Below are 536,722 nucleotides of genomic sequence, written 5' to 3'. Positions count from 1 at the left end.
ACAGATGAATCTTCTGCTATAACACAGTTTAGAAAAATGTGTATATGTCTAAGAATTGTTTAATGAGCACATTCTTTCAACACTACACATGAATGAATCCAATTTTATATCCTTGAAGTGCTGTACCAGTGCTGGCTGGAGGTATTAAGTCTGAGTTTATTAACTAGATATTTATTTAGCATTCAAAGTAATTTGTGAATTTGTTTTGTATTTATAAAATTTTTACCTGGAAAATGTTCTTTAATTTTTAAACATTTTACTGTGTTTTGTTTTATTTCTCTAACTTCCTTAATGATCAATCAAAAAAAAAAAGGTAAAACCCTCCCTTTTCCCTAACAGTTCTTACAGTTTTTCAGAACTGTATCATAAGTTTCTATGTACAACTTTTTAAGTGTACAAATAAAGTGATACATTTTTTTCAAAGTATTATGAATTTCTGGAATTTTTCCAAAATCTGGAATTTTACAAATACATACAGATCAAAGAAACCAATATAAGAAAAGGAAAAGCTATTTCTTTAGTGTGAAGACTTATTCCTACTTTGTAGGAGTAGCTTTTCCTTTTAGGATACAAAAGGCAGGTATCTTCTATATGAATTCTGAGGAGGCAGGAGAGAAAACTTTTCCTCTATTTTCTCATCTAAACTGCTAGTAATCCTGAGAGTACTGCATTCTCATTTAGCTTGTTTAGTTTATTTGGGAAGTTACTTGTCTTTCATTTCTTTCTCATATACTTGAAGATTATCAAGTCTCTCGATCCTTTGCATGAATATGCTCATATGTATATAACTTTTGGTTAATCTGTAATCATTTCATATGCTAATAACCAAATTTCTTGGAAATTTTTCCTTAATAGCATTTAAATATCAAGGAGAGAGTTCTGAAATCATAATTGCATTTTACTAGAAAATATTATTTCTGATTATTTAGCCTTCATTTTTTAATGTTAACTAACAAGTTAACTGTATTTACTTTTCCTCTAGACAATAAACACAAGGAACCATTTCTAACCAACTAATTGTTGAATTATTTAGTCTGAAAGTCAGTCGTAAACCTTGCAATTTATCTTATACATTGCCTTTCCCTAATTCAGTGAAAATAAGACATTACTTTTTAATCAGTCTAGCCAAATTGTCTTATACAAAAATCATTTATTTCCATACAGATCCATGTTGTGATTAAAGTTTTATACAGCAGCAAGGTTAACAGACAAGGGCCCTATGGCTGGAGCTGAGAAAATAATACTAACATAGCTGAAAAGCTATCAGCGTTGTTTGACTTCTACTTTGCTTATATGTTTTTCTCCAAGGAGAAAAGACTACAAAATAGAATGGATAGAACAAAAACATAATTGAGAAAACTGAAGTCAAAGATAGTGGAGTCAGTTAAATCAGCTGGTATCTCCTGTGTTCAAGTTGCTAAGTTTAGATAAATTACATTTCTGAAAGCACTTGATTTGTAGTTGCAAAAGAGATATCAGAAGAGAGTGAAATTATTAACGCATCTGGTTATGTGCCAGACCCTTTAACAAAAAAGTTTATATCTTTTGTGCTTAATAACTATTCAAAATGCTTTTTTATGTTAAATAAGGCAAGTCTTTAAGCTTTTAGTATTCTCTGCATTTTACAGGTGAGGCTGAGACTCAGATGGGTTTTGTTCAGTACTTATACAAAATCACAGAGTAAATTACACCATTTCTGTCAAAGTTCTATCTTGTCATCATGCTAGGGTACCTCTGGAAGATGGAAAATATGTGGATTCATCTTTGTGAACAATGTAAGAGGATGGGCAAAAGGAAAATATAGAATTTATATGGTCCAGTACATTCATATCAGATAATACTCTTTAGGCTCAAATTTTAAAAGGGCTCTCTCAGAGCTAAATTTTAGTCCCATCCCCTGCTACAATATAATCTTATGCTAGGCCTTGGTACAAGTAACTAACCCCCTTCCTATGTAGTCATGCTCTTTTTTTATTGTTTTCCTTTATTTGTAGTTTCTAAGAACTACTGTCCTTACATTCTCTCTCCCTCCCTCCCCCCCTCTCTCCCTCTCTCTCTCTCCTTTTTTGCTCAATATTACCTAGATGGACAATTTAAACCTGCAGCCAATAAATACATCATTTTAAAAATTTGATATTTGTTTCCCATTGGAAATCTAGACAAGGTGACCCTTTTTACATTTGAAAATCATTCTTCCTGAATGCTTATCTCTTTTTCTTTGTTTCTTTTTTTGCTGTTTGTTTTATTAAAGTAGTTTTATTCACACACCATACAATCAATCCAACATATACAATCAGTGGCTCTCAGTATAATCACAGAATTGTGCTATCATCACCACAATCAATTTTCGAACATTTTCATTGCTTCAAAAAGAAAAACCCCATACCCCAGTTACTCCCATTATTGATGCTTGGCATTGGTATGGTAGCTTTGTTAAAATTAATGGAAAAATATTATAATATTACTGTTAACTACAGTCCATAGTTTGCATTAGTTATATTTTTTCCCATAAACCCCCAATTATTAACACCTTGTAATAGTGACATTTGTTTTAGTTCATGGAAGAACATTCTTATATTTGTACTATTAACCACCTTCTTCGTTCACTACAGGGTTCTCTGTGTTACACAGTCCCATATTTCATCCTCTTGCTTTCCTTCTAGTGACATGCACAACCCTAAACTTCCCCTTTCAACCACAATCACCCATGATTCAGCACTGTTAACCACACACAATAATGTGCTATCGTCACATCTATCCAATTACAAACAACCTTATTAATTCTGTACAGATTAGGCATCAACTCCCCATTCTCTACCCTAATTCAGTCTTCTGGTAGCCCATATTCTAGTTACTAACTCCATGAGTTTGCTCATTATATTTATTCATATTAGTGAGATCATACAATATTTGTCCTTTTGTGTCCGGCTTATTTCACTCAACATAATGTCCTTGAGGTTCATCCATGTTGTCACATGCATCAGAACTTCATTTCTTCTTGCAGCTGCATAATATTTCATCATATTTATATACCACATTTTGTTTATCCATCTTTTCTTTCCAACTTTTGGCAACTGTGAATAATGCCACTATGAACATCAGTGTGCAAATTATTCATGTTGTAACCAAGAATTAGGATGTAAGGGCTGATTATGATTACTGAATCATTATATAGATATTCCTTTTTACTTTTTGGTATATTTGAATAGACAGAGGGAAATACCTGAAATTTTAACTGTAATCCAACTGCCTTGATCTCTGCTATTGATTGTATAGATTTTATCTTGTGCCATTGTGATTGTAAAAACCTTGTGACTAACTTCACTTGTACCCATTTATCCAGTTTTTTTACTTTAAAGTCTTATGATCACTAAAGACAGCCCCTAATGTTTATTAATGAAGAGTCTTGGGTCAGCCCAGAACTAACCCACCCCAAGCCTGAAGATATCTTGATAACCAAAGCTGGATCTAACCAAAATGGACCTGCTGGGCACGTGCAGTAGCTTAGACTTTAATCTACAGGTCACCTGTATCTCATTATAGTACTAAAAGTTATGCCCATCATCATATTAAGGCTGCCATTTTCTTACATTCTGTGACAGCATATAATCAATCTGCGCAAGTTCAACAATTAAATCACCTCTAATTACATCATCTGGGACCATTGTGTTCATTATCCTAAAATCTGCCCATCTTTTGATACCATAAAACTATCAGAATTACTGCAGTTCAGGGAGATGGATTTTGGGCCAATAGGCCATCTGCTCTCCTGCTTCACGCCTAGAAATAAAACTCACTCTCTGAAACTCTGGTGTCTCAGGAATTGGTCATTTGAGTGCCTTGGTCTGGTAACAACGTCCCTGCTTTCAGTTCTTCTAAGTATATACCTAGTAGTGGGATTGCTGGATCATGAGGCAGTTCTATACTTAGTTTCCTGAGGAACTGCAAAACTGTCTTCCACAGCAGCTGTACCATTTTACATTACCACCAGCCATGAATAAGTGTTCCTATTTTTCCACATCCTGTCCAACACTTGTAGTTTTCTGTTTGTTAATAGTGGACACTCCTACTAGGTGTGAAATATCTCATTGTGGTCTTGATTTGCATTTCCCTAATAGCTAGTAATGTGGAACAGCTTTTCATATGCTTTGTAGCCATTTGTATTTCCTCTTTGGAAAAATGTCTATTCAAGTCTTTTGCCCATTTTTTAATTGGGGTGTTTGTCTTTATATTGTTGAGGTATGGGTTTTCTTTATATATTCTGGATATTAAATCCTTATCAGATATGTGGTTTCCAAATATTTTCTCCCATTGAGAAGGCTGCCTTTACACCTTCTTGACAAAGTCCTTTGAAGCAGGAAAGCCTTCTATTGTGAGGAAGTCCTGTTTATCTGTTTTTTCTTTCAAGTCAGGAAATGTGAGTCCTTCAAGTTCCTTCTTTCTCAAGATATTTTTGGCTATTCGGGTCCTTTACCCTTCCAAATAAATTTGATAATTGGCTTTTCCCTTTCTTCAAAGTAGGCCATTGGAATTTTTATTGGTATTACATTGATTCTGTAGATTAATATGGGTAGCACTGACATCTTAACAATATTTAGTCTTCCAATTTATGAACACAGAATGTCCTTCCATTTATTTAGGCCTTTGATTTCCATTAGCAATGTTTTGTAGTTTTCTGAATATAGATCCTTTAAATCCTTGGTTAAATTAATTTCTAAATATTTGATCTTTTAGTTGAGATTGTAAATAGACTTTTTTTCCTGACTTCCTCCTCAGATTGCTCATTAACTAGTATATAGATGTACTACTGGTTTTTGCATCTTGTATCCCACACTTTGCTGAACTCATTTATTAGCTCTAGTAACTTTTTTGGAGATTTTTCAGGGCTTTCTAAACATAGGATCATGTCATCTGCAAATAGTGAAAGTTTTACTTCTTCATTTCCATTTGGATACCTTGTATTTCTTTTTCTTGTCTAATTGCGCTAGCTAGAATTTCTAGCACAATGTTTAGTAACAGTGGTGACAGTGGGCATCCTTGTCTTGTTCCCGATCTTAGGGTAGGGAGAAAGCTTTTAGTCTTTCATCATTAAGTACAATGTTAGCTGTGGGTTTTTCATATATATGCCTTTTATCATATTGAGGAAGTTTCCTTCTATTCCTGTCTTTTGAAGTATTTTTTATCGAGATAGGATGCAATTTTGTCAAATGCCTTTTCTGCATCAATTGTTCATTATTGTGGCTTTTCCCCTTTGATCAGTTAATGTGTTGTATTGCATTAATTGATGTTCTTTGTGTTGAACTTGCATACCTCAAAACCCACTTGATCATGGTGGTTGTATAATTCTTTTAATGTGCTGTTGGATTCTATTTGCTGGTATTTTTTTGAGGATTTTTGCATCTATAGTCATTACAAAGTTCTGTAGTTTTCCTGTAGTATTTTTATCTGGCTTTGGTATTAGGGTGATGTTGGCTTCATAGAGTAAGTTAGATAGTATTCCCTCCTCTTCAGTTTTTTGGAAGAGTTTGAGCAGGATTAGTATTAGATCTAGGAATGATTAGTAGAATTCATCTGTGAAGTCATCTGGTCCTGGGCTTTCTTTTTTGGGAGGTTTTTGATGACTGATTCAATTTCTTTACATGTGATTTGTTTGTTGAGGTCTTCTGTTTCTTCTAGAGTCAATGTAGGTTGTTCTTGTGTTTCTAGGAAATTGTCCATTTCATCTACTTTGTCTAATTTGATGGAATACAGTTGTTCATAGTATCCTATTATGATCTTTTTTTATTTTTGTGGGGTCAGTAGTCATATCTCCCCTAAAAAGTCATTTCTGGTTTTATTTATTTGCATGTTCTCCCTTTTTTTCTTTGTCAGTCTAGGTAAGAGTTTGTCAGTTTTATTGATCTTCTCAAAGAACAAACTTTTGGGGTTGTTGATTCTCTCTGTTGTTTTGTTGTTGTTGTTGTCATTCTCAATTTCATTTATTTCTGCCCTAGTCTTTGTTATTTCTTTCTGCTTGCTTTGGGGTTAGTTTGCTGCTCTTTTTCTAGTTCCTTCAGGTGTGCAGTTAGGTCTTTGAATTTAACTCCTTCTTCCTTCTTAATCTATGTGTTTATGATTATAAATTTCCCTCTCAGTACTGCCTTCATTGCATCCCATAAGTTTTTATATGCTGTGTTCTCATTTTCATTTGTCATGAGATATTAACTGATATATTAGTTAGAGTTCTCTAGGGAAACAGAATCAACAAGGGATATCTATAGATATAAGATTTATAAATGTGTCTCATGCAACTGTGGTTATGCACAAGTCCAAATTCCATAGGGCAGGCAGCAAACTGGCAACTCCGAGGAACGTGTTCAGTGAACTCCTCAGGCAACAAACTGGCAACTTCAACAAACTCCACAGGAAACGCTTCACTGGTCAGCCGAAGAAGTGAAGGTCCTCTGTCTAGCTTAAAAGTCTTCAACTGATTGGATTAAATCCAACCGATTGGATTCTCTCATTGTGGAAGACACACCCTTTGTTTACATAATCAGTCACAGCTGCAGCCAGTTGACTGATGATTTAATAAACCAGCCTTCTGGTTTATTAAGCAGCCACAAATGTCCTTGCAGTAATGGTTAGGCCAGTGCTTGCTTGACCAGACACCTGGATACCATTACCTTGCCAAGTTGACATATGAACCTAACCATCAACAATTTTTTCGTTGACCTTCTTATTGTCTGAGTGTGTAGTTTAACCTCCATAAATTGTAAATCCAGTTATGCACCTGTTAGTGATTTCCAGCTTCATTCCATTATAATCAAAGTGCTTTGTATAAGTTCAATCTTTTTTAAAATTTATTGCCAGTCTTGTGACCTAACATGTGGTCTATCCTTGGGAGTGACCCATGAGCATTTGAGAAGATATGTATATCCTGCTGTTTTGAGGTGCAATGTTCTGTATATGTCTGCTACTTCATTTATCATATTATTCATGTTCTCTGTTTCCTTATTGATCCTCTGTCTAGATGATCTATCTATTGATGGGAGTGGTGCCTTGAAGTCTCCAACTGTTATTGTAGAGACGTCCATTACTCCCTTCAGTTTTGCCAGTGTTTGCCTCATGTATTTTGGGGCATTCCGATTCAGTACATAAATATTTATGGTTGTTGTCTCTTCTTGCTGGATTGCTCTTTTTATTAATATATAATGTCCTTCTTTGTCTCTTAACATTTGTATTTAAAGTCTGTTTTGTCCAATATTAGTATAGCTACTCCAGCTCTTTTTTGGTTACTGTTTGCATGGAATATCTTTTTTCAGCCTTTCACTTTCAACATTTTTGTATCCTTGGGTCTGAGGTGAGTCTTGTAGACAGCATATAGATGGATCACATTTTTTTATCCAGTCTACCAATCTGTGTCTTTTGATTGAGGAATTTAACCCATTAACGTTTAGTGTTATTACTTTAAAGGCAATACATCAACTGTTTTATCCTTTGCTTGTATATATCATATCTTGTTTTTGTCTTTTTATCCTTTTAGTTACCCTTACTGATAATCTTTCTCCACTATCTCCAAGCCTGTCTCCTGTCTTGTCTTTTCAGCCTGAAGGACTCATTTTAGTGTTTCTTATAGGACAGAATGAATAGTCAAAGAAAAAATGGCAGAAAACTTCCCACATTTAACAAAAGACATGCATATACACATTTGAGAATCCCAACAAACCCCAAACAAGATAAACTTGAAGAGAATTCTGCCCAGATGTATTAGTCAAACTGTCAATGCCAAAAAAAAATTTCTGAATGCTGCAAGAGAAAAGCTACTTGCTATTTACAAGGGAGTGCCATGATGATTTCTCATCAGAAACCATGGAGCCAAGAAGGCAGTGGTACAAAATATTTGAAATGCTCAGGGAAAAAATTACCAACCAAGAATTTTATGTTCATTGAGACTTCTTTCAAAAATGAGGGAGAGATCAAGATATTCTCAGATAAGCAAAAGCTGAGGGAGTTCACCACCCCTAGACCTGTCCTATAAGAAATGCTAAAGGGAGGGCTTCAGACTGAAAGGAAAGGACACTAGACAGTGGCTCAAAACAGCATAAAGAAATAAAGACCTCCAGTAAATTTAACCTTAAGGGTAATTATAAATGCCAGTACTGTTGTATTGAAATTTCTGGTATGTAACTCCATGTTTTACTTCTTCCAGGTCCTAAAATGCAAATGCATAAAAATTAATGATAAAACTATAGTTTTGGACAATGTATAAAGATATAATTTATAAAAAGTACAACAAAAAGTTGGGAGGATTGGTGGGTACAGGAACAGTGTTTGTGTATGCTATTGAAGTTAAGTTGGTATCAAATCAAATGTGATTGTTACCGATTTAGGATGTTAAATTTAAGCCCCATGGAAACCAGATATAAAATACTTGAAAAATAAATACAGAAGGAAATGAGAAAGGACTCAAAATGATATGTTATGAAAAATCCAGTAAATACAAAAGTAGGCATTAATGGACGAATAGAGAGACAAAAATGGTATAAGATTTTAAAAGACCAAATACTAAAATAGCAGAAGAAAATCCTTCATTATCAGTCATTGCTTTAAATGTAAATGGATTAAATTCTCCAGTCAAAAGGCAGAGATTGGCAGAATGGATAACAGAAAGTGTGGTCCAACTATATACTGTTTACAAGAGACTCACCTAAATTCAAAGGCACAAGTCAGTTGAAAGTGAAAGGGTGGAAAATATATGCCATGCAAATAGTAACGAAAAGACAGCTGCAGTAGCTATACCTACATCAAATAGACTTAAAGTTAAAAACTGTTATGAAGGACAAAAATGTCATAATATGGTGAAGGGATCAATTCAACAAGAAGACATTACAATTATAAATATATATGCACTGTGATGGATTGAATTGTGGACCCCTGTTTGGACATGTTCTGGTCCTGGTCTGCATTCCGGTGGGTGTTGACCCATTGTAAATAAGATATCTTCAATACTTTATTTCAGTTAAGATGTGACCTAACTGAATCAGGTTGGGCTTTAATCTGAATTACTGGAGTCCTTTATAAGCAGAATGAAAGTCAGATGGAGATGGAATCCATGGGATGCAGCCAGAAGCTAGGAGTCAGTGGAACTTGGAAGAGGAAAAAGATGCTGCCATGTGCATTGCCATGTGATGGAAAGACAAAGGAACCCCAAAGTTTGCCATCAGCCAGAAGATACCAATCCTGGGAGGAAGCAAGCCTTCTGGCCTCTGAAACATGAGCCAATAAATTCCTGTTGTCAAGCCAACCCATTGTAATGTATTTGTTTTAGCAGCTGGAAACTAAAACATGTACATGATGGCAAAGCCTCAAAATATATGAAGCACATATTGAATGATTTGAAGGAAGAATTACTTACATTAATAGTAAGAGACTTTAATACACCACTTTCAATAGTAGATAGAATATTTAGACAGAAGATCAGTAAGGAAATACAAGACTTGAATGGTGTTCTAAACCAACTAGACCCAACAGACATACCTTGAACACTTCACCCAAAGGCAACAAAATACAAATTCTTCTCTAGTACACATGAATTATTCTCCAGGTTGGACTATATCTTGGGTCACAAAACAAACCTAAATAAATTTTAAAGGATTGAAATCAATGTATCTTCTTCAACCACAAAAGAATGAAGCTAGAACTCAATAACAGAGGGAGAACTGGAAAATTTGCAAATATGTGAAAATTAAACAACACACTCTTAAACAACCAATGGATCAAAAAAGAAATCACAAGAGAAATTAGGAAATAGCCTAAGGCAAATGAAAAAGAAAACAACATATCAAAACTTAAGGAATGTGGCAAAGGCAGTGCTGAGAGGGAAATACAGCTCTACATGCTTACATTACAAAAGAACAATCTCCAGTCAGAGACCTAACCCTGCAACTGGATGATCGAGGGAAACAAAAACAAAAACAAAAACAGTAAACTGAACCCAAAGTGAGCAGAAGGAAGGAAATTACAAAGACTAGAGGAAAAATAAAATAAAATAGAGGTCTGCGCATGCTCAGGTCCCCGACGGCCCTGAGGCCGCGACTGTCGGGTTTTCCCCGCGGATCCTGCCCGCCCTTCCCTTCCCCCCGGGCGGCGCGGCCGGCTGCTGCGGAGCCCGCGGAGCCCTAGCGCCTGGACCCGCGCGCAGCTCGGCGGGCCCGACCGACCGGCCGACCGCCGCAGGTCCTTTTGGAATAAATCATGTGATTGAGCTTCATTCAGATGTGGTGGAATATGCCAAGGAAAAACTGGAGAGCTTCATCAAAAATAGTGATAGCTTTGATAAATTTGAGTTCTGTGAACCTGCATTTGTGGTTGGTAATTGCCTCCAAATAGCATCTGACAGCCATCAGTATGATCGAATTTATTGTGGAGCCGGAGTCCAGAAAGACCATGAAAACTACATGAAAATATTATTAAAAGTTGGAGGCATTCTAGTCATGCCTATAGAGGATCAGTTAACACAAATTATGCGAACTGGACAAAACACTTGGGAAAGTAAAAATATCCTTGCTGTTTCATTTGCTCCGCTTGTTCAGCCAAGTAAGAGTGATAATGGCAGACCAGATTCAGTGGGACTCCCCCCATGTGCTGTCAGGAATCTACAGGACTTGGCTCGTATTTACATTCGACGCACACTTAGAAACTTCATAAATGATTAAATGCAGGCCAAGGGGATTCCTCAAAGAGTGCCACCAAAAAGGAAACGGAAGAGAGTTAAACAAAGAATTAACACTTATGTGTTTGTGGGTAATCAGCTTATTCCTCAGCCTCTAGACAGTGAGGAGGATGAAAAAATGGAAGAAGATAACAAAGAAGAGGAAGAGAAAGATCACAGTGAAGCCATGAAGCCAGAGCAGCCTCCTCAAAATTTACTGAGGGAAAAAATCATGAAGCTGCCCCTCCCTGAATCTTTAAAAGCTTACTTGACATATTTTAGAGAAAAATAACTTAGATTGAGAAGAAAGAATGCCTACTGATAATTCCTTCAGTCTTGAAAATGTAGCATTTGTTAGGAGTTAAAAGAGAAAATTATTACTTTCAGAGAGAATTGTAGTGGAAAAAGTATAACATGTTTCTGTCTTAGTAATAAAAAATAATGTATTCAGTGATTAAAAAGAATCCCTTTTATAAAATCTATTTTTCTTTAAATCTCGGAAAAATGCTGTTTTGACTCTGAGTGATTTCAAAGTGGAATGCAGCAATGATCAAGACTTTATGTACTGTAAATCCTTTTCTGATTCCTAATAGATTTGTAGTGGTGAGGGTTAAATTTAATTTTATATAAGGTTAAATAATGGTTAAGCATATATAATCTGATTGGAATTGCAGTTGTTTAAATTTCTGCTAGGAAAACTTTCTTATCTAATAAGGAAATCAAATGCTTTGTAAACCTATTTACCTTACTTTTGTTGCAATCACATTGCTGAGTTGCTGTAGATGTATTCCGGGCAATACATGAGTGCAATAACAATAAAGATATTGAATAATTTAGCTTTAAAGAAGACAAAAAGTTTCATGGAATTCAACAGCCCTGCTGCTTTGCTTTTGAATCCATTGCCAAAATATATGAGGAAAATAAGTGCTTCTCTCATAGAGATCTTAAGAGCACATCAAGTGACTGTTAAAGTCTATACTTAATACAACTCTTAATTTCTATGAATCCTTTACATTTTCAGTATTTATAAATAATGAGGTTATCTTACTCTCTGGAGTTTTAAAAGATGATATATTTAGGATCATTTTTTTCTATAGTCCACTGTATAAAGTACTTAGTTTTTAAAAGTCCACTATTCTGCGTTCCTTTTTTAATAGCCCAGACCATGAACGAATAAGCATGAGTGACCGTCCCCTCTTGGACAGCTCTTAGTAGCAGGGCCAGAGCAGATTTGTTCAGTAGATGCACTTTAGCAAATGGAGCTTCCTTCATCTGAATATTCATGTTTGACAAGGTAGGGCTGAGCTAGCTGACATTTGCTTTGGAATTCATCTTTTTAATATAAGAAATATTCATAGAAATTGTATGTAGATGCCTTTCGTGTTGAAGATCCTGTTGAGAATCATAGTATAATCTTTGGGACCTGTGTTGTGCTCATTTAACTTCTTCCCATCTTATCCTTAGTTTCTTTAGGTAAACTTATAATGGTTTTGATTTTTTGCTTAATATCACATGCATAAACTATCCATTGTTTGAATTTTAGTTGTAGCTTATCCGTAATAAAACAGGTCATAAATGCTGTTTTCAGTTTATTTTGTTTATTTTCCCGGTAGGCTCTGAAAAGTCATTCCTTGTCAAGAAAGTGTACATTGTAACATATTTACCACTTAACGTTACATGGATTGCATGTTTTTTAAAAGAAAAACTTGAGAGTATCACTTACTACACCAGCATCACTATTGTAATAGTAAATCAGATTTGCTTAAGGAATTTCAGTCAATCAGTAGTGAAAGGATTATTATATCTTTGCAAAGACTGAAATAGTGGTAATACATAGATGGTTTCAAAAATCTCAGCTCTGATAATTCTACACATCTGAAAACAAGTATTAGAAGTATTCCAAGCATTACTTATCCCAAGTAAATGAGCATATTTTAGTAATGTGAAAGATAATTTCATGGAAGATACTTGTTTTGTATGAATGACTGGGGTGGGGGGTAGGGGGATCTCCACATTTTTTTAGGTGATTACGAAGGTGTTACTGTTAAGAAACATCCCATCTCATTTCTATCAAGAAAAGGAAATGTAATGTAGTTTCATCCAGTTATCATGTTAGAAATGTTCATTTTATTTTGCTTTAAATGTGTGTTTAAAAGTTTAATCCTGAATTCCTGGTGCCCACATATTTTTATCTAGAAAACCTTGAGAGAGTATCATCTTATTGTCCCCCAACTCCCACCATTTTGTTGCAACTGGAGTCCAGACATGTAAAGATGTATATTCTTAAATGAGGATTTTACTATTTAGGAGAGAGTTTTTGTTAAGGATATATTTGAAGATTGACTTTTTTTGTATTGTCTTTCATTCTTTTGACTTTGGCAAAATGTACAGTAGATATTCATGATCATTGCATATTTTTGTCATTACAATGTATCTTCTGTGTTTTTAAATGCATTTGTTTTACAGTTGTGAGTTTATTATGAACTTCAAATAAAGAGGTAGAAGTGAAAAATGGAAGTTCATGTGAAATATCTATTAATGGTGATATTTTAGAATAACTAAAAGTAATTTGGGTTTGTGTTTACTATTTAATGAGTCCATGTTTACTTGAGCATGGAAAATTATGCATTATAAATGGAGTAGTAAATGAAGATGGAATAAATTTAAGTGAAGATGTTGGGGAATAAAGTCATGAAATTTTACAGCCAGATAGAACAATGGAAATCATTTCACCTAGATCTTTATTTTGCAGATGAGAAAGTGGATATAGAGGGGTGGCATGATTTCCCCAAATCATGAAGCTATTTGGGGACAGGGCCTGAAATGGTATCCAGCATCAGCTAAATCCCAAGTCTCTGTCACTGGCACCATAGCTATGAGGAAGATGAATTAAATCTATGCTGATTATTGGTGGATATGTTTGGTTCTAGTGTTAATAAAGACAAATGTTATTAAAATAGCATATGTGGGGGCTAAAATAAAAATGTTTGTGTTGATTTCTAGCTGTTTGAGATAATAAAAGTGAAGCAAAACCTGTTAAATTATGGGAAGACTTGGAAAATTATCTTAAATAAACAGCTGCATATAATTAAAAAAAAACAAAAAAAAACAAAAAAAATAAAAAATAAAATAGAGAAAAAAACTGGTCACTGTGATTCCATCTGTACCTTAGAGTTGATGTGCAGTGATATCTGCAAATCAAGAGAACTTCTGCAAGGAACCCATTTCCTTATGAATGAAAATGTGCAATAAAGCCCATTTTTTCTTTTCAGCATTAGAGATGTAGCACTTCAGCATCCCCAGAGGCCACCCCCAGGCCCGAGATCTCAAGGTACACACGGGTGGGCAGCCATCCTATGTTAGCCATTTGTCCAGTGCTCCTCAGTTCCCGCTGCCTGATGTCTGTTTGCCCAAACATGGGTCCTGGGAGGTGGTGACCTTATGAGCCACTCATTTCCACACAGCTGCCCAGCTCACTGGTGCCCCTTGTCATAAATAACTTTGCCCACCTGACTAGCTGGGCTGCTGCCTGGCTTTCTCTTCTACTCCTACCAATGATTTGTTGCAGAAGTTGCTCTTCTGGCTGTTTGGGCTCTAATCCTTTGGGCTTTGACTGTTCCATAGATTTTGGTTAGCAAAGCACAGTGGCATCTTCTTCTGTGGGAGACCAGATAAGGTCCTCTGCTCTCTTCCACAGAAACAGGTGAGCTCAGCCTCTCAGAGGCAGCCAGACAGCCAGGGCAGGGTGAATCAGGGAGAGACCTTGTGGGACCAGCCTGCCTTCAATCTCCTTCCTCAGAGGGCTTCAAGCTACACAATGGTCTTTTCATGTGGAATATCTTCAAGGCAGAAAAGGGGCTGCTCTGGATTTGCTAGCGATAACTGACCATTTTACCTTTCTGAAGGAGCATGAACTCAGTACAGAATTCACTTTAAACCAGGCTGAAGGAGTGCCCCTCCTTGATATGAAAAGAATAATTTTATTTTTCATTCTGACTTTTTACCTGTTTGGCTCACTTTTAGTTAGTTGGAATAAAAGTAATAATTTTCTGCTTAGAGTCAAGGAGGGTAGGAGCAGCTCAACATGCATCCATGGGATGTGTTCAGAGTGTCCACACTCATATGGAACACTGTTACAATTAAGTTCCCTCTGGACTTCATATAAAGGCTTTTTCTTATATTTCAACAATACCCAGACTTCAAGGGCCAACGTTGACTAATAACATGCTAACACCCATTTCAAATGTCTTTAGTTTTATGCTTAAAGACAAGATAGGTGGTTGGTCATAAAAGTATTACTTCATCCTAGATTAAATTGGAGGAAAATTTATGTTTAGTTTCTACTTATTCAGAAACTGCAAAATAGGAATAGTTTGTTATGGAAGAATCCCTTCCCCTTCTCAGTGTACATAGTTCTAATCTTCCTTTGTTACATTTAAACAATATCCATGTATGTCAGTCTTTTTTGGTTTTTGGACCCCTCTGCTAGTGTTAAAGATGGAAATAGAACCATTAATTTAAACCAAAAAAAGAAACAAGGGAGCAAATCAACAAAACCAAAAGTTGGTTCTTTGTAACTATCAGTGAAACCAACCAACCTTTAGTTAGACTGACAGAATAAAAAAGAGAGTACACAAATAACTAAAATCAGAAATGAAAGGAGGGACATTTCTCTGACCCCACAGAAATAGAATTGTCAGAGGATACTATGAACAACTGTACTCAACAAATTAGATAACCTAGATAAAATGGACAGATTCTTAAAAATGCAAAAACTACGAATACTGACTCAAAAAAGAAATAGAAAATCTCAACAGACCAATAGCAAGTAAAGAGATTGAATCCGTAATCAAAGCTTCTATAGGCAAGAAAGAAAAGCCCAGAACCAGATGGCTTCACTGGTGAATTACCGAGCATTCCAGGAAGAATTAACACCAATCTTGCTCAAACTCTTCCACAAAATTCAAGATGAGGGAACATTTCCTAACTCATTCTATGAGGCCAGCATCACCCTAATACCAAATCCAGATAAAGATACCACAAGAAAAGAAAATTACAGACCAACATCCCATATGAATATAGATACAAAAATCCTCAAAAAAATATATATATATATATACTAGCAAACCAAATCCAACAGCACATTTAAAGAATTATACACCATGATAAAGTGGGATTTATCCCAGATATGCAAGGGTGGTTCAGCATAAGAAAATCAACCAATGTAATAAACCACATTAACAAAACAAAGGAAAAATACTACATGATTATCTCAGTTGACAAAGAAAAGACATTTGAAAATTCCAGCATGCTTTCTTGACTTAAAAAAGAAAAATAAAAGAAAAATAGGAATACAAGGAAACTTCCTTAACAGGATAAAGGCCATATATGAAAAACCCACTGCTAACATCATGTTCAATGATGAAAGAGTGAAAGCTTTCCCTCAGATCCAGAACAAGACAAGGATGCTCACTGTCACCCCTGTTATTCAACATTGCACTGGAAGTTCTAGCCAGAGCAATTAGGCAAGAAAAAGAAACAAAAGGCATTCAAATTGGAAAGGAAGAAGTAAAACTTTCCCTATATGCAGATGACTAATGATCATAAATATAGAAAATCCTGAAAAATCCACAACAAAACTACTACAGCTAATAAACAAATTCAGTAAAGTGGCAATGGGGTAGAAGATCAACACACAATAATCAGTAGTGTTAACAAGAGATGGCCACCAGGCAAGAAAGTGAGCAGTGGTTCTCCACTCCTGTGCACCCATTTTGGCAGTTAGCTGGCGAGGTGATCCTCCACATTCATATGGCCAGGAACTCGCATGCGGGAACCCAGGAGGCAGCATTTACTTTCCCCCATGGAAGTCCAAGGTGATTGGCAAGAAGGAATAGGAAAGGGCACCATACAAACACATCAGGAGCCCCTCCCGCATCCCAGAGTCTTGCAGGCACATAGCAGGCAGGGAGTGGAGCATGTCTGCACTGGAGGGTGCCCTTGAGTGGACTCCCTGCCAAACTGCACAGGGCCCACATCACAGCCCCAGGGCAGGCAATTCCCAATGCACACAGAGAACTGGTGAATTGATTGGTTCCCCACCCAGTGCATAGGAGAAGTTCAGGGAAAGTTGGCTTGAGAGTAAAAGGTGGCTCGAGAGCACCACCTGCTGGTAGGATAGGGAAACTTCATTCCAGCAAGCTATAGATCTGCCTAATTATAAATAAATGCTCAAATAATCCTGCATTACCCAAAATAACCTTATCAAGACAAGCAAATGCCCCCCAAAACAACAGAAAATCATAAAGCACTTGAATCTAGAAAACATGGACAAGTCAAATTAAAAAGCTGGAAGAGTTGCAAAATTTGGAGCGGTTAATTAAAGAAGTACACACAAATCTCCAAAAGAACTTAAACAAGATGGCTAAAGACAAAATCAAGAAGACTCTACAAGAACATAGAGAAGAATTTGAAAGAGTAAATTAAAAAATAGCAGATCTTATGGAAATAAAAGTTACCATTGATCAAATTTAAAATATACTAGCAACACACAATAGCATATTTGAAGAGGCAGAAGAAAGGATAAGTGAACTTGAGGACAAAGCAGTTGAATGTGAGCACAGAAAAAGAACAAATGGTGAAAAAAATCTAAAAATTAGAAGTGGATCTCAGGGAAATGATGGGCAACATGAAATGCAGAAATATAAGAATCATTGGTGTCCCAGAAGAAGAGAAAAGGGCTAGGAAGAATGTTTCAAGACATAGTTGGGGAAAACTTCCCATCCCTTCTAAATGACATAAATATGCAAATCAGAGATGACCAATGAACTCCAAATAGAATAAATCCAAATAAACCTACTCCAAGACATATACTGATAAGAATGTCAAATGCTGAAGAGAAGGAGAAAGTTCTGAAAGCAGCAAGAGAGAAGCAATTCACTAATTACAAGGGGAACCACATAAGACTAAGTACTGACTACTCAGTGGGCACCATGGAGGTGAGAAGGCAGTGCTATGACATATTTGAGATCCTGAAAGAGTAAAATTGCCAGCCAAGAATTCTTTATCCAGCAGAGCTCTCCATTAAGTTTGAGGGAGAGTTAAAAGTTTTCACGGACAAGTGCTGAGAGAATTTGTTAAGAGACCTGCCCTCTAAGAAATATTAAAGGGAGCTCTACCAGCTGAGAAAAAAAAGAAAGGAGAAAGAGGTCTGGAGAAGGGCACAGAATTGAAGAGTATTAGTAAGCGTAACTTAAAGGAAAAGAAGACAGAGTGGGAAAAAATACATCTGACCACTAAAAACTAAAGGATAAGATGGCTGATTCAAGAACTCCCTTTGCAGTAATAACTTTGAATGTGAATGGGTTAAACTCTCCAATTAAAAGATATAGACTGATAGAACGGATTAAAAAGTATGACCCATTGATATGTTTACAATAGACTCATCTGAGACCCTGCAACACAAAGAAATTGAAAGTGAAAAGATGGGGAAAAAATATTCTACGCAAGCTTCATCCAAAGATAGCAGAGGTAGCTATATTAATATCAGACAAAATAGACTTTAAATGCAAAGATGTCATAAGAGACAAGGACACTATACATTAATAAAAGGGACAATTAGCCAAGGAGAAATAACAATCATAAATGTTTATGCACCCAATCAAGGACCTCCAAAGTACATGAGACAAACATTGGCTAAACTGAAGGGAGCAATAGACACATCTACAATAATAGTGGGAGACTTCACTACACCACTCTCTTCTATAGATAGAACAACTAGACAGAGGACCAATAAGGAAACTGAGAACCTAAACAATATGATAAATGAATTAGACTTAACAGACATATATAGATTGTTACATCCCAAAGTATCAGGATATACATTCTTCTCTAGTGCCCATTGAACATTCCCAGGATAGCTCATATGCTGGAACACAAAACAAGTCTTAATCAAAAGACTGAAATTATTCAAAAATCAGTAGTGTTTCTATCCACTGGTAATGAGCAACCTGAGGAGGAAATCAAGGGGGAAAATCCATTTATGCTAACAATTAAAAGAATCAAATATCTAGGAATAAATTTAACCAAGTATGTAAAGAACTTTTCCTTTTTTCACCTCTTCCTCTTTCTGTGTGGAAAAAAATGGAAATGCCCTCATATAGATAGTGGTGGAGAATGTATAACTATGTGATTATACAGGGAACCATTGTGTGTTTACTTAGGATGGAATGTATAGTGTGTGAATAAAACAGTCTAAAAAATAAACAGAGGGATACAAGTGTTGGGGAAAATGTGGAGAAATGGACGTACCTAATCATCATTAGTGGGGAAGTAGAATGGTGCAGCCGATCTGGAGGGCAGTGTAGTGGTTCTACAGGAAGCTAAGCATGCAATTGCCATATAGTCCCACAACCCTGTTATTGGGTATATACTTGGAAGAACTGAAAAGAGGGACATAAATGGATATTTGCACAGTGGGTTTTATGGTGGCAGTATTCGTGATTTGCAGTGGATGGAGGTAGCCTAAGGGTACATCGACTGATGAAGGGAATGGCAAACTGTGGTGTATACATACAATGGAATATTGAGCTCCTACAAGAAGGCATGAAGTTGTGAGGTGAATGGACATTGAGGACAGTATGTTGAGTGAAATAAACCAGAAATTAAAAAAACTTTATAATGCCTCACTAATATGGACTAACTATAATGTGAAAACTCTGAGAATTGAATCTGAGACCATAGGTTATCAGGAAAAGGCTTATTTTAAAGGTTCCTGGATTGAAAGCTCTTACAGCAGGTACATCTATTCCTGAGTTGTAATGGCTGTTTCTCAATTCTGAGATGCTGAGCTCTTTGTGTGTAACCGGGTCGGTCCCTGGAACTTTGGATATCTGTGTGACACCTGAGACTCAGAGCCAGAGTCCAGCAGCTATGAATGTCAGCATTACCCCATACAGCAAATGTTAAAAAGAGTCTGAAAAAAGAGATCAGACTTCAGTTAGAGATATGAACAAAATGGACTCGGTTAAGACTAAGGTAAATCAGACTAAAGGGTAAAGAACAATATTGACAAGGTTTTAAAACTTCAACTTCTGTGTGATCCTTATTTGGTGCAAAATCTATATTTTTTTGTAACACTATATAATTTAACTTGTCTGGTCAGTTTATTCTAACACCAGAATTACATGGAACTTTGAACAGGGAGTGAAATCTGGTTGATTTGTACAGGTTAGTGTGAAGCCCCAATACATCCTAGAGTAATTTGGGGAGAGAATAAAAATGTATTTGCAAAGCCTCCTTGAGGGACTGGGAGGAAAATGTGGAAATATTAAACTTCCCCATCTGGGGAATTAATGATATTCTCACAAGCATTGAGGACTACCAGTTTAGAAGGCTAAGCCCTTGATCTTGGGGCTTGCCCTTATGAAGCTTGTTACTACAAAGAAGAGGCTAAGTCTACTTAAAATTGTGCCTAAGAGTCTCCCCCAGAGAACCTCTTTGGTTGCTCAGATGTGGCCTTTCTAAGCCAACTCTGCAGGTCAAGTCACTGCCCTCCCCTGTATGTGGTACATGACTCCCGAGGATAAGCTTTGCCCTGGCATCATGGGATTGAGAAAGCCTTCTTGGATCAAAGCCGGGAAGAGAAATGAAACAAAGTTTCAGTGGCTGAGAGATTTCAAATAGAGTCAAGAGGTCATTCTGGAGGTTATTCTTAATGCATTATATACATATCTCTTTTTAGTTTTTGGTGTATTGGAATAGTTAGAAGGAAATACCTTAAACTGTTGAACTGCAACCCAGTAGCCTTTATTCTTGAAGATAATTGTATAACTATATAGTTTATACTGTGTGACCATGTGATTGTGAAAACCTTGTGGCTCCCATTCCCTTTATCCAGTGTAGGGACAGATGAGGTACCATTTCACACCCATTGGAATGGCTGCTATTAAAAAAAAAAAAAAAAAAAACGAAAGTAAGTGTTAGAATGGATGCAGAGAAATAAGAACACTCATTCATTGTTGGCAATGTAAAATGGTTCAGCTGCTGTGGATGACAGTTTGGTAGTTCCTCAGAAAGTTAAGTACAGAGTTACCATATAATCTGGCAATCCCACTTCTAGGAATATTTCAAAATATTTGAAAGCAGGAACTCAAGCAGATATTTGCACAACAATGTTCATAGTGGCATTATTTACAATTGCCAAAAGGTGGAAGCAACCCAAGTATCCATCAACTGAGGAATGGATAAATAAAATGTATATGCACACAATGGAGTATTATTCAGCTGTAAAAAGGAATGAAGTTCTGATACAGACAACATGGATGAACAATGAAGACATATTGAGTGAAATAAACCACAAAAACACAAATATTATATGATTCTCACTGATTTGAAAGAATTGTAATAAGTAAGCTCATAGAGTCAGAATCTAGAATATAGGTTACCAGGGGATGGGGTGGGGATAGGGAATGGGAAGTCAAGGCTTAAAATGTACAAGATTCCTGTATGGAATGATGAAAATGTTTTGGTAATAGATGGAGGTGAGAATAGCACACATTGTGAATGTAATTAACAGAACTGAAATATATAACCAAATGTGATTAAAAGAGGAAATGTTAGATTGTATGTATAACAGAATAAAACAATTTTTTTAAAGTGCACTAGGCCTTTATGTCCTGGTAGAAGCTGGTGTGAGCCAGAAGCCACTGCTGCTGAGACAGCTGAAACCAACGCCAGAGTCTATACTGTTATTTCGGTTTGCTAAGTCTGCCATTACACAAAATACCAGAAATGGATTGGCTTTTATAAAGGGGACTTATTAGTTTACAAATTTACAGTTCTAAGGCCATGAAAGTGTCCAAATAAGGCATCAACAATGGGATACCTTCACTGAAGAAAGGCCAATGGCATCTGGAAAACCTCTGTAAGCTGGGAAGGCATGTGGCTGGTGTCTGCTGGTCCTTTGCTCCCAGGTTCTGGTTTCAAAATGGCTTTCTCCAAAATGTCTCTGAGATTCTGTCTCTCTCAGCTTCTTTCTCAGCCTCTGTGCATTCTTGCTTGTTCTCCCAGGGCATTTCTCTCTAAGCATCTGGGGGTCCTCTTTTCGCTTCTCCAGGGTGAACTCAGCTTCATCTCCAAACATCCTTCTGTCTGCATCTCCCAGTGTCTCCAAGCATCTGTGTCTGTGTTGGCTCTTGAGCTCTCTTAAGAACTAATCAAGACCTACCCTGAATGGATGGGATCCACACCTCCATGGAAATAATTTAATCAAAGGTCTCACCTGCAGTTGGGTGAGTCACATCTCCATGGAAACAAAAGATCACACCCTAATCAAAAAGATTAATAAGTCTGCCCCCACAAGATTGCATTAAAGAACATGGCTCATCTGGGGGACATAATAGATCCAAACTGGCATAGCTGTGAAGGAAAAACAGAACAAAACAAAAACTTGCCAAACATGCTGGCAGGAGGCTGGAAGTGCTGCCGCCTGGAGGGTTGATACTGAGGCCACCTTCTGTGCTGGTCCTTCATGGATCCCTCAGAGTGAACTCAACCTCAACCACAACTTTCAGAGGGAGAGGTTTTCTCTGCCAGCCCTGGGCCCAACCAGCCACTCCTAGTATCCAAACCAGCGTTGCTGCAGTCATAGTCCTTTCCCCAGCCACAGTTGAGGGGCTGAGCAATGGGGGCTGGTCACTGGTTTGTGCTTTCACTTACAAAAGCTGAACTCTAGGCAGCTTCTTTCATCCTTGGCCATTCCTATAGTTGTTCTAAGTGTCCATTTTGGTTCTAGAGTTACCAACTTGTTAATTCCAGTCTTTTTTTTTTTTTCCAGCTCTCTTGTTTTTCTAGTCGAAGGAGTGATTTGTAAAACTTTCTACTCTTTTTGTGTCTGTGCTCCTTGTGTAATCACTTAACTATATCTGTGTGTGTACCTTTTAATACTAAATAAAAAAACATATGTTAAAGGGACAGTCCCCACTGGACAAAGGATTCATTGACTGGGACCTTATTCAGATAATCATGTATTATGACTATTGGGATAGGTTGCAATCAAACAAAGAAATCAGTTCAAGCCAAGAAACTGATCGAACAAGATAGAAATTTATTTCTTTGTCACATAAAAGTCCAGAGGAAGGCTGTCTAGGATTGGCATGGTAGCTCGAGTCATCAGGGACCCAGGCCCCTCCTATCTTTCTTGTCTATCATACTTGCTTCTGGTTTTCATTCTCAAGGTCACCTCCTGGTCCAAGAGGACTGGTGGCATTGTAACCATCAAGTCTTGGCATGGTCAAAAGAAGGAAGGGCAGAAGGACAAGAAGAACACATATTTCAGCTGAGTCAGCTCCTAAGCAGCCTCCTGGGAAGTCTGCACATCATTGTCTAGGATTAGTCACACAACCACATCCATTTGTAGGAGAGACTAGAAAATGCAATCTTTTAACTGGGAGCATAGCCTTTAAATAAAATGAAGATCAAAATTCTCTTACTAAAGTAGAAGGGGAGAATGAACACCAGTGGCACCAGCAACCTCTGCTACAATGTCAAATCCATTTGAGAGGATTTCAAAATTTCAAGCAACTTGTAAAAAGAGACAGCTTTGTGGGTCTCCTCTACATTGGAGATCTGTTCTATCCCTTCCAAATCGAAGTGAGCCAGAAGCCCCCAGAGAGGTATTGTCTGCTTCCCTTCCCCACCATTTTTTCTTTTTTTTTTATGTTCACAGCATATTTTCTTGTCTTTTTCTTGGTGTGTGTGTGTGTGTGCATGTGTATTATTATTTTTTATTAGAGAAGTTGTTGATTTACAGAACAATCATGCATGATATATAGGATTCCCATACTCCATCCCATCATTAAGACCTTGCATTGGTGCGGAACATTTTTACAATTGATGATAGCACTTTTTTATGATTGTACTATTTTTTAACAGTAGTAGCCAGTGTTTATTGAGAGATTCTGTGTTCCAGGCACTGTGTGAAGCAATTTACATGGATTACCTCATTTAAATGTAGGTATTATTTTATATAGGGTGGTTAGATAAGGCCTCTCTGAGGAGCTGACCTTTGATCACAGACCTGAATGAAGTGAGGGAGGGAACCACGTGTATTTCTTGGAGAATATTGTAGACAAGGCAACAAGCACAAAGGCTCTGAAGCAGAAACAGGCTTAGAATTCCCCCACCCCCCTGTTTTTCTACTCATCCATCCATACACTGGACAAAGGGAAGTGTGATCCACATGACTTTCCCAATCACATTTTCACCCCTCATAAGCCACATTGTTATATACAATCGTCTTCAAGATTCAAGGGTTCTGGGTTGTAGTTTATAGTTTCAGGTATTCACTGCTAGCTAGCCTTCCCCACCTTTTTGTAGATAGAGTGTATGGAGGGAGAAACAATTTAAGAACCACTTAAAGAAGCCTGCCTCTGCTTTGGTTTTCTACTGGTCTCTAAAAGCCTTGGGGGGCAAAATCATCCATCAGGGATTTAAAAATAAGCCTCCTTAGGATTTTGAAATTCAAACCTAAGGTACTGTGATACTTGAACAAGTAAGTGAAAGCAAAATTACTTTAGGCAAATGTCCAGATTTTTAAAATATCACTTTGCTAGAAAATATTAAAGCCTCCATGTCACACTCCCTGTTTAAAACTTTTTAAGTTTCCTATAGCACTTAGAATAACTGCCCCCCCCCCCCAATTCTTACCTGCTAACAAAATCCCAAACTTTCTTAGTTCATGATGCCCTTGATGTCTCAATAATTTTTTCAGGGCAATCTTAGGCCAAAAGAAATGCCTAACAGTTCCGTTTGTGATTAGGTCCAAACAACCTAATAAATATTCATATCCTAACAACTTGGCGCTTGTTGGGCACTGTATAACTTCTCAAAACTTTGAATCAAATCAGACACAGCCACCCTCATTTCCTATTCCACACTGATTTTCTCATGATACTTATTTTTTTATCACAGTAACTGCGGAAAACCCAGATTCACAAAAATGATGTCATCAAAATGATCACAGTTTTGTCGTAGAACTCCTGGTAGTTGCTGTGACGTCCAACAGATGTCGCTGTGTTTCCCTTATAATTTAAAAATACCCACGGTTCCTCTTTGTGTTTGCCTGGGCACTCCAGGGGAGCTTCAATGCATAGTTTAGAAACCATGACTTAGCACGGTTTGTAGATTCTTGCATTAACGCACACCTGACCCCTACTTTAGCTCTTATGTTGTGCTACTCTCCTTTTGTCCATGACATTCTAGCTCCACTAGCCTCTTATTTTCCCAAAAGGTCCAAGCTCCTTTCCTGCTCAGAGTCTTTGTTCATATTGTACCTTTGCTTGGAGAACTCTTCAACAGGAGTAATCTTCCCTAATTCTCCCAGTCTAAACAGGCACACCCACTCTCTCCTCTTACTTTGTCATTAAACTACAAACTTCATGGAGGCATAATGGGTTGGTTTAAATAAGGGTGTTTTATCGTCTCACAGTTTCAGAGGCTAGAAGACTTGCTTCCTCCTGGAGTTGGTAGCATTCTGGCTGGCCAGCAATCCTTGAGTTCCTTGGCTTTCCCATCACACAGAGATGTCTCCTTTCTCGTTCAGGTTGCACTGACTTCCAGCTTCCAGCTCCTCCCCAGGGCTTTCTCTCACTATGTTTGTATTTCTTCTGCTTATAAAGAACTCCAGTAATCCGCATCAACCACAAATAATATCTTCAAGAGATCCTATTTGCAATGAGTTCATACCCACTGTGATGGTTAAGTTCATGTGTCAACTTGGCCAGGTGATGGCGCCCAGGTGTCTGGTCGAACAAGCACTGGCCTAACCATTTCCTCAAGGACATTTGTGGCTGGTTAAGAAACCAGGAAGCTGATTTATTAAATCATCAGTCAATTGGCTGCATCTGTGACTGATTATATCAACAAAGGGTGTGTCTTCCACAATGAGATAATTCAATCAGCTGGATTTGATCCAATCATTTAAAGACTTTTAAGGCAGAAGAGAGAGAACCTTCACTTCTTTTCGGCTAGCCAGAGTCTCCTGAGGAGTTGCCAGTTCACTGCCTGCCCTATGGAATTTGGACTCATGAATCCCCACCATTGCATGAGACACTTTTTTAAAGTTATATTTACAGATATGTCCTGTTGGTTCTGTTTCCCTAGAGAACCCTAACTAATACACCCACATTAATGAAGATTAAGACAAAAAACACATCTAAAGTCATATACGTAATTTAACCTACCACATTCACCATCTTATATTGATATAATATTATAATATATAAAATATGTTATATAAAATAATATAATACATATTTTATAGTTTTAACTACCTTTCTATTGATGTATTTATTAAGAAAGCAATCCTCAGACACAAGTAAATCAGTTGTTAAATACAATAAAAATTCCTTTCAATTCACCAGTAAGTTCAATTCACCCATAAGCAATTATAAATCTAAAATTAACAGAATTTTAGAATGTGATTGTCAAAATACCTATAATGGCACTAAAAAAGCAAATTTAAGGGAAAGAATGGTCTTTTCAACAATTGGTATGGGAACAACTAGATAGCCACATGAAAAAAGAAAGCTGGGCCTCTGTCTCACACCCTATTAAAGAATTAACTCAAGATTGACCACAGACCTAAATGACCTAAAAATTGACTACAGACCTAAATGACCAAAATTGACCACAGATCTAAACAAAAACTACAAAAATGTAAGCTGAAAACAAATACAGGTGTGAATCTTTATGATCGGAAACTAGGCAATGTTTTCTTAGATATAACACCAAAAACACAAGTGAAAAAGAAAACAATAAATTGGACTTCATCAAAATTTAAAATGTGCTTCAAAGGCCACCATCAAGAAAATAAAAGACAACCCTCAAAATGGTAGAAAATTTTTGCAAATCAAATATCTAAGGGACTTGTATTCAGAATAAATAAAGAACACTTACAAGTAGATAATAAAAAACCAAATAAACCAATTTTAAAAATGAACTAAGAATTTGAGTAGAACTTTCTCTAAAGAAGATACACAATAAGCACATGAAAAGATTCTCAATATCATTAGGCATTAGGGAAATGTAAATCAAAACCACAATGAGATACATCACATCCACTAGTGTGACTAAAATTAAAAAGACAAACAATAACAAGTGAGGATGTAGAGAAACTGGACCCTCATACACTGTGGGTGCGATTGTAAAATGGTGTGCCACTTTGGAAAACAATTTGGCAATTATCCAAAATTTTAAGCATACAGTTACCATATGACCCAGTAATTACACTCCTAGGTTTATATCCAAGAGAAATTAAAATAAAGTCACACAAATTGTACACAAATGCTCATAGCAACACTGTTCATAATAGCCAAAAAGTGCAAACAACTGAAATGTCCATTAACTGATGTATTTTCATGCAACAGATTATTAATTGGCAATAAAAAAGAACATGGATGAACCTTGAAAACATATTAAGTGAAAGAAGCCAGACACAAAAGACCACATATTGTATGATTCAATTTATATGAAATGTCCAGAATAGGCAAATCTATAAAGACAAAAAGTAGATCAGTGGTTGGCAGGGGCTGGGAGTAGGGAGGAAGAATGGGGAGTAACAGCTAATGAATATGGGTTTCTTTTTGGGGTGATGAAAATGTTCTAAAATTAGTGGTGATGGTTGCACAACTGTGAATATACTAAACACTGAATTGTAACACTTGAAAAGAGTAAATTTTATGGTATGTGAATATCTCTATAGAGCTGTTATAAAAAACATTTTTGGAAATTTCTTGTCTCCTCCATTGCCTCAGAATTAAGTTCTGATTCTCTAGTTTTGCCTACAAGGCTCATATAAACTGGTACCTTTTACCACTCCGTCTTCGTTCCCTACCAAGCACAGAGACTCTAGTCCTTAGCAAACTACTTGGAGTTCCTTAAGCTTTACTAATACCCCTGTGGCTTTGTTCCTTCCTTTGAATGCCTTCCCCTATCTGTGTAGTTAACTCCTACTTGCCCATTAAGACCCAACTCACTTCAAACTGAGATGGTGGCACTCCTTCGTGCTCACAAGGAAGTCCTGTGCATAGGCCATTATACTATACATGGGATTTTTTTTTTTCATAAATGTTGGCCTCCTTGCCAATAGAACTGACTTTCTTGAAGGTAAGGACTGTGTTATTTTTATCTTTGCATTCCCATCCCCCAGCAGAGGTGCTCAATTAGTGAAATAAAGGAGTGAATGAAGGGAATGAATAAACTTTTCCCATTCTTGAATTTATTTTCTGATCTTTCTCCTACTCTTATTCATGTCTGTTCACATATAGTTTCCATATGTTACATTTTTCAGGTCTCTGTGATTTATGTTTATGAGTTTAGAATCTTCAGTTTCTTTAATGAAGTAGGCTATACCAAGGATTAAATAAATAATTTACCAGGGAATTTCTTTTCACAGACGCTGTTTTTGTATGGTTTGTATAATTTAGGTAGACAGTTGCTACTTGTTTATTATCATGATTCAGTTAATATTAAAGCACTATTAATGAACATGGTGACTGAGGATTACAAATAACAGGTAGGTGGAGCTGATAAATTGTATCTGGGAATTAATAAACTGATGCTGTTATTTGTTTAGACCATTGAAGCTGGCATTGATAAATATAGAAGTTGAGACTGTTTTGAATTATCTTTCACTACTTATTACTGCTGCTCCCCTTTTCCTCATTTTATTTCATGTGACTCAGACTGCTGATAAATTTGTTGATTGTGAGATTCATGCTCCTAAATTAGTCTAGAAAAAACTATAGATGAGATTTGTAACACCCAAAGTGTGTTTTATTGGTCAAAAAGTGAGCCATAGGGAGGTGGGGCAAGATGGCAGAATGGTGAGGTGTAGGTTTTAGTTACTCCTCCAGGGCAGTAGGTAGAAAGCCAGGAACCGCGTGGACCAGACACCAGAGAGTAATTTGACTTTGGGCATACTACATACAACACTCACGAACGCGTGCAACAGCTGAGATCAGTGAAATCTATAAGTTCTCATGGCCAGGGGACCTGTGCCCCTCCCTGCCAGGCTCAGTCCCATGGGAGGAGGGGCCGACTATGCTGGGAACCAGAGGGGAGAACTGCAGCTGTGGCTCTCATTGAAAACTCAAGCTGCTGATCGAAACTCCAAACATAGATAGACTGAGACCAGACACCAGAGAATTGGGAGCAGTCAACCCAGCAGGGAGGAGATAGGGCTAGCAAAAACAGAAAAGGGGGAAAAAAAAAAAAAAACAGAGACTTTTTGGAGTTCTGGTAAACATAAAATGGAGAAGGGCAGGGCTCAGGCAGAGTCAGGGTCATATGCAAATCCAGAGGGCAAGGACCCTGGTCTGAAGACCTGAAGAGCCCTTTCTCTGCTTTCTTGATTGTTCCTTAATGGCCCTAATCTTCTTGTCTCGTAGCATTTCAATAGCCCATTAGATCTTCAATGAAGGCCCTTCTTTTTTTTCTTTTTTCTTTTTTTTTATCTTTTTACCTTTTTCTAAAACAATTACTCTAAGAAGCCCATTACAGAAAGCCTCAAAGACTTGCAATTTGGGCTCAGGCAAGAGCAGAGCTAAGATAGCTCTGAGAGACAAAGCAATAAGTCTAGTGGCTGAGAAAATTCACTAAATGCCACAACTCCCCAAGAAAAGGGAGGTGGCTCCTTATAGCCATCTTCCCGGAGGGCTGGGAACACTCCTGCGTGGTGCCAGCACCACAGTCCAGAGCTGCCCCAAACAACCCCGTGTGACGAGAAGTGTTTCCAACAACATGCGTGCACACACCACAACATAGGGCGTGGACAATAGCCTTTTCCGCACCCACAGCTAATAGTCCCAGAGCATGGAAGGTGGAGCTGTGTGAAAAGAGGGAAATTAACATGCCCCATTCAGCCATCCTTTCAGCAGACTGGGAACAACCCTACACAACCCTGCAGCCTAGTTCCTTGGGGGACGATGCTCACCTGTGACATAGCACAGTCTTCCCTCAGGGGACCTAGGAGGGCACTGCTTGGAAAAGGGACCCACTTGCAAGTCCCAGGGACCATACACCAATACCAAGGACTTGTGGGTCAGCAGCAGAGACAAGCTGTGCCGAGACTGAACTGAAGGATTAGACTATTGCAACAGCTTTAAATCTCCAGGAACACCTGGGAGATTTGATTATTAAAACCGACCTCTCTCCCTAACCTCTCAGACACATGCCCCACATTCAGGGCGGGAAACACCAACTACACATGCAAACCTGGTGCATCAATTGGACCCCATAAGACACACCCCCACTCACCAAAAAGACAAAGTTGGGGAGAACTGGCTTGAGGGGAATAGGTGGCCCACGGAAGCCACCTGCTGGTTAGAGAAAGTGTACTCCATGAAACTGTAGATCTGACAAATTGGAAATAAGCGTTTGAATCAGTCAACATATCCTAAAAGAACCCTATCAAGTTAAGCAAATGCCAAGAGGCCAAAAACAACAGAAAATTTTAAAGCATATGAAAAAAACAGACGATGTGGATAACCCAAACCCAAACACTCAAATTAAAAGATCAGAGGAGACATAGTACTTGGAGCAATTAATCAGAGAACTAACGACAAACAACGAGAGCATGGCACAGGATATAAGGGACATAAAGAAGACCCTAGAAGAGCATAAAGAAGAAATTGCAAGAGTAAATAAAAAAATAGATGATCTTATGGAAATAAAAGAAACTGTCACTCAAAATAAAAAGATTCTGGATACTCATAGTACAAGACCAGAGGAAGCTGAACAGTGAATCAGTGACCTCGAGGATGACAGAACAAAAAATGAAAGAACAAAAGAAAGAATGGGGAAAAAAATGAAAAAATCAAAATGGACCTCAGGGATATGATAGATAATATAAAACATCCAAATATAAGACTCATTGGTGTCCCAGAGGGGGAAGAGAAGGATAAAGGTCTAGGAAGAGTATTCAAAGAAATTGTTGGGGAAAACTTCCCAAATCTTCTAAACACCATAAATACACAAATCATAAATGCCCAGTGAATTCCAAATAGAATAAATCCAAATAAACCCACTCCAAGACACATTCTGATCGGATTGTCAAATACTGAAGAGAAGAAGCAAGTTCTGAAGGCAGCAAGAGAAAAGCAATTCACCACTTACAAAGGAAACAGCATAAGACTAAGCAGTGACTACTCAGCAGTCACCATGGAGGAAAGAAGGCAGTGGCATGACATATTTAAAATTCTGAGGAGAAAAATTGCCAGCCAAGAATTCTTTATCCAGCAAAGCTCTCCTTCAAATTTGAGGGAGAGCTTAAATTTTTCACAGACAAATGCTGAGAGAATTTGCTAACAGGAAACCTGCCCTACTGGAGATACTAAACGGAGCCCTACCAACAGAGAAACAAAGAAAGGAGAGAGAGATTTGGAGAAAGGTTCAGTACTAAATGGATTCAGTATGGGTACATTAAAGGACATTAAAAGAGAGAGGGGAAAAATATATCTGACAAACATAAACCAAAAGACAGGATGGCTGATTCAAGAAATGCCTTCACAGTAATAACATTGAATGTAAATTGATTAAACTCCCCAATTAAAAGATATAGATTGGCAGAATGCATCAAAAAAAAATGAACCATCAATATGTTGCATACAAGAGACTCATCTTAGACAGAGAGACACAAAGAAATTGAAAGTGAAAGGATGGAAAAAAAATATTTCATGCAAGCTATAGCCAAAAGAAAGCAGGAGTAGGAACATTAATCTCAGATAAAATAGACTTTAAATGCAAGGATGTTATGAGAGACAAAGAAGGTCACTACATACTAATAAAAGGGACAATTCAACAAGAAGAAATAGCAATCATAAATGTTTATGCACCCAATCAAGGTGCCAGAAAATACATGAGACAACCACTGGCAAAACTAAAGGAAGCAATTGATGTTTCCACAATAATTGTGGGAGACTTCAACACATCACTCTCTCCTATAGATAGATCAACCAGACAGAAGACCAATAAGGAAATTGAAAACCTAAACAATCTGATAAATGAATTAGATTTAACAGACATATACAGGACATTACATCCCAAATCACCAGGATACACATACTTTTCTAGTGCTCATGGAACTTTCTCCAGAATAGATCATATGCTGGGACATAAAACAAGCCTCAATAATTAAAAAAAAAAATTGAAATTATTCAAAGCACATTCTCGGAACACAATGGAATACAATTAGAAGTCAATAATTGTCAGAGACTTAGAAAATTCACAAATACCTGGACGTTAAATAACATGCTCCTAAACAATCAGTGGGTTAAAGAAGATATAGCAAGAGAAATTTCTAAATATGTAGAGATGAATGAAAACAAGAACACAACATATCAAAACCTATGGGATGCAGCAAAAGCAGTACTAAGGGGGAAATTTATAGCACTAAACGCAAACATCAGAAAGGAAGAAAGAGCTAAAATCAAAGAACAAATGGATCAACTGAAGAAGCTAGAAAATGAACAGCAAACCAATCCTAAACCAAGTAGAAGAAAATAAATAACAAGGATTAAAGTAGACATAAGTGACATAGAGAACAAAAAAACAATAGAGAGAATAAATAACACCAAAAGTTAGTTCTTTGAGAAGATCAACAAGATTGATAAGCCCCTAGCTAGACTGAAAAAATCAAAAAGAGAAAAGACCCGTATAAACAAAATAATGAATGAGAAAGGTGACATTACAGCTGATCCTGAAGAAATTTTAAAAATTATTAGAGGATACTATGAACAACTATATGCCAACAAACTGGATAATGCAGAGGAAATGGATAATTTCCTGGAAACATATGAACAACCAAAACTGACCAGAGAAGAAAAAGAAGACCTCAACCAACCAATCACAAGCAAAGAGATCCAATCAGTCATCAGAAAGCTTCCCACAAATAAATGCCCAGGGCCAGATGGTTTCACAGGGGAATGCTATCAAACTTTCCAAAAAGAACTGACACCAATTTTACTTAAACTCTTTCAAAACATTGAAGAAAATGGAACACTACCTAACACATTTTATAATGCTAACATCAATCTAATACCAAAACCAGGCAAAGATGTTACAAAAAAGGAAAACTACAGGCCAATGCAAAAATTCTCAACAAAATACTTGCAAATTGAATGCAAAGACACATTAAAAAAATCACACACCATGACCAAGTAGGGTTCATTCCAGGCATGCAAGGATGGTTCAACATAAGAAAATCAATCAATATATTACAGCACATTAACAAATCAAAAGGGAAAAATAAAATGATCACCTCAATAGATGCTGAAAAAGCATTCAACAAAATCCAACATCCCTTTTTGATAAAAACACTTCAAAAGGTAGGAATTGAAGGAAACTTCCTCAATATGATAAAGAGCATATATGAAAAACCCACAGCCAGCATCGTACTCAATGATGAGAGACTGAAGGCCTTCCCTCTAAGATCTGGAATGAGACAAGGATGCCTGCTGTCACCACTATTATTCAACATTGTGCTAGAAGTGCTAGCCAGGGCAATCCGGCAAGACAAAGAAATAAAAGGCATCCAAATTGGAAAGGAAGAAGTAAAACTGTCTTTATTTGCAGATGATATGATCTTATTTCTGGAAAACCCTGAGAAATCGACGATACAGCTACTAGAGCTAATAAACAAATTTAGCAAAGTAGCGGGATACAAGATTAATGCACATAAGTCAGTAATGTTTCTATATGCTAGAAATGAACAAACTGAAGAGACACTCAAGAAAAAGATATCATTTTCAATAGCAACTAAAAAAATCAAGTACCTAGGAATAAACTTAACCAAAGATGTAAAAGACCTATACAAAGAAAACTACATAACTCTACTAAAAGAAATAGAAGGGGACCTTAACAGATGGAAAAATATTCCATGTTCATGGACAGGAAGGCTAAATGTCATTAAGACGTCAATTCTACCCAAACTCATCTACAGATTCAATGCAATCCCAGTCAAAATTCCAACAACCTACTTTGCAGACTTGGAAAAGCTAGTTATCAAATTTATTTGGAGGAGAACCTAAGATGGCAGCTAGGTGAGACAGGGCAAAAAAATACCTCTGTGAAAAATACTAGATAAAAACCAGAAAGTGACCCAGAACACCACTGCCAGTGATGCACCAGTTGGACAAGGTCTGCTAAATCCACAAGGAATGTGCATTTGGTGAAACCAGGAGCCTGCATTCTGAAACGAGTGAGTCGACTGAAAGTCCCACGGCTGCACTGTGGTGTGGGGAAATGGTGGGTTGGCGTTTGGAGATGAACTAGTTCTTTAGAAAAAAAAAAAAAAAAGCCTGGGAGTGGCTGCAGATATGATGGGGAGAGCCACACAGTGAAGCACGGTGGGAGCAGGCTGGGCTAACACCTTGGTGTCTGGCATGGAGGATACCCCTTCCCACACCTGCTGCTGATTCTCTCAAGACCAGAGGAGCAGAGGGGAGCCAAAAGGAGCCATCTCCCCAGTGGGTGGGGGACGCTCCTGCCAGGGGCCAGACCTATAGTCCAGAGCCGTGCCAAGAAACGCAGTGTGACGGGGAATCTTTCCCACAGTACTACATACAAGCCACAATATCGGCCATGGACAGTGGCCTTTAATACACCCATGGCTGATTGTCCTGGAGCTGGGAGGGTGGAACTGTGTGAAAAGGGAGAAGTTAATGCATCCCATTCAACCATGTTTGAAGTGGGCTGGGAGCGCCCCTGCATGACCCAGCGACCCAGGGCTTCCCTGGCGGGCTGGCACATGGCACAGCCCTCCCTCAGCAGAGGTCCTGGAAGAGCACAGCTGGGAAGGGGGAACCGCTCAGAAATCCCAGGGACCCTATGCAAATACCAAGTACTTGTGGGTCAGTGGCAGAGACAATCGGTGGAAAGACCAAAATGAAGGCTTAGGCTCCTGCAACAGCCTTAAATCTCTGGGAACACTGCCCTGCCTGCCTAACCACCCAGACACACGCCCCACATTCAGGGCGGACAGCACCAGCAACACACCCAAACCTGGTGCACAAATTGGACCCCACAAGAATCAGACCCCCACACATCATAAAGACAAAGTGGAGGAGAACTGACTTTAGGGGAATAGGTGACTCACGGATGCCATTTGCTGGTTAGTTAGAGAAAGTGTACGCCATCAAGCTGCAGTTCTGTCAAATTAGGGATCAAATAAAGCAAATGCCAAGAGGCCAAAAACAACAGAAAATATTAAAGCATATGATAAAACCAGATGATATGGAGAACCCAAACCAAAACACCCAAATCAAAAGATCAGAAGACACACAGTACTTGGCTCAATTAAGAAAGAATTACAGACAGGCAACAAGAGCATGGCTCAGGATATAAAGGACATGAAGAAGAGCATGGCACAGGATATAAAGGACATAAAGAAGAACCTAGGAGAGCATAAAGAAGAAATTGCAAGAGTAAATAAAAAAATAAAGATCTTATGCAAATAAAAGAAACTGTTGGCCAAATTAAAAAGACCCTGGATACTCATAATACAAGATTAGAGGAAGCTGAACAACAACTCAGCCTCCTCAAGGACCACAGAACAGAAAATGAAAGAACAAAAGAAAGAATGGGGAAAAAATCGAAAAAATCAAAATGGATCTCAGGGATATGATAAAATGTCCAAATTTAAGACTCATTGGTGTCCCAGAAGGGGAAGAGAAGGGTAAAGTTCTAGGAGTATTCAAAGAAATTGTTGGGGAAAACTTCCCAAACCTTCTACACAATATAAATACACAAAGCATAAATGCCCAGTGAACTCCAAATAGAATAAATCCAAATAAACCCACTCCAAGACATTCTGATCAGACTGTCAAATACTGAAGAAAAGGAGCAAGTTCTGAAAGCGGCAAGAGAAAAGCAATTCACCACATACAAAGGAAACAACATAAGACTAACTAGTGACTACTCAGCGGCCACCATGGAGGTGAGAAGGCAGTGGCATGACGTATTTAAAACTCTGAGAGAGAAAAATTTCCAACCAAGAATACTTTATCCAGTAAAACTCTCCTTCAAATTTGAGCGAGAGCTTAAATTTTTCACAGACAAACAAATGCTGAGAGATTTTGCTAATAAAAGACCTGCCCTACTTCAGATACTAAAGGGAGCCCTACCAGCAGAGAAAAAAGCTGAGGGACTTCACCACCAGTAGCTCAGTCCTATAAGAAATGCTAAAGGGAGTGGAACAGGCTGAAAGGAAGGGACACTAAACAATTGACTGAAACTACATGAAGAAATAAAGAGTACCACTAAAGATCACATAGTAAATATAAATACCAATACTACTGTATTTTTGATTTGTAACTCCACTATTTACTTCCTACAGGATCTAAAATACATAAACTATAATGATAAAAAAAAGAAATTTATTTGCAAATCGAAGATGCGTTGAATTGCTAAAGACACCCTAAAAAAGAAAAACGAAGTGGGAGGACTTACACTCCCTGACTTTGAAGCTTATTGTAAATCCACAGTTGTCAAAACAACATGGTACTGGCACAAAGATAGACATATTGATCAATGGAATCGAACTGAGAATTTGGAGATAGACCCCCAGATCTATGGCCAACTGACCTTTGATAAGGCCCCCAAAGCCACTGAATTGGGACATAACAGTCTTTTCAACAAATGGGGCTGGGAGAGTTGGATATGCATATCCAAAAGAATGAAAGAGGACCCCTATCTCATACCCTACACAGAAATTAACTCAAAGTGGATCAAAGAGCTCAATATAAAAGACAGTACCATAAAACTCCTGGAAGATAATGTAGGGAAACATCATCAAGACCTTGTATTAGGTGGCCACTTCCTAAACCTTACACCCAAAGCACAAGCAACAAAAGAAAAAATAGATAAATGGGAACTCCTCGAACTTAGAAGTTTCTGTACCTCAAAGGAATTTTCAAAAAGGTGAAGAGGCAGCCAACTCAATGGGAAAAAAATTTTGGAAACCATGTATCTGACAAAAGACTCATATCTTGCATATATAAAGAAATTCTACAACTCAATGACAGTAGTATGGACAGCCCAATTATAAAATGGGCAAAAGATATGAAAAGACAGTTCTCTGAAGAGGAAATACAAATGGCCGAGAAACACATGAAAAAATGTTCAGTTTCACTAGCTATTAGAGAGATGCAAATTAAGACCAACATGAGATACCATCTCACACCAATTAGAATGGCTGCCATTAAACAAACAGGAAACTACAAATGCTGGAGGGGATGTGGAGAAATTGGAACTCTTACTTATTGTTGGTGGGACTGTATAATGGTTCAGCCACTCTGGAAGTTAGTCTGGCAGTTCCCTAGAAAACTAGATATAGAGTTGTCCTTTGATCCAGCGATTGCACTTCTCGGTATATACCCGGAAGATCTGAAAGCAGTGACACGAACAGATATCTGTGCGCCAGTGTTCATAGCAGCATTATTCACAATTGACAAGAGATGGAAACAACCCAAATGTCCTTCAACAGATGAGTGGATAAATAAAATGTGGTATATACACATGATGGAATACTACACGGCAGTAAGAAGGAACGATGTCGTGAAACATATGACAACATAGATGAACCTTGAAGACAATGCTGTACAAAATAAGCCAGGCACAAAAAGACAAATATTATATGCTACCACTAATGTGAACATTGAAAAATGTAAAATAAATGGTTTATAATGTAGAATGTAGGGGAACTAGCGATAGAGAGCAATTAATGGAGGGGGAATGATAACCCAGTAAGAACAGATAAGCTATCATGGGTAAATTTAAGTTCTGGGAATGCCCAGAAATGACTATGGTTTGTTAATTTCTGATGGGTATGGTAGGAACAAGTTCACAGAAATGTTGTTATATTAGGTTATTTTCTTGGGGTAGAGTAGGAACATGTTGGAATTAAAGTAGTCATTTTAGGTTAGTTGTCTTTTTCTTACTATTCCTTGTTATGTTATGGTTTATTTGAAATGTTTTTTTACTGTATGTTTTTATTTTCATTGTTTTTGATATAGTTAATTTTAAAAAAGAGTTAATTTAAAAAAAAAAAAAAACAATGAAAAAAATATGCAGAGCCCCCTTGAGGAGCTGGTGGAGAATTCAGGGGTATTGGGCTTCCCCACCTTGATGGTTGCTGATGTGCTCATGGACATTGGGGACTGGTGGTTTGATGGGCTCAGCCCTTTACCACAGGACTTGACCTTGGCAATACTGTTGATGCAAAGGAGAGGCTAGGCCTCCCTATAATTGTGCTGAAGAGCGTCCTCCCAATTGCCTCTTTGTTGCTCAGATGTGGCCCTCTCTCTCTAGCTAAGACAACTTGGCAGGTGAAATCACTGCCCTCCCCGCTACATGAGATCTCACACCCAGGGGAGTGAATCTCCCTGGCAACGTGGAGTATACTCCCAGGGAGGAATCTAGACCCAGCATTGTGGGATGGAGAACATCTTCTTGACCAAAAGGGGGACGTGAAAGGAAATGAAATAAGTTTCAGTGGCTGAGAGATTCCAAAAGGAGCCGACAGGTCACTCGGGTGGGCACTCTTACATACAATATAAACAACCCTTTTTAGGTTTTAATGAATTGGAATAGCTAGCAGTAAATATCTGAAACTATCAAACTACAACCCAGAACCCATAAATCTTGAAGACGATTGTATAAAAATGTAGCTTATGAGGGGTGACAATGTGACTGGGAAAGCCATACATACCACACTCCCCTTTGTCCAGTGTATGGATGAATGAGTAGAAAAATGGGGGCAAAAAAAAAAAAAAGGCACCCAGTGTTCTTTTTTACTTTAATTGTTCTTTTTCACTTTAATTTTTATTCCTATTATTTTTGTGCATGTGATAATGAAAATGTTCAAAAATTAATTGGTGATGAACGCACAACTGTATAATGGTACTGTGAACAACTGAATATATGCTTTGTATGACTGCATGGTATCTGAATATATCTCAATAAAAATGAAAAAAAAAAAAAATGAGCCATAGAGGTCAGACTCCAACACCAAGCTCCCACTATGTTTATTTTGTAGTTCTAAATTCAAACTTAAATTTTGAAAATACGTGACTTGCCTCTGTATCAGTCTATTAGCTCAAGCATGAGTTACAGAGGATATGACAGAGTGAGGAAGGCATGTAGGAAGAAAGGTACATTTTCAAGTGGTAAGCCTCTTTATTCTTACACTTGTCTTTGTCAGGAAACAGCTGTGGAAGCTGAGAGTATGCTGTCTCCTGACAGGAAGTTGGGCTGTAACATAATTTTTCTGCATAGCCTTCCAGAGTCATTGTTTTAGATAGGTATTGAAAAATGATTTTCAACCTTTTACATGCTACAAAACCTCCATCTAGAGTCTTTCTTGAGAGAATATGCATTATAGGGTGTTCACTTTTCCAATTTTCTAAGGAATCTTAGGTGAACTTTAGCTAAGCTTTAAGAATCAACATGGATGAGAACTGGGATTACTTTGGTGGCCTGTGAGTAGCTAAAATTGTACTCTTACCTTCACTCTGCACTGGAGGTAACAATAGCCCCAGGGTTCCTATTCTTGTGCTGGGCAGGAGCCCTACATCATTATCTCATTTAATCCTCACAATAATCCTGAGACAGAGGAGGTAATATTATCCCAGTTTTTCACATGAGGAAAATAAACCTTAGAGAAGTTGACTAAATAGCCTGAGACTGCACCACTACCAGTGTCAGAGTTGAGATTCCATTCAGAGCCATCTAATGGCAAAGCTTTCTTTTCTACTCTATACTGTTGACTAATGCTTTTTCATTTGCAGCACTTGCTATTTGCAAAGCATCTGTGCCAGTTTGAATGTATTATGTCCCCCCAAACGCCATTATCTTTGATGTAATCTTGTGTGGGCAGACCTATCAGTGTTAATTAGATTGTAATTCTTTGAGTGTTTCCATGGAGATGCGCCCCACCCAACTGTGGGTGATGACTCTGATTGGATAACTTCCGTAGAGGTGTTGGCCTGCCCATTCAGGGTGGGTCTGAATTAAATTACTGGAGCACTGTATAAGATCAAATAGAAGGAGCAAGCTGCTACAGCCAAGAGGGACACTTTGAATAAAGCACAGGAGCTGCAGATGAGAGGCAGTTTGAAGATGGCTGTTGAAAGCAGACTCCTGCTCCAGAGAAGCTAAGAGAGGACAAATACCCCAAGTGCAACTAAGAGTGACATTTTTGAGGAACTGCAGCCTAAAGAGGAACATCCTGGGAGAAAGCCGTTTTGAAACCAGAACTTTGGAGCAGATGCCAGCCATGTGCCTTCCCAGCTAACAGAGGTTTTCCGGACCCCATTGGCCATCCTCTAGTGAAGGTACCCGATTGCTGATGTGTTACCTTGGACACTTTATGGCCTTAAGACTGTGACTGTGTAACCAATAAACCCCCTTTTATAAAAACCAATCCATTTCTGGTGTTCTGCATTCCGACAGCATTAGCAAACTACAACAGCATCTTTTTTGGATTTATTTACCTTTTGGATTCAAAGGAGATGTTCTATTTCTACAAGCCAGCAGTGGTCTACCTGCATCTCACTTCAGGAGACTAGAGCTATACCAAGTGTTGGAAGACAGCTGCAGTGTGTCCTTCAAGTTTTTTTCTTTCTTTCTTTTTTTCCTACCTCCCTTCTTTGAAGTTACTCCAACTTAGTACCTAAGAGTTGTTTGTTGCTGCCATCCATATGAAGTCCAGTAGATAGGCAACTATAGCTTAGATGTGGGTTCTAGGATTAGATTGTTCAGAGATCTTCTATTCTACCTGTTAATTGTTTGCTTGGGCTTGAAATTGCTCAAAAGAACAGATGTGGTATGGTAGGCGGAATAACGGCCCCCAAAAGATATCCATGTCCTACTCCTCAGAACCTGTGACTATGCTATGTTATGTGGCAAAAGGGACTTTACAAGATGTGATTAAGTAAAGGATTTTGAGGGGGGAGCTTATCCTGGCTATTACAGTGGGTCCAGTGTTATCACAAGGGTCCCCATAAGTGAAAGAGGGAGGCAGGAGAGAAAAAGAAGGAGATGTGATGACCAAAGCAGAGGTCAGAGCGATGTGACTGTTGGCTGGGGACTATGGGCCAAGAAATGCAGGCAGCCTCTAGAAGCTGAAAAAGGCAAAGACATGCATTCTCCCCTAGAAGCCTCTAGAAGCAATGAAGCCCTGTTGACACATTGATTTTAGTGCTGTGAGCCCCATTTCAGACTTCTGACCTCTGGAACTATAAGAAAATAAATTTGTGTTGTTTTAAGCCACTAAGTTTGTGGTAATTTGTTATAGCAGCAATAGGTAACTAATACAAATGTTGTCTGACACTCAGATCCCTCCACTACTCATGGGCTAAACGTCATGCAGCAATGCAGAAGTAATGGTATCCCTTTACCAAGTGGTAGCAAGTTCTAGTTATAACTAACAGTTGTAAAGAGAGGGAGCTGCTACTGAGGCCCTGGGGTTCTCAGAGCTGTCCTCACAAGGGCCTGTAGAAAGGCCTCACAATCTTCAGGATTTCTTCTTTTTTCTCTTTTTAGCACTCAAGCATTTTAAATTTATTAGTCCAGCATCTACCAAGCACTGAATATGTGCTAGTTTCTAGAAATTCAAAGCTAAGTAGGACTCAGACCCAGTCCTTAGCTTACAATTTAATGGGGGCAGCAGAACACATTAACAAGTCATTACAATGCAATGGAATATGTGCAAAGCCAGAAATATCCTCAGGAAAAGAATCCTAGAGCATGGTAGGTATGAACTTTGAGGAAGAGGAGAGGGACAGAGAGGCTTAGAGAGGAGGTGGTGTCAAGGTTGGGGTGTGACTAATATCTTTGGAATCCCTGCTTTGTCTGAGAGGTTCTGACACATACGCTAGGTCCCAGTGTCACTGGACCTGGTCTCTGCTGGGGCTGCTCCCTCTATGGAATCTCCCTGCTGCAAATCTGATAGGCTGGGAGTGGAGGAAGAGCCTGAGAGGAAGAGGCCAGGAAGGAGAAAAGTTGCTGATAGCTACACAGAGCAGATGTTCAGAGCTCTGTGGATCCATTTCTCCATGACTTCCTTAGAACTTCATAAGAGAGAAAGAAAGTGAAAAGCTTCATAAACTGAAATGTGCCACTTAAACGTAAAGTATTTTTATCTACTTGCTTGGGATTCATGCTTAGACAATGGGAAGTTTCTTCTCAATTTTTGTCTCTAAAGCAAGTTGACCTTCCAGTTAAGAAAATAAATAAGCAATATACAGGCATAAAAAAACTAGGTCTGTATTTCATGGGCAATATCTAGCATGTTCCTGTTTAAAATATATTAAATTTTGGAGAAAAGAATTTATCATACATATGAGTAGGGTTATGCCTTCTCATGATTTTCTATCCCTAAACTTGTTGAATCCTGAGGACATCTATGCGGTATTTCCTTTTGGATACTGGTATACTCAGAAAGTGAGTTTTAAACCTGGAAAGGCCCTTAAAGATAATTTCATGAAAGTTCATTTCACAGACGAAGAACCCGAGGTCTGCTGGAGTTAAGCTCAGAATTCTTCCCAACACCACACTTTTAGCTTAGTTTGCTCCAAGTTTTACCGGTATTATTTGTTTTGTTCCCAACAGTCTCAGGCAATACCAATTCTACTTTTCTAGTACAAGTCTTTTTCACAAAATAAGATTATTGATAGCAGTTTTAAATTCATTCTACCAATTTGATGAATGAAATTGTAAATGCTAAACTTTTAGGAAAAAAAGTAGCATAAATCAGCCTAAGGTAATTAAATGCTTTACTAAATTTTTCATTATAAACAGATAAACATATAAAGTGTTTCATCAGTGCTTTCCTTATATACACATAAAGTGTTTAACTCTTTATGAAAAATTTCCTCAAAGTATAAAGGAACAAGTTTTCTATGATAAACGGGATACTTACATAACTGGAATCAAAAAGGTTTAGTTAGAAAAGCTGCCCTGACTCAATTACTATAAGGGCTTTGCTAGAAAAGCTTTATAATGGCCAAGAAGAGGGAAGAACTGACTCTTAGGTTGGCTTATTTGATGTCAGTTCTTATAGCTGGAGTTTCCTGAAAAGAATAGTGGCAGAGAATACAATCCATTTCCTATGAAGTAAAAAATATGAAAGGACATTATCAAGGAATATTAGTGCCCCTTTTGTGTGTATTATTACTTCAACCACAGGCTTTTGAAAAGTGTTTTTCCACCTCTGTTATTTCTTTTTTATTAGAGAAGTTGTGGATTACAGAAAGATCATGCACAAAATACACAGTTCCCATATACCTGCTCCCATTTTTAACATTTTGTATTAGTGTGGTACCTTTGTTGCAATTGATGAGAGATTATTATAATGTACTATTATTAACTATAGTCCATAGTTTACATTAGGGTTCACTATTTGTGTTGTACCGTTACCATTTTGTTTTTGTTAAGTAATTTAATTAACTGAAGTACCCCTACAGTGTTTATTTTCATTTAATTAGAGCAAGAAATGCTAAACCAACAACTCACGCAATCCCCTAAGGAGGTTTTCTAAAAAAAAAAAAAAAAAAAAAAACTCAAAACGTTGAAATCCAGCTTTTTCCATGAACACAAGGATGAATGAAGGCAAGCCACTTTCTCTCCCCGTTCCCCTCACACGCGCCCCACCCGGGAGTGGCGCCCTCTGAGAGCGGTCTGGAAACGCCCGTCTGAGTGCCAAGCCCCTTCCCGGGCTGGCTAACGGGAACCGCTGCGTGCGCGCGCCCGGTCAGACCGAGGACGCGGGCCGGCGGGACAGCGTAGCCGCGGGGCCCAAAAGGCCTGCCTGGGAGCCGGGCGGCGCCGGCGGGGGCGGGGTGCCCACGTGACCGCCCCGCCCGCCGCCTGCGGCCGGCCGACCCGCTGCCGCCGCATCGGGCTGCCACTCTCGGAGTGTCCTGCAGTTGCCACTGCCCTGCTGCCCCTCCTCCTTCTCCTCCCCAGTGCCACAGAGCGGGAGCCCGAGCACCGTTTCACCCACAGCCGCGGGTACCATGGTAAGGCGGGCCCGCTGGCCGGGAGACCCGGGCACGGCCAGCAAAGCCCCCCGCGCGTCCCCCCCAGGTTTCTGGGAGCGAGGCCGCCATTTTAACCTGATTTTGGCCTCCTAGGTGGGCGCTTCTGCGCTGCGGCCCCGCTGCTCTCTGGATTAGGCCGGCTTGCCCTCCCGCCGTCATCCTGGGCCCCGCCACTCTTGAGATTCCTGGGGGCGGGGAGGGCGCGGGCAAGGGTCGGGGCCTGGTCCAAGCGGGCGGTGGTGGTAGGGTCCGCAGCATTTGGCGCGGCGGCCGGGGACGCGGGAGGGTCGGCGGATCGCTGCCCGGCGTTTACCGCGTTTGCCTTTACCTTCCTAAATTTATCTAAAAGCGCGCTGTAAAATTGGTACTTGCTCTAAAGCCCATGCTGAAGGTTTTTGATCAGGGTCCTGATGGCTTGTTACAAATCCCTTATGGAGAGATTTGGGAGATGGGAAAACTTTTTAAAATGCTTTCTCGCTGAAAAAAGCTCTTAACTCGCTCTGTCAGGTCCGAAATGTCAAGATTTGAACTGTGGGGCAATTATGTTGTGAACGTGGGCGGTTTTGAGTTCACACTTGATTCTCTTTCCTTATGTGGAAGCGGCACTAGCTAGGATGACTTTAAAGAAAAAAATAGTAGAAGCATTAACTGAAATCCAAGTATTTTTAAAGGCACGTAGAGTTGACACAATACAGAAGGTATTTTTGCTGCTGCTCCTGAAACTCTGACATCACCCAGTGAAATAAGAAACATTTCAGGGATGGGACAGCTTGTGTTTGTCCCTTTCGCTCCACCCTCCGTTTACTTCAGCCTCCAAATCCTTTTAAAAACGATGAATGGAACAGTATGACTTAGAATCCTTAGGTGTGTTATATACTGATACATAAAATGTGAGAGATCTGATTGGACTTCTTGGATGGTACAATGCAATTTTTGATATCCAGGCTAAAGGAAATCCTCTATTCGCAAACAGTAATTTTTGTTAAAACTAAAATACTTGTTCTGAATTACTGTTCTTTGTTTATTTTCAGGCTTCTGGAGTTACAGTGAATGATGAAGTCATCAAAGTTTTTAATGATATGAAAGTAAGGAAATCTTCTACACAAGAGGAGATCAAAAAAAGAAAGAAAGCAGTTCTCTTCTGTTTAAGTGATGACAAAAGACAAATAATTGTAGAGGAAGCAAAGCAGATCTTGGTGGGTGACATTGGTGATACTGTAGAGGACCCCTACACATCTTTTGTGAAGTTGCTACCTCTGAATGATTGCCGATATGCTTTGTACGATGCCACATACGAAACAAAAGAGTCTAAGAAAGAAGACCTAGTATTTATATTCTGGTGTGTAAAAACAAAAGAAAAAAAGTACTTTTAAAATGCAAGGATTAATTAACACAGACAGTTTGCCTTCGTTTTTCTTATATGTGGGATTCAACAATTGTTTTGTTTTGTTTTTTCCCGTAGGGCTCCTGAAAGTGCACCTTTAAAAAGCAAGATGATTTATGCTAGCTCTAAAGATGCCATTAAAAAGAAATTTACAGGTACAGACATTGAATATGTTATTCAGAGTAATTGATTTCTTATTTAAGTTAAAGTAATGGGATTTTTTTATTTTTTATTTTTTTAGGTATTAAACATGAGTGGCAAGTAAATGGCTTGGATGATATTAAGGACCGCTCAACACTTGGAGAGAAATTGGGAGGCAATGTAGTAGTTTCACTGGAAGGAAAACCTTTGTAAAATGACAGGTGCCATCTGGATGTTAAGGAGCTTACATTTCTCCAGCTCAGTCAATTGGATTAGTATTAGTTTTGTTTATTTTTTTTCTCTCCCTTCCAACACAATGAATGAAGGAGATACCATTTATTTAAGCAACCTATCAGTGATGGCCATTAGATTGTTTAATACTGTTATTTTTATGTAAAACCCAGGGAATGCCGTCCCATCATACTTCAGCCAAAACAATGGGTTATATGCCTCCCTTGCAGCAAGCATTACAATGAATGTCAATGTGAATAGCTGATAATACTGCAAAGGGTAAGCTAATTGAATGCCTTGAAAGTATTATCCACTGGTCAGATGGTAAACTTTTTTCAGTATTATTTATAGTTGCACTTGATTGCAGTTCTGTGATGCTCTGAGTATTCATACACCTCACCTGCCTTGGCAAGCCTATTTTTGTGACATGGCAGCACGGATATAATACTATGCATTGAAAGCACTTTTTGTAATGAGTTTAAACCCCCACCCCAAAAAGGAATGCCAATTAAGTTGCATTAACTGTGTCATCAACTTAATCCTAGTACCTCAGTGTTCATTCCTGTTACTTGCATATTTTCTTAAAAAAAATAGCTGCTGTTAATGCCTTTTTGTTTTCCATTGAGGGTACACTACTGAATAAATGTAGGAGTTTTGTTTACCATGTGAGTTTTGCAACACTAAAAATATTTTGAGTTTCGGTCATGATGGCAATTTCTCTATAAAACAGCCTTAAATGGAACATTGTTTTTGAGTTCAAACTCTCCCCACCCTCACAAAAATGGCCACGTTGCAATAAAAATTGTGGCATATTACAGAACGTTGCCTTGTTTTCCTTGGAAAATTTAAAAAATGTTACATGAAAAAACTTCTAGGGTAAATAGCTATTAGTAATCTCTGCACTGGTCATTTGAGAATTATTTTTGTACAGTGCTCGTGTGATATTTTCTGAATGTGTTGGATTTATTTGGTTTAAAAAATACGCTATCCTAAAGCCAACTAGCATAAGATACCATTGTTATAGAGCAGACTTTTGTAAAACATTTATATCCTTAATGTTTTATTTATTTATTTTCTTATGTTTTAATATGGACATCTGAAATATCTTTTTTTCACTTTGACATAAATACTCTTCAACATCTGATTTGTTCTCTACATAAAAGGGTACTTTTTTATTCACATTTACATTTCTAAGTAGTTGAGTAGAAGCACGAAGCTCTTGCTGATTTAGTCATAATGAAAATAATTTGTAAAATGTTCTTCAAAAGTTTCATAATACTTCTGAGGTTTAGGAACTTTCATTTCAGCTACTATTCCTTAATATATTTTGAAAGTTGAATTGGAAAAATTGATACAGCTGTCTTAAAACAGTAGGAGTGGGATTTGGCTGTGGTCCAAAGAGTGCTCTCCTTATAGAGAATTTGATCTGCTCAGTGTGAGCAGTTTGCTGTTAGCCAGAGCTATTTATGGCAAACACATGCTTTTGTATCTTGTCATAGTTATCCACAAATGGCAAAACTGGACTTGATTCTACTGCTATGCAAAACAGGCATGCTAGTAAGCAGTCAGTAGTGGCTCAGAACTTAACTCCATGGCTCTGAAGAAGGCTTTTACCAAGAAATGAAAATATCCTTTAAAAAAAATTTTTTTTAATGTGTGCAAGTAATTTGAGTATAATTAGGCATTTTTTCAGATTTTTGAAAGATTTTTTTTCAGATAGGTAGGGGTTAAATATCTAGGCTTTCATTTTAAATTATATGAATGGCTTGAGATCTTTTGTACTGAGCAGTTTTATTTCAGGCTTCCAGCTGTCCCTGTGAATTATCCTGAACATTTCAATGGTTTTTGGTAAGGCCAGACTCTAATAAGCAAAATGTGAGAATACTGACACATGCTAAACCATATGTGTAATTGATACTTGCACCGTGGAATTTTTCATACTTCATTTTTAAAAAAAATAAGGGACTATAAATTAGTCACATAGGATCTTTTGTTTATAACTGATTCCTCATCTTCCTTATATGTCTCTTTAATTCATGATAAACTATGATACTTTGATTTGTTACATTGACGGATAAAAATTGATTTTAGTATAGTTAAATTTATCTTTGAATACATCTTTGTACATAAAGTCAAAAATAATGACAAACATTAGTAATGGATCACGTTATTTGAGCCTAATTTCGCATTTGAAGTGCTCACTTCATTTTACAATCATTTACCATGAACAATATTCCAGATAGCTTTAAAAGGTATATGGTGCTAATTAATAAAATATTGAGGGAAATATTTTACTGCTAGCTTGCAAAATTATTATAAGTGTTTAAAAATAAAATATATGAAAATATATAAAGCTGTTGAGATGTGTTTACTTAAACTTCGGAACATTAAAATTTTAAAACTAATATTTCAGGTCAAAGAGGCAGTATTAGTGTGTTTTTTTCAGGATATTAGGTAATACACTTTCTTAGAGATTAATTTTCTTTGAAAACTGAGTGTTATAGCAGTTAATTTTAGCAATTTCAGACAAATGGAAATACTTGGCACTTGTCCAAACTAGCTATCAGCTGCTGTTCTCCATCATTGTCTAAAATAGTGTGGCCAACATTGTGTATTTAATGTGCTTTTTATATAGACTGGAAGAAAAGCCTTTTATTAGGTTTGAGATTCTCTGATAAAGATCCTTTATCACAGTTAATTTATGGAATCTAGCAAATGAGTTTTGGGAGAAAATTATTTTAAAGCTGTTTTCTTGTTAAGTAATAATCTCAACAGGGGTAAATCAGAGAGGAGTTGGGAACACTTTTCAATACGTTTGCCACTCTGAAAAAACAACCTTGTTCTACTTTTCATAGGTCGTGTTTTTGTTCACATATTTAATAATAGTTTGAGATCCAAAACAACATGACTATTCATTTTTCTATGGATATTAAAGCACTCGAGATTTGCAAACAGGCTCCAATGGATATTGCTCTTATAATAATGAGTTTATAGATGTTCTTTGTCTCGTCTCAGCCAAGAAAGAAGTCTGAGGCTTCTTTTGCTTTGGAACATCCAAATAAATGCTTTCTTTAGAATTGGGAGTCATCCCCCCAGTTCAATTTTCAGCCATAAAGTGATCGGGCAAGTTAATCTCTCTGAGCCTTAACATAGGAATGATACCTGTCTACATACCTAGTTGCTGAGGATCAAATATGAAAATACTTTTTGAAAGCAATAAAATAACCATGTAAATGTAACAATTTCTTTATATCACTCATTCTAAATAAGTTAAGATTAAAGTGCTATATTAAAAATGAGATTATAAATCATTGAACTTCTTTATGTTTGAAACTTAACTATTCAGTCTTATAGCTTGCTTTAAGGACTAATTATCTGATATGTGGAATCTGTTTTTCAGATTGAAATATAAGGTGTGCAGATAATATAGCCTCTGTGTTGATGTTGATGACTGCTTGTGATCTTTTTAGCAGTTTTGTTTTTCACGTGTGACTAGATACAAGTTTTATCCCCCAAAATAATTTTGAGGTAAAAAAATAAAAATAGTAAGAAATAAAGTTAGGGAAATGTCGCTTTAGAATATTTGGCATAAGTTTATGTTGCAGGTTGTTGAAAACCTATAACTTTGCTATTAATACTCTAAATTTATGTAGTTCTTCAGTTCCCAAGGCACTTTAAATCTATCTGATTACTTTAGGTTCTCTTCCCAACTAACCATATTTCTCTGCTACATGTAAGGATGGTGAAGTTTAGAGAGGTTAAGGAACATCCCAAACTATTGAGTAGCAAAATTGATCCTAGTCCAGTTTATTTTTCATTCTGAATTTACATTGTAACATACGAGTTACTATTTTTCTTTTTAAAAACATGGAATAATCTGAAATTTTGAGCAGGTTATAATTACTAATCAGTATATTTTTAAGGTAACATCTTTCAAGAATGTGTTTTAAAATCTGTTGGAATTTTGGGTTTCTAAGAAAACCCATAGCTCATAAAAATCTGAAATACTTTTTAGACTTCAAAGATTTTCTTAGATGTTTCAGAATTGTAAATTTATGGGATTATGCTGGTTGTTGAAAAATACAGGATTACATACACAAGTTTTCCAGAAAGCTGATACCTTTTATTAATCTTTTCCCAAAAACTTATTGCATTGGCTATCTCCCTCCTCCCCTACTCATCTTTCTTAGGAGAGGTAGACTGTATATTATTGTAGTAGCTAAGTACTAAGATTTTGGTATCAGACTGTCTGGATTATTCAGATATTGGACTTTACCACTTACTAATTAAAAGTTCGTAGGAAAATCACTTAATCTTTCAGAGGTTACTTTGTCTTTAAAATGGGTATAACAGCTGTACCCCATCTCATAGGATTGTGAAGATAAACGAAAGCCCCTGGAATATTTTTGTATAGTAAATGCTCGGTAGGATAACCTTCACATTTATGGTCCAAACCAGAACACATTTTGAGAGTGAAAGGAAGAGCTATTAATAATTACACCAGGACAACAGGCTTAGCCAGGACAATCCCAAGCAAATGCGATGTGGTCACCCTATCAAGAAGTATAGGCTATTATTATTATTATTATTAGAATGTAATATTAACATAGAATGAACTGTATTGAAGAGTTAGGACATTATTAACTAAAATTATAAAATGATGAGGGTCTCTTGAAATTTTCTGTTGTTCTTAAGTAATTAATCTCAGTTCAATTTCCAATCATAAAGTGATTGGGCAAGTTAATCTCTCTGAGCCATAATATGGGAATGATACCTGTCTGTCATAACTAATTGCTGAGAATCAACTTTGACTTTTTATGTTTTTTTCTTTTTTAAAAATAGTTTTCCTTTTGATATTTGTATTTGTAAGTTGTTAGAGGTTACATTTTGCTATTATCAGTGTGCTTTCCTATAGCACCTTCTAATGAATGCTTTTCAACTCCTCTGGACTTGGAAAGCCAAGTTTGTTAGAATTGTGTATAAGAAAAAGGAATAGGCCCACAGTGAAGGCTTGAGAACAAAATGCCTGAGCACAAGAACCTTCTACCATTCCTTTTGGCTGTTTAAAGATCTTTGGTGTACCTTCTGGTTTTTCATTTTGTTTTTATAAGATATGCAAGATAGCTGAACTGTAGATAATGGAAGCATTTCTGTATCCCATTGAGGTGTCTAAATATCATTAATATTTAAGGAAATCGTGTTTGCCTTTGTACCTGTATCGTTAAATTCCTTTGTGAAAAGGAATTTGTTCCCAATATTAAGAAAAGGAAGGTTTATTCTTGGTCCAACTTTTTTATTTATTGAAACAAGTACATAATAGGATATGAGAACAAGCATTGGTAAGCAAAGTAATCTTAAGAAATATAAAATGCCAGTTGACCTTTTTTAGTTTATTAGATTTTTCTTACATGTACACTTAGATATGTTTACTAGGAAGTAGCTTTGATTACTTTTCAGCTAGATATATAAACACTTTTCATTTGCTCTTGACTCCTCATAGCTAATTTGATTGTATGTATATGCACATACACTTCATAGTTTATCTGGCATAATAGGTAAAAATTTGGAACAGATTTTTACTCAAATGATTGATCATTTTCCCACAGAAATTTAAAAAAGCATTTTATGTTAATGATACACTATTTTCTTACAGCACTTTTTCTCATTTTGCATATTCTTAATAGTGGAATTTCAAATATTTTCCTTGGTAGGTTAATAGATACTGAGTGAATTACAGATTCCTGAGCATTTAGCTCAAATCCTCATATGTGTCCCTGGGAACTGGAGGGACTTCTATTTAATTAACTACAAACTAAATCAGTGGATAATAAAGGCAGTTCCAAAATTGGAATAGACTAGACTCAGTTTTATAAAAGGTAAAAATGGCAGCCGTGTTGTTGGTTCTAGAAATTATAAAACTTTACTGTACCATACAAGATGTGAAAGAGATGTAGATTTCATAAGATTGGTTGAAAAGAATTTTATGTGAGGATGAAATTAATGTTAAACCTTTAATGTACAGAATAGCAATAGATCAAAGATGGGACTGAGAGAAAAAGAAGGAACATTTTCTTTACTCATCACTGCTTTATTGGCAATTGTGTTAGAAGGAATGTATAGAATTTTAAATTTGTACAGTTTCCGTTTTAAAAAAGTCTTAATATGTAAGAAACGGGGATGAGGAGCTAAAAAATTGATGTTAATCATTTACCTAATTTGAAATGTATTTAGATTTAAAAATGCACCTGGGTTCTTTGAAGCTTAACTGATTTTAAAAGTAAAGGGAAATAAAATTTGTCAATTTACTATTTTTAATACTATTACATATTGAGTGATATGACTTTGAAAGATTGCTGCATTAGAATTATATTTGTTATTAGGAAATTGATTTAGCAGGACTTACCTATTTATTTTTGTTTTGGTTTTATCTAACAAAGAAAAATATTTACCAGAGTATAGCAGGTTTTTTTAAATTAAATTCAATTTTGTTGAGATATAGTCACGTACCATACAGTCATCCATGTTATACAATCAAATGTTCATAGTACCATTATATATAAAAGTAAAAAAGAACATCCACATCATCCCCCGTCATCCCACCCTATTTTTCATTTAGTTTTTGTCCCCATTTTTCTACTCATCCATCCATACACTGGATAAAGGGAGTGTGATCCACAAGGTTTTCACAATCACACTGTCCACCTCTTGAAAGCTACATTGTTATACAATCATCTTTAAGAGTCAAGGCTACTGGGTTGGAGTCCGATAGTTTCAGATACTTACTTATAGCTAGTATAGCAGTTTTTAGTTGAAGGGTCCATTGACTGTCATTGCCACTGCGACAAAAAAAGTTTCCTTTTCAGAGCCAGATGTTTTATTTCAACCAAATTTTCTCTTTGTATATTGTGAAATAAATGAACAGAATACTAGAAAATGAGCCTTAGGTTAAAGAAGAAAAATCCAATGACATTTCTATAGAAAAACCCTAAAAAATGGGCTAAGCTAATATGGTTGATGATATTGAGTAACTTAAAAAATAATTTCAAAACCAGTACATGTTCAGTGTGGAAACTGCTAAATTCAGAAAAGAACAAATAAAATTAAATCATGATAATTTGAAATGTAGACAAATTGCTTGTATTAAACTGTTACGACTGATAGATTCCTATAGTTAAAACTAGTTTTGAGTTATCTATATGTGCTGGAAGGTGGTGAAAAGGGATACTTTATCCTTAAATATTGTTAGTGCAGATTCTTCAGTATTTTTCATCCCAGAAAGAGAAAACTGTGGATCTAGTCACAGAGAAGCAGGTTTGAATTTTGAATGCTTGCTGTATGACTTAGTGCTGTGTACCATAAATATTTGAAGAAATTGTATTTCTTGTGCCACCTACTTCTGTTCCATTGGTTTCCAGTGTTTTGGGACTCTAACTTTTCTCCTGATATTTGAATGATAAAAATTAATAGATGCTTGTTCCTGGTGTGCAGTGTAAATAAGCCATCTTCGAATTTACTTTGTATCCTGTTAAAAGATTTAAGATAAATATATAATGTATTTTGCAGAAGCACACAATCTATATTTAATGAAAAAGTGATATTTACTAATTTGACTCATACTATGTAGAGCAAACATTGACTAATTGCCTCTGAGATATTTAGTTTTTAGTTAACTTAGTTTAGGAAAGAGTTTGCACTTTGTGTGCTCCCATGATTGAAGAAACACAAGATTTATGATTGCTGTGGAGAAACATGATCATTCTGGCCACCGTGAATCACTCTGGAAACATCCCATCTCTGTTTCCTGATTATTCAGTTTGTTAGATCAAATTCAGTTCAGTTCAACAAACATGAAGCACCTTTTGGTCTCAAGAAGCTGCCTCTGATATAGGGAAGGCAAGTATATAATAATAATTATAATAAATAAATAATACATAATTATAATGCAATAAGATAAATGCAATGATACAAGGTTTAGAAGTAGTGATTAATTTTGGAGTTTGGGTGGGCTTTGAGAAGGCATTATAGAGGAGGTGATGAGCTGGGTTGTGAAAGACGATGAGTTCACCAGAAATCAGTTTGAAAGGGTGGTCCTGGAGAAAGGAGAGTTTGTGCAGAGGCCCTGCAAATAATTCATTACAGTAGATTAGTCAAGTGTGAAGCAACATCATGGGGGAAGTACAGGAGAGGTGGGTGTGAGCCAGATCATTGAGGGTCATGGCTATCAGACTGAGGAGGCTGAACGTGTAACTTGTGCATGATGAGGAGCCAGTGCAGGTACAACCAGAGGGGTGATAGGCTCTTTCTGAAACACAAATCTGGTAACTTTTGTGACCATGTGGAGAATGTAGGGAAGGAGGAAGAAATTGGAAGGAGTTAAAATCCCCAAATTAAGGTGGTGACAAGTGGGAGTAGATGTGTTTTTCAAGGTGTGTAGGAAACATGACAGGACTTGATTGTTAATTAAATGAAAGGGTATATGGCTTTTATTCATTCATTCATTTATTTATTTATTTATTGGTAAAATGCTTACCATATTTTTAGTATTCTTGACATTTAATACCATTTAAAAGCATCAGATTGACTCAGAAAAGATGACAACAGGAAATTTGTAAAAATTTGTGGAAAGAAAAAACATTAGTAACTAACACTGAAAGCATGAAATCATTGGCTAAAAAGTTTTAAGTCTGGTATTTGTAATTTAGATTCATGTGTAATTTTCAGCAATTTTTATATAATAATTTAATAGATAAAATTTTAAACTAGCATTGCTGTGGTATCCATGAAATTGAATAACCTATAGGTTTAAAAATCATAATTTCTGTTCTATGCTTGAGTTTTTATTATAAAACTTTTGTCTCCCACATATAAGATGGAAGCCTATTGGCCATGGCCAAATGCCTGGATCAAAGATGTTAAAAATGACTTAATTTATGTTCTTTATCACATAATCTACTCATCAGATAAAGCCTGGCCCACCCTTTGCTGGTGACAGAAAATAGAATATTCAGGTCATTTGGAAGATCATCTATTAAAGAAGATTTGTAATCCTTACTAGTAAATAAAAAGCTATTTATAAACATAATTAAGATCTTAATTCCTTTCACAAGTACTATCCAGAATCAAAAACTCCTCTGTTTTTCACCACTTTGTAATAAAATTACTTAGCCACATTGGTTTTTAATCTTGCTTTTATGGTAAATAAATTCACTTTTCTGAAAGGCCTTCCAGCTGATTGGGAAGCATTTGTAGAATGTCTATTTGTAGAACACTATTCTGGCCATCCTGAAAAATAAACTCCTCAAGGACACTGTTATAATCCACTTGGAAAGATAAAAGAGACCTGTAAACTAATAAGTATTCAGTGGTAAGCAATTGAATAAGCATCAAGAAAAAGCAGAAAAAAAAAGATGAAAATGAGAAAAGATTTCATAGAATTGATCTTTAAACAGCATTTAGAAAGAGAAAAAAGACTTAAAAAATCAAGACATTTTTCCTTGAAATATAGAATTGTTATTTGCAATGAGTTTCCAACAGACACTTTTTTCTTTACGGAGAATATCTCCTGAATATCAAGAACAGAAAGGGACCTTATAGCATCACTTTCATTAAATAATTAGAGAGGGACTATGGGTAAAGTAGAGTTTTGGTAACAGTTCCAAGTGGATAATTTCACAGAGCCCTGAGATTTCACAGGGTTCTTATCCTTTTCTTGTGCCATAGATCCTTTTGGCAGTCTGGTAAAGCCTATGAACCCCTTCTCAAAATAATGTTTTGAAATTACTATATAAAGGAAAATATATATAGGACAATCAAAATTTGTGATAGTGTAATATATCTCTATTAACACATTACATAACAATATCTAGAGGTGGTCTAATTACCATAATACAAAATAGTGGCAAATGTAAATGACACTTTGAAATATCTGCAACAATGTAATATGGCATGATTATGTCTGATTTCCATTGGTGATGAAGCTATAGATAGGTACTGCTAATACTACTGTGGTTTATTGCCTACATTCATAATTGAAGGAACTGCTAAGTTCGTTAGCCAAAATAAGGATGTCATTTTTCATGGGTATCCTAAATTCCTTCCACAGATCACTGGGGTTAAGAAACTCTGAGGCTTAGCAATTACCTGAGAAGTCCCAGGAAGTAAAAGATCACACATTCATTTCAAGCAAAGAAACGCTGCTTTTATTTTGTTCTATGTATTGGATTTCTAAATAAGTTTTCATTTGGAATTAAAACGATTTCTGGGGGTAAATAGTGTATAATCTTAAAAATAGTTGTAAATGAAAAAAATTGATTCTCCATGTATCTTTTATTTTTTAACTTGAAACCAATTTCTTTTCTGAGCACATTAGTGTACTCTCAAGTTTAAAACCCTGGAAGTAGAGATTTGAAAATTGAAACCAGAGGGTGTCAGTAAGATTGCCCAGCAAAAATCTGTGTGAATGTTGCATGAGAAGAGAAGAGGGCCAAAGAGTGGGCAGAGGAAAAGATGCCTGCAAAGAAGACTCAGAAGGAATCGTCAAGATGGTAGGAGAGAATCCACAATGTGATGTCAGGGAAGAGAAGGGTTCCAAATGCTGTAAAGTTGTCATATACTGTGAACACAGGAAAGAATCCACTATGGCATAAGGAGGTCAGTAACCTTTCATGGCATTTTGGCAGAATGGGGAAGACTGAACAAGAAATGAAGTGGAGACTGACTGGTATATATAAGTGATTTTCAAACGTCTCTGGTGAAGCACTGGTTTCTTTAATTTCTGGTCTGTCATGGACTGACAAGATGGTCTTACTGTGCATTACTGTAACACAGCTTGTGTCAGCTGCAATGTACCCTGTGAGTTAGACAACAACCAAATAGTCTCCACTGTGATCTAAGAGAGAAATCCACTGATGATAAACTTGGATTTCATAGCCATGTCAAATTGCATAAACGTTTCTAAATACTTACTCTCATTTCTGTACTGTAGCAGATATATGGACTATGATTTCAAAAAGCTAATCTGTCAAAGAAGAGAGAGCAGCCAGTACTCTAGCGGGTCTTTTAGCATTGACAGAAGGTTTCTGTCAACATTATTTCTTGCAATTTTCTCCTCTGACTATCTCCTAAGGCTCTTCATGCCTCACATTCTTTTCATCCCCTCACTGGGATCTCCAGTACCTAAAATAGTGCTTGGTACAAACATAGCAGACATTCAAGTTAAAAGGTTGTTGAATAAATGAATGAACTTTTATGTGAACTGTGGAGGATCTAAGAGGTCATCTGTTTCCAAATTTTATGGTAGGGTATCTTGCCTCATTTAGTTTCTGGATATTTATTGTACTGCTAATCAGGGAATAATCAGGGAAACCTATTATCTTTTCAGTCTTTGAATGCATTTCCTTTGATTTCAAGGATGCTCTAACCTTTACACCTAGGGCCTATATGCTTTGAGTTATTTTTTTCAGAATTGGTAATGAGTTTGTCTCTTGCTTTGCCTTCCCTTTCTTCTTCAGGGACATGCATTAACAAAAGACTAGACAGTTTGGGGGCCATGTAACTACAGAAGAAACAACTGAGTTGATCTGCACAGAGCTCAAACCTTAAGATAATATTTAGCATAAAAGAACTCTGGTTGTTTGATAAATCTCTTCACTTTCTTGTTTCTGTAACTGAGCTGATATTCCAATGTCCCTTTTATTTTCTCATCTAAAGCATTGTTCCTGGCCCACACAGTGGAACTAGAAAATGAGAACCCTAATATAAAATGGGAGCGACATGAACAGGAGCCAAAAAAAAAAATGGAGAATTCCAGTCATTCATTCCTCAGAACTTTACTGAGTGCTTAGTTTGTGCCATGCGCATACTGTGTTTCAGGTGTATAATTTCCCTCTGGGGATGTGTAAAACTCAAGTCCAGTCAGGTGTAGCAGACCAGGCTATAGTGGGCTTTTTTCTTATGGCAGCTGGAAGGCTTTTCACAGTTGATCCACTTAAGCAGCTAAAGCATAATCTATGCTAGGTTGAGAGGTTGTTAACCATAATCAGGCATTGTTTTAACAGGTTTAAAGTAGAAGCAGGAAAATTCCGGCTATGTGTGTGTGTAAGGTTTGGGAGTGGGTTTGGGAAGGAGGTGATTAAATGGGAGCTTCCAGTACTTTTTGGAAATGAGTAGGTGGTAATTGAATTTATAGCTTAATCAATCAGGATTATTGGATTTTGCCTAATCCTGGTTTTAGGAACCTTAATTCTTTTGTCATAAATCTTGTACTCCATCTGGTCCTTTGGGTAGGAAAATCCATTACCATAGTAGAGATGATGACTTTTGAAGTGTGTGCTTGTGTGCATTTGTTCATTCATTTAAAAACCGTTTGATATAGATTCTGTGTGTGACATCCTCAAATGCCCTTAAGGAGCTTGGCCTAGAAGTGAAGAAATCTATGTCAATAATCATAACACAAGGTGGAAAGTGTTCAGTGCCACATTGATTTGTAATTCCATCAGCCTAACTGTAAATAGCTCAGGGCTGTTCAGAAATACCATATGAATAGAAGGAAAGGTCCACTTAGGTCACAAAGACAAATTGTGATCTTTTTGATCCTTGTTGTGTCAAATAAGCTAGAAAAGTTTGTTGAATATAAAATAAATAATATCACTTTGGCATAAAATACTATGTCAAAATTAGAAGTGTATTTTTTAACATTTCTTTTTCTCAGATGCAGTTACATAATTCTTAAAACACCTTGTATAAATGCATAGTACACCAAAAAAGATACATCTACACAGGCAGACAAAATTATATGATAGGAAATCCTGGCTTTTAGAGTCAGATGTGTCATCAGAATGTCCACTCCTACTGTTTGCCAAATGTACAACATTGGGCAAATTATTAATGTTTCTGGGTTTCAGAGTTCTCTTCTGTAAAATGGAAATAATACAACCTCTAGGGTTGTTGGATAATCAATGATAGCAGTTAACATTTACTTTGGGCACTTAACATAGTTTATCTCGTTTTATCCCCCCAAACAACCCTAGCAATAGTGCTACTATTACTTCTCCATTTAAAAATTTAAAACCTGTGGCTTAGAGGTTAAATAACTTGCCCAATGTCACATGTCTACAAAACTGGTAGAGACAGGATCCAAACCCAGGCAGTCTCTCTGGGGTCATCATTCTCTGTTTTTTTGTTTTGTTTTGTTTTGTTTTTGCTTTCTGTTTTCAGCTTTATTAAGATGTAATTCCACATGCCATTCAGTTTTCATCCATTTAAAGTGTAAAATTTATTGGTTTTAAGTATATTTATAGGGAAGTGTAAACATCACCACAATCTAATTTTAAAACATTTTGCCTCTCCTAAAAGAAACCCTGTACTCCAGCCTTCACCCCTGTACTTCCATCCCTCAGCAACCACTAAACTATTTTTTGTCTCTATTGATTTGCCTAGTGTGAATATTTTATATAAATGGAATTGTAAAATATGCGGTCTTTTGTTACTGGCTTCTTTTACTTAGCATAATGTTTTCAAGGTTCATCCATGCTGTAGCATGTATCAGAACTGCATTCTCTCTATTATTGCCGAATTGTGTGGATATGCTACATTTTGTTTATTCATTCATCAGTTGCTGGACTTGGGGGTTGTTTCCACTTTTTGACTATTGTGAATAATGTGTCTCTGAACACCTTTGTACAAGTTTTTGTGTCAACATATGTTTTCATTTTTCTTGAGTATATACCTAGTAGTGGAACTGCTGAGTCATATGGTAACTCTGTGTTTAACATTCTGAGGACAGTCATTCACATGTGTGAGTAAATACCCTCCATCTAGATTCAATAATTAATATTTTGCCATTTACTTCATCTCTTTCTCTGATTTCATTTTTTAGATCCAGTCCTCTTAACTACTACTTTATATTGGTCCCCAACTAAATGAGTGAACATAGATAAAATAGTTAGTGTAATGCCTGGCCAAAATAGCTCTTCAACAAATGCAAATTCCCTTGTTGCTTTAATACTTAGAAACGTTATGTAGGACCTGGGTCAGCACTACATCAAGATAAGAGACATGAGGTCTAAATAAAAATTTGTGGACCTCACTTTCCTCAGTGTTCCCAGAGCAAGTTCAGTGGAACCAGGTAGGTGGCTTCCAAACCAGTGATCCAGCTGTCCAATTTCTTGTTGATTTCATTAGTTATTAACATGAAGAGCAAAATGGATTTTATGAATAGGTAAAGTAACAGAAAAGAAAATAGACAAGATCCAAACCATCCCAACTATTTTTTGTAAGGTGGCAGGAACTTCAGCTTGTACAATATGCAAACAAGCCTGTCAAAATAAGAAATCCTATAAACTAATACAGGCTTTTTCACATCCCCACACTTTGTGTGTAAAAGAGGACTTAGTATGAGTGGAGATGGGGAAGGAGTTGTGAAAGAGAATTGACCAAAACTGAAGTTTTACTTAAAATGCCAATGCAGAGGGTAGTACCTTCCTGGAAAATAATCTAGAATCATGAAAAGTAGAGCAGTACATGATCAGTAGATTGTTTAGAAGAATCAATCATAACATTGCATCCTTGGGGAACAATTTTTACTCCAGTGAAAGCCACATGCTTCCGAAGAAGCTATTGAACTTACTGGAATTTTTATGAATTCCAGACTTGCCAACCATAATTTTCACACATCAGAACTTTATAGCCACTTCTTATCCAGAGATGTCCTGTAGTAGAGGTTTTCTCCACACATCTGAGATAAATTGAGGGTGACTGTTACTACAGTTGGTCTTGGGAATACCAGGTCTGTCACCCACTGAGCCATATCAGAGGTTGTGAATCCTGGCTGTGCATCCAAGGGAGCTATAGAGCTTTTTAAAGTACTGGGTTTGGATCTCTTGTATTTGAGACCAGTTACCAGCATTTCTAAAAACTTAGTAATTATCTGATAAATGAATGTTAAATGAATGCAAAGCCAGAGTTGAAAACCATCAGCCTAAATTTCTGGCCTCCAGGCAGGGACCATTGAGCCTATCTCCTTCCTCTTTCTATCGAGTTCAATCAGGGGGTAGTCTGTAGCTTGTTTGCTAATGTGAACTCCTTTTTGCCAGTTTGAACTAGTAATATGCTACCTAAAGGAACTGTATCTGTTTTTTTGTTTTGTTATGTTTTGTTTTGTTTTGTTTTGTTGCCATGACTGAGTTATCCTATAGTATTATAGGTTAATTTTTACATAGCCATAATACGATTATTACACGTAACAAAATTAACAATATAATTGAATACCAGATCTATATTCAAATTTCCCTACTTGTCCCCCAAAATGCCTTTTTACATTTAGTGTGTTCAAACTAGGGTCCAGCAGTTGCATTTGATTTTTATTCTTCTTAAGTCTTTTTAACCTAGAACAATCTCCAACAGAATTTTTTTATTTTTATTTTTTAATGCCATTGACTTGTTGAAGAAAGTGAATTAGTTTGTCCTGTTGAATGTCTCATCCTTCTAGGTTTGTCCGGTGGTTTCCTTATGGTATCATTTCTCTAGTTCCTCTATCCTCTGTACTTCCTGTAAACTGAGAATTAGATCTAAAAAGGTTGGTTAGAATCAAGTTAAACATTTTTGGTAAGAATATTTCATAGGGAAAGAAAAAAGAATACTTCATAGGTGATGCTGTGTCCTTGCTGTATCTCTACAGGTGCGCACACTATCTGGTTCCCCACAACAGTGAAACCAGGGTTGATCAGTGCTGTCAGATGGTTTACATCAGATCCCTCCCATTATAAAGTTACATTCTCCCCCTACAACCAGTCAGCTAATCTGTGGGGTGATATTTTGGTCCTTCTGTTTACCCCTACCATGTGTGCCATGCCCATGAAAGTTTAAGGGAAAGCAGAATAAATAAAAAATTCTCTTTGCTTGTGTGGTTTGAATCAGTGGATTGAAATCCTTCAAAGTATGTTCTCCAATCACAATGGAGTAAAATTAGAAACTAATGACAAAGAAATTTGGGAAATTCACATATATGTGGAAATTAACATGTTCCTAAATTTTTAATTTTCAGTTAAACAGATGTGAAAATTGGTTCTTTAATTTAAAAAAAAAATTGCTAACCCACCCTCATGAGAGTTCCCCCTCCACCAAACTTGCTTCTCTGCCAGGTTTCCTTATGCAGAGACTGTGCTTCCAGTTAGGCAAGCCAGAAACCAGGCGGCGTCCTGACACCTTCTCCCTCACCCCTCTTAACCAATAAATCACCAGTCCTCAAGATTTTATTTTCTAAAATCTCTCTCATATTTGTTCACTTCTTCCCTTCCCACCTGGGCCAGGCCACCATCATCTCTCACTAGGATACTGTTAAAGTACCTCGCAGTCTTGCCCTGTCCTGCACACTGTCCTCCACACTGCAGCCAGAGGAATCTTTCCCAAACTCAGATCTCATCCAGTTTATATCCTTCAATTGCTTTTCATTTTAGGATAAAGATCAAGATCTTTAATGTGGTCTGCATGGCCTAATCTCCCTTTATGCTCCCCCTCCCCCAGCTCCTACACCCTCTTGCTTTCTAGGCTACAGCTTCAACAGCTACACTGACCGTTCCTCAAATGCCCTGTGCTGCTTCCTGTCACAAGGCCTTCACATTTACTGTTCCCACTGCCTAGAATGCCCTTGTCCTGTCTCTTTGCTCAGCTAACTCCTACTTTTCACTCAGATCTGAAGCCCAGTATCACTTCCTCAGAGTGATCTTCCATAATCCCCCAGATGAGGGCAGCTCTCTCTGGTGGTGTGTGCTGTCAGCATCACGTACCTTCCCTTTTTATCACAGTTAGTATTTATGATTTTTTTTATTTGATCAGTGGATGCATGTTTATCTCCCTCACTAGATGATGAACTCCATGAAGGATGGGACCGTGCTTCTTTTGCTCACCATTTTATATCTAGCACACTAGCTGGCACATAGTAGAAACAATTAATATTTGATCACTCTTAGAACAAAAATGTATGTAGTAGATGTTCACCACAGTTTTATTTATGATAGAAAACAATGAACCTATATGAAGGTTAAATTATAGAAAATTCACATCATGAAATATGTAGGCATTAAAAATCATGTTTCCAAGTCATATTTAATTATGAGAAAGCATTCATTATGTAATGTTAGATTAAAAAACATGATTATGGATATGCAGCCTATTTATGTATCATTTCCACATACTTTTTAAAGTAGAATTAATTCTGTGTGGTTTTGTTGCCTGCTTTTCACTTTAATATTATATGCAAATATGTGTATTATATATGTAAAAGGTATATATACAGAAAAAAAGGCTGGAAGACAGTGTTACTGGTGATTTCCTTTCTTACATGATTCAGAAGATTTTTATTTTCTTCAGATTTTCTGTATTTTCTGATTTTTTTTTAACAATAGATTCAAATGTTTTTATAATTAGGAGGCAGTTGTATTTAAGAATACATACTTTTGTCATTAACTAGATCTAAGTTCCGGTCCCAGTTCTGCCTCTGCCTCCTATTAGCTGAGTAAAATGGGCAAGTTACTTATCCTCCCCTAAGGCTCAGCATAATATCTACCCATAAGGTTGTTGCAAGGAGCAAATGATATAATGCATGTGTTTTAGTTTCCTGGGCTGCTCAAGCAAATGCCATGCAATGGTTGGTTTAAACAATGGGAATTTATTAGCTCACAGTTTTGAAGCTAAGAGAAAGTCCAAATCAAGGTGTCATCAAGGCTATACTATCTTCCCAAAGACTGACATTCCGGCTGCCGGCGATTCTTGGTCCTTTTAGTTCATGTGTCACATGGCAATGCACATGGCAGCCTCTCCTGGCCTCCCCATTCTCTACCGGGTTCCAGTGAAATTCAGCTTCTTGCTTCCCATGGTTTTTCTTTCCTGTCTGAATTTCATTCTACTTGTAAAGGACTCCAGTAATAGGATTAAGACCCATCCCGGATGAGGCAGGCTACATTCTGCCTGAAGTAACCTCATCAAAAAGTCCTACTTTACAATGGGTTCAAACCCACAGGAATGGATTAAGTTTAAGAACATGCTTTTCTGGGGTACATACAGCTCTAAACTAGCACAGCATGTAAATCACTTAGTATAATGTCTGGCATATCAATAAGCAGCAGCTCTTGTTATGGATTTTGATCTGATGAAAATGTCATTTAAAAAGCTTTCCTTGGGAAAGAAAAACATAAAAAACAAAATCTTTATCTTGTTTCTATTATATTTTCTTAAAAAAAAAAAAAAGGGCTTAAAGTCACACTCAGAACACTGAAAATCCCTAAGGTTGTCAGTTTAAAGAGAGGTGAGAAAGCAGGCATTAAGTGGACTTACACACTCTGCAGCTGCTGTAGGACCAGCCCTCCAGAACTGTTAAATACAGTGAATTTGAGCAGGAAATAATTTAGTCAAACTGATTTGTGTAAAAAAAACATAATGACCAGCGTTGGAATCCCAGATAACCCTCTACTTGGTGGACACAGACTTACAGTACTTCGGCTTCTCCATAATAGATTGGCAAAGTAGTTCCAAAACTCGGTTGACGATTTTGTTAGCTATCCTGAGTTTTCATGTCATGTTCCAGTCAGGTCTGTGTGGAGTCAGGTAGGCTTTGTAATAATTGTTAGGTTTTCTCTAGTGTAAAAACCTGGTTTGAATCCCAGTTCCACCACTTACCAGCTTTGGGTTAAAACCTAACCACTCTTGCACTTCATTTTCTCATTTGTAGATGGGGATGATAATTCCCACCTTCCTCCCTATGAGGCTGTAAAGATTGCATGAGATGATGTATGTAAAAGTCTAGAACAAAGCCTGGCAAACGGCAGGATCATCGTGTTACTTCCCGCCTCCTATGTCGACCCAATCCGAGAGGATCAAGCAAATTATTCCTATGTCTGAACATAATTTCTGCAGAGATACCAGCCCATTTTCATCACAGGCTTATGTCCAGTGAACAGAACTCTGTGCCAAGGAGTGGAGGCATTCAGAGAGGGCATTGACACAACCCTGCCTTTGGGAAGCAGAATTCCTAACCAGCCCTTCCATCCACTAGAACAGTTCAGACTGTCAATGGAGGTTTTAAATAGACAATGATCACATCTGCTTTCTTGAATGATTATACCTCTAAAGTTTCTAAATATAAACTTAAATAGAAATATGAGCCATAATCCTCCCCACTTCATAGACACCCCCAGTGTCCTTGAATTCAAAGAATGATTTTCCCCATCTGTCGTGGCTTTTTCTTCCCAACTTTTTATTTTGAAAAATTTCAAACTAACAGAAAAGTTGTAAGTAGTTCAAACAACACCCATATACTGTTCATTTAACTTATCATTAAGTGTTGCCGCATTTGCCTTCTCTATCTTTTTAATTTTTTCCCTAACCATTTAAGGGTTAATTATAGACACTGTGACACTTCACCCCTAAATACTTCAGCTTATATCTCCAAAGAACAAGAATATTCCTCCTACATAACCATAAAATAATTATCTCACTCAGAAAATGTAACATTCATTCTATAGTATTATCTAACATCCAGTCCGTATTCAAATTTTCCCAGTTGTCCTAATAATATCCTTTGTAGTTTTGTGTTGTTTTTTTTTTAGCCACACCAACCTGCTATCACTTTATTCTTTTGTTTACACATTCTCTTGCTCCCACATGATGTGAACTCAGCAGTCCTGCTCAGAGCTGTGTGCTGTATCTGTATGTTTCCCTTTCTCTTTTCCTCCACCCCCAACTCAGTGAGGCATTTTGTCCAGCTGTTGCTGATAAGAGAGCAGAAGCACAGATGTAGGATTGAGATGACTGCCCCCACCCCTCTCTTCTCCCAACTATACGAGAGCAGTCCTAGATAGAATGGATAGAGATTACAGTGAGAGACAGGAGCCTCTATCCAAGGCACAGGGGCCCATCTTTCCAACATGGCCACTGGTCTCTTCAGATTTGGGTAGTGTGCTGGCCAGGAACTAGCGGCTGCCATGCTGCTGAAGAATTTCTGGGGCTTTCTGGGATGCTGAGTTGGTTCTGTACAGCAAGGGCCACACTGTCACCTTTCTGGAACACCATGTCTCAAGGGCCTTCCCCAAACATTATGGCATATAGCACACAGGCTAGGGACCAGATTATCATGGTTCTGCATGGAGAAGAGCTCTGGGGCCCTGTAGGAGCTGGTGCATCAATGGACTGCCCAGTTATGCAAGTCCAGGGCCTGGCAGGAGCCTTCCGTGGGCATGTATGCTTGATATATAGTACCCAAGTCCAGCTGCCCTCATCTCCAAACAAGATGTTGGTGGGCTTCAGGTCCATCCCTGTGGGCAGAACCCTTGGCTTGAATGGCTTCAAGGTCTCTGCAGATACCCAGCAGCAGCAACAGGATTTGATCCTCGGTCAAGAGGTCACTTTTGTCCTCCAGCCTTTCTATTTAGCATTCCACAACATACCTCTTTGGAAGAAAGGTGGCAGCAGCCAGGCTTTGTGTTTAGAGCCCCATTCCCTCAGACAATAAGCTACAAGGCAAAGGATGTCGGGTGATGGAAAAAGTGATGCATGTCTGCTTCTCGCTGGGCCTGTGACACAGGACTTGCCCTCCCCCAATTTCTGAATAAATAGTAGTGCTTATTGCCAATGATGACAATTCCTGAGAGCAGACACATAGTGCATGGCTCATGTGCCTTAGTCATCCTTCTCAAGGATGGTCTGAGGCTGCCAAAGGGTTCATCCAGGGCCCAGCAGATCACTCTGCCTTGGGTGGGAGAGAAGCGCCTATAGTATTTTTTTTTCTTTCTTTTTTAAGTCCAGGATCCAAAAAGAAAAAAGAAAAAAAATCATACATTGCATTTAATTTCATGTCTCACTTAGTCACCTGTGAAACTCAGCCCTTCTTCCTTTGGAGCTATAGCTTTTGTTTCCCTCTAAATTTTTATTTGCATACAAATGGTCTCATAACTAAATGCTGTCCCCAGCAATTTTTCATAGTCAGTTTTGATCCATTTACTTTTTTTAACAAGGTGGTGTGTACTGAATATAGATAGTCCCACTAGTTTTTTCAGTTTTTAGCATTAAACAAGATTTAAATAGAGTAGTAAATGTTAACAACATATACACAATAACAGGTCTGGGCAGGGAAGGAATGGGGCATTTAATTCACATTAAATTCAAAGGAATGACAGAATATCCAGGTGTCAAGATCAATGATTTTGATTGGAGATGGGATTCTGAATCTCTCCCTAGGTAAGGACTCAATCAGTGTATCTCAGAGTCACAAACAGAGAGGAGAGAGGGGAAGCCACAGAGTGGGGGAATTTTCCCAGAGGAGGGAATGTACTGTGAGAAGGGCCAAGTCTGAACCTTGGGAGAGTTCCAGGCCAGAGGAGAAGCAGCAGGGCCTGCTGGAGGGCTAGAAAAACCAGGGGAGTGGGATGTGCTAGGAAGCAAGGAAGAAAAGTGGGATATACAGGTAACGAGGAAGAAATAATGAATTCCACCTCTGAGCTTCTTTTGGTTTTTAATTCAAGAGACAAATTAATTCTCAAAACTGGGTCAGGAAAGCAGGCCTGAGACCTGGAGCTTTGACAGCTGGAGTCAGATCAGGTAACCTTCTGGAGGCCAGGCTGAAGGTGCAAAGCCCCAGACCTCAGATCTTCTGAGATAAGACTCCTTTAGGTAAGGAAACCAGAGCTATGGGGGACCCGAGGGCGGAAAAAAAATCCAAGAATAATCATCAGGGAAGGTTACTGAGGAGACCATAGGGAACAAACGGGAACAAAAGCCAATTCAGTTGGGATGGCCAGGGAACAAATGGAAAGAATGTGTCCTTGACAACATTGAGCCACTGAATTAATCAACTCCCAAACCGCTCACCTCTGGACTTTTTATTATGTAAAATAATAAATTTTCTTACTATTAAAAAAAAGAGAGAGGGATAGCATAGCTTGGTGAATTAACAAACTCCTGAAAATATATATTTACCAAAAAAATCTTAAAAGCCAATGGAATGAAGTAAAAATATCAAATAGACGAGCATAACATAGTCACAACAAGTGCAGCATATCCACTCAACTTGTTAAATGGAACTTATACATATCATTTAATTAAAAGTTTGTGATGAACAAGCATATCAGTCAGTGACCCAGATATTTTAAAGGATTAGAGAGAAAGCTAAAAAGGCAGACAAAAGTAAAATCTATGTAAGACAAGAAACCTCATGTATCTCTATCCAATCTCTCTCACAATCTCTCTCACTCTCTCTCTCCCTCTCTCACTTTCTCCTCTCTCTCTCAATCTGTCATCTATCTATCTATCTATCATCTATCTATCTCAATCTCTCTCTCTCTCTGTATTTATCTTTTTTATTTTTTGCCTAACCATTTAAGGATTAATTACAGACACTGTGACACTTCACCCCTAAATACTTCAGCTTATATCTCCAAAGAACAAGAACATTCCTTCTACATAACCATAAAATAATTATCTCACTTAGAAAATGTAACATTCATACAGTAGTATTATCTCTAATCTCTCTCTCTCTTTCTTTTTCTCTCCCTCCCTCCTCCCTCCTCTCTCTCTCCCCATATGCATAAAATTTGCCCCACTGAGGAGGCATTGATGAATTCGTGGATATTCCTGATTATTCAGATGGTCTGAGCAAAGGGAACTAGGTTGCCAACTGTTGAATGGTTTGGAGGTTTGAGGTGCTCTTGCCAACTAGCAAGGGAATTTTTGCTAGAATAACTAGAATAAGTGGAGCTTTCACAGTGTACCAGTTTTATTAAGGTTTCAAAACAATGTGAGTAACAGAGTAGGGGAAGTGTTCCCATTGTCTTGTGTTTCTGTGGTAAACTCTTCTCACCAGATACTGAATCATCAGTGTCAGATTATTAAACCCTGATTCATGTCTTAGACATTAACCCCACAGCACTTCAGTTTATCAGTACAAACCTTATTCTAGAGTCTTTAAAGAACCATAAATGAATTCTACAGGCTCTCATTTACAAATCAAATTCTCAAATTTTAAAACTTTTTTTCCTTCACTTTATTAGCAAAACGGTCTGTGCCAGAGTTATGGAGAAGGAAGGGCAAAGCATATTTTTACTCTCAAATTAATGATATAACTGTTTAATTGAAATATCCATATTTCATTTAGAGACTGTAGTATTGATTACTTCTTTCCTATTCTTCAAATCCTTTAATTCTTAAGGGGGTGGGGGATACTAATAGCCACAAATTTCCAACATAGTATTCCCTAAATGGTGTCAAATGACTAAGAATGAAGTTGGTGACTCGATGATTTATTCAGTCACTTAGCCATCATTGTCCCATCTAGGGAAACAATAAGAGGTTTTTTGTGTTTCTGTGTGTGGGGACGAAGAGAAGAAAATAGCCATATAATGAAACCTCAGTTGTCTTTTCTCCTCTCTCAAAAGAGGGCTTTATCTTCTAATTACTATAAATATATTACAAAAATAGGATATACAGTGCATTGTAGCTCTTTCTACGTTGTTTTTTCATATTTGCCTAGAAAGATTCTTTTTCTTCCTCTATAACAAAGAAAGAGTAATGCATGAATTCATCCTAATCATAAAATTATAAAACATTACAGAAATATTGAGAGTAAAAATCAAAGTCTCCCTTCCCTGATCTTATCCACCTGTCCTCTCCTACCTTCTAGTTCCTACAAAGAGGTTCTTCTTTTTTTTAACCACTGTTCTGGTTTGGGGCAGTTTTGTAACTACAGAAGGCATATTGCAAGCAACAGGCAAATTCCAAAATATGGAAAATCAGGAACCACTGAAGATGAACCCAAACTATGGAGTGCAGTCCCCAAAAGTGCCAAGGAAAATCATGGCAGATTGTCTAAATACAGATTAGAGGAGCTACCCTGGAAAAAAAAAGGCACATGGAGCTGGAAATACCTGGGTTTGCTTCTACTCCTGTCACTAGCCAGCTGGATGCCCTTGGGAAACTTTAATTGCCCCAGCCAACGTAGGCATAATGATAGGAACACAAAATGAGAACAAGCAGGCAAAGCACCAGGCAAGTGCCTGATGTAAGCTGGCTCTTCAACAAATATCAGCTTTCCTCCCATATCCAGAGGAACTTTGCTATACCTGAAGCATATATGTGTTTATTCCTTTCGAAGTTTTAGCCATGTCTGGGTGTTGTGGGGAAATGGTAACCCTATATCGTACACTGTTTATTATAAACGATGAAAAAGAACATGCTTTTGGCTCTCCTGCCAGGCTGCTCAGACCTTGTCAGTGTTTTACAGGGTTAATTAAAGGCTGATGCAAAAATACATCTGCATTGCATTTGTGTTCCGGCAGAGTGCTCACAATTAAGAAATCTTGATAATCTTGGATATGTTATTTACCGGAATCATGTATCATTGAGTGACTTGTTCAAAGAACAAGCTGAACAATAAGAGAACACTGATGCAAGAACATTTTTTATTTTTTTAAATTATTTGTGAAATATTAACATGGCTATTTGGGAGTTCAGAAGCTTTAGTGCAACGAATCAAGTTTTTTCTACCTAGAAAAGTATTCTGCAGTAATCCAACAGGCAAGCTCAAAATAAGGTAAAAGTATGTTATCGGAGTTTAGAAGAATCAAGATTAAAGCATATTCCAGTGAGTTCTAGAGGAAGCCCCGTGCATTTTCTGCAGTTCATAAAGCCTAGAGTGCCCTCTACTGGTTACTTTTCAAAAAGTCATGCAGCAAATTCAAGGTTTTACAGAGGACTCAAATTTTTGAAATCACACCAGAAATATAACCTTTTATTTCCTGTAATTTCCCTTTCAAGTGACCTTCTTCTAAGTTTTATTGTCTAAAAGAGAGATCATTGACTCTTTTTGGGTGCCAATTTGACTCCTTAATCAGAAGTCTGTCTGTGATCATATTTTAAATGAAATAAGTTATGTCTGCTGGATCCCAGATTTAAAGTAATCAGCATTTCAGAAGACAGTTAAATGAAATAAAGTGGCCCCAAATATTTGACTATGTTTTTAAAATATGTTTTTAAAATATCTTGTTGAGGGTACACAGGATCTTTCTGTACTAGTTTTGCAACTCCTGTGAGTCTACATACAACTATTTCAAAATAAAAAACTTTTTAAAAAATCTTGTGACTTTACTTTGTAGTTTTAACTCATTTAATCTTCCTTTGAGCTTATCCAACCAGAAATAAAAGAAAATGCCAAAGACAATGATAGAAAAATATGCATCACTGGAAATTTGTATTTTCTATTATTTTTTCTTTCCCTACTTCTCCTCTTACTGGCAGCCTCTAGCTCTTCCTGCTAATCTTCCAAGGACCTCCAAGTACTCAGAAAGACCAGATGTGCTGCCATTCATTAAGCATCAGAGCTGATGAGAACTTGTAATGGAAACTAGCTTGCTGTTTTTCATACAAGTTTTTAACAGCAGAATCCTTACCTTCTAATGAAATATAACCCAGAATATATTTTTATCCATCCGTCCATTCATTTACTCCACAAACAGCTATTGAACATTGATTATGTGCTACACATTATCTGTCACGAATATATGCTTCTAACAGATAGGGGTCCAAAATGTGGTTACATTCTTTTTTTTTTTAATTCAGTTTTATTGAAATTCATATACCATACAATCATCCGCAGTGTACAATTGTTTACGTACCATCATACAGTCGTACATTCATCACCACAATCAATTTTTGAACACTTTCATTACTTCAAAAAAGAAAATTAAAATAAGAATAAAGGTTACATTTTTTTTTCAAATTCAGATTTATTGAGATATAGTCACATACCATACAATCATCCATGGTGCACAATCAACTGTTCACAATACCATCATATAACTGTGCATTCATCACCCCAGTCAATTTTTGAACATTTTCCTTACACCAGAAAGAATAAAAATAAGAATAAAAAATAAAAGTAAAAAAGAACACCCAAATCATCCCCCCTATCCCACTGTATTTTTCATTTGGTTTTCGTCCCCATTTTTCTACTCATCCATCCATACACTGGATAAAGGGAGTGAGAGCCACAGGGTTTTCACAATCACACTGTTCACCCCTTGTAAGCTACATGGTTATATAATCATCTTCAAATCACGGCTACTGGGTTGCAGTTTGATAGTCTCAGGTATTTACTTCTAGCTATTCCAATATACTAAAACCTAAAAATGTATTTCTATATAGTACACAAGAATGCCCTCCAGTACATTCTTTTTAACATTAAAATTAAACAACTCTGAGCCCCCATCCCAGGAGCATGTCTCTTTTTCCCTCCCCCAAATTCCTCTTTGTAATAAATCCTTGAACCCCAGAGGGAAGACTTAGGCTAGGACTCAGATTTCCTCTTGCCTTGCTTAATGGCCTCTGCTGGGAGTTCGGGAACTCAGATTTGGACTGGTTTCCAATGCTCCCAGCAACATTGTCCTGGATTGCTTCCCCATCCCCCACTCAGAGATACCTGTAGTAGAGCCTGGAAGAGGAAGGGAGGATGTTCTCTCTCCAGAACTATGCACACAAAGGTCATAGTAATCCCAAACTACTCTTGAAAAATACACACACTCAACACCCAAAGCCCACCTACCCCTAGAGGATTGGCAGCTAGAATATCCAGATTTACATTTGTGACTTCAAAAAGCTCTGAAACACAATGCTTCTCAACCTTGGTGCTCACTGCAACCACCTGGGGAGCTTTAAACTATGGCTGCTTGGGTCCACCTCCAGAGATTCTGAAGTAATTGGTCTGGGGCGTAGCCTGGGCACGAGGAGTTTTTGTTGCTTTTCACGTGATTCCAATGTGCAGCCAAGAATAAGAATCACTGATTCGAGGGGCGGCTGACCTCAATCCACACCAGTAAGCCCCATTCCAGACTGCATATCAGAACCATCTGCAGATCTGTTAAAATTATAGCTCCTTGGGCACCACCCTAGAGCTACTAACTGGGACCCTCCAGGATGTGGCCTGTGAATGTACGTTTGCAAAGATGCTGCTGCTTGCTTCAGCTTTGGGGCCCATGGGACTGTAGAAGCCACAAAGCCTGTCTCAGGCCCCCAGATAGGTGAGGGTATCACCTTCAAATCATGGAATCCCTAGAAGTCATTGACTCCAAACACATTCCCCCTCCATTCTGTGAATGAGGAAACTGAGGCTCAAAGAGGGGGCCTGACAAAATGTTAAAATTGGTAGATCTGGGTATCTGGGGGAGGTAGGGGTTATGTTGGAGTTTGTCGTATGGGGTTTGTATAATTTTTGTAACTGTCCTGTAGGTTTGAAAGTATTTCAATACAAAAAGCTGAAAAAAAAAAAAAAAAGCTCTGAAACGAAATGGACTGTCCTATCCTTGGTACATTCCCCAAGGTCTGAGCTGTTTGGTCACATTTATGGTTATCTTGTTACATATAAAACAGGACCAGCAGAGTGGCCTTGGTTGATCAGGGAAGGGAATCCGCCTCTTTCCTCCTATCTTTTCTCTGCATCTCTCCTCTCCTAGTTTGGCGAATGCTGAGGTGCCTCTGTAGAACTACGGAGCTTACAGAATAGAAACTCAAAACGACTGATCTACTTATTTTTCTCAAGAGATCAGAGGAAGAGAGGACTGTGAGGGTGAGGTCTTTATTGCCTGACTTCCTGCCTGAAAGGTCACCTCAAGCTGGCTGAGTCCCTTGACCTCATTTTACAGATGAGAAAAATGAGGCCCCCAGATGCTGTGGATCTGGGACTCAAACTGAGATCTCAGAAGGTTTCAAGCCTCTTGCTCTTCCTGTTGCTTTGTGTAGTTTCTCTTTTATATCTATGAAGATTTATTGTCCTATGTCCCATTCCCTCTAAGCCCAGCCTTGGGTAGTTATACCTTGAAAAGCAATCTCATGAACTAATTTATAATTTGATGTTTATGACCAATAAAACCTTGGTAAATTGCTTCTATCGAGGTATGTCTGTCGGTGTCCCAGGAGGAAACAGATGGCATACTCAAAGTAGGATAATGCAAGGAGAGTTTAATAAAGAGATTATTTACACCAGTGCATGCCGTGTGTAGGGGAACCACAAGGAAGAGCAGTATCAGGGCTTATTACCACCTCTCGGCCTGAAAGGATGAAGGGAGAGGGAAGCCTTCCCAGATAGTTGCAGAGAGAGGCCCACACTGAGAGGAGCTGTGGTCTGTACTCAAGGGAACCAGCTAGCCCAAGGCAACCTTTCAGGGATGAAGTTGGGCAATAAAACACCACCCTCCCAGTCCTCACTTCCTCTTATCTCTGCTGGGGAATCTTCATTGGTTGAACCCAAAGGCATTTAACTAATCCACACAGGTCAGTTTCCTGGGATACAGAGCAGGATGAAGAAGAGTAGAAGGTGAATCTGGAGGGCAAAGGGAAGTTACCCATCACAGAGATTATGTATAATTTAGTAAGGGACTCCTGGAGTCAGAATGCATTGATAAAATGTGGGGGTCATCTAAGGGTGGAATCTCAGGTTCTGTGGAAAAACAATGGGAAAGCTGAGGGAGCCTTCCCAAATGTCCTCAACTCATACCACACAGCCTATCCCGGGTTGGAGAGAATCTTGCAGTGGCTTTTACTCTATATTTTTTTAGACACCATAGTTCACATTTAGGGACTTAAAAATGGAAGTATTACATTTCACAGTTAAAAAGAAAAGAAAAAAAAGAGCAACTAAAGAGGCAATAACAATGCAATATGTGATTCTGAAAGGGATCTAATAATGAAGGAGAAAAGGCTCAAAAGGACATTATTGAGACGTACAAAAAAATTGGAGTGTAGACTGTAAGCTTTATATTAATGTTTTATAAATTGAGCTTGAAAACTGCACTTAAGGTGGTTACATAAGTGAACATCCTTGTTTTTAGGAAATGTACATGGAAATATCAAGTGTTCAAGGAGCATGATGTATACAACCTGCGTTCAAATGTTCAGCAGATAGGTAGATCGGTAGATGATAGACAGATAGGTAGGTGAAAGATAGATAGATAGATAGATAGATAGATAGATAGATGATAGAAAGAAAGATAGAACAACATGGTGAATGTAGCAAAATGTTAAAATTGCTGGATCTGGGTAAATTGGGGCATGGGGGCATGTTGGAGTGCTCTGCATGTGGTTTGTGTTTCTTTTTGCAACTGTCCTGTAAATTTGAATTTCAAAATAAAAAGTTTAAATGAAAAAAAATGCAAGCCCTTCAAAAACCTGTGGCATCTTCAAGGAAAGGGTGGAAGAAATGGAGGATAAAGATCAGCAGGCAATTAGAAGTAAAAAGGTGTCCTTTTACATTGTGAAAGGACCTTAGATATCCCTTTAGACCACTACCTACTCTGTGAATGGCAGCTGGGAGAGAGTTGGCATGACTTGAGAAATATTTTAAACTTTAACTGTGTTAACTGATTTTGGATAGAGAACCACCACAGAATTTTAAAAGGCTTTGTCCATGACTTCCAGCTTTCAATGTTGATGGTAAGCAGTTTGATGCTGTTTGATTGCTGGTCCTTTGTATGTGATCTGTTTTTTCTCTCTGGAAACTTTTGCAATCTTCTCTTTATCCTGGTGTTCTGAAATTTCTTGACGATGTGCCTTGTATAGGTCATTTTTCATTTGTTGTAATGGATACTCATTTTATGCATGTCAATAAAAGAATGACCTGTTCTTGTCCTAGAGAGAATGGAAATTGAAGTCAGACACCTTTTGTATTCCAAAATACGGTCTCAAACATTTTGTAATTTTCATTTAAATTGTTAGGAAGCTTGGAGATATTAGTTACTCTATCTTCTAATACATTTAATACAGCACTGCATAAATGATGCCAGTTGTCAATGGATGAGTGATCAACTAATAGCTCTGCTAGTAATTGATTTATTTATCTTCAATGAAGTTGCATAAACCAAAAAAAAGTTTTTTGGGAGAGTTTTATTTTGTTTTCTGGAAGATAATTTCCATCCCTCACTTTTATCTTTTTTTTTTTTTTTTTTTTTTCTTTTCTGGATCTAATATAAGGTGGATGTTGAACCTCTGGGACTGACACTTTGATTCACTTTTTTTTCTCTTTTCTATTTTTTGAACTTTTTTTTTTTGGAAATTTCCTCAACTTTGTTTTTCAATCCTTCTATTGAACATTTAAAACTTTTGCCATAATATTTTTTAATTTCTAGAAACACTTTCTTGTTTTCTGTTTCTTTTTTATAGTACCCTTTTCTTGTTTCATAGCTGCATTATCTTCTCTTGTCTGAGAATATTAATAATAAAATTGCCTCAAGGTTTATTCCATTTTCTGAATTGTTTTGTTTCCTATGAGCTGCTTTCTCTTTTTTCTCTTTGTTATGGTCTCTGTCTTCTATCTTAGGGGCTTTCTTCAAACTCTGGGAATCTTTGGCTATCTGCTGATATATTAGAGTAAGGCACTAACAATTTGTGTACCAGGGTAGATGTATTCGTTAGGGTTCTCTAGAGAAACAGAATCAACAAGAGATAGCCGTAAATATAAGATTTTATAAAAGTGCCTCATGCAACTGTGGGGATGTATGAGTCCAAATTCCGTAGGGCAGGCAGTGAACTGGCAAATCCGATGAAGGTGTTTGATGAACTACTCAGGAAATTCTTTGCTGGCTAGCCAAAAAGAAGTGAAGGTCATCTCTCTTTCTTCCTTAAAAGTCTTCAACTGATTGGATTAAATTCAGCTGATTGAATTCTCTCATTGCAGAAGACACACCCTTCATTGATGTAATCAGTCATAGCTGCAGCCAATTGACTGATGATTTAATAAACCAGCCTTCTGGTTTCTTAACCAGCCACAAACATCCTTGCAGTAATGGTTGGGACAGTGCTTGCTTGACCAGACAGACCCCTGGACACCTTCACTTGGCCAACTTGACACATAAATCTAACTTGGCAGCTCTACCAATCACCTTAAACCATACTTTATCTCTAAGTAGAGAACAATAACAGAAATATATTTCGCCTAACAATACTCAGTTGTCCTGCATATAACTGGAAATACACCAAAACTCTCCAAAATAGGGTACAAGTCCTTGAGAAACATTAACTCTTAAACTTGATTTCCTTTAACTTAAATACTGCAAAATGAACAATGCAGCTTATGTCATATGATAAGGAAATAAGATAGAGAAGAAAAAAAAGATATTTGCTTTACAGACAAACATACTCCTAACAAGATAAGGAGGAAATATACATGCCATCATACTCCTCCTTTCTGTAACTGGTCACATGGTCATAGTTCATATTTATCACTAAGTTCTACCACTACCCATTCCATGCTCCCTTTACCCTCAGCAAGCACTTCAGCTGGCCGTGGTTCTTTGCCTGGTGGGGTGACCCAAATCTTCATTCCTTGAAGTTTCTTGGCCATTGGTAGTCCTGCCTGGATTGGGTTGTTGCAGTTTTCCATTGACTTTAATCACAGGCCATGGTTGTACTAAGAGACACCCTAGGGGATCCCCTGTATTCCAGGAAATCTCTTATCTCCATTGTGTAGTTGCAGTGCTGTTTCCCCTTGATAGTCAGGCTCAATCACCCCAGCCAGTACAGTAATCCCTTTCCTTGCCTGTTGATTCAGAGGCATAAGAAGCCCAAAGTGGCCAGGTGGCAGTCTTAACTTTGAGTTCAATGGTACTATTGTTGTGTCTCCTAGTGGAAGTACTCCTCCTTTTGGAACTAAGATGTGTAGACTAGCAGAGCTTAAAGTTGTAGGGAAAGGAAGCAAAAAAGTGATTTCCTAGTGGATCACTAAGAGTGATAGTGAGTGGTGCCACTCCTATTTCCACCTCTTGATTCCTGGACCCATGAATCCTGGCTATGGGAGAAACAGCCCCACAGAGTGGATTTCTGATTCAGAGCATACACAGCCTCTTGGCGAGCACTGCCCCAGCCCTACAAGCTATTGCCACCTAGTTGGCACTGTAATTGAGTCTTCAACAGGCCATTCCACTGTTCTATCAACCCAGCTGCCTCTGGATGATGGGGAACATGGTAAGACCAGAGAATTCCATGACATGTGCCCATTCCCTCACTTCATTTGCTTGAAGTGGATTCCTTGGTCAGAAGCAATGCTGTGTGGAACACGATGACAGGATAAGGCATTCTGTAAGTCCACAGATGGTAGTTTTGGCAGAAGCACTGCGTGCAGGGAAGGCAAACCCATATCTGGATTATGTGTCTATTCCAATGAGAACAAATCACTGCCACTTCCATAATGAAAGTGGTCCAATGTAATCAACCTGCCACCATATAGTAAGCTTATCACCTCGGGGAATGGTGCCATATCGGGGACTGAGTGTGGGCTCTGCTGCTGGCAGATTAGGCACTCAGCAGTGGCTGTGGCCAGGTCAGCCTTGGTGAGTGGAAATCCATATTGCTGAGCCCATGCGTAACCTCTATCCCTACCACTTTGTTCACGAGCCCACTGGAAAATGACAGGGTGGCTTGGGAAAGACGCTGACTGGTATCCACTGAACAGGTCATCTTACCCACTTGATTATTAAATTCTTCCATTGTTGAAGTCACCCTCTGATGAGCATTCACATGGGACACAAATATCTTCATGTTTTTTGCCCACTCTTCCCCAGACTTCTTTGTCACCAATCTTCCAATCATGTTCCTTCCAAGTCCCTGACCATCCAGCCAAACCATTAGCAACAGCCCAGGAATCAGTATACAAATGCACCTCGGGCCAATTCTCCTTCCAAGCAAAATGAACAACCAGGTGCACTGTTCGAAGTTCTGCCCACTGGGAGATTTCCCCTCACCACTGTCCTTCAGGGACATCCCAGAAAGGGGCTGCAGTCCTGCAGCTGTCCACTTTTGGGTGGTGCCTGTATATCATGCAGAACCACCTGTAAACCAGGCCCGAGTCTTGTCTTCCTCAGTCAACTGATTGTGAGGAATGCCCCAAGATGCCATAGCTGTGGACTAGGAAAGAGAAAGTAAGGCAGAAGGTGTGGGGGCCATGGGCATTTGGGCCACTTCCTCATGTAACTTAACTTACTTGTGCCTTCAGGACCTGTTCAAGGCCTGTCTTGTATATACCATTTCCCTTTTATGATGGAGTACTTCTGTGCATGTCCAACTTTATGACTTTGTGGTTTGGACAAGACCCAGTTCATGACAGGTAACTCAGGTCTCATAGTAACTTGGTGGCCCATGGTTAGGCATTCTGTCTCTACTAGGGCCCAATAGCAGGCCAAAAGCTGTTTCTCAAATGGAGAGTAGTTATCTGCAGAGGATGATGTAAGGCTTTACTCCAAAATCCTAAGGGCTTCCATTGTGATTCTCCTATAAGAGCCTGCCAAAGTCTCCATACAGCACCTCTATTTGCCACTGACACTTTCAGCACCATTGGATCAGCTGGGTCATATGGTCCAAGTGGCAGAGCAGCTTGCATAGCAGCCTGGACCTGTCGAAGATCCCTGCAGACAATATTATGACAGGGCTGGAGAGTTGATATACCCTTGAGGTAGCACAGTGAATGTGTACTGCTGGCCTTGCAGCTGAATGCAAACTGTTTCTGGTGGTTCTTACTAATAGCTATTATGAAAAAAGCATTTGCCAGATCAATAGCTGTATACCAGTACCAGAGGGTGTGTTGATTTGCTCAAGCAATGATACCATATCTAGAACAGCAGCTGCAACTGAAGTCACCACCTGGTTAAGCTTACAATACACCACTGTCATCCTCCAAGACCCATCTGTTTTCTGCACAGGCCAAATAGGACAGTTGAATGGGGATGTAGTAGTAATCACCACCCTTGCATCCTTGCATCCTTCAAGTCCTTAAGAGTGGCATTAATCTCTGCAATCCTTCCAGGAATCTGGTATTGCTTCTGGTTTACTATTTTGCTAGGCAGGGGCAGTTCTAGCAGCTTCCAGTTGGCCTTTTCTACCATAATATTCTCACTCCACCAGTCAGGGAACAACTGTGAGGATTCTGCCAGTTTCTTAATATGTCTATTTCAATTATGCATTCCAGACCTGGGGAAATAACCACAGAATGTGTCTGGGGACACACTGGACCCACTGTGAGATGGACATGAGCTAAAACTCCATCAATCATCTGACCTCACAAGTCCCAACTCTGACTCATGGACAAGAATGACATTTTGGGTCTCCTGGAATTAATGTCACTTCTGAACCAGTGTCTAATAATTCCCCAAATATCTGATCATTTCCTTTTCCACAATGCACAGATACCCTGGTAAAAGGCTGTAGATCCCCCTGGGGAAGGCTGGGAGGAAGATTAACAGTATAAATTTTTGGCAATGTAATAGGGTCCTTTCCCAAGGGTACCCAGCCTTCCCCTCATTCAAGGGGCTCTGGATCTGTAAACTGTCTCCAGTCTGGGAATTGATTAAGGGGCTGTGACTTTGTTTTTGTAATTCAAGGTAGACTTTTGTTCACTTAACCTAGGATTCTTCTGCTTATATGGATCAAACAAAAATTTAGTAGGCTGCCAATCTATTTTACTTCTAGGTACTCTATGATCTACTAGCCAACCTCATACGTCTCTGTGAGTCAGATTATTTTGACTGCTGCTTTGAGCCTGTTTTCCATTATGGTAGCCATGCCCACCTGTCTTTGGTGGTTAACTGCTGCCACATGGCTTCTGCCAACTCAGCATCCAATTATCCCCATAATGTTTCAGGATTCCAGCTCAGTGACAGCAGTTTCTACAGTAATATCTGACCTACAGAGAAGGGCGACTACAGAGCTCTTCAGGGATGATGGAGCTAATCTCACAAATTTATTCCTTACAGTCCTGGTAAAAGGTGTGTCCGCTGGACATTCCAGGGGTGTGTGAGCAGGTCTTCCATGATAAGTCCACTCTAACATTCCAATCTCTCTAAGCCTTTGAATCCCCTCCTCTACATTATACCTGGGCAGTTTTGGCATTTCAACCTCAGGTAATGTCAGCCACCTTTTGATCCATATTTCAGCCAACCACCCAAACTGTTAATGCCCTTTCTAGCCCCTTGAGCTACAACATTGAAGGCAGAATCTCTGCTTAGTGAGCCCATATCAATAAATTCAGCCTGGTCCAACTTTATATTCCTTCCATCATTATCCCACACCCTTAATATCCATTCCCACACATATTCCCCTGATTTCTGTTTGTATAAATTGGAAAATTCTTACAGTTCTTTTGGAGTATAGCATACTTCCTCATGGGTCACACTTAGTACCTCACCCTTCAGGGCCTGTTGGGACTTCAGTCTAGTTATAGGTCTTGAAGCAAAGACTGGTGGTGGGGGTGTGTCATGAAAAGAATTAGAAGTATCTCTCAAGCCATTTACCTCAGGATATTCCATTGCAGTTTCATCTAGTGAAACAGGATTAATCCCTCCAGACAAAGGAGTGAGGGCTGCTTCCTCAGGGGAGGTGATTACAGGTTTAGCAGGCACTGAAGGGTTGATCTCTTTAGGTGGAGGCTGGATGGCAGTTTCCTTAGTGAAGCCTGAGGTTTGGGAAGCTGTTTCCTCAAAGCAGGCTGGAGGTTGGGTAGCTCTCTCCTCAGGGCAGACTGGAAGTGGGGAGGGGGGCTGTTTCCTCAGGACAGACCACTACAGATATATCTAGAAGATACTCAGCAGAATCCAGGGTTATAGTGTCCTCACTGCCATTACTATCAATCCATATGTCCCCATCCCAAGTTTCAGGATCCCATTCTTTTCCAATCAATGTCTTTACTTTAACAGTGACACTTGGAAGGTTGAGATTTTAGTTTACATTGTAAATCTGCTACTTGCACAATGAGACTCTGGGTCCAGTTTTCAGAAATCTCAAGTCTGCAGCCACAGGAAATAAGATTTTCTCTTGGGGCACACATAGAAATTTTTACATCTGTTATATGGTGCTTAAGTTTCAAATTTGAAGCCTTTAGCTCATCCCTTTCTCTTATAACTTTATCCAGCATATCTAAGAGCAACCAACCAACCTCATTATACCTCTTTACTCTGCAAAACTCTGTTAAGGTGTCAAAAACACTGTCACCCAGAGCCTTGCTTCATACAAGAGTATGATTAGGCAAATCAAATGGTGATATTTTGTGTATCTCCATTGCCAACTCACCCCATGAACTGTCACTGCCATGTTGACTATTGGAAATGGAGTCATTAGTGCCTCTGAATCTAATCAGAGTAGAAAATCAATTGTAAATGCCCACTTTAAGATCTTGTTTCTTAAGAACCACTCCCGGTACCAAGCTGTATTATTTAGGAGTTTCTAAGGAAACAGAATCAACAAGAGATATCTGTAAAAAAAAAGATTTTACAAAAATGTCTCACGCAACTGTGGGGATGCACAAGTCCAAATTCCATAGGGCAAGCAGTGAATTCACAACTCTTTTGAAGGTGTTCATTGAACCCCTCAGGAAACACTTTGCTGGCTAGCCAAAGAAGTAAAGGTTCTCTCTTTCTTCCTTAAAAGTCTTCAACTGATTGGATTAAATTCAGCTGATTGAATTCTCTCATTGCAGAAGACACGCCCTTCATTGATGTAATCAGTCACAGCTGCAGTCAATTGACTGGTGATTTAATAAACCAGCCTTCTTGTTTATTAACCAGCCACAAATGTCCTTGCAGTAACGGTTAGGACAGTGCTTGCTTGACCAGACACCTGGACACCATCACTTGGCCAAGTTGACACACAAACCTAAGCATCACAGTAGAGTTAGTCAATTGGTGAGCTGCACTGTAGTGTGATTGCACAGGGACTTACAGTTGAGAGGATCCCCTCTCTCACTGCTTGGATCTCTTTTCCCATTCTCCAAAATACTACTCTATTAATAGTAGTATTAATATATTTAACACTACTCTATTAAAAACTACTCTATTAAAATGAGATCCCGTGGAGTGCTGATTTAGGTAGCACTACATTTCAAGGAATACATCCTCAAAGTGAAATCAAGCACACCTGGATTTTTGTTTATGCATATTCTAGCTCTCTTGCTAATTGGAAGCTCCTCAAGAGTGTTGCATATGTCTGAAAAATCTGTGCTTTTTCCATAGGGCCTAGCATGGTCCCTTAATACATTTAGTAGATTTTTATCAGCTGCATTATTATGTAAGACTTTTTACACGCATAACTGATTATAGTATTGTTTAGAGAAAGTTATCACAGGTCTAAGAGGTGATATACCTGTTTTTTAATTCTTTAACTAAAAAGTATTTTTCATATAACAAAAGAAACATTTGTTGTCTTGGTTTCCCAGCTGCTAAAACAAATACCACACAATGGGTTGGCTTAAACAATGGGAATTTATTGGCTCACCTTTTTGAGTCTAGAAGTTCAAAATCAAGGTGCTTTCTCCCCAAAGACAGTGGTGTTCTTGGCTTTTCTGTTACATGGTAATACATATGGTGATGACTTCTTCTTTCTCTTCTGGGTTCTTCTACATCACTTTCTCTTCATAAAGCCTCCAATAATATGATCAAGGTCCAACCTCATTCAGTTGGGCCACACCTTAACTAAAACTAATTTCTGCAAAAGGTTCTATTTATAATGGGTTCACTCCCACAGGAATGGATTAAGATTAAGAACTTTTTTTTTACTGCAGTATATATTTCAATCTATCATGTCTGTTATTATAGAAAATTTTAAAAAGAAGAAAATAAAAATCGCTCATAATCCCAAAACCCAGAGATAATCCCATACAAATTGTTGGATGTTCTTTATAATTTTCTAGGCATATATTAGTGCAAATATTTCCTTTTAAAAATTAATCTTCTCCTTAATACAAAAATAACATATGTTCATGAGAGAACTTTTGGAAAAAAAAAAAAGAGAAAAACATAGAGAAGAAAATGAAAATCACCCATAATTCTACCAACCAGTGATAATCACTGTTATTTTTGACATTTTACTCAATTTTAGCAGAAGGAAAGGAGACCGGCAACTGGAAGGAACTGCTGATCAATGTTTCTTAAATTAAGAGATAGTAGTTCCCAAAAGATTTCTCTAAATTAAAAAAAAAAAAAAAACCCTTAAAAGATTAAGACTACTGGTTTTTGTTGTTGTTTTAATTGAGTTTATTTTTTAGAGTAGTTTAAGGTTTATAGAAAAATTGTGCATAAAGTACAGAGTTCCCATATACCTCCTCAGGTTACATTTTTTTTTCTTGGCTTCTTTATTTTTTTAATGCAACTTTATTGATATATAATCACATAACAATCATTCAAAGTGTACAATCAGTTGTTCACAGTGTTGTCTATAGTTGTGCTTTCATCACCACTATCAAACTTTAAACATTTTCATTACTCCAAAAAATAAAATTAAAATTAAAATAAAAAAGAATATCCAAAACATCCCATTCCCCTCCCCCCATTGTTCATTTACTTTTTGAAAAAATACAGTCTAATTGAGATATATTCACATACCCTACAGTCATCCATAGTGTATGATAAATTATTCACAGCACTATCATACTGTGGTGCATTCATCACCAGAATCAATTTTTGAACCTATTCCTTACTCCAAAATAAAAATAAAAGCCAAAAAGAACACCTAAATCTTTCCATCCCCTCCATCCCACCTTATTTTTCATCTAATTTTTGTCCCCATTTTTCCACTCATCTGTCCATATACTGGATAAAGGGAGTGGGAGCCACAAGGTTTTCAGTCACACAGTCATGCTGTGAAATCTACATAGCTATACAATGGCCTTCAAGAATCAAGGTCACTGGGCCTCAGTTTGACAGCCTCAGGTTTTTCCCTCTAACCACACCAACGCAGCAGAGACTAAAAGGTGATATCTACATAGCCTATAGGAATACCCTCCAGAGTGACCTTTCGACTCCATTTCAAATCTCTCAGCCACTGGAACCCTACATTGCTTCATCTCTCTTCCCCGTTTTGGTCAAGAAGATCCTGTCAATCCCACAGTGCTGGGTCCAGGCTCATCTTCTCTCCAGGAGTCATTTCCCACGTTGCTGGGGGGGGGGTGGTTCACACCTCCGGGAGTCATGTCCCATGTAGGGGGAAGGGTAGCGAGTTCTCTTGCTGAGTGGGTTTAGAGAGAGAGGGGGCCACATCTGAGCAAAAAGAGGCTTTCTGCGGGTGGGGGGACTCCTAGGCACAATTATAAGTGGGCTTAGCCTCTCTCTTGCAGCAACTAGCCTCACAGGGGAAGGCCCCCAGATGGAGCCCACTAAATTGGCAGTCCTCAATGTTTGCAGGAAAATCAGCAATAGCCCAGGCAGGGAAGTCCAACACTTCCGCATTTCTCCCCAGCTCCTCAGGGGGCCCTGCAAATACATTTATACTCTCTGCCCATATCACTCTGGGATGTGTCAGGATTTCACCCCATCTTGGCTTATTTCTTAGTGGGTATATGTTTAAGATGCAAGTTAGTAAAAATAAGTCAATTGGCTCTTTTTTTAATTCAATTTTATTGAGACATATTCACATACCATGCAGTCATACAAAGCATACATTCAATTGTTCACAGTACCATTATATAGGTGTGCATTTGTCACCAAAATTAATTTTTGAACATTTTCATTACCACACACACAAAAAGAATAAGAATAAAAATTATAAATATTAAACTGAAAAAGAACAATTAAAGTAAAAAAGAACACTGGGTGCCTTTTTTTTTTTTTTTTTGGCCCTTGTTTTTCTACTCATCCAGCCATACACTGGACAAAGGGGAGTGTGGTCCATATAGCTTTCCCAATCACATTGTCATCGGCTCATGAGCTACAGTGTTATACAATCGTCTTCAAGATTCAAGGGTTCTAGGTTGTAGTTTGATAGTTTCAGGTATTTACTGCTAGCTATTCCAATTCATTAGAACCTAAAAAGGGTTATCTATATTGTGCGTAAGAGTGCCCACCAGAGTGACCTCTTGGCTCCTTTTGGAATCTCTCTCCCACTGAAGCTTATTTCATTTCATTTCACATCCCCTTTTTGGTCAAGAAGATACTCTCCATCCCAAGACGCTGGGTCTAGATTCCTCCCCAGGAGTCGTATTCCATGTTGCCAGGGAGATTTACTCCCCTGGGTGTCAGATCCCACGTACTGGGGGAGGACAGTGATTACACCTGCCAAGTTGGCTTAACTAGAGAGAGAGAGGGCCACATCTGAGCAACAAGGAGGCATTCAGGAGGAGAATCTCAGGCACAACTATAGGCAGGCCTTGCTTCTCCCTTGCAGCAACAGTCTTGCCAAGGGCAAATTCCGTGGTAAAGGGCTCAGCCCATCAGATCACCAGTCCCCTATGTCTGTGAGCACATCAGCAACCATTGAGGTGGGGAAGCCCGACACCCCTGCATTCTCCACCAGCTCCTCAGGGGTTTAATTGGCTCTTAAAAATCAGATTACATCAGCAATGTCTTAAAGATATTGTTTAAAAATTTTATAACAATAATTAAAATGCAAACTACATTTTTAATGATTCTTTAAAATAAATTAATAGAAAAGTGCTGATGTGAGAAAAATATCTTAAAGAACAATCACTTTAAAGAAAACACAGACCCATCTATCCCCAGACTATAGGAAGACAGTTAAAGTTAGTACCTATTATAAAGCCACAAAGTCCAATTAGGTAAAAATAAGTTCATCTTGAGAAAGACCTTCAAATGGAGACATTTGGTCTATGACAGAGAAGTAAGATGGGATTGAACAGAATCTTCTTCAATAAATAGAGCTGGGGAAACCTATACAGCAAGATTTTGGAAGAAAGAAAGAACCGAAAAATAATTTTCATCCTTTCTTTCCTGCTACAGCCAATCATCTGATAGAGGCAATTCTATCTTCTGTAAACACTTCTTGATCTATTTCTCTAACCTCTAGCCTGGCTGCCACTGAATTAGTTTTGGTCCCTCCCTCATCTTATCTGGATCATGTAATAGCTTCATAAATAGTCTCCCCAACTTCCACCCCCTTTATTCAAAGTTCACACTTTGGGAAGAACTATTTTTAAATTGCAAGTCTATTACTCTTTTGCTTAAAACCTTTCAATGACTTAACATCACCTCCATACATTCTGTATCAGTAATAAATTATCCCAAACCTTAATGGCTTGAAACAATAATAATCAGTTATTATCTTGCATGGTTTCTTTGGGTCAGGAATTTTTCAAGGGCTTGGCTGGGAAGTTCTTGCTGAGGTCTCTCATGAGATGCAATCAGTGTTTGGCAGTTATCTGAAGGCTTGACTGGGAATGAAGGATTCACTTCCAAGGTGACTCACTCACATGATGCGTACATTGGTGCTGGCTGTTGGCTGGGCACCTCAGCTCCTCTCCACATGGGCCTTTTTACAGGACTGCTTGAGAGTACTGATGGAACTGTGACTGGCTTTTCCCAGAGTGAGCTACCCAAGAGGCCAAAGCAGAAGCTGCAATGCCTTTCATGACCTAGCCTTGGAAGGCCACACCTTCACTTTAGCTATATTCTACTGATCATATAAGACCACCCTGAATCAATGTGGGAGTGAACCACACAGGGGTGTTGTGCTGGTTTCAATGTATTATGTCCCCCAGAAAAAGCCATATTCTTTGATGCAGTCTTGTGGGGCAGACATTTTAGTGCTGATTAGATTGGAATCCTTTGAGTGTTTCCATGGAGATGTGCCCCACCCAACTGGGGGGCATGAAAGATAGTAACTGATTATTATTGTTTCAAGCCATTAAGGTTTGGGATAATTTATTACTGATACAGAATGTATGGAGGTGACTCTGATCGGATAATTTCTATGGAGGTGTTACCCCACCCATTCAGGGTGGGTCTAAATTAAATCACTGGAGCCATATATATGAGCTGACAAACAGAAGGAACTCAGTGCAGCTCTGAGTGACATTTTGAAGAGGAGCTACAGCCAAGAGGGACACTTTGAAGAAAGCACAGGAGCTGCAGATGAGAGGCAGTTTGAAGACGGCCATTGAAAGCAGACTCTTGCTCTGGAGAAGCTAAGAGAGGACAAATACCCCAAGTGCAACTAAGAGTGACATTTTTGAGGAACTGCAGCCTAGAGAGGAACATCCTGGGAGAAAGCCATTTTGAAACCAAGATTTTGGAGCAGAACCACACATGTGACTTCCCAGCTAACAGAGGTTTTCCGGACACCATTGGCCATCCTCCAGTGAAGGTACCTGATTGCTGATGTATTACCTTGGACACTTTATGGCCTTAGGACTGTAACTGTGTAACCAAATAAACCCCCTTTTGTAGAGGCCAATCCATCTCTGGGGTTTTGCATTTGGGCAGCATTAGCAAACTAGAACAGGTGTGAATCCAAGGAGGTAAGGATCACTAGAGGTCATCTTGGAAACTAGCTATCCCTGACACCTGTGATAAAGTTCAATAAAGGATAAAGTCTCCTTATCATTAGGATCAAGGATGTACCATGTCCTAGTACATCTCTAAGTTTGCTATTTCAGAAGTAAAAGATAGTTCTTAACTGATTCACTCCCTTCCTAAGGCCCAATAATTAAAGGTGAGGACTCAATTCCTGTTGGCTCATTTATTTTTATTTTCTTGGGGAAGCAAGAGTTAGTGCTCCTTGAAACTAAATCATTATCTTGGTTAGTATATACTGACAAATACAAAATTATTTCCAAGTCATTCTATATACAACAGTGCACATTAAGCTAAGTATGTATATGTAGAGTAACATAACATACTTAGCATTTAAAGTTGTAATACATTCATTTAATAATTTAAGAATAATATACTCAAGATTAATAAATAAATCCAAGATTCAATATCTAAAATGAAATACACCCAGGATCTCTCATCTCCTCTCTTTTCCTAAGACAAGCTAATCACAACACTCCTTTACCAGCAACTAGCACAATTCTTAGCACAAGGTAGATGGCCATTAAATATTTGTAAAATTGAATTGAATAATGCCAGAAATAAATAATCCCCCAGCTTTCTCTTTGCAATTTGTTCTGAATTTCTGTAGAATAGTAGACAGTATTATGTTCCAGGGACTACACTAAGCATTTTACATGTATTATCTCTTTTAATCTTCATACCAAACCTTATGTAGGTGATACTAGTATTTTACCCATTTTCTAGATGACAAAACTGAGGCTTAGACAGATTGGTCTCTTCTAGTCATATTCTCTCCAAATTCTTCATACCCCATCATTTATGGAGTCCAGAAAGAAGCTATGTACATACACCTAGTTATGAATGTTCTGATTATTTTTATGAAAGATTATTATGCATTTATTTAGCAACAATATTCGAAATGACTTTTTCTTCAGGGTGGAAATGAATGTGCTGTAGACGATCTAAACAGAAATTACCATACTCCATACCTCTTAGACAGACTTTTATTTTTCTCATTTAAAAGTTATGAAATCAGGAAGTAGCTTATAGTTGGTGTGAACATTTAATACACTGCCTTTGTTGTTTCCCCCCAATGCTATCAGTGCATCTTAGAACTGGAGAAACATATTAAGTCAAAGACATGGCCCATGTCTCTTGCTTCCCCATGGTCTGTTAGAGAATGTGATGACTCTGACAATACATGTGCTTCTTAAAGCTGACCTGACATCCTGTTGTCTTCCAGAGACTTGCTGACTTTCTGCCGTACATATACATTTGCCAAGTGCATCTGCAGAAGTAAGCATTTTTAAATTTGAGAGCTTAAAGCACTTTAGAGACTCTATTCTAGGGATTCTATTCTGTAGTAAACAGGATACAATATTGCAATTTCTTACATGTCAAAGAAAAGACTACTTTCCTGGAAAAGACCATTTTTTCTTTTCATGTAATAACTTCAGCATATTTACTTAAGGATTGTTGTCATTATCTCCGCCAGCATCACAATCACCATTATCATCATCATGGTGTATACGTAGCAGGGAAAAATAAAAATAAAAACTAACCACAGTGTTCCTTCTGGAGTTAGAACTGTTGAAGTTTAGGAGCACATTTTAAGATTAATTATCAAGATGGGAATAACTTGGATGGTCTAGAACCAGTAAAGAAAGAGCTAAACTGCTATATAAGAAATGAATGAGAATTTAGGGGATTGAGGATAAGTAAGGGAAGGGAGGGATCTGAAGCAGACTGAGGGGCACTGGAGCTGAAATGCAGCCCATGTTCTGCTGTTAAGCTGTGAGTTGCTATGTCTCAGAAGAGGGGTGCATTTTTCTTAATGTGCACAAAGGGGTCAGTGGTGACCCTAAGAGAAGCCCAGCCAATTCCAAAAGGTATGGCCTGAATGGAAGAGAAACAGGGTGATTTTTTTCCCCTTAGAGACAACGGAGTAGGGATTTTTAAGTTCAGAAATGTTAAAATCCAATTTTAAATTGCTGGTCATTTTGCTCTAGAATAGCGTCTCTTCCATGGCTCTATTCCTTCAATAATATCTGCCCATATACAGTGTGGATGAGTGGTGCTTCAGGGAGAGGAGATTGATGCAGTCTCCAATGGGGGGTTGAGGTGGGGAAAGGAGAAAAGGAACACTGAGCAGTGGAGTTGGAGAATTGCTGGAAGTGAGACCTCAAAACTGGAGGACACCTAGAAGAAACTAAGCCCCCCAGTATCCCCAAAGACGCTGGGGATGGGTATTTGAACCAAATGTTATTTGAATTTCAAAGGACTTGGGGCCATCCTTGCAACTGACATTTGTATTATACACATATAAATATCATTTAAAATCATTTTCAGTGAATGCAAATACAGGAAGTGAGACCTGAGAGGTAAACTAACTCTGAGAAAAATAGCCTACCTGTAATTGGTGTGTGGTTCCTGGAACTTACGCTTTTATCATGATAGAGTAACAGGAAATGGATTTGCTCTCCTGCCGTAAACAACTGAAAAACTGGACAAAATATTTGAAACAGTAGATGTCAGACACTGGAAAACAGGCAGCACAGGTCAGTGATCCCTAAGGGTAAACAAAAGAGATTAGCCCCATGACTGCCCCAGTTTACTGCTTGGAGAAAGTTTCTAGGCACTAGCAGAGAGAGGAGGAACCCAGGTGGAGCCCTGAGGTTTCTCTGAATTGAGAAGACGGAGTTGAGAATTTGATAAGAGCAAGATGGCTGGGATTTACGGAGCAGAATACCAGGGAGAAAAGATGCAGAGAGAGGGCCCCAAAGACCTGAAGAGAGTTCCCCTCAAGTCTTCAGCAGTGAATCCTATCACAAGTGACAGTGGTTCTCACCAGTCTTCCTGAGACCCTCCCATACCAAGTTTATACAGGGTTATAGAGGGAAAGAAATATCTTTAATAATTTAGAATTCAGTATATGCTACCAATATGCCTCTAAAATCAGGATATGCATTTGGTGGCTTGGAGTTAAAATACCCCAGAGAAACATGTTCTGAATTTTAATCCATTCCTGTGGGTGTCAAACCATTGCAAACAGGACCATTTGATGAGCTGAGGTTACTTCAGTTAAGGTGTGGTACAACTGAATCAGAATGGGTCTTAATCCTATTACTAGAGGCTTTATAGAGAAGGCCACACCGAGAGAAGCCATGGAAAATGTCTCTTGCCTGGGTGATCTTGGATCTTAAACAAAGGCACAAGTTACTTTCAGAAAAATTAAAGCAGTGGGGTGAGGCAGCAGGTTTTCTAAACAAAATCATGGTTTTATATATTTTATTCAAGCTCCTTTGCACTGTTGTACAGTTCCACCAGCAGCATATGAGGATTCCAATTTCTCCATATTCTCTTTAACACTTGTTATTTTATTATTATTATTATTAAAACCATCCAATGGATGTGAAGTGATAATTCATTATGGTTTGATTTGTATTTTCCTGATTCCTGGGAAATGTACAAGGGTGCAACAGCTTTGGAAACAGTTTGACAGTTCCTCAAAAAGTTAAGCACTGAGTTACCATACAACTCAGCAATTCCACTCCTAGGTATATACCCAAAAGAAATGAAAACACATCCACACAAAAACTTGTAAATGAATGTTGTAGCAGCATTATTCAGTATTTTCCTGGTGGCTAATTTGTTGAATGTCTTTGAATGTACTTATTTGCCTTTTGTATATCTTTTTGGAGAAGTGTCTATTCAGATGCTTTTCTGCCTACTTTAAAACTGGGTTCAAAATCAAGGTGTGGTCAGTGCCATGCTCCATCTGAAGTCTCTAGAGGAGGATCCTCCCTTGCCTCTTCCAGCTTCTGGTAACCCCAGGGGTTCCTTAACTTGTGGTAGCATAACTCTAATTTGTGCCTTCTATATTCACATGGCCATCTTCCCTCCGTGTCTGTGTCTCTGTGTCCAAATTTCCCTCTTCTTATAAGGCCGACAGTCATGCTTGATTTACAGCCCACGCTAATCCAGTATGAACTCATCTTAACTAATTATATCTCCAAGCACCCTATTTCTAAATAAGGTCACATTCTGAGGTTCTGGATGAACATGAATTCTGGGGGAACACTATTCAACCCAGCTCAAGTTGTGAGTGTTCTGTTTATATTCTAGATAAAAGTCACTTATCAGATACTTGATATGCAAAAACGTTCTCCCATCCTGTGAGGTGCCTTTTCACTTTCTTGATGGTGGCCTTCAAGCACAGAGGTTTTTAACTTTCATGTCCAATGTATCTATTTTTTTTTTTGTTGCTCCTACTTTTGGTGCCATATCTAAGAAACCATTACCTAATTCAAGGTGATTCTAAGAATTTTGTAGTTTTATGTCTTACATTTAAGTCTTTGATCCATTTTGAGTTAATTTTTGTCTGTAATATGTGGTAGGGGTTCAACTTCATTCTTTTACATGTGCTTATCCAGTTGTCCCAGCACCATTTGTTCAAAAGACTGTTCTTTCCCCCATTGAATTGTCTTTGCACCCTTGTAAATATGAGGGTTTATTTCTGGACTCTCAATTCTATTCCATTGATCTACATGTATTATATATGCTAGTACCACACTGTCTTGATTACTGTGGTTTTGCATTAAATTTTTAAATTGGGAAATCTGAGTCATCCAACTTTATTCTTTTTGAAGACTGTTTTGACTATTCTGCATCCCTTGCAATTACATATGATTTTAGAATCTGCTTGTCAATATCTGCAAAGAAGCCAGCTGGGATTTTGTTAGGGATTGTGTTGAATCTGCAGATAAATTGGGGAAGTATTATCCTCTTCCCGAAACCATGAATATGGGAAAACTTTCCATTTATTTAGGTCCTGTTTAATGTCTTTCAACAATGCTTTATAGTTTTCAATGAACATATCTCATACTTCTTTTATTAAATACTTCAATATTATATAAGGTCATTAGTGCTTTCTGTTCTATGGAAAGGGAAAAAAAAAACATTACTTGGTGAGCCCTTGAAAAATCTCAGTTCAGTCAAATAACTCTGCTAACTCTTCCCTACAGACATCACAGAACCTAGAATGCCCGCCTTTGCCTATCTCTCCCTGTTATAGTTCTGCACTTCTTACATAGCTTGTCTCAAACGCCTCTTCCATTAAACCTTCCCTGATTGCCCCCAACATATTTGCTCCCTCTTTATTTATTTATTAATTCACTTGTTTGTTCAATTCTTTTTATTAGAGAAGTTGTAAGTTTACAGAAAGATCATGCAGAAAATACAGAGTTCCCATTTACCTGCCCCATTTTTAACAACTTGCATTAGTGTGGTAACTTTGTTACAATTGATGAAAGAATATTATTATAATTTTACTATGGCCCATAAAATTACACTAGGGTTTTCTCCTTCATTTTTTAAAACAATTTTGAATTAAAGTAATTCATGTATATAATTTTTAAAACTCAGAGACAGTTATTCTTGCTCTCCTAGCTCATTCCCCAAGGAGCTGCCTCCATGTTGCTTATTTTGCTTTTTTTCTTGATTTGCTGATTTTAAGAATTATCTATTGACTTTCTGAGTACCCAGAGACTTAACTCTTCCACACTTATGTCATACACTTTCCCTCCCTACTCCACACCAGTTCCCCATCAATAATTAGATAACAACATTTAGCTAAATCAATAGCCAGTTTTCCATTATCATGGCTATGTAAATGTTATTTACCACTTAAACTGTAGCGCACCTTCTCTCCTTTCTTATCCAAACTTTGCTTTTCCTGGAGTTATTAATTGCCTAAAGTTTTTCATTTTCCTGAATTTCCGTATATTTATTTTGTTTCCAAAGCCCAAATATCTGTGTGCTCATTTGGAACTATTTTGTACCCCAGAAAAGGTCATGTTCTTTTAATCTATTCTTGTGGGTGCAGACCTGTGGGTGGGACCTTTTGGTTAGGTTGTTTCAATTGATATAAGATCCACCCAATTCAAGGTGGGTCTTAATCCATTACTGGAGTCCTTTATGAGAGGATAAAAGACAGAAAAGCAGAGAAAATTTAGAGAAAAACCTACCCAGAGACATTTGGAGAGAGATCAGAGACAAAGAGGACCCACAGATGCTCAGAGAGGAGGCCACTGGAGTTAGAAGCTGAAAGCATGGACCCAGGAGCTGAGGACCAGCAAACGCCAGCCATGTGTCTTGCCATCTGACAGAGGAAACCTGGATGCTAGCAGCCTTTCTTTAAAGAAGATATTCTCCCATTGATGCCTTAATTTGGAAATTTTCATGGCCTAAGAACTGTAAATTGTAACTTAATAAATCCCTATTTTAAAGGTCGATCCATTTCTGGTATAATACATTCCATCAGTTTTAGCAAACAAAACACTCTGCAACATCAATAATTTCAATAATATTTTCAATTGTTCATTTTTTTCCTGAAAGCTACTCCTCTTCCTTTGTTCTACAATGTGTATCCCTCTCTTGTGATACTTATTATAGTCTAATTTACATGGTAGTCAATTGAGTTCTTATTCCTTTCCTAGATTATCAGGTCATTGAAAGCAGAACTATACTTAATTTATCTTTGAATAACAACAGCTCTTAGCACCATGCCTTGAAGTTGCACAATAAGTATTTGTTGCACTGAATTGAAATCAGTATAGTGTTTGGGTATGACTTGTTTGCAGCAGGGGGCTCAAGTTGAAGAAGATGAGTATGAAAGTAGGGTGGGGAGGTGGTTCTGCTTAAAGGGAGTAGGACCAGATTTTAAGAAGCCTTCAATTACAGGCCAAGAATTGGACTTTTTACTCTATGCAATGGTAAAACAATGATTTCCTCAGTTTCTCCAAATACTTTTCTAATGAGGGAAACCTGGGTCATTTGTAGCCCAGAAGCTCCATAGATCGCAAAAGTGGATGCAAAACACAACATATAGTGAAAGGATTGTTTTGTGTTTCTTACTTTTTATGACATGTTCATTTGACATGTCTTTATAAATATTTTTAGTGTAATACTTCACAAAGTGTGGCTAATGCTAATTTAAACAAATAACCTCTAAGGCTAAAATAAATTTCAAATACTTCAAAATGTTTCTTAGCTGGAATCCAGTATATTTGGACAACTGTGAAACTAGTATGAACTGTTACACACTTGGTGTTCCAGTTTGCCAAAACTGCTATTATGCAAAATACCAGAAATGGATTGGCTTTTATAAGGGGGGTTTACTTGGTTACAAATTTACAGTTTTGAAGCCACAAAAGTGTCCAAACTAAGGCATCAACAAGAAGATACCTTCACTGAAGAATGGCCAATGGCAGCTGGAACACCTCTGCAAACTGGGAAAGGCACATGGCTGGCGTCTGCTGGTCCTTTGCTTCTGGGTTGCGTTTCAAAATGGCATTCTCCAAAATGTCTCTGGTCTCTCTTAGCTCCTCTCTTTCAGTTCCTGTGTGTCCTTGTTTCTTCCTCCGAGGCTGTTTCTCTCTAAGCATCTGGGGGTCTGCTCTTAGCTTCTCTGGAGCAAACTCTGGGCTTCATCTCTTAGCTTTAGCATCTCCAAAATTCCTTCTGTCTTCATCTCCAAGCATCTCTAAGCATCTCTGTCAGTTCCCAAGTGTCTCTTTCCCAATCACATTGTCACCCCTCATTTTTTTTTTAATTATAAAGAGGTTTTTTTAAATTATAATAAATAAATGAATTACTTAGTATGTTACAATCCCAAGTGTCTCTTAAAGGACTCCAGTGATCTAATTAAGACCCACCCTGAATGGGTGGGGCCACACCTCCACGGAAATATTTAATCAAAATGTTTCACCTATAGTTGGGTAAGTCACACCTCCATGGAAACAACCTAATCAAAAAGTCATACCTTAATAAAAAAGATTAATATCTGCCCCCACAAGATTTCATTAAGGAACATGGCTTTTCTGGGGGACATAATAGATCCAAACCATCACACTTGGGTTTTAATACGGTCACGTGGCCTAAATTTTTTCATTTAGTCACTCAATCCCCTATGTGTTTATTAGTAGGAAATACATCATCTCCCTTACAAAGTGAGGCCTTGCCCCCCTATTAGGATCCCCAGAAGTTTGTGCAGTCTAAAGCCTTACTTCCACTCAACCAGATGAGAACTACAACTTGGTCAGTGCACTACTATGTTGTCATTAGCAAACAGCATCCTAGTGCTTATGTGGCCGTTTGGCCACAGAGCTGGCCAGAGGACATGAGCCATTACTACAATGAATTCTACTGACTCAGCTACCTGCAGACCCAACAGTTCTTAGAAGGTGTTCAGTTCTTCTCTGTCTGTTCTGAGCTTAGCCAAGTTTTAAGTTTCCACACAAACAGCCCTCTCCCAGGATACTAGCCATCTCCATCCCCACCTAAAAGCTGAGTAAAAATTGGTTTCCTATCTACTATTCTCCTTTCTCAGAGTCTGGCAGCTCTTCTGCTTCAACCCTTTGAAAGTAAGAGTCACACTTCTCCCCTACTCCTTCCCTACCTCCCAACTATTCATGCCCTTGTTAGATGACTCCTGCCATTTAGAAGTGTGTTTATTTTCTGATCTTTCTCTTAAAAATGTATAAATTAATATCTGGCCAGGCACTTTGAAGCAAATGCTTTAGGAAACACATTTACATAAATCTGTTAATAGTCCCACTACAGAACTTTGTTTCTTGAGAGCCACAGAGCCTCACTTAGTGTTATGCATAAGTGCTCAATTCAATTACCAGATTGAAATTTTATCCAGAAGAATTCATGTGGTATTGAAAAATTGTAAAAACCATATTTATCAGCATATTGATTGTAACTGTCAAAATTAAGGTTAATTATCTGTTAATGGACCAAAAGAATAAAAGGACCTAGCTCTAAAAGTTACGGTGACATGATTCTGAGAAAACAAGGGATATTTCAACTCCTGAATCACTCTTCAGAATATGATGAGTGCACTATGAGTAGAGGGAGTATCCAAAAATGATTTGAAGTTGCTAAGTTTTTGTTTTTGTATTACTTTTTCTGGGACATATTGAGTCATCAAAATTCTTTGCAGAAAAGGACCATCATAAATATGCTGGATTCCAAAATACAGGAAAAAGTGGAAGTGAAAAAGATTCACACACACACACACACATGCTAACACACAGGAGAAACAAAAAAGGGAAATAACCTGGAGAAGTACTGAGGGAAGTACATTTTTTATTCTGAAGGTAGAAATTCTTAACTAGAGAAAATTGGATTAGGTGCTATGTAGTGTACAATAACCTTGTAAAATTTTTTGAAATCCTCATTTTCTATGGTTTAAAAAAAATACAACTCCATCTTGGGTTGTTGTGCCAGTTTGAATGTATTATGTCCCCCAAATGCCATTATCTTTGATGTAATCTTGTGTGTGCAGACGTATCAGTGTTAATTAGATTGCAATTCTTTGAGTGTTTCCGTAGAGATGTGCCCCACCCAACTGTGGGTGATGATTCTGATTGGATAATTTCCATGGAGGTGTTGGCCCGCCCATTCAGGGTGGGTCTAAATTAATCACTGGAGCCATATAACTGAGCTGACAAACAGAAGGAACTCAGTGCAGCTGTGAGTGACATTTTGAAGAGGAGCTACAGCCAAAAGAGACACTTTGAAGAACGCACTGGAACTGAGAGAGGAGCGTCAGCTTACGGAGACATTTTAGAGTCAGCCTTTGAAAGCAGACTTTTGCTCCGGGGAAGCTAAGAGAGGACAATTGCCCCAAGGGCAACTAAGAGTGACATTCTTGAGGAACTGCAGCCAAGAGAGGAACGTCCTGGGAGAAGGCCATTTTGAAAACAGAACTTTGGAGCAGACACCAGCCACGTGACTTCCCAGCTAACAGAGATTTTCCAGATGCCATTGACCATCCGCCAGTGAAGGTACCCTTTGTTGATGGACACTTATGGCCTTAAGACTGTAACTTCATAACCAAATAAACCTCCTTTTGTAAAAGCCAATCCATTTCTGGTGTTTTGCATTCCGACAGCATTAGCAAACTAGAACAGTTGTATAATAGACACATTCCTGAAACTCTGACTTGAAACAGAATTTTTGGAAATTAAATATTTTATATATTTGAAAGTTTGCTGCCTATTTTCTTAATAAAAATTATCTCTGTCATTATAGATCTGGAGCAAAATTAAACTAATCCTCTATTGTTCTCCTTTTAGGAACTTTAGAAACTCATGTTAAAAATAGTAAAAGAAAGTGTGCTACACCCTACACAAAAATTAACTCAAAATGGATGAAAGAGCTCAATATAAAATAAAGTACCATAAAACTCCTAGAAGATAATGTAGGGAAACATCTTCAAGATCTTGTATTAGGCATCCACTTCCTAGACTTTACACCCAAACCACAAGAAACAAAAGAAAAAATAGATAAATGGGAACTCCTCAAGCTTAGAAGTTTCTGTACCTCAAAGGAATTTGGCAAAAAGGTAAAGAGGCAGCCAACTCAATGGGAAAAAATTTTTGGAAACCATGTATCTGACAAAAGACTCATATCTTGCATATATAAAGAAATCCTACAACTCAATAACGATAGTACAGACAGCCCAATTATAAAATGGGCAAAAGATATGAAAAGACAGTTCTCTGAAGAGGAAATACAAATGGCCAAGAAACACATGCAAAAATGTTCGGCTTCACTAGCTATTAGAGAGATGCACATTAAGACCACAATGAGATACTGTCTCACACCAATTAGAATGGCTGCAATTAAACAAACAGGAAACTACAAATGCTGGAGGGGATGTGGAGAAATTGGAACACTTACTCATTGTTGGTGGGACTGTATAATGGTTCAGCCACTCTGGAAGTCAGTCTGACAGTTCCTTAGAAAACTAGATATAGAGTTATCCTTTGATCCAGTGATTGCTCTTCTTGGTATATACCTGGAAGATCAGAAAGCAGTGACACGAACAGATATCTGCACGCCAATTTTCATAGCAGCATTATTCACAATTGCCAAGAGATGGAAAGAACCCAAATGTCCTTCAACAGATGAGTGGATAAATAAAATGTAGTATATACACACGATGGAATACTACACGGCAGTAAGAAGGAATGATCTCGTGAAACATATGACAACATGGATGAACCTTGAAGACATAATGCTGAGCGAAATAAGCCAGGCACAAAAAGAGAAATATTATATGCTACCACTAATGTGAATTTTGAAAAATGTAAAACAAATGGTTTGTAATGTAGAATGTAGGGGAACTAGTGATAGAGAGCAATTAAGGAAGGGGGAAAGATAATCCAATAAGAACAGATAAGCTACCGTGGGTAAATTTAATGTTCTGGGAATGCCCAGGAATGACTATGGTCTGTTAATTTCTGATGGATATAGTAGGAACAAGTTCACAGAAATGTTGCTATATTAGGTTACTTTCTTGGGGTAGAGTAGGAACATGTTGGAAGTAAAGTAGTTATCTTAGGTTAGTTGTCTTTTTCTTACTCCCTTGTTATGGTCTGTTTGAAATGTTCTTTTATTGTATGTTTTTTAAATTTGATTAATTTTTTCTACAGTTGATTAAAAAAAATAAGAGTTCATTAAAAAAAAAAAGGAAATAAATATGCAGAGCCCCCTTGAGGAGCTGGTAGAGAATGCAGGGGTATTGGCCTGCCCCACCTCGATGTTTCCTGATGTGCTCACAGACATAGGGGACTGGTGGTTTGATTGGTTGAGCCCTCTACCACAGGACTTGCCCTTGGGAAGGCTGTTGTTGCAAAGGAGAGGCTAGGTCTCCATATCATTGTGCCTAAGTGCCTCCTTCCGAATGCCTCTTTGTTGCTCAGATGTGGCCCTCTCTCTCTAGCTAAGCCAACTTGGCAGGTGAATCACTGCCCTCCCCGCTACGTGGGATCAGACACCCAGGGGAGTGAATCTCCCTGGCAACGTGGAATATGACTTCTGAGGAGGAATGTAGACCTGGCATCACAGGATGGAGAACATCTTCTTGACCAAAAGGGGGAAATGAAAGGAAATGAAATAAGCTTCAGTGGCAGAGAGATTCCAAAAGGAGCTGAGAGGTCACTCTGGTGGGCACTCTTACGCACAATATAGACAACCCTTTTTAGGTTCTAATGAATTGGGGTAGCTGGCGGTAGATACCTGAAACTATCAAACTACAACCCAGAATCCATGAATCTTGAAGATGATTGTATAAAAATGCAGCTTATGAGGGGTGACAATAGGATTGGGAAAGCCATAAGGACCACACTCCCCTTTGTCTAGTTTATGGATGGATGAGTAGAAAAATGGGGGAAAGAGAAAAACAAACAAACAAACAAAGGCAACCAGTGTTCTTTTTTACTTTAATTGCTCTTTTTCACTTTAATTATTATTCTTGTTATTTTTGTGTGTGTGGTAATGAAGGTGTCAGGGATTGATTTTGGTGATGAATGCACAACTATGTAATGGTACTGTGAACAATTGAATGTATGATTTGTTTTGTATGACTGCATGATATGTGAATATATCTCAAAAAAATAAATATTAAAAAAAAAAGAAATAAAGAGTGTTAGACTTCAATTCAATATTTTTGGCTTCCTTTTTTCTTCCAAATAGAATTAGAGACACTGAAATTAATCAATAAATCTGCATTTGCCCTGGAGACTTGTTTCTGCAGAGACACTGTCATTTCTTCCCCAGTCCTTGGGTACCATGCTAAAGAACAGCTGGTTCACCATGGGTGATGATTCCAGGTCTGAATCCCAGGGAAGTGGGAGTTGGTTGATACTTGAAGAATAATTTTCATCTCTGGAATGTTAGCTTTTCTACCATTGTTGCTGAGAAATGATTTTTTTTTTTTACCTTCCACAATGATACCTGCTTTGTATTTTGCTTTTATTTTTTAACTCATGTGATGGTTAGGTTCATGTATCAACTTGGACAGGTGATAGTGTCCAGGTGTCCAGTCAAGCAAGCACTGGCCTAACTGTTACTGCAAGGACATTGGTGGCTGGTTAAGAAACCAGAAGGCTGGTTTATTAAATCACTAGTGAATTGGCTGTAGCTGTGACTGATTGCATCAATGAAGGGTGTGTCTTCCACAATGAGAGAATTCAGTCAGCTGGCTTTAATCCAATCAGTTGAAGACTTTTAAGTGAGACAGACAGAGGACCTTCACTTCTTCGGCTAGCCAGGGAAGCGTTTCCAGAGTAGTTCATCAAACACCTTCATTGGAGTTGCCAGTTTGCTGCCTGAGGAGCTCATTGAACACCTTCATTGGAGTTGCCAGTTTGCTGCCTGCCCTATGAAATTTGGACTCATGCATCCCCCCAATTGCATGAGACACTTTTATAAAATTTTATATTTGTAGATATCTCTTGCTGATTCTGTTTCCCTAGAGAACCCTAACTAATACAACTCCTACATTATGGGGAAGGAATAAGGAGCAATGATGTTAATTGACAATTTTTTTGGTTATTGCTGTGCATCTGATTTGGTCCATTAACTGAAGTCAATAACTTTCAATCCAGAGAGTTACTAACAAAATATCAGTCAATATTTATGTAATGTGGGGATGGACAGGGTTTTTCTAAGTATTATAACTAAAATAAGAATCCTAAGTTAGAGGATAGATGGATATAACTATTTTAATTGAAAACCTTTTATGAGTCAAAACATCATAAACTAAATTTTAAATGCAAAGTTAATTAAAAACATTTTTTTTAAATAAAAAAAAAAACTTAATTTTGAAATACTTTCAAACTTACAGGACAGTTACAAAAAATAATAAAACCCCATATGGAGAACTCTAACATATCCCTACCCATCCCTGGTACTCAGATCAACCAATTTTAAATTTTGCCACATTTTCCGTATCTATCCATTCATCCATTTTCTGAACACTTGAGTGCGTATTGTATACATCAAGCTCCTTGAATACTTAATATTGCCATGTAAATTTCCTAAGAACAAGGATATTCACTTATGTAACCACCTGAAGTGCAGTTTTCAAGTTCAAGAAAGTTAACATTGATATAAAGCTTACAGTCTATGTTCTATTTTTTTTCATGTCCTGATACTCTCCCTTTGAGCCTTTTCTCCTCCCTTGCTAGATCCCATCAAGTCATGTATTGCATTTAATTGTCATTGTCTCTTTACTTAATCTTTCTTTTTTTCTTAATTGTGGGAATATGTATACAACATAAACTTTCTCATTTCAACCACTCCTAAGCATACCATTCAATGGGATTAATCACATTCACACTATTGTGGTACCCTCACCATCCTCCATTACTAAAACTTTCCCATCTTACCAAGCAGAAAGCATATACCCATTATGCATTACCTTCCCATTTCCCCTACCCCCAGCAACCTATACTCTTCTTTCTGTTTTTATGAGCTTGCATATTCTCTGATATTTTATTTGTAGATACCATGGTGCTTAAATTTAACATTCTAAATCTATAACAGTCTTATCTGCTTTGATACCAATTGAACCTTCAATACTTTAAACAAACTATGTTCCTGTACCCCTTTGTCCCCCCACATTTATGTAGTTCTTGTCACTGATATTATATTTTATGCATTTGCCTTTTAGATCCTGTAGCAAGTAAAAAGTAGAGTTACAAACCAAAATACAATAGTTCCGGCATTTATTTTTTACCCATGTCATTATGCTTACTAGACATCTTTATTTCTTCATGAGGTTTTGATCTATGGTCCATTGTTCTATCCTATCAACCTGCAGAACTCTCTTTAGCATTTCTTGTAGGGTCGATCTAGTGGTGACAAACTCCCTCAGCTTTTGTTTATCTGGTCATGTCTTCATCTCTCCCTCATTTTTGAAAAAGTTTTGCCAGATGTAGAATTCTTAGCTAGCAATTATTTTGGTTTCAGCATTTAAATATGTTATCCCACTGCCTTCTTGCCTTCATGGCTTCAAATGAGAAACTGGCACTTCATCTTATTGAGGCTCGTTGTGCACGTTGCTTCTCTCTTACAAATTTCAGAATTCTGTCTTTAACTTTGCTATTCAATGGTTTGATTATAATATGTTGGAGGGTGGGTCTATTTGGGTTTATCCTGTTTGAACTTATTTTATCATCTAGATATCTTTGGTTCATGTCTTGTTAAATTTAGGAAGTTCTCAGCCATTATTTCTTTGAATATTCTGTCAGCTCCTTTCTCTCTTTCTTCTCCTTCTGGGACTCCCACAATGCATATATTGGCATGCTTGATGTTGTCCCACAGGTTCCTCAGGCTCTGTTCACTTTTCTTCATTGTTTCTTCCTTCTGCTCCTCAGACTGAATGATTTCAACTGTCTTATCTTCATGTTCTATGATGGTTTCTTCTGCCAGCTCCAATCTGCTGTTGAACCTTGTTCAGGATTGAATCATGCTCCCAACAAAAGGAATGTTCAGTTCCAACCCCTGGGCCTGTGTATGTGAACCCATTTGTAAATACGACCTTCAAAGATGTTATTTAAGTTGTGCACAAACTGAATAAGGGTGGGCCTTAATCGAATATGGCTTAAAGTCTTATAAACAAAGTAAATTGAACACAAAGGAGAAGCCATGGGGAGCAGCAAGAAGCTGGAAGTCAACAGAACATACAAGAAAAAGGAGAGGACATCAGCACATAACATAAAATCTAGGGAACCCAAAGATTGCTTGCAGCCAGCCCTAGAATGCCACAGTCTTCAGGGAGAAAGCACTGCCTTTCTGATGCCTCCATTTTGGAATTCTAGCCTCAAATTGTGGGCCAATAAGTTCTCCTTGTTTAAACCAACCCATTCTATGGTATTTGTTTTAGCAGCAGAGAAACTAAAACAGCTTAAGACCTTTGTCCACAAAGGAAGGCTCAGGCATTAATTAACAACCTTATCATTTCAAGGTTGGGTTCTCTACTCGTGCAAGTTTTCAGCTACTGGTTGAAGCTGCAGTAATTACAATATGTGTTTGTTGATAATTTTAGCTGGTACTCATATTTTAAATCTCATCCTTTTCTTTTTTTTTTCATAAAACTAGGGGTTTTAAAGTTTTGGTGTTTGAGAATTTCAATATTTCTCCACAATGCTTCTAGACTTGGTTTAAATGTTGAAATTTAAAACCCTTGGTTAATGATCAGAGACATCTGAGGCAGAGTTTTGCAGTACCTCTCAACCTTTGTCCACAAGGATACAACCGGCCTTCCTATGAATCGTGCATAAATCCTGCTCATTAACAACAGCTACGTTTCTCTTTCTTTGTCTGGGAAGTGGAGCTTTTCAGGCCTTAGCTTCAATCAAAAAAAAATCAGTAGGAAATATTGGCACTTTTTATCAGCAAAAAATTACTGGAAATTCCTCCTGACACTTTATCATGACACACTGACACCACATGACACATCATGATTCCCAGTGGAACTCTAGTAGCTATTACAATGCACCAGGCAACAGGAAATAAAAAGCAAAAAACATCGCTCCCCACCCACACACATTAGAGAATAACTCTTGTTGGGGTACTGCCTTAACCTCTTTCTGCCTCAGTTTTCCTTTCATACAAAATGAAAGCTACAAGAAGTTCTCATGAAAATATTAATAAGTTTAACGTCACTATTTTGAGAACTTCAATAAGACATGATGTAGACCTAGCAAAGTAGGTAGGGACTCAAATATGGAGGGCCTGAAATTATAGGCTGAGGAGTTGCACCTTTATGTAATGGAAGCTTGTAAAGATTACTGAACAGAGAAGTAGCATAATCATCAATATTTGTGTTTTAGGAGGAAAACTGGCAGCAATGTGTAGAATAGAGATGAGAGATATGGAAAATAAGAAAACCAGTCAGAAGAGTATTGTAAAGGTCCAGAAATGAGGTGCTGTGGTTAATTGCTGAGGAAGCAGGAAAGATGGGACCAATTCAAGAAGTAAGGCAGACAATCAGTTGTAGAAACAATATGATTTGATTACTGAATGACAGGTTGCAAGGAATAAGGGAGAGGAAGGATTTGAATAGGATCTTGTGGTTTCTGGCCTGAACATCTAAAGATGTAGACAGCATTAACAGAATATGTGTGTGTGTGTGTCTGTGTGTGTGTAGAAGTTACAGGGAGGAAGGGTTAGGGAATAATTTTCTCTGGTTTGAAGTGGACACCTGTGTGGAGCTATCCAGCTGGACTTTTAAAGGAGGACTGGAGAGATTTCTTTGTATAAAGGAAAAGGAATATTCATGTACTGCGAACAGCTCACTTTTATAATGCCCAAACCCATTAGTGCCCCAAAGCTGAGGCAGTTATTACTTCACCAGCAATTAAAAGCTTGATTACAGCCCCTGGCTGCTGACTGTGTGAGGGCCCTTGGTTCCCGTAACTTCCATGGGCAAAAATGCTATTAATTGTGATTAATTATCGTGTGGCAAATACAAAGATGTTTTATTGTGGTTTCTGAAGGATGCCTGCTTGAGTTCTCGTTCAGGGGTCTAGCTCAAAATCCTCATGGCAAAGGAATTGGACAGTGGCCCTCAGGTCAGACCCGGCCAGCGGCTAACGACTCCTAGCCACCTGGTTCTAGGCCTTTGAGCTCTCCCGGGGCTTGGGCGTTTCTAACTTGGGTGAGGACCTCGTAGTCCACCGCCTTCCTCGATGGTGAAGCCCGGACTCCTGCACCAAGCCAGAGAGGGGCTACCCTAAAACCCCGCCCATCCGGCCCCACCCCTCCCGTCGCTGCCTGCTCCGTCCGGCAGGCGGTGAGGTTCGCGCCTGCGCTAGCCCTCGCCTCGGAGCAGCCATGATGGTGCGTGTTCTCCGCGGCGCCGAGCCCCGGGCGCACGGTGGGGGCAGCGGGCGCGGGGCGCGGGGCGGGCACGGGGGCAGCGACGGCCTGGTACTAATGTCTCACTTTGTGTTTCCCCCACCCCACCCTCTCTTCTGGCACGCCGGGCCCCCTTGACCCCGCAGGAAGGCCTGGACGACGGCCCCGACTTCCTCTCCGAGGAGGACCGCGGAGTAAGTTCTGTCTTCTTTTCACTTGCGGTACCATTTCTCACCGTGTCGGCCCTGGATGTGATACGGAGACGGGTCCCAGGCCGCGAGGCAACCCCTATTAGCTGTTCTCCTTTCGATTTTCTCGCCGCAGTCGAGCCCCGCCCTCCTGCAGCCCTTCCGCTCTCGGGGCCGCTTCGTTCGATTTCCCGGGGTCCAGCGGCCGCTTCCGCGTCCCGCGGTCAGGCTCGAGCCTGCCCGGCAGACCTCTTCCCCGACCCAGTCGGGGTGCAGTGGGGAAATGGAGATGGGGCCAGAGCTCACGAGCCCCAACCCCGTCACTTTGGGAGCCTGAAAACCCATCAGACCTTTCCGGCGGTGCCCTTAATTTTCTCCTCATGTGGACCACTCGAGTCCACTCCCTTCCACCCTCGGTCCTTCTACAATGGATACAGTACAGTACAGGCTTATTCTGAATTATTATTTTGCAAGGATGTCTGCAGTCGGCGAATCTTAACTCCTCGGCAGTATCCTCCGAGGTTTTGCAAAACGCTGGTAGTCCATGGTATTTTGTACTTTTTCTAATATCCGAAAAATACAGCATTTGCAGGGTTGCTTGGTTTTGAGGCGAGTTGGCTTCCACTTGAGAAAGGGCCCACACTCTTCCCCCCATTTGTGTTGACTGAAGAGTAGTAATCTGTATAGATCCTGGTACAAGTGAACACTTGAAAAATATTGATATATGATAATTGCACCTCAGCAAGATTCCATGGTTCCTTCACATTTAACAGCCTACGCATTAGTTTCCCATTTTGCTTTCACTTACCCTCTTAAATAATGAGAAAGCTTTTGTGGATTTTTGTTAGGAGATAAAATAATGTAGGAAATTATTATTATTGTTTTTAATGAGATGAAGTAGTTCTTATTAACTAATGACCTTTATAAAACTTTCAAATGGTAAGAAAGATGTAGAGGATGTCTGCATACTTTTATGCATGTTAAATTAATAAATTTCTGTCAATTTCCCTCCTTACAGAAAAGCTCCGTTTAGAATTTTTAGTTCCAAAAAATTTTAGTTTCTAATGAATTTTAAAACAAAATGTATGTGTGTGTGTGTAAATGTGGATATGTACCTTTTGGTATAAGAGCATGGAGTTAGACAACCATTTATAAATTGTATTTTGAACTTTAAAATAGGAGAAACCAGCAAAATTATGTAATGAAATGAGATGAATTGCTTACAGTACAATTAACAAACTTTTTTTTAACTGACCTTCTTTATGTGGTCTACCAGGAAAAGCAAACATGATTTGCTTTCTTGTAAAATCTGACTGATATTCAGCAAAAATAATTTTTTGAGTATTTATGTTGATAATATGAAAAGTGACTCTAGGATTTTCTGATGAAGATTTTGTGTTCATGTTGTTATGACTTTGATAAGTTTTGCTGATAGAAGTAACTGGAAGCACTTAAGTAATGTGTCAGAAACTTTTTTCATATATTACAAAATTGAAGGAAGAGGGAGACAAAGAGCATGCCTGACCAGGAGATTCTTGTAGAATCTTGTAGAGGAAATTTTATTATGAAAATGGAAAAAGCATTGCCGTGAGTTAGAAAGCCTTTAGAATGATTATGTACACATCATTCTTCCTTATTTTGTCCTGTATGACCGTATGAATCATAATAATAATTAAAGCTAGGCACTGTGCTAAGCACTGTAAAGCACTGTTTCATTTTATTCTCCCTCATCGTCCCTGTGAAGCTTTTAGTACCTCCTTTTACATAAGAGAAATCTGAACCTCAGAAAAGCTAAGTAGTCTGAGATCACACAGCTGCTAAGTGGGAGAGCTGGACTTTAAACCACAGTTCTCTGACTTCAGAGCCAGTGAGCCTGTTTCTCAGTCTTGAAACATTTGCAGCAGAATTACTTGGGGGTGTTTTTAAAATAAAAATCAAAATGAACAAGGTGTTCCTAAGTCCTGGCTCCCAAGATGGGGAGAAGGGCAGATATATGCTTTTTAAACAAACACCCAAGAAGATTCTTTTGTGCACTGAAGTTTAATTACTACTGCACAGTGTTATCCTGTGATTTCCCCATTTCAGGAACAGAAATATCTGGCCTGTTTAAATTTCCTTATATTCTGTTTGTCCTGATAGAAATAGATTGTCATGATTAGAATTTTTAGGCATTGCACTTTTAGTTTAGATTGTCTTCTTCCAGCTCTTAAGAAAGAATCTTGATAGAGAAGAAGCATAAAGTGCATATTTGATTTGAATTGCAGAGGGAATGTCACAGATTCACAAATAGTCATGCAAGCATTTTATACAAGCTAGCAAGTAAGGAAAATTAGAGTCAACATTTTTAAATAAATATCTGTGCAGCCTTAAATTTTCATCATATTTGAACCAAAACAATCTGATTTGGTTTTTTTTTTTTTTTTTTTTTTTAAATCATCATTTTATTGAGATATATTCACATACCACGCAGTCATACAAAACAAATTGTACTTTCGATTGTTTACAGTACCATTACATAGTTGTACATTCATCACCTAAATCAATCCCTGACACCTTCATTAGCACACACACAAAAATAACAAGAATAATAATTAGAGTGAAAAAGAGCAATTGAAGTAAAAAAGAACACTGGGTACCTTTGTCTGTTTGTTTGCTTCCCCTACTTTTCTACACATCCATCCATAAACTAGACAAAGTGGAGTTTGGTCCTTATGGCATTCCCAATCCCACTGTCACCCCTCATAAGCTACAATTTTATACAACTGTCTTCGAGATTCATGGGTTCTGGGTTGTAGTTTAATAGTTTCAGGTATCCACCACCAGCTACCCCAATTCTTTAGAACCTAAAAAAGGTTGTCTAAAGTGTGCGTAAGAGTGCCCACCAGAGTGATCTCTCGGCTCGTTTTGGAATCTCTCTGCCACTGAAGCTTATTTCATTTCCTTTCACATCCCCCTTTTGGTCAAGAAGATGTTCTCCATCCCATGATGCCGGGTCTACATTCCTCCCCGGGAGTCATATTCCACGTTGCCAGGGAGATTCACTTCCCTGGGTGTCTGATCCCACGTAGGGGGGAGGGCAGTGATTTCACCTTTCAAGTTGGCTTAGCCAGAGAGAGAGGGCCACATCTGAGCAACAAAGAGGCATTCAGGAGGAGACTCTTAGGCACAAATACAGGGAGGCCTAGCCTCTCCTTTGCAGCAACCGTCTTCCCAAGGGTAAAACTTATGGTAGAGGGCTCAACCCATCAAACCACCAGTCCCCTATGTCTGTGGTCATGTTAGCAACCATGGAGGTGGGGTAGGCGAATATCCCTGCATTCTCCACAGGCTCCTCAAGGGGGCACTACATCTTTTTTTTTTTTTTTTCCTTGTTTGTCTTTTTTTTTTTTTTAACTTTCCCTTCTTTTTTAAATCAACTGTATGAAAAAAAAAAGTTAAAAAGAAAACAAACATACAATAAAAGAACATTTCAAAGAGACCATAACAAGGGAGTAAGAAAAAGACAACCTAAGATAACTGCTTAACTTCCAACATGTTCCTACTTTACCCCAAGAAAGTTACATAATATAGCAACATTTCAGTGAACTTGTTCCTACTACATCCATCACAAATTAACAGACCATAGTCATTTCTGGGCATCCCCAGAACGTTAAATAGCTTATCTGTTCTTCTTGGATTATTGTTCCCCCCTTCCTTAATTGCTCTCTACTGCTAGTTCCCCTACATTCTACATTATAAACCATTTGTTTTACATTTTTCAAAGTTCACATTAGTGGTAGCATATAATATTTCTCTTTTTGTGCCTGGCTTATTTCGCTCAGCATTATGTCTTCGAGGTTCATCCATGTTGTCATATGTTTCACCAGATCGTTCCTTCTTACTGCCGCGTAGTATTCCATCGTGTGTATATACCACATTTTATTTATCCACTCATCTGTTGAAGGACATTTGGGTTGTTTCCATCTCTTGGCAATTGTGAATAATGCTGCTATGAACATTGGCGTGCAGATATCTGTTCGTGTCACTGCTTTCCGATCTTCCGGGTATATACCGAGAAGTGCAATCGCTGGATCGAATGGTAGCTCTATATCTAGTTTTCTAAGGAACTGCCAGACTGACTTCCAGAGTGGCTGAACCGTTATACAGTCCCACCAACAATGAATAAGAGTTCCAATTTCTCCACATCCCCTCCAGCATTTGTAGTTTCCTGTTTGTTTAATGGCAGCCATTCTAACCGGTGTTAGATGGTATCTCATTGTGGTCTTAATTTGCATCTCTCTAATAGCTAGTGAAGCTGAACATTTTTTCATGTGTTTCTTGGCCATTTGTATTTCCTCTTCAGAGAACTGTCTTTTCATATCTTTTGCCCATTTTATAATTGGGCTGTCTATACTATTGTCATTGAGTTGTAGGATTTCTTTGTATATGCAAGATATCAGTCTTTTGTCAGATACATGGTTTCCAAAAATTTTTTCCCATTGAGTTGGCTGCCTCTTTACCTTTTTGAGAAATTCCTTTGAGGTGCAGAAACTTCTAAGCTTGAGGAGTTCCCATTTATCTATTTTCTCTTTTGTTGCTTGTGCTTTGGGTGTAAAGTCTAGGAAGTGGCCTCCTAATACAAGGTCTTGAAGATGTTTTCCTACATTATCTTCTAGGAGTTTTATGGTACTTTCTTTTATATTGAGATCTTTGGTCCATTTTGAGTTAATTTTGTGTAGGGGGTGAGGTAGGGGTCCTCTTTCATTCTTTTGGATATGGATATCCAACTCTCCCAGCCCCATTTGTTGAAAAGACCATTATGGCTCAGTTCGGTGACTTTGGGGGCCTTATCAAAGATCAGTCGGCCATAGATCTGAGGGTCTATCTCTGAATTCTCAATTCGATTCCATTGATCTATATGTCTATCTTTGTGCCAGTACCATGCTGTTTTGGCAACTGTGGCTTTATAATAAGCTTCAAAGTCAGGGAGTGTAAGTCCTCCCACTTCGTTTTTCTTTTTTAGAGTGTCTTTAGCAATTCGAGGCATCTTCCCTTTCCAAATAAATTTGATAACTAGCTTTTCCAAGTCTGCAAAGTAGGTTGTTGGAATTTTGATTGGGATTGCATTGAATCTGTAGATGAGTTTGGGTAGAATTGACATCTTAATGACATTTAGCCTTCCTATCCATGAACATGGAATATTTTTCCATCTTTTAAGGTCCCCTTCTATTTCTTTTAGTAGAGTTATGTAGTTTTCTTTGTATAGGTCTTTTACATCTTTGGTTAAGTTTATTCCTAGGTACTTGATTTTTTTAGTTGCTATTGAAAATGGTATCTTTTTCTTGAGTGTCTCTTCAGTTTGTTCATTTCTAGCATATAGAAACATTACTGACTTATGTGCATTAATCTTGTATCCCGCTACTTTCCTAAATTTGTTTATTAGCTCTAGTAGGTGTATCGTTGATTTCTCAGGGTTTTCTAGATATAAGATCATATCATCTGCAAACAATGACAGTTTTACTTCTTCTTTTCCAATTTGGATGCCTTTTATTTCTTTGTCTTGCCGGATTGCCCTGGCTAGCACTTCCAGCACAATGTTGAATAACAGTGGTGACAGCGGGCATCCTTGTCTTGTTCCTGATCTTAGAGGGAAGGCTTTCAGGCTCTCACCATTGAGTACTATGCTGGCTGTGGGTTTTTCATATATGCTCTTTATCATGTTGAGGAAGTTTCCTTCAATTCCTACCTTTTGAAGTGTTTTTATCAAAAAGGGATGTTGGATTTTGTCAAATGCTTTTTCAGCATCTATTGAGATGATCAATTGATTTTTCCCTTTCGAGTTTTTAATGTGTTGTAATACATTGATTGTTTTTCTTATGTTGAACCATCCTTGCATGCCTGGAATGAACCCCACTTGGTCATGGTGTATGATTTTTTTAATGTGTCTTTGGATTCGATTTGCAAGTATTTTGTTGAGGATTTTTGCATCTATATTCATTAGGGAGATTGGCCGGTAGTTTTCCTTTTTTGTAGCATCTTTGCCTGGTTTTGGTATTAGATTGATGTTAGCTTCATAAAATGAGTTAGGTAGTGTTCCATTTTTTTCAGTGTTTTGAAAGAGTTTCAGTAAGATTGGTGTCAGTTCTTTCTGGAAAGTTTGGTAGAATTCCCCTGTGAAGCCATCTGGCCCTGGGCATTTATTTGTGGGAAGATTTTTGATGACTGATTGGATCTCTTTGCTTGTGATGGGTTGGTTGAGGTCTTCTATTTCTTCTCTGGTCAGTCTAGGTTGTTCATATGTTTCCAGGAAATTGTCCATTTCTTCTACATTATCCAGTTTGTTGCCATACAGTTGTTCATAATATCCTCTTATAATTTTTTTAATTTCTTCAGGATCTGCAGTTATGTCACCTTTTTCATTCATTATTTTGTTTATATGGGTCTTCTCTCTTTTTGATTTTGTCAGTCTAGCTAGGGGCTTGTCAATCTTGTTGATCTTCTCAAAGAACCAACTTTTGGTGATATTTATCCTTTCTATTGTTTTTTTGTTCTCTATGTCATTTATTTCTGCTTTAATCCTTGTTATTTCTTTTCTTGTACTTGGTTTAGGATTGGTTTGCTGTTCATTTTCTAGCTTCTTCAGTTGATCCATTAGTTCTTTGATTTTGGCTCTTTCTTCCTTTTTAATATATGCGTTTAGTGCTATAAATTTCCCCCTTAGCACTGCTTTTGCTGCATCCCATAGGTTTTGGTATGTTGTGTTCTCATTTTCATTCGTCTCTATATATTTAGCAATTTCTCTTGCTATTTCTTCTTTAACCCACTGATTGTTTAGGAGTGCGTTGTTTAACCTCCAGGTATTTGTGAATTTTCTAAGTCTCTGATGGTTATTGACTTCTAATTGTATTCCATTGTGGTCAGAGAATGTGCTTTGAATAATTTCAATCTTTTTAAATTTATTGAGGCTTGTTTTATGTCCCTGTATATGATCTATTCTGGAGAAAGTTCCGTGAGCACCAGAAAAGTATGTGTATCCTGGTGATTTGGGATGTAATGTCCTGTAGATGTCTGTTAAATCTAATTCATTTATCAGATTGTTTAGGTTTTCAATTTCCTTATTGGTCTTCTGTCTGGTTGATCTATCTATAGGAGAGAGTGATGTGTTGAAGTCTCCCACAATTATTGTGGAAACATCAATTGCTTCCTTTAGTTTTGCCAATGTTTCTCTCATGTATTTTGTGGCACCTTGATTGGGTGCATAGACATTTACGATTGTTATTTCTTCTTGCTGAATTGCCCCTTTTATTAGTATGTAGTGGCCTTCTTTGTCTCTCAAAACATCCCTGCATTTGAAGTCTATTTTATCTGAGATTAATATTGCTACACCTGCTTTCTTTTGGCTGTAGCTTGCATGAAATATTTTTTTCCATCCTTTCAGTTTCAGTTTCTTTGTGTCCCTGTGTCTAAGATGAGTCTCTTGTATGCAACATATTGATGGTTCATTTTTTTTGATCCATTCTGCGAATCTATATCTTTTAATTGGGGAGTTTAATCCATTTACATTCAACGTTAAAACCGTGAAGGCATTTCTTGAATCGGCCATCTTATCCTTTGGATTATGTTTGCCATATTTTTCCCTCTCTCTATTAATATCCTTTATTGTACCCATACCGAATCTCTTTAGTACTGAACCTTTCTCCAAGTCTCTCTGTCCTGTCTTTGTTTCTCTGTCTGTAGGGCTCCCTTTAGTATCTCCAGTAGGGCAGGTCTCTTGTTAGCAAATTCTCTCAGCATTTCTTTGTCTGTGAAAAATTTAAGCTCTCCCTCAAATTTGAAGGAGAGCTTTGCTGGATAAAGTATTCTTGGCTGGAAATTCCTCTCACTCAGAATTTTAAATATATCGTGCCACTGCCTTCTCGCCTCCATGGTGGCTGCTGAGTAGTCACTGCTTAGTCTTATGCTGTTTCCTTTGTATGTGGTGAATTGCTTTTCTCTTGCTGCTTTCAGAACTTGTTCCTTCTCTTCTATGTTTGACAGTGTGATCAGTATATGTCTCGGAGTGGGTTTTTTGGATTTATTCTATTTGGAGTTCGCTGAGCATTTATGATTTGTGTATTTATGTTGTTTAGAAGATTTGGGAAGTTTTCCCCAACAATTTCTTTGAATACTCTTCCTAGACCTTTACCCTTTTCTTCCCCTTCTGGGACACCAATGAGTCTTATATTCGGACGTTTCATATTATCTATCATATCCCTGAGGTCCATTTCAATTTTTTCAATTTTTTTCCCCATTCTTTCTTTTATGCTTTCATTTTCCATTCTGTCATCTTCCAGGTCACTGATTCGTTGTTCAACTTCCTCTAGTCTTGTACTATGAGTGTCGAGAATCTTTTTAATTTGGTCAACGGTTTCTTTAATTTCCATAAGATCATCCATTTTTTTATTTAGTCTTGCAATGTCTTCTTTATGCTCTTCTAGGGTCTTCTTGATTTCCTTCATATCCCGTACTATGGTCTCATTGTTCATCTTTAGTTCTTTGAGTACCTGCTCTAGGTGCTGTGTCTCTTCTGGTCTTTTGATTTGGGTGCTTGGGCTTGGGTTATCCATATCGTCCGGTTTTTTCATATGCTTTATAATTTTCTGTTGTTTTTGGCCTCGTGGCATTTCCTGAACTTGATAGGGTTCTTTTAGGGTTTGTAGACCAGTTGAAGTCCTTATCTCTAATTTATCAGATCTACAGCTTCGTGGAGTACACTTTCTCTAACTAACCAGCAGGTGGCGTCCACGAGCCACCTGTTCTCCACAAGCCAGATCTCCCCTGCTTAGCCTTTTTGGTGAGTGGGGGAGTGAGTCTTGTGGGTCCCAATTGGTGTACCAAGCTTGCGTGTGTAGTTGGTGTTGCCTGCCCTGTATGTGGGGCGTGTTTCTGGGCAGTCGGGGAGGGGGGGTGGCCCTAACAATCAAATCTCCCTGGTGATCCTAGAGTTTTAAAGCTGCTGCAATAGTCTAATCCTTCAGTTCAGTCCTGCCACAGTTTGTCTCTGCCACTGACCCACAAGTCTTTGGTATTGGCGTATGGCTCCTGAGATTTGCAAGTGGGCCCCTCTTCCAGGCTGTGCACCCCGGGTCCTCTGTTGAGGGATGACTGTGCTATGTCACAGGTGAGTGCCGTCCCCCCAGGGCAGTTCTGGGCTGCTGGGCTGTGTTGGGAGGCTCCCAGTCTGCTCAAATGATGGCTGAATGGGGCTCTGTTAATTCACACTGCTCCCCCTTCCCAGCTCTGGGACATTCAGCTGAGGTTGCAGGGAAGGCTAATGTCCACGCCCAGTTTTGTGGTGTGTGCCTGTTATTTGAAGCACTTCCGTCACACTGGGTTGTCTGGGGCAGCTCTGGGCTATGGGGCTGGCGATGGGCAGGAGTGTTTCCTGTCCACCAGGATGGTGGCTGTGAGCGGACACCCCCCTTTTCTTGGGAAGTTGTGTTGTTTAGTGAATTTTCTCAGCCACTGGATTATTGCCTTTTGTCTCAGAGCTCTCTTAGTTCTGCTCTTGACTTGACGTGCCCAAATTTCAATTCTTTGAAGCTTTCTGTATTGAGCTTCTTAGAGTAATTGTTTTAGAAAAAGCAAAAAGGATTTAAAAAAAAAAAAAAAAAAAAAAAAAACGGCCCTCCTCAGAGATCTGATGGGTTATTGAAATGCTAATAGACAAAGCAACCAGGGCCATTAAGGAAAGGTGCACAGGGCAGAGAGATCAGCTTTGCTTCGGGATTTGCATATGCGCCTCAAGGCCTGATCTCCGCCCTTCCCCTTTCTGTGTTCACCAGAACTCCAAAAATCCTCTGTTTTTATTTTGGAGTTTTTCGTGTTGTTTTTTTTCTATGCCTGTCTCCTCTCTGCTGGGCTGGCTGCTCTCAGAGTCTCTGGTGTCTGGTCTCAGTCTATCTATGGTTGGAGTTTGAATCAGTAGAATGAGTTTCCGATAAGAGCAGCCACTGCAATTCTCCCTTCTCCTTCCCGGAGCTGACAGCCCCTCCTCCCCCAGGACTGAGCCTGGCAGGGAGGGGCGCGGGTCCCCTGGCCGCAAAAACTTACAGATTTCGCTGATCTCAGCAGTTCCACGTTTTCATGAGTGTTGTATGAAGTATGCCCAAAGACAGATTGCCCTGTGGTGTCCAGTCCACGCAGTTCCTGGCTTTTTACCTACTTTCCTGGAGGAGTAACTAAAACATACAGCTCACCAGTCTGCCATCTTGCCTGATTTGGTTTTACTTAGAGCCTTAAGAGAGTATTGTCTTGTGAGAAATTTAAAAAATAGGCTTTAAGATGACACAGCATTGAAATTACTGGACACTTTTTGATCTCTTCAGCCATACCTCTACATAGTAGGATTTTTTTTTTCCAAAATGAAGTACTGTAGCATATTACTTAGTAAACAAATGAGGCTTTTGAACTGGGTACATTTTGCTCTGATGTGCTTGTCAAAGAAGACAAGTACATGCCAGTGGATGGCATAATTCTTTCTTAGCATTTGATTTGAATTTTAAATAACATGTTTATTGTTCTCAAAAATTATTTTAGGTGGAGTAACTACACCTCTCCTGGACTCCTAGCCTTATCTGTATTATCTGTATTTCTTATCTTCGTTAATGGCATCGTTTTCCAGTCACACAGGCGAGAAATCTCTGAATCATATCCTTCATCTCTACATCAAAACAGTCACTGAGGCCAGTTAATTTCACCTTCAGAAAGTTTTTATATTTTCCCTTATTTTCATTTGCATGACCCCAGTTAAGGTCCTCCTACTTCTTGCCTGGGTTATGGCAGTACCCGTCATTGGTCTCTTATTTCTAGTCTACTTTCCAATCCAATCTTGACATTTTTTCTGGCTACATAACTAGAATGATTAAATCGTATGGCACCACTAGTCAAAAGGACTTATGTCGACCCCATTCCTTTTGGAATAAGATCCAAGCACACCTTAAGCTAGTATTCAACACTGTTCATAATGTCTTTCTGGCTGGCTTTGTTTCTCAGTTTGTTCCCCTCAAACACCCAGGGTACACTGTAGTCTACTTGTCATTGCCTAATCACCTCTACTTTGCTTTATGTGTGCTGTTTCAACATTGTAGAGTGTTTTTTTTTTCCCTCTCACCCTTTCTTTCACTTAAAATTCAACTTACCTTTCAAGACTCAGTCCAGATGTTTGTATTTTCCTTTGTACTTACGTAACATTTAGCTTGAACAAAATTTATTGATAGTTATCTCAGATAAAAATGTGACACACATTATGTTGGCTGTGAACAAGACAAAGTTCCGTACCTGAGACCCTCACAGGGTAGTGAGAGAGACAATGACAGTCCCCTGTGATAGAGTGCTGTGGGTAGTACAAAGGAGGGAGTATTTAACTTTGGGGGAAGGGTTAATTGTGAAGACATAATAATAGCTAAATAGTTATATAGTGTTTACTGCATGCCAGGGACTTTCCATACATTAACTAAATTCTCAAATCCCTATGAGATAGCTGCTAGTATTATTTCTACTTTGGGAAGAAAAACTGAGGTTCAGAGAAATTAAGTAACTTGCCCAAGGTCATACAGCCAGTATGAGCTAGAGTCAAATAGAGGCAGTCCAGTTTAGGACTGAGCTCTTAAGCATTGTGCTAGCATGTAAATGAACGAAGCCTTAAAGTTTATTTGTTATTTATATCTCTAAAGCACAGTAACACTGATTCAGACACTTTATTATGCACATGGACTTGGCCTGATAAATTTTCAGTTGAATTTTAATCCACTGAAGTTTTATCTCATAGAACTGTATGTATAAAAACTGAACTTTCAACTATGATCAGGAGATTTTTAGGTTCTCAGGAAAGGGGAAGAAGAAGGGAGTGCTTGTCAGTAGAGAGGATAGCATGTATAGGTAATTTGGTGCAGGAGCACCTGTTCTTACTGGGTGTTGGGCTTGCAAAGGTAGATATGGGTAGTACAGACAGATGGTAAAGTGTATAATGATAAAGACTTCAGAGCACAGGAGGCCCTGAGGGATTTTAAGCTGAGAAAGACATGCCCAAATGAAAATAGCATTCTAGACTTTTACTCTGAAGTAAGCAGAAACCACTTAAAAGTTATTGTAACAGTCCAGTTGAGAATTGATGAAGCTGGAATTAAGGCAGTGGAAGTGGGGATGAAGGAGGGGACCTAGCAAAGAGATGTTAGGAAATAGAACTGGCAGAGCTTAGTGACTAAGAACATAGGCTAGGCAGGGGAGAAGGAGAAAATGAGGAATAGAGGAGAAAAGAGCAAGTTTAGAGGGTAAGATGAATTTGATTTCAGATATGTTGAATTTAAATTGCCTGTCAGGCATATAACCTACACACACACCCAATCAACTAGAATGTAAGATCAGTAAGGGTGAGAATTGTTATCTCTTCAGTGCTATATCCCTAGCACCTAAGACTGTGGCACATTGAAGCCACTCAAACAGTTGTTTAGTAAGTGATTAAATCCTGGTGGGTAAGTCTAGGTAGTGGCTTGAAAGTCTGATTGGGAACTTAAAACAAAAATTTGAGTTGGTGATGCAAGTTTAGGAATTATTAATCAAGAATGGCTGAGATTGCCCCCCCCCCCCCAAGGAGCTGGGGGAAAATGTGGAAATGTCGGGCTTCCCCACCTGGGTTGTTGCTGATGTTCTCACAAACATTGAGGACTGACTGTTTGGTATGCCAAACCCTCTTATCTTGGGATTTGCCCTTATGAAGCTTGTTACTGCAAAGGAGAGGCTAAGCCTACTTGTAATTGTGCCTAAGAGTCTCCCCCAGAGTACCTCTTTGTTGCTCGGATGTGGCTCCCTCTCTCTAGCTAAGCCAGCTCAGCAGGTGAACTCACTGCCCTGCCGCCTATGTGGGAACTGACTCCCAGGGGTGTAAATCACCCTGGCAATTCAGGTTATGACTCCTGGGGATGAGCCTGGATCCGGCATTGTGGGATTGAGAACATCTTCTTGACCAAAAGGGGGAAATGAAATGAAACAAAATAAAGTTTCAGTGGCTGAGAAATTTCAAATGGAGTTGAGAGGTCACTATGGTGGGCATTCTTATGCACTATATAGATATCCCTTTTTAGGTTTTAGTGTATTGGGATGATGGGAAAGTTCTTGTAACATGGTGGCAAGGGTAGCACAACATCGTGAATGTGATTAATCCCACTGAAATGTATGCTTGGTGTTTCGGTTTGCTAATGCTGCTGGAATGCAATATACCAAAAATGGGTTGGCTTTTTCAGTGGGGATTTATTAGTTTACAAATATACAGAAATTGACAGTTTTGAAACCATGAAAATGTCCATAGTAAGGCATCAAAAGGAAGAAACCTTCTGTAAGAAAAGGCTGCTGGCATCTGGGATTCCTCTGCCACATGGGAAGGTACGTGGCAATGTTTGCTGGTTCTTCTCTCCTGGACCCTGGGTCTCTCAGTTTCTGTGGGCCCTTGCTTCTTCTGGGGTGTTTTCTTTCCAGGCTTCTTTGTCTCCCTGAACTCTCAAAGGACTCCAGTAAAGGATTAAGACCCACCTTGATTTGGATGGATCTCATCTCCATGAAAACAGCCTAGTCAGAAAGTCCCACCCACAGCAGGTCTGCACTCACAAGAATGGATTAAAAGAATATGGCATTTTCTGGGGTACAAAACAGTTCTAAACCAGCACATTTCACCCTCTGGAGCCCCAAAAGACATGTTCTTGCCATATACAAAATATACTCATTTATCACTATCACCAAAGCCTTAAATCATTTCAATAACAATATTACATACAGAGTCATCAAAATCAGTTAAAAAACTTGGTTTCATATGCAGCACCCATACCTGTGTATGGTTTGTCCTAAGAATTCCCTTCTGGCTGTGGACCTATGAAACTTAGAACAAGTTATCTGCTTCCAATATACAAAAGGAGGGACAGCCATAGGATAAACATTCCCATTGCCGTAGGGAGAAATTGATAGGAAAACAGGGGTAACTGGATCCAAACAAGTTCCAAAAACCTGCAGGGCATTCTTCATTAGATTTGAAGGTCTGAGAGTCATTTATAAGATGACGTTTTATCCTCGAGGCTTGAGAGAGCAGCAGTCCCACCCTCTCCAAGGGCTTGTGCAGTGGCCCTGCCCTCTCCAAACGCTGGGGTGAGGCCTCAAATTTCTCCAAACACTGGGGAGACCAGCTTGTTCTCAGCCCCACCCTCAAGCATCTGGGTGGCAGCTGTACTTTTCTGTCATCTCAGGGGCACATGCTTAACCCCTCAGAACAGTGGGGTGGTGGCCAGGCTTTCCCCAATCCCAGGGGAATGTGTTCTACCCTCTTTGAGGCCTGGGGCAGCAGCATTCTTCCTGAACAGGGGGGCCATCAAGCTCCTCTCAATTTCGCAGGCATCTGAGAGCTCTGAGGCCGCAGCACTCCCAGACAATGGAGCGGGGGGTCCACCCTTTGCAAACCCAGGGGCAAACTCACCCTTTCCATGTGCATGGGTGGGTCTTTGCTCCAACCTCAATTTCCATGATTCTGCCTTTGAATTTATGTTTCCTTCAGTCTGTCCCTTTTCTGTCCCGAATAGTCCAGTCTGGCAGTAGTTCTGTTCATACAGATCTTGCAAAAAACTTGGTTTCATATGCAGCACCTAAGGATCCCAACTGTCAGACAATAGACTTACCTCACATCCTTTCTGGATAATTCCATTTCCAATCCTGGCTTGTCCTGGAACGGCTGAATGGTTCCATGTTTGGTTAAATCCTCACATAGGGCACTATTCTCTGGGGACTCATTTTCCAAAAGCTCAGAATTTTCCAAACTATCAATATCTGGTTTCTTTGTACCCAGGAGTCCATTCTTAGCCTATCCCTTGCATTTTACCATAAGTTGCAAGGAGAAGCCAAGCTGCATGTTCCACAGTTAGTTTGAAAATTTCCTCAGCTAGATATCCAAGCCCGTTGCTTTCAAATTCTTTCTTCCATCCAACACCAGTACTCAATTTTGCCAAATTCTCTGCCACTTTAAAACAAGGATCTCCTTTCTTCCAAGTTGGCAATGACCCATTCATCATTTCTGTCTAAGGCCTCACAGAAGTAGAAGTACCTTTAGTGTCCTTATTTCTACCAATGGTCTCTTCAAAGCAGTCTTGGCCTTTTCTGTCAAGCATCTCACATGTCTTTCAGAATCTTCCACTTATCCATTTATAAAGCTGTTTCAGCATTTTTGGTATTTGCCAATCACAGCACCCTGCTTCTCTGGTACCAGAATCTGTTTTGGTTCATTAAAGCTGCTGGAATGCAGTATACCAAAATTGGGTTGGCTTTCTCAATGGGGATTTATTAGTTTACAAATTTACAGTTCTAAGTCCATGAAAATGTCCAAATTAAGGCATCAAGAGGAAATCTTCCTTCTTGATGCCTTGTGAGGAAAGGCTGCTGGCATCTGGGGTTCCTCTGTCACATGGGAAAGCATGGTGACATCTGCTGGTCCTTCTCTCCTGGGCCCTGGTTTTAAAATGGCCCTCTCAGTTTCTGTGGGTCCTTCTTGCTTCTCCCAGGGCGTATTCTTTCTAAAGTCTCTCTCCTGTGAGTTCTCTCAAAGGACTCCAGTAAAGGATTAAGACCCATCTTGAATTGAATAGGTCACATCCATGGAGACAACCTAATCAAAAGGTCCCACCCACAACAGGTCTGCACTCACAGAAATGGATTAAAAGAATGTGGCATTTTGTGGGCTACATAACAGTTCCAAACCAGCACACTTGGGAATGGTTGAGATGGGAAAATTCCTGTTATGTTTCCACAGTTTAAAAAAAGGGGGGAGATACAGCTAAATAAAGCAAAGCATGATCCTGGTCTAGATTTAACCATGAAGGAGAAAATGCCCAAAAGGTATTACTGGGACATGAGAGAAATTGGATTATATGCTATAAGCTTTAATCTTATAATTATAAGACTATAAGTATAATCAATAAAATTGATCAATGTTAAATTTCTTGAACTTGCTAACTACTTAAGGTGGATACATAAGTGAATATCCTTGTTCTTAGGAAATGTACGTGGAATTACATTTGAGTAATTATTAAGTGTTTAAGGAGCATTATGTACACAACCTACTCTTAAATGTTTAGAAAATAGATAAATAGAAAGAATGATATGGCAATTATAGTAAAATCTTGTAAGTTGGCACATCTGGGTATCTGAGTAGGGATGTGTTGGAGTTCTCTGTATGGGGTTTGTATTACTTTGTAACTGTCCTGTAAGTTTGAAATTATTTCAAAGTAAAATTTTTTAAAAAATCACATGTTACAAGGGAAAAAAAAGAGCGAGAGAGTTGAAGACACCAGCAGGAACGATACTGGGGTGATACATCATGAAGTAGATTAAAAAAGGAGTGAAGGAGAGAGGCGACTGCCAGACTAGAAATAAATAGAAAGGTCACAGGACTGGAGGTGTCAGTAAGGTCAAGTTGTAGATGTAGTAAAAGTGGCAGATAGAAGAGAATAGGAATCACTTAATTTTGTGTTTTATTACATAAGTTTTATTGTCTTCCTACAGATTTTTTGAAGGCAGGGTTTCTAGTTCACTTTATAACCTTCATAATACCTAGCACAGTTGTTTGCATGTAAGTTCATTGAAAAAAGTGTATTAAACAAATACATATTGATGTATTACCAAACGAGTAAAGTGGTACATTTGTTCTACCAATAGTATTAACTCTGATATCCAAGAAACACATAGGTAGCCAACATTGGTATGTATTAGTAATACAGATGAAGTGTCACCGACATGTGATAATGTTTTGTTGTTTCTGGTATGTTATGTGAAAAGAAATTTATGGTTGCAAATGCCAAGTTCCAGAAATTATATGTATAAATAACCATTGATTTGATTGCTTAGTATACCAGGCATACATAAATAATAGAAACGCCGTATCGCAGGACTTCCCAAATCATAACTGAGCTAGGAGTTAGATAGGTGTGTAATTTGGTTTAATGGAATTTGCTTTTGTCTATCTCATAGGGTTTTCGGTGATTGTACTTTAATTACCTGAGAACAGTTTCTTAGCCCAGTTAAGGTTACCAGCTTTCTTTCTTCTCTATCCTCTTTCCCTTCCATTCAACAAATATTTTTTCAGGGCCACCACTGGGAATATAGCAATAAACCAAATAGGCAAAAATCTGTGTCCTCAAGGAGCTGACATTCCAGTCAGGAAGGAACATTTAAAAATAAGTAAAATATGTTAGATGGTGAATAAGTGCTATGAAAAAATGAAGGAATTGTTTGGAAGGGAGGTTGAATTGGAATTTTAGGTAAGGTGGCCAGGAAAAGCCTTACTGAGAAGGCAACATTTGATAAAGACTTGAAGGAAATGAGGGAATGAGCCATGCAGATAGGTGTGTTCCAGGCAGGAGGAATAGTAAGTGCAAAGACTCCTGGGATGAGAGTATGCCTGTGTGTTCAAGGAATAAAAAGGAGACCATATGGTAAGACTGCAGTGGGCCAGAAGTAATATTACATTAGTCAGAGAGATACCATCAGTTGCAGATTTTATAGGTCTTGGTGGGCCATTGTAAGGACTTTGGCTTTTCTCAAGTGGGAACCCCTTAGGTTTTGAGCAGAGAAATGATTTCTAATTTAATGGGACCATTCTAGTGGCTCTGTAGGGAATAGATTGAAGAGGGGCAAGGACAGAAGCAAGAGACCATTTGGGAGGCTGTTGTAATAATACAAATTAGAATTTTCCTTCTTTCTCTCCTCCCTCCTTTGACTCCCTTTCTTTCCTTCTCTGTCCTTCCCTCCTCTTTTTCCATCCCCATTCACTGTCCATCCATCCATCCATCCATCCATCCATCCATCCATCCATGCATCCCTATCTCCATACATTTGCTTTTCTGGCAAAAGATGAACATCTGTTTTTTTAGGAATGTTCTGAGGCAGGTACCTTATAGTAAACTAGTCAATATAGTGAGTAGTAGTGAATGTCTTCTTTGCCAATTATGTGTTGAGAATTAATCTGTCAGCAATAGGGCAGTGTCTTTGTTTTTTTCTGATAATATTCTGTTTGTGTTGCTTACTCCATATTCTCTGTCCTAGTCCTTGACCAGTGACACAAATTTTTAACCTAGTCAGTCTCTGGCAAAAGAAATATAAAGTTTGTCAGCCCAGATAAGGATTAAACCAGTGAATGTAGTCTAATTAGAAACTTTCTCAGACAAACTGAACTCAATAGTTAGAGAAGGTTAATTAAATGTCTGTAAATCACAAGTTGTTTGCTCTGACTTTCCCTTAATAAAAACTCTTTAAAATTATTTACTTTTCTTTAAACAGAATAAAGTCTATCTGGAAAATTTGCGTACATTTTATGTGAGTAATACTTAATAAAGAGATTATTATATGCTATACAGTATAATATTTTATCAAATCTAAGGTACAATGGATTGAGAGATATATCTTTTTTTATGTACCACTAGAAAGAAAAATTTTGCCATTCAGACTATAACCTTGCTACATCCTTATATTGGATATGTTAAAATGTGAAAAAATATGCATATAGAATTGATAAAATATGATAGCGTATTAACTTTCACTGAAAATTCTGTATTATTTGGGGGCTGATTTCTTTTCAGAGTCTGGCTTTCCCGTTATACATCTTAGTTACTAGAAACAGAACTTTAAAAAAAGCCTTAGTATGCAAAGCTAATCTTATTGTCAAAAAAAAATCCTTTATACCTACTTTTCTCCAAAAGCTCAGGAAGTGGGAAAGAATTATTAGGTGTGTAAAAGTATGTAGGAATTGACTATAGGAAGATGCAATATCAGAATAAACACTTTAGCTGATTTTTTGAACTTATCATGTAAATTAAAGAAGTCAGAATCTCACAGTCACCATTTTGCTTTGACCACATTTGTGATCCATTCACATGTTCCTGTGATCAGTTCTAGAATCAGATGTTAAATTTAAGAATGAGAAAAAAAAAAAAAAAAACCTTGTAGATCAAATTATTAACCGTTAAGGTTGAATGGATAGCATATAGGTATACAAGAGAGAACTTAGAAAGTAAAGAAATAGAGGCATAAAAGTAAAGTTGTTAAAGGGGAATGAGGGAACTTTTGGGGGATGTTAGAAATGTTCTATTTCTTGATTATGGTGATAGATGGGGGTATATATATTTGTTGCAACTCTTCAAAGTGTATACTTAGACTTCTGCATTTTATTATGTGTAAATTATACCCCCCCAAATTGACTCCAAGTTCAAAAGTGTTAAATGTATAATATAGGGATATTCTATATTGATAACATTTGCAATAAAAAAGCTGAGTGTTATACTATCCAAAAAGGGGGTGGGAGGGTAGTTTATTTGGTATACAAGGATAAGGAAATGGGAGAGAAAAATATTTTAATAATTTGGAATAGTCTTAAATTGGAAGACTAAATTAATAGGTACTCCAATGTAGAAATCCCTGAAAAGTGTGTTTTCCAACACACTTGGAAAAAAAACAAATCCAAAAACAAAAATATAAATATGAAATCTGGCAAAATATTTTATATAATCTTTAAAAATGAAATATCAACAGTTGAGATGAAATTTTGACAAAATGTAAAGGCAAGAAAAACCCTGAAAATCTAGATTGGTGTTCCTAATTACAGATTTTAAGTCCCTTCCCCTTGAAGATTCTGCTTCAATAGGTCTGCAATGGGGTCTGGGATTCTGTATTTTTATAACCAACCAGGTTGATTATCATTTGTGTTCACGTAATGTTTAACTAGCCAATGAAAACATAAGAGCCCACCTGAATAGTCCAGGATAATCTAACTGTCTCAAGATCTTTAATCACATTTGTAAAGTCCTTTTTTGCCATATAAGATAACATTCACAGGTTCCAGGGATTAGGATGTGACTATCTTTTTTTTTTTTTTTTTTTTGGTAGAAACATAAAATGTTTGTTTAAAAGGAAAAAGAAAACACAAAAAAATGACAAATGCCACAAATCTCATAAAATCCTGAGAAGTATCATATGTTTTTTTTTTATTTTGAAATAAATTCAAAGTTATAGGAACAGTTGCAAAAACAATACTAACCCCATACACAATTCCATCATACCCTGACACCCCTCCCCTGATAGCTCAATCCACCAACTTTAACATGCTGTCAAATCACTATTTCTTTCCCTCCTTACCTCCCTATCTATCATCCATCATCTATTGCTCTGTCTTCTGAACATATGAGAGCTAGCTGCACACATCCTTGAACATACACTATAATTCACATATACACTTCCCATGAACAAGAACATTCTTTTATGCAATCCCATTAAGCGCAGCTAAGAAGTACAAGAGATTCAGCAATGATACAAAGCTTACATTCTATACTTCCTTTTCCTTGTATCTCAACTGTGTCTCTTTGAGCCACCTGTCCTCTATCCCCCAATCCCATCCCAGTTCATCCTTGGCATTTAATTGTCAGCTATTTCGGCTGTCTTTTTTTTTTTTTCAGTTGTGGAAACATATGTACAGCCTAAATCTTCCCATTCCACCCCCTCCCTAGCCTTCCATTAGTGGGATTAATCACATTTAGAATGTTGTAATGCTCTTTCCCACCATCCATTACTAGAAATTTCCCTTCACCTGAAACAGCAACCGTACACTCATTTCTTAACTCCCCATTGCCCCTTCCCCCATTTCTCTTAACCCAAACTCTACTTTTCATCTCTATGGTTATATTCTCTGATAACTTCTTTGTGTTTACTGTGGGGCTTAAAATTAACCTCTTAAATCCATATCAATCTTGTTTTCCTTTGATACCACCTTCACTTCAATAGGACACATAAACTATGTTCCTATACTCCTTCATTCCCCCACCTTTATATAGTTGTCTAAAATTACGTATTTTACATTGAGTTCAAAACCACTGATTTGTCCTTAGAGTTTGTGTATTTTATATCATGTAGGAAGTAAATAGTGGAGTTACAGTTCAAAAATTGACTTCTATTTGTATTCCATTGTGGTTGGAGAATGTGCTTTGAGTATATTCAATTTGTTTTTGTTTTTTTTGAATTTATTGAGGCTTGTTCTATGTCCCGGCTTATGGTCCCTTCTGGTGAAAGATCCGTGATCACTAGAGAAAAATGAGTGTCCTGGTGATTCGGGATGTAAGGTACTATATATGTCTGTTAAAATTCTCTGTATCTCTTTCTCCTTTCTTTGTTTTTCTGTTGGTAGGGCTCCCTTTAGAATCTGAAGTAGGGCAGGTCTTCTATGGGCAGTCTCTCAGCATTTGTTTGTCTGTGAAAAATTTAAGCTCTCCCTCAAATTTGAAGGAGAGTTTTGCTGGATAAAGTATTCTTGGTTGGAAATTTTTCTTTCTAAGAATTTTAAATATGTCATGCCACTGCCTTCTCACCTCCATGGTGGCCGCTGAGTAGTCACAACTTAGTCTTATGTTGTTTCCTTTGTATGTGGTGAATTGCTTTTCTCTTGCTGCTTTCAGAACTTGCTCCTTCTCTTCAGTATTTGAGAGTCGGATCAGAGTATGTCTCGGAATGGGTTTATTTGGATTTATTCTATTTGGAGTTCGCTGGGCATTTATGCTTTGTGTATTTATATTGTGTAGAAGGTTGAGGAAGTTTTCCCCAGCAATTTCTTTGAGTACTCTTTCTAGACCTTTACCCTTCTCTTCCCCTTCTGGGACACCAATGAGTCTTAAGTTTGGACGTTTTATTTTATCTATCATATCCCTGAGATCTGTTTCGATTTTTTCGATTTTTTTCTCCATTCTTTCTTTTGTTCTTTCATTTTCTGTTCTGTGGGCTTCTAGGACACTGAGATGTTGTTCGGCTTCCTCTAGTCTTGTGTTGTGAATATCCAGAGTCTTTTTAATTTGGCCAACAGTTTCTTTTATTTCCATAAGATCTTCTATTTTTTTATTTACTCTTGCAATGTCTTCTTTATGCTCTTCTAGGGTCTTCTTTATGTCATTTGTATCCTGGGCCATGGTCTTCTTGATGTCCTTTAAATCCTTTGCCATGTTTTCGTTCCTCGATTGTAGTTCTTTGATTAATTGTGCGAGGTGCTGTGTCTCTTCAGATATCTTGATTTGTGTGTTTGGAGTTGGATTCTCCATATTTTCTGGTTTTATCATATGCATTAAGATTTTCTGTTGTTTTTGGCCTCTTGGCATTTGCTTTGCTTGGTAGGGTTCTTTCAAGTTGAAAAAAAAAAATACCTATCTAATTTTTCAGAAACACAGTTTGGTGGCATACACTTTAACTAACCAGCAGATGGCATCTGTGAGTCACCTGTACCCCTCAAGTCAGTTCTCAACCTTGTTCCCGTGGTGTGTGGGGAAATGATTCTTGTGGGGTTCAGTTGGAGAACTCAGTGTGGGTGTGTTGCTGGAGCTGTCCGCCCTGAATGTGGGGCATGTATATCGGTGGCCAGGGAGGAAGGACAGCTTTAATATTCAAATCCCCCAGGTTCCTGGAGATTCAAGGCCGCCACAAGAGTCTAAGCCTTCATTTCATTTCAGCCCCAGACCCTCTCTCGCGCTGTCCCACAAACCACCAGACTTGGCATATTGTCCCTGGGTTCTCCGAGCAGGTCCACCTGCCCAGCCGCGATTCTCCAGGACCTCTGCCGAGGGAATGCCGTGCTATGTCACCAGTGCGCGCCGTCCCTCAAGGGAAGCCCCGGGCCACCGGGCCGTGCCGGGGCGCTTTCAGCCTGATGCAAAGATGGCCAAATGGGGCATCTCAACCCCCTCCTCCTCGCACAGTTCCTCCTTCCCAGCTGCAGGACAACTGGCGGGGCTCTGGGCTGTGGGCATGGCCCCAGGCAGGAGTTTATCCAGCCCTCCGGGGAGCCAGCTGCTAGCCGTGGGGTTTCTTTCTGCTTCCGGCTCTCCCCTCCATTCCCCCGGCCCCAAGGGTATCTGCAGCGGGCTGTCTTCCAGGCCAGACACTGAGAGGCTGGCCCAGCCCCCTCTTGCTGTGTTTTACTGCGTGGTTCCCACTGTCGCAGCTGCAGCCACTCCTGGGTTTTTCCCTTTTTTTTTTAAAAGAGCCAGTCTGTCTCCAAATGCCAAACCCTGGCTTCCCCAGACCGCTGCGTGGCTGCAGGTCTTCCAGCCAGCTTACTCACTCGTTTCAGAATGCAGACTCCTGGTTTCACCAAGTATACGACCTCTGTGGAACTAGCAGACCTTGTCCAGCTGGCGCATCGCTGTAACCGGTATTCGGGGTCACTTTCTGATTTTTATCTAGTGTTTTTCACGGAGGTGTTTTTTTGCCCTGTCTCACCTAGCCGCCATCTTAGTTTCTCTATGATATGTTTTTTATTAACTGCCTGACATAACTCTGTAATACTTTTTTCCTGCTTTTTTTAGTAGCTTATTCTTGGGTCTCCTCTTTATATGATAAATAGTTTTGTAATGTTTTTCAGAAAGAGAATAGAAAAGTAATTCAGTGTTTCCTTTAGAATGGTTGATTGAAAAATATTTTCTTATCAGTAATTTAGATTAACATTTTTCTGCTTTACAACTTATATTCAGAATTCATTATTTGTAATGATATATAAATTTGTGTAAACTCCTTGTCCCCGTTATCTATTTCTGAATAACCCCAAAATTTTGTAGCTTAAAATAACAAGCATTTTATTTTATTTCACGACTTTGTAGGTTAGGAAATTGAACAAAGCATGACTGGCTGATTTTTCTGCTCCATTTTTTTTTTTTTAATTCAGTTTTATTGAGATATATTCACATACCGTACAACAGTCATCCATGGTGTACAATCAGCTGTTCATAGTACCATCGTATAGTTATGTATTCATCACCCCAATCTATTTTTGAACATTTTCCTTTTACCAGAAAGAGTAAAAATAGGAATAAAAAATAAAAGTAGAAAGGAACTCCCAAATCATCCCCCACATCCCACCCTATTTTTCATTTAGTTTTTGTCCCCATTTTTCTACTCATCCATCCATATAGTGGATAAAGGGTGTGTGATCCACAAAGTTTTCACAATCACACTGTCACCCATTATAAGCTACATTGTTATGCAGTTGTCTTTAAGAGTCAAGGCTACTGGGTTGGAGTTTGATAGTTTCAGGTATTTACTTCTAGCTATTCTAATACATTAAATCCTAAAAAGGGTTATTTATATAGTGCATAAGAATGTCCACCAGAGTGACATCTCAACTCTGTTAGAAATCTCTCAGCCAGTGAAACTTTATTTCATTTTATTTCATATCCCCTTTTGGTCAAGAAGATGTTCTCAATCCTGTGATGCCAGGTCCGTATCTATCCCTGGGAGTCATATCCTGCGTTGCCAGGGAGATTTACACCCCTGGGAGTCAGGTCCCTCGTAGGGGACAGGGCAGTGAGTTCATCTATTGAGTTGGCTTGGCTAGAGAGAGGTGGCCACATCTGAGCAACAAAAGAGGTACTCAGGGGAGACTCTTAGGCACAATTATACTCCATGTGGTTTTTTTTGTTTTTGTTTTTGTTTTTTTTTGTTAAAGCAGAAATTTATTAAAATGCTCTTACATAGTGTTTTCCAGACAAAAAAAATGTATAGTCTTCCACATTTAGGCAATCAACTCTGTTCTCAGAAATACCTTCTGAGAAGACAGAATTCTTTGCCCTCCTCCCAATAAGATAACTTGTTTATACCCCTGAAATGGATGCATTTAATTATACCACCTCTTACAGTAACATTCCCTTTGAGATTTACGACAGCCTCCAAACCTCTGCAGGGAGTGGACAGATGTGAGCAAAGAACCTTCCCCAGTTGCGATGCCTCGTGGCAGAGGTGTAGTGCGAGAAGAGACACACAAGACGGCAGCGGCTGCAGGAGTGCGTGTGCGCCTGGAGGGTGGCCAGGGGCAGAGCAAGGGCTTGCCAGGCGGCACCTTGCTGTGGAGCTTGGCCAGACTGGGACTGCATGGCCTCCAGGGCCGCCGCCTCCTCCTCATCTTTGGAGGCGGCCATCACCCCTTGGGGCTCCGGCTCTGGAAAGGCATTGGTCACCTTGCTGGGTGCTTTTCCCAAAGCCCCTGCTGTAATTTCAAACAGAGTCTTGTCGATTTCCATTTCTGCCTCTTCTTCCATTTCCCCCTGATTGTCCGTGCTTTCAAAAGTGTCCTCCAACATCTCTTCTATGATGCCAACCTTCATCATCTCTTTGGAGAGCTCCTGCATGATGGCCTGGATTTCTGGGATCTTCACAAGACTCTGCATGGCTTTCATCACTTCTGTGCTCTTCTGCAGGGAGCCAGCCACTCACAGAACCACGAGCTGGTTTTTCAACACCATGAGCACAGAGTTCATATGTGCTCTGGAGGCACAGAGCTTGCTCACGGCCTTCCTCAACCAGATCATCTTCTTGACCAGGACCATGCAGACATCCTTCTGGCCTTTCTTGGCAGCATCTTTCACAGAGCATTTCACTTTTTCTTCTTCCCTTGGGATCTCTTTTTTGTCTGTCAACTACTCTTATTTCCTTTCTTATCTTCAGTGACCATTCATTGATTGGCTCTTTTGGCAGCTTCTCCTGGGTTTTCCCAAACAACCCCATGGTGAACTGAACTTGGCTTCTCTATGTGGTTTTTTTTTTTTTTTTTTTTTTTTTCATTTTTATTGAGATTGTTCAGATAGCATACAATTATCCAAAGATCCAAAGTGTACAGTCACTTGCCCCTGGGTACCCTCATACAGCTATGCATCCATCACCACACTTAATTTTTGTTTAATTTTGTTCAATTTTTAGAAACTTTTCATTACTCCAGACAAGAAATAAAGTGAAAGATGAAAAAAGAAAAAAAGAAAAGGAAACTCGAATCCTCCCTCACCAACCCCCCTCAATTGTTGACTCGTAGTATTGGTATAGTACATTTGTTACTGTTTACGAAAAAATGTTGAAATACTACTGACTGTAGTATATACTTTGAAATAGGTATATATTTCTTCCCTATATGCCCCTCTATTATTAATTTCTAAGTGTATTGTCATACATTTGTTCTGGTTCATGGAAGCGATTTCTAGTATTTGTACAGTTGATCATGGACATTGCCCACCATAGGATTCAGTTTTATACATTCCCATCTTTTGACCTCCAACTTTCCTTCTGGTGACATATATGACTCTGAGCTTCCCCTTTCCACCTCATTCACACACCATTTGTCACTGTTAATTATTCTCACATCTTGCTACCAACACCCCTGGTCATTTCCAAACATTTAAGTTCATCCTAGTTGAACATTCTGCTCATACTAAGCAACCACTCCCCATTCTTAAGCCTTGTCCTATATCTTGGTACCTTATATTTCATGTCTGTGAGTTTACATATTATAATTAGTTCCTATCAGTGAGACCCTGCAATAATTGTCCTTATGTGTCTGGTTTATTTCACTCAGTATATTGCCCGTGAGGTTTTGTCATCAACCGATTTTTTTTTTTAATATGGTTTTGTTCACTCACCATACATTCCATCCTAAGTAAATAATCATTGGTTCTCTGTATGGTCATATATTTATGTGTTCGCCACCTTCACCACTATCTATATAAGGGTATCTACATTTCTTCCACAAGGCAGGAGGGAGAGTCAAAGAAGGTAGAGAGGCAAAAGAAAGAGGAAAAAAAATGACATCTAGGAAGCAGCAAAAGGAAAAATAACCTTAAATCAGAGTAGAATAAAGAATCAGACAATACCACCAATGTCAAGTGTCTAACATGCCTCCCCTATTCCCGCCTTATCTGCATTTACCTTGGTATATCACCTTTGTTACATTAAAGGAAGCATAATACAATGATTCTATTAGTTACAGTCTCTAGTTTATGTTGATTGCATCCCTCCCCCAATGCCTCCCCATTTTTAACACCTTGCAAGGTTGACATTTGCTTGTTCTCCCTCGTAAAAGAACATATTTGTACATTTTATCTCAATTGTTGAATACTCTAGATTTCACCAAGTTACAGTCCCAGTCTTTATCTTTCCTCCTTTCTTCTGGTGTCTCACATGCTCTCCACCTTCCTCTCTCAACCGTATTCATAGTTATCTTTGTTCAGTGTGCTTATATTGTTGTGCTACCATTTCTCAAAATTGTGTTCCAAACCATGCACTCCTGTCTTCTGTCCCTCTGTAGTGCTCCCTTTAGTATTTCCTGTAGGGCAGGAGTCTTGTTCACAAAGTCTCTCATTGTCTGTTTGTCAGAAAATATTTTGAGCTCTCCCTCATATTTGAAGGACAGCTTTGCTGGATATAGGATTCTTGGTTGGTGGTTTTTCTCTTTCAGTAACTTAAATATCTCACACCACTTCCTTCTTGCCTCCATGGTTTCTGCTGAGAGATCCGCACATAGTCTTATTAAACTTCCTTTGTATATAATGGATCGCTTTTCTCTTGCTGCTTTCAGGATTCTCTCTTTGTCTTTGACATTTGATAATCTGATTATTAAGTGTCTTGGCGTAGGCCTATTCATATCTCTTCTGTTTGGAGTATGCTGTGCTTCTTGGATCTGTAATTTTATCTCTTTTATAAGAGATGGGAAATTTTCATGAATGATTTCATCTATTATTGCTTCTTCCCCTTTTCCCTTCTCTTCTCCTTCTGGGACACCAGTGATACGTACATTATTGTACTTTGTTTCATCCTTGAGTTCCCGGAGATGTTGCTCATATTTTTTCATTCTTTTCTCCATCTGCTCCTTTGTGTGTAGGCTTTCAGGTGTTTTGTTCTCCAGTTCCTGAGTGTTTTCTTCTGCCTCTTGAGATCTGCTGTTGTATGTTTCCACTGTGTCTTTTATCTCTTGTGTTGTGCCTTTCATTTCCATAGATTCTACTAGTTGTTTTTTTGAACTTTTGATTTCTGCCGTATACATGCCCAGTGCTTCCTTTACAGCCTCTATCTCTTTTGCAGTATCTTCTCTAAACTTTTTGAATTGATTTAGCATTAGTTGTTTAAATTGCTGTATCTCAGTTGAAGGGTACGTTTGTTCCTTTGCCTGGGCCATAACTTTTGTTTTTCTTAGTGTAGGTTGTAAGTTTCTGTTGTCTAGGCATGGTTTCCTTGGTTATCCAAATCAGGTTTTCCCAGACCAGAACAGGCTCAGGTCCCAGAGGGAAGAAATATTCAGTATCTGATTTCCCTGTGGGTGTGTCTTAGAAAATTGCTCCACCCTGTGATGCCTCAGGTCACTGTGCTTTTCTGCCCAGCAGGTGATGCCTGTTAGCCTATAATTCTTGACTGGTGTGAGGAGGTATGGCTGTGTTCCCCCAGGCTCTGGGGTCTGGTTCTGAATGGAAAGGGCCCCACCCCTTTCCTCTTAGAGAATATAGACCCCCTAGGGGGAGGTCATTAGCATTTCAATGTTCTCTCTCTCTCTGCTTGTGCTGTCTCCACCCTTCTCTGAGTCACAGTCCTGGAAACTGAAAATGATGGGCTTTCTCCACTGAGCCGAAAAAGAAACAGATAGTCCCCTTCAGACCTAGTCCAAGGCGACCCTCCGGCTCTCCAAGGTCAGTCATCACCCCAAGCCTCCGTCTGTTTTTTGGGTATTCGTACCTGTAGTGAGCAGTTCACACTTGCTACTTAAAACCCCAGTTGGAGCTCAGCTGAGCTATATTCGCTTGCTGGGAGAGAGCTTCTCTCTGGCACCACGAGGCTTTGCAGCTCGGGCTGTGGGGGAGGGGGTCTCATGACTTGGATCCGCAGGTTTTACTTACAGATTTTATGCTGTGTTCTCGGGCATTCCTCCCAATTCAGGTTGGTGTATGATGAATGGACGGTCTCGTTTGTCCCCCCGCAGTTATTCTGGATTGTTTACTAGTTGTTTCTGGTTTTTTGTAGTTGTTCCAGGGGGAGCTGCTTAGCTTCCACTCCTCTCTATGCCTCCATCTTGCCCCTCCATGTGGTTTTGATGGGGTTACTTGGTGATATTCAGGTGGCAGCCAGGCTGGTCTCATGGGTCCAGCCTCACATACTAGGGTTCTCATTGTTTTGTAGTCAGATGAGGGTAGGGGTTGGAGACATCTGAAGTCTCAGTAGGACTGGGCATATAGAATGGTGCATTTACTACATATCTGGAACCTCACTGGCTCTTTTCCCTCTTCATATAGCCTCAGAACCTCTCCATGTGGTCTTTCTAGCAGAGTTGTTAGACTTCCTACATAGTTGCTCAGTGTTCAAAGAGACAAAGTGGAAACTGTCAATCCTCTTGAAAGATAGTAATCCAAGCTGGCCCAGTATCACTTCTGCTGTACTCTATTGGTCAGAGAATTCCCTGGTTGGCTCAGATTCAAGGGGAGAGGAAATAGGCCTGATCTCTTAATGGGAATTGTGGCAAAGTTTTTTTTTTTTGATATTCATTTTATTGAGATATATTCACATACCATGCAGTCATACAAAACAAATCGTACATTCAATTGTTCACAGTACCATTACATAGTTGTACATTCATCACCAGAATCAATCCCCGACACCCTCATTACCACACACACAGAAATAACCAGAATGATAATTAAAGTGAAAAAGAGCAACTAAAGTAAAAAAGAACACTGGGCGCCCTTGTCTGTCTGTTTGTTTGTTTGTTTCCTTTCCCCACCTTACCACTCATCCATCCACAAACTAGACAAAGGGGAGTGTGATCCCCATGGCCCCCCCAATCCCACTGTCCCCCCTCATAAGCCACATTTTTATACAATTGTCTTCGAGATTCATGGGTTCTGGGTTGTAGTTTGATAGTTTCAGGTATCTACCACCAGCTACCCCAATTCATTAGAACCTAAAAAGGGTTGTCTATATTGTGCATAAGAGGGCCCACCAGAGTAACGTCTCGGCTCCTTTTGGAATCTCTCTGCCACTGAAGCTTATTTCATTTCCTTTCATATCCCCCTTTTGGTCAAGAAGATGTTCTCCATCCCATGATGCCGGGTCTACATTCCTCCCCGGGGGTCATATTCCACGTGTGGCAAAGATTTTGTAGTTGATTTTGTTACACTGCAGTGATTGATTCCATTCCAATTATCTGTAGCTACCAAACAAACCACCCCAAAACATAGAGGCTTAAAACAACAATTTATTATCATCTTTCATGGTTCTTTGCATTGCCTGGACTCAGCTTGGCATTTCTTTCTTGAGGTTTCTCATTGTTTTGTATTCAGATGGTGGTGGGGGTTGGAGTCATCTGAAGTCTCAGTAGGTGCGTTCACCACATATCTGGAACCTCACTGGCTCTTTGCAAAATTCCTTAACATGGTTGACAAGGCTTTTCAAAGCATAGACCATACCTATCTTTCAACCTAATTCTTCCCACTGACCTTCATGTACTTTTTAATCAGTGACACTAAACTATTTTTTTTTTTGTTTTTTAAAGTTTTATTCACACACCTTATAATCCATCCAGTATGTACAACCAGTGGCTCTCAGTATAATCACAGAGTTGTGCTTTCATCACCACAATTGATTTTTAAACATTTTCATTGGACCTGAAAGAAAAAACCCATTATTGACACTTAACATTGGTGTAGTAGCTTTGTTACAGTTGATGGAAGAATATTATAATACCATAAACTATATCCATAGGTTGCATTAGGTGTATTTTTTCCCATATACCACACTATTATTAATACCTGGTAATGGTGACATACATTTGTTCTAGTTCATGGAAGAACATTCTTGTATTTGTACTATTAACTATCTTCATCATCCACAACAGGGTTCACTATGTTATACAGTCCCATGTTTCATCCTCTAGCTTTCCTTCTAGTGACATATATGATCCTAAACTTCCCCTTTCAACCACAATCACACACACATGATTCAGCACTGTTAATTACACTCACAGTAATGTGCTACCATCACTTTTATCCATTTCCAAACATTTACAATCAATATTATTAAAAATTCTGCACAAATTAAGCATCAGCTCCCCATTCTCAACCTTCATTCTGTCTTCTGGTAACATATTCTAGATATTAACTTCGTGAGTTTGCTCATTGTTTTAGTTCCTATTAGTGAGATCATACAATATTTGCCCTTTTGTGTCTGGCTTATTTCACACAACATAATGTCCTTAAAGTTCATCCATGTTGTCACATGCATCAGGACTTCCATTTCTTCTTACGAACATAGTATTCTGTCTTATGCCTATACCACATTTTGTTTATCTATTCATCAGTTGATGGACACTTGGATGGTTTTCATCTTTTGGCAATTGAGAATAATGCCACTATGAACACTGGTGTGAAAATCTCTGTTTGCATCCCTGCTTTCAGTTCTTCTGAGTACATACCTAGTAGTGGGATTGCCAGATCATGTGGCAGTTATATACTTAGTTTCCTGAGAAACTGCCAAATTGTCCTCCACAGTGGCTGTACCATTTTACATTCCCACCAGCAGTGAATAAGTCTTTCTATTTCTCCGTGTTCAGGTTTGCTAAAGCTGCTGTTATGCAAAATACCAGAAATGGATTGACTTTCATAAAGAGGATTTATTAGGTTACATATTTACAGTTCTAAGGCCATAAAAGTGCCCAAACTAAGGCATCAACAAGCATACCTTCACTGAAGAAAGTCCAGTGGTGTCTAGAACACCTTTGTCAGCTGGGAAGGCACATGCCTGGTGTCTGCTGGTCTTTTGCTCCTGGGTTTTGGTTTCAAAATGGCTTTCTCCAAAATGTCTCTTAGCTTCTCTCTCAGCTTCTGTGCATCCTTACTTGTTCTCCCAGGGAGTTTCTCTCTAAGCATCTGGGGGTCCTCTCTTAGCTTTTCCAAAGCAAACTCTAGGCTTCATCTCTTAGTTTAGTATCTCTAAATGTCCTTCTGTCTATATCTCCCAGCATCTCCAAACATCTGGGTCTGTGTCGGCTATTAGCTTCTCTCCAAAATGTCTTTCTCAGCTTCTCTGAGTTCCTTGTCTCTGTGAACTCCTTTAAAAGACCCCAGTGATCTAATTAAGACCCACCGGTTTGGGTGGGATCACACCTCCATGGATACGATCTGTTCAAAAGGTCTCACCTACAGTTGGGTAGGTCACATCCACATGGAAACAACCTAATCAAAAGGTTCTACCCTAATCAAAAGACTAATAAGTCTGCCCCACAGGATTGCATTAAAGAACATGGCTTTTGTGGGGGACATAATAGATTCAAACCAGCGCACTCCACATCCTCTCCAACACTTGTATTTTTCTCTTGTTTAATAGTGGCCATTCTAGTAGTTGTGAAATGATATCTCATTGTGGTTTTGATTTGCATTTCCCTAATAGCTACTGATATTGAGCATCTTTTTATGTGCTTTTTTTTTAGCCATTTGTATTTCCTCTTTGGAAAGATGTCTATTCAAGTCTTTGGTCAACTCTTGTTGAGTTGTAGGATTTCTTTATATATTTTGGATATTGTATTAGTAAGGGTTCTGTAGGAAAACAGAACCGATAGGAGAGATCTGTAAATATGAGATTTATAGAAGAGTCTCACACAGCTGTGGAGATGCCTGAGTCCAAATTCTGTAGGGCAGTATGCACGAGTCCAAATTCTGTAAAGCAAGCTGTGAGCAGGCAACTCTGATGAAGGTATTCTGTGAACCCCCCAAGAGAGGCTGGCTGGCTGAAGAGAAATTCCATAGGGTAAGCTGCGAGCTGGCACTCTGATGAGGGTCTTCAATCAGTTTCCCAGGAGAGGCTGGCTGGCTGGCTGAAGAAGTGAAAGTTCTCTCTCTTCTCCCATAAAAGGCTTCAACTGATTGGATTAAATCCAGCTGATTGAATTCTCATTATGAAACATACTCCCTTCCTTGATGTAATCAGTCACAGATGCAGTCAGTTGACTGATGATTTAATAAATCATCAGCCTTCTGGTTTATTAACCAGCCACAAATGGCCTAACAGGCCAGTGATTGCTTGACCAGACACCTGGATCACCTGGCCAAGTTGACACATGAACCTAACCATCACAGATACTAAACTCTTATCAAATAATGTGGTTTCCAAATATTTTCTCCCATTGAGTAGGTTGCCTTTTCACCTTTTTAACAAAGTCCTTTGAAACCCTAAAGTCTTCAATTTCTAAGAGTTCATTTATCTCTTTTTTTCTTTTGTTGCTTGTGCTTTGGGTGTAAAGTCTAAGAAACCACTGCCTGCCACAAGATCTTGAAGATACTTCCCTACATTTTTTTCTAGGAGTTTTATGGTCCTGGCTCTTATATTTAGGTCATTGATCCATTTTGAGTTACTTTTTTATAAGGTGTGAGATAGGAGTCCTCTTTCATTCTTTTGGATATGGATATCCAGTCACCATTTATTGAAGAGACTGTTCTGTTTCAGTTGAATGGACTTGGCAGCCTTGTAAAAAATCAGTTGAGGCTGTCTTAGCTGCCACTGCTGCCCAGGAATGATCTAGGCAGCAACAGGTGGCCCTGGCTAGCGGCCCTGAGTCACTTCTGCAGCCACCAAGAGGAGGGACAGTCACAGGCTCTGTGTCATCTTCCTCTCTGCCCCCCAGGGGCAAGAGGGAGCTGCTGCTGATGTCAGAAATACACTTTTGGGAAATACTTCTAAATCTGGACTGAATTTTTTTGTCTTCCTCTGTTTCAGCAGTCAGATTTTTTTTTTTTTTTTTTTTTAATGTTCTCAACTATTTGGTATTTTGTTGGAAGAACAAAGTTATACCCAGCCTAATATTCTTCATAATGAGCTTCAGGCTGGACATTCAGATAATAACAAACAGAATCATCTAGAAGGACAGATGAATTTCAGTGCAGATGCCAGTCAACAGAAATATGAGGACACAGACATCGCTGAAAAACTTAGAAGATTAAAATTCTTTGCTGGATTATAATAGGCTCTCAAAATCTAGAGAAAAAGGCTGAACGTGTCAAAGCTATGTGAGCCCAATGTTGTAGTCAAGTTTTGTTTATGAATTCAAAAGAAAATAAAGACTCCCTACTGTGGGATCAAAAACCAAAGAAGGCAGAGACCAGCTATACTGGAAAACAGTTAAAGCCTTTCGGTATGTTTATGACCATTATTTAGAAGATGCTAGTTGGTTTATGAAAGCAGATGATGGTACATATGTCATACTAGACAGTTTGAGATGGCTTCTTTCAAAATGTGACCCTGAAAAACCCATTTACTTTGGGAGAGGATTTAAGCCCTGTATAAAGCACGGTTACATGAGTGGAGGAGCAAGATCTGTATTGAGCAAGGCAGCCTTGAAGAGATTTGTTGCTACATTTAAAATGGACAAATGTACAGATAGTTCCTCCAACAAAGACTTTGTTCTGTGGAGATGCATGGAAATTATAAATGTAGACACAGGATTGTTTTGGTTTGCTAAAGCTGCTGGAATGCAGTGTACCAGAAATTGGCTGGCTTTTAACAATGGGGATTTATTGGCTTACGAGCTTACAATTCTTAGGCCGTGAAAAATGTCCCAATTAAGGCATCAACAGAACGATAACTTTCTCTGAAGACCGTTTACCAGTGAGCTTGAGCTCCTCTGTCAGATAGCAAGGTACGTGGCAACATCTGCTGGTCCTTCTCTCTTGGTTTCATTGCTTCAGTCTGGCTTCTTCATCTGGGGCTTCTTCTGTGAGCATCTGCTCTTATAAAGGACTCCAGAGTAAGAGGATTAAGGCCCACCTTGAATGAGGCAGTTCACCTCTGAATTAAAATAACCTAATCAAAAGGTCCTACCCACAATAGATCTACACTCACAGGAATGGATTAAAAGAACATGACCTTTTCTGGGGTACATACAACTTCAATCCACCACAGGGAGTTTCCAGAGATATGACTGGAAAAGAAATTTTCGTCTCTTTGGAACAAAACACCACTTAATCAAAGGTTATCTACCCAAAACTTTTTGATACTGGAATCATAACTATTATTCTCCTGTAGAGGGTTGCGAATGCAGTTCTTATCTTGCAGTTTCTTATCATTATGTTGACCTTCAAAAGAATTAGAATACCTTGTTTATCATCTTTGCCCATATGGTTATTTATACAGATATCAACCTGCCTTACCTGAAAATATACTAAGAGAAATAAGTGAAACATACAAAAGGATTATCCAAAAATAAAATTAGGGAACCCTTGAAAGAAAAACATGAATTAACAGAGGTAAAATGCCTGACGTTGTATTGAGGCAGGACTTCTGCATTTCTGATATAAAACACTGGAATGCCAGTGTGGAATTCTTTTTAAATGAACATTCCATATTAGAAAACTTTCATATGAATGACAGTAAACTGAAGCTTTAATGAGCTGTGAGGTCTGTTAAAATGTGTTTTTGATAGTTTTATATATATGTGTGTGTGTGTATATATATATATATATATATATGTATATATATATATATATGTGTGTGTGTGTGTGTGTGTATGTTTTTAAAATAGTGGCCAGGTAGAGGGACTACAGAACAAATTTTGTTGCCTGTTCCTGACCCACATGTATTATTGTCACTGAGAAACTAAAACAGTTAAATTTGCTAAAACTACACTTACCATATTAGTAACACACACAATGCTAAAAAGATCTGCCTTAAAGAAAATTTTAGAAGAAAATATTTTTTCTCAGTGTTGTTTGTAAACTCCAGACATGAGTTTGTAGTTGCAGTATGGCATAAATGATACTCCCCCCCATACACTGTCTAATGAAAATTTTCCTGTGATTATTTATAATTGGCAGTATTTCTTCCAGAAACAGGTGGCATACAAATGGCAGTTGTCTTAAAGTGCATTAATAAAACCATACTTTGAAATTTTAAAAAAAATGAATTGACCAATAAGTGAGCAGGTTTATTTCTGAACTCTCAATTCCATTGATCAGTATGTCTTATCTTTATGCCAGTACCATGCTGTTTTGACCACTGTAGCTTTATAATAGGCTTTAAAATCAGGAAATGTGAGTTCTCCGACTTTGTTCTTTTTCAAGATGTTTTTAGCTATTCAGGGGGCCCCTTACCCTTCCAAATAAATTTCATAATTGGCTTTTCTATTTCTTCAAAGTAGGCCATTGGAATTTTGATTGGGATTGCATTGATTCTGTAAATCAATTTGAGTAGAATTGACATCTTAACAATATTTAGTCTTCCAATCCACGAACATGGAATGTCTTTCCATTTATGTAAGTCTTTGATTTGTGTTAGCAATGCTTTGTAGTTTTCTGAACACAGGTCTTTTATGTCCTTGATTAATTTTATTCCTTGGTATTTGGTTCTTTTAGTTTCTGTTGTAAATGGAATTTTTTTCTTGGTTGCCTCAGATTGCTCATTACTAGCGTGTAGAAACACTACTGTTCTGTTGTTTTTCCATATAGCTGTACTTATTTATTTTTAATACATTTTTTTATTGTGAAATTTAACATTTACAGAACAGTGATAATTTTCAAAGTACAGTTTAACAAGTAGAGAGCAAATTTCAAAGAATGTTATGGGTTACAGTTCCACTCAGTTATTTCCTTATTGTGGTATATAATATATATACAGAAAAGTGATAACTTTCAAAGTATGATCTAATAGTTAGTTATATAGATAATTTCAAAGAATGTTATGGGTTACAGTTCCACCATTTCATTTATTTCCTTCTAGCTATTCTAATACCCTAGTGTCTAAAAAAAAACAATGTATGTATATATATTTTATAAAGATTCAGTATTCATAATTCTTTGTTAAATTCTGTCTTGTCTGTTGCTACCCCTTTTTCTCGTTTAATCACTTTCTTGATCTTCAGGGGTGTCTAGGCAGTAACCACCCTAACTTGTTCATATTAAGGGGTGTTCACATTATATGGGAAAGGAAGCTGCATCTGGTGGATGTTTTTAAAGAGGTTTTTGTCTCTGGATTTTAGGACTTGTCTAGCATAGGAGCGCTCTGGTAGATTTAAGTTTCTAAAAAATAAACTTAGTGAGTGAAACTTTTTATAGAGTCTTAAATAGGGACCTAGATATTTCGGAACTACTGCATACTTTGACCATTTGGGATATCTAGCTGGAGCTTGCATAAGAGTAACCTCCAGGATAGCCTCTCGACTCTATTTGAAATCTCTTAGCCATTGTAACCTTATTATTTGGCTACCTTTCTTTTCCCCCTTTTGGGGAATCAAGGCATTTTCAATCCCTTGATTCCAGCACCAGGCTCATTCCTGGGAGTTGTGTCCCATGTCACCAGGGAACATTACTGATTTTTGTGTGTTGATCTTGTATCCCACCATTTTGCTAAATACATTTATTAGCCCTGGTAGCTTTGTTGTAGATTTTGGGGGGCATTATAAATACAGAATCACGTCATCTGCAAATAGTGGAAGTTTTACTTCTTCCTTTTCAATTTAGATGCCTTTTATTTCTTTTTCTTGTCTAGTTGCTCTAGTTAGAACTTATAGCACAATGTTGAATAACTGGTGACAGTAGGCATCTTTGTCTTGTTCCCAGTCTTAGAGGGAAAGCTTTCAGTCTTTCACTATTGAGTACGGTGTTAGTTGTGGGTTTTTTATATATGCCCTTTATCATGTTGAGGATGTTTCCTTGTATTCCTATCTTTTGAAGTGCTTTTATCAAGGATACTGGATTTTGTCAAATGCATTTTCTGTATCAAACAATATAATCATGTGAATTTTTTCCCTTCTATTTGTTAATTGATTTTCTTGTGTTGAACCACCCTTGCATACCTGGAGTAAAACCCACATGATCATGGTGGGTGTATAATTCTTTTAATATGGTCTTTGATTCAATTTGCCAATATTTTGTTGAGGATTTTTGCGTCTATATTCATTAGAGAGAGATTGGTCTGTAACTTTCTTTTCTTGTGCTATCTTTATCTGGCTTTGATATTAGGGTGATATTGGCCTTATAGAATGAGTTAGGTAATGTTCCCTCCTCTTCAGGTTTTTGGAAGAGTTGGAACAAAATTGATACCAGACAAAGGTGATAAGTATTCTGTCCGATGTGCTCAAATGACCAGTTCCTGAGACACTGGGGTTTCAAAGAGAGAAAGTTTATTGCTAGGTGTGAAGCAGGAGATCAGATGGCCTATTGGTTTAAAAATCGGTCTCCATGAAATGTTCGAAAATAGATTGGGGTGATGAATGCACAGCTATATGATGGTGCTGTGAACAGTTGATTATACACCATGAGAATGGTTGTATGGTAAGTGAATATATCTCAATAAAACTGAATTAAAACAAAATTACATCTGTCTCCATGAACTGCAATAATTCTGATAGTTTTTGTAGTATCAAAAGATGGGCAAGTTTTAGGATAATAAGCACAGTGGCTCTAGATGATGTAATTAGAGGTGATCTGATTATTGAGCATGCACAGATTGATTGCATGCTTAGTCACAGAATATATGTAAAAAAAAAAATGGTAGCCATAATATAATGGGTGTGATTTTTAGTATTATAATACAGTATAGGTCACTTATAGGTTAAAGTCTAAGCTACTGTGCATGTTAGGCGGGCCCATTTTGTTTTGATCCAGCTTCATTTATCAGGATAACTTTGGAATTGGGGTAGGTTAGTTCTCGGCTAACCCAAGGCCCTTAATTAATAACATTAGGGGCTGTTTTTAGTGATCATAAGACTCTCAAGTTGAAAAACCAGATAAAATGGATATAAATGAGGGTCAGTCACAAAGTTTTCACAATCACAAGGGCACAAGATAAAGGCTATAAAATCATTATCAGAGATTAAGGCAGCTGGATTACAGTTCAGAGATTTCAAGTATTTCCCTCTGTCTATTCTGATATACCAGAAGGTAAAAAGGAATATCTAGTGATTCAGTAACCATAATCATTCCTTAAATCCTAACTTCTCATTTACAGAATTGGTATTAATTCTTCTTGGGATGGTTGGTAGAATTCACCTATGAAGACATCTGGTCCTGAGCTTTTCTTTGTTGGTAGGTTTTCCATGACTGCTTCAGTCTCTTTACTTGTGGTTGGTTTGTTGCAGTGTTCTGTTTCCTCTAGGGTCAGTGTAGGTTGTTTGTGTGTTTCTAGGAAATTGTCCATTTCATCCAAGTTGTCTAATTTGTTGGCATACAGTCGTTCATGGTATCCTTTGATGATCTTTTTTATTTCTGTTAGGTCAGTAGTCATGTCCCCCCTCTCATTTATTTAATTGAATATTATCTTAGTTTTTCTTTGTCAGTCTAGCTAAGTGTTTGTCAATTTTATTAATCTCAAAGAAACAACTTTTGGTTTTGTCAGTTCTCTCTATTGGCTTTTTTTGTTGTTCTAAATTGCATTTCTTTCTGCTCTAATTTTTGTTATTTGTTTTCTTGTGCTTGCTTTGGGGTTAGATTACTGTTCTTTTTCTAGTCCCTCCAGGTGTGCAGTTAGGTCTTTGATTTTTAGCTCTTTGTTCCTTCTTAATGTAGGTGTTTAGGGCTATAGATAACCCTCTCAGCACTGCCTTAGCTGTATCCTGTAAGTTTCTGTATGTTCTCATTTTCATTTATCTCAAGATATTTATTGATGTCTCTTGCATTTTCTTCTTTGATCCACTGATTGTTTAACCTCCATACATTTTTGAGTTTTCCATTTCTCTAGCTTTATTCCATTATGATCAGTGAAAGTGCTTTGTATAATTTCGGTCTTTTTAAATTTATTGACACCTGTTTTATGACCCAGCATGTGGTCTATCCTTGAGAATGATCCATGTGCACTTGAGAATAATGGATATCCTGCTGTTTTGGAGTGCAGTGATCTGTATATGTCTGTTAGTTTTATTTCATGTATCATATTTTCAAGTTCACTGCTTTCTTATTTATCCTCTGTCTTGTTCTATCTAATGATGAGAGTGGTTATTGAAGTTTCCAACTGTTGAGACGTCTTGTTATTCCCTTCAGTTTTGCCAGTTTTTGCCTCACGTATTTTGGGGCACCCTGGTTAGCTGCATAAATATTTATGATTGTTATTTCTTCTTGGTGGATTGCCCCATTCATTAATCTACAATCTCCTTCTTTATCTCTTAACATTTTTGCATTTAAAGTCTATTTTGTTTAACAGTTAGTTTAGCTCCCCCAGCCTTTTTTTTTGGTTACTGTTTGCATGGAATATCTTTTTTCTGCCTTTCACTTTCAACCTATTTGTATCCATGGGTCTGAGGTGAGTCTCCTGTAGACAGCATATTAATGGATCATTTTTTTTTTTATCCACTCTGCCAATCTGTGTCTTTTTATGAGGAGTTTAATCCATTAACAATCAATATTATTACTGTAAAGGCAATACTTCAGCCATTTTATTCTTTGGCTTGTATATGTCATGTCTTGTTTTTGTCTCTTTACCCTTTCAGTCACACTTTCTGATAATCTTCATTTCTACACTTTCCTCCAAACCTCTCTCTCCTATCTTGTCTTTTCAGCCTGCAGAACTCCCTTTAGTATTTCTTGTACGGCAGGAAATACTTCCCCGTCTGGGGAATTCCTGATATTCTCTCAAGCATTGGAGATTACCAATTTAATTGGCCAAGCCCTAGATCTTGGGGCTTGCCCTTATGAAATGTATTCCTGCAAAAGACAAGCTAAGCCTACATATAAGTATGCCTAAGAGTCACCCCCCAGAGAACCTCTTGTTGCTCAGATGTGGCCTCTCTCTCTAAGCCAACTCTGCAGGTAAACTCACTGCCCTCCCTACTATGTGGGTACTCCCAGGGGTATAAGTCTCCCTGGTAACGTGGGACATGAGTCCCAGGGATGAGCCTGGCCCTGGCATCATGGGATTGAAAAAGCCTTCTTGGACAAAAAGGGGGAAGAGAAATGTAACAAAATCAATGGCTGAGAGATTTCCAGTAGAGTTGAGAGGTCATTCTGGAGGTTATTCTTATGCATTATATGGATATCACTTTGTAGTTTCTAGTGTATTGGAATAGCTAGAAGGAGATACCTGAAACTGTTGAACTGTAATCCAGTAGCCTTGATTCTTGGAGATGATTGTGTATCTGTAAAGCTTCTAAGGTGTGACTGTGTAATTGCGAAGACCTTGCTACTGACACTCCCTTTATCCAGTGTATGGACAGATGAGTAAGAAAACAAAGACAAAAAAATAAATTATAGGGGGCATAAGGGATATGGGATGTTTTGGGTGTACATTTTTATTTTTATTTTTATTCTTATTTATTTATTTGGAGTAATGAAAATGCTCAAAAATTGTGGTGATGAATGAACAATTATATGATGATACTGTGAACCATTGTTTGTACACTTTGGTTGATTATCTGGAATATGAATATATCTCAACAAAATTGCATTAAAAAATTCTTGGCTGGCAGTTTTTCTCTTTCAGTATCTTAAATAATCATACCACTGCCTTCTCACCTCCATTGTTTCTGATCAGAAATTGGCAGAGTCTTACGGGTCACCCCTTGTGTGTGATAGATCGTCTTTCTTTTGCTGTCTTCAGAATTCTCTCTTTATCTTTGGCAGTTGACAATCTGATTAGTGTGTGTCTTGGAATAGGTCTGTTCACATTTATTCTGTTTGGAGTACATTGTACTTCCTGGATATGTATATGTCTTTCATACAAGTTGGGAAGTTTTTGGCCATTATTTTTTCCTATATTCTTTCTGCACCTTTTCCTGTCCGTTCTCCTTCTGGGATACCTGTGACACATATGTTTGTGCGCTTCATGCTGCATTCAATTCCTTGAGACCCTGCTCAATTTTTCCCATTCTTTTCTCTATCTGTTTTGTCTGATTTTGGATGTCTTGTCTTCTAGGTTGCTGACCCTTTCTTCTGCCTGTTCACATCTGCTGTTGTATGCCTCTAGCATATTTTTAATCTCATCTGTTGTGCTTCATATTCCCATAAGTGCTGTTATTTTTCTTTGCATTCTTTCATATTCTCCTTTGTGCTTACCCGGTGTCTTCTTAATATCCTTTATCTCTTTAGCATATTTTCCCTTCATCTCCTTGAATTGATTTTGGAGATTTGTTTGAACATCTTTGATTAGTTCCAAATTCTGTATCTCCTCTGACTTTTTAATTTCTTCCTTTTACTGGGCCATGTCTTTCTCTTTCTTAGAGATTGTAGATATCTTTGGGGAGTCATTATTAATTGGCAACACAATAAACATTTTAAAATTGGCCTGAAAGTGGGTAAAGAGAAAAAAGGAAACATTTCTTAAACTAGAATCAAGAGAAGGGTTTGGAGAAGGGGTATGAGGACAGTGAAGACCTAATAAGACTAAATAGAAGCAAGAAAACCAAAGAACAAAGTACTCTCTAATGTTTCCAATATTGCAGAAGCAGCAAAGTAGATGGAATATGAAAAAGAGAACTGCTTTGTAATTCAAGGCAACTTTTAATTTCTGGGCATCAAGTACAAAAACAATTTTTTCAAACTATAACTGTCGTTAAATGTTTCAGTGTTTATAGTAAAAACTTTTAAAAGTGTGCTTACTGATTAAAATTAATTTAATATAACTTTATTAAAGTTATCGATAAAATTTATTTTTAACTCCATCATAGAATAGTGTCATGCAATTTAAACAGTGATTAATTTACCCTATGGATCTTAAATTGGATTTTACGTAATGGTGTTTGTTTTTTTAAAAGCATGTTTACTCACTAGTGTAAGACAGGATGAGTATAATTTTTTTTCATTACTAATAAAGTTAAACAATCCCATTTAAATTAGAAGCTTCACAATTAATCTTTGAATAAATCACAGAACTTTTGCTTAAAGAAAACTTACTTTTTTCTATTTATAAAATAATACATGCATATTGTGGAAAATTGGAGAATATAGGAATGAATAAAGAAGGAAATACACATTTTGGTGTATTTCCTGTAAGCCTTGTTTATATGCATTTTAAAAAATATAATTGCAGTCATAAGCATATAAACAGTTTTGTCTCTAGCATTTTTTCCCTTGCATTGTAATTGAAATTTGGAAGTCCAATACAATGCTAATAGTAGGTGAGATTCCTGAAATAAGTCCTGGGTTTTCTAACTAGAGTGTTTGAAACAGGCCAGTTAATTAGGCTTTAAATATTTCCTGTCTTTAAAGCCAGCTAAGACTTTATCTTTTAGACTGTCTGGCTTTTCTAAGTTTCCCGAGTACCCAAAATGTTAAGATTTATTGTTTAAAGGGGAAGAAAAATGGATGAAATTTAAAAATTATAAGTAGAATTAAGAAAAGAATTTTAAGTAAAAAATCTTCTCATAGAGAAGTAAATCGAAGCATTAAAGAGGGAACATACCAGTTTTTCAAATGTATTGTAGCTAATAGAGTAAAATGTGAAATTTAATTCATATCATGAATTATTTGTTGAGTATTTACTACATGTTAACATTTTTTCTTAGGACTTTACATATATTTTCTAATTTTATTTTATGTCCGAATTAAAATAAGTGATAGAGTTAAAATTATTGGCTAATATTTCTTTTATTATTTTTCTTGTTCTTAGAGTAGACATGTACCTTAATTTTAGAACACTTGAACTTTAATGAACCATCTTTTTGGACAATAGTTTACTTTTTTAGGTGAAACTCATGATGAATCATGATTAGCTCAGTGACTCAGACAAAGCAAAGCCTGCTTGAATAGCACAGAACGAATATTGGATAGATGCTAGCCTTACCCAAAACACCTGCCCCAAATAATATGTAGACTAAATGAACTTGAATGATTTTTTTAGATTTAAGATTCTTTTCTTATTTTTGTTTTGTTTTCTCTTTTACATTGTCTTATTGTCTGGACAAGAATGAAATGATAAAAAAGCACAGAGACTTTTCATTAAGGTTTTATTTGTTTTTTGTTTTTTTGTTTTTTTTTTCAGCTTAAAGCAATAAATGTAGATCTTCAAAGTGATGCTGCTCTGCAGGTGGACATTTCTGATGCTCTTAGTGAGAGGGATAAAGTAAAATTTACTGTTCACACAAAGGTAAATGTGATTTTGTACTTGAGAATATTTTAGCACTTACTGTGCTAACATTAACATGTTGACTGAAACTTTGGTTTTGAGCATAATTAGAAAGGGGCTATATTTTAGTTTATAATTTACTGCAGTGTTAACAAAAAATTTTAAGGAAATACACTTCTTAAGGTTAACATTTTAAGAATTAATCATAAAACCTAGAAATAATGTAAAATCAATTTCTCTATGATTTTTATTAATATCTTATTCCCATCATTTTCAATTTTGTTATATTCCTTCAATTAATCAAACTGTTGTCAAATTATTTTTCAGTTTAGATTTCAGTTCTAAGACATTTTCAGATTGCGGATCTATTTTCCTTTGCTTGATTAGTTAAGTTTTATATATATTAATAGATAAATTTAAATTATGGTAGAAGTGCAATATAATAAGAGCCTGTTAACTTGTTTTCCCAGTGATCCCAGGAAAATTTTGTAAGTGTTTCATGGTTTTCATAATAAAGTTTAAAGGCACTAATAGTCTTTCATATGGAGACTAATTTTAAAAAATAACAGATATAAAGTGTATATTAAAAACTTTAGTATAATTTTTCGTTTTTATTCAAGAGAATCTCTTTCCTTGCAGAGTTCATTGCCAAATTTTAAACAAAATGAATTTTCTGTTGTTCGACAACATGAGGAATTCATCTGGCTTCACGATTCTTTCATTGAAAATGAAGACTATGCAGGTTATATTGTAAGTATTGAGGTTCCATTTTAATCCCATTTTCCAGGAGTGTTTTAGATACTTTTATCATGTGTTGAAATATTGTTAAGCATTTAGTGAACTAATACATTTTCTTAATTGCTAATTACAAAACATGTTAGGCTGAGTTGTCTTGTTTGGAGGCATGGGAATATGTTATGCTCCCTCATTTAAGCTTGAATTCTTACTGATTGTTAGAATTGTAAAGGCCTTGTTATAGGGATTAATTAAGGGGAAATTACAAACCTTAGTTGGACAGATATTTATAGAGTTGGAAGGTTCCTTAGAGGCAATTTAATCTAAACATTCACCAGATGTTGTAATGAAGAATAAATGGTTATCCTGCCTCAGTTGTTACCCACACTGAGATTTCTGAAATTTTGTTTCACTTGATTTTAAAAAAATCATCCTGACCTGATTCTGTCTCCATCATTGTAGCTAACCCTTTTCAATTATTTGCTGCTTTTTCTTTCTTCAGCTCAGATTTTGGTGGCCCACTGACAATGCGTGCATCTCTTTGCATTCTATTTTCACCTTTTTATCTTCTGTCTGATATAATACTTTCATACTACTTTCTCCCTCCATAGACTGAGCACTCTTCAAAGACCAAGACTTTATCTTACTTAATATGTGTCATGCCTCACACATAGTGGATGGCTCTATGAATGTGTGTTAAACTATACTTGATGCTTTCTTCCTATTGCTCTCCTTAGTGAAACCCTTTTCTTATAGTCATTCTTATTTTAATTTTTCCCCTAGTTATCTTTTCTTCCTTTTATCTCACTTGCTTTCTTTACTTTCATTGATTTTTTTCCCTTAACAATTCTTAACTTGTAGGCCCTTCCTCCTAAGATACATCTTTTTCTTACATCTCTCTCTTGAATGATGTGTTTAGATCTTACTTACTCCCTTGTTATGGGCGAATAAAATGAGATTAGTCATTAATCTGTGTCTTGCTCTCCTGTTTTTAAGGCAGTTCTTTCTGTTTCTAATACACTCCTCCAATCCAGGACCTTTTTTAATGTCCCTTGCTGGATCATGTTGTTAGTATTCATTAATTGAAAAAATATACAATAGCATAAAGCTACTCTGAGTCAATTTTTTTTAAATACACTTGTAGTTAATCATACCATTTAAATACTTTTGAAAAATGTTACACTTATTTGCTAGACATATTCGTTCAGTCTATAGTCAGAGCTTAGTACACATATGAATTTGAGGACTTCAGGTTACCACAAAGGAGTCTGCAGATTGAAGTTTGGGAATGATTGGTCTCATACCAGAAAGTTGTACTATGCTGTACTTCTTCCTTGGTGTAAAGTACCTCAGGGGTCTTAATAATTTCTAGGACTAGACAAATTCTCTAGTCTGAGTTTGGATATTCCCGGTGTCCAGTTCATCCAGGATGCCTTTAGTTCTCCCAGAAATAGTCTTTTGTGACAACAGTAGTACATGTGCTGCAAGAAAGGAAATAGTCCCTTAAAATTAATAGTTTGGCACTGTTACAGATCCCACCGGCACCACCAAGACCTGATTTTGACGCTTCAAGGGAAAAACTACAGAAGCTTGGAGAAGGGGAAGGGTCAATGACGAAGGAAGAGTTCACAAAGATGAAACAGGAACTGGAAGCGTATGTGATTTTGTTGTTGCTGTTGCTTTTGTTAATTGTCCTTGTTTTAAAGCCTTTTTTTTCTTTTTCTTTTTTTTTATGCTCTCTGATATCCCATCCTTTTAATCATTTCACCATACTGACCTCTTTTGGATGACTCAGGTTTAAGCCACGTAACTAGTGTTAATGATCATGATCAGAGCCTACAGGAAAATTATAGAATAACTATCTGCATAATAAAATTCTTTAAATTATTATTTTAATTAGACTCTGGAAATTGAAAACAAGGGATCCAGAAGTTTACAGAAAAATGTAGAAGGGGAAACATGACTTTTTAAAGCAGAATGTAAATTATGTTTTCTTTTTCCTTTATTTACAAGGCCTTAGTCATTATCAATCTAGTTCTCTTTTTCTACGTGTACATATCACTAAAACTTCTGTTTCTCATAGAAGTATGCACCGAGCAGCTCTTGGGTATATTCTGTTTTCTTAAAAACTGTGTGTGTATGTGCATGTGTAATTTCCTTCCTCTCTGCTTATGGTTTCTGGCCATAGGGAAAATAATAGGAACAAAATAACTAGAAAATAATTTTTTAATGTTTTGCATTAAATGATTATTAATTTCATATATTCTAGAAGTGTATTAAATCCTTGAAAAAATGAGGTAATTTATATTTCGTTTTTATTGTTTTGGGTGAAAAACAGAATCTTTCCCCTTTGAATTTTAAACAATTTTGGATTTGCTGTATGTTGTTTCTCTGTATTTTGAGAGTTGTACAAAGGAGTAGTTTTCCTTGCCTTATTATCATCTGCATCACTCCTTTTCTGGTCATTTCTCCCCTCCCTTTTCTCTTCTTTCACTTTCAGTTTGCAAGTGTTTATTCACACTGCTACTCTACTCCTGTTCAGAATGCTAAACTCTCTTGAAAAGATAAATTAGCAAAGTAGGTTTTGGCAAGGTCTAAGATGACAGATATTTAAGAATTCTGTCAGAGCTGGATACAAGCAGTAGTCTGAAAGCAGACAGATATATACTTATAGGTTATAAGTCTGAAAACTGGAAATTTAGCAGAGCACATTAATATTGTAGAATCTGTGATTTTCCAGTGGCCCTGATCATGATTCTTTTGTGGTCTGGTTAGGGGTTGGATAACAGAGAACCTTGGGTTTATTCTACTGCTACCTCCATCCTCTGCATCCTTCTTTTTTGTCTTCACTGAATGACTACCCTCACAGAGATCAAACTTCTCCCAACATTGGTCCTGCTGGTTTGCTGGTATGTAAAACTTATCCTCCTTGCACATAGTTGAAGCAAGAGTATTGGGCCTTTTCCTTGAGTGTTTTTTTTTTTTTTTTTTTTTTCAAGCTGACACATATGATATGATCACTGTGATTCGCTGATGATATATTAAAATATTTTAAACACAGTTCTTCAATGTAGTGGCAAAAATCAGTCTCCATGGTATATTTCTTTCTTTTAGATGAAAGTAATTATTAATGTTGAAAAAATGCTTACTGTGGTTGTGGTTTTGATATTTTTTGTGCTGAGGTGTTTAAAAGCAATAATTAAAATTGAATCATTAAAGTTGGCTCAAATAGTTTATAATATACTTTCTTTGGAGCTGAAAACACCCCTCATGTTGCATAATAAGAAAGGTTTGTAAAACTTAAAAATATTAACATATAAGTATAATAAATACATAATAAATACTATTTAAACTAGCATGAAGTCTTCTCAGCTGTATTTATATATATTTCATGAACAGTTCAACTAAAACTTTTGATTACATTAATCTTTGTATCTTCAGTTTTGCATATGGAATAATCCAGGGAGTATTTGCTGAAAAGTTTTTTAGTGGGTGATTTTCTAGTTGATGGGGATTTTTTACCTTTAATTTTGTGTATTGTTTCTAGTGAATATTTGGCAATATTCAAGAAGACAGTTGCAATGCATGAAGTATTCCTGTGCCGTGTGGCAGCACACCCAATTTTGAGAAAAGATTTAAATTTCCATGTCTTCTTGGAATATAATCAAGATGTGAGTATTACATTGAATTGAATAAAACAGTAATCAAGATTTGTTTTTAGAGTTGTTAGCAAAGGCAAGAGTAGTTGAAAATGGCTTAAGACCTTTTTAGAGAGCCCTTATTTTTCAAGGCATTTTAAGATGATACTTTTTCAGATGTTATGCAGTATAATCAGGAGAACTTAAGTAGATTAACTGAAGAAATTATGATAGATCGTGTTACTACATGGGGGATTGTTTGCCATCCTGAATTAGGAACTTCTTAAAAAATAAAGTTATCAAATTGATTGTTTCTTAAACTTGAGTATGGAGTCTTCTGAAGCCTTATAGAGAATTCCAGGGAGATGCTTGAGCTAAAGAATTTCGGATTACATTTGGGCAGATTTTTGACTCTTCATGGGTTTAACTGACCTTTAGTGCTGATTGCTCCTAATTTTGCTCCCTCCCTTCCTCGCTGCCTGAAAAGTCTGTTACACTGCAAGAAGAGAGATTGAGGTGGTTGAGTTTTAAAGATTTCTTCATTCATAGTGATGGCAAAAAAATTTATTTTGGTGGTTGGGTGATAACAGATCTTAAGTCCTATAAAGTCAAATTACTAGATTAACCCATAATTTTAGAGGGAAACAAACATAGAATAGTGCTTGTTTGCTAAGATCAAAGAGCATTGTGTGTATAAATTTGCTTTTCTGCTTTGATTTTAGTAGATATGACAATAAAAATGTCTTATGTCTAATAGTAGAGGAAACATTGTTTAAAAAGGGTACCAAGTAACTCTAGATCGTAGAAATATAGAACTTTAAGCATGGATCCTTTTATAAACATCATTGTGGTATATGGTACTGGCAAGTGATAGTTTATAACTAGGAATTGTGAAAAATGCTGACTGTGTCATGAATTACAAGAAGCTGAAAAATGATTCTTGAGTAGGATTGCTGAAGAACGCATGCAAAGAATTGTTACGTAGCTGCTCATTTATCATAATTTTCTTATCTTTATAAATTTGTTTTTTGTTGGGCTCTATTTATGGCCTGGGCTAAAAGCTCGATAGTAATTTGGTAAAGTGGGATAGGTATGAAGTGAGGCATTGTAGTATCAGTGGAGGCCACTCGAGCTAGAGTACAAGTACTTGTTTCTATTGCTACAGTACTTACTACTGTCAGAAATCATGTATCTGTATTTTTGAAATTTGTTTTCACATTCATTATCTGCTCCCCCCCCCACTAAAATATAAGCTCTATGAAGGCAAAAGCTTTAAGTTTTCACTACTGTATCCTCACTATTTTATCATAGTGCCTGGTAAATATTTAGTTTAATAAGTATTTGTTGCCCTAATAAGTGAAAGATTATTAAATGTTTAGGTCAGCCTTATAAATCTTTTAAAAAATCTTAGAACTGCTTTCACAGTAATAACATTGAATGTGAATGGATTAAACTCCCCAATTAAAAAATACAGATTGGCAGAATGGATTAAAAAATATGAACCACCAATATTTGTTTATAAGAGACTCATCCAAGACCCAGAGACAGAAAGAAGTTGAAAGTGAAAGGATGGAAAAAAATATTTTTTGCAAGCTGCAGCCAAAAGAAAGCAGGGGTAGCAATATTAATCTCAGATAAAGTAGACTTTAAATGCAAGGATGTCGTAAGAGACAAAGAAAGACACAATATACTAATAAAAGGGACAATTCAACAAAAAGAAATAACAGTCATAAATGTTTATTCAACCAATCAAGGTGCTCCAAAGTACATGAGACAAACATTGGCAAAACTGAAGGAAGCAATAGATATTTCCACAATAATTGTGGGATACTTTCAATTCAGCACTCTCTCCTGTAGATAGGTCAACCAGACAATGGACCAGTAAGGAAATGGAAAACCTAAACAATGTGATAAACGAATTAGACTTAACAGACATATATAGAGGATTACATCCCAAATCACCAGGATACACATTCTTCTCTATTGCTCATAGAACTTTCTCCAGGATAGATCATATGCTGGGATATAAAACAAGCCTCAATATTTAAAAAGATTGAAATTATTCAGAGCACGTTCTCTGATCACAGTGGAATACAATTAGAAGGCAATAACCATCAAAGATCTAGAACATTCACAAATATCTGGATGTTAAACAACATACTCCTAAACCATCAGTGGGTTAAAGAAGAAATTGCAAGAGAAATTGCTAAATATCTAGAGAAGAATGAAAACAAGAACACAACATATCAAAACTCATGGGATGCGTGACTCCCAGCCGTGTAAATCTCCCTGGCAAGGTGGAACATCACTCCTGGGGATGAGCCTGGACCCAGCACCATGGGATTGAGAACGTCTTGACCAAAAGGGGGAGGCAGAATGAAACAAAATAAAGTTTCGGTGGCTGAGAAATTTCAAATGGAGTCGAGAGGTCACTCTGGTGGGCATTCTTATGCACTATATAGATATCCCTTTTTAGGTTTTATTGTATTAGAATAGCCAGAAGTAAAGACCTGAAACTTATCAAACTCCAACCCAATAGCCTTGACTCTTGAAGACGATTGTATAACTATGTAGCTTACAAGGGGTGACAGTGGGATTGTGAAAACCTTGTGGATCACACTCCCTTTGTCTAGTGTATGGATGGGTGAGTACAAAAATGGGGACAAAAACTAAATGAAAAATAGGGTGGGATCGGGGGGTGATTTGGGTGTTCTTTTCTACTTTAATTTTTTTATTTTTATTCTTTCTGGTTTAAGGAAAATGTTCAAAAATAGATTAGGGTGATGAATGCACAACTATATGATGGTACTATGAACCATTGATTGTACACCATGGATGATTATATGGTATGTGAATGTATTTCAATAAAACTGAATTTAAAAAATTTACGAGCTGCAATGAATGTGGTATTAAGGGGGAAATTTATAGCTCTAAATGCATACATTAAAAAGGAAGAAAGAGCTAAAATCTAAGAGCTGGTGGAACAACTGAAGGAGCTAGAAAATGAACAGCAAACTAATCCTAAACCAAGTAGAAGAAATAACAAGGATTAAAGAAGAAATAAATGATACAGAGAACAAAAGAACAAGAGAATAAAACCAAAAGTTGGTCCTTTGAGAAGATCAATAAGATTGACAAGCTCTTAGCTAGACTGACAAAATCAGAAAGAGAGATGATCCGAATAAAATAATAAATGAGAGGGGACATTACTACAGGTGCCGAAGAAATTTAAAAAATCTTAAGAGGATATGGTGAACAACTATACACCAACAAGCTAGATAATTTAGAGGAAATGGGTAATTTACCTGGAAACACATGAACAAGAAATGGTGTTTTGGAGAAGGCCTAAAAAGATGATATGGCCTGGAAGGTGTTTTGCAGGTGTTCTTTAAATAACTAACCTGAAGTTTAACAACAGGTTGTACAAGATTATAGGCTCAAAATTAAAAGATTCTTTTCAATCTTGTTTCTAAAGCTGTTTTTTTTTTTTTTTTTTTTTTTTCAAATTTTTACCCATTTCAGTGCTAGAAAGGAAATCTACATGCTATTCTATTATCTAGGTTTCCAGAGGGGTTGGAACTGATGAACTGTTGAAGTAGGGCTAGGGTTTCTTAAAGTCTGAAGAGGCCATGGGAGCATATGGAAGGCTTAGAAAAGTTTGTTCTGGCACTTAGTTGTATGAGAAATGGTCACTGCTCTAAGGGGTCATTGCCTTTAGTATTGTTATACTTATGTAGCCTTGTACTTTCTCCATTTCAGTAGGGTGCAGTCTGAGTCTATCAGGCCTATTCAACACCCCAGCCTCCATTCAGTTGCTGTCTACATCAGTGGCCATACTCAGGACCTCGTCATCACCCTGAACTACTTCACTTCTGAGTTCTCAAACCCTGATATTATGGCCTCCAAATACAACCTTCTATCCTTACAGCTTTCTTTTTCTTTTTTCTTATTCTATTATACCTCTTCACTGACTCACTGATGCACCTATATACTTGACCTTCTGTATATTCACTGTTGGTAGCCCTACTGTCTCTTTTCTTTCTTCATCTAGCCTTGAGTGCTCTCTCTGTCATTTATACCAAGCTTGTGTCTCTAATCTCCCATTTTCCAGAAAAGCTAATTTCAACTCATAGCGCTTCCTCTTAATCAGATGATGGAAGCCAATCAGAAATCAAATCCCTGAACTTCCTTTATCCAACACCCCATCCCCACCCCCGCAACTCCCAGCCACCTTGGCAGTCACACTTGTTTATTCGCTCTCATTTTTTTTCCCTGTATTTTTTTGTTTACAATTTTTTATTGTGAAGTATAACATATACAGAAAAGTGATAACGTTCAAGGTATAATTTAACTAGTAGCTGTAGAACAAATTTCGAAGCATGTTATATGTTACAGTTTCACCATGTCAGTTATTTCCTTCAAGCTATTCTAGTACCCTAGGAACTAAAAAAAAAAAATTATTTATATAAAGATTCAGTATTCGTAATCCTATGTTAAATCCTTTCTTGTCAGTTGCTGCCCCTGTCTCGTTTGATCACTGTCAACCTTCAGGGCTCTCTGGGCAGTGACCAACCTTCCTTGTATTTTTGTATTTTCTAAGTAAAAGGTCATGTCTTCTGCAAATAGAGATAGTTTTACTTCTTCCTTTCCAATCTTGATGCCTTTTATTTATCTTACCTAATTTTTCTGGCAAGAACTTCTAGTACAATATGAAATTGCAGTAGTGAAAGCAGGCATCCTTACCTAATTCCCGATCGTAGGAGAAAAGTTTTGTCTTTCACCAATGAGAATGATGTTAGCCGTGGATTTTTCATAGCTGCCCTTTATCAGATTGGGGAAGTTTCCTTCTATTTCTAGTTAGTTGAGTGTTTTTATTGTGAACAATGTTGTCTTTTGCCAAATGCTTTTTCTGTGTCACTTGAGATGATCATGTGGTTTTTGTCTTTTATTTTATTAATATGGTATATGCATTGTACCTTTCCATTCTGACTAAGATACCTTTCTAGCTTTGCTTTATTCCATGTACTTTGGGTCTTTAGAATCTCTTCTGATTTTCAACCTCTCCCTCTTTTCCTATAGCCTATAAACATGTTTCTCCTATCTTAATAAAATCCTTCTCCTACCCTACTTTACCTCAGACTGCTTGCCAGTCTTTCTCCTTTTCTTCATATTCAAGCAGAAACTTAAGAAAACACTGTCCTTATTCACTTCCATTTCCTTTCCTCATACTCTCCATTCAACTTGAAATCTGGATTCTTCCCACAATTATTTCATACCAATTGTTTGTACTAACACCATTTGTACCACACCATCATTCTTCTTTTTGTTTCTAACTCCAAAGGACACTTTTCGGTCATTTTGTTTGACTTTCTCTGGAATTTGACACATTGTCCTCTGTTTCCTTCCAGAATTCCTCCTTTAGCTTTGTGGCACCATTCTTTTCTAAGTTTTTTTTTTTTTTTTTTTTTTTTAAACTCTCTGGCTACTTCTCAGTCTCCTACATGGGATTTTTCCCCATATACTCATTCACTTAAATTTGATACTTCCCAGGGTCCCTCATTGAGGTCTTTAGAAGTCTAGAAGTTCCTACAACTTCAGATACTCTTACATACTGTTGACTTGCCATTCTCTATTGCTCTTGATTCCCAGCCCTGTAATATTAAACAGCCCACTGAAAAGCTCTATTTAAATGTACCTTCCACATCTTAGACTCATCTTGCCCTCAGCTGAACGCTTCTTCAAACCCATACCACCTTTTATCTTCTCTTTCTCTCAAAGATGGTATCTAAACACCTGAGAATTACCCATGACTTCTCACACTCCCAATTTCTATTAGAAGTCACCAAATCTGTTTGTTTTACTCTCTGTCTTAGGAATATGTCCACTTCTTTCCATTGCCAGAGTTAAATATTAGTTCCAACTTTAATAATTTTTGCCTGGATTATTGAAGAGCTTCCTAACTGGTCATTCAATCTCCAGACTTACCTTTCTTTTTTGCTAAGTCTGTGTTAAGCTCCCCATGGTTACTTCCCTAGCACCTTATGCACGCCTCTAACGTTATACTCATCACACCATATTTACTCATTTGCTTACGTCTTTGTTTCCTCCTCTGCATCAGAAGTTATTAAAGAGTAGGGACCATTCCTAATTATCTTTGTATCCCTAGCATCTAGCATAGCAGATGACTGTAATAGACATTGAGTAATGGTTTGTTGACTGAATTAATTAATTAGTATCAAGAATGCAATTTTTTAAAAATAACGGGATGCATTGGGCGACCTAAAGGTAGAGCAATGCAGTCTGACTGGTTGTTTGGAAGAGTTTCATGAAGGGATACCTTTTAATTTGAATGTTTAAGCCTGAGTAGAATTTTCAGGGGAAGGGGAGATACCATTTCAGGGACAGAGGAGACACTAAAAGTTCAGAGTTTCTTTGGAGAATGATTTGACTGGAGCATAGAATTCTGTGGGGGAAGGGTGATGGGTGTAAACGTAAGTTGAGTCAGATTGTCAAAGTTTTGAATACCATGCTGAAGAGACTGCCTTCATCTTCTGAGCATAATGAAACTATGTAAAGTTTTTGAGTAAGAAAGAGATGCTCAAAATTTGACTTTTGAAAGCTTTTCCAGACAGCAGAATGGATTGGAATGAAGAGATGAGGGATATTAACTAGTAGTCCAATTGGTTTTCTAGGCAAGAGATGATGAAGACTTTTACTAGGACAGTGGGAGTGGAAGGGGACATATTTCAGACGTTTGCTGGTGGGGATTTTAGCTGTGAGAGAAAGGAAGAGGCTGTAGAATATGTCAAGATTTTAATGAGAGGCATGGGGATTTAGGGAGCATGGGGGAGTATGAGAGACTGGTCAGGTGGAGGGGCCATGAATCAGAGATAGGGAACCGGAGGAGAAGAAATTTGGAGATAAGATTGTAATGAATAGTGTTTTAGACTCATCTTATGAGGTTAGCAGACTCTCCATGTAAGGATATGATATAGACAGTTGGAAGTAGGATCTAGAGTTTAGTAAAGAACTTAGGGGTAGTGATAAGAGATTTGTGAATCGTTCACATAAAGATGGGCATGGAAGCCAGAATAGTAGATCAGGAAATTACATGGGATGTTTCTTCACAGATAACCTGATGTGGCAACTGATAGGAGCCAATGGGTGGACTGCTTTTCAGTTTTGTCCTTGGATATAACCGTTCATGCCATTCAAAGTCATCTTTTGTGTTCCTTGTACTATAAAATGCTGACCCCCAAAACAGGACAAGAGGTGGTATTTAGTGAGATCAGAGTGAGGAATTTGCAGAACATATTTTCAGAACTTTTACAGAATCATTTGGTGTTACATTGTACCCCAAAAGAATTTCACGTGTTTAAAGGAACTCCTGAATTAAATTTTTAGTTGTCTTTATATTATACAACCGAGTTTACAGAAGTATGGTAAGAGGGCTGCTTGTAACAGAATTATCAGTTGTACTTGTAAAAATTGTATATCGCCTGAGTCTTTGGAAGTAAGACCTGGGTATGTATATTATTAACAATATCCTCTTTTTATTTACCCTAATGTGAAAATCATGATATACTTGATGAATTGCCACTTCATTTATTAAAAACTGAGATTCTTTTGAGATTGCCATTTCGATGTCAAAGAGTAAAGGAGGCATTACTTCCAACTTATAATCTAAAAAGAAAATGCCAAGTTAAATTTATTTTCTTTCAGTTGAGTGTGCGAGGAAAAAATAAAAAAGAAAAACTTGAAGATTTCTTTAAAAACATGGTTAAATCAGCAGATGGAGTAATTGTTTCAGGAGTAAAGGTAAGATTTTATTTGATTAAAGAGATACTGGTTTGAGAATTGACCTTTTTTAAGAAGGAAAGAGATTGAGATTTCAGGTGTTCAGAAGATCATATTGGAGTAAAAGAGAGGTTTGGACAATAGAATCCTTAGACCTGGAAAACCCAGGCCCCTGCCCTGAGCTGTACTCCTCAGAGGGCTCCTTTCTCTGAGGAGTGAGAGGTCTGCTGGTCCAAGGGGATGTGCCTATCTGGAGCCCATATCCATTTCCTCCAAACCAGACCATGCTCCAGGTATTCAGAACCCTATATTTCACTGCCCATATCCCACGCCCTCTTCCAGATTCTGTGTAGGTGTCTTCCCTAGGTTCATCCTCCAGAGGGTAGACTATGCTGTTGTGCACTCCATGGGATGACTATAGTGCAGCTAGACAGAGAGGGGCACAGGGGAGATCATTGTGCAGACTGGGATGTCCATCCACATGCATATGAGGTCCTCCTCAGTGTGAGACAGAGATGTGAAGTGGGGCTAGAAGATTGGGCGTCCTCCATTTGTACTTGCCCTTGGCCTTGCAGATGTCAGGGGCAGACGTGGATTCAGATTTGGAGTTAGAAGAGCTCAGTTGAGGTTTCCATTTTGTCTCGTGGTAGCTACGTGATCTTGGGAAAGTCATTTTCTCTCTCTGAATCTGTTTTCCTGTTTTCAAAATGGGGTTAATATCACCTAGATACAGGATTTTTGGAAGGATCAAATGAGAAAATACCATTAATGAGTTAATTATTTACCTAAATAATAACTAAGTTTTTTTTAATGTTCTAAAGTGCTATAGTAATTGATTTATCTTAAGTCTCTTTACCATTAAAATGTAAGAGAAAAATGTTCCCATTACATTATCAAGCAATTACTAAGAAAGAGATAATGTTGCTTTGTCATCATTGCCTGTTTTTATGGATACATCAACAATAAAATTTGGGTGTAGAGTATTATTTATTTGAACTCTATTCTTATTTTTCAGAGCCAGGTTATTGATAAATCAGTAATGCATGTGCTGTGATTGGTTTCCAGTAAGGGCTGAGCTTCCATTTTGATGCTGATTATGCATTAATTTTAAGCAAAATTAGCAATTAAATGTTGATCACTTGTTAATTAGGATTTGATAATTTTATTAGTAAAGTAATAACTAACTTTGAATATTTACAGTGTGCTAATTGGTAGCCCACATTATCTTATTTAATCTTTACTACAACCTTGCAAGTTAGGTAGTTTTATCCCCATTTTTATGGTTCAGAAAACTAATACACACGAATTATAGATTTTTAAATGACATTTTATTACTATTGCTTTTTGTATTCTGTTGCTATGTTTCAAGTTACATCATGTCAGTTGATGCTTTTTTTAATAAATGGTTGCTAGTTTAGAAGGGGGAGATACTGTTAATTTTTTATTTTATTTTTTATTTTTTATTTTAATTTTGTTCTAAAAAAGGATCAAAGAGAGTGGCTAATCATATAATTGCTCCCACATAGCCAGTTTGGCCAGGTTCGCAGAGCATTCAGGGAGGGGGCCCTAATCACTGAGGCCAGGCAGCCTTCAGGAATGGCCCGTAGAATACATAATAGACCAAGAAAAATAGATTATTTTGCTTCTGTCAGAATTTTTCCCTCTTTTCTCAAAAATAAGTGATCACTCCCACTGTCAGTAATGCATTTGTTGGAGAGGCAGGCTTGGTAAAGGCAGAGCGCAAGTAGGAGCATGTTTCAGAGTACAGTGTGTGAACATGAACCATATGGGGAACTGTAAGCCTGCAGCTACAAAACTATAGAAAATCTTTCACTTGATCAACAGAAATGCATGCTTACTAAAGTCTTAACTTGGTGAAATAAAATAAATATAACATCTGATTTTTAGAGGATAGTTTGCTGTTTTATTGATGATCCTTAATATTTATTTATAGTGATGAAATAATTTACATATTTTGCTAAAACAAAAAATTTATATTTTCTTTTGATCCTATAGGATGTAGATGATTTCTTTGAGCATGAACGAACGTTTCTTTTAGAATACCATAACCGAGTTAAGGATGCATCTGCTAAATCTGATAGGATGACACGATCACACAAAAGTAAGATTCTTCTCTGTGGCTAAAACTTAGATTTTTAATAGAATAATTTTAAAGTTGCTATGTTATCTACAGTTTGTAAAAGTTTTGATATAGTGCAGCAGTTCTCAAACTGTGGTCTATGAAGCCTTGGGGGTCCCTAAGGCCTTTTTAAAAGGGAGTCTGTGAGAGCAAAACTATTTTCTTAATAATAGTATAATGCTTTTTGTCTTTTTTCACATGTTGACATTTACGTTGATGGTGAAAAAACAATGTTGAATAAAGCTGCCAGCACCTTAGCACAAATCAAGCAGTGGTGCCAAATTGTACTAGTGGTCATTTTATTCTTTCCAACCATACACTTGTAATTAAAAAAAAAATGAATTTTACTTAAGAATATTCTTGACACAGTAGAAATTATTAATTGTAATAAATTTCACCATTGATTACACATCTTATATTCTGAGTGATGAAATGGGAAGTATGCAAAAAACACTTGTTGCATATGAAAGTGTGATGGTTCTCTCTAGAAAAAACATTTAGTGATTGAATTGGGACTAAGTAGCTGGTTTTTTCATAGCACATCATGTTTATTTACAAGAACAACTGACAGAAAACCTATGATTATTATTCAGACTTGAGTATTTGACAGACATTATATCAAAAATGGACTGAGATTGTCACTTCACGTAAAACAAATAGTATATGCTGTCACCTACGATGAAATTCAAGCTTTCAAACAGTGATCGAATTTTGCAATTTTAATTCCAGTGATTTTGCTTCCCAGTGATTAAAGATTTTTCTGATGAGATGTTCCGTAATGTTGTAATTTTTTTCAATGCTGTATGCCAAAATGTGTCATTGTTTGAAAGAGCTACGTAATTGATTGAACCAATATTTTGTAAATGTCCAGTGCACGGTATTTCAAAAATCATGTGTGTTAAAGATCCCGTCAAAGTGCAAGATTGACCAATGGGTTTTTTAAACAGCTTTTGGGGGTATAATTCTTGTCAGTAAGCTGTAAGTATTCAAAGTATACAGTTTGATAAGTTTTGACATATGGTTACACCCATGAAATTAATTTCACAATCAAGATAATGAAAATATCCGTCACTTCTGAAAATTTCTTTGTGGCCCTGTGTAATCCGTTTCTCTCTCCTTCCCCTGTCCCAAGGCAACCACTGATCTGCTTTCTGTCATTATAGATTTGTTGGCATTTTCTAAAATTTTATATCAATAGAATCATACTGTATGTACTCTATTGCCTAGCTTTCTTCATTCAGCAAATTTATTTTGAGATTCATCTATGTTTTTATGCATATCCACAGTTAATTCATTTTTATTGTTTAGTAGTAGTCCATTGTATGGATGTAAACAGTTGTTTATCCATTCACCCACTGATGGACATTTGGGCCGTTTCTAGTTTTTGACTATTAAAGTAAAGCTGGCATGAATCTTTGTATAAGTCTTTGTATGGACATGTGCTTTTATTTCTCTTGGGTTAATACCTAGGAGTAGAATGGCTCAGTCATGTGGTAAGTATATGTTTAACTTTTTAAGAATCCGTCAAACTTTTTTCCAAAGTGGTTATACCATTGTACATTCCCACCAACAGTGCATCAGAGTTCCAGTTGCTCCACAGACAAGGATAGCCAGTCTTTTTAATTTTAGCCATTCTAATAGATCTGTAGTGGTATTTCATGTGGTTCTAATTTACATTTCCCTAGTGACTAATGTGGTTGAGCATCTTTCCTTGTACTTATTTGCCATCTGTATATCTTTGGTAAAGTGTCTGTTCAGATCTTTTGCCCATTTTCTTTATTGGGTTTTTAAATTTTATTTATTTATTTTTAATTGAGTTTAGAGCAGGGGCGAAAAAACTCTTCTTGTAAAGAGACAGTAGTAAATATTTTAAGTTTTGTAGACCATATGATCTCTGTTGCAAATACTCATCTCTGTCCTTATAGCATGAAAGCAGCCATAGACAGCATGTGAAAGAATGGGCATAGTTGTGTTCCAGTAAAACTGTTATTTACAAAAACAAGTAGTGGGTTAGATTTGGTCACAGGCCATAGTTTGCAACCCCTAGTTGAGAGTTTTTTGAATATTCTGAATACAAATCCTTTATCAAATTAGGTGATTTGCCAGTATATTTTCCCATCTGTATCCCCTCTTTACAGTATTGAAGACCAGAAGTTTTAAATTTTGGTGAGGTTTAATACCAGTTTTCTCTTCTATGGATCATGTTTTTGATGTCATACCTAAGAAATATTGGCCCTAACCAAAGGTCAGAAAGATTTTCTTCTAGACATTTTATAGTTTTAGGTTTACGCTATGTCTGTGATCCATTTTGAGTTGATTTTTATGTATGGACTGAAATTCATTTTTCTGCATAGGATATCCAATTGTTCCAGTACCATTTGTTGAAAAGACTTACCTTTTCTCCACTTAATGGCCTTGGCACCTTTGTCAAAAATGAATTGACCATATATGCTTGGGTCTATTTCTGGATTCTCTATCCTATTCCATTGATCTTTAGGCCTTTTCTGTTGGCGTCTTGACACCAATGCTGCACTATCTTGATTAGTGTGTAGTTTTATAATTAACTGAAATCAGGTAATGCAAGTCTTCCAGCTTTGTTCTGCTTTATTGAAGTTGTTTTGACCACTCTAGATCCTTTACATTTTCATAAGAATTTTGCAGTCAACTTGTCACTTTCTACAAAAGCACCACTAGGATTGTGATAGAGATTGTATAGAATCTTTAGATCAGTTTGGGGGAGAATTGACATCTTAATAATATTGATTCCTCTGTACCTGAATATGATGTATCTCCATTTAGTTAAGTCACCTTTAATTTTCCTCAGCAGTATTTCATAGTTTCTAATGTACAGGTCCTGTGCATGCTTTGTCAGATTTATCCCTAATTTTTTCTTAGTTTTCTATTCTGTTGTGGTTTTTTTTAATATTTCAATTTCCAGTTTCTTTGCTAATGTATAGAAATAGAGTGCATTTTTAAATACTGATTCTATAGCTACCAAGCCTAATAAATTTTTGTTAGTTCTAGTAACTATTTTGTAAATTCCGTAGGATTTCTACGTAGATGATCATTTCATCTACTAATAAAGACAGTTATACTTCTTCCTTTCCAATTTGGATGTCATTTATTTCTTTTCTTTGCTCCATTGCACTAGCAAAAACCTCCAGTATAATGCTGAGTGGAAGTGGTAAGGGCAGATATCCTTGCCTTGTTCCTTATCTTATAGAGTATTCATTTTTTCACCATTAATTATGATATTAGGAGTAGGTTTTTATCAGAAATGAATGTTGGATTTTGTCAAGTGTTCTTGTAACTATTGGTGTGATCATATGGTTTTTCTTTTTTAGTCTATTAATAGGGTTAGTTGCATTGGCTTATTTTCAGATGTTAATCATTCCTGGGTTTTAATGTAACAGTACAAAAAGTTCATTGCTATGATTTTAGATTCCACTTGGCAACTAACCCTTAAAAAAAGACTACTTGTTGAGTTTTGATATGGTATCAAAGAAGAATATCCACAATTATCCGAAAGGTTAGTAAAATGCCTCTTTCTTTTCCAGCTCCTTTTCTGTTTGGGGCTAGATTTTCTTCGTATACTTCCCCAAAATAATATATAATAACTGATTGAATGCAGAAGCAGATATGAGAATCCAGCTGTCTTCTATTAAGTCAGATGCTAAAGATTTTTCAAAATGTAATTGTCACTCTGCTCACTAATTTTTTTTTAATCATCATTTTATTGAGATATATTCACATACCACTCAGTCATACAAAACAAATCGTACTTTCGATTGTTTACAGTACCATTACATAGTTGTACATTCATCACCTAAATCAATCCCTGACACCTTCATTAGCACACACACAAAAATAACAAGAATAATAATTAGAGTGAAAAAGAGCAATTGAAGTAAAAAAGATCACTGGGTACCTTTGTCTGTTTCCTTCCTTCCCCTATTTTTCTACTCATCCATCCATAAACTAGACAAAGTGGAGTGTGGTCCTTATGGCTTTCCCAATCCCATTGTCACCCCTCATAAGCTACATTTTTATACAACTGTCTTTGAGATTCATGGGTTCTGGGTTGTAGTTTGATAGTTTCAGGTATCCACCACCAGCTACCTCAATTCTTTAGAACCTAAAAAGGGTTGTCTAAAGTGTGCGTAAGAGTGCCCACCAGAGTGACCTCTCGGCTCGTTTTGGAATCTCTCTGCCACTGAAGCTTATTTCATTTCCTTTCACATCCCCCTTTTGGTCAAGAAGATGTTCTCCGTCCCACGATGCCGGGTCTACATTCCTCCCCGGGAGTCATATTCTACGTTGCCAAGGAGATTCACTCCCCTGGGTGTCTGATCCCACGTAGCGGGGAGGGCAGTGATTTCACCTTTCAAGTTGGCTTAGCCAGAGAGAGAGGGCCACATCTGAGCAACAAAGAGGCATTCAGGAGGAGACTCTTAGGCACAAATATAGGGAGGCCTAGCCTCTCCTTTGCAGCAACCGTCTTCCCAAGGGTAAAACTTACCCTTGCAGTAATGGTTAGGCCAGTGCTTGCTTGACCAGACACTTGGACACCATCACCTGGCCAAGTTGACACATGAAACTAACCACCACAGTATCCCTCATCTCTTTTGTCACATTTTCTTTCAGCTCATTGATTTGATTTAGAAGATTTGTTTGAACATCTTTAATTAGTTGTTTCAACTCCTGAATCTCAGTTAAGGTGCTCGTTTGTTCCTTTGGGCCATATCTTCGTGTTTCCTGGTGTGGCTCCTGATTTGTTTTGCTAAGCATCTGGTTTTCTTGATTAGTTTATTCTGGAGGTTGTTTTTTCTCTTTTGCCTATGGTTTTCTTGTTGGTTGTCTTTGATCTCTGTCTTTTCTTAATTTCTCTCACTGGCCAGTTGTCAGATTGGCTCTGCCTCCCCAGCCTTCCTCCCAAAATCAGGTACCCACTGTGGCCTGCCACAGGGATGGGAGGAAGGCACTGGGTACCCCAGCAATTTCACTGTGTATGGTAATACAGATCTGCTGACTTTCCACAGCCAGCAAGACCTGGGTTTGTTTTAGAGCCCTGCTTTAACAGTTGGGTGTTCCCGTATTTCTTAGCCCATACAGGGTGTGTGGATCAGCTCCTGTGGTCCTACAAAACGGTCTGAAGCATCTTTTTAAAAGTTTTTCAATTCCCTTGTACCTTCTCGACTGTCCAGCAGATGGTGCTGTTTGGTAACTTAATTGACTTCAAAAGCTGCTTTGCCTCTAAGCACAGACTGCATCTACACAGGTGAGCTGAAACTGTGGGATTCCTATGCCCTCACTTTGCTGGACAGAATCTGGCTTGAGGTGGGGCTCCACCTGTGGCAAAGTACTCCCTCAGCTGACCCAGTACTCCAGCTGTCCCCCAGGCAAGGAAATGACCACCAGCTGCTGCTTCCTTCAAGGGTGGGGAAAGGGCTTTCAGACTCAGGACTGGAAACACAGTCTCTGTCCACATTTTCTCACTGAACTGGGCCTCGAGATGTCCTCCTATCTCCCAGGTCTTCAGATGGTAGGGTTATGTCTCACTGCTGTGAGAAATTTTATAGTCTGTGTTCATGGTGGGAGGGGTCCCATCTGCTAATTCTGTGCCTTTCCCCACACTAAGACTGAGTGAGGAGGAGCGGAGAGGACCGGCTGGTCCAGGATGAAAGATTTCTACCTGATATTTTTTTCTCTTTCTTTAGTTTGGCATTTGCAGGGTCCTTCTCTTAGTCTAAATCCTCCGCCAGAGTTTCAAACGATTCAAAATTGTCCTTTTTTTTTTGTTGAATCTCTGGAGAGAAGTTTTCAGTAGCTATTTACGTCGCCATGTTGTTGACATCACTCAACAGTTTATATTTGGCTGTTCCATAATTAAGAACTAAAGTTTGGAAAACTTGAATTTCTTCCTGAATTCTTTACTGATTTGCTTTATAGCCTTGGGCAAGCCATTTAATTGGTCAGTGTTGTTTTTTTGTTTATAAAGTGACATTGAGGATAAAATAATCTCATACTTTTAATCCTCTCTTTAAAAAACTTTGTAACTATGAAATGGTACATACCAGTATTGATGGTGGTTATTAGGAATTACTGTGTAGTGGAATGCCTTTAAGTTTAGTTTTGATGAATTGAAATAGAATCCTACTATACTTTTTAATTTTTAAAAAGATTATTTAGTTCATAAATATTGGCATACCTTGTTTGTGATAGCCATTATGTTAAGCATTAGTGATTTCAAGATGAACAAAATAGAATCTTTTGCCCTTAATGTAGTTTATAGTTTTGAAGGAGAGATAAACACGAAGACCAAAAAATTATAATACGTCATATAAGTCCTGTTATAGAGATATGTGTTAGGTGCTATAAGAACATAGGAAACTATAAAAGTATTACAAAACTGAAGAAAATAGTGATTCGTATTAGTTCTATATATTTGGCTAAATGGAATGCTGCTTTAAGAGAGATTGTTTAGTTTCCTAGGCCACTCAAGCAAATACCATGAAATGGTTTGGCATAAACAATGGGAACTTATTTGCTCATGGTTTTGAGGCCAGGGAAATGTCCAAATCAAGACGATGTTTTCTCCCCAAAGACTGTGGCCTTCTGGGCTATCTGCAGGTGATCTTTGTTCCTCTGTCACATGGCAAGGCACATGGTGGCATATCCTGGTCTCTTCCTTCTCTTCCAGGTTCTGTTTCAGCTTCTTGTTTCCTGTGGCCTTTTCTCTCTCGTGTCTGAATTCATTCTGTTTAAAAAGGACTCCAGTAATAGGATTAAGACCCGTCCTTATTAGGCTGGGCCCCACACACCTTAACTGAAGTAACCTCGTCAGAAGGTCCTACTTACAATAGGTTCACACCCACAGGAATGAATTAAATTTAAGAACATGTTTTTCCGGGGTACATATAGCTTCAAACCTCCACGGAAGTGACAGTGAACCTCCTTTACAAAATAATAATTATAAAGTAAAAACTTCTTTGTAGTCAATCAGCCTGGACTATGAAAAATTAAGCTTTTCAACATCATTATGAGTTCTGGTGTGTAAATTCAAAGCAGTTTACATATTTTCCATGATCACCTAACAGTATAATAAAGAGGGTAGTGTTCTCAGAACCAGATATTAAAATCTAGGAATCTCTTGCCCTAAAAAATAAGTATTTTTCAGGGTCAGTTTAAACATAAAATATTAATGTGTTTGACATTAAATACAAAAATAATTTTTGGTTCCTACCTCTCAGTAAATCAACCTTTAAATAATTTTTAAGTATTTTTTTTTTTATTAAAGTAGGTTAAGATGACAGTGAAGAGTTTTACATAAAAGTTGTCATTCAGAGCCTGAAGTATTCAAAATTTCTCTATAAAAGAAACTTTTCAGAGTGAATCTGCTTTGGGTAACAATAAGTAAATAAAGTCACCGACTCTCAGCCTTATTTGTTGAATGTAATTGTGTACAACATAAACAAGTATTAAATAAAGCATAGTGTTTTACTAGGGAATAAGTACATTAAAGCCTTGTAAATTATACTAGTAGTATAAGTGGGAATTTCCATACAAAGTAAGTATGTCTTGGATATCATTAATTATAGCAAACAGTGTTGTACTTATTATATGCCAGGCGCTTAGTAACATATTTTAATTCATTTAATCCTCCAAATAATTATATGAGGTGGGTACCATTACTGTCTGCATTTCCAGAGAAGTTAAGGCTTTGTCTGCTCCTCTGTTCCCACTGTCTTGATCCTGACCCTCAGTATCTGTCACAGGTTATTGAAACAGCTTCCTGGTTGGTCGACCTGCTTTTTGTGTCTTTCTACTTCCAGTCTTTCCTGTGGTCAGCAGAGTTTCTGAACTAAAATTCTTATGTTGATTATGTCATACGATGATTTAAAAATTTTAATAACACCCATTCCCACAAGATCAAATCCAAGCTCTATCATGGCTCACTAGCCCCTTCTTTCCCAAGATGGTTCTGACTTATTTTTTCTGTCTTCAACTCTGTACACTTCTGTATGTACACCACAGTTCTGTAGTTCCACGAGGCTCCCTAAATATACTTGTTCCTTTATGTCTCCATTTACACTTTACACATGCTGTTCCCTTCTTTATCCAATATGCTTCCCATGCCACTTCTCCTGGTAAAGATTTTTTATCCCTTTGCATGTGCTTCCTTTACACTTTTTTCATCCTACAAGCCCCAGCTCACTCTGGAGTTTCTGTAATTCCTTCCCTGACTTACTCAAGTGGAATCATCTCTTCTCCCTGCTCCCAAAGCAGTTTGTACCTACCTCTACTCCAAAATTTATCACATTGAATTATACTTGTGTTGTTCTCCTTCACTAGACTTTGGGTTTCCCATATGACACAGTTTGGCAGGTGGGTGCTCAGTAAGTATGTTTGAACCAGTGAATAAATATTAAATCCTTAAAACTTTCTCCATAGGTGCTGCAGATGATTACAATAAGATTGGTTCTTCATTATACGCTTTAGGAACTCAGGATTCTACAGATATATGCAAGTAAGGATTTTGATTGAAAGCATTAAATATAAATAAAGCGGAGATAAATTTCTGTTGGCAGTCTGGGTGCACATGATACTCCTGACTCAGGCAGGCATTTTGGAATCTTTTTGTCAAAGCACATTGATAATAAGGAGCTTTTACATAAACTTGAGTGTCATTTTTCCCCTTGTCTCCTATTTTTTTTTAATCTGAGGAATAAAAATGGACTTCAGTACATAATTTTAACATTTACAATGTTTTATTCGATTAAAATGGGTTGATTCATGTATGCAAGAGAGGGAAAGAGAGTTTGTGTCAAAGGTTTTGAAAAACCGTCATAAATAAATGCTAATTTGGAATTATTAGAATGTATATATTCTCTTAGTGTATACATAAATAGTCTCTCTATATACATATAGAGAATGTGTTTGTGTATATTTAAAGCATTTCATTGGAGGTCAAATTGACTTAAAAAAAGTAAAATTTGATGCTACCAGTTTGTACTTTTTGAACATGCTGGCAATTTTAGATTTTATAGTTTAGTAAATCTTAGGACAATCCTGGGAACTGTGTGGGGAAGGTATTGGACATGTTAGTGTAGAAAAGTCGGTTCAAGTTTACTTACACAGCTGTGTTTTATTTATTTATGCTATTTTTTTAATTTTAATTTTAAAATGAAAAACTGAATTGTAGTTAAGTTTATTTTAGTTGCTTCCTGTAATATTGTTTAAACCTAACTGTTCAAAGTATTTTTTAAAAACTTTTAATGGGAAAATATTTTCAGAGTATATGCCTTTTTCCAAACCATACCCTGGAACTTTTCTCTAGTATATTCAGACTCAGTAGAAATTTAAGATCTAAGCTTTTAAGCAAAGCATAGTATCATAGCTTACACTAATTGACATGCTGCCTTCCAAAGAGTTCATTCTTGTCTTTGATGAGAAGAAAAAATTCAACTTTGCCATCTGTTATCTAACATAAACCTGTGACAGAGCAAGTTCTTTTCAGTGAAGCAGAGTTCATAAAATTGTGGGTTTTGCTTTCAGTAATGTTTGTGCTCTAATCCAATCGTAATGTCTCTGTAATTACATATTTTTCAGAATACCTTTTAATAGTTTTGCATGGGAATATTTTTAGTTGGTATTAACATTTGAAGTATAGACTAGTTAAAAATGAAAGTTCTGAGGTAGAAATTATTCTGTAGTTCATTTCTGTTTTCTAAAACAAAACCAGCTGTCTTTGGAAATGTTTAAAATATAACTGTAGATACTTCAAAAACTTCTTCAACTTCAGTGTTTTTCTTTTAAATCAACCTTTTACCTTTTGGTATGTAATTGCTCTCTACTTTGTAATTTTGAAGGTATAAGATTTATTTAGTAATATGTGGCATATTACTAAAGAAAATCAAGATAAATTTTTAGTTAAACATATGGCCATCTTGAAATGAAATGAGCAGATTTTCTGTAACAGATTTTAATTTTAATTTGGTATATGGGTAGAAGTACAGAGAGATTTTTGTTGAACTAAAAGAAGTCTGCAACTAACAAAACCATTAAATATTACTGAAATGAGACAAAAATGTTCATTGTTAATGTGGGTTGGGGGCATATTCTCTGAACATTTGGATAAAAATATTTTTCCCTTCCAGGTTTTTTCTCAAAGTTTCAGAACTGTTTGATAAAACCAGAGTAAGTACCATTAATCAACTTTGGGAATCTAAATCTGTGCATGCAGCAGTATTTAACTTGATTGTGTTTGACTTTCTTGAGGCAGGTGGGTTATACTTCAGATGGATGAAGAGACAGATTTAGATTCCATTGAGACTTTTTCAGGAAATTTAGTTTTGTTGTAGCTTTTTGGTGTTTTTGTCAAAGTACATATTCTTGATCAGAACACCTGATCATTATAGAGACTGGGTTTACTTTTAGGAAGAATGGTTCTTTCTGAGGCTTTGTAGACTAGGAGATCTGGGTAGCACATTTCCATGGCTACCACATTTTCATTTTGTTTAATGTTTGCATGTTATTCTGGTTATTATTGCTGCATAACAAACCATGCCAAAATCAGTAGCATGAAATAACCATTGTAACTACTGATAATGAATTCTTCGGGTCAGGAATTCAGAAAGGGCATAGCAAAATGGCTTACCTTTGTTCTACGATGTCTGAAGCCTCGGTTGGGCAGAAATGAAGGCTGGGAGCTGGAGTGAACTGAAGGCTTATTCATTCACTCATAAGTTTGGGGGTTTGATGCTGTCAGCTGGGATTTCTGCTAGGGCTCTTGGCCAGAGCACCTACATGTTTCTCATCATGGGGCTGCTTAGACTTCCTCAAAACATGGTGGCTAGGTTCCAAGTGTGAGCATCCCACGAGACAGGAAGTGGGACTCTGCTAGTTTCTTATGGTCTGGTTCTGGAAACTGGCATAGCATCAGTTCTGCCATGTATAGGTCAAACAGATTCAAGGGGAGGGGACACGGATCCTACTTCTCAGTGGAAGGAGAGTATCCATATTTTGAAACAGCAACTGTTGATTCATTTATCTAAATCAATTTTGAGCAATATGCTTTGTGTTTCTACTATTATCTATAAGGTTAAAAAGTTCCATAAGTTCATTTCTCTATAAAGTAATATGTTTTAAGGTGCTTCAAGTTTTTCCTATTTGTTGAAGTATAATATGATATAAGAAAGAGCATATATCAGAAGTGTACAGTTCAGTGATTTTTTACAAACTAAACATACCCATATAATCAACACCCAGAACAAGAAATAGAACATTACCAGCAACCCAGATTCTTCCCTTGCCCTTTCAGCTGCCTTCTAAATTACCCCCTTCTGCAAGAGTAACCACTATCCTAGTTTCTAACAGGAGACATTAGTTTTCCTTGTTTTCATACTGCATATGAACTCATTATGCAGTACTTAACTCTTATGTCTGGCTCCATTTACTCAACATTATGTTCATAAGATTTGTTCATTTGTTGCTTATAGGTATAGTTCCTTCATTCTTACTGTTATCCGTTATTATAAGAATATACCTAAATTTATTTATCTATTCTACTGTTGGTAGGCATTTGGATAATTTATAATTTGGGGCTCTTTACAAATAATGCTGCTAGGAACATTTTAACTTTTTATTTTGACAGTAATTTCAGACTTACAGAAAAGTGGCAAGAATAGTAGAATCTTTATGCATGCTTCACTCAGATTTCCTGAATGTTAATATTTTCCCACATTGCTTAAAATTATTTTATTTAAACACTTGGAAAAGGTTCATATTCATGCTGTTTTGTGCTCTTTGTGTGCATCTCTCTGTTTTTTAAAGATAAGAATTATTTTTAGTATAACCAATACTTTCATCACATCTAGTAAAACTGGCAGTGATTCCCCTTAATGTCATCAAATATCCAGCATACAGTTTTCTCCAATTGTCTCATAAATGGCTTTTTATAGTGGGGTTTGTTTGAGTCAGGATTCATACAAGGTCGACATACAGCATTTGGTTAATATGGTACATCTTTCTTTATTATCTTTCTCTTCAGATTGAAGACTTCTCATCTATTTAGTCTGACATGGCTACTTCTCATTCCATCCCGCCTCAAATCTACCATGTGTTTATTCCCCTTTAATAGCTTCAAGCACATTTTTTTAATGTTTGACAAAGTTTTCTAATTGTCCTCAGCAAGATTGGTTTGAATTACCTCGTCAGTCATTTCCAGAATTTATTACCTTAAAATACATGTAATTCTATATGTACTATCAATTGCCATCAAAAGGAAGAAAGAGAAAATATAAATGAAGATGCAAGATGATACTAAAACTCATAGCCAGGAACTTGGATCAGATATAGTCCTTGCCTAAATTTACTAATCCCATTTGATCTCATCTTTTTCCCTTTTTTTTTTTTAAACCAGAGTTGCAAAGAAAAGTAAAGGGCTAGTAAGAAGGAGAAGGGGGGACATCTAGGAATGGGTATTATAGTTATAATATAGTTATTTATAACTTATTTTTTTACTGTAATTATTTAAAAGGAAGGCACTGTGAAAAGAATATAATGCCGACTGCCCGGTTTTGTTTTGTTTTTTTTTTTCCCAGAAAATAGAAGCTCGAGTGTCTGCTGATGAAGACCTCAAACTTTCTGACCTTTTAAAATATTACTTAAGAGAATCTCAAGCTGCTAAGGTAACTTTATTGTTCATTGTGTTTTGTTTTTTTTTTTAAATGGGATCTTTTACAAAAAGTCTGTCTTTAGAGGTTATTAGACTTAGGATTGTTGACAGTGATTTATATCTTGATTTTAAATTACATTTTCAAGTATGACTCTTTTCCTTCTTTTAGAAATTGTAGGTCAGGGAACCCCACATAAAGGTTTCTTCTATAAACTTCAGTTACAATAAAGCTTTGAAATTTTTGTATGTTGTTTAATTAATGTAGTATATTTCTTCAGGTAAAAATGCCTGCAGAAATAAAAGTAAAACCCCCAAATAACAGTTGTATAACTAAGGGATGCCTAATTTGGTGTTCATAAATCCTTTATTGTGGGAGAGCCATGAAACAGGCTATATTTTCTTTTAAGGCAACTCAAATTTCCTTTTAGAAAACTCTTATCTGCAAGACTAAAATGGTTATTAATACCCCAAAAATGTTAGCAAAAACATCTTAAAAGTCCAGAAAACTCAGGTACTCCAAAATCAGTATTTATTTATGAATTGAGATATTGTACAGAAAATTCCTATCTGGTCAGTGGTATCTTGAACAGTGTTCTTTTGTTCCTCATCAAATTATCAATAACCCTTATAACCAAAGTACTTAGGTACTTGCATATATAATGTCCTTATCAAATTATTTTAAATCAGATTGTGTCTTATAAGCTATTTACATTGGATGGGCAGGGATAAAAATGAATTGTTCATTTTGAAGACATTAAATTCATTATTTCATTATAAAATTATGTTGCTAATATAGAACTTAAAACGTGTAAATCCAAACTTTTAGTAACCATAGAAAAGAACTGAAATTTAGTTGCTAGATTAAAACTATGAATATTACTACAGACTTTAATTAGAATGGCTAATTGAAAACGTTCAGGGGAGGATGCATAGCAACTGGAATTCTCACACACTGTTAGTGGGAATGTGGTACAACACCTTGGAAAACAGTTTAGCAATTTATTAAAAAGTTAAACATATATAGCTACCTTATGTTTCACCCATTCGACTTCTAAGTATTTACCTAGGAGAAATGAAAGCATATGTCCACACAAATGTTCACAGCAGCATTATTCACAATAGCCAGAAACTGGAAGCAACCCAAATGTCCATCAACAGATGAATGGGTAAATAAATTGTTTTATATACTCAGCAATAAAAGGAAATGAACTGTGAATATGTACAAAACAAGGATGAATCTCAAAATAGTTTCGCTCAGTGAAACAAGTTAGACAACAAAGAGCGCATAAAATTCTGGAAAATGAAAACTAATCTTTAGTGGCATAAAGCAGACCACTTGTCTAGTGTAGGGGTGGGAGAGAGGGATTACAAGGGGACAAGAGGAAAGTTCTGGGGGCGATGGCTTTGTTCTTCATCACTACTGTGGTAATGATTTCACAAGTGTATACATATGTAAAATTTGTGAAATGGTCACTTTAAATATGTGCAGTTTATTATATATTAGTTGTAACTCAGAAAAGCTAGTAAATGGAAATTAGTTGTTAGGAAAAGCTTCAGTTGATACAGAGGAGATAGATGTAAGAATATTTGCTTTTCTGAAAATTTGGTTTGGTTCCGTAACTTTTTTTATAACCATCTTCAGTTTCAGTTTTGGACTCAGTTCATTCAGCAGTATTTTAGTATGTACTGTAGTCAGGATACCACAGTCACAAAATAGACTTCCTTTTTGCACTGTATGCATGTTCACATCACTTCAAAATTGACTTTTCAGCTACCAAAATAAGAACATAAAAGATGAAGTGTAGACTGGTTGGAAAAGGGTTATAATGAAGAAAAGTGAAAGTATTATACCTTTTTTAAAATTTTCCCTATGTGTATATCTATCAGGAGGTTTTTTCCCAAAGCATTGGTCAAGATTTCTTAACACTTTTATCAAAACCCCAAGAATTCTGGCTCATTGAATCTCTTGTGGTCTCAAAAAAATCAGTTAGCAATGTTGATTTCCAAGTTTTTCCAAGGTGTATACTCAAATTGTGTTTTTGGTTTTAGCTTTGTTTTTTAAAATTAGTTTCTTTAACAGAAATATGAAATTTATAAAATCTTGTTAATCACCAAACAGATTATTTTATGGTTAAATAGGCAAAATTGTATAGTAGTCAGAACACTTAAGACGGTGGAGCCAGGCTATGCAGGTGTAAATCCTAGATGTATCATTGTGTAATCTGAACAAATTAATTTACTTCTAAGGGCCTACCTCAGACTTCTTGTAATATGTTAATATAATACAAAGTATTTAGGAACAAAGAGGATTCACATTTTCTGACTTCAAAAATTACTATAAAGTTTCAGTAATCAAGACAGTGTAATTGGTACTAATGAAAGAACAGACATCTAGATTAGTGGAATGGAATTGAGAGACCAGAAATAAACCCTCACATTTATAGTCAGTTGATTTTTGACTAGGTATGTGAGACAATTCAATGGAGAAAAAACAGTCTTTTGAACAAATGGTACTGGACAACTAGATAACCACTTGCAAAAGAATGAAGTCAGACCCCTTCCCCACACCATCTACGAAATTTGACTCAAAGTGGATCAGAGGCCTAAATGTAAGAGCTAAAATGATAAAACTTTTAGAAGAAAACACAGATAATAAATCTTTCTGATGTTGGATTAGGTAATCATTTCTTAGATGACTCCGAAAGCAGAAGCAACCAAAGAAAAAGTAATAAATTGGACTTAATGAAAATGAAAAACTTCTGTGTGTCAAAGGACACTCTCAAGAATGTGGAAAGACAACTCATAGAATGGGAGAAAACATTTGTAAATATTTGTAAGTACAAGGGACTTTTATCCAGAATATATAAGGAACTCCTACAACTCAGTAGGACAAATATCCCAGTTTAAACAATGGGCCAGGGATTTAAATAGACATTTCTCCAAAGAAGATACACAGACAGCCAATAAATGACAAGAAAAGATGCCCAACATCATTAACCATCAGGAAGATGCACATCAAAATCATGGTGAGATACCACTTCATGTTACATGGTGGCTTTAATTAAAAGGATTGTAACAAGCGTTGCTAAGGATGTGGAGGAATTAGAACCCTTATATTTGTTGGTGGGAACGTAAAATGGTGCAGCCACTTTGAGAAATGGTCTGGCAGGGCCTCAAAAGGTTAAACATAAAGTTACCCATATGACCCAGCAATTCTGCTCTTAGGTACATATCCAAGGAGAAATGAAAACAATATGTCCATACATGAACTTGTACACAAATGTTCATAGCAGCATTATTCATAATGGACAAAAAAATGGAAACAACCCAAATGTCCAACTGGTGAATGTGTAAATAAAACGTGATATATCTGTACACTGAAATATTAATCATCAATAAAAAAGAACAAAGTACTGATTCATGCTGCAACCTGGATGAATGCTGAAAACATCATTCTGAGTGAAAGAAGCCAGAAACAAAAGGCCACATAGTGTATAATTTGATGTTTATGAAATGTCTAGAGTAGGCAAATCTATAGAGACAAAGCAGATTTGTGATTGCTTAGGGTAGGGGGAAGTACAGAACTGTGAGGGGAAAACAGTGATTCCTAATTGGTTATGGAGTTTTCTTTTTGGGGTGATCAAAATGTTCTAAAATTTATTGTGATGGTTACACAACTCTTGAGTATACTAAAAACCAGTAAATTTACTATTTAAATGGATGAATTTTATGGTATGTGAGTTATATCTTGAAACTTAATAAAAAAACATTTAGAGAAGTGACTGGCACATAGCAATGATTGTGACAATGTTGATGATTGAAAGTACCACTGATAGAAGCACATAATACATATTACTGTGAAACACTCTGTTTTATAGGATCTCCTTTATAGAAGATCTAGGTCACTAGTGGATTATGAAAATGCTAATAAAGCACTTGATAAAGCAAGAGCAAAAAATAAAGATGTTCTGCAGGCTGAAACTTCCCAACAATTATGTTGTCAGAAATTTGAAAAAATATCTGAATCTGCAAAACAAGGTACTGTTACATTAACCTTTATTCAGAAGGTAAGCTTTTGACTATGTAAATAAAATAGTCAGTCTTAATTTCTTTTGTTTACAGAACTTATAGATTTCAAGACAAGAAGAGTTGCTGCATTCAGAAAAAATTTAGTGGAACTGGCAGAGTTAGAACTGAAGCATGCCAAGGTAATGTCATAATTTAAGTGACTTCTGATTTAGAAATGAGTCAGTTATGAAATGGATAATCCTTTAATAAAAAATCAGTTGCCTTCTAGAGGGATACTGTAAGAACTATTCCTGAATTGGAATTACATTTTCCAAAACTATTTTACTGCTTCAAGATAGTTGATTCTCCTTCCAATTTTTTATAGCATTTGTTTACGTCAGATTAAGCCTTTTTAAAAATATCTAATACAAAAATAAAGCTTAGCCTAAACCTTACAGTAATTTAAAAAACAATATTAGAATTTAGTGGGATTTTAAAAATCACCTAATTCAAGCAAGAATAACATCTGTAATGTCTCTAGTGGTCAGCTCTACAAGAACCTAGTACTTAACAGGGAAACCAGTATCATTTTTGACTAATTAAAAAAAAAAAAAGTCTTCCCTAATAAAAACATCATTTGGAAATGTATCTAATGTTTGCCATCTGCAATCAAAGGGACTGAAAATGTAAACTATTATTATTCAAAATTCCCCAAACTAAATAAGTATTTTAAAAATTTAAATAAACTTTCAAATGATATATTTGGGTAAATTTATAGCATTTTCACTTCTAAAGTTATTAAAGTTTAAAACTGCAGTAAGATTTTTGGAACACCCTATAATGAGCAAAAATCTACTTTTGTGTAACTTGGACCAAAGTTTTGTCATCTAAAATAATACTAGTTTAATACTTCTTTTATAGTTTAGTCCTTTGGATATTGGAATATGTTATATTCCTTGTATATCTTCTCTCCTCCAGGCTAACATCCTTAAGGCTAAATATTTTTCATCCCTTCCATCTATCTACCTCAGCAAGCTTTTTGTAATATGGTTACCCTACTTTCATTGGTCTTTTAAAATGTTACACCTGAAACAGAAACGAGTCTTCCTATACATGGAGTGATTATTGTATGCATTTTTTCTTACTACATTTTTGTATGTATAAAATAGTTTTTTTAAATTGTGGCAACATATATGTAATGTAAATTTTCCCGTTTTAACCATTAAGTGTACAACTGAGTAGTAGTAATTATGTTCACAATATTACACATTACCACCAGTCATTACCAAAACTTTTTCATCTTCCCAAACAAAAATGCTTTATCCGTAAACAGTAACTCTCCATTCTCCCTACCCCCCAGTAACCTCTAATCTACTTTTTGTCTCTATGAATTTGTTTATTCTAGAATAAAGAAATAAGTGGAATGATACAATATTTATGTTTTCTTATAAGACTTACTCACTTAGCATGTTTTCAAGGTTCATGCATATTGTAGCATGTGTCAGAACTCCTTTTTATGGCTGAATAATATTCCATTGTGTGTAAATACCACATTTTATCTGTTCATCTGTTGTTGAGCATTTGGCTTGGTTCCGTCTTTTGGCAATTGCGAATAATGCTGCTATGAGCATTGATGTAGATAGGATAGTGAGATTTTTAGCTTCTGATCACACTTTTTTTTCCCTTAGAAGACAAATACTGAACCTCCAACCTGTGGTTCTGCAATTATTCTTTAAAATATAATTGTAGACTTCGTATTTATGTCTGTTAAATCTTAGCTTGCTAATTTTAATCCAGCACATCAAGATCTTTAAAACTTGGATTTGGTCATACAGTATTTGATTATCATACTAGTTATTCCTCCTGGGTGATGGACATTTTTTTTAAAATGCAATTTTATTGACACATATTCACACACCATATAATCCATCCAAAGTATACAGTCAATGGCTTACAATATCATACAGTTGTGCATTCATCACCACAGTCAATTTCAGAACATTTTCATTACTCCAAAATAAAAAAATAAAAAAGAACACCCAAAACATCCCATACTCCTTATCCTCCTCTTTTATTTATGTATTTTTCATCTTTTATACTCATCTGCCCATACACTGGACAAAAGGAATGTCAGTCACAAGCTTTTCACAGTCACACAATAAAAGCTATATAGTTATACAGTCATCCTTAAGAATCAAGTCTACTGGATTACAGTTCAACAGATTCCAGTTATTTCCTTCTAGCTGTTCTAATATACTAGAAACCAAAAAGGAATGTCTGTATAATGCATGAGAATAGCCTCCAGAATGATCTCTCAACTCTACTTGATATCTCTTAGCCACTGAAACTCTTTTTGTTTCTTTCTTTTTCCCCTTTTGGTCAAGAAGGCATTCTCAATCCCTTGATGCCAGGCGCATCCCTGCGAATCATGTCCCACATGGGGGCGGTGGGGGGAGTAGTGAGTTTATTTGCAGAGTTGGCTGAGAGAGAGAGAGAGGCCACGTTTGAGCAACAGAAAATGTTCTCTGGGGATGACTCTTAGGCATAATTATAAGTAGGCTTAGCTTCTCCTTTGCAGTAATAAGTTTCATAAGGGCAAGCCCCAAGATCAAGGGCTTGACTTGCTAAATTGGGAGCCCCTAATGCTTGCGAGTATATCAGGAATTCCCCAGGTGGGGAAGTTTAATATTTGTACATTTTTTCCCCAGTCTCTCAAGGTGACTTGCAAATACTTTTTTATTTTCTGCCCAAATTACTTTGGGATGTATCAAGGTATTACATTAACCTGTGCAGAATAACAAGATCTCATTCCCTATTCTAGGTTCCGTGTAATTATATTGTTTAAATAAACTGACCATACAGATTAAATTAGACAGTGTGCTACAGAGAATATAAACTGTACCAAATAAACATCTCTTAAATAACAGTTAAAACTCAGGAATAGATGTGACTGTTGTAAAAGCTTACAATCTAGGAATAAGCCTTACAGTAAGTCTTACTGAAAATTCTGTACTCCTGCATTGTCGGTTGCCCAATCTCTGCCCACATTCTATCCCCTGATAACCTATGCTCTTGAATTCAGTTCTCAGCATTTGCTGATCATATAGTTAGTTTATATTAGTGAGGCCTTACAATATTTGTCCCTTCGTTTCTGGCTTATCTCACTCAACATAATGTCCTCAAGGTTCATTCATCTAGTTGCATGCCTCACAACTTCATTCCTTCTTGCAGCTGCTCAGTATTCTGAGTATTCACCATAATTCACCCATCAATGTACATTAGGCTACCTCCATGGATGATGGATATTTTTAATTTGTCTGAACTTGCCTTCTTTGTCTTCATCTAAGTTTTGATTTAAAAAAAGATTGAACAGGACCAAAGGAACCAACATTTGTTTGTGTAGGTAAATGCATAAATTTTTAGGCTAGATTTTTAACCCATTCCTTTCCTTTCCTTCTATACTAATTAATATTCTTTGCTTATAGTTATTCAGATAGTTATGAATTCACTTAAATATACTGTCATCAATCAGTATTTTTCCATTTTGTCCATGAAGGATATTATGAAGTATCAAATTATTTATCAAAGTCAAGATATATGTTGTCTGATTTCTTGGTCTAATAATCCTGTCAAAAGGAAATAGTTTGATAAACTTGCCATGACTTATTCTTACTGAGTTTGCATTGGTTTCTAATGTTCCCTGTTTCCTTTCTTTCAAAGAGGTCAGACTAACAAAAATTTTGCCCTAGATCAGGGGTTGGCAGATTGTGACCTATTTTTGTGCAGCCCATGAGCCAGAATATTAATATTAATATTTCACGAGTATATGCAATTCAAATTCAAGTATCTGTAAAGTTTTATTGAAACAAAGTCATGTTCATTTGTTTTATGTATTGTCTGTGGCTGCTTTCACACTACTAGAGCAGAGTTGACTAGTTTCAACAGTGACTGTAAGTCTCGCAAAGTCTAAAATATTTATTGTTTAGGCCTTTACAGAAAAAATGTGCTGACCCCTGCTATAGATTAATGTTAGCCTCTCATTTCCAGATTCTACAGTGTTTTCAAATCCCCCTTTCTGAAATGAGTCTGTTTAGATTTCTGATAGCTCTTCTGTTCTAGTTTTTGACTGGATATGATTTTACCCTCTGGGGTCATGTAGCAATGTTTGGAGACATTTGTGTTTGTCACAGCTGGAGGTGGGTGGGTACTACTGGTGTCTAATAGATAAGGGTCATGGATGCTGCTAAACCCCCAAAATGCATAGGACAGCCCCTGACAACAAAGAATCATCCAGCCCCAAATAGTCTGTAGTGCTGAAGTGGAAAAACCTTGTTCTTTTTTTTCTGTGATTTCTTAAGGATTTTGGAAATCTAGACATGAGTCCCACTTTGATCCCAGAACCCACAAATTGTTTCAGAACTGCTAGATATTAATTACATTTTAAGTGAGATGATTTGAAACTACTTTGGAATTCATTTATTGTCATTGCCTTACCCCATATTTGAACTCTGGTTGTAATAGAAAATTACACTTTTGGGTCCTTGAAAATAGTCTCAGATTCCTTATCAATGAAATATAAAAGTATAAGGCCAGTTTTTTTTAAAAAGTAAAGTGATAGAGCTGACTAACAAGGGGATGGAATACTCTTATGCCTTGTTGGTTAACTGTGGATTGGTGTACATCCTTTGACCCAGCGGCTACTGTGTAAGCCATTCGAGGAATATACCTTTAAGAAGATAATTTCAAAATATAAAAAAGATACAGGCTCAAAGTCTTTGTCACAGCTCTGTATACTGGCAAAATTCGATAGTAACTATTTTTTTTTTTTTAATCATCATTTTATTGAGATATATTCACATACCACGCAGTCATACAAAACAAATTGTACTTTCGATTGTTTACAGTACCATTACATAGTTGTACATTCATCACCTAAATCAATCCCTGACACCTTCATTAGCACACACACAAAAATAACAAGAATAATAATTAGAGTGAAAAAGAGCAATTGAAGTAAAAAAGAACACTAGGTACCTTTGTCTGTTTGTTTGCTTCCCCTACTTTTCTACACATCCATCCATAAACTAGACAAAGTGGAGTTTGGTCCTTATGGCATTCCCAATCCCACTGTCACCCCTCATAAGCTACATTTTTATACAACTGTCTTCGAGATTCATGGGTTCTGGGTTGTAGTTTAATAGTTTCAGGTATCCACCACCAGCTACCCCAATTCTTTAGAACCTAAAAAAGGTTGTCTAAAGTGTGCGTAAGAGTGCCCACCAGAGTGATCTCTCGGCTCGTTTTGGAATCTCTCTGCCACTGAAGCTTATTTCATTTCCTTTCACATCCCCCTTTTGGTCAAGAAGATGTTCTCCATCCCACGATGCCGGGTCTACATTCCTCCCCGGGAGTCATATTCCACGTTGCCAGGGAGATTCACTTCCCTGGGTGTCTGATCCCACATAGGGGGGAGGGCAGTGATGTCACCTTTCAAGTTGGCTTAGCCAGAGAGAGAGGGCCACATCTGAGCAACAAAGAGGCATTCAGGAGGAGACTCTTAGGCACAAATACAGGGAGGCCTAGCCTCTCCTTTGCAGCAACCGTCTTCCCAAGGGTAAAACTTATGGTAGAGGGCTCAACCCATCAAACCACCAGTCCCCTATGTCTGTGGTCATGTTAGCAACCATGGAGGTGGGGTAGGCGAATACCCCTGCATTCTCCACAGGCTCCTCAAGGGGGCACTAAATCTTTTTTTTTTTTTTCTTGTTTGTCTTTTTTCTTTTTTTTTTTTTTTTTAACTTTCCATTCTTTTTTCAAATCAACTGTATGAAAAAAAAAAGTTAAAAAGAAAACAAACATACAATAAAAGAACAATTCAAAGAGACCATAGCAAGGGAGTAAGAAAAAGACAACTAACCTAAGATAACTGCTTAACTTCCAACATGTTCCTACTTTACCCCAAGAAAGTTACATAATATAGCAACATTTCAGTGAACTTGTTCCTACTACATCCATCAGAAATTAACAGACCATAGTCATTTCTGGGCATCCCCAGAACGTTAAATAGCTTATCTGTTCTTCTTGGATTATTGTTCCCCCTTCCTTAATTGCTCTCTACTGCTAGTTCCCCTACATTCTACATTATAAACCATTTGTTTTACATTTTTCAAAGTTCACATTAGTGGTAGCATATAATATTTCTCTTTTGTGCCTGGCTTATTTCGCTCAGCATTATGTCTTCAAGGTTCATCCATGTTGTCATATGTTTCACCAGATCGTTCCTTCTTACTGCTGTGTAGTATTCCATCGTATGTATATACCACATTTTATTTATCCACTCATCTGTTGAAGGACATTTGGGTTGTTTCCATCTCTTGGCAATTGTGAATAATGCTGCTATGAACATTGGCGTGCAGATATCTGTTCGTGTCACTGCTTTCCGATCTTCCGGGTATATACCGAGAAGTGCAATCGCTGGATCGAATGGTAGCTCTATATCTAGTTTTCTAAGGAACTGCCAGACTGACTTCCAGAGTGGCTGAACCATTATACAGTCCCACCAACAATGAATAAGAGTTCCAATTTCTCCACATCCCCTCCAGCATTTGTAGTTTCCTGTTTGTTTAATGGCAGCCATTCTAACCGGTGTTAGATGGTATCTCATTGTGGTCTTAATTTGCATCTCTCTAATAGCTAGTGAAGCTGAACATTTTTTCATGTGTTTCTTGGCCATTTGTATTTCCTCTTCAGAGAACTGTCTTTTCATATCTTTTGCCCATTTTATAATTGGGCTGTCTGTACTATTGTCATTGAGTTGTAGGATTTCTTTGTATATGCAAGATATCAGTCTTTTGTCAGATACATGGTTTCCAAAAATTTTTTCCCATTGAGTTGGCTGCCTCTTTACCTTTTTGAGAAATTCCTTTGAGGTGCAGAAACTTCTAAGCTTGAGGAGTTCCCATTTATCTATTTTCTCTTTTGTTGCTTGTGCTTTGGGTGTAAAGTCTAGGAAGTGGCCTCCTAATACAAGGTCTTGAAGATGTTTTCCTACATTATCTTCTAGGAGTTTTATGGTACTTTCTTTTATATTGAGATCTTTGGTCCATTTGAGTTAATTTTTGTGTAGGGGGTGAGGTAGGGGTCCTCTTTCATTCTTTTGGATATGGATATCCAACTCTCCCAGCCCCATTTGTTGAAAAGACCATTATGGCTCAGTTCGGTGACTTTGGCGGCCTTATCAAAGATCAGTCGGCCATAGATCTGAGGGTCTATCTCTGAATTCTCAATTCGATTCCATTGATCTATATGTCTATCTTTGTGCCAGTACCATGCTGTTTTGGCAACTGTGGCTTTATAATAAGCTTCAAAGTCAGGGAGTGTAAGTCCTCCCACTTCGTTTTTCTTTTTTAGAGTGTCTTTAGCAATTCGAGGCATCTTCCCTTTCCAAATAAATTTGATAACTAGCTTTTCCAAGTCTGCAAAGTAGGTTGTTGGAATTTTGATTGGGATTGCATTGAATCTGTAGATGAGTTTGGGTAGAATTGACATCTTAATGACATTTAGCCTTCCTATCCATGAACATGGAATATTTTTCCATCTTTTAAGGTCCCCTTCTATTTCTTTTAGTAGAGTTATGTAGTTTTCTTTGTATAGGTCTTTTACATCTTTGGTTAAGTTTATTCCTAGGTACTTGATTTTTTTAGTTGCTATTGAAAATGGTATCTTTTTCTTGAGTGTCTCTTCAGTTTGTTCATTTCTAGCATATAGAAACATTACTGACTTATGTGCATTAATCTTGTATCCCACTACTTTGCTAAATTTGTTTATTAGCTCTAGTAGGTATATCGTTGATTTCTCAGGGTTTTCTAGATAAAAGATCATATCATCTGCAAACAATGACAGTTTTACTTCTTCTTTTCCAATTTGGATGCCTTTTATTTCTTTGTCTTGCCGGATTGCCCTGGCTAGCACTTCCAGCACAATGTTGAATAACAGTGGTGACAGCGGGCATCCTTGTCTTGTTCCTGATCTTAGAGGGAAGGCTTTCAGTCTCTCACCATTGAGTACTATGCTGGCTGTGGGTTTTTCATATATGCTCTTTATCATGTTGAGGAAGTTTCCTTCAGTTCCTACCTTTTGAAGTGTTTTTATCAAAAAGGGATGTTGGATTTTGTCAAATGCTTTTTCAGCATCTATTGAGATGATCAATTGATTTTTCCCTTTCGAGTTTTTAATGTGTTGTAATACATTGATTGTTTTTCTTATGTTGAACCATCCTTGCATGCCTGGAATGAACCCCACTTGGTCATGGTGTATGATTTTTTTAATGTGTCTTTGGATTCGATTTGCAAGTATTTTGTTGAGAATTTTTGCATCTATATTCATTAGGGAGATTGGCCGGTAGTTTTCCTTTTTTGTAGCATCTTTGCCTGGTTTTGGTATTAGATTGATGTTAGCTTCATAAAATGAGTTAGGTAGTGTTCCATTTTTTCAATGTTTTGAAAGAGTTTGAGTAAGATTGGTGTCAGTTCTTTCTGGAAAGTTTGGTAGAATTCCCCTGTGAAGCCATCTGGCCCTGGGCATTTATTTGTGGGAAGATTTTTGATGACTGATTGGATCTCTTTGCTTGTGATGGGTTGGTTGAGGTCTTCTATTTCTTCTCTGGTCAGTCTAGGTTGTTCATATGTTTCCAGGAAATTGTCCATTTCTTCTACATTATCCAGTTTGTTGCCATACAGTTGTTCATAATATCCTCTTATAATTTTTTTAATTTCTTCAGGATCTGCAGTTATGTCACCTTTTTCATTCATTATTTTGTTTATATGGGTCTTCTCTCTTTTTGATTTTGTCAGTCTAGCTAGGGGCTTGTCAATCTTGTTGATCTTCTCAAAGAACCAACTTTTGGTGATATTTATCCTTTCTATTGTTTTTTTGTTCTCTATGTCATTTATTTCTGCTTTAATCCTTGTTATTTCTTTTCTTGTACTTGGTTTAGGATTGGTTTGCTGTTCATTTTCTAGCTTCTTCAGTTGATCCATTAGTTCTTTGATTTTGGCTCTTTCTTCCTTTTTAATATATGCGTTTAGTGCTATAAATTTCCCCCTTAGCACTGCTTTTGCTGCATCCCATAGGTTTTGGTATGTTGTGTTCTCATTTTCATTCGTCTCTATATATTTAGCAATTTCTCTTGCTATTTCTTCTTTAACCCACTGATTGTTTAGGAGTGTGTTGTTTAACCTCCAGGTATTTGTGAATTTTCTAAGTCTCTGATGGTTATTGACTTCTAATTGTATTCCATTGTGGTCAGAGAATGTGCTTTGAATAATTTCAATCTTTTTAAATTTATTGAGGCTTGTTTTATGTCCCAGCATATGATCTATTCTGGAGAAAGGTCCGTGAGCACTAGAAAAGTATGTGTATCCTGGTGATTTGGGATGTAATGTCCTGTAGATGTCTGTTAAATCTAATTCATTTATCAGATTGTTTAGGTTTTCAATTTCCTTATTGGTCTTCTGTCTGGTTGATCTATCTATAGGAGAGAGTGATGTGTTGAAGTCTCCCACAATTATTGTGGAAACATCAATTGCTTCCTTTAGTTTTGCCAGTGTTTCTCTCGTGTATTTTGTGGCACCTTGGTTGGGTGCATAGACATTTACGATTGTTATTTCTTCTTGCTGAATTGCCCCTTTTATTAGTACGTAGTGGCCTTCTTTGTCTCTCAAAACATCCCTGCATTTGAAGTCTATTTTATCTGAGATTAATATTGCTACACCTGCTTTCTTTTGGCTGTAGCTTGCATGAAATATTTTTTTCCATCCTTTCAGTTTCAGTTTCTTTGTGTCCCTGTGTCTAAGATGAGTCTCTTGTATGCAACATATTGATGGTTCATTTTTTTTGATCCATTCTGCGAATCTATATCTTTTAATTGGGGAGTTTAATCCATTTACATTCAACGTTAAAACCGTGAAGGCATTTCTTGAATCGGCCATCTTATCCTTTGGATTATGTTTGCCATATTTTTCCCTCTCTCTATTAATATCCTTTATTGTACCCATACCGAATCTCTTTAGTACTGAACCTTTCTCCAAGTCTCTCTGTCCTGTCTTTGTTTCTCTGTCTGTAGGGCTCCCTTTAGTATCTCCAGTAGGGCAGGTCTCTTGTTAGCAAATTCTCTCAGCATTTCTTTGTCTGTGAAAAATTTAAGCTCTCCCTCAAATTTGAAGGAGAGCTTTGCTGGATAAAGTATTCTTGGCTGGAAATTCCTCTCACTCAGAATTTTAAATATATCGTGCCACTGCCTTCTCGCCTCCATGGTGGCTGCTGAGTAGTCACTACTTAGTCTTATGCTGTTTCCTTTGTATGTGGTGAATTGCTTTTCTCTTGCTGCTTTCAGAACTTGCTCCTTCTCTTCTATGTTTGACAGTGTGATCAGTATATGTCTCGGAGTGGGTTTTTTTGGATTTATTCTATTTGGAGTTCGCTGAGCATTTATGATTTGTGTATTTATGTTGTTTAGAAGATTTGGGAAGTTTTCCCCAACAATTTCTTTGAATACTCTTCCTAGACCTTTACCCTTTTCTTCCCCTTCTGGGACACCAATGAGTCTTATATTCGGACGTTTCATATTATCTATCATATCCCTGAGGTCCATTTCGAGTTTTTCAATTTTTTTCCCCATTCTTTCTTTTATGCTTTCATTTTCCATTCTGTCATCTTCCAGGTCACTGATTCGTTGTTCAACTTCCTCTAGTCTTGTACTATGAGTGTCCAGAATCTTTTTAATTTGGTCAACAGTTTCTTTAATTTCCATAAGATCATCCATTTTTTTATTTAGTCTTGCAATGTCTTCTTTATGCTCTTCTAGGGTCTTCTTGATTTCCTTCATATCCCGTACTATGGTCTCATTGTTCATCTTTAGTTCTTTGAGTAGCTGCTCTAGGTGTGTCTCTTCTGGTCTTTTGATTTGGGTGCTTGGGCTTGGGTTATCCATATCGTCTGGTTTTTTCATATGCTTTATAATTTTCTGTTGTTTTTGGCCTCGTGGCATTTGCTGAACTTGATAGGGTTCTTTTAGGGTTTGTAGACCAGTTGAAGTCCTTATCTCTAATTTATCAGATCTACAGCTTCGTGGAGTACACTTTCTCTAACTGACCAGCAGGTGGCGTCCACGAGCCACCTGTTCTCCACAAGCCAGATCTCCCCTGCTTAGCCTTTTTGGTGAGTGGGGGAGTGAGTCTTGTGGGTCCCAATTGGTGTACCAAGCTTGCGTGTGTAGTTGGTGTTGCCTGCCCTGTATGTGGGGCGTGTTTCTGGGCAGTCGGGGAGGGGTGGTGGCCCTAACAATCAAATCTCCCTGATGATCCTAGAGTTTTAAAGCTACTGCAATAGTCTAATCCTTCAGTTCAGTCCTGCCACAGTTTGTCTCTGCCACTGACCCACAAGTCTTTGGTATTGGCGTATGGCTCCTGAGATTTGCAAGTGGGCCCCTCTTCCAGGCTGTGCACCCCGGGTCCTCTGTTGAGGGATGACTATGCTATGTCACAGGTGAGTGCCGTCCCCCCAGGGCAGTTCTGGGCTGCTGGGCTGTGTTGGGAGGCTCCCAGTCTGCTCAAATGATGGCTGAATGGGGCTCTGTTAATTCACACTGCTCCCCCTTCCCAGCTCTGGGACATTCAGCTGAGGTTGCAGGGAAGGCTAATGTCCACGCCCAGTTTTGTGGTGTGTGCCTGTTATTTGAAGCACTTCCGTCACACTGGGTTGTCTGGGGCAGCTCTGGGCTATGGGGCTGGCGATGGGCAGGAGTGTTTCCTGTCCACCAGGATGGTGGCTGTGAGCGGACACCCCCCTTTTCTTGGGAAGTTGTGTTGTTTAGTGAATTTTCTCAGCCACTGGATTATTGCCTTTTGTCTCAGAGCTCTCTTAGTTCTGCTCTTGACTTGACGTGCCCAAATTTCAATTCTTTGAAGCTTTCTGTATTGAGCTTCTTAGAGTAATTGTTTTAGAAAAAGCAAAAAGGATTTAAAAAAAAAAAAAAAAAAACGGCCCTCCTCAGAGATCTAATGGGTTATTGAAATGCTAATAGACAAAGCAACCAGGGCCATTAAGGAAAGGTGCACAGGGCAGAGAGATCAGCCTTGCTTCGGGATTTGCATATGCGCCTCAAGGCCTGATCTCCGCCCTTCCCCTTTCTGTGTTCACCAGAACTCCAAAAATCCTCTGCTTTTATTTTGGAGTTTTTCGTGTTGTTTTTTTTCTATGCCTGTCTCCTCTCTGCTGGGCTCGCTGCTCTCTGGTGCAGTCTCAGTCTCAGTCTATCTATGGTTGGAGTTTGAATCAGTAGAATGAGTTTCCGATAAGAGCAGCCACTGCAATTCTCCCTTCTCCTTCCTGGAGCTGACAGCCCCTCTTCCCCCAGGACTGAGCCTGGCAGGGAGGGGCGCGGGTCCCCTGGCCGCAAAAACTTACAGATTTCGCTGATCTCAGCAGTTCCACGTTTTCATGAGTGTTGTATGAAGTATGCCCAAAGACAGATTGCTCTGTGGTGTCCAGTCCACGCAGTTCCTGGCTTTTTACCTACTTTCCTGAAGGAGTAACTAAAACATACAGCTCACCAGTCTGCCATCTTGCCCCGCCCTCGATAGTAACTATTTAAACTCCTAATTAAAAAAAAATTTATTTTGACGTAATTTCAGACTTTCAGAAATATTGCAAGAAAAATATAAAGAATTCCTGAATATTCTTCACCCAGATTCTCCAAATTGCATATTATTATATTTGCTTTATCCTTCCCTTCCTCCCTCCTTCTCTACACACACAGACAGACACACGCACACCTATACACACCTATTTTTTCTTGAACCATTTAATATTAAGTTGCAGTCATTCAGCAACTAGTGAAGGGGGAACAATAATCTAGTAACAACAGATAAGATATTGAGAGTAATCTTGATATGGGAATGCTCAGGAATGACTATGGTTTGTTAATTTTTGGAGGTATGATAGGAACATGTTGGAAGCAATGTAGTTATTTTAGATTGTTTTTCTTATTCCTTTGCTTTGTTTGAAATTATTTTTTTTTAAATTTTTTTGATAAAAGTTAAAAAAGTTGCAGTCATTGATACCCTTCACCCATAAACAATTCAGTATGGATTTGTTAAAACCAAGCAGCTCCCTTACATAACCACAATGCAATTATAAAAATCAGAAAGTTAATATTGATACAGTGCTATTATCTAATCCACAAACCTTCACTCACATTCCACCAGTTGTCCCAACAGCGTCCTTAATAGTAAAAGGAAATCTAAGATAATGTATTCCTTTCAGTCTACTTCTTTTTAGACTTCTTTAATCTGAAATGTTCCTGATGTTCCTGAGCTTTGTATTTCATAACATTGGCATTTTTGAAGAATAAAGGTCTACTTACAGAATGTCCCTTAGTTTGGGTCTGTCTCGTGTTCCCTAATGATTGGATTTAGGTTATGCACTTTTGGCAGGAACACTGCAGAAGTGTTGCTGAGATCTTCTCAGTGCATCCTATCAGGAGACACATGCTATCAATTAGCTATTAGCTTTGTTGACTTCCAGGTGTCTCAGTGGCAAAGTTACCATTTTACACTTTGTAATTAAGAAATATTCTGTGGGAAAACTTTGTAAATATCCCATTATGCAGCCAGCATTGTACAGCACTAGTAAAGTAGCCTCTAGCCTTGTGTGGCTACCGAGCACTGGAAATGTGATAGTACAACTGAGAAACTGAGTTTTAAATTTGAATTAACAGAAATTTAAATTTTAGATAGCTACACATGGCTAGTTATTACAGTATTGGACATTGCAGCCCCACACTTATTTTAGCATCCAGTAATGCTTCTTGCCTGAATCAACTATTAATATCTATTAACTGTGATCTAGTTATTATCTATTAAATATTAATCAGCTATTAATGGTTGCCAAGTGGTTTTCTAATTCCATTTTTTTAACATTTTTAGTTGATTTTCTACTCTAAGGAAGAGCTTTCCCTTTTCCCCATTTATATATTAATGTAACCTAAATATATTTAAATTTGTCTTTACACATCTCTACATTTATATGAGTTCATGTATTTCCAAATGAATTTTATAGAATATTTTTATATGTAATCTTACTTTTTCCATAAAAACTGGTATCAATCTATGCTAGTATATATATTTTTTAATTCAGTTTTATTGAGATATATTTACATACCATACGTACCATGCAGTCACACAAAGCATACAGTCAGTTGTTCACAGTACCATTATATAGTTGTGTGTTCATCATCAAAATTAATTTTTGAACATTTTCATTACCACACACAATAATAATAATAATTAAAGTGGAAAAGAACACTGGGTGCATTTTTTTTTTTTTTAACCCCCATTGTTCTATGCATCCATCCATGCACTGGACAAAGGGGAGTGTGGTCCATATGGCTTTTCCAATCACATTGTCACCCCTCATAAGCAACATTGTTACACAATCATCTTCAAGATTCAAGGGTTCTGGGTTGTAGTTTGATAGTTGCAGGTATTTACTGCTAGCTATTCCAATTCATTAGAACTTCTAAAAAGGGTTGTCTATATTGTGCGTAAGAGTGCCCACCTGAGTGACCTCTCAGCTCCTTTTGGAATCTCTGCCACTGAAGCTTATTTCATTTCCTTTCACATCCCCCTTTTGGTCAAGAAGATGTTCTCCATCCCACGATGCCAGGTCTAGATTCTTCCTCAGGAGTCATATTCCACGTTGCCAGGGAGATTTACAACCCTGGTTGTCAGATCCCTGGTTGTCAGATCCTGTGTAGTGGGGAGGGCAGTGATTTCACCTGCCAAGTTGACTTAGCTAGGGAGAGAGGGCCACATCTGAGCAACAACGAGGCATTCAGGAGGAGACTCTTAGGCATAATTACAGGCAGGCCTTGCCTCTCCTTTGCAGCAACAGTCTTGCCAGGGGCAAGTTCTGTGTTAGAGGGCTCAGCCCGTCAAACCACCAGTCCCCTATGTCTGTGAGCACATCAGCAACCATCGAGGTGGGGAAGCCCAACACCGCTGCATTCTCTCCCAGCTGAAGCAGTAAAAAGAGCTTTACAATCAGAAAATGTTCTGTAGTTTAACTTGGACACAAAGGGCAGATTTTATCCTGTACTAAAACAGTCTAAATAATCCAAAACATTAATATTGGTCTAGAAAGAAATTTATCTATGGGAGAATCTGATATTGTTGAGAATATTATAGTACATGAAACAAATTATGTAAACCTTTGTTTATAATGAATGGTTGTTTCAAAATTCTAATATTTTAACTAACTTAAAGTTATGTGATTCTGATACTCTATATTTTCAGAAAAGACTCTTCCAAACTGTTTGAACCAAACAAATTAATAATAATGTTCCCTTCCTTTTTAGGGTAACCTACAGTTACTGCAGAACTGCCTGGCAGTGTTAAATGGAGACACATAAACCACACTGCATCGTCCTGTTTAAAAGGGCTGCCTTCCTTCAAATTTTATTTTTGTTTTCTTAATGATGTTAGGCATATACTGCTCACTGGAAACAAAGAGAGACAGCTGACCAATGCATATACTCTCCTTTTTTCTGATAAACAGTGGAGAGGTGCCGTCCACAGGTGGTTCCAGTCTGTGTGGTGTAGTGTTGCACTCCTGCACCATGTGCTCCCCAGGACAGCTGTCAATCATTGTGCACTCTTCCTATTCAAAAGCCCAAAGTTCAGTCTTTTCTAAAGTAGCCTCTATAACTGTGTTTATTTTATAAATAGTATTCTTTATGGCTGCCAATCTTATTTGCCTTTAAGTAATTTCTAAAGTTTAACCCTTTCAAAGTACATTGTTCAAAAGAGATGAAGATTGCCATTCCCCTTTTTTTTTTAATTTTGTTATAAAATAAAGTTGTATACTACCTTAGTTCATTCATGTATCCTGGTAAAGAATCTTAATCAGACATTTTTAATTAATGAGCATTTCTTAGAAGTTTGGGGATAGACTTTAATCTTTTTAAGTCTGATTTCTGAAGAGAAGCAAAGGCATTAGTATGTTTGCCTTAAACTTGTAGACTAAACCAATTATTGTATAATAAAGTGATAACAGTGATAGCTTTTAACTTTGGTCATTGTATCACTCTGAAATTTGGAGTTGCTGTAATAAAGCTACTCCTATATTATGCTTTACAGTGCAGGTCTTAGTTTTTCTTTTTTTCTTATTTCTTTTAAAATGGCATATTGAACCAAGTTTGAAAGAATGAACTGCTCCTGTGTGCTTTTAGCACTTCATAAAAGGTGGAATTGGGCAGAGGCAAATTAGAGACAGCTATTTCTGAAATTCAGGAGCAGAGAATAGAGCCTTCTATAACTTCCTAAATTCTGTCCCTAACTCGGGCAATTACTTGTGTGGTATATATCATCTAGCCATTTGGTAATTATCTTGCCAGTGTATAGATTGGTATGTAGAGGAAAAAGAGGTAGGCTGTAGGGCACAGCACTTCTCTATGAGATGTATAGGTGAGATGTATAGACCTAGCTTGGAAAGGCTTATGCAATTGGAAAACAATTAGAATATTGGGGTAAAGGTTGCTGTATAAAGAGGAAACTAATTATCATTAGTTACAATTACAAATATTATTGGCCTTTCTAATGTGAATGAACATTAATGATGTTATTCGTAGTTTAAAGTTAGATTGAGTGGTTGGATTTTCCCACTGTCTTTTTCTCACTTTTCTCCCATTAGGAAACCACAGGCTTTTGGGTTGGTCAGCCCTTGGGTGGTTCCTAGATTGTTTACATTTTACCAAGCCATTCCTGAGGATTGCCTGGTCTGGGTCTCATCGCCAGTCACAATGATTCGAGCCTTTCTCAGCAGCATGTTCTCTTGCTTCACTGAATACACTGGTTAATGTTTTGTCTCTTTAACTGGTTTGTTTCCTGATGCCGTTTGAACTGTTGATTTTTCTCTTGTTGGCCGAGAGATCTGTTTTTGTCCTCTGTGTAACCTTCACTAATAAAAATATGCCTGTGCGATGCCTGCCAGTGGGTGATCTTGCCCTCTTAGCCTTGGGCAGGTTCAGGCAGGTTAATTTGACCTCTGCAATTTCTCTACTATAAAGGACATACTGACCTACCTCACAGGGGTGTTGTGAGGATTAATAAAGTTGGTACAGTGCTTTGAAAATGTTAAAATGTATAAATGCTGAGTAATAGCAAGTACAGGGCAGAAGAGTTAAAAACAGTTTGCATATCCATCAGCTAATCTCTTTCTACTAGGATGGTCATTTTGGGGGAAGAGGGTAGAGTGGATGGTGGCATTGTGTGTCCCTTTGCCTCTGGTTTACATTTTGTAGTATTTGTGGGGATAGGGTAGGCTGGAAGCTGCAATTTACTTATTAGAGCCTTGGTGGGGTGGGGAGTGCTTAATAAACATCATTAGTTGATTGCTTTTCCCAAGAGCCTTCTCGGTAACAAAACCCACAAATGAGGTAAAATTATGTATATATGTATGTATGCATGTATGTATGTATGCATGTATGTATGTTACTCCCTCAAGGACATACTTAGGAAAAGTTCCACTTTCTGCTTCCAGAACAGTGGAAGCACTGTTATGCCACAGCTAGTCCCTGATAAGAATAGCCAGCTTTGTATTTACCACTGTTGAACTGAGGCATTCATTAAACATCCGTTAGTTTTTTGTGCCTGGGTGAGGCCAGAAAACAGCTACTAAGAGAGACAAACCCCTGCACAGACAATTACTTTAGGAATTAAGTATTGCAAGATGGTCCTCTAGGACCCCAGAAGCAAAAAGTTTACTTGATGGAAGTCCTAGGCCTTCCCTCAGATGATGCCTTATGTCCTGAGGACAGGAGGAAGAGTGTTCCACCACAGTAGTAGTGGCCTGGGGAGTCAACAGCAGGGTGGGAAGCTGGTGAGCTCAAGGTAATGGGTTTATTCAGTGAGGTTGGAGGATGACAAGATCAAATTGCAAAGGGAGGTGGGTCAGGCTGGTAGGTCGGTGAGCCTCAAAGGCTAAGTGAGATGTATAGACCTACTTTGGAAAGGCTTATGCAATATTCTTAATGGTTTGTAGTAAAACTGCAGAAGTCAAGTGTAAACTTATCTTTTGGAAGTGGGGCAGCATACAGAAAACAATGAGAAAGATTGGAGATTGGACATGCATGGTTACAAGAAACTGCTGTAGGGGAATGGAGCAATTGAATGCGTTAAGGGAGTGAGATGCTATTTTGAGTAGATAGTGGAACATGTCCACCTTCACGCATTACATCATTTTCTGTTGAAATGATATGTGATATAAAAATATGGGGAGGCCTGTCTATTAGGTTGGATGTAACCTTGGCTAACAAGTAACTAAATGAGCCACTTAGGGCTTATTTTTCTCAGTAATTTCAGAGGTAGCAGTTTGGAGCTGGTGCTGCTTTTCACCAATGTTCACCAGCAGGATCCTTCTCTCTGCCATGCTGGGTGTAAGCTCTCCCTGGCACAACTGTTACTTCAGGATACCGGTTTGGCTGCTCAATCTCCAAGCTTCATATCTTCCAGGTAGAAAAAGCAGATGGGGGAAAGACTTTTAAAAGGAGCTTGGCCTTTTTGTTTGCCAAGAGGTGCCCTCCCCGGAGACTTTTTTTCTACATGTATCAGAAGTGTATCAGGTGGCTTCTCAGATGGCCAGGAAATTGAGTGTTTTTTGCTGAGCATGTTGGTACTCCTTATAAAATCGGAGTCTATTAGTAAGAAAGGAGTGGTAATTGGATATTAGGTAGGGAATGAAATCTGCCATACTGTGTTAGTGGTAAGAACCTGAGGAGGGTGATAGTCTCTGTTCAAGCAGACACAGCAAAGTGAGTCTGGCCCTCAGGAAAGGCCAAGCTGACCTGAGAGCTCCTATAGAAGAAATTTTCACATCAGAAGTAGGTTAGCTGGAGGCCAGCTTGTTGAAAACGGCTAAAGAAACTGGTATTAGACAAATATAGGAGAGGAGAGTGATGAATGGGGACCAGTGGCCAGATCCTCATTGGGTCAGAAGCCAGGATTAGGCCATATGCCCCAGGCAGGGAGAGCTCCAGGAAATGGGGGAGGGGGTCTTGGACATACAGAATTTAGGAAAGTGAAATGGCAACATTGTCACTGGAAAAAAGTTCCACATCAGGATGGTTTTCCTTTTAATAGGCAGAGCATATATATTTTAGAGTAAATTAGGAGCCCCCATTGCTTGAGAGAAGAATAGGAATTCCCGAAGTGGGGAAGTTTAATAGTTCCATGCTTTCTTTCCCCAGTCCCTCGGTCCCTTACAAATACTTTTTCATTTTATGCCCAAAACACTGAAATGCATCAGGGTATTACATCAACTTGTACAGAATACTAAGAACTCATTCCTTATTCTAGATTCCATGTCAAATAAAGCCAAACTAGGTGGTTTAAATAAACTGACCAGACTGGTTAAATCAGATAGTGTACTACAGAAAATTTAAATTTTGGACAAAGTAAATCTTCCTTTAGTGTCACACAGAAAGTAAAGTCTTTATAGACATCATCTTTTGCCTGTATTCTGATTTAACCAGATCAGCCTCATACACATCCTTAATTGAAGTCTCATCTTTTTGCAGCTGCTTTAGCACTTAGCATATGGCATAATGGTGCTCCTTTAGTACTTCCAGAGCTGGAGAATTCTGAGATGGCCAAAGTTCCAGAGAGTTACCAGGTTATACATAAAGAGCAAAGCATTTTAGAATTTAGAAATAACTGTTAAAGTTGAGGAATAAATGTGGCTGCTGTAAGAGCTTACAATCTAGGCCCTAATTTTATTAGCATTTTCTAAATGAAGCTATTTTCAGAAATAAAAATATTTGTTAATTTTTATATTGGGGTCATCACCCACAAACCATAGTTGAACTTTTCTTCTTTCTCGCCTTTACATAGTTCCCAATGTTGTGTTCATTAACAGGTAGACCATAATTTATGTACTTGCCTTGCTTCTCTTTTAAAGTCCCTTTTTGTTAAAGATGAAGTTCTGACTTTTAGCTGACTACCTTTAGAGAAGCATTAGAGCAAAGCAGTGTAATTGGCAAGGAAATTTGATCATTTCTGTGATCTATAACATTTCTTCTAAGAACTAAAACCATGACTAACACATACTGTTGTCTAACATGCAGATAAGTATCAATATATAACATTGACAGTGAGAACATTGTCAAGTCGTTAGGAACTTGACACAGTCTCTAAATATATGAATAATATTTCACCTATACAATTTAACCAACAGAAGTTCAAAAAATTCCTTTAAATTTTGATAACACCTCCTGTTTCAGTTTGCCAAAGCTGCCATTATGCAAAATACTAGAAATTGATTGGCTTTTATAAAGGGGATTTATTAAGTTACAAGTTTACAGTTCTAAGGCCATAAAAGTGTCCAAACTAAGGCAAGAGGATACCATCACTGAAGAAAGGCCGATGGCATCCGGAACACCTCTGTCAGCTGGGAAGGCATGTGGCTGGCGCCTGCTGGTCCATTTCTTCTGGGTTGCATTGCTTTCAGCTTCTGATTCCAGTAGCCTTCTCTTTAAGTGTCTGTGGGTTCTCACTTAGCTTCTCCAGGCAAACTTTGGGCTTCATCGCTTCACTAAGCATCTCCAAACGTCTTTCTGTCTGTGTCTCCAAGCGTCTGGGTCTGTGCTGGCTTAGCTTCTCCCAGGGGCAAACTATGGGTTACATATCTAAGGTTCTCTCCAAAATGTCTCTCTCAGCTTCTCTGTGCGTCTTCTCTCTGTGAGCTCTCAAAAGACTCCAGTAAACTAATCAAGACCCATCCTGAATATGTGGGGTCACACCTCCATTGGAAATAACCTAATCAAAAAGTCCCCACCCAAAGTTGGATGGGTCACATGTCCATGGAAACAACCGAATCAAAAGGTCCCACCCATAATAAGTCTGCCCCCACAAGATTGCATTAAAGAACATAGTCTTTCCTGGGGGTACATAAGTTTCAAACCAGCACACTTCCCACAGTTCTCATAATATAGCCAACTATATTTAGCACCTCACTTTTACAAGGTGGAAGAACAAATCTTTTGCAACAGTTTGAAATAAAAACATCCTTTAGGGTTCGATTTTGGGAAAGCAAAATGTCAAAAGTTCTTAGGTTGAACGTTATGTTACACAGGAAAGTAAGTTACTGCAAAACAGTATTTAGTTTCTTATTTAACCAAAGTGACAACAAAAAGTAAAATGGGAGTTAATATGATTGTAAGAAAAAGTTCCTTTATGTGGTAGTTTGGAGCTGATACATACCCAAGAAAAGGTCATGATCTTTTAATACATTCCTATTGGTGCAGATCTATTGTGGGTGGGACCTTTCGGTTAGGTTATTTCAATTGAGATGTGACCAGCCCATTCAAGGTGGGGTCTCAATCCTTTCACTGGAGTCCTTTATGAGAGGATAAAGGACACATAAAAAAAAAAAGCCCAGAGAAAAACACCCAGAGAAGTTTGGAGAGAAAAAAAATCCCAGAGGAGCTAAGAAAGGATACTACAGAAGCCAGAAGCTGAATGCAATGAAACCCAGGAGAGAAGGACAAGCAGATGCCGGCCATGCACCCTCCCATGTGACAGAGGTGTCCCAGATACCAGTGGCCTTTCTTCAGAGAAAGTATCATCCTACTGATGCCTTAATTTGGACATTTTCATGGCTTTAGAACTGTAAATTTGTAAGCTAATAAATCACCATTGTAAAAGCCAACCCATTTCTGGTATACTGCATTCTAACAGGTAAACAACAACTCTTTAAAAAAAACTGAGATTTGTCTTCTAAAATAGAGGATGACAAGGTCAATATAAATATCAACAGGGATATTTATATTGATATGACGTAGAATCTTGGTCGTCTTGCACTGGTTTGAAGCTGTTATGTACCCCCAAAAAGACCATGTTCTTTAATTCATTCTTGTGGGTGCAGACCTATTGTGGGTAGGACTTTGTGATTAGGTTGTTTCAATTGAGATGTGACCCAGCCATTTCAAGGTGAGTTTTATCCTTTACTGGAGTCCTTTATGGGGGGGGTGGGGGAGGCAAAAAAAAAAGGCCAGAGAGCTCAGAGGAAAATGCTCAGAGAAGTTTGGAGAGACCTTAGAAAAAAAGTCCCCAGGAGAGCTTAAAAAAAACCCCAGAGATGCTAAGAGAGGACCCACAGAAGCTCAGAGAGAAGGCCACTGGAACCAGAAGCTGAAAGCAATGAAACCCAGGAGCAAAGGACCAGCAAACTCTGGCCATGTGCCTTCCCATGTGACAGAGGTGTCCCAGATCACAGCAGCCTTTCTTCAGAGTCCAGGTATCATCCTGTTGATGCTTTAATTTTGACATTTTCATGGCCTAAGAACTGTAAATTTTACGTTAATAAGTCCCATTGTAAAAGCCAGTCCATTTCTGGTATACTGCATTCCAGCAGCTTTAGCAAACCGAAACACTTCTAGACAGAATACTGAGATGATTAAGAAAAACTTTTTATAACTTTTCATTAAGAGCAGACCAACAATCTGCATTTTAACAGAGAGAAGACTAAACTCCAGTTTTATATGAATACATAGTTTTAAAACACAACAGCTCTTACAAAATTATAAACAAGCTGTGCTGGTTTGAATCTATTATGTACCCCTTAAAAGACTATGTTCTTTTAATCCACTCTTGTGGGGCAGACCTATTGTGGGTGATGTGTATTGATTAGGTTATTTCCATGGAGATGTGATGCCACTCATTCAAGATGGGTCTTAATTAGTTAACTGGAGACTTCAGGAGCTCAGGAAGACAAAATGAGTGTAGAGCTAACACAGACCGAGATGCTTAAAGAAAAAATGCCCAGAGACATTTTGGAATCAGCTGTTGAAACCAGAACCAGGAGAGAAGCTAAGAGATGAAATCCAGAGTTTGCCCCAGAGAAGCTAAGAGAGGATCCCCAGAAGCTTAGAGAGAAGTCCTAGGAGAAACAAGCAAGGACACACAGGAGCTGAGAGAAAAGCTAAGACAGAAACCCAGAGACATTCTGGAGAAAGCAACAGAAACCAGAAGCTAAGCCCAGGAGAGGCCCAGCAGTCTCTGGCCATGTGCTTTCCCATGTGACAGAGGAAACCCAGATGCCATCGGCCTTTCTTCAGAAAAGGTATCATCCTATCGATGCCTTAACTGGGATATTTTCATGGACTTAGAACTGTAAATATGTGAATTAATAAACCCCCACTGTAAAAGCCAATCAGTTTCTGGTATTTTGCATTCCAGTGACTTTAGCAAACTGAAACACAAGCCTATCAAACTTTTGGTCAGCAATGACTACAACAATCAAAATTCAATTTCACTAACCTACAACTTCCCATATCCATCCAGATCTTGTCTTACACATTAAAACTAGCCATTTTGTTCTAGGACAAAACTATACTCCCTTAGACAAGCTTATCAAGTTTTAGTCAGCATTGACTCTGACAAAGAAATTTCACTTCCACAAACTTTCACAACTTCCCATATTCACCCAGGCTTTGTCATATGCATTCTTCACAAAACTACACACCTTTCCTTAACAAAGCACATCCTGTATATTTTACATATTAACAGAACTTAAATCACCAAAAAGATCTTTGATACTTTAAGCATCCTACAAAACATAGTTATTTTTAAAATAGTTTCTCAAAATATAATTTAATTTCATTAAACACAAACCATGTTTCAGTTTGCTAAAACTGCCAGAATGCAGTATGCCAGAAAAGGGCCGGCTTTTTCAATGGGGATTTATTAGGTTACAAATTACAGTTTTAAGGCCATGAAAATATCCAAATTAAGGCATGAAGAAGAAAATACCTTCTGTGAGAAAAGGCTGCTTGCATCTAGGGTACATTGAAAGGCACATGGCAATGTCTGCTGGTCCTCACCTGGGCTTTGTTTTCAATGGCTTTCTCACTCAGCTCCCCTGGGAGCTTTTCCTCTCTTAACTTCTCCAGGGCAAACTCTGGATTTCATCTCTTAGCTTCTCTGAGCTCTCTTGAGTTTCATCTGTTATTTATACTCTCATAAAGCACTCCAGCAAAGGGATTAAGACTCAACTTGAATGGCCTAGGTCACATCTCAATTGAAATGGCCTAACTAAAAGGTCCCACCCACAATAGGTCTGCCCCTACAAGAATGAATTAAAAGAACATTGTCTTGCTTCTGCAAAGATGGAAGATTAGGACACAGAGCAAAACTCTTCTCCATGAAAAACACTAGATAAAGGACAGAAACGCTCCAGAACAGCAGTTCCAAGGTCTGACCAGCTGGGCAGGGACTTCTACACCCAGAGTGAGTATGTACTTGGAGAAAACAAGAGATTGCATTTAAGATCAGTGACTGTTTGGCCCAGAATGCCACAGGGGAATGGGTGGTTGGAGCTGGATGATGAGCATGGAGGGGAGTAGCATTCCATGTCCCAGGCACCCTCCTCGGTACTTGACTCAGGTGATAAACCTTTGCAGACTGCAGTCAAAAGCTCCCGTGCCAGGGACTGGCGGGTTGGTGCTGGCAGACAAGAATGGAAGGGGACAGGTTTCCATGCCCTGTGCAGTCATTTTTTTGTAGCTGGCTGGAAAGATAACCCTTCACAGCCCCATGGCCAAGAGCTTCATTGTACGAATTTGGGATTCAGCAGGCTTGTGACAGGATCCATTCTTCCTCCATGGAAGCCTGCAGTGTGCATAGCCTAGAGGCAAGGTCACTGCACAGAAATGCCAGGAGCCCCCACCCCCAATCCCAGGGATTTGTGGGTGCATGGCAGACATGGTCTGTGGGGCATTTGAACCGGAAGGTGAGAAGCACAGCTCTGCAGCCCCAGAGTACTCCACCCACAGCCCCAGGAACAGCCAAAACCACTGTGTCCTGAAGCAGAGACCCCTGCCAAACTGCACAGGATACACCCCCCACCCACAGACCTGGCAGTCCCCAGTGTGCACGGAAAATTGGTTCACTGATTGGGCTTCCACATGGTTTGGACCTCCTCTCAGTGCACAGAGGAAGTGGGGGGAGAACTGACTTGAGGGGAAGAGGTGGCTCAAGAGTGCTATCTGCTGGTAGATCAGGGAAAGTGCATTGCACCAAGCTGTAGCTCTGCTAAATTATAGATAAATGTTCAGATAATCTTGCATATCCTAAAACAACCCTATCAACATAAGCAAATGCCAAGAGGCCAAAAATAACAGAAAATTATAAAGCATATGAAGAAACCAGAAGAAATGGATAATCCAGGCATCCAAATTAAAAACTCAGGGGAGACACAGAACATGGAGCAATAAATCAAAGTACATGCAAATATCAATGTCATGGCTCAGGATATAAAGGACATGAGGAAGACCCTAGAAGAGCATAAAGAAGAATTTGCAAGAGTAAATTTTAAAAATAGCAGATCTTATGGAAATAAAAGATACTGTTTATCAAATTAAAAAGATTCTTGAGACACATAACAGCAGATTTCAAGAGGTAGAGGAATAGCTTAGTGAGCTCAAGCACAGATTGATAGACTGTGAAAGCACAAAAGAACAAATGGTGAAAAAAAATTTTTTAATTGAAACGGATCTCAGGGAAATGATGGACAACATGAATTGCACAAATATAAGAATCATTGGTGTTCCAGAAGGTGAAGAGAAGAGTAAAGGGCTAAGAAGAGTATTCAAAGACATTGTTGGGGAAAATTTCCCAGCCCTTCTAAATGATGTAATTATGCAAATCAAAGATGCCCAATGAACTCCAAACAGAATAAATCCAAACAAACCCACTCTGTGACATATTCTGATCAGACTGTCAAATGCCGAAGAGGGGAAAGTTCTGAAAGCAGCAGGGAGAAGCAATTCACCACATACAAGGGTACATAAGACTAAGTACTGAAGGCAGTGGTATGACATATTTAAAATTCTGAAAGAGAAAAATGCCAGCCAAGAATCCTTTATCCAGCAACATTCTGCTTCAAAATTGAGGGAGAGATTAAAATTTTCATAGACAAATGCTGAGAGAATTTGTTAACAAGAGACCTGCCCTACAAGAAATACTAAAGGGAACTCTACTGGTGGAGAAAAAAATACAGGAGAGAGAGGTGTGGAGAACGGCACAGAACTGAAGTGTATTAGTAAGGATAACCTGAAATAAAGACAGAGGGAAAAATAGATGTGACAAATAAAAACCAAAGGATAAGATTGCTGATTCAAGAAGTGCCTTCACAGTAATAACACTGAATGTGAATGTGAATGGATTAGACTCCCCAATTAAAAGATAGAGATTTGCAGAATGGATTTAAAAATATGAACCATCAATATGCTGTTTACAAGAGACACATATTAGACCCAGCTTCTGTACCTCAAAGGAATTTGTCAAAAAGGTGAAGAGGCAGCCAAGGCAATGGGAGAAAATATTTGGAAACCATGTATCTGATAAGAGACTGATCTTTTGCATATATAAAGAAATACTACAACTCAATGAATAGTACAAACAGCCCAAGTATAAAATGGGCAAAAGACATGAAAAGACATTTCTCCAAGCAGGAAATACAAATGACTAAAAAACACATGAAAAAATGTTCATCTTCACTAGCTATTAGGGAGATGCAAATCCAGACCACAATGAGATATCATCTCACACCAATAAGAATGGCTATCATCAAACAAACAGAAACTACAAATGCTGGAGAGGATGTGGACATATTGGAACTCTTACTCATTGCTGGTGGGACTATATAATGGTACAGCAACTCTGGAAGACAGTTTATCAGTTCCTCAGAAAACAAGATATCAAGTTACCCTACAATCCAGCAATTTCAGACCCAGAAGATCTGAAAGCAGTGACACGAACAGATATTTTCACACCAATGTTCATAGCAGCATTGTTCACAATTGCCAAGAGATGGAAACAATCCAAATGTTCTTCAACAGATGAGTGGATAAGCAAAATGTGGTATATCCATATGGTGGAATACTAAATACTACACAGCAGTAAGAAGGAATGAGGTTGTGAAACATATGACAACATGGATGAACCTTGAATACATGATGCTGAGTGAAATAAGCCAGACACAAAAGGAGACATATTGTATGTTACCACTAATGTGAACTCCATGAAAAATGTAAAATAAGTGTTCTATACTGTAGAATATAGAGGACCTAGAGACAGACAGAAGTTAGTGATGGGGGAATGATAATCTAATATATACAGATATGATAATGGGGATGAACTTAATGGTATGGGAATGGTCAGGTGTGACTATGGTTCATTAATGAGATTATAAGGATCAGTGACGCATCTAAGTGAACATGTTCGTAAATGGTTGTTTAAAGGCATGTAACACGCAGAGTAGCATCACAAACCTAAATAAGTGCTAGCATGATATTCTTACAAGGTATGACAGGGGTGCAGAGGGTTAACAACAGAGTGGTATATGGAAAAACTACCCATTACATATTAAAGACTATATTTAATAGGAATAGCTTGCCAACACTACACTAATACTAGGGATGAATAATTAGCAACTGGATAAGAGCTCTGGAATATATTATGTTATGATAATTGTTTAAATTTGAGAGTGATGATTGTACAACTAAGTGAAGATAATGTAAGAAACTGACCATTTATCTTGGGATAGAATATACATTAAGTGAAATTAGAAATCCACTACTTAATAAATCAATCCCTCAACTTGAGGCTTGCTCTTGTGAAACTTAGGGTTGTAAATTATAGGAAGCTGAGCCCTCCTATAATTATGCCTAAGAGGCACCTCCAGGGAGCCTTTTTTGTTGCTCAAATGTAGCCTTTCTCTAAGCCCAGCTTAGCAAATAAGTTCATAAACCAACCAACCAACCAACACCCACCCCCAAGAGGGACATGACTCCCAGGGGAATGAATCCCCCTGGTGACATGGGACATGACTCCCAGGAATGATCCTGGCTCTGGCAGTGAGGGATTGAAAATGCTTACTTCACCAAAAGGAAGGTAATAAGCTGAAATCACAGTGGCTGAGAGATCACAAATAGAGTTGACAGGCTATCTTGGAGGTTTCTCTTATGCAATCTCCAGCTAGACATCCCAAATGGCCATAGTTTACCAAAAGTAGTCCCCAAGTACCTAGGTCCCTACCAGAGATTCTATAAAAGATTCACTTGCTAAGTTTTATCTCTCAGAAACTTAAATCCACCAGAGTGTCCTATGCTAGACAAGTCCTAAAACCCAGGGGCAACAGCCTCATTAAGAACAATAGTCAGATGCAGCCCCCTTCCCCATACTGTCAACATCCCTTTTCAATATGAACAAGTGAGGACACTCACTGCCTAGAACCCCTGAAGATGGAGAAAGAGATTAAGTGAGAGGACGGGGTAGTAACAAGCAAGATAAGATTTAACCAAGGTTTATGAATACTGAAACTTTATATAAATAAATATATATATATTTGGATGTTGGGGTGTTGGATTAGCTGGAAGGAGGCAAATGACTTGGTGGAACTGTAGCCTATAACATCCTTTGAAATTTGCTCTATAGCTACTCATTGAATTGTGCTTTGAAAGTCTTCACATTTCTGAATCTGTATTTACCCTATATTGCATAACAAGGAAAGAACAGAAACTGTGATAATGTAACACATAACAATTTTTGAAATTACCTATATAACTGCTTACTGAGCTATGCATCTAAAGTTAAAATCTTTCTGTATGTATGTTATATTTTACAATAATGGAAATAACTAAAGTTGTGGAATTCTGACCCATGACATTCTTTGAAATTTGTTCTCTACTTGTTAAATCATACTTTGAAAGTTATAACTGTTATGTATATATGTTAAAGTTCACAATAAAAAATATTTAAAAAACAAAACAAAACACAGTCTTTTCTGGGAACATAACAGACTCAAACCAGCACACCATCTTAAAGATCTAATAGAAATAATGCTAGCTTATTTTATCAGTAAATTTTTTTTTTAATTTTTTTATTTATTTTGGAAGTAAAATGCCAGAATTTGCCAAAAAGAACATGAAAATTTGTATAAATTTAGGGAGTATCAAATTGACCAAAGTAGAATTAAATTGTATTTGTTTGGTTCAAAAGACATCATAAAAACAGGAATAGGACTAGACTTTCTCTCTGCATTTCTGTAGTCATATTTGCCTCTTTTTTTTTCTATTGGAAGTTCAAAAAAATCTCTGTTTTTTTCATAATATCCTCAAATTATGAATAATCTCAAAAGCATCAAGTCCTGGAAAATACACTGAAATTGTTCAATTTGTCCCACAAGGATAAATCCAGGAAAACTTTTCCATAGTTCTCAAGGACTTTTTCCTTTACTTACTGAAATTTGACAATCAATCTTATTCAATTACCCCTATCCCAAGGCTATTTAGATTTTCATAATGATTTGTTAACTGTGGTTACCACTGCAAAAGTATTACTGAGAAAAAAATAATTTTAAGTTGGGAATTCTCTCAGAATGAACATGGCCTATGCTGCAACATTTCCTCTGTGCCCACCATTTCTAATCTCCAGGTCCAGGCAGAAAGAATTCTAAGCCAAGCCTACACCTCCTCCATCTGCACCCAACCATTCTCCCATAGCTTCTTTAACTGGTTCATTCACATTTGGCAAAGATTTAAGAGGCCATGGGGGCAAGGATAGGTGAGACAGGAAGAATGAGGCCTGGTCTGTTAAATTTGGTTTTAAAAAATTTAAATGAGTGTTCCAGTTTGCTAAATCTGCCTTTATGCAAAATACCAGAAATGGATTGGCTTTTATAAAGGGGATTTATTAGTTCACAAACTTACAGTTCTAAAGCCATGAAAATATCCAAATTAAGCCATCAATCAGAGGATACCTTCACTGAAGAAAGGCCAGTGACATCTGGAACACCTCTGTCAGCTGGGAAGACATGTGGCTGGCATTTTCTGGTCCATTGATCCTGGGTTCTGGTTTTGAAGTGGATTTCTCCAAAACGTCTCTGAGCTGTCTCTCTTAGCTTCTCTCTAAGCCTCTGTGCATCCTTGCTTGTTCTCCCAGGACGTTTCTCCTTAAGCATCTGGGGGTCCTCTCTTAGCTTTTTTGGGGCAAGCTCTGGGCTTCGTCTCTTAGTTTAGCATCTCCAAATGTCTTCCTGTCTGCATCTCCAAGCGTCTGGGTCTCTGTCGGCCCCTGATTTCCCTCAAGGATTCCAGTAAACTAATCAAGACCCATCTCAAATGGGCAGGGTCACTCCCCCATGGAAATAATCTAATCAAAAGATCTCACCCACAGTTGGGTGGGTCACATCTCCATGGAAACAACCTAATCAAAAGATCCCTCCCATAATAAGTCTGCACCCACAAGATTGGATTAAAAGAACATGGCTTTACTAAGACAGCAAAGGACATTTGTAAGCCGATGTTTATAGTGGCATTATTCACAATTGCCACGAAATGGAAACAGCCCAGGTGTCCTTCAATGGAAGAGTGAATAAACAAACTGTGGTATATACACACAATGGAATATTACACAGGTGTAAGACAGAACAAAGTCACGGAACATATAATAACATGGATCAACCTTGAGGATGTTATTTTGAGCGAAGTTAGCCAGGAAACAAAGGGACAAATACCACATGGTCTCACTAATATGAGCTAACATTAATGAACAAACTTTGAGAGTTAAAACTGAGAACATAAGTTATCAGAAGATAGAAAGTTGTTAGAGATCAGGCACTTCATGCTGACAGATTATAGAATGTTCAACAGGATTGACTGTGCAGATCCAGGAATGGAGAGTGCAGTGCTGTGCGATAATAACACAGTATTGTAGATGCACTGACCAAGGATGTCTGTGAGTAGGGTTGAGGCAGGAGGGCTGGGGGCATGTGTGATACCAGAGGGAAGGATGGATGATACAGACTGGGACTGTGTAGCTCAGTGAAACCTAGAGTTGTCAGTGTTGGTGACTAAATACACAAATGTAAAAGTGTTTTTACACAAGGGAGAACAGATGAATGGTAACCTTGCTGGATGTTGAAAAGGGGAGGGTATTGGGGGAAAGAATATAGCCAAGGCAACTGGAATCTGGGGTTAACAGTAACATTGTACTATGCTCCCATTAAATGTGAGAGGGGCAATATACCAAAGCTGAATGTCTGGGAGGGGAAGTGTAGGGGAGGGGTACGGGATTCTTGGTAGTGGTGTTGTTGCCTGACCTCAGTGCTGTATTTTATTTTATTTTTACTTTTCCTTTTATCCTTTTTATTATTCTTTTGTTTCAATTCTCTTTTTTTGAGTAATGAACATGTGTTAGTGCTAATTGTGTTGATGAATGCACAACCATAGGATGAAACTATAAACAACTGATTGTACACTATGGATGATTGTATGGTATTTGAATACATCACTATAAAATTGCAGGGGAAAATATATAAACAGAGGAACACAAGTGCTGGAGAATACTTGGAGAGAGAGATTTATGTATTCACTGTTGGTGGGGAGGTAGAATAGTGTAGCCTATCTGGAGGACAGTATGGTGGTCCCACAAGAAGCTAGGTATGTGGGGGTTTCAAGGTTCTGCAACCTCAGTATGGGGGTATTTACTTGGAAGATCGGAGAGCAGGGACACAAATGGACACTTATGCACTGGTATATATATGGCAGCAGTATTCACTATTTGCAATAGATGGAGGTGGCCTAAGAGTACATTGACTGATGAACAGAATGGTGGACTGTAATGTATGCATACAATAGAATATTGAGCAGCTACAAGAAGAAATGAAGCTTTGAGACATGCAACTAGGTGAATGGATTTTGACTACAGCGTTTTGAGTGAAGCATGCCAGAAACAAGAGGACAAACATTATAATTTCTCACTAATATGGACTAACTATAATGCGCAAACTCTGAGAACTGAATCTTAAAGCACAGCTTGTCGGGAAAGATTATTGTAATGGTCTCTAGATTGTAAGCTCTTACAGCAGTCACGTCTATTCCTAAATTGTAATGGTTATCTCTAAATCCTAAAATGCTGAGTTCCATGTATATAACCTGGTTGGTCTCTGGAACTTTGGGTATCTCTGTGAACAAAGAGGATCTGGTTAGGACTAAGGCAAATCAGGCCCAAGGGTAAAGGATGATACTGACTGGGTTTTAAAGCTACAACTTACGTGTGAGACCAAAGGAAGAGATGTTTATCTGGTGCAGGATCTATATTTTCTGTAGCACACTAGATAATTTAACCTGTATGATCGGTTTGTTTGAACACCATAGGTGCAGGGAACAGTGAATGGGAAGTAGGATTTCGTGAGTTTGTACAGGCTGGGGTGAAATCCCGACGTATCCCAGGGTGATATGGGCAGTGAGTGTAAGTGTATTTGCGGGGCCCCCTGAGGAGCTGGGGAAAAATATGAAGTGTTGGACTTCCCCACCTGGGCTATTGCTGATCATCCCACAAACACTGAGGACTGACAATTTAGTGAGCCAAGCCCTCGATCTGGGGGCCTTCTCCCGTGAGGCTAGTTGCTGCATGGGAGAGGCTAAGCCTACTTATAATTGTGCCTAGGAGTCCCCCAGAGAGCCTCTTTGTGGCTCAGATGTGGCCCCCTCTCCCTCTATGCCCACTTGGCAAGTGAACTCACTACCCTCCCCCCTAGATAGGACGTGACTCCCAAAGGTGTGAATCCCCCTGGCAACACGGGAAATGACTCCTGAAGAGGAGATGAGCCTGGACACAGCACTGTGGGATTGATAGGATCTTCTTGACCAAAGGGGAAAGAGAGATGAAACAAAAGAAGGTTCAGTGGCTGACAGATTTCAAATGGAGTGGAGAGGTCACTATGGAGGATATTCCTATGCACTATATAGATACCATGTTTTAGTCTTCAGAGTGTTGGAATGGCTAAAGGAAAAAACCTGAAGCTGTCAGACTCAAACCCAGTGATCTTGATTCTTGAAGATGATTGTATAAGTATGTAGATTGCATAGTGTGACTGTGTGACTGTGAAAACCTTGTGGCTTGCATTCCCTTTATCTAATGTATGAACAGAGGAGTGGGAAAATGGGCACAAAAATTAGATGAAGAATAGGGTGGGATGGAGGGGATGGAAAGATTTAGGTGTTCTTTTTTGCTTTTTTATTTTGGAGCAAGGAAAGGTTAAAAATTGATTCTGGTGATGAACGCACAACTTTAAGATGGTGTGCCAGTTAGAATGTATTATGTCACTCCAAACACCATTATCTTTGATGTAATCTTGTGTGGGTGAACATATCAGTGATAATTGGACTGTAATTCTTTGAGTGTTTCCATGGAAATGCACCCCACCCAACTGTGGGTGATGACTCTGGATGATTTCCATGGAGATGTTGGCCCGCCCATTGGGTGGTTCTGAGTTAAATTACTGGAGCACGATATAAGATCAGACAGAAGGGGCAAGCTGACACAGCCTAGAGGGACATTTTGAAGAAAGCACAGGAGCTGCAGATGAGAGGCAGTTTGAAGACAGCCGTTGAAAGCAGACTCTTGCTCCGGAGAAGCTAAGAGAGGACAAATACCCCAAGCGCAACTATGAGTGACATTTTTGAGGAACTGCAGCCTAAAGAGGAACATCCTGGGAGAAAGCCATTTTGAAACCAGAACTTTGGAGCAGATGCCAGCCATGTGCCTTCCCAGCTAACAGAGGTTTCCCAGACACCATTAGCCATCCTCCAGTGAAGGTACCTGACTGCTGATGTGTTTTGGACACTTTACAGCCTTAAGACTGTAACTGTGTAAGTAAATAAACCCCCTTTATAAAAATCAATCCATCTCTGGTGTTTTGCATTCCGGCAGCATTAGCAAACTAGAACAGATGGTGCCGTGAATAATTGATTGTACACTGTCGATGACTGTAGGGTGTGTGAAAATATTTCAATTAAACTGTATTTTAAAAAGCAAATGAACAATGAGGGGAGGAGGGGAATGGAATGTTTTGGGTGTTCTTTTTTATCTTAATTTTTGTTTTATTTTTTGGAGTAATGAAAATGTTCAAAGTTTGATTGTGGTGATGAAAGGACAACTATATGACAATACTGTGAAAAACTGATTGTACATTTTGAATGATTGTATGTTATGTGATTATATCTCAATAAAATTGCATTAAAAAAAAGAATATGACTTTTGTGGGGGGCATAATACATCCGAACCTGCACAATGAGGGTGATGAGATTTAAGACCTATAAGATAGACTTAGTATTAGTGAGAGTTCCTATGCCCTTCTTTAAGTTGTTTCCATTTATAGAACTATTTTACCTGAAGATATGACCTGGATAATTGGAAAAATCTTTGTCATTTCCTCAGGCATCCAGGGGAGTGGTTTCTTTCCAATGTCCAAGAGTGTTTAAAAAATTACATTCTGAACCCCGGTGCCTAAAAGCACGCGCGCGTGCATACACACACACACACACACACACACACATGCTTATTTATCTCTAAGCAATTCGAATAGAACTCTTTAAAGAATTTTTGTTTGCTTATTTGATATTACCATCGGGAGGTGGGAAAATATACATTGAACAAACAGGCAGACACAAAAAGAAAGTTAAACACGCACAAAAAACAGAAACAGAAATATAAAACCCACGAATTTGAACCCTACATTTTCATTCTCTGCTGATGTGATTATCACCCCAATTTGTGTTACAGGTTGCTAATACTGAAGCAACTAAGCTTTCTATTTTCTTAGGGCCTTCTCTGTAGAGTGGGGTATTATTTTTCCAGTTATATAAATCTGCTGTGGACAATGGGGCCTCCCTGTTCATCTAGTCCTCTAGGCACTTGCCAGACGTGTAGAAGTTTTGCTGGTGGCTCTGCTGCTGGTTTTAGAGAGCTGCTCTAGCCAAACTGAGTACCTGGAGGCTATGGAAGGGGGAGACTATTTCTATCTCAGGCTCTCTTACATCCGGTAAAGCGAGGATACAGAGGAGGAGAAGAGGTAGGGAAGCTTCCTCCTTTCCTGATCTATTGGCCCCTCGGTGGAGGTGGGGCAGATGAAGGAGTTAATGCAAGTTCTACTGCATCCTCCAGATTTGAATCAGGGAGGACAACTTTTTTTCTTTTCTACACTAATATTTGCAGGTAAGATTTTCTATTTTCTCATAAACCCTTACCTCGATTTTACATGAAAGCGGTTTACCACTTAACATAACCGGGTGGGGAGTGGGGGGCGCGAAAGGCCGTTCCTGAGTTTTCGCTGACTTGAGGATGCTTTCGGGCCGGCGAGAAGACTTGAGGATGCTTTCGGGCCGGCGAGAAGGAAACGGACCGAGACCACGTTTCTGCTGAAATACAGGTGAAACCAAACCGGAGCCCGGCCCTCATCGCCCCCTCGGCGGTCCCCTCAAGCGGTGGGCGGCGGCTGTCGCGAGATCCTGTCTTCTCCCGCCTCCCCTACCGGTTCGCGGCAAGTCCCCCAGTCTCCCGCGTCGCCTGCGAGAGACGCACAGGGCTCCCGCGTCCGGTTGGGAGAAGGACCGGAGCGCTGGGGACATCGCGACAGGGGCGTGGCGTATGTAGGTGAGCAGAGCGCAGAGGCCGCTGGTCCCTCGCAGCCCGGGCTCCCACGTCTCGCGAGCTTGTAATATCCGAATATTCCCGAGGTGGCGTTTCCGACTTCTGAGGTCGGAGAAAAGGGGGTTCGGGAAGTGCGGGTGCGGAGGGCGCGCGTGGGAAGTGACCGTCTGTGAAGAGCGCGGCGGCGGCGAGTGCACGGGGCGAGGCGGGGCGAGCAACTCATACTTACCTGGCAGGGGAGACACCATGATCACGAAGGTGGTTTTCCCAGGGCGAGGCTTATCCATTGCACTCCGGATGTGCTGACCCCTGCGATTTCCCCAAATGTGGGAAACTCGACTGCATAATTTGTGGTAGTGGGGGACTGCGTTCGCGCTCTCCCCTGATTTTCCGTTTCAAAAGTAAGGTCTCTATTTTTCTAGTCATTTTGAAGAGATTTCAAGTAATTCTGTCTAAACGCCCACATCGAGTCGCCGTGTTTTTAACTTGGTCTAGATTTTCTGTGTTTGGGTTGAGAATTCTTCACCTGCTCCGTGTCAGGGAGAGACTCTTTAGATGAAATTTCCTTTTAACTATCGGGCAGGTTTGTTTTCCTGGATCCCAACCCTTATCAGAGTTAAGGCGAAAGGAAGACTTCTGGGAATTATTACTGAAAGTCCAGAAGGAAAAAATGTGTTACAAAATGTTTTCTAGTAAAATGTGATTCTTAAAGTAATTCAGATAACCACTCCTGTGAATAAAGCAGCCAGCAAGTCAGCCTATGATAATAGCTAGGCTATCTCTATCTCTGTTCATTTGGGCTCAGTACCAATATCAGTTATTCTCAAATACTTAAGTTACAAGGTCCAGTCCTCCTGAGGCGTTGGCTTCACTTGGGAAGCAGGACTCCAACCAGGTTTTTCTTTCACTTTGATAGCTATATGGGTGATCATCAGCACTTGAAAGGGTCCTTTCAAGGGGGTCGCAGCCCATCTTGCCTCTGGAACACTTTTGTGTACATGAAAGTGGCAGACTTCTGGCAGGATTTCTTAGGAAGAAAGAAGTCCTTTTAAGTATTGAACAGGATTATGAGAGGATTCCGTAAAATTGGGCACAGGTCATGGTCTCAGACCCAAATTCATACGTCTGTCAAACACAAATTCAAAGGGAGAGCTTGCTTGCAGGGATTGCTCTAATTTCTAATAAGGCTGGAGTAAAGCTCAAGGCCATTTTAGCCCACTAGATTGCTGAATCTTAGCCAATGAGTATTTCAGAGTTGGATTTATCTACTCTACTTGTCCAGAGGACTGAGGATGATAGGATGCATGATAGTTTATAGGAATCTGCAAACATTCACATAAGTCCTGGACGATAGTGGAAATAAAATTGCTTCCTCTGTCTGATGCAATATGCTCTGATATCCCAAAAATGGGAATTACAGTTTCTAAGAGAACCTTTTCCATTGTGTTGACTTTTGAAGATAGAAAGGATTCGGGCCTGACACATTATGTACTCCATCAAGAAATAAAATCTCTTACTTTTCGCAGGCATTACTTGTATGAAATTCAGCTGCCGCCAGGTTCATGGTGAAGTTGGCTGGGAAAACTGCCTGCATTAAACTCAGCGGTGGTCTTCAAGGAATTCTGCTGAGAAACCGCACATCTCTTTAATGTGTTTTGAATAATTTCATCATTTAGTAGGTGTAGTACTTTTAAAAATCCCTCTTTTACTAAGATGATTTGTTGATGACATACCAATGCTAACCAAGTGTGCTGGCTTGAATCTGTTATGTACGCCACAGAAGACACTGTTGTTCAATCCAGGCTTGTAGGGGCAGACCTACTGTGGGTAGGATCTTTTGATTAGATCATTTCCATGGAGATGTGACCCTGCGCATTCAAGGTGGGCCTTAATTAGTTCACTGGAGTCCCTGAGAGCGCCAGCACGGACTCAGATGTCTGGAGATGCTAAGCTAAGAGACAAAGCCCAGAGTTTGCCTGGGGAAGCTAAGTCAGAACCCACAGACCCTTAAGGAGAAAGCCAGTGGAATCAGAAGTGGAAAGCAATGCATCCTGGGGGTGAGGGACCAGGAGATGCCAGCCACGTGCCTTCCCAACAGACAGAGGTGTTCCAGACACCATCGTCCTATCCTCAGTGAAGGTATCCTCTTAGTGTGGATCCTTTTACGCCTTAGAACTGTAAATTTACAACTTAATAAACTCCCATTGTAAAAGCTAATCCATTTCAGGTATTTTGAATTGTGGCAGCTTTAGCAAACCAGATCACCCAGCAAATAGGGTCTGTAGTATAAGAATTGTTTTGTTAGGTAATTCCTATAACCCAATCTAATTCTTTCTGCCAGTTTCTCAACCTTTTGTCCATTTCCTTTTGGGAAGCACATTTTTGAAAATGAACAAAAGGTTCTTGTATTAAAAGTAGGTCTTCGCTATTAAATAAACAGGAAAATACAAGTGTTGGAGATGATGTGGAGAAATAGAAACATCTATTCACTGCTGGTGGGAATATAAAATGGTATAGCCACCTTGTTCCTCAGAAAGCTAAGTATAGAGAATAGAGTTCTGGCAATCCCACTACTCAGTATATACCCAGAACATTTGAAAGCAGGGGCGCAGAGAGACACTTGCACACCAGTGTTCCCTGTGACATTATTCACGATTGCCAAAATATGGAAACAACTCAAGTGACCATCAACTGGATAAATAAAGTGTGGTATATACCTATGATGGAATATTATTCAGCAGTAAGAAGGAATGAAGTCCTCAAGCACGCGATAACTTGGATGACCCCTGAGGACATTATGTTGAGTGAAATAAGTCAGACACAAACGGACAAATATTGTATGATCTCACTAATATGAGCTGATTGTATTATGTAAACTCATAGACACAAAACCTAGAATACAGGTTATCAGGAGACAGAATGTGGCTAGACAGTGGGGAGCAATTGCTTACTATGCACCGACTTTTTAACTAGGGTGAATGTAAACGTTTGGAAATGGATAGAGGTAATGGTAGCATGTTATTGTGGATATAAATTAACAGTGCTGTATTGTGTGTGAATGTGGTTGAAAGGAGAAGTTTAGAGTACAGTATGTCACAGAAGGAAAGCTGAAGGTTAAAACATGAGACAAAGATACTGATTTTGAAGTGTGTTCAATATTTAATTTCTCTTTAAAGTGATGCATATATTCTTTGATAAATAACACTATGTCAGGTCTTGAAAATATTCACCATTTCCAGATTTTCTTCAATGTTTTCCTATATCTCTACTAATAAATAATTGAGGAATGCGTCATCTGAAAAAAATAACAAAATAAAACATGGGATGTATAATACGGTGAATCTTGCATTGGACAATGACTGTGATTAACAGTACAAATAGTTAAAAGTTCTTTCATGAATTAGAACAAATGTATGACACTGTTACAAAAACTTAGTAATACAGTAGTATATGGGGGAAATGCATCTACTGCACAATGGACTATAGTTATCAGTAATATCTTAATATTCTTTCATCAACAGTAACAAATGCACCACACCAATACTAGGGAGGCTGTAATGGGGAGGTACGTGTGTGATAGGGGTATGGGATGTTTGGGATTTTCTGTATTATTATTTACTTATTATTAATTTTTGGAGTAATGAAAATTTCTAAGATTGATTGTGGTGATAAATACACAACTATGGGATGATGATACTAAGAGCCGTTAATTGTATACTTTGGATAGACTAAATGGTGTGTGCATACATCTCAATAAAATATCATTCTTTTTTTTTTTTTATCAATATCCAGGCTTCTGGACTCTGTGTTAAACATTTAGAGTCTGTCACATTCTAAAAGCAGCCTTTGCAGCTCTGTCAGCAAGATCTCTGTCTCTGGAAATTTTGTTTTTCTACCCTAAGTGAACTTTACAAGGGTTTACTGACAATCTGAGTATGCAGTGGTAAAGCCTCTCACAAATCAGCAGTCAAGTTTCCAGGAGATATTTTAGTTCTCATCGAAGTGAAGAATCCCCCATTTTTCCAAATTTGCCCTGTTGCATGACAGACACAAACACATATTCATTACAAGTGTATATACCACTTAAAGTTCTGAACCAAGAATTCCAGTTCTAGGAATTGCTCTTAACTCAGCTGCTTGTGCCAACAGACAAACGTAAACTTCCAAAATTTTGTGAGAGGTCACCACAGCAGAAAGAAGGTTGGCCTTTTTTATCCCAAGTTATATCCCATCAGTAAACAACAAATCTGCATTTTGAACAGGAATATTATTAAGTCAAATTGGGGCCTACTGTCTTCTGTTACCATTATAGCAGAATCATCTATTTGGTCAGGTTCTGGTACAAGAGTCGCATAATTTTAGAAGACCGCATCTCCCAAGCACAAGATTAGGACTGGGTGATAATGTTTTTCCAGCTAATCTGATGGTGCACCAACAAATGCTGGGCCGGTGCTCTCTTCTAATGCATGTGGGACATGCAAATGAGTCCAAAGGAGCAGAACCAAAGTCAAATAGTTACAGGGTATATACCCAGAAGATCTGAAAGCAGTGACATGAACAGATATTTGCACACCAATGTTCCTAGTGGCATTGTTCACAACGGCCAAGAAATGGAAACAATCCAAATGTCTTTCAACAGATGAGTGGATAAACAAAATGTGCTATACCCATATGATGGAATACCTAATACTAAACAGCAGTTAGAAGGAACAAGGCTGTGAAACGTCTGAGAACATGGATGAACCCTAAAGACATAATGCTGAGTGAAATAAGCCAGTCACAAAAGGAGAGATATTGTATGTTACCACCAATGTGAACTCCGTGAAAAATGTAAAATATGTGTCTTATAATGTAGGATATAGGGACCTAGAGATAGACAAAAGTTCGTGATGGGGGAAGGATAATCTGATATGTACAGATAAGATAATGAGGATGAACTTAGTGCTATGGGAATGGTCAGGTGTGACTATTGTTCATTAATGGGATTATAAGTATCAGTGACGCATTGAAGGTGAACATGTTCGTAAATGGTTGTTTCATGTCATGTAACCCACAGAGTAGTACCACAAACCTAAATAAGTGTCAGCATGATATACTTACAAGGTATGACAGGGGTGCAGAGGGCTAACAACGAGTGGTATGTGGAAAAACTACCCATTACATACTAAAGACTATATTTATATTTAATAGGAATAGCTTACCAACACCACACTAATACTGGGGATGAATAATTAGCAGCTGAAAAGAGCTCTGGGACATATTATGTTATGATAATTGTTTAAAGTTGAAAGTGATGATGATTGGACAACTAAGTGAAAATAATGTAAAAAACTGACCATTTATCTTGGGATAGAATACATATTAAGTGAAATTAGGTACTGTGCTGGTTTGTATATCTTATGTCCCTGAGAAAAAGCCATATTCTTCAATGCAATCTTGTGTGGGCAGACATACTGGTGTTGATTCCATTGTAATTCTTTGACTGTTTCCATGGAGATGTATGTGACCCACCCAGCTGTAGGTGATAACTCTGGATAATTTCCATGGATGTGTGGCCCCGCCCACTCAGCATGGGCCTTGATTAGTTTACTAGAGCACTATACAAGCTCAGACAGAAGGAGCGAGCTTGCTACAGCCAAGAGGGACACTTTGAAGAATGCACAGGAGCTGAGAAAGCTAGCTGCAGCTGAGATACACATTTTGAAGATGGCCGTTGGAAGCTGACACTGACATTTTGGAGAACACCATTTTGAAATGCAACCTGGGAGCAAGCAGATGCCAGCCACGTGCCTTCGCAGCTAACAGAGGTTTTCCGCATGCCAATGGCCTCTCTCCAGTGTAGGTACCCAATTTTTGATGCATTACCTTCAACACCTTATGGCCTTAAGACTGCAACTGTGTAACCAAATAAACCCCCTTTTATAAAAGCCAGTCCATTTCTTGTGTTTTGCATTCTGGCAGCATTAGCAAATGAGAACAGATTTTGGTACCAGGAGTGGGGTGCTGGTGGTGCTGAGTTTGCAAATACCAAACATGTTGGAATAGCTTTTTAAATGGTTAAGGGGAGGATTCTGGAAGAACTGTGAGGAGCTTGATAGAAAAGGCCTAGATGGCTTGGAAGAGACTGTTGGTAGAAATATGGACTCTAAAGATACTTCTGATGAGGTCTTAAACAGAAATGATGAATGTGTCATTGCAAACTGGAAGAAAGGCGATCCTTCTTTTAAAGTGGCAGAGAATTTGTCAAAATTGAGTCTTGGTATTGCTTGGAATTTGAGAGTGACAAGCTGGTATACTTGGCTGAGGAGATTTCAAAACTAAAAGTTGTGGATATAGCATGGCATCTCCTTGCAGATTATAGTAAAATGCCAGCAGAGAGAGATAAACTGAGAATTGACTCTTGGGTTCAAAGAAACAAGAAACTGATAGTTTGGAAAATTCTGGGTTTCCGGAAAGTGCGACCACAGAGGCTATAGCCCCATGTGAGGATTTAACCAAACGTGGAACCCGACCACCATTTCAGCACAAGCCAAGATTGGAGATGGAGTCCTCCAGAAAGGATTTGTGGAAAGTCTGATTGTCTGACGGCTTTGACCCTGTGTGCTTCATGAGAAGCCAACAGAATTTTGTGAGCTCTTTATAGATGGAGCCGCTGCCGGTCTGGACTGGAGGTGACAGACAAGTAACAAATTGAAGGAAAAATCTCTTTAAAGACAGAGCCATGGAAGTTGAGGTCTGGAGTCAAGAGGTCTCGGGCTGGGAGAACAGAGTGGCCCATGTGCATGGAAAGGGTGAGTTTGCACCAGAGGTCGACAGTGGGCCTTCCACCTCAATGTTCAAGAAGAATGCTGTCACCCCAGGCCTCAGAGAGGGTGAAGCACATTCCCAGAGAGCCTGGCTGCTCTCCTCAATTCCCTGGGTACCCAACTGTCGATGTGTTACCTTGGACATTTTATGGCCTTAAGAGTGTAATTGTGTGACCAAATACACCCCCTATTTTAAAAACCATTCCATTTCTGGTGTTTTGCATTCTGGCAGCATTAGCAAACGGAAACAGGAACCCACTACTTAATAAATCAAGCCCTTGACTTGGGGCTTGCTCTTGTGAAACTTAAGGTTGTAAATGGGAGGCTGAGCCCTCCTATAATTATGCCTAAGAGGCACCTCCAGGGAGCCTCTTTTGTTGCTCAGATGTAGGTTTTCTCTTTCTAAGCCCAAGTCAGCAAATAAGATCATTAACGACAATCCCCCCAAGAGGGACATGACTCCCAGGGGAATGAATCTCCCTGGCGACATGGGACATGACTCCCAGCAATGAGCCTGGCCCTGGCAGCGAGGGATTGAAAATGCCTACTTCACTAAACGGGGACAATAGAAAGTTAAGAAGCTGAGGTCACAGTGACTGAGAGAGCCCAAATAGAGTCGACAGACTATCCTGGAGGTTTCTCTTATGCAAGTTCCAGCTAGACATCCCAAATGGCCACAGTACACCAGGCCCTTACCAAAAGTAGTCCCCAAATACATAGGTCCCTACCAGAGATTCTATAAAAGATTCATTCGCTAAGTTTTATCTCTCAGAAACTTAAATCCACCAGAGTGTTCCTATGCCAGACAAGTCCTAAAACCCAGAGGCAACAGCCTCTTTAAGAACAACAGATGCAAACTAAATGACAAATAGGGTGGGATGGGAGGATGGTTTGGGTATTCTCTTTTCACTTTTATTTTTTATTCTTATTCTGATTCTTTCTGATGTAAGGAAAATGTTCAGAAATAGATTGTGGTGATGAACGCATAACTATATGATCATACTGTGAACAGTTGATTGTATACCATGGATGACTGTATGGTTTGTGAATATATTTCAATAAAACTGAATTAAAAAAAAAAAAAAAAAAAGAACAACAGATGCAGCCCCCTTCCCCATCCTGTTGACACCCCTTTTCAATATGAACAGGTGAGGGCACTCACTGCCTAGAACCCCTGAAGATGGAGAAAGAGATGAAGTGAGAGGAAGGGGTAGTAACAAACAAGGTAAGATTTAACCAAGGTCTGTGAATACTGAAACTTCATAAAACTTTATATATATTAGATGTTGTAGTGTTGGAAGAGCTGGAAGGTGGTGGTTCTAGTTTGCTAATGCTGCGGAATGCAAAACACCAGAGATGGATTGGCTTTTATAAAAAGGGGGTTTATTTGGCTACACAGTTACAGTCTTAAGGCCATAAAGTGTCCAAGGTAACATATCAGTAATCGGGTACCTTCACTGGAGGATGGCCAATGGCGTCCGGAAAACCTCTGTTAGCTGGGAAGGCATGTGGCTGGTGTCTGCTCCAAAGTTCTGGTTTCAAAAATGGCTTTCTCCCAGGACGTTCCTCTCTAGCAAGCGTGCTCCTCTTCAAAACGTCACTCACAGCTGCACTGAGTTCCTTCTCTTTGAGTCAGCTCATTTATATGGCTCCACTGATCAAGGCCCACCCTGAATGGGTGGGGCCATGCCTCCATGGGAATATCTCATCAGAGTCACCACCCACAGCTGGGTGGGGCACATTCCAAGCAAATCTAATCAGCACCAAAACGTCTGCCCCACAAGGCTACATCAAAGATAACGGCGTTTGGGGGACACAATACATTCAAACTGGCACAGTGGAAAATGACATGGTGGAACTGTACCCTATAACATCCTTTGAAATTTCCTCTATAGCTACTCATTGGATTGTGCTTTGAAAGTCTTCACCTTTCTGAATCTGAATATACCCTATATTACATAACAAGGAAAGAACTGAAACTGTGGAAATGTAACCCATAACAATTTTTGAAGTCACCTATACAACTGCCCTTTGAGCTATACATCAAAAGTTAACACCTTTCTGTATGTATGTTATATTTTACAATAATGGAAATGGCTGAAGTTGGGGAACTGTTGATCCATGACATTCTTTGAAATTTGTTCTATAATTATCTGTTAAATCATACTTTGAAAGTTATCACTGTTTAAAGTTCACAAGAAAAAAAGTATTAAAAAACAAAGAACATAATCTTTTCTGGGATCATAACAGATTCACACCAGCACACCATCCTAAAGGTCTAATAGAAATAATGCTATCTTATTTTATCAGTAAACTTGTATAAATTTAGGGAGTATCAAATTTACCCAAGTAGAATTAAATTGTATTTGTTTGGTTCAAAAGTCTTCATAAAAACTGGAATAGGACTAGACTTTCTCTCTGCATTTTTTGCAACTATGTTTGCCTTTTTCCTTTTTCTATATGATTTTTTTTTAAAAAATCTCTGTTTTTTCATAATACCCTCAAATTATGAATAACCTCAAAAGAATCAAGTCCTGGAAAATATACCAGAATTCTTTAATTTGTCCCACAAGCATAAATCCAGGAAAACTTTTCTATAGCTCTCATGTACTTTTTCTTTACATACTGAAATTTGGCAGTAACTCTTATTCAATAACCATTATCCCAAGGCTATTTATATTTTAATAATGATTTGTTAATTTTGGTTACCGCTGCAAAGGTATTACTGGGAAAAAGAAATAACATTAAATGGGAATTCTCTCAGAACAATCATGGCCTATGCTGCAACATTTCCTCTGTGCCCACCATTTCTAATCTCCAGGCCCGGGCAGAAAGAATTCTAAACCAAGCCCTCACCTCCTCCATATGCACCCAACCCCTTCCCCATAGCTTCTTTAGCTGGTTCATTCATATTTGGGCAAGATTTAAGAGGCCCTGGTGGCAGGAATAGGTGAAAACAGAAAGAATGAGGCATGGTCTGTTGAATTTGGTTTTAAAAGCGTCAAATGAGTGTTCCAGTTTGCTAAAGCTGCCTTTATGCAAAATACCAGAAATGGATTGGCTTTTTTAAAAGGGATTTATTAGTTCACAAACTTAAAATTCTAAGGCCATGAAAATGTCCAAATTAAGGCATCAACCAGAGGATAGCTCCACTGAAAGGCCAGTGGCATCGAGAACACCTCTGTCAGCTGGGAAGGCATGTGGCTGGTGTCTGCTGGTCCTTTTCTCCCAGGTTCTGATTTCAAAATGACTTTCTCCAAAATGTCTCTGGGCTTCTGTCTCTCTTAGCTTCTCTCTCACAGCCTCCGTGCATCCTTGCTTATTCTCCCAGGATGTCTCTCTCTAAGGATCTGGGTGTCCTCTCTTAGCTTCTCCCAGGCAATGTTTGGGCTTCATCTCTTAGTTTAGCATCTCCAAGCTTCTGGGTCTCTGTCGGCCCCTGAGCTCCCTTAAGGATTCCAATAAACTAATGAAGATCCACCTTAAATGTTTAAATGGGAGGGGTCATTCCCCAGTGAAAAAAATCTAATCAAAAGCTCTCACCCACAGTTGGTTGGGCCACATCTCCAGGAAACAACCTAATCAAAAGCTCCCTCCCATAATAAGTCTGCACCCATGAGACTGGATTAAAAGAACATGGGAGGAGAAATAAGATAGCCGCATAGAGAGGACTGGAAGTTAGTCCCCCTGGAATAACTAATAAACAATCAGGAGTAACTAGTAAAGAATCTGGAATAACAGCTGGGGGACAACTATGACTGTCCACACATCATACACCAACCTGGATTGCGAGGAATGCCTGAGATCGCAGCATAAAATCTGTAAGTAAAGACTGTGATCCCCAGTTGGGAGCGCCCGCCTCTCACAGCAGCCCGACCTGCAAAACCTTGCTGTGATAGAGAGCAGCACTCTCTGAACAAGCAACTATACCTCAGTCCAGCTACAACTAGGGTTTTTGATTAACAAACGTGGACTGTCCAATACAAGCTGCAAATCCCAACAAGCAGACAGAGGCTTTTATTATTTTTAATTCATTTTTATTGAGATATATTCACGTACCATGCAGTCATACAAAGTATACTTTCAGTTGTTTACAGTACCATTATATAGTTGTGCATTCATCACCAAAATTAATATCTGACATTTTCATTACCACACACACACACAAATAATAAGAATAAAAATTAAAAAGAATAATTAAAGTAAAAAAGAACATTGGGTGCCTCCCCCCCCCCCCATTTTTCTACTCATCCATCCATAAATTGGACAAAGGGGAGTGTGGTCCATATGGCTTTCCCAATCACATTGTCACCCCTCATAAGCTACATTTTTATACAATCGTCTTCAAGATTCATGGGTTCTGGGTTGTAGTTTGATAGTTTCAGGTATATATTGCTAGCTATTCCAATTCCCCAGAACCTAAAAGGATTGTCTATATCGTGTGTAAAAGTGCCCGCCAGTGTGACCTCTCAGCTCCTTTTGGAATCTCTTTGCCACTGAAGCTTATTTCATTTCCTTTCACATCCCCCTTTTGGTCAAGAAGATGTTCTCCATCCCACAATGCTGGGTCTAGATTCCTCCCCGGGAGTCATATTCCACGTTGCCAGGGAGATTTACTCCCCTGGGTGTCAAATCCCATGTAGGGGGGAGGGCAGTGATTTCACCTGCAAAGTTGGCTTAGCTAGAGAGAGAGGGCCACATCTGAGCAACAAAGAGGCATTCGGGAGGAGGCTCTTATGCACAATTATACACAGGCCTAGCCTCTCCTTTACAGCAACAGTCTTGCCAAGGGCAAGTCCCATGGTAGAGAGCTCAGCCCATCAAACCACAGTCCCCTATCAGACAGAGGCTTTTAGTGACAACTGACCTTAAAGAACCGGAGGACTCCTCTGTGCCAGGAGAGGGAGCCCAGAGTACTGGGTGCTGTCTCTGGCCAGAGGTGAAGCTGGGGGTGGGGTGGGGGGGCAGTGGATTGGCCCTGAAGGGGGCTTTCTGTCCCTTTTTCTCTGTCTCAACCTAGGCAGCTCAGTAGAGAAAGCTGCAGCTATTTTCAGTTCACAGCTCTCCGACCCAGACAAGGTGGACACAGCAGAGTCAGAGAGACAAAGAACGTATTTAAATACTGATGATCACTCCCTAGGGGGTGTATCTTCCCTAAGAGGACGGAGGTGGTACCCAGCCCTACTACTGGCCTCCCATTCAGAACCAGACCCCAGAGCTTGGGGGGAAACAGTCAAAACAGAAACTAAGGATTAAGGGGACCACACCTCCTTATACCAGTCAGGAGGGACAGACTGACAGGCACCACCTGCTGGGCAGGTTAGGAAAAGCACAGAGGCTTCAGGCCTCACAGGGTGTTTCAGTCTTCTAAGACACACCCTCAGGGAAACCTGATAATGAATATTGCCCCCTTCTGACATCCGAGTCCGTTTTGGCCTGGAAATACCTGATTGTGACAACCAAGGAAACCAGATGCCTAGGCAACAGAAAACTACAATCTACACTGAGAAAAACAAAGTTACGGCCCATTCAGAGGAACAAACTTACACTTCAACTGAGATACAGGAATTGAAACAACTAATGCTAAATCAATTCAAAAATTTTAGGGAAGATACGGCAAAAGAGATGAAGCGTATAATGAAAACACTGGGCGAATATAAGGTAGAAATCTAAAGTTCAAAAAACAACTGGCAGCATCTAGGGAAATGAAAAGCACAACACAAGAGATGAAAGACACAATGGAGGCATACAACAGCAGATACCAAGAGGCAGAAGAACACACTCAGGAACTGGAAAACAAGACACCTGAAATCCTACACACAAAAGAACACATAGGGAAAAGAATGGAAAAATATGAGCAACATCTCAGGGAACTGAATGACAACATGAAATGAATGAATGTATGTGTCATGGGTGTCCCAGAAGGAGAAGAGAAGGAAAAGGGGCAGAAGCAATAATAGAGGAAATAACCATGAAAATTTCCCATCTCTTATGAAAGACATAAAATTACAGATCCAAGAAGCGCAGCTTACCCCCAACAGAATAGATATGAATAGGCCTACACCAAGACACTTAATCATATTATCAAACGTCAAAGCAAGCAAGAGAAAAGCGATCCATCACATACAAAGGAAGCTTGATAAGACTATGTGCGGATTTCTCAGTAGAAACCATGCAAGCAAGAAGGAAGTGGGGTGATACATTTAAGAAACTGAAAGAGAAAAACCACCAACCAAGAATCCTATATCCGGCAAAACTGTCCTTCAAATATGAGGGAGAGTTTTAAATAGTCTCTGACAAACAGATAATGACAGAATTTGTGAACAAGATACCTGCTCTACAGAAAATACTAAAGGGAGCGTTACACAGAGAGATAGGAAAAGACAGAAGTGAGAGGTTTGGAACACAATTTTGGGTGTGGTAGCACAGCAATGTAAGTACACTAAACAAAGATGACTGTGAGTATGGTTGAAAGAGGAAGGTTAGGAGCACGTGGGACACCAGAATGAAAGAGAAAACATAAAGACTGGAATTGTATAACTCAGTGAAACCCAGAGTGCTCAACAATTGTGATAAAATGTACAAATATGTTTTTACACGAGGGAGAACAAATGAATGTCAACCTTTCAAGTTGTTAAAAATAGGGTGGTATGGGGGAAAAATACAATCAGTGCAAACTAGAGACTATAATTAACAGAAGCATTGTATTATGCTTCCTGCAATGAAACAAAGGCAATATACCAAGCGAAATGCATATAAGAGGGGGCCATAGGGGAGGGGTATGGGCCTCCTGGCATTGGTGATGTTGTCTGACTCTTTAATCTACTTTAGTTTAATGCTATCTTTACTTTTGTTGCTTCCTAGCTGTCATGTTGTTGTTTTTTTCTCTTTCTTTTTTCTGTTTGTTTTGTCTCTCTACCTTCTTTGACTCTTCCTCCTTCTCTGTGGAAGAACTGGAGATGTCCTTATATAGATAGTGGTGAGGGTGGTGAATACATAAATATGTGACTATACAGGGAACCATCGATTGTTTACTTAGGATGCAATGTATGGGGTGTGAACAAAACCGTCTTAAAAAAAAATGGGTTGATGAAGACACCTACCTTGAGGACACTATATTGGGTGAAATAAGTCTGATACATAAGGACAAATAATGCAGGGTCTCACTGATATGAACTAATTATAATATGTAAACTCATAGACATGAAAAATAAGTTACCAGGCTATAAAACTAGGCTAAAGAATGGGGAGCGGTTGCTTATTATGAGCAGGATGTTCAATAGGTTGAACTGAAGTGTTTGAAAATGGACAGAGGTGACCGTAGCACGTTACTGTGAGAATAACTAACAGTGTTGAATGGTGTGTGAGTGTGTTGGAAAGGGGAAGCTTAGCGTCACGTGTCACCAGAAGGAAAGTTGGAGGTTAAAAGATGGGAATGTATAAAACAGTGATCTTGCGGTGGATGTCTGTAATTAACTGTACAAATATTAGAAATCTCTCTCATGAACTAGAACAAATGTATGACACTATAAATAGAAGTTAATAGTAGAGGAGCCTATAGGAAAAAAATATATACCTATTGCAAACTATATACTAAAGTTAGTAGTATTTTAACATTCTTTCATCAACAGTAACAAATGTACTATACCAATACTATGAATCGATAATGGAGAGGGGCTAGTTAGGGGTATGGGAGGATTTGAGTTTCCTTTTTTATTTTTATTTTTTTTTTTAAATTTCTTTTCCGGAGTAATGAAAATGTTCTAAAAATACAAAAAAAAAAAAAAAAAAACAATAATTGTGGTGATGGATGCACAGCTGTATGATAGTACTGTGGGCAACTGATTGTACCGTTTGGATCTTTGGATAATTGTATGGAATGTGAACAATCTCAATAAAAAATAAAAATAAAAAATAAAGAACATGGCTGTTGTGGGGGACATCTTAGATCCAAACGAGCACAATGAGGGTGATGGGACGTAAGACCTGTAAGGTGGCCTTAGTATTAGTGAGAGTTCCTATGCCCTGCTTTTGGTTGTTTCCCATCATTAGAACTATTTCACCTAAAGATATGACCCGGACAATTGGAAAAGTTTTTTCCATTTCCCGAGGCAAGCCCTCTGCTGCATTCAGGAAATTCCAGCGGGTGGTTTCTTTCCAATGTCCAAGTGTGTTTACAATAATTACAGTCTGAACCCTGATGCCTAGAAGTGCACGTGCACACACACACATGCTTATTTATCTCTAAGCAATTCGAATAGAACTCTTTTAAGAATTTTTTGTTTGCTAATTTGGTATTATCATCCAGAGGTGGGAAAATATACATTGAACAAACAGGAAGACACAAAAAGAAAGTTAGACACATGCAAAAAAACAGAAACAGAAATATAAAACTCACGAATTTGAACCCTACATTTTCATTCTCTCCTGATGTGATTATCACCCCAATTTGTGTTACACGTTGCTAATATTGAAGTAACTAAGCTTTCTATTTTCTTAGGGCCTTCTCTGTAGAGTGGGTATTATTTTTCCAGTTATATAAATCTGATGTGGAGAATGGGGCCTCCCTGTTCATCTAGTCCTCTAGGCACGTGCCAGATGTGTAGAAGTTTTGCTGGTGGCTCTGCTGCTGGTTTTAGAGAGCTGCTCTAGCCAAACTGAGTACCTGGAGGCTACGGAAGGGGGAGACCATTTCTATCTCAAGCTCTCTTACCTCCGGTAAAGCGAGGATACAGAGGAGGAGAAGAGGTAGGGAAGCTTCCTCCTTTCCTGATCTATTGGCCCCTCGGTGGAGGTGGGGCAGATGAAGGAGTTAATGCAAGTTCTACTGCATCCTCCAGATTTGAATCAGGGAGGACAATTTTTTTTTCTTTTCTCCACTAATATTTGCAGGTAAGATTTCTATTTTCTCATAAACCCTTACCTCGATTTTACATGAAAGCGGTTTACCACTTAACATAACTGCGGGTGGGGAGTGGGGGGCGCGAAAGGCCTTTCCTGAGTTTTCGGTGACTTGAGGATGAGCTGGGGCCGGCGAGAAGGAAACGGACCGAGACCACGTTTCTGCTGAAATACAGGTGAAACCAAACCGGAGCCCGGCCCTCATCGCCCCCTCGGCGGTCCCCTCAAGCGGTGGGCGGCGGCTGTCGCGAGATCCTGTCTTCTCCCGCCTCCCCTACCGGTTCGCGGCAAGTCCCCCAGGCTCCCGCGCCGCCTGCGAGAGACGCACAGGGCTCCCGCGTCCGGTTGGGAGAAGGACCGGAGCGCTGGGGACATCGCGACAGGGGCGTGGCGTATGTAGGTGAGCAGAGCGCAGAGGCCGCTGGTCCCTCGCAGCCCGGGCTCCCACGTCTCGCGAGCTTGTAATATCCGAATATTCCCGAGGTGGCGTTTCCGACTTCTGAGGTCGGAGAAAAGGGGGTTCGGGAAGTGCGGGTGCGGAGGGCGCGCGTGGGAAGTGACCGTCTGTGAAGAGCGCGGCGGCGGCGAGTGCACGGGGCGAGGCGGGGCGAGCAACTCATACTTACCTGGCAGGGGAGACACCATGATCACGAAGGTGGTTTTCCCAGGGCGAGGCTTATCCATTGCACTCCGGATGTGCTGACCCCTGCGATTTCCCCAAATGTGGGAAACTCGACTGCATAATTTGTGGTAGTGGGGTACTGCGTTCGCGCTCTCCCCTGATTCTCCGTCTCGAAAGTAAGGCCTTCTCTCGTTGTGGTAATTCTGGAGTGGTTTCCTTCGCACTTGGCAGTAGTTTCAGATGTTTTTAAGTGGTTCCGTCTAAACACCCAAATCGAGTCCTTCTGTCGTCTCGTTGTGGTAATTCTGGAGTGGTTTCCTTCGCACTTGGCAGTAGTTTCAGATGTTTTTAAGTGGTTCCGTCTAAACACCCAAATCGAGTCGTTCTGTCTTCGGCTTGGTCAAGATTTCCTGTGTCGGGGTCGAGGATTTTTCACCTGCTCTGTGTCAAGGAGAGCTTCTTGCGATGGAATTTCCTTTATAACTATCTTGGCAGGTTTGTTTTCCTGGATGCCAAGCCGTATCAGAGTTACGATGAAAGGAGGACTCCTAAAGTTCTCTTGATTGTATGATAGAAGATTCCTTCCTCTTTTCTTTAAAAGGGTTTTTTTTATGAGAGTTTCTTTTAAAAGTCTGGAACACTTTTGTGTACATGAAAGTGACAGGCTTCTGGCAGATCTCCTCCCAAATCCTTATGATTTTATGTCTCAGGATTTCTTAGGAAGAGAGAAGCCCTTTTAAGTACTGAACAGGATTGATTATGAGAGGATTCTGTTAAGTTAGGCACAGGTCATGGTCTCAGACCCAAATTCATAGGCCTGTCAAACACAAATTCAAAGGGAGAGCCTGCTTGCAGCGGTTGCTCTAATTTCTAACAAGGCTAGAAGTAAAGCTCTAGGCCATTTTAGCCCACTGCATTGTTGAATCTTAGCCAATGAGTTTTTCAGACTTGGATATATCTGCTCTGCTTGTCCAGAGGACCGAGGATGATAGCATGCATGATAGTTTACAGGAATCTACAGGAATCTGCAAACATTTACGCAATGCCTGGACGACAGTGGAAATAGAATTTCTTCCACTGTCTGATGCAGTCTGCTCTGATAGCCCCAAAATGGGAATTATGTTTGCCAAGAGAACCTTTTCAACTGTGTTGACTTTTGAAGATGGAAAGGATTCAGGCCTGACACATTACGTACTCCATAAAGATATAAAATCTCTTACTTTTCGCAGGCATTACTTGTATGAAATCCAACTGCCGCCAGGTTTGTGGTGAAGTTGGCTGGGAAAACTGCCTGCATTAAACTCAGGAGTGGTCTTCAAAGAATTCTGCTGAGAAACCGCACATCTCTTTAATGTGTTTTGAATAATTTCATCATTTAGTAGGTGTAGTACTTTTAAAAATCCCTCTTGTACTAAGATGATTTTGTTAGTGACACATCAGTACTAACCAAGTGTGCTGGCTTGAATCTGTTATGTACTCCATAGAAGACAATGTTATTCATTCCAGGCTTGTAGAGGCAGATCTGCTGTGGGTGGGATCTTTTGATTAGGCTGTTTCCACGAAGATGTGACTCACCCAGTTGTGGGTGGACCTTTTGATTAGATCGCTTCCATGGAGATGTGACCCTGCGCATTCGAGGTGGGTCTTAATTAGTTCACTGGAGTCCTTAAGAGAGCCGACACAGACCAAGATGTCTGGAGAAGCTAAGCTAAGAGATGACACCCAGAGTTTGCCTGGAGAAGCTAAGTCAGCACCCACAGACGCTTAATGAGAAAGCCAGTGGAATCAGCAGTGGAAAGCAATGCAACCTGGGGGCAAGGGACCAGCAGATGCCAGCCACGTGCCTTCCCAACTGACAGCATCGGCCTATCCTCAGTGAAGGTATCCCCTTAGTTTGACCCTTTTTTGGGCCTTAGAACTGTAAATTTGCAAATTAATAAACTCCCATTGTAAAAGCCAATCCATTTCACGTATTTTTGCATTCTGTCAGCTTTAGCACAGCGGAACACCCAGAAAATAGGGACTGTGATGTAAGAATTATTTTGTTAGGTAATTCCTATAACCCAACCCAATCTAATTCTTTCTGCCACTTTCTCAATCTTTTGTCCATTTCCTTTTGGGAAGCACATTTTTGAAAATGAACGAAAAGTTCTCGTATTAAAAGTAGGACTTCGCTATTAAATAAACAGGAAACTACAAGTGTTGGAGACGATGTGAAGAAACAGAAACATCTGTTCACTGCCGGTGGGAATGTAAAATGGTGCAGCCACCCTGCTCCTCAGAAAGCTAAGTATAGAGAACAGAGTTCTGGCAATCCCATTACTCAGCATACACCCAGAACCTTTGAAAGCAGGGGCGCAGAGAGACACTTGCACAGCGATGTTCACCGTGGCATTATTCATGATTGCCAAAATATGCTAACAACTCAAGTGTCCATCAACTGAATAACTAAAGTGTGGTATACACCTATGATGGAATATTATTCAGCAGTAAGAAGGAATGAAGTCCTCAAGCACGCGATAACATGGATGACCCTTGAGGACATTATGTTGAGTGAAATAAGTCAGACACAAAAGGACAAATATTGTATGAGCTCACTAATATGAGCTGATTATAATATGTAAACTCATAGACACAAAACCTAGAATACAGGTTATCAGGAGACAGAATGTGGCTAGAGAATGGGGAGCAATTGCTTGATATGTGCGGTATTTTTAAATAGGGTGAACATAAACGTTTGGGAATGGATAGAGGTGATGGTAGCATGTTATTGTGAATGTAAGTTAACAGTGCTGTACTGTGTGTGAATGTGGTTCAAAGGGGAAGTGTCGAGTCAAGTATGTCACCAGAAGGAAAGCTAAAGATTAAAACGTGGGAATGTGTAATACAGCGAATCTTGTGTTGGACAATGACTGTGATTAACACTACAAATATTTACAAGTTCTTTCGTGAACTAGGACAAATGTATGACACTATTAGAAGGAGTGAATAATAGAGTGGTATATGGGGGAAATGTACCTATTGCAAAATGGATTATAGTTAACAGTAATATCTTAATATTCTTTCATCAACAGTAACAAATGCACCACACCAATACTAGGGAGTCAGTAATGGGGCAGGTGGGCGGAGAGAGAATAGGGGTATGGGATGTCTGGGGTTTTCCTTTTTATTATTTATTTATTTATGTATGTATTTTTGAGTACTGAAAAGTTCTAAGATTGACTGTGGTGATGAATACACAACTATGCAATGATACTGCGAGCCGTTAATTGTATACTTTGGATGGACTGTGTGGTGTGTGAATACATGTCAATAAAAGTGCCTTTTGTTGTTGTTGTTGTTTTTTAAAAAAAGCAGAGCTTCTGGAGTCTGTATTAAAAGTTTGGAGTCTGTCATATTTTAAAAGCAGCTTTGCAGCCCTGTCAGCAAAATCATTGTCTCTGGAAATTTTGGTGTTTTGCCCTACGTGAACTCTACAAGGGTCTACTGACAATCTGAGTACGCAGGGGTAAAGCCTCTCACAAATCAGCTGTCAAGTTTCCCGGAGATATTTTAGTTCTCATCGAGTGAAGATTCCCCCATTTTTGCAAATTTGCCCTGTTGCATGACAGACACAAACACATATTCATTACCAGTGTATATACTACTTTAAGTTCTGAACCAAGAATTGCAGTTCTAGAAATTGCACTTAACTCAGCTGCTTGTGCCAACAGACAAAACACAAACTTCCAAATTTCACTGAGAAGTCACCACAGCAGAAGGAAGCCCGAAGTTGGCCTTTTTTATCCTGAGTGACGTCCCATCAGTAAACACCAAATCTGCATTTTGAACAGGAGTGTTAGTTAAGACAAATCGAGGCCTGGTGTCTTCTGTTACCGTTACATTCAGAATCATCTATTTGGTCAGGATGCCGCACAAGAGTGTGATGATTTTAGCACAAAATTAGGATTGGGTGGTAATGCTTATTCCAGCTAGTCCGATGGTGCACCAACAAATGCTGGGCCGGTGCTCTCTTCTGATGCATGTGGGACGTGCAAATGAGTCCAAAGGAGCAGTACCAAAGTCAAATGGTTGCAGGGTTAGGAACTACAAGGGTTAATGGAACAATGAATTTATTGACATCTCCATGATCTTGTACAAATCTATATAGTGGTTGACTGTCTTTATTAAATTTACCTTTCTTCCTTTATTTCTTTACAGGGTGAGTGCCCTTTTTAAATGATCCCTCGTGTTTCTAATTCTTCTGCAACCAGTTTTAATCTGCTGTTTGAACTCTCAACAAAGGATATTATTTTATATGTGACCAAAGGTTATTCTTCAGGTGAGCTATTTTTATTGGTTCTACATGTGTACAGTAGGTTTATAGGGGAATCTGGAGAAAATAAGAAATCATGGTCCTCAGCCAGAGGGCCTATCTGTATGGGAACTATCAGGAAAAGGAACAAGTAAAAGTCTGACCCAAAACACCAGCAACCTGTATTGATCGATCACCCGTCGGAAAGCGAGCGATTTCCGAAGAAACTGCAGCAATGAGGAGTACCGATATCTATCAGAAAAGGCCAGGCTAGGTTAGCCTGAGGAAAATTATCGACATTTGTCCCACCAGTTTCCGCCTATAAGATGCTCTCACTCTGTCAGCTTTGAACCACTTGCCTAGCCGAGTTTTGTCCTTCCAGGCTTTCCTGACTCCCTTGTTCTCGCAGTTTCTGCATCCCCCAAAGTCTCTTTCTAACAATCCCTCTTCCGATTGCTTCTTGCATTGACATACTGTTTTCCCATCTTCTTTTGCTCCCTTCATAGGGTCCAGGTAGAAAATGACTCCTTTTAGAAAACAGTTCTAACGTAGCAGTTTTTAATTTCTTTGTTTCTTTGTCTGTCTCTAGAGTGTCCCCAAACTGAGTACCTGCTGCTTAAGATTTGTGTAATCAACAGCCCTTGCCATCCTGCCGCCTTTTCCCTAACTTGAGTTTGGATGGTTGGTAAGAGAGCTGAGACAAAAGTGGATAAAACCAGACTGGCGCAATTTCTGTCTGCCCCGGGGTCCGTGCCAGTGACTTTTGAGAAAGCCTCACCAAACCACTGATGGAAATCAATGGTGGACTCACACATTCTCTGGGTACACCCCTGCAGTTTCTTTCCACCTTTAGTGGAAAGGTTGGCCTTAGCGACACCTCTGCACGGGTTTCTGCAGCTCTCAGTTGTCCCGTAGTTGTGCGGGTGGCCAACGGTCGGCTTCCCTCGCCCCGATAACCCCGCGATGCGGTGGGTCATCTTCCGGTCCTCCGTGTGCTTGCTCCATCCCAGAAGCGAAGTTTGCTGGTTGCAGAATTCCATGAAGCAGGAGGTGCAAACACAAGGCAGGGTGCTGCAGATACCCGCTTAGAGGAAAGAAGCCTTTAAATGAGTAATATCCACTGGTGAGAAGGGCACACGGACGCTTGTTTCGCTTGCCCCAGGGCATTTATAGGTAGCTTCTCAACAGCATCGGCTTAGCTGGCATACCAACCGAATACGAAGGGCTGATGTTCCTCCCGTTGAGAAGAGAAAGACGTAGAACCATATGGCACTTTGGTTTCTCTTCCCACGTTGGTATTAGCTTGACCCTTTTGTTTGCCTTTTTCCAAGTGCCTGGTGCCTTCATAGAGGAGATAAGCTTTCATCCAAGTTCTCAGTTATTCCCTGATCCTGTCTCTGTATCATTTCTGCTTTCCTAACTACATGCTGCGTGTTATGATAAGGGTCTCTTGGAGGTGCAATCTGGGCTAAGTCAGGAAGTGACGTGGACTCGGGGCCAGGGACGGAGACCCACAAACCGGTGTCCTCAAACAGGGCAGATAATTCATTACCTTCTAAAGAAGTTGTGTTCTCGTCTCCCTTCGCAGGGAAATCCACTGACAAGGGAACCACCCGTCTAAAAGATCACCGCCCGGAGCTGACTTGAAGCAGGGTGGAATAAATGATGCAGGTGGCACAAAGGGACAGGAACAACAAAGAAAGGAGAAGGACGGTCCCGTGAAAGAGAAATTGTCTCTAATTCTTGCCTAGCCTCTTCCATTTTCCTCAGTCTTTTCTTCTTACTATCCAAATCACCCTTAACTTTTCTCTTGGAATGATATGCATCCCATAAATACCTATATTTCATTTGCTTGGCGTGAGGCCATAAACCAGAGAAGCCATAAATTCCTAGATAAGGCAACCCCCCTCCTCTGTAGGTGCATCTTAAAGCATATTCCTAAGCACCATAGCTGTCTACACTAGAACCATACCGGATACAGATCAGCAACTTCAAAGAGACATCCCAACCTGGCTCTGTGCCTTCCTTGTTTTTACCCCCCATATAACCCCGTCACCAGCCGGGCAGCGCGGTGCGCTACTTTGAATGTTCTGCTGCGGTACAGGACCAGCTTCCTGTCTGTAAGTTCCTCGATAAACTATTCCTGCTATTTGCTATATGGAGTGGCCTGCTTTGTTTGTCCATCTTAAGTGCCCACTGAACTTGGGCGGAATCTATTCTGTAGGTTCGTGGCTAGAGGTTTGGGATGAGGCCCTCCTAGGAACCCCTGAAATTACCTTACTTTGTCTGAATCTAAGGAACAAGCCTCAGGCAGGCCACTGTCAGACTGGATTCTATATGTGACAGAGCTATCAGCCATGTAAGAGAAAGACCTGAAGTCAACATTTCTGGTTTTCTGCATTTTTCCACCCTCAAAGCTAATGACGGTCCTGATGGGATTTTACAGCCTCAATAAGACAATCTTGATATTTTTAGAGGGTGGTTCATCTGGCTGGTATTACCAAAGGGAGGAGAGTTTCTTACCTTACCGTTTTGTGGCCAAAAGACTTTCAGCTGGTCCACTCCAAATCAGGAACTGTAGACCAATCCCCAGTGAACTCTCTCTACAAAGACACAAAGAATTAAAGTTTTATTATTGAAAAGGCATTAGGCCAGACCACAATGAGTCCTACAGGCAATCCATGAGAGAGACTGCAGAGACAAAAGAAAACTCACTCTTTTATTTAGCCAGGCAGAAACCACCCATTAAATACAATTTCACAAGGAAAAAATAATAATAATAATAATAACTTGCCCTCAAGTTAGAGGATAGTAGTTAATCGCCTTTACCAAAGGAAAAATAAAACTTCTCATAGCTCTCTGACAAGCAGCTGGTTACTACTTGGAGCCAGACACCTAGGCTAACCTCTCACAGATCGAGGGGAATAGGGGTACAAACTTACTTGATGTTTAAACTTCAGAGAAGCCCCTCAAGGCCTTAAGAAAAACCATTACTGGGTTGTAAAAGTAGCAAGGGTTAAATTTAGCTGTTAATTGCTCTTTTTCACTCTAATTATTATTCTTGTTATTTTTGTGTGTGTGCTAATGAAGGTGTCAGGGATTGATTTAGGTGATGAATGTACAACTATGTAATGGTACTGTAAACAATCGAAAGTACAATTTGTTTTGTATGACTGCGTGGTATGTGAATATATCTCAATAAAATGATGATTAAAAAAATAAAATAAAATAAAAAATAAAAATAAAAAAATAAAAAGGGGGCAGGGAAAGAACTTACACTTCCAAGTTTCATAAAGGTCCTGCAATTTTCTAAAGGAATTACCTGAGAAAACCGGGGGAGGGGGGGGGGAGGCGGGGGGTGTAATGAAATGTCTCCCTTTTTGCAACAAGGAAAACTTTTTTTTAAGAGTGCGGGTGAGCTGGGGGCGTGGGGGCCCTTCCCGAAGACCCTGTTGCCAAGGATCCCAGCACCTGCCTCCTGTTGGGAAAATGGGACTTCCCAACAGGCCGCCCAGCTCCGGGCAGTGATTAGCAGCAACCCGAGCCTGGACCTCCTCTGGGGAGGGGCTCACCCGTGACAGCTCCTTCCAAGACTGAGAGGCAGATACATACCTGCCTGCCCCAGCATCAGTGTCCACGCCGTGTTTGTTCCGCCGGCAGGTGTATCAGAATCTCGGCACGTTTGGTCCACCTCGGCGCTGCTTAGATAAAACGTTCCGCAATTTCCACATGAAGAGAAGCCTCCTGTCCGGAAGTGGCGGGAAAAATCACTTATCCGGAGACAAACCACCTTCCAAAAGCCAACACAAACCACGAAATCACCAGTAAGAAAAACTCCGCGAAGACAACAAACAGAAACCACCACAACAACAACAAAACGCCCCAACACAAAAACCGCTCTAATGTTAACCTCAGAAAAGCCAGGGGAGAGCGCGAACGCAGTCCCCCACTACCACAAATTATGCAGTCGAGTTTCCCACATTTGGGGAAATCGCAGGGGTCAGCACATCCGGAGTGCAATGGATAAGCCTCGCCCTGGGAAAACCACCTTCGTGATCATGGTGTCTCCCCTGCCAGGTAAGTATGAGTTGCTCGCCCCGCCTCGCCCCGTGCACTCGCCGCCGCCGCGCTCTTCACAGACGGTCACTTCCCACGCGCGCACTTTCCGAACCGCCCTTTCTCCCGCCTCAGAAAGCAGAAACGCCACTTCGGGGACTTTTCGATTTTGCAAAAGCTCGAGCCGTGGGAGCCCGGGCTGCGCGGGACCAGCAGCCTCTGCGCGCCCTGCTCTTCTGCATACGCCGCGCCCCTGCCGTGACGTCCCCAGCGCGCCAGTCTCTCTGCCACCGAGACTGGGGACCCCTGCGGGAGCCTCGGAGCCTCGGCAGGCGCGGGTCGGCGCGCGACGACGTGCCCCAGACCTGTAGGTGAAGCGGCAGAAGACGGGAGATCGCGCGGTCTCCGCCGCCCACCAGTTGAGGGGTCGGCCGAGGGAGTGTTGAGGTCTGCGTCTAGGTTCGATCTCAACTTCATTTCAGCAAAAACGTGGTCTCGGTTCATTTCCTTCTCGCCGGCCCCAGCTCATCCTCAAGTAATCGAAAACTCAGGAACGGCCTTTTTCTTTTTTTGACCCCCCACCCCCCGGTGACGCTAAGTGCTAAACCGCCGTAATATAAAATCGAGGTAACGTTCATGAGTGGCACCTTCCTGAGTAAAAGTGGCTATAAACCGTTCCAGAATATGTAGGAACCTAATCTAGTAACGCCAGAACGAAAACTCAGGGTTCTAACTTTGAAGAAAGAAAAGCAGGGCAGAGCGCGAACCCCTCCGCCTCAACCGCAGCCACGCGCCGCCCCGCCCCCGCCCCCGGGAGCTCGGGCCTTATCGGCCTCGTACTCTCCCAGCGCGCACACAGAGAGGCCCTACAAGTGCCTTCTGGTCCTTTTTCACTTGGATTGTGAAACTGCCTACATTTTGTGATTAAACCAGGTAACCCTGCACCTCGTCGGGTGAACCCTGGCCCCTTCTTTTATTTTCTGATCTCTACCTTGACGACGTTTTGAGAATTCGTCCATCCCACGACCGTTTAGTGAGTGAGCGCCGATCCTGTGCCTGACAGGGTTCAGGCATCTGTGCATAAAACGCCCTCGAAGGGCTCACATTCTAGTTAGGGGAAAGGGGAGGGAGTGTCGGAAGAAAGCCGACAAATGAACACGGTAAGTGGTTAAATTAATAGGTTTGTTAGAAGGTGTTAAGTGCTACGGAAAGGGAGGGAAAAAAAAAAAAAAAGAAGAAGAAGAAGAAAATGAGAAGGGAAAGAGGGAAAGGGGATCAGGAGTTTGGGTAAGGGACAGGTTACCGTATTAAACAAGCGTGGTCAGAAGAGGGCTTATTCTGAAGGTGTCACGTGAGCAAAGACTTGAAGGTGAGGCAGTTAGGGTATCTGGGGGAAGAGCATCCCAAGCACAAAGATCAGCTGGAGCAAAACCCAGGTAGGACTGTGGAGAACAGCAAGGGACCCTGTGTCTGGAGTGAAGTTAATTTAAAGAGAGAAGAGCTGTACAAAATTAGGTCAGAGAGGTGTTCCCATTGGTGGGGGAGGGGGGGAGAGATCCTGAGGGTCTCGTAGACCATTGTAAGGCTTTTAATCTGAGTGAACCAGAAGGTTTTGAGCAGCAGTGGCATGATCCGACTGGTATTGGGGAAGGGGGGAAAAAAAATCACTGGCTGCAAGGGTGGTGTTCCGGTTTGCTAATGCTGCCGTTCTGCAAAATACCAGAAATGGATTGACTTTTATAAAGGGGATTTATTAGGTTGAATATTTACAGTTCTAAGGCCATAAAAGTATCCCGTACTAAGGCATCAACAAGAGGATACCATTCACTGAAGAATGGCTGATGGGGTCTGGAAGACCTCTGTCGGCTGGGAAGGCACCCAGGTTGTGTTTCAAAATGGCTTTCTCCAAATATCTCTGGCCTTATGTCTTAGCTCCTCTCTCACAGCTCCCCTGTGTCCTTGCTTCTTTCTCAGAGGGCATGCATTTCTCTCTAAGCATTGGGGGAGGGCTGTCCTCTCTTAGCTTCTCCCGGGCAAACTCTGGGCTTCGTCTCTTAGCTTAGCATCTCCAAACGTCCTTCTGTCCGCAATCCAAATATCTCTCAGTGTCAGCAAGCATCTGGGTCTGTGTCAGCTCTTAGCTTCTCTCTTAAATACTCCAGTGAACTAATCAAGACCCACCCTGAATGGGCAGGGTCCACACCTCCATGGAAATAATTCAGAGTTATCACCCACAGCTGGGTGCGTCACATCTCCATGGAAATGCTCAATCAAAAGGTTCCACCCTAAGACTGGCTTAGAAGATCATGGCTCTTCTGGAGTCCATAATAGTTTCAAACTGGCACAGGTGGTAAGGGTGAAAGCAGGGAGCCCAATCTTAGTTTCCTAGGATTGCCACAACAAAATACCACAAACTTGGTGGCTTAAACAACAGAAATGCAGTATTTCTTAGTTCTGGAAGCTAGAAGTCTGAAATCAAGGTGTTGACGGGGCCATGCTCTCTCTGCAATCTGTATGGGAGAATCCTTTCTTGCCTCTTCCTAGCTTCTTGTGGTTTTACCGGCAACCCTTGGCGTTCCTTGGCTTGCACCTGCAGTGCTTCAATCTCTGCCTCCCTTGTCACATGGAGTTCTCCCGCCGTGCCTTCTCTTTTCCCCTTACAAGGGACACCATTCATGCTGGAATAGGGTGGGCCCCTCATGTAACCTGTTTCATCCATAATGACCCTCTTTGCAAATAAGGTCATAGTCACAGGTACTGGGAGTTAAGTTAGGGCTTCAACATATCCTTCGGCAAGATGGTGGTGGCTTGAGCCAGAGTGAAGCAAGGGAAGGGTTGAGATTCTGGACTTACCTGTAACAATGCCCCATCCATTGATCCCTTGCTGGATAAATAGAAGCGGCCGGCGTGTGAGAAAAGGACTTGTACTTCCCGATGTCTGTAAAATGATCACGTTCTCCCAAAGAAAGAGAGAAGGGGCTTGAATGAGGCTGGGTTGGAGGCTGACGGTGTGGACTAGTGGATCCTCCCCCTGGGCTCAGGGGCTGTTTTGGTAGCTCTCAAAATTTTTTAGCCCCTAGCGCAAGCAAATGGCGATATGAGAAATTACTAATGAAGACGAATGGAGAGCGTTTCCAATTCTGTGATTTCTCAGCAGGAAGGTCACAGTAGTAACCTTTTGTGGGCTCAGAGCGAGAACCTGGGAACGGGCTGGGAAACATTTCTTTTGGATGGACATCTGGTAAGCCTGAAATCAATTTAGTAAGTTAATTCAACAAATACATTAAGAGCCTAGCATTGTTCTAGCCAACTGTGGATGGGAGCAGTCAACGAGAGACAAGAATCTCGTGGATTTGGGGCGTGTGAAATTCATTCAGGAAGTGAAAATGTATTATAGTATGTTAGATCAGCACTTCTCAAGTGTTAATGTGCATAGAATCGATTTGGGATCCTGCTAAAATGCAAATTCAAGTTCGGTAGGTCTTGCAAAGGTGGGGTCCAAGATTGTGCATTCCTAACAAGCTCCCAGGTGCTGCTGAAGAACACTTGGAGCAGCAAAAGTGTTCAGTAGTCACCAGTATTATGGAAATAGGGAAGAAAGAAAAAAAGAGAAGGAAAAAAAAGGACAGCGCGGATAAGAAGGATGTGCAATGAGAAAGCCGGCTTCTTGAGTCTCTTGAGTCGGGGAGTTAACAGTACAGGCCGAGTTTCTCGGAAAAAGACACTCCCAAGACCCTGTTCGTAGCCCAACGTCACAACCGAAAAAAAAAAAAGCCTCTTAAAAAAAAGCGTTAACGCCTACCTATCGTGCCACACATACAAGACGCATGGGAACGCAACGATATGCAGAGACGTTCGGGGACTTCTCTAGGCTTTCCGAGCAACTAACTCAACTACCTGCTTTTACCCACCACAAAAACCAAGACAGAACGCGAACGCGAACGCACACACCCCCCCCCGCCCCCACAAACTATGCAGTCGAATTTCTCACATTTGGGGAAATCGCAAGGATCAGCACATCCGAAGTGCGACGGCTAAACCTCGCCCTGAGAAAACCACCTTCGTGATTATGATGTCTCCACGGCCCGATAAATACCAACTGCTCGCCCCGCCTCGCCCCCTGCCCTCGCCGCCGCCGCGCTCTTCACAGACGGTCACTTCCCACGCGCGCCCTCCGCACCCGCACTTCCCGAACCCCCTTTTCTCCGACCTCAGAAGTCGGAAACGCCACCTCGGGAATTAATTTGGATATTAACAAGCTCGCGAGACGTGGGAGCCCGGGCTGCGAGGGACCAGCGGCCTCTGCGCGCCCTGCTCATCTACATACGCCACGCCCTTTTCGCGACGTCCCCAGCGGGGGCCCGTCTATGTTTCCACGGGGACGTCGGACCTTTACCAAGGCCGGTGAGACCTGCTCTGACTTTTCTAATTGAAATGAACGTTATTTTGTAGCGTGTCGTTTCAAGTTAGATTGAGTGGCTGCACAGGAAACGAGACTATGTAGTAAGTTAGATCAGTGCTTTCTCAAACTTTAGCCAATTGGGGGTCCTAGTTAAAATGCAGACTCTGATTGAGTAGTTTGCCAAAGGGGGGCCTAAGAATCTCTGCATTCCTAACGAGTTCCCAAGTGCTGGATAATGAATGCTGAAATGGCTGGTCAGGGTCCACAGTTCCGGCACCAAGGTGTTTCGATCGTGACAAGCACCATGAGAAAAAAAAATAAGTAGAAAAGAGCGGGGATAGAGGTAGGGTGCCCCTTGAGAAGGCCGGATGGTAGCATAACATGGACAAAGTTTCTTAAAGAGGCCTCACAACCAAAGCAGAAAGCCGCTTTAAAAAGACAGTAAACGCCAGGAAGCAGGACGCACAAAGAACACACGATATGGGACCTACAACCAATCTTCCCACCACGTTCGTCATAACTGGGTGACCAGAAAGAAGCCTAACCGGGGAGAAAGACATCGATCGCGACAAACAAGCGCTCACACACCCCAGGCTTATCCAGGCCACCACCGCATGCGGTGAACGATGCGCTCGCATAGAAAGAAACACAATATCCGTTTCAAAACTGACGTTATGCACACCAAAAAATACCAGGGGAGAGCGCGAACGCAGTCCCCCACTACCACAAATTATGCAGTCGAGTTTCCCACATTTGGGGAAATCGCAGGGGTTAACCCATCCGGAGTGCAATGGATAAGCCTCGCCCTGGGAAAACCACCTACGTGATCATGGTATCTCCCCTGCCAGGTAAGTATGAACTGGCTGCCTCGACCCGCTCCACGCCCTCGCGCCCGCCACACTCTACAACGACAGTCACTTCGCACGCGCGCCCTCCGCACCCTCACCTTCCGTGTCCCCGTTTCCCCCACCTCAGAAGTCAGAACTGCCACCTCGGGAACATTTGGATGTTGAACAGCACGACGTGGGAGCCCAGCCTGAGCGGGGCCAGCAGCCTCTGCGCGCCCTCCTCATCTACATATGCCACTTCCCTGCCGTGACGTTCCCAGCGCGCCCGTCTTTCTCCCACCCCGACCTACCAAGGTCCGCGAGAGACCCGCCGGGAAACCGTCGTGTCTTTATTCCAGCGGAAAGTCTTCAGCCCGTTTTGTTCTGGTCAGCCCAAACGCATCCGCACGAACAGAGTGCCAATTAAACGTTAAATACTGCTATCAGAGTTTCCTCACTAACTTAACGTGGAATTTTTTTAGCCCTCATTCGTGAGTCTTCCTGAATGAGAATGCTGTAAACTCAGACTACGTAGTAACCTAATCGCGTAACAGTGAAAGGAAAACCTGAAGAATAGCAGGGCAAAGTGCCCCTATACTGGGTAAACGCGTGGCGGGGGGTGGGGGTGGGGGTTGAAGAATCTCCGAAAATCAAATGAACAGAAACGGAAGGTGCCACATTTCTGTCCTGGGGGGCGGGGAGGGGGGAGGTTACCGGGACTTGCCTGTTCCTCTACCATAGAAGAGCATTCGTTCTCCAGGCTGAGAAGAGGTTAAAGGTGGTCACGCGTGCTTCCTCCCCCAATATAAAGATGATCAAACTACTGTGTGTTCCTGGTCGTCGGTGCTGTGGAGCAAAACGAGGCAGGAGAGAGAGCTAAGGGTGGTAAGACCGAAGAAATTTTGCTGAAACGTCCTGTGGCAACTCCTGGCCTGAGCAAAACAGGCCTGCAGATCTTTGGTGCACAGCAGTCTGCATGACCTAGGCAGCTAAATGTTTATTGCCTTTCTAAGCCAGTAAAGAAAAAAAAGGGTAAATTGACCTTAAAATGTAACTTTATGCAAGCAGGCAGGAAGTGAGAGGCGCTTAGTCTCACAAAAAGAGCAAAATGTAACTGTTCAAGGGTTATTCTAGTCCTTCCTGCACCACCCCCCAGGTCAAAATGACCTACTCCTGCATCTATGCTCCCCCCACCCTCAGGAAGGCCTTGTCTTAAACCCTTATAAAAGGCTTTCTGCCCCTTTCGCATCATTCGGTCGTCTTCCCTGTGAATGCAATGCCTGCCCGGCCTGAGAGAGCCGTCATGATCTCTCCATGACTTCTCACCCTGTAAGTAAGGCCTGAATAAAAGCTCGTGTATCAGAAAATGCTTGTTGTCTCCTTTAGCCTCTGGACTGGCATGGCCCTCTTGGGCTGCGACATATCCTTTTTGATCGCTAGTTGTTTCAGGAAGAATTTCCTTTATCGCTGTGTATTTCCTAGGAACAAAGGATTCTCTTGCATAACCCAGTTCAGTTATCAAAATCAAGAAATTGGAAATGTACATGGCATAAGCTCTTTAAGCGTATTTATGCCTATTTTTTAGAAGTCTTTTTTGGTATGTCCCAGGTCTGGCCCTCCTCATTGATGGTTTCGAATGCCTTAATCCTCTCCTTTGCCTGGGCCATCGCTACCTCCTTCTTTGTTTCGTGACCATTTGTTGAAACCTGCACATTTTTACTTCTTTAAAGGTGTTATGGCTGGAATTTATGCTGAGGCGTCTGTTCTTTAGGCTTCTGTCCATAAGCTCTGAATGCTTATGTTCTGGTTTGCTAATGCTGCCAGAATGCAAAATACCAGACATGGATTGGCTTCCATAAAGGGGGTTTATTTAGTTAGAAAGCTACAGTCTGAAGGCCGTGAAAATGTCCAGATTAAGGCATCAACACAGTATACCTTCACTAAAGGAAGGCCAACAGCATCTGGAAAACCTGTTAGCTTGAAAGGCACATGGTTGGCATCTACTTATCTCGTGTTATATTCCAGCTCCTCTCTCAGTTCCTGTGCATTCTTCGAAATGTTGCTTTTGGGACATTTTTTCATCTCTTAGCTTCCTGGAGCAAACTCTGGGCTGGCATAAGCCTGCTTTCAATGGCCATCTCCAAATTGTCTCTCAGTTGCTCTCCCAAATGTCACTCACAGCTGCTCTCAGGTTATGTTTCAAAATGGCTTTCTCCAAAATGTCTGTGTGTCAGCTTCTTGGGGCAAACTCTGGGCTAGCACCTCCAAAGCATCAGCAAAACTCTGCTTTCAATGGCTGTCTTCAAATTGTCTATAAATTGCAGCATCAATCTCCTTCTGTCTGAACTTTAACAGGACCCTAGTAAACTAATCAAGGCCCAAACTGAATGGGTGGGGCCACACCTCCATGGAAACTATCCAATCAGAGTTATCACCCACAGTTGGGTGGGGTGCATTTCCATGGAAATAACGTAATCCAAATGTTCCAAATTAATCCCCACTAATATGTCTGCCCTCACAAGATTGCATCAAAGAACGTGGCTTTTTCCGAGGGACATAATATATAGAAATCAGTACACAGACAAAAAAAAAAAATGTGAATAAGTAAAATCAGAAATAGGAGGGACATTACTACTGACTGCACAGAATAAACAGGGATTACAGAAGGATTCTATAAACAACTATATGCCAACAAATTGCACAACCTAGATGAAATGCACAAATTCCTAGAAACTCACAGCGTACACTGACTCTACAAGTAGTAGAAGAGCACAACAGACCGATTACAAGTAAAGAAATTGAATAAATCAAAAAACCTCCAAAGGAAAGCCCAGATGATTTCATAGGCGAATTCTACCAAACACTCCATGGAGAATTAATGCTCAAACTCTTCAAAATATTGAACAGGAGAGAACATTATGCACCTTATTAATATATACATGTTTCTAGAATAAAAATTAAGAACAAATCATAACACTAGTTGGACAGAAGCCTAAAGAACAGACGCCTCAGCATAAATTCCAGCCATAACACCTTTAAAGAAGTAAAAATGTGCAGGTTTCAACAAATGGTCACGAAACAAAGAAGGAGGTAGCGATGGCCCAGGCAAAGGAGAGGATTAAGGCATTCGAAACCATCAATGAGGAGGGCCAGACCTGGGACATACCAAAAAAGACTTCTAAAAAATAGGCATAAATACGCTTAAAGAGCTTATGCCATGTACATTTCCAATTTCTTGATTTTGATAACTGAACTGGGTTATGCAAGAGAATCCTTTGTTCCTAGGAAATACACAGCGATAAAGGAAATTCTTCCTGAAACAACTAGCGATCAAAAAGGATATGTCGCAGCCCAAGAGGGCCATGCCAGTCCAGAGGCTAAAGGAGACAACAAGCATTTTCTGATACACGAGCTTTTATTCAGGCCTTACTTACAGGGTGAGAAGTCATGGAGAGATCATGACGGCTCTCTCAGGCCGGGCAGGCATTGCATTCACAGGGAAGACGACCGAATGATGCGAAAGGGGCAGAAAGCCTTTTATAAGGGTTTAAGACAAGGCCTTCCTGAGGGTGGGGGGAGCATAGATGCAGGAGTAGGTCATTTTGACCTGGGGGGTGGTGCAGGAAGGACTAGAATAACCCTTGAACAGTTACATTTTGCTCTTTTTGTGAGACTAAGCGCCTCTCACTTCCTGCCTGCTTGCATAAAGTTACATTTTAAGGTCAATTTACCCTTTTTTTTCTTTACTGGCTTAGAAAGGCAATAAACATTTAGCTGCCTAGGTCATGCAGACTGCTGTGCACCAAAGATCTGCAGGCCTGTTTTGCTCAGGCCAGGAGTTGCCACAGGACGTTTCAGCAAAATTTCTTCGGTCTTACCACCCTTAGCTCTCTCTCCTGCCTCGTTTTGCTCCACAGCACCGACGACCAGGAACACACAGTAGTTTGATCATCTTTATATTGGGGGAGGAAGCACGCGTGACCACCTTTAACCTCTTCTCAGCCTGGAGAACGAATGCTCTTCTATGGTAGAGGAACAGGCAAGTCCCGGTAACCTCCCCCCTCCCCGCCCCCCAGGACAGAAATGTGGCACCTTCCGTTTCTGTTCATTTGATTTTCGGAGATTCTTCAACCCCCACCCCCACCCCCCGCCACGCGTTTACCCAGTATAGGGGCACTTTGCCCTGCTATTCTTCAGGTTTTCCTTCACTGTTACGCGATTAGGTTACTACGTAGTCTGAGTTTACAGCATTCTCATTCAGGAAGACTCACGAATGAGGGCTAAAAAAATTCCACGTTAAGTTAGTGAGGAAACTCTGATAGCAGTATTTAACGTTTAATTGGCACTCTGTTCGTGCGGATGCGTTTGGGCTGACCAGAACAAAACGGGCTGAAGACTTTCCGCTGGAATAAAGACACGACGGTTTCCCGGCGGGTCTCTCGCGGACCTTGGTAGGTCGGGGTGGGAGAAAGACGGGCGCGCTGGGAACGTCACGGCAGGGAAGTGGCATATGTAGATGAGGAGGGCGCGCAGAGGCTGCTGGCCCCGCTCAGGCTGGGCTCCCACGTCGTGCTGTTCAACATCCAAATGTTCCCGAGGTGGCAGTTCTGACTTCTGAGGTGGGGGAAACGGGGACACGGAAGGTGAGGGTGCGGAGGGCGCGCGTGCGAAGTGACTGTCGTTGTAGAGTGTGGCGGGCGCGAGGGCGTGGAGCGGGTCGAGGCAGCCAGTTCATACTTACCTGGCAGGGGAGATACCATGATCACGTAGGTGGTTTTCCAGGGCGAGGCTTATCCATTGCACTCCGGATGGGTTGACCCCTGCGATTTCCCCAAATGTGGGAAACTCGACTGCATAATTTGTGGTAGTGGGGGACTGCGTTCGCGCTCTCCCCTGGTATTTTTTGGTGTGCATAACGTCAGTTTTGAAACGGATATTGTGTTTCTTTCTATGCGAGCGCATCGTTCACCGCATGCGGTGGTGGCCTGGATAAGCCTGGGGTGTGTGAGCGCTTGTTTGTCGCGATCGATGTCTTTCTCCCCGGTTAGGCTTCTTTCTGGTCACCCAGTTATGACGAACGTGGTGGGAAGATTGGTTGTAGGTCCCATATCGTGTGTTCTTTGTGCGTCCTGCTTCCTGGCGTTTACTGTCTTTTTAAAGCGGCTTTCTGCTTTGGTTGTGAGGCCTCTTTAAGAAACTTTGTCCATGTTATGCTACCATCCGGCCTTCTCAAGGGGCACCCTACCTCTATCCCCGCTCTTTTCTACTTATTTTTTTTCTCATGGTGCTTGTCACGATCGAAACACCTTGGTGCCGGAACTGTGGACCCTGACCAGCCATTTCAGCATTCATTATCCAGCACTTGGGAACTCGTTAGGAATGCAGAGATTCTTAGGCCCCCCTTTGGCAAACTACTCAATCAGAGTCTGCATTTTAACTAGGACCCCCAATTGGCTAAAGTTTGAGAAAGCACTGATCTAACTTACTACATAGTCTCGTTTCCTGTGCAGCCACTCAATCTAACTTGAAACGACACGCTACAAAATAACGTTCATTTCAATTAGAAAAGTCAGAGCAGGTCTCACCGGCCTTGGTAAAGGTCCGACGTCCCCGTGGAAACATAGACGGGCCCCCGCTGGGGACGTCGCGAAAAGGGCGTGGCGTATGTAGATGAGCAGGGCGCGCAGAGGCCGCTGGTCCCTCGCAGCCCGGGCTCCCACGTCTCGCGAGCTTGTTAATATCCAAATTAATTCCCGAGGTGGCGTTTCCGACTTCTGAGGTCGGAGAAAAGGGGGTTCGGGAAGTGCGGGTGCGGAGGGCGCGCGTGGGAAGTGACCGTCTGTGAAGAGCGCGGCGGCGGCGAGGGCAGGGGGCGAGGCGGGGCGAGCAGTTGGTATTTATCGGGCCGTGGAGACATCATAATCACGAAGGTGGTTTTCTCAGGGCGAGGTTTAGCCGTCGCATTTCGGATGTGCTGATCCTTGCGATTTCCCCAAATGTGAGAAATTCGACTGCATAGTTTGTGGGGGCGGGGGGGGGGGGTGTGTGCGTTCGCGTTCGCGTTCTGTCTTGGTTTTTGTGGTGGGTAAAAGCAGGTAGTTGAGTTAGTTGCTCGGAAAGCCTAGAGAAGTCCCCGAACGTCTCTGCATATCGTTGCGTTCCCATGCGTCTTGTATGTGTGGCACGATAGGTAGGCGTTAACGCTTTTTTTTAAGAGGCTTTTTTTTTTTTTCGGTTGTGACGTTGGGCTACGAACAGGGTCTTGGGAGTGTCTTTTCCGAGAAACTCGGCCTGTACTGTTAACTCCCCGACTCAAGAGACTCAAGAAGCCGGCTTTCTCATTGCACATCCTTCTTATCCGCGCTGTCCTTTTTTTTCCTTCTCTTTTTTTCTTTCTTCCCTATTTCCATAATACTGGTGACTACTGAACACTTTTGCTGCTCCAAGTGTTCTTCAGCAGCACCTGGGAGCTTGTTAGGAATGCACAATCTTGGACCCCACCTTTGCAAGACCTACCGAACTTGAATTTGCATTTTAGCAGGATCCCAAATCGATTCTATGCACATTAACACTTGAGAAGTGCTGATCTAACATACTATAATACATTTTCACTTCCTGAATGAATTTCACACGCCCCAAATCCACGAGATTCTTGTCTCTCGTTGACTGCTCCCATCCACAGTTGGCTAGAACAATGCTAGGCTCTTAATGTATTTGTTGAATTAACTTACTAAATTGATTTCAGGCTTACCAGATGTCCATCCAAAAGAAATGTTTCCCAGCCCGTTCCCAGGTTCTCGCTCTGAGCCCACAAAAGGTTACTACTGTGACCTTCCTGCTGAGAAATCACAGAATTGGAAACGCTCTCCATTCGTCTTCATTAGTAATTTCTCATATCGCCATTTGCTTGCGCTAGGGGCTAAAAAATTTTGAGAGCTACCAAAACAGCCCCTGAGCCCAGGGGGAGGATCCACTAGTCCACACCGTCAGCCTCCAACCCAGCCTCATTCAAGCCCCTTCTCTCTTTCTTTGGGAGAACGTGATCATTTTACAGACATCGGGAAGTACAAGTCCTTTTCTCACACGCCGGCCGCTTCTATTTATCCAGCAAGGGATCAATGGATGGGGCATTGTTACAGGTAAGTCCAGAATCTCAACCCTTCCCTTGCTTCACTCTGGCTCAAGCCACCACCATCTTGCCGAAGGATATGTTGAAGCCCTAACTTAACTCCCAGTACCTGTGACTATGACCTTATTTGCAAAGAGGGTCATTATGGATGAAACAGGTTACATGAGGGGCCCACCCTATTCCAGCATGAATGGTGTCCCTTGTAAGGGGAAAAGAGAAGGCACGGCGGGAGAACTCCATGTGACAAGGGAGGCAGAGATTGAAGCACTGCAGGTGCAAGCCAAGGAACGCCAAGGGTTGCCGGTAAAACCACAAGAAGCTAGGAAGAGGCAAGAAAGGATTCTCCCATACAGATTGCAGAGAGAGCATGGCCCCGTCAACACCTTGATTTCAGACTTCTAGCTTCCAGAACTAAGAAATACTGCATTTCTGTTGTTTAAGCCACCAAGTTTGTGGTATTTTGTTGTGGCAATCCTAGGAAACTAAGATTGGGCTCCCTGCTTTCACCCTTACCACCTGTGCCAGTTTGAAACTATTATGGACTCCAGAAGAGCCATGATCTTCTAAGCCAGTCTTAGGGTGGAACCTTTTGATTGAGCATTTCCATGGAGATGTGACGCACCCAGCTGTGGGTGATAACTCTGAATTATTTCCATGGAGGTGTGGACCCTGCCCATTCAGGGTGGGTCTTGATTAGTTCACTGGAGTATTTAAGAGAGAAGCTAAGAGCTGACACAGACCCAGATGCTTGCTGACACTGAGAGATATTTGGATTGCGGACAGAAGGACGTTTGGAGATGCTAAGCTAAGAGACGAAGCCCAGAGTTTGCCCGGGAGAAGCTAAGAGAGGACAGCCCTCCCCCAATGCTTAGAGAGAAATGCATGCCCTCTGAGAAAGAAGCAAGGACACAGGGGAGCTGTGAGAGAGGAGCTAAGACATAAGGCCAGAGATATTTGGAGAAAGCCATTTTGAAACACAACCTGGGTGCCTTCCCAGCCGACAGAGGTCTTCCAGACCCCATCAGCCATTCTTCAGTGAATGGTATCCTCTTGTTGATGCCTTAGTACGGGATACTTTTATGGCCTTAGAACTGTAAATATTCAACCTAATAAATCCCCTTTATAAAAGTCAATCCATTTCTGGTATTTTGCAGAACGGCAGCATTAGCAAACCGGAACACCACCCTTGCAGCCAGTGATTTTTTTTCCCCCCTTCCCCAATACCAGTCGGATCATGCCACTGCTGCTCAAAACCTTCTGGTTCACTCAGATTAAAAGCCTTACAATGGTCTACGAGACCCTCAGGATCTCTCCCCCCCTCCCCCACCAATGGGAACACCTCTCTGACCTAATTTTGTACAGCTCTTCTCTCTTTAAATTAACTTCACTCCAGACACAGGGTCCCTTGCTGTTCTCCACAGTCCTACCTGGGTTTTGCTCCAGCTGATCTTTGTGCTTGGGATGCTCTTCCCCCAGATACCCTAACTGCCTCACCTTCAAGTCTTTGCTCACGTGACACCTTCAGAATAAGCCCTCTTCTGACCACGCTTGTTTAATACGGTAACCTGTCCCTTACCCAAACTCCTGATCCCCTTTCCCTCTTTCCCTTCTCATTTTCTTCTTCTTCTTCTTTTTTTTTTTTTTTTTCCCTCCCTTTCCGTAGCACTTAACACCTTCTAACAAACCTATTAATTTAACCACTTACCGTGTTCATTTGTCGGCTTTCTTCCGACACTCCCTCCCCTTTCCCCTAACTAGAATGTGAGCCCTTCGAGGGCGTTTTATGCACAGATGCCTGAACCCTGTCAGGCACAGGATCGGCGCTCACTCACTAAACGGTCGTGGGATGGACGAATTCTCAAAACGTCGTCAAGGTAGAGATCAGAAAATAAAAGAAGGGGCCAGGGTTCACCCGACGAGGTGCAGGGTTACCTGGTTTAATCACAAAATGTAGGCAGTTTCACAATCCAAGTGAAAAAGGACCAGAAGGCACTTGTAGGGCCTCTCTGTGTGCGCGCTGGGAGAGTACGAGGCCGATAAGGCCCGAGCTCCCGGGGGCGGGGGCGGGGCGGCGCGTGGCTGCGGTTGAGGCGGAGGGGTTCGCGCTCTGCCCTGCTTTTCTTTCTTCAAAGTTAGAACCCTGAGTTTTCGTTCTGGCGTTACTAGATTAGGTTCCTACATATTCTGGAACGGTTTATAGCCACTTTTACTCAGGAAGGTGCCACTCATGAACGTTACCTCGATTTTATATTACGGCGGTTTAGCACTTAGCGTCACCGGGGGGTGGGGGTCAAAAAAAAGAAAAAGGCCGTTCCTGAGTTTTCGATTACTTGAGGATGAGCTGGGGCCGGCGAGAAGGAAATGAACCGAGACCACGTTTTTGCTGAAATGAAGTTGAGATCGAACCTAGACGCAGACCTCAACACTCCCTCGGCCGACCCCTCAACTGGTGGGCGGCGGAGACCGCGCGATCTCCCGTCTTCTGCCGCTTCACCTACAGGTCTGGGGCACGTCGTCGCGCGCCGACCCGCGCCTGCCGAGGCTCCGAGGCTCCCGCAGGGGTCCCCAGTCTCGGTGGCAGAGAGACTGGCGCGCTGGGGACGTCACGGCAGGGGCGCGGCGTATGCAGAAGAGCAGGGCGCGCAGAGGCTGCTGGTCCCGCGCAGCCCGGGCTCCCACGGCTCGAGCTTTTGCAAAATCGAAAAGTCCCCGAAGTGGCGTTTCTGCTTTCTGAGGCGGGAGAAAGGGCGGTTCGGAAAGTGCGCGCGTGGGAAGTGACCGTCTGTGAAGAGCGCGGCGGCGGCGAGTGCACGGGGCGAGGCGGGGCGAGCAACTCATACTTACCTGGCAGGGGAGACACCATGATCACGAAGGTGGTTTTCCCAGGGCGAGGCTTATCCATTGCACTCCGGATGTGCTGACCCCTGCGATTTCCCCAAATGTGGGAAACTCGACTGCATAATTTGTGGTAGTGGGGGACTGCGTTCGCGCTCTCCCCTGGCTTTTCTGAGGTTAACATTAGAGCGGTTTTTGTGTTGGGGCGTTTTGTTGTTGTGGTGGTGGTTTCTGTTTGTTGTCTTCGCGGAGTTTTTCTTACTGGTGATTTCGTGGTTTTGTGTTGGCTTTTGGAAGGTGGTTTGTCTCCGGATAAGTGATTTTTCCCGCCACTTCCGGACAGGAGGCTTCTCTTCATGTGGAAATTGCGGAACGTTTTATCTAAGCAGCGCCGAGGTGGACCAAACGTGCCGAGATTCTGATACACCTGCCGGCGGAACAAACACGGCGTGGACACTGATGCTGGGGCAGGCAGGTATGTATCTGCCTCTCAGTCTTGGAAGGAGCTGTCACGGGTGAGCCCCTCCCCAGAGGAGGTCCAGGCTCGGGTTGCTGCTAATCACTGCCCGGAGCTGGGCGGCCTGTTGGGAAGTCCCATTTTCCCAACAGGAGGCAGGTGCTGGGATCCTTGGCAACAGGGTCTTCGGGAAGGGCCCCCACGCCCCCAGCTCACCCGCACTCTTAAAAAAAAGTTTTCCTTGTTGCAAAAAGGGAGACATTTCATTACACCCCCCGCCTCCCCCCCCCCTCCCCCGGTTTTCTCAGGTAATTCCTTTAGAAAATTGCAGGACCTTTATGAAACTTGGAAGTGTAAGTTCTTTCCCTGCCCCCTTTTTATTTTTTATTTTTATTTTTTATTTTATTTTATTTTTTTAATCATCATTTTATTGAGATATATTCACATACCACGCAGTCATACAAAACAAATTGTACTTTCGATTGTTTACAGTACCATTACATAGTTGTACATTCATCACCTAAATCAATCCCTGACACCTTCATTAGCACACACACAAAAATAACAAGAATAATAATTAGAGTGAAAAAGAGCAATTAACAGCTAAATTTAACCCTTGCTACTTTTACAACCCAGTAATGGTTTTTCTTAAAGGCCTTGAGGGGCTTCTCTGAAGTTTAAACATCAAGTAAGTTTGTACCCCTATTCCCCTCGATCTGTGAGAGGTTAGCCTAGGTGTCTGGCTCCAAGTAGTAACCAGCTGCTTGTCAGAGAGCTATGAGAAGTTTTATTTTTCCTTTGGTAAAGGCGATTAACTACTATCCTCTAACTTGAGGGCAAGTTATTATTATTATTATTATTTTTTCCTTGTGAAATTGTATTTAATGGGTGGTTTCTGCCTGGCTAAATAAAAGAGTGAGTTTTCTTTTGTCTCTGCAGTCTCTCTCATGGATTGCCTGTAGGACTCATTGTGGTCTGGCCTAATGCCTTTTCAATAATAAAACTTTAATTCTTTGTGTCTTTGTAGAGAGAGTTCACTGGGGATTGGTCTACAGTTCCTGATTTGGAGTGGACCAGCTGAAAGTCTTTTGGCCACAAAACGGTAAGGTAAGAAACTCTCCTCCCTTTGGTAATACCAGCCAGATGAACCACCCTCTAAAAATATCAAGATTGTCTTATTGAGGCTGTAAAATCCCATCAGGACCGTCATTAGCTTTGAGGGTGGAAAAATGCAGAAAACCAGAAATGTTGACTTCAGGTCTTTCTCTTACATGGCTGATAGCTCTGTCACATATAGAATCCAGTCTGACAGTGGCCTGCCTGAGGCTTGTTCCTTAGATTCAGACAAAGTAAGGTAATTTCAGGGGTTCCTAGGAGGGCCTCATCCCAAACCTCTAGCCACGAACCTACAGAATAGATTCCGCCCAAGTTCAGTGGGCACTTAAGATGGACAAACAAAGCAGGCCACTCCATATAGCAAATAGCAGGAATAGTTTATCGAGGAACTTACAGACAGGAAGCTGGTCCTGTACCGCAGCAGAACATTCAAAGTAGCGCACCGCGCTGCCCGGCTGGTGACGGGGTTATATGGGGGGTAAAAACAAGGAAGGCACAGAGCCAGGTTGGGATGTCTCTTTGAAGTTGCTGATCTGTATCCGGTATGGTTCTAGTGTAGACAGCTATGGTGCTTAGGAATATGCTTTAAGATGCACCTACAGAGGAGGGGGGTTGCCTTATCTAGGAATTTATGGCTTCTCTGGTTTATGGCCTCACGCCAAGCAAATGAAATATAGGTATTTATGGGATGCATATCATTCCAAGAGAAAAGTTAAGGGTGATTTGGATAGTAAGAAGAAAAGACTGAGGAAAATGGAAGAGGCTAGGCAAGAATTAGAGACAATTTCTCTTTCACGGGACCGTCCTTCTCCTTTCTTTGTTGTTCCTGTCCCTTTGTGCCACCTGCATCATTTATTCCACCCTGCTTCAAGTCAGCTCCGGGCGGTGATCTTTTAGACGGGTGGTTCCCTTGTCAGTGGATTTCCCTGCGAAGGGAGACGAGAACACAACTTCTTTAGAAGGTAATGAATTATCTGCCCTGTTTGAGGACACCGGTTTGTGGGTCTCCGTCCCTGGCCCCGAGTCCACGTCACTTCCTGACTTAGCCCAGATTGCACCTCCAAGAGACCCTTATCATAACACGCAGCATGTAGTTAGGAAAGCAGAAATGATACAGAGACAGGATCAGGGAATAACTGAGAACTTGGATGAAAGCTTATCTCCTCTATGAAGGCACCAGGCACTTGGAAAAAGGCAAACAAAAGGGTCAAGCTAATACCAACGTGGGAAGAGAAACCAAAGTGCCATATGGTTCTACGTCTTTCTCTTCTCAACGGGAGGAACATCAGCCCTTCGTATTCGGTTGGTATGCCAGCTAAGCCGATGCTGTTGAGAAGCTACCTATAAATGCCCTGGGGCAAGCGAAACAAGCGTCCGTGTGCCCTTCTCACCAGTGGATATTACTCATTTAAAGGCTTCTTTTCCTCTAAGCGGGTATCTGCAGCACCCTGCCTTGTGTTTTGCACCTCCTGCTTCATGGAATTCTGCAACCAGCAAACTTCGCTTCTGGGATGGAGCAAGCACACGGAGGACCGGAAGATGACCCACCGCATCGCGGGGTTATCGGGGCGAGGGAAGCCGACCGTTGGCCACCCGCACAACTACGGGACAACTGAGAGCTGCAGAAACCCGTGCAGAGGTGTCGCTAAGGCCAACCTTTCCACTAAAGGTGGAAAGAAACTGCAGGGGTGTACCCAGAGAATGTGTGAGTCCACCATTGATTTCCATCAGTGGTTTGGTGAGGCTTTCTCAAAAGTCACTGGCACGGACCCCGGGGCAGACAGAAATTGCGCCAGTCTGGTTTTTTTTTTTTTTTTTTTTTTTTTTTTTTTTTTTGTTTTTTTTTTTGTTTTTTTTTTGCGCCAGTCTGGTTTTATCCACTTTTGTCTCAGCTCTCTTACCAACCATCCAAACTCAAGTTAGGGAAAAGGCGGCAGGATGGCAAGGGCTGTTGATTACACAAATCTTAAGCAGCAGGTACTCAGTTTGGGGACACTCTAGAGACAGACAAAGAAACAAAGAAATTAAAAACTGCTACGTTAGAACTGTTTTCTAAAAGGAGTCATTTTCTACCTGGACCCTATGAAGGGAGCAAAAGAAGATGGGAAAACAGTATGTCAATGCAAGAAGCAATCGGAAGAGGGATTGTTAGAAAGAGACTTTGGGGGATGCAGAAACTGCGAGAACAAGGGAGTCAGGAAAGCCTGGAAGGACAAAACTCGGCTAGGCAAGTGGTTCAAAGCTGACAGAGTGAGAGCATCTTATAGGCGGAAACTGGTGGGACAAATGTCGATAATTTTCCTCAGGCTAACCTAGCCTGGCCTTTTCTGATAGATATCGGTACTCCTCATTGCTGCAGTTTCTTTGGAAATCGCTCGCTTTCCGACGGGTGATCGATCAATACAGGTTGCTGGTGTTTTGGGTCAGACTTTTACTTGTTCCTTTTCCTGATAGTTCCCATACAGATAGGCCCTCTGGCTGAGGACCATGATTTCTTATTTTCTCCAGATTCCCCTATAAACCTACTGTACACATGTAGAACCAATAAAAATAGCTCACCTGAAGAATAACCTTTGGTCACATATAAAATAATATCCTTTGTTGAGAGTTCAAACAGCAGATAAAACTGGTTGCAGAAGAATTAGAAACACGAGGGATCATTTAAAAAGGGCACTCACCCTGTAAAGAAATAAAGGAAGAAAGGTAAATTTAATAAAGACAGTCAACCACTATATAGATTTGTACAAGATCATGGAGATGTCAATAAATTCATTGTTCCATTAACCCTTGTAGTTCCTAACCCTGCAACCATTTGACTTTGGTACTGCTCCTTTGGACTCATTTGCACGTCCCACATGCATCAGAAGAGAGCACCGGCCCAGCATTTGTTGGTGCACCATCGGACTAGCTGGAATAAGCATTACCACCCAATCCTAATTTTGTGCTAAAATCATCACACTCTTGTGCGGCATCCTGACCAAATAGATGATTCTGAATGTAACGGTAACAGAAGACACCAGGCCTCGATTTGTCTTAACTAACACTCCTGTTCAAAATGCAGATTTGGTGTTTACTGATGGGACGTCACTCAGGATAAAAAAGGCCAACTTCGGGCTTCCTTCTGCTGTGGTGACTTCTCAGTGAAATTTTGGAAGTTTGTGTTTTGTCTGTTGGCACAAGCAGCTGAGTTAAGTGCAATTTCTAGAACTGCAATTCTTGGTTCAGAACTTAAAGTAGTATATACACTGGTAATGAATATGTGTTTGTGTCTGTCATGCAACAGGGCAAATTTGCAAAAATGGGGGAATCTTCACTCGATGAGAACTAAAATATCTCCGGGAAACTTGACAGCTGATTTGTGAGAGGCTTTACCCCTGCGTACTCAGATTGTCAGTAGACCCTTGTAGAGTTCACGTAGGGCAAAACACCAAAATTTCCAGAGACAATGATTTTGCTGACAGGGCTGCAAAGCTGCTTTTAAAATATGACAGACTCCAAACTTTTAATACAGACTCCAGAAGCTCTGCTTTTTTTAAAAAACAACAACAACAACAAAAGGCACTTTTATTGACATGTATTCACACACCACACAGTCCATCCAAAGTATACAATTAACGGCTCGCAGTATCATTGCATAGTTGTGTATTCATCACCACAGTCAATCTTAGAACTTTTCAGTACTCAAAATACATACATAAATAAATAAATAATAAAAAGGAAAACCCCAGACATCCCATACCCCTATTCTCTCTCCGCCCACCCGCCCCATTACTGACTCCCTAGTATTGGTGTGGTGCATTTGTTACTGTTGATGAAAGAATATTAAGATATTACTGTTAACTATAATCCATTTTGCAATAGGTACATTTCCCCCATATACCACTCTATTATTCACTCCTTCTAATAGTGTCATACATTTGTCCTAGTTCACGAAAGAACTTGTAAATATTTGTAGTGTTAATCACAGTCATTGTCCAACACAAGATTCGCTGTATTACACATTCCCACGTTTTAATCTTTAGCTTTCCTTCTGGTGACATACTTGACTCGACACTTCCCCTTTGAACCACATTCACACACAGTACAGCACTGTTAACTTACATTCACAATAACATGCTACCATCACCTCTATCCATTCCCAAACGTTTATGTTCACCCTATTTAAAAATACCGCACATATCAAGCAATTGCTCCCCATTCTCTAGCCACATTCTGTCTCCTGATAACCTGTATTCTAGGTTTTGTGTCTATGAGTTTACATATTATAATCAGCTCATATTAGTGAGCTCATACAATATTTGTCCTTTTGTGTCTGACTTATTTCACTCAACATAATGTCCTCAAGGGTCATCCATGTTATCGCGTGCTTGAGGACTTCATTCCTTCTTACTGCTGAATAATATTCCATCATAGGTGTATACCACACTTTAGTTATTCAGTTGATGGACACTTGAGTTGTTAGCATATTTTGGCAATCATGAATAATGCCACGGTGAACATCGCTGTGCAAGTGTCTCTCTGCGCCCCTGCTTTCAAAGGTTCTGGGTGTATGCTGAGTAATGGGATTGCCAGAACTCTGTTCTCTATACTTAGCTTTCTGAGGAGCAGGGTGGCTGCACCATTTTACATTCCCACCGGCAGTGAACAGATGTTTCTGTTTCTTCACATCGTCTCCAACACTTGTAGTTTCCTGTTTATTTAATAGCGAAGTCCTACTTTTAATACGAGAACTTTTCGTTCATTTTCAAAAATGTGCTTCCCAAAAGGAAATGGACAAAAGATTGAGAAAGTGGCAGAAAGAATTAGATTGGGTTGGGTTATAGGAATTACCTAACAAAATAATTCTTACATCACAGTCCCTATTTGCTGGGTGTTCCGCTGTGCTAAAGCTGACAGAATGCAAAAATACGTGAAATGGATTGGCTTTTACAATGGGAGTTTATTAATTTGCAAATTTACAGTTCTAAGGCCCAAAAAAGGGTCAAACTAAGGGGATACCTTCACTGAGGATAGGCCGATGCTGTCAGTTGGGAAGGCACGTGGCTGGCATCTGCTGGTCCCTTGCCCCCAGGTTGCATTGCTTTCCACTGCTGATTCCACTGGCTTTCTCATTAAGCGTCTGTGGGTGCTGACTTAGCTTCTCCAGGCAAACTCTGGGTGTCATCTCTTAGCTTAGCTTCTCCAGACATCTTGGTCTGTGTCGGCTCTCTTAAGGACTCCAGTGAACTAATTAAGACCCACCTCGAATGCGCAGGGTCACATCTCCATGGAAGCGATCTAATCAAAAGGTCCACCAACAACTGGGTGAGTCACATCTTCGTGGAAACAGCCTAATCAAAAGATCCCACCCACAGCAGATCTGCCTCTACAAGCCTGGAATGAATAACATTGTCTTCTATGGAGTACATAACAGATTCAAGCCAGCACACTTGGTTAGTACTGATGTGTCACTAACAAAATCATCTTAGTACAAGAGGGATTTTTAAAAGTACTACACCTACTAAATGATGAAATTATTCAAAACACATTAAAGAGATGTGCGGTTTCTCAGCAGAATTCTTTGAAGACCACTCCTGAGTTTAATGCAGGCAGTTTTCCCAGCCAACTTCACCACAAACCTGGCGGCAGTTGGATTTCATACAAGTAATGCCTGCGAAAAGTAAGAGATTTTATATCTTTATGGAGTACGTAATGTGTCAGGCCTGAATCCTTTCCATCTTCAAAAGTCAACACAGTTGAAAAGGTTCTCTTGGCAAACATAATTCCCATTTTGGGGCTATCAGAGCAGACTGCATCAGACAGTGGAAGAAATTCTATTTCCACTGTCGTCCAGGCATTGCGTAAATGTTTGCAGATTCCTGTAGATTCCTGTAAACTATCATGCATGCTATCATCCTCGGTCCTCTGGACAAGCAGAGCAGATATATCCAAGTCTGAAAAACTCATTGGCTAAGATTCAACAATGCAGTGGGCTAAAATGGCCTAGAGCTTTACTTCTAGCCTTGTTAGAAATTAGAGCAACCGCTGCAAGCAGGCTCTCCCTTTGAATTTGTGTTTGACAGGCCTATGAATTTGGGTCTGAGACCATGACCTGTGCCTAACTTAACAGAATCCTCTCATAATCAATCCTGTTCAGTACTTAAAAGGGCTTCTCTCTTCCTAAGAAATCCTGAGACATAAAATCATAAGGATTTGGGAGGAGATCTGCCAGAAGCCTGTCACTTTCATGTACACAAAAGTGTTCCAGACTTTTAAAAGAAACTCTCATAAAAAAAAACCCTTTTAAAGAAAAGAGGAAGGAATCTTCTATCATACAATCAAGAGAACTTTAGGAGTCCTCCTTTCATCGTAACTCTGATACGGCTTGGCATCCAGGAAAACAAACCTGCCAAGATAGTTATAAAGGAAATTCCATCGCAAGAAGCTCTCCTTGACACAGAGCAGGTGAAAAATCCTCGACCCCGACACAGGAAATCTTGACCAAGCCGAAGACAGAACGACTCGATTTGGGTGTTTAGACGGAACCACTTAAAAACATCTGAAACTACTGCCAAGTGCAAAGGAAACCACTCCAGAATTACCACAACGAGACAAGGCCTTACTTTCGAGACGGAGAATCAGGGGAGAGCGCGAACGCAGTCCCCCACTACCACAAATTATGCAGTCGAGTTTCCCACATTTGGGGAAATCGCAGGGGTCAGCACATCCGGAGTGCAATGGATAAGCCTCGCCCTGGGAAAACCACCTTCGTGATCATGGTGTCTCCCTTGCCAGGTAAGTATGAGTTGCTCGCCCCGCCTCGCCCCGTGCACTCGCCGCCGCCGCGCTCTTCACAGACGGTCACTTCCCACGCGCGCCCTCCGCACCCGCACTTCCCGAACCCCCTTTTCTCCGACCTCAGAAGTCGGAAACGCCACCTCGGGAATATTCGGATATTACAAGCTCGCGAGACGTGGGAGCCCGGGCTGCGAGGGACCAGCGGCCTCTGCGCTCTGCTCACCTACATACGCCACGCCCCTGTCGCGATGTCCCCAGCGCTCCGGTCCTTCTCCCAACCGGACGCGGGAGCCCTGTGCGTCTCTCGCAGGCGACGCGGGAGCCTGGGGGACTTGCCGCGGACCGGTAGGGGAGGCGGGAGAAGACAGGATCTCGCGACAGCCGCCGCCCACCGCTTGAGGGGACCGCCGAGGGGGCGATGAGGGCCGGGCTCCGGTTTGGTTTCACCTGTATTTCAGCAGAAACGTGGTCTCGGTCCGTTTCCTTCTCGCCGGCCCCAGCTCATCCTCAAGTCACCGAAAACTCAGGAAAGGCCTTTCGCGCCCCCCACTCCCCACCCGCAGTTATGTTAAGTGGTAAACCGCTTTCATGTAAAATCGAGGTAAGGGTTTATGAGAAAATAGAAAATCTTACCTGCAAATATTAGTGGAGAAAAGAAAAAAAAATTGTCCTCCCTGATTCAAATCTGGAGGATGCAGTAGAACTTGCATTAACTCCTTCATCTGCCCCACCTCCACCGAGGGGCCAATAGATCAGGAAAGGAGGAAGCTTCCCTACCTCTTCTCCTCCTCTGTATCCTCGCTTTACCGGAGGTAAGAGAGCTTGAGATAGAAATGGTCTCCCCCTTCCGTAGCCTCCAGGTACTCAGTTTGGCTAGAGCAGCTCTCTAAAACCAGCAGCAGAGCCACCAGCAAAACTTCTACACATCTGGCACGTGCCTAGAGGACTAGATGAACAGGGAGGCCCCATTCTCCACATCAGATTTATATAACTGGAAAAATAATACCCCACTCTACAGAGAAGGCCCTAAGAAAATAGAAAGCTTAGTTACTTCAATATTAGCAACGTGTAACACAAATTGGGGTGATAATCACATCAGGAGAGAATGAAAATGTAGGGTTCAAATTCGTGAGTTTTATATTTCTGTTTCTGTTTTTTTGCATGTGTCTAACTTTCTTTTTGTGTCTTCCTGTTTGTTCAATGTATATTTTCCCACCTCTGGATGATAATACCAAATTAGCAAACAAAAAATTCTTAAAAGAGTTCTATTCGAATTGCTTAGAGATAAATAAGCATGTGTGTGTGTGCACGTGCACTTCTAGGCATCAGGGTTCAGACTGTAATTATTGTAAACACACTTGGACATTGGAAAGAAACCACCCGCTGGAATTTCCTGAATGCAGCAGAGGGCTGCCTCGGGAAATGGAAAAAACTTTTCCAATTGTCCGGGTCATATCTTTAGGTGAAATAGTTCTAATGATGGGAAACAACCAAAAGCAGGGCATAGGAACTCTCACTAATACTAAGGCCACCTTACAGGTCTTACGTCCCATCACCCTCATTGTGCTCGTTTGGATCTAATATGTCCCCCACAACAGCCATGTTCTTTATTTTTTATTTTTATTTTTTATTGAGATTGTTCACATTCCATACAATTATCCAAAGATCCAAACGGTACAATCAGTTGCCCACAGTACTATCATACAGCTGTGCATCCATCACCACAATTATTGTTTTTTTTTTTTTTTTGTATTTTTAGAACATTTTCATTACTCCGGAAAAGAAATTTAAAAAAAAAATAAAAATAAAAAAGGAAACTCAAATCCTCCCATACCCCTAACTAGCCCCTCTCCATTATCGATTCATAGTATTGGTATAGTACATTTGTTACTGTTGATGAAAGAATGTTAAAATACTACTAACTTTAGTATATAGTTTGCAATAGGTATATATTTTTTTCCTATAGGCTCCTCTACTATTAACTTCTATTTATAGTGTCATACATTTGTTCTAGTTCATGAGAGAGATTTCTAATATTTGTACAGTTAATTACAGACATCCACCGCAAGATCACTGTTTTATACATTCCCATCTTTTAACCTCCAACTTTCCTTCTGGTGACACGTGACGCTAAGCTTCCCCTTTCCAACACACTCACACACCATTCAACACTGTTAGTTATTCTCACAGTAACGTGCTACGGTCACCTCTGTCCATTTTCAAACACTTCAGTTCAACCTATTGAACATCCTGCTCATAATAAGCAACCGCTCCCCATTCTTTAGCCTAGTTTTATAGCCTGGTAACTTATTTTTCATGTCTATGAGTTTACATATTATAATTAGTTCATATCAGTGAGACCCTGCAATATTTGTCCTTATGTATCAGACTTATTTCACCCAATATAGTGTCCTCAAGGTAGGTGTCTTCATCAACCCATTTTTTTTTAAGACGGTTTTGTTCACACCCCATACATTGCATCCTAAGTAAACAATCGATGGTTCCCTGTATAGTCACATATTTATGTATTCACCACCCTCACCACTATCTATATAAGGACATCTCCAGTTCTTCCACAGAGAAGGAGGAAGAGTCAAAGAAGGTAGAGAGACAAAACAAACAGAAAAAAGAAAGAGAAAAAAAACAACAACATGACAGCTAGGAAGCAACAAAAGTAAAGATAGCATTAAACTAAAGTAGATTAAAGAGTCAGACAACATCACCAATGCCAGGAGGCCCATACCCCTCCCCTATGGCCCCCTCTTATATGCATTTCGCTTTGGTATATTGCCTTTGTTTCATTGCAGGAAGCATAATACAATGCTTCTGTTAATTATAGTCTCTAGTTTGCACTGATTGTATTTTTCCCCCATACCACCCTATTTTTAACAACTTGAAAGGTTGACATTCATTTGTTCTCCCTCGTGTAAAAACATATTTGTACATTTTATCACAATTGTTGAGCACTCTGGGTTTCACTGAGTTATACAATTCCAGTCTTTATGTTTTCTCTTTCATTCTGGTGTCCCACGTGCTCCTAACCTTCCTCTTTCAACCATACTCACAGTCATCTTTGTTTAGTGTACTTACATTGCTGTGCTACCACACCCAAAATTGTGTTCCAAACCTCTCACTTCTGTCTTTTCCTATCTCTCTGTGTAACGCTCCCTTTAGTATTTTCTGTAGAGCAGGTATCTTGTTCACAAATTCTGTCATTATCTGTTTGTCAGAGACTATTTAAAACTCTCCCTCATATTTGAAGGACAGTTTTGCCGGATATAGGATTCTTGGTTGGTGGTTTTTCTCTTTCAGTTTCTTAAATGTATCACCCCACTTCCTTCTTGCTTGCATGGTTTCTACTGAGAAATCCGCACATAGTCTTATCAAGCTTCCTTTGTATGTGATGGATCGCTTTTCTCTTGCTTGCTTTGACGTTTGATAATATGATTAAGTGTCTTGGTGTAGGCCTATTCATATCTATTCTGTTGGGGGTAAGCTGCGCTTCTTGGATCTGTAATTTTATGTCTTTCATAAGAGATGGGAAATTTTCATTGGTTATTTCCTCTATTATTGCTTCTGCCCCTTTTCCCTTCTCTTCTCCTTCTGGGACACCCATGACACATACATTCATTCATTTCATGTTGTCATTCAGTTCCCTGAGATGTTGCTCATATTTTTCCATTCTTTTCCCTATGTGTTCTTTTGTGTGTAGGATTTCAGGTGTCTTGTTTTCCAGTTCCTGAGTGTGTTCTTCTGCCTCTTGGTATCTGCTGTTGTATGCCTCCATTGTGTCTTTCATCTCTTGTGTTGTGCTTTTCATTTCCCTAGATGCTGCCAGTTGTTTTTTGAACTTTAGATTTCTACCTTATATTCGCCCAGTGTTTTCATTATACGCTTCATCTCTTTTGCCGTATCTTCCCTAAAATTTTTGAATTGATTTAGCATTAGTTGTTTCAATTCCTGTATCTCAGTTGAAGTGTAAGTTTGTTCCTCTGAATGGGCCGTAACTTTGTTTTTCTCAGTGTAGATTGTAGTTTTCTGTTGCCTAGGCATCTGGTTTCCTTGGTTGTCACAATCAGGTATTTCCAGGCCAAAACGGACTCGGATGTCAGAAGGGGGCAATATTCATTATCAGGTTTCCCTGAGGGTGTGTCTTAGAAGACTGAAACACCCTGTGAGGCCTGAAGCCTCTGTGCTTTTCCTAACCTGCCCAGCAGGTGGTGCCTGTCAGTCTGTCCCTCCTGACTGGTATAAGGAGGTGTGGTCCCCTTAATCCTTAGTTTCTGTTTTGACTGTTTCCCCCCAAGCTCTGGGGTCTGGTTCTGAATGGGAGGCCAGTAGTAGGGCTGGGTACCACCTCCGTCCTCTTAGGGAAGATACACCCCCTAGGGAGTGATCATCAGTATTTAAATACGTTCTTTGTCTCTCTGACTCTGCTGTGTCCACCCTTGTCTGGGTCGGAGAGCTGTGAACTGAAAATAGCTGCAGCTTTCTCTACTGAGCTGCCTAGGTTGAGACAGAGAAAAAGGGACAGAAAGCCCCCTTCAGGGCCAATCCACTGCCCCCCCACCCCACCCCCCAGCTTCACCTCTGGCCAGAGACAGCACCCAGTACTCTGGGCTCCCTCTCCTGGCACAGAGGAGTCCTCCGGTTCTTTAAGGTCAGTTGTCACTAAAAGCCTCTGTCTGATAGGGGACTGTGGTTTTGATGGGCTGAGCTCTCTACCATGGGACTTGCCCTTGGCAAGACTGTTGCTGTAAAGGAGAGGCTAGGCCTGTGTATAATTGTGCATAAGAGCCTCCTCCCGAATGCCTCTTTGTTGCTCAGATGTGGCCCTCTCTCTCTAGCTAAGCCAACTTTGCAGGTGAAATCACTGCCCTCCCCCCTACATGGGATTTGACACCCAGGGGAGTAAATCTCCCTGGCAACGTGGAATATGACTCCCGGGGAGGAATCTAGACCCAGCATTGTGGGATGGAGAACATCTTCTTGACCAAAAGGGGGATGTGAAAGGAAATGAAATAAGCTTCAGTGGCAAAGAGATTCCAAAAGGAGCTGAGAGGTCACACTGGCGGGCACTTTTACACACGATATAGACAATCCTTTTTAGGTTCTGGGGAATTGGAATAGCTAGCAATATATACCTGAAACTATCAAACTACAACCCAGAACCCATGAATCTTGAAGACGATTGTATAAAAATGTAGCTTATGAGGGGTGACAATGTGATTGGGAAAGCCATATGGACCACACTCCCCTTTGTCCAATTTATGGATGGATGAGTAGAAAAATGGGGGGGGGGGGAGGCACCCAATGTTCTTTTTTACTTTAATTATTCTTTTAATTTTTATTCTTATTATTTGTGTGTGTGTGTGGTAATGAAAATGTCAGATATTAATTTTGGTGATGAATGCACAACTATATAATGGTACTGTAAACAACTGAAAGTATACTTTGTATGACTGCATGGTACGTGAATATATCTCAATAAAAATGAATTAAAAATAATAAAAGCCTCTGTCTGCTTGTTGGGATTTGCAGCTTGTATTGGACAGTCCACGTTTGTTAATCAAAACCCTAGTTGTAGCTGGACTGAGGTATAGTTGCTTGTTCAGAGAGTGCTGCTCTCTATCACAGCAAGGTTTTGCAGGTCGGGCTGCTGTGAGAGGCGGGCGCTCCCAACTGGGGATCACAGTCTTTACTTACAGATTTTATGCTGCGATCTCAGGCATTCCTCGCAATCCAGGTTGGTGTATGATGTGTGGACAGTCATAGTTGTCCCCCAGCTGTTATTCCAGATTCTTTACTAGTTACTCCTGATTGTTTATTAGTTATTCCAGGGGGACTAACTTCCAGTCCTCTCTATGCGGCTATCTTATTTCTCCTCCCATGTTCTTTTAATCCAGTCTCATGGGTGCAGACTTATTATGGGAGGGAGCTTTTGATTAGGTTGTTTCCTGGAGATGTGGCCCAACCAACTGTGGGTGAGAGCTTTTGATTAGATTTTTTTCACTGGGGAATGACCCCTCCCATTTAAACATTTAAGGTGGATCTTCATTAGTTTATTGGAATCCTTAAGGGAGCTCAGGGGCCGACAGAGACCCAGAAGCTTGGAGATGCTAAACTAAGAGATGAAGCCCAAACATTGCCTGGGAGAAGCTAAGAGAGGACACCCAGATCCTTAGAGAGAGACATCCTGGGAGAATAAGCAAGGATGCACGGAGGCTGTGAGAGAGAAGCTAAGAGAGACAGAAGCCCAGAGACATTTTGGAGAAAGTCATTTTGAAATCAGAACCTGGGAGAAAAGGACCAGCAGACACCAGCCACATGCCTTCCCAGCTGACAGAGGTGTTCTCGATGCCACTGGCCTTTCAGTGGAGCTATCCTCTGGTTGATGCCTTAATTTGGACATTTTCATGGCCTTAGAATTTTAAGTTTGTGAACTAATAAATCCCTTTTAAAAAAGCCAATCCATTTCTGGTATTTTGCATAAAGGCAGCTTTAGCAAACTGGAACACTCATTTGACGCTTTTAAAACCAAATTCAACAGACCATGCCTCATTCTTTCTGTTTCACCTATTCCTGCCACCAGGGCCTCTTAAATCTTGCCCAAATATGAATGAACCAGCTAAAGAAGCTATGGGGAAGGGGTTGGGTGCATATGGAGGAGGTGAGGGCTTGGTTTAGAATTCTTTCTGCCCGGGCCTGGAGATTAGAAATGGTGGGCACAGAGGAAATGTTGCAGCATAGGCCATGATTGTTCTGAGAGAATTCCCATTTAATGTTATTTCTTTTTCCCAGTAATACCTTTGCAGCGGTAACCAAAATTAACAAATCATTATTAAAATATAAATAGCCTTGGGATAATGGTTATTGAATAAGAGTTACTGCCAAATTTCAGTATGTAAAGAAAAAGTACATGAGAGCTATAGAAAAGTTTTCCTGGATTTATGCTTGTGGGACAAATTAAAGAATTCTGGTATATTTTCCAGGACTTGATTCTTTTGAGGTTATTCATAATTTGAGGGTATTATGAAAAAACAGAGATTTTTTAAAAAAAAATCATATAGAAAAAGGAAAAAGGCAAACATAGTTGCAAAAAATGCAGAGAGAAAGTCTAGTCCTATTCCAGTTTTTATGAAGACTTTTGAACCAAACAAATACAATTTAATTCTACTTGGGTAAATTTGATACTCCCTAAATTTATACAAGTTTACTGATAAAATAAGATAGCATTATTTCTATTAGACCTTTAGGATGGTGTGCTGGTGTGAATCTGTTATGATCCCAGAAAAGATTATGTTCTTTGTTTTTTAATACTTTTTTCTTGTGAACTTTAAACAGTGATAACTTTCAAAGTATGATTTAACAGATAATTATAGAACAAATTTCAAAGAATGTCATGGATCAACAGTTCCCCAACTTCAGCCATTTCCATTATTGTAAAATATAACATACATACAGAAAGTTGTTAACTTTGATGTATAGCTCAAAGGGCAGTTGTATAGGTGACTTCAAAAATTGTTATGGGTTACATTTCCACAGTTTCAGTTCTTTCCTTGTTATGTAATATAGGGTATATTCAGATTCAGAAAGGTGAAGACTTTCAAAGCACAATCCAATGAGTAGCTATAGAGGAAATTTCAAAGGATGTTATAGGGTACAGTTCCACCATGTCATTTTCCACTGTGCCAGTTTGAATGCATTGTGTCCCCCAAACGCCGTTATCTTTGATGTAGCCTTGTGGGGCAGACGTTTTGGTGCTGATTAGATTTGCTTGGAATGTGCCCCACCCAGCTGTGGGTGGTGACTCTGATGAGATATTCCCATGGAGGCATGGCCCCACCCATTCAGGGTGGGCCTTGATCAGTGGAGCCATATAAATGAGCTGACTCAAAGAGAAGGAACTCAGTGCAGCTGTGAGTGACGTTTTGAAGAGGAGCAAGCTTGCTAGAGAGGAACGTCCTGGGAGAAAGCCATTTTTGAAACCAGAACTTTGGAGCAGACGCCAGCCACATGCCTTCCCAGCTAACAGAGGTTTTCCGGACGCCATTGGCCATCCTCCAGTGAAGGTACCCGATTACTGATATGTTACCTTGGACACTTTATGGCCTTAAGACTGTAACTGTGTAGCCAAATAAACCCCCTTTTTATAAAAGCCAATCCATCTCTGGTGTTTTGCATTCCGCAGCATTAGCAAACTAGAACCACCACCTTCCAGCTCTTCCAACACTACAACATCTAATATATATAAAGTTTTATGAAGTTTCAGTATTCACAGACCTTGGTTAAATCTTACCTTGTTTGTTACTACCCCTTCCTCTCACTTCATCTCTTTCTCCATCTTCAGGGGTTCTAGGCAGTGAGTGCCCTCACCTGTTCATATTGAAAAGGGGTGTCAACAGGATGGGGAAGGGGGCTGCATCTGTTGTTCTTTTTTTTTTTTTTTTTTTTAATTCAGTTTTATTGAAATATATTCACAAACCATACAGTCATCCATGGTATACAATCAACTGTTCACAGTATGATCATATAGTTATGCGTTCATCACCACAATCTATTTCTGAACATTTTCCTTACATCAGAAAGAATCAGAATAAGAATAAAAAATAAAAGTGAAAAGAGAATACCCAAACCATCCTCCCCATCCCACCCTATTTGTCATTTAGTTTGCATCTGTTGTTCTTAAAGAGGCTGTTGCCTCTGGGTTTTAGGACTTGTCTGGCATAGGAACACTCTGGTGGATTTAAGTTTCTGAGAGATAAAACTTAGCGAATGAATCTTTTATAGAATCTCTGGTAGGGACCTATGTATTTGGGGACTACTTTTGGTAAGGGCCTGGTGTACTGTGGCCATTTGGGATGTCTAGCTGGAACTTGCATAAGAGAAACCTCCAGGATAGTCTGTCGACTCTATTTGGGCTCTCTCAGTCACTGTGACCTCAGCTTCTTAACTTTCTATTGTCCCCGTTTAGTGAAGTAGGCATTTTCAATCCCTCGCTGCCAGGGCCAGGCTCATTGCTGGGAGTCATGTCCCATGTCGCCAGGGAGATTCATTCCCCTGGGAGTCATGTCCCTCTTGGGGGGATTGTCGTTAATGATCTTATTTGCTGACTTGGGCTTAGAAAGAGAAAAACCTACATCTGAGCAACAAAAGAGGCTCCCTGGAGGTGCCTCTTAGGCATAATTATAGGAGGGCTCAGCCTCCCATTTACAACCTTAAGTTTCACAAGAGCAAGCCCCAAGTCAAGGGCTTGATTTATTAAGTAGTGGGTTCCTGTTTCCGTTTGCTAATGCTGCCAGAATGCAAAACACCAGAAATGGAATGGTTTTTAAAATAGGGGGTGTATTTGGTCACACAATTACACTCTTAAGGCCATAAAATGTCCAAGGTAACACATCGACAGTTGGGTACCCAGGGAATTGAGGAGAGCAGCCAGGCTCTCTGGGAATGTGCTTCACCCTCTCTGAGGCCTGGGGTGACAGCATTCTTCTTGAACATTGAGGTGGAAGGCCCACTGTCGACCTCTGGTGCAAACTCACCCTTTCCATGCACATGGGCCACTCTGTTCTCCCCAGCCCGAGACCTCTTGACTCCAGACCTCAACTTCCATGGCTCTGTCTTTAAAGAGATTTTTCCTTCAATTTGTTACTTGTCTGTCACCTCCAGTCCAGACCGGCAGCGGCTCCATCTATAAAGAGCTCACAAAATTCTGTTGGCTTCTCATGAAGCACACAGGGTCAAAGCCGTCAGACAATCAGACTTTCCACAAATCCTTTCTGGAGGACTCCATCTCCAATCTTGGCTTGTGCTGAAATGGTGGTCGGGTTCCACGTTTGGTTAAATCCTCACATGGGGCTATAGCCTCTGTGGTCGCACTTTCCGGAAACCCAGAATTTTCCAAACTATCAGTTTCTTGTTTCTTTGAACCCAAGAGTCAATTCTCAGTTTATCTCTCTCTGCTGGCATTTTACTATAATCTGCAAGGAGATGCCATGCTATATCCACAACTTTTAGTTTTGAAATCTCCTCAGCCAAGTATACCAGCTTGTCACTCTCAAATTCCAAGCAATACCAAGACTCAATTTTGACAAATTCTCTGCCACTTTAAAAGAAGGATCGCCTTTCTTCCAGTTTGCAATGACACATTCATCATTTCTGTTTAAGACCTCATCAGAAGTATCTTTAGAGTCCATATTTCTACCAACAGTCTCTTCCAAGCCATCTAGGCCTTTTCTATCAAGCTCCTCACAGTTCTTCCAGAATCCTCCCCTTAACCATTTAAAAAGCTATTCCAACATGTTTGGTATTTGCAAACTCAGCACCACCAGCACCCCACTCCTGGTACCAAAATCTGTTCTCATTTGCTAATGCTGCCAGAATGCAAAACACAAGAAATGGACTGGCTTTTATAAAAGGGGGTTTATTTGGTTACACAGTTGCAGTCTTAAGGCCATAAGGTGTTGAAGGTAATGCATCAAAAATTGGATACCTACACTGGAGAGAGGCCATTGGCATGCGGAAAACCTCTGTTAGCTGCGAAGGCACGTGGCTGGCATCTGCTTGCTCCAGGTTGCATTTCAAAATGGTGTTCTCCAAAATGTCAGTGTCAGCTTCCAACGGCCATCTTCAAAATGTGTATCTCAGCTGCAGCTAGCTTTCTCAGCTCCTGTGCATTCTTCAAAGTGTCCCTCTTGGCTGTAGCAAGCTCGCTCCTTCTGTCTGAGCTTGTATAGTGCTCTAGTAAACTAATCAAGGCCCATGCTGAGTGGGCGGGGCCACACATCCATGGAAATTATCCAGAGTTATCACCTACAGCTGGGTGGGTCACATACATCTCCATGGAAACAGTCAAAGAATTACAATGGAATCAACACCAGTATGTCTGCCCACACAAGATTGCATTGAAGAATATGGCTTTTTCTCAGGGACATAAGATATACAAACCAGCACAGTACCTAATTTCACTTAATATGTATTCTATCCCAAGATAAATGGTCAGTTTTTTTACATTATTTTCACTTAGTTGTCCAATCATCATCACTCTCAACTTTAAACAATTATCATAACATAATATGTCCCAGAGCTCTTTTCAGCTGCTAATTATTCATCCCCAGTATTAGTGTGGTGTTGGTAAGCTATTCCTATTAAATATAAATATAGTCTTTAGTATGTAATGGGTAGTTTTTCCACATACCACTCGTTGTTAGCCCTCTGCACCCCTGTCATACCTTGTAAGTATATCATGCTGACACTTATTTAGGTTTGTGGTACTACTCTGTGGGTTACATGACATGAAACAACCATTTACGAACATGTTCACCTTCAATGCGTCACTGATACTTATAATCCCATTAATGAACAATAGTCACACCTGACCATTCCCATAGCACTAAGTTCATCCTCATTATCTTATCTGTACATATCAGATTATCCTTCCCCCATCACGAACTTTTGTCTATCTCTAGGTCCCTATATCCTACATTATAAGACACATATTTTACATTTTTCACGGAGTTCACATTGGTGGTAACATACAATATCTCTCCTTTTGTGACTGGCTTATTTCACTCAGCATTATGTCTTTAGGGTTCATCCATGTTCTCAGACGTTTCACAGCCTTGTTCCTTCTAACTGCTGTTTAGTATTAGGTATTCCATCATATGGGTATAGCACATTTTGTTTATCCACTCATCTGTTGAAAGACATTTGGATTGTTTCCATTTCTTGGCCGTTGTGAACAATGCCACTAGGAACATTGGTGTGCAAATATCTGTTCATGTCACTGCTTTCAGATCTTCTGGGTATATACCCTGTAACTATTTGACTTTGGTTCTGCTCCTTTGGACTCATTTGCATGTCCCACATGCATTAGAAGAGAGCACCGGCCCAGCATTTGTTGGTGCACCATCAGATTAGCTGGAATAAACATTATCACCCAGTCCTAATCTTGTGCTTGGGAAATGCGGTCTTCTAAAATTATGCGACTCTTGTACCAGAACCTGACCAAATAGATGATTCTGCTATAATGGTAACAGAAGACAGTAGGCCCCAATTTGACTTAATAATATTCCTGTTCAAAATGCAGATTTGTTGTTTACTGATGGGATATAACTTGGGATAAAAAAGGCCAACCTTCTTTCTGCTGTGGTGACCTCTCACAAAATTTTGGAAGTTTACGTTTGTCTGTTGGCACAAGCAGCTGAGTTAAGAGCAATTCCTAGAACTGGAATTCTTGGTTCAGAACTTTAAGTGGTATATACACTTGTAATGAATATGTGTTTGTGTCTGTCATGCAACAGGGCAAATTTGGAAAAATGGGGGATTCTTCACTTCGATGAGAACTAAAATATCTCCTGGAAACTTGACTGCTGATTTGTGAGAGGCTTTACCACTGCATACTCAGATTGTCAGTAAACCCTTGTAAAGTTCACTTAGGGTAGAAAAACAAAATTTCCAGAGACAGAGATCTTGCTGACAGAGCTGCAAAGGCTGCTTTTAGAATGTGACAGACTCTAAATGTTTAACACAGAGTCCAGAAGCCTGGATATTGATAAAAAAAAAAAAAAGAATGATATTTTATTGAGATGTATGCACACACCATTTAGTCTATCCAAAGTATACAATTAACGGCTCTTAGTATCATCATCCCATAGTTGTGTATTTATCACCACAATCAATCTTAGAAATTTTCATTACTCCAAAAATTAATAATAAGTAAATAATAATACAGAAAATCCCAAACATCCCATACCCCTATCACACACGTACCTCCCCATTACAGCCTCCCTAGTATTGGTGTGGTGCATTTGTTACTGTTGACGAAAGAATATTAAGATATTACTGATAACTATAGTCCATTGTGCAGTAGATGCATTTCCCCCATATACTACTGTATTACTAAGTTTTTGTAACAGTGTCATACATTTGTTCTAATTCATGAAAGAACTTTTAACTATTTGTACTGTTAATCACAGTCATTGTCCAATGCAAGATTCACCGTATTATACATCCCATGTTTTATTTTGTTATTTTTTTCAGATGACGCATTCCTCAATTATTTATTAGTAGAGATATAGGAAAACATTGAAGAAAATCTGGAAATGGTGAATATTTTCAAGACCTGACATAGTGTTATTTATCAAAGAATATATGCATCACTTTAAAGAGAAATTAAATATTGAACACACTTCAAAATCAGTATCTTTGTCTCATGTTTTAACCTTCAGCTTTCCTTCTGTGACATACTGTACTCTAAACTTCTCCTTTCAACCACATTCACACACAATACAGCACTGTTAATTTATATCCACAATAACATGCTACCATTACCTCTATCCATTTCCAAACGTTTACATTCACCCTAGTTAAAAAGTCGGTGCATAGTAAACAATTGCTCCCCACTGTCTAGCCACATTCTGTCTCCTGATAACCTGTATTCTAGGTTTTGTGTCTATGAGTTTACATAATACAATCAGCTCATATTAGTGAGATCATACAATATTTGTCCGTTTGTGTCTGACTTATTTCACTCAACATAATGTCCTCAGGGGTCATCCAAGTTATCGCGTGCTTGAGGACTTCATTCCTTCTTACTGCTGAATAATATTCCATCATAGGTATATACCACACTTTATTTATCCAGTTGATGGTCACTTGAGTTGTTTCCATATTTTGGCAATCGTGAATAATGTCACAGGGAACACTGGTGTGCAAGTGTCTCTCTGCGCCCCTGCTTTCAAATGTTCTGGGTATATACTGAGTAGTGGGATTGCCAGAACTCTATTCTCTATACTTAGCTTTCTGAGGAACAAGGTGGCTATACCATTTTATATTCCCAGCAGCAGTGAATAGATGTTTCTATTTCTCCACATCATCTCCAACACTTGTATTTTCCTGTTTATTTAATAGCGAAGACCTACTTTTAATACAAGAACCTTTTGTTCATTTTCAAAAATGTGCTTCCCAAAAGGAAATGGACAAAAGGTTGAGAAACTGGCAGAAAGAATTAGATTGGGTTATAGGAATTACCTAACAAAACAATTCTTATACTACAGACCCTATTTGCTGGGTGATCTGGTTTGCTAAAGCTGCCACAATTCAAAATACCTGAAATGGATTAGCTTTTACAATGGGAGTTTATTAAGTTGTAAATTTACAGTTCTAAGGCGTAAAAGGATCCACACTAAGAGGATACCTTCACTGAGGATAGGACGATGGTGTCTGGAACACCTCTGTCTGTTGGGAAGGCACGTGGCTGGCATCTCCTGGTCCCTCACCCCCAGGATGCATTGCTTTCCACTTCTGATTCCACTGGCTTTCTCCTTAAGGGTCTGTGGGTTCTGACTTAGCTTCCCCAGGCAAACTCTGGGCTTTGTCTCTTAGCTTAGCATCTCCAGACATCTGAGTCCGTGCTGGCGCTCTCAGGGACTCCAGTGAACTAATTAAGGCCCACCTTGAATGCGCAGGGTCACATCTCCATGGAAATGATCTAATCAAAAGATCCTACCCACAGTAGGTCTGCCCCTACAAGCCTGGATTGAACAACAGTGTCTTCTGTGGCGTACATAACAGATTCAAGCCAGCACACTTGGTTAGCATTGGTATGTCATCAACAAATCATCTTAGTAAAAGAGGGATTTTTAAAAGTACTACACCTACTAAATGATGAAATTATTCAAAACACATTAAAGAGATGTGCGGTTTCTCAGCAGAATTCCTTGAAGACCACCGCTGAGTTTAATGCAGGCAGTTTTCCCAGCCAACTTCACCATGAACCTGGCGGCAGCTGAATTTCATACAAGTAATGCCTGCGAAAAGTAAGAGATTTTATTTCTTGATGGAGTACATAATGTGTCAGGCCCGAATCCTTTCTATCTTCAAAAGTCAACACAATGGAAAAGGTTCTCTTAGAAACTGTAATTCCCATTTTTGGGATATCAGAGCATATTGCATCAGACAGAGGAAGCAATTTTATTTCCACTATCGTCCAGGACTTATGTGAATGTTTGCAGATTCCTATAAACTATCATGCATCCTATCATCCTCAGTCCTCTGGACAAGTAGAGTAGATAAATCCAACTCTGAAATACTCATTGGCTAAGATTCAGCAATCTAGTGGGCTAAAATGGCCTTGAGCTTTACTCCAGCCTTATTAGAAATTAGAGCAATCCCTGCAAGCAAGCTCTCCCTTTGAATTTGTGTTTGACAGACGTATGAATTTGGGTCTGAGACCATGACCTGTGCCCAATTTTACGGAATCCTCTCATAATCCTGTTCAATACTTAAAAGGACTTCTTTCTTCCTAAGAAATCCTGCCAGAAGTCTGCCACTTTCATGTACACAAAAGTGTTCCAGAGGCAAGATGGGCTGCGACCCCCTTGAAAGGACCCTTTCAAGTGCTGATGATCACCCATATAGCTATCAAAGTGAAAGAAAAACCTGGTTGGAGTCCTGCTTCCCAAGTGAAGCCAACGCCTCAGGAGGACTGGACCTTGTAACTTAAGTATTTGAGAATAACTGATATTGGTACTGAGCCCAAATGAACAGAGATAGAGATAGCCTAGCTATTATCATAGGCTGACTTGCTGGCTGCTTTATTCACAGGAGTGGTTATCTGAATTACTTTAAGAATCACATTTTACTAGAAAACATTTGTAACACATTTTTTCCTTCTGGACTTTCAGTAATAATTCCCAGAAGTCTTCCTTTCGCCTTAACTCTGATAAGGGTTGGGATCCAGGAAAACAAACCTGCCCGATAGTTAAAAGGAAATTTCATCTAAAGAGTCTCTCCCTGACACGGAGCAGGTGAAGAATTCTCAACCCAGACACAGAAAATCTAGACCAAGTTAAAAACACGGCGACTCGATGTGGGCGTTTAGACAGAATTACTTGAAATCTCTTCAAAATGACTAGAAAAATAGAGACCTTACTTTTGAAACGGAAAATCACGGGAGAGCGCGAACGCAGTCCCCCACTACCACAAATTATGCAGTCGAGTTTCCCACATTTGGGGAAATCGCAGGGGTCAGCACATCCGGAGTGCAATGGATAAGCCTCGCCCTGGGAAAACCACCTTCGTGATCATGGTGTCTCCCCTGCCAGGTAAGTATGAGTTGCTCGCCCCGCCTCGCCCCCGTGCACTCGCCGCCGCCGCGCTCTTCACAGACGGTCACTTCCCACGCGCGCCCTCCGCACCCGCACTTCCCGAACCCCCTTTTCTCCGACCTCAGAAGTCGGAAACGCCACCTCGGGAATATTCGGATATTACAAGCTCGCGAGACGTGGGAGCCCGGGCTGCGAGGGACCAGCGGCCTCTGCGCTCTGCTCACCTACATACGCCACGCCCCTGTCGCGATGTCCCCGGCGCTCCGGTCCTTCTCCCAACCGGACGCGGGAGCCCTGTGCGTCTCTCGCAGGCGGCGCGGGAGCCTGGGGGACTTGCCGCGGACCGGTAGGGGAGGCGGGAGAAGACAGGATCTCGCGACAGCCGCCGCCCACCGCTTGAGGGGACCGCCGAGGGGGCGATGAGGGCCGGGCTCCGGTTTGGTTTCACCTGTATTTCAGCAGAAACGTGGTCTCGGTCCGTTTCCTTCTCGCCGGCCCGAACTCATCCTCAAGTCACCGAAAACTCAGGAAAGGCCTTTCGCGCCCCCCACTCCCCACCCGCAGTTATGTTAAGTGGTAAACCGCTTTCATGTAAAATCGAGGTAAGGGTTTATGAGAAAATAGAAAATCTTACCTGCAAATATTAGTGGAGAAAAGAAAAAAAAATTGTCCTCCCTGATTCAAATCTGGAGGATGCAGTAGAACTTGCATTAACTCCTTCATCTGCCCCACCTCCACCGAGGGGCCAATAGATCAGGAAAGGAGGAAGCTTCCCTACCTCTTCTCCTCCTCTGTATCCTCGCTTTACCGGAGGTAAGAGAGCTTGAGATAGAAATGGTCTCCCCCTTCCGTAGCCTCCAGGTACTCAGTTTGGCTAGAGCAGCTCTCTAAAACCAGCAGCAGAGCCACCAGCAAAACTTCTACACATCTGGCAAGTGCCTAGAGGACTAGATGAACAGGGAGGCCTCATTCTCCACATCAGATTTATATAACTGGAAAAATAATACCCCACTCTACAGAGAAGGCCCCAAGAAAATAGAAAGCTTAGTTGCTTCAATATTAGCAACCTGTAACACAAATTGGGGTGATAATCACATCAGGAGAGAATGAAAATGTAGGGTTCAAATTCGTGAGTTTTATATTTCTGTTTCTGTTTTTTTTGCATGTGTCTAACTTTCTTTTTGTGTCTTCCTGTTTGTTCAATGTATATTTTCCCACCTCTGGATGATAATACCAAATTAGCAAACAAAAATTCTTAAAAGAGTTCTATTTGAATTGCTTAGAGATAAATAAGCGTGTGTGTGTGTGTGTGTGTGTGTGTGCGTGTGCGCGCGCGCGCGCGCGTACGCGCACGTGCACTTCTAGGCATCAGGGTTCAGACTGTAATTATTGTAAACACACTTGGACATTGGAAAGAAACCACCCACTGGAATTTCCTGAAGGCAGCAGAGGGCTGCCTCGGGAAATGGAAAAAACTTTTCCAATTGTCCGGGTCATATCTTAGGTCATATCTTTTGGAAATAACCAAAAGGGCATAGGAACTCTCACTAATACTAAGGCCATCTTATAGGTCTTACATCCCATCACCCTTATTGTGCTGGTTTGGATCTAATACGTCCCCCACAACAGCCATGTTCTTTATTTTTTTATTTTTTATTGAGATTGTTCACATTCCATACAATTGTCCAAAAATCCACGGGGTACAATCAATTGCCCGCAGTACCATCATACGGCTGTGCATCCATCACCACAATTAATTTTTTTTGTATTTTTAGAACATTTTCATTACTCCAGAAAAGACATAAAGACCAAAATAAATAAATAAATAAATAAGGACACTCAAATCCTCCTATATCCCTAACCACCCTCCCTCCATTATTGTCTCATAGTGTTGGTATAGTACATTTGTTACTGTTGATGAAAGAATGTTAAAATACTACTAACTGTAGTATATAGTTTGCAATAGTTATATATTTTTCTCATATACCCCTCTATTATTAACTTCTAGTTATAGTGTCATACATTTGTTCTAGTTCATGAGAGAGATTTCTAATATTTGTACAGTTAATCACAGAGACCATCCATCAGAAGATTCACTGTTTTATACATTCCCGTCTTTTAACATCCAGCTTTCCTTCTGGTGACATATGTGATGCTGTTCTAGTTTGCGAATGCTGCCAGAATGGAAAACACCAGAAATGGACTGGCTTTTATAAAGGGGGTTTATTGGTTACACAGTTACAGTCTTGAGACCATAAAGTGTCCAAGGTAATGCATCGACAGTCAGTACCTTCACTGGAGGATGGCCGATGGCGTCTGGAAAACCTCTGTTAGCTGGGAAGGCACGTGGCTGGTGTGTGCTCCAAGTTCTGGTTTCAAAATGGCTTTCTCCCAGGATGTTCCTCTCTAGGTTTCAGCTCCTCAGAAATGTCACTCTTAGTTGCTCTTGGGGCATCTGTCCTCTTAGCTTCTCTGAAGCAAAAGTCTGTTTTCAAAGGCCATCTCCAAAATGTCTCTGTAAGCTGAAGCTCCTCTCTCAGTTCCAGTGCGTTCTTCAAAGTGTCCCTCTTGGCTGTAGCTCCTCTCCAAAATGTCACTCAGCTGCACTGAGTTCCCTCTGCCCGTCAGCTCATTTATATGGCTCCACTGATCAAGGCCCACCCTAAATGGGTGGGGCCATGCCTCCATGGAAATACCTCATCCGAGTTATCACCTACAGTTGGGTGGGGCGCATTTCCATGCAAATCTAATCAGCACCAAAACGTCTGCCCACACAAGATTACATCAAAGATAATGGCATTTGCGGGGACATAATACATTCAAACTGGCACAGATGCTAAGCTTCCCCTTTCTACCACATTCACACACCATTCAGCCCTCTTAGTTATTCTAACAATAACGTACTACCATCACCTCTGTCCATTTTCAAACACTTAAGTTCAACCTAGTTGAACATTCTGCTCCTAAAAAGCAACCGCTCCGCATTCTTTAGCCTAGTTCTATATCCTGGTGACTTATATTTCATGTCTATGGGTTTACATATTATAATTAGTTCATATCAGTGAGACCCTGCAATATTTGTCCTTATGTGCCTGACTTATTTCACCCAATATAGTGTCCTCAAGGTAGGTGTCTTCATCAACCCATTTTTTTTTAAGACGGTTTTGTTCACACCCCATACATTACATCCTAAGTAAACAATTGATGGTTCCCTGTATAGTCATGTATTTATGTATTCACCACTCTCACCACTATCTATATAAGGACATCTCCATTCCTTCCACAAAGAAGGAGGAAGAGTCAAAGAAGGTAGAGAGACAAAACAAAAAAAAGAAAGAGAACAAAACAACAAGACAGCTAGGAAGCAACAAAAGTAAAGATAGCATTAAACTAAAATAGAATAGAGAGTCAGACAACATCACCAATGCCAGGAGGCCTATACCCCTCCCTTATGTCCCCCTCTTATATGCATTTAGCTTTGGTATATTGCCTTTGTTTCATTACAGGAAGCATAATACAATGTTTCTGTTAATTATAGTCTCTAGTTTGCATTGATTGTATTTTTCCCCCGATACCACCCTATTTTTAACAACTTGCAAGGTTGACATTCATTTGTTCTCCCTCGTGTAAAAACATATTTGTACATTTTATTACAATTGTTGAGCACTCTAGGTTTCACTGAGTTACACAGTTCCAGTCTTTATCTTTTCTCTTTCATTCTGGTGTCCCACATGCTCCTAACCTTCCTCTTTCAACCATACTCACAGTCATCTTTGTTTAGTGTACTTACATTGCTGTGCTACCATCACCCAAAATTGTGTTCCAAACCTCTCACTTCTGTCTTTTCCTATCTCTCTGTAACACTCCCTTTAGTATTTTCTGTAGAGCAGGTATCTTTGTTCACAAATTCTGTCACTGACTGTTAGTCAGAGAATATTTAACCTCTCCCTCATATTTGAAGGACAGTTTTGCTGGATATAGGATTCTTGGTTGGCAGTTTTTCTCTTTCAGTATCTTAAATATATCACACCACTTCCTTCTTGCCTACATGGTTTTTATTGAGAAATCCACACATAGACTTATCAAGCTTCCTTTGTATGTGATGGATCGCTTTTCTCTTGCTGCTTTCAGGACTCTCTCTTTGTCTTTGATGTTTGATAATCTGATTATTAAGTGTCTTGGTGTAGGCCTATTCATATCTATTCTGTTTGGGGTAAGCTGCATTTCTTAGATCTGTGATTTTATGTCTTCCATAAGAGATGGGAAATTTTCATAGATTATTTCCTCTATTATTGCTTCTGCCTCTTTTCTCTTCCCTTCTCCTTCTGGGACACCCATGACACGTACATTCATTCATTTCATGTTGTCGTTCAATTCCCTGAGATGTTGCTTGTATTTTTCCATTCTTTTCCCTATCTGTTCTTTGGTGTGTATGATTTCAGGTGTCGTGTTCTCCAGTTTCTGAGTGTTTTCTTCTGCCTCTTGAGATCTGCTGTTGTACGTCTCCATTGTGTCTTTCCTCTCCTGTGTTGTGCCTTTCATTTCCATAGATTCTGCCAGTTGTTTTTTTGAACTTTTGATTTCTACCTTAAATTCTCCCAGTGGTTTCATTATGCACTTCATCTCTGTTGCCATATCTTCCCTAAAATTTTTGAATTGATTTAGCATTAGTTGTTTCAATTCCTGTATCTCAGTTGAAGTACATGTTTGTTCCTTTGACTAGGCCATAACTTTGCTTTTCTTACTGTAGGTTGCAGTTTTCTGTTGTCTAGGCATCTGGTTTCCTTGGTTACCCCATTCAGGTATTCCCAGGCCAGAAAGGTCTCAGATCTCAGAAGGGGGCAATATTCAGTATCAGGTTTCCATGAGGGTGTGTCTTAGAAGATTGAAACACCCTGTGAGACCTCAAGCCTCGGTGCTTTTCCTAACCTGCCCAGCAGGTAGCACCTGTCAGCCTGTCCCTCCTGACTGGTGTAAGGAGGTGTGGTCCCCTTAATCCTTAGTTTCTGTTTTGGCTGTTTTCCCCCAGGCTCTGGGGTCTGGTTCTGAATGGGAGGCCAGTAGTAGGGCTGGGCACCACCTCCTTCCTCTTAGGGAAGATACACCCCCTAGGGAGTGATCAGCATTTAAATATGTTCTTTGTCTCTCTGACTCTGCTGTCTCCACCCTTGTCTGGGTTGGAGAGCTGTGAACTGAAAATAGCTGCAGCTTTCTCTAATGAGCTGCCTAGGTTGAGAGAGAGAAAAAAGCACAGAAAGCCCCTCTTCAGGGCCAGTACACAGCCCCAACCCCACCCCAGCTTCACCCACTGGCCAGAGACAGCACCCGGTCCTCTGGGCTCCCCCTCTTGGCACAGAGGAGTCCTGTGCTCTTTAAGGTCAGTTGTCACTAAAAGCCTCCGTCTGCTTGTTGGGGATTTGTAGCTTGTATTGAACAGTCCACATTTGTTAATCAAAACCCTAGTTGTAGCTGGACTGAGGTATATTTGCTTGTTCAGAGAATGCTGCTCTCTATCACAGTGAGGTTTTGCAGGTCATGCTGCCATGGGAGGAGGGAGCTCCCAGCTTGGGTCCAGTCTTATTTACAGATTTTATGCTGCAATCTCAAGCATTCCTCCCAATCCAGGTTGTTGCATGATGTGTGGACAGTCATGGTTGTCCTCCAGCAGTTATTCCAGATTATTTACTAGTTGTTACTGATTGTTTATTAGTTGTTCCGGGGGGATTAACTTCCAGTCCTCTCTATACTGCCATCTTCTTTCTCCTGCCATGTTCTTTTAATCCAGTCTTGTGGGTGCAGCTTATTATGGGAGGGATCTTTTGATTAGGTTGTTTCATGGAGACGTGCCCAACGAACTGTAGGTGAGACCTTCTGATTAGATTATTTCCATGGAGGAAGGACCCCTCCCATTTAACCATTTAAGGTGGGTCTTGATTAGTTTACTAGAATCCTTAAGGGAGCCAGGGGCTGACAGAGACCCAGAAGCTTGGAGATGCAGACAGGAAGACGTTTGGAGATGCTAAACTAAGAGATGAAGCCCAAACATTGCCTGAGAGAAGCTAAGAGGATAACCAGATCCTTAGAGAGAAACCCCCCTGGGAGAACAAGCAAGGATGCACAGAGGCTGTGAGAGAGAAGTTAAGAGAGACAGAAGCCCAGAGACATTTTGGAGAAAGCCATTTTGAAACCAGAACCCGCGAGCAAAGGAACAGCGGACACCAGCCATGTGCCTTCTCAAATGACAGAGGTGTACTGGACACCACTGGCCTTTCTTCAGTGAAAGTATCTTCTGGTTGATGCCTTAATTTGGACACTTTCATGGCCTTTGAAGTATAAGTTTGTGAATTAATACATCCCTTCTATAAAAGCCAATCCATTTCTGGTATTTTGCATAAAGGCAGCTTTAGCAAACCAGAACACTCATTTGAACCTTTTAGAACCAAATTCAATAGACCATGCCTCATTCTTTCTGTCTCACCTATCCCGTCCCGCAGGGCATCTTAAATCTCTGCCAAATATGAATTAACCAGCTAAAGCAGTATGGGGAATAGGTTTGGTGCAGATGGAGGAGGTGAGGGCTTGGTTTAGAATTCTTTCTGCTTGGGCCTGGGGATTAGAAATGGGCACAGAGGAAATGTTGCGGCATAGGCCGTGTTTGTTCTGAGAGAATTCCCAATTAAAAATTTGTTTTCCCGAGTAATACCTTTGCAGCAGTAACCGAAATTAACAAATAATTATTAAAATATAAATAGCCTTGGCAAAAGGGTATTGAATGAGTTTTAATTTCCAAATTTCAATATGTAAAGAAAAAGTACAAGAGAGCTATGGAAAAGTTTTCCTGGATTTATGCTTGTGGGACAAATTAAAGAATTTTGGTATATTTTCCAGGACTGGATGCTTTTGAGGTTATTCATAATTTGAGGATATTATGAAAAAACAGAGATTTTTTTTAAATTCATATAGAAAAAGGAGAAAGGCAAACACAGCTGCAAAAAAATGCAGAGAGAAAGTCTAGTCCTCTTCCAGTTTTTATAATGACTTTTGAACCAAACAAATTGGGTAAATTCCCTAAATTTATACAAGTTTACTGATAAAATAAGCTAGCATTATTTCTCTTAGATCTTTCAGATGGTGTGCTGGTGTGAATCTGTTATGTTCCCAGAAAAGATTATGTTCTTTGGTTTTTAATACATTTTTTATTATGAACTTTTATATATATATATAACAGTGATAACTTTCAAAGTACAATTTAACAGGTAGTTATAGAACAAATTTCAAAGAATGTCATAGATCAACGGTTCCACAACTTCAGCCATTTCCATTATTGTAAAATATAACATACATACAGAAAGGTGTTAACTTTTGATATTTAGCTCAAAGAGCGGTTATATAGGTAACTTCAAAAATTGTTATGAGTTACATTTCCACAGTTTCAGTTCTTTCTTTGTTATGCAATATAGGGTATATTCAGATTCAGAAAGGTGAAGACTTTCAAAGCACAATTCAATGAGTAACTATAGAGCAAATTTCAAAGGCTGTTATAGGGTACAGTTCCACCATGTCATTTACCACCTTCCAGCTGCTCTTCCAACACTACAACATCTAAATATAGATATAGATATAGATATATAGATATATAGATATAAATATAGATATATAGATATATAGATATATGCAGATATATAGATATAGATAAAGTTATATAAAGTTTCAGTATTCATAGACCTTGGTTAAATCTTATTTTGTATGTTACTACCCCTTCCTCTCACTTCATCTCTTTCTCCATCTTCAGGGGTTCTAGGCAGTGAGTGCCCTCACTTGTTCATATTGAAAAGGGATGTCAACAGTATGGGGAACGGGGCTACATCTGATTATTATTCTTAAAGAGGCTGCTGCCTCTGGGTTTTAGGACTTGTCTGCCATAGGAACATTCTGGTGGATTTAAGTTTCTTAGAGATAAAACTTAGCGAGTGAATCTTTTATAAAATCTCTGGTAGGGACCTAGGTATTTGGGGACTACTTTTGGTAAGGGCCTGGTGTACTGTGGCCATTTGGGATGTCTAGCTGGAACTTGCATAAGAGAAACCTCCAGGATAGTCTGTCGACTCTATTTGGGCTCTCTCAGTCACTGTGACCTCAGCTTCTTAACTTTCTATTGTCCCCGTTTAGTGAAGTAGGCATTTTCAATCCCTCGCTGCCAGGGCCAGGCTCATTGCTGGGAGTCATGTCCCATGTCGCCAGGGAGATTCATTCCCCTGGGAGTCATCTCCCTCTTGGGGAGATGGTGGTTAATGAATTTATTTGCTGAGTTGGGCTTAGAAAGAGAAGGCCTACATCTGAGCAACAAAAAAATCTCCCTAGAGGTGCCACTTAGGCATAACTGTAGGAGGGCTCAGCCTCCCATTTACAATCCTAACTTTTACAAGAGCAAGCATCAATTCAAGGGCTTGATTTATTAAGTAGTGGATTCCTGTTCCCGTTTGCTAATGCTGCTGGAATGGAAAAAAACAGAAATGGATTGGTTTTTATAAAAGGGGGTTTATTTCATCACACAGTTACAGTCTGAAGGCTATAAAGTGTCCAAGGTAATGCATCGACAACTGGGTACCCAGGGGATTGGGGAGAGCAGCCAGGCTCTCCCCAATCCCCTGGGAATGTGCTCCACCATCTCTGAGGCCTGGGGTGACAGCACTCTTCCTGAACATTGAGGTAGAAGGTCCACCCTTGACCTCTGGTGCAAACTCACCCTTTCCATGCGTATGGGCCACTTTGTTCTTCCAGCTCAAGAACTCTTGACTCCAGACCTCAACTTCCATGGCTCTGTCTTTGAAGAGATTTTTCCTTCAATTTGTTCCCTGTCTGTCACCTCCAGTCCAGACCAGCAGTGGCTCCATCTATAAAGATCTCACAAAAGTTCTGCTGGCTTCGCATGAAGCACACAGGGATCAAAGCTGTCAGACAATAGGACTTTCCACAAATACTTTCTGGATAACTCCATCTCCAATCTTGTCTTGTGCTGAAATGGTGATCAGGTTCCATGTTTGGTTAAATCCTCACTTGGGGCTCTAGCCTCTGGGGTCGTACTTTCTGGAAACCCAGAATTTTCCAAACTATCACTTTCTTTTTTCTTTGAACTCAAGAGTCAATTCTCAGCTTATCTCTCTCCACTCGTATTTACTATACTCTGCAAGGAAATGTCATGCTATATCCACAAATTTTAGTTTTGAAATCTCCTCAGCCAAGTACACCAGCTTGTCACTCTCAAATTCTTCCTTCCATCCAACACCAGGACTCAATTTTGCCAAATTCTCTGCCATGTTAAAAGAAGGATTGCCTTTCTTCCAGTTTGCAATGACACATTCATCATTTCTGTTTAAGACCTCATCAGAAGTATCTTTAGAGTCCATATTTCTACCAACAGTCTCTTCCAAGCCATCTAGGCCTTTTCTATCTAGCTTCTCACAGTTCTTCCAGAATCTTCCCCTTATCCATTTAAAAAGCCGTTCCAACATGTTTGTTATTTTCAAACTCAGCAGCACCAGCACTCCACTCCCGGTACCAAAATCTGTTCTCATTTGCTAATGCTGCCAGAATGCAAAACACGAGAAATGGACTGGCTTTTATAAATGGGGGTTTATTTGGTTACACAGTTACAGTCTTAAGGCCATAAAGTGCCCAAGGTAACGCATCGAAAATTGGGTACCTTCACTGGAGAGAGGCCATTGGCATGTGGATAACCTCTGTTAGCTGCGAAGGTACATGGCTGGCATCTGCTTGCTCCCAGGTTGCATTTCAAAATGGTGTTCTCCAAAATGTCAGTGTCATCTTCCAACGGCCATCTTCAAAATGTGTATCTCAGCTTTCTCAGCTCCTGTGCATTCTTCAAAGTGTCCCTCTTGGCTGTAACAAGCTCACTCCTTCTGTCTGAGCTTATATAGTGCTCTAGTGAACTAATCAAGGCCCATGCTGAGTGGGCGTGGCCACACATCCATGGAAATTATCCAGTCAGATTTATCACCTACAGCTGGGTGGGTCACATACATCTCCATGGAAACAGTCAAAGAATTACAATGGAATCAACACCAGTATGTCTGCCCACACAAGATTGCATTAAAGAATATGGCTTTTTCTCAGGGACATAAGATATACAAACCGGCACAGTACCTAATTTCACTTAATATGTATTCTATCCCAAGATAAATGGTCAGTTTTTTACATTATTTTCACTTAGTTGTCCAATCATCATCACTCTCAACTTTAAACAATTATCATAACATAATATGTCCCAGAGCTCTTTTCAGCTGCTAATTATTCATCCCCAGTATTAGTGTGGTGTTGGTAAGCTATTCCTATTAAATATAGTCTTTAATATGTAATGGGTAGTTTTTCCATATACCACTCTGTTGTTAGCCCTCTGCACCCCTGTCATACCTTATAAGTATATCATGCTAACACTTATTTAGGTTTGTGATGCTACTCTGTGGGTTACATGCCTTTAAACAACCATTTACAAACATGTTCACTTCAATGCATCACTGATACTTACAATTCAGTTAACAAACCATAGTCACACAGGACCATTCCTATACCATTAAATTCATCCTCATTATCATATCTGTACATATTAGATTATCATTCCCCCATCACCAACTTTTGTCTATCTCTAGGTCCCCTATATTCTACAATATAAGACACTTACTTTACATTTTTCATGGTGTTCACATTGGTGGTAACATACAATATCTCTCCTTTTGTGTCTGGCTTATTTCACTCAGCATTATCTCTTCAGGGTTCATCTATGTTGTTGTATGTTTTACAACCTTGTTCCTTCTTACTGCTGTGTAGTATTTAGTATTCCACCATATGGCTATACCACATTTTGTTTATCCACTAATCTGCTGAAAGACATTTGGATTGTTTCCATTTCTTGGCCATTGTGAACAATGCCACTAGGAACATTGGTGTGCAAGTATTGGTTCATGTCACTGCTTTCAGATCTTCTGGGTATATACCCTGCAACTATTTGACTTTGGTACTGCTCCTTTGGACTCATTTGCATGCCCCACATGCATTACAAGAGCGCACCGGCCCAGCATTTGTTGGTGCACCATCAGACTAGCTGGAATAAGCATTATCACCGAACCCTAATCTTGTGCTTGGGAGATGCAGTCTTCTAAAATTATGCGACTCTTGTACCAGATCCTGAAAAAATAGATGATTCTGCTGTAATGGTAACAGAAGCAGTAGGTCCCAATTTGACTTAACTAATATTCCTGTTCAAATTGCAGATTTGGTGTTTTCTTTTTTTTTTCTTCTTCTTTTTTTTTTTTTTAATCTTCATTTTATTGAGATATATTCACATACCACGCAGTCATACAAAACAAATCGTACTTTCGATTGTTTACAGTACCATTACATAGTGGTACATTCATCACCCAAATCAATCCCTGACACCTTCATTAGCACACACACAAAAATAACAAGAATAATAATTAGAGTGAAAAAGAGCAATTGAAGTAAAAAAGAACACTGGGTACCTTTGTCTGTTTCCTTCCTTCCCCTATTTTTCTTTTTTTTTTTTTTTTTTTTTTTTTTTTTTTTTTTTGTTGTTCATTTTTTTTATTTTTTATTTTATCATTATCTAAATTGTAGGATATAACATTCATAGAAGTGGTATCTTTTCAAGTGAAATTTAACAAGTAATTAGAGAACAAATTTCAAAGACTATTATAGGTTGCAGTTCCACAGTTTCAGTTATTTCATGATTGTGAAATATAACATATATATATATAAAGGTAAAAGCTTTCAAAGTATACTTTAACAAGTAGTTATATAGGAAATTTCCAAAGTTGGTATGACTCATAGTACCATAGTTTCACTTATTTCCTTATTGTGAAATATAACATATATACAAAAAGGTGATATGTTTCAAATTACAATTTAACAGGTAGCTATAGAACAAATCTCAAAGGATGCTATGTATTACAGTTCCACCATTTCACTTCTTTCCTTCTAGCTATTTTAATACCCTAGCACTAAGAAAAAGAAAACTATATAAAGATTCAATATTCATAATCCTTTGATAAATTCCATCTTGTCTGTGCTACCCCTTCCTCTAGTTTATTTATTTATTTATTTTTTTTAATCATCATTTTATTGAGATATATTCACATACCACGCAGTCATACAAAACAAATTGTACTTTCGATTGTTTACAGTACCATTACATAGTTGTACATTCATCACCTAAATCAATCCCTGACACCTTCATTAGCACACACACAAAAATAACAAGAATAATAATTAGAGTGAAAAAGAGCAATTGAAGTAAAAAAGAACACTGGGTACCTTTGTCTGTTTGTTTCCTTCCCCTACTTTTCTACACATCCATCCATAAACTAGACAAAGTGGTGTTTGGTCCTTATGGCTTTCCCAATCCCATTGTCACCCCTCATAAGCTACATTTTTATACAACTGTCTTCGAGATTCATGGGTTCTGGGTTGTAGTTTGATAGTTTCAGGTATCCACCACCAGCTACCCCAATTCTTTAGAACCTAAAAAGGGTTGTCTAAAGTGTGCATAAGAGTGCCCACCAGAGTGACCTCTCGGCTCCTTTTGGAATCTCTCTGCCACTGAAGCTTATTTCATTTCCTTTCACATCCCCCTTTCGGTCAAGAAGATGTTCTCCGTCCCACGATGCCAGGTCTACATTCCTCCCCGGGAGTCATATTCCACGTTGCCAGGGAGATTCACTCCCCTGGGTGTCTGATCCCACGTAGGGGGGAGGGCAGTGATTTCACCTTTCAAGTTGGCTTAGCTAGAGAGACAGGGCCACATCTGAGCAACAAAGAGGCATCCGGGAGGAGGCTCCTAGGCACAACCATAGGGAGGCCTAGCCTCTCCCCTGCAGCAACCGTCCTCCCAAGGGCAAAACCTGTGGTAGAGGGCTCAACCCATCAAACCACCAGTCCCCTATGTCTGTGGTCATGTCAGCAACCATGGAGGTGGGGTAGGCGAACACCCCTGCATTCTCCACAGGCTCCTCAAGGGGGCACTACATCTTTTTTTTTTTCCTTGTTTTACTTTTTTTTTTTTTTTTTAACTTTCCCTTCTTTTTTAAATCAACTGTATGAAAAAAAAGTTAAAAAGAAAACAAACATACAATAAAAGAACATTTCAAAGAGACCATAACAAGGGAGTAAGAAAAAGACAACTAACCTAAGATAACTGCTTAACTTCCAACATGTTCCTACTTTACCCCAAGAAAGTTACATAATATAGCAACATTTCTGTGAACTTGTTCCTACTACATCCATCAGAAATCAACAGACCACAGTCACTCCTGGGCATCCCCAGAACGTTAAATAGCTTATCTGTTCTTCCTGGATTATTGTTCCCCCTTCCTTAATTGCTCTCTACTGCTAGTTCCCCTACATTCTACATTATAAACCATTTGTTTTACATTTTTCAAAGTTCACATTAGTGGTAGCATATAATATTTCTCTTTTTGTGCCTGGCTTATTTCGCTCAGCATTATGTCTTCAAGGTTCATCCATGTTGTCATATGTTTCACGAGATCGTTCCTTCTTACTGCTGTGTAGTATTCCATCGTGTGTATATACCACATTTTATTTATCCACTCATCTGTTGAAGGACATTTGGGTTGTTTCCATCTCTTGGCAATTGTGAATAATGCTGCTGTGAACATTGGCGTGCAGATATCTGTTCGTGTCACTGCTTTCCGATCTTCCGGGTATATACCGAGAAGTGCAATCGCTGGATCGAATGGTAACTCTGTATCTAGTTTTCTAAGGAACTGCCAGACTGACTTCCAGAGTGGCTGAACCATTATACAGTCCCACCAACAATGAATAAGAGTTCCAATTTCTCCACATCCCCTCCAGCATTTGTAGTTTCCTGTTTGTTTAATGGCAGCCATTCTAACCGGTGTTAGATGGTATCTCATTGTGGTCTTAATTTGCATCTCTCTAATAGCTAGTGAAGCTGAACATTTTTTCATGTGTTTCTTGGCCATTTGTATTTCCTCTTCAGAGAACTGTCTTTTCATATCTTTTGCCCATTTTATAATTGGGCCGACTGTACTATTGTCATTGAGTTGTAGGATTTCTTTATATATGCAAGATATCAGTCTTTTGTCAGATACATGGTTTCCAAAAATTTTTTCCCATTGAGTTGGCTGCCTCTTTACCTTTTTGAGAAATTCCTTTGAGGTGCAGAAACTTCTAAGCTTGAGGAGTTCCCATTTATCTATTTTCTCTTTTGTTGCTTGTGCTTTGGGTGTAAAGTCTAGGAAGTGGCCGCCTAATACAAGGTCTTGAAGATGTTTTCCTACATTATCTTCTAGGAGTTTTATGGTACTTTCTTTTATATTGAGATCTTTGGTCCATTTTGAGTTAATTTTTGTGTAGGGGGTGAGGTAGGGGTCCTCTTTCATTCTTTTGGATATGGATATCCAACTCTCCCAGCCCCATTTGTTGAAAAGACCATTATGACTCAGTTCAGTGACTTTGGGGGCCTTATCAAAGATCAGTCGGCCATAGATCTGAGGGTCTATCTCTGAATTCTCAATTCGATTCCATTGATCTATATGTCTATCTTTGTGCCAGTACCATGCTGTTTTGGCAACTGTGGCTTTATAATAAGCTTCAAAGTCCGGGAGTGTAAATCCTCCCACTTTGTTTTTCTTTTTTAGAGTGTCTTTAGCAATTCGAGGCATCTTCCCTTTCCAAATAAATTTGATAACTAGCTTTTCCAAGTCTGCAAAGTAGGTTGTTGGAATTTTGATTGGGATTGCATTGAATCTGTAGATGAGTTTGGGTAGAATTGACATCTTAATGACATTTAGTCTTCCTATCCATGAACATGGAATATTTTTCCATCTTTTAAGGTCCCCTTCTATTTCTTTTAGTAGAGTTATGTAGTTTTCTTTGTATAGGTCTTTTACATCTTTGGTTAAGTGTATTCCTAGGTACTTGATTTTTTTAGTTGCTATTGAAAATGGTATCTTTTTCTTGAGTGTCTCTTCAGTTTGTTCATTTCTAGCATATAGAAACATTACTGACTTATGTGCATTAACCTTGTATCCCGCTACTTTGCTAAATTTGTTTATTAGCTCTAGGAGCTGTATCGTCGATTTCTCAGGGTTTTCTAGATATAAGATCATATCATCTGCAAACAATGACAGTTTTACTTCTTCTTTTCCAATATGGATGCCTTTTATTTCTTTGTCTTGCCGGATTGCCCTGGCTAGCACTTCCAGCACAATGTTGAATAACAGTGGTGACAGCGGGCATCCTTGTCTTGTTCCTGATCTTAGAGGGAAGGCTTTCAGTCTCTCACCATTGAGTACTATGCTGGCTGTGGGTTTTTCATATATGCTCTTTATCATGTTGAGGAAGTTTCCTTCAATTCCTACCTTTTGAAGTGTTTTTATCAAAAAGGGATGTTGGATTTTGTCAAATGCTTTTTCAGCATCTATTGAGATGATCAATTGATTTTTCCCTTTTGACTTGTTAATGTGTTGTAATACATTGATTGATTTTCTTATGTTGAACCATCCTTGCATGCCTGGAATAAACCCCACTTGGTCATGGTGTATGATTTTTTTAATGTGTCTTTGGATTCGATTTGCAAGTATTTTGTTGAGGATTATTGCATCTATATTCATTAGGGAGATTGGCCGGTAGTTTTCCTTTTTTGTAGCATCTTTGCCTGGTTTGGGTATTAGATTGATGTTAGCTTCATAAAATGAGTTAGGTAGTGTTCCATTTTCTTCAATGTTTTGAAAGAGTTTGAGTAAGATTGGTGTCAGTTCTTTCTGGAAAGTTTGGTAGAATTCCCCTGTGAAGCCATCTGGCCCTGGGCATTTATTTGTGGGAAGATTTTTGATGACTGATTGGATCTCTTTGCTTGTGATGGGTTGGTTGAGGTCTTCTATTTCTTCTCTGGTCAGTCTAGGTTGTTCATATGTTTCCAGGAAATTGTCCATTTCCTCTACATTATCCAGTTTGTTGCCATACAGTTGTTCATAGTATCCTCTTATAAGTTTTTTAATTTCTTCAGGATCTGCAGTTATGTCACCTTTTTCATTCATTATTTTGTTTATATGGGTCTTCTCTCTTTTTGATTTTGTCAGTCTAGCTAGGGGCTTGTCAATCTTGTTGATCTTCTCAAAGAACCAACTTTTGGTGATATTTATCCTCTCTATTGTTTTTTTGTTCTCTATGTCATTTATTTCTGCTTTAATCCTTGTTATTTCTTTTCTTCTACTTGGTTTAGGATTGGTTTGCTGTTCATTTTCTAGCTTCGTCAGTTGATCCATTAGTTCTTTGATTTTGGCTCTTTCTTCCTTTTTAATATATGCATTTAGTGCTATAAATTTCCCCCTTAGCACTGCTTTTGCTGCATCCCATAGGTTTTGGTATGTTGTGTTCTCATTTTCGTTCGTCTCTATATATTTAGTAATTTCTCTTGCTATTTCTTCTTTAACCCACTGATTGTTTAGGAGTGTGTTGTTTAACCTCCAGGTATTTGTGAATTTTCTAAGTGTCTGATGGTTATTGACTTCTAATTGTATTCCATTGTGGTCAGAGAATGTGCTTTGAATAATTTCAATCTTTTTAAATTTATTGAGGCTTGTTTTATGTCCCAGCATATGATCTATTCTGGAGAAAGTTCCATGAGCACTAGAAAAGTATGTGTATCCTGGTGATCTGGGATGTAATGTCCTGTATATGTCTGTTAAATCTAATTCATTTATCAGATTGTTTAGGTTTTCAATTTCCTTATTGGTCTTCTGTCTGGTTGATCTATCTATAGGAGAGAGTGATGTGTTGAAGTCTCCCACAATTATTGTGGAAACATCAATTGCTTCCTTTACTTTTGCCAGTGTTTCTCTCATGTATTTTGTGGCACCTTGATTGGGTGCATAGACATTTACGATTGTTATTTCTTCTTGCTGAATTGCCCCTTTTATTAGTATGTAGTGGCCTTCTTTGTCTCTCAAAACATCCCTGCATTTGAAGTCTATTTTATCTGAGATTAATATTGCTACACCTGCTTTCTTTTGGCTGTAGCTTGCATGAAATATTTTTTTCCATCCTTTCACTTTCAGTTTCTTTGTGTCCCTGTGTCTAAGATGAGTCTCTTGTATGCAACATATTGATGGTTCATTTTTTTTTATCCATTCTGCGAATCTATATCTTTTAATTGGGGAGTTTAATCCATTTACATTCAACGTTATAACCGTGAAGGCAATTCTTGAATCAGCCATCTTATCCTTTGGTTTATGTTTGTCATATTTTTCCCCTCTGTCTATTAATATCCTTTATTGTACCCATACCGAATCTCTTTAGTACTGAACCTTTCTCCAAGTCTCTCTGTCCTGTCTTTGTTTCTCTGTCTGTAGGGCTCCTTTAGTATCTCCAGTAGGCCAGGTCTCTTGTTAGCAAATTCTCTCAGCATTTGTTTGTCTGTGAAAAATTTAAGCTCTCCCTCAAATTTGAAGGAGAGCTTTTGCTGGATAAAGTATTCTTGGCTGGAAATTTTTCTCACTCAGAATTTTAAATATATCGTGCCACTGCCTTCTCGCCTCCATGGTGGCTGCTGAGTAGTCACTAGTTAGTCTTATGCTGTTTCCTTTGTATGTGGTCAATTGCTTTTCTCTTGCTGCTTTCAGAACTTGCTCCTTCTCTTCTGTGTTTGACAGTGTGATCAGTATATGTTTCGGAGTGGGTTTATTTGGATTTATTCTATTTGGGGTTCGCTGAGCATTTATGATTTGTGTATTTATGTTGTTTAGAAGATTTGGGAAGTTTTCCCCAACAATTTCTTTGAATACTCTTCCTAGACCTTTACCCTTTTCTTCCCCTTCAGATTTGGTGTTTTCTGACAGGATATAACTGAGGATAAAAAAGAGCAACTTCAGGCTTCCTCCTGCTGTGGTGACTTGTCACAAAATTTTGGATGTTTATGTTTGTCTGTTGGCACAAGCAGCTGAGTTAAGAGCAATTCCTAGAACTGGAATTCTTGGTTCAGAAGTTAAAGTGGTATATACACTGGTAATGAATATGTGTTTGTGTCTGTCAAGCACAGGGGAATTTGGGAAAAAAAATGGGGTTTCTTCACTTCGATGGGAACTAAGATATCCCCTGAAAAGTTGACAGCTGATTTGTGAGAGGCTTTACCACTGCATACTCAGATTGTCAGTAAACTCTTGTAAAGTTCACTTAGGGTAGAACAACAAAATTTCCAGAGACAGTGGTTTTGCTGACAGAGCTGCAAAAGCTGCTTTTACAATGTGACAGACTCCAAATGTTTAATACAGACTCCGGAAGTCCCACTTAAAAAAAGTAATGCAGTTTTATTGAGATATAGTCAATCTATCCAAAGTATACAATTAATGGCTTGCAGTATCACCATCCCATAGTTGTGTCTGTATCACCACAATCAATCTTAGAACTTTTCATTACTCCAAAAATAAATAAATAAATAAATAAATAATAAAACAGAAAACCCAAAACATCCCATACCCCTATCGCACATGTACCTCCCCATTACAGACTCCCTGGTATTGGTGTGGTGCATTTGTTACTGTTGATGAAAGAATATTAAGATATTACTGATAACTATAGTCCATTTTGCAATAAATTCATTTCCCGAATATACCACTCTATTATTAACTCCTTGTAACAGTGTCATACATTTGTTCTAATTCATGAAAGAACTTTTAAATATTGGTACTGTTAATCACAGTCATTTTCCAATGCAAGATTCACTGTATTATACATTCCCATGTTTTATTTTGTTATTTTTTTCAGATGTTGCATTCCTCAGTTATTTATTATTAGAGATATAGGAAAACACTGAAGAAAATCTGGAAATGGTGAATATTTTCAAGATCTGACATAGTGTTATTTATCAAAGAATATATGCATCACTTTAAATTAAATATTGAACATATTTTAAAATCAATATTTGTCCCATGTCAGCTTTCCTTCTGTGACATACTTGACTCTAAACTTCTCCTTTCAACCACATTCAGACACAATACAGCACTGTTAATTATATTCACAGTAACATAATATCATCATCTCTATCCATTTCCAAACGTTTACCTTCACACAGTTTAAAAGTCGGTGCATATTAAGCAATTGCTCCCTATTCTCTAGCCACATTCTGTCTCCTGATAACCTGTATTCTAGATTTTATGTCTATGAGATTACATATTATAATTAGTCCGTATTAGTGAGATCATACAATATTTGTCATTTTGTGTGGCTTATTTCACTCAACATAACATCCTCAAGTTTCATCCATGTTATCGTGTGCTTCAGGACTTCATTCCTTCTTACTGCTGAATAATGTTCCATCAAAGGTGTATACCACATTTTGTTTATCCAGTTGATGGACACTTGAGTTGTTGCCATATTTTGGCAATTGTGAATAATGCCACTGTGAACATCGGTGTGCAAGCATCTGTCTGCGTCCTTGTGTTCAAATGTCCTGGGTATATACTGAGTAGTGGGATTGCCAGAACTGTATACTCTATACTTAGCTTTCTGAGGAACCACCAGTCTTCCACAGTGGCTGTACCATTTTACATTCTCAACAGCAGTGAAAAGGTGTTTCTGTTTTTCTACATTGTCTCCAACACTTGTAGTTTCCTGTTTGTTTAATAGCAAAGTCCTACTTCTAATACAAGAACCTTTTGTTCATTTTCAAAAATACGCTTCCCAAAAGGAGATGGACAGAAGATTGAGAAAATGGGAAAAAATTATTAGATTGGGTTCTAGGATTTACCTAAGAAAATAATTCTTATACCACAATCCCTGTTTACTTGTGTTCCGGTTTGCTAATGCTGCTGCTTTGCGAAGCACCAGAAATGGACTGACTTTTATAAAGGGGGTTTATTTGGTTAAAAATTTACAGTCTTAAGGCCATAAAGTGTCCAACGGAATGCATCAACAATAGGGTACCTTCACTGGAGAAAGTCCACTGGCATCTGGAAAACCTCTGTTAGCTGGGAAGGCACGTGGCTGGCACCTGTTGATCCCAGGTTATGTTACAGCTCCTCTCTCAGTTCCTGTGCCTTCTTCAAAATGTTGCTCTTCGTGCGTTTTGTACTCTCTTAGCTTCTCCAAAGCAAATCTGGGCTTGCATAAGTCTGCTTTTAATGGCCGTCTCCAAAATGTCTCTCTCATTTCCCCCCTAAAACATCACTCACAGCTGCTCTCAGTTCCTTCTGTTTGTCAGCTTTTTTATATGGCTCCAGTGATTTAATTCAGACCCACCCTGAATGGGTGGGGTAACACCTCCATGGAAATTATCCAATCAAAGGTCTTGCCCACAGTTGGCTGAGTCACATATCCACAGAAACAATCAATAGGTTCCAGCCTAATCAACACTAATATGTCTGCACCCACAGGACTGCATCAAAGAACATGGCATTTTGGGGGACATAATACATCCAAACTGGCACAGATACCTTCACTGAGGAAAGGCCAGTGGTGTCTAGAATATCTCTGTCAGTTCGGAAGGCACGTGGCTGGCAGCTGCTGGTCCCTTGCTCCCGGGTGGAATTGCTTTTAGCTTCTGATTCCACTGGCTTTCTCCTTAAGTGTCTGTGGGTTCTTACTTAGCTTCTTCGGGGCAAACTCTGAGCTTTGTTTTTTAGCTTAGCATCTCCAGACATCAAGGTCTGTGTCGGCTCTCTTAAGGACTCCAGTGAACTCATTAAGTCTCACCTTGAATGGATGGGGTCACATCTGCATGGAAATGATCTACTCAAAAGGCCCACCAACAAATGGGTGAGTCACATCTTCATGGAAACAGCCTAATCAAAAGAGCCTACCCACAGTAGATCTGCCCCCACAAGCCTAGATTGAACAACATAGTCTTCTACAGGGTACATAACAGATTCAAGCCGGCAAACTTGGTTAGTATTGATGTGTCATCAACAAAATCATCTTGGTTAGAGGGATTTTTAAAAGTACTATGCTCTCACTACATCTATTAAATGATGCAATTATTTAAAACATATTAAAGAGATGTGCTTTTGCCAGCAGAATTCTTTGAAGACCACCCCTAAGGTTAATGCAGGCAGTTTTCCCAGCCAACTTCACCAGGAACCAGGCGGCACTTGAATTTCATACAAGTAATGCCTGCGAAAAGCAAGAGATTTTATCTAGTTACGGAGTATATAAGGTCCCAGGCCTGAATCCTTTCATTCTTCAAAAGCTGACGCAGTGGTAAAGGTTCTCTTAGCAAACATAATTCCCATTTTTGGGATATCAGAGCATATTGCACCAGACAGAGGAAGCAATTTTATTTCTACTGTCTTCCAGGAATTATGTAAATGTTTGCAGATTCCTATAAAGTATCATGCCTCCTATCATCTTCAGTCCTCTGGATGAGTAGAGCAGATGAGTCCAACTCAGAAAAACTCATTGGCTAAGATTCAGCAATCTACTGGGCTAAAGTGGCCTAGAGCTTTACTTCCAGCCTTGTTAGAAATTAGAGTAACCCCTGCAAGCAAGCTCTCTCTTTGAATTTGTGTTTGATAGGCCTATGAATTTGGGTCTGAGACCATGACCTATGCCTAATTTAACAGAATCCTCTCATAATCATGTTCAGTACTTAAAGGGCTTCTCTGTTCTTAAGAAATCCTGAGACATAAAGTCATAAGGATTTGGGGGGACCTGCCAGAAGTCTGCCACTTTACAAAAGGGTTCCAGAGGCAAGATGGGACCCTTGCAAGTGCTGAGGATCACCCATTTAGCTATCAAAGTGAAAGAAAAACCTGGCTGGAGTCATGCTTCCCAAGTGAAGTCAGCACCTCAGGAGGACAGAACCTTGAAACTTGAGAATAACTGATACTGGTACTAAACCCAAACGAGCAGAGATATCCTAGCAGAGTTACTGCTATTATCATATGTTGACTTGCTGGCTGCTTTATTCACAGGAGTGGTTATTTGAATTACTTTAGGAATCACATTTTACTGGAAAACATTTTGCTACGTACTTTTTCTTTCTGGACTCTCGGTAATAATTCCCACAGTTTATTTGCGATCAGTTACATATTGCACTCCCATGGTCTGGGCTGGTAAATCCAATTCAGTTATTTGGTGGTTATTGGCAGAGTAAAAGTAGGGTCATCTTCATCATAAATTTTTGATAATACCCATGTAAAACTAAGTGATAGGTGTCAAGATACTCAAGGCCTAAACTTAACGCAAAAATGTTTTAACTGCGTGGATAGAAAGGGTGTTTAAAAGAAAGAGAAATCCTCTATCCTACAATCAAGAGAACTGTAGGAATCTTTCATGTTAACTACGGTAAGGGTTGGGATCCAATAAAACAAACTGCAAAGATAGGAACAGCAAATTACATCTAAAGTGGCCGGGTGGGGACTAAAATAGGAAATTACATCCAAAGTGGAAAGATGGGGATTGACTGCTTTTAAAGCCTTCGCTCCCGTTGACACAAACCTACCGAACACACAAAATTTACCTGAAAACATATCGTAAAACTTGGTATGGTACTTACACAAAAATGATTCAAGAAAGTACAAAGCTCTACGAACAACAACCAATCTCAGCCCTCTAAGAAAACAAAAATCTTACTTTAACCACAGAAAATCAGGGGAAAGCGCGAACGCAGTCCCCCACTACCACAAATTATGCAGTCGAGTTTCCCACATTTGGGGAAATCGCAGGGGTCAGCACATCCGGAGTGCAATGGATAAGCCTCGCCCTGGGAAAACCACCTTCGTGATCATGGTGTCTCCCCTGCCAGGTAAGTATGAGTTGCTCGCCCCGCCTCGCCCCGTGCACTCGCCGCCGCCGCGCTCTTCACAGACGGTCACTTCCCACGCGCGCCCTCCGCACCCGCACTTCCCGAACCCCCTTTTCTCCGACCTCAGAAGTCGGAAACGCCACCTCGGGAATATTCGGATATTACAAGCTCGCGAGACGTGGGAGCCCGGGCTGCGAGGGACCAGCGGCCTCTGCGCTCTGCTCACCTACATACGCCACGCCCCTGTCGCGATGTCCCCGGCGCTCCGGTCCTTCTTCCAACCGGACGCGGGAGCCCTGTCTGTCTTTTGCAGGCGGCGCGGGAGCCTGGGAGACTTGCCCCGGACCGGTAGGGGAGGCGGGAGAAGACAGGATCTCGCGACAGCCGCCGCCCACCGCTTGAGGGGACCGCCGAGGGGGCGTTGAGGTCCGGGCTCCGGTTTGGCTTCACCTGTATTTCAGCAGAAACGTGGTCTCGGTCCGTTTCCTTCTCGCTGGCCCGAAAGCATCCTCAAGTCACCGAAAACTCAGGAAAGGCCTTTTGCGTCCCCCACTCCCCATCCTCAGTAATGTTAAGTGCTAAACCACCTTCATATAAAATGGAGGTTACAGTTTGTTAGACAATAGCAAATCTTAACTGCAGATTTTTAGTGGAGAAAAGAAAAAAATGTCCTCCCTGATTCAAATCTTGAAAATATAAAATCTTACCTGCAAATATTAGTGGAGAAAAGAAAAAAAAAATTGTCCTCCCTGATTCAAATCTGGAGGATGCAATAGAACTTATATTAACTCCTTCATCTGCCCCACTTCCACTGAGGGGCCAATAGATCAGGAAAGGAAGAAGCTTCCCTACCTCTTCTCCTCTTCTGTATCTATGCTTTACTGAAGGTAAGAGAGCCTGAGATAGAAATGGTCTCCCCCTTCCATAGCCTCCAGGGTAGTCAGTTTGGCTATAGCAGCTCTCTAAAACCAGCAACAGAGCCACCAGCAAAACTTCTACCCATCCTGCAAGTGCCTAGAGTAGTAGATGTACAGGGAGGCCCGAGAGGATTTGTATATGTGCATACTCCATTCTCCACATCAGATTTACATAACTGGAAAAATAATACCCCACTCTACAGAGAAGAGTGTAAGAAAATAGAAAGCTTAGTTACTTCAACATTACCAACTGTAACCCAAATTGGAGTAATAGTCAAGCATATCAGAAAAGAATGAAAAAGTAGGGTTCAAATTAGTGTTTTATATTTCTATTTCTGTTTTATGTGCCTGTCTAACTTTCTATTTGTGTCTGTTCAATGTATATTTCCTCCCCTCCGGATGCTAATACCAAATTAGCAAACAAAATTTCTTAAGAGTTCTGTTTGAATTGCTTAAAGATAAATAAGCGTGTGTGTATGTGTGTGCGCGCGCGCGCGCTTCTAGGGCTGCCTTGGGAAATGGCAAAAACTTTTCCAGTTGTCCGAGTCATATCTTTAAGTCATGTAGCTCTAATAATGGGAAACAACTAAAAGAAGGTCATAGGAACTCTCGCTAATTCTGAGGCCACCTTATATGTCTTAAATCCCATCACTCTCATTGTGCTGGTTTGGATGTAATATGTCTCCCACAACAGCCATGTGCCTTTAATCCAAACTTGTCAGTGCAGACTTATTATGGGAGGAATCTTTTGATTAGGTTGTTTCATGGAGATGTGGCCCAACCAACTATGGGTGAGACCTTTTGATTAGATTATTTCCATGGAGGAGTGACCCCACCCATTTAACCATTTCAGGTGGGTCTTGATTAGTTTAGTGGAATCCTTAAGGGAGCTCAGGGACCAACAGAGATCCAGACCCTTGGAGATGCAGACAGGAAGACGTTTTGAGATGCTAAACTAAGAGATGAAGCCCAGATTTTGCCTGGGGGAAGCCAAGAGAGAACACCCAGATGCTTAGAAACAAACAACCTGGGAGAACAAGCAAGGATGCCCAGAGGCTATGAGAGAGAAGATAAAAGAGACAGAAGCCCAGAGACATTTTGGAGAAAACCATTTTGAAACTAGAACCCAGGAACAAAGGACCAGCAGACACCAGCCATGTGCCTTCCCAGCTGACAGAGGTGTTCTCGATGCCACTGGCTTTTCTTCAGTGATGATATCCTCTGGTTGATGCCTTAATTTGGACATTTTCATGGCCTTAGAATTGTAGGTTTGTGAACTAATAAATCCCCTTTATAAAAGCCAATCCTTTTCTGGTATTTTGTCTAAGGGCATCTTTAGCAAACTGAAACACTCATTTGAAAATAAAACCAATTTCAACAGACCAGGCCTCATCTTTCTGTCTCACCTATCCCTACCCCCCTGGGGCCTCTTAAATCTTGGCAAAATACAATGAACCAGCTAAAGCAGCTATTGGGGAAGGGTTGGGTGCAGATAGAGGAGGTGTGGGCTTGGTTTAGAATTCTTTCTGCCTGGGCCTGGAGATTAGGAATGGTGGGCAAACAGGAAATTTTGCAGAATAGGACATGTGTGTTCTGAGAGAATTCCCAATTTAAAATAATTTTTTTTCCCATTAATAGCTTGGCAATAATAACCACAATTAACAAAGCATTATGAAAATATAAATAGCCTTGGGATAGGTGTAATTGAATAAGATTAATTGCTAAATTTCAGTAAGTAAAGGAAAAAGTCCTTGAGCACTATGGAAAAGTTTTCCTGGATTTATGCTATGCTTATGGGACAAATTAAAGAATTTTGATATATTTTCCAGGACTTGATGCTTTTGAGGTTATTCATAATTTGAAGAGATCATGAAAAGAAACAAAGATTTTTTTTTAACTTCCAATAGAAAAAAAAAAAAGGCAAACAGCTGCAAAATGCAGAGTGAGAGGAGTGGCAAGATGGCAGCACAGAGAGGTGTGGAATTTAGTTAGTCCCCTGGAGCAACTAATAAACAACCAGGAACAACTAGTAAATAATCTGGAACAACTTCTGGGAGACATCCATGACTGGCCACACATCGTACACCAACCTGGACTGGGTGGAATGGCTGAGATCACAGCATAGATTCTGAAAGTAAAAACTGCGGATCTGTGCCAGGAACCCCCTCCCACCATGGCAGTTTGAAGTGGAGGACCTCACTGTGGGAGAAAGCATTCTTGGAGCAAGCGAATATAGCTCAGCCCAGCTCCAACTGAGGTTTTAATTAACAAATGTAGACTGCTGAATACAAGCTACAAACATAGACAAACCCCTAACAAGCAGCAAAGTACCCTGAGGTCACTCCCTGTGGAGAGAAGGTCGGGCTGACAGAAAAAAAAATTTAATTAAAAAAAGAAATAAGGAAAAATACAGAGGCTTTTAGAGACTTACATTGGAGAGCCAGAAAACACCTGTACCCAGGAAAGGGAGCCCAGAATATTGGGTGCTCTATCTGACTGATGGGTGAAACCGGGGAGCTGTGGACTGGCTATGAAAGGGGGCTTTCTTTCCTTTTTTCTCTCTCTCCACGTTAAAGGCTCAGTGGAGAGAGCATCAGCCATTTTCAGTACACAGCACTCTGACCCAGACAGGGGTGGAGTTAACAGAGTCAAAGAGACAAAGGAGCTGTGCCAGTGTGAATGTATTGTGTCCCCCAAACGCCATTATCTTTGATGTAATCTTGTGTGGGCAGACGTTATCAGTTTTGATTAGATTTCCTTGAGTGTTTCATTGGAATGCACCCCACCCAGCTGTGGGTGATGACTCTGATTGGATATTTCCATGGAGGCGTGGCCCCACCCATTTAGTGTGGGCCTTGATCAATGGAGCCATATAAATGAGCTGATGGGAAGAGGGAACTCATTGCAGTTGTGAGTGATGTTTTGAATAGGAGCTACAGCCAAGAGGGACACTTTGAAGAAAGCACAGGAGCTGCAGATGAGAGACAGTTTGAAGATGGCTGTTGAAAGCAGACTCTTGCTCTGGAGAAGCTAATTTTGAGGAACTGCAGCCTAGAGAGGAATGTCCTAGGAGAAAGCCATTTTGAAACCAGAACTTTGTAGCAGACACCAGCCATGTGCCTTCCCAGCTAATAGGGGTTTTCCAGACACCATTGGCCATCCTCCCTTGAAGGTACCCGATTGCTGATGTGTTATCTTGGACGCTTTATGGCCTTAAGACTGTAACTATGTAACCAAATAAACCCCCTTTTATAAACACCAATCCATTTCTGCTGTTTTGCATTCCAGCAGCATTAGCAAACTAGAACAGGAGCTATTCAAATGCAGAAGATAACTCCCTAGGGGATGTACCTTCCCTACCAGGAAGGTGTGGCCCAGCTCTGCAGCTGGCCTGCCCTTCAGAAATCAGACCCCAGGGCCTGGGGGAAAACAGTCAAAACAGAAACAAACCAAGCTAAGCATTAAAGGGGCCACACCCCCTTACAACAGTCGGGAGTGACAGGCTGACAGGTGCCACCTGCTGGGCAGGTTAGGAAAAGCACAGTGGTCAGAAGCTTCAGTAAAATCTTCTAAGACACACCCTCAGGGAAACTTGACTCTTAATATAGCCCCCTTGTGAGACTTGAACCTGGTCTGATCTGGGAAAATCTGATTGGGGTAACCAAGGAAACCAGATGCCTAGACAACAGAAAACCATAAATTACATTAGGAAAAATGAAAATATGGTCCAGTCAAAGGAACAACCTTACATCTCAATTAAGATAGAGTTGAGATATTGTTTCACTTTAATGAAACAATCAATTAAAGATTTTCAAAGAAATATGCTAATCAATTAAAAAACCAAGGCAACAAGTTCAGGGAAGATATGGCAAAAGAGATGAAGGATATAAAGAAAACATTAGGCAAACATAAGGTAGAAGTTGAAAGTTTGAAAAAACTATTGGTAGAATCTATGGAAATGAAAGCAGAACACAAGAGATGAAAAACACAATGGAAACATACAACAGCAGATCTCAAGAGGCAAGATGAAAACACTCAGAAACTGGAGAACAAGACACCTGAAATCCTACACAGAAAAGAACAGATAGGAAAAAGAATGGAAAACTATGAGCAACATCTCAGGGAATTGAATGACAACATGAAGCACATGAATGTATGTGTCATGGGTGTCCCAGAAAGAGAAAAGAAGGGAAAAGGGGCAGAAGAAATAATAAAGGAAATAATCTATGAAAATTTCTCATCTCATATGAAAGACATAAAATTACAGATCCAAGAAGCACAGCGTACCCCAAATAGAATAGATCTGAATAGACCTATGCCAAGACATTTAATAACCAGATTATCAAACATCAAAGACAAAGAATCCTGAAAGCAGCAAGAGAAAAGAGATCTATCACATACAAATGAAGCTTGATAAGACTATGTGCGGATTACTCAGTAGAAACCATGTAGGCAAGAAGGAAGTGGTTGTGATATATTTAAGATACTAAAAGAGAAAAACCACCAACCAAGAATCCTATATCTGGCAAAACTATCCTTCAAAACTATCCTTCAAATATGAGGGAGAGTTTAAAATATTCTCTGACAAACAGACAATGAGAGGGTTTGTGAACAAGATACCCGCACTACAGGAAATACTAAAGAGAGCACTACAGACAGATAGGAAAAGACAGGAGTGGGTACTAATAGCCTCTGGGTTTTAGGACTTGTCTGGCATAGGAACACTCTACTCTGGTGGATTTAATTTTCTGAAAGAAAAAACTTAGGCAATGACTTTTTTAAGAATCTCAGGAACCTAGGTATTTGGGGACTTCTTTTGGTAAGGGCATGGTGTACTGTGGCCATTTTGGGATGTCTAGCTGGAGTTTGCATAAAAGAAACCTCCAGGATAGCCTCTCAACTCTATTTGAGATCTCTCAGCCACTGTGACCTCAGCTTGTTACCTTTCTTTTCCCCCTCTTTTGGTCAAGTAGGCATTTTCAATCCCTCGCTGCCAGGAACACAATTTTGGTTGATGGTAACACAACAATGTAAGTACACTGAACAAAGATGACTGTGAGTATGGTTGAAAAAGGAAGGTTAGGAGCATGTGGGACACCAGAAGGAAAAGGAAAGATGAAGACTGGGACTGTATAACTCAGTGAAACCTAGAGCGCTCAACAGTTGTGATAAAATTTACAAATATGTTTTTACATGAGGGAGAACAAATGAATGTCAGCCTTGCAAGGAGTTAAAAACAGGGTGATATTGGGGAAAAATACAATCAATGCAAACTAGAGACTATAGTTAACAAAAACATTGTATTATGCTTCCTTTAATGTAACAAAGGCAATATATCAAAGCTAAATGCCTATATGAGTGGGATATAAGGGAGGAGTATGGGATTCTTGGCATTGGTGCCATTGTCTGACTCTTTTATTGTACTTTAGTTTAATTCTATTTTTCCTTTCATTGCTTTTTAGCTGTCATTTTTTTCGCCTCTCTACCTTCTTTGACTCTTCCTCCTTTGTAGAAGAAATGGAGATGTCCTTATATAGATAGTGGTGATGGTGGTGAATGCATAAATACGTGATTATACATGGAACCATTGATTGTTTACTTAGGATAGAATGTATGGTGGGTGAAGAAAACTGCTTAAAAAAGAAACAAAAAACAAAAATGGGTTGATGAAGAAACCTTGAGGGCACTATATTGAGTGAAATAAGTCAGACACAGGACAAATATTGTATAGTCTCACTAATATGAACTAACTATAATATGTAAACTCATAGACATGAAATATAAGTTACCAGGATATAGAACAAGGCTAAAGAATGGGGACCAGTTGCTTATTATGAACAGAATGTTTAACTAGGTTGAACTTAAGTGTTTTGAAATGGACAGAAGTAATGGTAGCATGTAATTGTGAGAATAACTAACAGTGCTGAATGGTGTGTGAATATGGTGGAAGGGGGAAGCTTAGAGTCCCCTATGTCACCAGAAGGAAAGTTGGAGGTTAAAAGATGGGAATGTATAAAACAGTGAATCTTGTGGTGGACACTGTCCATGATGAACTGTACAAATATTAGAAATCTCGTTCATGAACTAGAATAAATGTATGACACTATAACTAGAAGATAATAATAGAGGGGATTATAGGGAAAAATATACCTATTGCAAATTATGTACTACATTTAGTAGTATTTTAATGTTCTTTCATCAACAGTAATAAATGTACTATATCAATACCATGAGTCATTAATGGAGGGGGGGGTGGTTAGGGTATGGGAGGATTTGAGTTTTCTTTTTTGTTTTTATTTCTTTTCTGGAATAATGGATTCACAGCTGTATGATGGTACTATGGGCAATTGATTGTGCACTTTGGATGATTGTATGGTATGTGAACAATCTCAATAAAATTGAATTCAAAAAATGCAGAGAGAAAGTCTAGTCCTATTCTTGTTTTTATGATGACTTTTGAACCAAACAAATACAATTTAATTCTACTTGGGTAAATTTGATACTCCCTAAATTTATACAAGTTTACTGATAAAATAAGTTAGCATTATTTCTATTAGATCTTTAAGATGGTGTGCTGGTTTGAATCTGTTATGTTCCTGGAAAAGACTATTTTTTTAAAAATACATTTTTATTGTGAACTTTAACATATATACATAACAGTGATAAATTTCAAAGTATGATTTAACAAGTAGAGAAAAAATCTCAAAGAACATCATGGATAAACAGTTCCACAACTTCAGCTACTTCCATTATTGTAAAATATAACATACATACAGAAAGATGTTAACTTTTGCTGTACAGCTCAATGAGCAGTTATATAGGTAATTTCAAAAATTGTTGTCTGTTGCATTTCCACAGTTTTAGTTCTTTCCTTGTTATGCAATATAGTGTATATACAGAAAGGTGAAGACTTTCAAAAGCACAATTCATGAGTAGTTGTGAAGCAAATTTCAAAAGATGTTAGAGGGTACAATTCCACCATGTCATTTACCTCCTTACAGCTATTCCAACACTACAACATCTAAAAATAAATATATATTTATATAAAGTTTCAGTATTCATAGAACTTTGTTAAATCTTATCTTGTTTGTTACTACCCCTTGCTCTCACTTAATCTCTTTGTCCATCTTCAGGGGTGTCTAAGCAGGGAGCACCCTAACTTGTTCATATTGAAAAGGGATGTTGACAGTATGGAGAAGGGGGCTGCATCTGATTGTTGTTCTTAAAGAGGCTGTTGCCTCTGGGTTTTAGGACTTTTCTGGCATAGGAACACTCTACTTTGGTGGATTTAATTTTCTGAGAGAAAAAACTTAGCAAGTGACTCTTTTAAGAATCTCAGGGACCTAGGCATTTGGGGACTACTTTTGGTAAGGGTATTGTGTACTGTGGCCATTTGGGATGTCTAGCTGGAGTTTGCATAAGAGAAACCTCCAGGATAGCCTCTTGACTCTATTTGGGATCTCTCAGCCACTGTGACCTCAGCTTTTTCCCCTCTTTTGGTTAAGTAGGCATTTTCAATCCCTGGCTGCCAGGGCAAGTCTCATTCCTGGGAGTCATATCCCATGTCACCAGAGAGATACATTCCCCTGGGAGTCATGTTTCTCATGGGGCAGTTTAATGAATTTATTTGGTGAGTTGAGCTTAGAGAGAGAAAGGCTACATCTGAGCAACAAAAGAGGCTCCCTGTAGGTGACTCTTAGCATAATTATAGGAGGGCTCAGCCTCCCATTTACAACCCTAAGTTTCACAAGAGCAAGTCTCAAGTCAAGGGCTTGATTTATTAAGTAGTGGGTTCCTAATTTCATTTAATATATATTCTATACCAAGATAAATGGTCAGTTTCTTACATTATCTTCACTTAGTTGTACAATCATTATCACTTTCAACCTTAAACAACTATCACAATAATATATCTCAGAGCTCTTATCAGCTCCTAATTATTCATCCCTAGTATTAATGTAGTGTTGGTAAAATAGTCCTATTAAATATACTCTTTAATATGTAATGGGTAGTTTTTCCAAATACCACTCTGTTGTTAACCCTCTGCACCACTGTCATACCTTATAAGCATATCATGCTAACACTTATTTAGGTTTGTGGTCTTACTCTGTGGGTTACATGCCTTTAAACAACCATTTACAAACATGTTTGCCTTCAGTGCATCACTGATACTTATAAGCCTATCAACAAACCATAGTTATACCTGACCATTCCCATACCATTAAGTTCATCTTCATTATCATATCTATACATATTACACTTTCATTCCCCCATCATTAACTTCTGCCTATCTCTAGGTTCCCTATATTCTACATTATAAGACACCTATTTTGTTTTTCGTGGAGTTCACATTAGTGGTAACATGATATCTCTTTTTTTTGTGTCTGGCTTATTTCACCTCAGCATTATGTCTTCAAGTTTCATCCATGTTGTCATATGTTTCACACCCTCATTCTTTCTTACTGATGTGTAGTATTCCATGGTATGCATATACCACATTGTGCTTATCCACTCATCTGTTGAAGGACATTTGGATTGTTTGCATCTCTTGGCAATTGTGAACAATGCTGCTATGAACATCAGTGTACAAATATCTGTTCATGTCACTGCTTTCAGTCTTCTGGGTATATACCTTGCAACTATTGTCATTCAGTTGTAGAATTTCTTTATGTATGCAAAATATCAGTCTCTTATCAGATACATGGTTTCCAAATATTTTCTCCCATTGCATTGGCTGCCTCTTCACCTTTTAAACAAATTCATTTGACATACAGAAGCTTTTGATTCTGAGGAGTTCCCATTTATCTACTTTTTCTTTTGTTGCTTGTACTTTGGGTGTAAGATCTAAGAAGCACCCTCCTAATACTAGGTCTTACAGATGTGTCCTTACATTATCTTCTAGGAGTTTTATGGTACTGTCTCTTATATTGAGGTCTTTGATCCACTTTGAGTTAATTTTTGTGTAGGTTGTGAGGTAGGGGTCCTCTTTCATTCTTTTGGATATGGCTATTCAGTTCTCCCAGCCCCATTTGTTAAAGAGACTATTCTGTCCTAGTTTAGTGGATGTGGGGTCCTTATCAAAAATCAGTTGGCCATAGATCTGGGGGTATATCTCTGAATCATCAATTTCATTCCAGTGATCAATATGTCTATCTTTGTATGTATACCATGCTGTTTTGTCTACTGTGGCTTTATAGTAGGCTTAAAAGTCAGGAAGTGTAAGTCCTCCCACTTCGTTTTTCTTTTTTAGAATGTTTGTAACAATTCAAGGCCTCTTTCCCTTCCAAGTAAATATGATAACTAGCTTTTCCAAGTCTGCAAAGTAGGTTGTTGGAATTTTGACTGGTATTGCATTGAATCTGTAGATCAGTTTGGGTAGGATTGACATCTTAATAACGTTTAGCCTTCCTATCCATGAACATGGCATATATTTCCATCTCTATAAGTACCCTTTTATTTCTTTTAGTAAATTTATGTAATTTTCTGTGTAGAGGCCTTTTACACCCTTGGTTAAGTTTATTTCTAGGTACTTGATTTTTTTATTTGCTGTTGTGAATGGAATCTTTTTCTTCAGTATCTCTTCAGTTAGGTCATGACTTAGATGCATTAATCTTGTATCCTGCCACTTTGCTGAATTTTTTTATTAGCTCAAGTAGCTATGCCATTGATTTCTCAATATAAGATCATATCATCTGAAAACAATGGCAGTTTTACTTCTTCCTTTCCTATTTGGATGCCTTTTATTTCTTTGTCTTGCCAGATTGCTCTGGCTAGAATTTCTAGCACAATGTTGAATAGTAGTGGTGACAATGGGCTTCCTTGTCTCATTCCTTTTCTTAGAGGGAAGTCTCAGTCTCTCACCATTGAGTACCATGCTGGCTGTGGGTTTTTCATATATGCCCTTTATCATATTGAGGAAGTTTCCTTCAATTCCTACCTTTTGTAGTGTTTTTGTCAAAAAAGGATGTTTTTCTTATTCCTTTGCTCTGTTTTATCTGGAAATGTTTTTATTTTTTGACAAATAAAGTTAATGACAATAATAAAAAAATGCTGAATTTTGTCAAATGCTTTTTCAGCATATATGGAGATGAGCATTTGCTTCTTCCCTTTTGATTTGTCAATGTGTTGTATTACATTGATTTTCTTATGTTGAACCACACTTGCATGCCTGGGATGAGCCCCACATGATCATGGGGTATAATTTTTTTATGTGTCTTTGGATTCAATTTGAAAGTATTTTGTTGAGGATTTTTGCATCTATATTCATTAGGGAGATTGTCCTGTAGTTTTCCTTTCTTGTAGCATCTTTATCTGGTTTTGATATTAGAGTGTTGTTTGCTTCATAAAATGAGTTAGGTAGTGTTCCATTTTCTTTAATTTTTTGAAAGAGTTTGAGTAGGAATGGTGTCAATTCTTTTTGGAAAGTTTGGTAAAATACCCCTGTGATGCCATCTGGCCCTGGGCTTTTATTTGTAGGAAGTTTTTTGATGAATGATTCGATCTCTTTACTTGTGATGGATTTGTTTAGGTCTTCTCTTTCTTCTCTAGTCAGTCTAGGTCATTCATATGTTTCCAGAAAATTATCTGTTTCCTCTAAATTGTCTAGTTTGTTGGCATACAGTTGTTCATAGTATCCTCTTATGACTTTTAATTTCTTTGAGACCTGCAGTAATGTCCACTCTCTCATTTATTATTTTTTTTTATTTGGGTCTTTTCTCTTTTTGATTTTGTCATTCTAGCTAAGGGTTTGTCAAACTTGTTGATCTTCTCAAAGAACCAACTTTTGGTTTTATTTATTCTCTCTGTTGTTGTTTTGTACTCCATATCATTTATTTCTGCTTTAATCCTTGTTATTTCTTTTATTCCACTTGCTTTAGGATTAGTTTGCTGATCATTTTCTAGCTTTTTTAGTTGTTTCATTAGTTCTTTTATTGTAGCTTTCTTCCTTTTTAATGTATGCATTTAGAGCTATAAATTTCCCCCTCAATACCGCCTTCACTGCATCCCATAAGTTTTGATATGTCGTATTCTCATTTTCATTCATCTTTAGATATTTAGCAATTTCTCTTGCAATTTCTTCTTTGACCCTCTGATTGTTTAGGAATGTGTTGTTTAACCTCCAGATATTTGTGAATATTCTAGATCTTTTATAGTTATTGACTTCTAGTTGCATTCCATTGTGGTCAGAGAATGTACTTTGAATAGTTTCAATCTTTTAAAATTTATTGCAGCTTGTTTTATGCCCTAGCATATGACCTATCCTGGAGAAAGTTCTGTGAACACTAGAGAAGAATGTATATCTTCATAATTTGGGATGTAATGCTCTATATATATCTGTTGAGTCTAATTCATTTATCACATTGTTTAGATTCTCAGTTTCCTTACTGATCCTCTGTCTGGTTGATCTGACCATAGGAGAGAGTGCTGTACTGAAGTCTCCCACAGTTTTTGTGGAAACATCTATTGCTTCCTTCAGTTTTGCCAGTGTTTGTCTCATGTAGGAGCACCTTGATTGGTTACATAAACATTTATGATTGTTATTTCTTCTTGTTGAATAGTCCCTTTAATTAGTATGTAGTGACCTTATTTAACTCTTATGACATCTTTGAATTTAAAGTCTATTTTATCTGAGATTAGTATTGCTACCCCTGCTTTCTTTTTGCTGTAGCTTGTGTGGAATATTTTTTTCCATCCTTTCACTTTCATTCTCTTTGTGTTCTAGGTCTTAGATGAGTCTCTTGTAAATAGCATATTGATGGTTCATATTTTTAACTACATTCTGCTAATCTGTATCTTATAATTGGGGAGTGTGCCAGTTTGAATGTATTATGCCCCCAAATGCCATTATCTTTGATGTAATCTTGAGTGGGCAGACCTATGAGTGTTAATTAGATTGAAATTCTTTGAGTGTTTCTATGGAGATACAACCCACCCAACTGTGGGTGATGACTCTGATTGGATAATCTCCATGGAGGTGTTGAATTAAATTACTGGCACACTATATAAGATCAGACAGAAGGAGTGAGCTTGCTACAGCCAACAGGGACACTTTGAAGAAAGCACAGGAGCTTCAGATGAGAGACAGTTTGAAGACGGCCGTTGGAAGCAGACTCTTGCTCCAGAGAAGCTAAGAGAGGACAAATACCCCAAGTGCAACTAAGAGTGACATTTTTGAGGAACTGCAGCCTAGAGAGGAACATCCTGGGAGAAAGCCATTTTGAAACCAGAACTTTGGAGCAGATGCCAGCCATGTGCCTTCCCAGCTAACAGAGGTTTTCCGGACCCCATTGGCCATCCTCCAGTGAAGGTACCCGATTCCTGATGTGTTACCTTGGACACTTTATGGCCTTAAGACTGTAACTGTGTAACCAAATAAACCCCCTTTATAAAAGCCAATCTATTTCTGGTGTTTTGCATTCTGGCAGCATTAGCAAACTAGAACAGTGAGTTTAATCCATTCACATTCAATGTTATTACTGTGAAGACAGTCCTTGAATCAGCCATCTTATCCTTTGGTTTTTATTTGTCAGATCTATTTTTTTCCCCTCTCTGTTCATTTCCTCTAAGTTACCCTTACTAATACTCTTCAGTTCTATGCCCTTCTCCAGGCTTCTCTCTCCTTTCTTTTTTTCTCAGCCAATAGAGCTCTCTTTACTATTTCATATAGGGCAGGTCTCTTGTTAATAAATTCTCTCAGCATTTGTTTGTGAAAATTTTAAGCTCTCCTTCAATTTGAAGGAGAGCTTTGCTGGATAAAGAATTCTTGGCTTGCATTGTAAATATGTCATACCACTGCCTTCTTGCCTCCATGGTGCCCGCTGAGTAGTCAGTAGTTACTCTTATGTTGTTTCCTGTGTATGTGGTGTATTGCTTCTCCTGTGCTGCTCTCAGAACTTTCTCCTTCTCTTTGGCATTTGACAATCGGATCAGAATACATCATGGGGTGGGTTTATTTGGATTTATTCTATTTGGAGTCCATTGGGCATCTTTGATTTACATATTTATGTTGTTTAGAAGTGTTGGGAAATTTTCCCCAACAATGTTTTTGAATGTTCTTCTTAGCCTTTTATTCTTCTCTTCATCTTCTGGAACACCAATGATTCTTATACTTGTGCACTTCATGTTGTCCATCATTTCCCTGAGCTCCAGTTCAATTTTTTTGTGTGTGTGCTTTTGCATTCATTGTTTTGTGCTTTTGCATTCCATCATGCTGCCCTTGGGGTCACTAATTTGTTCCTCTACCTCTTCAAATCTTCTGTTATATGTCTCAAGAATCTTTTAAATTTGATCAACAGTATTGTATTAGGGTTCTCTAGGGAAACACAATCAACAAGAGATGTCTATAAATATAAGATTTTATAAAGTGTCTTATGCAATTGTGAGTATGCATGAATCCAAATTCCATAGGGCAGGTAGCAAACTGGCAACTCCAATGAAGATGTTCAATGAATTCCTCAGGTAGCGAACTGGCAACTTCGATGAAGTGTTCAATGTACTCCTCAGGAAACGCTCTGGCAAATTCAATGAACTCCTCAGGTAGTGCTTTTCTGGGAAGCCGAAGAAGAAGTGAAGGTCCTCTGTCTTGCTTAAAAGTCTTCAACTGATTGGATTAAATCCAGCTGATTGAATTCTCTCATTGTGGAAGACACACCCTTTGTTGATGTAATTAGTCACAGCTGCAGTCAATTGACTGATGATTTAATAAACCAGCCTCTGATTTATTAACCAGCCACAAATGTCCTTGCAGTAATAGTTAGGCCAGTGCTTGCTTGACCAGACACCTGGACACCATCACCTGGCCAAACTGACACATGAACCCAACCATCATAAGAATCTTTTATTTCCATGACATCTGCTATTTTAAATTTACTCTTGCAAATTCTTCTTTATGCTCTTCTAGAGTCTTATCCATGTCCTTTATATCCTGAGCCATGTTTGCATGTTTGCATGTACTTCTTGGATTAATTGCTCCAAATTCTCTGTCTCCTCTGGCTTTTTAATTTGGACATTTGGTTATCCATATCATCTGGTTTCTTCATATGCTTTATAATTTTCTATTGTTTTTGGCCTCTTGGCTTTTGAATATGTTGATAGGGTTCTTTTAAGATATGCAGGATTATTTGAACATTTATCTAAAATTTGTCAGAGCTACAGCTTGATGGACTGTACTCTCCCTGACCTACCAGCAGATGGTGCTCTTGAGACACCTCGTACCCTCAAGCCAGCTCTTTCCCAACTTCGTCTCTGCACTGAGTCAGAGTCCAAACCATGTGGAAGTCCAATCAGTGCACCAATTTTCTGTGTGCACTGGGGACTGCCAATCCTGGGGTGGGGTGGGGGGCTTACCCTGCTCAGTTTGGCAGGGAGTCTGCTCCAGAACACAGTGGTCCTGGCTGTTTCCACAGCTGCAGGTGGAGTACTCTGTGACTGCAGAGTTGTGCTTCTCATCTTCCATTTCAAATGTCCCACAGTCCCTGTCTGTCATGTACCCACAAATCCCTGGGATTGGGGGAGGGCTCCTGGCACTTCTGTGTGGTGTCTTTGCCCCTAGGCTGTGCAAACTGCAGGCTTCCAAGGAGGAAGAGTGGAGGCTGTCACAAGGCCACTGAATCCCAAATTCCCTCAAGGAACCTCTTGGCCATGGTGCTTTGATGGGTTATCTCCCCAGCCAACTGCAAAGATGGCTGCATGGGCATGGAAACCTGTCCTCTTCCATGCTTGTCTGCCTGCTCCAACTGCCAGTTCCTGGCACAGGGGCCCTTGGCCATGGGTCTGCAAATGGTTATCACCTGAGCCAAGTGCTAAGGAGGATTCCTGGGGCATTGAAGGCTGCTACCCTCCCCATTCATCAGCTGGCTCCAACCACCCATTTCCCTGCAGCATTCTGGGCTGAACAGTCACCAGTCTTAAATGCAGTCTCTCAGTTTCTCCAAGTACCTACTCACTATGGTGTAGAAGTCCCTGCCCAGCCGTTGGAACTCTGGAACTGCTGTTCTGGAGTGCTTGCTGTCCTTTAGTGTTTTTCTCGGAGGAGAGTTTTGCTGTGTCTCACCAAATCCACCATCATCCTGAAAGCAAGATTATGTTCTTTTAATCCGTTCTTGTTGGGGCAGACCTATTATGGGTGGGGCCTTTTGGTTAGGCTATTTCAACTGAGATGTGACTCATTCCATTCAAATTGAGTCTTAATCCCCTTGCTGCAGTGCTTTATGAGAGGATAAAAGACAGATGAAACTCAGAGAGCTCAGAGAAGCTAAGAGATGAAATCCAGAGTTTGCCATGGAGAAGTTAAGAGAGGAAAAGCTCCTGGGGGAGCTGAGAAAGTCATTGAAAACAGCTCGGGAGAGAAGGATCAGCAGATGTCACCGTGTGCCTTTCCATGTGATAGAGGAACCCCAGATGCTAGCAGCCTTTCTTCACAGAAGGTATCTTCTTCTTGATGCCTTAATTTGGACATTTTCATGGCCTTAGAACTGTAAGTTCTAATAAATCCCTGTTCTGGTTTGCTAATGCTGCCATTATGCAAAATACCAGAAGTGGATTGGCTTTTATAAAAGGGGTTTATTTTGTTACAAAGTTACAGTCTGAAGGCCATAAAGTATCCAAGATAAGGCATCAACAATCGGGTACCTTTACTGAAGTATGGGGCCATTGGCGTTTGGAAAACCTGTGTTAGATCGAAAGGCATGTGGCTGGTGTCTGCTTGCTCCCAGGTGGCGTTTCAAAATGGTGTTCTCTGAAATGTTGCTCTTGGGGCATTTTATCCTCTCTTAGCTGCAGCTGCTCTCCAAATTGTCACTCTCAGTTGCTCTGAGCTCCTTCTGTCTATGAACTCTTTTTATAGGACCCCAGTGATTTAATAAAACCCACTCTGAATGGGTGGGGTAACACCTCCATGGAAATTATTCAATCAAAGGTCTCATCCAATTGATTGAGTCATGTCTCCATGGAAACAGTCAATCAAAGATTCCAACCAAATCCTAAAATCCCAAAAGAGTGGATTAAAAGATTATGGCTTTTTCTTGGGGGACATGATATATCCAAACTGGCACAATCCACATTGAAAAAGCAGCCCATTTCTGGCATATTGCATTCTGGCAGCTTCAGCAAACTGAAACAGATGATTTGTGTTTAATGAAATAAAATTGTATTTTGAGCAAACATTTTAAAAATAACTGTTTTGTAGTATGCTTAAAGACAGTATCAAAGATCTTTTTGGTGACTTAAGGTATGGTAGTATGTAAAGTATACAGGATGTGCTTTGTTAAGGAAAGGTGTCTAGTTTTGTGCTCAAGAATGCATATAACAAAGCGTAAGTGAATATGAGAAGTTGTGAAAGTTTGTGGAAGTGAAATTTCCTTGCCAGAGTCAATGCTGACTAAAACTTGATAAGCTTGTCTATGGGAGTATAGTTTTGTCCTAAAATAAAATGGCTAGTTTTAACATGTAAGACAAGACCTGAACAGATACGGAAAGTTGTAGTAGGTTTGTGAAAGTGAATTTTCATTGTTTTAGTCAATGCTGACCAAAAATTTGATAGGCTTGTATTTTGGTTTGCTAAAGCTGCTGAGATGCAAAATACCAGAAATTTATTGGGTTTTACAATGGGGGTTTATTAGTTCAGAAATTTACAGTTCTAAGGCCATGAAAATATCCCAATTAAGGCATTGATACGATACTTTTTTTTTTTAATTTTTATTGGGATTGTTCAGATACGATACAATTATCCAAAGATCCAAAGTGTACAATCAGTTGCCCCTGGTACCCTCATACAGCTGTGCATCCATAGCCACACCTAATTTTTGTTCAATTTTTAGAAGCTTTTCATTACTCCAGACAAGAAATAAAGTAAAAGATGAAAAAAGAAAAAAAGAAAAGGAAACTCGAATCCTCCCATATCCCTAACCAACGCCCCTCAATTGTTGACTCGTAGTGTTGGTATAGTACAATTGTTACTGTTTATGAAAAAATGTTGAAATACTACTAACTGTAGTATATAGTTTGCAATAGGTATATATTTCTTCCCTATATGCTCCTCTATTATTAACTTCTAATTGTATTGTCATATATTTGTTCTGGTTCATGGAAGAGATTTCTAATATTTGTACAGTTAATCATGGACATTGCCCACCATAGGATTCAGTTTTATACATTCCCATCTTTTCATCTCCAACTTTCCTTCTAGTGACATATATGACTCTGAGCTTCCCCTTTCCACCACATTCACACACCATTCAGCACTGTTAGTTATTCTCACATCTTGCGTCCTATATCTTGGTACCTTATATTTCATGTCTATGAGTTTACATATTATCATTAGTTCCTATCAGTGAGACCCTGCAATATTTTTCCTTATGTGTCTGGCTTATTTCACTCAGTATATTGCCCTCGAGGTTTTGTCATAACCCATTTTTTTTTAATATGGTTTTGTTCACACACCGTACATTCCATCCTAAGTAAATAATCGATTGTTCTCTTTATGGTCTTATATTTATGTGTTCACCACCTTCACCACTATCTATATAATGGCATCTACATTTCTTCCACAAGGCAGGAGGGAGAGTCAAAGAAGGTAGAGAGGCAAAAGAAAGAGGAAGAAAAATGACAGCTAGAAAGCAGCAAAAGGAAAAATAACCTTAAATCAAGGCAGAGTAAAGAGTCAGACAACACCACCAATGTCAGTTGTCTAACATGCCTCCCCTATCCCCCCCTCTTATCTGCATTTACCTTGGTATATTGACTTTGTTACAGTAAAGGAAGCATAATACAATGATTCTGTTAGTTACAGTCTCTAGTTTACGTTGATTGCATTCCTCCCCCAATGCCTCCCCATTTCTAACACCTTGCAAGGTTGACATTTGCTTGTTCTTCCTCATAAAAGAACATATTTGTACATTTTATCACAATTGTTGAACACTCTAGATTTCACCAAGTTACACAGTCCCAGTTTTTATCTTTCCTCCTTTCTTCTGGTGTCTCACATGCTCCCAACCTTCCTCTCTCAACCGTATTCATAGTTATCTTTGTTCAGTGTACTTACATTGCTGTGTTACCATCTCCCAAAATTGTGTTCCAAACCATGTACTCCTGTCTTCTATCACTCTGTAGTGTTCCCTTTAGTATTTCCTGTAGTGCAGGTGTCTTGTTCACAAAGTCTCTCATTGTCTGTTTGTCAGAAAATATTTTGAGCTCTCCCTCACATTTGAAGGACAGCTTTGCTGGATATAGGATTCTTGGTTGGCAGTTTTCCTCTTTCGGTATCTTAAATATGTCACACCACTTCCTTCTTGCCTCCATGGTTTCTGCTGAGAGATCCGCACATAGTCTTATTAAGCTTCCTTTGTATGTGATGGATTGCTTTTCTCTTGCTGCTTTCAGGATTCTTTCTGTCTTTGATGTTGGATAATCTGATTATTCAGTGTCTTGGCATAGGCCTATTCAGATCTATTCTGTTTGGAGTACACTGCGCTTCTTGGATCTGTAATTTCATGTCTTTCATAAGAGATGGGAAATTTTCATTAATTATTTCCTCTATTATTGCTTCTGCCCCTTTTCCCTTTTCTTCTCCTTCTGGGACACCAATGATACATACATTCTTGTACTTTGTTTCATCTTTAAGTTCCCGGAGATGTTGCTCATATTTTTTCATTCTTTTCTCCATCTGCTTCTTTGCGTGTAGGCTTTCAGGTGTTTTGTTCTCCAGTTCCTGAGTGTTTTCTTCTGCCTCTTGAGATCTGCTATTGTATGTTTCCATTGTGTCTTTTGTCTCTTGTGTTGTGCCTTTCATTTCCATAGATTCTACTAGTTGTTTTTTTTAACTTTTGATTTCTGCCTTATGTATGCCCAGTATTTTCTTTACAGCCTCTGTCTCTTTTGAGATATCTTCTCTAAACTTTTTTAATTGATTTAGCATTAGTTATTTAAATTCCTGTATCTCAGTTGAAGTGTATGTTTGTTCTTTTGACTGGGCCATAATTTTGTTTTTCTTAGTGTAGATTGTAATTTTCTGTTGTTTAGGCATGGTTTCCTTGGTTACCCCAATCAGGTTTTCCCAGACCAGAACAGGCTCAGGTCCCAGAGGGAAGAAATATTCAGTATCTGGTTTCCCTGAGGGTGTCTCTTAGAAAACTGATTCCTGTGGTGCCTCAGGTCACTGTGCTTTTCTGCCCAGCAGGTGGCACGTGTTAGCCTATAATTCTTGACTGGTGTGAGGAGGTGTGGCCGTGTTCCCCCAGGCTCTGGGGTCTGGTTCTGAATGGAAAGAGCCCCACCCCTTTCCTCTTAGAGAAGACAGACCCCCTAGGGGGGGTCATTAGCATTTCAGTGGTCTCTTTCTCTCTGCTTGTGCTGTCTCCACCCTTCTTTGAGTCACAGCACTGGGAACTGTAATGGCTGGGGCTTTCTCCATTGAGCCAAAAAAGAAACAGATAGTCCCCTTCAGACCTAGTCCAAGGAGACCCTCCGGCTCTTCAAGGTCAGTTGTCACCCCAAGCCTCTGTCTGTTTTTTGGGGATTCGTACCTGTAGTGAGCAGTTCGCACTCCGCTACTTGAAACCCCAGCTGGAGCTCAGCTGAGCTATATTTGCTTGCTGGGAGAGAGCTTCTCTCTGGCACCATGAGGCTTTGCAGCTCGGGCTATGGGGGAGGGGGTCTCATGACTTGGAGCCGCAGGTTTTACTTACAGATTTTATGCTGTGTTCTCGGGTATTCCTCCCAGTTCATGTTGGTGTATGATGAGTGGACAGTCTTGTTTGGCCCCCCACAGTTATTCTGGATTATTTACTAGTTGTTTCTGGTTTTTTTTTAGTTGTTCCAGGGGGACTACTTAGCTTCCACTCCTCTCTATGCCACCATCTTCCCCGTCCATTGATAGGATGATACTTTTTCTGAAGAAAGGCCAATGGCATCTGGGGTTCCTCTGTCACATGGCTGGAGTCTGCTGTTCTTCTCCTGGGGTTAGCTTCTGGTTTCTGTTGCTTTCTCCAGAACATCTCTGGGCTTCTGTTTTAGCTTCTTTCTCTCAGCTCCTGTGTGTCCTTGCTTGTTTCTCCTAGGACTTTTCTCTCAAAGCATCTGGGGGTCCTCTCTTAGTTTCTCTGGGGCAAACTCTGGATTTCATCTCTTAGCTTCTCTCCTGGTTCTGGTTTTAATGGCTGCCTCCAAAATGTCTCTGGGCATTTTCTCTCTAAGCATCTCAATCTGTCAGCTCTGAGTTCACTCTCTCTCCCTGAGCTCTTAAGTAAACTAATTAAGACCCATCTTGAATGGTGGGTCACATCTCCACGGAAATATCCTAATCAAAAGATCTCACCCACAATAGGTCTGCCCCCAGAAGAGTGGATTAAAAGAACATAGTCTTTTATGGGGTACATAATAGATTCAAAACAGCTTGTTCATAATTTTTTAAGAGTTTAGTGTCTTAAAACTATGTATTCAAACAAAACTGGAGTTTAGTCTTCTCTCTATTAAAATAATGCAGATTGTTGGTCTGCTCTTAATGAAAAATTACAAAAAATTTTTCTTAACTATATGAGTATTCTGTTTAGAAGTATTTCTGTTTGCTATAGCTGCTAGAATGCAATATACCAGAAGTGGATTGGCTTTTATAATGGGGACATACTAACTTACAATTTACAGTTCTTAGGCCATGAAAATGTCCAAATTAAGGCATCAACAGGATGATACCTGGACTCTGAAGAAAGGCTGCTGGGATCTGGGACACCTCTGTCACATGGGAAGGCACATGCCCAGCGTCTGCTGGTTCTTTGCTCCTTGAGTTTTGTTGCTTTTAGCTTCTGGTTTCAGTGGCATCCTCTCTGAGCTTCTGTGAGTCCTCTCTTAGCATCTCTTGGGTTTTTCTCTCTAAGCTCTACTGGGAACTTTTTCTCTAAGCTATCTCCAAAGTTCTCTGAGCTCTCTGGGCTTTTTCTGGTTTTTGTTTGTTTGTTTGTTTTTGTTTTTTGCCTCATAAAGGACTCCAGAAAAGGATAAGACCCACCTTAAATTGTGTGGGTCACATCTTTATTGAAACAACCTAATTAAAAAGTCCTGCACACAATAGGTCTGCACCCACAGGAATGAATGAAAGAACATGGCCATTTTTGGGATACATAACAGCTTCAAACCAGTGCAAGAAGACCAAGATTCTATGTCATATCAGAATAATATCCTTATTGATGTTTATATTGACCTTATCATCCTCTATTTTGGAAGACAAGTCTCACTTTTAAAGAGTTTTAGTTTGCTAAACCTGCTAGAATGCTTTTACAAATGTCCTAATTAAGGCATCAACAGAACAATAACTTCTCTGAAGAAAGGTCACTAGCATTTGACACACCTCTGTGACATGGGAGGGTGCATGGCTGGTATCTGCTACTCCTTCTCTCTTGGGTTTCATTGTGTTCATCTTCTGGCTTCAGTGATTTCCTCTCTCATCTCTTCTGGGTTTTTTTTTTTTCCTCTCCAAAGTTCTCTGGGTGTTTCTCTCTGAGCTCTCTGGGCTTGTGTGTGTGTGTGTGTGTGTGTGTGTGTGTGTGTGTGTGTGTGTGTGTGTGTGTGTGTGTGTGTCATTTATCCTCTTATAAAGGACTCCAGTAAAAGGATTGAGACCCCACCTTGAATGGGATGGTCACATCTCAACTGAAATAACCTAACCAAAAGTTCCCAACCGCAATAGGTCTGCACCAACAGGAATGGATTAAAAGAACACGGCCTTTTATGGGATATATAACAGCTCCAAACTATCACATATAGGGACTAAGTCTTTTTCTCACAATCATATTAACTCCCATTTTACTTTTTGTTATCACTTTGGTTAAATAAGAAAAAAATATTGTTTCACAGTAACTCATTTTCCTGTGTAACATAATGTTAAAACCTGAAACTTTTGATATTTTCTCCTCCCAAAATCAAACCCTAAAGGATATCTTTTTATTTCAAACTGTTTGCAAAAGATTTGTTCTTCCACCTTGCAAAAGTGAGGTGCTAAATATAGTTAGTTTGATATATTACCTGAGAAGTGTGGGAAGTATGCTGATTTGAAACTATTATGTACCCCAGGAAAGACTATGTTTTTTAATGCAGTCTTTTTGGGGCAGACTTATTATGGATGGGACCTTTTGATTAGGTTGTTTCCATGGAAATGTGACCCACCCAACTGTGGGTGAGATCTTTTGATTATATTATTTCCAGGGAGGTGTGACCCCACCCATTCAGGGTGGGTCTTAATTAGTTTACTGGAGTCATTTAAGAGAGCTCACAGAAAGAAGGAGCTCAGAGAAGCTGAGAGAGACATTTTGGAGAGATGCTTAGATATGTAATCCATAGTATGCCCCTGGGAGAAGCTAAGCCAATACAGACCAAGATGCTTGGAGATGCAGACAGAAAGACATTTGGAGATGCTAAGCTAAGAGATGAAGCTCAGAGTTGGCCCTGGAGTAGCTAAGTGAGAACCCACAGACACTTTAAGAGAAGGCCACTGGAATCAGAAACTGAAAGCAACACAACCCAGTAGCGATGGACCAGCAGATGCCAGCCACATGCCTTCCCAGCTGACAGAGGTGTTCTGGATGCTTGGCCTTTCTTCAGTGAAGCTATCCTCTTGTTTGGACACTTTTATGGCCTTAGAACTGTAAAATTGTAACTTAATAAATCCTTTTTATAAAAGTCAATCCATTTCTAGTATTTTGCATAACAGCAGCTTTAGCAGACCAGAACAGGAAGTGTTATCAAAAATTTAAAGGGATTTTTTAACCTTCTGTTAGTTAAATTTGTATGGGTGGAATATTATTCATATATTTAGAGATTGTATAAAATTCCTAAAGACTTGACAATGTTCTCACTGTCCATGTTATGTTCTGATACTGATCTGCATGATGTTAGACAACAGTATGTTGTGTTAGTCATGGTTTTAATTATTCTTAGAAAAGAATATTATAGATCATAGAAGTGATCAAATTTCCTTGCCAGCTTTGCTCTAATGCTTCTCTAAAAGTACATGTAGTCAGCTGTAAGTCAGAACTTCATCTTTAACAAAAAGGGACTTTAAAAGAGAAGCAAGAGGCGGGGCAAGATGGCAGACTGGTGAGCTGTATGTTTTAGTTACTCCTCCAGGAAAGTAGGTAGAAAGCCAAGAACTGCGTGGACTGGACACCACAGAGCAATCTGACTTTGGGCATACTTCATACAACACTCATGAAAACGTGGAACTGCTGAGATCAGCGAAATCTGTAAGTTTTTGCGGCCAGGGGACCCGCGCCCCTCCCTGCCAGGCTCAGTCCCGTGGGAGGTGGGGCTGTCAGCTCCGGGAAGGAGAAGGGAGAACTGCAGTGGCAGCCCTTATCGGAAACTCATTCTACTGATTCAAACTCCAACCATAGATAGACTGAGACCAGACACCAGAGAATCTGAGAGCAGCCAGCCCAGCAGAGAGGAGACAGGCATAGAAAAAAAACAACACGAAAAACTCCAAAATAAAAGCGGAGGATTTTTGGAGTTCTGGTGAACATAGAAAGGGGAAGGGCCCTGAGGCGCATATGCAAATCCTGAAGAAAAGCTGATCTCTCTGCCCTGTGGACCTTTCCTTAATGGCCCTGGTTGCTTTGTCTCTTAGCATTTCAATAACCCATTAGATCTCTGAGGAGGGCCCGTTTTTGTTTTTTTTTTTTTTCTAAAACAATTACTCTAAGAAGCCCAATACAGAAAGCTTCAAAGACTTGCTATTTGGGCAGGTCAAGTCAAGAGCAGAACTAGGAGAGCTCTGAGACAAAAGGCAATAATCCAGTGGCTGAGAAAATTCACTAAACACCACAACTTCCCAAGAAAAGGGGGGTGTCCGCTCACAGCCATCATCCTGGTGGACAGGAAACACTCCTGCCCATCGCCAGCCCCATAGCCCAGAACTGCCCCAGACAACCCAGTGTGACGAAAGTGCTTCAAATAACAGGCACACACCACAAAACTGGGCGTGGACATTAGCCTTCCCTGCAACCTCAGCTGATTGTCCCAGAGTTGGGAAGGTAGAGCAGTGTGAATTAACAAAGCCCCATTCAGCCATCATTTCAGCAGACTGGGAGCCTCCCTACACAGCCCAGCAGCCCAGAACTGCCCTGGGGGGACGGCACTCACCTGTGACATAGCACAGTCATCCCTCAACAGAGGACCCGGGGTGCACGGCCTGGAAGAGGGGCCCACTTGCAAGTCTCAGGAGCCATATGCCAATATCAAGGACTTGTGGGTCAGTGGCAGAGACAAACTGTGGCAGGACTGAACTGAAGGATTAGACTATTGCAGCAGCTTTAAAACTCTAGGATCACCAGGGAGATTTGATTGTTAGAGCCACCCCCCCACTCCCTGACTGCCCAGAAACACGCCCCATATACAGGGCAGGCAACACCAACTACACACGCAAGCTTGGTACACCAATTGGACCCCACAAGACTCACTCCCCCACTCACCAAAAAGGCTAAGCAGGGGAGAACTGGCTTGTGGAGAACAGGTAGCTCGTGGACGCCACCTGCTGGTTAGTTAGAGAAAGTGTACTCCACGAAGCTGTAGAACTGATAAATTAGAGATAAGGACTTCAATTGGTCTACAAATCCTAAAAGAACCCTATCAAGTTCAGCAAATGCCACGAGGCCAAAAACAACAGAAAATTATAAAGCATATGAAAAAACCAGACGATATGGATAACCCAAGCCCAAGCACCCAAATCAAAAGACCAGAAGAGACACAGCACCTAGAGCAGCTACTCAAAGAACTAAAGATGAACAATGAGACCATAGTACGGGAGACAAAGGAAATCAAGAAGACCCTAGAAGAGCATAAAGAAGACATTGCAAGACTAAATAAAAAAATGGATGATCTTATGGAAATTAAAGAAACTGTTGACCAAATTAAAAAGATTCTGGACACTCATAGTACAAGACTAGAGGAAGTTGAACAACGAATCAGTGACCTCGAAGATGACAGAATGGAAAATGAAAGCATAAAAGAAAGAATGGGGAAAAAAATTGAAAAAATTGAAATGGACCTCAGGGATATGATAGATAATATGAAACGTCCAAATATAAGACTCATTGGTGTCCCAGAAGGGGAAGAAAAGGGTAAAGGTCTAGGAAGAGTATTCAAAGAAATTGTTGGGGAAAACTTCCCAAATCTTCAAAACAACATAAATACACAAATCATAAATGCTCAGCGAACTCCAAATAGAATAAATCCAAATAAACCCACTCCGAGACATATACTGATCACACTGTCAAACACAGAAGAGAAGGAGCAAGTTCTGAAAGCAGCAAGAGAAAAGCAATTCACCACATACAAAGGAAACAGCATAAGACTAAGTAGTGACTACTCAGCAGCCACCATGGAGGCGAGAAGGCAGTGGCACGATATATTTAAAATTCTGGGTGAGAAAAATTTCCAGCCAAGAATACTTTATCCAGCAAAGCTCTCCTTCAAATTTGAGGAAGAGCTTAAATTTTTCACAGACAAACAAATGCTGAGAGAATTTGCTAACAAGAGACCTGCCCTACTGGAGATACTAAAGGGAGCCCTACAGACAGAGAAACAAAGACAGGACAGAGAGACTTGGAGAAAGGTTCAGTACTAAAGAGATTCGGTATGGGTACAATAAAGGATATTAATAGACAGAGGGGAAAAATATGACAAACATAAACCAAAGGATAAGATGGCTGATTCAAGAATTGCCTTCACGGTTATAACGTTGAATGTAAATAGATTAAACTCTCCAATTAAAAGATATAGATTCCCAGAATGAATCAAAAAAAAATGAACCATCAATATGTTGCATAGAAGACACTCATCTTAGACACATGGACACAAAGAAACTGAAAGTGAAAGGATGGAAAAAAATATTTCATGCAAGCTACAGCCAAAAGAAAGCAGGTGTAGCAATATTAATCTCAGATAAAATAGACTTCAAATGCAGGGATGTTTTGAGAGACAAAGAAGGCCACTACGTACTAATAAAAGGGGCAATTCAGCAAGAAGAAATAACAATCGTAAATGTCTACGCACCCAACCAAGGTGCCACAAAATACATGAGAGAAACACTGGCAAAACTAAAGGAAGCAATTGATGTTTCCACAATAATTGTGGGAGACTTCAACACATCACTCTCTCCTATAGATAGATCAACCAGACAGAAGACCAATAAGGAAATTGAAAACCTAAACAATCTGATAAATGAATTAGATTTAACAGACATATACAGGACATTACATCCCAAATCACCAGGATACACATACTTTTCTAGTGCTCATGGAACTTTCTCCAGAATAGATCATATGCTGGGACATAAAACAAGCCTCAATAAATTTAAAAAGATTGAAATTATTCAAAGCACATTCTCTGACCACAATGGAATACAATTAGAAGTCAATAACCATCAGAGACTTAGAAAATTCACAAATACCTGGAGGTTAAACAACACACTCCTAAACAATCAGTGGGTTAAAGAAGAAATAGCAAGGGAAATTGCTAAATATATAGAGACGAATGAAAATGAGAACACAACATACCAAAACCTATGGGATGCAGCAAAAGCAGTGCTAAGGGGGAAATTTATAGCACTAAACGCATATATTAAAAAGGAAGAAAGAGCCAAAATCAAAGAACTAATGGATCAACTGAAGAAGCTAGAAAATGAACAGCAAACCAATCCTAAACCAAGTACAAGAAAAGAAATAACAAGGATTAAAGCAGAAATAAATGACATAGAGAACAAAAAAACAATAGAAAGGATAAATATCACCAAAAGTTGGTTCTTTGAGAAGATCAACAAGATTGACAAGCCCCTAGCTAGACTGACAAAATCATAAAGAGAGAAGACCCATATAAACAAAATAATGAATGAAAAAGGTGACATAACTGCAGATCCTGAAGAAATTAAAAAACTTATAAGAGGATACTATGAACAACTGTATGGCAACAAACTGGATAATGTAGAGGAAATGGACAATTTCCTGGAAACATATGAACAACCTAGACTGACCAGAGAAGAAATAGAAGACCTCAACCAACCCATCACAAGCAAAGAGATCCAATCAGTCATCAAAAATCTTCCCACAAATAAATGCCCAGGGCCAGATGGCTTCACAGGGGAATTCTACCAAACTTTCCAGAAAGAACTGACACCAATCTTACTCAAACTCTTTCAAAACATTGAAGAAAATGGAACACTACCTAACTCATTTTATGAAGCTAACATCAATCTAATACCAAAACCAGGCAAAGATGTTACAAAAAAGGAAAACTACCGGCCAATCTCCCTAATGAATATAGATGCAATAATCCTCAACAAAATACTTGCAAATCGAATCCAAAGACACATTAAAAAAATCATACACCATGACCAAGTGGGGTTTATTCCAGGCATGCAAGGATGGTTCAACATAAGAAAATCAATCAATGTATTACAACACATTAACAAGTCAAAAGGGAAAAATCAATTGATCATCTCAATAGATGCTGAAAAAGCATTTGACAAAATCCAACACCCCTTTTTGATAAAAACACTTCAAAAGGTAGGAATTGAAGGAAACTTCCTCAACATGATAAAGAGCATATATGAAAAACCCACAGCCAGCATAGTACTCAATGGTGAGAGACTGAAAGCCTTCCCTCTAAGATCAGGAACAAGACAAGGATGCCCGCTGTCACCACTGTTATTCAACATTGTGCTGGAAGTGCTAGCCAGGGCAATCCAGCAAGACAAAGAAATAAAAGGCATCCAAATTGGAAAAGAAGAAGTAAAACTGTCATTGTTTGCAGATGATATGATCTTATATCTAGAAAACCCTGAGAAATGGACGATACAGCTAGAGCTAGAGCTAATAAACAAATTCAGCAAAGTAGCGGGATACAAGGTTAATGCACATAAGTCAGTAATGTTTCTATATGCTAGAAATGAACAAACTGAAGAGACACTCAAGAAAAAGATACCATTTTCAATAGCAACTAAAAAAATCAAGTACCTAGGAATACATTTAACCAAAGATGTAAAAGACCTATACAAAGAAAACTACATAACTCTACTAAAAGAAATAGAAGGGGACCTTAAAAGATGGAAAAATATTCCATGTTCATGGATAGGAAGACTAAATGTCATTAAGATGTCAATTCTACCCAAACTCATCTACAGATTCAATGCAATCCCAATCAAAATTCCAACAACCTACTTTGCAGACTTGGAAAAGCTAGTTATCAAATTTATTTGGAAAGGGAAGATGCCTCGAATTGCTAAAGACACTCTAAAAAAGAAAAACGAAGTGGGAGGACTTACACTCCCGGACTTTGAAGCTTATTATAAAGCCACAGTTGCCAAAACAGCATGGTACTGGCACAAAGATAGACATATAGATCAATGGAATCGAATTGAGAATTCAGAGATAGACCCTCAGATCTATGGCCGACTGATCTTTGATAAGGCCCCCAAAGTCACTGAACTGAGTCATAATGGTCTTTTCAACAAATGGGGCTGGGAGAGTTGGATATCCATATCCAAAAGAATGAAAGAGGACCCCTACCTCACCCCCTACACAAAAATTAACTCAAAATGGACCAAAGATCTCAATATAAAAGAAAGTACCATAAAACTCCTAGAAGATAATGTAGGAAAACATCTTCAAGACCTTGTATTAGGCGGCCACTTCCTAGACTTTACACCCAAAGCACAAGCAACAAAAGAGAAAATAGATAAATGGGAACTCCTCAAGCTTAGAAGTTTCTGCACCTCAAAGGAATTTCTCAAAAAGGTAAAGAGGCAGCCAACTCAATGGGAAAAAATTTTTGGAAACCATGTATCTGACAAAAGACTGATATCTTGCATATATAAAGAAATCCTACAACTCAATGACAATAGTACAGTCGGCCCAATTATAAAATGGGCAAAAGATATGAAAAGACAGTTCTCTGAAGAGGAAATACAAATGGCCAAGAAACACATGAAAAAATGTTCAGCTTCACTAGCTATTAGAGAGATGCAAATTAAGACCACAATGAGATACCATCTAACACCGGTTAGAATGGCTGCCATTAAACAAACAGGAAACTACAAATGCTGGAGGGGATGTGGAGAAATTGGAACTCTTATTCACTGTTGGTGGGACTGTATAATGGTTCAGCCACTCTGGAAGTCAGTCTGGCAGTTCCTTAGAAAACTAGATATAGAGTTACCATTCGATCCAGCGATTGCACTTCTCGGTATATACCCAGAAGATCGGAAAGCAGTGACACGAACAGATATCTGCACGCCAATGTTCATAGCAGCATTATTCACAATTGCCAAAAGATGGAAACAACCCAAATGTCCTTCAACAGATGAGTGGATAAATAAAATGTGGTATATACACACGATGGAATACTACGCGGCAGTAAGAAGGAACGATCTCGTGAAACATATGACAACATGGATGAACCCTGAGGACATAATGCTAAGCGAAATAAGCCATGCACAAAAAGAGAAATATTATATGCTACCACTAATGTGAACTTTGAAAAATGTAAAACAAATGGTTTATAATGTAGAATGTAGGGGAACTAGCAATAGAGAGCAATTAAGGAAGGGGGAACAATAATCCAAGAAGAACAGATAAGGTATTTAACGTTCTGGGGATGCCCAGGAATGACTATGGTCTGTTAATTTCTGATGGATATAGTAGGAGCAAGTTCACAGAACTGTTGCTATATTAGGTAACTTTCTTGGGGTAAAGTAGGAACATGTTGGAAGTTAAGCAGTTATCTTAGGTTAGTTGTCTTTTTCTTACTCCCTTGTTATGGTCTCTTTGAAATGTTCTTTTATTGTATGTTTGTTTTCTTTTTAACTTTTTTTTCATACAGTTGATTTAAAAAAGAAGGGAAAGTTAAAAAAAAAAGAAAAAAACAAGGAAAAAAAAAGATGTAGTGCCCCTTTGAGGAGCCTGTGGGGAATGCAGGGGTATTCGCCTACCCCACCTCCATGGTTGCTAACATGACCACAGACATAGGGGACTGGTGGTTTGATGGGTTGGGCCCTCTACCACAGGTTTTACCCTTGGGAAGACGGTTGCTGCAAAGGAGAGGCTAGGCCTCCCTATGGTTGTGCCTAAGAGCCTCCTCCCGAATGCCTCTTTGTTGCTCAGATGTGGCCCTGTCTCTCTAGCTAAGCCAAGTTGAAAGGTGAAATCACTGCCCTCCCCCCTACGTGGGATCAGACACCCAGGGGAGTGAATCTCCCTGGCAACGTGGAATATGACTCCCGGGGAGGAATGTAGACCTGGCATCGTGGGACGGAGAACATCTTCTTGACCAAAAGGGGGATGTGAAAGGAAATGAAATAAGCTTCAGTGGCAGAGAGAATCCAAAAGGAGCCGAGAGGTCACTCTGGTGGGCACTCTTACGCACACTTTAGACAACCCTTTTTAGGTTCTAAAGAATTGGGGTAGCTGGTGGTGGATACCTGAAACTATCAAACTACAACCCAGAATCCATGAATCTCGAAGACAGTTGTATAAAAATGTAGCTTATGAGGGGTGACAAGGGGATTGGGAAAGCCATAAGGACCACACTCCACTTCGTCTAGTTTATGGATGGATGAGTAGAAAAATAGGGGAAGGAAACAAACAGACAAAGGTACGCAGTGTTCTTTTTTACTTCAATTGCTCTTTTTCACTCTAATTATTATTCTTGTTATTCTTGTGTGTGTGCTAATGAAGGTGTCAGGGATTGATTTGGGTGATGAATGTACAACTATGTAATGGTACTGTGAACAATCAAAAGTACGATTTGTTTTGTATGACTGCGTGGTATATGAATATATCTCAATAAAATGAAGATTAAAAAAAAAAAAAAAAAAGACATAATGCTGAGCAAAATAAGCCAGGCACAAAAAGAGAGATATTGTATGTTACCATTAATGTGAATTCTGTGAAAAATGTACAATGTTTTATACTGTAGAATGTAGGGGACCTAGAGATACCAATTAGTGGAGGGGGAATGATAATCTAATAAGAACAGATAAACTACGGAGGGTAATCTCAATGTTATGGGAATGCTCAGGAATGATTATGGTTTGTAAACTTTCTTGGATATAGTAAGATCATGTTGGAAGCAATAGAGTTATTTTAGGTTTTTTTTTTCTCTTATTCCTTTGTTTTCTTAGGGGTTGTTAATTTTCTTGGGGTATGGTAGGAACATGTTGGAAGCAATGTAGTTATTTTAGATTATTTGTTTTTCTTACTCCTCTGTTTGGACATGGTTTATTAATTTTCTTGGGGTATGGTAGGAACATATTGGAAGCAAAGTAGTTATTTTAGGTTATTTGTTTTTCTTAATCCATTGCTTTGTTTGAAATGTTGTGGGGTTTTTTTGGTTGTTGTTTGCCTGTTTGTTTTTAATTTTTTGATAAACAAAGTTAAAAAATTGAAAAAAAATCAGTAGAAAAATGGGAGTAAAAACTAAATGACAAATAGGGTGGGATGGGGGGATGGTTTGGGTATTCTCTTTTCACTTTTATTTTTTATTCTTATTCTGATTCTTTCTGATGTAAGGAAAATGTTCAGAAATAGATTGTGGTGATGAACGCATAACTATATGATCATACTGTGAACAGTTGATTGTATACCATGGATGACTGTATGGTTTGTGAATATATTTCAATAAAACTGAATTAAAAAAAAAAAAAAAAAAGAGAAGCAAGGGAGAGCCGCGAATGAGAGAACAGTTGAGCATCTGACCTGCACACCACGCCTCTTCTTACTTTGCTCTTCCAGCCTTCCCTCCCTCTGTCCTGCTTGCTGCACAGAACACCTTCCACCACGGCCATTTCAGCAAGTTCCCACTTAAAAAAGGCATCAAGCAGGTATACATGGCTCTGCCCCAGGGCGAGAAAGTCCAGGCCATGTAAATCTGGACCGATGGCACTGGAGAAGGACTGTGCTGCAAGACCCGTACCATGGACAGTGGACCCACGTGTGTAGAAGAGCTGCCCGAGTGGAATTTTGATGGCTCTAATACTTTTCAGTCTGAAGGCTCCAATAGTGACATGTATCTCAACCCTGTTGCCATGTTTCAGGACCTTTTCTGCAAGGACTCCAACAAGCTGATGTTCTGTGAAGTCTTCCAGTACAACCAAAAAGACTGCAAGGACCAATTTAAGGCACTTCTGTAAACGGATAAAGGACACTGCTTGTACACTGGCATGAAGATCGCAGGGATGAATGCTGAGGTCATGCCTGCCCAGTGGGAAATCCAGATAGGACCATCTGAAGGCATCGACATGGGAGATCATCTCTGGGTGGCCCGTTTCATCTTACATCATGTATGTGAAGACTTTGGCATGATAGCGACCTTCGATCCTAAGCCTATTCCTGGGAACTGGAATGGGGCAGGTTGCCATACCAACTTCAGCACCAAGGCCATGCAAGAAGAGAATGGTCTGAAGAACATTGAGGAGTCCATCGAGAAACTAAGCAAGTGGCACCAGTATCACATCTGTACCTACAATCCCAAGGGGGGCCTTGACAACGCCCGGAACCTAACTGTATTCAACGAAACCTCCAACATCAATGATTTCTCTGCTGGTGTAGCCAACCGTGGCACCAGCATCCGCATTCCCTGGAACGTTGGCCAGCAGAAGGTTACTTTGAAGACTGCCGCCCCTCTGCCAACTGTGATCCCTTTGAGGGGACAGAAGACTTCATACACACGTGTCTGCTCAATGAGACTGGCGATGAGGCCTTCTAGTACAAGAACTAAGTGGACTTAGACCTCCAGCCATCAAACCCCTTCCAGTTCTTCACCCCATTCCCACTTATCCTCTCTCCCAATTGTCTTACTAACTGTAACTCAAAGGGCAGAATATCAAGGTCTTTTTTATTCCTCATTCCCAGTTAATAACTCTTGCTTTTTTGGGACAGGGTAGAGGGGTCAAGTTCTTAATCTCTTCACACACACCCCCCCCCCCTTTTTATCTTATCACAGAAGCTTTGGAGGACTGAGGAAGTAGTGTATTAGTGGGGAGGGCAGGGAGGGGGAACATAACCCCTGCTCCCATTTAATCAGGTGTGTTTGTCCAGTAGGCATAGTCCAGTCTGGACAGAGAACATCTGTGTTTGTGAAAGGAGAGCAGGACTTTTTCTGTGAGGTTAGGTAAGGTGAGGGGGGCCTGACTTACTTTGTAGTTAGCTGAGAATACACCCACCCCCTTTTGGTGGGAAGTTCCATTTTTTTAAAAAAAGATTATAATCAACTTTCCTTTTGAAGCGGGAGTTAGTAGAGAAGGGTTAGGGAGATTAGGAAGAAAATGCCCTTGATGTCTTGCTGTTTTGCTTCCCTCGCTTGAGGCTAAATGGGGAGCTTCATTGTGCCCTGCCCACCCTTCCAAAGGGAGTGAGAATTGGTCCAGTAACAGGTAGATGTAAGTTACTAGCAGCAGCAGTCACATGAGCCTGGTGGCTCTGGTTTGAAAGACACACATGTACTTGTACACACAGGGGTTTAGCAATATGAGTTGGCTAGTCAACTTAATCTTTATGTTCTCCAAAAGAGGGTATTGGGGTTATTTTCTGGTGGGAGTAGCATGTCACTAAAGCTGGTCTTTTGATATATTAAATTTTTTTAAAGAAAAAAAAAATAGAGAAGTAAAGCAAGTATATAAATTATGTTCTAAATTATGTTCTACCTGTTAATTAACATAACACTGGGAAATGTGTAAAGGTGAGACAGGACAAAACTTCTACTCTGGTTTGTGGTTGATGGCCCCAATGTAAAAATTAACAAATGTTTTTATTTCTGAAAATAGCTTCATTTAGAAAATGCTTATAAGAAAATTAGGGCCTAGATTGTAAGCTCTTACAGCAGTCACATTTATTCCTGAACTTTAACTGTTATTTCTAAATTCTAAGATGCTTTTCTCTTTATGTGTAACCTGGTAGCTCCCTGGAACTTTGGCTATCTCAGAGTTCTCTAGCTCTGGAAGTACTAAAAGAGTACCATTACTCCATATAGCAAGTGCTAAAGAAGCTGAAAAAAAAGTTCAGACTTCAATTAGGGATGTGAATGAGGCTGATCTGGTTAGGACTGAGATAAATCAGAATATATAGAGCAAAAGATGATGTCGGTATTTTAAGACTTTAAGTTCTGTGTGAGACCAAAGGAAGAGAGATTTATTTTGCCCCAAATTTAAATTTTCTGTAGTACACTATCTGATTTAACCTGTCTGGTCAGTTTATTTAAACAACCTAATTCAGCTTTATTTGACATGTAACCTAGAATAGGGAATGAGATCTTGGTATTCTGCACAAGTTGATGTAATACCCTGATGCATTTCAGAGTGTTTGGGCATAAAATGAAAAAGTATTTGCAAGGGACTGAGGGATTGGGGAAATAAAGCATGGAACTATTAAACTTCCCCACTTGGGGAATTCCTACTCTTTTTTCAAGCAGTAAGTGCTCCTAATTTTCTCTAGAATTAAAAAGAAATACTGCCTATTAAAAGGAAAACTTATTTCTGTAATGACAATGCCTAAGTGTCACCCCCTGAAAATCTTCATGTTGCTCAAATGTGGTTTTTCTGCAAATAAACTCAGTACCTTCCCCCCACGTACATGGGACATGACTTCCAAGGGTAACTTTCCTGAAACTGTGGAATTAGCAATGGATTCGTGATCTAAAGAGGGAAAATAAAGTTTCAATGGCTAAGCGATTTGAAATACAGTTGGGAGATCATTCCAGAGGTTACTTTTACGCAGGTCACAGCTAGATATTGCCAACACTATTTCTGAACACCCTAAGGAACACCCCATGTTCCATCTAAAATCTATAAAAAGTTATTTCCCCAATGTAACATAGTTATAAATCACCTAATCATAATCCTTCTACTCCTTTTATTTAAACCTATACTTTTCAATTTACTTATTAAGTTTATTTTTCAGACTTAAAGCCTCTAGATTTTTCCTATGCCAGTTAAGCCCTGAAACCCAGAGATACCAGTCTCCCAAGAATGACAACCATTTTCATTCCTCTACCCCATAATGTCAACGCCCCTTTTCAGCATCAAGAAATTAGAAGGGTTATCACCCAGATATCTCTCGACTGAGGAATGAACAAAAACAAAAGGGAGGAATCATCACCAAGAAATTAAGAATTAACAAATTATTATAATTACTGAAGCATTATGTAGATGTTTTTCCCCCTTCTAGTATATTGTAGAATAGCCAAAAGTTAATCCCTGAAATTACTGAAACTGGTCTCAGCCTTAATAAATTTACTATTGTGGTGGTTATTCTAGCTTAGTCTCAGCCCTGTTTATATTCGCTATTGTAATTCATCTCTCCTTATTTGAATCCATCAGGAACCTGAACTCTTTATCCTTAGATTCAGGGAGACAGATGTTTGGGCAGATAGGTCATCCAATCTGCTTTACTCTTAGCAATAAACTCTTTGTCTCTTTCAGACACTGGTGTCATCAATTGGCTGTCACATGCATGGAAAGGAGAATCAAGAACATTGTAAGGAGAAGCAAGAACATTGCAATGGAGTGTAAAGTCAGCTATCGCGCTGGGAAACAGAACAAAGACATAATATGCCACACAGTTTACAAACAAGCACAAAAAAATATCAGAAGCTACAACCTTAGGAAAAACTTTCTAAAAGTGATATACACATAAGGAAAAAACTTAAAAGCATAATCGCCTGTTTCCAGCTTCACCACCACTAAAAGCACCTAATTTTGAATAACCGAAAGTCAGAGAACAGCGCGAACACAGTCCCCCCTACCACCAATTACGCAGTCAAGTTCCTCGCATTGGAGAAAATCGCAGGGATCAGCACAGCCAACGTGCAAAAAATAAACTTCGCTCTGTGAAAACCACTTTTATGATCATGGTATCTTCTCTGCCAGAAAAATATAAACTACTCGTCCCGCCTCGCCCTTCACAGACGGTCACTTCCCACGCGCTCCCTCCGCACCCGCACTGTCCGAACCTTCCCTTCTTCCGCCTTAGAAGGCAGAAACCGCACCTCGGGAACATGTAGCTATTACAACATCACGAGACGTGGGATCCCAGGCTGCAAGACACCAGCACTCTGTTCACTGTCTCATCTGCATACACCACGCCCCTGTCGCGATGTCCCCAGCGCTCCGGTCCTTTTCCCACCGGGACGCGGGACCCCTGTGCGTCTCTCGGAGGACTTGGCCCTGACCGGTAGGGGAGGCGGGAGAAGACAGGATCTTGCGACATCCGCCGCCCACCAGTTGAGGGATCCCCCGAGGACTGTGTTAAGGTCTGGGCTCTGATTTAGTCTCACATTCATTTCAGCAAAAATGTGGTTTCAGCACCCCCCACCCCCACCTCCCTTTTTTTTCCTGGCCGGCCGGAACTCATCCTTGTAGAACAGTTAAACTGTACTAAGGTTTTCCCGACCAATTTAACAGGAAATCTTTTTCCCGTGTCGTCTTTCTAAGTATGCCTGTCATTAACTGCTTCATCAGAAAGTAACTAATCCTAATAAACCCTGAAAGCAAAATCAATCAGTCAATCAATTAATCAATCAAGAATCTAACCTTGAACAGAGAAAATCTGGGCAAAGCAGGAACTTTCTCCACGACGGAAATTGTGCAGAGATCGAGTTCAGTAAGGGAAACGGGAAAACAATGTCCGTTTTAAAACACTTGAAAAATTTATGAATGTATTGTGCTCTCTTTCTATTGAATTCACTGAATGTTCTAAAAAAAAATCCATTTAATCTGTTCAATCCCATTTTTTACTTAGACGGTGAGTCATCCACAATTTTTTAGCCAGTTAAACCAGGAGATTTGATAAATGAAGCAGTCTTTCCACATTAGTCCCATAAATCTGAATTCCTGGATTTCTATATGTCAGGGGAGGACATTGCTCTAGCTCCAGCAAAAAAGGTAGGATTCACCTGTATTTTATTCAAAGTTAAATTGACAGTGACAGTAATCCAATTCAAATGAGCTTAATCCAAGAAAGAAACTTGACTCCCTTTCATGAATCTTGAGGTTTGGGTGATCCAGGCTCAAAGTACATCATCACAACTGTCTACCCATCTCTTGCTCTGCCTTCCTCTGTGTTGGTTGCATTTTCAGGCAGGCTGTTTTCCATTGTGCAGAAATGGCTACCAACAGCACTTAACTCATGTCCACACTGTCATCCTCCAATAAAAGGGAACACTCTCCTAAGAAATATGGCAAAAGTCCCAGGGATGGCCTAGTGTGGCCCACCTTGGGTTATCTCCAAAGTACACATCATGGCTTTAATTGCCCAGGCCTAGGGCACATACACATCCCTGGAGGGTGCCAAGTTGAGGAGGGGCCATACAGCAGCAAACAAAGCAGACCAGGCCTGTGCCCTCCTGGAGTTTACATTTGGGGGTACCCGGTAGATAAAGACAGCCACAAATTCTTTGTTACTTTCCCCATTGAGAGGTAGAGTCAAATTCTCCTCTTGAATCTGAGCTGGCCTTAGTGTCTAGCTTAACCAATAGAATATGGCAGTAGTAACTTGAGGCTAGGTCAGAGGAAGACTTGCAGCTTTCATCTGGGTCTCTGGGAATACTGTCTTGAAAACTTGAGCTGCCATGTAAGAAGTCTGACTACTCTGAAGCTGCGATGTTGTGTGTAAGTTCAAGGCTTCATGGAGGAAGATGCATGGAAAGAGAAATGCTTGGCTAGCCCTTGGCTGTTTCAGTTCCTAGTCAAGGCCCCAGATATCAGGCAGTGGAGTCATCCTGGCAAAATTGCAGGCTTGTGATGAAAATAAATGATTGTTGTTTCAAAACTCATAGTTTTCAGGTGGTTTCTGTGTAGCAATAGATAAGTGGAACAGGAAGACAGACAGTAAGCAAACAAACAAGTAATATGAAGTAAAAGAAAAAAAGCGGATTAAGGGATTGAGAAGATAGGATACAGAGAGGAGGTTAGGAGTTAGGGCTGTTTTAGACAAGGGAATCAGGAAAAACCTCTCTGGTTTTCTCACTGTTACATCCTACTGCTTCACCTTGTTTGTTCATCATCACATGTAACCCCCAAATAGCTACCTCAAAATGGCAGCCTTAGCCCCTGAGTTTTCTTGTCCTGTTGCAAGTCCTAGGAACACAGCCAACTGTCTAGAATCTCTAACTCTTAATTTTAAATTCTTGGGAACAAGGATGTAATTGGCCCAGTTTTTGTGGGTAGAATGAACGTGAATGTAAGGATGTATCCCTAAAGAGGGCTGGGATTCCCAGAAAAGAAACAGGCATGCCAACAAATGTCTCCTTTACATCACTGTGACTCAAGGGGGTGTATTGTACCTCTCAAGAGAGTTTGGTGGAACAATAATTGAAAACCAGAGAAATACATGCATGAGAGTGGTACAATATGCTTTAAAGGTTCAAAGCAGGAAAATGTCCTATGTAGAAGGAGAATCTGAAAAGGCATCATAGAAGAAGTGTACTGTGAAAGATATCCTTATGGTCATTCCATCCAACTACTGCCGCCCCATTGTTCCAGTTTGCTAATGCTGCCATTATGCAAAATACCAGAAATGGATTGGCATATATATGTGTGTGTATGCACATACATACATACATGTACTTAGAGTAGATTTTATACATACGGGCATTCAATTCAATGGCTTCCCTGTAAACAGCTACTAAAAGCCATGTACTTTCTCCTGGGTAATGGCAGTGCTTCCCTGTGTAGGCATAGAAAATACAAATACAGGCCAAGTATACTGTCACATTTCCAGTTCAGGACAGAGTTAACTGATTTCAAGAACTGTACTTATTAATCCCAAAGCACAGAAGTCAACTAATTATTATTAGTTTTTTGGTTGAAAACACAATATCACCACATGCTGTTAATTTCCGTGACTAAATGTACTCAATCACACAACAGAAAGAGGGTCATGCCAGATTGGGAAGGGGAGAGATGCTCCACGGATTGACTTTTATAAAGGGGGTTTATTTGGTTACAAAGTTACTGTCCTAAGACCATAAAAGTGTCCAAACAAAGGCATCAACAATAGGGTACTGTTCCAATTTGCTAAGGCTGCTATTATGCAAAATACCAGAAATGGATTGGCTTTTATAAAGGAGTTTATTTGGTTACAAAGTTATAGTCCTAAGGCCAAAAAAGTGTCCAAACGAAGGCATCAACAATAGGGTACCTTCACTGAAGAACACCGATGGCCTCTGGAAAACCTCTATCAGCTGGGAAGGCACATGGCTGGCATCTGCTCCGGGATTCTGGTTTCAAAATGGCCTTCTCCCAGGACATTTCTTGCTAAGCATCTGGGGGTGTTCTCTTAGCTTCTCTGGAGCACTCTGGGCTAGCATCTCCAAAGTGTCAGCAAAAATCTGCTTTCAACGGCTGTCTCCAAAATGTCTCTCTCAGCTGCACCACTGAGCTCTGTCTGAGCTCTTATAGGGCTCCAGTAAACTAATCAAGACCCACACTGAATGGGCAGGGCCACACCTCCATGGAAATAATCTAATCAAAAGTATCACCTACAGTTGGGTGAGTCTCATCTCTATGGAAACAATCAAATCCAAATATCCCACAAGATTGGATTAAAAGATCATGGCTTTGTGGGGGACATAATATATCCAAACTGGCACACCCATCTAGTGCTTGTAGATGGATCTTGAAGGACAGGTATGGTTTGAACAGTTGAAGTAAAAGTAGGAGGGGGTGTTTCAAGGGAATAGCATAAGCAAGCACCTAGTGGTGAAAAGGCGTAAAGTATTCTAGAATAAGCAAATCATACTGGGTAGTATAGAAGAGTAGTAGACAGTATGCAGAATGGATTGGACTATACTGTAGAAGGACAAGGATACTGCAGGCTAAGGTGAACAGTCTTAGCAGGTAAAGGTGAAATATTAGGACTTTTTAGAAGGGAAATCATCCAGAGCAGAACTGTGCTGGAAGTGGATCATTCTGCCAGTAGACAAGAGCATGGATTGGGGAGGGGAAAAGAGCAAAGAAGGTTGTCAATTATACTACATCAATAGTACCCGTAAGGGGTGGGGAAATGGGATGTGGATGAGACAGACATTGCTGCCAAGAAATTTACAGGACTTGGGAATGGAGGATCTATGGAGGGACAGAGAAAAGAGTCAACCATGATTTCAAGACTTTCAGCTTATAGCAGTTGTGAAGATGGAGGAAGTGACATCAGCAGAAATCAAGTGTCACTAGTAGCTTTTGACTGAGATACAGGAATGGGGGGGGAAGATGTTGAGTTGGGTTCAGATGGCATTGAGTTTCAGTTGCCATTGAGTTTGAGTTTGTGGTGCAGCAGATAGAGATAACTAGTAGGCAATTGATAACCTAAGATAGTATCAGAGGAGACAAAGACAAACTGTATGGTCATCTGGATGGGATCATGAAGAAAAGAGACATGTCTGGGGAGGAGGCAGGAACCTGAGTACAGGCTGGTACAGAAGCAGAGAAGGAAGTGGTATCACCATCAAGAGGCTATCCTCTGCCTCATCTCAAGTACAGAATGGAATCAGATGACTGCTAAAAAAGGTTGGGACTGAGAAAAGGCCATTAGGAAGTAACTGATGACAGCCTAGCAACTTTTTGGCAGTTATGGCCTAAGTCAGACTGAGAGGAGTGACTAGCATAAAGGGGAGGCAGAGAGCTGAGCGGTGAAAGAAAAGCAGAGGTCTTGAGACGAGGAGAGTGGAGAGACACCGGATACCCGTGGCTTCAAATCCCTTAGCACCTAGATTAGAAATCTAGGTGAGGTGTGACACTACACGTTGAGTGTTTACCTCAGAGACTGCCACTTACGAGGGTGCCGATTACTAATTTTGGAGAATTAAGGGAATTGTTGGTTCCCTGTAAGAAAGAGCCACAGAAGATAGAAGGGCCACATAGGGACACGTCCCCGCCCCCTGCCCGTACCCACGTCGGGATTGTCTGCGCAAGTGCGCAGGGGCGGACGCGGAAGTGCCGGCGGAAGTGGAGCCGGGGGACGCTTTAAGGAAGGGAACAGCGGAGTAAACTTACTCTGTTGGACTTGTGTATACTGTGTCTGCGGGTGAAGGCCACCATGAACAGGCTCTTTGATGATTATGACCCCTATGCGGTTGAAGAGCCCAGCGACGAGGAGCCGGCTCTGAGCAGGTGGGCCCCCCTCCTACCCCAGCCCCCGGGAGTTCGGCTACGGCCGGGCGTTCGCCTCTTAAGCTCGCTGCGCCTGCAGTGCCTCTGTGAACCCGCGGCCTAGGGGTTCGGGCGCCCAGTTGTGGAAGGCCGAGGGAAAGTCCTGGTAGGGGTCGCGCAGTCCCCGGGGAGGCGGGGCTGACACCCGCGCCGGGAAGGTTGATATTCCGAAATCTCAGGGGGCTACGCGTAGGTCTTCAAAAGCAGTGAGATCGAATCCTGCCTCTGCAGCTTGCTAGCAGTATGACCGAAGGCAAGTTACTTAATCTCGGTTTCTCATCTATAAAATTGAAATATAATAACTATGTTGTAAGTTTGTTGTGAGGCTCACGGGGGCATGATCAATAAAATGTCCATCTTGAAGCGTAAACTGCGATGAGCAGAAATATTCCCTTATAATAGGAGTACCTATTATTTGCTGCTCAGCTACAGAAGTTAATCACAAGATCTTGATCTTCTACAGGCTTACTGTATAGCAAAAGAAATAAAACAAAACGTATTATCTAAAGAGCACTGTAGAAAATGATGCCCTGAGAGAGTCACAGATGAAGTTACGTGGGAAACTTGCAGTTCCCATGTAACTGCAAGTTTCTGTTGCATGAAGGTTTCTGTGACTCGTATCTCTTTCAGACTCAGTGTTTCCTCCGATTATCCTGGGGAGGGCATGGGAGATCAGACTACTGTATTTCTGTTTTGGGAAATGAGGATGAGATAAATGAGGTTGGGATATCAGGATTCCCTATAAAAGAGAGATTCAGTTAATGGGTTCTATTGTGAGAGGAGATATGTAGGTCTCAGTTAGTAATTCAGTTTGATTGAAATATAACAATTTCCCAGACTTAAGTCATTCTGCCATTACCATATCCATATGTACCTGTAATAGAAATGGAATAGAAAAAAAATCTTAATACTTAAGATTTACTTAATACTTTTAAGTCAACTTACATTTTTGTAATTAAGTTTATTTAAGGATGCTCTTGCAGTTGCCACAGTAAGATAACTGTAAAAATGAGTACTGTGAAAATAATACAGTACAATGTTATCAGAGTCCAAGGTTGGTCTCTATTTTAAGAAGGGAGATTAGTATTACTGTGAAAATAATACAGTACAATGTTATCAGAGTCCAAGGTTGGTCTCTATTTTAAGAAGGGAGATTAGTATTACAGAGGTATTAGAGAAGCATTTGTCAGGGTTTGATTTTACCCTACTTATAGGCTAATGCATAAGTCAGTTACTATTTCATGGAAGCTGGCAGAAGACATGAGATTTTTGGGTCAGCCAGCAAGGGACTTTTTTTTTTTTTTTAATCTTCATTTTATTGAGATATATTCACATACCACGCAGTCATACAAAACAAATCGTACTTTCGATTGTTTACGGTACCATTACATAGTGGTACATTCATCACCCAAATCAATCTCTGACACCTTCATTAGCACACACACAAAAATAACAAGAATAATAATTAGAGTGAAAAAGAGCAATTGAAGTAAAAAAGAACACTGGGTACCTTTGTCTGTTTGTTTCCTTCCCCTATTTTTCTACTCATCCATCCATAAACTAGACAAAGTGGAGTGTGGTCCTTATGGCTTTCCCCATCCCATTGTCACCCCTCATAAGCTACATTTTTACACAACTGTCTTCGAGATTCATGGGTTCTGGGTTGTAGTTTGATAGTTTCAGGTATCCACCACCAGCTACCCCAATTCTTTAGAACCTAAAAAGGGTTGTCTAAAGTGTGCATAAGAGTGCCCACCAGAGTGACCTCTCGGCTCCTTTCGGAATCTCTCTGCCACTGAAGCTTATTTCATTTCCTTTCACATCCCCCTTTCGGTCAAGAAGATGTTCTCCGTCCCACGATGCCAGGTCTACATTCCTCCCCGGGAGTCATATTCCACGTTGCCAGGGAGATTCACTCCCCTGGGTGTCTGATCCCACGTAGGGGGGAGGGCAGTGATTTCACCTTTCAAGTTGGCTTAGCTAGAGAGACAGGGCCACATCTGAGCAACAAAGAGGCATTCGGGAGGAGGCTCTTAGGCACAACCATAGGGAGGCCTAGCCTCTCCTTTGCAGCAACCGTCTTCCCAAGGGTAAAACCTGTGGTAGAGGGCTCAACCCATCAAACCACCAGTCCTCTATGTGTGTGGTCATCTTAGCAACCATGGAGGTGGAGTAGGCGAATACCCCTGCATTCTCCACAGGCTCCTCAAGGGGGCACTACATCTTTCTTTTTTCCTTGTTTTTCTTTCCTTTTTTTTTTTTTTTTTAACTTTCCCTTCTTTTTTAAATCAACTGTATGAAAAAAAAGTTAAAAAGAAAACAAACATACAATAAAAGAACATTTCAAAGAGACCATAACAAGGGAGTAAGAAAAAGACAACTAACCTAAGATAACTGCTTAACTTCCAACATGTTCCTACTTTACCCCAAGAAAGTTACCTAATATATCAACATTTCTGTGAACTTGTTCCTACTATATCCATCAGAAATTAACAGACCATAGTCATTCCTGGGCATCCCCAGAACGTTAAATAGCTCATCTGTTCTCCTTGGATTATTGTTCCCCCTTCCTTAATTGCTCTCTATTGCTAGTTCCCCTACATTCTACATTATAAACCATTTGTTTTACATTTTTCAAAGTTCACATTAGTGGTAGCATATAATATTTCTCTTTTTGTGCCTGGCTTATTTCGCTCAGCATTATGTCTTCAAGGTTCATCCGTGTTGTCATATGTTTCACGAGATCGTTCCTTCTTACTGCCGCGTAGTATTCCATCGTGTGTATATACCACATTTTATTTATCCACTCATGTGTTGAAGGACATTTGGGTTGTTTCCATCTCTTGGCAATTGTGAATAATGCTGCTATGAACATTGGCGTGCAGATATCTGTTCGTGTCACTGCTTTCCGATCTTCCGGGTATATACCGAGAAGTGCAATCGCTGGATCGAATGGTAACTCTATATCTAGTTTTCTAAGGAACTGCCAGACTGACTTCCAGAGTGGCTGAACCATTATACAGTCCCACCAACAGTGAATAAGAGTTCCAATTTCTCCACATCCCCTCCAGCATTTGTAGTTTCCTGTTTGTTTAATGGCAGCCATTCTAACCGGTGTTAGATGGTATCTCATTGTGGTCTTAATTTGCATCTCTCTAATAGCTAGTGAAGCTGAACATTTTTTCTTGTGTTTCTTGGCCATTTGTATTTCCTCTTCAGAGAACTGTCTTTTCATATCTTTTGCCCATTTTATAATTGGGCCGACTGTACTATTGTCATTGAGTTGTAGGATTTCTTTATATATGCAAGATATCAGTCTTTTGTCAGATACATGGTTTCCAAAAATTTTTTCCCATTGAGTTGGCTGCCTCTTTACCTTTTTGAGAAATTCCTTTGAGGTGCAGAAACTTCTAAGCTTGAGGAGTTCCCATTTATCTATTTTCTCTTTTGTTGCTTGTGCTTTGGGTGTAAAGTCTAGGAAGTGGCCGCCTAATACAAGGTCTTGAAGATGTTTTCCTACATTATCTTCTAGGAGTTTAATGGTACTTTCTTTTATATTGAGATCTTTGGTCCATTTTGAGTTAATTTTTGTGTAGGGGGTGAGGTAGGGGTCCTCTTTCATTCTTTTGGATATGGATATCCAACTCTCCCAGCCCCATTTGTTGAAAAGACCATTATGACTCAGTTCAGTGACTTTGGGGGCCTTATCAAAGATCAGTCGGCCATAGATCTGAGGGTCTATCTCTGAATTCTCAATTCGATTCCATTGATCTATATGTCTATCTTTGTGCCAGTACCATGCTGTTTTGGCAACTGTGGCTTTATAATAAGCTTCAAAGTCAGGGAGTGTAAGTCCTCCCACTTCGTTTTTCTTTTTAAGAGTGTCTTTAGCAATTCGAGGCATCTTCCCTTTCCAAATAAATTTGATAACTAGCTTTTCCAAGTCTGCAAAATAGGTTGTTGGAATTTTGACTGGGATTGCATTGAATCTGTAGATGAGTTTGGGTAGAATTGACATCTTAATGACATTTAGTCTTCCTATCCATGAACATGGAATATTTTTCCATCTTTTAAGGTCCCCTTCTATTTCTTTTAGTAGAGTTATGTAGTTTTCTTTGTATAGGTCTTTTACATCTTTGGTTAAGTGTATTCCTAGGTACTTGATTTTTTTAGTTGCTATTGAAAATGGTATCTTTTTCTTGAGTGTCTCTTCAGTTTGTTCATTTCTAGCATATAGAAACATTACTGACTTATGTGCATTAACCTTGTATCCCGCTACTTTGCTAAATTTGTTTATTAGCTCTAGAAGCTGTATCGTCGATTTCTCAGGGTTTTCTAGATATAAGATCATATCATCTGCAAACAATGACAGATTTACTTCTTCTTTTCCAATTTGGATGCCTTTTATTACTTTGTCTTGCCGGATTGCCCTGGCTAGCACTTCCAGCACAATGTTGGATAACAGTGGTGACAGCGGACATCCTTGTCTTGTTCCTGATCTTAGGGGGAAGGCTTTCAGTCTCTCACCATTGAGTACTATGCTGGCTGTGGGTTTTTCATATATGCTCCTTATCATGTTGAGGAAGTTTCCTTCAGTTCCTACCTTTTGAAGTGTTTTTATCAAAAAGGGATGTTGGATTTTGTCAAATGCTTTTTCAGCATCTATTGAGATGATCAATTGATTTTTCCCTTTTGACTTGTTAATGTGTTGTAATACATTGATTGATTTTCTTATGTTGAACCATCCTTGCATGCCTGGAATAAACCCCACTTGGTCATGGTGTATGATTTTTTTAATGTGTCTTTGGATTCGATTTGCAAGTATTTTGTTGAGGATTTTTGCATCTGTATTCATTAGGGAGATTGGCCGGTAGTTTTCCTTTTTTGTAGCATCTTTGCCTGGTTTTGGTATTAGATTGATGTTAGCTTCATAAAATGAGTTAGGTAGTGTTCCATTTTTTTCAATGTTTTGAAAGAGTTTGAGTAAGATTGGTGTCAGTTCCTTCTGGAAAGTTTGGTAGAATTCCCCTGTGAAGCCATCTGGCCCTGGGCATTTATTTGTGGGAAGATTTTTGATGACTGATTGGATCTCTTTGCTTGTGATGGGTTGGTTGAGGTCTTCTATTTCTTCTCTGGTCAGTCTAGGTTGTTCATATGTTTCCAGGAAATTGTCCATTTCCTCTACATTATCCAGTTTGTTGCCATACAGTTGTTCATAGTATCCTCTTATAATTTTTTAAATTTCTTCAGGATCTGCAGTTATGTCACCTTTTTCATTCATTATTTTGTTTATATGGGTCTTCTCTCTTTTTGATTTTGTCAGTCTAGCTAGGGGCTTGTCAATCTTGTTGATCTTCTGAAAGAACCAACTTTTGGTGATATTTATCCTCTCTATTGTTTTTTTGTTCTCTATGTCATTTATTTCTGCTTTAATCCTTGTTATTTCTTTTCTTGTACTTGGTTTAGGATTGGTTTGCTGTTCATTTTCTAGCTTCTTCAGTTGATCCATTAGTTCTTTGATTTTGGCTCTTTCTTCCTTTTTAATATATGCGTTTAGTGCTATAAATTTCCCCCTTAGCACTGCTTTTGCTGCATCCCATAGGTTTTGGTATGTTGTGTTCTCATTTTCATTCGTCTCTATATATTTAGCAATTTCTCTTGCTATTTCTTCTTTAACCCACTGATTGTTTAGGAGTGTGTTGTTTAACCTCCAGGTATTTGTGAATTTTCTAAGTCTCTGATGGTTATTGACTTCTAATTGTATTCCATTGTGGTCAGAGAATGTGCTTTGAATAATTTCAATCTTTTTAAATTTATTGAGGCTTGTTTTATGTCCCAGCATATGATCTATTCTGGAGAAAGTTCCATGAGCACTAGAAAAGTATGTGTATCCTGGTGATTTGGGATGTAATGTCCTGTATATGTCTGTTAAATCTAATTCATTTATCAGATTGTTTAGGTTTTCAATTTCCTTATTGGTCTTCTGTCTGGTTGATCTATCTATAGGAGAGAGTGATGTGTTGAAGTCTCCCACAATTATTGTGGAAACATCCATTGCTTCCTTTACTTTTGCCAGTGTTTCTCTCATGTATTTTGTGGCACCTTGATTGGGTGCATAGACATTTACGATTGTTATTTCTTCTTGCTGAATTGCCCCTTTTATTAGTACATAATGGCCTTCTTTGTCTCTCAAAACATCCCTGCATTTGAAGTCTATTTTATCTGAGATTAATATTGCCACACCTGCTTTCTTTTGGCTGTAGCTTGCATGAAATATTTTTTTCCATCCTTTCACTTTCAGTTTCTTTGTGTCCCTGTGTCTAAGATGAGTCTCTTGTATGCAACATATTGATGGTTCATTTTTTTGATCCATTCTGCAAATCTATATCTTTTAATTGGAGAGTTTAATCCATTTACATTCAACGTTATAACCGTGAAGGCATTTCTTGAATCAGCCATCTTATCCTTTGGTTTATGTTTGTCATATTTTTCCCCTCTGTCTATTAATATCCTTTATTGTACCCATACCGAATCTCTTTAGTACTGAACCTTTCTCCAAGTCTCTCTGTCCTTTCTTTGTTTCTCTGTCTGTAGGGCTCCCTTTAGTATCTCCAGTAGGGCAGGTCTCTTGTTAGCAAATTCTCTCAGCATTTGTTTGTCTGTGAAAAATTTAAGCTCTCCCTCAAATTTGAAGGAGAGCTTTGCTGGATAAAGTATTCTTGGCTGGAAATTTTTCTCACCCAGAATTTTAAATATATCGTGCCACTGCCTTCTTGCCTCCATGGTGGCTGCTGAGTAGTCACTACTTAGTCTTATGCTGTTTCCTTTGTATGTGGTGAAGTGCTTTTCTCTTGCTGCTTTCAGAACTTGCTCCTCTTCTGTGTTTGACAGTGTGATCAGTATATGTCTCGGAGTGGGTTTATTTGGATTTATTCTATTTGGAGTTCGCTGAGCATTTATGATTTGTGTATTTATGTTGTTTAGAAGATTTGGGAAGTTTTCCCCAATAATTTCTTTGAATACTCTTCCTAGACCTTTACCCTTTTCTTCCCCTTCTGGGACACCAATGAGTCTTATATTTGGACGTTTCATATTATCTATCATATCCCTGAGGTCCATTTCGATTTTTTCAATTTTTTTCCCCATTCTTTCTTTTATGCTTTCATTTTCCCTTCTGTCATCTTAGAGGTCACTGATTCGTTGTTCAACTTCCTCTAGTCTTGTACTGTGAGTGTCCAGAATCTTTTTAATTTGGTCAACAGTTTCTTTAATTTCCATAAGATCATCCATTTTTTTATTTAGTCTTGCAGTGTCTTCTTTATGCTCTTCTAGTGTCTTCTTGATTTCCTTTGTCTCCCGTACTATGGTCTCATTGTTCATCTTTAGTTCTTTGAGTAGCTGCTCTAGGTGCTGTGTCTCTTCTGGTCTTTTGATTTGGGTGCTTGGGCTTGGGTTATCCATATCGTCTGGTTTTTTCATATGCTTTATAATTTTCTGTTGTTTTTGGCCTCGTGGCATTTGCTGAACTTGATAGGGTTCTTTTAGGATTTGTAGACCAATTGAAGTCCTAATCTCTAATTTATCAGTTCTACAGCTTCGTGGAGTACACTTTCTCTAACTAACCAGCAGGTGGCGTCCACGAGCCACCTGTTCTCCACAAGCCAGTTCTCCCCTGCTTAGCCTTTTTGGTGAGTGGGGGAGTGAGTCTTGTGGGGTCCAATTGGTGTACTAAGCTTGCGTGTGTAGTTGGTGTTGCCTGCCCTGTATATGGGGCGTGTTTCTGGGCAGTCAGGGAGGGGGGGGGTGGCTCTAACAATCAAATCTCCCTGGTGATCCTAGAGTTTTAAAGCTGCTGCAATAGTCTAATCCTTCAGTTCAGTCCTGCCACAGTTTGTCTCTGCCACTGAGCCACAAGTCCTTGGTATTGGCGTATGGCTCCTGAGACTTGCAAGTGGGCCCCTCTTCCAGGCCGTGCACCCCCTGGTCCTCTGTTGAGGGATGACTGTGCTATGTCACAGGTGAGTGCCGTCCCCCCAGGGCAGTTCTGGGCTGCTGGGCTGTGTAGGGAGGCTCCCAGTCTGGTGAAATGATGGCTGATTGGGGCTTTGTTAATTCACACTGCTCTACCTTCCCAACTCTGGGACAATCAGCTGAGGTTGCAGGGAAGGCTAATGTCCATGCCCAGTTTTGTGGTGTGTGCCTGTTATTTGAAGCACTTCCGTCACACTGGGTTGTCTGGGGCAGTTCTGGGCTATGGGGCTGGCGATGGGCAGGAGTGTTTACTGTCCACCAGGATGATGGCTGTGAGCGGACACCCCCCTTTTCTTGGGAAATTGTGGTGTTTAGTGAATTTTCTCAGCCACTGGATTATTGCGTTTTGTCTCAGAGCTCTCCTAGTTCTGCTCTTGACTTGACCTGCCCGAATTGCAGGTCTTTGAAGCTTTTTGTATTGGGCTTCTTAGAGTAATTGTTTTAGAAAAAGAAAAAAGGATTAAAAAAAAAAAAAAAAAAAGGGCCCTCCTCAGAGATCTAATGGGTTATTGAAATGCTAATAGACAAAGCAACCAGGGCCATTAAGGAAAGGTCCACAGGGCAGAGAGATCAGCTTTTCTTCGGGATTTGCATATGCGCCTCAGGGCCTGGGCTCCGGCCTGAGCTCTGCCCTTCCCCCTTCTATGTTCACCAGAACTCCAAAAATCCTCCGCTTTTATTTTGGAGTTTTTCGTGCTGTTTTTTTTTTTTTTTTTAAATTCAGTTTTATTGAGATATATTCACATACCATACAGTCATCTATGGTGTACAATCAGCTGTTCACAGTACCATCATATAGTTGTGCATTCATCACCCCAATTTATTTTTGAACATTTTCTTTGTACCAGAAGGAATCAGAATAAGAACAAAAAATAAAATAGAACACCCAAATCATCCCCCCCATTCCACCCTATTTTTCATTTAGTTTTTGTCCCCATTTATCTACTCGTCCATCCATACACTGGTTAAAGGGAGCACGATCCACAGGGTTTTCACAATCACACTGTCACCCCTTGTAATCTACATTGTTGTATAATTGTCTTCAAGAGTCAAGGTTACTGAGTTGGAGTTTGGTAGTTTCAGGTATTTACTTCTAGCTATTCCAATACATTAAAACCTTAAAAGTGTTATCTGTGTAGTGCGTAAGAATGTCCCCCAGAGTGACCTCTCGACCCCATTTGAAATCTCAGCCACTGAAGCTTTATTTCATTTCATTCTGCATCCCCCTTTTGGTCAAGAAGATGTTCTCAATCCCACGATGCTGGGTCCAGATTCATCCCCGGGAGTCATATTCTGTGTTGCCAGGGAGATTTACACTCCTGGGAGTCAGGTCCCACATAGCGGGGAGGGCAGTGAGATCACCTGCCAAGGTGGCTTAGTTAGAGAGAGAGCGGGCCACATCTGAGCAACAAAGAGGCACTCAGGGGGAGACTCTTAGGCACAATTATAAGCAGATTTAGCCTCTCCTTTGCAGTAACAGGCTTCATAAGGGCAAGCCCCAAGACAGAGGGCTCAGCATATCAAGCCGTCAGTCCCCAGTGTTAGTGAGAACATCAGCAACAATCCAGGTGAGGACATCCAACACCTCTGCATCCTCTCCCAGCTCCTCATAAGGTCCAGCAGCCTCATTATGGGGTATGTACTTGGAAGATCTGAGAGCAGAGACATGAATGGACATTTGCACATTGGTGTTTATGGAGGCAGTATTCATGATTTGCAGTGGGTGGAGGTGACCTAAGGGTACACTGATTGAGGAACAGAATGGTGAACTGTGGTGTATGCATGCAATGGAATATTGAGCAACTACGAGAAAGAGTGAAGTTGTGAGACACACAAGGAGGTGAAAGGATCCTATAGACAGCGTTTTGAGTGAAGTATGCCAGAAACAAAGGCAAACGCTGTAATGCCTCACTGATACGGACTAACTACAATGTGTAAACTAGTATTGAATCTTAGAGCACAGCCTAACAGGGAAATGATTTAGCCATTGGTTTTGTTGAGAACTCCAGATAGGCATTTATTTTGGGGAAGAAAAGGTGACTTTATCAGCACTTTGGGTGGAACTCAGGGAACAAGAGAGTCTTCTGGTCAGTTTGCCATCAACACGCCAAGGACCCATTTCCCATTTTCACAGAGAACTAAGATAGAGCCAGGTCTTTATTTTTCTGGAATTTATGAGTCTCTGTTTTAAAAAAAACCCATTGAACCTTTTGAAAGAGACCCCATGTCTGGACCCTTTTAACAGATTCCTGTTTCCATTGGCTTTTTTTTTTTTTTTTTTTTTTTTTTAAATCATCATTTTATTGAGATATATTCACATACCACGCAGTCATACAAAACAAATTGTACTTTCGATTGTTTACAGTACCATTACATAGTTGTACATTCATCACCTAAATCAATCCCTGACACCTTCATTAGCACACACACAAAAATAACAAGAATAATAATTAGAGTGAAAAAGAGCAATTGAAGTAAAAAAGAACACTGGGTACCTTTGTCTGTTTGTTTCCTTCCCCTACTTTTCTACACATCCATCCAAAAACTAGACAAAGTGGTGTTTGGTCCTTATGGCTTTCCCAATCCCATTGTCACCCCTCATAAGCTACATTTTTATACAACTGTCTTCGAGATTCATGGGTTCTGGGTTGTAGTTTGATAGTTTCAGGTATCCACCACCAGCTACCCCCAATTCTTTAGAACCTAAAAAGGGTTGTCTAAAGTGTGCATAAGAGTGCCCACCAGAGTGACCTCTCGGCTCCTTTTGGAATCTCTCTGCCACTGAAGCTTATTTCATTTCCTTTCACATCCCCCTTTTGGTCAAGAAGATGTTCTCCGTCCCACGGTGCCAGGTCTACATTCCTCCCTGGGAGTCATATTCCACGTTGCCAGGGAGATTCACTTCCCTGGGTGTCTGATCCCACGTAGGGGGGAGGGCAGTGATTTCACCTTTCAAGTTGGCTTAGCCAGAGAGAGAGGGCCACATCTGAGCAACAAAGAGGCATTCAGGAGGAGACTCTTAGGCACAAATAGAGGGAGGCCTAGCCTCTCCTTTGCAGCAACCGTCTTCCCAAGGGTAAAACTTATGGTAGAGGGCTCAACCCATCAAACCACCAGTCCCCTATGTCTGTGGTCATGTTAGCAACCATGGAGGTGGGGTAGGCGAATACCCCTGCATTCTCCACAGGCTCCTCAAGGGGGCACTACATCTTTCTTTTTTCCTTGTTTTTCTTTCCTTTTTTTTTTTTTTTTTAACTTTCCCTTCTTTTTTAAATCAACTGTATGAAAAAAAAGTTAAAAAGAAAACAAACATACAATAAAAGAACATTTCAAAGAGACCATAACAAGGGAGTAAGAAAAAAGACAACTAACCTAAGATAACTGCTTAACTTCCAACATGTTCCTACTTTACCCCAAGAAAGTTACCTAATATATCAACATTTCTGTGAACTTGTTCCTACTATATCCATCAGAAATTAACAGACCATAGTCATTCCTGGGCATCCCCAGAACGTTAAATAGCTCATCTGTTCTCCTTGGATTATTGTTCCCCCTTCCTTAATTGCTCTCTATTGCTAGTTCCCCTACATTCTACATTATAAACCATTTGTTTTACATTTTTCAAAGTTCACATTAGTGGTAGCATATAATATTTCTCTTTTTGTGCCTGGCTTATTTCGCTCAGCATTATGTCTTCAAGGTTCATCCGTGTTGTCATATGTTTCACGAGATCGTTCCTTCTTACTGCCGCGTAGTATTCCATCGTGTGTATATACCACATTTTATTTATCCACTCATGTGTTGAAGGACATTTGGGTTGTTTCCATCTCTTGGCAATTGTGAATAATGCTGCTATGAACATTGGCGTGCAGATATCTGTTCGTGTCACTGCTTTCCGATCTTCCGGGTATATACCGAGAAGTGCAATCGCTGGATCGAATGGTAACTCTATATCTAGTTTTCTAAGGAACTGCCAGACTGACTTCCAGAGTGGCTGAACCATTATACAGTCCCACCAACAGTGAATAAGAGTTCCAATTTCTCCACATCCCCTCCAGCATTTGTAGTTTCCTGTTTGTTTAATGGCAGCCATTCTAACCGGTGTTAGATGGTATCTCATTGTGGTCTTAATTTGCATCTCTCTAATAGCTAGTGAAGCTGAACATTTTTTCTTGTGTTTCTTGGCCATTTGTATTTCCTCTTCAGAGAACTGTCTTTTCATATCTTTTGCCCATTTTATAATTGGGCCGACTGTACTATTGTCATTGAGTTGTAGGATTTCTTTATATATGCAAGATATCAGTCTTTTGTCAGATACATGGTTTCCAAAAATTTTTTCCCATTGAGTTGGCTGCCTCTTTACCTTTTTGAGAAATTCCTTTGAGGTGCAGAAACTTCTAAGCTTGAGGAGTTCCCATTTATCTATTTTCTCTTTTGTTGCTTGTGCTTTGGGTGTAAAGTCTAGGAAGTGGCCGCCTAATACAAGGTCTTGAAGATGTTTTCCTACATTATCTTCTAGGAGTTTAATGGTACTTTCTTTTATATTGAGATCTTTGGTCCATTTTGAGTTAATTTTTGTGTAGGGGGTGAGGTAGGGGTCCTCTTTCATTCTTTTGGATATGGATATCCAACTCTCCCAACCCCATTTGTTGAAAAGACCATTATGACTCAGTTCAGTGACTTTGGGGGCCTTATCAAAGATCAGTCGGCCATAGATCCTGAGGGTCTATCTCTGAATTCTCAATTCGATTCCATTGATCTATATGTCTATCTTTGTGCCAGTACCATGCTGTTTTGGCAACTGTGGCTTTATAATAAGTTTCAAAGTCAGGGAGTGTAAGTCCTCCCACTTCGTTTTTCTTTTTAAGAGTGTCTTTAGCAATTCGAGGCATCTTCCCTTTCCAAATAAATTTGATAACTAGCTTTTCCAAGTCTGCAAAATAGGTTGTTGGAATTTTGACTGGGATTGCATTGAATCTGTAGATGAGTTTGGGTAGAATTGACATCTTAATGACATTTAGTCTTCCTATCCATGAACATGGAATATTTTTCCATCTTTTAAGGTCCCCTTCTATTTCTTTTAGTAGAGTTATGTAGTTTTCTTTGTATAGGTCTTTTACATCTTTGGTTAAGTGTATTCCTAGGTACTTGATTTTTTTAGTTGCTATTGAAAATGGTATCTTTTTCTTGAGTGTCTCTTCAGTTTGTTCATTTCTAGCATATAGAAACATTACTGACTTATGTGCATTAACCTTGTATCCCGCTACTTTGCTAAATTTGTTTATTAGCTCTAGAAGCTGTATCGTCGATTTCTCAGGGTTTTCTAGATATAAGATCATATCATCTGCAAACAATGACAGATTTACTTCTTCTTTTCCAATTTGGATGCCTTTTATTACTTTGTCTTGCCGGATTGCCCTGGCTAGCACTTCCAGCACAATGTTGGATAACAGTGGTGACAGCGGACATCCTTGTCTTGTTCCTGATCTTAGGGGGAAGGCTTTCAGTCTCTCACCATTGAGTACTATGCTGGCTGTGGGTTTTTCATATATGCTCCTTATCATGTTGAGGAAGTTTCCTTCAGTTCCTACCTTTTGAAGTGTTTTTATCAAAAAGGGATGTTGGATTTTGTCAAATGCTTTTTCAGCATCTATTGAGATGATCAATTGATTTTTCCCTTTTGACTTGTTAATGTGTTGTAATACATTGATTGATTTTCTTATGTTGAACCATCCTTGCATGCCTGGAATAAACCCCACTTGGTCATGGTGTATGATTTTTTTAATGTGTCTTTGGATTCGATTTGCAAGTATTTTGTTGAGGATTTTGCATCTGTATTCATTAGGGAGATTGGCCGGTAGTTTTCCTTTTTTGTAGCATCTTTGCCTGGTTTTGGTATTAGATTGATGTTAGCTTCATAAAATGAGTTAGGTAGTGTTCCATTTTCTTCAATGTTTTGAAAGAGTTTGAGTAAGATTGGTGTCAGTTCCTTCTGGAAAGTTGGTAGAATTCCCCTGTGAAGCCATCTGGCCCTGGGCATTTATTTGTGGGAAGATTTTTGATGACTGATTGGATCTCTTTGCTTGTGATGGGTTGGTTGAGGTCTTCTATTTCTTCTCTGGTCAGTCTAGGTTGTTCATATGTTTCCAGGAAATTGTCCATTTCCTCTACATTATCCAGTTTGTTGCCATACAGTTGTTCATAGTATCCTCTTATAATTTTTTAAATTTCTTCAGGATCTGCAGTTATGTCACCTTTTTCATTCATTATTTTGTTTATATGGGTCTTCTCTCTTTTTGATTTTGTCAGTCTAGCTAGGGGCTTGTCAATCTTGTTGATCTTCTCAAAGAACCAACTTTGGTGATATTTATCCTCTCTATTGTTTTTTTGTTCTCTATGTCATTTATTTCTGCTTTAATCCTTGTTATTTCTTTTCTTGTACTTGGTTTAGGATTGGTTTGCTGTTCATTTTCTAGCTTCTTCAGTTGATCCATTAGTTCTTTGATTTTGGCTCTTTCTTCCTTTTTAATATATGCGTTTAGTGCTATAAATTTCCCCCTTAGCACTGCTTTTGCTGCATCCCATAGGTTTTGGTATGTTGTGTTCTCATTTTCATTCGTCTCTATATATTTAGCAATTTCTCTTGCTATTTCTTCTTTAACCCACTGATTGTTTAGGAGTGTGTTGTTTAACCTCCAGGTATTTGTGAATTTTCTAAGTCTCTGATGGTTATTGACTTCTAATTGTATTCCATTGTGGTCAGAGAATGTGCTTTGAATAATTTCAATCTTTTTAAATTTATTGAGGCTTGTTTATGTCCCAGCATATGATCTATTCTGGAGAAAGTTCCATGAGCACTAGAAAAGTATGTGTATCCTGGTGATTTGGGATGTAATGTCCTGTATATGTTTGTTAAATCTAATTCATTTATCAGATTGTTTAGGTTTTCAATTTCCTTATTGGTCTTCTGTCTGGTTGATCTATCTATAGGAGAGAGTGATGTGTTGAAGTCTCCCACAATTATTGTGGAAACATCCATTGCTTCCTTTACTTTTGCCAGTGTTTCTCTCATGTATTTTGTGGCACCTTGATTGGGTGCATAGACATTTACGATTGTTATTTCTTCTTGCTGAATTGCCCCTTTTATTAGTACATAATGGCCTTCTTTGTCTCTCAAAACATCCCTGCATTTGAAGTCTATTTTATCTGAGATTAATATTGCCACACCTGCTTTCTTTTGGCTGTAGCTTGCATGAAATATTTTTTTCCATCCTTTCACTTTCAGTTTCTTTGTGTCCCTGTGTCTAAGATGAGTCTCTTGTATGCAACATATTGATGGTTCATTTTTTTGATCCATTCTGCAAATCTATATCTTTTAATTGGAGAGTTTAATCCATTTACATTCAACGTTATAACCGTGAAGGCATTTCTTGAATCAGCCATCTTATCCTTTGGTTTATGTTTGTCATATTTTTCCCCTCTGTCTATTAATATCCTTTATTGTACCCATACCGAATCTCTTTAGTACTGAACCTTTCTCCAAGTCTCTCTGTCCTTTCTTTGTTTCTCTGTCTGTAGGGCTCCCTTTAGTATCTCCAGTAGGGCAGGTCTCTTGTTAGCAAATTCTCTCAGCCTTTGTTTGTCTGTGAAAAATTTAAGCTCTCCCTCAAATTTGAAGGAGAGCTTTGCTGGATAAAGTATTCTTGGCTGGAAATTTTTCTCACCCAGAATTTTAAATATATCGTGCCACTGCCTTCTTGCCTCCATGGTGGCTGCTGAGTAGTCACTACTTAGTCTTATGCTGTTTCCTTTGTATGTGGTGAAGTGCTTTTCTCTTGCTGCTTTCAGAACTTGCTCCTCTTCTGTGTTTGACAGTGTGATCAGTATATGTCTCGGAGTGGGTTTATTTGGATTTATTCTATTTGGAGTTCGCTGAGCATTTATGATTTGTGTATTTATGTTGTTTAGAAGATTTGGGAAGTTTTCCCCAACAATTTCTTTGAATACTCTTCCTAGACCTTTACCCTTTTCTTCCCCTTCTGGGACACCAATGAGTCTTATATTTGGACGTTTCATATTATCTATCATATCCCTGAGGTCCATTTCGATTTTTTCAATTTTTTTCCCCATTCTTTCTTTTATGCTTTCATTTTCCCTTCTGTCATCTTAGAGGTCACTGATTCGTTGTTCAACTTCCTCTAGTCTTGTACTGTGAGTGTCCAGAATCTTTTTAATTTGGTCAACAGTTTCTTTAATTTTCATAAGATCATCCATTTTTTTATTTAGTCTTGCAGTGTCTTCTTTATGCTCTTCTAGTGTCTTCTTGATTTCCTTTGTCTCCCGTACTATGGTCTCATTGTTCATCTTTAGTTCTTTGAGTAGCTGCTCTAGGTGCTGTGTCTCTTCTGGTCTTTTGATTTGGGTGCTTGGGCTTGGGTTATCCATATCGTCTGGTTTTTTCATATGCTTTATAATTTTCTGTTGTTTTTGGCCTCGTGGCATTTGCTGAACTTGATAGGGTTCTTTTAGGATTTGTAGACCAATTGAAGTCCTAATCTCTAATTTATCAGTTCTACAGCTTCGTGGAGTACACTTTCTCTAACTAACCAGCAGGTGGCGTCCACGAGCCACCTGTTCTCCACAAGCCAGTTCTCCCCTGCTTAGCCTTTTTGGTGAGTGGGGGAGTGAGTCTTGTGGGGTCCAATTGGTGTACTAAGCTTGCGTGTGTAGTTGGTGTTGCCTGCCCTGTATATGGGGCGTGTTTCTGGGCAGTCAGGGAGGGGGGGGTGGCTCTAACAATCAAATCTCCCTGGTGATCCTAGAGTTTTAAAGCTGCTGCAATAGTCTAATCCTTCAGTTCAGTCCTGCCACAGTTTGTCTCTGCCACTGAGCCACAAGTCCTTGGTATTGGCGTATGGCTCCTGAGACTTGCAAGTGGGCCCCTCTTCCAGGCCGTGCACCCCCTGGTCCTCTGTTGAGGGATGACTGTGCTATGTCACAGGTGAGTGCCGTCCCCCCAGGGCAGTTCTGGGCTGCTGGGCTGTGTAGGGAGGCTCCCAGTCTGGTGAAATGATGGCTGATTGGGGCTTTGTTAATTCACACTGCTCTACCTTCCCAACTCTGGGACAATCAGCTGAGGTTGCAGGGAAGGCTAATGTCCATGCCCAGTTTTGTGGTGTGTGCCTGTTATTTGAAGCACTTCCGTCACACTGGGTTGTCAGGGGCAGTTCTGGGCTATGGGGCTGGCGATGGGCAGGAGTGTTTACTGTCCACCAGGATGATGGCTGTGAGCGGACACCCCCCTTTTCTTGGGAAATTGTGGTGTTTAGTGAATTTTCTCAGCCACTGGATTATTGCGTTTTGTCTCAGAGCTCTCCTAGTTCTGCTCTTGACTTGACCTGCCCGAATTGCAGGTCTTTGAAGCTTTTTGTATTGGGCTTCTTAGAGTAATTGTTTTAGAAAAAGAAAAAAGGATTAAAAAAAAAAAAAAAAAAAAGGGCCCTCCTCAGAGATCTAATGGGTTATTGAAATGCTAATAGACAAAGCAACCAGGGCCATTAAGGAAAGGTCCACAGGGCAGAGAGATCAGCTTTTCTTCGGGATTTGCATATGCGCCTCAGGGCCTGGGCTCCGGCCTGAGCTCTGCCCTTCCCCCTTCTATGTTCACCAGAACTCCAAAAATCCTCCGCTTTTATTTTGGAGTTTTTCGTGCTGTTTTTTTTCTATGCCTGTCTCCTCTCTGCTGGGCTGGCTGCTCTCAGATTCTCTGGTGTCTGGTCTCCATCTATCTATGGTTGGAGTTTGGATCAGCAGAATGAGTTTCCAATAAGGGCTGCCACTGCAGTTCTCCCTTCTCCTTCCCGGAGCTGACAGCCCCTCCTCCCACGGGACTGAGCCTGGCAGGGAGGGGCGCGGGTCCCCTGGCCGCAAAAACTTACATATTTCGCTGATCTCAGCAGTTCCACGTTTTCATGAGTGTTGTATGAAGTATGCCCAAAGTCAGATTGCTCTGTGGTGTCCAGTCCACGCAGTTCCTGGCTTTCTACCTACTTTCCTGGAGGAGTAACTAAAACATACAGCTCACCAGTCTGCCATCTTGCCCCGCCTCCAGCAAGGGACTTTAATACTCACAGCACAGCAAACGGCATGAACATTATGTTTGTGATGTTGCTCTTGGTTCCCAAGTACTATGGGGGCTACAGAGAGGGGCACAGATGATGAACGTGCAGTGGTTTTTCATTGTGGCTAAGGAACACTTAGCTTGGGAATCCACCTTTCACAGAGGCAGTAAGCAAGCCTCTTTCAGTCTTGGAGGAAGGTTATCTCATCTCTCAAGGTTGCTCACTCTAAACACAACCCTGAGAAATGGCCTGAGTGAAGAGTTGTCACAGCCTTGCATTCTTGGCATACTCACCAAGAATATACAAGTCCCATGTACTAAAGATTGCAACTTCTCTTGAAATAATCACAAGGATTGAAGAAATTTACAAAGAGAATAATTTCCTTGTGTTTGATTTGATATTTATTTTTTGCCTTTTTCTTGTAATTTTTATTCTAATAACGTATATTTGAACTAAAATTTCTTTTTAACCACATTCACGTATATAGTTCAGTGCTGTGAATTACATTTACAATGTTGTGCTGCCATCACCATCATCCATTACCAAAGCTTTACAATCAATCCCAACAGAAATTCTGTACATTTTAAGCAATAACTCTCCATTCCCTACTCCCAGCTCAGCCCCTGGTAACCTGTATTCTAGATTCTGACTCTATGAATTTGCTTATTCTAAATATTTCATATTAGTGAGATTGTATGACATTTGCCCTTTTGTGTCTGGCTTATTTCACTCAACATGATGTCTTCAGGGTTCATCCATGTTCTTGCATGTATCATGACTTGATTCCTTTTTTAATGCTGAGTAAAATTCCATTGTATGTATATACCACATTTCGTTTATCCATTCATTGGTTGATGGATACTTAGGTTGCTTCCATCTTTTGGCAATTGTGAATAATGCTGCTATGAACATTGGGATGCAAATATCATATTGAGTTCCTGCTTTCAGTTCTTTTGGGTACATACCTACTAGTGGGATTGCTGGGTCATATGGTAATTCTATACTTAGCTTTCTGAAGAACTCCCCAAACTGTCTTCTACAGTAACTGCACCATTTTACATTCCCATCAGCCATGAATGAGTGTTCCTGTTTCTTTACATCCTCTTCAAAACATGTAATTTTCTGTTTTTTAAATAGTAGCCATTCTAGGGGGTGTGAAATGGTATCTCACTGTTTTTTTTTCCCTTTCAATTTTATTGAGATTGTTCACATACTATACAATCATCCAAAGTGCAGTCAGTTGCCCATGGTACCATCATACAGCTGTGCATCCATTATTCCAGAAAAGAAGTAAAGAAGAAAATTCAAATCCTCCCATATTCCTAATCCCACCTCCATTATTGACTCATGGTATTGGTATAGTACATTTTTTACTGTTGATGAAAGAATGTTTAAATACTACTAATTGCAGTATATAGTTTACAATAGGTATATATTTTTTCCCTATAAACCCCTCTATTATTAACTTCTAGTTATAGTGTCATACATTTGTTCTAGTTCATGAAAGAGATTTCTAATATTTGTACAGTTAATCATGGACATTGTCCATCACAATATTCACTGTTTTATACATTCCCATCTTTTAACCTCCAACTTTCCTTCTGGTGACATACATGACTCTAAGCTTCCCCTTTCCACCACATTCACAAACCATTCAGCACTGTTAGTTATTCTCACAGTAATGTGCTACCATTACCTGTGTCCATTTCCAAACACATAAGTTCAACCTAGTTAAACATTCTGTTCATAATATGCAACCGCTCCCCATTCTTTAGCCTTGTTCTGTATCCTGGTAACTTATATTTCACGTCTATGAGTTTACATGTTATAGTTAGTTCGTATCAGTGAGACCATACAATATTTGTCCTTTTGTGTCTGACTTATTTCACTCCATATAGTACCCTCAAGGTTTCTTCATCCTGTTTTTTGTTTTTGTTTTTGTTTTTTTTTAAGACGGCTTTTTCACCCACCGTACATTCCATCCTTAGTAAACAATCAATGGTTGCATGTGTAATCACGTATTATGCATTCACCACTGTCACCACTATCTATATAAGGACATCTCCATTTTTTCTACAAAGGAGGCGGAAGAGTCAAAGAAGGTAGAGATATGAAAGAAAAAGAAAAAGAAAGAAAGAAAGAAAAAATGACAGCTAAAAAGCAACAAAAGGAAAAATAGGATTAAACTAAAGTACAATAAAAGAGTCAGGCAACATCACCAATGCCAGGAGTCCCATACCCCTCCTTTATATCCCACTCTTATAGCATTCAGCTTTGGTATATTGCCTTTGTTACATCGAAGGAAGAATAATAATATTTCTCTTAACTATAGTCTCTAGTTTGCATTGGTTGTGTTTTTTCCCCAATACCACTCCATTTCTAACACCTTGCAAGGTTGACATTCAGTTGTTCGCCCTCATGTAAAAACATATTTGTACATTTTATCACAATTGTTGAGCACTCTAGGTTTCACTGAGTTATACAGTCCCAGCCGTTATCTTATCTTTCCTCTTTCCTTCTGGTGTCCTACATGCTCCTAACCTTCCTCTTTCAACCATACTCAGAGTCATCTTTGTTCAGTGTACTTACACTTTGTGCTACCATCACCCAAAATTGTGTTCCAAACCTCTCACTGCTGTCTTTTCCTATCTGTCTGTAGTGCTCCCTTTAGTATTTCCTGTAGAGCAGGTATCTTGTTCACAAACTCTCTCATTGTCTATTTGTCAGAGAATATCTTAAAGTCTCCCTTATATTTTGCTGGGTATGATTCTTGGTTGGAGGTTTTTCTCTTTCAGTATCGTAAATATATCACACCACTGCCTTCTTGCCTCCATGGTTTCTACTGAGAAGTCCTCACATAGTCTTATCAAGCCTCTTTTGTATGTGATGGATCCCTTTTCTCTTGCTGCTTTCGGGTTTCTCTTTGTCTTTGATGTTTGATAATCTGATTATTAAGTGTCTTGGCATAGGTCTATTCATATCTGTTCTATTTGGGGTACGCTGTGCTTCTTGGATCTGTAATTTTATGTCTTTCATAAGAGATGGGAAATTTTCATTAATTATTTCCTCTATTATTGCCTCTGCCCCCTTTCCCTTCTCTTCTCCTTCTGGGACACCCATGACACATACATTCATTCATTTCATGTTGTCATTCAATTCCCTGAGACGTTGCTCATATTTTCCCATTCTTTTCCCTATCTGTTCTTTTGTGTGTAGGATTTCAGGTATCTTGTTCTCCAGTTCCTGAGTGTTTTCTTCTGCCTCCTGAGATCTGCTGTTGTATATCTCCATTGTATTTTCATCTCTTGTGTTGTGCCTTTCATTGCCATAGATTCTGCCAGTAGTTTTTTCAAACTTTGAATTTCTACCTTATGCCTGCCCAGTATTTTCTTTATAGCCATATTTGGCTATAAAGAACTCATTGATTTGGTTTTTTTTTTTTTTAAGGTTGGAAGGTATGATGTAATTTTTTTTTTTAATTTTGAAATAAATTCAAAGTTATATGAACAGTTGCAAAAACAATTCTAGCCCCATACACAGAATTCCATCATACCCTGACCCCCCCCACCCCGGTAGCTCAATCCACCAACTTTAACTTGCTGTCGCACTGCTATTTCTTTCCCTCCCTCCCTCCCTATCATCCATCATCTATTGCTCTGTCTTCTGAACATATGAGAGTTAGCTGCAGACATACTTGAGCATTTACTATAATTAACATATACACTTCCCATGAACAAGAACATTCTTTCATGCAATCCTATTAAGCGCAGCTAAGAAGTACAATAGATTCAACAATGATAAAAAGCTTACATTCTATATTTCCTTTTCCTTATGTCTCAACTGTGTCCCTTTGAGCCACCTGTCCTCTATCCTCCTGTCCCATCGAAGTTCATCCTTCGTATTCAATTGTCATCTAGTTAGACTGACTTTTTTTTTTTTTTTTTTCAGTTGTGGAAACATATATACAGCCTAAATCTTCCCATTCCACTCCCTCCCTAGCCTTTCATTAGTGGGATTAATCACGTTTAGAATGTTGTAATGCTCTTTCCCACCATCCATTACTAGAAATTTCCCTTCATCTCAAACAGCAACCCTACACTCATTTCTTAACTCCCCATTGCCCCTTCCCCCATTTCTCTTAACCCAAACTCTACTTTTCATCTCTATGGTTATATTCTCTGATAATTTCTTTGTGTTTACTGTGGGGCTTAAAATTAACCTCTTAAATCCATATCAATCTTGTTTTTCTTTGATAACCACCTTCACTTCAATAGGACACATAAACTATGTTCCTTTACTCCTTCATTCCCCCACCTTTATATAGTTGTCTAAAATTACATATTTTACATTGAGTTCAAAACCACTGATTTGTCCTTAGAGTTTGTGTATTTTATATCATGTAGGAAGTAACTAGTGGAATTACAGTTCAAAAATTATTGGCTTCTGTTTGTATTCCATTGTGGTTGGAGAATGTGCTTTGAGTATATTCAATGTTTTTTTTTTTTAAATTTCTTGAGGCTTGTTTTATGACCCAGCTTATGGTCCCTTCTTGAGAAAGATCTGTGATGACTAGAGAAAAGTGATTTGGGATGTAAGGTACTATATATGTCTGTTAAAATTCTCTATATCTCTTTCTCCTTTCCCTGTCTCTCCTTCAGCAGGGTTCCCATTAGAATCTGAAGTAGGGCAGGTCTTTCATCGGCAAAGTCTCTCAGCATTTGTTTGTCTGTGAAAAATTTAAGCTCTCCCTCAAATTTGAAGGAGAGTTTTGCTGGATAAAGTATTCTTGGTTGGAAATTTTTCTCTCTCAGAGTTTTAAATATGTCATGCCACTGCCTTCTTGCCTTCATGGTTGCTGCTGAGTAGTCACTACTTAATCTTATCTTGTTTCCTTTGTATGTGGTGAATTGCTTTTCTCTTGCTGCTTTCAGAACTTGCTCCTTCTCTTCAGTATTTGACGGTCTGATCAGAATATGTCTCGGAGTGGGTTTATTTGGATTTATTCTATTTGGAGTTCGCTGGGCATTTATGCTTTGTGTATTTATATTGTGTAGAAGGTTGGGGAAGTTTTCCCCAACAATTTCTTTGAATACTCTTTCTAGACCTTTACCCTTCTCTTCCCCTTCTGGGTCACCAATGAGTCTTAAGTTTGGACGTTTTATTTTATCTATGGCATCCCTGAGATCCGTTTCGATTTTTTTTATTTTTTTCTCCTTTCTTTTGTTCTTTCATTTTCTGTTCTGTGGGCTTCTAGGACACTGAGACGTTGTTCGGCTTCCTCTAGTCTTGTATTGTGACTATCCAGAGTCTTTTTAATTTGGCCAACAGTTTCTTTTATTTCCATAAGATCTTCTATTTTTTTATTTACTCTTGCTATGTCTTCTTTATGCTCGTCTAGGGTCTTCTTTATGTAGCTTATATCCTGGGCCATGGTCTTCTTGATGTTCTTTAAATCCTTTGCCATGTTTTTGTTCCTCGATTGTAGATCTTTGATTAACTTTGTGAGGTATACTGTATCTTCCGATATTTTGGTTTGTGTGTTTGGAGTTGGATTCTCCATATCTTCTGGTTTTATCATATGCATTAAGATTTTCTGTTGTTTTTGGTCTCTTGGCATTTGTTTTGCTTGATAGGGCTCTTTCAAGTTGTAAAGAAAAAGGGATATCGATCTAATTTTTCAAGAGCACAGTTTGGTGACGTACACTTTCTCTAACTAACCAGCAGATGGCGTCTGTGAGTCTCGTATATCCCTCGAGTCAGTTCTCAACCTTTTTTCCTGCTTTGTGTGGGGAAATGATTCTTGTGGGTTCAGTTGGAGAACTCAGTTTGGGTGTGTTGCTGGAGCTGTCCGCCCTGAATGTGGGGCATGTGTACAGGTAGCCAGGGAGGAAGGGCAGTTCTAATGTTCAAATCCCCCAGGATCCCGGAGATTCAAGGCCTCCGCACAAGTCTAAGCCTTCATTTCAGTTCAGCCCCAGCCTCTCACTCTCGCTGATCCATAAACCACCGGACTTGGTGTAGCGTCCCTGGGTTCTCTGAGCGGATCCCCCCTCCCAGCTGCGCTCCTCCAGTAGCTCAGCCAAGGGAAGGCTGTGCTATGTCATCAGTGTGCGCCGTCCCACAAGGGAAGCCCTGGGCCGCCGGGCTGTGTAGCGGCGCACTCCCAGCCCGAAGCAAAAATGGCCGAGCGGGGCGTCTCAGCCCCCTCCTCCTCGCACCGTTCCTCCTTCCCAGCTCCGGGACAACTAGCGGGGTTTTGGGCTGTGGGCACAGCCCCGGGCAGGAGTTTATCCAGCCCTCCGGGGGCTAGCTGCTAGCCGCAGGGTTTCTTTCTGCTTCCGGCTCTCCCCTCCGTTCCCCTGAACCCAAGGGATCTGCTGTGGGCTATCTCCCCGGCCAGACAGCAAGAGGCCAGCCCAGTCCCCTCTTGCTGTGTTTTTCTGCGTGGTTCCCACAATTGCTACTGGAGCCGCTCCTTTTTTTTTTTTTAAAAAAAACAGCCAGCTGGTCTCCAAATGCTGAACCCTGGCTTCCCCAGCCCGCTGCGTGGCTGCAGGTCTTCCAGCCAGCTTACTCACTCGTTTCAGAATGCTGACTCCTGGTTTCACCAAGTATACGGCCCCTCTGGAGCTAGGAGCCCTCATCTAGTTGGTGCATCGCTGTAACTGGTATTCTAGGTCACTTTCTGGTTTTTAGCTAGTGTTTTTCACGGAGGCGTTTTTTTCGCCCTGTCTCAGCTAGCCGCCATCTTAGTTCCCTGATTTGGTTTTTTATTTGATTTAGCTTATTTCTTTGGAAATCTTTAATTGACTGTTTCATTAAAGTGAAACAATATCTCAAATATATCTTGATTGAGGTGTGAGTTTGTTCCTTTGACTGGGCCATATCTTCGTTTTTCCTAGTGTAGATTGTAGTTTTCTATTGTTTAGGCATCTGGTTTCCTTGGTTACCCCAATCAGATTTTCCCAGACCAGAACGGGTTCAGGTCTCAGAATGGGGTTATATTCAGGGTGTATCTTAGAAGAATGACAGATTTTCCAGTGAGGTCTCTAGCTGCTGTCCTTTTCCTAACCTGCCCAGCAGGTGGTGCCTGTCAGCCTGTGGTTCCCAATTGAGGTAAGGAGGTGTGGCCCCTTCAGTTTCTGTTTTGGTTGTTTTCCCCTAGGCTCTGGGGTCTTGTTCTGAAGGGAAATCTGGGTCCTACCTCCTTAATCTTATGGAAGACACACCCCCTAGGGAGTTATCATCTGCATTTGAATTGTCTCTCTGACTGTTATCTCCACTCCTGTCTGGGTCAGAGTGCTCTGAAATGAAAATGGCTGAGGCTCTCTCCTCTGAGCCTCTCAGGTTGAGAGAGGAAAAGGGATAGAAAGCCCCCTTTTAGAGCCAATACATGGCCCCCAGTGTCATTCGTTGGCCAGAAGTAACACCTGGTCTTCTGGGCTTCCCTTCCTGGGACAGATGAGTCTTCCAGTTCTTTAAGTTCAGTTGCCACTAAAAGCCTCTGTCTGCTTGTTGGGGGTTTGTACCTTGTTTCAGCAGCCCTCATTTGTTAATTAAAACCCCAGTTGGAGCTCAGCTGAGCTATATTTGCTCTCTTGGAGAGTGCTGCTTTCTACCTCAGTGAGGTTTTGCAGCTCAGCCTGCCGTGGGGGGGCAGGGCTTCTGGTGCAGTTCTGCAGCAGTTTTTGCTTACAGATTTCATGCTGTGGTCTCAAGCATTCCTCCCAATCCAGGTTGGCGTACGATGTGTGGACAGTCACAGTTGTCCCCCAGCAGTTGTTCCACATTATTTACTAGTTGTTCCTGGTTGTTTATTAGTTGTTCCAGGGGACTAACTAAATTCTACTCCTCTTTATGCAGTCATCTTGCCCCTCCCTCCCATGTATAGGAGTTTGAATGAACATAAGTAAGATTCATTTCTCTGCGATAAATGTCCATGGGTGCAATTGCTGGGTTGTATGGTAGTTGCATGTTTTGTTTTTAAACAACTGCTGAACTGTTTTCCATAGTGGCTGCCATTTTACATTCCCACCAACAGGGAGTGAATGTTATTTCCTGCTCTACTTAAAATTATCTCCTGCATCCCATACTTTGGAAATAGTGAAATATAGGGAAGATCAGGATTTCTTAACCTTAGCACCATTGACATTTGGTCTGGATAATTCTTGGTGTGGGAGGCATCCTCTGCATTGAAGGATGTTTAGCAACAATCCCTGGCCTCTACCCACTAGATTCCAGCATTCCTTGCCTTCCCTCCCCCAAGTTGTGATAATCAAAAATGTCAAATGTTTCCTGAGGAGTAAAATTGCCCTAGTTGGGGTAGAGAAAGGGTAATAGTGGAGGTAAGATTGAAAAGATAAGTTGGAGCCAGATTGTGGAAGGCTGTTTTGGCCATTGAAGGTTTCTGAGTTGGATAGTGACATGATCAGAATTCTTTAGGAAGGACGTTTTGGCAACAGGATTAAGGGGGAAATGAAACAACTATATTTTTAGTACCCTCCCTTAAATTATGTTAAAAAAATTTTTTTTTCTAGTCTGCTAGCCTAACAATAACATAAACAATTCAAGAACGGGGAAAATATATTTGGAAATATGCAGAAATGGTCGCTCTATGAAGTGAGAAAGCTGCATGTAGTATGATCAGTATATCAAATACAACCTTGTAAAATTTTTTTAAAAATTAAATTTATTATTGGGCAGTGCGATTGGGGGGGTTTAAGTTATTTTAATTCATTAATATTCCTATTCTTTCTGATTTAAATGTACACTAGTTCTGAAGATGAAGTGGATGTGCTTTTACATGGAACTCTGGACCAAAAACGAAAACTTATCAGAGAATGTCTTACTGGAGAAAGTGAATCATCTAGTGAAGATGAATTTGAAAAAGAAATGGAAGCTGAACTAAATTCCACCATAAAATCAATGGAGAACAAGTTGTCCTCTTTAGAAGCAGGTGAACTTTCAAATTTTCATATATTTAATGGAAGGCCAGGACCCTATGTATGCTCTGTTGCACCTCCAGCACTTTCAGTGGGTGCTTGTTTTAGTTTGCTAGACGGCTCCAAGTAGAGACCATCAAATGCATTGTCTCTAACAACAGGAATTTATTAGCTTACAAGCTTACAGTTTTGAGGCTGAGAAAAATGTCCAAATCAAGGCATCATCAGGGCGATTCTTTCTTCTCAAAGACTGGTTGCTGGCAATCCTGAGCTCCTCTGCCACATGGCAAGGCACATGGTGGCGTCTGCTGGTCTCTCCTTTCTCCTCTGGGTTTCGTTGTTTTCAGCTTCTTGTTTGTGTGGCTTTCTCTCTCTCTCCATATTCATCCAGTTTATAGAGACTCCAATAAGAGGATTAAGACCCACTCTGGGCCATGCCCTAACTGATGTAACCTCATCAAAAGGTCCTACTTAGAATAGGTTTACACCAACAGGCATGGATTAGCCTTAAGAACATGATTATCTGAGGTACATACAGTTCCAAACCACCACAGTGCTCAATAAATATTTATTGAGTTTGATGATCTGAGTTGGAGTTTTCTTTCAATGACTAGTGAAAAAATTTTCTGTGTTGTTGGATAGAGACTATTTTGTACCATTTGCTTGTATAATTTCTTTTTGCAGTTTTTACTCCGGGATTAAAAAAAAAAAAAAGGCACACAAGTTTATAGAAGTATTTTAAAGATTAAGATAGCGCTGATGTGGCAGATTTAATGATGTGTCACCATAGATTCTTGTCTCATTTTAGTTAGTAATGAAACCTACTTTTAAGTAGTTTAAAATTTTAAGGCATTAGATTTAGATCCAGAACCAGTAAATATTCCTCCTGAAGTAAGCCACACATTTGCTAGTTATTAGCATTTTACTTTATTATGAATTTGTGTGCTCATGGGGGTTTTACATACTGTTTTTGCTATTTGCCATCTCAGGCAGTAGCAGCATTTCCTTCTAGAGTGGTCTGGTGGATATACCTATGAGAGCTTTATTTTGATACCTGGTGTTTATATAAAATGTACCTGACCCTAAAACTGGTTGTGAAAGTAGGACTCCTCAACATTGGTTTCCATGTTAATATGCTATGTATTTTTAACTGTTAAGAACTGATAGCATACATAACCATCATCATTATTATCATCAGAAAACAAAAACAGATGTTTATTAAGAGGAATAGCTGGGGATGTAGGCATGTGATGACATAATGTCTTGGTGCTGGGCACAACTGGGGAGAGGAAGAGTGTGTCCTTGACTCATTCCTCCTGCCTCTCTGTAGGGTTCTAATCCTCTTTCCCTAAAGTCCTGTAAAACAAGAGTTTATTTCCTGTTCTCCATGTTGTAAGACTGAAATGTAGAGCTGTGCTGGTAAACCGAAAACATGGCTGTTTATTTCATTAAATTTTGTGGGAAGGGAGAGAATAGTTTTCTCATGATTTGGAACACTTAGTCAAGGACACACAGTTCTTTGTAATTGCACAGGGCACGGGAATTCAGTAAGTCACTGATGTGAAAATATTTCTCATCCAAATGAGATTGGGAATGAGGTTGATACTACTTGGAGGCAATGGAAGAATTACGTGTGGTTTAGTCTGTAAACTTCCATTCTGATTTGAATAGGGTCTTCCTCAGGAAATGGGCAAGTTGGAAGAGTTCCTGCAAAGTACTACGATGATATATATTTTGATTCTGATTCTGAAGATGAAGATAAAGCAGGTAAATAACTTGTATTTATCAGGTTTAGCAGTTATATTTTGTGGGAAAAGTTCACCTAATAATTATTTAAAATTAGTATTTCCCTCTGAGTTTTGCTTTTTAAGAGATTGCAGACCAAAGGAGAGGCTAGGCCTCCCTATAATTGTACCTAAGAGCCTCCTCCCAAATGCCTCTTTGTTGCTCAGATGTGGCCCTCTCTCTCTAGCTAAGCCAACCTGGCAGGTGAAATCACTGCCCTCCCCGCTATGGGGGATCAGACACCCAGGGGAGTGAATCTCCCTGGCAACGTGGTATATGACTCTTGGGGAGAAATCTAGACCCAGCATTGTGGGATGGAGAACATCTTCTTGACCAAAAGGGGGATGTGAAAGGAAATGAAATAAGCTACAGTGGCAGAGAGATTCCAAAAGGAGCCAAGAGGTCACTCTGGTGGACACTCTTACGTACAATATAGACAACCCTTTCTAGGTTCTAGTAAATTGGAGTAGCTAGCAGTAAATACCCGAAACTATCAAACTACAATCCAGAACCTGTGAATCTTGAAGACGATTGTATGGAAGTGTGGCTTGTGAGGGGTGACAGTGTGATTGGGGGGTTGTGTGGACCACTCTCCCTTTTGTCTAGTTTGTGGATGGATGGGTAGAAAAATGGGGGAAGGGAAAACAAACAAATAAACAAAGGCACCCAGTGTTCTTTTTCACTTTAATTGCTCTTTTTCACTTTAATTTTTATTCTTGTTATTTTTGTGTGTGTGATAATGAAGGTGTCAGGCATTGATTTTGGTGATGAATGCACAACTGTGTAATGGTACTGTCAACAATTGGATGTATGCTTAGTTTTGTATGACTGCATGGTATGTGAATATATCTCAATAAAATGAATTAAAAAAAAAAAAAAGAGAGATTGCAGACCACTGATGTGAAAACAAAAGCAGAATTGATTATGACTAGCTGGGGGTGCAGGCATGTGAGGACATGGGCAACAGCACGGGCCCTGCATAGCCCACCCTGGGGAGAGGGAGCATGTCCTCACTCAACATCTCTGCTCCCCAGGGCTCTTGATCTTCCTTTCTCTTCAAGTTCCTTAGAGCAGCAACATTTATTTTTAGTCTTGCAAATAGTTTCTATATTTTTACTCTCCTGCAGGGTAATCCTAACTTGTTGATTTTTTACTAGCTTTGTTCTTTGGAATTGGTTTTGTATAAAATTTGGACAAAGTCAAACAAAATGATACAAGCTAAAACTAATTTCATTATATCAATAATTACACTGGAATACAAAGGTAAATTTATGTGGTAAAGTAACAATTTTATATTTTTATATATTATTACCTAAACATTAATCTGCCAAAGTATATATTTTAAAAGTTTGAGTATGTGGATGGCTGTAGTTCTTTCTCCATTTTCAAATATTTTTGTTCTGATTTCAATAGCATTTTACATATGGGAACTTGTGGAGAAATTAGACATCTGAGAATAGTTTCTGTACTTGGCTTGCTTTAAGTAGCCTTTTTGAGACTCTGAATTCTCATTATTTGTACTCAGTCCTTGAGATGCCAGGTTTTGGTGAAGAAATGATTTATGCCTCTTCTTTCATCATGATTTTAGTACCTTACTAACTGGACAAGAACTTTATTTAGAGGAATGGTTTTTAAAAAATTTTAGGAAAAAATATATAGTTTAGGAAACGGGATTCTTCATTTTGTAGTAAATGGTTATGAACTTTAGATATGATACTTACCCATATCCTTAACATTTTCAAATTAGCACAGGTGACCAAGAAGAAAAAAAAGAAACAACGCAGGATTCCAACAAATGATGAATTACTCTATGATCCTGAAAAAGATAACAGAGATCAGGCCTGGGTTGATGCACAGAGAAGGGGGTAAGAGCTTAAATTTAATATTTGAAATCTTTAGGAAAAAAGTGACCAAAGCATGATTTTCACTGCATTCACATTTTGAATATTTGTGTATATGTTTACATATGTTTATACACACACAAACACATAAACAAAGAAGTTTGAGAAAAAAACTGCTGAGTAGTTTGTTTTGAAAATAATCAGCAAATTTCATTCAGACATGTGATTTAAAAAAAAAACTTTTGTGGAATTCAAACTGTTGTGGTCAGTCTCTCTGAGAAACAAAATTGACTTTTTTTCAGATAGACAAAATTTTAAATTACTTTTAGATTAAGAGTTTATGTGGATGAAGACTGAATATTATGTTTAGCACCTGAATTGATCTTTTTAGCCATTTAACAAATTTGATTTTTATTTAAAGGCTGATTCATCATAAAATAAAAAGCTAGGCAATTTATCACCATTGCCCTGTACTTTCCCAACCTAGTTGTACTTCAGAATCACCTGGGAAATCATCTGACATACAAACCCTTAAGTCCTATTCTAGAAGGTTTTGGTTAAAGTAGGATATAAGAATCTGTATTTTTTATTAATCCCAGAGGGATTTTGATGTTGTTATATACCACATTTTAACCTCCACTACACGCTTTTGTCTTTTTTTTCCCCTCTCCTTTCACCCATGCACTACTTCTTCCAACTGCTCCTTGCATTTAACAAATGTTTTCGGTCACCCACTGTCTGAAATTAATATTTTAAGTGCTGTAAGTGATATTGAGATGGTTAAGCTACTGACACTGTTAGTCAATTTGTCAGTGAAGTAAGATGGAATGTATTTTCACTGTTAAATACACTTGAGAAGAAATACTTTGTTGATTTGTTATTTACATTCTTGCATCAAGCAATGGTTGCTTTTTAAGATATCAGAAGACAAAATAATGAATTCACTTTTTTTTAAGCACCGTGAGGGCAGTGATGATACCTTTTTTGTTCAATGTTGAATCCCTAGCATCTTGTACATTGTTAAATGAGCAAACAGTAAATATCTATTGAATAAACATATAATTTACTTTCTTGAAATTTGGGCTTTGAAATTTGCTAAATTTTGAGGCATTTAACAGCAATTGTAAAATCTGTACTACATGTTTTCAGTATTTTCCCCACAAATATTTAAAGGTTTTAGGATATAATGTCAAATGCTTTGCTTTTGTTATTCAGTGTTTTTAGGAGTTTATCATAAACTTTTTTTTTAAATACTTTAATACCCCTATAATTGGATTCATGCTTTATTCTTTTAATCACCAAATATTTATTGAGCATATATTTACTATATATGCCAGATACTGTTTTATGCTTTTGAGATATAAAAGTGAACCAAGCAGACAAAAATCCTTATGCACTTAGCGTTTACATACTTGTTTGTTTATATACCTTTAATGTGCTTTTAAAAAAATTAATAACTATGTTTTTAGAATAGTTTTAAATTTACAGAAAAATTGAACAGATAAGCACAGAGAGTTCCTGTATAATCTTCTAACCCCTGTACAGTTTCCTCTATTATTAACATCTTACATTAGTATTGTATATTTGTTACAATTAATGAGCCAATATTGATATATTGACTAAAGACTATAGTTTATTTATAGTTCCTTAGTTTTTACCTAATGTCTTTTTTTCTTTTTCAGGATCCCATCCAGGATATCTCATTGCATTTAGTTGTCTCCTTAGGGTGCCCTTTGTTGTGATTGTTTCTCGGATTTCCCTTGTTTTTATGATCTTAACGTTTAGAGCAGTATTGGTCAGGTATATTGTAGGATACCTCTGTATTGGAATTTGTCTGATGTTTTCCTCATGGTTAGATTGGGATTATGAGGTTTTGGAAGGAAGATCAAAGAGGTAAAGTACCCTTTGCATCACATCATATCAAGGGTGCATACTGTCAGCATGGTTTTTGATGATGTTGACCTTGGTCTTCCTACTGAGATAGCATTTGCTGTTTTACCCCACTGTAAAGTTTTTCCCTCCCCTCTTCCTATAATGGAAGGAGGTCACTATGTGCAGCCCACAGTATAAGGAGTGGGCAGTTATGCACTACCTCCTTGAAGGTAGAGCATTTACATAAATTATTTGGAATTCTTCTGTATAGGAGATTTGTCTGTTCCTTCTCATTTATTTATTCAAGTATTTATTTATATTGGCATGGACTCATTATTTGTTTTTACTTTTGGGTTATAATCCAATAGTACTTTATTTTATTGCTTAAATTATATTGCCTTTGGCCATTGGGAGCTCTTTTGGCTGATTCCTGTGCCTATTTGATATAGTCCCATTTTTTTTTTTGTTTTTAAGTGCTTCCTTACTTTGTGGTACTGTAAGATATTCCAGGCTCATCTTGTGTGTTCCCTGTCCCAGTCCTAGAATCAGGAGTACTAATTCTTTTTATTGGAGAATGGTATTAAAAACAAGATCTGGTTTTAATGTTCCCCCTCCTTTCTTTTTCTGATCTAGTTACCATGGTTTTGGAATACAGCGGCCATGTCACCAACAGCCTGTTCCAAATAGTGATGCTGTCTTGAATTGCCCTGCCTGCATGACCACACTGTGCCTTGATTGCCAAAGGTAATAGATGAACAAAAATGGCCCTTTATTTAAATAAGAAATAGACTTTTGAAGTACTCAGGAATCCTAATTTAGGTTCTGTACTCATATATCTTTGGTGCTACCTGACTAATCCATACAAGTAATTTTGATTGTACATAGTTTTGTTATAAGTAGCTTTTCTAGTCTATGAAACTGCATATATTTTGTGGAAGAATGACATAATCTCTCAAATACATACACACTTGCCTCTTTCCTTTTTTTTCCTTCTTTTTTTTTTTTTTTTTTTTTTGTGGCCTTATAAATTCCTGGCTTTGTCTATATTTGGAATCCATTTAACTGAAACTAAATGATGATACAGATGTGGATTAATTCTGGAAACTAATTAGTACCCATTTTTAGTTTATTCTTTTTAGCTAGCTTGAGGTTTCTGGTCATATATAATAATTTTTTTATTCTCCTTATGAACTCTTAAGCTTTTTGCATATAAAATAATACCTCAAATATGTTTCTGGAATGAGGAAAAAGTAAAATGACTTTGTATTTAAGTTGCTTCTCTTACAAACTAAACCATGTCATGGGATTTCTCTAACCCAAAAGTTGCTTCATGATCTAACAGTGGAAACTGGCCTTAGTGAAAATCATGTTCATATTAATTCGGAGTTCCAACAGAATAGAGTAAAAGTGAATTTTTTTTCTTAAGTCAAAAACTTTAAAATTTAGAGAAATAATGATTTAAGATTTATAAGGAAAAGAAACAAATCCTGGATGGTTGAATATTCTTTAAGGAAACAGTTCAAAAAATGGTTTGTTCTGATTCATAAGAAATACAAAGAATAGGAAAAACACATGTGAACATGAAATAAGAGCTTCTTATAGAAGTGAGAGGCATGTATACAAAAACTATATGCATAGGAAACTAAAACTATGTATGATTGAATGTATTTTTGAAAGGTTGCATTTAAGTGCCAGCTTGCACAGCCCAAATTCCTGGTGGTTGTGATGATGGTGATGTTGGAGGTTAAATTTGGAGCTAGTGAATGGAAGTCCGAGTTCAAAAAGCCAGATATGTATTTCTGTTGTATGAGGTTTAAGGGGAAAAAAAGAAGATCAACTTACTAAGTGGGAAAAGAAGTAGGAAAATGTTAAGTATATGAAGAGAACAAAGAAAACTATCTGTTCATTGGATTGGTGGAGAAAAGCCAAGAGTAGACATTACAAAATCAGAAGCTTTTTAAGCTTTTAAACCTGTGGCTTTTATTAAAATGGTAACCATAATGCAACCACCTGTAATGAGAGAAGGGTAGAGTCTCAGGCCATAACAGGAAAAGACATAGTCAAATAATATTTAAATATTACCTGTCACATTTCCAACAGCTTTTCTCCTCTTGCTAAGTTTGAAGAGAAAATCAAATTTTCTTCTGAAACAAAAGTTACTTTTATAGCAGTAGAAAAATACATTCATTCTCTGTACTATTATTCATTAAAAAGTTCCTATTCTTAAAAACAAAACTTAACATTTATTTAGATTTGCTATTTTGTCCCCATGTCTTCATTTTGTTTGGTATTTCAGTAAGTTTTTGGTGTTCTCAAATTTTATCAAATTGGATAAATATCAAAATAGAACATACAATCCAAATTCTCCATTTCATTTTCCTATTAGGCATGAATCATACAAAACTCAATATAGAGCAATGTTTGTGATGAATTGTTCTGTCAACAAAGAGGAGGTTTTAAGATACAAAACCTCAGAGAACAGGAAGAAAAGGCGGGGCCATAAGAAGATGAAGTCCAACCGTGAAGGTGATGCAGAGCAGGCAGAGACGGAAGTGGAAGAAATCTATCACCCAGTCATGTGCACCGAATGTTCCACTGAAGTGGCAGTCTACGATAAGGATGAAGTCTTCCATTTTTTCAATGTTTTAGCAAGCCATTCCTAAATAGCATAGTTGGCATTTAATTGCCTAATACTGGATATAAGGCAGATATGGACAGTTATTTTTTTCCTGCCTATTTATATCATTAAGTGACATTTTGAATTGTTATTTGAGGGAGCAGTGTTGCATCTTTATGAAAGAGAAAGACCTTTAAGAAAGAGAAAGACCTTCAGTCTGTTCCCTTCCCCTCCTACGACCCCCAGCATTGATGGGACTGATTATTCATTCCCATTTTGATGGATATTTTGGAAACTTTGGGGCTTTTTATTTATTAAAGTCCTTTGAAATTGAAATGTTCTGGAGTTATAAGTAATCTTTATTTCAGAGGGTTATTTTTATTTTGGATATACCCTTTGTGTGATTAAATTGGAAACTGTTTCCTGACTTCTGTCTGTATTGTTTTTGCTAAGAAGTATCTTTATTCCTCCCACCCCAGAATGAAGTAACAGTATTTAGTAGCTGTTATCATTACATGGAGTTGGTACTGTCAGATGCCTTTGAGTAATACAGGTCTTTCCTTAAAAGGATTGTACTTACCAGTGTTCTAAACTTAATGAATTGGCATATTAAATTTGAAATTTATTGTGAGGAACAGCAGCCTCACTCTCCAATTTAAGACTTCAAAATCCTTTGCTACTTCTTCTGCCTACCGTTTATCTCTTCTGTTGCCACAACGAAGGTATGTTGCTTTTTGCACTGATAATATAAAAATCATTAGTGGTAGCTTGGGGAAATTACATTGTAGGCATTTCTGCATTTTATGTTTTTTTTTTAAGAATAATATGATTAGACTGTTTCCAAAAACAATATTAGAGAACTTTGAGTCCCCTTGTTAGTCTGATAGAGAAGATGTGGCAGAGTGAAAAAAGCCAGGAAATGTGTTTTAATTAAGGTTCTGCTGTGCTAACCTTGGGCAAATTTGTCTCTTTGAGCCCTGTTTTCTCATCTGTTAAGTGAAATGATTAGACTGGAGGAATGAGTCTCCACAGAGGTCAGAGCTCAACAAAGCTTTCCCATTAGGGAAAACATGTCCTCACCACCTCCTTGCCTTCTGAACTTTCTGAAATCTACATGTAAAGAAAGCTGGAACCAGTGGTAGTGTGTTGTTTTATGAATGGGGTGGAGGCAGAGAAATGATAAAGAATCTATACTAGGGAATCCCCATATTTTAATAGCCAGCAAATTCAATAATTTTTAAAACATGTTGATAGCTATCTGATTGGAAGCAATATATTTGCTTCCAGATGTTTCAACATCTTGCCAGATGATGTTATAGAATAACACTGCCACTTTATTTTAACCTTGTATTTGCTATTCTGTAGCTTTATAAGGTCTCATTCTATCTTACTATCATTGTAAAACCCACTTTCTTCCCAGATCCCACAACCCACTTCTGTACACTCCCATTCCCATCTCTAGTGGGAAGTTCTCAGTGGTCTTAAACATAAAAATCACCGAGAGATGATATTACAAAAACCACATTGTTGGAGCTCTACTCTAAGAATATGACTCCATAATAAAAGTGAGGCAAGAAATCAAGATCATGTAACAAGAAGAAAATTGAAAATGGCCCAAGACTAGACTATAATATATTTAAGTATTATAAAATACAAAATTATAGACAACTAATTTTTATATTCCTTTAACTTTTTTTTTTTAATCCTTGAAATATCTTGTAAGGAAATTGGTGAAGAATATTGTTTGGGTTTGAAGCAGAGAGGGCTATGACAGTGTTTCCACCTCAATTTTAATGCATGGATTTGGATATATTTTCTGTTCTTTTGCTTTCTTAGGATGCTATCTACAATGTGATTACATCTCAGATTATTCAACAATCATAATGCTTTCCAGCATAGCCTTCTCATGTCTTGTAATAGCAAATGTTTTCTCTTACCTCTGTGTTAAACAATTAATATGAACCTTTTAAGGACCACCTGTGGCCCTTATCTGCCTCAACTCCTTTTTAAAATAAGCATAAATCATTTACTATTAAATAAAGTTTAAATACATGTGTGGCTCTAGAGCTATGGTTTGGCTATCCCACTGAAGCTAATTGTTCTTTTTCCTAATCAGCCTGGCTTACTGTGTTAGTTTTCTGTTACTGTATGTTTAGTGAATGACTACAAATTTAGCAGGCTAAAACAATGTGCATTTATTATCTCATAATTTTGTGAGTTAGGAATCTGGGCACAGCTTAGCAGTGTGTTCTACTCAGGGTCTCACAGGCTGTAATTAAGTTGTTGGTCAGGTTGCATTCTCATCTGGAGACTTGACTGAGGAAGAATCCACTTCCAGGCTCCCTCAAGTTATTGGCGGAACTCACCTGCTTATGAGGTCACTGTTTTCTTGCAGGTTGTCAGTAGCTGCTCCCAGCCCCTCGAGGCCATCTGCAGTTCTTTTGCCACGTGGTCTGCTCAATAGGCCCCCTCATAAGATGGCAGCTGACTGTTTCAAAGCCAGCAACTGAGTCTCTAACCTCAGGAAGGACCCACTCCCTCTTTTTAGGGTTTTAGGATTTTCATTGATTAAGTCGGCCCATTCAGGATAATCTCCTTTTTTGAGTAATTCAAATTTGGGACCTTAATTACATCTGTAGAGTCTCTTCACTATTGTCGTATTCTGTTGGCTAGAAGCAAGTCACAGGTACTGCCCACACTCAAGCAGAGGAGATTATAGAGGCCGTGTGTAACATGGGAATCCTGGAGCCACAGTAGTGGTCTGTCTGCCACACTTCCCTTTGGCTTAATTTCATCTTGCCTTGGGGCTTGGGTAGCTAAATTCTATAGGTGTGAAAATATACACAGCATTAAATCTTTCCCTTAAGTGTTCAAAGGGTACAAGTTGTATCCCTATTTGTATGGTGTGTGTTTCTGTATATATTATACACAGACTGTTTGTGCTTGCTTCTTTTCTCAGCTCCTCCTAACTCTTAGAAACTTTACATTCATAAACCCCCCAGCCCTTCCTTACAGGAGACACTGTCCCAGGCTCTCTGAATCATTATTAATGATTTGGAACTGAAGGAGACAGGCTATTAGGGACTGTATCATATTAAATATTAAGGTGCACCCATTTCCAATATTGAATTTTTTTGGTGATTTTTTTGGAAAGGATTATTCTTTTTGAAGTTATTTGATTATGATTGACTTATTTATGGTTGGGTATATTTCTTAGCAATCATTGTGCATGCATGGGAATTCTTAAGAAATGAAAAAATCTAACTTAACTGTTTTCAAATGTAGTGAAACTTGTGTATGTTCTAAGTTTAAGAATTATGCATGAATTTAATTAAATATTTCTTAATTTTAATTTTGTCATTTTATTTTCTTATCTTAGAACTACTGTCCCCTTCTCCACCATCTCCTTCTCCCTGTCCAAGATTTCAGATATTTTCCTGTGGTCTGGAAAAATTTGTGGGCTCTGAGCACTCTGCCTACAGTACCAAATGGATAAATCAGTTTTGTTTAGTCTTCCTTTGGATCAGTAAGGGGGATAAAAGGTGGACAGCAGTTTACCAACTTACCGTACTCATAATTAAGCAATTTCAGTAATTCTAAGTAATGTAACAGATTTTACATCTGTTAATAGATGTTGGTTTATTGGACAAGATAATTTTTCCTGAGACCAAAGCAAACTCTAGGTGACATAGTTTTCATTTAGATGGTAATCCTTGACTTTATGAAATAAGTGAAGTTGACTACAAAGCACTTTTCAATAAGTTGAATCGTATTTCCCAAATTCTTCCAATTAAAAGTAGAAAATCTCTCTCTTTTTTTACCTTATCAATGAGAGGCATATCAATAGTAGTGGGAGTAAAAGCTTAAGCTAGAAAGTGGGAACAATGTTGAAAAATTTCTCAGAACCCTCCAGATTCTCTCCCTAAATCTTTTTTTAAAATCATCTTTCCCCATTCCCTTTTCAAATCATGAATATACATTCTAGGTGCAGAACTGCTCCATTCCACTTGAGTAGCTTCTAGAACTTGGCTCCCTTTCCCCCTTTGGTCTGAGATTTCAATTAACTTTCCTCTATCCACTCACTCTACCCCCTCTCTCCTGATTTCTCTTTCCTTTTCCTTTTCAGTGTTACTATATGCCAGGGCCTGATAAAAAGTAAGAAGAGGAAAAGTGTTCTTCTTTTCATGGTATTTACTGTTTGGTGGGGCAGAAGGCAGACATCAAAACAAATAGGTTGATTTCAGATAATAATTAGGATATGAAGGTAAGGGAGTAGCTGCTAGAAGAGACTGACTGGAATGTGTGTTATAAATTTAAGTAGAGCTCAACGAAGGCCTAAAGAGGTGACATTTGAGATCAAACCTGAATATTGAGAAGAAACTAGGGCAATATGAAGATATGGGGTGGGGTGGGTGGTGGGTGGGTGCAGCTCAGACAGAAAGGCAAGTTGCAGAGGTCACTAGGCAAGACCTTATTTGGCGTATGTGATAAACAGCAGGGCCAGTGTAGCTTAAGCATCAGGAACCAAGAGAGAAAGTGATGGGAGACCAGTTGGATAGGTAAACCCAGTAATGGAGAGCCTTGGAGGACATGGTAAGTGGTTTGGATTTTATTTTAGGTATAATGGGAAAAGTCCATTAAAAGATTTTGAGTAGAAGGGTGATGTGCTCTCCTAAGTGTTGCTTTCAAAGATGTAGCATGACCCAGAGGGTGTGATTCCATAGGTCTGAGGTGGTTCAGGAATATGCATTAAAAAAAAAAAAAAGATTATAATTCACAGGTCAGGATTGAAAACAGCTGATTTAAAGAGTGGTAAGAAGATATGGGTTTATGATATTAACTTAAATTTTTTTTCAATGTTACATTTGCTATGTACAAAAGATGCGCATAACATATGTAAATTATGAATAATACCAATTAAAAGAAATGCCTATGAGCTTGTTACAGAGCTTAAGACCTACAACATGACTAATAACTGCATCTGTGTACTTCTTCCTTTTCCTCTCACCCTGCTTCCCTGCCAAAAGGTAACCAGTAGCCTGCATTTTGACTTTAAAAATTAGTTCAATCATATTTGTTTGTATTCCTATATAATATATTGTTTGGCTTTGTATATAATTTTTTTCTGACTTGCTTTTTACAATTGATGTATATGTTTCTATGTTTCATCTTCATTGTTAGGTGTAGTTCTGGTTAACTTTTTCTGCTGTATATAATACTCCATTATGTTAATATACCATGTTATTCTCCAACTGATGGACATTTGAGCTGTTTTCCTTATTATTTTTTATTTGCTATTACAAACATTTTGCTATGAACATTCTTAAACATGTTTCTTGATACATATTTGCAGAAGTTTCTCTAGGGTATAAATCTGTGAATGATAATTGTAGGTTATAGTGTATGAGGTTATTTAGTTTTCAGAAATAGTTCCAAATTATTTTCCACAATATATATATTATGCTGATTTACATACATATAAGGAAAACTTACAAAAAAATTCTATGATCTCTATACTTCCAATACTTGATATTATCAGATTTAATTTTTACTGACTTGAATATAAAACAATTTTTTATTTTGGTCTTGATTTTGATTTTTCTATTGCTGTGTCTTTTCCATTTTACTTTTTTTATAATCTAAAAAAATACATTCTGGATAGTAATCTTTTGTCAGTAATATGTATTGCAAACAACTTCTGTCATTTTGTGGCCTGTCATTGCACCTTCCTTATAGTTTCTTTTATTGAGAAGCTGTTTCTTTTCAGGTAAATTTATCATTTTATTTTTTGGTTAACATTTTGTGTCTTATTTAAGATCTCCCTCCCTATCCTGAGGTCATAACAATATTTTGTGGGTTTTTTTGGAGAGTTTTTAAATTTTATATTCATACTTAATTGTTTAATCCACCATGGATTTATTTTTTTTCTGTATGGATACTTAGCACTCTATTGAAAGTCCATCCTTTCCCCAGTGATCTATAATGCCACCTGTGCTGGTTTGAAACTGTTATGTACCCCAGAAAGTTCCAGGTTCTTTTAATCCATTCTTGTGGTTGGAGACCTGTTGTGGGTGGGACCTTGTGATTAGGTTGTTTCCATGGAGATGTAACCCACCCAATTCAAGGTGGGTGTTTCAGTTTGCTAAAGCTGCTATTATGCAAAATACCAGAAATGGATTGGATTTTATAAAGGGGATTTATTAGGGTACTGTGCTGGTTTGGATATATTATGTCCCCCCAAAAGCTATATTCTTTAATGCAATCTTGTGGGGGCAGACTGATTAAACTTTTGATTAGGGTGGCAACATTTGATTAAATTATTTCCATAGAGATGTGGACCCTGCCATTCAGGGTGGAGTCGTAGAAGAGAGCTCACAGACAGAAGTTGCTCAGAGCAGCTGAGAGGGACATTTTGGAGAGAAGTTAAGAGCTGATGCTGACACTTGGAGATGCTTAGAGATGTTTGGAGATGCCAGCCCAGAGTTTCCTTCTGAGAAGCTGAGAGAGATAAGCCTAGAGACATTTTGGAGAAAGCCGATTCCAAGCCAGAACACCGGAACAAAGGGTCAGCAGATGCCAGCTGCGTGCCTTCCCAGCTAACAGAGATTTTCCAGAATTTGTAACTTAATAAATCCCTTTTATAAAAGCCAATCCATTTCTGGTATTTTGCATAATAGCAGCATTAGCAGTCTGGAACAGTTACATATTTGCAGTTCTAAGGCCATAAAAGTGTCCAAACTAAGGCATCAACAAGAGGATACATTCACTGAAGAAAGGCTGATAGCATCTGAAACAGCTCTGTCAGCTGTAAAGGCACGTGGCTGGTGTCTGTTGGTCCTTTTCCTCCTGGGTTCTGGTTTCAAAATGGCTTTCTCCAAAATGTCTCTGGGCTTCTGTCTCTCTTAGTTTTTCTCTCTCAGCTCCTGTGCATCCTTGCTTGTTCTCCCAGTGTGTTTCTATCTAAACATCTGGGGGTCCTCTCTTAGCTTCTCCAGGGCAAATTCTGGGCTTCATCTCTTAGCTCTTAGCTAAGCTTAGTGGGTTTTAATCCTTTATTGGAGTCCTTTAAGAGAGCTTACGGAATGAGAGAGCTTAGAAACAAAACACCCTGGGAGAAGCAAGAAGGACCCACAAAAACTGAGAGAGCCATTTTGAAACTAGGGCCCAGGAGCAAAGGACCGGCAGATGTTGCCATGTGTCTTCCCATGTGTTCTGGTTTGCTAATATTGCAATTATGCAAAATACCAGAAATGGATTGGCTTTTATAAAGAGGGCTTATTTGGTTACAAAGTTACAGTCCTAAGGCTGTAAAAGTGTCCAAACTAAGGCAACAACAAGAAACCTTCACTGAAGAATGGCTGATGGCATCTGGAACACCTCTATCAGCTGGAAAGGCACGTGGCTGGCATCTGCTGTTCCCAGGTTGTGTTTCAAAATGACATTCTCCAAAATGTTTCTGGACTTGTCTCTCTTAGCCTCTTTTGCTCCTGTGCAGCTAAGCATCTGGGGGTCCTCTCTTAGTTTCTCTGGAGCAAACTCTGGGCTAGCATCTCTTAGCTTAGCATCTCCAAATGTCCTTCTGTCCATATCTCCAAGCATCAGCTTTCAACGGCCTTCTCCAAAATGTCTGTTTTAGCTGCCCTCCAAAATGTCCCTTTCTTTTAGGACTTCAGTGATTTAATTAAGACCCACCCTGAGTGGACAGGATTCATATCTCCATGGAGATAATTTAATCAGAGGTCTAGCCCACAGTTGATTGAGTTGATTAGAAACAATCACAAGATTAATGTCTGCCCTCACAAGATTGCATTAAAGAATATAACTTTTAGGGGGACATAATATATCCAAACAGGCACACCATGTGACAGAGGAAACCCGGATAGCACCAGCCTTTCCTCACAGAAGGTGTCTTCCGCTTGATGCCTTAATTTGGAATTTTCATGCCTTAGAACTGTAAATTTGTAAACTAATAAATCCCCATTGAAAAAGCCAACCCATTGCATTCTGACAACTTTAGCAAACTGAAACACCACCTCTGTCTTTCAAATTTCCAAATATGCCTGGACCTGTTTCTGGGCTCTCCCTTCTCTTCCATTGGTTTGTTTATGTTTCTGTACCAACGCCATATTCTATAATTAATGTGGTTTTCTGGTACATCATGCTGTCTGGAAAGAGAAGTTACCACACATTTTTCTTTATGAGGTACGCTAGTTTGAATGTATTATGTCCCCCAAAACGCCGTTTTCTTTGATGTAATCTTGTGTGGCCAGACATATCAGTGTTGCTTAGATTGTAATTCTTTGAGTGTTTCTTTGGAGATGTGCCCCACCCAACTGTGGGTGATGACTCTATAATTTCCATGGAGGTGTTACCCCACCCATTCAGGGTGGGTCTAAATGGAATCACTGGAGCCATATAAATGAGCTGACAAACAGAAGGAACTCAGTGCAGCTGTGAGTGACATTTTGAAGAGCAGCTGAGAGTGACATTTTGAAGAGGAGCTACAGCCAAGAGGGCCACTTTAAAGAATGCACTGGAGACGGAGAACATCTTCTTGACCAAAAGGGGGATGTGAAAGGAAATGAAATAAGCTTCAGTGGCAGAGAGATTCCAAAAGGAGCTGAGAGGTCACTCTGGTGGGCACTCTTATGCACACTTTAGACAACCCTTTTTAGGTTCTAAAGAATTGGGGTAGCTGGTGGTGGATACCTGAAACTATAAAACTACAACCCAGAACCCATGAATCTTGAAGACAGTTGTGTAAAAATGTAGCTTATGAGGGGTGACAATGGGATTGGGAAAGCCATAAGGACCACACTCCACTTTGTCTAGTTTATGGATGGATGAGTAGAAAAATAGGGGAAGGAAACAAACAGACAAAGGTACCCAGTGTTCTTTTTTACTTCAATTGCTCTTTTTCACTCTAATTATTATTATTGTTATTTTTGTATGTGTGCTAATGAAGGTGTCAGGGATTGATTTGGGTGATGAATGTACCACTATGTAATGGTACTGTAAACAATCGAAAGTACGATTTGTTTTGTATGACTGCGTGGTATGTGAATATATCTCAATAAAATGAAGAAAAAAAAAATTAAAAAAAAAAAAAGAATGCACTGGAACTGAGAGAGGAGCTTCAGCTTACAAAGACATTATGGAGATGGCCTTTGAAAGCAGACTTTTGCTCTGGAGAAGCTAGGAGAGGACGAACGCTCCAAGAGCAACTAAGAGTGACATTTTTGATGAGCTGAAGCCTAGAGAGGGATGTCCTGGGAGAAAGCCATTTTGAAAGCAGAACTCTGGAGCAGATGCCAGCCATGTGCCTTTCCAGCTAACAGAGGTTTTCCGGATGCCATTGGCCATCCTCCAGTGAAGGTACCTGATTGTTCATGTGTTACCTTGGACACTTTATGGCCTTAAGACTGTAACTGTGTAACCAAAAAAATCCCCTTTATAAAAGCCGATTCATTTCTGGTGTTTTGCATTCCAGCAGCATTGGCAAACTAGAACATGAGGTTTTGGACATTCTTGTCTTACTTTTTTGTACACTTTAGAATCAGTTTACCAAGTTCCACAAAACTGTGTTGAGGTTTTTATTGGAATATCATTAAATCTATAGGCCATTTTGGAAAGGTTGACATCTTTACATTATTGAGTCTTCTTATCAATGAATATATCTCCATTTATTTTTCAATGAAGTTTATAATTTTGGATATACTATTCATGCATACCTTTTTAAAAAGATCTATTCCTATGTAACTAATAATTTTTATTCCTCATAAAGGGTAGGTAATTTTAAGAAATCGTATTCTAACATTGTTGTATAGAAAAGCAACTGCTTTTTTTTTTTTTTTTTACTTATCCTTTTTCCCCCTTAACTTTTTATTTTGAAATAATAGCAGATTGACAGGAAGTTGCAAAAATGGTACAGAGTCCCATATACCCATCACCTAGTTTTTACCTAGATAGAAACCATAAGATATAGTTTCTATCTTACATAACTATAGTACAGTATCGAAAGCATCGGGAGATTATGCCACTTGGAACATCCTTGCTGTTTGGTGGTGTTAGTAAATTTATATCCATCTGGAGCAGTTGGAAGTTTCCCCCTGTGTCACAACCCAAATTAGCCCTAGGATCAAGAACACACCAGGCAGCGTCAGACATGAGTTTAATAGAACTTACAGGAGTTATAGTTCCATGGCAGCAGGCTGGGAAAAATGGAAGATGGAAGTTAGCACTCTGCAAAAGCAGAGGGTACCAGTGGCAGTTTATAAGGGTTAGGACAAGGTGGGTGTGAGAACAGAGTTTCGGCAGGGTCTTGTGACACAAGGATGTGGAGCTCTGTTATCAACAGTGATCAGAGGAGGAGAGTTTCAATGCTTTGTTTACAATACACTTGTTCCTCTGCTGAGAAGGTCTGATGACTTCCAAAGTTTGTCCTGGTCAAGTAGGCAGCTATGTGAAATTACTGTGAGGGGAGGGGGCCCCCACACCCTGCTCCATGAATTCCTGTCATTACTGCTTTATGCTTGTTTCCTCCTTTGAGTCTTTACTGTCTTCATGGTTTGACCCTATAAAGTTTTATACATATTATACAACCTTTACTCAAACTAAGCATTTTCTGAATTTAGTAATTTTATTAAGGTTTAGACCGGGGTATTTACAAGAAAGGACTATCCAAGCCCCTGTGTTAAAGTCTCCAGCTGTTTCTGTCCAAGGGCTTCTTTGGCAAGAGTAAACAGCAAGAGCCTCCTTTTTGCCTTTCTCTCAGGTCCACACTCACAGTATTGCAGAAGAGTGGATCTTAAAAGTGTGAGCCTCAGACCAGCAGAATCAGCATCACCTGGGAACTTGTTAGAAATGCAAACCCTCTGGTCCCACTCCGGGCCAACTGAATCAGAAACTCTGGGTGTGAGCCCCAGCAATCTTTTTAACAAGTCCTCTAGGTGACTCTGATGCATGCTAAAGTTTGAGCAATCAGGGTGGTGACTTTTTTTTTAGTACATAGCCAGAGAACATTCCCCCTAATACAAAGACCTGAGGCTATTTCCTCCCCATCCCCATTGTGCGAAGGCTGCATATTTTCAGAATGCAGCCCTCCGCCTCTGGAGTGAGGGGGAGTGGAAAGGAGCCTGGAGCTCTCTTGGAGCAGTACTTCTCCAACTTTAGAGTGCCAAGAAATCATTTGGAAAGAAGCAGATCTCAGAGATTATGCAGGACGTCTGGGATGGTGCAGGCAACAGTGGTCACTGCTTTTGGTTAAGGGGTATGTGGAGCTACTATATTTTTAAGGCCAGGAACAACTCCAGCCCTGCACAGGTTCACAGTGTGGACTTTTGGCTTTGGCTTGTCAGTGCCAGCCACACACTGGTTGTCCTTTTGATCCTATTTCTCAGCCAGGGCTGAGGGCCTGTTGTGTTACAAAGCCTTCCTAGTGGTCATGGAATTTGAGAATCTAGAGTGTGGATTCAGCCGATGTGGGATTGTATTGACAACATTTACAGATGAATGAGGGCTCTTATTATACAAGGGATGGAAATATCTTTTGCAAAGAGAAAGAAAAACTGCAAGGGCCTTATCACAGACCCAGAGACTAAGAAGGACACTTTAGCTGGGTACTTGGTATATTAGCTTCCTGGCTGCTAAAACAAATACCATAAAATGAGTTGGCTTAACAACAGGAATTTATCAACTCATGGTTCCTCAGAGGCTAGAAGGCTTGCTTCCTCCCAAGGTCAGTATCTTCTGGCTAGCCAGCAATCTTTGGGGTTCCTTGGCTTTTCTGTCACATGGCAATGCACGTGGTGGTATCTTCTTTCTTTTCCAGGGTCTGTTGACTTCCAGCTTCTGGCTGTCCCCTGTGACTTCTCTTTCTGTGTCCAATTTCCTTTGCTTATAAGGATTTCATTCATATTGGATTAAGGCCTACCCTCATTCAGTTTAGGCACACCTTGACTAATCACATCTTCAAAGGTCCTATTTACAAATACAGGACCAGGGATTGGGACCAAACATACCTTTTGAGGGGGACATGATTCAGCTTGGGCTCTAGGAATCAGGTTTGTTCAGGATCATATCTACCAATAATTTTCTTATGGTTCTACTTTTGGGACTATGCCTAGAAAAATCTCTCCTTTTTTTCTCTTTACTTCTTTTATCAATTTTTGTTTTTCATATATCTCTTTGGTCCACTTGCAATTTATTTTGGCTTGAAATTACCTTAAATGTACATTTGGAGCGCACTGTCTTCATTTTATAGTGTTTTCCATATACTATGCCACCTCATTATTCAAGTCTTCTGTATCCTTCTATTTTTATAGTTAATTCATAAAAGTACCATACACTTTCAAAGTTTATTCCTAGATATTTGATATTTTCTTTTTTTAACTATTGCAAATGAGATTTTTCCCCCATTATATTTTCAAAAGTGCAAATGACTCCAGTAATAGGATTAAGACAGATCCTGATTCAGGTTGACCATACCTTGACTGAGGTTACCTCATTAAAAGGCCTTATTAAAGGTTCACACCCACAAGAATAGATTCAGATTAGGAACATGGGTTTTTGTTGTTGTTTTTCTTTTTCTTTTTCCCCCCTTGGGATACATAGCTCCATAGCTAATTTCTGATAATCAGTAAGAAAGCAGTATCTTTTTAAAGGGGTTATTTTGATACTTCACAGCTGTAATGTATCTCTGAGAGAGACACTTTGTAGTTAATTTTGCGGCCGCCTTTATCTGTGTCTGTTATTCTAGCCTGATCAATGGCTGGGCAGATTTTTACTTTCTTAGTCCCAACTAATTATTACTTTTTCAATGCTCACATTACAAGAAAGCAGTATCTGCAGACAGGAGGCAGAGCCGTCTGATAAAGTAGAATGTTCCTCTGTGAAGCCTGTGGTTGGTCAGCCTCTGTGTACTCCCTGGCTTCAGCTGCTTGCTTCTGCGGTGGTTACTTAATATATTTTTTTCCCCTGGTATTTGCTTCCATCTATCTAAATAATACAATATAAATTCTTCATTTATCAAATTAAGATAATAGTATTTACTTTCTAAATTTGATCAACAAGGGCCCAGAGCTCTTGTACACCCTGCCTCCTCTCAATATGAATGTAGCACAGATTTTCTTTTTCTTTTTTCTTTTTATTTTTTTAATAATTCAATTTTATTGAGATATATTCACATACCATACAGTCATACAAAGCGTACAATCATTTGTTCACAGTACCACCATATAGTTGTGCATCCATCACCAGAATTAATTTTTGAACATTTTTATTACCACACTCACAAAAGTAATAAGAATAAAAATTAAAGTGAAAAAGAACAATGAAAGTAAAAAAGATCACTGGGTGTTTTTTTTTTTCCCCCTGTTTTTCTACTCATCCATCCATCCACTGGCCAAAGGGGAGTGTGATCCACATGGCTTTCCCAATGACATTGTCACCCCTCATATGCTACATTTTTATATGAAGATTTTCTTTTTAAAGTCAGTATTGATTACATCATTATGGCTGAACCAAGTAGCATAAGATGGTTACAGTTCATTTCTTGCATATTGTCTTTCTTGGAATTAAAAATTGCCTTGTCTTTCATTTGCCTACTTCTCTGGAATATCTGAACAAGTCTTCTCATATCCTCCAACTGCCTCTCAGTGAAACTTTCCGTGTGGTCAAACCTATGAGATAATCCATCCTTTCCTTTTTTCCCCCTAGAAATATCCCTCCTAGATTCCTCACTCTTACCCCAGGCTTTCTCTAGCCATAATACAGGGATTTCTCTGTATCTCTCTCCTAAAACCCGAAAAGGGTATTTGGGAAGTTACATGTAAAAATAACTTTATTCTTCCATGAATTTTAATTGATAGTTTGGACAGTTAAGAATTATGGAGGGGAAAAATAATTATTAACTAAGAATTTTAAAGGCAGTGCTCCACTGTATTCTATCATCTGGGGTTGCTATCAGAAGTCTGATGCCATTTGATTCCTGTTCTTTGTATGTGACAGTAGCAGATGCTATATTAGTGCCCCATCCATAGCCCCTCCACAATCCTCATTCCCTGCATTCCAAAGGCTTCTTATGCAAGGGTCCATGAAGTTCTGCCCAAGAGCTTTCTTTAGCCCTAGGAGCCTGCACAGCTTGTTCACATGGCATGCTAAAGTGCCAGGTAGTTTTAATACCTTTGGAGTAGCCCTCAGTCAATGATGAAAAGAGTTGGTGGTTAACACCTCTCGGATAGGACAACCCTGAGGTGTGTTCTACACAGTCTCTGAAAGGTCTCCCATGGGATTGAGCCCCAGTTGGCCACAGAAGTAACCGTACCTTAAGGCTTCCCTTCCTTCTCTGGCTCTCTGTTACTGTTTCTTAGGATCACGTCCCAAATAAACTACTTGTATTCAAATTCTAGACTCAAGGTGTGCTTCTGGGAATACCCAACCTAAGACAAGACCTGTATGTTATCCCTCTTTTCTTTTTTCTTAATGTTTGGAAATTTTACATTGATGTGCACATTTTCTTAAATTCATGGAATGGGTCATTCAGGTGACCCTTTTAAAGTTGTAGGAAGTGCTCTTATTTCTTTATAATATCCTTCCCCACTAGGCTCTACTATCATTTAGGATCACTTATTTGTCAGATGTGGGACCTCTTGCATTTATTCTATGATTCTCTTATGTTTTCTTAAGAAAATTCAAGTCTACATTCTTTTTTTTTGTCCATCTTTTTGTCTGTTCCAGCCAAGAGAAGATATAGTCCATCTCTTTTATCATTTTGTTCTTTCTGGGAGATTTCCTCAGCTTTATCTTCTAATATACTTACATTGTTTTTATTTGGGCTTTCTTGTTCATTCATTTCATAAATATCTTTTATTTTCAGATTGTTACTTTTAAAACATCCTCTCCTTGTTGTATGGATGTTATTCCTCTCGTGATTCTGAAGATATTGGTTTGAAATTTTCTGCTTTGAGTCCCTTCTTTCTATTTGCTTTGGTCACTGTCTTTCATGTGGGGGAACTTTCCACATATGTCTGGTGATCCTGGACTGTTCATTCATACTGAAGAATAGGGCACTAAAAAGCCAATTGGCAGTTCTGTGTGTCTGGGTGTTGTTGATTGGTGCACTTTACTATGGTTGAGTGGCTTAAGAGTCTACCATTTAGGATCAAAAGCTTTGTTTAACCCCTCTGTTTTCAAATCCACTGTGCACTGCGCCTAATATTCCAAGCCTACAACTGTTCTGGCTCAATATCTCAAGAGAGATATCTTCCAGTTTCCTGCAGGTAGGGGAAAAGGGAAAATCTCTTGGCTTTCAAGGGTAGGGATGGGACCTGACTTCAAACAGCTTCATTTATAGCTTTAAAACCAATTCTCTTGTCCTCAGCTTTTCATCTCACACCCTGATTCCTCCAGCAGTACCCAGTATTTCCCATTCCTGATATGGTCCTGAATTTTTTAGCTTTGCCTTTTCCTGTGTACAAGATTTAAAGAGAAATGGCTGAACTGAGGCAATCACCATATTGGAACTATTCCAAGATTTTAAATACCAAATATAGCACTGATTGGTATATCTTAGATTGATTGCTATAACCTTTTTTTTGCTTTCTTAAGCTTCTTTTTTTTTAATTGTGAACTTTAACCTATATACATAACAGTGATAACTTTCAAAGTACAATTTCACAAGTAGTTAGAGAGCAAATCTCAAAGAATGTCATAGGTTACAATTCCACAGCTTCAGCCATTTCCATTATTGTAAAATACAATGTACATACGGATGACAGAAAGGTGTCATCTCTCGATGTGCAGTTCAACAAGCAGTCATATAGTAATTTCAAAAATTGTTATGGGTTATAGTTCCACAGTCTCAGTCTCTTCTCTATTATGCAATATAAGATATATACAGAAAGGTGAAGACCTTCAAGGAACAATTCAATGAACAGCTATAGAGCAAATCCCAAAGGATGCTATAAGCCACAGTTCCACCATGTCATTTATCTCCTTCCAGCCATTCCAACACCCCAGAGTCCAAAAAAATATATATAATTATATAAAGTTTCAGTATTCATAGACCTTTGTTCAATCTTATTTTGTTTGCTGCTACCCCTTCCTCTCACTTAATCTCTTTCTCCATCATCAGGGGTGTCTAGGTAGGGAGCACCCTAACTTGTTTGTATTTAAAGGGGGTGTCAACAGTATGGAGAAGGGGATCTTGATCTTAAAGAGGCTGTTGATCTTAAAGAGGCTGTTGCCTCTGGGTTTTAAGACTTGTCAGGTATAGGAACACTATGGTGGATTTAAGTTTCTGAAAGATAAAACTTAATGAGTGCAGCTTTTATAGAATCTCAGGTAGGGACTTCTTTTTGTATTTGGGGACTTCTTTTGGTATGGGCATGGCTTACTGTGGCCATTTGGGATGTCTAGCTGGAACTTGCATAAAAGAAATTTCCAGGATAGCCTTTTGACTCTATTTGGGATCTCTTAACCACTGTGACCTCAGTTTGTTACCTTTCTTCCTGCCCCACCCCCCACCCTTTGGTCAAGTAGGTATTTTCTATACCTCACTGCCAGTGCCAGGCTCTGATTGCTATATTTTATATCTTAGTTTAGAATCTCATCATCTATTACTTGAACTAAATTTCACAAATTATGCCCCTTGCTGTCCTGCCTGACATTGATAAATCTTCTACAACAGCTACAACAATGAACAACAATAACAAAACATGCTTTCGTCAAATAAGTTTGGGACACCTTGAGTTGAGCAAAATTAGATTTTTACTGCAGGTTTCTAAGAGCTGTTAATATGTTAATTTGCAGTATAACTCTTCCAGATGATGCCTCCCACCCTGTGCCAGTTTGAAAGTATTATGGCCCCCAAAACGCCATTATCTTTGATGCAGTCTTGTGTGGGCAGATGTATTAGTGTTGATTTTAGATTGTAATTCTTTGATTGTTTTCATGGAGATGCGACCCACCCAGCTCTAGGTGATAACTCTGATTAGGTAATTTCCATGGAGGTATGGCCCTGCCCATTCAGCATGGGCCTTGATTACTAGAGCACTATATAAGCTCAGACAGAAGGAGTGAGCTTGCTAGAGCCAAGAGGGACACTTTGAAGAACTCACAGGAGCTGAGAGCAGAGCTGCAGCTTACAGAGACATTTTGGAGATGGCCTTTGAAAGCATACTTTGCTCTGGAGAACCTAAGAAAGGACAAATGCCCCAAGAGCAACTGAGAGTGACATTTTGAAGAGGAGCTGTAGCCTAGAGAGGAATATCCTGGGAGAAAGCCATTTTGAAACCAGAACTTGGAGCAGATGCCAGCCACATGCCTTCCTAGCTAACAGAGTTTTTTGGGCACCATTGGCTATCAACCCAATTGTTGATGTGTTACCTTGGACACTTTATGGCCTTAAGACTGTAACAGTGTAACCAAATAAACCCCCTTTATAAAAGCCGATCCATTTCTGGTGTTTTGCAAAAGGGCAGCATTAGCAAACCAGAACATACCCCCTTTTCTTTTGACGAATACCAGTGCTCTTGGAACATGTTGGAGAATCTTGACCTTGATCATTGCAATAACTTTCTAATGGTCCCTTTCAATCTCTCTTATCTTAAACCTATGATTTACATTGCTGCCACACTTCTATTTCTAACTCACGAAGACAAGCTTGTCACTTTGGTTCTCAGGAAACTTCTTTATTGTCTTTTAAAGTAAAATCCACGTTGTTTGATATGGTCTTCAAGACCCTCCTATATTTTGACCCCAACAGATTTTCCTACCTGCTTTTTCAACATTTGCTTCATGCACCTTCATATTTCAGCCAAATCAATCACAAGTCTTTTCTCAGCTCATAAAGTAACTAGAAGGTTCTGCTCCTGCTCTTCCTTCACCCAGAATGATCTTCCGTTACCTCTGTTGATCCTCCATGAAACTTTTCCTGATCCACCTCTTTCCCCCCAGTTGCCACACACATTGGAATGACAAATTCCCTCCTCTGTGCTTCCACCATTTTGTTTGTGCCTCTGTTAGAGTTACTGCATTTAGCCTGTTAGCCTGTCATCTCTCTGATAGTCTTAGTCCCCAGAAGACAAGACAATGTTTTTCTCATTTCATAATTCTGACCTGAGTCATGTAGTAAGTGCTCAGTGAAAGCTCATTCTAAAAGAATTGGAAACACTCTTTGGTGATCTAATCTGAAATGTAAGAGGTAACTGTAATTAACACTACTGAAGAGTTGATTGCTAAACTTATAGGTCATCTGGGCACCCTATTCTTGTCCATTTCCCCTTTCCAGATGGCTTTTCAAAAGCTACATCCCATCTAGACCAGGGTGAAAGTAAACCAAGAGTGAGATTGCTATAAAATTTGCTATTTAGTAATTTTTTTAAATTGAAGCTTTAGTTAGAAAAAAAGTTGAACTTGGAATTTTAGATTCCCTTAATTTTATTCATGCTATTTCTACCTCCCATTGGCACAAATAATCAAAAACCAATTGCATGTTGCCAGGGACATCTTTTGTTTATTAAGCCACTGAGTAGGTAGCTCCAAACCCTTTCTTGTTGATGGAATATTGTGGCATCAAGGCCTAAGAGGAATCTAAAATTAGGTGGTTTACCTTTCAAAATGGGATTCACATGTAGCATGATTCATTTGAGTGTAATATAAATCAACACACCACAAAATCTAACTCTGATACTCAGATCAATGTGGTTGACTTTGAAATAGGAAATTTATGAGGAAGAAAGATTTTATGCTAATTCAAAATATATAAACAAAGATTCATTCATCTCATAGGATGTCTGTATGACCAGTTCAGGCTGCTCACTCCCCGGCTCAAAACTTGCAGGAGGGGTGGGTGGCAATCTGGCTAGTTTCACTTCTTGAAAGCTTTCATCACTGACACACCCTTTCCTTGGATTTCTGCCCATGTCTCTGACCTCTCCTCACCAGTCTCTTGTTGCCCCCTCTTCCTAATTTATATGTTGGAGTTGTTGTTCCTTGGGTGTGAGGTTTTCTCTCTGAGCTCCAGACATGTACATCTAATGGGGCACCTGGTATCTCTACTTAGATGTATCGTAAGCACCTCAAACACATCGGTACAACTTGGCTCCCTTATCCTTCAGGCTTCACCTTTATTTAACAAATCGAGTGCCTAATATGGGCTTAAATGTCCTATCCTCAGGGAAGGATGTCCCAGATCAGGAAAGACACTCTTCCATTATCAGCTAAAACATATTCTTCCCATCAGAACATTTATCACAATGAAAATTACATTATTATTTAATGTATCTATCCCACTAGACTTCAGATCTAGAAGAAAAGAGATAATGCCTGTTTATAACTCTATCCCCAGTGCCTAGGATAGTACTTAGTACATACTAGGTGCTCAGTAAATGTTTGCAGAATGAATGACTAAAAGTGATTTAATGGAATAGTTTATAATCTAGTTGAGAAAAGGCAACTTTTTCACATGGAAGATTTTTACAAAGCAATGTTTGCAAGGAAGTGGTTGGACTATATGACTTTTTTTTTTTTTTCATTTTTATTGAGATTGTTCAGATACCATACAATTATCCAAAGATCCAAAGTGTACAATCACTTGCCCCTGGGTACCCTCATACAGCTGTGCATCCATCACACTTAATTTTTGTTCAATTTTTAGAAACTTTTCATTACTCCAGACAAGAAATAAAGTGAAAGATGAAAAAAAAAAAAAAAGAAAAGAAAAGAAAAGGAAACTCTAATCCTCCCCTATCCCTAACCAACCCCCCTCAATTGTTGACTCGTAGTATTGATACAGTACATTTGTTACTGTTTATGAAAAAATGTTGAAATACTACTAACTGTAGTATATAGTTTGTAATAGGTATATAGTTCTTCCCTATATGCTCCTCTATTGTTAACTTCTAATTGTATTGTCATACATTTGTTCTGGTTCATGGAAGTGATTTCTAGTATTTGTACAGTTGATCATGGACATTGCCCACCATAGGATTCAGTTTTACACATTCCCATCTTTTGACTTCCAACTTTCCTTCTGGTAACATATATGACTCTGAGCTTCCCCTTTCCACCTCATTCACACACCATTCGGCACTGTTAGTTATTCTCACATCTTGCTACCAACACCCCTGTTCATTTCCAAACATTTAAGTTCATCCTAATTGAACATTCTGCTCATAGTAAGCAACCACTCCCCATTCTTAAGCCTCGTCCTATATCTTGGTACCTTATATTTCATGTCTATGAGTTTACATATTATAATTAGTTCCTATCAGTGAGACCCTGCAATAATTGTCCTAATGTGTCTGGCTTATTTCACTCAGTATATTGCCCTCGAGGTTTTGTCATCAACCCATTTTTTTTTAATATGGTTTTGTTCACTCACCATACATTCCATCCCAAGTAAATAATCGATGGTTTTCTGCATGGTCATACATTTATGTGTTCACCACCTTCACCATTATCTATATAAGAGCACCTACATTTCTTCCACAAGGCAGGAGGGAGAGTCAAAGAAGGTAGAGAGGCAAAAGAAAGAGGAAAAAAAAAAAGACAGCTAGGAAGCAGCAAAAGGAAAAATAACCTTAAATCAAAGTAGAATAAAGAATCAGACAATACCACCAATGTCAAGTGTCTAACATGCCTCCCCTATCCCCCCCTATCTGCATTCACCTTGGTATATCACCTTTGTTACATTAAAGGAAGCATAATACAATGATTCTATTAGTTACAGTCTCTAGTTTATGCTGATTGCATCCCTCCCCCAATGCCTCCCCATTTTTAACACCTTGCAAGGTTGACATTTGCTTGTTCTCCCTCGTAAAAGAACATATTTGTACATTTTATCACAATTGTTGAATACTCTAGATTTCACCAAGTTACACAGTCCCAGTCGTTATCTTTCCTCCTTTCTTGTGGTGTCTCACATGCTCCCCACCTTCTCTCTCAACTGTATTCATAGTTACCTTTGTTCAGTGTACTTACATTGTTGTGGTACCATCTCCCCAAATTGTGTTCCAAACCACGCACTCCTGTCTTCTATCACCGTGTAGTGCTCCCTTTAGTATTTCCTGTAGGACGGGTGTCTTGTTCACAAAGTCTCTCATTGTCTGTTTGTCAGAAAATATTTTGGGCTCTCCCTCATATTCGAAAGACAGCTTTGCTGGATACAGGATTCTTGGTTGGCGGTTTTTCTCTTTCAGTATCTTAAATATATCACACCACTTCCTTCTTGCCTCCATGGTTTCTGCTGAGAGATCCGCACATAGTCTTATGAAGCTTCCTTTGTATGTAATGGATCGCTTTTCTCTTGCTGCTTTCAGGATTCTCTCTTTGTCTTTGACATTTGATAATCTGATTATTAAGTGTCTTGGCTTAGGTCTATTCATATCTCTTCTGTTTGGAGTACGCTGCGCTTGTTGGATCTGTAATTTTATGTCTTTCATAAGAGATGGGAAATTTTCATTAATTATTTCCTCTATTATTGCTTCTGCCCCCTTTCCCTTCTCTTCTTCTGGGACACCAATGACACGTACATTATTGTACTTTGTTTCATCCTTGAGTTTCTGGAGACGTTGCTCATATTTTTTCATTCTTTTCTCCATCTGCTCCTTTGTGTGTAGGCTTTCAGGTGTTTTGTTCTGCAGTTCCTGAGTGTTTTCTTCTGCCTCTTGAGATCTGCTTTTGTATGTTTCCATTGTGTCTTTCATCTCTTGTGTTGTGCCTTTCATTTCCATAGATTCTACTAGTTGTTTTTTTGAACTTTTGATTTCTGCCGTATACATGCCCAGTGCTTCCTTTACAGCCTCTATCTCTTTTGCAATATCTTCTCTAAACTTTTTTATTTGATTTAGCATTAGTTGTTTAAATTCCTGTATCTCAGTTGAAGTGTACGTTTGTTCCTTTGACTGGGCCATAACTTTGTTTTCCTTAGTGTAGGTTGTAATTTTCTGTTGTCTAGGCATGGTTTCCTTGGTTATCCAAATCAGGTTTTCCCAGACCAGAACAGGCTCAGGTCCCAGAGGGAAGAAATATTCAGTATCTGGTTTCCCTGAGGGTGTGTCTTAGAAAATTGCTCCACCCTTTGATGCCTTGGGTCACTGTGCTTTTCTGCCCAGCAGGTGACGCCTGTTAGCCTATAATTCTTGACTGGTGTGAGGAGGTATGGCCCTGTTCCCCCAGGCTCTGGGGTCTGGTTCTGAATGTTAAGGGCCCCACCCCTTTCCTCCTAGAGAAGACAGAGCTCCCAGGTGGAGGTCATTAGCATTTCAATGGTCTCTCTCTCTCTGCTTGTGCTGTCTCCACCCTTCCCAGAGTCACAGCCCTGGAAACTGAAAATGACTGGGGCTTTCTCCACTGAGCCAAAAAAGAAACAGATAGTCCCCTTCAGACCCAGTCCAAGGCGACCCTCCGGCTCTCCCAGGTCAGTTGTCACCCAAAGCCTCTGTCTGTTTTTTGGGGATGCATACCTGTAGTGAGCAGTTCACACTTGCTACTTAAAACCCCAGTTGGAACTCAGCTGAGCTATATTCACTTGCTGGGAGAGAGCTTCTCTCTGGCACCACGAGGCTTTGCAGCTCGGGCTATGGGGGAGGGAGTCTCACGACTTGGTTCCGCAGGTTTTACTTACAGATTTTATACTGTGTTCTTGGGTATTCCTCCCAATTCAGGTTGGTGTATGATGAGTGGATGGTCTCGTTTGTCCCCCTGCAGTTATTCTGGATTATTTACTAGTTGTTTCTGGTTTTTTGTAGTTGTTCCAGGGGGACTACTTAGCTTCCACTCTTCTCTATGCCGCCATCTTGCCCCTCCTGGACTATATGACTTTTAAAGTCCTTTCTGATCCTGAGATTCTATGATTCTTTTTTTTTTTTAAACTTTATCAAAAAATTAAAAAAAAACCACAATCATAAGTATGATTCATATACTCATGTACAAGTCAATATCAGGCACTCTGTACATTCTGAGTTAATGCAAAGCGAAGGCATGATCAGAATTGGATATTGTTTGAGATGACTTCCTCATCCAGAAAGATGAACGTGAGCTTAGCTTAAAGCAGGGCTTCCCTACCTAGCACTATTGACATTTTGGGGACAGATAATTCTTTGTTTTGGGGGGCCTGTGTATTACAGGATACCCCGGACTTCTAGCCACAAGATGCCAGTAGTAACCTCCAGCTGTGACAACCAAAAATATCTCCAGATATTGCCAAATGTTCCTTGGGGGGTGTGGGGGGTGAAATCACCCCTGGTTGAGAACCACTGGCTTAAAGAAGGATTGCCTTGGGGAGAGGCTTTCTAGGAGGTAGCATGTGAAGAGGCAGTGAGCTGGGAATAACCAAGTCATGCTTAGGCAACGTTCCCTCAGTTGGAAAGCCAAGTACCATGATATAAAGTTGATCAAGTTGGGGAAGAAAAGGTGAGTGAGTGGATGGGGTCTCAAAAATCAGATAAGAGGGGGTGGGTTTAAAAACAAAGGGTTTTGGGGCAGGAGAGTGTCATGAAAGGAAAAGCAGCATTTATTGAAGCCTGTATTAGTGACAGTGTAGGAGACATTTCATGGGTAAGAGATGAGATAGAAGCCAGCCAGGAGGCTTAACATCAGTCCAGGTGGAAGGTGTAAGGCCAGTGGCAGAGTGGGGACTGAGGAGGTGGAAATGGAGAATCTGAGTGAGTTCCCGGGGGCAAGGTTTTGGGTCATGGTGGCAGATTTGATAGAAGATGGAGAGAAGGGAGTCTAAGACCATCATGGAGAAAGCAGGATGTTGATACCTTTGGATTTGGCTGGGAGACTGAGAAGGGGTGACCTTTGTGATAGAAAATGGTATTTTGCTTTTAAAAGTTTATTCTGCTTTTTTTTTCATTATAAAATTATGCATACATATTAAATATAATTTAGAAAACAGAGAAAAGAAAAAAAGACACTATTCTAGGGGCATTCTGGTATATTTCCTTGCTCTTTTTATTTTTGCTGTGCACAGACTAGATTTTTTAAAAATTATTTTTATTAAAAAAAATTTTTTTTGAAATAAATTCAAACTTACAAGAACAGTTGTAAAAATAATACAAACCCCATACACAGAACTCCAGCATACCCCAACCTCCCTCCACCAATACCCTGATCTACCAACTTTAATATTTTGTCACTTACCATTTCTTTCTTTCCCCCCTCCCTCCCTATCATCCATCATGTATTGCTCTGTCTTCTGAACATATGAGAGCAAGTTTCACACATCCCTGAACAAATAATAATTCACATTACATTTCCTATGAATAAGAATATTCATTTATGTAATCACATTAAGTGTAGTTAAGAAGTTCAAGAAATTTAACATTGATATAAAGCTTATATTCTATATTTCATTTTTTCCCTTATGTCCCAATTGTGTCCTTTTGAGCCTTTTCTCCTCTATTCTTAGATCTCATCCAGGATCATCTATGGCATTTAATTGGCACTATCTATTTAGACTGTCTTTTTTTTCAATTGTGGAACCATATCTACAGCATAAATCTTCCCATTCTAACCCCTCCCAAGCATTCCATTTAGTGGGATTAATCACATTCACAATGCAAAAGGTGTTGCAGTGCCATCACCTTCCCACCATCCATTACTAGAAATTTCCCTTCACCCCAAACAGAAACCCTACACTCATTTCTTATTAACTCCCCATTGCCCTTTTCCCCACTTCTCATAACCCACATTCCACTTTTCATCTCTATGATCATATTCTCTGATACTTGCTTTGTGTTTACCATGGGGCTTAAATTTAACATCTTAAGTCTATAACAATCTTGTTTTCTTTGATACCAACTTAACTTCAATAGGACACATAAATTATGTCCCTATACTCCTCCATTCCCCCACCTTTATGTAGTTCTTGTCAAAAATTACATATTTTACATTGAGTCTGAAACCACTGATTTATCATTACACTTTATGTATTTTAGATCCTGTAGGAAGTAAATAGTGGAGTTACAAATCAAAAATACAGTAGTATTGGTATTTATATTTACGATGTGATCTTTACTGGAAATCTTTATTTCTTCATGTGGTTTCAGTCAATTGTTTAGTGTCCCTTCCTTTCAGCCTGCACAATTCCCTTTAGCATTTCTTATAGGACTGATCTACTGGTGATGAAGTCCCTCAGCTTTTGATTATCCAGGAATGTTTTCATCTCCCCCTCATTTTTAACCTCCAGGTGTTTGTGAATTTTCTAAGTCTCTGATGATTATTGACTTCTATTTGTATTCCATTGTGGTCAGAGAATGTGCTTTGAAAAATTTCAATTTTTTTAAATTTATTGAGGTTTGTTTTTTGTCTCAGCCTATGGTCTATTCTGGAGAAAGTTCTGTGATCACTAGAGAAGAGTGTTTATCCTGGTGATTTGGGATGTAATGTTCTGTATATGTCTGTTAAATTTCTCTATATCTCTCTCTCCTATCTTTGTTTCTCTGTCAGTACAGCTCCCTTTAGTTTCTGAAGTAGCGCAGGTCTTTTATTGGCAAAATCTCTCAGCATTTGTTTGTCTGTGAAAAATTTAAGCTCTCCCTCAAATTTGAAGGAGAGTTTTGCTGGATAAAGTATTCTTGGTTGGAAATTTTTCTCTCTCAGAATTTTAAATATGTCATGCCACTTACTTCTCACCTCCATGGTGGCCACTGAGTAGTCACTGCTTAGTCTTGTGTTGTTCCCGTTTTATGTGGTGAATTGCTTTTCTCTTGCTGCTTTCAGAACTTGCTCCTTCTCTTCTGTATTTGACAGTCTGATCAGAATATGTCTTGGAGTGGGTTTATTTGGATTTATTCTATGTGGAGTTTGCTGGGCATTTGTGCTTTGTGTATTTATATTGTTTAGAAAGTTTGGGAAGTTTTCCCCAACAATTTCTTTGAATACTCTTTCTAGACCTTTACCCTTCTCTTTCCCTTCTGGGACACCAATGAGTATTATATTTGGACATTTTATTTTATCTCCCTGAATCCATTTTGATTTTTTCCATTTTTTCCCCATTCTTTCTTTTGTTCCTTCGTTTTCCATTCTGTGGTTCTCAAGTTCACTGAGTTGTTTTTCAGGTTCCACTAGTCTTGTACTATGAGTATCCAGAATCTTTTAAATTTGGTCAACAATTTCTTTTATTTCCATAAGATCATCTATTTTTTTATTTACTCTTGTAATTTCTTCTTTATGCTCTTCCAGGGTCTTCTTCATGTCCTTTATATCCTGTGCCATGCTCTTCTTCATGTCCTTTATATCCTGTGCCATGTTCTCATTGTTTGTCTTTAGTTCTTTGATTAATTGCTCCAAGTACTGTGTCTCCTCTGATCTTTTTATTTGGATGTTGGGTTTGGGTTATCCATATTGTCTGTTTTTTTCATATGCTTTAAAATTTTCTTTTGTTTATGGGCTCTTGGCATTTGCTTTACTTGATAGTGTTCTTTTAGGATATGAAGAATTATTCAAAACCCAATCTCTAATTTGTCAGCTCTACAGCTTGGTGGTGTACACTTTAACTAACCAGCAGATGGCATCCACGAGTCACCTATTCCCCTCAAGTCAGTTCTCCCCAACTTTGTCTTTGTGGTGTGTGGGGGCCTGGTTCTTGTGGGGTCCAATTGGTGCACCAAGTTTGGGTGTGTTGTTGGTGCTGTCCGCCCTGAATGTGGGGCGTGTGTCTGAGCGGTTTGGGAGGCAGGGCAGCTTTAATTATCAAACCTCCCAGGTGTTCCTGGAGATTTAAGGCTGTTGCAAGAGTCTAAACCTTCATTTCAGCCTTGCCACAGATTGTCTCTGCTGCTGACCCACAAGTCCTTGGTATTGGCATATGGTCCCTGGAATTTGTGGGTGGGTCCCTCTTCCCAGCCATGCCCTTCTAGGGCTTCTGCTGGGGGAAAGCTGTGCTATGTCACAAGTGTGTGCCATCCCAGAAGGGAAGCCCTGGACCACCGGACCATGCAGGGGCATTCTCAGCCCGCTGTAAAGATGGCTGAATTGGGTGTGTTAACCTCTCCTTTTTTGCATGGCTCTGCCTTCCCAGCTCCAGGACAACCAGCTGTGGGTGCGCAAAAGGCCACTGTCCACACCTGATAACTGTGGTGTGTGTGCGGTGTTGCCGAAAACACTTCCTGTCACTCTGGGTCCCTTGGTGTGGCTCTGGTCTGTGGCTCCAGCGCCGGGCAGGAGCGTTTCCAGCCCACTGGGGAGATGGCTGCAAGGGGGGTGGTTTTTTTCTCCTTTTGGCTCACCTTTGCCCTCCTCGCTCTGAGACAATTAGCAGTGAGTTCACAAAAGGCTATCTTCCATGCCAGATAATGAGGCGTTCACACAGCCCGTTCCTGCCGCACTTTACTGTGTGGTTCTCGCTGCCGTATCTGCAGCTGCTTGTGGGTTTTTTTTTTAAAAAAGAACTAGTCCACCTCCAAATGCCAACCCACAGTTTCCCCACACTGCAGTGTGGCTGCTGGACATTCAGCAGGTTCACTCATTTCAGAATGCAGACTCCTGGTTTCATGAAGTGCATGGTCCCTGTGGATTTAGCAGACCTTGTCCAGCTGGAGCATCGCTGGAACTGGTGTTCTGGGCCATTCTCTGGCTTTTATCTAGTATTTTTCACAGAGGTGTTTTTTTGCCCTGTCTCTCCTAGCCATCTTGGATTAGATTTTAAAATAAAGTTTTAATTATACTTTGTACACAGCTATGTTTCTTACTTCCCTCCTCTTAATGTTATAGCAGAAGACTTTGCTTTTAACAGTCCTTACAACCATCATTTAGAATAATTATAATAGCCCATTGAGTGTCTGACCCATATTAAATTCACCATTCTCTATTTTTGCGTATTAGGCTATTTCCATTTTTTTTTTCTTGTAAGTATTTTTTTTTTAAATCTTCATTTTATTGAGATATATTCACATACCACACAGTCATACAAAACAAATCGTACTTTTGATTGTTTACAGTACCATTACATAGTGGTACATTCATCACCCAAATCAATCCCTGACACCTTCATTAGCACACACACAAAAATAACAAGAATAATAATTAGAGTGAAAAAGAGCAATTGAAGTAAAAAAGAACACTGGGTACCTTTGTCTGTTTGTTTCCTTCCCCTATTTTTCTACTCATCCATCCATAAACTAAACAAAGTGGAGTGTGGTCCTTATGGCTTTCCCAATCCCATTGTCACCCCTCATAAGCTACATTTTTATACAACTGTCTTCGAGATTCATGGATTCTGGGTTGTAGTTTGATAGTTTCAGGTATCCACCACCAGCTACCCCAATTCTTTAGAACCTAAAAAGGGTTGTCTAAAGTGTGCATAAGAGTGTCCACCAGAGTGACCTCTCGGCTCCTTTTGGATTCTCTCTGCCACTGAAGCTTATTTCATTTCCTTTAACATCCCCCTTTTGGTCAAGAAGATGTTCTCCGTCCCACGATGCCAGGTCTACATTCTTCCCCGGGAGTCATATTCCACGTTGCCAGGGAGATTCACTCCCCTGGGTGTCTGATCCCACGTAGGGGGGAGGGCAGTGATTTCACCTTTCAAGTTGGCTTAGCTAGAGAGACAGGGCCACATCTGAGCAACAAAGAGGCATTCGGGAGGAGGCTCTTAGGCACAACCATAGGGAGGCCTAGCCTCTCCTTTGCAGCAACCGTCTTCCCAAGGGTAAAACCTGTGGTAGAGGGCTCAACCCATCAAACCACCAGTCCCCTATGTCTGTGGTCATGTTAGCAACCATGGAGGTGGGGTAGGCGAATACCCCTGCATTCTCCACAGGCTCCTCAAGGGAGCACTACATCTTTTTTTTTTTTTTTTTTTTTTTTAACTTTCCCTTCTTTTTTAAATCAACTGTATGAAAAAAAAGTTAAAAAGAAAACAAACATACAATAAAAGAACATTTCAAAGAGACCATAACAAGGGAGTAAGAAAAAGACAAGTAACCTAAGATAACTGCTTAACTTCCAACATGTTCCTACTTTACCCCAAGAAAGTTACCTAATATAGCAACATTTCTGTGAACTTGCTCTTACTATATCCATCAGAAATTAACAGACCATAGTCATTCCTGGGCATCCCCAGATTGTTAAATAGCTTATCTGTTCTTCTTGGATTATTGTTCCCCTTTCCTTAATTGCTCTCTATTGCTAGTTCCCCTACATTCTACATTATAAACCATTTGTTTTACATTTTTCAAAGTTCACATTAGTGGTAGCATATAATATTTCTCTTTTTGTGCCTGGCTTATTTCGCTCAGCATTATGTCTTCAAGGTTCATCCATGTTGTCATATGTTTCACGAGATCGTTCCTTCTTACTGCCGCGTAGTATTCCATCGTGTGTATATACCACATTTTATTTATCCACTCATCGGTTGAAGGACATTTGGGTTGTTTCCATCTCTTGGCAATTGTGAATAATGCTGCTATGAACATTGGCGTGCAGATATCTGTTCGTGTCACTGCTTTCCGATCTTCCGGGTATATACCGAGAAGTGCAATCGCTGGATCGAATGGTAGCTCTATATCTAGTTTTCTAAGGAACTGCCAGACTGACTTCCAGAGTGGCTGAACCATTATACAGTCCCACCAACAATGAATAAGAGTTCCAATTTCTCCACATCCCCTCCAGCATTTGTAGTTTCCTGTTTGTTTAATGGCAGCCATTCTAACTGGTGTTAGATGGTATCTCATTGTGGTCTTAATTTGCATCTCTCTAATAGCTAGTGAAGCTGAACATTTTTTCATGTGTTTCTTGGCCATTTGTATTTCGTCTTCAGAGAACTGTCTTTTCATATCTTTTGCCCATGTTCTAATTGGGCCGACTGTACTATTGTCATTGAGTTGTAGGATTTCTTTATATATGCAAGATATCAGTCTTTTGTCAGATACACGGTTTCCAAAAATTTTTTCCCATTGAGTTGGCTGCCTCTTTACCTTTTTGAGAAATTCCTTTGAGGTGCAGAAACTTCTAAGCTTGAGGAGTTCCCATTTATCTATTTTCTCTTTTGTTGCTTGTGCTTTGGGTGTAAAGTCTAGGAAGTGGCCGCCTAATACAAGGTCTTGAAGATGTTTTCCTACATTATCTTCTAGGAGTTTTATGGTACTTTCTTTTATATTGAGATCTTTGGTCCATTTTGAGTTAATTTTTGTGTAGGGGGTGAGGTAGGGGTCCTCTTTCATTCTTTTGGATACGAATATCCAACTCTCCCAGCCCCATTTATTGAAAAGACCATTATGACTCAGTTCAGTGACTTTGGGGGCCTTATCAAAGATCAGTCGGCCATAGATCTGAGGGTCTATCTCTGAATTCTCAATTCGATTCCATTGATCTATATGTCTATCTTTGTGCCAGTACCATGCTGTTTTGGCAACTGTGGCTTTATAATAAGCTTCAAAGTCCGGGAGTGTAAGTCCTCCCACTTCGTTTTTCTTTTTTAGAGTGTCTTTAGCAATTCGAGGCATCTTCCCTTTCCAAATAAATTTGATAACTAGCTTTTCCAAGTCTGCAAAGTAGGTTGTTGGAATTTTGATTGGGATTGCATTGAATCTGTAGATGAGTTTGGGTAGAATTGACATCTTAATGACATTTAGTCTTCCTATCCATGAACATGGAATATTTTTCCATCTTTTAAGGTCCCCTTCTATTTCTTTTAGTAGAGTTATGTAGTTTTCTTTGTATAGGTCTTTTACATCTTTGGTTAAGTGTATTCCTAGGTACTTGATTTTTTTAGTTGCTATTGAAAATGGTATCTTTTTCTTGAGTGTCTCTTCAGTTTGTTCATTTCTAGCATATAGAAACATTACTGACTTATGTGCATTAACCTTGTATCCCGCTACTTTGCTGAATTTGTTTATTAGCTCTAGTAGCTGTATCGTCGATTTCTCAGGGTTTTCTAGATATAAGATCATATCATCTGCAAACAATGACAGTTTTACTTCTTCTTTTCCAATTTGGATGCCTTTTATTTCTTTGTCTTGCCGGATTGCCCTGGCTAGCACTTCCAGCACAATGTTGAATAACAGTGGTGACAGCGGGCATCCTTGTCTTGTTCCTGATCTTAGAGGGAAGGCTTTCAGTCTCTCACCATTGAGTACTATGCTGGCTGTGGGTTTTTCATATATGCTCTTTATCATGTTGAGGAAGTTTCCTTCAATTCCTACCTTTTGAAGTGTTTTTATCAAAAAGGGATGTTGGATTTTGTCAAATGCTTTTTCAGCATCTATTGAGATGATCAATTGATTTTTCCCTTTTGACTTGTTAATGTGTTGTAATACATTGATTGATTTTCTTATGTTGAACCATCCTTGCATGCCTGGAATAAACCCCACTTGGTCATGGTGTATGATTTTTTTAATGTGTCTTTGGATTCGATTTGCAAGTATTTTGTTGAGGATTTTTGCATCTATATTCATTAGGGAGATTGGCCGGTAGTTTTCCTTTTTTGTAGCATCTTTGCCTGGTTTGGGTATTAGAGTGATGTTAGCTTCATAAAATGAGTTAGGTAGTGTTCCATTTTCTTCAATGTTTTGAAAGAGTTTGAGTAGGATTGGTGTCAGTTCTTTCTAGAAAGTTTGGTAGAATTCCCCTGTGAAGCCATCTGGCCCTGGGCATTTATTTGTGGGAAGATTTTTGATGACTGATTGGATCTCTTTCCTTGTGATGGGTTGGTTGAGGTCTTCTATTTCTTCTCTGGTCAGTCTAGGTTGTTCATATGTTTCCAGGAAATTGTCCATTTCGTCTACATTATCCAGTTAGTTGCCATACAGTTGTTCATAGTATCCTCTTATAAGTTTTTTAATTTCTTCAGGATCTGCAGTTATGTCACCTTTTTCATTCATTATTTTGTTTATATGGGTCTTCTCTCTTTATGATTTTGTCAGTCTAGCTAGGGGCTTGTCAATCTTGTTGATCTTCTCAAAGAACCAACTTTTGGTGATATTTATCCTCTCTATTGTTTTTTTGTTCTCTATGTCATTTATTTCTGCTTTAATCCTTGTTATTTCTTTTCTTGTACTTGGTTTAGGATTGGTTTGCTGTTCATTTTCTAGCTTCTTCAGTTCATCCATTAGTTCTTTGATTTTGGCTCTTTCTTCCTCTTTAATATATGCGTTTAGTGCTATAAATTTCCCCCTTAGCACTGCTTTTGCTGCATCCCATAGGTTTTGGTATGTTGTGTTCTCATTTTCATTCGTCTCTATATATTTAGCAATTTCTCTTGCTATTTCTTCTTTAACCCACTGATTGTTTAGGAGTGTGTTGTTTAACCTCCAGGTATTTGTGAATTTTCTAAGTCTCTGATGGTTATTGACTTTTAATTGTATTCCATTGTGGTCAGAGAATGTGCTTTGAATAATTTCAGTCTTTTTAAATTTATTGAGGCTTGTTTTATGTCCCAGCATATGATCTATTCTGGAGAAAGTTCCATGAGCACTAGAAAAGTATGTGTATCCTGGTGATTTGGGATGTAATGTCCTGTATATGTCTGTTAAATCTAATTCATTTATCAGATTGTTTAGGTTTTCAATTTCCTTATTGGTCTTCTGTCTGGTTGATCTATCTATAGGAGAGAGTGATGTGTTGAAGTCTCCCACAATTATTGTGGAAACATCAATTGCTTCCTTTAGTTTTGCCAGTGTTTCTCTCATGTATTTTGTGGCACCTTGATTGGGTGCATAGACATTTACGATTGTTATTTCTTCTTGCTGAATTGCCCCTTTTATTAGTACATAGTGGCCTTCTTTGTCTCTCAAAACATCCCTGCATTTGAAGTCTATTTTATCTGAGATTAATATTGCTACACCTGCTTTCTTTTGGCTGTAGCTTGCATGAAATATTTTTTTCCATCCTTTCACTTTCAGTTTCTTTGTGTCCCTGTGTCTAAGATGAGTCTCTTGTATGCAACATATTGATGGTTCATTTTTTTTGATCCATTCTACAAATCTATATCTTTTAATTGTGGAGTTTAATCCATTTACATTCAACGTTATAACCGTGAAGGCATTTCTTGAATCAGCCATCTTATCCTTTGGTTTATGTTTGTCATATTTTTCCCCTCTGTCTATTAATATCCTTTATTGTACCCATACGGAATCTCTATGGTACTGAACCTTTCTCCAAGTCTCTCTGTCCTTTCTTTGTTTTTCTGTCTGTAGGGCTCCCTTTAGTATCTCCAGTAGGGCAGGTCTCTTGTTAGCAAATTCTCTCAGCATTTGTTTGTCTGTGAAAAATTTAAGCTCTCCCTCAAATTTGAAGGAGAGCTTTGCTGGATAAAGTATTCTTGGCTGGAAATTTTTCTCACTCAGAATTTTACATATATCGTGCCACTGCCTTCTTGCCTCCATGGTGGCTGCTGAGTAGTCACTACTTAGTCTTATGCTGTTTCCTTTGTATGTGGTCAACTGCTTTTCTCTTGCTGCTTTCAGAACTTGCTCCTTCTCTTCTGTGTTTGACAGTGTGATCAGTATATGTCTCGGAGTGGGTTTATTTGGATTTATTCTATTTGGGGTTCGTTGAGCATTTATGATTTGTGTATTTATGTTGTTTAGAAGATTTGGGAAGTTTTCCCCAACAATTTCTTTGAATACTCTTCCTAGACCTTTACCCTTTTCTTCCCCTTCTGGGACACCACTGAGTCTTATATTTGGATGTTTCATATTATCTATCATATCCCTGAGGTCCATTTCGATTTTTTCAATTTTTTTCCCCATTCTTTCTTTTATGCTTTCATTTTCCCTTCTGTCATCTTCAAGGTCACTGATTCGTTGTTCAACTTCCTCTAGTTTTGTACTATGAGTGTCCAGAATCTTTTTAATTTGGTCAACAGTTTCTTTAATTTCCATAAGATCATCCATTTTTTTATTTAGTCTTGCAATGTCTTCTTTATGCTCTTCTAGGGTCTTCTTGATTTCCTTTGTCTCCCGTACTATGGTCTCATTGTTCATCTTTAGTTCTTTGAGTAGCTGCTCTAGGTTCTGTGTCTCTTCTGATGTTTTGATTTGGGTGCTTGGGCTTGGGTTATCCATATCGTCTGGTTTTTTCATATGCTTTATAATTTTCTGTTGTTTTTGGCCTCGTGGCATTTGCTGAACTTGATAGGGTTCTTTTAGGATTTGAAGACCAATTGAAGTCCTTATCTCTAATTTATCAAATCTACAGCTTCGTGGAGTACACTTTCTCTAACTAACCAGCAGGTGGCGTCCACGAGCCACCTGTTCTCCACAAGCCAGTTCTCCCCTGCTTAGCCTTTTTGGTGAGTGGGGGAGTGAGTCTTGTGGGGTCCAATTGGTGTACCAAGCTTGCGTGTGTAGTTGGTGTTGCCTGCCCTGTATATGGGGCGTGTTTCTGGGCAGTCAGGGAGTGGGGGGTGGCTCTAACAATCAAATCTCCCTGGTGATCCTAGAGTTTTAAAGCTGCTGCAATAGTCTAATCCTTCAGTTCAGTCCTGCCATAGTTTGTCTCTGCCACTGAGCCACAAGTCCTTGGTATTGGCGTATGGCTCCTGAGACTTGCAAGTGGGCCCCTCTTCCAGGCCGTGCACCCCGGGTCCTCTGTTGAGGGATGACTGTGCTATGTCACAGGTGAGTACAGTGCCCCCAGGGCAGTTCTGGGCTGCTGGCCTGTGTAGGGAGGCTCCCAGTCTGCTGAAATGATGGCTGAATGGGGCTTTGTTAATTCACACTGCTCTACCTTCCCAACTCTGGGATAATCAGCTGAGGTTGCAGGGAAGGCTAATGTCCACGCCCAGTTTTGTGGTGTGTGCCTGTTATTTGAAGCACTTCCGTCACACTGGGTTGTCTGGGGCAGTTCTGGGCTATGGGGCTGGCGATGGGCAGGAGTGTTTCCTGTCCACCAGGATGATGGCTGTGAGCGGACACCCCCCTTTTCTTGGGAAGTTGTGTTGTTTAGTGAATTTTCTCAGCCACTGGATTATTGCGTTTTGTCTCAGAGCTCTCCTAGTTCTGCTCTTGACTTGACTTGCCCAAATTGCAAGTCTTTGAAGCTTTCTGTAGTGGGCTTCTTAGAGTAATTGTTTTAGAGAAAGAAAAAAGGATTAAAAAAAAAAAAAAAACGGGCCCTCCTCAGACATCTAATGGGTTATTGAAATGCTGAGAGACAAAGCAACCAGGGCCATTAAGGAAAGGTCCACAGGTCAGAGAGATCAGCTTTTCTTCGGGATTTGCATATGCGCCTCAGGGCCTGAGCTCAGGCCTGAGCTCTGCCCTTCCCCTTTCTATGTTCACCAGAACTCCAAAAATCCTGTGCTTTTCTTTTGGAGTTTTTCGTGTTGTTTTTTTTCTATGCCTGTCTCCTCTCTGCTGGGCTGGCTGCTCTCAGATTCTCTGGTGTCTGGTCTCCGTCTATCTATGGTTGGAGTTTGGATCAGCAGAATGAGTTTCCGATAAGGGCTGCCACTGCAGTTCTCCCTTCTCCTTCCCGGAGCTGACAGCCCCTCCTCCCATGGGACTGAGCCTGGCAGGGAGGGGCACGGGTCCCCTGGCTGCAAAAACTTACAGATTTCGCTGATCTCAGCAGTTGCACGTTTTCATGAGTGTTGTATGAAGTATGCCCAAAGTCAGATTGCTCTGTGGTGTCCAGTCCACATAGTTCCTGGCTTTCTACTTACTTTCCTGGAGGAGTAACTAAAACATACAGCTCACCAGTCTGCCATCTTGCCCCACCCTCCGCTATTTCCATTTTTTTAATATTATAACATTTTTAGTAAGTGTTGTTTCTGACATGCTAAGTTGATTTGAATGTAGCACGGTATACAAATGAGTAGCACTTTGTAATACCAAGAGGTGGTTTGGGTAGGAAAACACAAATAATTTCAAGAAAATTTTATAGATGTGAAGATGATAGCTCCATAATCTAATAGGCCATTAAAGGGGACATGGAGACAGAGAACATCTGAACCCACGCTCAACCTTTTTTATAGAATGGCACATGTAGAAAAGGACAGTATTTAAATGGCATTTTGGGAAAACCAGGAAAGTCTTCTATCAGCAAGAGGTTAATTTTTGGCAACTAGGTAACCCATTTTCAGAGCACAGAACATGGGAAGCTCTGGAAAACTCCTCATCGGGGTGGAAAACCATTGCATCTTCGTCACAAGGTCAGAACATTGTTGAAAAGTCATTAGCTTCGTCTTGTGAATTTTTAATGTTCTAACTGTATATAGTTAGATTTGCTATGAATAATAGAATTTACTGGAGAAATGGAAAGGTTAGATCTGGAGATTAGATTTGGATGTCTTCTGCAGTTAGAGGTAAAGGCAGGTTTTTGCTTTCATATTGTGGTTTTGAAAGTGGCCAGACAGTTAGATGTTTGAAAGTTAGCATGTTATAAGGAGAGTGGGGAAATTCCATTTCCAGAACACTAAAAAATATTATAAAATCTGTTACTGTGTTTCGTTAAGTTGCTTTTTGGTGAATGGTGAATTTAAAGCAGGTGAATTTCTCCTGGAATGAGGGACTTTAACACAGGTATTTGTCTGTTCAGCTATGCAGGGGTAGCGGTGGATAGTTGTTTTTTGTGACCCTCATCCTTAAACCTCCTAGCGAGGATCTACTAGGTACTTGAAAGGAGGCTGGGAGAAAGGGATATATCTCTCCCTGCAACTCTGGTGGAATGTGGTCCTGCTAGGTGTCCCTCATGCACACATGACCCTGGCTACCCTACCCATGATCCAGATTTCCTGATCTCTTACCCCCTCAGTCCATTGCTTTAGGGAAGTGAGGGAAGTAAAAGAGGGTAAAAGGGCACTGGAATGGAATTAGATTCAGACAGGGTGCTCAGACCCCTGCCAACATGGCAGCCCTAGGAGCCAGCAAAATGCAGACCTCAGCTGGGTCCAGGAGGAGAGAGAGCTGCCCCTTTAGCTTCTGGGGGTGGGGACCATGGCAGCTCCCCCCTGCCCCCAGAGAGCATAAGGGAGGGGTGTGGTCAGGTGGACAGCGGGTGCCAAAAAGTGTGAGCCTGAAAAGTCCCACTATCTTGCCTGGGATCTGGCCTTTCCCTCCAGGGACAGCAGCTGGTGGGCTGGGACTCCAGACAATGGCTCAAAGTCTTTATTTAAAGAGAGCATAGGAAGAGCTGACTTCTGTTCATAGAGGTTTGCAGGCATCAGCTTGTATTTGGTAAATGTGGAAGAATAAGTATGAAAGTTAAGGGCATCTTGTAGATGAAATAAAGTGACAGAATGAGCTCCTTGGGGAAATGGGTGGTGTTGCTGGCTGGCTTGGGTGCCTCCCATCCATGCTGCAGTGATCCCCAAAATGACCCTTCATCAGAGCAGTTACTTCAAGGAAGCAGGTATGGGTGGAGGCAAGTCTCAAGCCGCCCACCTAGTATAGCACCTGCCCAGCACCGTGTAGAGCTCTCACTGTCTGAGATCTCAGGTAGGCTGACCTGAGAAGGATGAAGGGGTCTGTTGGGGGGGGGGGAGGAGGAGGTAAAGAAGGGAAGGGAGGAATCTCCTTGTCTGTTGGTTTGATGCATATCCTATGAAGTTCTTAGAATGATATCAGTAAATCAGACACTTGGGTTTCCTTCCCTTCCCTTCCCTTCCCAACAACTCCTCACTAATCATCAGATTTCCACACCTTCTGATTTCTATCTTTATCTGAGGCTAGAACCCAAAGACAAACGTGATAAATAATTTCTGGCTATTAGGTGTTTAGGTAGGGCACATTTTTAATCTTTTTTAAAGTCAGGGGATGATATCACTGAAATCTTTAATTTATATTTTTAAAATACTGGTTTTTTTCCTGTAACATCCAATGGAGGTCTAACATGACAGTATTTAAAAAAATGTGCATATTGGAATAATTTTATTCTTAACAGCAATAACTTTGGGAAACTGCTTATTTTTTAGATGCTATTGTTACTAAAACATTTTTAGAATTCTTCATTCTTGTATTTATTCATTCAACAAACATTTGTTGAGTATCTATTTTGTCCCAGGCACTGCTGGGGATATAAATATGAAAAGGCCTAGGATTTGTCCTCCAAGAGCTCCCTTCAGGGTGCAAGCAAGCAACCTTTGAGTAAGCCATGACAATGCAGGTAGCAGGCACTCTAGAGGAGGGGAGTTCTGGGTGCTCTGACCTTGTTGGGATAGTTAGGGCTGTGGAGATAGCAAAGAAAGCAAGAAGGAGATGGTAGAGCTGAGCCTTGAAAGATGAGGCGGAGTTTGCTGGGAGGAGCAGGAGTGGGGATTGCCTTCCAGGCAGAGGGAATAATAATTCTTTTATTATGGAGTGTGTTCCACAGGGAGTGTTAATAGTTCAGTGTGCTGAGGGGAAGAGAGGCCAGAGCAGAAGCATGAAGAACCTTGCCTATCATGCGGAGATGGTAAGAAATCATGGAAAGATTCTTGGACAGTTCACTCTGGCAGCAGTGAGGAAGGACTGGGTGACAAGGCTGAAGACAGGAAGATGAATTATGAGCTTCATGCAGCTCATATGCACAGCAATGGTGGGGGACACCATGGAAGGTTCAAAAAGGAATATATACATCCTGAAAAATTCTCAGAGGGAGTTGAAAAAACTTTTGTAACTCTCAGAAATGTGGTAGAACTATCTAATATGTGACATGGCATATATACATTGTGAAATGTAAGCCCATGGTTCTGTGTGTTCTGCAAGAACATAACAATTGGACATTTTTCATCAAGGGAGAAAATAACAACCTTGGTGTCCTGCACCCTTTACCCAACCAAAGCACATGTTAGTCACACTGTACCTTTGGTTCATCTAGATGAGACTTAATCAGTGGTTAACTTAGGGTATGGACTGTGAAGGGAAGGAGTGAACTGGCAAAGACAAAGTTCTTCTTCAACAGCTAAAGAAACGATTATAGATCTTGGCCCATAATTTGAAGTGAAGGTAGGGGCTGAAGCAGTAATCTAGGATAAATCCTATATTTCCAGCTTGGTCATCAACTTTTAAAATTGCCTTCAGAGGACCTTTATGGACCAAGAAGATCAACTTCATTGCTTTGTCATCTATTTTTTAAATTTTTTTATTGAAATATAGTCATATACTATACAATCATCCAAAGTGTAAAACAGTTGTTCACAGTATCATCATATAGTTGTGCATTCATCACCACAATCAGTTTTTGAACATTTTTATTACTCCAAAAAACAAAAATAAGAATAAAAATAAAAAGAACACCCAAAACATTGTATATCCCTCTTCCCCCATATTATTCATTTACTTTTTTACCCATCCTTCTACTCATTTGTCCGTACACTGGGCAAAGAGAATGTGAGTTACAAGGCTTTCACAATCACATGGTCACACCATATAAGCTATACAGTTATATGCTTGCCTTCAAAATCAAGGATACTCAATTGCAGTTCAACAGTTTCAGATATTTCCTTCTAACTATTCTAATAAACTAAAAACTAAGCCACTGATTTTGTTTCATTTCTCTTCTCCCTCTTGGTCCAGAAGGCTTTCTCAATCACATGACACAGGGTCCAGGCTCATCCCCAGGAGTCAAATCCCATGTTGCCAGGGAGATTTTTTACCCCTGGGAGACATGTCCCACGTAGGGAGGAGGGCCGTGAGTTTACCTGCTGAGTTGGCTTAGAGAGAGAGGCCACATCTGAGCAACAAAAGAGGTTCACTGGGGGTGACTCCTAGGCGCAATTATGAGAAGGTTTGGCCTCTCCTTTGCTGTAACAAGCTTCCTAAGCACAAGCCCCAAATCGAGGTCTTGGCCTACTGAGCTGGTAGTCCCAAATGCTTGCAAGAATGTCAGGAACTTCCCAGGTGAGGAAGTTCAGTATTTCCACATTTTCCCCCAGTCCTGCAAGGGGGCTTTGCAAGTACTTTTTATTCTCTACCCAAATTACTCCGGGTTGTATCAGGGCTTCATGTTAACCTGCACAAACCAACAAGATCTCACTCCCTAGTCAAGGTTCTATGTAATTATAGTGTTTGAGTAAACTGACTGTATCACTTAAATAGTGTGCTACTGAAAATATTAGGTTTTGCACCAAATAAACATCTCTTCCTTTTGACCCACACAGGAGCCAAAGTTTTAATATTAATATCATCCTCTACCCTTTAGTCTGATCTACCCCAATCTCAATCAAGTCCATTTTGTTCATATCTCCAATTGAAGTCTGGTCTCTCTTCAGCCTCTTTAACAGTTGATTTCATGGGGCTATGCCAACACTCACAGCTGTCAAACTCTGGCTCCAAGACCGAGGTGCCACACAGACACCTGAAGCTCCAGGGACTGACCATGTCACACACAAACAGCTCAGCATCTCAAAATTTAGAAATAACTATTACAACTCATGAATAGATGTGACTGCTGTAAGAGCTAACAATCTAGGAACCTTTACATAAGCCTTCCCCTGATAACCCATGCTCCCAGGTTCAATTCTCAGAGTTTGCACATTATTATTATTATTATTATTTTCATTTTTTTTCATTTTTATTGAGATTATTCAGATACCATACAATTATCCAAAGATCTGCACATTATTATTAGTACATATTATTGAGGCATTGTAATGTTTGTCTTTTCATTTCTGGCTTATTTCACTCAACCTACTGTCCTCACGGTCCAATCACCTAGTTGCTTACCTCACAACTGCATTCCCTCTTGCAGCTCCCTCATGCAAAAACATTCTTATATTTGTATATTTAATGACACTCATTGAATACTCTAGGTGTCACTAAGTTATACAGTCCCAGTCTTTAGCTTCTCTCTTTCCTTCTGGTGTCATACATACTCCTAACCTTCCTCCTTCAACCGTATTCATAGTCTTCTTTTTTTAGTGTACTTACAATGTTGTTCTACCATCACACACTGTTGTGCTATCCATTTCTGGATCTATAAAATCAATCCTCTAGAACATTCTATACTCCTTCAACATCAAATGTCCAATCTCTACCCTCTATTTCCTGATATCTTCATTTATACACTCTTCTCCAAACCTCTCTTTCCTGTCTTTTCCTATCTGTCTATAGCACTCCCTTTAGTATTTCCTGTAGGGGAGGTCTCCTGTTCATGAACTCTCTCAGTGTCTGTTTATCTGTAAATATTTTAAACTCTCCTTCATTTTTGAAGGACAGTTTTTCTGGATATAGAATTCTTGGTTGGCAGTTTTTCTCTTTCAGTATCTTGAATATATCATATTTCTGCCTTCTCGTCTCCATGGTTTCTGCTGAGAGATCCATACTTAGTCTCATCGAGCTTTCCTTGTATGTGATGGCTTGCTTTTCTCTTGCTGCTTTCAGAATTATCTCTTTGTCTATGACAATTGAAAATCTGATTAGTAAGTATCTTGGAGTACATCTATTTGGATCAATTCTGCTTGGGGTTTGTCATGGGTATGTCATGTCTTTCATAAGAGTTGGGGAATTTTCATTGATTATTTCCTCTATTATTCTTTCTGCCATTTCCCCCTTCTCTTCTTCTTCTGGGACACCTATAACACATATATTCATGTGCTTCATGTTGTCATTCAGTTCCCTGAGACCCTGCTCACATTTTTCCATTCTTTTCCTGATCTATTCCTTTGTGTGCAGGATTTCAGATGTCCTGTCCTCCAGCTCACTGATCCTTTCTTCTGCCTCTCCGAGTCTGCTGTTTTATGTCTCTATTGTGTTTTTCATCTCTTCTATTGTGCCTTTCATTACCATAAGTTCTGCCATTTATTTTTTCAAGCTTATGAATTCTTCCTTATGATCACCCAGTGTCTTCTCTATATCCTTCATCTCTTTTGTCACATACTCTCTCAACTCATTGATTTGATTTAAAAGATTTGCTTGAACATCTTTTATTAGTTGATTCAACTCCTGAATCTCAGTTGAGGTGTTAGTTTCTTCCTTTGACTGGGCCATATCTTCCCATTTCCTGATGTGGCTCATGATTTTATGCTCTCTAGGCATCTGATTTTCTGGATTGGTTTATTCTGGTGGTTGTTTTCTCTCTTTTGCCTAAGGTTTTCTTGTTGGTTGTCTTTGATCTCTGTCTTTTCTTTGCTTCTCTCCCTGGACAGTTGTCAGATTGGCTCTGCCTCCCAGGTCTTTCCCCCCAAATCAGGCACCCACCATGGCCTGCCACAGGGATGGGAGGTAGGCACTGGGCAGCCCTGAAAGTTCACTGTGTGTGGTAATACAAATCTGCTGGCTTCCAGTGGTGCTCTATTTTCCACCGACTAGCAAGACCTGGGTTTTTTTTGGTGCCCTGCTTTAACAGCTGGGTCTTCCATATTTCTCAGACAAAACAGGGCTGGGTTTCTGTACAGGGCATGTAGACCAGCTTCTGTGCTCCTAAGAAAGGGTCTGAAGCATCTTTTAAAAAGTATTGTATCACTGCCCTCCCCCCTACGTGGGATCAGACACCCAGGGAAGTGAATCTCCCTGGCAACGTGGAATATGACTCCCAGGGAGGAATGTAGACCTGGCACCGTGGGACGGAGAACATCTTCTTGACCAAAAGGGGGATGTGAAAGGAAATGAAATAAGCTTCAGTGGCAGAGAGATTCCAAAAGGAGCCGAGAGGTCACTCTGGTGGGCACTCTTATGCACACTTTAGACAACCCTTTTTAGGTTCTAAAGAATTGGGGTAGCTGGTGGTGGATACCTGAAACTATCAAACTACAACCCAGAACCCATGAATCTCGAAGACAATTGTATAAAAATGTAGCTTATGAGGGGTGACAATGGGATTGGGAAAGCCATAAGGACCAAACACCACTTTGTCTAGTTTATGGATGGATGTGTAGAAAAGTAGGGGAAGGAAACAAACAGACAAAGGTACCCAGTGTTCTTTTTTACTTCAATTGCTCTTTTTCACTCTAATTATTATTCTTGTTATTTTTGTGTGTGTGCTAATGAAGGTGTCAGGGATTGATTTAGGTGATGAATGTACAACTATGTAATGGTACTGTAAACAATCGAAACTACAATTTGTTTTGTATGACTGCGTGGTATGTGAATATATCTCAATAAAATGATGATAAAAAAAAAAAAAAAAAAAAAAGTATTGTACTTCCCTTGCACTTTCTGGACGGTCCAGCAGATGATGCTGTTCAGTACTTAATTGTCTTCAGAGGCTGCTTTGCCAAGGAGCACAGGCTGTGTCTGACCCAGCTGGGCTGAAACTGGGATTCCTGTGCCCTCACTTTGCCAAACAAAATCTGGCTCGATATGGGGCTCCACCTGTGGCAAAGTGCTCCCTCAGCTAACTCAGCACTCCAGCTGTCTCCAAGGCAAGCTGCCAGCTACTGATTCCCTCAAGGGTGGGAGAAGGGCTTTCAGACCCAGGGCTGGAAATGGTCTCTGTCCACATTTTCTGTCTCTTTGTTCCTCACTGATCTGGGTCTTGAAATGTCCTCCCCTGTACATCAGATCTTCAAACCATGAGGGTATTTTTCACTGCTGTGAGAGATTTTAAAATCTGTGTCCCTGGTGGGAGGGGTCCTGTCTGTTGATTCTGTGCCTCCAAGACCGAGTGATGGGGAGGTGAGAGGACCAGCTGGTCTGGGATGGAAGATTCCTACCTGGTGCTTCTTCTCTTCCTTCAATTCGGTCTTTTTCCAGTCTATATCCTCCTCCAGAGTTTCAAACAAGTCAGAATTGTCATTTTTTTCATTGAATCTCTGGAGAGAAGTTTTCATTAGCTGTTTACATTGCCATGTTGATGACATTACCCCCTTTGGAATCTATTGTACTCATCCCACAGGGCATGAACCAGTTTGGTAACCCACATGAATCACCAAGTTATCTTTGCTTTTGGATAGTTACAAAAGTTTCTACTTTCAAAGGATAAGTATTTGCCCCCAGTAAGGATTTGGAACAGAACATGCCCATGTCCTTTTCTTCAAAATGTTTTCTTCTATCTAAGACTGGGAAAGCTTTTCATAATTAGAAAAATTTAACAAAAACTGACTTCAACCAATAAGCCAGTCTGCTTGCTTTTCTGAATAGGGTGAGGCCTTTCCTGTACTGGATGCCTCTGGCTCTGTCCTGAATGTCTCCTCATCACTCCCCCACTTACTCCACAACCATTTCTGACTTCAAGCTGGATCATAAACACCTTTTAAGGCCCAGGTTAAATGTCGCCTCTTCTATAAGACCATCCTGACCTCATTACATTCCAGGCAGAAAACAAATCACTGGCTGTTGTGGACTGTGCCCTCACTAGACTGTGAGCTCTGTTAATGGAGGACCCACATGACCATCTTTGAGTTGCTATCGTTCACACATCTAGAACTCTGCATATGTTTAATCCATTTGGTTGAATTATAGAGGATTCAGAAATGTAGTTGCTTATGCTCCATTAGCCTGAGGAGGTTGGACCTTAGATCCTACCATGAGGTGGCTACATGAGGGTGCCCAGCCAGAGAGGCAGAACCTCCCAGCACCTGGCAGAATCAGTAGGTGGGCATTAGGGAGCACTGAAATCAAAGTAAGATGGAAAGGGATACAGGGATCAAGGCAAGGATTAGTATGGAGTTGGGGAAGTAGGGGAAGGAGAGGGGCTACTGGGATGGTTTAGGAGGGGCTTAAGGACCATGGATAAAGCATTACTTAAAATCTGTGTGTGTGGGGGAATCAAGTGATGAGCCAAATTGTTTTGCACACACTACAGCTGATAGGACATTTTGGGGGAGCAGGGAATCATTAAATTCCATTAATTTTAAGAGGAAGGGAAATGATTTGGGTCTGGAAGAACATGATTTGGACATTTAGAGGAGAGTGGGGAAGAAATTCGAGAAATAAAGATGGAGTAAGCATGTAATGTTTATGGAAAGGCCATTTGTGAGAGTGGGACCACCAGCAGGGGGACCACCACAGTAATCAGGGGTGTGCAGACTTGCCATGGAGGTCCTTGAAAGCATTACAATAGGGTCATACCAGATGCAGAAGGAAATAAAGGGTCCCTATGGTTTTTCAGTCAAAGAATGATCAGAGCAGCAATGTGTTATGGAGATAATGTGACCACAATATTGAAGCAGATAGATCCCAGAGTTCTGGAAATGCCGGAAGACTTCAATAATCAGGTATGAGCTGAAGCTGATGTGCTGGGGATACTTGAAACCACCAGATAAACAATTGCCATCTTCTTGGAACATTGGGTTTGCTTGGGAGATTTGGGGGAAAATACTTGTATATAGAAACAAAAGCAAATATATATATATATATATATATATATATATATATATATATATATATATATATTTAGAAGAATGTAGATTTAAAATGAGGTTTCAAAAAAAGTGTGCTTGTTCTCCCAGCTGAGGGCCTCAGCAGATCAGTTCCTTGCCTCTTGCCTCTTTGGGATACCTCAGCAGTAAAAGGTGAAGTAGTTAAGGTTTTCTCTGTAGGAGTGAAGGAAAAATTAAGGAGACTCATGGACTTGTCTTGGTGGATGAATGTGAGGGACTGGCACTGACTGGGGCAGCAGGGCCCAGAAATCTCCCTTTGGTTTGGGCCAGTTTTCTTGCCACCATTGTCAGGTGAGCACTTGACTTAAAGGAAAATAAGTAAACTCAACTTTGAACATCACCCTATAATGCTGTTTTAATATAATACCCAAATGTTCATTTATACTACATTAAAAGCTTTAGCAACTTTATGTGTTGGAAGAATGGAGGCTTTGGGTAATCAAAAATTCTTGTTATTTAAGATTTCCACTTGTGGACCTAGAAATTGATATGGAGAGGATTGTTAGTGCCACCAGGCATAGTCAAGCAGTCATTCAGATGCTAATTTTAAGTTTTTTCCTAGATCACTTAGACCCATTCCTGAGCAAAATCGTTGAGGTGAAGTAATCACTTGGCCATGACTGAAACACTTGAAGTAATTAAAATGAGGACAATTTGAGGAAAAGATTGGGGATAGCAGATTGTAGAATGTCGTACTTATCTATCCATATTATTCTAAGAACTTCAAGCTTTTTGCCCACTACCTCTACTATTATGAATTATTATAACACCATTGTATGCCTGTAAGAAAAGAGAAATATAGGATTGTGTAAAGTGACCTCTTTCTTCAGTGTTCTTCTCCCTTGGAGTTAGAAGTGGTAACTGTTGCATATTTTTAAAGGACACACCAGGGATCAGGCAATTTCCCAGCTGCTAGGAGATTGCAGACAACTTAGTAGACAAGTTTCCAGGCCTTCTAGTTCTTTCTGTTTACAAACATTCATCTGTTCAATATGTATTTTTTGACCACCAACTTTGTTCTAGGCTCTTGGGATACCTCAATGCACAAAACAATGTGATTGTGGTGTGTATATGTATATATATATATATATATATATATACATATATATATACACACACACTGTTCTGCAAGTTTTTTCCCTTTGACTGTACATCTTAGACATTCCATTTCAGTCCAAAGTGGCCCCAGCTCATTCTTTTCAAAGGCTAGTCCATTGTAGTAATATACTATAATTTATTTATCTAATCCCCTATGCATGTCCACTTAGATTTGCCAGCTTTTCACTATTACAAATGTAGTAACAGGGAGAAATTTTTGTTTGTGTATAGCAGCTAGTACGAGAAATCCTTCCTCCTAGGTGGAGAAGATGTTCTAATAAGCCCTGCCTGTAGGGTAGATACCAGCCTCTGGGGCCTGGTTTTCCAAGACTAGCCACCAGATTTGCTGAGAAGATGAAGCTCTTCTGAATAATAAGGGGTTGGGAGGTCAGGGGAGAGTTGGAGGCCCACATGAAGGTGGATCTTTGGAGAATTTTCTAATGAAATGCTACAGAGAGGTGGGACGCCCCTGCCTCTGTTCCTGCCCATCTCAGTACAACTGCAGACATCCTGGTGTTCTCAAAGAGACTGTATTCCTTGTAGAAGGCCCTGAAAGGAATGGCGTTGGGTGTTGAGGTTGATGTAGGATGGAACCTGAGTCAGCCAGAGTGGATGAGGCAAACAGCCATATCCTGGGTCCCTTAAACAATGATTGTCTACATTTGCTCACTTGGCATTTATTTTTTCCTTAGGGCGACTTCTCAGAAGTGGAACTTCTGGCTCTTCTATATGTTGCCAAATTATCCTCTTTCATAGGTTGTAATAATTTGCTCCCTCATCAACATTGATTGGAGTCTTATAAGAAGATTTATTACTCTTCTCCATCTCTGCCAATCTGATGGTGAAAAAAGACATCCAATTGTTGCTTTAATTTGAATTTCATTAATTATTGCTGATGTCAAGCATCTTTTCATGTTTGTAGCTTCATTTCTTCTGTGAAAACTTGTTCATTTCTTTTGCCCACTTTTAAAACTTAATTTAACTTTTTCTGTTGTTGATTTATGAGTTCTTTGTACATTATTAGGGATATTGGCTCTTTGTTATATATGCTGCAAATATTTTGAGGGAAAAATATATTTGCTCATTAAGCTAGATTGTTTCAATGACTATTCTCCAGAGCCTTTATTATTCTTTTCTCTTTCCTATAACCTCCTCCAGTTTCTTATGTAACTTAACAATTTAGTATATTTTTCAGTTATTCAAATTTGAAATAATGCATGATAAGGATATTAACAAGTCACATTTTCTATGCAAAATTTGAAACAGTGGAAATCCTCCAAAATTAAAACAAATTAAGACTCACATATTCAAAACTAGTTTGCTTAATAAATTATAAATTACATTTAAGTGTTGCTACATGGCATTTCTTCTTTAGCAGATTAGCAAAAATAAAGGCCACCATTTGTCATGTTTACAATTAATGTTTTAAATTATATAGTCTTTAGGAATACACCCTTGCATAAATTGCAAGAGCTGTGTATCCTAAAACAACTTTTATTTTTTTGAAAGGTATTTCTTATGAATCTCTGGAGCTTTTCTTATTGTTTGAAGCTTGGGGGAAGATTTCTTCTTCTTTGGCTTAATCTACTTTCAAAAGATGTAGAGGCAACTCTGATAGGTCTTTGAAATGTGTTGACACTGGTTGAATTTCAATATTATTAGCTAATTAATTTAAAGATTTAATTTAGGAGGGTATCAGGGATGCTGATTCCTAGAACTTGTTAGGACGATGTCAGATAATCCAGTTTTTATTGTACATATAATTTTAAAAGTTATGAGATAATATATGAAGTGACATCATGATGTGGGGTCAGCTACTCCCAAGTCCCTGGCCTATATAATATTCATTCCAGAGAGATTGAAATTAAGAAGTAAGACACTCAGCAGTCTAGCATCTATGACAGAAAACACTAATTAGCTTTAATGGGCAGATAAGCAATTTAAGCAAACTATTGAAACTACTCCACCTTGAGTTTTGGATAAGCTCTTCCAGTGCCTTAAACTGATCTAATTATGTTCAGATCAGATTTCACTATCCAAAAATTTCTTTGATATGATTTTCAGAGTCATAGCAGAGAATTTATTTTACTTTACTGAATGGTTATTATTTTCAAGTAGAATTCTGTCTCATAGATGAACTGCCAATCAGTTCAAACATCTCCCTAAAATAGCCACATCTTCCACACAGAATTTTTTAATGCAATTTTATTGAGATATATTCACATGCCTTACAATTTATCCAAAGTATACAATCAGTGGCTAACAGTATCATCACATAGATGTGCATTCATTACCACAATCAATTTTAGAACATTTTCATTACTCCAAAAATAAATGAACATAGAAAAGAAAACCCCAAATATCCCATACCCCCCATACCCCCTATTACTGACTCCTAGTATTGGAGTGGTACATTTGTTACTGTTGATGAAAGTGTATTAAGATATTAGTTAACTATAGTCCATAGTTTGCAATAGGCACATTTTCCCCCATATATCACTCTATTATTAACCCCTTGTAATAGTGTTGTACATTTGTTCTAGGCCATGAAAGAACTTTTTAATATTTGTTCTGTTAATCTTTGTCATCATCACCAGAAGATTCACTGTATTATTTTTTTAATTTTTATTTTGAAATAAATTCAAACTTACAGTAACAGTTGCAAAAATAATACAAACCCCATACACAGAATTCCAGCATACCCCAACCCCCCTCCACCGATACCCCAATCTACCAACTTTAATATTTTGTCACTTTACCATTTCTTTCTTTCCCTCCCTATCATCCATCATCTATTGCTCTGTCTTCTGAACATATGAGAGCAAGTTGCACATATTCCTGAACAAATAATATAATTCACACATACATTTCCTATGAACAAGAATATTCATTTATGTAATCACATTAAGTGTAGTTAAGAAGTTCAAGAAATTTAACATTGATATAAAGCTTATATTCTATATTTCATTTTTTTCTTATGTCCCCATTGTGTTCTTTTGAGCCTTTTTTTCTCTATTCTTAGATCTCATCCAGGATCATCTATGGCATTTAATTGTCATTATCTATTTAGACTGTCTTTTTTTTCAATTGTGGAAACATATCTACAGCATAAATCTTCCCATTCCAACCCCTCCCAAGCATTCCATTTAGTGGGATTAATCACATTCACAATGTTGCAATGCCATACCTTCCCACCATTCATTACTAGAAATTTCCCTTCACCCCAAACAGAAACCCTACACTCATTTCTTATTAACTCCCCATTGCCCTTTTCCCCACTTCTCATAACCCATATTCCACTTTTCATCTCTATGATCATATTCTCTGATACTTGCTTTGTGTTTACCATGGGGCTTAAATTTAACATCTTAAGTCTATAACAATCTTGTTTTCTTTGATACCAACTTAACTTCAATAGGACACATAAATTATGTCCCTATACTCCTCCATTCCCCCACCTTTATGTAGTTCTTGTCAAAAATTACATATTTTACATTGAGTCTGAAACCACTGATTTATCATTACACTTTATGTATTTTAGATCCTGTAGGAAGTAAATAGTGGAGTAACAAATCAAAAATACAGTAGTATTGGTATTTATATTTACGATGTGATCTTTACTGGAAATCTTTATTTCTTCATGTGGTTTCAGTCAATTGTTTAGTGTCCCTTCCTTTCAGCTTGCACAATTCCCTTTAGCATTTCTTATAGGACTGATCTACTGGTGATGAAGTCCCTCAGCTTTTGATTATCCAGGAATGTTTTCATCTCCCCCTCATTTTTAACCTCCAGGTGTTTGTGAATTTTCTAAGTCTCTGATGATTATTGACTTCTATTTGTATTCCATTGTGGTCAGAGAATGTGCTTTGAAAAATTTCATTTTTTTTAAATTTATTGAGGTTTTTTTTTTGTCTCAGCCTATGGTCTATTCTGGAGAAAGTTCTGTGATCACTAGAGAAGAGTGTTTATCCTGGTGATTTGGGATGTAATGTTCTGTATATGTCTGTTAAATTTCTCTCTCTCTCTCTCTGTCCTTTCTTTGTTTCTCTGCTGGTAGGGCTCCCTTTAGTATCTGAAGTCGGGCAAGTCTTTTATTAGCAAAGTCTCTCAGCATTTGTTTGTAGAAAATTTAAGCTCTCCCTCAAATTTGAAGGAGAGTTTCACTGGATAAAGTATTCTTGGCTGGAAATTTTTCTCTCTCAGAATTTTAAATATGTCACACCACTGCCTTCTTGCCTCCCTGGTGGCCGCTGAGTAGTCACTGCTTAGTCTTATGTTGTTCCCGTTTTATGTGGTGTATTGCTTTTCTCTTGCTGCTTTCAGAACTTGCTCCTTCTCTTCAGTATTTGACAGTCTGATCAGAATATGTCTTGGAGTGGGTTTATTTGGATTTATTCTATTTGGAGTTCGCTGGGCATTTATGCTTTGTGTATTTATATTGTGTAGAAAGTTTGGAAAGTTTTCCCCAACAATTTCTTTGAATACTCTTTCTAGACCTTTACCCTTCTCTTCCCCTTCTGGGACACCAATGAGTCTTATATTTGGACGTTTTATTTTATCTATCATATCCCTGAAATCCATTTCGATTTTTTTTATTTTTTTCCCCATTCTTTCCTTTGTTCTTTCATTTTCCATTCTGTGGTTCTCGAGGTTGGTGAGTTGTTGTTCAGCTTCCTCTAGTCTTGTACTATGAGTATCCAGAATCTTTTAAATTTGGTCAACAGTTTCTTTTATTTCCATAAGATCATCTATTTTTTTATTTACTCTTGCAATTTCTTCTTTATGCTCTTCTAGGGTCTTTTTCTTGTCCTTTATATCCTGTGCTATGTTCTCATTGTTTGTCTTTAGTTCTCTGATTAATTGCTCCAAGTACTGTGTCTCTTCTGACCTTTTGATTTGGGTGTTTGGGTTTGGGTTAACCATATCGTCTGTTTTTTTTCATATGCTTTAAAATTTTCTGTTGTTTTTGGGCTCTTGGCATTTGCTTTACTTGATAGGGTTATTTTAGGATATGAAGGATTATTCAGACACCAATCTCTAATTTGTCAGCTCTACAGCTTGGTGGCGTACACTTTCTCTAACTAACCAGCAGATGGCATCCACAAGTCACCTATTCCCCTCAAGTCAGTTCTCCCCAACTTTGTCTTTGTGGTGTGTGGGGGTCTGGTTCTTGTGGGTTCCAATTGGTGCACCAAGTTTGAGTGTGTGGTTGGTGCTGTCTGCCCTGAATGTGGGGCATGTGTTTGAGCAGTTAGGGAGGCAGGGCAGCTTTAATTATCAAACCTCCCAGGTGTTCCTGGAGATTTAAGGCTGTTGCAAGAGTCTAAACCTTCATTTCAGTCTTGCTACAGATTGTCTCTGCTGGTGACCCACAAGTCATTGGTATTGTTGTAGGGTCCCTGGGATTTCTGGGTGGGACCCTCTTCCCAGCCATGCCTTTCTAGGGCCTTTGCTGAGGGAAGGCTGTGCTACGTCACAAGTGTGCGCCATCCCTCAAGGGAAGCCCTGGGCTACCGGGCCATGCAGGGGAGTTCCCAGCCTGCTGTAAAGATGGCTGAATGGGGTGTGTTAAGTTCCCCCTTTACGCACAGCTCTGCCTTCCCAGCTACGGGACAATTAACTGTGGGCGCGCAAAAGGCTATTGTCCACACGATATTGTGGCATGTGTGCTGTGTTGCCAGAAACACTTCCCGTCACACTCGGTCCCTTGGCATGGCTCCGGGCTGTAGCTCCGGTGCCAGGAAGGAGTGTTCCCAGCCCGCCAGGAAGATGGCTGCAAGGGTCGTGGTTTTTTTACCCTTTTGGCTCACCTCTGCCCTCCTCGCTCCGGGACAACTAGCAGTGGGCATGCAAAAGGCTATCCTCCATGCCAGATATTGAGGCATTCGCACAGCCCTTTCCTGCTGTGCTTCACTATGTGGTTCTTGCTGCCGTATCTGCAGCCACTTTTGGGTTTTTTTAAAAAAGAACTAGTCCGCCTCCAAATGCTGACCCATGGTTTCCCCACACTGCAGCATGGCTGCCGGACATTCAGCAGGCTCACTCACTTGTTTCAGAATGCAGACTCCCGGTTTCACCAAGTTCATGGTCCTTGTGGATTTAGCAGACCTTGTCCAGCTGGTGCATCACTGGAACTGGTGTTCTGGGTCACTTTCTGGCCTCTATCCAGTATTTTTTACAGAGTTGTTTTTTGCCCTGTCTCTCCTAGCCGCCACCTTAGGTGTTCCAAGATTCACTGTATTATACATTCCCATGTTTTAGTCTCTTGCTTTCCCTCTGGTAACATACTTGACTCCAAACTTCCCCTTTCAACCACATTTACATACAATTCAGCACTGTTAATTATACTCAGAATAACTTGCTAGTATCACCTCTATCCATTTCCAAATATTTAAGTTCAACCTAGTTAAAAATTATGCATGTATTACATAGCTGCTTCCCATTCTCAAGCCCCATTCTATCTCCTGTTAATCTATATTCTGGATTTTATGTCTATGAGTTTACATATTATAATTAGTTCATGTCAGTGAGATCATACTGATTTGTCCTTTTATGTCTTACTTATTTCACTCAACATGGTGTCTTCAAGATTCATCCATGTTGTCACATGTATCAGAACTTAATTCCTTTTTATGACTGAATAATATTCCATTGTATGTATATATACCACATTTTATATATCCATTCATTGGTTGATGGACTCTTGGTTGTTTCTATCCTTTGGCAATTGTAAATAATGCCTCTATGAACCTTGGTGTGCAAATGTCTGTTCGCGTCCCTGCTTTCAGATCTTCTGAGTATATTTCAGGTAGTGGGATTGCCAGACTGTAAGCCAACCCTGTACTCAGCTTTCTGAGGAAAAGCAAAGCCATCTTCCACAGAGGCTATACCATTTTACACTCCCACCAGCAGTGAATAAGTGTTCCTATTTCTCCACATCCTCTCCAACACTTGTAGTTTTCTGTTCAACAGTGGCCATTCTAGTAGGTGTAAAATACCTCATTGTAGTTTTGATTTGCATTTCCCTAATAGCTAGTGAAGATGAACATCTTTTCTTATACTTTTTAGCCATTTGTGTTTCCTCTTTGGAAGCATAGCTATTCATATCTTTACCCATTTTTAAATTGGGTTGTCTTTACTGTTGAGCTGTAGGATTTCTTTATATATGCTGGATAGCAAGCCCTTATCAGATATGTGGTTTCCAAATATTTTCTCCCATTGAGTTGGCTGCCTTTTTACCCTTTTGACAAAGTCCTTTGCAGCATAGAAGTATTACATTTTGAGGAGTTCCCATTTATCTATTTTATCTTTCATTGCATGTCCTGCACAGAATTTTAAGACTTTAAAGTTCAATACCCTAAAAGTGATGGTCACCTGTCAAAATGATTCACTTTTCACAACAAAGTTTAAGGTAAATTATTTTATATTTGTACCTGCAAAGGTTATTACGAAGGCCACAAAGAATGGCACAATGGGCATAACCTGCTATCTGTTTACAACTCATAGGAGCTAAACACGAAATTACTACTATATTTGTACTTGTAAATTAGAATGAGTCAGAGGAAGAAGAGCTGTAATGTGAAGCTTATGTAAATGGGACTTCTTGTTTATATTCGGCTACTAAAGAGACTGGCAGGTTTGGAACTGATGGCATCTGAAAGGGTATATTTGGCTCTTGGATCTATGTCCCTCCCAACTGCAGGACCCCACCTTTCCAGCCAGATACTGCTCCCTGCCCTCCTCTTCTTGCAGCAGTCTCAGTCTCCTCTGTCTCCTTAGCCGCCTCAATCTCCTCCACTGCCACAGCCTCCCCAGTAACTCAGTCTCCCCTATCACCCCAGCCTACCATCCTCCTCAGCCTCCTTGCCTCTCTGCAATCCCAGGCCAGCTTTCTTACTCTCCTTGCCTCCTCAACCTCCATGCGTCCTCAGCCTCTGATGACTCAACCTTCTCAGCCTCCTCAATATCTTCAGTTTCTTCAGCCTCTTCACCTCCTCAGCCTCTTGGCCTCCTCAGCCTCCTCAATTCTCAGCTACTTCACAGTCTGGATCTTCCTCCCTCAGACTGCCTCTTTGATTGGTCTGGGTTTTCAGATGAACCCTCTTGATAAACTTCTGGCAGGAAGAGGGTGCAATCATATCATCCTTATAGCCCAACAGGTCCGTGAACCTGTATGTGTGTGTGTGTGTGTGTGTGTGTGTTGGGGTGGGGGTGGCATGCCTTTTTGTGAGGGAGAAAAAGATTTCATTTCCCTGAAGACTAGGTGTTAGAGTGGGGACTGATGGTGCTGACAGTAAAGCTTGTGGATGGTAGGGCCAAGCCCCTCACGTCCAGCTGCTCCTTTCCTAGGAAACCGCAGGAGGACTTGTATCTAGGCTACGTGATGGCCTATATCAAGGTTCCTGGTCTACTAATACACCCTCATCCATGCCTTGGCGTTTCTCAGAAATCACCAGTGAGTGACCTGGTGCCAAACAAAGTGGGATTCTTAGAAATCAGGCCTCAGTACCTACTAGCACACAGTAAGCATTCAATAAGGATTTGCTAAATATATGTATGAATGAATATATACAGTAGTTAGATCAACTTTCTTGCAGATCCTTTGAATGAAATTACTTGCCATATTTAGCTATATTTCAACTAATTGGTAATGCATATTTACCTGTACACGTAACATTCCTGAGGGGAAACTCCAAATTTGATTCTACTCCATTTTGGGGCATATGCATTTGCTGAATTCTATTCTTATTCCACAGTAAGAGCCCATTTGATAGAAGTATGTATGGAGGAAATGTTAACAGTAGGTCGACTATGAATATGTTTATTTTCTTCTTTGTGCCTTTCTCTATTTGCTATAATAAAACATGCACAAAATTATTACCAAACATTTACTGTGTTTTGAGACATTTTGCAGCATGTTTTGAGGGTTTTCTTTGGTTTATCCTCAAATTTACTAGCCTTGCTTTTCCCTCTCCTCCCCCCAACCCAGACACCAGCCCAGCCCTTAACTCTGCCCTGAGAAACTCCTCTCTCCCCTGTTGTCCCACCTGCTGGGACCCAGAGCCCCTCTACTTCTTGCCTCCTCCTTTCTTTTCCCTCACCCCAAAATGGTTGCCCTCATTTCTCCTGGAGCAACCTCAGTTGCCAGAGGCCTGCCCCACCCAGCAAGGAGGTTACTGTGGCTGCTAGTTCAGGAAAATTATGAAAAGTTAATGGGGCAGAATTAATCCCATGCTTTGTTGCCATCATGTTTGTACATGTTCCCTCGGCTAGACCATGAGCTCCTTAAGGGATGACTCTGGAACTCACCCTACAACTCCTATAGTCTCTGGCAAAAGCAGGCACCCAATTCAGTTTTAAACTTACAACAGTCTTATTATAACATTTTTTTCATGGGAAATACAGACTCATTTCTTATTAGACCATAAAGTCCTTGAGGGCAGGGCCGTGTTGCATTTGTTTCTGTAGCCCTGTAGACCACCGCAGAGCTGACTATGGTGGGTACACAGTAGAGGGCGGTAAATGACTGGGTTGGTGAAACTATTGGATCATTTTAACTGAAAAGAAAATTCAAGTAAAAAGTTTCAGGTGACAACTTGGGGTAGATTTTTGAAAACCTGTAATTCTTTCCTCATAGGCAAAAAGTATTTTTGGTTATGAAAATTTTTGGGGAACTGAAAATACAAGGTGACCCATGTATAATTATCAGGAATACCTAGTAGCTGGTAAGTGAAGTTTGGGCGACAATAGCCAGGTCATTAACTTGTTAAGAGTGAGGCTGTATGGGGACACATAATGTGGCAGATCCTAACAAAGAAGGCAAACCTGAGACACATGGAAGAAATGACACCACAAAAGTTTAGTGACAGAAATAAGGGGTGGAAGGAGAGAAAGGAATTAAATCTGATGCAAGGTTTCTGGCCTGGGGATTGAGACACTTTTTGTCTCTAATAAAAATGAGAAAAATGGAAAGAAAAGTGAGTTTTGGATACAAGATTAGTTTGTACTTGAATATGTCTCTGAATTCCATAATTATTAAATAGAGGTTGTACTTGCTCTTTAGGAGAACATGAGATAATGGGTTTGAAAGCACTTTGTAAACTGGGGAGGGCCAGACAATTATAATGTGTTACTGATAACCTTCATCATTATTTTAATTATATTTAGATGTACTCTGCCAGCAGTTAGAATAAAAAACCTGAAGTGGCATTTGGGATCCAAAGAGAGGGGTGAGCCAACTGAGGAAGCAACTATGACGGGAGAAAGGCAAAAGTGCCAACACGTCTTTAGGTAAGAAAACAGGTTTTATCAAAGGAAACAAAGGAGCAGTGAGAAGTCTGAGAAGGTTGGATATACAGTGTGGTAGAACCCAACACTGTGGAGAATTTCTAGGAGCTGGAAATGTTCAGCAGTGTCAAACGCCACAGAGAGGTTGACTGAGAAGAGCAATGATTAAACTCCATTGAATCTCACTTGAAGGAGGTTTTGGTAAACTTGAGTAAAAGTGGTTTCAGGAGGGGGTAGAGGTGGAACAGACTTTGTTGGGTTTGGAGGGATGGCTGATATGAGGTGTGAAGGTACCACCACTAATGTAGGTGCTTAACAGCAAAAGGATGATGGCTTGATAAATATTTTGATACTCTCATTACAAAAAATGAATTAAGCCAGCAAAAGGAAGAAGTAAATTGGTTCAATAGGGACAGAAAGACTGGCTGAGAATATCTGGAGGATACAGGGAAGTGGAGAGGATGGAGAGAGAGAGGGAACCCAGATTCTTGAGGAGCAGTGATGGAGAGGATGCCAGTCAAAGTTCAAGTGGAGGGATTGGCTTTACAAATCAGAGATGACTCTTTTAGCGGGGGGGCAAATGTGAGGTGATAAATGTGGGGTTGTGAGAGTTAAGGGTAAAGGGAGGACTTGTAAAGAAGCTCTTTTTGGAAAGTCTCAGAGTTTTAGCAGAGAAGAAGGGAGGCTGTCTACTGAGAGGGAAATAGCTAGATGTTGGACAGTTAAGAGGAGAATCTCTGAAACTGCCCTGGAGAAAAGTGGTAGTTATTTAGCAAATGTTTCATGTGGTATAAAAAGCCTACAAAAATTTCAAATACAAACATTCATTATCATACTCAACATACTAACTTTCACACAAATCTGAAAATATACAATAACCAGAGATCCTTAATACTGGTTGAATTAAGTTATTTTTATTAGATACCAGTCAAGTACTGACCTTATTTATGGAAACAGCTATACTCTACATTTGTGAGTGTGTTAAAGATGTTTTAGAGTGCATTGTTTTTTCTCACATCCTGACTGAAGCCTAATTGTGCCACTAATGTTTAGCCAGGCTTAGCTTTTCAGAAAATGGAAGCCGTGGGTGGACATACTGGACATACTTTAAACTCCTCCTCTCCTCTCTAGGTAGAGGGCTTGAGGTCAGGCCCTCTGCCTGAGCTCTGGTTGCTTCCATCACCTGTAACCCCACCCCAACCCCCACCCCCTGCCAAGAGCTGGGCTTTGCTGAGGCACAAAATCACTTCTTTCCAACACTGTATTTGAAAAACAGCTTATCGATTTGACTGCAATAAGTGGTTACCTCTTAGCTCTGGATGCCACTTGGAGCCTGCCGGTGTCTGTACTGGTACTCCTGCAAGCCAAACCTCAAGGTCAGCCTGGCCCAACTTGCCCATCAGCACACACTCCCCCCTCAAGTATCAGTGTTCCACCTTTCCTTTCTGCTCTGGTATTTCCTTCTTCTGGAAACATTCCTGCACTGAACCATCCCTGCTAACCTACTCCATCTTGCCCCAGACTCTCCTTTCCAGTGTAAACAAAGTCTCCTAAACCATCAACCTGTTTGTCAACACTCTACCTCCTTTCTCTCTTCTGAGGACTTGACCTATCTTCAATGAACATGGAGCTGGGGGTGGGCAAAGGGTGGGGTTAGTCTTCTTGCTCCCCATTACTGCCTCCTAACCCAAACAACATGCCACTGGGCTTTTCTATTCTCCATCCCCTTTTGTCTCCTGAGCATTTCTCCACATTTACTGAAGACTTTGACATTTGGTCTACAGATTTTTCTCCTCAACCTGCCTTGGTCCTGGATAACTTCAACATTCATATGATCAGCCCTACCAACATCGGCTCTGATGGTCTTTTACCTTCCCCTCCACTCCATTTTGGCTGCCCATCCCATGGTCACAAATCATATATTGTCATTGGGTAAGACTGCCCCAATCTTAAGCTCAGAAGCATATCTGTGTTTCTCATACTCTCCAAAAGAAGCTCTCCCACTCACCTACTCCCAGTTTCCAACCTCACACAGCCCTTGACCACTCCATTTTCTCCTTTCTGCATTTATTTCCCTCTTTGACCCAATACTCACAGCCATTATTTCAATTATTCTTTCCCCATCAAACTTCTTGATTCCTAGTTTCTTCCTTGAACTCACTCAGCAAAATCCCACACTGGAGCAATCTTCCTAACTTAACTTCTCCAGTTCTATATCTGGGCACTTGTACATTGCTGGTGATAATTATAATTTTTCTGCCTAAATTCCTAGGCATCTTTAGGAACCTCTCTCACCCCTCTTTTTCTTTAAACCTCCACCTCAACATCACTCACTCTCAACAGAAGGCCTTACATAAGAAAAGTTTTCCTTTTTCACTAAGAATATTGAGGCTATAAGGTAAGGTGTTCCTTGACTTCCCCTTTTGAGACCTAGTTTATCTCCATGTGGCTACCATCTTTCCAACCTCCCTCTCTTGGGGAAAGAGCAACTAGCTCCCGTTTATTACAACTTTGGATCTGGTCCCTTCCCCTCTTCACCTGTATCTTTACTCTAAGCCCACAAACTTGTTTGAAACTTTCCTATCTGAAAATCAAACCAAACAAAAAACCTGCTACCATTCTCCCTCTTCCTTTTACAGGCAAACTTCCTGCAAAGTTAAGTCTGAATTAGTTGTTTTCATTTCCTTACTTCCCATTCTCTCCTCAACCCTTCCTAATCTGGCTCTGTCCTCATCACTCCATAATGAAACAGTGAGTCATCAATTGAGCCTCATGTAGACAAAATAAATTTCTTCATTTTCCTTGTCCTTTCTGAGGCATTTGATTCTGCTGGTTTTCCCCTCCTCCCTTGGGTTCTCCAGTATGTCTTTTTTCTTTGCTACTAAATGTCAGGTGGCTCTTTCTGAGTTCCTTTTGGACTCTCATTCCCTAAATGCCAGACTCCCTCAGTTTATTCTGTACTCTCTTCTCACTCTTTTGCTTTACCTGGGTGACCTCATCTGCTTTCATTTCATAACTGTAGTTATCAGAGGCATATTGGTAATTAACAAACGTGCCGCTAGCTCCTGTTTAGAATTCTCTTCTGAGTCCTGTACTCTTATGCCCAACTTTTCCCCTGGACACCTCCATTTGCATGCCCTCAGGTACCTCAGACTCAACCTTGTCCTATCAGAATTCATATCTTTTCAGCCAAACTTATCCCCTGGATTCTTTGTCTGTGAATATTGTCATCATCCAGGATTTCCAGCCTTTTTATTCATCAGAATCTCAGGGATTCAGGGATGCAGAATGGCTTGGTAGGGTTACTTTCCCTAAGACAATTAGTGGATTGGGAGGCACTCACAGTGGGGAGGACCCACCTGGCAGGAATGGAGCTTAGGGAGCTGGCCCCTTGAGGGAGGACTAGCTATGGAAAATACTTCCAATCTTAGGTAAACTTATCTGAGCATCACCAAGTGCTGAGGGTAACTGGAGTTTTTGAGGAAAAGGAACAGAGCTTGTTTACGTAAGAACAGATCTGAAAAGAGATGGTGGCTCAGGGAAGAATAGTAAAGAGAAAAGCCCAATACTTGTAAGATTAAGTTTACCAGGATCTCTAAGGGGCAGGGAGGCCCCAAGTGACTGTTGGTTATATAGGTCCCATTTACAGGTTCTACCTCTGTAGTGTCTTTCCAACCTGCTCTTCTTTTCCTCAGTAGCCTCCAGACTACTGCCCACCCATATACCTTGTCTAAAAAGAAAATCTTATTAAGTCCTTGGCTCTTTTAACTTTGGACCCTCAAGATAAAAGTTCCTTAGCTCCTCAAACAAGGTCCCTCAGGATATAGTCCTTGTTTGCTGTCTAGCCCCATCTCTTGCTATTGCCTACACATTCTTTTTGTTCTAGCTGTGAGGAAGTTCTTCCAGCTCTTAAAAAGTGCCAGGCCTTCAAATAGGGGTGTCATGCTCCTGTGCTTGGAATATCTGTCTGTGCCAGTTTGAATGTATTATGTCCCCCAAAATGCCATTATGTTTATGTACTCTTGTGTGGGCAGACGTATCAGTGTTGATTAGATTGCAATTCTTTGAGTCTTTCTGTGGAGATGTGCCCCACCCAGCTGGGGGTGATGACTCTGATTGGATAGTTTCCATGGAGGTGTTACCCCACCCATTCAGGGTGGGTCTAAATTAAATCACCGGAGCTATATAAATGAGCTGACAAACAGAAGGAACTCAGTGCAGCTGAGAGTGACATTTTGAGGAGGAGCTACAGCCAAGAGGGACACTTTGAAGAAGCTGAGAGAGAGTAGCTGCAGATGAGAGACAGTCTGAAGATGGCTGTTAAAAGCAGACTCTTGCTCCAGAGAAGCTGAGAGAGGACAAATATCCCAAGTGCAACTAAGAGTGACATTTTTGGGGAACTGCAGCCTAGAGAGGAACATCCTGGGAAAAAGCCATTTTGAAACCAGAACTTTGGAGCAGACACCAGCCACGTGCCTTCCCAGCTAACAGAGATTTCCCAGACACCATTGGCCATCCTCCAGTGAAGGTAGTCGATTGCTGATGTGTTACCTTGGACACTTTATGGCCTTTAAGACCGTAACTGTGTAACCAAATAAACCCCCTTTTATAAAAGCCAATCCATCTCTGGTGTTTTGCATTCTGGCAGCATTAGCAAACTAGAACACTGTCCCAACTTCTCTTCCCCAACTCCATTCATTCCTCCATTTCCACTTGTCCTTCAAAACTCAGCTCAAGCACCTTTTCCCAGAAGTCTTTTACAGCCCTATCTGATTTCTATTAGCTTTTTCTCCAGATTCTTGGCATTCTACACATAACACTAACATATCCTTTATTATACCTCACTGGAATCAGTTAACTTGCCTCTCTTCTCCAGTAGACTGGGTACTTTATGAAGACAGATCCCAATCTATATGGTTTTCTATCCACAATGTCTATCTCAAAAATAGCACTTGATATTTCTAAATGAATAAATTAAAAGTTACTTACCATGCACGTTTTAAAGTTAAGTAGTAGGCTATTTAACCTGAAAACACTTTCTTTTAAAATTTAAACAGGCCACTTAATTGTCTTATTTCTCATGTTAACAGTGCATCCCATTCCTGATGGCAAGTGCAATGCTGCTGCCCCATTTTTTAGTGGGAAAATCTGGACATTTGGGAGTACCTCTTCGTGGGATATCACCAGCCCACATATGGACCTGTTTCTGCAGAACCTGTTTCTGCAGGACCGTCTAGATGAGCGTGCTTTTCCTGGCTTTGGTTCACACCGTACCTATGGCCTCTAAAAGAGATAGATGCTTATGGTATCTGTCTTTAGGTTAAGGAGTGCGTGTGGGGTTATGTTTTTCTGTGTGGATGTGTTTGTGTGCTTGCGTTCAGGAGTGGGGGAGGAATGTGTGCCATCACTTCTTCAGAGACCCCGTCCCTGAACTCCTTGACTAGGTGACGTTTGCCTCCCCCATCCTCTCTTAGCACCTCATTCTCCTCCTTTACATTGATCACAGCTTTACTTGCATTCCCGGAATTTATTGTATCTGTCCCCTGCTAGACCATATTCCGCACGAGGTAAGGGGCCCAACACGTTCCTTTTCACCCCTGTGAGCCTCCTGCCCACTAGGCTGCCTGGGCATAACAGGTAGTCCACAAACATTTTTTCGACTAGCATTCCTGGACGCTTGGGGGCACTCGAGGCCTACCCGCGGAGCTCCTCCCTTTCTGGAACCCATTCCCTAACCAGCACTAACGCCCCGCCCACCAACGGCCGAGACGAGGCGGGGCGGGGCGCGACACAGCGCGCGGGAGGGTGCGCTCTCGCGGGGACTGTTTCTGGGCATGCGTGGATACAGCCCACGGAGGGGAACGGGGCAGGGGTGGGCGCGACGGCAGATAGGGGCCTGGCCAACGAACGCCCGCCAGGCGGGGTTCGCTGGAGGCTGGCTGCTCGGGCGCGCGCGGGGCTGGGCGTGCTCACGGTTGATGCGCAGGGCCAGGCAGGCCAATGGGCGCGGGGTGGCTGGCGGGCGGGCCTCTCGGCCCGGGGCTTTAGGACGCGAACGCGCGGCCTGACAGGCAGACTGTCGGCTGCAGCGTGAGCGACGCATGGCAGGGATGGCGCTGGCGCAGGCCTGGAAGCAAATGTCCTGGTTCTACTACCAGTACCTGCTGGTCACGGCGCTTTACATGCTGGAGCCCTGGGAGCGGACCGTGTTCAGTATCCTGGTCGGGCAGCGGAGGCCGGAGTGGGAGCCCGGGCCGCCGGGCCGCTGGGCCAGCCCCTCCCAGGCCCAGGGGCTTGGGGGATGGGTGGCCCCGCAGGACCCGGGTGCGCGAACTCGCCTCTTAGCGGCAGAACGCTGGGGGCGCGGGGAACTGAGGTCTGGGGAGTTGAGGGCGGAGTTCTGGCGGTTAAGTGGGGGGAGGCTGGTAACTGTTGAGATCTTGGGTCGGCGGTGAGTTGCTTGGCCCAAGATAGAACCGTCTTTATTTCTGGTGTAAATCCACGAGGGTGATATCTAACCCCGTGCGTCCTCGTCTGTACTTCAGCCGCGGCTGCCTTTGGATCGGTCTCCTGTTCCTGTAGGAGGCTGAGACTGTAGTGGAGCAAATCGCTCCCGTTTTGGATATCTTTGACCTTTAACTGTCCCCGATTTTGCTGGCTTTGGTCCTAATGAGAATTCTAACCAGTTTGTCAGCTTTTTAAACCACGTTGTGAATTTGTGGTCATGATACCGTAGTTACAGTCTTTGAAAACAGTGTAAGCTGTTGTACCGTTTTGGTTTTCAAGATAGGTAGTTTTGAAAGTGTGTTCTATTCATTGGTTCTTTAGCTATTTGTGGTTGTAGTTAGGTTTTGAAACTTTTGATAGATAAGAGTTTATAATTACTATATCTGTTGAGTAATTACTATGAGCCAAGCAGCCAAGCAAATATGCTAAGCACTTTTCCTGTATCTTAACTCAGCTAACCTTCACGACAACCTCAATCAATAACTAAAGGTTGTGAAAATAGGCTCCTTGAAATCTGTGGTTTCGTATTTCCAGCGATCTGTGTTGACATCCCTTGATGATATTCTTGCGGAATAAATACTAATAAAAAAGATGTAACCTTTTTTTAATTTTTAACTTGGGGCCAATATGAAACAAGTATTTGCTTATTTCATAAAAGTTCTCTCTTTTCAGTGTAGTTTAGTTGGAGTATTCTACTTCAGAACAACTTTGCAAATGCATTGTTGCATTCCGGTGGACTGACTGAAGTAATTTCGTTCCAAACCTTTGTCAAGCGTGTTTATTTATGTTGAAATAGAATAAGGTTGTACTCAAAGCTGAGTCTTTTGTTTCAACACTTTTGAGGAATTTTAGCCACCCACAAGGTAATTTATTTATTTATTACCACTTTCCAAACCTGGAACTTAAGAACAGGAATATATGTTTTGGATTTAGATTCTGAATGTGAAGTCAGGTCTAATTTCATCACACCATTAATTTGTAGCCACAGTTTAGTCTCACTATAAGGTCTATAGTTTAGAAGTTACTAGGCCATACTAGTGTAGTATGCATATTTAATTGAAATTTTCCCTAGAGGCACACATTTCATGACTTACTTAAAATCATTTAAAAAATGAATTTAAATAATATTGGGCTAAATTGAAACTTCAGCATGTAGAGACCACTATCAGAGTCTAGTGTAGGTATTTTACATTTAAAAGCTTTTATTTGCACATGGATAAATAACACAATGCCAATGGTGATATGATTTTTTTCTGTTTTGTGCTGCAATAGTAACTGTATTCTATAAATACATAGGTGACGGCTTTCTTTTTGGGGTGGAGAAATAAATTATGAAATGAAATGCAGAGCCTAAATAGATTTTGCCTTAGCTTTTGACTTCTCATTGGTTTATGTGATCAAGTTATTGTGATTTTTTTTAATAACTGGAAACTAGTAGAGTTGGTATCTGTTACTGTAGAATCTTAAGGTTTTAAACCTAAGACTTAAAAAAAAAATCTTATTTCAAAGTTCACATTACCCAGTTAACTTTGGGTGGAAATGTAATCCTTTAACATAAGCCAATCTGAAATTTCTGCAAGCTATTGTAGTAAGAACCAGGCATTTAATTGTCCTGTGGCTTAGTTTGGAACTTGATATCAAGTTGAGATTGAATCCTCATTCTAACTTGAAAGAAAGAACTGGATGAGAAAGCTGAATGTTTTTTCCTATTTCTCAGGAGCCTGAATTACTGTGAAATGGTTTGAATTTCATAAATTCATTAATAATTAGTGTCATTGAGAACTGCTTTTGTGGCCAGCTACATGGTTTTGCAGAAATATCTACTTTCTATAGTTTAAAAATGACATTGTACATAATCATGATTACTAGAAATCTATTTAGTGTAAGAAAAAATTTGCCTTGGTGTCTGTATTAGAAGTTCTGGGTAGACGAAGTCTTTAGATTAATCTTTAACTTCTTAAAAAAAAAGCAAATCCATTGATTTGCATTTAATTGCTGTAACTCTTAATAATTTGAAGTTGCTATTCTAGGGAAAACTGACAGCCTTCTCTGACCATTTCTGCATACATGCTAGGAATATCCTCAAGCATCTGAATGTATGTTTAGAAATTATTTTCTTCTTTACTTGTTTCCAAATCAATTAGGTAGAAGTTAGTTAAAAACCATTGTAAATTGAAGGCCAATCCCAATTGAACATAAGTGTTTTTGAGGTTATCAAAGAAAGGAAATTGTGATTTGTAAAAAATAATTTTTGGGGGTATTTTTGTTTATAATTACACAGTAATCATAAATGTTTAGTACCAAACTGATGACAAACACTGTTTTTTTGAAAAGTTCTTGCATTTAAAAGGAAAAATCTTTAAAACCCCAAGGCACTAAGCCATGAACCAATATCAAACTTTTATGAAAAACAATATTGGGGAAAAAAAAACCTAATGGGGTCTCATTTCAAAATACAGAATATGTGAATTAATCATTCAGAAAACAATCTTATAACTCAAAATCAAGACAGAAAACAAAACAGTAGTGTGTGTATAAATATATATAGTATATATATACACACACCTTTTTAAATTTTTTGTAATTGAAGTTCTTTGTATTACAAAAATGAAATCAGGAATACTGAAAGCAGCAGGATTCTTCTACTTTTTTTCTTTCTCCTCCATTTGTAAAAAATAATTTTAAATATGCTTTTAAGGAAATGCACCTGTTGTGAAGGTCAGATACATTATAAATGGTTCTTGAAACAATACAATTTATGAACTAGTTTAGTAAATCTTTTCAGGCTGGAGCGTGTATCCAATATTTGAACTTTTTCCATGTGCAGACGTGGTTTCTGTCTTACAAAGAAATGAGACTTGACACCTGCGATAAGACAAAGTAACAATTAAAAGAATCATGTAAGTGCTTAAGTATTCCAGTAAATACTGTAGAAGGAGACATGCCACAGACTGAGAACCAGGGACTTCCATCTCCTGCCAGGAGATTTTCAACATATGCTTCAAAAGCCTCCTTTTGTTAGCCTTCCTAGCATTTTTCCTTCCTATAAACCTCGGTTTCACCATCACTAAAAGAACCCCTCTCTTACTTTGCTTACAGGAATAGATTGAAAATATTTATAAAAATACTCCAAAAATAAAATGCCCTGTAAATCCATATCTAGAATAAAGTACTCCGAGACCCCAGAATCTGTTGTTGCACAGCCTCACATATATGAATTCTGCAAATAACCAAAGCTAGTGGTCTCTTCCAGTATACCATAAAATAAAATAAAATGAAAAAACAGCCACCTTTCCCTATTAGCAGTCAGCAGTGGGAAAGCAAGAGACCAGGTTTTGTAACCAGAGTGAGAAACTCCCTGTAGTGCCTTGTTGAATAACATTGTAACTATGTTGAGGACAGGTGGGAACATTAAAAGTAGCTTGTTAAAATAATTTGAATGTGAGTAAAAGTTAAGTTTAAATTTTTTTTATTTTTATTAATTTTAAAAAACCTTATTAGTCTATAATCACTAGGTCATATTTGCTATCTGCTGCTTCATATGTCTGCATGGCATTTTATGCTTCTATTTATTTTAAGCAAAATGTAAGCAGAGTTTTGGTGTGTCTTATGAATTAGATTCCCCCTGAAAGACAGTCCATGTTCCTTTAAGAAAAGATTTTTTTTTTTTTTAAACCCCACCACAGTACTGGACGCACAAATAATGCTTGAGAACAGATTGCTTATATATTGACTAGTCATTCCAAATCAACTGAAAAGTATTTTGGGGTAGGAACAGAAACCTGATTTTAAACCGTATTTAGAGTAACTTTGGTTCTTGGCTGTTTTCGATGAACAGAATTCAAATTTAAAGAAGTAGAAAATGCTATAGATTGGAAGAACTTATATATCTTTGAGCCATTAAAAACATGGATCTTGCTCTGTTTACTTGTTTGTAAAATACATGTTTCCTGAATTCTGAATTCCAAAAGTGTTACGTACCATCTGTTTGCCAGACATCGTTTTAGATATTGGGGGTATGTATAATTGTTTCTAAACCAGTTAAAATACTTCTAATGGTGCTAGATAAGTAAGTAAACTATACAGACTATTAGATTGTTATAACTGTTATGGAGAAAAAGAAAGCAGAAAAGGGGGGTAGGAAGTAAGGAAGAAGGAGTATTTTTCAATTTTGGCTAGAGTGGTTGGGAATTGACATTTGGGAAGACTTCAGCAGGGGGAGAATTCTAGGGGAATGAACATACCAGGCAGAAGGATCAGTAAGTGCAAAGGCCCTGAGGCAGGAGTATGTTTGGTGTGAGTGGAGGAAGAGTAGTAGGAGGGGAGGTCAGATAGTTTAGAGCCTTGTAGGCCATTGTGAATGCTTTTATCCTGGAGTGAAATTAGAGGTAAATGGAGGCACTCATACCTTTTGAGTAGATTCAGTGGTTAAAATCCAGTAACAATTTTCTCACTGACATTTTAATATTCAACAAAGTAGGGAATCTAAGTTGTAAGAAATATGTTTTTTTTTTTTTCCTCCATGGGATTCAAAGCTATTTTCATTTTGAATGGGAAAAATATAATATATAAACATTTCTTCTTATTTTTTTATGTACTGACCCGAGATCTTGAGATGTGTGCTAAGTTTCCAAGAAAATGGCCTTCATTCCTTCCCTCAAGGAAATTGGAGACTAGTTTTGGGAAAAATTGGGACTGGAACTTACACAGGTCCTCAGGTGGATCTTCCCTGCATCATTTCAGCTGAAGGAGCTGTGCAGCAAGTGCTTTGGGACTCAGTAGGAAGAGCATGGTGGTCTAAGAATGCTCAGAGTAATTTCTGAAAAGTATTTGAGGTTTTTGTTTTGTTTTGTTTTGTTTTTCCTTTTCAAGTAGGAGAGGTACAGGCTGAGGTGTAGAGGTAGGCTGGGATAACGAGTACTCCAGCCTGGCTGGCTGGAGCAAGAGTTCTTTAAGGTAAAATGGGTGGGAAGAAAAGTCAGAAAAGTAGGAAATCCAGCAAATAATGTGTGCATGTCATGTGCCAGCCGTTACCGAAGGTGCTTGTGAGATACATCAGTGAGCAAAAGAGACAAAGATTCCCTGCCATTGTGGAGTTTTCATAATGAATGATTTGTATAATATGTTAGGTGGTACATGTAAAAGAAAACAGAAAAGTAGATCAGGTTACGGTGGTTGGAAATGCAGAGTTGGAATTAAGTTGCTGTTTTAAAAGTGGATGTCAGGAGAGACTTTTGAGAAGGGACATTTGAGCAAAAACATAAAGGAGGGAGTTAGCCATGTGAAATCTGGGGGAAGAGCATAGCAGGCAGAGGGACAAGCCAGTGCAGAGGCCTGTACACATGCCAGCCTGCCTGGCATGTGTACAGACCATCATGGAGGCTGGAATGGCTGGAACAGAGAAAACATGGAGAATAGTAAGGGGGAGTCAGAGTCAGTGGAAGGTCTTTGGCCACTATAAAGACTCTGGTTTTTAATCCGAGTGAAAAAGGGAGCCCTTAGAAAGTTAGGTGAGGAGTGATCCTTTCTGACTTTTATCTAAATTTTAAAGGGTTTACTCTGGCTACTGGGTTGAGAATGGAGTAAGGGTGGTGAGAAGAGATGTAGAAGCAAAGGTGTTTTTGATTGAAGTAGGATTTGAATGACATTGAAAAATAAGCATTAAAAATTTTAAGCTACAGAATGGGAGAAAATATTTGGAAATAATTTATCTAGTAAGGGTTTAATATCCAAAATATATAGAGAAGTCCCCCAACAACAACAAAACCCAATTTAAAAATGGGCAAAGGGTCTAAATATACATTTCTCCAAAGAAGATATACAGATTCCCAATACATACATGAAAATATGCTCAACATCTGTAGCCATTAGAGAAACACAAATCAAAGCCACAATGAGGTATCACTTCATATCCACTAGGATGACTATTATTTAAAAAAATTGAAAATCACAAGTGTTGATGAGGATATGGGGAGATTGGAACTCCTGTCCATTGCTGCTGGGAATGTAAAATGGTGCAGCTACTGTGAAAAAAAATTTTTTTAAGCTGTATGCTATTTTCAGTTGCAACTAAGGTAATTTATTTTCTCAGATTTTTGCTGTATTTACAAATGCTTTCCCCTTAGAATAGAAAAGGACCTTTCTTTGCATCTCAACATACTAATTAGGTGTTTGCTTTGAAAATAGGAATTCTTAAATCATAAATAAAAACAAAGGTTATATAATTCCCTGGTTCAAACCTCAAAAGGTACAAGAAAGGTAGTTGGTGAACATTCTGACCTAGTCACCCTGGAGCAACCAGTGTCAGCAGCTTTCTGTGAATCTCCTGAAATATTCTGTGAATTCATGGAAAATCCTCTTTTAATCGGTATGGTTTTGGTGTGTATGGTTTGGTGAAATCAGTTTCTATATGCTGCCCCTATCCCCTTCACCCAGTGGTCAAAAAAGAGGTTTTCCAGGAATATATTTTTCCATATCATCTTAGGATGTGCCAGTAATGATTGACACGATACCCTACAATTAAATTGGTATCTGTGTGTGTTAGTATATATTTGGCTCATGGGGACCTTTAGGTCACCATCTGTCCCTGTCTTTGGCAGAGCTTCACCTGAGCTAGTCAATAAAGGGAATTATTAGTGAAACCCCAATTCACCAGTCTTTTAGAATTTTTTTCTAAATTCTCTTTTGAATTTCTCTTTTGAAGAAAATGTTTGTCTATATAGAATCATCTGAAATTTTGAATAGACTTCCAATAAAGATTAATGTGTGATTTGAAAATCAGGCAAAATTCTCAATATCAGGGAAAATTACTTTTAGAAAAATATTCTTATTAAGTAAGCTTTCATGCCTTTTAGGAAGATTATATCAAAATACTTTCAAGCAAAACGTGATTTCAAAATAACCTTGAAATAGCCTGAACCTTTGTACCACTTTCATACTTACACAGAAAACATTCTTCCCAAACATCTGAAGTCTTTCTTTGTATTTTATGCCATTTCCTTTGACCTTGCCTTTAAAGAAATGAATGCAGCTTTTCATTTCTAGTGCTAAATGGGAGAGTCAAAGGCAGAAATAATTGTACCTGATAAATTAACACTTCCAATCCTCTAGTCCAGTGGTCTTCAGACTTTTGTTTGCATATTCCCTAAAAAAAAAAAGCATGTACTGTGTATCCCCTCGCTCATTTAAGTTACATCTGAAATCTTTCATGGTAAATGTGGACAGTTAAAAAGGACATAATTTCCTACTTTTCATACTTGTATTTCTAATACTGAATACGTTTAAAACCTTAAAATTACAAATTTTCCTCAAAATTCATAGAATATGTCCACCATATAACTTAATTGGCAAACCCAGCCCTTATCATGAAGCCAAATAGGTGAAATCAATTTTAATTTCTATTAGAAAAAATCTCAGTGCTCTTTTTCTATTCAAATAGTTATGTTTATGTAGACCAATTCACTCATGTCACACTCTGACTTCAAATTTTTAGATGGATAGACAGATGAGGCATGGCACTGTGAAAGGAGTTTGTTACTGGAATGAAATAAAGTACAACCAGAGCTAGTTATTATCCCTTTGTTGTTCCAGACATTATTTTATGCCCTGGGGAAATGTACAAATGTAAGATTCAGGAAGTAAAGTGGCAGAAGTGAAATTGTATAAGGGGGGATGGGAAGGAGAGCTAGTAGACCACAGCAGTTCTTACACAGATCAGCTGTAGGAGAGAATACAGTGGAAGCTGAAGATCTGTAAACCGATTTCCCTTAAATTATCCTAATCTCCTAGAAAGTTTTGTACTTCCAGGGGTCTGGTGCTTTAGTTTGAAGACAACTGCTCTAGCCTGTTTTTCACTGCCTTGACATTTGACTGCCTAACTGAGACTATCAGAACACCCTTCTCTACATCCCATTACTAAACTTTTCCATTACCCCATAAAGCACTAACTCCCCATCCCCTACCCCAGCCTGTAATTTACTTTGTTTCTGTGGATTTACTTTGTTTCTGTGGATTTACTTTGTTTCTGTGGATTCGTTTCTGTTTCTGTGGATTTGTATATTCTAGTTATTTCATATCATTGAAAGCATGCAATATCTGTCCCTTTATGTCTGACTTTTTTTCACTCAACAGGTATCGTCAAGGTTCATCCATGTGTAGCACTTACCAGGTCTTCATTCCTTTTTAATGCTGAATAATATTCCATTGTATGTATACACCACATTTTGTTTATTTATTCATCCATTGAAGGACACTTGGATTGTTTCCACCTTTTGCTCTTGTGAATAATGCTACTATGAATTGGTGTGCAAATATCTGTTCAAGTCCCTACTTGCCTTCTTTTGGGTATATACCAAGAGGTGGGATTGCTGCGTTCTATGGTAATTCTACATTTAACCTTTAGAGGAACCCCCAAACTGTTTTCCACGGTGGCTGCACCATTTTACATTCCCGCCAGCAAAGTAGGAGGTTTCCTATTTCTCTGCATTCTCACCAATCCTTCTTTTCCATTTTAAAAATAATAGCCATTTGAATGGGTGTGAAGTTAAAACTTTTTCTTTGTAGATTTTGGAAAGTGTGTAAGATGAAGAAAACTACGCTAAACAAGAACTAAGTACCAAGAAAGACAGGGAAAGTCATGGTGGTTGATGGCAGTGGGGATAGACCATGCATTGATAGTCTACAATGTTTCAGCATGTAATACCAGTGATTTGTCATCTGAGATGACTGTAGGGCCTATTTCTGCTCCTTCACATTCTACAACCCTTCCAGGCTCCGAGTGTTGTAACATTTATAGCATTTAGGAGCAAAGATAAGATTCAGTAGGTTCTTTTGATTTTTTTTTTTAAACCCCTAATACTCAAATTTAATAATTAAAACTCTTATGTATTCCAGAAGATATTCAGTAGAGTCTATACACTATTCATAAATTTGGAATGCTTAGTGGTTACAGAATGACAGAAAGATAGTATTTATGATGAACCGTTATGAGAAGTAAATTGGGTAACTGCTCCAACAAAACAAAATAGCCTTTTCAGAAGTTTTACTATAACAAGAATTTCGGCTATCACTTGTTATATGTGTTTTGAAAATTCCCCAAATAATAGGGTTTTTGGGAAAATGGTACTGGGGAAGACTACTTAAAATCTATGCAATTTAGTAAGCAGGCACTAACAAAAACAATAATTGGCATCTTGGGGGGGGTAACTTGGATAGCCCATGCAGACAGCTCAGTGTGACTGGAGGCTGCCTCAGGGGACATTAAAAATGCACTGACAAAGTAGAATTAAAATGCTGGCGCTTAGGTGGTGACAAAATGCAGCTGCTGTGGGCTGCCATTGAGGCAGGCCACTAGTGAGAGGCAGTGGCACTAGAGGAGATCTGCGCAAGCCTCTCCGGGTAGGGAGCCCACTGCAGATGCTAATTTTTAATTTTCTTAAAATAGAGCTAAATGGGCGCCTCTGCAGCAGCTCAGGTGAGGACTGTTTCCTGCCGAAGGTTATAGTTATTTCTCCACTAACATGGCACCCTTAGTTTATGAAAAATCCCTTATGAGACAACACAACTCCTGTGTTTTATCAGTCATACGTGAGTTAAGTGTTATTCTAGAAACATGCATTGAAGCAGAAGAGATTATACTGCAGAGCAGACTGGGATTTTTCCCCTGACCCTGGGACTTCAGATCTTCGTAAGTTAATAGAAGCACTAATCAATAAAGGTGCATATCAATTGATAGCCTTGGTGTCTCTGATTAGAGCTACAAACTAATTTTGAGGATTTCAGTTCAGAGTAGGGCATGTTCAGCAGCTTGCTTTTTTCTTTTGTTGTTTTAATGAGTTTGTCATCAAGATGTAGTTTCTAAAAACAAATTCCATACTTAGTTTTGTATAGTTGATACATTGTAGAACACTCAGAGAATGGGTTTTGCTTGCTAAACACTAACTTCTTAACTTCTAAAATGATCCAAGAATACTAGTTTGGTTAAGATACAAGACAACTAGGAAACTATTGAGAAACAGTTGGTATATTTGGTAATAATAAACTTTCTTAACATTTCTGTTGGTGGTGATCTTCAGTTTTCTGAGGTCAAAGGAAAAACCAACTGCAAATAAGGAAGATTTCCTGTTTGGCACACCATTCAGTAGCCAGCAGCTGCTTTCAGTTAGGACTATGATTGCTTTTCTGCAAACAGCACATGATAATACTTTTGCAAATGTTCTGCTTTCTTTTTCATTGAGATGGTTCCTTAAAATAAATACGAGTTATGAAAACCCTTGAGTATTTCAAAGGTTAAGTAGCATTTTAGAACTGATTTTGCAAAAGGAATTCACCTAATGCAAGATTGGATTGTTTTAAACGTCATTTTAGCTTTGCTTTTTGATGTAACCAGGGCAATCAGAGACTTAGAGCACTGAAATTATTTAGGCTAATGAAGAGGTCTAAGCCATATCCATTGGAATGAAGGTCCCCAACCTTTTCACAAGGAGAAACTACTTTTGATTTCTCCAAAGTCTTTGTGAATCGGTTGCTAAGGTAGGTAGTAATAGTGTGGGGTTACTGGTTGGGACAGGAAATGTTACTTGCTGCAGTCTTTTGCTTCTTACTGTACTGTACTTATCTTTAAAGCATTTCCTCTCATTGTTATAGGATTTTTTGCAGGTTGCCAGGATAAGGGTGGGAAATGGCCCTTGTGTGGGTGAAAAATCTTTATTATCCCCCATCTAGGTGGCATCATCAATCACCTTATGATTAGTTGGGGATCCCTGTAAAGGAAACAGCAAACAATGTACAATGTACAGATACATTGTTTCACATCTATTTGCTTTTATATACATTGGATTCATAAAATATTTACGGTACATCCAGATTATAAATAACCTTTAATTGTTCATTTGGCCTTTGAACAAACATTTATCCTAAGTGCCTGCACATATCCTGGCACATTATCTGCTAAATTCTTGAATGATTTATGAAGTGCCTGCCTTATCTAACAATGAAATACAGCTGGAACCAAAAAAGCAGAAGAGGCTCTCTTGCTCTTAAGCACTTAGAATTCAGTGGTATGGACTGGTTGTAAACACATAAAACAGTACAGCCTAGTGTTTAGTTTTTGAGGTTTTTGGTAATTTCTAGACTGTACCAACTTCATTCTATATTGCTCGAGTCATGGAGGTCCCTCTAAAATACTGACCCAGTCATCAATTTGTGTACAGCTAGTGATAATTATTTTATACAAACAGTAAGAATTTGGTAAAGAGAATGATTGTGCTATCACTTTGTGTATTACCTTCTAGTATATATGTATTATATAACATTTATCCATTGATCTGTTTTTGTATTTTTTCTGTGTGTGTTTGTGTACTTTAAGGATGATTGAGAAGTGGTGCCTAAGTACTGTCTCCAAACAAGTGGAATCCTAAAACGTTAATGCAGGAAATGACCTCATTTTGTGGAAAGAAACACAGGCCCAGGGAGATTGTGACTTCCCAGGATTACACTATAGATTAATAACAAATTACTAGCAGGTGGCCTTGGGCATTAAATTCCCAAACCCTCACAGAACAGATTTGATAAGTATGCAAATTCTCACATCAACCCTGAAAGGCAGGTGATGTGTATCCCCATTTCATACAAACTACCCTTTAAATGGTGCCAAATGTAACCACAGGGGCTATTCAACCCAGTACCTTGGAGCTGTTTCAACTAGATGGTTAAAATTGCTTAGATAGCTGTTCCAATTTGCTAATGCCGCTGGAATGCAAAACACCAGAAATGGATTGGCTTTTTTTTTTTTTTAATCATCATTTTATTGAGATATATTCACATACCACGGAGACATACAAAACAAATCGTACTTTCGATTGTTTACAGTAGCATTACATAGTTGTACATTCATCACCTAAATCAATCCCTGATACCTTCATTAGCACACACACACAAATAACAAGAATAATAATTAGAGTGAAAAAGAGCAATTGAAGTAAAAAAGAATACTGGGTACCTTTGTCTGTTTGTTTCCTTCCCCTACTTTTCTACACATCCATCCATAAACTAGACAAAGTGGAGTTTGGTCCTTATGGCTTTCCCAATCCCACTGTCACCCCTCATAAGCTACATTTTTATACAACTGTCTTTGAGATTCATGGGTTCTGGGTTGTAGTTTGATAGTTCCAGGTATCCACCACCAGCTACCCCAATTCTTTAGAACCTAAAAAGGGTTGTCTAAAGTGTGCGTAAGAGTGCTCACCAGAGTGATCTCTCGGCTCGTTTTGGAATCTCTCTGCCACTGAAGCTTATTTCATTTCCTTTCACATCCTCCTTTTGGTCAAGAAGATGTTCTCCGTCCCACGATGCCGGGTCTACATTCCTCCCCGGGAGTCATATTCCACGTTGCCAGGGAGATTCACTCCCCTGGGTGTCTGATCCCACGTAGGAGGGAGGGCAGTGATTTCACCTTTCAAGTTGGCTTAGCCAGAGAGAGAGGGCCACATCTGAGCAACAAAGAGGCATTCAGGAGGAGACTCTTAGGCACAAATATAGGGAGGCCTAGCCTCTCCTTTGCAGCAACCGTCTTCCCAAGGGTAAAACTTATGGTAGAGGGCTCAACCCATCAAAACACCAGTCCCCTATGTCTGTGGTGATGTTAGCAACCATGGAGGTGGGGTAGGCGAATACCCCTGCATTCTCCACAGGCTCCTCAAGGGGGCACTACATCTTTTTTTTTTTTTCCTTGCTTTTCTTTCTTTTTTTTTTTAACTTTCCCTTCTTTTTTAAATCAACTGTATGAAAAAAAAAAAGTTAAAAAGAAAACAAACATACAATAAAAGAACATTTCAAAGAGACCATAACAAGGGAGTAAGAAAAAGACAACTAACCTAAGATAACTGCTTAACTTCCAACATGTTCCTACTTTACCCCAAGAAAGTTACATAATATAGCAACATATCTGTGAACTTGTTCCTACTATATCCATCAGAAATTAACAGACCATAGTCATTTCTGGGCATCCCCAGAACGTTAAATAGCTTATCTGTTCTTCTTGGATTATTGTTCCCCCTTCCTTAATTGCTCTCTACTGCTAGTTCCCCTACATTCTACATTATAAACCATTTGTTTTACATTTTTCAAAGTTCACATTAGTGGTAGCATATAATATTTCTCTTTTTGTGCCTGGCTTATATCGCTCAGCATTATGTCTTCAAGGTTCATCCATGTTGTCATATGTTTCACGAGATCGTTCCTTCTTACTGCCGCGTAGTAGTCCATCGTGTGTATATACCACATTTTATTTATCCACTCATCTGTTGAAGGACATTTGGGTTGTTTCCATCTCTTGGCAATTGTGAATAATGCTGCTATGAACATTGGCGTGCAGATATCAGTTCGTGTCACTGCTTTCCGATCTTCCGGGTATATACCGAGAAGTGCAATCGCTGGATCGAATGGTAGCTCTATATCTAGTTTTCTAAGGAACTGCCAGACTGACTTCCAGAGTGGCTGAACCATTATACAGTCCCACCAACAGTGAATAAGAGTTCCAATTTCTCCACATCCCCTCCAGCATTTGTAGTTTCCTGTTTGTTTAATGGCAGCCATTCTAACCGGTGTTAGATGGTATCTCATTGTGGTCTTAATTTGCATCTCTCTAATAGCTAGTGAAGCTGAACATTTTTTCATGTGTTTCTTGGCCATTTGTATTTCCTCTTCAGAGAACTGTCTTTTCATATCTTTTGCCCATTTTATAATTGGGCTGTCTGTACTATTGTCATTGAGTTGTAGGATTTCTTTATATATGCAAGATATCAGTCTTTTGTCAGATACATGGTTTCCAAAAATTTTTTCCCATTGAGTTGGCTGCCTCTTTACCTTTTTGAGAAATTCCTTTGAGGTGCAGAAACTTCTAAGCTTGAGGAGTTCCCATTTATCTATTTTCTCTTTTGTTGCTTGTGCTTTGGGTGTAAAGTCTAGGAAGTGGCCGCCTAATACAAGGTCTTGAAGATGTTTTCCTACATTATCTTCTAGGAGTTTTATGGTACTTTCTTTTATATTGAGATCTTTGGTCCATTTTGAGTTAATTTTTGTGTAGGGGGTGAGGTAGGGGTCCTCTTTCATTCTTTTGGATATGGATATCCAACTCTCCCAGCCCCATTTGTTGAAAAGACCTTTATGGCTCAGTTCAGTGACTTTGGGGGCCTTATCAAAGATCAGTCGGCCATAGATCTGAGGGTCTATCTCTGAATTCTCAATTCGATTCCATTGATCTATCTGTCTATATTTGTGCCAGTACCATGCTGTTTTGGCAACTGTGGCTTTATAATAAGCTTCAAAGTCAGGGAGTGTAAGTCCTCCCACTTTGTTTTTCTTTTTTAGAGTGTCTTTAGCAATTCGAGGCATCTTCCCTTTCCAAATAAATTTGATAACTAGCTTTTCCAAGTCTGCAAAGTAGGTTGTTGGAATTTTGATTGGGATTGCATTGAATCTGTAGATGAGTTTGGGTAGAATTGACATCTTAATGACATTTAGCCTTCCTATCCATGAACATGGAATATTTTTCCATCTTTTAAGGTCCCCTTCTATTTCTTTTAGTAGAGTTATGTAGTTTTCTTTGTATAGGTCTTTTACATCTTTGGTTAAGTTTATTCCTAGGTACTTGATTTTTTTAGTTGCTATTGAAAATGGTATCTTTTTCTTGAGTGTCTCTTCAGTTTGTTCATTTCTAGCATATAGAAACATTACTGACTTATGTGCATTAATCTTGTATCCCGCTACTTTGCTAAATTTGTTTATTAGCTCTAGTAGGTGTATCGTCAATTTCTCAGGGTTTTCTAGATATAAGATCATATCATCTGCAAACAATGACAGTTTTACTTCTTCTTTTCCAATTTGGATGCCTTTTATTTCCTTGTCCTGCCGGATTGCCCTGGCTAGCACTTCCAGCACAATGTTGAATAACAGTGGTGACAGCGGGCATCCTTGTCTTGTTCCTGATCTTAGAGGGAAGGCTTTCAGTCTCTCACCATTGAGTACTATGCTGGCTGTGGGTTTTTCATATATGCTCTTTATCATGTTGAGGAAGTTTCCTTCAATTCCTACCTTTTGAAGTGTTTTTATCAAAAAGGGATGTTGGATTTTGTCAAATGCTTTTTCAGCATCTATTGAGATGATCAATTGATTTTTCCCTTTTGACTTGTTAATGTGTTGTAATACATTGATTGATTTTCTTATGTTGAACCATCCTTGCATGCCTGGAATGAACCCCACTTGGTCATGGTGTATGATTTTTTTAATGTGTCTTTGGATTCGATTTGCAAGTATTTTGTTGAGGATTTTTGCATCTATATTCATTAGGGAGATTGGCCGGTAGTTTTCCTTTTTGTAGCATCTTTGCCTGGTTTTGATATTAGATTGATGTTAGCTTCATAAAATGAGTTAGGTAGTGTTCCATTTTCTTCAATGTTTTGAAAGAGTTTGAGTAAGATTGGTGTCAGTTCTTTCTGGAAAGTTTGGTAGAATTCCCCTGTGAAGCCATCTGGCCCTGGGCATTTATTTGTGGGAAGATTTTTGATGACTGATTGGATCTCTTTGCTTGTGATGGCTTGGTTGAGGTCTTCTGTTTCTTCTCTGGTCAGTCTAGGTTGTTCATATGTTTCCAGGAAATTGTCCATTTCCTCTACATTATCCAGTTTGTTGCCATACAGTTGTTCATAGTATCCTCTTATAAGTTTTTTAATTTCTTCAGGATCTGCAGTTATGTCACCTTTTTCATTCATTATTTTGTTTATATGGGTCTTCTCTCTTTTTGATTTTGTCAGTCTAGCTAGGGGCTTGTCAATCTTGTTGATCTTCTCAAAGAACCAACTTTTGGTGATATTTATCCTCTCTATTGTTTTTTTGTTCTCGATGTCATTTATTTCTGCTTTAATCCTTGTTATTTCTTTTCTTCTACTTGGTTTAGGATTGGTTTGCTGTTCCTTTTCTAGCTTCTTCAGTTGATCCATTAGTTCTTTGATTTTGGCTCTTTCTTCCTTTTTAATATATGCGTTTAGTGCTATAAATTTCCCCCTTAGCACTGCTTTTGCTGCATCCCATAGGTTTTGGTATGTTGTGTTCTCATTTTCATTCGTCTCTATATATTTAGCAATTTCTCTTGCTATTTCTTCTTTAACCCACTGATTGTTCAGGAGTGTGTTGTTTAACCTCCAGGTATTTGTGAATTTTCTAAGTCTCTGATGGTTATTGACTTCTAATTGTATTCCATTGTGGTCAGAGAATGTGCTTTGAATAATTTCAATCTTTTTAAATTTATTGAGGCTTGTTTTATGTCCCAGCATATGATCTATTCTGGAGAAAGTTCCATGAGCACTAGAAAAGTATGTGTATCCTGGTGATTTGGGATGTAATGTCCTGTATATGTCTGTTAAATCTAATTCATTTATCAGATTGTTTAGGTTTTCAATTTCCTTATTGGGCTTCTGTCTGGTTGATCTATCTATAGGAGAGAGTGATGTGTTGAAGTCTCCCACAATTATTGTGGAAACATCAATTGCTTCCTTTAGTTTTGCCAGTGTTTCTCTCATGTATTTTGTGGCACCTTGATTGGGTGCATAGACATTTACAATTGTTATTTCTTCTTGCTGAATTGCCCCTTTTATTAGTATGTAGTGGCCTTCTTTGTCTCTCAAAACATCCCTGCATTTGAAGTCTATTTTATGTGAGATTAATATTGCTACACCCGCTTTCTTTTGGCTGTAGCTTGCATGAAATATTTTTTTCCATCCTTTCACTTTCAGTTTCTTTGTGTCCCTGTGTCTAAGATGAGTCTCTTGTATGCAACATATTGATGGTTCATTTTTTTTGATCCATTCTGCGAATCTGTATCTTTAAATTGGGGAGTTTAATCCATTTACATTCAACGTTAAAACCGTGAAGGCATTTCTTGAATCGGCCATCTTATCCTTTGGTTTATGTTTGCCATATTTTTCCCCTCTCTCTATTAATATCCTTTATTGTACCCATACCAAATCTCTTTAGTACTGAACCTTTCTCCAAGTCTCTCTGTCCTGTCTTTGTTTCTCTGTCTGTAGGGCTCCCTTTAGTATCTCCAGTAGGGCAGGTCTCTTGTTAGCAAATTCTCTCAGCATTTGTTTGTCTGTGAAAAATTTAAGCTCTCCCTCAAATTTGAAGGAGAGCTTTGCTGGATAAAGTATTCTTGGCTGGAAATTTTTCTCACTCAGAATTTTAAATATATCGTGCCACTGCCTTCTTGCCTCCATGGTGGCTGCTGAGTAGTCACTACTTAGTCTTATGCTGTTTCCTTTGTATGTGGTGAATTGCTTTTCTCTTGCTGCTTTCAGAACTTGCTCCTTCTCTTCTGTGTTTGACAGTGTGATCAGTATATGTCTCGGAGTGGGTTTATTTGGATTTATTCTATTTGGGGTTCGCTGAGCATTTATGATTTGTGTATTTATGTTGTTTTGAAGATTTGGGAAGTTTTCCCCAACAATTTCTTTGAATACTCTTCCTAGACCTTTACCCTTTTCTTCCCCTTCTGGGACACCAATGAGTCTTATATTTGGACGTTTCATATTATCTATCATATCCCTGAGGTCCATTTCGATTTTTTCAATTTTTTTCCCCATTCTTTCTTTTATGCTTTCATTTTCCATTCTGTCATCTTCCAGGTCACTGATTCGTTGTTCAACTTCTTCTAGTCTTGTACTATGAGTGTCCAGAATCTTTTTAATTTGGTCAACAGTTTCTTTAATTTCCATAAGATCATGCATTTTTTTATTTAGTCTTGCAATGTCTTCTTTATCCTCTTCTAGAGTCTTCTTGATTTCCTTCATATCCCGTACTATGGTCTCATTGTTCATCTTTAGTTCTTTGAGTAGCTACTCTAGGTGCTGTGTCTCTTTTGGTCTTTTGATTTGGATGCTTGGGCTTGGGTTATCCATATCGTCTGGTTTCTTCATATGCTTTATAATTTTCTGTTGTTTTTGGCCTCGTGGCATTTGCTGAACTTGATAGGGTTCTTTTAGGGTTTGTAGACCAGTTGAAGTCCTTATCTCTAATTTATCAGATCTACAGCTTCGTGGAGTACTTTCTCTAACTAACCAGCAGGTGGCGTCCACGAGCCACCTGTTCTCCACAAGCCAGTTCTCCCCTGCTTAGCCTTTTTGGTGAGTGGGGGAGTGAGTCTTGTGGGGCCCAATTGGTGTACCAAGCTTGCGTGTGTAGTTGGTGTTGCCTGCCCTGTATGTGGGGCGTGTTTCTGGGCAGTCGGGGTGGGGGGGTGGCCCTAACAATCAAATCTCCCTGATGATCCTAGAGTTTTAAAGCTGCTGCAATAGTCTAATCCTTCAGTTCAGTCCTGCCACAGTTTGTCTCTGCCACTGACCCACAAGTCTTTGGTATTGGCGTATGGCTCCTGAGACTTGCAAGTGGGCCCCTCTTCCAGGCTGTGCACCCCGGGTCCTCTGTTGAGGGATGACTGTGCTATGTCACAGGTGAGTGCCGTCCCCCCAGGGCAGTTGTGGGCTTCTGGGCTGTGTAGGGAGGCTCCCAGTCTGCTCAAATGATGGCTGAATGGGGCTTTGTTAATTCACACTGCTCCACCTTCCCAGCTCTGGGACAATCAGCTGAGGTTGCAGGGAAGGCTAATGTCCATGCCCAGTTTTGTGGAGTGTGCCTGTTGTTTGAAGCACTTCCGTCACACTGGGTTGTGTGGGGCAGCTCTGGGCTATGGGGCTGGCGATGGGCAGGAGTGTTTCCTGTCCACCAGGATGGTGGCTGTGAGCAGACACCCCCCTTTTCTTGGGAAGTTGTGGTGTTTAGTGAATTTTCTCAGCCACTGGATTATTGCCTTTTGTCTCAGAGCTCTCTTAGTTCTGCTTTTGACTTGACGTGCCCAAATTGCAATTCTTTGAAGCTTTCTGTATTGGGCTTCTTAGAGTAATTGTTTTAGAAAAAGAAAAAAGGATTAAAAAAAAAGAAAAAAAAAAAAAAGGGCCTTCCTCAGAGATCTAATGGGTTATTGAAATGCTAATAGACAAAGCAACCAGGGCCATTAAGGAAAGGTCCACAGGGCAGAGAGATCAGCTTTTCTTCCGGATTTGCATATGCGCCTCAAGGCCTGAGCTCTGCCCTTCCCCTTTCTGTGTTCACCAGAACTCCCAAAATCCTCTGCTTTTATTGGAGTTTTTCGCATTATTTTTTTTTTTTCTATGCCTGTCTCCTCTCTGCTGGGCTGGCAGGTCTCAGATTCTCTGGTGTCTGGTCTCAGTCTATCTATGGTTGGAGTATGAATCAGTAGAATGAGTTTCTGAGAAGGGCTACCACTGCAGTTCTCCCTTCTCCTTCCCGGAGCTGACAGCCCCTCCTCCCACGGGACTGAGCCTGGCAGGGAGGGGCGCGGGTCCCCTGGCCGCAAAAACCCACAGATTTCGCTGATCTCAGCAGTTCGACACTTTCATGAGTGTTGTATGAAGTATGCCCAAAGTCAGATTGCTCTGTGGTGTCCAGTCCACGCATTCCCTGGCTTTCTACCTTCTTTCCTGGAGGAGTAACTAAAACTTACAGCTCACCAGTCTGCCATCTTGCCCCGCCTCTAGGATTGGCTTTTATAAAGGGGGTTTATTTGGTTACAAAGTTACAGTCTTAAGGCCATAAAGTGTCCAAGGTAAGTCATCAACAATTTGGTACCTTCACTGGAAGATGGCCGATGGCGTCCAGTAAACCTCTGTTACCTGGGAAGACATGTGGCTGGCATCTGCTCGGGATTTCTGGTTTCAAAATGGCTTTCTCCCAGGATGTTCCTCTCTAGGCTTCAACTTCTCTCCAAAATGTCACTCTCATTTGCCCTTGCGGTGTTTGTCCTCTCTTAGCTCCTCTATAGCAAAAGTGTGCTTTCAGAGGCCTCCAAAATGTCTCTGTAAACTGCAGTTCCTCTCTCAGCTCCTGTGCATTCTTCAAAGTGTCCCTCTTGGCTGTAGCAAAGCTTGCTCCTTCTGTCTGTGCTTATATAGTGCTCCAATAAACTAATCAAGGCCCACACTGAATGGGTGGGGCCACACCTCCATGGAAATTATCCAATCAGAGTCATCACCCACAGTTGGGTATGGTGCATTTCCATGGAAACAACCTAATTCAAACGTTTCAGCTTAATCCCCACTAACATGTCTGCCCCCACAAGATTGCATCAAAGAACAAAGCTTTTTCTGGGGGACACAGTACACACAAACTGGCACAGATAGCATATGTAGAAAGCTACTTATAAAAGTTGCTTTCAAAAGTACAGGCGAGTTTTAAGCCTAGTAGAAATTTCTCACTGTTCTGTTGTCTGTTATTGAGCGTGTCACTGGATAGTTAAGTTGATTTTGAACATTCTCTTATGGTTGAGAGCTTTAGGATCATTTTGGGGGGAATAATTTTTGAAATTTAATTGTATAGAAAACTTCCCTTTGTGGGCTTGTTTAATTGAAATTCTGGAAATAGGAGAAATGTGACCAGAATATGGTAATGGGATATGCATTTTGGGGGGACATAGTCTAAAAGTTATACTTCATGAGTGGCTATGGTAAAGGATTAGGTTAGGGTAAGGTGTTTTTTTTGTTTGTTTGTTTAGGTTATAAATTGGCATTTGCATCTACATTAAAGTGACTTTCAATATATATATATATTTTTTGCCAGAATTGAGAGTTGCTTATTTTATTTCTGAGACTGTTTATTTCCTAATAACAAATTAGGTCCCAAAATGCCTAATACAAACTTTGTGAAGGGGGTGAATTATTTACACAAAACTATCTTTAGTCTAGTACTATATATATTTCCTTTTTTCCTTTAAATTTCTTTTTTATTAAAAATCTTATTAGATATTCAGGCATACAAATTAAAAAAAAGAGAGAGAAATCCTTAAAGAGTAATACAGTGAATGCAGTGCATGTACCTCCCAACCAGCTTAAGAAAAACATTGCTAATTCATTTGCGCTCCCTCTATACCCCTTCTCAGTTGCTTCTCTCTACCTTCACCCCTCATTCCACCACACCAGGTAATCACTATCCTGAATTTGGTATTTATAATTGTCATGTATTTCTTACAACTTTTACTTTACTTGTATACATCACAGTATGATGCCATATACAGTTTTTTTTGTTTTTTTTCATATACAGTTTTGAACTCTGGTATTTTTCATTTTAAAGAGGGAAAAAGCCTTTTCAAGTTTTGATAAGTCCTTGTTTCACTTAAAAAAAAGTCATGAATTTATGCACATTTAAAGTATTTAAAAGTTTGACAAATTTACTGTTCACAATATTGAGCTTAAGTTTCAGATTCTTAGAGTAGAATAATCTGTTAAGCTAATTCATGCATGTTCCTTCATTTTGATACATTTTTTAATACTAAGTTGAAGAATTATAGCACGATAAAAGTACGTAATGTAATTATTCAAATGGCTGTTTTATAGTAATCACTTTGTACTTGAATTGAATTTGAGCCAGTGAATGATCTGAAGGTTTTACTATACCATTTTCATTTGGTTGGTGTGTACAGTTGTAAGACTTATATAAGAGCTGTAAAAAAAAGTGTTCTGAAAATACAATATTGTATAGAAACTGATTTTGTTTTTCTTTCCTATAATCATTATGTAGTTCATCAGTGACAATATTTTGAATGTGTAGGAAGTATCACAGTGAATCTAGAATTAGAATTAAATGAATATTTCTTGAACCATTCACTTGTTCATCAAAAATTTATTGAGCATGTGTTATATTAGATGCTGGAGATACAAAGATAATAAGACAATGTCCCTGCATTCAAGGAGTTGATAATCTGGTGAGATAAATACATATACAGGTAGATGTAATGTCAGGTGGTAAGTGCTATGTTATATGAATAAAAGAGCTTTATGAGGATTTGTGTCTAGCTAATGCTGCCAGAATGCAAAACACCAGAAATGGATTGGCTTTTATAAAAGGGGTTTATTTGGTTACACAGTTAAGTCTTAAGGCCATAAAGTGTCCAAGATAACACATCAGCAATCAGGTACCTTTACTGGAGGATGGCCAATGGTGTCCGGAAAATCTGTTAGCTGGGAAGGCTCGTGGCTGGCGTCTGCTCCAAAGTTCTGGTTTCATAATGGCTTTCTCCCAGGATGTTCCTCTCTAGGCTGCAGTTCCTCAAAAATGTCACTCTTAGTTGCACGTGGGGTATTTGTCCTCTCTCAGCTTCTCCGGAGCAAGAGTCTGTCTGCTTTCAATGGCCATCTTCACACTGTCTCTCATCTGCAGCTCCTGTGCTTTCTTCAAAGTGTCCCTCTTGGCTGTAGCTCCTCTTCAAAATGTCACTCTCAGCTGCACTGAGTTCCCTTTGTTTGCCAGCTCATTTATATGGCTCCAGTGATTTAATTTAGACCCACCCTAAATGGGTGGGCCAACAACTCCATGGAAATTATCCAATCTGAGTCATCACCCACAGTTGGGTGGGGCACATCTCCATGGAAACACTCAAAGAATTACAATCTAATTAACAATGATAGGTCTGCCCACACAAGATTACATCAAAGATAATGGCGTTTGGGGGACATAATATATTCAAACCGGCACAATTGGGGAGTAAATAATTCTGCCTGGAGGTCAGGGTGAAAATGAGGAAAATGTGAGCATGTCAGGGAAGACCCCATATAAGAGGAGATACCTAAATGAGCTGTAAGAATTATTAGGTTTTATTAGGGGGGAATAGGACTTTGCATATATTGGAAGGTACAGTATAGTGGTTAAGAACATAGATTTTTGGAGTCCTACTGATTTGGTTTGGAACTGAGTTGTTGTTGGGGATGTTATCTGAACTCTCTGAAGTGCGTAACATAGTCCCTGGCACGCTAGACACTCACAAGATGAAAGCTGCTGCTGCTGGTACTACTACTACCACTGCTATTACTCATATTAAATTGTATAAGCAGTGGCAAAGCAGTATGGAAATATATAACATGTTGCTTACTGAGACTCATGTAATGTGACTGAAAGTAGACCATATGTATGTTGGGATGGTTTGGAGTGTTGGAAAGTATATGGAAAAGTAGTATAGTACATGCTACTGGTCTCTACCTAGATCTCTCTACCAGCTGTCAAGAGTGTCGTCTGCTAATGACTTATAGCTGCCCTCTTCAGAGTATTGCCCTTGGCCAAGGGAACTGTCTTGCCCAGGTGATTTCTCCCTATCCACCCTGAAGCCAATGATTGTCAGAAAAGGGGATACAAAAGGCCAGGCTCCTTGCCTCAGAGCTCCCTGTAGGATATGAGAACATGTCCCTGCTTATCTTATTTTCCCTGCTCTATTCTGCTATACTTACTCCCCTTCTGATAAAACCCCTTTAATAAATCTCTCGCATAAGAATCCCTGTCTCAGGATCTACTGCTGTTAACCCCAATCTAAAACAGGTACCTTGGGCTGATTGGAAAGATCCTTGAATACTTGGCTTAGAATTCTGGGTGCTGTCCTGTAGACACTGGGGACCCTGAATCATTTTAAAAGGATCACTTTTGTAAAGAATGGAGTGGAGCGAGGCTAGAGTCCTAAAATGGGAGCTTTGGCATGAACTATATAAGCAAGGAATGATAAATGCCTAAAAATGATATAGGCAGAGATGAGTTATGAGTCATTTATAGGAGATGGGGAAGAACTGAGAAATCTTACTAATTTGAATGTAGGAAGAAAGAATCAGAAGTTTCTAGACTAGGTGACTAGTCAAATAGTTATATCAGTTGAAAAAATAGGATTCATAAGAATCTTATTCATAGCAGTTTTGGAGAAAGTTAGAGTTCAGTTTTGGCTAGGTTGAATTTAAGGCACCTTATGGAATGTCATTGGTGGAAATGTCCAATAAGTGGTAGGAAATATCTGTGTGCAGTATGGATGGTGGGGTCAGGTCAACAACATTATGGTGATTTTTAAGTTATGAGAGAGTGTAGGGCCCAAGACAAAAGATTGGGAACTCCATTTTATCAATTAGAATGCTTTCAGCTGCAAGTAACAAAATTTAACTTAAACAGGTTTAAGAGTAAAGGAGATTTATTGTCTTACTAACTGAAAAGCTGGTAGTAGGGTGGGTATCAGGGGTGGTTTGTTCTAGATTCTGGCTCCATTTTTATGTGACTATTTTTGTTCCATTACCTTCTTGTGTCATCTTTGTTTTGAGTCTTACTTTCCTCCTGGAGGCAAAATGGTTCAGGTGATTCCAGGATTTCATAAGCAAACTGCATATTCTAGAAGATGAGAGCATCGTGTTCCTGATTCCTGGCAGAAGTCTGAAGATTTGAGCTGATTGATCAGTTTAGGAGAATTACTCTAATAGGTTAAGATGAGTCAGGACTCATCCCTGGATTTGGGATAGGGTCAGACCCACCCAAAGGACATGGAGGGGTAGAATTGATGTTTGGGTGAAAAGCATAAAGTTCACTCTTATCATCTTACATATAGTGGACAGACAGGGAAAAGAGCCAGTGAAGAAGACAGAGGAAAGTGGTGAGAGACCTTAGAGCAATGTAGAGTGTGGAGAGATAGAATTCAGGTGGTTGTGTGGATGATAAGCAAATATGTGGCAGTGATATGGAAGCAGCAAATACATAATGTTTTTAAAGAAATTAGAAGGTAGTAGTTTAAGAAAGAATTAGATTAAGGAAAGTTAAAAAGTAACTTTTAAAAGATGATTATGGGAGTCTTTTCACCCATGTTTGCTGGATGAAGGGAATGAATTTAGGGTTTGAGTCAGACAGTTTTTGAGTTCTGGCTTAAAATGTAGCTCCTTAAATGGCCCCAACAAGTCATTGAAGGTTTTGTTTTGTTTTTTCCTAGCCTCTGATGAGTAATAGCCAGAATAAACATTTCACAGGAAAGCTTTAAGTGTTAGGCAGGAGAATGTTAGGTGAAAAAGGTTTGTCAGCTAAACTGCTATACAAATATTAGCTGGTACTAAGCACATTGTTTATTTGAACTCTATGTTGAAAAAAGAATGTAAGATACAGAAATACTAGTATGTGGAGCTGAAAGATATGACAGAGAATATGAATGAATTCATGAAACACAGTTCCAGTTCAGATGCAGTTATTCCTCCTAGAATGGCTACATGACTCCTCAGAGCCAAAAGCCCTTAGATGTTACATAATGCTTGTTAACATTTTGGGTGGCCCTGAAGAAGGGTCCTTTGTTGACTTGGATCCATACAGTTTTGTTTTCTCTTTGAATGAGAATACTACAGAATACTACAGAATGTTTATTATTTAGGTTATGAAGATGGCTTTTATTTGAGACGGTTACAAAACTTAGTGATAATAATAAATGTTTACTAGTAGCAGATACTGGGCAGATCATTTTATATGTCACTTAGCTAGTATATGATTGATCGTAGCTTTGTCTGACTTCAAAGTCAATGCTTTCAGCCACATTCTAATAAAAATAATTCTAAAAACTTTATTCCTATACATTTCTGTTTTGGAGGTTGAACATTGCCACTTTCTATGCTTAATTTTAAGCAGTCTGATGTATGAATTGTAATAGGGGAAAAAACAGTACCTATTTTGTGAGATGATGGTGAAGATTAAATGAGCTAAAAAGAACTTAGAATGGTGCCAGGCACAGTTCATGTTAGCTGCTATCATTGTCATTATTGCCGTAATTATTACTTCTTTATACATACTTGATACATATGAAAAAGGTTTAGTAAATGGGTACTGCAACACAAAACAGTTGTTGAAAACATTTTGAAATTTTGTTTTCAATAAATTAAGAAAGACAGTAATTTCCTTAACTACAACTCAGATTCAATGCTGGTGTCCATTGTGGGGATGGCACTGTACACGGGATACGTCTTCATGCCTCAGCACATCATGGCGATATTGCACTACTTTGAACTTGTACAATGACCAAGATGTGACTGGGATCCAGAAGTTCCTAAGGGATAAACCACCCTCTGAAGATGGAATGAGACTTCATCAGATGTCATAAGAAGCCCTAATAGATGTCAACATAACCAACCTTATGAATATAAAGACTAAACTTCATGAGTAGACCAGGAGAATAATCCTGACTCATGTGTTGTTGTGTTCTTTATTTTTAATTTTAAAAGAGGCTCTTGTATTTTTGTCTATTTTAACATTGTAGTCATTTGTACTTTGATATCAGTATTTTCTTAACCTTTGTGACTGTTTCAATATTATGCTGTGAAAGCTTTCTTAATGTAACTTTGAGTACATTTTAATTGCCTTCTATTTTTGAAACCCAAACATTAGTTGGGCTTACTGCTCTTGCAATTGTATGACATATACATCTGCCTGGATATATTTCTACTCTTGACCAAAGTTTTGTAAGAAACAATACAAGATTTGGGGCAGGGGGCAGGGGTGGGAGGATATTTTATTGAGTACTACTTAACAAAAGACTTATCTGCAAGTTTGAACTCAGGAGTACAGTTTTAGTTATCTAGGCTCTACTCTAAAAGTTTTTGCTTTGAAACAATCAAAATAAAGTGTTTCTTAACAATGAAAAAGAAAAGAGCCTGCTAAAGTTAAAATAAAGGAACATTTCACCTTTTAAATATTTAATTATTATGTGGACTTATTTCCAGAAAACTACGGTGAATGATTCTTGTAACAAAAGGTTCTCAAGTGGTTAAGGAGCATATTATGTAATGCTTCTATGTCATTGAGTTTTTAACAGAAGATAAATCAGTTTCCTCTGAGGGCCAATTAATAATGTACTTCTTTAAATTTAGTTTCATGATTGTAACAGGTGCTGTAAATGCATTCGCACATTGGAATAAGATATGATGAGATGAATTGTAATTAAAAACTATAGCAAAATGAAGTGTAAAATAGGTTAAAATCCTTTCACTCTTTATATTTTTCTTTTTAAGATTTCTATTCCTTAAATGTAAAATGACTACCTAATTTTTTTAATGTAAATTCATTAAATTCAAAGAGAAAAAAATCAGGCGATGTGGCAGTATTTATTTTTTTCCTTGATGGTTAAATATTGATCTGAAATTTATATTTCTGAATTGGTTGCCATGGAGGATCAGATAAGCAGTAAAAATACTTTACCATGTCTGCCAACGTAAAAGTATTACTGATTTTAAACAATTATGTATTACAGGCATACCTTGGATATATCGTGGGTTCACAGTAAAGCAAATATCGCAGTAAAATTAGTCACACGAATTTTTTGGTTTTCCAGTACATATAAAAGTTATGTTTACACTATGTTGTAGTATATCAAGTGTGCAATAGCATTATTTCAAAGAAAGAATGCACATACCTTAATAAAAATGTGACACAGAGACTTAAAGTGAGAACATGCTGGTGTTGATAGACTTGCTCGATGCAGGGTTGCCATTATACCTTCAATTTGTAAAAAACACAGTATCTGCAAAGTGCAATAAAGCAAAGTACAATAAAACAAGGTATACCTATATATATTTTAACATGCCTTCCAGCATCAGTTTTGCTAATTTTTAAAATTTAGGTATTTTTGGCCCTAAATTTTAAGGACTGGATTTATGAACTGTTTTCTAGTCCAGAAGTACCAGGTAATACATAAAAATTTAGTATTTTTAAATTAGTTTACATCATCACTTATTAGAAGTGGCAGGATAATATATAATTATTTAGTTTTGAATTAGAAGTAATTGGATATGATTGTGTCTAAGCTGTATTCATACTATCTCAAGTAAAATGATGATTATGAGGATTTAACATGGGGATGATCAATTAATGCTCAAACTTGGCTTTCTTCCCATTGTCCCCCATAGAGAGTCATTGACAAGTGGATGTCTAGTATCTCTGGTGACTTGAAGACAGGAAAAGCTGAGCATCACTAGTTCAGATGGGTATCTAGATTACCTGCTCTGACCCTCTGCCTAGAAATTTTTAATTCATCCCCACTCCTTGCTGAAAACCATTAAATTGCTGTTTTATAGAAGATGATTGTTATTAACATTGGCTTTGTGAGCTAGATGGAAGGTAAGCGTGGCCTTATAGGAATCTTGAGGAGTGTCAGAGAAATAGGAGCAAGTCCATTGAGAGTTGATCAGGGAAGCATGTTTTTACCAACTGATGCAAATAACTTGTCTACTTGTTTGTAAATAAAAAATAGGGAGATCATTTCCACTTGATAGGTTTAAAATAAGGTATTTATTAGACAATTCTCAGTTTTTCAGAGGTACTGTCTACCTTTATTCTGGACTATTTTTTTTCAAGGATATTTATATAGCAAACAGACTTGGAAAATAAAGATAATGTCTCCTTCCAAAGGAAAGGACAGGATTGCTTAGAACCTGGGAAGATAGAGAGTTCTCTTTCTGGTGAAGGGCATTATAAAAGATTTGAGTTCTTTAGGTTCAGAGTTCCTTTCCCGTAACGCAACCCACTACATATACAGGTGTCACCTGCCCTTGCGTTGTCCTCTGGGAATCGGGGCTTAGGAAACTAGAACAAGTAAATGTTGATAACTGGGCTACTGATGTAAGTAATAAGTCCTTTGTCTCTACCCAGATATCTCATGTTTCTGCCAGCATGCCTAAAACAGTGGCAGACTAACTTTCTAGCTTGCAAGTAGGATAAAATATCAGGCCCCTTGCAGTTCTTGATAGTGACAGTTGTTCAGTTTTATCTGAGCTCTGTGAACTGGGAAAATAGCAAAGGTCAAGAACACCCTTACCCTTTGTTTTTCAGAAAATGGCTTACAGCAAAGAACTACCCTTCCCCATGACTTAGATAAGACTCCTGGTTGTCCCTCCTTGTTTACCTATGACAAGGCCAGACACAGACCTTCCAAATTCCCATTCTTCTCCTTAAGAATGCTTATCTGTACTGCTCAATCAGAACAAAAAAACAAACTTTGTTTAAACTTCTGTCCTACCTCCAGGCCCCTGAACTTGAAAGGTGCCTCCTGGAAGATAGGCTGTCCTCAGCATTAAACATTCTCTGACCTTCTGTCATCACTCTTTCATTCCACTCCTCTTCCCCTCTTCCCCCCTTGTCTTTACTCCTCTCTATCAAAGAAACCCCTTGAGGAGATTGCAGTCGTTATGGTCAGAGCAGTCTCCTTATTGCAATAGTTTCTTTCCCTCCTTGTAATAATCCTTTTGGTTAAAGTTTCTCCTTACCAGGTCTGCATTGGTTATTTATTAGTTTTGGTAATGAGGATGGGATGCTGACAGAGACAAGGTCTTCTGGGAAGAGGAAGCATGATGGCCCCACAGGCCAGGTTAGTGATACAAGATGACTCCTTGGGATCTAATAGTAAATACTCTTGCCCTTGTAGTGGGTGAGGGGAATAAGGATCCCCTGCTATCCTACTTGCTAATTAATGTTTAGGGACTGAGCAGTGAGAAGCAGGATTGAAACAAGCTACCTAAAGGGTGCCTGGATTGTTGCTCACTCTCTGGGCAGGTGGAAGAGGGGCTCTTACGACAATAGGACAATGTGCTCCACAGCCCCAGACTAAAGACAGTGTGGCCTTGACTGCTAATCCAAAGAATCCCTAAAGCTGATGTAAATGGTATCATCAGTAAGGAATGTGTTTTCAATAAAGACATTGGGTGAACTGGAAACAGAAGTTCATTTGATTTGAGCCACCAGCAAATGGCCACTTGAAACAAATTGACAGCCAAGTTTCTTGACTCAGAGTTGCTTTCTCTTTCTGTGCTCCCTCATCTCTCTTTCCTTTCCACCTCAACCTCAGCTTCATTAAGGAGAAAGATAATTAGGAGTGAGAGTATGTGCAAAAGATTCGAACTTCTATGGCTGGGGGAGGAGGAGACACCAGAATTCAACTGGGCAACTTTAACAGTAGTGAAGGGAAATAATGTGACCTTGTGGGTGGGACCCTTTGGGACTATTCAATATGCTGTTGTAACTTTCACTGATGCATGAATAAATGGTACTTATGTTTTTACATGCCTATACTATGAATGCTTATAAGAGCCAGAGGTGATCCTCTTCATTGAGAAGAGAGGCACATAGAGAGTGTACCTTTGGGGCCTTTGGGGCCCCATCACTCAAACCCTTTGAGCTATATGTCTCTGTGACTATAATGATTTTGCCAACTGGAAACTAAAGAGGCAGCCTTCACTGGAGGCGCCCCATGGGGATTTGAACTCATTGCCTTCCAGATATGGCTGCCAGGCCCCCTACCCTTTTTGAAAAGCAATTATTAGCCTGTTACTGGGCTTCTTTCTTTTTTTTTTTTTTTTAATTCAGTTTTATTGAAATATATTCACAAACCATACAGTCATCCATGGTATACAATCAGCTGTTCACAGTATGATCATATAGTTATGCGTTCATCACCACAATCTATTTCTGAACATTTTCCTTACATCAGAAAGAATCAGAATAAGAATAAAAAATAAAAGTGAAAAGAGAATACCCAAACCATCCCCCCATCCCACCCTATTTGTCATTTAGTTTTTACTCCCATTTTTCTACTGATTTTTTTTCAATTTTTTAACTTTGTTTATCAAAAAATTAAAAACAAACAGGCAAACATCAACCAAAAAAACCCCACAACATTTCAAACAAAGCAATGGATTAAGGAAAACAAATAAGCTAAAATAACTGCTTTGCTTCCAATATGTTCCTACCATACCCCAAGAAAATTAATAAACCATGTCCAAACAGAGGAGTAAGAAAAACAAATAATCTAAAATAGCTACATTGCTTCCAACATGTTCCTACCATACCCCAAGAAAATTAACAATCCCTAAGAAAACAAAGGAATAAGAGAAAAAAAAAAACCTAAAATAACTCTATTGCTTCCAACATGATCTTACTATATCCAAGAAAGTTTACAAACCATAATCATTCCTGAGCATTCCCATAACATTGAGATTACCCTCCATAGTTTATCTGTTCTTATTAGATTATCATTCCCCCCTCCCCTAATTGGTATCTCTAGGTCCCCTACATTCTACAGTATAAAACATTGTACATTTTTCACAGAATTCACATTAGTGGTAACATACAATATCTCTCTTTTTGTGCCTGGCTTATTTTGCTCAGCATTATGTCTTTTTTTTTTTTTTTTTTTTTTTTTAATCTTCATTTTATTGAGATATATTCATATACCACGCAGTCATACAAAACAAATCGTACTTTCGATTGTTCACAGTACCATTACATAGTTGTACATTCATCACCCAAATCAATCCCTGACACCTTCATTAGCACACACACAAGAATAACAAGATTAATAATTAGAGTGAAAAAGAGCAATTGAAGTAAAAAAGAACACTGGGTACCTTTGTCTGTTTGTTTCCTTCCCCTATTTTTCTACTCATCCATCCATAAACTAGACAAAGTGGAGTGTGGTTCTTATGGCTTTCCCAATCCCCTTGTCACCCCTCATAAGCTACATTTTTATACAACTGTCTTCGATATTCATGGGTTCTGGGTTGTAGTTTGATAGTTTCAGGTATCCACCACCAGCTACCCCAATTCTTTAGAACCTAAAAAGGGTTGTCTAAAGTGTGCGTAAGAGTGCCCACCAGAGTGACCTCTCGGCTCCTTTTGGATTCTCTCTGCCACTGAAGCTTATTTCATTTCCTTTCACATCCCCCTTTTGGTCAAGAAGATGTTTTCCGTCCCATGATGCCAGGTCTACATTCCTCCCCGGGAGTCATATTCCACGTTGCCAGGAGATTCACTCCCCTGGGTGTCTGATCCCACGTAGAGGGGAGGGCAGTGATTTCACCTTTCAAGTTGGCTTAGCTAGAGAGACAGGGCCACATCTGAGCAACAAAGAGGCATTCGGGAGGAGGCTCTTAGGCACAACCATAGGGAGGCCTAGCCTCTCCTTTGCAGCAACCATCTTCCCAAGGGTAAAACCTGTGGTAGAGGGCTCAACCCATCAAACCACCAGTCCCCTATGTCTGTGGTCATGTTAACAACCATGGAGGTGGGGTAGGCAAATACACTGGGCTTCTTTCAAAATGACCCCTGGAGGCCTTGTGACTCTTGGGTAGATAGTATCAGTTTTGGTGTGGTGGACCAGAGTCAAAAGACAACAAAGTGGGAAGAGCCAAACTAACCTCAAAGTCAATGGAAATGCCATATTCAAGAATGTAGCTGGCTCCAGGCATCTCAGCTTTACATGAAAAAGTGGCAACTGTTCTTTCTGGATTCTTTATCTCCAATTCCACTGTGTGAAGCAAAACTACTGGCTCAATGGGGCCTTCAGTTCACAGAAATGATTCTAAAATGCCTGAGCCTACTTCACTGATGGTTTGGCTAAGCTTAAGCCTTGTGGTATCCGCTGGGTTCTGTCACGGTTCAGCCTCAGAGCCAGCTATAGAGAACCAGACAGGATCATCGTTGCTCCATTTGCTGTGCAGAACTAAAGGCTGTTCTCATAGCTCTGGTCAGTACTCCCCATGATAAAGCTTGGTACATTTTTAGTGACCCCTGGGTTGTTACCATAGCTTAGCGATTTGGCCTGTCACTTGGAAAAGTACAGACTGGTAGATCAAAGACACCCCTCTTTGGGGATGTAAAATGTGGTAACAAATTACAGCTGCTGATTGAACTGGCTGGGTCACTCATGTAGATGCTCATAGTAAGGGGCAGTTCTCTGGTGTGGAGCTGCTGATCAAGACTGCTCTGCTCAGGTTGCCACTATTACTGCCTAGGTCCATCGTGATACTGGACATGACAACACATCCACATCACAGGCTGGACACTAAGCCTGGTTACCACTGTCTGCTAGACTTGTTAACTCCTGCCAAAAGTAGTTGTGATTCCTACCAAAAGTAGTCTCGTGGTGAGGAGGTGGGTCACATAGCATGGACCATTACCCAGCTCTTTGTTTCTGGCAGATTGAGTACATCAGAGCTTTGAGCTCTTCTCAGGACTATCTGTGGTGTCTCACTGCTTTTGACACTGTTTTCAGGTTATGATATTGCTATTCCAGTCTGATCCACTGACTCTGGTCACACAACTGGAATCCTTGAAACTAACCTGTGTCATGTTTTTGGCTTTCTGTATCATTTGAAGCCTATGGTGCACTTTTTTTTTTTTTAAATCACTAAAGCCTCTCAACAATGTCCCTGATAGTCAAGGTATTTAATGGACATCCTACACTGCCTGCTATTCACAGGCATCTGATATTGTTGCATATTTGAATGGCCTCCTCAAAAATCAATTCAAATTGAGTTTTGACTCTACCTTCCTCATCTCCTCCTGGTCCACACACTTTAAGTCAGTGTGGTCACTGAATGTGGCTATCCCCAAAAAGGTATCATCATCTCCTCTCAGCTACTTCCTGGTTAATAATCAGGATGACCTATTACTATTTTAAAATTCGGGATTCCTCCCTGACCATCCCTGTGCATGGTGCTTTTATTTACTAGTGGCAGCCCCACACTGGCCAGTAGGTACATTCTCCAGATCGCAACCCTGCCAAAAGGCAGCCTAGGGATTTCAAACTTAATTTTGGCTCAGCCACCTGGATTATCTTGTTGGATTGACATGGCCCTATATCTTAAGGGTGTGATATGGAGGGTGAAGGTGAGGATAGTGTCCAAGTTTTGGCTTGAGCAATTTGGTAAGCAGTGAACATTCAGAAATATAGGTACTGGGGAAAAGGATCAGATACCAGAGAGATCATATGGGAATTAAGTGCATTGTAGATGATAAAGGACTTTGTATGTCATTTTTTTTATTTTTTTTATTTTTTTTTTAATCATCATTTTATTGAGATATATTCACATACCACGCAGTCATACAAAACAAATTGTACTTTCGATTGTTTACAGTACCATTACATAGTTGTACATTCATCACCTAAATCAATCCCTGACACCTTCATTAGCACACACACAAAAATAACAAGAATAATAATTAGAGTGAAAAAGAGCAATTGAAGTAAAAAAGAACACTGGGTACCTTTGTCTGTTTGTTTGCTTCCCCTACTTTTCTACACATCCATCCATAAACTAGAAAAAGTGGAGTTTGGTCCTTATGGCATTCCCAATCCCACTGTCACCCCTCATAAGCTACATTTTTATACAACTGTCTTCGAGATTCATGGGTTCTGGGTTGTAGTTTAATAGTTTCAGATATCCACCACCAGCTACCCCAATTCTTTAGAACCTAAAAAAGGTTGTCTAAAGTGTGCGTAAGAGTGCCCACCAGAGTGATCTCTCGGCTCGTTTTGGAGTCTCTCTGCCACTGAAGCTTATTTCATTTCCTTTCACATCCCCCTTTTGGTCAAGAAGATGTTCTCCATCCCACGATGCCAGGTCTACATTCCTCCCCGGGAGTCATATTCCACGTTGCCAGGGAGATTCACTTCCCTGGGTGTCTGATCCCACGTAGGGGGGAGGGCAGTGATTTCACCTTTCAAGTTGGCTTAGCCAGAGAGAGAGGGCCACATCTGGGCAACAAAGAGGCATTCAGGAGGAGACTCTTAGGCACAAATACAGGGAGGCCTAGCCTCTCCTTTGCAGCAACCGTCTTCCCAAGGGTAAAACTTATGGTAGAGGGCTCAACCCATCAAACCACCAGTCCCCTATGTCTGTGGTCATGTTAGCAACCATGGAGGTGGGGTAGGCGAATACCCCTGCATTCTCCACAGGCTCCTCAAGGGGGCACTACATATTTTTTTTTTTTTTTTCCTTGTTTGTCTTTTTTCTTTTTTCTTTTTTTTTTTAACTTTCCCTTCTTTTTTAAATCAACTGTATGAAAAAAAAAGTTAAAAAGAAAACAAACATACAATAAAAGAACATTTCAAAGAGACCATAACAAGGGAGTAAGAAAAAGACAACTAACCTAAGATAACTGCTTAACTTCCAACATGTTCCTACTTTACCCCAAGAAAGTTACATAATATAGCAACATTTCAGTGAACTTGTTCCTACTACATCCATCAGAAATTAACAGACCATAGTCATTTCTGGGCATCCCCAGAACGTTAAATAGCTTATCTGTTCTTCTTGGATTATTGTTCCCCCTTCCTTAATTGCTCTCTACTGCTAGTTCCCCTACATTCTACATTATAAACCATTTGTTTTACATTTTTCAAAGTTCACATTAGTGGTAGCATATAATATTTCTCTTTTGTGCCTGGCTTATTTTGCTCAGCATTATGTCTTCAAGGTTCATCCATGTTGTCATATGTTTCACGAGATCGTTCCTTCTTACTGCCGCGTAGTATTCCATCGTGTGTATATACCACATTTTATTTATCCACTCATCTGTTGAAGGACATTTGGGTTGTTTCCATCTCTTGGCAATTGTGAATAATGCTGCTATGAACATTGGCGTGCAGATATCTGTTCGTGTCACTGCTTTCCGATCTTCCGGGTATATACCGAGAAGTGCAATCGCTGGATCGAATGGTAGCTCTATATCTAGTTTTCTAAGGAACTGCCAGACTGACTTCCAGAGTGGCTGAACCATTATACAGTCCCACCAACAATGAATAAGAGTTCCAATTTCTCCACATCCCCTCCAGCATTTGTAGTTTCCTGTTTGTTTAATGGCAGCCATTCTAACCGGTGTTAGATGGTATCTCATTGTGGTCTTAATTTGCATCTCTCTAATAGCTAGTGAAGCTGAACATTTTTTCATGTGTTTCTTGGCCATTTGTATTTCCTCTTCAGAGAACTGTCTTTTCATATCTTTTGCCCATTTTATAATTGGGCTGTCTGTACTATTGTCATTGAGTTGTAGGATTTCTTTGTATATGCAAGATATCAGTCTTTTGTCAGATACATGGTTTCCAAAAATTTTTTCCCATTGAGTTGGCTGCCTCTTTACCTTTTTGAGAAATTCCTTTGAGGTGCAGAAACTTCTAAGCTTGAGGAGTTCCCATTTATCTATTTTCTCTTTTGTTGCTTGTGCTTTGGGTGTAAAGTCTAGGAAGTGGCCTCCTAATACAAGGTCTTGAAGATGTTTTCCTACATTATCTTCTAGGAGTTTTATGGTACTTTCTTTTATATTGAGATCTTTGGTCCATTTTGAGTTAATTTTTGTGTAGGGGGTGAGGTAGGGGTCCTCTTTCATTCTTTTGGATATGGATATCAAACTCTCCCAGCCCCATTTGTTGAAAAGACCATTATGGCTCAGTTCAGTGACTTTGGGGGCCTTATCAAAGATCAGTTGGCCATAGATCTGAGGGTCTATCTCTGAATTCTCAATTCGATTCCATTGATCTATATGTCTATCTTTGTGCCAGTACCATGCTGTTTTGGCAACTGTGGCTTTATAATAAGCTTCAAAGTCAGGGAGTGTAAGTCCTCCCACTTCGTTTTTCTTTTTTAGAGTGTCTTTAGCAATTCGAGGCATCTTCCCTTTCCAAATAAATTTGATAACTAGCTTTTCCAAGTCTGCAAAGTAGGTTGTTGGAATTTTGATTGGGATTGCATTGAATCTGTAGATGAGTTTGGGTAGAATTGACATCTTAATGACATTTAGCCTTCCTATCCATGAACATGGAATATTTTTCCATCTTTTAAGGTCCCCTTCTATTTCTTTTAGTAGAGTTATGTAGTTTTCTTTGTATAGGTCTTTTACATCTTTGGTTAAGTTTATTCCTAGGTACTTGATTTTTTTAGTTGCTATTGAAAATGGTATCTTTTTCTTGAGTGTCTCTTCAGTTTGTTCATTTCTAGCATATAGAAACATTACTGACTTATGTGCATTAATCTTGTATCCCGCTACTTTGCTAAATTTGTTTATTAGCTCTAGTAGGTGTATCGTCGATTTCTCAGGGTTTTCTAGATATAAGATCATATCATCTGCAAACAATGACAGTTTTACTTCTTCTTTTCCAATTTGGATGCCTTTTATTTCTTTGTCTTGCCGGATTGCCCTGGCTAGCACTTCCAGCACAATGTTGAATAACAGTGGTGACAGCGGGCATCCTTGTCTTGTTCCTGATCTTAGAGGGAAGGCTTTCAGTCTCTCACCATTGAGTACTATGCTGGCTGTGGGTTTTTCATATATGCTCTTTATCATGTTGAGGAAGTTTCCTTCAATTCCTACCTTTTGAAGTGTTTTTATCAAAAAGGGATGTTGGATTTTGTCAAATGCTTTTTCAGCATCTATTGAGATGATCAATTGATTTTTCCCTTTCGAGTTTTTAATGTGTTGTAATACATTGATTGTTTTTCTTATGTTGAACCATCCTTGCATGCCTGGAATGAACCCCACTTGGTCATGGTGTATGATTTTTTTAATGTGTCTTTGGATTCGATTTGCAAGTATTTTGTTGAGGATTTTTGCATCTATATTCATTAGGGAGATTGGCCGGTAGTTTTCCTTTTTTGTAGCATCTTTGCCTGGTTTTGGTATTAGATTGATGTTAGCTTCATAAAATGAGTTAGGTAGTGTTCCATTTTTTTCAATGTTTTGAAAGAGTTTGAGTAAGATTGGTGTCAGTTCTTTCTGGAAAGTTTGGTAGAATTCCCCTGTGAAGCCATCTGGCCCTGGGCATTTATTTGTGGGAAGATTTTTGATGACTGATTGGATCTCTTTGCTTGTGATGGGTTGGTTGAGGTCTTCTATTTCTTCTCTGGTCAGTCTAGGTTGTTCATATGTTTCCAGGAAATTGTCCATTTCTTCTACATTATCCAGTTTGTTGCCATACAGTTGTTCATAATATCCTCTTATAATTTTTTAATTTCTTCAGGATCTGCAGTTATGTCACCTTTTTCATTCATTATTTTGTTTATATGGGTCTTCTCTCTTTTTGATTTTGTCAGTCTAGCTAGGGGCTTGTCAATCTTGTTGATCTTCTCAAAGAACCAACTTTTGGTGATATTTATCTTCTCTATTGTTTTTTTGTTCTCTATGTCATTTATTTCTGCTTTAATCCTTGTTATTTCTTTTCTTGTACTTGGTTTAGGATTGGTTTGCTGTTCATTTTCTAGCTTCTTCAGTTGATCCATTAGTTCTTTGATTTTGGCTCTTTCTTCCTTTTTAATATATGCGTTTAGTGCTATAAATTTCCCCCTTAGCACTGCTTTTGCTGCATCCCATAGGTTTTGGTATGTTGTGTTCTCATTTTCATTCGTCTCTATATATTTAGCAATTTCTCTTGCTATTTCTTCTTTAACCCACTGATTGTTTAGGAGTGTGTTGTTTAACCTCCAGGTATTTGTGAATTTTCTAAGTCTCTGATGGTTATTGACTTCTAATTGTATTCCATTGTGGTCAGAGAATGTGCTTTGAATAATTTCAATCTTTTTAAATTTATTGAGGCTTGTTTTATGTCCCAGCATATGATCTATTCTGGAGAAAGTTCCGTGAGCACTAGAAAAGTATGTGTATCCTGGTGATTTGGGATGTAATGTCCTGTAGATGTCTGTTAAATCTAATTCATTTATCAGATTGTTTAGGTTTTCAATTTCCTTATTGGTCTTCTGTCTGGTTGATCTATCTATAGGAGAGAGTGATGTGTTGAAGTCTCCCACAACTATTGTGGAAACATCAATTGCTTCCTTTAGTTTTGCCAATGTTTCTCTCATGTATTTTGTGGCACCTTGATTGGGTGCATAGACATTTACGATTGTTATTTCTTCTTGCTGAATTGCCCCTTTTATTAGTACGTAGTGGCCTTCTTTGTCTCTCAAAACATCCCTGCATTTGAAGTCTATTTTATCTGAGATTAATATTGCTACACCTGCTTTCTTTTGGCTGTAGCTTGCATGAAATATTTTTTTCCATCCTTTCACTTTCAGTTTCTTTGTGTCCCTGTGTCTAAGATGAGTCTCTTGTATGCAACATATTGATGGTTCATTTTTTTTGATCCATTCTGCGAATCTATATCTTTTAATTGGGGAGTTTAATCCATTTACATTCAACGTTAAAACCGTGAAGGCATTTCTTGAATCGGCCATCTTATCCTTTGGATTATGTTTGCCATATTTTTCCCTCTCTCTATTAATATCCTTTATTGTAGCCATACCGAATCTCTTTAGTACTGAACCTTTCTCCAAGTCTCTCTGTCCTGTCTTTGTTTCTCTGTCTGTAGGGCTCCCTTTAGTATCTCCAGTAGGGCAGGTCTCTTGTTAGCAAATTCTCTCAGCATTTCTTTGTCTGTGAAAAATTTAAGCTCTCCCTCAAATTTGAAGGAGAGCTTTGCTGGATAAAGTATTCTTGGCTGGAAATTCCTCTCACTCAGAATTTTAAATATATCGTGCCACTGCCTTCTTGCCTCCATGGTGGCTGCTGAGTAGTCACTACTTAGTCTTATGCTGTTTCCTTTGTATGTGGTGAATTGCTTTTCTCTTGCTGCTTTCAGAACTTGCTCCTTCTCTTCTATGTTTGACAGTGTGATCAGTATATGTCTCGGAGTGGGTTTTTTTGGATTTATTCTATTTGGAGTTCGCTGAGCATTTATGATTTGTGTATTTATGTTGTTTAGAAGATTTGGGAAGTTTTCCCCAACAATTTCTTTGAATACCCTTCCTAGACCTTTACCCTTTTCTTCCCCTTCTGGGACACCAATGAGTCTTATATTCGGACGTTTCATATTATCTATCATATCCCTGAGGTCCATTTCGAGTTTTTCAATTTTTTTCCCCATTCTTTCTTTTATGCTTTCATTTTCCATTCTGTCATCTTCCAGGTCACTGATTCGTTGTTGAACTTCCTCTAGTCTTGTACTATGAGTGTCCAGACTCTTTTTAATTTGGTCAACAGTTTCTTTAATTTCCATAAGATCATCCATTTTTTTATTTAGTCTTGCAATGTCTTCTTTATGCTCTTCTAGGGTCTTCTTGATTTCCTTCATATCCCGTACTATGGTCTCATTGTTCATCTTTAGTTCTTTGAGTAGCTGCTCTAGGTGCTGTGTCTCTTCTGGTCTTTTGATTTGGGTGCTTGGGCTTGGGTTATCCATATCGTCTGGTTTTTTCATATGCTTTATAATTTTCTGTTGTTTTTGGCCTCGTGGCATTTGCTGAACTTGATAGGGTTCTTTTAGGGTTTGTAGACCAGTTGAAGTCCTTATCTCTAATTTATCAGATCTACAGCTTCGTGGAGTACGCTTTCTCTAACTAACCAGCAGGTGGCGTCCACGAGCCACCTGTTCTCCACAAGCCAGATCTCCCCTGCTTAGCCTTTTTGGTGAGTGGGGGAGTGAGTCTTGTGGGGCCCAATTGGTGTACCAAGCTTGCGTGTGTAGTTGGTGTTGCCTGCCCTGTATGTGGGGCGTGTTTCTGGGCAGTCGGGGTGGGGGGGTGGCCCTAACAATCAAATCTCCCTGATGATCCTAGAGTTTTAAAGCTGTTGCAATAGTCTAATCCTTCAGTTCAGTCCTGCCACAGTTTGTCTCTGCCACTGACCCACAAGTCTTTGGTATTGGCGTATGGCTCCTGAGACTTGCAAGTGGGCCCCTCTTCCAGGCTGTGCACCCCGGGTCCTCTGTTGAGGGATGACTGTGCTATGTCACAGGTGAGTGCCGTCCCCCCAGGGCAGTTCTGGGCTGCTGGGCTGTGTTGGGAGGCTCCCAGTCTGCTCAAATGATGGCTGAATGGGGCTCTGTTAATTCACACTGCTCCCCCTTCCCAGCTCTGGGACATTCAGCTGAGGTTGCAGGGAAGGCTAATGTCCACACCCAGTTTTGTGGTGTGTGCCTGTTATTTGAAGCACTTCCGTCACACTGGGTTGTCTGGGGCAGCTCTGGGCTATGGGGCTGGCGATGGGCAGGAGTGTTTCATGTCCACCAGGATGGTGGCTGTGAGCGGACACCCCCCTTTTCTTGGGAAGTTGTGTTGTTTAGTGAATTTTCTCAGCCACTGGATTATTGCCTTTTGTCTCAGAGCTCTCTTAGTTCTGCTCTTGACTTGACGTGCCCAAATTTCAATTCTTTGAAGCTTTCTGTATTGAGCTTCTTGGAGTAATTGTTTTAGAAAAAGCAAAAAGGATTTAAAAAAAAAAAAAAAAAACGGCCCTCCTCAGAGATCTAATGGGTTATTGAAATGCTAATAGACAAAGCAACCAGGGCCATTAAGGAAAGGTGCACAGGGCAGAGAGATCAGCCTTGCTTCGGGATTTGCATATGCGCCTCAAGGCCTGATCTCCGCCCTTCCCCTTTCTGTGTTCACCAGAACTCCAAAAATCCTCTGCTTTTATTTTGGAGTTTTTCGTGTTTTTTTTTTCTATGCCTGTCTCCTCTCTGCTGGGCTGGCTGCTCTCAGAGTCTCTGGTGTCTGGTCTCAGTCTATCTATGGTTGGAGTTTGAATCAGTAGAATGAGTTTCCGATAAGAGCAGCCACTGCAATTCTCCCTTCTCCTTCCTGGAGCTGACAGCCCCTCCTCCCCCGGGACTGAGCCTGGCAGGGAGGGGCGCGGGTCCCCTGGCCGCAAAAACTTACAGATTTCGCTGATCTCAGCAGTTCCACGTTTTCATGAGTGTTGTATGAAGTATGCCCAAAGACAGATTGCTCTGTGGTGTCCAGTCCACGCAGTTCCTGGCTTTTTACCTACTTTCCTGGAGGAGTAACTAAAACATACAGCTCACCAGTCTGCCATCTTGCCCCGCCTCTGTATGTCATTTTAAGGAATATTGACTATTCTGAGAACAAAGAGGAATCATTAAAAAGTTTTAAGTTGTGGTAACAGATTTACGTTTCAGAAAGATCTTCCTGTTTATAAGGTGGGACATGGATTAGTGGTGATAAAGACTGGTAGGAAAACTAGTTAGACTTAATTCAAGCAATACATGGTGGCATAAACTAACTTTATTGTAATGGAGAAGGGGAGAAGTGGATAACACTGAAAGATATCAAGAATGTGGGAGAGATGGGAGTCATGATAGCTGATCATGTGTTTGGCTGATTCAGTTGAGTGGCTAGTGGTTTCATTCACTAAGCATTAATATAAAGAGAAGAATGGGTTTGTCCTAAAAGAAAATGATTTCAGTTTTTGTTATGTTGAGTTTGAGGTTAGTGAAATATTTGAGTGAAGAAGTTTAGTAGCCTGATGAAATGATGGAGATATGATAATCAGGAAATGAATCTGAGATGAAATACACACACACATACATACATACTTGGGAATCATAATTATGTAGATCATGTTCCGGTTTGCCAAAGCTGCCGATATGCAAAATATCAGAAATGGATTGGCTTTTATAAAGGGGATTTATTAGGTTACAAATTTACAGTTCTAAGACCATAAAAGTATCCAAACTAAGACATCAACAAGAGGATACCTTCATTGAAGAAAGGCCGATGGCAACCAGGACAACTCTGTCAGCTGGGAAGGCACATGGCTGGCATCTGCTGGGCTTTTGCTCCCAGATTCTGGTTTCAAAATGGCTTTCTTCCAAATTTCTCTGGGCTTCTGTCTCTCTTAGCTTCTTTCTTACAGCTCCTGTGCATCCTTGCTTGTTCTCCCAAGGCGTTTCTCTCCAAGTGTCTGGGGGTCCTCTCTTAGCTTCCCCAAGGCAAACTCTGGGCTTCATCTCTTAGCTTAGCTTCCCCAGATGTCTTTCTGTTTGCATCTCCAAGCATCTGGATCTGTGTCAGCTCCAAGCTCTCTTAAGGACTACAGTAAACTAATCAAGACCCACCTTGAATGGCTGAGGTCACATCTCCATGGAATTAATGTAATCAAAAGGTCTCACCTGTAGTTGGGTGGGTCAAATCTCCATGGAAACAACCTAATCAGAAGATCCCACCCAAAATACGTCTGTGTCCACAAGTTTGCATTAAAGAACATGGCTTTTTATGGGGTACATAACGGATTCAAACCAGCACAGATGATAACTGAAGTAAAAAGAAAGGATGAAATTTCCTAGGGAGAGCATATAAAGCAGAGTTTCTTAAACTGGTGCTCAAGCCTATCAAGTTCCTGAAATTAAATGTAAAAGGGTATATAAACTTTCTGGGGAGATTTTCCATAACTTGAATCAGATTTTCAAAGGCACCATTGATGTGAAAGGATTAAGAATCACTGTTATAATAGATTTTTGACTTTTTTTTAAACTTACAATGAACATGAATTACATTAGTAATTTAAAAAGATCTGTGGTATTTTTAGCTTGGTTGGAAATACTTGACAAAATGGGGAAAACTGGCAAAATTCATGAAAAAGTGTTCAGCTTCATAATATACAAAAAAATTTTGGAAATCAGTAAGAAATAGAGTTCTATAACTCCTTATCAAGAATCCTTGGGTTACAAATATTTCAGAATACATACATTTGGGGACTTCAGAAAGGTAAATTGTATATATTATTTAACATCCTCAGTGGAGCCCAGGGCAGCATGCAATTAACCAAATACATTTTTATTTCTGCAATGAAATGTATGAACTTCCACACTAAGTGAAATAAATAAAATTATAAATAGTTTCATGTCAGTTCAGGGAAGGCTTAGCTGACAAATGAGTTCAGCATGAGCCAGCTTATGCTACCCAATACTTATGAACAACTTAAGATTTTCAGAGTTTTTTGATTTTTGAAATTGCAGTTAAGAGATTGTTGATCTGTACTAACAGCTCAGTAAAACACACTGGGCAAAGAGCAGAAATGGATAAGTCACAAAAGAAGAAATAGATAATACCCAGTGTGCTGGTTTGGATATATTATGTCCCCCAAAACGCCATGTTCTTTGGTGCAATCTTGTGGGGCCTGTTGTATTAGTGTTGATTAGGTTGGAACTTTTGGGTTAGGTTGTTTCCATGGAGATGTGACCCGCCCAACCGTAGGTGATAACTCTGGCTGGATAATTTTCATGGAGGTGTGGCCCCACCCATTCACCGTGAACCTAGATTAGTTTACTAGAGCCCTATATAAGAGCTAAGACAGAAGGAGCTAGCAGCTGCAACTGAGATGGGCACTTTGAAGATGGCCATTGAAAGCCGACATTTTGGAGAACACCATTTTGAAATGCAACCTGGGAGCAAGGAGACACCAGCCACATGCCTTCATAGCTAACAGAGGTTTTCCAGATGCCAATGCTTTTCTCCAGTGAAGGTACCCTGATGTTGATGCCTTAGTGTAACTTTGTAACCAAATAAACCCCCTTTATAAAAGCCAGTCCATTTCTGGTATTTCGCATAACGGTAGCATTAGCAAACTGGAACACACAGTCAACATATAAAAAGGTATTGAGCCTCACCAGTATTCAAAGAATGCTAATAAAAACAAGATGCCATTTGTTCCCTGCCAGATTGGCAGAGGTTGCTAGCACCTAGGATTGGCCTGGGGAGCTGGACACCCTCATAACGTAGTTGGAATTTTAAGATGGCCCCCATGATCTCTAGTCCCTTGGGTTTCACCCTATATAATCTCTCTTTAAGTGTAGCTGGGACCTGTGACTTGCATCTAACCTATAGAATATGGTGAAGGTGGTGAGATGTCATCTCCTTGATTATGCTACATTATGTAAGAGGCCATCTTAGCAGACTGAAGAGAGATTCTCTTGCTGGACTTGAAGAAGTACAACTTGAACAGCCAAGCTGTAAACTGCCTAGGGAGAAGGCCATGTGTCAGGGAACTGTGGGTGACTTCTAGGACCTGAAAGCAGCTCTTATGACAGCCATCAAGAAGCCAGGGCTCTCATTCATACAGCCTCAAGGAAATGAACTTGGTCAAAAACCTGACTGAACTTGGAAGAAAGTTTTCTCTAGTCATGTCTCCAGATGAGAACACAGCCCAGTCAGCACCTCATCTGCAGCCTTGTGAGACACTGAACAGAGGACTCAGCTAAGATGTGCTCAGACTCCTGACACTTAGAAACCATTTTAAGTTGCTAAGTTTGTGGCAATTTGTTATATAGCAATAGAAAATGAATACACTGAGGCCCTGCTGTTAAAAGAATATATTGCTCCAAAACAAGATGCATGAGTATTTAAAATTTATATTCCTTTTGACACAGCAGTTTTACTTTAGGCTGTAGACAGCTGTATAAGATTGTATGTGCAAGGATATTAATTGAAATGTGACTTAAAATAGTGAAAAAAGTGGAAAGATGAATGACTGTTCATAGAGGACTGGCTAAATTAGGGTTTACCTATTGTTTCAGTTTGCTAATGCTGCTCTTATGCAAAATACAAGAAATGGATTGGCTTTTAAAAAGGGGGTTTATTTGGTTACACAGTTACAGTCTGAAGGCCATAAAGTATCCAAGGTAAGGCATCAACAATTGTATACCTTCACTGGAGGATGGCCAATGGCATCCAGAAAACCTGTTATCTGGGAAGGCACGTGGCTGGCATCTGCTCCGGAGTTCTGGTTTCAAAATGGCTTTCTCCAAAATGACAGTGTCAGCTTCCAATGGCCGTCTTCAAAATGTGTCTTTCAGCTGCAGCTCCTCTGAAGTCCTTCTGTTTCTGAGCTTTTATAGGTCTCCAGTTATTAAATCAAGACCCAAGCTGAATGGGTGGGGCCACACCTCCATGGAAACAACCTAATCCCAATATCCCTCTTGGAGGACATAATATATCCAAACTGGCACACCTATACTGGTGACAGTTAGGCAACCCTTAAAAATGATGCATGCATCTAGTTTTTGTTATGGAAAGATGGTAAATAATAAATATTGTGTACTAGATACCACAATGAGCCAAAATATCACCTTTTTACTGTCAGAGGCCAAGCTGTGCTTTAGGTTAGTTATTCACATGGACTTTCTCATCCCAAAGCCAAGAATTAGGCAGATTTTCCCACCCATCACAGGCAGTGCTGGACTGGGGTGGGAAGAGAGAGCTGAAGAGCCAGCCTCTGGAGGAGCAGTTGAATTCATGCTTCCTGTAGGCGGCTCAATCCCAAGAAGATAGATGGATGTGGGTCTAGCCCTCCCACTTTGTTCTTTCCAATTTCCAAACAGGTGAGTCATTTCACCTCAGGAAGAGGGAGGTGAAGAGTGCATCTTTGAATCATGGAAATCAGGAGTGGGAATAACTCTTCCATCTGTGGCAATACTGGCCTTTGCTTCACCATCCAGGGAGCAGGTGGTAGAGGCAGCTAAAGCCTGCAGTTCTGGCCATGGAGGGCCCAGTGGTCACAGAAACCTGCCTGGAGGGGCACATCTGAGTACTCTGTTCTCACAAGGTGGCAGGAGACACTGGGGGGACCTGTGTTAGCAGCGCTGAGAGTCCTTGGAGGTATTTATTAGTCTCCTATGGCTGCCATAACAAAGTACCACAAATGTAGTGGTTTAAAACAACAGAAATTTATTCTCTCACCCTTTTAGGGCCAGAAGTCTGAAACAAAGGTGTTGCCAGGGCTGCACTACCTCTGGACACTCTAGAGTAGAAGCCTACCTTGCCCCTTCCAGCTGCTGCTGGCTAGTCAGGATTCCTTGGTTTCCTCGGTTTGTGGCCACATCACTCCAATCATTGCCTCCTCCTCTGTGTGTCTGTTCTCTGTGTGTCATTGGATTTAGGACCCACTTGATAATCCAAGATGATCTCATCTCGAGATCCTTAATTTCCTCTGCAAAGACCCTTTTGCCAAATAAAGTAGCATTCAGGTTCCAGGGATTTGAACATGGACATATTGTTTTGGAGGCCACCATTCAACTCATTACAGGGTATTTCTGGAGAAGAGCCCCAGGAAAGGATGGAGAATCATTAAATATTAAAGGAGAAATGGCCTCACTTTGCAGTCAGAGGAGGTGAGGTCTCAGGATACAATGATTGCACCTCTCCGGGCCGATAAGGCCCTTATTTTATATAATACAGCCCAGACTTCTCTTCTGAGTGCCAGTCCTGTATTTCCACCTCTGTACTGGACACTCCAGTTTCTTCCTCTTGGTCCCTTAGACCTGCTGCTTCAGTGTTCCCCATCTTAATAAATGGTATCCCCAAACTCAGTTACCCAGGTCAGAAACCCAGGGTTTACCCTTATTACTTCCATTCTCCTTATTTGCCATTTCCAGTCAACCACCAAGTTTTGTTGATTCCACCTCTGAAGTAACTGAATGACCCCTCCACTCCACCCCCACTCCAGATCTATGAAAGAACAGGTCAGGTTATATCATTTCCACCTAAAACCTGCTCAAGGGTTTCTATTGCATTTGGAATCAAGTCCCAAATCCTTAACATTTCTACAAGGACTGGATGATCTGGTCTCTCTCTGCTTCCTCAGCTTAACACTCTCAATCAATGATCCTTCCCCTCACTCAGCCTTCTTCCCACCTCTGGGTCTTTACCCTGGCTGTTTCTTCCACTTGGAGGTGCTACCCCCTCTTCTTCCAGGCTTTCTCTTGTCTGCCAGCACAAATGTCCCCTTTTCAGCAAGCCTTTCTGACACTCCAGCAAGGAAAGGGGCCCTTGTTACACAGTGCCAGTTAACACAATTCTGATGATTTCTCTTATAATTTGTCTCTTTACTATTAGTTTATAAATCCTTTGAGATTAGGCAGTGTCTGTCTTGTTCACTTCTATTTCAGCATCTGTAAATATAACGGGGATACAAAAACTTACATTTTGAACAGATGAAAATTATTATTTCCCCTAATTCCTACTCCATGAAGCATCCCTTCCCTCTATAGATTTTAATAGCAGATACCATAATGGCTACTCAAAGGCTAAACTCTTGAAAAATCAAGAATCATTAAAAATAGACGTAGCTTTATTTTTTTTGTTCTAATTATAAAAATAATATGAGCTTATTGTAAAAATTTCCAGAAAAACTGGATAGTACGTGTTATAGTTTCCTAGGATGCTTAAAGCAGATACCATGGAATAGGTTGGTTTAACAATGGAAATTTATTAGCTTACAGTTTGAGGCCTAGAATATATCCAAGTAAAGGCACTGTCAAGGCGATGCTTTCTTCCCGAAGACCGGCTGCCGGCGATCCTTGGCTTCTCTGCCACATGGCAATACACATGGTGGTGTCTGCTGATCTCTCCCTTCCCTTTTGGTTTCATTGCATTCCACCTCTTGATTCCATGGCTTTCTTTCTCTTTCTCTTTGATCAGTTTATAAGGACTCCAGTAGGAAATTTAAAATCACATTGATGGCTTGCATTGTATTTATATTCAATGCTCTAGAGGTAATCACTATCTTGACTTTTTGATAATTGTTTTCTTCCTTTCCTTTAGACTTTACCACCTGTGCATGAATCCATAACATAATATAGTTCAGTTTTGCCTATTTTTGAAAGTTATATAAATGCAAAATGCTCTATGTATGATCTTGCTTCTTATTTTGCTTATGTTGGGATAATTTATCCTGCTATTATATATAGCTGTAACTCATTCATTTTCATTGCTGTATATCATATTCCATTTTATTAATACATGCTAAAATTTGTTTATTCATTCTACTATGCTAATTTATACTCCTACCAATAGTGTATGGAGAATTAACAACGTTGTTAATAGTGAAAAATTGGAAACATCCTGATGTCCATTAGTAGGGATTGACAGATGAATTATAGTACATCCATGTAATGAGATGGCCATATAATTATTGAAAAGAATGAGATAGCTCTATCTGAAAAGACTTGGAAAGACGTTCAAGATATATTGTAAAATTTAAAAATAACAGTGAACACAAAAAAGTTGCTAAAAATAGGTTTATCCTATTTAAAAATTCATGCATCTGAGTTATAAGGGTTATGGTTTTGAAAATAATTAATGACTTTCTCCCCAGTCACCTGAGCGTCTGTCTGCCTGGGGAGAGATGAGGATTTTTTACTAAAGGAACTGCAAAGATAAAGAAAGAAGGAAGATTCAGTTCCAGAAGAGCAAAAGAAGTTTTTGTAGCAAACTAATAGGCTTGAGAGCCATGGATTGTGTGTGAGAGAAAGGTAAAGAGTGAAGGGGAGATGGGGGGCTATTTTAGCTCAGTTGAGGGGAGCACTGAGGACAGGAAGGCTCTGGGAAAAGACCACCTCTCAGGCTGTGCTATTTCACCTTATCAAAGTACCCTTTGTGATGAGCCTCTTGGGCTGCTCTAGTTCCCTTGGGGTTTAGATGGCAACCAGAAGCAGCTGAGGGATAGGCTAGGGAAACTGTTAGAAGGGACTTCTTAAAGTAGTGCAAAATATCTCTGTATGTGTGTGTGAAGAGGAGGGGCCTACAGAGTGGACACTCCAAATTGGAGGGGCCTATTGGGACAGCATAAGCTGAGAGGAGGCTGAATGGACAAGGAGGAGTTGGCCAATAATCCCTGGAACATTGCATAGGCCAGAAGGACAGAACATGAATTCTTCAAGGAGGTCAGCAGACAAGGGCCCTCGATGAACACTAGCCTGGACATCAGTGGACACTAGGCAACATTAACCCAAGGATTTATGAGTTTATATAGGAATGAGAAGCAGAAGGAGGAAGATGCTTTCTGAGATCCTGAGCATCTTTATAAGGCCAGAAGACTGAGTATTATCTGAAGGGATTATTTAAAATAATCAGATCAGACTAAATTTAAGGTGCAGTAGATGTTTAGTAAAATATTTGCTTTATCTATTAGCAAGTAGGGGGCTAATGCCTAAAAACAGGATCAGCATAATACAATTCAGTTAAATTTTCTTTGCAAATCTGCATTCTAGCAGATTAAAATTTGCAGCCTTACTACATATTTATATTAACATATCCTTTGAAGAAAGCATGAATTTTGAATCAACACATTAAAAAAAAATCATTACTGGGAAGAAAACTCAAGACCCAAGTTATATTCAGGGAAATAAAAATTATTACATATCTGCATCCTGAAAAAAAATAAAGAGAAAGAAAGGATCGGAAGGAGGATAAGCCAAGTAGTTGTCAATGGTCAGTTTTCAGAGGATGGGGTTCTTGGTGACTTTCCCTCTCTATGTTGTGTAGTTCTGTAATGTTTGCATTTTTTAAAACAAAGCATGCATTAATTTTTTAATCAAGAGAACATTAGAAGAAAAATTAAATTTCTTTAAACCTACTATTTCATGAACAATGTACAGTCTTACAATGGTGTAATTTCTTTTACTTGAGTGGGGGTAGAGTTATCTGATCTGCTGTTGAGCTGGGTGTGTATTTTCTTGCAGCTTTAGTTTGATTCATTTCATCACTGGCTTCAAATGTTTTGAGGGTGGGATCTGGCTCTGAGTACTTTAAGATTCCAGAGATATTTTGTGCTTTTCAGCTCATCATCAGCTTTCGGAGCCTTTAGATACCTCTCCTTATTTTACAGACCAGCTGCTTGTCTTTGGGTTGCTGGGGATTTGTCTCTGATCACCATTCTTGCCCCCTCTCATAATAATTTTTTAAAAAAGAGAATTCCCAGAAACATCAATCATCAAGTTAGGAGCCTGGAAGGTAGAAACAGACTTCATTATTTACCACTAAAGTTTAGCTAGCAGAAGAAATTCATTTCCAGGATAAGTTTTCCTTTCAGATGCTTCTCTAAGTGATTTAATTAAATCTTCAGCATAAGTAATCTAAAAAAGTAATTAAATCTAGGAAGATTTTATACTTTAACAAGATTTTCTAAACCTTATTACAATTAACAGTGCAACCAGAGCTTTTGTTTTGTTTTTAATCACAATATTTTTAATACAAAACTGATAAAAATTATACTTACAACTGAAAGAATACTGGAGCAAATGTAGATCGCTACTGAGTAATTAGAAATATGTGTAGGCTATTGAGGCTTGAGATAACATGACAGATGATAAATCTAACATTTCCCATTGATCTCTTTAGGAAATAATAGTGTCTAACAATGGTAAGAGAAAGCAGTGGAACATTGCCAAATAGTAAATTTTGAGTCTTTGAGAACTTTCATGCCCATGAAAGGACTTCTGAAGCTTCCTGCTTTCTGCCTCTATAGAAATCTAAGGACAAATTCAGTTTTGAGCTAAGGAAAATTTTGATTTAATATCAAGGTTTGTTTAACTAGCTGAGGATCCAGAGACAATTTAGATTTTTCATTTTCTTGTTTTTCTTTCTGAGCCCTGGAGAATCTATCAGATTGTTTCTCATTGTCCATTGATTTTTAAGAATAATCTCTAACTTCTGGCATTTCTAAACAAAACTAATTTTATAAATATTGTCATTTTTATGGACTTAAAATTTGGTGCTTTTTCAGCTGTGTAGAGTTTAGAAAATTGTTTCAATTTTTTCTTGCTTGATTCAACTGTGTTAGAAACAGTCATCAGAGATGATACTGATGATATTAATTTTTGGCTTTTTGTCTAATCTTTTATAAAATTTTTGTAAATTGCTAAACAGGCACAGATCTGTTCGTTCTGATCAGTATAAAATACTAATTTATAGATATTTCTGGCTGGTACAATGCTAGATATAAGGACTTAAGTATATATAAAAATAAAAAACCATTTGTTATGCCAGTAAAATAGCTATTTATCAACAAAACAGAAATAAAAGGAGTATTAAAACAAAAGTTGAAAGCTGAAGTAGCAAGTTTAGAAAAGTTGAAAGAATGGTACAAATAAGAACTTTATTTACTAAGATTTACTAATTTTTAATACTTTCTGACCATTCTATTATACCATGTCTTTTATTTGAGCAGTTGAAGCTGTAGAATCATATTTTGTTTCTGTTTATTTATTTTGGGTAGGTTTTTTTTTATTTTTGGCAATTAGAAACAGAAACAAAAAGACACTATGACAGAATATCTTCCTCATGTCTGTCTGTGCCAACCTCATGCTATCTGCTAATTGTGACTCTTTCTCCTTTCATTTAGGGCATATGAATCATCAAAGCAAGGGTAGAATAAGAGGAGAAATAAGAGAATTTTTCCTCCATGAAATGTGTCTTTTTGTTTTTTTCTTTTGATGAGTACTCGCTGTTCTTGCTGGTATGAAGCATTAACCATGTGACCAAGGCAGGGTGAATTCAATTTTCTTTTCTTCCTATTAAATAAAGAAGGTTCAACATTTTCTAGGTTGTTCTTGTTGTTATCATCACAAAGTTCACTATGATTTTGGATTCCGTTATATTTCCCACAAACCTGTCTTTAGGGTTAATAGTTTATAGCACTGTTGTTCAGATAAGAAGGATCAGTGCTGGAGGATTTATGTTATCTGACTTTTTCATCACCATTCCTTGACCTTGGCATTATAAGTTGTAGCCCATACAAAGTAATCAATTATTACTTGATAGAGGCAAATGACCCTCTTTAACTTTGGAGCAATAGCTAATGAGGTCTTGATAAGTGTGTTTTATCCACTGTCAGTTGTGATTGCACACGGCCGTTCTGAAGCTGCCTTGGATTGATGGATGCAACTTGTATGACTGGAAGCCAGTTCCAGTGGTTTATTCCTTTTAGCCTTACTCTTAGCAGGGCTGGTAGAATGGGATTGATGGCGTCATTTTTCTTTCATTGCGCTCTTCGAAAATGAAATATGGTAAAAATTCATCTTCTCTTGAGCTTGCCATTTTTAACTTGACAGATCTGCCATCTTTCCTTGTTTGAAAAATTTGTTGTGTACAAAAGCAGTGGGCTTGCACTTCCCTTTTGAGTCAAGGGGCTCTGGATTGGCCAAGAGGAGTTTCTTCTATAAATTTACTAGGGGGCAGCTCTTTTTTAAGCCAAGACATTTGGTTTCCTTTTTAATGAAATTGAAAGAAAAATAAATGTCTGTTATTGCTGATCCTCTGGAATACTTCAAACTATCTTGTCCTTCAAAGCACAGTTAGAGATGATACTTAAGAGAAACCAAAACTGATTTTTTGAAATGTTCCAGGATGAATGGATACCTTAGCCATTAGTAGAAATGAGGATGATATAGTTTGGATTCCTCTCATTTAAATGAATCATCACTTACACATTCGTGGAAACTTCAGAGTCAAACTCTTGTGCTTCTGGCTTGTATGTAGGTGGGAGACTACTGACATGTAGTCTAAAGTATGTAATCATGAGTAATACTGGATTTAATATTAACGTGTTAAACTAGCTAGCACAGGAAAAGAAGATCTTATTTCCTGATGTCCAGCCCTGCCACAATTATGCATTTATATATATTTTCCCTCTTGGCTTTTGTTTGGGAATACCTGCTTTCATTTGCATCTGAATATACATTTTTCTGTTTGTATGGATTTATTGCCTAAATAAAACTATATTACACATTTCTTGGACACAGGGAAACCAGGACTCCTTATATTCAAAAAAGGCAGCATGTTTCAGTTGTCATATTAAAGATGCGGCTGCTTATTGTGAATGATGATGACTGCAACATGGTTATGATTGATTCTTAGGCAACAACTCACATGTAACCCAAGATCCCTGACTATTGGTACAAATGAAAGCAATCATAATGACTCAAATTATACTATCTCTTATTCCACTCACTCCAGGAGAACTTCTGCTCCTATAAAAATATTCCTGGGAGTTCCCAGGAGGTATCTCCCATGTGCTTGTTTTAGTACACTAAAGCTGACCAAGTACAATATACCAGAAATGGGTTGGCTTTTACAATGGGGATTTATTAACTTACAAGTTTACAGTTCTTAGGCTGTGCAATTGTCCAAATCAGGCCACCAACAGGTGATGTTTTCTCCCTGAAGACCGGCTACTGGCAATCCTCAGCTCCTCTGTCCCATGGCCAGTCACATGTTGATGTCCGCTGGTCCTCTTCCAGGTTTCATTGCTTTCAATTTCTAGCTGCTCCATTTGTGGCTTTCTTTCTGAGCTTCTGTGTGTTTCTCTCTTAGCTTCTCTGTCTTTCTCTGTCTGAGCTTCTCTTTTATCCTCTATAAGAAGACTCCAGTAAGAGGTTTAAGATCCACCTTGAATGAGGGGGGTCACATTCTCAACTTAGTTAAGATCCCACTCACCAAAAGATCCAATTTATAATGGGTCTACACCCAGAGGAATGGATTAGCTTTAAGAACATGTTTTCTGGGTTACATAACAGCTTCAAACCATCACAGTGCTCATAAATTAATACTCTGCAGCTTCGCACTACTGCTGCTTTGCCACCTCCACTGGGTACTCTTTGTGTCTTGCTGCCTTCTGCTTGGTCCCAGTGCCATATGTCTGGGTCCTGAGATCTGTAAATGAGGGGGATCTAGACTGTCTCATCCTCATTTCTACCATGGCTGAAGTATCCATCCATTCTGGGATGTATCGACAAATTGTCCCTGTAGTACCACAGTTTTTATGGAGTCAGAGCTGTGTGACATTCTGGAAGGTGGGGAAGAACGCCCTCTCACTTTAGAGCTTGATGTTACACTCCAAGGTTTCCCAAGGCTGCTACAAGAGTTTTGGTGAGAAAGTTTTATACTTTTTTCCACCTTTTGATGGTACCTGTTCTTAGGACTCAGCTATGTGTCCACTGGGGGTTAGGCCTATGGATAGTTGTTACTATTATTAGATAGTCAACAATTATTAGGTACATTTCCTATGTGTTTGTGTGATAAGCCCTTTAATAATCATTCCTCTTAATTCTGTACAAACTAGATAATATTATTATTTCCATTTTACCAAAGAGATAACTGAAGCTTCAGAGGTTAAATGATTTGTTCAAGGTTGCCCAGCAAATATTGACACTCTGACCACAAAGCCCACTATCTTAATTGCTAAACCAAATGGCTGACACTGTATTGTTCTCAGCTATCACCCCTACTCTATTAACCAAATTATTGCTCATGGTGCCCAGTTTCTTTCTTTTAGGACAATTTTATTGCAGGCAGATCCTTGGTATCTTAGCAAGTAAGTTTCATTTGGGTTCTCCTTCCAATTTATCAGACATATACAAATGTACGTGAAGTTTAGCAATAAACACAGTGCAAATTTTTCCCAGAAGGCACTTTGGTCTTTTATGCAAATTGGCTTCCTATGTGCTCATCCTGATCCTCACCTGCATTTGCTAAATTCCCAACTTGGATTCAAATGCCCCCTCCCTCCATCTCTTATGCACGATGGTTTATTTTCAGAGCTAGATACTGTTTAGCTTTCCACTCCAATGGAAAGCTTTCTAGAAAGTTTTCTAGACTGAGGATATACCCGTTTTTCCAGCTATCCATGGAAAAGTTTTACTTAAATCTCCCACTTTCACCTCATATAATATGTATAAAATGGAACTCATCCCAATGTCCCATCTTTGTGGGTAGGACTGTCATTCTACCTTTTCCCAAGAATGAAAATTCAGAGAGGTCTTTGACTCTCTCCTCACCTCTATCACTTATGTCTGGTCAACCACCCAGCCTTCTGCATAGCTTTCCACTCCAATGCATAGCATCATTCCAGGGGAGTTCAGTGCCCATGTAGCCAACCATTCAACATCCTTGCCTTGAAAATCTTTGACTACCTCAGGTTTTATGGGCTTACCTTTATCATTCATTCTAGCTACCTACTCCATACCACATCTGGACATTATTTGCATGTGGAAATACTCCATCTTAGAAATCTTAAACTCTGGAAACTGTTCTTTCCATCCCTCCAAACTTTCTCAGGCCTTCCCTTCACTATACCCCATCTTTTACATGAACAACTTACTGTGCTGTTATAATTATCTGTGTGATGCAAACTACCAGTTCCCCTGAATATCCATTCCCTCCTTCTCCTATAGAGATGGAAGTTCTAATTTTTAGCTGGGCACATGGCTGCCCTTAGAATAAAGACTATATTTCCCTGCATGCTTTGCAGATAGTTGTGACCACGTGACTACATTCTGGCCAGTGGGATGCAAGGGGAAATGATGTGTGACCTTAAAGGAGAGGACACGCACTTCTCCTCTACTCTGCTGTTGAAATGTGAATGTGATGGTCCGTCATCTTGGACTTGTGGACAAAGGCAACACATAAGGGCTGGCAGTGCCACAAGATAGAGCGAGCTTTGGTCTCTGGACAATCTCATGGAATAGGGCAGCCCTCAGCTGGACTGTTTCATGAGAGAGAAATAAACTTATTTAATTCGCTGCCGTTTTGTGCCTCTGCTGCATGCAACTGAACCTGCATTCTATTTAAAAACCTATTATCTGAAGAATTATGTCCTTCTCACCATTTTGTGTTCGACAAATTCAGGATTAATTGATTGGCTCTGGAGGCAGAACTAGAAACAGATTAGTTTTTTACTCAAATGAAAAGACATTTATAATGAGACACAAATTCACAGGGAATGGATGAAACACAAGCTGACTTGAATGCTGCCTCCAATCTTCATGGAACCAGTGGGGAAGAAAAGGGGTGGTCCCTGGGCAAAAGGACAAGGGTTTATAGGGCAAGTTCCACCCACGCTGAGAGCAAAGAGGGGAAGATGGTGCTGTCCTATGAACCACAGACACTCGACAATGCTGAGTTCTTTCTTATCCTCCCACTGGAAACAGAGAGTCCTGCCAGTAGATCGTAGCTGGAAAACAGTCAGAGGCATGTCTGGTTGCCTTAAGCTGCCGCACTGGGCTCTCCTTCACGTGGACCCTGGGAAGAATTCACACAGGTGGGATAGGCAGCCTAATCTTATCAAGGGTGGCCAGATATTCAGGAGCTGGGACACCCCAGGCAAAAATGAATTATCAATCCTTTAAAAATATATAGATAAAAACCAATTACACATGAATTAAAAACATCGTGTACCATCATTGTCCAATCAGGAGACAAAAACCATATCAGCTGTTTAAACGGAGAATTTAATATACAAAATAATTAACTAGATATAAAGTTATTAACTGAAAAGGCAGGAAAAGAACAGGAAGGTATCATAGAGGTAGAAGTTGCCGGAAGCAGCTGCCAGTCCCAGGGGGGAAACAAAGGCTGGGATGATTAAACTTCAGAAACATGGAGGAGGGGCTGTGTGGAGTGGGGCCCTGACCTCTGAGGAGGAGGTGCACCTTGGTTGGAGCTGGAATCTCCGCGCTCAGAGAAGGGGTCCTGCCGACTTGAGAACCCCTCTATGAAGGGGGCACCTGCTGGAATGAGGTTGGTAATGCAAGTCCTGGAAAAACTGCAAACTGGATTTAACTGCTGTTATGGGGAGGAAAGAAGCATTGCTGTGCGAGGCTCTCAGGACTCCTGAGCATACAGAAAGGACTGCATCCCTTCTCCCTCCTCCAGCCTTGCCGCCTCTCTTCTAGCACCCTTCTTGGCAGAACCTAAGCAGAAATGTGGTCTGCAGAGTCCGAGCTCCAGGACTACAAGGCAGAGCATAGAAAGATACGTTTGGAGCTGAGAGATTATAGTTTAGTAACGGGCACACACCTTAATGGTGTCTAAATTCAGACTGTTTCAAGTTGCTTCAGACAGCGTTAAAAGGAAGGTCTACAGCCTTTAACTACTTTAGGAACAATCCAGTGACTAAAGGAAGAAAACCTTATTACAAGTTAACATTTGGATTGTTCCAGGGAGATGAGGCAGATAAAGCATCACAGGGTTGGTGACAGGAAGTATGGTTTGAAGGAAAAATGGGAGTACCTTAGGAGAACCAGTGGAAGAAGGGTGTTCCAGGCAAAAGGAAAACAAGGTGTGGAGGCCAAAAAGTGGGTCCAAACCTGTAAGTGAGCTAAATTACATGAAAGCCTTCAGGGCAAATCTCATTCCCAAGAATGAGGCAGGAGTTGGGGCTGGTGGGTGACCGGGAGAGCAGACAATCCCCCTGAGACCACTGACCTTCTAGGGATCTCACTCTTGGAGTAATTAGAACCCTCTGTCTGTTCTTCCTCTCAGTTTGAGGACAATATTTTATGCTGAGCAGATTTGGACAAGCTAATTAAAGTCCTGAGAAGAGACAGTTCTTCCCATTTGACAAATAAGGAGACTGAGACTCTAAGAAGTTAAGTGTCATGCCCAAGATCACAGAATCAGTGACTCAAATGCCCTGATTTCCTACCGGACATCTCCATCTGAATATCCCCAGGGATCCTCCAAGTGAGCAGATCCCAACCTGAGTTCCTTTCCCCTATCTGCACCTAGCTCCAGACCTTCTTTCTGGATCCCTGCAGTCAGTCTGTGACATCACAGCCCATTAGATGATGAGACCTGGATTCATTCCTTCTTCCTGCCTCCACACCTCTGCCTCACCCCATACAATCAACTACCACCAAGCCTTGCAGATTTGACCTGATAAATATATATTCTCTCCTCTCTGTTATTGCTGGCTTGTCTTAGTTCAAGCAGTCATTTGATTGTTGCTAACATTTTCTCAGTTGGTCTCCCTGCTTCCAGCCTTGCCCCTCCAATCCAGGCACCGTTCTGAGGTCAGAGAGATCTTTTAAAAATGCAAAATGACCATGTCAGTCCTCTTAAAAGTTTTCAATGGCTCCCCTGTCTTACTGGATAAAGTCCAAGCTCCTTTATATTTCACAGCGAGGCTGCTATAATAAGATCCTTACTAACTTCTTCAGCTTTGCTGGCAACTGTCTCCCCTATATTCGGATGGGGCCCTGGAGGGGAATGGGGGTGGGGTGGGGGAGGAGGCAATCCTCACCAGGGAAATGAGATCATGTTTCAAGTTCCTCCCTCCACTGCCTGCTGTGGATGAGAAGGTTCAGTGATTATACATTGTTTTCTGTGTCTTTAAGCCAGTCACCTGCTTTTGTTTTAGTGGCTGAGCTCCCTCAGTGCACCAGTATAGAAGTAATGTAGACACCTGCTGGCTTCCGTTTTCTGTGCTAGAATGAATGTGTGAGGACTTCTCTGGAGTACTCTGTATTCTATTTTCTGGGTTCTGCTCCTCTTTTCTTTATTTTTTTAAAGTCTGTTTATATTAAATAGGAATCTTTTAATGCCAAGGGGAGAAACCCAATTAAAAGTAGCTAAACCTAAAAGGAAACTTATTGGTTTATTTAACTAGGGGTCAATCAAGGGGTAGATTTGGATCCACAGGTTCAAATATTATTTTATTTTTCTCCCTCCCTTTCCCCTTCTGATTTACTACTCTCTGTGTTGGTCATATTCTTTTCTATTTCAAGATGTGCTCCCTGTATTCAGGAAGTGAAGGGTGGCATGGCTGCAGACAGCCCTAGGCTAGTATCATATTAGCCTAGCTACCCCAAAAGATATAGCTTCTTTGCTCTCTATAAAATCCTGAGGAAAGACTCTGGTTCTGTTTGACTCATATTGCCCACCACCCTCTCCAACCAACTGCTGGGTCAGGAGGGAGGGGAACAATGATTGAAATGGCCTGGACAGAAGCCCATCCCAATGGCCAGGGGTGGGATACTGTGACTGACAGCTCCTCCAGCAACACACAGAATTGGGGAGCAGATACCCAAATAAAGGGGAGGGGGGTGATATCATCAGAACATGGAGGGAAGGCATGTTGGGCAGAATAAAAAAAAAAAAAGATCCAAACAGCAATTATCTATACTACCACTACTACTTCTACCATCACCATCACCATTTATTGAGAAATACCATGTTCCAGGCACAGCCCCATTTAGTCCTGATGATCCTTCTGAAAATTACATGTGACACTCACCATTTTATAGAAGAGGAAACAGAGGCTCAGAAAATCTAAGACACTTGCTTGAAGTCCCAGAGCTAGGCTGCCTGACTCCCAGGCTAATGCACTTTATAACTATACTAAACTCTTGTTGGAGCGTCTCTGTCTTGCAATTGTGTGTTAATTACAGCTCATAAATGACCCTAATAAGGAGAGGCTGAAAGAGAGCATGAGTTTTTAGATTGAACTTTAGTCACACTGGGTAATTTATGTTTGTATAACACTGAAAGCACGTGTTTATGATACAATCTGTGGAATGAGGTTAATGAACCATTAACTGAATGTGATTGCTGAGGTGAAGATGAGGAGGCCTGGATTGTTTAACAGGAACAGGCTGCATAAACACTTGCCAGGAAGATCAAAGCACACTTACGGACGTTTTAAATTCAGTGTTGCAAATAAGCATTTAAAAAAACATAAGTCTATAAAACACAACATTTTTGCATCTATTCTTTTACTTTGGAATATTTAAGTTTAAAAATATAATTTACTATTTCTTTGCCATTAGATGGTAAATTTGTTAAACATATGGATAAATAGTGATCAAAAACACTGAAATATAATTTAGCCTTGACATATGATCTACCTGTTGGGTGAAGGGCAGAAATCAAATGTATCTGGGATATATACTTAAAATGTGACTCACATGTTCAGTGAAGAAACTTGGAAGAGTTCCTATGGAACCTGGACTCCTTTTGGTCAGAGTGTATTTCACTAGCCTGGGGGGGACTCACAAGTCATGTGGAAAACATTTATTAAACATGAGTCTCCCAGTTTTGAATAATTAGACTCCTTTAATTAGCAGGCTGGCAGTCCCAAAAGGCTTAGAGCGACTGCAGTGTTTATGGATGGCCAAACATGGTGCTGTCCCTTCATAATCCCCTACTATGGGTGGGAGTGTCACATGTTGTTCCACTCTCCTGGGAAGGGCTGGCGCCCAGTCTGAAGTCAGTCAGGACGTAGGTTGGTCGGTGGCCTACAGGATGGCTTGGCACCAAGGATCTGCCCCAACTGTGATGATGGTGACTATCCTGGACCAAGTATATTGTTCATCTTGAAGAGGATCGAGTTATAGAGAGAGTTATTAGTTGGTTGTAGGAGCAGGAGCTGAAAATACACACTGAGAGAAGGTGGGATGCAGGTGCCACAAGGTCTTTAGGCCTCGAATAAGTCAAAGTCAAGAGGTAGAGAAAGGACATGCATGGCTCCCAGCAGTATACCTGATCTGTGTCTCACCACTGTTAATGGGTGTTCTTTAAATGGGTAAGCACAACATCGCAACTTCCAAGAGTCATGCTGTGCTTTAGCTAATTAAAGGCTCTGAGAATCCTACAGTAAGACACTTGTGTAATGTTAATTCAGTGTCTCCCAGACTTACGTTAACAACAGAACTCTAACCCATTGACATCTTTCATAATACATGTGTTCCACGGAATAGAGATTAAAGTAGGAGCTGACATATGTGGGCAGGAACAAAAGAAGGGGTGGCAGCAGAGACAGAGAGGTGGCTTGGTTCCCATGACAGGGGAGCTGGTGGACTCTTTGTGCTGGGGATGAGATTTTCTGGTCATTAGATCTGTTTCACCCTCTGAACCCTCTGAACCTTCTAGTTATTGTGAGTTCTGGGTACAGCTGTTCTTGGGCTGCCATGATATTTTAGTGTTCCTTATTTCCATGATTATTCTTATGTCAAACCCCCATTAATTAAGATGAGTTGAGTGAGTCTTTTCTCTTGTAACTCAGAGTAGACTCTAATGAAACAGGATGTTAGATGTGACTTCTCTAATCGTCCTGCCAGAATACGACAACAGGTGCCAAATGGCCCCACATCCCTGTGAGATGTTGGACCACCTAGGTGGGACATGATAAAAGATGGTGGAATTGGTATTGCCAGCACTAGCCCTCCACTTGCTCCAGGTTAGGGTGAAGAGGGTGAAGAATTCATCGTGGGAGTGGGAAGTGAGAATCCTTTGGAGAGAGAGTTGTCAGCCTGCCTTCCTTGGGGAAGGGAAAGAGTTCTCTTCCCCTGGATCTTAGGCCAAATGAAGGAGGCTTCAGAGTTTCAGGGATGTAGGGATTGGTGCCCGTTTCATGCTGGCTGGAGCTGGCAGAGGGAGGCGAGAGGGTGTGCTGGTAGAGTAAATGTGCTCTCACTAAGGTGGGAGCAGGTGAGCACCCAGGGACCTGGATTATCTTAAAATAGAGGACCTCTGGAGGGAAGGTGAATCCAGCATCAAGAGGCTGGAAGTGGACAACAGGGAACTAGAGCTGAGGGGAAGTAGATGGTGGGCAGCTGGAGGAGATCCTTCCTGTATCAGTGAATGCAGCAGGATTCTTGGTGGGAGGAGATTCTCCTGTGAGGAGGAGGAGCCAGCAATTGTGCATATGTTGGACAGAGGCCTGCTTCCGGGCTACAGCTCTACTGGGTTTACCTTTTTCTCTCTTACCACTCCCCTGACCGGGGGCGGAGCCAGAGGCAGCAGAAGGAATTGGGGGAAGAGGCGTAGAAGCAGCTGACTATGCCGCTGGCTCCCCCATCCTCACAGGAGATTACCAGCTGAGGTAGGCCCCAACTGGGAGAATAGAGAAGTTTTAATTAGATGAGAGTTAGGAGATTTGCTAGTTGACCGGACTACAATTTTTGCCTAAAAGTGATGAAAGGACTTTGATTATCTGAATCTGTGAGCCTACAGGTATGATGGAGCAAGTCCGCGTGGTGAGTTTTGCAGGGGTAGCCAGGCTTTTGGCATATTCAATTCTATACTCCATACAGTGGAAAAAGGACAAATAAAGTGTTTATAAGTGTTTATATTGCTTCCTAAGTAATTAATGACACATGATCTAATTCTAACATAAAAGGACAAATAAAGTGTTTATAAGTGTTTATATTGCTTCCTAAGTAACTAATGACACATAATCTAATTCTAACATAAAAGACTGTGGACAATTATAATGCACATACAAATACCACAACTAATTTATATGCATTCAATCAATGAATATTTATTAAACACTTCAGCTGGGTGCTGGGGTTCCGAGGATGAAGAATACCCAGCTCTTGCCCTTAAGAAGCATGAGGTCTAGTTTGAGAAGTTCCTGTCTTGCCTGGGGGGTTTCTTTCTTACTTCAGGTTTCATAAGAATCGCAGTGGGGTTGGTTGCTAAAAATGCATCTTCACCTGTAAAACTGATTCAGTAGGTCTGCAGTGGGGCCGAGAAATTTACATTTTAACAACCGCCTTGTTCTGGAGACCACCTATGGAGAGACAATAATCTAGCCCTCTGAACAGTACCACACACCAAAGCAGCACCACACCTCATTAGGTCATGTGTTACTGACTGCAAAAAATTTGCTCCAGAATCCTGGATGATATCACCCATTAGCATAAACAAAGTTTCTTCCAGTTCTTTATTAAATTAAGTGAAAACAGCTGGGTAGATTTTCACCAAATTAGAAAAGCATGTTGGCTTGCTTAAAATATGGGGTGAAGTGAATTTATTTTGGGGCTGCCTGAGGAGGGGTGTCCTTTGAAGACAGAGGTAGCCATCTCTCAAAGCAGCTTCAGGCATCAGTTTCTGAGGAGGTGGCTTCTCCCGCGAGCCAATTGGGTTTAAGGTGGAAGCAGCAGAAGTTTACTGATTTAACAATGGTTAATGACTGATGTGAGCAACCCCAGGGAAGCCAGGTCCCTGAAAATGGATTTTTTACCAAAACACATGCAGGAGAAAATGGACTATAAATGTATGAGCAGAGAGTTTTAATCCCCATTCTGCTGTTTGTCATGAAAATTTGGACAAGAGTCCTGACTTTTTTGTTTCCCTGATTATATCATTGGGACAGTGCTGATTTTTTTTTCATTAGGTTGTTGAAAGGAATAACGAATGAAACTCTGTGTCAAACACTTAAACTCTATAAGGATGAATTTTGTTACATGTTAAAAATGCAGAATAAGTGGGGTAAGCTAAATTTTTTTTTTTTGCAAGATCTTGGACTTAGTTTAATCTGGCATTGCATTCTAGTGTATTGTTTTGTTTTGTTTCATTCAATAGTTACATGACTCGGTTTACAAGTGTGATGTGGTAGAAATATATTTTAAAAATCTAATGCAGGGCTGTCGCGGTCTCCGCCGCCTGGTTCTCGCGGCTCGGCTACAGGGGCAGGTGCGGAGGGGCTCCCGCTCCGGGCCCGGAGCTCCCCCTAGCGCCGCTGAGGAGCCGCCCACACGGCTCGAGGAGGGCGGAGGAGCGGTGCTGAGAGTCCGGACGCTCGAGCGGAGGTTACTCCTCCAGGAAAGTAGGTAGAAAGCCAGGAACTGCGTGGACTGGACACCACAGAGCAATCTGACTTTGGGCATACTTCATACAACACTCATGAAAACGTGGAACTGCTGAGATCCGCGAAATCTGTAAGTTTTTGCGGCCAGGGTACCCGCGCCCCTCCCTGCCAGGCTCAGTCCCGTGGGAGGAGGGGCTGTCAGCTCCGGGAAGGAGAAGGGAGAACTGCAGTGGCAGCCCTTATCGGAAACTCATTCTACTGATTCAAACTCCAACCATAGATAGACTGAGACCACACACCAGAGAATCTGAGAGCAGCCAGCCCAGCAGAGAGGAGACAGGCATAGCAAAAAAACAGCAAGACAAACACAAAAATAAAAGCGGAGGATTTTTGGAGTTCTGGTGAACATAGAAAGGGGAAGGGCAGAGCTCAGGCCCTGAGGCTCATATGAAAATCCCGAAGAAAAGCTGAGCTCTCTGCCCTGTGGAACTTTCCTTAATGGCCCTGGTTGCTTTGTCTCTTAGCATTTCAATAACCCATTAGATCTCTGAGGAGGGCCCATTTTTTTTTTTTAATCCTTTTTTCTTTTTCTAAAACAATTACTCTAAGAAGCCCAATACAGAAAGCTTCAAAGACTTGCAATTTGGGCAGGTCAAGTCAAGAGCAGAACTAAGAGAGCTCTGAGACAAAAGGCAATAATCCAGTGGCTGAGAAAATTCACTAAACACCACAACTTCCCAAGAAAAGGGGGGTGTCCACTCACAGCCATCATCCTGGTGGACAGGAAACACTCCTGCCCATCGCCAGCCCCATAGCCCAGAGCTGCCCCAGACAACCCAGTGTGATGGAAGTGCTTCAAATAACAGGCACACACCACAAAACTGGGCGTGGACATTAGCCTTCCCTCCAACCTCAGCTGATTGTCCCAGAGTTGGGAAGGTGGAGCAGTGTGAATTAACAAAGCCCCATTCAGCCATAATTTCGGCAGACTGGGAGCCACCCTACACAGCCCAGCAGCCCAGAACCACCCTGGGGGGACGGCACTCACCTGTAACATACCACAGTCATCCCTCAACAGAGGACCCGGGGTGCACGGCCTGGAAGAGGGGCCCACTTGCAAGTCTCAGGAGCCATACACCAATACCAAGGACTTGTGGGTCAGTGGCAGAGACAAACTGTGGCAGGACTGAACTGAAGGATTAGACTATTGCAGCAGCTTTAAAACTCTAGGATCACCAGGGAGATTTGAGTGTTAGGGCCACCCCCCCTCCCTGACTGCCCAGAAACATGCCCCATATACAGGGCAGGCAACACCAACTACACACGCAAGCTTGGTACACCAATTGGACCCCACAAGACTCACTCCCCCACTCACCAAAAAGGCTAAGCAGGGGAGAACTGGCTTGTGGAGAACAGGTGGCTCGTGGATGCCACCTGCTGGTTAGTTAGAGAAAGTGTACTCCACGAAGCTGTAGATCGGATAAATTAGAGATAAGGACTTCAATTGGTCTACAAATCCTTAAAGAACCCTATCAAGTTCAGCAAATGCCACGAGGCCAAAAACAACAGAAAATTATAAAGCATATGAAAAAACCAGACGATATGGATAACCCAAGCCCAAGCAGCCAAATCAAAAGATCAGAAGAGACACAGCACCTAGAGCAGCTACTCAAAGAACTAAAGATGAACAATGAGACCACAGTACGGGATACAAAGGAAATCAAGAAGACCCTAGAAGAGCGTAAAGAAGACATTGCAAGACTAAATAAAAAAATGGATGATCTTATGGAAATTAAAGAAACTGTTGACCAAATTAAAAAGATTCTGGACACTCACAGTACAAGACTAGAGGAAGTTGAACAATGAATCAGTGACCTGGAAGATGACAGAATGGAAAATGAAAGCATAAAAGAAAGAATGGGGAAAAAAATTGAAAAAAATCGAAATGGACCTCAGGGATATGATAGATAATATGAAACGTCCAAATATAAGACTCATTGGTGTCCCAGAAGGGGAAGAAAAGGGTAAAGGTCTAGGAAGAGTATTCAAAGAAATTGTTGGGGAAAACTTCCCAAATCTTCTAAACAACATAAATATACAAATCATAAATGCTCAGCGAACTCCAAATAGAATAAATCCAAATAAACCCACTCCGAGACATATTCTGATCACACTGTCAAACACAGAAGAGAAGGAGCAAGTTCTGAAAGCAGCAAGAGAAAAGCAATTCACCACATACAAAGGAAACAGCATAAGACTAAGTAGTGACTACTCAGCAGCCACCATGGAGGCGAGAAGGCAGTGGCACGATATATTTAAAATTCTGAGTGAGAAAAATTTCCAGCCAAGAATACTTTATCCAGCAAAGCTCTCCTTCAAATTTGAGGGAGAACTTAAAATTTTCACAGACAAACAAATGCTGAGAGAATTTGCTAACAAGAGACCTGCCCTACTGGAGATACTAAAGGGAGCCGTACAGACAGAGAAACAAAGAAAGGACAGAGAGACTTGGAGAAAGGTTCAGTACTAAAGAGATTCAGTATGGGTGCAATAAAGGATATTAATAGAGAGAGGGGAAAAATATGACAAACATAAACCAAAGGATAAGATGGCTGATTCAAGAAATGCCTTCACGGTTATAACGTTGAATGTAAATGGATGAAACTCCCCAATTAAAAGATATAGATTCGCAGAATGGATCAAAAAAAATGAACCATCAATATGTTGCATACAAGAGACTCATCTTAGACATAGGGACACAAAGAAACTGAAAGTGAAAGGATGGAAAAAAATATTTCATGCAAGCTACAGCCAAAAGAAAGCAGGTGTAGCAATATTAATCTCAGATAAAATAGACTTCAAATGCAGGGATGTTTTGAGAGACAAAGAAGGCCACTACATACTAATAAAAGGGGCAATTCAGCAAGAAGAAATAACAATCGTAAATGTCTATGCACCCAATCAAGGTGCCACAAAATACATGAGAGAAACACTGGCAAAACTAAAGGAAGCAATTGCTGTTTCCACAATAATTGTGGGAGACTTCAACACATCACTCTCTCCTATAGATAGATCAACCAGACAGAAGACCAATAAGGAAATTGAAAACCTAAACAATCTGATAAATGAATTAGATTTAACAGACATATACAGGACATTACATCCCAAATCACCAGGATACACATACTTTTCTAGTGCTCACGGAACTTTCTCCAGAATAGATCATATGCTGGGACATAAAACAAGCCTCAATAAATTTAAAAAGATTGAAATTATTCAAAGCACATTCTCTGACCACAATGGAATACAATTAGAAGTCAATAACCATCAGAGACTTAGAAAATTCACAAATACCTGGAGGTTAAACAACACACTCCTAAACAATCAGTGGGTTAAAGAAGAAATAGCAAGAGAAATTGCTAAATATATAGAGACGAATGAAAATGAGAACACAACATACCAAAACCTATGGGATGCAGCAAAAGCAGTGCTAAGGGGGAAATTTATAGCACTAAACGCATATATTAAAAAGGAAGAAAGAGCCAAAATCAAAGAACTAATGGATCAACTGAAGAAGCTAGAAAATGAACAGCAAACCAATCCTAAACCAAGTACAAGAAAAGAAATAACAAGGATTAAAGCAGAAATAAATGACATAGAGAACAAAAAAACAATAGAGAGGATAAATATCACCAAAAGTTGGTTCTTTGAGAAGATCAACAAGATTGACAAGCCCCTTGCTAGACTTACAAAATCAAAAAGAGAGGAGACCCATATAAACAAAATAATGAATGAAAAAGTTGACATAACTGCAGATCCTGAAGAAATTAAAAAAATTATAAGAGGATACTATGAACAACTGTACGGCAACAAACTGGATAATGTAGAAGAAATGGACAATTTCCTGGAAACATATGAACAACCTAGACTGACCAGAGAAGAAATAGAAGACCTCAACCAAGCCATCACAAGCAAAGAGATCCAATCAGTCATCAAAAATCTTCCCACAAATAAATGCCCAGGGCCAGATGGCTTCACAGGGGAATTCTACCAAACTTTCCAGAAAGAACTGACACCAATCTTACTCAAACTCTTTCAAAACATTGAAGAAAATGGAACACTACCTAACTCATTTTATGAAGCTAACATCAATCTAATACCAAAACCAGGCAAAGATGCTACAAAAAAGGAAAACTACCAGCCAATCTCCCTAATGAATATAGATGCAAAAATCCTCAACAAAATACTTGCAAATCGAATCCAAAGACACATTAAAAAAATCATACACCATGACCAAGTGGGGTTTATTCCAGGCATGGAAGGATGGTTCAACATAAGAAAATCAATCAATGTATTACAACACATTAACAAGTCAAAAGGGAAAAATCAATTGATCATCTCAATAGATGCTGAAAAAGCATTTGGCAAAATCCAACATCCGTTTTTGATAAAAACACTTCAAAAGGTAGGAATTGAAGGAAACTTCCTCAACATGATAAAGAGCATATATGAAAAACCCACAGCCAGCATAATACTCAATGGTGAGAGACTGAAAGCCTTCCCTCTAAGATCAGGAACAAGAGAAGGATGCCCGCTGTCACCACTGTTATTCAACATTGTGCTGGAAGTGCTAGCCAGGGCAATGCGGCAAGATAAAGAAATAAAAGGAAAAAAAAAAAAATCTAATGCAGGAACAAGGGCAATTAGAAAACAGGTGACAGGCATATGTTTTTAGAAATCTGAATAGGCATTTTAGAGATAAAATGGATATGGAGAGGTATGCCAAGCAATAGACTGTGGACTTCCAAACAGTCATATTCTTTTGGTTATTAATTTGCTATGGGGCCTTGAGTCATGAATATAGATGAAAATTTATGAAAAATTGACACATGTACTCAAATTGGGTCAATATATCACCACAGCTAAGATATGGCACAATATGATAGTTTTAAATATTTAACATAATGATATATCATATAATTACATGTATGGTATTATCTTTAATAGGAGCTGATTAATGAGGATGACATAAAGTTGGGATAATTGTTAGCTATTCAGACACTGATGTTCAGACAGCCACCTGGAAGGTCATTTTTCTCAAAGTCCTATTCCTCAAGGATTGTAGAAATGTCAATTGTTTTTTGCAGAGTTTCCATTTCAAGGAGCACTTATTCATAGTGCCCAGAGAACGTTTCCCTAACAGACTACTATAAAACTTAAAATTAATGGTGGTGACATTTTAGACCTAAATTACTGCCTTCATAGTTTAAATAATTACCCTGTATTCCTATGCAAAGGACTTTCAAATTTTTCACTGCATTCCTGGCTTATCTCTCATCTCCATTGCTTGACAAGTTCAAGCAATGAATACAGGAGGTTGCTTAAAATGAATACAGGAGGCTGAATAGTATTTTCCCCTTAAAATTCTCCTGCTTGTTAATGGTACTTTCATGGTAATTCATCTAAAATAATTTTTCAACATACTCCACTCAAAGGGCATCTCTGGCTGTCCGTTTCTTTCCTCATTCTAGCGCCTAATAGCTGGTACACATTGTTCCACCCTGGAATTTTTGCGTTTCCTCATCTCTCTCTTTCTCTAGTTCTTTATTTCACAAAGGTGACTCTGTATTTCCAGCCCTTTTAGCCACTTCCCCTCCTGTGTGAGCCTCTTTTCTCTCAAAGCCCATCCTTGTGAATGGACTGACTGGCTTCCCACTCTGCTTACATGGCCCTTGTGTTCTGCTTCTCTGCCTGTGTCCCACGTCAAAGGCAACTAAAGGGGGTTCTCTTAAGAACTTTTCCTTGATAAAGTGAAAACAGGGAAAAGAAAACCTTGAAAAAGATGCTGCACAACTAGCTTGCTGGTTCTCTAAGACTCAGCTCCTGAGTGCTCCTTTCTGCTTGGTGTGAGGAAGGCAGAAAGTTGTGGTGATCACAGGCTGGTTCCATCATTGGAAAAACACCCTTGAACTTGTGAGACAAGTGAGGGCACCAAGAATGAGAGGGGAGCAGTCTTGTAGTCAGCAAGAGCTTCTAATGTCAGGGGACAGGCCCCTTTCATAGTTGGATTTTTGACTGTTGTATCAGAAACTGTCCAAATTATAGGGTCTAATAAATCAGATTTTTAAAAATGTGTGTGTGGCCCTGGCCTTTCCAAAAAGTGACGCATGTTCTGAGGCTCTTATCTTTAAAATACAGCCTAATGTAAGTTGACTTTGCATTGTCTTTTTGTGATTTTTTTGTCCCAGTATAAGCCTGTGTTGCAAAGAGCTTGTTCTGAGTGAAGCCTGGTCCGGTTCAATTCAATCCAAAGAAGGCTTTGGTCAATCTGGTTCACTGACATAACTACTTTTCTTTCTCAACAACAGCAATTCCCTACAATTCTGGTTGATAAGCCCATATTTAAGGAGTGGGCAGAGAAAGAGTTGCCCACTGAGATGACTGAGAAACAGCAGCCAGAGAGAGAGAGAAAGAGGAGGTGAACCAGGAGCAAGGGAATGTTTATGTAAGTTAGGATTCTTTTGGTGGCAAATAACAGAAACCAAATGCAAACTGATTCAAGCAAAAAGGGGATTTTATTATAAGGTTGCAGGGGTAGTCAATGTAAGAAAGGGATAAGTTTAGCTTTCACATAGAGACAGCATGGAATAGGGAAAATGAAGGCAGAACCAGCTTAAACAAGCCCCGTGGTAAAGGGAAGAAAGAATCTGTGCCAGCTCCTTATACGGAAAAGTAACCATGGTTACTGAAATGTAAAGAGATATGAGGTAAAATCAGAGGCGGGAACTCCCAGCAGAAAATTTAAACTGAATGAACTCTCTCGGATAGGCTGATCAATTCAAAATCTCAATAATGAGCTAGTTGGCTCTCTCAGATAGGCTGTATGGGCTAGTTCTCTCGGATAGGCTGTAACCTTTGTAGTACCCAGCCAATGGGGAAACAGGGGAGGGACTTGTGCATTAGGAATAGGAGATTAAAAGCTCACCATTCTCTTCCTCTGGTGCACCAGCCTACCATGTTTTTGGCTGTGTGCCCTTTCTTGCAAGATCGTAAATAAATTGTTTTCTCCTCCAGAACCGGGTGAGCATTTTTTGTATAATGCTTGTTTCTAACAGTCAAGTATGTAGTCATAGGCACGCAACTGGAAATCATTGTTGGAACATTATGAGAAACCCAAGAAATTTATTTGTTTTCTCTCTATATCCCCCAATTCTCAGTTGGGAAGTTAACTGGATGGTCTTGCTTGGTGAAGCCCACCCTGGGCTAGTCAACCATGGCTGGGAAGTATAGGCATGTGAGGACACAAACACAGTGGCTGAGAACTCACCTGTGTGTTAGGGACATTTCCTGGAGAATAATAACCAGGCCCTACAAGGAGTTTAACACAGTGGCGTAAAGATACTAATGAAAGAGTTTCAGGATATGGGTGAGGGTCACTAATGAGATATAGCAGGAGGTCAAATGATAGGAAGAAAAGTACCCACTGGGTTTGGCATTTAGGATGTCAGCGGTAACTTTAGCAGAAGCGGTTTTAAGTGGAGTGAGGGCAGTGGATTGAAGAGGGAGTAGGAAGCAAGAGCACAAAATTACTCTAGAAATTTGGCTTTGAAAGGAAGGAAAGATGTTCACTAGCCGCTAAGGTCTAAGGTGGAAGAGACTTGCTAAAGCAGGGATTCCTTACTCTGGGAATCTACCAACGTCTTAGAAATGGCATGCAAATTTCACCTCTTCTCAAAGAGATTTGTGATCCACAGATATTAAGCACCACTGTGTTAAATGAAAGGTGGTGGCGATACAAAAGGAGAGGTGAAAGAAATGGGAGAGATAACGGATGGCTTCAGTATGCCCTGGGAGTAGCAGAAGGGGATGGGAGCCGGAACTCAAGAGGAAGGACCACCCTTGTTGGGAAGAGGATGGCTTTGTTTTGTTTTGGTTTGTTTTTAACTTCTGTGACTAGGGGAAGGATGTGAAATTCAGGGCAGATGCAGATGAATTTGTGGATAGGGTGGCAGGGAACTGTGAGATTTATTCATTTTATATTCCATTGCTCCATCTTTTATTCTGGTCCATCTTGGCAGGCATCAAGGTAAAATAACCCTTTAGATAGCTGGCCAGGATGTTCCTTGACATTTGTGTTGGAGACCTATGGTGAATTAAAACCTGAGCTGGGCTGGAGTTGTCCCCCAGTCTTGCCCCCAAGATGGTTCACAGGTCACTCATCACTCCCTGAAGCTGATACTAATAGGTATGAACAATTAATTGCATCTTTTCCCTTTCCTAAAATTATGCCGCATTCCAGGGCTTTACCCCAGTTTGGGGCTTCTTGCGTCAAAGTCTCCTGGGGAAGATCAAGTCAATAGGTATGATTCAAGAGAGTAGGTGCTTATATGGGTGGATATTTATTAGAGTTATTTTACAGTGAGTGACCTTTGTTTCTTAAATAATCTTTAACTGGAAAGCAGGGGAATGGCAGCATCTGGGCCAGGGACTCTGGGTATGGAATCTGGCATGATCTCAGTTTAATCTTTCAGGTTTTCCATGCCTTGTAAGAGCAAATAATATTTTCTATATATGTTAATGGGAGACTGTGTCTGTAAACATTTCTGAGAGGTGCCTGTGAGCCACCTGACAACAGACTGTCCATTGTATTATTGTTAAAGGAAGACCTGGGGGTCCTTATAAGCCACTCCTGTGAACTGAATGTTCTCCAAGCTGCAATTGCAGGCGAACCAGTTTCTGAAAGAAAAGCTTAGTGACCTTCTTTAGAAAAGCTTACTTGTGGGTAATACTTATACACCAGAGGGTGTATATTGGTTAGCATTTTTGATGTAAAGGTATATATTTTCTTGGTTTTGACTTTCATGAACTCTTTGAAGCTGGTAACCTTTTAGTACTACTGAGATTCCCTTTAAAAATAATTTTAAGAATGATAATTCAGTGATCATTAAGCTGCCTGGATGTAGGTGTACTTCTTTAGAAATGAAACTAAAGGACCCATTCATTTGCTTCAGTGACTCCTGCTGGGGAATCTATGAAAGGTGGCAGGCTGCGTAACTCTTCGTTCCTGGAAGCCTTTTATTTCTAAGGAACAGCTTCGAAATTAAATTAAAAGATATGAAGACAAAAGGCCCTCACTGAAGATTGATCTTGTCAGGGTCCTCAGTAGCTTAGGATTCCTATTACAGCTCAGCTTGAAGTTTCTCAAATCTGGCGTTTGCTGACATGGTAATGTGAGTTTTATTTGGAGGGCAGAGGTGAGTTCCCAGAATTACAGAACTCTGAAGAGTTTGGTGGTGTGGTGGCAGCAAAGCCTTGTGACCAGAATCCACAGGCTTCAGCTGCTTGTGTGATGCCAAACAGAGGACAGGGAGGAGGGAGCAGAAAGTTGGCTGTGAGGGGATAAAAGGGTATAGGATCTGTCCCCAGGGAGGGAGCAGGGCACTGTCCCTGCCGGTTCACTGGAGAAAAGAGGGAGATTGAATTTAGGTAGTTAAAACCAGTTTACCATCTGTTTTAGTTTCCTAGGCTGCATTTAGCAAATTAGCATGAAATGGTTCAGCTTAAACAATGGGTGTTTATTCACTTATGGTTAGAGTTTGGGAAAATGTCCAAATCAAGGCATCAACAAGGTGATGCTTTCTTCCTGAAGACCAGCTACCTGCAATCTTTGTGTCCCTTGTCACATGGCAAGGCACATGGCAGCCGTTGCTGGTCTCTCCCTTCTCTTCCGGGTTTCGTTGATTTCAGCTTCTTGCTTCAATGGCTTTTCTCTCTTTTTCTCTGTATTCATTCTTCTGTTTATAAAGGACTCCATAATAGGATTAAGTCCCATCCTGAATGAGGTGGGTCAAACCTTAACTGAGGTAGCCTCACCAAAAGATCCTACTTACAATGGGTCCACACCTACAGGAAGAGATTAGATTTAAGAACATGTTTTTTTCTAGGGTTCATACAGTTTCAAACCACCACATCATCCTGTTGAAACTTCCCCTTTCCGCCCATGCAATCTGAGAAATGCAGTTAGCTGGGGTGGGGTAGTTAGTAGTTTAGAAAGTTTAAGCATTAGAACTTGGATGATCGTTATCTCTTTTCTTCATGATTCTGTCTTTGTCTAGTAGCACCGGAAAGAAAAGTATTTTCTCCACGGTGATTTGCTCAATACCTGTTCTCCGAAGACCTGCTTTTTCCTAATGTGACCTCATCCACACACGCTCTGTTTTACCAAAGTATCTTCATGGCAGGTGTTTAAATGCTCACCAATTACAACTGCAACGACAAAAGATGTATGCCAAAGGCCAACACAAGCCAAAACAGGATCCAAGTGTCCTCCTGACTAGATGAAGTGTTCCCTATTGTAGGATTGGATTGTTTTTCCCTTTGATGTGGGAGGATGAAAGTTTGCCCTTTACATTTGCAGAGGAGAGTTCCTGTGGCATTGCCCAGTGGCTCTGCCAAGGAGGAAAATGGGTTTCCTTCTCATTTAGATTAAGGAGCACTCTGCCCATGAGTTCAAGGTCCTGGGGTCTGCACACCCCTGACTTGACTGAACATGGTACTGCCCTGTTCTCCTTGAGGTATGCCTTAGAGAGTACCAGGACAGCCTGCTCCCAGGGCACCTCTCTCTTTACCAGCCATTTGCCACATCCAGAGCATTGTGTAGGACATGGGTACCAACCCCCCTCCTACAACCCCCCAATTTCTCACCCCCTCTCTGTAGCTTGGGAAACTTGGTGGTGGAATGGGGCATGTAACACCCTGCAAGATTGAGGTGCTAGGTCTGGCCACCCTTTAAAATGGTTGTAAAATCTGTGGTCACGCTTCTAAGCCCAGGCTCTCTCCGTGATCTCGGAATACAGTTTAATTTAATGAGCATTTTCCGAGCTTCAATCATGTGCCAAGAACAATGCTAGACTCTGAGAGTCCAAAGAAAAGTAAGACACTGTGAATAATTATAGTAACTATAGCAACTAACATTGACCAAGTGTTCAGCATTTACCGCTAAGAGCGTTACACACATTATTTCATTTAATTCTCATTACAGCTGTATGTGGTGGTTACAACATCACAGACAAGGACAGTAAAGTTCAGACAGGTTTATAACTTGTCCTAGGTCATACAACTTGTCTGACTCATGAGTCCATGTTCTCTACTGCTACCTTCTATCGCCCTTTAGCAGATAAGTTGAGTTCCTGGAGACTTCAGGTTTCCTATAGGAATGTTTTATGACATTGAATCCATCCTAAGTTATTGGTCTGCTCCAGGTCTAGGAAGCACTGTGAGCTCTGGAATTAAATTAAATGTGTGTGTGTGTGTGTGTGTGTGGGGGGGGGGGTTGGGGGGGGAGGGAGAGAGAGAGAAAGAGATACTTAGAGACAAAAAGATAAGATAGATAGATATAGGACATACCAAGACACAAACAGAAAGAAATACTCAAGACAGAGAAAGATGGGGACACACAGCAAGGAAGAGATGGAGAGAGTCAGAGACAGAAGGAGAGACTGAGAGGAAGACAGAGACAGATCCACAGACTGACTGATGTACCTACCAGTCAACCTGCTGATCAAGTCTCGGGTTCCCTCTCTAGATTTCCCTTCACGAGTCTGAGTCCAGTATAATGTTTCCTTACTTGTTTCTTGTGAATCAGCATGAATGCTGAGCAATGGTGGCCTGTACACTATGTTGTGTGCTGTGGGTAGTATAGAAGATTAGCAAAAAAATTGGCAACTCTAAAGTACAGAGAAACCTAAATAAAAGCTTTCTTGGTTCTAACAATTAGAACATAGTAGAACCATTATTTAATTATTTCTTGTACATTTAACATAAATGATTAGGCATAGGCTTTGGAATTGAACTGATGGAATTCACATCCCAGTTCCTCCCCTTAGCAGTTGTGTGACTCTGGGCAAGTTCTTTAACTTCTCTGAGTCTCAGTTTTTTCTCATCTGTAAAATGGTGAAGTGGCTTGGAGCTATGTACCCCAGAAAAACATGTTCTTAATCCGTTCCTGTGGATGTGAACCCATTGTAAATATGACCATCTGATGAGGTTAGTGAAGTCAAGGTATGACCCAAGGGAATCAGGGTGAGTCTTAATCCTATTGCTGGAGTCTTTTGTAAGCAGAATGAGATTCCAGTACACAAAGAGAAAGCCATGGGAAGAAGCTGGAAGTCAATGCAACCCAGAGAAGCCAGGAGAGGCCACCATCTGCACTGCCATGTGATCAAAAAGCCAAGGTCCAAAGATCACGGGCAGCCAACCTCAGAATGCCACAGTCTTCTGGGAGAAAGCATAGCCTTGAAGATGCCTTGATTTTGGACTTCTCCTAGCCTCAAAATCAATCACTTTCTATTATTTAAGCCAATCCATTGCATGGCATTTATTTTAGCAGCCAAGAAACAAAAACAAATGGCAATAATAATGGTACTTTTATGGAGTTCTTGGGAGTTTTAAAAGAAATAATGCCCCAAAGCATTTGGCCATTAGTAAAAATTAAGTTTAGCCATTTTTATTCTATGAATGGGGTTGGCAAAGTTAATTCAATTAAACATGTTTAACAGACTCATCTGCTTTTATGTTGTAGTGGTGATATTGTCCTACTTTTAGGACTCAGAAACCTAGTTTTAGGTTCTCCTCAGCACCCCAATTTGCAATGATACAAATATCCAGCTCTCGTATCTATAATTTACTTATTACACAGCTATTACCCATGTCACTAATAATTTCTGAGCCTAGGTAAATGCTGTTTAGAATTACAATATGTGATCTACACCTTACCTGAGTTCCTGCCTAGGGTATGTTTTGAATATTTAACAAAATGAGAAAGGGAGAGAGAAGAAGAAAAAGAAGATGTTAGGTTCAGAGCCGTTCAAGAATCCACACAAACGCAGTCAGTCATGGTTTAAGTAGAGAGTTTAAGGTTTATTAGAGGAAGAAAGCAGAAGAAAGCAGGTGGGAGCCATCAGAAAAGAAAGAAAGGAAAAATGGCTCTGGCCCTCTTTCTGAGAGCAGCATTTTTAAAAGGAAAAACCCACGTTGGGTATTGGGGGGGAAGGTCCTGCTGAGTATGTTCTGGGCCTCGATTGGGTGAGCGCTTATCAGTTTCTGCTGACTGGTTACTAGCGTTTTAGCACACTACTCTTCTTTGATGTGCACTATATTATCTATGTGGAGGAAGCAGGCCTTCTGGCTTGTTTGTGGTCATTCATCTTTATGGGCATATCTGATCTCACCTTGTCTGCCTCCTGGAGTCTAGGTGCCACTGTGACTGGGATTCCTAAAACAGCCTTCAACCCTTAGTTTATGGCACACCTGGTATTTCTGAGATAAGCAGCAGGGCCCGTGGATCAGACATTCCTTCTATATGTTAGACTCTTTTTCTGGGGCCTGACAGAAGACAGAACATAGGCAAATCATATAAGTAAAATTTGTCCAGCAAAGAAATCAGACCATCTTGGGCCTGTTTTGCTCTTCCCTTTCCTAAGCCAGGTGCCACTTCCCAAACACAACAGGCACTTTTATGTGCTGGTGCACTTGCTAATGCATCTTTGTCTGGAATGCCCTTCCCTTCACTTCCCTGAAATTTCCATCTGTCACAAGGCCAGGGACTGCTTTGAGTATCTTTCCCAACACCCACAGATAGAATTCACACTTACCTCCTCTGATGACCCATGACACTTTTGAAACACTTCTATTACTGCAGTTCTTTAAGTCTGCCTAATTAGTGGCATGCTGTCTGTCTACCCAAGTGGCTTATGAGTGGATGGTAAGTGTCTTATCTGTCTTTGTATTCTTATCAGGTGGGCAGAGCTTCTGGTGATTCTGTGGAAAAGACTTAGAGAACTGTTTGCCATTTGTCATGTTCCAAAGCTTCCTTCCCTATGTTAAATAATTACCAGGAGAACACAGCCAGTATGGCTTAGGCAATTCCACCCCACAACAAACGATGAGAATAGGGCATGGATGTAAATTAGTTTTCTTTCATATATGGTGGGTATTATGTCATGAGAATATTTCCAGGTTTGTTATTTTGAAGTGCTTCTGGCAGAGGGCAGAGAAAGTCTGTTTCTCAAGCCCAAAGAGATAGGGAAAGTTGTAATTGGATATCACAGCTGTCAATCATCTTGGACAGGAAAGGAGGGACAGATTGCCTTTAGAGGGAGATGCTTTCTTGGTGGTGTTTGCAGGTGCTTGACTGTGGATAAGTCTTGTTTTGTTCACCTCTCCAACTAAAGGGATCTTTTTTTTTTTTTTTAATTCAGTTTTATTGAGTTATATTCACATACCATACAATCATCCACAGTGTACAATCAGCTCTTCACAGTACCATCATATAGTTGTGCATTCACTGCCACAATCAATTTTTGAACATTTTTCTTACTCCAAAAAAAAAGAATAAAAATAAAAGTAAAAAAGAACACCAAAAGCATTCCATCTCCCCCATCCCACCCTATTTTTCATTTAGTTTTTGTCCCCATTTTTCTACTCATCTGTCCATACACTGGATAAAGGGAGTGTGAGCCACAAGGTTTTCACAATCACACAGCAATGCTGTGTAAGCTACATAGTTATATAATCATCTTCAAGAATCAAGGCTACTGGGTTGCAGTTTGACAGTTTCAGGTATTTCCTTCTAGCTATTGCAATACACTAAAACCTAAAAAGGGATATCTATGTAGGGATATAATAAGAATGCCCTCCAGAGTGACTTCTCGATTCCATTTGAAATCTCTCAGCCACTGAAACTTTATTTTGTTTCATTTCTTTTTCCCCTTTTGGTCAAGAAGTCTTTCTCAATCTCATAATGCCAGGCCAGGCTCATCCTCAGGAATCATGTCCCACGTAGGGGGAAGGGCAGTGTAACTCAAGGGATCTTGACTGCCCACTTAGACTTTTAATCTTTAATACTTAAGGAGAGAAGCCTTGCTGTTAGATGTCTGATATACTAATGTGAGTAATATCTAATTATTCCTTAATATTATCTTGAGTAGAAATAAAGGGACTTTGCTGTCTCAAAGTTCAGAACCTCTTGGGACTTAACTTATAAGAAAGACCTGCTTACCTTTTCTGGGGCTTGAGGGAGAAGAGAGAATCCTATGATATTAGGACAAAAATACTCCTAAAACATGAGGCTATAGTATAATTACAAAGTACAGAGCAGGTGGTTGGGAAATGCTTACTGAACAGAATTTGAATTTAGAAAGCAATTTTAGCTTGTGGAGGGGAGATAATTATACCACTGGCTTCCTGGTATTATTTTTATAGCTTCATTTTGTTATTTTTATTTGAGCAAGTGTTTCAGCCAGAACTCATTCGGTTGTAAAAAAGATAGTAACTATTCAAGCTAATGCCTGTGAAAGGGGAGTTTATTGTGAGGATATAGAGGCCAGAAAAAGCCTTAGGAGCCTTAGCATCAGGTGTCCTGGTACCTTCTGTGTACTGCTTCTGCATGAATTTGGGTGTAATCTAGGAGTTTGGCCATCCATCTCTGTCTGTCCAGTTCCCAGCTGACTCTCTCTCTCTCTCTCTTTTTTTTAAATTCAGTTTTACTGAATATAGTTACATACCATACAGTTGTCCACAGTGTGCAATCAACTGTCCATAGTACCATCATATAGTTGTGTATTCATCACCACAGTTTTTGAACATTTTCCTTCCTTCAAAAAAAAAAAATAAAAATAAGAATAAAAATGAAAGTAAAAAAGAAAACCCAAAGCATTCTGCTCCCCCCATAGCACCCTATTTTTCATTTAATTTTTGTCCCCATTTTTTTACTCATCTGTCCATATACTGGATAAAGGGAGTGTGAGCCACAAGGTTTTCACAATCACACAGCAATGCTGTGTAAGCTACATAGTTATATAATCATCTTCAAGAATCAAGGCTACTGGGTTGCAGTTTGACAGTTTCAGGTATTTCCTTCTAGCAATACACTAAAACCTAAAAAGGGATATCTATGTAGGGATATAATAAGAATGCCCTCCAGAGTGACTTCTTGACTCCATTTGAAATCTCTTAGCCACTGAAACTTTATTTTGTTTCATTTCTTTTTCCCTTTTTGGTCAAGAAGATTTTCTCACTCCCACGATGCCAGGGTCAGGCACATCCCCAGGAGGCAGGTCCTGTGTTGCCAGGGAGATTTACACCCCTGGGCTGACTCAGTCTCTTGATGTTAGTGATAAACCTACCTGATGAGCCCAGTTCACGGTTTTGTGCAGGTTCCTGATCAGCTGAAGACATGCACCCTCTTTACGGCAGAGTTCTCCCCTGATTTTGTGGCCCACTGTTCATTCAGCAAGGGCTACAGAAGGTTGCAGTTTTTTTAAGAAGGTGGTGTAGGGCAGGGCAGACATCTACTCAGATATTCTTATGGCCTTTAAGCAGAAAACGATAGTTTTTCCTTTAAATATAATTTCGGGTAAAGAAAGGAGACTTGTATCTAAGATGGAAAACACTTAAAAGACTATATAACCCAAGTTCATGCTGATTTAAGATATCCCTTATGACAGACTGTAGCGTCCAACATTTTGACAGAGTGCAAAGCAATGATATAAGCTGAAGAACAAGTTTTGCATGGCCTGAAGTTTAACTACCCTCAAATTCCACCAGTGGATTACTCCACAACTTCAGGAATCTGAATCACAGGCCAGTTCAGATCCTGGGCAGCAATTCAAGTTTCTGGACTGTGAACACCAGGCAGGTGGCAACTTTGCGGCTCCAAAGCAGGCTAGCCTTTACCAACTTCAGCCCAAGAGCCTGGGGTTCTGGTGCAGGCTTTAGTATTGCAGAATGGTACTCTGTCTTCCTTCCTCCTGATCGATTGAGGAAACAGAAATTGAGACCCTTCTTCCCTTGACCATTAATAATTGCATACTGTATCTGAGGTCTGCTGAGAATGAGTTCTCAAAGTTTGAGCTTTGTGTTTAGATATCATTTGGTCATTATCTGCAGGGCTTCTCTGTTGTTCAGGGAGCAGAGCCAGTGGGGAATTGCCAGGATTTTCAATGGAGAGTTAGAGGCAGCCCTCCCTGCTTGGAGAACCCTGGGGTGGGCCCCTTCTGGGTTGTTCTAGGCAAATGGAGATGGTTTATTGAGCTATTTTGTGTTCAGACCTGTGAGATTAAGATTAGCTATTAATTTTTTTTTTTTTTTTTTTTTAGCTATTCATTTTTAAACAGTCTTTTGAGGTTAGATGTGCCACAAGCCTGGCTGACTCAGCTTAGTCAAAAGGTGACTCTCTGAAATGATTTGGATTCTGAATCCATACCTACCACTTGCCAAGTGCTTTGCACCACGTATAATGCACAGCTACTGCCAGCAGGGGTACATTGAGTTTGGTTTTTCTGAAAGTCTTGATACTGTAGGAAGCAAAGCAAGAGCTTTTGAAGAGTGTTAAGGTTCCAAAGTGGAGGCAGGGCAGATAGGCCATTCCTTCTGCAGGAAGCAGAATAGTGAATGGTTTGACGGCGCAAGCTCTGTGTCAGGCTCCGGTAAACAGATCCCAGACATGCTGCTTGTACGCTGTGTGATTCTGAGCAAGCCTGTTGGGTTATCTGATCCTCAGGAACCTCATCTGTGAAATGGGGATGGTGAAAATAACATACACCTCATAGGGCTGTTGGGAGTATCAGAGAGGTGTGTGAAAAATAGTGCCATAGGGGCTTGAGCTGGGGGAAGGGTACACCACGGGACAAAGCCTTTTAGAAAGAAAAGTCCTCACCCACTTCTTTCTTCCTGTTTGGGTGTCAGCTCACATTCTGTCTGCAGGTGGGTGGTGCCATCCTGAATGCTGAATGGAAGGAGACACAAGGAGTGGTCTTTTAGGAACTCACAGTTTAAAACATAAACTTTTTGTTTGCTCCAAGCAGAGCTTGTGCATATAAACAAAACAGAGCATATAAGAAAAATGTTCCTGAACAGTGACAATTGCATTCCTGTGTATTGGTGAGCAGAAAATTTGATGAGGAGGAAATTGCCTTCCCTGAAGACATGGGACACAGATTCTAAAAATGAGCCTGATTCTGGTCTCGAGGGGTTGAAAATGCCTTTTTGACCAAAAGGGGGAGGAGAAAGGTGACAAAATAAGATTTCAGTGGCTAAGAGATTTCAAATAGACTGAAGAGGCTGTCCTGGAGGTTACTCCTATGCAAGCTTCAGCTAGATATGTCAAATGTCCATAGTATGATAAGCTCCAGTCAACAGTGGTCCAGAAAACCCTAAAGAATACCCATGTGCTTATCTGAGACTCTATAAAAGTTTCACTTACTGAGAGTATTTTTCAGAAACTTGAATCTTCCAGAGAGCTCCTATGCCAGCTAAGTCCCCAAACCTGGGGTCAACAGCCTCTTCAAGAACATCAACCAGTTATGTCCCCTTTTCCCATAATGTCAACACCCCTTTTCAATGTGAACAGGCGAGGGTGGTCACTGCCTAGACAACCCTGAAGATCGGGAAAGTGATTAAGCTAGAAGAAGGGATAGCAACAGACAAGATAGAATTTAACAAAGGATTATGAATATTGAATCTCTATATAATTTTCTTTTCTTAGTTGCTAGGGTATTAGAATAGCTAAAAGGAAAGAACTGAAATGGTAGAACTGTAACCCATAACATTCTTTGAAATTTGCTCTATAGCTACTTGTTAAATTGTCATTTGAAAGTTATCACCTTTTGTATATATGTTATATTTCACAAAAAGGAAATAACTGAATCTATGGTACTGTAACCCATAACATTCTTGAAAATTTCTTCTCTAACCTTGTTAAATTGCACTTGGAAAGTTATTGCTTCTATGTAAATATGTTATATTCCACAAATTAAAAAAAAAAAGAATGAGGTATCATAAAATGTGAGGGAGAGGACTTTTTATGCTAGTATTTTTCCAAGTGCCTTCAGAGCACTTAACCTACAAGATGCTCTGAGATAAAAGGGGTCTATGGTAAAAAAAGCATTGGAAACAAAATAGGGTAAAGAAATGTTGCCTTATAATACTGGTGCCTCTCCCTCTTCCCAGTGGATGATGCATGTTAACTATATTAAGGGTTATGAGAAGTCAGGTAGCAAGAAAACCCAGCATAACCCAGCATTTCTGAAATTCATTTGAACCAGAGACCTTGTCCATGTAACTCTTATTAAAGTCCAGTGGGCACCTGTGATCAAGATGGTGGAGTAAGATGATTCAGGGTTCTGTCCCCCAACAATAGCTTTGAACAACCAGCAAGAACTGGCAGAAATATCTTTTTCAAAGCTCCAGGACACAGTTAAAAGACTACAGTAATAGTGCTAGTCCGAATAAACAAAAAGGCTACTTAAAAATTACAGGATCCTGTGGCACCCTGTCTGGCCCTTTCCCCATCCCATTGAGCTGGTCCATGCACCCAGTGCAGATCCCTGTCCTGGTTCCGGAAGGAGCAGATGAACTTGCAGATACTGGGAGCATGTATGTCTGGCCCAATCTGCCTGGTGGTGGCCTGAGGGACTTGCCATCCCAGAACTTGCCCTGCATGTAGAAGTCACAGAGCTCTCCTACAGAATGCTGTGGAAAAACAGTCAAGTGGCTGCTGGGGATTGCTGGATGTAGGGCATACAGCGCAGTGCCTGAGAGCACTGTTTTCTAGGGAAGAGGGACATTCCTATCTGATAAACAGGATAATTTCAGGGCCATGTAGGCATGCCTAAAACAAGAGGCTTAGCCACAAAGACTCAGGTGGCCTCTACACTTTGGCCTGGAGCTATTTGCTAAACTCATTGTGTGGATAAGCCCTGAAGGAGACCCTTTCTCAGGTCAATCTGCAAAGATTTCTTTTTTAATTTTTGTTTTTTAGCTCCTGGCATTCAAGAAAAAGTCTGCCATAACACTAGCTGGATATAATCTTAAGGAACAGATGCCTCAGAGTCTAAATTCTAGCCACAACACAGTAAAGTATCAGAATGTCCAGCTTTCGACAAAAATTACAAAACATATAAAGAAACAGAAAGTAAAGTCCCAGGCAAAGCAGTAGAAACCATCAATGACATACTTAAAGTGCTGAGAGCAAAAAACTGTCAACCAAGAATTATTCTGTATCTGGCAAAACTGTCTTTCAAAAATGAGGAAGAGATTAAGACATTCCCAGATAAACAAAAGCTGAGGGAGTTCATCACTGCTAGACCTGTCCTATAAGAGATTCTAAAGAGAGTTCTGCAGATTGAAAGAAATGGACAGTAGACAATAGATCAAAGTCACATGAAGAAATAAAGAGCACTTGTTAGGGTAAGGACAGGGGTAAATATAAATGCCAGTACTATTGTACCTTTTGTTTGTAACTCTACTTTTCACTTCCTACATGATCTAAAAAGCAAATGCATAAAATATAATGAGTAATCAGTGGTTTTGGACTCATAACGTGTAAACATGTAACTTATGACAAGAACTACATAAAGGTAGGGGGGACAGAGGTATGGAAACATAGTTTATGTGTACTATTGAAATTAAGTTGGTATCAAAGTAAATGAGATTGTTAAAGGTCTAACAGGTTAAATTCAAGCCTCATGGTTACCAGAAGGAAAATGTCAGAGAATATGCAAACTCATAGAGACAGAAAGTAGAGTACAAGTTAGCAGGAGTGGGGGTGATGGAGAATGGGTAGTTAATGCATAGCGGGCATAAGGTTTCTGTTTGGGGAGATGGGAAGGTGTTAGTAATGAAAGGTGGTGAGGGTACCACAATAATGTGAATGTGTTTAATCCCACTGAATGGTATGCTTGGGAGTGGTTGAAATGGGAAAATTTATGTCCTATGTGTGTCTTCACACACATGCAAACACACACACAAAGCAACTAAAGAAACAATGACAGTTAAAGGCAATGCATGGTCCTGGATGGGATCTAACAAGGGAGAAGAGAAGGCTTGAGGACATTATTGGGACATAAGAAAAAAACTGGAATATGGACTGTAAGCTTCATATCAGTGTAGATTTATTGAATTTGATAACTGCACTTAAGGTGAATACGTAAGTGAATATCCTTGTTCTTATGAAAAGTACATGGAAGTATTAAGTGTTCAAGAAGCATGATGTATAGTAGCTACACCCAAGTATTCAGAAAATGGATTGATAAATAGATATACAGACAGAAAGATGGATAGATAGATGGATTGATAGAAGGGTGGATAGCTAGAATGATTCAGCAAATACGGCAACATGTTAAAATTGATAGGTCTGGGCATCTGGGGGTACAGGGTATGTTGAAGTTTGTATTATTTTTCTAAATGTCACATAAGTTTGAAAGTATTTCAAAATAAAAAGTTTAAAACCGAACCCAACCCAGTGAGCTAACGTTGAGAAATGCAGCTTTAATCATTGGGTGTGGTGTGAGGTTGGTTAAGGTTGAGTTGTGAGTAGGTTTTCCTGGAAAATTCTCTAAAGAGAAGTAATACAGATGGAAATTATATGGTCTTATGAGAGGGCTTTTGTCCCTATTTAAAATTTTTCTCATTTCCTCATCTTTTTATTATGAAATAATTTCAAACATACAGAAAAGTTGCAAGAATAGTTTAATGAACTCTCATATGCTCTCCACCTAGCTGTCCCTGCCAGCGCGAGTGAGTCCAGCTGAAAGACTGAAGAAAGCACCAGGCACAGCCTGAGACATGAACCTTATTCGGCGGAACTTATGTACAGGAGAAATCAAGCAGCTCTGAAAGTTCAGAGAGTAGGAGAAACTCTCTGCAGTTAAGTGGGACTCAGCAGTGCCAGTTATGGGGGCCCGAAACAAAGACATTCCATTGAGTATGAGAACATGGGTATAGCAAGGGGTCTTGTGACGGGGGCAGGAGATTGATTGACATCAAAGTGCACAGGAAGAAAACTACAGATTGCTTTGTAGATAACAGTACTAGGAACATGCAGGGTATAGATTAACACAAGGGGTCTTGCTTTCTTGCATACATTAACTAGCTGTACGTTCTTTCCTAAGGAGGTCAGTTTAAACTTTGACTAATGGCCCAAGGTCACGCAGGCTGCTGTGTGCTTCAGTCTTACAGGATCTTAGGGAAAGGCCCTGGCCCTTGGCTCCTCCTACACTAGCTTTAACAATTGTTACTGTTTTGCTATTTTTGCTTTATTTCTCTCTCTCTCCATGTACTTTTTTTGCTGAACCATTTGGAAGTAAGTTGTACCTGCAGTATGACACTCACTTCTCAACATTCAGTGTTTGTCGTTTAGGAATATAGATATTAGCCTAGAATACCAAAATGTCATTATCCCTACTAAGAAAATTATGCACTTAAAATCAATGTAATATTTAAATTTTCACAATTATCCCCCCAAATGTCTTCATAGTTATTTTATTTTTATCAAACTAATGAATACATTATGTTTTTTGCTATTTAGTTTAATAAAGAACAGTTCTTCCCTCCTTTTTTTTCCCCATAACACTGACCTTTTGAGGAATCTAGGCTAAGTGGTCTTATAGAGTGTCCCACATTCTAGATTTTTCTGTTTTCTCATGATGTTAACTTGTTTCTCTATCCCAGTGATCACCATTCTTGGCCGCAGTGAAGAATCACCTGAGACACCTTAAAAAAATGTAGACCCTGGAGTCCCACCTTAAACCAATTAAAGGTGGGATGAAGCCCAGCTGGCCTTAGTTTCAAAGTTCCCCAGGTGATTGATTCTATTGTGCAGTCAGTGTTAAAAACCATGACTCTCTCTCCTGTAAATCCTCTAAACTGGAAGTTAGATTTGGGGTATACATTTTTGTCCAGAATATACATTGCAGTTACTTAGGAAGCTTTCAAAACTACTGAAAATTGCAATCATTTGGGAAGCTTGATTGTACATTACAGTCAATTGAGAAGCTTTAGAATATACTGACGCTTGAATGCTACCCTAAGATTCAGAAATAATTGGGCTGGTGGTGTGGCCTAGGCATTGCTATTTTTAAAATTTCCTCAGGTGATTCTAATATAGTCAAGAAGCCTCACAGCCTTGGGTTACTTGTTTAATTTGCATCACAATCAGGAGGCACATAATGTCACACAGTTCCATATTTGTGATGTCAAGTTTAATCACTTGATTAATGTGCTCAACATCAGACTTCTGCATTGTAAAGGAATACTTGTTCTTTGCATTTGGCAAGTGGTCTCTGGGATGATACTTTGGCACCAGGCGTGTGAAAATCCTGTTTGCTAACAAGTTTTTACCCAATGGTTTTTGCACCCATTGATGACTGTTAGCTGGATCAGTAGTTATTACATCAGGTGTTAAAAGATGGTGATCTAATTCTGTCATTTCTTCTAAATTTTTTTTTTTTTTGCCAAGAAATAAATGTAATTTTTATTTTTGGGTGGTTGGTTTGCTCTTTTAGGCCATTTACTTTGTTTTAATTAAAGTCTTTTGTGCAATAGGTATAGATATAAAAAGAATTTCATCAAATAATTTTATAGATGTCACTCAGAAGCATCCTTGCTGTCTGTAACATAATGTGCTAGAGTCATTGAAATAAAATTATAGAGTAATTAAAAATATATATATTTGCAATTATTTTAAATCATTCTGTAGTTTATGGCATGCCAATGGAGTGAGATTGAGAAAAAAGCAGTCCACATTCATGATATTTTGAAGATAAAATTACTTCAGAAGGCATTTGAAATCCTTGCTCATGTTCTAAGTATAGCCATTGTGATAAGACCTAAAATATAAAGTCACTAATTTTTGATTCACACTTAAGTGGAGGTAGAGAGGTACCAGTGATTCCACATCTCCCAGTGTAGGAAACATTAGGGCTGCTTGACTGCTCAAAAAATAAACTTTCTCTTAAATGTTCCTTTATTCTTTTTTCCTCTTCCTCCTTTTGTTGTTCTTTTGCAGATGGAAGAAGAGTAGCAACAGCTTCTTTCCTTCCTAAAGCCTTTCTCTGGCTTTGCTCAGAAACTCAGACATGAAAATGTCTACTACACCATCGTGTCAGGATCGAACATCTCCGTGACAAATCACAATATCCACACAACACTGAGGCTTTACTGCAACTGCAGCAGCATGACACCATACTTATTTGGGGCAGTACACAAAACTTTGAACTTTAAGGCAAACTCTTAGGGAGTATAGAGAGTCAACACTTGCTTAATATGTTGACTGATCTTCATAAAATATTAGTTCTGTGGGAATCACAAAAACAGGATGATTTCCTTCTGCTAATTCTGGTTGTCATTTTGTTGATGCATTGGCACATTTTACAGTCTCTTCTATTCTGGACTTTTCTTAGATTCAGTTAAAAACTCCAAAGCATTTTGGCAATCGCTGGAACACGGGCTCCTTGGAAAGCAGCTGCGACTGCTCCTCCCATCCTTTGTCAGCATCTCTAGGCTACACTTCCTTCTAAATTTATTAGCGACTTTTGTTTGTAAAGAAGAGCTCTTCTGTTTCTCTTCTATCCTCCTCTCTAGAGACTCATTGATTTCCTTTTAATTATCAGTCATAAGCGATTATTCTTTACAATGCTCAAATTATATTTGGCCAAGGAGAGCCTCTTTAAGCTGGCCTTTTTGAAATAATTTTTAATCGAAATAAGACATTCAGAAAAATGCACATAAAAATCAGGTGTATGGTTGAAACAATTTTTGCAAAGTGAACTGTGAAACCAGCACCCAGGTCAAGAAATAGAATGTTGCCAGTACCACACAAGCCTCTGTTATACCCTCTTCCCGCCACTACTGCCCCCGACAAGAGTAGCCACCATCCTTCTTCCTAAAGAAGTTTTCCTGTTTTTGAGCTTTATATGAATGGAATTATACAGTATGTACTACTTTGTGTCTAATTTCTTTTGCTCATCATTATGTTTTAAGATTCATCCATGTTATTGTGTGCAGTTGTCTTTCTTTGTTTTTCATGGCTACCTGCAATTTATTTATCCATTCCAATGTAGATGGACATGTAAGATGATTCCAGGTCTTGACTATTACTACAGCACTGCTATAAAATTCTTATATTTATCTTTTGGTTAACATAGGAAGATTTTTTTTGGTTATACTTAGGAGGGCAATTGCTTGGTCATAGATTATGTACTGGGGATTGTTCAACTTCATTAGATACTGCCAAATAGTTTTTCTTCTGTTTTTTTTTTTTTTCTTGATATAACCCTTTTATATATTTCTTTTACTTTCTGGCACAAGATGTCCTAGGCTTATCTTGTGTGTTCCCTGCCCTAGCCTTAGAATCAGCCATTTCTCTAAGGAGTCCTGGATCTTTTGAACAGGGACTTGTATTTAAAAGTCAAGGTCTGGGGCTAGTTGTGCTCATTGCTACAGGGATGTCATTGCTTTTAGTTTCCTTTAGTGACCAAAACTAGGAAATACATTAAAGAAAACAAAAAAGTATTCTAATTGATAATTCCAATTCCAGTTGAACATTACAGGGATTTCTCCTCAACTCCTTTTTATTTTATCCACGCCTCTGTTTTCTCTTATGTTGAAAATCTTGCTTCCTAATAACATCAACATATGGATTTGCCTTATTCTACATTTACCTAAAACAATTCCAAAATTATGTTACTATTAATGATAAACCAACTGAATGAAGCTTAGGATTTCTTTGCAGTTCTTTTTGTCCCTTGTGAGCAAGTTTAATATTAACTTGATGACTTAAATCTAATGGGGAGGATGAGGAATTTGTCCAGTGATTTAAGAAGGTGGGTATTATGCTCAGAATATTGACTCTGGGGCTAGGAATCTTCTAGACTATTGCTGTGCTTAGCTCCCACTGTTTGCCCTTTGCTTTTCTTTCTCCAAATACCTTTCTGAGGGCTTTCAGAATTTCCCGGAGGAGAGATGCACAGCTAGGGGCTATGCAACATTTTGCACATCTTCTGGACACTGTGTTTATCTGTAAATATCTATTAGTTACTAAGAATCTCCTCAGTAACTGCCTGAATCTACACAGCATCCTACCAAGGGGTGACATAGATGACTAGTCTAAAGGAAAACTACAGCAGTCCTGGTTTGTGTTCTCTGCTTAGCTGGGGATGGGGCAGAGGGGCTTAGAGATGAGGAGTGTGGCTTCTGCAGCCCAACAGTCAGGTTCCAAATCTTGGCTCTGCACTTGACACCTGTGCAAAATTTGATTAAGTTCTCTAAACCTCAGTTTCCTCATCCATCAAATGGGGGTAATTAGCCCCATGGCTCACAGGTGATTCTAAGGGTCAAATGCAGTAGTACAGACAAATGACAACATATCAATAAATGGTTTCTGTTGGTTGTTTCAGTGTATCTTTTGATGTTGGTACTAGAGCATTTGTTCTCATTCTTGGCTGCATATGAGAATCACTTGGAGAGCCTTGAAAAATTCCCACATTGCATCTCAGACCAATTAAATTAGAATCTTTGGAGTGTGGCCCAGACAATGGTATTATTTTTGGTTCCTCAGATGTTTGCAATGTGCACTCACAACCTCATCGTAAATCCGTTGAGGAGAAACTCTACAACCACAATCCTGATGTCACGCTGGGAAAGAAATGTGTTGTAATCATGCATGTGATTCTTTCTTCACAGAATTAATGAGATGATGTGGCTTATGTCATTTGGTGCTAGGAATAAAGGAATATGTAGTAATCATTGTGATTAGTCAGATACGGTGAAGTAGGAAGTGTGAATATTGATGATGGTCATGGCATTAGGGTAAAAGTTCATGAATATAAGAGCAAATGAAAATCTTGGGGGGTTGTAAGGAGAGAAGTTAAGGATTTACTAAAGAGTTAAAAACATTGGAACCATGTAGGCCAGTCAAGTGTCCCATAACTGTGGCAAGGAGAAAGGAACTCCTTCTTATCCTTAAGTAATGATGTTTGGGAACTTGGATGGGTGATTAATACTCCTCTCATTGTGATGGAAAGGCTGAAATGATGAGTAGGGAGCAATGCCTGCATGGGTAAAATAAGATTCAGGAATTAAGGAAAGGCCAAGTGATGTAAGGTTTGCAAAGTTATTGCCTCTTTCACTAAAACAAAATGCTTAATGCTGCAAGGCGTGACAATTTATTCACTCATTAATTCAGTGGAACTCAGTGGAAGGTGACTCTATACTAGAGATTAGGCAGTGAGCTCCTTCAGAGCTGGAGTCTTGTCTTGCTCATCCTCATGGACACAGCCCAGCACATCAGAGAACTGCTATGAATGTATTGCTCCCACCATACCACGTAAGGAGCCTCTGGGATGCACAGTGCCTAGGACCCAATGATGCTTTATTGCCCTCCAGAGTTTGAGGGTGAATTTGTTGTAGTCTCCTCCCTCATATATGTGGCTCTGTCTCTCAGGGGTGATGGGATGGTTGTGGTAGTGTTATATTAGCTAGGATCACAGCAGTGATGTATGAAAAAAAACCAATTTATTAATCTTCAATGAAGAAACAAGAACTATAAATGCAAAGGGACTGGATGTTTGAATTCTCCAGGCTGTATGTTCTTTTCCTGTAATCATGTGTCTCAGTTTTCAGGCTGCTATGACAGACACCACACCAATGGGTTGGCTTAAAAAATGGGAATTTATTGGCTCATAGTTTTGAGGCTAGAAGTTCAAAATAGAGGCATCAGCAAGGTGATGTTTTCTTCTGAAGTCTGTGGCATTCAGGGACTGGCTGCTGGCAATCCTTGAGTTCTTAACTTTCCCATTACAAGGCAATGCACATGGCAGTGTCTTCTTTCTCTTCAGGTTTCTGTTAGCTTCTGGCTTCCAGCTCCTTCCTATGGCTTTTTCTTTATAAAACTACCAGTAAAAGGATTAAGACCCATCCTGATTCAATTGGTACTAGAGCATTGGTTCTCACTCTTGGCTGCACATAAGAATCACTTGGAGAGCCTTGAAAAATTCCCATGCTGCATCCCAGACCAATTAAATTAGAATCTCTGGAGTGTGGCCCAGACAATGGTATTATTTTTGGTTCCTCAGATATTTGCATTGTGTACTCGCAACCTTATCATAAACCCACATTAAGCCACATCTTAACTAAAAATAACATCATCAAAAGGTCCTATTTATAGTGGGTTCATATCCACAGCAATGGGATTAAGGTAAGAACCTGTTTTTCTGAGGTGCATAATTCAACCTACCACAGCATGCCACATGAAAAAAGCCAAACTGTAATTGGGAGGTTGCTTGATGAGCAGGAAACTAGAACAAGAATAGCCAGTTATATAAGTCAAACCTTTCATGTCTTCGGGTTAAGTGACAAAACCACCACCTGCCTAGACAGGTATGGTCACTGGGCTTTTCCAGGGCCTATCCTGGGATGCTTGCTGCCAACTTTGACTCTGACTTTCCTTCTACGCTCTGTAGTCTGTCTTAGTTTGCCAGAGCTGCTGTCACAAATTCAACAAACTTGTTTTGGCTTAACAGCAGAGATTTGTTGGCTCACAGTTTTGAGGGTAGAAGATGTTCAGAATAAAGATACTGGCAAGGCTTGCTTTCTTCCAGAGTCTGTAGTTTTCTGGTGCTGTTTGTATCTCTCCTTGTGTCACAAGGCGATGTCCTCTTCTTTGTGGCTTCTGGAGCTTCCGGGTCTTCTTTAGAAGGCCTTCTCTAATATGGATTAAGGCCCACCCTTTTTCAGTTGTCCACACCTTAATTAAAAATGACATCTTCAAAAGTTCCTGCTTATAACTGGGTTCACACACAGAGGAATGTGTGTTAACTTTAAGAATGTGTTTTTGCTGGAGTACATTGCTCAATCTACCACACAGGCTAAGCAACCTCCTTCTAATTGGCTTGTTCTTTCCTCGTGCATGTTAATGGGTTGAAACAGATTACAGCTTTGTTTTGAAGGCCTGGGGGCCATTCTGACTCTTGTGGGAATTTATTTTTCTGTTCTGATCCATTACATGTCGATTTCATGTTTTAATTCTCAGGAGGCAACCTTGTTTCCAGATTCCTGAGGGATACATCTTTGGAAGTCTTCAAAGGATTGAAACAATGCTCTAAACGGAAAACTTCAATATTAACATTAATATCCAGTATGGCAACATATCATTTTATTGAAACTGTGTATGTTCAGAAAGACTAGATAGATATTTATGGTTTATACTCTGCTTACCTCCTAAGCAGATTCAAGGCAACTTATAGCCTGGAGTGATATTTAAAATATTTAATAATTGGTATGGCATGAACTTTGTCCAATCAGAAGAGATGTGCATCAGAAATAACTGTTGTTCTGGAACAGTGTCCAATGGATGAATGTCAGCCCTTTTTCTAGATTCTGGGACATTTATAAAATAACATTCCTGTGGCTACTAACCAGCCTCAGTCTTCTCATTGGCACTGCTTATATGCCTGGCCTAGAGAGAAACACTGATGACAAGTTTTGTTAGACCTCTTATGGGTATGAGGGTACCTTCTTTCCTTATTCACCTCTTCTTTCCATGTACCTACCACTGCAGTCAAAGGTAATGGTGGACATATTCCTTTGACTTGCAAAATAACCATGTTTCATGAAATCTAAGAAGCC

At 39.6% G+C, this 536,722-nt stretch overlaps 5 protein-coding genes, 2 long non-coding RNA genes, 11 other non-coding genes and 7 pseudogenes across 24 annotated transcripts; 14 read left to right on the top strand and 11 right to left on the bottom strand.

Moving 5' to 3' along the window:
- Positions 1-10,185: 10,185 nt before the first annotated feature.
- Positions 10,186-13,767, top strand: LOC119533513 (annotated as a pseudogene).
- Positions 13,768-43,584: 29,817 nt separating this feature from the next.
- On the top strand, positions 43,585-46,364 carry CFL2 (cofilin 2). Its single transcript, XM_037834807.1, has 4 exons — positions 43,585-43,767; positions 44,820-45,127; positions 45,251-45,327; positions 45,414-46,364. Exons 1-4 carry the CDS (start codon positions 43,765-43,767, stop codon positions 45,524-45,526), a joined length of 501 nt encoding a protein of 166 aa, XP_037690735.1. The 5' UTR covers positions 43,585-43,764; the 3' UTR covers positions 45,527-46,364.
- Positions 46,365-65,479: 19,115 nt separating this feature from the next.
- Positions 65,480-66,209, bottom strand: LOC119532998 (annotated as a pseudogene).
- Positions 66,210-105,489: 39,280 nt separating this feature from the next.
- Positions 105,490-197,780, top strand: SNX6 (sorting nexin 6). 2 transcript variants are annotated; one of them, XM_037834804.1, is made up of 14 exons: positions 105,490-105,537; positions 105,702-105,749; positions 149,505-149,609; positions 150,228-150,338; positions 151,856-151,977; positions 153,871-153,994; positions 161,684-161,779; positions 163,775-163,880; positions 172,350-172,425; positions 174,056-174,095; positions 176,501-176,587; positions 180,453-180,612; positions 180,697-180,782; positions 195,998-197,780. In XM_037834804.1, the coding sequence occupies exons 1-14, from the start codon at positions 105,532-105,534 to the stop codon at positions 196,049-196,051; spliced, it is 1,221 nt and encodes a 406-aa protein (XP_037690732.1). In that variant the 5' UTR covers positions 105,490-105,531; the 3' UTR covers positions 196,052-197,780. The 2 variants fall into 2 exon arrangements, with proteins under 2 accessions (XP_037690732.1, XP_037690731.1); XM_037834803.1 differs by lacking the exon at positions 195,998-197,780 and adding an exon at positions 181,561-181,971.
- On the bottom strand, positions 130,466-131,312 carry LOC119530935 (annotated as a pseudogene).
- LOC119530934 lies at positions 138,249-140,434 on the top strand (annotated as a pseudogene).
- Positions 197,781-216,352: 18,572 nt separating the features above from the next.
- Positions 216,353-216,516, top strand: LOC119533609. The gene has a single exon (XR_005216732.1). It is a non-coding gene; the product is annotated as a U1 spliceosomal RNA (small nuclear RNA).
- A 15,585-nt stretch (positions 216,517-232,101) lies between these two features.
- On the top strand, positions 232,102-238,903 carry LOC119532398. The gene is made up of 3 exons (XR_005216531.1): positions 232,102-232,238; positions 236,661-236,781; positions 238,343-238,903. It is a non-coding gene; the product is annotated as an uncharacterized LOC119532398 (long non-coding RNA).
- LOC119533620 lies at positions 232,457-232,620 on the top strand. The gene has a single exon (XR_005216742.1). It is a non-coding gene; the product is annotated as a U1 spliceosomal RNA (small nuclear RNA).
- Positions 238,904-240,675: 1,772 nt separating the features above from the next.
- On the bottom strand, positions 240,676-240,839 carry LOC119533598. The gene has a single exon (XR_005216721.1). It is a non-coding gene; the product is annotated as a U1 spliceosomal RNA (small nuclear RNA).
- Positions 240,840-244,736: 3,897 nt separating this feature from the next.
- On the bottom strand, positions 244,737-244,906 carry LOC119533744. Its single transcript, XR_005216853.1, has one exon. It is a non-coding gene; the product is annotated as a U1 spliceosomal RNA (small nuclear RNA).
- A 998-nt stretch (positions 244,907-245,904) lies between these two features.
- Positions 245,905-246,068, bottom strand: LOC119533631. Its single transcript, XR_005216752.1, has one exon. It is a non-coding gene; the product is annotated as a U1 spliceosomal RNA (small nuclear RNA).
- Positions 246,069-250,772: 4,704 nt separating this feature from the next.
- Positions 250,773-250,935, top strand: LOC119533665. The gene has a single exon (XR_005216785.1). It is a non-coding gene; the product is annotated as a U1 spliceosomal RNA (small nuclear RNA).
- A 997-nt stretch (positions 250,936-251,932) lies between these two features.
- Positions 251,933-252,105, top strand: LOC119533749 (annotated as a pseudogene).
- Positions 252,106-256,004: 3,899 nt separating this feature from the next.
- Positions 256,005-256,168, top strand: LOC119533586. The gene has a single exon (XR_005216710.1). It is a non-coding gene; the product is annotated as a U1 spliceosomal RNA (small nuclear RNA).
- Positions 256,169-257,941: 1,773 nt separating this feature from the next.
- Positions 257,942-281,374, bottom strand: LOC119532396. Of its 5 annotated transcripts, none has more exons than XR_005216528.1 (4): positions 281,097-281,374; positions 280,687-280,910; positions 260,136-260,255; positions 257,942-258,502 (listed from the first exon to the last, which is right to left on the bottom strand). It is a non-coding gene; the product is annotated as an uncharacterized LOC119532396 (long non-coding RNA). The 5 variants fall into 5 exon arrangements; XR_005216527.1 differs by lacking the exons at positions 280,687-280,910; positions 281,097-281,374 and adding exons at positions 264,577-264,800; positions 264,987-265,305; XR_005216529.1 differs by lacking the exons at positions 280,687-280,910; positions 281,097-281,374 and adding exons at positions 262,575-262,853; positions 263,074-263,810.
- Positions 264,195-264,358, bottom strand: LOC119533653. The gene has a single exon (XR_005216773.1). It is a non-coding gene; the product is annotated as a U1 spliceosomal RNA (small nuclear RNA).
- On the bottom strand, positions 280,304-280,467 carry LOC119533642. The gene has a single exon (XR_005216763.1). It is a non-coding gene; the product is annotated as a U1 spliceosomal RNA (small nuclear RNA).
- Positions 280,503-334,413, top strand: LOC119532393. Its single transcript, XM_037834798.1, has 4 exons — positions 280,503-281,064; positions 301,159-301,291; positions 303,118-303,704; positions 334,356-334,413. Exons 2-3 carry the CDS (start codon positions 301,254-301,256, stop codon positions 303,701-303,703), a joined length of 624 nt encoding a protein of 207 aa, XP_037690726.1. The 5' UTR covers positions 280,503-281,064; positions 301,159-301,253; the 3' UTR covers position 303,704; positions 334,356-334,413.
- LOC119533575 lies at positions 303,123-303,286 on the bottom strand. Its single transcript, XR_005216699.1, has one exon. It is a non-coding gene; the product is annotated as a U1 spliceosomal RNA (small nuclear RNA).
- Positions 334,414-336,027: 1,614 nt separating the features above from the next.
- Positions 336,028-336,949, top strand: LOC119532394 (annotated as a pseudogene).
- A 2,990-nt stretch (positions 336,950-339,939) lies between these two features.
- On the bottom strand, positions 339,940-340,102 carry LOC119533733. The gene has a single exon (XR_005216842.1). It is a non-coding gene; the product is annotated as a U1 spliceosomal RNA (small nuclear RNA).
- Positions 340,103-345,170: 5,068 nt separating this feature from the next.
- Positions 345,171-383,932, top strand: LOC119532392 (E2F associated phosphoprotein). Of its 2 annotated transcripts, XM_037834796.1 has the most exons (7): positions 345,171-345,332; positions 372,298-372,479; positions 374,137-374,232; positions 375,998-376,115; positions 378,597-378,707; positions 380,350-381,302; positions 382,417-383,932. In XM_037834796.1, the coding sequence occupies exons 1-6, from the start codon at positions 345,259-345,261 to the stop codon at positions 380,624-380,626; spliced, it is 858 nt and encodes a 285-aa protein (XP_037690724.1). In that variant the 5' UTR covers positions 345,171-345,258; the 3' UTR covers positions 380,627-381,302; positions 382,417-383,932. The 2 variants fall into 2 exon arrangements, with proteins under 2 accessions (XP_037690724.1, XP_037690725.1); XM_037834797.1 differs by lacking the exons at positions 375,998-376,115; positions 380,350-381,302; positions 382,417-383,932 and having other exon boundaries at positions 378,597-378,664.
- Positions 383,933-443,070: 59,138 nt separating this feature from the next.
- Positions 443,071-470,639, top strand: SPTSSA (serine palmitoyltransferase small subunit A). The gene is made up of 2 exons (XM_037834801.1): positions 443,071-443,368; positions 469,470-470,639. Exons 1-2 carry the CDS (start codon positions 443,257-443,259, stop codon positions 469,571-469,573), a joined length of 216 nt encoding a protein of 71 aa, XP_037690729.1. The 5' UTR covers positions 443,071-443,256; the 3' UTR covers positions 469,574-470,639.
- A 60,254-nt stretch (positions 470,640-530,893) lies between these two features.
- LOC119532997 lies at positions 530,894-531,440 on the bottom strand (annotated as a pseudogene).
- Between the last annotated feature and the right edge of the window lie 5,282 nt (positions 531,441-536,722).

Source organism: Choloepus didactylus, chromosome 4 (assembly GCF_015220235.1).
Source record: "Choloepus didactylus isolate mChoDid1 chromosome 4, mChoDid1.pri, whole genome shotgun sequence".
Taxonomy (NCBI): domain Eukaryota; kingdom Metazoa; phylum Chordata; class Mammalia; order Pilosa; family Megalonychidae; genus Choloepus; species Choloepus didactylus.
Note: the sequence above shows the minus strand (reverse complement) of the source record. Positions and strands in the feature narration are given on the sequence as shown.

Bases quoted from the DNA above. Each gene is read 5' to 3' on its own strand.
- CFL2 (XM_037834807.1), top strand. The intron at 45,128-45,250 runs GTGTGTAAAAAC...TTTTTCCCGTAG, and splicing joins GACCTAGTATTTATATTCTG to GGCTCCTGAAAGTGCACCTT. The intron at 45,328-45,413 runs GTACAGACATTG...TTATTTTTTTAG, and splicing joins CATTAAAAAGAAATTTACAG to GTATTAAACATGAGTGGCAA.
- LOC119532392 (XM_037834796.1), top strand. From the start codon at position 345,259: ATGAACAGGCTCTTTGATGATTATGACCCCTATGCGGTTGAAGAGCCC. The intron at 345,333-372,297 runs GTGGGCCCCCCT...AATGTACACTAG, and splicing joins GAGGAGCCGGCTCTGAGCAG to TTCTGAAGATGAAGTGGATG. The intron at 372,480-374,136 runs GTGAACTTTCAA...TGATTTGAATAG, and splicing joins GTTGTCCTCTTTAGAAGCAG to GGTCTTCCTCAGGAAATGGG.
- LOC119532393 (XM_037834798.1), top strand. From the start codon at position 301,254: ATGGAAATGATCTACTCAAAAGGCCCACCAACAAATGG. The intron at 301,292-303,117 runs GTGAGTCACATC...CTTTAACCACAG, and splicing joins AAAGGCCCACCAACAAATGG to AAAATCAGGGGAAAGCGCGA.
- SNX6 (XM_037834803.1), top strand. The intron at 149,610-150,227 runs GTAAATGTGATT...CTTTCCTTGCAG, and splicing joins AATTTACTGTTCACACAAAG to AGTTCATTGCCAAATTTTAA. The intron at 172,426-174,055 runs GTAAGGATTTTG...TTTCCCTTCCAG, and splicing joins GATTCTACAGATATATGCAA to GTTTTTTCTCAAAGTTTCAG.
- SPTSSA (XM_037834801.1), top strand. From the start codon at position 443,257: ATGGCAGGGATGGCGCTGGCGCAGGCCTGGAAGCAAATGTCCTGGTTC. The intron at 443,369-469,469 runs GTATCCTGGTCG...ACTACAACTCAG, and splicing joins CTGGGAGCGGACCGTGTTCA to ATTCAATGCTGGTGTCCATT.